A 576,716-nucleotide genomic window follows, 5' to 3' on the forward strand; every position below is an offset into this window, starting at 1 on the left:
TTTCACTACCACAGTTAACAACAGCATCTTGTCTTCTAAGGCAGCCCCTCCAGTAAGAGCCCAAATCAGACCCCACCACATCCCATAATGGGAACTTGGCTGACAAATGTTTCTCAACTGAACCAAATCAGTTTATAGGGCATTACACAGAGCTATGAATGTATTCCATATGCATTCCATCTCTGAAATTCTGGGGCCCCAGCCCCAAATCAAAATCATATTACTACTATAGTTGTTATTCAACATTTGTTCTTTTTTACAAGCGCAAAGTGCAGCATAATCACTTCACTAGTATCTTATCATCTGGAGCTCAGTCTCTATTCTAGCCTCTGCAGAGGAATATTGCTGTAGCTTGGTATTATTGCCTCACCAACCCATCCACCTATCCTTACCATCCAAAGGGAGGGAGAGATTGGCCGGACATCCACATGAGATTTTGTTAATAGAGTCGACCTCACACATGAAGATAATAGTTACTTAGTGCGGTAAAAGCAGACAGAGCTCTGACCCTTCTAAAGAGTGTGGGAATCTGTGAGGCTCACACCCTCAGGCCCCAGTGAGGAATGCTGATGGGAAGAGGCACAGAGAACTCCTGCTTCCTCTCCTGAAGAATATCTGCAAGTTGTGGAAAATGATGGTCCCTGAGCCTGAGCCTGTTGGAAAGAAGAGCATAATCACCTAGGGGATTTCTGAAGGGCAGTGGTCCAGTTACAGCACTATTACCAACTATTTCTAAAATTCTGAGCAAATACCCCTTTCCCACTCCCACCTCTGCTCCAGCATGCTCAGGTCAAGTTCTCAAGCCTGCTAGCGTGCTTGAGCATTTCCCATCATCTTGATGGTGACCTAAGCAAAAAGGACATGGAAGGTGAGTTGTCTGCCTGTAAAATGGTAAACAACAGCTTTTGGAGCTCACAAGAGCAGATCCATACTTGGAGATAAGCCCTCCCACTGCACACACCTACTTCTTCCAACCATGCTCAGTAAGGCTCAGAATCAATGCCTCTGTGACAGCTGGTGCTCTGGAAGCATGCCTGGGGGGTGGGGGTGGGTGGGCAGGGGGCACCAGTGAATCAAATATTAGCAGCTTTTCTAATATACTGAAAATATGTGAACATGAAGCCTTTTCTCAATTTGTAGGCATTTCTCCCATAAATTTTTGTTCCACCCTTGGTGCTTGTTACCACTTGCCTGTTAGCCAGAGATAGCATAAGACAAAATAAATGAATGAGTAGAAACTATTAATGAGAAAACACAAAAGCAAACAGTCACACATCCTTCAACAGTTTTCTTTCTCCTAGCCTGGGCTGCTTATGTTTGTGGTTTGATATGGTCATTTGTTTGCTGGAGAAATTGTTCCTTTCTCATTTGAGTGAGCTCAATAGACCATATTTTATGGCATTCTGAAAAGAGCCTCATGACTGTCAGGCCCCAGCCCCCAACCCCGGTAGGTTCCATGACAGGGTACTGTGAAAGGGTATCTTTCAGTTAGCTCTGAGTTCCACCCCTGGGCAATTTCTTTAACTCACCTGACTTTTCCAAGCTTCAGTTTCCACATGAGTAAAGACGAAATAACAGTAAGCACTTCATAGGGGAAGATTCTGAGGACTAAACATAATCATGTATGCAATGTGCCTATGTGAAGGAGTTCTTATTCCTAGGACTAAATGAACATGCATCTGTCTGCATGCGTGCTCAGTTGTGTCCGACTCTTTGAGATCACATGGACTGTGAAGGTATCTGCACACCTACAACCAAAGAGGATCTCTCCTGACTAGGCCAAACCCCACAGATCCCCCAAAGGAGTGCCCAGAGCTCTTCAGATGCCATCCACCACAGCCCCAGGTAGGTTCTCTGGTGGTTCAGTTGGTAAAGAATCTGCCTGCAATGCAGGAGACTGCCTACAATGCAGAAGACCTGGGTTTGATCCCTGGGTTGGAGGATTCCCTGGAGAAGAAAATGGCAATCCACTCCAGCATTCTTGTTTGGGAAATCCCACAGACAGAGGAGCCTGGTGGGCTACAGTCCATGGGGTCCTAAGAGTCAGACACGACTTAGCCAGGCTCCTCTGTCCGTGGGATTTCCCAGGCAAGAATACTGGAGCGGGTTGCCACTTTCTACTCCAGGGGATCTTCCCAACCAGGGATCAAACCCAAGATTCTTGCATCTCCTGCAAAGGACGATGCTTTACCACTGCACCCTACATTTTAAATATACCCAGCTCAGTTCTTCACAGTTGCAAGGTGATCCACCAACGGCCTTCCTTTCACTTCCCTTTTAATCACTCTCCAAATTTCCCAAAGGGCTGTCACTCCATAGCTTCTCTGCCCTCAGACTTCTCAGAGCCACAGGAAGACATGTCAGTCCCTGCTTCACGACACAGGGCTTCAAGGCTGTGTGTAAGCTCCCACCCAGCGCCACTAGCTGACCACAGCCACAAACAGCCCCCAGAAAGCTCTAGGGACCTGAAACTCAGGCAAAAATAAAGCCGGAGAGATAGAAGGTATCTGCACACCTACAACCAAAGAGGATCTCTCCTGACTAGGCCAAACCCCACAGATCCCCCAAAGGAGTGCCCAGAGCTCTTCAGATGCCATCCACCACAGCCCCAGGTAGGTTCTCTGGTGGTTCAGTTGGTAAAGAATCTGCCTGCAATGCAGGAGACTGCCTACAATGCAGAAGACCTGGGTTTGATCCCTGGGTTGGAGGATTCCCTGGAGAAGAAAATGGCAATCCACTCCAGCATTCTTGTTTGGGAAATCCCATAGACAGAGGAGCCTGGTGGGCTACAGTCCATGGGGTCCTAAGAGTCAGACACGACTTAGTGACTAAACCATCACCACCAGCCCCCAGGTCACCTGCTCACAGCTTTGCCTGCACCAGGCCCAGGGATTTTAATCAAATGCGAAAAGATAAATGCAAATAGTTCTTCTTTAAGCAAAGAACAAGTCCTCTCCATCCAGTAAGAGCTAACCCCTTGGAGATGCACAGCCTGCTGCTTCATCACAAGGTGTTAATCAGCTGGCATAAGAATGTGGATAGGAAAGGCTCTCCTAGAAGACAGAAGAAAAGCTGGCCGGGCAAGAACGCTGGGTCCCCAGCCCCCTCCCCAAAGGTGTTCCATTTTTTTGGCTTCCTTAAGGTGAATCTAATCGTTTAAACAAGATTAAACAAGCATGGAATTTGAGAGGGAGAAGGAAGAAAAAAATTTTTTTAAAAGGCAAGAGAATTTTTCTTCCCAAAAGACCCAAAACAAATCTAAACGGCAAGAACAGCCTTAGCTCTTAACAGCTAAAAAAGTAAATAAATAAATCTTCCAGGCTGAAAGTGTCCAAGGGAAATTCATTTCCTGTGGTCAATGTAACACAGAGGAATTACAAAGGAACAATAAACCCAGAGTCACCACCTTCATTTTGCATTAGGAAAAAGAAACACATAGAAAACTTTCCATCCCTAATGCATTTCTATTTAGAACACCAGCACCAGCCACTGTAACATAAGAAAACCATGTGCTTTGTTAGACCCCTGAGAGTCTCACGATAGAGCCACACACAAGGATTCTGGGTCAGACTTCTGATTCATACCTTCATCAGTTCATCAATTTAGTCTTTCAATGATCTGTATCATGCTACTCCAGGTACCATGCTAGACACTGAAGCTACAACCAGGAACCAGATGGACATGGTGCTTTCCTCCGAAGAGCCTGAAGACTCGTAGGGTAGGAGGCTTGTAAACCTGTCATATTAGGTGCTGTGCAGAGAGGAAACACGACTGGTTCTGCCCAAAAGGGTTGAGGCAACAGACTCCCTCAAATGAAAGGTGACATTTGCCGGGATCCTAGAGAAGGCACAGGAGTTCTTCAGGAAGAAGAGAATCGGGAGCTTTTTAAGTGAGTCAGAGAGGTGTTACCGGGCACTCTACATGCTAGGGATCTAGCTGGAAAGGAAAGACAGCTGTGCCGACTGCCAAAGCTTTATTTACCATTCTTCGGAGCTCCAGCTCTGAAGTGGTAGTGGAGCTTCTCAGAAGGCAGAATGACATCATGAAGACAGCACTGGATTAAGAGCCAAGAAACCAGGGAATCTGCCATCTCAGAGCTCTGCAATCTTGGGCAAGGGACTGCCGTGCTCAGGGCCTCACTCTCCTCCTCTGTCAAATGAAAGAACTGAGCTGAATGAGTTTTTATTCCATGAGAGGCAAGTGAAACAATTCGAGGATGGAAGCATGGTTACAAAGCAGACTATGCGGCTGTCTGCTGGGGCAGGCCCCCCACATCCTTGGGCTTTTTGATTAACTGAATCTGGTCATGCACATGCCTATTCACATGTGTGCACACTCTGTCACACCCCTCCGAGCCATCCTCCATTTGCTCACCCAAAAGTGATAGGACTAAAATGCTTCTGGGATCCACAGTGCCTGAAGGATAAAGCTAAAAGTCCTCAGCATGAAAGAGAAAGCCCTTCATAACCCCACAGTCTCATATCACAAACTTTATAACTAGACGTTCAGGCTCCAAATCATGCCACATCACCCTGACCCCAACTCCCTTAAAGTATCATGTGGCCTCATATATCTGCTCCTTGGCCCATGTGGCTTCGTCTGCCTGGAACGCCCTTTCCCTCCCCTTGCTTACTTGGCAAACCCCTATTCACCCTTTAAAACTTGCTCTAGAATGACCTTCCTTGGCAAAGCTTGTCCTCATTTCCCATCACCCCTCCCTGTGCATACTTCTAGCCATGTCTGAGACACAGAGTGTAGCCTCTGCCTTATGTGGCTCTCCCCTACAGAAGAGGAACTCCTCAAGAACGAAGACTGTGTCTCAGTGACTCTTGTACACCAGATCCTGGGACTATATATGGACACAGCAGATGTCTGTAAGCAGATGTTTTTCCAACTGATCATCTGCATTTCTATTAACTTTTCTGACTGTAGGCACATTAATACAGGATGACTGACCCCTTAATAGTGTTGGGAACCAGGGTCTCCTAGAGCTAAACTACCTCCCAGAAAAGAACCATCTAGCATGACTGGAGGCCCATCATCTCCTTGTGTACTCCCAACTTTTCATGAACTCCATACCAGACAATGGGAGGACAGGTAAGAAGGTGGGCTTCTCAAACTTGCCCAGCAATGTCATTGTCATGAAGCTACAAACTGAGAATTAAAATGAATCCTAGAAGACACAGCAAACTTCCACCATGGCCGAGCCCCTCAACATGGCACCCCTGACCACTGCTCATCCAAATTCAGTGGGACTCACTACAGTATGAAGGAGTCTATCCTATTCTTAACTGGTTATTAGAAAATTCTTCCTCAGTTAGCCCATATAATCCCAACATCCCCTGTGCTCTTGTCTCAATAATGCTTCAGTCTATTAATAATTAAACAGTCTAACATCAAAAACAGGTGAAGATGAAATTTTAAAATGTCCTGGAATTTCTCAAATATTATTAAAAGGCAATCAAATAATAAACTAGAGACAGTTTCTCACAGTCCTCTCTCCCCATATTTCTCTCTTGATGCCATACTCAGTTACAGACACTCCCCAAAACTTTCCCTCTTTTAACCATTCCCAGCCAACCTAGGAGCAGACTGCAAACTCCTTCCACAGTGCCCCACCCCATCTTGCTCTCTGGTAGTACAATTACTGTGGATAATCTCAGCCTTTCTAGTTTTTTTAATTTTCTTTTATTTTCTCTTTTACCCCACTCCCTAGATTCTGCACTACAAAAGACTGTAATGGAGCTTCCTTGATATTGAAAACCTATTTTTCATTCTTTCATTATATGTTGGCAGCAACAGAAGCACTCTCATGACAGGAAGCCATCACACTTTCCCTACTTCATTTCCTCTCCACTCTACACAGCCCCTATTTCTTCATTTGACCCTCCAAGAGCCTCCATCATTTTGATATTTGTTGTTGCTGTTCAGTTGCTCAGTCGTGTCCAACTCTCTGCGACCCCATGGACTGCAGCACACCAGGCTTCTCTGCCCTTCACGGTCTCCTGGAGCTTGCTCAAACTCATGTCCATTGGTCGATGATGCCATCCAACCAACTCGTCCTCTGTCATCCCCTTCTCCTCCTGCCTTCAATCTTTCCCAGAATCAGAGTCTTATCCAATGAGTTGGCTCTTCGCATCCTTAAATAATTCCCATTGTCTTTAAAAAGAAGTGCTCATAACTGACATAATAATTCAAGTGTGGTTTCATGACACAAAGCACTGCAGAACTTTCTGTGAAGAAGAAATTTTATTAATGAAGATACAGAATGCATTACTTTCACAACATTTTCTATAAAAGAAAAGTACAGCCCAGTTCAAAACTGGACACACTTTGAGAAATAGCCACTACAAGTAAATAATAGGCCAGGTGACTGGCAGGGGGATGGATGTATGCCTTAGGATATCAGCAGGATGGAGCACTCACAGGGCAGGCCCCCACATGGCATCATCTGAGGGGCTCTGACAGCTTCCCCACCCCTCCCACCAGGAAATGCCCACCAGTGGCGCTCATAACATGCTACTCAAAGGCATTAAAAGCAGTTGTTACAATGCAACTGTGCCACCAGGAAGATGATATCCTCAGAACTTGTTATCAATTAGTGTCTCAGCTCAAGTTAAGATTTTATTGGCTACTGCTAAAGGCAGTAAAGAAAGGTCTGAAATTTGCCACAGTGGAAGGTTGTGTACATCCAGAAGCAGGAGGTGAGGGAGGCGTGATGAGAGGAGTAAAGGACACATCTAAAGGGAATGACAAGAACCTGGTAAGGGGACGGCACAGCCCACAAGGCACACTCAGTGACCAATCTGGCGTGCAGCTTGCAGTAAGAAGCCCTCTGAAGAGGTGCCCAACTTCAATCGGCCTCCATGAAGCACACAGCGAGGGTGCCCTCTAGCGGCAGGAACAAGCGTTCACCACACCTCACTTCTGCGTAGAGCAGCAGGGATTTCAGTGTTCCGTTACCTCCCATCCGCATTCATTCAACAAACATTGGTTGGATTTCCACTACGTGCTAAACACTACGATGGACACTAGAGAGACGTGAGGCTAAAATGAAACCTCAAGCAGATTTAAGCCTGGCCGGAAAGTCCCACCAATCATGGTAGACATGTGTGTCAATGACGGTGGGCATGCAGAGGCAGAAGCAGTGATTCGGGAAGGTCTTTCAAAGACAGGTGACTGTCCAGCCAAGATGTCTGCCACCAGACAGTGGGAGAAAGTCCTTCCAAAACAGAATAGCACAAGCTGGAGGTGTTCTCACTCCATCTGAGAAAGAGAGGTAACATGGGGTCCCAGCCAGAGAGCTACCTGGAAAGGGGTCAACTAGGTCAGATTGAGGAGGGTTTAACCTTCATCCTGAAGGTGACAGAAGCCACTGAGGCACAAATCTGCTTTACAGACTGAAAAGGACTTCTCTGGCAGAGGGAACAGAAGCTGAACTGCAAACAGAAAACTGAGGGTCTAAACTGAGGGTCAAGAAAGCAAGGAGGAAGAGATGTGAAGGCGAGAGGGTCTCCAGACCTGGGAGATTGGGTGTGGAGGTTAAAGGAAACAGGAGAGTCTAGACGAATTCCCAGCCTCAGGCTTGGGCGGCTATCTTGATAGTTATGTCATTCATCAAACCAGAAATTATGAGAAGGAGCTGATGAGGAAGAAAGATGGAGAGCTCAGTTCTGAGCATGTAGGACTGGATGTGCCTGAGGGACAACCAAGAGTTGTCTGGGCGGTGACTGCCAGTTGACTTTAGTCTGGAGCTGTGGGAAATAATTTTGGGGTTGGGAGTAATCTATGACCTTGTAAGGGAAAACATCTCTTAAGGGGGGCAGTCAATATGAAAACAGAAAAGAAGCTGAGGGGAGGCCCTGAGAGAAAGCTAATTTTTAAGGAACAGGCAGAAGAAGAGCTGCCCACCCCATCCCAGAAGAGGAAAGACTGAGGTGGAGGGAAAACCAGAAAAGCACTGAAGTCGTGGAAGAGAGCTTCAAGAAGGGTAAGGTCAACCTCCTCCAAAGAGCACCAAGTCTACAAGTCTTGCAGAGCTGAGAGAAGGCGTGTGGTTTTACAGACACTCAGCGTCATAATCTCTTCAATTTGGATGCTGAAAATGTCAGTCTTTCCTTTCTACCACTCAGCGTTCAGACTACCTAGGTAAACAATTGTGGGGGTGGGGGGATACAAACCCTTGGTTTGATAACCTCCATCACATGACTGATAAGGATCAATGAAATCATTTATGTAGAGCACCTAGAAAATTGCCCCGCACATAGTAAGCCCTCCCCCACCGTGACAGCATAACTAGCAAAGTAAATCCAACAGGATACAGACCTGCATGAGACTGGCTGGTGTCTGGGCTGACAGGCCATGGCGCCCACCACTGAACTGGGTAACTGAGAGTGGGCTCAGGTCAGGTGGACGTGATCACCACCAAGTGGACAGTGTAGCGGCTCATGCATTCAGCTAGGGGGGTCAGAAACCGGACCCTGAGATTTCAATCCGTTTCTGACCTCAATGACCCATCACAACAGTGGTATGAGGTAGGTAGTGCCGTTATTCCCTGTTTACAGATGAGGACACTGGACTTATAAGGACTATGTAATTCTCCCAATGCCACACATTCTTTCTCAAGAAACAGGGTCTGTTTTTAAACTATGTCATCTCTGATGTCCCTTTGGAAGATTTAGGAGAACCAGAGAGGAACAGGCACACCCACATCCATTAACTATATTGGATGGCAGCCACTCTGAGCCAAAGCCCAGTTTTTTCTCAGCTCTGCAGCTAGTTCACTATCCTGCATTCATGAAGCTCCTCTCACTGTTCAGGGCCTCAGTTTCTCCATCTGGAAGTGGAAAGAAGTAGTCCAGTGCCTGCCCCTCCCTCTAGGGAGCGGCTGTGCTGAGATCATGTCTGACTGTTGGCTGGACAGAGGGAAGCCCAGTCCTCCTCCTCACTTGAAGGGGACGTGCACATTCAGAAGTCTAGACCAATGGCACGGCGCCTGCCTGATCACATCACTCACTCCTGAGGCAGAGAACAAGTAGGAACTTGGGGGCTTCAGTGCCAGTTCTCCACAATGACTGCCAGTAAATAAAAGCTCAAGTCCCATGATAAACCTTCAAAAGGAAAGGTGCCAGGTCAACTGGCCAAGGCTCAGCTGAACTCTGGTGAGGTCTGCACAGGACCGTGTGGATCTCGGGACCTGAGTTCTTTCCTCTGCCATCATATCTAACCTCATCCCTTCCCCTGAGTCTAATCAGGTCCCAAGTTCTAAATCCAAACAACGAAGTTGGGGCATCTTTACTGGATATAATGTAAAGAAATCTCTTTATGGGGTTCCCCTAACATCTCACACCCTCAGCTTATCAACCTCTTGTATTCTCCATCTGTCCCACCGTGTCTTCCTTTCCTTCTCTTTCCTGCACTCTCAGTGTCTCTTGCCCTCCTCCTACTCTACCATCTACACACACACACACACAAACACATGCACATATATGTGTACACACATGCACACACACTTCTAAACATTCCAAGCTGCCACCCTGAGGCTATCTCAGCACTCTAGCCTGCAGAATTAACACGCATGCACCTGGAATGCTCCCTACCTCTTCACTGAGCCCATCCCTTCTTCCAGTCTACCTGCTCCTGAGAACCCACTTCCCCTGGAAGGTCTTCTTACATTAATCACATAAGAGCAGTTCCCCAGCTCCACCCTCCCTCAATCTGTAGGAAATATCTTAAAAGTTGTTCCCACAAGCTACTTTCTTACCTCAATTATTCACTCAATGCTTTGTCTAACCTCCAAAATGCTCTTAACCTTTATGTGTAATTGATGTTTACTCTCTACTGGTGAGTTATGTAACTCCCTGATGCTTTCCCATGGTCATGTGGGTGTCCCTGCTTATCAGCGGTGCAGGGAGGGTGAGCTCTCTGCGCAGCACCAGATAGGCATAATAAGGAATTTGCAAAGATGAAAACAACGATGATTGCATTCAACAATTATTTATTGGGCTCCTCCTATTTGCTCATCAGTGTGCTGATCTGGGGCTGGGGTTGTGAGAAAGCCATTAAAAACTATAAAGCATAGACCTTACAAGAAGAAAATCATATCAATTCCTCACTTAGAACCATAATTCAGAGTTTAAAAGCTTTCTCAAACATTGGCATTTGATCCTTGTCCCTTTAAGATAGCCTGGTGGGATATCATTGTCCCATTTCACAGCTCAGAGATGTGCATGCCTTGCCAAAGGTCACGCAGCACAGAATGTCAGAACAGGGACTCCTGACCCCAGATCCTGACCCCAGGGTTCAGGGAAGCAAAGGAAACAATAAACCCCCAAACACAAACCTCTAAGGGCAACAGACAAAAGTGTAGGTACAAAAGTGTACAGATACATTAAAGGTATCTGAAGAATTAATATGAGGGAGAGTCAGCCACAGTGGAGAGCCTTGGGATGGACAAAATAAACACCACCCAGAAATGGCCTCTAGGGACAGCACTGAGCTGCTGCCCTTCAGGCCACAAGTCCTCTGCTCTGGGACAGCGTGACGCTGCCCACGTCGGACACAGAGAACAGCTTTAGCATTATCCAATAAATCATTTTCTGGGCACCAGTAGCAGGAAATAGTTTGACTTTAAATGACATCTACATCTTGAAGGAAACTAAAATTAGCAGTTTCTACTGCCATGACCCACTCGTTCTTCCCACTGGACAACAGGACTGGAGGCTTGGCTTCCCTTACTGCCCCAACCCACGTCCCACGGCTCGGCAGCCCCCAGAGCCCTGGTGCTCCACACTCACAGAACTTCTACATCGCAACTCAGCCTGCACGTCCATCTCAATGAACATACACAAGTGTGTATACATGAGGACGTGTGTGCATGGCCATTCCACTGATTCTCACTCTCCAGGTCTCAAACATGTTAGTTAGGCTAATACATTTTTTGTTTGCATGAGCCTGAGACCAACCAGCGTCTCCTCTGGTCACTGGGTTTCTTGACAGATCCATGGACACAGGAACCCAGAGGAACCAAGCAGGCACTGGGGGTGGGCTCAGCACTGGAGCTGGGCTCTGGCTGTGCAGCAGCCCTGGGCCCCCAACCATGGAATCGCCACCATTTTAACACGATGTGACTTCCTTCTGTGCCTCCCTCTCGTTTCTCGCTGAGCAGTTCTCCGACTCCCTAAGCTGAGCTTTTTCCCACCTCCAGCTCCTGCTCATCAGAGCACTGCTCCTCTCGAATGCAGGCCTGCATGCATCTAGCCTGGCAGCTCTCCTCTTTCACATCATGAGCCTGCAGCTTCAGCTCCCATGGCTATTTCATTCTCTCGGTGTTTTCCGGTTCATAACAGTCTGAGGGGACTGTCACTTGGCATGGCTCACCATTTCAAATAACCAAGCCACTGGCAGGCCCATGGGTTAGTTGCACTTGGGGCAGCTGCCCTGTCTGATCAGGGGCTAGGCTGGTGCACAGCTGTAAGCCTTGTGTCACTCACACTCACCTGGCCTTTCCCCTCCACAGGTGACCCTTTCTATTGTACACCTGGGTAGCCCTTCAGTAGCCCTTCAGCCAAGCCCCTGCTTCCCACACTGAGCCAGGATTTAAACCCCAGTCTTGCCAGGAAAGTTTTCTTTATTAATCTTTACTGTCTGGTGCTTCCATTTGTCTACTTCCGTTGTCTAGTTGACTCATCAACTGACTGCAAAATCCTCAAGGCCAGGGAGGATCTCACCTTTCCTGTGTATGACAAAGCACTGAGTGTAACATGCCACTCAGGCCAGAGATGTGAATGAATGAACACGTTAATTAATTTAGGGAGAAAAGGATGGATCGGCTGAGCATCGCTGTCTAAAGCAGTTAGCCTGCAGATCCCTAGACAAAAGGCCACGTTCCCCTGAACTCTTCTGGCTGCAGGGTCCACTGCTCTGCTTCCCTAGGAGCTTCAGGCTGCAGGCAACCAAGCCCTCAGCTACCCCAGACCCCAGACCTGGAGGGTCTGTGGAACGCCTTCCCTGTCTTTTAGTTTATGCTGCTTTGAGACCACATGGAAAACTAGCCGTTTATTTGACTACTGGAACTCAAGCCAAGCTCAGGAAAAAGGGAGTCAAGAGCATATTTTTTTAAAAAGAAGAACATCTGGGGAGGAGTTGGAGGGAGGCAGAGAGAGGGCAATCCTAAGAAGTCTCCAGTTCAATCCACAGCAGGACCTGCGTCCGAGGTCTGGTCCTGGTGCTATCCTCACTGTGTGTCCTTAGGCAGTCTAATCAACTGTGACCATTCATCCCATTAGTCCTTCTTTCCTCCCAGGGTTACTGTGAAAGTCAAATGCAATCATAAATGTAAGACAGGTGTCATTAGCGTCATCACCATCATGAGGCAGATAACTGTGCCCCGTGGTGCTCGGAGCTCTGCCATCCTGGACAGATACACTCACTCGCCCAGACATATGTGTTGGAGACACAGACAGTGGGGAGAAATCAAAACAAGATGCAGACACTCGTGTGTGTATATATCATGTATCAGATGAAGCTAAGTAGCTGTTTACTTTTAAATGCAGGATTGTTTACAGTGTGGCGCCTGTACCCTAAGCACAGAACTGACTTGAAATGAAGAGGAGGGAATAATAGTGAGCTCCCATCCCAGCTCCAGGTTGTTTCATTTCTGCCTCATAGCAGCCTTGATATTATTATCTCCTTTTTTGCAGAGAAGGAAATCAAGCATGTATGAGAACTGGGACTTGAACTCTAAAGCTAATAACTGTTTATTCCAACTGGCTTCCCCCTGGAACCTCAGGTTAGGAAGCTGAGAGATTATCAGACCAACCACATTCAGAGCAGTCATGCAAACCACAGCTGGTAACTCTGGTAGTGGGCAGCTCACTGGGTGCCAGACCAGAGCTCATCAGAAAGGGGGCTGTCCACGAGCACTGCAGAGGGACCACATTCACTCTGGGGGAATCCTCCTCAACACCCTCACAGAAAAGGACACTGGTCACATATCAGTGCCCTGAGAAACCTTGGCAACCTAACTGATTTTCACAATTGTCATTCAAATGCCAGGTAGCACATTCTGAATGCCCCTGCATTTTAAAGAACAGAACACCAGTGACATCGGTGCGTAAATAAAAGGCACGCGGGAAAGGACCAGTGAGCCAGCACCGCAGGAACTGATAGTTTCATGAGCAGCCACAGGAAGGCTGCTGACTCGTGAATCAGTGTCCATTCAGGGCCTTGGCAGGAAAGAACCTGCCAAGCCTGGGCTTCTGGGCCTTCAAAGATCCCTAGCCCACACCCCTGCTCTTCTCCACATGAAATCAGGGGTCCCAGGGTCAGAACGGGAGCCGAGTGGTGAGGAAGGTGTAAAGTGGGAGTCCAAGAGGGTGCTGGAAAAGCCAGACAAAGAAGCTGGTACGGGGAAGCTGGTGGCACTTCATGCCAGGCTCTGGATCCAGATGTGGCCCTGTGTCTGTGTGTTCCTGCTGTTTATAATCAGCAAATCCATGCTTATGGAGTTGGCTTCTTTTTGGTCAGTGGGCCAGCACCTCATGCTTTTCAAACACATGAAAAATAATGAAAATGGGTTTAATGACTGAGATGGCTTTCAGCACAGCTTCCTCTGAGAAGATATTTGGAACCCCCAGAAGATGGACACACAGGAAACAAGTAAGGGCCCATTTGGGACCCAGCTGCAGGACAGCCGTCCCCTCCAAGAGCCTGACAGGCCTGCTCGGGCCCCCAGCCTGCTCCTCTCCAGTGACCCAGGCAGAGGAACTTTCCATCAAGGCAGGGCCTGACTCAACCTCTCCCCAGCAAACCAGACACCAGCCACCAAACTGCCAGCACAAGAGTTTCCATAATGAGAAGCTTCCAGGAAAGCCCCATAAAACCTTTACTGTAAATTCAATAAACTGGATTTCAAACATGGTGCCTGGGTTGGGGAAGCCTGGAGCCACTCTGCCGCCGTCTGCCCCCTCTGCCATCTGCGCTCACACAGAGGTAGGCGTTCCAGCCCAGACAGAAAGGCAGCCCCACCCGCATCCCCGTGCCAGTCCTCCCATTCCCAAGTAGCTTCTACACGCCCTCCCCACACCACCAGCACCACCCTCTCAGCTCAGGCCAGGAGGCAGAGGAGCCTCGTCCATGGAACCTCCGGAAGGATGAAGCTTGACCAACCACAGGGCATGAAAAACAAGCCCTCCAAGGCCCTTGACCACCCTGGGGGCTACAGGGCTCAGCTCCTTGACACCTGTCAGAGCCATTGCCTGCCTTTCTGTGCCCCATACTATTAGTCCAATCAAGGACACCCAGCCATCTAAGACCAGGAAAAGGAAATACACCCTCCAATACTCAATCTAGATCCAGAAGACATCTGACTCACAGTGACGGAGTCAGAGCATCTCTCCCTTTCTTGGTCAAAAACCTTAGCCCCTCACCCTGATCTTTAGCATAATGTCTCACCACCCACCCCTAAACACTAAGACACATGAGTTTCTCCCACACCTTCACTTTCTCACCCAAAATCCAGCCTCACTCAGGTATCCCAGGGCTGAGTCATTCAGGGAATCAAAAACACATCTGTGGGCCACCTGGCCTGGGTCTATACAGAGGCAGAAGCAGGTCTGAGCTTTCAGTCCACACTCGGCCCACTGCACCTGGGCAGTGGGTATCAAGACAGGTCACAGCAGGGTCTGTGCTGGGAAATGTGACTGAGTGGACGAGGAAGAACGTGGTGGCTTCGGTGGCAGGACCCAGAAAGTTTATGTTTGATCAGAAAGTATAGGGAGTACCTCAAAACTTTGGAAATGGGAAGGGGCTTAGAGATTACCCAACTCCACACCCGCATCATGCAAAGTGAGGAAACCGTGGCACAGAGAAGTGAGGTGTCTTGCCCACGGTTACACGTTCACTCTTTCACACACTCAGTAAGCCATCTATGGGCCAAGTCCAGTGCCACAGTACGTCAGCTTCCTGACTCCCAGACACACACTCCCCAGCACCTCCTGCTTCTGAAAGAACAACAGCAGGGACCCATGGAGCATCAAGGGCACAAGGCAACGAGGCATGCTGTGAGAACACTGGATTCACAGAAGACTGATATCCATGTGGCCTTAGGAAGATGGCATCCCTGAACCTTGATCGCTTCTTTTGTCCAGTAAGTCCAGTAATATCTATATCCCACTTTCTCACTTGCTGCAAGTGTCAAATGAGAGCATATGTAAAACCGAATAAAGTCACTCGGTTGTGTCCAACTCTTTGGGACCCCATGGACTGTAGCCCGCCAGGCCCCTCCATCCGTGAGTATTTTCCAGGCAAGAATACTGGAGTGGGTTGCCATTCCCTTCTCCAGGGGATCTTCCCGACCCAAGGATCAAACCCAGATCTCCTGCATTACAGGCAGACTCTTTACCATCTGAGCCACCAGAGAAGCCCCCATGTAAAACTAACAATCCCTATGTAAGGGAGGGAGAGAGGAATAGATAACAGAGCTAGGTTAGTACCTGGAGGCTTGGGCAACCTCAGCATCCAGAAGGAAACTGATGTGTGGCCCAGCTCCTCCCAAGCACCTGAGTGACACTCCACAGACCAGGGGTCCTGCCTCGCCCACCTGCTGAACCACAGCTGTCGGAGGCAGCATCTCAGGAAGCAGACTTTGCAGCATGGTCCACACCCCTGACGCCTTCCTAGAGTGGGCAGAAAGTGAAAGGCGTAGTGTGCATTTCCCCTCCTCCGGGTGATAGGGTTTCACATTCCTTCCAGCCTCTTCGCAGGAGGACCATGGAATCTTCTCTGCAAGGCTGTCTAGAAGACTTCCCGCCCCCGCTCTGTGCAGACACTTGGGCTGTGTATATTTTCCACATTTTTTTTTAAACTGCTTTTTTTGGGAAGCGATTTTCCTCCAGCCCTGGACCAAGGACAAACCAGTCAGAGCTTGCCGTTGTGAGTCCAGAGGGCAGCCAGGCATTTGCCTGAAGGCTTGTGGGGCACCAGTACTGCCTGTACTTTTCCATGAATGGAAGGAGGCAGAGGGGGGTGGCAGCAGGGTCGGCTTCCCCGGGAACGGCATCCTGGAGATTTTCCCAGCTGGCTTTGGGGAAGTTACTCCAACCTGATCTAGTCCAGCTGTGGTGGAGGCCCTGATGGGTGTGAGGATTCAGACTATTAGCACTGATATTTAAACAGTAGGTGGTCCTGATGCCCTCAAACCAGTTTCCTCTCCCTGATGGAACTGCATGGCAGTTCTTCAGCCTGGGTTATTATTTGCACATCTTAAATACCCTACCTAGACAGCATATTAAAAAGCAGAGATATTACCTTGCAAACAAAGGTCCGCCTAGTCAAGGCTATGGTTTTTCCAGTGGTCATGTATGAATGTGAGAGCTGGACTGTGAAGAAAGCTGAGCACCAAAGAATTGATGCTTTTGAACTGTAGTGTTGGAGAAGACTCTTGAGAGTCCCTTGGACTGCAAGGACATCCAACCAGTCCATCCTAAAGGAGATCAGTCCTTGGTGTTCATTGGAAGGACTGATGCTGAAGCTGAAACTCTAATACTTTGGCCACCTCATGTGAAGAGCTGACTCATTTGAAAAGACCTGATGCTGGGAAAGATTGAGGGCAGGAGGAAAAGGGGGTGACAGAGGATGAGATGGTTGGATGGCATCACTGACTCGATGGACGTGAGTCTGAGTGAACTCCGGGAGTTGGTGATGGACAGGGAGGCCTGGCGTGCTGCAATTCATGGGGTCACAAAGAGTCAGACACGACAGCGACTGAACTGAACTGAACTGAAATACCCTAGGCTTTAACACTGGTTGGCCTCACCGATAACCTGTGCTCATACCTCAGCCCAGCCTAATCCTAGTGAGACGTGGAGAGTGAACTTCTGCCACCAACAAGACAGATTCGTGATAGAGGGTTTTGAGGGAACACAGGGTATATGAAGAAGTGGTTAAATACATGGAATTTTTAGGATCTGACATATTCAAATTCAACTGGCTCTACCACTTTTTAGCTGTTGTTACTTCTTTGTGTTTCAGTTTCCTCCCCAGTGAAACGGGCTTTCCCAGTGGCTCAGCAGTAAAAAATCAGCCTGCAAAGCAGGAGATGTGGATTCGATCACTGGGTCAGGAAGATCGCCCGGAGGAGGGCATGGCAACCCACTCCAGTAATTTTGCCTGGAGAATCTCATGGACAGAGGAGCCTGGTGGGCTGCAGCTCATACATTGCAAAGAGTCGGATATGACTGAAGTGACTGAGCACGCAGGCACCAGTGAAAGAGCTTGCCTCAGAGTATGGGGCAGGATACATTTAAATGATACATAAAAAAGGAATTATCGCTGTGCCTGACACAAAATTGGTGATGTATTGCAATTGTAAATAAGAGGAGCAGGCTGAAGCCTATGACCTACCCATCCTCTCATGCCAGAATAATGATGCTGTGAAAGCAGAAGGGAAGATGAGGATGGGGGAGGCCCACAGAACCTCACAGAAGGACAATCTCTCCACTTTAGGAGCTGCATAGGATAGCTGGGGTTTTGTGGCCAAGGCCTGCAGGAAAAGAAGAGGTGTGGGCTCTAGTCTGGTTCTTGGAGAACTCAAAGAAATTGGAATTTTCAGTGAACTCACATGTGGTTCAAAGGCAGCCTTCCAATGTGACAACCCAGCTTCCTGTTGGATTAATCCCCTGAAAACACAATGGGATTCTTTCCATACCCCAACCCCACTCCTCAGGTTCTCCCACCACCCCAACTAATGTCCATTTCTTCCTGAAAAACCTTGGAACAAAACTACCACTCGACACTCTACTTTTCTTAAGTGCTGGTTGGCAGAACAATATGTATAGGGTGATTATTCCAGTTATGCGAAAATATAAATATTTTCAATGACTAGAAAACAATATGCCAAGGTTACTATATTCCAAGGTTAACAGTGATTACCTATTGTCTGCAAAGGGTGGAATTAAGAGATGATTTTTGTTTTCAACTTCATGCTTTTCTGAATTTTCCAAACGAATAATTTTAGTTTTTATAACCATAAAACACAATTTTTTTATGGAAATAAAGTTCATCATTGGCTTTTTATACACATACATTAAATCACGCACTCTCCTGCTTAACTCTTTTTGATAGTTTCTCAAGCATATAGAATAAAATCCACACTCCTTTCCCATGGCCTGCAAGGCTGGACATGATCCAGACCCTCCACATGCCTCCAGCTCCATCTCCCGCTAGTTCCTGTCCTCACCCACCAGCTCCAGCCTTGATGGCTTGCTCCCGGGTAAGAATTGCAGCTTCACCATTTAAACTAGCTGTGTGATCTTTGGCAGCCTTGGTTTCCAATTCTGAAAGAAAAAGATACATAAAAATGGTATCAGTTCTGTACCTTATTTCATGTTATTGTCAAATAATGTTCCATTATATGCATATATCTCATTTTACTTATCCACTCAACAGTTAATGGACATTTGGGTTGTTGCAAATCTGGGGGCTATTTTGAACAGTACTGCTATGAATAGTCATATATAAGGTTTTGTGTGGACATATATTTTCAGTTTCCTTGGATATATGCCCAGGAGTGGAATCGCTTGGTCATAAGATAACTCTATGTTTAACTTTTTGAGAAACTGCCAAACTGTTTTCCAAAGTGGCTGCAGCACTTTACACTCCTACTAACAATGTTGGAGAAGGAAATGGCAACCCACGCCAGTGTTCTTGCCTGGAGAATCCCAGGGACGGGGGAGCCTGGTGGGCTGCTATCTCTGGGGCTGCACAGAGTCGGACACAACTGAAGCGACTTAGCAGCAGCAGCAACAATGTATGAGGGTTCCAGTTTCTGCACATCCTCATCAACAATGGCTTTGTCTTTCTTTTTTAAAAGCCATTCTAGTGGGCATGAACTGCTGGTTCATTGTACTTGGATCTGCATTTCTCAATGACTCATGATTTTGAGAATCTTTTCCTGTGCTTTTTTGTCTGTTTGCGTGTCTTCTTGGGAGAAACGTGATATTCAAATCCTTTGGCCACTTTCTCGCCTACTGCTCTGCTAGAGCCTCCAGTACAATATTAAACAGAAGTGGAAAGAATGGAGATCACTGTCTTCTTCCTGATTTTAGGAGAAATGCTCTCAGTCTTTCACTATGAAGTGTCAAGTTAGTGTTATGAAAGGGTGTTCAGTTTTGTCAAATGCTTTTCTCTATCAAGATTATCATGCGATCTTAGTCTATGAATATGGTATATTACAATTGATTAATTTTCATACATTGAATCAACCTTGAATTTCTGGAATAAATCCTTCTTGGTCAGGGTGTATAATACTTTTTCTATGTTTCTGGGTTTGCTTTGCTAGTAATTTGTTGAGGATATATATCTATATTCATAAGAGGTATTGGCCTGTAGTTTTGTTCTCTAGTAATGTCTCTGTCTGGTATCAGGGTAAAACTGGCCTAATAGTCTGACTTTCTCTTCTACTATTTTTAATAGTTTGTGAAGTACTGGTATTAATTCTTCAAATATGTAGTAGAATTAACCAGTTAAGCATCTGGACCTGAGATGTTTTTAAACTGCTAATTTAATCTCTTTACTTGTTACAGGTCTATTCAGATTTTCTATTTATTCTTGAGTCAATTTCAGTAGTCTGTGTCTTCCTAGGAATGTTTCCATTTCATCTATGTTATCCAATTTATCGGCCTACAGTTGTTCACGGTATTCCATTACAACACTTTCTATTTCTGGAAGGTCAAAAGTGATGTCTCTTCTTTTATTCCTGATTTTAGAAATTTGAGCCTTTTTTACTTCCCCCTCCCCACCTTAGTTATTGATCTTTTGAAACAACTGATTTTGGTTTCACTGGTTTTCTCTGCTGTTCTTCTATTCCCAATTGTATTTACTTCTACATTATTATGTCCTTCCTTCTGCTAGCTTTGGATTTAGATTGCTCTTCTTTTCCTAGTTTCTTTAGATGGAAGGTTATATTATTGATCTGATATCTTAATTATTTTAATATAAATGTTCATAGCTCAAATATCTCTTTAAGCACTGCTTTCACTGTAACCCATAAGTTTGAGTATGTTGTGTTTTTATGTTCACTTATCTCAAAGAATTTCCTAAGTTCTCTTGGGACTTCTTCTTTGACCCATTGGTTATTTACATACTGGAATTATCTATACAATCCATGGGATTCTCTAGGCCCGAATACTGGAGTAGGTCGTCTTTCCTTTCTCCAGGCGATCTTCCTAACCCAGGGATCAAACCCAGGTCTTCCGCATTGCAAGCGGATTCTTTACCAGCTGAGCCACAAGAGAAGCCCAAGAATACTGGAGTGGGTAGCGTATCCCTTCGCTAGTGGATCTTCCCAACCCAGGGATAGAACTTCAGTCTCCTGAATTGCAGGCACATTCTTTCCCAACTGAGCTATCAGGGAAGCCTAAAGTACATCATAAAGGTAACTAATAGGTAAATACAAACGGCAGTACAAATATACTTTTATTTGTAACTCTTTTCCAATCTGATTTTAAAGAAAATGCATAAATCAATAATTATAATAAAAGTGTGTTGATGGGCTTACAATGTAAAAAGATATAATTTTTATGACAATAATAGCACAAAGGAGGCAAAGAGTAAACAAAAACCAAATTAGAGCAAACTTTATACTGTTGAAATTAAGTTGGTTCTTGCCAAGATGGCGTCTTAAACACTCAACTAATTGTTACAAGTCTTTTATTAATTTTCAGAATTCTGAAAAAAAAAAAAAAACTGATTATGGCATTTTTTTCCAGTGTTCAAGCTGCTTTTATACAGGAACTGATTTTCAGAGGTTCTTATTCCACCATTCCAAAATGTTTCCTCCTTTAAAGAATGTGAAAGGCAAGTCTCATAGAGTCTCTGTTAAAAAACAGAGCTTTATAATATTTTTTTTAATTTTATTTTATTTTTAAACTTTACAATATTGTATTAGTTTTGCCAAATATCGAAATGAATCCGCCACAGGTATACCTGTGTTCCCCATTGGCATTGATTCACCGCAGTCTCATTTCGAGCCCAGTGTAGAGAGGATCTTATCTCAAACATCACTGTGCACAGGCTTTTGATTAATGGAGTAGATAACAAATGGATACATAAAAGCCCACAAAGGATTATACTCGTCTCAACTGAGAGAGACAGACACTACAAAATGAAGGGATCTTTGAACCCTCAAGCTTCTATAAGCAGACGATAGGCTCAGAAAATAACTCAGCTGTAAAAGAGCTGTTTTACATGTGAAAAGAAGAGTGGCTCAGAAGGTAAGATCAAAATTCCAAGATCCCAGAAGATAGAGCCAAGAGATTCATAAAATTTCCAGAGAGTAGAATTGAGCCCTAATAATGGAACAACCTTGCAATATGAGCTCAAATAGATTTCAGAATTACTATGGACCAGTGACTGCTTGCTATATGTCTTCTATTTTCCTCTTTATGAACCAAAAGATCTAGAACTTATGCCTAACCTACCATTGTACGTTGCCTGTGTGGGGAGAAAACATGTCTTTAGTCCAAAGATCTTCTTGAGAAGAATATACTCAAGTTGATCCTTAAGGACTTCAGCTGAGTAGCCTCATTCACATTTGAACCTGATTTAAATGATGAAATCCTGGACTGCAAGCTGAGGCTATAATGGGATAAGCCTTGGAAGTCTCAGGGGAGGAGATGAGTGTATTTTGTGTATGAGAGGGAATTGTTGTGGCCAGAGAGTAGACTGTGGCAAACTATTCTTCCAAGATAGTCACAATAATATCTCCCATTCCACATGTTTTTCTTACAATATTGTCTTGATATTCTTCCCATTGAGGGGTGGTGTCCATATGCCTTCAACTTGCACCTAAGTGTGTCTGCCTCTATCAACACAGTAAGACAGAAGGAACATTGTCATTTTCAAAGTTAAATTAAAAAAAAGCCCATGTACTGCTGCTACCTTACTCTTCACGGGCACACACTCTAGGAACTCAACCACCAAGTGATGAGAAAGTCCAAACTATCGCACACGGAGAGGCCATGTGTAAGTTTTCTATCCAACAACCCAGTCTAGATCCTAGCCAACAGCCAGCATCAATCACAAACCATGTGACTCCTGACATCTCCAGATAATACTAGATCCAAGCTATTGAGCCACCCCCAATCTTCAAGTCTTTCCAGCTGAGTCCCCAGGTGTTGTAGAGGAGAGACAAGTCAATCCTTCTATGACCTATCCAAATTTCTGACCCACAGAAACTATGAAAGTTAATAAAATACTCTTATTGTTTTAAGTCACTGAGTCTGGGGATGATTTGTTTTACAGCAACACATAACTGGAACATATACCTTGACAATATGGTTAAAACCCCATGCCTGGATATTTGAGTTATTTAATTTTTTTGCAATTGTGAACACCACTGCTATGAATGCTTCTTGTACATTTTCCCTGTGCTGTGCTGTGCTATGCTTAGTCACTCAGTCATGTTCAACTCTTTGCAACCCCAAGGACTGTAGCCCACCAGGCTCCTATGTCCGTGGGGATTCTCCAGCCAAGAATACTGGAGTGGGGTTGTCATGCCCTCCACTAGGGGATCTTCCCAACCCAGGGATCGAACCCAGGTCTCCCACATTGCAGGTGGATTCTTTACCATCTGAGGCAGCAGGGAAGCCCAAGAATACTGGAGTGAGTAGCCTATCCCTTCTCCAAGGGATCTTCCCAACCCAGGAATTGAACAGGCAGATTCAAGTCCCACATTTCCCCTAGTGAACATCTGAAAAAGCATCTTTGGGATATATACTTAGAAGCAGAACTGCTGTTCAAATTTGCAAGATAATGCCAAATTGTTTCTCAAAGAGGTTATACTAAGTTACATTCCATCGACAGGGTATAAGAAATCCTGATTTTTCACTTCGGAGTTCTTACACTGGCTATCCTCTCTGCCTGAAATGCTCTTCTCTAGGCATGCACAATTCACTGCCTCATGCCCTTCAAATCTTTTTAAAATGTCACTTTCTCAATGAGATATACTCTGACCTACTCCATTTAAACTGAAATTTCCCCCACATTATGCTCAACTGTCCTCACATCTTTCTATATCTCACTTTCTAGCATACTATACAACTAGCTAATTATTATATTTACTGCTTCTTGTCCATCTCCTCCCAGAAGAACGTAAGCTATCATAACAACTAGCATATTTGTCTTTTTGTTTACCGCTATGTCCTGAGCACTAAATGTGTATCTAGGACAAAGGAGAAGTGGATGAACTTTTATTGAATAAATGAATGTCTACATCTTTTCCAATTCCCTGTATCAACAGACTTTGTAACTTTTGCCAATTAGTCAGACAAATGTTAACTCATTATTGTCTTATTTTTCCTTTATAACTAATGAGATGAGACTGAATACCTCTGCATATGTTTCTTAATCACATAAATTTCCTTTTCCGTGAAACCCATGTTCATGTCGGAGAAGGCAATGGCACCCCACTCCAGTACTCTTGCCTGGAAAATCCCATGGACGGAGGAGCCTGGTAGGCTGCAGTCCATGGGGTCGCTAAGAGTCGGACATGACTGAGCGACTTCACTTTCACTTTTCACTTTCATGCACTGGAGAAGGAAATGGCAACCCACTCCAGTATTCTTGCCTGGAGAATCCCAGGGACGGGGGAGCCTGGTGGGCTGCCGGCTATGGGGTCACACAGAGTCGGACACGACTGAAGCGACTTAGTAGCAGCAGCAGCATGTTCGTGTCATTTATCCATTTCCTATTGTGTTGTTTATTCTCTTTTTTTTTTTTGAATTGCAAGAATTCTGCATGTATAATCTTCATACTGATCCTTTGCAAGTTACATGTATCACAAATATCTTTTCCCAGTGTATAACCTGTCTTTAAGATGTTTAACAAACAGAAATTCCACTATTCTCATGCCAGATCATCAATGCTGGGGGAGGCAGAGCAGTCCTTTCTAAAACTTTCTTTTTAATTAAAAACATTTTATTGATCACAGGAGATCCATTCATGAAATTTAAGGTATGAAAAAGGACCTCTGAACCCCTCCAGAGAAACAAGCCCACCTACCCCCAGACCCAGGCCCCTTTCTTTCACTTAGCCTCTTCACCGTCTCCCCTCTGGCAACATAATGAGAGACAACACCATCAATCACTCCCTAAGAGCTGCCAGGTGGGCAAGAGGTGGGGGGAAGTGGAAAAGAGCCCAAGGGAAGGAGTAGCCCTCCCCCTGCCAGAGGACTGGACAAGTCCCAACAGAGGGCTCCAAGGGGCACTTAGGGATGAGAAATGTAGCAAAAAATGATGATAAGAATGGGAGGTGGGGGTAGTGAACTAAGGAGAGCTCTGGCTAAAGCAGAAACAAGAAAATTTTTTGCACTTTTTTACAAAATGGGACACCCTTTCAGATGGGCCCCATTGAGGCAGGGGACAGTTAGGGTAACCTCTGTGCCTCTTAGAGAACCAGCGTTGGTGTGACCCGCACACGGCACAGGTTCCTGGAAATGAGCAGACATCAAGGGGCGGGGACAGAGAAGGGAATGGCATTGCTTGAGGCCAAGGCTTTCTGGGGTTCAGACCTTCACCTTGTCATTCACCGATGACAGGCTTCCAGAGGCTTCTTCGGCTTCACAACCCAAGAATAAAGCTTCACAACCCAAGAATTTTTCCTGAATGGAGGAGAAAAGAGGAAATTTGAAAACATAGACGCCAGAAGATGCCCCTGTCCACCTCCCTAAGATTAGCTCAGCTATCATCAGCACATAACCTGCAGGGATTTTCAGAGTCCCAAGTGGCCCACAATGGATTGAGTCACTAAATCTTATTTCAAGTGTTCAGACTTTGCCTCCAGTGAATATTTGGCTTTGATACTTCCTGTCATCTCTGCTGAGAAGAGAAGCAAAGCCAGTCACAGCTGCCAGAGTTCTGGGCGTAGGTAAACCTCCTGCTTTAGGCCTCCCTCACCAAATCCATGGGGAGACAGGCAGTGCTGAGCACTGGACTGAGAGGCAAAAGAGCCAAAGCCTGCTCAAATGTTTCTCCTCGTGCACATAACAAAGGAGTTGTTCCCCTTGTTTTGAAAGGGAGCACAAGCCAAGAAACTGAGAGGCTATCAGGTAGAGAAGGGAGTCCAGGTCTGCCCTTTATCCTAAACACATGCCACAGAAAAGTATCAAATGAACCTCTGTGTCCTGCAAAATGGCACAAGGCACCCAGAAGAATCCCACTGGGCAGAAGCTCAGTGCCAATCCCCCAGCCCTGCAGACATCATCAGACCTGTGAGCATGGGATTTCCACCTCCAGGATTCCCTGCTGCTCACAAGCCCCTCGGCCTTTCAGGAAATGTGGTCCCAGCCCTATGGGGTAACTTCACGAAAGGGAGCCCCACATCCAAACTGTTATAAGAGGGCTTGCCCTCAGGCCCTCGCTTGAGACTCCACACGCAGACTGGTTTACCCACAGAGGGGAAGCACAAGTCCTGCCTCCAAGGAGCTTCCAGTCTAAGGAAGAAATCATGCTAACGATGCACTTGATCTGAAGGGTGGAGCAGTCCCTGATGTCAGGTAAAGTGCCTTCTCCAGAAAGCTCCTCAGCGCAGGGAGGCCCGTGACTAGGCAGAACAGAACAGAATAAAATGTGAATTTGGTGAAAAAAATAAGATATCCAGTGAAACTTCAATTTCAGATGAACAAGGAAACGTTTTTTTTTTTTTTTTTAGTATATGTCCCGTGCAATATTTCAGACATATTTAAACTTAAAAAAAAAAAAAAGATTTCTTCTGCATTTGAAATTGAAATTTAACTAGGTATCTTGTATTATATCTGGCAACTCTAGAACTGAACAAAACCACAAGGCCCAAACCTAACTTTGTATATGCAGTAACATGTGAGCAGGGAGAAATTAAAAGGTCAAAGCATAAAGATGCTGAGGGAGCAAAAGTAGTGGCTCAGAGTTAGCAGGAGGCGACTGGATCTGTGGGCTGCCCGGCAGTGGCAGGGTTATCGGGAATACCTCAGATTCTGACTGCCCCCATAGGCTGCTGCCAGCTGCATTCCTGTCCCTGTGTCGCAGGCAGGATGGGATCCAGAGAGAGAAGTCCCGAAGTCCAGCAGCCAGCTGCGTCCACTTGTCCACTCGGCCAGAGCTGACACAAAGCACTCTGGGAGGGGGCGGGTCAGGGGTGGGGCCTCGAGGAGAGGCGGTGCCAAGATCTAGGGAATGCAGGTCGCCACCCAAGGGACAGTGCATGCTTTTGAAACGAAGAGTGACGCTAACTCTTCTTGGTTGCCAGGGAAGAAGCCTCCATGAGACCTATGCTGCTGGTGATACTGGTAACACAGAAACTTGAGAGGTGGAGAAACTGAAAAATGGGAAACAGCATGATGCGGAGCTGAAGCCACAAACCCGGAAGGCCTGAACTCCCTGCAAAGTCAACTCAAGAGCACTTCCACATAAGGGAAGTCAGAGGTTTCATCTTCTAAGAGGGGACCAAAATGCAACCTTGTGAAAGGCAGTTTTTCAGAGACAGTTTTAGTAACCTCAGCTCCCAGAGGCCTGAGACTTGAGAATCACCAAGGCTACCCGGTTAACAAACTAGAGGCTGAAGTCAGGGGAACTGTATGGCACTCACCTTGCCATAACTCAAGCCTTCCTCTTCCTAGTTTTGACCACCAGCCTCCAGGTCCTTGGTGTCCTTCTATGAGAAGAACTGAGAACATCTGAACGTCCTGGAACATTCAGAGCCAGAGTAGCTCTTACCACCACTGAGAGTGACAGCTAGGGCTGCCTGCTTTGAGGAGCTTTGAGAAGAGCCTAAGGCAGCCTTAGCAATCATCACTGCTACTATAAGTGTCTACCTGGCACTAATTGTATACCAGGCAATGTTTAAAACTTTATCCACTGCCGCCTTTAATGCACAAACAACCTGGGAAGTGGTCCCTCTTGACTCTGTTTTATAGAAGAGAAACTGACATGTAGATATCGTGGGCATCTACAAGTCAAGACAGTCAGCATTCAAAGGAGACCAGTGAGACAAAATCTCAGACTTTGATCATGGAGGTTAAACCTCTGATTCTTGGAAGAAGGGTATCAGAAGATGCTAAGGGCAGGCTCCAAGTCCTTGCAAAGCTGCTTTCTGACAGCAGGGGGCGCCAGTGTCTTCGGAAAGCTACTTGTCGCAGAAAATCTAGACGTGATTGGTACAAGCGGAATACAGAGGCTAAAGGGAAGAAGTGGAAACGATCCTTTCGGCCACATGGGTCCCAGAAAAGAAACCCAAAACAAAACTAACCTGTGATGCAGGATAATCAGTCTCAGATTTAATTCCCAGCTTATTGAGCCCTCTTATCGGCTTCCCCAGAGCTCAGCCAGAGTCCCAGGGGGAAAACCAGTCCAGCCTTTATGGTTTCTCATCTGTCATACCAGCCCCTCAAGATGGCCATAGCCTCTGTGGTTTCTCTCTCCCTCTGTGGAGTCTGCTCACTCAGGTCAAGTCCACACCCATGCTCAGAATATGCAGATGCCCCCAGGGAAGAAAATAAGTAGGGATCAGCTGTTCTAGGAAAGGCCATTTCTTCTCTAGGTCAGTTTGCCTCCTCCTCATCGCTTCTACTGCTCTCCTTGTTTCAGTAGATGACTTTGACAGCTTCCCCGGTTTTCTCCTTGTTACTTTGTTATTGAGTGGTAGTGGTGGTGGCCTGATGCAACTTGATCTATCCTTCCCAGAAGCGGAAGTCCAGGTTCCGTCTCTAAGCTTCTGCTTTCCTCACTTGTGAAATGATGATGATAGTGTAAACATTAAGGGAAACGAAGGATGTCAATCAGCCAACACAGTGCCCAAAGTGTGGGACACTCAGCATAGTGGGGCCTCTGGGCGGCCACCTGAGGAATGTGCAAGGGAGGCCCTGTGGGTCTGGGTGAAGAGCACTGACCTTGGAGTAAGTGGGTGCAGATTTGAACCCCGGCTCCCCGACTTGTTGAGTGACCTTGAATAAGCTGTTTAACCTCTCAGTCTCAGTTTTCTCCCAGTCAGTTGAGAAAAACTAATGTCAGTCTTGAGAGGATGAAATGAGATCCCATATATGAAGCCTTTAACTCCGTGTCTAGCTGTTAGTACATCTTATTATACTTACTAGATAAAATAAGGACAGATAGATTGAGGCACTGTAATTTTTGGAGAGTACCTGTAAGAGACCAAATATTATAAAGGGTATAAGAAAGATAGAAGGTAATAAAAAATCCTCCCAACCACAAGGTACAAGCAGTCCTTTGTATTCATGGGTTCCATAACCAAAGATCCAAGCAACTGCAGTTTCAATGAACCGCAGATTGAAAATATTCAGGGGAAAAACTTCCAGAAAGTTCCAAAAGGCAAAACTTGAATTTGCCACATGAGCAACTATTTACGTAACATTTACACTATATTGGTATCATAAGTAATTTAGAGGTGATTTAAAGTACGGGAAGATATGGGTAGGTTATATCCAAATACTATGCTCCTATTTTCATAAGAGACTTGAACATCTTTGGATTTGGGGAGGTGTGGGAAGTGGGGAGCGAGGAGACTGAAACCAACCCTCATGGATACTGAAGGGTGACGGATGGATGGTACGGCATAGTGGAGCAGATACTCTCTCCATTTTAAAGATGAGGAAACTCAGGTTCAGTGAGATTAAATGAATTAGCTAATGTCCACCCAGCAACTCAGGCAGAGCCAGAGAAAGAATTAGTCTTCACACCCCTAGTTCCTGCCTTCACTGGTATAATAATCCGACCATAGGAGAACTGACAGCCTCCGCAGAAGAATACAGCTCAGTAGGATAAGCTGGAGAGGAGGGTATGAGAGAAGACTGGAGAAAAGAAGGCAGTGGAGAAGCTTGTTATCAAAAAACCATGTTTAGGTGTGTGATTAAACCACTGCAGCCACCATTGCCCAGTGCAGCTCAGAGCCCTAAAGAGGACAGATGAAGCACAGAAATCTCAGTGAGGGACAGGTTGGCAGCACAGTTCACAGCCCAGGTCATCTGACAAGGTCAGATTGTGCATTTTCCTATGTATCTGTTCCACAGAAATGTTTTGAACTCTTACCTCATAGCAGGTGCTGTGTTAGACACCAGCATACAGTCTGGGACAAAAACATATTTCCTGTCTTCATGGAACTTGTCATCTGGTGAAGGAGATAAATAAGGATCACATAGGCTGCCAGTAGATTTACATGTATATATATATATATACAAGGGCTTCCCAGGTAGCACTAGGGGTAAAGAACTTGACTGCCAATGCAGCAGACAGAAGCAGATTCAATCCCTGGCTTAGGAAGATCCCCTGAAGGAGGGCACAGCAGCCCACTCCAGTACTTTTGCCTAGAGTATCCCATGGACAGAGGAGCCTGGTGGGCCACAGTCCATAGGGTCGCATAGTAGGACATGACTAAAGTGACTTAGCATGCATGCACATATGCAAATTGAGATAAGTGTTATGATGGGGAAGTACCAGGTATGCTGAGAGAGCACCTAAGCTATAAACCCAGCTGTGGGTTGGGAACACAGGAAGGCCCACTCCAAGAGCTGGGCAGGCAGAGGGCAGCGTGTGTGAACTCCCACACAATAGTACACAGAACACTCAAGATAAGGGAAGGTGGCAAGCCAGGCGGCAGAGAGAGTGATGGAGAAGGTGGGACAGAGAGACCACCGAGGGCAGGACAGGCTGGGTCTGCAGGCGGTGGTTGGGATCTGGGTCTTGATCTAACAAAAGTGTGCAGCCACAAGAGAGCTTTAAGCAGGGGGGAAGTTAAATGAACACTGAGAAAAGGGAGCAGACGGTGGCCTTTTCAGGTTCTTTGATCTTAAACAACAGTAGCAGAGTCTGACTTGCTTCAGAAAAAAACTAATTTATGGGCAGCAGATGTTGTAGCATCAAAGGAAAGGCTAAACAATTGAGCCTTGAAAAGGACAGGAGCAAAGGAAATGCCACAGAGGCAGGCAGCGGGGATTAAGGGATAGCTCAGTCGGTAAAGAATCCACCTGCAATACAGGAGACCCTGGTTCAACTCCTGGGTCGGGAAAATCTGCTGGAGAAGGGATAGGCTACCCAGCCCAGTATTCTTGGGGTTCCCTTGTGCCTCAGCCGGTAAAGAATCTGCCCACAATGCAGGAGACCTGCGTTCAATCAGGGAGATCTGGGTTCAATCCCTGGGTTGGGAAGATCCCTTGGAGAAGGGAAAGGCTACCCACTCCAGTGTTCTTGCCTGGAGAATTCCATGGACTGTATAGTACATAGGGTCGCAAAGAGTCAGACATGACTCTGAGCAACTTTCACTTTCACCACCATCAGAACTAACCTGCCTAACTCACGTGGGCTCAACTTGGCCACAAGACAACACACATAAATGCAAGCCTCTCTCAAAACAGCTTCCAAAGGGGGACCATGTTCCCCCAAAGGGAAAATCACCAAAAAATCTGTGGCAGGACTTCCCTAATGGCCCATGGTTAAGATTCCCCACTTCTAATGGAGAGGGCCTGGGTTCAATCCCTGGTCATGGAATTAGATCCCACAAGAGGCAACCAAGACCAATGGGAAAGAATTCTGGGGGGAAAAAAAATCAGAGATCTACTAAAGATTCTGAAACAAAGGCAGGAGGATCATTAAGGACAAACTGGATTCCTGTGGTTTTGCCTAGGAAACAAACTCGGGCAACATCACATCAAGAGGGTGGACCATATAAGAGGCTTGAGAGATGGGAAGTAGAGAAAGAGCCACCAGACATCGTCTCATATCAGGGCACACATCACATAATGCTCCCCCAGGCCCCACTCTCTGAGTCATCTGTAGCCTTCAGAGAGGTAAGGTAACCACTAAATACACAAGCCACCTTTACTCATTCTGCCAATCATTATGTAGAAACATGTACATCTGACTCTGACCCTCTCCTCTACTTTGGAGGGTGAAGGAAGAGGTAAGTGTTACCTATAGATGAGAGTTCGGGTGTGCAGGACAAAAGGAAAATAAGACAAGGGATCTGCTAAAACGCCTGTAGTCAGGAACCACCCATGGTGGGCCAGACCACTTCCCTTGCCCCTGGAGATACATCTCTTGGAGTTGCATTGTGACTTCCTTCCCAGACAGGCAAGCTTTGCTCAAAATATGTAAATTTAACATGAAATTTCTCACAGGAAGAATATTTCAAATGTGGGTTGCAGTATCTTAAGGCAACATTGCAAAAGGCCTAAAGATAAAAATTGCACAAGAGTTGGACACTGAAGTGGGACAGGAAGCCTTGGCTTGCCTTCATGCTGTTTTGCTTTGTTGGAACAGAGCTCAAGGTTCTTATGCAGTGTTGAGGCATTGGCCTGACAGTTTCTGAAAGACTCGTTTTTTCCCCTCTTTCACAGAAGACTTCTTCCACTGCATTAGATTAAAAGTTTCTAGTGGAAAAAGAGTGGCAATGATTCCAAGGAAGAGCTCAGAGATGAAACTGTGATGTATAATGTGTCAAATCTTCACAATGCCACTGCCAAAACCAAGAGATGCCTCATTACAGAGAGGCAGTGGGAGACATCGTGGCCGCTTCCGACAGCACATGTTACTTCCATGTACAGCCAGAAGATGAATTTACAAGAACTGGAGCAGCACAGGCTCCCTAAAGAGGAAACTCTTACTACTGATTCACTATAATTGTTTCCTTACTGGTTTCTCCAGCTCAGATTCCTTTTTCCAATTTGATCCACTGTACATCAGCTCTCAGATTGATCATTCTATTGAATCCCCACTCTGGTGTGCCTACCCTCCTAAATCATTCTAAATACCTTAGCCCAATTTTCCTGAATCTTTATTTCCTTGATGATTTTGTCCTATCTGAATACCATCTATATTATTACTTCCTGAATGTTGATTAAATTGCCTCATTTATTTTGCTTCACTGTAAGCAATACTATAATTACTGATTAAATATTTTTAGTGTGCATGCATATAAACACCCAACTTTAAAACGTCCATCATGTACCACCAAAAGTCATCTTGTGAATTCCCTACTGGCACCATACTTTGGGGAACACGATTCAAGATCTGCCCATGGCTCCAGCCAGGTGCCCTTCATGTCCCCTGCACTCCAGCCGAGGGGGATGACTCACCTTTCCCCACACAGCACCCACATCCATGTTTGTCCCACCACCATCTCTGCCTTTCAAATTACACAATCATTCAAGGCCCAAAACCCTGACGCCCCCCCCTCCACCTCTTGAGGCCTTCGACGACTCCCCCAGCCTGAAGGGTATCTCACTCCTCTGAACCTCACTGCCCCTGAAGCACTGGGCACTTCTCATTTGGGACTCAGTGTTGGTCTCGAAATGGGAGGTTTGGGTAGATGCCATCTCCCCTCTCAGAACATCTGCAGCCTTCTTGAGACCACATCAGTCACTGCAGAGGGTCTGGCACAATTAAGACTAGCTGAATGAATGTATCTCCCTCACTCCTCAGTCCCCTCTTTGTGTAAAATACAAACTTGAGTCATTCTCCTGCTCCCCACAAAATAAAGTCCCAATAACTTAGCAGACACAAAGAGACAAGGTCTCTCAGTTTGGCCCCACATGTCATTTTATCCCCTCTGCCATCTCCCTGCTCTCCTCCCAGCCAGCACCCCACCCCAACCACACTCTAGCCACACCCAACTCCTTACTGTCTCTTTGGCTAGTCTCCTTATCATCAACCCAAGAAATACACTTCCTCTCTGTCTGTCAAACTCTAGCTCGTCAAGTGTTAGCCAAAGTGGCATCTCTTCCTTGAAGCCTTTCCCAGCTCTCTTAAGTCCCCCCTCTGTGTTTTCCCAAATCATTCTAGACATTTTTTATTGACACACTTGTCAGTGATTTTATAATTTCTTGTTTAAATGACTGTTGCTTCCATTGGTCCATAAGCTCCCAAAAGCAGGTGTCATTCAATATCCCCAGTGCCTACCATAGTGCCTGGCAAATAGTAGGCACTCAAGATTTGATGAGTGACCAAAGCGGGAGTGAAAACGTAAGCTCTCTAGCCAGACCTCTAGGACCTGAAACCAAGCATTGTCACAGTTTATCTTGGACAAGTTACTTAAACCCTCCTTGCCACATTTTTAAAATGGTAATAACTCTTAGAGTTGTTTTAAGGGTCAAAGAAGCTAATAACTATAACGAGCTTAGAACAGAGCTCTGCACGTTAAATGCTCAATAACATCTATTATTTACATTATTCCCATCAAAGGCTGTGCAGCCAGATGTCTCATGTAATGCATGCATAGCTGGTTTGAACATGGAATATCCCATAAACTTCCCATGTCCATAAGTGACAGTAAATTTTTATGGTCTCTGAAGCCCCTGCCCCATCTTTAGTTCTCTTGAGTTGGGGAATACCCCTTCTAGCTGTGTAATCATGACTATCCCTGGAGCTCCTGGTTTCTAACTATTCCCCACCACCCCCTACATCTGCTGGGAACTCCTCTTGCCAGGGTCTCTTTTAGGACATCCCAAGTGCAAGTCTCTCCAAAGGGCTCATGTCTGGTCCCCAGGAAACACTCATGTCATCAAGTCTGTCATTCTCAGAGTGGGCCAACTGCACTCTTCCATCATGTGGGGACAGGGCCAGACATGAATCCAGTACCAGTTCTTCTGTCCCCAAAACTCCAGGGACATCTGTCACCCCTCCAGGGGTTTTCTTGAAGCCTCTTACAGGTGACTTGAAGTTGGGAAGGGACAGCATCCCATCCATCACCCCTCTCCTTGGTGGGGTGAGACTGACCCTCTCTTTTTAATCTGTCAATATACTCTTAGCCTTCTCTTAGCCAAGATGATAAGGGGTGCCCTTGGCTGGCAGAATCATGTTTCATTCCATCTTTTGCAAGTCCTATATAGACTGTGTGATGATTGACTTTACATGTCACCTTGACTGAGGGGACCTAGACATCTGGCCCAACATTATTTGGACGTGTCTGTGAGAATGTGTCTGTTATGAGATTAACATTTGAATGGGTAGACTGAGTAAAACAGATTGCCTTCCTAATGTGAGTGAGCCTCACACAATCAGCTGAAGACTGGAATAGAACAAAAAGGCTGAGTAAGAGAGAATTCCTTCTGCCTGACTTCCTTGAGCTGGGACATTGGTCTTTTTCTGCCTTCAGGAACCGAAAAATCAGAACCAACTGAAAAATCAGCTCTACTTGGATCTGGAGCCTGCCAGCTATTGGACTGGAACTACACCATTGGCTCTCCTGGGTCTCTGGCATGTGGACGTTAGACTGTGGGGCTTTCCAACCTCCATAATCACATGAGTAATCCCTTTAGTATGTATACAAGTACATCTTATTGGTTTTGTTTCTCTAGAGAACCCTGCCTATGCAGACTGTCTTGCACCTTGCTTTAGACTATAAAGGTCCTTAGGCAGCTATGATTTTGTTCTCAGTGTTTGGGGCCTCTGTTGAAACTTAGGAACAAAAGGAAAAATCACATTAAAATAACACCAGATTATTATTCTGTAATTTTTAATTAATCCAATTAATTTCCTAATTCAGATCATTCAAATGAAGATCATCTAGAAGACACAGTAAATATTCAGACTTAGAACTTAGACCTGAATGGGTTATGTTCCTCTCCTTTCCCCAACCTCCTACAAAAGGGAAAATTAAAATGACTAGGTTATTCCCCAACTCCTAAGGTTGTGAAAACAACTGTCTTTTGAGTTTGCTCCTCTCTCCTGTCTCATAGTCCTTTCTCTTGCTTCCTACATGCCTGCACAAGCAGGTATACACTCCTTCCTCTCACCAGCAAACACCAGAAGCAGAAAAATAAGGAGAGGAAGCCACAGATGCCTGAATGCTGCTGGGCAAACATCGTGACAGGAGAGCTCAGCAACCTGTGACCATGGAGATGGTTTGTAATCAGCAAGCCAAGGCCCTCGCCTTCCTTCCTTCTCTGGGCATCCAAGACATGGTTGGTTTAGAAACCCTGCGCCCACAGACTATTTTCCAGCAACAACTGCATAGCAACAGGATTAATATGCTGCAAACCTAGCAGTCAAAACACTGCCCGTGTCCTGCTTATCAAAACGAAAGTCACGACAGCAGGCACACCGGGCTTCTTTTTCTAGCACTAGGGCAAACTTGATATCCTAAACTACATTCTCCATTGAAAACACTAGAAATATATAAGCATCTTTTTAAAAACACATTGCTTAGCTAGCACAAAAGCAAGAGAATCTACAAAGCCCATAATGAAATAAAAGCAAGAACCCTCGAAATTAAGCAGGTACCAAGGCCATCTTTGGCCCCAAGTTTCTGTTTCAACAGCTGCAAAGACTTGGGGCTCATGAAGTAAAGCCTGAAATCCCATTAAGGTAAGGAGTCTTTGGGAGACCCCACCCAAACCTGGTCCCCGCTCCCAAGGGCCACACCTTCAAGGTAGGAGTATATAGGAAATAACCATCATGAACAAGGAGATGTACATATTTTGATCATGGTGATTAGTGGGGAACTCCCCTGGCAACTTGTAAAACCAACCTTTAAATGCACTTGTATCTGATTTAATACACTGTGGTAGTACCTTGAGATGATTTGCAGAAGTCAAAGTATACCTATTCTGGAGGAACACTGCCGTACTATTCTGAAATGGCTCTTATCCAGTTGTCAAGGTCCTAAATTTCAATAACACCAATTCCAGGGAACTATAATCTCACCTGTTATTGCTGAGGTATTTGTACAGTGGCCATTCCCTCTTCAGCAGCCCTTTGCTCCCTCGGCTTCTGTGACATCACTCTTTTTGATTTTCCTCTTACCTCTCTGGTCATTTCTCTCCAGTCTCCTTTGAGTGTTACATCTCTGTATGTGCTTGTGTGTATGTTAGGTGCTCCATCGTATCCAACTTTTTCCCACCCCATGGACTATAGCCCACCAGGCTCCTCTGTACTTGTCCATGTACTTGTCTCCTAATAGACTCCAGGTGAGAATATTGGAATGGGTTGCCATTTCCTCCTCTAGGGGATCTTCCCAACCCAGGGATCGAACCTGGGTCTCTCGCGTTGCAGGCAGATTCTTCACTGTCTGAGCCACCAGGGAAGCCCACTTCCTAAAACGCTGTTGTTCTAAAGTTTCTGTTCTCAACCCTTCTCACATTCTCCCTGGCCATATTATCCATTCTGGTGGCCTAAAACAGCCTTTTGTCTCAGGCATGCATATCCTGGCAGTATAAGAAATCTTTCCAGGGGTACTCCAACACGAATAGTTTTTAAAGAATCCATTTCCAGATCCTCAGTTTCCATATGTACTCTTTCCTAGAATCGATCTGTCTGAGAATATGTCTGTGATCAAGGTGTCTTCCCTCACAAGCTACTGCTCACTCCTCCTAAATCTAATCACAATACATTTCCCCAGAGTTTATATAAAATTCTCTGGGCCAGCAACTTGAAAAACTCATGTAGGTACTGAGACCCCTAACAATGACATTAATATAGTGAATGACTATAATATGGGCAACAAATGCTCTTGTAAGTTAGAAGAGTTCCAACTATGCTTTCAAAAAAATTGAAGAAACACTAAATGAAGACGTCAGCTATTGATCATTAGAAATAGTTTTGATGATAGATCAGTATGCAAATTGCGGCATATAATTCAGAAGGGGTTTAAAGAGTTGATTGGCATGGCTATAACAACTCCTTCCATCCTCATCTACTCATTTATCTAAACAAAGTTTCTCAGCATTAATATCAAAGCAATAAAAAAATATTAAGGGGATTTACACTGGGACCTGTGTTGTTCTAGCAATAAGGAATATTCTCATTCATGGATACATGAGCTAGTAGAAAAAAATCCCAACCCCACCAATCTCATTAACAGATACACTTCCAGGAATATTTTACTTCTATGTTTAATGATTGCTTATTTAAGATGTATTTGTTATTGTAGTCAACTGTATACTAAGAATAATTTTAATAATACTCAGTCTAGAAGAAATTAGTTAAAACTTGAAGCTTTATGGTCTCAGGAGGAAACATTTAATCTCTTTTAATAAACATATAAAAATATTTGTTCAGACAAGTATAAAAGAACATTCAAGAAAAATCTTTCAAGCATAAAAATGCATTGCTTTAGGATTACATTTCATTGAAATAAAATACAAGTTCAAGAAGAAAAAAGAAAGATGTAAAACTTTCAAGGAGCTTGTTCACATATTTTTAACAGGTGATGAATATATAAATGATAAATCATTATGTTTTACACCAAAAATTAATGTTGCATGTTAATTATACCTCAATTTAAGAAATTATTTTGAATTAAGCTGCTCATAAATATAAATGTTTAAAAATTGAAGAGAACATCACCTGAAAGTTTTGATCAAAAATTTCATGTTGTCATTTCAGATATTAAATCTGAAAAAGAAAACTTGGATGATGGTAGGTAGCAGATCACACTAGTTTCTACTGAATGCATTAAAATAAGGGACATGATCATTTTCTTTCAAAATATTTAAAATACATCATAATGATATCTTTTGCATACACTCAAGTTTATAACACATATCTTATGTGTCAATTTAATGCATGAGAATAAATAGTGTACAATTCTATTTATATGATATTATGTAACAAGAGAAACTAATCTATAGTGAAAACATTAAAACAGTAGTTTTCCCCAAGAGAGATGGGGCCATGGGCTGGCCAGGAAATGGTACAAGGAAACTTTCTAGTGGTGACAGTAATATCCTATACCTTAACAGGGTTTGGAGTTAGAAAGGCAAACATATTTGTCAAAAATCATTGACTGGTATGCTTAAAATGTGAACATTCCATTCAGATAAATTTCATCTTTAAAAAGTATAAACAAATATTAGAACTCTACTTACTGTTATTCATTCTAAAGAGTTTAGAGGTAAAGTGCATTAATGTCTAAAATTTACCTATAAGTCCATAAAAAATAAGATAAGTTGATGAATGGATAGATGTAGAGGTAAGTAATGTAACTAAAGCAAAGTGTAGAATCTAGACAGTGAGTATATGGTGTTTACAGCTCAATTATTTCAACTTTTTGTATGTTTGAAAATATTCATAATAAAATATTGGGAGAAATGTGCAAAGAAGGATATAATTTTTCATAATTATTTTAGGGAATGTGTGGACAAAAGTTTGGAGAACATTGGCTTCTATTATCAGCATTTGCTGATGAATCTTCAACCTAAACTTACAGTCCAAACCTCTCTCCAGAATCCCAATCATATTTCCATCTGTCTCCTGGACCACATCATCTGGAATTCCCATCAGATCTAAAACTCAACAGATCTAAATATGAACGTATTATCTCCCTATGTCAGTTAAAATACCATCAGCCGCAAATAACAGAATATATGCGTCAAACAAAATGAGGGTTATTTTTCTTGCATAACAAGACATCTGGAGATAAGTGGCTGCTGGTGTTGGTTCCACAGTTCAGTGATCTCCTGGCTGGCAAGTCTGCAATCTCTTGGCCTTTCCTCACAGTCACAAAATGTTCTACAGCCCTAGGCATCATGTCTTAGTTCAAGACAGGAAAAAAGGGAAGGGAGCAATGCCAGCGATAGCTGAACCTTTTTTTGAAGACAATTTCAGGTTTTTCAGAAACCTTCCAACAGACTTTCACATAAATTCCATTAATCAGAAATATGTTATACGACCATGCCTAGCTGGAAAGGATACCAGGAAGCAAGTTCTTAGCATTCCTATCCTCTAAACTGGATGTAGGATTGGGTGACAGGTGAGTCCACCTACAGTGTCTGTAACGTTCTCCCCCAAACCTGCTCCACCTTCTAAAAGTGCTATCTCTGTTAATGATTCCATGATCCGTCTGGTGACTTACCCAAGTAAGAAATCCAGCAGTCATCCTTCCTTCTCTTTCCCCTCTACCCCTCATATCCAATCTGTCTTAATCTGTCATCAAGTCTAAATATCTCTCAAATCAGCCTGTTTCCTAGACCCACTACCCCTGTCTTGGTTCAGGTTCTCATTTCTTATCTGAATTGCTATGGGTGGTGGTTTAGTTGCTAAGTCATGTCTGACTCTAGCGACCCCATGGACTGTAGCCCTCTAGGCTCCTCTGTCCATGGGATTTCCCAGGGAAGAATACTGGAGCAAGTTGCCATTTCCTTCTCTAGGGGATCTTCCTGATCCAGGGATCGAACCCTGTCTCCTGTATTGCAGGCAGATTCTTTACTACTGAGCCACCAGGGAATCCCTGCATTGCTGTAATAGTCTTTTAATTAGCTTCAAGTCTTCACTTCAAAGCATCCTCCCAACTTGACTAAAAATAGAAATCTAACCATCTTACCCTTGCTTAGTTTCTGTCTCCAGCTTTGCATAACGTCTAGTTTAAAGGCTAACTTCCTTATTTAATGGAGTTTCCCTGCTTTCATATAATAATCTACTCTTGAACATGTGTTACCAGTTAGAATGCCCTAGTCCTGTAAAGAGTCAGCTCCCCTAGGACGCAGCTTTGTTGGAGGGAGTGACTGGGGAAGTCTACACTCAAAATCTGTATCTGTAAAAAAAAAAAAAAAAAAAAATCTGTATCTGTTATGTTAGTAGGCAATGATCTGTCTCTAATACATGTGTACTAAAATTGTAATACGAAAGAACAATAGATTTATAATAGAGATTCTTTCCTAAAGAGCCTAGAATAGTCTCTAAATGTAGTTTGTCTTACTTAGAGACATAATATTCAACAATATAAAGAATGATATCATTGTTTTTCATTTACTTCAGAGACTTATTGAATATCTACTATGTACTAGACATTATTTTTTAATTTAGTATTTTTCTGTTTTAATAGATCAGAGATGTCAAGTTGTCTGACTGAAGCTAGAGATGTGCCTCTTTCTGCATACCTAATTAACTATTTTACTATTTTGGGCTTACACTTATTAGTCGAATCTGCACACTCATTTTTCTGCCTTTTATTCATTTTCATAAGTAAAGTGCATGAAATAGTCAAACAAATGTCCAAAGACACAGAGGTAGGCAAAGATGGCAACTGACTGGTACCAAAAATGGTAGAAACTGACTGGAAGACTAAAATACAGCAAAAGCTAACCCTTACAGTTCTTACTCTGTGCCATGCATTGTTCTAGGCACTTTACAAATATTAACTTATTAATCTTCATAACTCTATGAGGTGTGTACTATTATCTCCATATTGCAGATGAGGAAATGGAGACTCCAGCGTAGTTTTGCACTTTGGGGAACTGACTGAAAGCTGCGCCCTAGCACCATCCCCTCTCACCTCCCCCTGCTCCATTTGGGCTCCCTCACTTCTCACAGTCCCCACAGAAGGCCCTTGCCTGTCCAGCCTGTACTTTTGCCCAAGCTGCCCCATCTGCTCTTCCTCTCTATTCAGACTCATTCAGGACCTGCTCAGGCCCACTCTCCCCAGCAATGCCTTCCCTGCCCGATGCCAGGAGGCCAGGAGGTGCCTACCAAAGCCTTGCCCTCGTCTTGCTATAACTATTTGTTCACAGATCTGTCTCTACCACCAGCGTCATCGCGCCAGGCCTGGCTGTCTTCTCGTTGTCGAGTCCCTGAGGCTTTGCTACTATCCTTGGTCTATAAGAGGCACTTGGAGTTTTACTGAATTAATGCATAGGCTCCCTGGATTTCACACTTTCTTGTCGCCCCCGCCGTACTGTCTGGCACCACATATTGCAGACACTTAGTCAATGGAAGTGGGAGCCTGGTTTCCCCACCAGCGGTTTTATATTAATAAAACAAAGCAAAACAAAACCTGCTCCCGCTTTTCTACCATCACCACATCACAATAATCCCTGAGGTTTTGCATTCCTTTCCAAGGGTTTCCATTGTCGAATCCATCAGGACCCGGGTTGTCTGACTCCCCTCCGCAGGCCAGGCCGTGCAGCGCGGGGAACAGCCTTCTGGACACAGCAAAGCCGCATCCCGCGCCTTCTCCCAGTTCTTGCCTATTAAGGTAAGAGTTCTGGAGAAGCGCGGTAGGAGCCGAGGGAGGGTCCCCTAGAATCTGCTTCCGCGCGGCCTGTGCGTGCGCTGGCAAGGCGCTGGGAAACCACAACTGGGGACCCGGGTGCCCCGGGCCGGGTGTCCCGCGATGGGTACTGATAGTTTCTGGGCAGCCTTGGGTCCTACTTATCTCTTCTACCCGAGGCCACCTTCCCAGGTTTCCATAGCCACCAGGGCCATGTCCTTATTCTCAACCATCACCGCAGGCCTCAAATGAGTCTGCACAGAGCGCTGATTAAATGGGTCTCGGGTTCCCAGTGGACGCTCCTTTCTCGCAGATGCTCCGATAATCACCGCGAGCCGGGCACCTGCGGGGCGCGTCCCCCGGCCTGGGAAGGGAAGGAGGCAGCCTTTCCTCGTTCCAGGGGAGAGCCGGGTATCCGCTTTCTGGCCTTTCGACCGCCGGCCCGCTGCGCCCCCACCCATCGCCCGCCTAGGGACTTCGGGTCATCCCTGATCCTCTCTCACCCGGTGCGGGCTCCCACCCCGCCCGCCGCCCCGCCCACCACCGGCCCCGCCCGCCGCAGGCCCCGCCCACGGTCCATCGCGCTCCGCCCCCTCCCCGCCGGCTCCCGGCGCTCCGAGCCCGGGCCTGGGGACTCCGGATCCCGCCGCCGGGGCCGCAGCATGGGGCGCTTTCGTGGGGGCCTGCGGTGCATCAAGTACCTGCTGCTCGGCTTCAACCTGCTCTTCTGGGTGAGACCCGGAGCGGAGAGGGCCGGGCAGGGGAGGGGGCCGGGCGGGGGCGCAGGGCTGGGGTCCCCAGGGAGCTGACCGCTGCGGCGTCCGATCCCGGCTCCTGAAGGCTGGGTGTTCAAAAATGCGGAGGTGAGAAAAAGGCAGACAAAAGGGGGTGGGGGGTGGGAGAGAGGGATGGAGGGGGAGAGAACCAAGAGAGAGATCGAGCAACGAAAAATGGTGAGAAGAGGGGAGACCCCGTGCGTGTGGCTCTTCCCGTTGAAGAACCTCTCTGCCTTGCTTTTCATCTGGAGCCTGATGACACCAGATGCGGGGACACCAGCCTCTCCTTACCTCCAGATTCTCTCCCGCACCCCGCACCATCACCCCCACCCCCACACCCTCCAGTGCACACACCCCCTTCTCGCTCTGCCTTTCCGTTGGAGCCTGGGCCTGGCCAGGGAGCCGGGACTGCCAGAGGTGGTGCCCCATCCAGAGTGTGTGAAGACAGCACCTGGCTGTGGTGGGCTTATGTGGGAAATCGGGGGTAGCAGTGGAAGTGATATTGGCGGGGTCATCCTTTTTCTGAATATTAGGGGAGGGTACCGCTGGGATGGAAGGAAGGGGTTGTGTTCTTCTGTAAGGGAATGGGAGGAAGGGAGGGGCTTCCAAGGGGCGGCAGCACCACCCCACAACACCCTGCCAGCAGGCTCTGCAAAATACTACTGCTCCCAGAGATGATCTCATTCAACTTTGCATTGAATGAACAACATTCCAGGGATTAGTGGTTCGCTGACTGATAGGGCCAGGACCCTTGTCTCCCGTATTACTGGAACAAAATTAAGGCCAGACCATCCCTGAATTCCTAGTTATTCTGTCTGAGGCCCTGAAGGACTGGGAAACAAGGTCTGAGAATTGTCTCTTGTGCACATTCCTTCTTGGGCTTCCTCCAGGGACTGCCAGCCACTAACTGCTCAGATAGACCCTGAAGGAAAATACAGATCCTGCTTTGGGTGAAGAAGTTCTTAGAGCTGGGAGGGAGCAGCAGGGGGCCAACGGCTTTCAAACAACTAGGATAGAGGAGGTTGGTGGCTGTCCTGACTACTCTGGGGAGCTTTTGATCTGCGACACCAACTAATTACTGAAGGATGGTCTCCACTGGTGTCTGCCAACCCATAAGCCCAGAGGCCTGGGTGACTCCAGCAGTTCCAAGCTCTCAGAGGCCAAGTGGCCATCCTCAGCATCCTTTAGCAGGGTAAGGTGTGAAGCAGGTACCCCGTAGACAGTCCTGAGTTTTAAAGATACACATGGCTACTGTACACTTGGTCATTTGCATCCAGCATAGTGGGGGGAGGGGCATTCCTAAAGGCCTTTTATGTTGTGCTTTGTAATAGTCTGGCTTAATTTCAAAGCTGTTAATTATAAGTGTTATGCTTCAGTGACACTCTCACTGCTTAAAAGAGGTCTTATCTAAGTCTGAGAAGGAATTCTTAGTCTGGGTTCAGCTTATTTAGTGCTTGATGTCATGCCAGCCTTTCCAGGGATAATAGGCAACATTTATTGAGCATTTTCATTGTGTCAGGGACCGTGCTAAGCACATTGCATTCATTATTAACTTAATCCTCACAACACTCTGGATATGCATACTATTATTATCCCCATTTATACAAATAAGGAAAAACAGAGGCACAAATAGGTCCACTTTCCCAAGGTCACACAGCTAATGAGAGGCAGAGGTGGGCCTCCAACTCAGCCTTCATGCTTCTGAGCACTGTGGTACATGTAGTTAACCAGCTGTTCTCAAAGGGAGTCCTGAGCCAGAGCACCTCCGGGAAAGTTGTCAGAGAGGCACATTCTAAGTTCCATCACAGTCCTGCTGAATCAGAAATTCTGGAGGAGAGACCCAGCAATCTTTCTAAACAAGTCCAGGAAATGCTGATGCATGTTCAAGTTTGAGAACCATTCTGTTAAACCATCATTACATGAGACTTAAAACAGCATATATATAAATATAAATATCTATATGCACACACAACCACACACATATATTTGTAAATAAAAATACTGTGCCCTGAGCTGCTAATCTAGTTGAGGAAATGACCAAGGCATATAGAGCAACAACAAACACAACAGTGTGTAATCAAGTGACTAATTTCACACCTCTGACACAGGAAGGAAGGGAGGTAGGAACAAGCAATGCTTGAATGCCTACCATGTGTTAGCCACTAGGGTTAGGCATGGCCTTTTATATATCTTATCTAATTAAGGAGTTCACAGGAGGGACTTCCCTGGTGGTCCAGTGGTTAAGACTCCATGCTTCCAATGCAGGGTCTTGCAGGACACGAATTTGATCCCTGGTCAGGGAACTAAGATCCCACATTCCACACAGTCAAATAAATAAATAGAAACACACACACAATAAATAAATAAGCAATTTTTTTAAACGTCCATAGCATTAGTGATGAGGTGAAACAGTTCTCCTGAAGAAGGTGATGTTTAAACTGAATTTAGAAGGACTGGCAGACTGGAGGTGGATGAGGGTGAGGGGTGATACACCACCACCATCCCCAGCAGAAGGACAGCAAGAGTGAGAGTGCCGTCTGACAAAGGGATCAGGTTCAAGCGCAGAGTCCCAAGCAGAGTGTGCTCGAGCAAGTTATTCTTATTTCTAGCCTTGTTTTCTCAGCTGAACAATTGGGGCAAGAGTTGCTGAGAGGATTAAAAGGAAAGGCATAAAGTATTTGATTTCGCCTTCCCACGAGCCCAGTATACAGTAAGTGCTCAATTTTTTAAAATTATTATTAAGTGCCTGGCACACAGAAAGCATTAATGAAAGTTAGCCCTCTTTCCCCAGAGTCCCTTAATATCTGGGAAGAGTGTGTATGTTTGCTGCCAAGGAGCTTGCGGCTTGTCTTCATTTACACATTAGCTTCTCAGTTTGTACTTGTGGATTTCCCCCACTAGAACTTAGAATATTGTGAGAGCATAAAATTTTTTTCTGCCTTGATCACAAATATATCTTTAGTGCCTAATAGTACTCAGCACACAGAATGCACCCATAGAAAGAATTAATGAATCTAGAGAACTTGATATACATGGCCTTCGCTATTTGCACAATCAATTGTCAACTTTATCTGGAGGACTCTTTCTACTTATTACCTGTCGATGGATTCTTTGCACAGATTGGGCCCAGGAGGGGAAGCGGGGCCTTGCTCACTCTCAGTTCCACGAGGAATGGGGACCAGGGACGGGCGGCTCTCCCATGTCTATACCTGTACAACTGAAGGGAAGGGGTGGGGCTTGAAACAAGTGCCTAATGATTTAGAGGAAAGCGATTGTTTGGGATACATAGTCTAAGTACCTACCTTCACTGTAACCAAGGGAACCTGACTGCAGAAAAGCCCCACCCTAGCTTCTTATGTTGTTTTTTCCTGGCTGGAGAACTTGTGGGAAGTTTGGGGAAGGGGGAGAGAGCAGGGGAGAATTTTCCTGGAAGGACTGGCTTTTGCCGGGACTTGAAGCGTAATATTTACACACACTCTTAGATGCTCATGTGTCTGCCCGTCTGAGGTCCCCCCTGGGTGACAGCACTTCCTTTCCTGTCAGGAACTCACCAGAAGGCAGGCTCAGAGGCAAGCGGGGGTGGGGTATATTCTGTGATCTGCAATTTGACAAATGGATTTGCAACCTCCTTCTGGCTGCTTGGCTAAAGTTTCCCTAGGTCATGCTCCTGATTTTATAAACATTCAACTAGATCCCACCAGAGCCTGGCCAAGGGCTGCTGACTCTGTTCACCCTTGAATTTTAACAAAACAAAAGTAAAGCCTAGCCCCAAACCCCACTAATTTAATTTGTTATCACGGTTGATGTCTAACACGTAACCCCTCCCAACATCTGTCGTGTCTAAATTCGGCCACTACAATCAGATAGCATGGCATAGTTCCATGCATTTCACTGAAATCACCTTTATTTTTTTCCCTCTGTTGCATAGCAATATAAATAAAACACCACCATCTAACAAGCCACTTGTGTTGGTTTAACGAAAAAAAAAAAACCTGGGCGCTGTTTATTCCTTGGTTTGTTGTGTGTTCAGCATTTTCCTATCATTGTGCTGTGTGAGCTGCTCAGGGCTGCCGACCAACAGGAAGCAAGACCGCGCATTGTCGAAAGTCCGATGCCATATATGGCTTGTTTGAAGTTGCTCTCCTTTCCTTCTCACTGTTGTTAATGCAGCTTTGGGGTTTCACTTGGTGATGTCTAACGGGTCCTTTTAAGAAGGGCTGTGTCTTGTGGGCTTGAGAGTCAAAGATGTTTGACTCCACCAAAGCTCACAGAGGTTGCCTCCTCCTCTTTCCCAAACTTATTTCAAATAGTAACTTCAGAGGTACCACCTATCAGAAAAACTGTTTAATAAAAACAAGCCTGAAGAAAGTATTCTCTGGGGTCCACCCCTAAGTTAGACCACCCCAGAAGGTGATTAGGAATTTCCTCAGCCCTGTTGTTGGATGGTCTCTGCTTTTTTTAATCTTTAATGTTTTTATAATTTTTTTTTTGGCTGTGTTGGGTCTTCATTGCTTTGTGCGGACTTTTCTCTAGTTGTGGTGAGCAGAGGCTACTCTTCAGTTGCAGTGCACAGGCTTCTTATGTGGCGGCTTCTCTTGCTGTAGAGCACAGGCTCTAGGCGCTTGGGCTTCGGTAGTTGCAGCACACAGGCTTAGTTGCCCTGCATGTGGAATCTTCCCAAACCAGGGATCAAACCTGTGTCCCCCGCATTGGCAGGCAGATTCTTATCCACTGTGCCACTAGGGAAGTCCTGCTCTCCACTTTTGATTTCTGTCAAGATGAGAAGAGAGTGCCAGCTGCCAGCCTCCCCTGTTGTGGATGCCGGGGGCGCCCAGTGTTGCTGGGAGAGGCAAGGACCCTATAATAGGGGCCAGCCTGCAGAAGCAAGAGCTATCATCCCAGTAGTCTTACAGACCTCAGCCAGATCTAGGCAGCATGGCCGTTCACATCCACGGATTCGAAGCCTGGAAAGTGGATACTTGCATCTCATTCAGTTTATTCCTGGCCATAGTATTTACTAACTAGGGAAGCTTGATGAGTAAGCTGTTTAACCTCCTTGAGGCTTTTCTTATCTATATAATGGACTTAATCAAGTACCAACATCAATCTATGATTTTGGTGCAGATGAAAGAGTAAATAAATGTAAAATATTAAGTATGGTACATGTGCATAGTAAACACTAATGCAAGATATTAGTGGTAATCCGATTTAAACACTAGAAGACAAGTAGGAAAGTGGAATCCAGAATCTAAGAGATCCGTGAAAGTAAGGAAAAGTGGGAAACAGGTGTCCTAAGTCCAACCCATCAAGCAAAGTGGCAAGAGTCTTGTAGCTTATTGAAGGCCTGGAGTCAAAAGGACAGATTCTTTCCCCTGCAATTAGTCACTCAGCAAATATGTGCTGACCACCTCGCACGTGCCCAGCACCCTGCCAAGTCCTGAGCATTCAGAAATGATTAAGATACAGTCCTTGATCTTGAGACACTCAAGAGGCCTTTATTTGGTGCTTCATTGAGCCCTTTTTTTAAATTAACTTTTTCTTGGAGTATAGTTGCTTGACAATGTTGTGTTAGTTTCTTCTGTACAGCAAAGTGAATCAGCTACACGTATACACATATCCCCTCTTTTTTGGATTTCCTTCCCATTTAGGTCAGTACACTGAGTAGAGTTCCCTGTGCTGTACAGCAGGTTCTCATTAGTTACCTATTTTATTAGTAGGATAATGAACCACACTCCCGTGTGCCTTTGAGTGTAGTTTATTATCTCTCTACTGTCTTTGCTGCTCGGGGGCGTGAGTGCGCTGTGCCGGTCTCCTCCTCCTCCCATCCCGCAGCACCTAGAGGAGCTTCAGCAGTCACTGACATGGCTCTGGTTAACACACACCAGCTTGGCGGCTGTTTGTTTGGTCCCTGTCATGCTTCTGTGCAACCAAGCGGGGCCCACTGGGTGGAAATAGGAAAACCCCACGATCAGTGCCTCTCACACTTTAATGTGCATACAGATCACTAGGGAATCTTGTTCAAACAAATATTCTGATTCAGTAGGTCTGCATTGCTAAGAAGCCCCCAGATGTTGCTGCTGCTGCTGGTCCAGGAAACACATTTTGAGAACTGGTTTAGATGTGGCCCTAAGAGATCAAAGTGCCCCTGTGGCTCTCATTTTTGAATGGAGCAGGGAGTGTCCTCCCTTTTGGCCTGCTTATCTGGCTTCCTTGTGGCAGTTCTTTTTCCAGTTACCTCTCTACCATTATTCTTTTAAGATTTTTCTTTTACATTGAGGGTTGATGGTTTCTACAATTACCAGAAGGTTGTCTGTCCATTGTCCATGGCATTTCACTGTGTTATCTCAGAAAAGGCAGTATCTTTGAGTCTGCAGTCATGCGTGACAAAAAGGAACATAACTTCTAACCCCCACCTTACCACTGCAGTTTATATCACAACAAGGCTGTTCTCCTAGAGCAAGTGACACGACACTAACCATCATGTCATTCTTGCTAGGGAATTAAGGAGAAGGAATTGAGAAAGAAGTGGGTAAGATGGGATGACCAGATGGGTTGAGAGCACATCATACAGATATGAATAGGAGTTACCTTGGCTTGCTTTTTTTTTATCCTGTTTGAATTTTTTTATGGGCAAGAATAACGTTCACATGATGCCTTGGCTTACAAAATGCTCTTACATACGTGATCCCATTTGATCATGAATCACAACAGTCCCATGAAATAATGTAACCCCCATTTTACAGATGTGGAAGCTGGAAGGCAGGTTCAGTAAATGGTGTGTCTAGGATCAAAGAGTTAAAGAGGAACAAAACCAAGATTCACACTCAGGTCTTCTGATTTTAAACACTATGCTGTTTTCACCACACATACTTATGAAGGCACATGGAATGTAAGGTATAATAAATGCTGCAGACTTGGCAAATGTGAAGTCTATGACCAGACAGATTATATTATCTTGATGCATTCCAGAAATGCAGGTACAAAAAAGATGCATAAAACACTCTAGCATATGGGAGAAAGAGGGAGAAGTTGAGAATACCTCTGATCAGCTTAAGGCAGAGGAAAAGCAAGATGGGAATTGATAAAGGGTATATATTGATATCAAGAGGCTGTGTGTAAAATTAATTTCAGTAAGCAAAAACTTGAAGAATATGAAACATTACATAAATGACAGGGAAGACTGGCGTGCTGCAGTCCAGGGGGTTGCAAAGAGCTGGACACGACTGAGCAACTGAACAACAAAATATAAATGGAAGCTAGGTGATATCTGCTTTCCCATGCAGTTTTTTCTATGTTAACTTCTTTAATCCTCACAATGACCTTCTAAAATAGCAGCTATTGTCACCCCTAGTTTACATATGAGGGAACAGGGACAGAGAGTTCAGAGCCTTTTCCAGGGCCTCAGAGCTGACCAGTGGCAGAGCTGGCTTTCTGTGTGTGGTTTCTACCCTCTTAACCACTCCAAGTCTACAGACTGACAAGGAGAGAAGTTTGAAGCTGGGATGAGCATGTTAATTCTAGAGCATGTTAATTCTGCACTCTCCAATATGGTGGCTGTGCTACTAACCACATGTGGCTTTTCACATTTAAATTAACCAGTATTAAAAGGAATTTAATATTCAGCTTCTCAGTCACACTAGCCACATCTCAAGTGCTCAATGACAATGGGTCACCAATGGCTGCAGTATTGGACAGCAGAACATTTATATTTACATCATGCGAGAAAGTTCTATTGGATTCCTCTAGCCTAATTTCGGAGAAGGCAATGGCAACCCACTCCAGTGTTCTTGCCTGGAGAATCCCATGGATGGAGGAGCCTAGTAGGCTGCAGTCCATGGGGTTGCTAAGAGTCGGACACGACTGAGCGACTTCAGTTTCACTTTCCTGCATTGGAGTAGGAAATGGCAACCCACTCCAGTGTTCTTGCCTGGAGAATCCCAGGGACGGGGGAGCCTGGTGGGCTGCCGTCTATGGGGTCGCACAGAGTCGGACACGACTGAAGCGACTTAGCAGCAGCAGCAGCAGGAGCCTAATTTATTCTTTCTCTCATAAGTCATCTTCTCCTGCTTTTCTCTATTGTATCTTAACTAAACTAAAGAGAGAGGGGGAACATAGCTTCTGGAAAGGGGCCGTGACATACTTAGTGTAGAGGTTTAGAAAACTCCCATCTATTACAGACAGAGCTAAAGTAAAAATTAGTAGAAGAAGACAGCAGAGGTCTAAGTCATTAGAATCATGGCCACAGTATTTCCTATCTTGAGTAGGATTAAGTTTTCAGTTTGAATGTAACATTAGTCAGTCTACCTCCATAATAATCATAAGTGCTGGCACTCACTGTTCTAAGTGAGTAAGATGAAGTCATTTAATTCTCTCAGGGAGGCACTATTATTACCTCCACTTTGCAGCTGAGGAAGCTGAGGATTAGAGAGGTTAAGAGACTTGCCTGAGGTCACAGGACTAGTAAGTGACAGAGCTTGATTCAAACCCAGGATGCCTAGAACCCCCATTTTTATCTGCTGCAGCTCCTCGACAACCCAGCATATACAAGTGGATGTTGTTATTACTAACCTGTCCAAGTGCATCAATATTCAGTCTGACAGCTCAGAAGAGGTGAAGTTCTCTACAAGAGCAGTTGACGAATGTTCCAAAGTGTGTGCCAAGCCCTGTCCTCTCTGTTGTAATTGTGATTGGGAAAGCGTCAGCTTATAAACTAGGCCAAGGGAATGGGGGGAGACAACAGAGCCCCCCAGTGGGGCAGGGACAGGGCCTGGAAGCTGCTGCCACTCCTCCAGGAAGCCCATGTGGCCTGTCCTTACCCTAGCTGTATCTGTCTAGCCCCCTGTAATGGCCTCGTGCTGTCTGCCTTCCTGACCCCAAATAATTTCTGGTTAAATAGCTGTTAAGAAAAATCTCTCTAGAATACAAGACTCATGATTCCTACTGGGTTCCATTCAAGCTAACTTTGTAACTAAAAAAGTGTTTTGTCTTGTTCCAATCTAATGTGAGTTTTACCTGAAACAGTTTTTCTCCCCTCCCATTGTCTTTCTGTAACAACTAAAACTGGGCGAAGATTGATATTATTGGTTGATAGTCAAGAAACCTGTCTATCCGCTCAAAAGTAGTTCTCTCAGACTACCTTGTAAAATATTAGGCCATAAAATAAGTAATGTTTTATATTCCAGTTGTGAAATATTCAATAAGCAAATATTCAATTTGCTTGTGTAAAGTTGCATACAGATGAGATGTCACATGTTTACTCAGAGGCAAGCCTGGGATGAAGCCAGCTAGATGCTGCTAGGAGGTTCAGACAACATCCAAAAGACCACTTTTGTCCTCCTGGAGCTGATCCTCCAGGTCATGTGAGACGGACATTGGGTTTAAATCAATTTGCTAGCTTGGTAGGTTGGGTTTTACTTTAGCTGTACTTGATTTTCATTTGATAAAGCCATCTGCTCATTGGAATCATTAGCCAGTAGTCTGTGGCATTTGTTTTAATGTGTGAAGAAAACCATATAACCATCATCTGTCTCCTAATTGTTACAGATCTCTCTTCTCCTTTCTCTTGTACTTCTTTAGAAAAATGCAGTATATACAACCACTGAATAAACACAGACACTTTGCCTATCTGTATTTAAGTTACCTGCTTTATCATTCAGAGGAAGCTTTTCATCCTGGCTCAACTTCCTCCCCTGAATTTAGTGTCTCCCCAGTTCTTTTGTGCAAAGCATCCCCCCAACCTCAGCAATGTCAGTTGATCCATACCAGTTAACCCTATAACAACCTAAACAAACAGAAGAAGGTGTGTTTAACACAAATATATCGCCTGATTGTCATTCTAGATAGACAGATAATGTCCCAATCTGTCGCAGTTTGGATGGCAGAATCCTTCTAATGGGCTTTCCTGGTGGCCCAGATGGTAAAAAATCTGCCTGCTACACAGGAGACCCAGGTTCAATCCCTGGGTCATAAAGATTCCCTGGAGAAGGGAATGACAACCCACTCCAGTATTCTTGCCTGGACAATTCCATGGACAGAGGGGCCTGGCAGGCCACAGTCCGTGGGGTCGCAAACAGTAGGACACGACTGAGTGCCTAAGCACACACAGATATCCTTCCATGGTACCGAGAATTGAGCATTGATTTTAAAATCTATCCTTACCTGAGGAAGTCTTTCAGGAATTTCTTAGCATGAACTTGCTCTCAGGAAATCGTTATAAGGAAACTAATGTGGGAAATCAGAAACACTGGGATCTAACCAGTGTATTTCCAGACTGACAGCCATGCATTTCCAAGCATTTCCAGGCCATGTCTTCATCCGCTGCCCCAATCCTGCATCCAGTTCCACCTCACCTTGTCCTGATGTGGAAGCAAGGACACCAGCCTTCCTCCAAGGTGGTTTCGCCTGGATGTCATATGGTATTTGGCTCTTGAATTTCTTCTGACAAAATCCTTCATTTTGAGAAAGTGCCATCTGAATCCTTGCCTTGCTTTCACTGCATAGTAGGATGAAAATCTTGGGAGCTGGGTTTCCTCTTTGAGAAAACTAGTATCATCCTCTGGAGCAAATGTGCTTCTGACTTTTGCCTGCTAAAAGGATGAAACTCCATTACCCTTATGGTTTCCTAATGTGGTTTGCAATCAGATGAAGAATTATGAGTGTTCATTACATGATTCCATCTGGGCTAAGAATTGCCTCCAAGAGCAAGTATTAGCTTAAAAGCTTTTAATGAAGTCTCTAGGGTTGAAGTGTCATTTTCCGCTTTGTGTGACGTCATCCCGAAAAATAAAATTGCCAGCGAGTTGGGTATGTATATACACAATGGCATTCACCCTGGAAGAGCTAGAAATACAGAATTCATTTTGTTTATTCTTTCCTTTAAGGGCATTGTGTGTGTGTGTTGCCATGATTGTGTTAAGTCTTCATATGTTCTGCCTGTAAAAGGTGTATATAGATTTATTCTTTGTGTGCATGCCTGATGCCTGGCACGCATCCTTACAGGCTGGAAAGACACAGAACTGATACTAGCTGCTCTAATTATTTTTCTGTGGGCAAGTGTTATGCTGAGTTGACTCAACAGTGTCTTCACGCAGTGCCATCTGAGGTGTCCGCCCTGTGTTTCCCAGATGCAGATGAATTTAAAATTAGTACTTTCAAAGTATTCCCTTGGAGGGCTGTGAAGGAGGTTGTTCACAGTTGCTCCTATCAACCTGTCTTAGGTCAGGTCACCATAAAGAAAAAAAAAACTATAGATTGAGTGGCTTAAACAACAGGAATTTATTTCTCATAGTTCTGGAGGCTGGAAAGTCAAGTTCAAGGTATCTGCCAGTTCAGTTCCTGATGAAAGCTTTCTTCCTGTCTTGCAGACGGCTGCCTCTCCCTGCATCCTCCATGGCAAGGAGAGGGCTCTGATGTCTCTTATAGGGAATCCCCACCTCATGTCCTCATCTAACCTATCACCTCCCAAAGGCCCCACCTCCAAACACCATCACAGTGAGGGCCAATTAGGACTTCAGTGATGTATGAATTAGGGGGAGACACAATTCAGTCCACAGCACAGCCTAAATGACACCTTTGTGAAGAACGCCCTCCATTCATTCACTCAACAGATGTCTGTTTGGAACTGGTTGTTCAAGGGAGAGGGGTTAGGAGCTTGGAACACAGCAGTGTAGACCCTGTGCTTGCCCTCACACAGCTCAGGCCTTAATTTTCTTTAAGTTACAAAAATATTTAAACAGAAATGGTTATATAAGACATGGAGGAAGGCACATACGTTGGCCAGGGTAAGCTTCCGAGAGGAAGTGAGGTCAAAGCTGAAAGCTGTGAGCCAGGTGGAGTGAAGGAAATAGCAAAAGCAGGGTCCCCAGGTGAGAGAAGGAATTGTGTGTGACTAGAGAGAGCATCTGAGGACAATTTACTGTGTCTCCCATCTAGGGGCTTCCCTGGTAGCTCAGCTGGTAAAGAATCTGCCTGCAATGCAGGAGACCCTGGTTCAATTCCTGGGTTGGGAAGATCCCTGGAGAAGGATAGGATAACCACTCCAGTGTTCTTGGGCTTCCCTGGTGGCTCAGACAGTAAAGAATCATCCTGCAATGCAGGAGACCTGGGTTCCATCCCAGGTTTGGGAAAATCCCCTGGAGGAGGGCATGGCAACCCACTCCAGTATTCTTGCCTGGAGAATCCCATGGACAGAGGAGGCTGGTGGGCTACAGTCCATGGGGTCACAAAGAGTTGGACACAACTGAATGACTAAGCACACACACCTATCTAGGGAAAAGTACATCAACTGTCTGAGAACACCCCTAAGTGATGCTTTTTATCTGGAGAGTTTAGTCATCAGATAACAGAGTAGCATGTATTTGCTCTTTGTGGTCAGCATGGCTACCTTCTGCTGGAGGTGGGGGTGGGGGTCGGGGGGAGCTGAGCAAAATGGAGGACCCAGGCCTGGGGAGTAATATTTGCATTTTTCTGTCTCAGCACTGCCCTGGGGAGTAATATTTGCATTTTTCTGTCTCAGCACTGCCCTTCCCTTCAATTAGTGCCTTCCTAAGAACCATGTTTTTGATTCATGAAAAAATAATTTCTGAAGTAAAAATATATATCCTCAAGATAGAACCTTTCATCAACAATCACAGGAAAGTGGAAATAAATACAGTACAATACAATTGAAATCCACTAACAAGCTTTGCTTCATGTTGAATGGCTTGTTTCTGGCAGATGGGCATTACTTAAAAGAAAACTTTTTGTCCATCCACTTTGCATTAAAAATTTTCTAATCAAATCTGTAGTCCTATCCCCTGCTACTTTAGTTTTAAAACACACACTTTCTCCACAGACATATGCTTACAGTTTGCAACTTTGTCCTGCAGACTCTACAGAATATAGTTAGCTGCTGAAATAACTTGTCCATGAAAATGCACAATGCAACTGTACCAGGTGACCCCCGATCTAATGGCGAGGATTTATATGTCATTGTCTGTCTCTTTCACTTCTATCTTCTCTATTTTACTTCTGTCCTCTCTTTAACTAGTGCACACACTTTTGCCCTCAAAATCTTGTTGCATAACATTCTGAGTTCTTAATGCGCAACTGGTACTCAGAAAAGAAATGGTGACACAAGGAAAGATGACATCCGGTGTCTTCTCAGGGGCTGGTTCTCTGATGGAATTCTTGTCCACAGCGTTAAGAGTCTCTTTTGGGCCACAGAGATCAGCTTCTCACAAGCCCCTGAGATCCTCTGGAGAAGGAACTAGATCTTCCTTATCTGTGAATCTTTGCCTCCTGGCTCACAATAGATGTTCAATAAATACGTATTAAATGATTAACATCGAAGCCCTACTCATGCTGTTGTATGAAAAAGTCCATTCCTGGAAAAACAATATTCCTAATGTCAGTTGTTCCAAAGGCACGGGGAGTGGTACTGGTCCTGGATGCAGAGCAGCTCTCAGCAAAGTTCTCTGGTTGATAGAGAGGATCCTTCATGGTCCTTGCCCATCACCGCATCCATCCTGTAGCAGCCCCAATCTGGTCTCCAGCCAATCAGGTCGTTACCTGTGGCTCCTCACTGTCTGACATCACACAGCACTCGTCCCCATCAAAGTGAAGGCTTCCACCTCCTCCTCCCCTCAAGACCCTGCCCTGGGTTTTCCACAAGGTAGCAAGCTTAGCAGAAGCCATGAGCCACGTGCTGTAAATCCAGTTTCAAGCTCCAGACTCTGACTTCCCCCAGATGCTTCTCTCTCCCCAGCACAGGGTTCCACATAAGGAAGCACAGCCCTTACCCATGCGGTTCCCTCTTCCTGCCATCCCTCCCTGCTCCTCTAACTCATTCTTCAAGATGTAAATCAAAATGGAATGTCTTCTGCTGACAGCCGGTCGTCATAGTTTGGTCTAATCCCTGGGTGGTGATGCCGTCCCATGGAGCACACTTCCTGCGTCCTGTGACGTTTATTAGCTTATGGGATTATCTTCCATGTCAGCCTGTGCGTGTGCGTTAAGTCACTTTAGTCATGTCTGACTCTTTGTGACCCTATGGACCATGGCCTGCCAGGCTCCTCTGTCCATGGGATTCTTCAGGTAGGAATACTGGATTGGGTTGCCCTCCTGCAAAAGGATCTTCTTCCTGACCCAGGGGTCAAACCCACGTCTCCTGCACTGGCAAGCGGATTCTTTACCACCAGCACCCCCTGGAAGCCAGACTGTCTTCTTCATTGTTGCTTCTTTGATGCTTAGCCTAGTATCCGTCAGGACCATAGTTACCTTTGAAAGATATGTAGAAAGGAAAGGAGATGAGGGCAGCAGCGTCGTGAGAAGGAAAGCAGCATGGCCGGGCAGCCTTTGTTCCCATGTTGGCTGAGGTGCAGGGTTGTGACTGAATGCAAAGGACAGACTGAGGATGGGGGCATTGTACGAAGGGTGGCGGGTTTGTCTAGGAGGGTTAAAGTATATGCCTAGAAGCTCACTCAGTGAGACGTCTTGCTCTTGGGGGGCACAGAGCAATGGGTCTTACTGACCCTAGACTTGCTCATTTTGTCCCTGACTGCACTGAACTTGATGGGAATTATTTTCATACAACTTCAGGTGTGTGGTAGATCAACCAAAGCCCCGTGAACATAGAGTATTTTAAGAGTCTTACAAGAGTGGTGAGTTATAAAGGACCAAAGGACTATGTCATCTCAGCTGATACCACTTTCCAAAGCAGGCATGGCTGTCATCTGCGGCAGCCTCGGACTTGACCTGGTCCACACCCACAGTGTTCCCAACCTGGCAGCATGCTGGGAGGATTCCCTCCACAGTGACGACACCCAGCTCCCCCACGGTTTCCTGGACCCAGCAGGAAACCCTAGGTTTGGGGTTGGGGGTGGGGGGCCGTGGATGAGCACGCTCAGATTTTTTTCCTTATTGGCCCTGGGGCTTTAAATTGCAACCTCTCTTTTAATTTTCCATTATGCATCAGACACATCTGTGCCAGAAGCGGACAAATGTATTCCGTCTGGGAGGATGATCCCAGACGGCTATAAATTAGAGCCTGTGTACAGAGATGCCAAAAATGTGGCCTCGTGGTACGGTGTCCCTGGGACCAGTCACCTCCTCCACCGTCTGCTCGGTGGCTGCAAGCCTTGGCCTGATGCCTCTGTCAATAGATTTTCGCTTTGTGTTTGGAAACTCTTTCCACCGAGTGGCTGCAGAGGCGGGGCGGGCAGGGCTGCCTGTGAGGTTCTACTGGACACAGCCATCCAGGCAGCACCCCGAGGACAGGGCTGTCCCAAAGGACATCACTCTCTTCCCTGTACGAGAAACAGTAATGACCTTCAAAGCCAATTTCCTCCCAAACTAAAGCCCAGCCCAAGAAAACTCACCCCACTTTATTTGGATTGATGAGATAAACTACCATATCAGGCCTTTAGGCTTATAATATACCTGCTTCACCCACAAAACTTTGAGAGGATTGTGCAAAGAGAAAAGTCACCTGTAATTTTACCTTTCAAAGAAAATATCCTTAATGTTTTAACAGTACTTCTTTAAATATTTTTCCATGCCTTGCTAATGTTTTTTAAACTGCAAAAATCTTTTAAAGCTGGTCAAGCAGCCCAGTTCCTTTAGCTGTCCCTCACATTATCCAATTAGTGCTTTCCTCTAAGTACTGGAAACTTTTAGTTGTTCCACCTCAGAGAGTCCGCTGGTAGAACTCTGTGCCTCCAGTTCCTCCTGCAGACATCATGCTCCTCTACTGAAGAAGCTGGCCACCAAGGGAATGGGCCTTGGGGGAATAAAGGATGAAAAGAGATAAAGTCTTCATATAAATGCAGTCGGAGAGCCCCAGCCCTTCACAGATACCCAAAGAAGGATCCTGTATACACAGGGCTCTGACCCCGACTTTGACATCATTTTCCTTATTAAACCTCTACGTCTCTGACTTTCATGCTTCAGTCTCCTTGTCACCAGCCTCCGTGTCTGCTCTTCCCTACTGGGGCCAGGGCAGCCTCTGAACTAGTGGTTCGGGGATAGCTTAGGCAAGCCCAGTTCTAACCGGATGGATTGGCTGAACCAGAGGGCTCTTTTTACATCTCTGCTCACTTTCCTGTGGTGCTTTGAGTCCAGAAGGTGCCAGTGAGTAACTGTTGAACTGATATAATCAAATTCGAGATGGCTGTGGAGAGAGAGGATGCCATGGCGGGAGCCTGCTGGGACAGCCCTGCAGTGGTAGGGAAGGCGTTCAGAGCCAGTGCGGAGCCTCACAGAAGCCCTCACAGCAGCAGAGAGGCAGGCAATGAGTCCAGAAGCCGCCAGCCTGCCCAGCCACCGCCTGTGCCAGCCACTCAGCCTCTCCATGAGCCTCACAACACACAGACCAGGCTTTTTCAGAAAATTATTTTTTCCTTTCTTGCTTTCCATGGAAACCCAAAATAGCAACCAAAAAAAAAAAAAAGAAAGAAAGAAAGAAACAAAAAAAACCCCAGCCAGTTCCCCTCCTGCAAAACCATCTTCAGGCAGGGCAGTGCAGTGACCATGGTGGCCTTGGGGGCAGGACAGGTTCTAGACGCTTCTAAAGCAGCTTTCTAACTGGGCACTGTGCACTCAGGAGGTGTGGGTGGGTTCTGAGGTTGGTGTGTTTTCTTCTGTTTAGAAAAGTGGGTTTCCCCCAGGTCTGGGAGTTCGTCTTGCTCTTGGTGACCTCTCTCTGTGGTGCTGGTGAGGAAGTCCAGAGTACCCAGCAGGGAACAATAGGACAAGGAGCAGATAGCTTCCAGGGGGACTGTTGTGGGAACTCTTTTTGAGAGGCATCCTGAGCTAGGCTGTGCCTGCCCCATAATGGCAGGGCAGCCTGACAGAGCGGGAGAAACTCTGAGCTTGGAATCAGGAGAGCCCAGCTTTAACATCCCATCGGGGACCTGGGGTGGGGGTGGGGACTCTGAGCACATCATTCCACCCCCACTGTATGAAACATGAAGCGGGGTCCAGCTGGATTTTCAGGGGCTGCTCTGCCAGCTCACACACACATGTTCCCCTCCCTTGTCAACACAGTCTGTTGGTAATTTCAGCTGGCAGGATCTGCTGTCATTGCTTTTGGACTATGGTTTCGGTTTGGAGGCTCCATGAAGGATTTCTCCTCGGAGGACAAGTCCCCAGAGTACTTCTACATGGGTGAGTGACCACAGCCTCCCCTTCTTTAGACGGGGTTGCCCGGGCTTAGAGGGAAGCCTGCAGCTAGACTTCCATGGGAGGGGAACAGAGGGAGAGAAAGGAGGCAAATCAGAGCCCCAGATGCCCACCCAAGCCAGGCAGCGGGGAGAGGGCCCTGCTACCCCACACCTGGCTCATCCCTCTGCTTCCAAAACCGAGGACGACCAGGTGGGACTGAACGGTTGCACTTCTTTCCTCCACTTCAAGAAAGAAGCCCAGCACGTAACCACAATTCATGTCCAAAGAATTGGAAAACACCCCTGCACCCCCTGAGTGAAGTGGGTACACAGCAAAGTCAGTCCTTTGCTCCTTCCTGGGGTAATAGGGGAGCCCTGCCCAGTCAAGCTCTGGTTTTGTGTATTTGTGATCTTGTATATTTTAAATTGTCTGGGAGAGACACCTAATTCAAAATAAAGAGAGACAGCTCAAGGTGTGGAGGGGCTAATCTGAGTCCCTCCATGACTAGGGACTGCAGAGGGGAGGGGAAATGGAGCAGAATCGGGTGGGGAGGGCAGGGAAGGGAGTAGGGGCAGGAGAGCTTCCCTGGGCAGAGACAGCATGGGAGGGGTAGGGGAGCCTTCTTCCAGCAGTGGGAAAGGGGTGAGGAGTGGGAAGCTGATGTAGACCATGTGATGAGTTGAGGCTGAGAAAGTAGTGTGTGACTAAGTGCCAGCTTAGTGGTGTTTGCAGTCAGTGCATCAGGGGTCATTCTAAACTGGTGAGGCAAGAAGGATTTGAGTTAGGTATGAAAGACCAACCTTAATCAATAGAGAAGGGGACGACTAGGGACTGAAGAGGTTTGGGACCAAGGCATGCCTATGGGACAGTGTTTAGCAAGCCTAGGTTGGGCAGGTAACTCTTACCAGAATGTAAAGCATATGGGCATGGAAGGAATTACAATTAGAAAAGTTGAGGAGGGAGGGAAGACAGACACAGAGGGCCTTGAATGTCGGCGCTAGTTAACTCAATAAACAATAGAAGGGGGGCTTCTCTCGTGGCTCAGTGGTAAAGAACCTACCTGCCAATGCAGAAGCATGGGTTCCATCCCTGATCCAGGAAGACAGCACATGCCTCTGAGCAACTGAGCCCATGCGCCACAACTACTGAGCCTGTGCTCTAGAGCCCGAGTGCCGCAAATGCTGAACCCATGTGCCCTGGAGCCTGTGGTCCGTCACAAGAGAAGCCTGTGCATGGCAGCTAGAGAGTAGCCCTCCTTCTCCACAACCAGAGAAAAGCCCCACACAGCAAGGAAGACACTGCACAGCCAAAAGTAAATAAATAATACAATTTTTAAAAACAAAATAAACAAAAGAAGGATAGTTTAGACTTTGGGGGAGGGTGCAATCAAGCTACAGGGCTTCCCTGATAGCTCAGTTGGTAAAGGATCCACCTGCAATGCAGGAGACCCTGGTTCGATTCCTGGGTAGGGAAGATCCACAGAGAATGGATAGGCTACCCACTCCAGTATTCTGGCCTAGAGAATTCCATGGACTGTATAGTCCATGGGCTCACAAAGAGTCGGACGCGACTGAGTGACTTTCACTTTCACAATCAATCTACACTGCATTTTAAAGAGATTATTCTGGAATGAGAGGGGAGGAAAAAAAGACCATGCTATATTACTGATACAGTCAGACCTGAAGAAATAAGGGCATAACCCATGGTGTAGCAGTAGGAATTGTGAAGAAAAGATCAGAAAGGCAAGAAACTTTATTAAGCATGATTAAATGTTATTATTAAACATTGTTAAACTCAGGGACAGAAGGAATCAAAACAAAAAAAGGTATCAGTGATAGAGTCAAGCATAGAAGTCACAACTCATGATTTTCAGATGGAAACCTGAGTTACGGAAGTCAGGGACCCTGCTGGGTTAGAGAAGGGATGGGGGTGTGGAAAGAAGGATGGAGGCCAGTCTGGGAGCAGCCTCTATCTGTATTCCTCCAGAAACGAAGCACTGATAGCAGTTTCACAGGTGTAGATTTGGGTCCAACAAAAGAAAAACTTTTCAATGGTTTGATAAATCAAAGAAGCTGAACAGACTTCTATAGAAAGTGACCCCTCTGATACATTGGTATTTAACCAAAAACCCAAATGGATCTTCTATCCATACAGGAGATTCCTGCACTGAGTAGGAGGGTGAACTAGCTCCAAACAAACATTCCTGATCCTATTTCCAAATCTAAACTAAAGCCATATGAACTGCCCAAGATGCAAGAAATGTCACATATTTGTAGGCGTATTTGTCAGGACTCTTTCAATTGCAAATCACAGAAACTTGACTCAAACTGTTTTGACCAAAACGGAAATTTCTTGACTCATAACGGAAACATCAGGATTAATACTCATCTTAGGGACACAAGTGATATGATCAGAATCCAGTCTGTAACCATCTCTTAGCTCTGTTTTCCTGTGCCTCCAGTCTGGGGCAGATTCCCCCTAGCTCTGATAAGTCGGCCACCCACAGCTCCAGGTGCCACCTCCCAAGTAACCCTGGCAGCAGTGTGCTCTTCTTCCAGCTGATTCAACCAAAGTCCTGGGTCTCACTGTCGTTGGCGGTCTTGGGTCCAGTGCCCTTCCCACACCAGTCATTGTGGCCAGCTGCTTGAGATGGGCTTGTTGGCTGAAGCCTGGGCCTCACACCTGCCATGGAGCTGAGGCAAGTCAGCCCTCTCAGACCACACGGACTGAGAGTGAAGGAGGTTCTTTGTCTAATAGAGAAGAAGAGGAGGTGAACTCAAGGTGGGAAAAGCAACAGCCCCCACGACAAGGCCTGAACCCTTCCTGCTTGTTCCTGGCGGCCTGGGATGTGGGCATGGGCCTGCCACCCTTGCTTCTTCCTCAGCTCCCCTCTCTAAGTCACCCATGAAGGGCTGGGGGTGAGAATGCTTATGGTCAGTGCTCCAAGTTCAGAGAAGAGAGTTAGCACAGAGTCTTAGCGCTGAACAGAATAAGGAGACTAAGGACCAGGGGGTGAAACAGACAGGGAAGGGGGCTGGCGGTCAGCTGTGGTTGCCCAGCTTTGCACAGTGGGGCTCAGCCCTCGGTCCAGGGTTGCCAATACCCAGGCCTGTGCCTGTTCTGTTTGTTTCCCTGCGTTGTCTCTCCGGTGAGTGCCAACAAGAAAAAGTCCTTGTGAAGGCAGGAACCTTCTCTCCATTTCAAATATTTCTTATAAATAGAAAGAGTAATATGTGTGTTTACAGAGGTTGATATTTCTTTCCTCAATAAATAATTTTCCAAATAGGAAAGACACCAGATCTCTAGTAATAAAATGAAAAGAAAAAATGTACCAGGATACCATTTTATGGACTTGCATAGCAAACAGTATGAGGTAATAGGACTTTAAAGAAGAAGCAGGCCCAGTTTTTGGAAAATCTCACTTCATGTCCCTAGGTACTGTGCACTGAACTGTGTATTTTCTTTTCAGAATAGGTTCCAGAGCAATCAGCACATTAAACTCTTATCACCACTTTGTTAAAGAGCCCTGGAGAACAAGCTTGGCCCATTAAAGTGCTCTTAAAGAAACACAACCTTCCCCTGAGAGGGACCTCAGGAAGGCACGTGGTGTAACTCCCTGCTTCCAGGCAGATGACTGCCACCCTTTGTAGGAAATCTTTCTTCCTCTGGGGCTTCCCAAGTGGCTGTTGTTGTCCATTCGCTCAGTTGTGTCTGACTCTTTGAGACCCCATGGACTACAGCATGCCAGGCTCCCCTGTCCTTCACCATCTCCTGGAGTTTGCTCAAACTCATGTCCATTGAGTCGATGATACTATCCAATCATCTTGTCCTGTCACCCCCTTCTCCCACCTTCAATCTTTCCCAGCATCAAGGTCTTTTCTAATGAGTCGGCTCTTCGCATTAGGTGGCCAAAGTATTGGAGCTTCAGCTTCAGCATCAGTCCTTCCAGTGAATATTCAGTGTTGATTTCCTTTAGGATTGACTGGTTTGATCTCCTTTCAATCCAAGGGACTCTCAAGACTCTTCTTGAACATCACAGTTCAAAAGGTGCTAGTGGTAAAAAAAAAAAAACCCGACTGCCAATGCAAGAGACACAAGTTCCATCCCTGGGTCAGGAAGATCCCCTGGAGAAGGGAATGGCAACCCACTCCAGTATTCTTGGCTGGAGAATCCCCAAGGGCAGAGGAGCCTGGTGGGCTACAGACCATGGGGTCGCAAAGAGTCAGACACTACTTAGAAGAGCACACATGCACTTCCTCCTCTAGGGGGATACTTTCCTTTCTGGGACCCTTGTGTCTTCCTCCTTGGTGGTGGAGAGAATGTCCCTTCATATAATAAAGATCTGGGATTGACTTAATAGTGAGGGACCAGTGTGGAGAGGATCCAGCTGTGAGGGGAGTTAGAAATGAGGCCAGGGAGCCAGGGCAGTCAGACTGACTACACCTGCCACCTCTTCTCAAGGACTTCTGAGTTCAGGTCGAGACCTGGGGCTGACCCAGGGCATCACGACCACTGGTTGCTAGGGTAGAGAAGGGAGAGCCTGGCAAGAGTGGAACTGGCAACAAGAAAGGCTGGGGTGACTTGGTGTTTCCCAGACTCTCTTCATTTTGGGTGTTTCCCAGACACTCCCTTCACTCCTGGGAGAAACTCCCAATATCTTCCAAGTTCCACTAACATGCCACTCTGCTCTCCTGTTACAGTTTTTCTCTGGGGCTGCCCCTTAGGGGTACAGACAACACAGGGGTCTTCCTTCCAGAGGCACAGGGTGGGGAGAGATTCCCTGGGCCCTCAGAAGGCTGGAACACATGAAGTCATGTCTGTGAGCAAAGGATGGAGGGCATCAGCAGGTTCCTCCCCAAGGGGAAGGAGCTGCCTGCTCAGACTCAGCCACTCACTCTCTGGAATCCCAGGTTGTCTGTGGCTGTCCCTCCGTGAATACAGAGCTGCAGAGCCTGGCTTTGATTGTGGCTAAATGTCATGTGTAAGGTAAGCGTTCCAGTGCTGAGTGTTCTGGGGCTTTTTAAAGACTCTGACTCACTCTGGTAATATTTTTTACTTCTCGATTTTTAGTTGTACCTGAGATTCATAGTAGTTGCAAAACAGACGTGTGATATAGCTTACACTGTTGACACAATTTCTCCAAAGCATTTTTACAAGAACTTAAGTATAGATAATTACTGCCATATTGCAAATAACAAAACAGAAATAAGAGGACTTACCTAAAGACACAGTTGGCAGGCCCAGATTTCTGGCTCCCACCCCAGAAAATGCTTTGAGGGGAAACCCCAAAAATCATCAGTATTAGATTCCTTGGGCACTTTTCTCAAGGAAGGAGGAAAAGAACCCTCCTGCCCTTTCTTGTTGTTGTTTTGTCATGGACTGCAACCCCATGGGCTGCAGCACGCCTGACTTCCCTTTCCTTCATGATCTCCCAGAGTCTGCTCAAACTCATGTCCATTGAGTCAGTGATGCCATCCAACCATCCCATTTTCTGTCCTCCCCTTCTCCTCCTGCCTTAAATCTTTCCCAGCATCAGGGTCTTTTCCAATGAGTTGGCTCTTCGCATCAGGTGGCCAAAGTATTGGAGTTTCAGCTTCAGCATCAGTCTTTCCGATGAAAAGTTACAGATTTCTAGTTAAGAAAATCACCTTTCTTCTGGTTCCTACTGCAAGTGCAGCATAGGAGTTTGGGCGCCCACTTTGGAGTAGAGTCCTGGATTTGGTTCCAGTTTCGAGCCTTACTAGCTGTGCACTCTTCGGTAAGTTACCTCTCTGTGTCTCAGATTCCTCCCCTCTGAAATATGAATACCACTACTACATACCTCACAGGGCTGATGTGAGCATGAGATGATTTAACCTATCAGTGTACTTGAGTGCAGTGAACCCTCAATAAGTATTAGCGGCTGTTCTTACCGCAGGGCAGGCCAAGGGAGGAGTCCGCCGCGGGCGGCACAACTGCATGGGAGAGTAGGAGAAGGGGAGATAATGGAGTGGTTTAGATGCCAGATAGTCAGGCCGAGAGACTAGCTGATAGCACCGAGGCTTCTCAGGCACCAGACTCCTGAGATAATGCCCGTCAAGGGCACAGTACAGACTCAGAGACCCTGAGGCACTGGAGTGGTGGTGGTCACTCTTAGTGTTGAATGACTCCATGACTCATGCATGTTAAATTCCTACAATAGCATTCAGTAACTAACAGCTGCTATGGTTATTTAGCAAGGACCCAAGGCCTCACCTGGCTTTCCAAGGCTCAGTGATAAAGAATCCGCCTGCCAATTCAGGAGACAAGTTCCATCCCTGGGTCAGGAAGATCCCCTGGAGAAGGAAATGACAACCCACTCCAGTATTCTTGCCTGGAGAATCCCATGGACAGGAGCCTGGCAGGCTACAGTCCATGGGGTCGTAAAGAGTCGGACACAGCTGGGCAACTGAGCACACAAGTCCTAACTTTCTCCATGAATTAAGTCCCAACCAGTATTCCAAATTCATATATAATTGTGTGTGTCCACAACAAGCTAGGAGGGAGGGAAAGTTGCACAGAAGCAGAGAAAAATATTTTTCGATGAAAAATGGTCATTAGATGGATATGTAAAATCATCTGCTGCCAAAACCTCACTGAAATTGATGACCATGCCACTATTCAGTCCCTAAAAGGTGAGCCATTTAAAAATGAGTTGACTCAGACAAGGCATTTAGGTCACTGTCTCCTTTCTGTGTTACTTGGGATGATGCTTCTAGCTTAGAAAGAAGGATCTGAAATCAGAGAAAAGTGATGGAACTGTCAGGAAATTGGTGGTAGCATGTCACCTGGAGATCATTGGCATGGCAAGGCCTAGCTGTTAATGCTAAAAATGCAATATCAAAATGTTTTTTCTTTCTCAAACTAAGGGAAATGGGACTCAGGAAGCATAGGGGATTGGGTATAGGTTATCCCCTTGTCACAAAGCTGCTGTGGGAGCAAAAGGGCCCCCACACTCAGATAGTGAGTAAAAGTCGCTCAGTCATGTTCGACTCTTTGCAACCCCATGGACTATATAGTCCATGAAATTCTCCAGGCCAGAATACTGGAGTGAGTAGCCTTTCCCTTCTCCAGGGCATCTTCCCAACCCAGAGACTGAACCCAGGTCTCCCTGCATTGCAGGCAGATTCTTTACCAGCTGAGCCACAAGTGAAACCCAAGAATACTGGAGTAGGTAGCCTATCCCTTCGCCAGGGGATCTTCCCAACCTACAGAAAGCATCTTGAAATTAAAGTGTGCCTGCCGATCAATCTATCCATTCAATAGCTGTGTTTTGAGGGCCAGATCAGAAAAAGGATAAGGTATCCTTGGAAGCTACAAGTGGCCCCATGGCGTGCAGAGTATTACAGCCAGATTTGAAACTGGATTCAGCAGGCCCAAGACCTTTGCCACGAGTAGAATTTCTTCTGATTTTCACATCAACTCCAACCAGCAGTGCTCGTTTGGCATAGGGCTGAGTCACGTGGCCACACATGCACAGGAGGAGAGGTTTTCCAGGGAGAGGCCTCGGGAACTGGAGCTGCTGGGTTAGTTTCAGGGTGTTTGCTCTGAGCTCTGTGATTCTGATAGCCTAAGAATGGAGTATGGAGTATATGTATGTGTTCAGTCATGTCCGACTCTTTGAGACCCCGTGGACTGTAGCCCACCAGATTCCTCTGTCAATGGGATTCTCCAGGCAAGAATACTAGAGTGGGTTGCCATTTCCTACTCCAGGGGAACCGTCCTGACCCATGGCTTGAACCCACGTCTCCCACATCTCCTGCATTAGCAGGCAGATTCTTTACCACTGGAGGAATGGAATATTGTACAAATAAGCACATTTTCTAAGGGAGCTCTTATTTTGGAAGGGCAAGGAGCTGAGTGGGCTTGTTCACAGTGGGGAGCAGCTCTGTCCTCCTCAGACTCAGGTGCCTCTGTCCACTGTACCCAAGCCTCAGGAGCACCCCTCCCTGCGGGGCTGCACACTCTCAGGAGCCCCTGCAGGCTGTGCAGCCAGTCCTCATCTGCCTGACTCGGGAGAGCCCAGCCATGTGGTGGCTTCTTGGATGCTTGTTGGAATGTAGCCCCAGCATGTATCTCTAAGCAAAGATGGGTGATGGTAGACAGTCCATCCACAACTTCCAGTCTGATTTGCTCTCCCTTTATCCTCATATCCAACAAACACTGACTGGGAATTCTATCTTGTTCCTGGCGTATTCTAGGTAGGGTGAATAATGTTTGTTCAAGGATTTAACATCTATAGATGAGAAAGACATATATGGGAACCCACAGGCTGAGTTTCATCATGATGAATTCCTATGTGACTGGAGTGTAGGATGGATAAGATCCCAGAGGGTCCAGTCTCTAGGCTGTGACTCCAAGCAGGATCTGTAGACAGTATCATGCAGCAGTGAAGAGGCAACGGACACCATAAGCAGGAAATCCATCCAATAAGGTGGCCCAACCAGGAAATGTTCTGTGAGGGAACTGTTTCAATGGGGGTGGAATCAGGGCTCCGGACCTGTGTGTCCTGCCTGGAGCCCTCTTGCTGCCCTGACCCCCATTATAGAAATAGAAATATGTAAAATACTTGCCTTACTTACTGCTTTGAGGAGAAGGAAATAAAAGAGCTTTGAAAAGTGAAGAAATGCTTTAGAACAATAAGGTAATTAGGCAGTGGGGCCAACAGTAGTATTATTTTTAATTTGTTTTCACTTCTCCCATTACCACATCCATTCTCCATGAAATTATTTTTTTAGGGAAAAGGAAAAAGGAGGAAGTGGCTGAGCCTGCCTAGCAGGAAATACATAAATACCTGTCTCGGGACCTTGGAAGAACAGGGCTTCCCCGACTCTGAAAGGGGCCCAAGAACAGCCTGGGTGGTGCAGGAGGCGGCCCGCCTGCTGCTCAGCTCTCAGGGAGCAGCGAGGTCTGCCCACAAACCACTGTCAGCACCCAGAGGGGCCCCACAGGCGCCCTGCAGGCCAGCCTCAGGGTTTCCCCACAGGGGTGGCGTGCCAACTCCCTGCCCCCTCAGGGATGGGCGTGGTTTCCAGGTGACTCACACGAATAAAATGCAGAAAATAGAGTTGAGGCAATGGGCATTATTCTAAGCAAGCCAAGTTCCAGACCCCATATTGTGTTCTAACTTATCTCAGGATCAGAAAAGGAAGTCAGAACCTGGCTTGCCCTTCTTTCTCTCACAACGAGAACATTTCTGCCCTTTTCTTTCTCTGTGAGAACAGCTGTTCCTGTGGCTTGACTTCAGAACTGAGCAAAATTATCACTCAAATTGAGGCCGCTGTTATTGCTGGGGAGGCAGGATGGGCTGATGGCCATGAGCTGGCTTTGGAGGCAGATGGGTATTTTTATCCCAGCTCTATGATCTTGGGCAAATCACTTAACTTTTGGAACCCAGCTCCTCTGCCTAAAAAAAAAAAAAAAAAAAAAGATGAAGATAATAATGGTATCTGCTTCATGAAGATTAAATGAATAAATTTGTGCCAAGTGCTTAGAACAGTTCCTGGAGAAAAGAAGCCCTTAAAGCAAATGTAGCTAATAGTCTATTAACAATAACAGTGTTGGTGCATATTACCTTATCGCCTCCCCTCACCAGCTTTTTTCTTGTGACATGTATAACCTAGCATGTGTCCTGTGTATGTGGTATTGCCCTGTAAAATTTATCATTCACACAGAGCCTTACTGCCTCATCACTGTGTCTTCCACCCCTCCCCTTAATTAAAAGCCTCCCTCACCTGTCCCACCTCCTCCCTGCTTCCCTGTCTCTGCCTGGGCAGACCAACAGCCCTCTCCCCTCCCAGACACTTTGTCCTCAGGGCCTTTACAAGGTGGGGGAACAGCTACTAATTCCAGAGTGCCACGAGAGACCACGGGCTCCTGGGAAGATGTGGGTTCTTGCCCAAGCTCTGGCACTGATTCCTCACCACCCTTGGATTCAGTGTTACCAGTTTATATGAATGGCACTAACACTCACTTCACAGGGGTAGTGGAGGCTGGAAGGTACAGTGCCAGGCAGATAGGAGGCACTTGGAGGTGACTAAGAGTTGTGGAACAGATGCACCGGCCAGTCTTTGCTCTTTGTGTGACCTGAGCGGCTTCCTTCACCTCTGTAAACACAAGCTTTCTTTGTTCCCTGGGGATTATAGCAGCGCCTCCCTCTCAGGATCCTTGTGCAGGTGTTCGAAGAGCTCAGCAGGAAGCGCTCCCCAAGGGTTAACCTTTATCTATTAACAACTGAAGGCTCTGCCAGGCAGGATGTCTGTGGTGGTGGTGACTGAGGCCAGGCTGGCAGCATTGGTGCTGGGGAGAGAGCCCTTCGTGACTGGTCAGCATCTTCTCTGTCCTCTCCCCACAGGGCTCTATGTGCTGGTTGGAGCAGGGGCCCTGATGATGGCCGTGGGCTTCTTCGGATGCTGTGGGGCCACGAGGGAGTCGCAGTGTGTTCTTGGATCTGTAAGTGGGGAGAGATGGGGAGGGACTTGGCCTGGAGCTGGGCATTATCTTTGTCCCTATGTCTACGGAAAGCATGAAAAAAAAAAAAAAAAAATAGTTCGTTAGTGTGAAGATGTTTGGGGAGGAAAAGTGCCTGATGATACCTCACAGTGACTGAGGCAGCTACAAGATTCCTGTAGTCAGGGAAACACTTATCTACAAGAAAAGTACTGCTGTTTGAGATCAATAATTTAAGCAAACATCCCTCTTGTGGTTTGTTTTAACAAGCAGCCTCTGTTTAAAAAAAAAAAAGGAAAAACTGCAGTTAACTGTTATCCATCCAATGCCGGTGTGACCAAAGGGGAAAGAGGAGCAGGAAGGAAGTTTTTGTATTTCTCCACAAGGCATCAGAAACAGCAGGTTTATTAGGTGGCCTCTCCTTGCTCTCTGCAGTCTTTGATGTTTGACTGTGGCCACTTCTCCTGATCTCTTGCCGTGTAAGGTTTCTAACTCACTTCCTTAGTTCCCCACTCTTTCTTTTTCCCCTGTTGTGGAGCATCCTGTGTCTTGTTTATCACTGAACTTAGTTTAATCAGAGCAGACCCACGAGATCAGAGCAGAAATCTGTCCGGAAGGACACCCTTCACCTCCACTCCCTCCTCCTCAGAGCATCCATCTACAGCACGCGGTCTCAGGTCACCTCCTCCCCAAATCCAGCACTTCCAGTCACTGTCTATCTCCTGGTCTGATTTTATATCTTTATAGAACCTCTTTTGTTCATCAAGCAGTCACTGAACATATGGGTGCCAGGCACTGTTCTAGGTGGTGGGATTTCTATATCACTCTGAAATGATCTTACTCTTCTATTGCTTACTCATTCATCATTTCCTGCTCTTTCTATTATTAGTATTATGTCCAAAAGAGCAGAGACACTGAGATCTTATCTTATTCACCACTGTATACCCAGTGCCCAGGGCAGTTCCTGGCCCAGAGCAAATGCTCAATAAATGATTGCTGAATGAATTACTGAGCAAACAAACGGCATGTGGACCAAGGGATCAGATGCTTCCTTCTGTAATATTTCTGTTCAAACTAATAACCTTGTTTTTCAAGGAATTAGAATTAAAGAGGTTAAATAAATTGAAAAGGTTATTGAATTAATGAAGGTAGTATTTTCTCTCCTTTACAGTTTTTTACCTGCCTATTGGTGATATTTGCTGCTGAAATAACCACTGGAGTATTTGCTTTCATAGGCAAGGATGTAGTAAGTAAATGTTACTTATAAATGTTCTTTAATGATGGTTAAAGTGTTCTCTTTATGGCAAAAGACATGAGAATATTGACAACCACAGTGACATTCCAAAGCCAAATAAACCCCAGAATTATCTTTTATGCAGAATTTTTAACCTAGAAATGTGGTGCAGACTTAAGCAGGTGCGCGTGTGTGTGTGTGTATGTGTGTGTGTGGCTGCATACATGTAAGTGCACATATATTCCTGGGGAGGTAGTTAATTGCTTTCATTAGATACATGAAGGAATCTATGGGTTTTTGTAACAAAAGGATCTCTAATTTAAGGTGATCCCGTTTGGAATGTGGGAGGAGCTAGATTACAGGTGTGAGAAGTAGGGATGGAGAAGAACACACATTTGCACCCCTGTTCGCTTGTCCTTTGTTCTTAGGGTTTGGCCTGGGCAGAGGACAGGTCAACCTCAAAGACTACAGTCTGCCTTCTGGGTGCCCATGAAGCCAGTTTAGATTTGTGCTCAAACTGTAGGTGCGCAGGATAGATTATCAGAAGAACCCACAGACGAAGGTAGTTTTTTAGGCTTAAACATGCAGAGAGGAGTGAAATGGAAGAGGAGGAAGAATGGAATCTTAAGTTTTGCTGTATTTCATGTAAATTCACATGCTATCAATTCTGTTTATGAATTTATTTTAGATTTTAAAAATGGTAAATATGTAGAATGAGTAAATATCCTCCTCTGGAATTTTTCTAAAGTTGTTGTTCAGTTGTTAAGTCATGTCTGACTCTTTGGGACCCCATGGACTGTAGCACACCAGGCTCCTCTGTCCTTCACCACCTCCTGGAGTTTACTCAAACTCCTTTAACCTCAAATATGTAAGTTAGAGGAACTGGATCTTATGACTTCTTGAGAGCCTATGGATTTGGGGGTCACATGCTGTTACACTAGAAAAAACATTCTCTGCATTTTCTATGGTATTTAAATGCTGAAACAGTTTTCCCTGGTCATGAACACCTTTTAAACCACGTCATGAAAAGATTTGAGTACTTGTTACCAAGGGAGTCCCAAGAATGCATAGGTTTCTACCCTGGCTGTGCACCAGAATCACCTGGGTGGGACCCAGGAACCTGGGGTTCAGTTTTTGCTGCTGTCCATTCAGGGCTGAGAACCTCCACTCTAAGAAATCTTTCTATTCTGTGAAAATTATTTTTGGTTAGTCTATCCTTCCATCAGAAGCATCTTAGAAATTCCAGAACCTGCAATCTGGTCCATATATATGGAATTACCCTCAAGTCCAAATAAACACATGAAAAGGCCATATTCTTGAAGGATGGGGAAGAGGGCTTTTTTCTTGATGAAAGGAGAACATTTGGAACTTCCCACTCATGTCCCTTTGTTTTCCTGATATTTTTTTCAGGCAATACGACATGTTCAGACCATGTATGAAGAAGCTTATAATGATTACCTTAGAGACAAGGAAAAGGGAAATGGGACTCTCATCACCTTCCACTCAACGGTAAGTGACTTCTTCCTTCAAATTTCATCTTCTAAAGATTACTGAGTCACCGACTTAATGGACGTAAGTTTGAGCAAACTCAGGGAGACAGTGAAAGACAGGGAAGCCTGGCATGCTGCAGTCCATGGGGTCACAAACAGTTGGACATGACTGAGCAACTGAACAGCAACAAATATTATGCACAAGCTAGGTTCTCTCTAATCACCTAGATTAGAAATAAGAATAAATTGAGTGAAGCCAGGCAGCAGCATTGTATTTCTCCGTTCGTGGGAGTCACCATTTGCGTTATATGTAGAATCTAGAAGAGAAAAAGGTCTAACACAGAGTTGACAAGAGGAAGTCTGGACATGCACCCAGAGAGACAAAGCTGCCCAAGTGAATACCAGCTTCTGCCAAGAGTGGCCCTGTGGTGTAACAGAAACAACCGTGACCTTCATGTCAGAAAAGCTTATCTCTAGCTGCAGCTCTGCCGCAGAACAGCTTCATGACCTGGAGCAAGTTCCTTGCCTCCCTGATCCTCACTCAGCTCCCCCAGGTGCGAGACAGAGGGATACGTGAGGGAGGCATGTGCGGTTTCTCCCAGGATGTCCTGTGGGAACATGCTGTCGGTGCAGCAATCTTTCCAAGAAAGACTTCCAGGGGAGATGGGCCAGGCCAATGGTGTCCTGATTTCCCAACCACTGTGATACAGAGAAGCAGCAGTGCACTCCTGGCCAGGTGTTTTCAGGTAGCCCAGTTCTTGTATGTCCCAGGCCTGTCCTGGAAGTCGCCAACCATTTATCCTGTTCAGCCACAGCCACCCCAAGGACGTCAAACAGCACACAGGTTCCTTTGTCTTTGAAGGGCAGCCCTAAGGCAGGATACCTGTTGGCTGGCCAGTCTTTGAGTACCAGTCTTTTAGCCCCTGGGGTTCTCTGTGGTCACCTCTGCTCTCTATTCCGGGCTCTCTTCAGTTAATGAGCCTTTCCTGAAGCTCATAAAACATTAGCTACTTGGCAAAGCCAAAAGGAAAAATCTAAAGACCCAACTCCTGTCTAAAAACAGCAGTTTACACAGGCACTGTCAGCTTCTTGCCTTGTTTGGATTGCCTTCAGTCACCTCCTGTCATAAAAGGTGGACACTTTGGTGAAGTCATTTTTCTGCTCTGCCAGCATGACCATATGACCACGCTCTCCCCAGAATGGCTGTTGGGTTGCAATGTCAGGCGACAAAGATGTTTTGCGGCCTCAGCAATCCCAGTCCTTTACAGAGAGACCCGGGCTTGTAACTGCTGCTTCTCCATCTGTGTCCTCTCATTACCTTCCCTAAAAGCTCTTTTCTGACTTTCTAGTTTCAGTGCTGTGGAAAAGAAAGCCCTGAACAGGTCCAACCCACCTGCCCAAAGGAGCTCCTAGGACACAAGGTAAGCGTCTCTACCAGATTCCTATCCTGCCTGTGGTGTTAAGATGGTTCTTGCTCTCAGGATGGAGGTTGTGATTCTAGGAGGCCCTCTCACAGTAGCTTCTAGCCTCAGTTTTATTCTATATAGAACAGGTGAAGCAATGCTGAGTCCCAATCTCCTGGTACCCTGGGGAATAACAGTGTGCTGACTTGCCGGTAATAATGCAAATAGAGTGGCCTTAATTAAGCTCACCAAGGCCAGGGGTGTGCACTCTTAAGAATGTTGCCCCATGAGTGTCTTCCATGGATGTCATGGCACTGATAAATGCTTCCTTTATTAAATGCTACATGACAGGCACTATGCCAGGTTCTGAAAACTCTAAGATAAAAAACAGATGGTCCCTGTCTCAATGGCCTCACAGTCCAGTCAAGGGAGTTGGTGCCGTGCAGAGTACAGTATCTGCCCAGCATACAGTGGAGACACAGTGGAGTCAGGAAAGCTTGACCATGGATGGGATTCTTGAGCCAAGTTTGAACAAGGGGAGGTCATTTCAGGTCCTGAAAGTAGCTGGAACAGAAAACATGACAGTGTGAAATTCCAGGACTGCAAGAGAGTAGGGAGCCCACAGGGAATGGCAGGGGACATTTTTGGAAAGGCTAACATAGGCTTGATTTTATACCTGGAACTTGAGGGAAGCCGTTGCTTTTGGTAGAGGATGAACATAATCGGTTTCACATTGTAGAAAGCACTCAGGTGACTGGGGGTGTGACTGGTAGAACAGAAGGCTATAGATTCATGGAGGGAGGCCATGGAGGTGACACTTGTTTTCACCCTGGTAAGAGAGGATGAGGGCTTAGAGCAAGTTACAAACAGAGGGGAGGGAGAGGACGTGACAGACTCAGAGATGTCCAGGGGTAGAATCCGCAGCCCTAGGTGACTGACTAGATGTGGATGGGGAGTGAAAGGGAAGAAGCTGAGACTTTGGACTCCTGCTGGGTAGACAGAGGCTCACTCACTAAGAGAGGTGAACAGAAGGAAAGGAGCAGTTGACAGCTTCAGTTTCAGTCAAGTTTGCACACTAGGTACCTGTGACATTTGCAGGTAATCTGAGCTGAAGACACAGGTGTCAGAATCCAGCAAGCTGGTGATAGCTAAAGCCTAGGAGTGGATGGAAATGCCCAGGGGAGCATGTAGAATAAGGAATAAGGTGGGCAAAAGTACTATCATTTAAGGGGTAAGCTAAGGACAAGTGGGCTTCCCTGGTGGCTCAGTGGTAAAGAATCTGCCTGAAATGCAGGAGACATGGGAGATGTGGGTTTGATCCTAGGGTCAGGAAGATCCCCTAGAGAAAGAAATGGAACCCACTCCAGTATTCTTGACTGGAAAATTCCGTGGAGAGAGCAGCCTGGTAGGCTACAGTCCTTTCCATGGAATCACAAAGAGTTGAACACAACTCAATGACTGAGCACGCACACACGTGAGGACAAGTAGCCAGAATGAGACTGTGTAGAAAGAGTCAGAATGAGGGAAAGTTCAAAGACAATGCTCCTGTAGAGTGAGGGAGGTGGTGGCTTATCCATAAAGTCAAATGCTGAGAAGAGGACAAGGAAATAAAGGCTGGAAATAATGTGTTGGGATTTGATGCTTAGAAGATTCTTAATGACATTTGCCATGCAGTTTTGGTGAAGCAGTTTGGAATGCGCAAGAACAATGTAGGAAATGAGGGAAGTATGAGGATGTTTCTAGAAGCATCTGTATCATGGTCCTCACATTATCCTATCTCCTCACTTTACCTCTTAGTTTCTTTTTCATAGAAAGAAACTTTCTGTGAAAGAAAGGAGGGGACATGGGCAGAGCTGGAGGATGCGATTAGAGGGGGTTTTTGCTTTAGACTGCAGATCAAGTGCATGGTGTTACATGATGAGTGACAGTGTCAGTGCAGAAGGAGAGGCTGAATGTGTAGGAAGGAAGGGAGATATGTGGCAGTACAAGCTTCCAGAAGTGATGAGAGAATAAGATCCAGAGTCAGGAAAGGGGTTAACTTTCCACAGAGAAGGGCAGTGGCAAGAAGCAGTGTGCCTTGCTCACCTTGCATGCTCCCTGCAGAGAGCAGTACCTGGCACTGGATGAATGGGGTGTATAAGTTTATAGGTGCAGATGAGGAAGGTTGGAAGAATTTCTATGGCTTGACTCCAATAAGTAAAGAACTCATTATCTAAAGCATTGGTTCTCGAACTTTTACCAGAATGCAATGTAATTATTTTTGTGAGTCTATGGCCTTCTCTAAACTATTAGCTCCCTGAGAGTGAAAGAAACCATGTCTTATTTTCTCCAAATCCATCATGCCATTCCAGTGGCATAGCATGTAAGGCCGATGCTGAGAAATGTTTGTTGAATGAATTAACCATGAATGAATGAAGTGTGATAGGAAATGTGAGGATAGTGGTAAGAGTTTCATATAGCTTATGCAAGTATCAGAGAGAGCTGATCATTGACAAGTGAAAGGACCTGGACAGCCTAAGGGCAAATTTGGGTTGCAAGAATACCTCTGTATTTAAGAGGACCAAACAGAAGTTGGAGAAAGTAATTACAATTATTATACAAGTGATGTATTCTGCCCCTGTCCAATATTCCCCCATCTGTGAAGTTTCTTTGGACCTGCCCTGCCCAGTCTCTGTGGGACACAGATGGAAGAATAATGCCATCCATCTCAGCCACCCAAGAAGAAAACAGTCCTCCAGCCCCCAGCACTTGGCTTTCCTTTGTTAAATTTGAACCTGTACAGACTTCATAGCTTCTTACTTACATACCTCGGAGAAGGCAATGGCAACCTGCTCCAGTGTTCTTGCCTGGAGAATCCCAGGGACAGGGGAGCCTGGTGGGCTGCCGTCTGTGGGGTCGCACAGAGTTGGACACGACTGAGGCGACTTAGCAGCAGCAGCAGCACTTACATACCTACCACTAGGTGATACCTACCTTGCGTAGTGAATTGGACCAAGTATTTTTAAAAAGTATGTAAAATCATTTAAACTGTAAATGGCAACCCAAAACAAGAGGCTATTATTCTGGGTGTATTTTACTTATTTTTTATTTGCTGAAAGGAAAGAGAAGCTGCAAATTTTTAAACGCCTCATGTTCCAGAATAGCTTCCTCCAGCCAGGTTTCAGGGCTTTGAAGCAGCCATTGGCCTAAATAGGAAAATTCCACCAAAAGGAGAGTATTATTCTTTTTCTCCCAACTACATTTTTGGTTTATCAGAACCTAAAGGAGATTTTAAGTACCTAGGAGGAATGGTTTAAATATGACCAGAAGCTGACATAGGTCAATTCTCACAGGAATGGATTGGAACTGGATGATTCACACACACCATCAGTTGTTATTCCTGATCTTTTCTTTTCCAAAACAGAATTGCATTGATGAAATTGAGAGCATAATCAGTGTTAAGCTCCAGCTCATCGGAATTGTCGGTATTGGAATCGCAGGTCTCACGGTGAGAAAGTTCTAGAATGTACCTTCTTTGACCCCTAAGAAACCTTTGAACCTTTGCATCTTCTCTTCAAGTGTGATGTGGCTGTGTCTTCAGAGAGATTTCTCATAAAAGACAAAGACTTTTTGACAAGATATCTAAGAACAAAGCTAATTAGACCCATCAATACTTAATTCTCTAAAAATGTGATACAAATTTCCATTTTAAATGAATTATGACTTTGAGTTTATCGTTGCAATAGCTTCCCATTTTAAGCCCATCAAGCTTACACTAGACAAGTGATTTTTAATTCCGAGTCTCTTCCTTTGTTAGAAATTGAAGGTAACATAGGTTAAACTCTCTCACCTATGATCTTCAGAGGCAGCACCATGTGCTGACTAACAATGTGATCTCTGGCATCCCACTCCCTGGATTCAACGGCTAGCTCCACTGCTTACAAGCCCTGGGGTCACTGGAAGTTTTCTTAATTTCTCTATGTCTTAATTCCTTCATCAGCAGAATGGGGATCTTAATATACCAACCTCATAAAATTGTTGTGACGATTAAGTGGCATAATAGATGTAAAGAATAATTAGAAATTAATTCATATAAAGTGTCTGGAATGCAGCAGTCGATAAATGCTAGATCTACATGTAATGAGTGTTCCCAAACCCAGGACCCAGGCAAAGCATATATAGATGTGTGAATTGAAGCATACTGCACCCATGCACTGGCAAGTAGCTCAGTACCTCTAAAGCCCCAAAGAAGAATGTACAAGAGTCGATAGGGTCAGAAAGCTATGGTACATGTAGCAAGAGATGACACTGGAATGGTTTAGGAGGGTCCACATAATTGAGTTCTTTGTGTTACTTTTTGATAGGTCGGGCTTTATCCTTTAAGGTAGAGGGGAGCCACCCAGGTTTGGAAGGGCATGTAGTTCAATGTGGAGATAAAGTTGGAGGGAAGTAAGATTTAGGTAGGCCCCTAAAGAGGTGATTTCTACTGTCCAGGGGTTGAGTAATAGCTAATGCTAGGATAGACTTGCGGAGAAGGCAATGGCACCCCTGGGTTGGAAAGATCCCCTGGAGAAAGGAAAGGCTACCCACTCCAGTATTCTGGCTTGGAGAATTTCATGGACTGTATAGACCATGGGGTCGCAAGGAGTTGGACATGGCTGAGCGACTTTCACTTTCACTTCAAGATAGACTTAGGCTTCCCAGGTGGCTCAGTGGTAAAGAATCCACCTGCCAATGCAGGAGACACAGGAGATGTGGGTTCAATCTGTGGGTCAGGAAGATCCCTTGGAGGAGGAAATGGCAACCCACTCCAGTAGTCTTGCCTGGAAAATCCCATGGACAGAGGAGCCTGGTGGGCCATAGGGTCACAAAGAATCAGGCATGACTGAACAACTGAGCAGACAAGATAGACTTACCCTCTAGTCCTCCTATGTAGATTAATTCATAGTCTAAGCTAAGGCAAGGGCAATGGAATTGTGAGGAAATTAATGAATTGGCAGTTCTCAGGGGACACACAGTCATCTTTGCTCCTTTCTTGTATTTAGAGCACAGAGGGCTGGGGCAATGGGTGAAAATACTATGCTGAACACATCCCTATCTGGGGACCTCTCTCAGGGCCCTCCCCACCCACCCTGGGGCTAGCCTGATGACTAGTCTGTGGCTTCCCTAGGACAGTTCTGAGGCAGAAGATTTGAAAAAGATCTGCATTAACAGAAGTATCAAATAGACCCTGCCAACAATTTTACAGTCTCAAGGATTGCCCATTCTGAAAGTGGTCACCCCTGACTCACGACAGTGGCACGGAGAGACTGAAGAAGTTTCTCTCTGAGGGTACAGTGTGGCTTACGTAGGGGTTGCACCCAGCCTCACAGCCACGGAAAAGGGGGAATGCCCTCTGTTGGCCATCTTTTTTTTTTTTATGGTTTTTCTTTTTCTTTTTTTTTTTTCTAATTTTATTTTATTTTTAAACTTTACATAATTGTATTAGTTTTGCCAAATATCAAAATGAATCCGCCACAGGTATACATGTGTTCCCCATCCCGAACCCTCCTCCCTCCTCCCTCCCCATACCATCCCTCTGGGCCGTCCCAGTGCACCAGCCCCAAGCATCCAGCATCGTGCATCGAACCTGGACTGGCAACTCATTTCCTACATGATATTTTACATGTTTCATTGCCATTCTCCCAAATCTTCCCACCCTTTCCCTCTCCCACAGAGTCCATAAGACTGTTCTATACATCAGTGTCTCTTTTGCTGTCTCGTACACCGGGTTATTGTTACCATCTTTCTAAATTCCATATATATGCATTAGTATATATTTCTCCAAAGAAGACATACAGATGGCTAACAAACACATGAAAAGATGCTCAACATCACTCATTATCAGAGAAATGCAAATCAAAACCACTATGAGGTACCATTTCACACCAGTCAGAATGGCTGCGATCCAAAAGTCTACAAATAATAAATGCTGGAGAGGGTGTGGAGAAAAGGGAACCCTCTTACACTGTTGGTGGGAATGTTGGCCATCTTGACTCAGCACCCCTAAAGTTCCTTCTTTAATTCTTTTCTTCATAAGGTAAGTTTTACCATATAATCAGTTAACAAAATGGCCATTAGGTGTCTCCCCTGCCACACCCTGCTGCTGAATTCTGTCAGAAGCTTGGAGTCCCGATCCTGGTTATTCCCTTAAGTTTATCTTTTCCCTTCCAAAAACTGATAACACGTGCCTTTTTATTGATTTATTTATTTTTAACTGTGCCTTTTTAAATCCAGCATTTATAGATCTTAGTCTGATGTAGGATGAGATTGAGGAGAGAGAGAGTTATGATACTAATTTCTTTGAACAAACATTGGTAGCAGTTTATAAATATCACACCTACACATAGTGTTTCATAGACTCTACAAAATTGTAGAAGTTATTGAGGACAAAAATGATGTTTTGGCATCCTTCTGTTCAAACCATTTAAGTAGCTATTGATTTTGCCAGATATTTAGCTTCTCAAAGAATTATCCAAGACATAAAAGATGTCAGTAATGCCATAGTTCACACACCTCAGTTTATGCTTTGGTGAAACTATTGAGTTAAATAATGATGCTTTATTAAGAATCATTTGCAATTAAAAATGGACTGGAAATGAAGAGATGCTCCACTTCTTGAATGAATCAGTGGCTTTTTTTTTTTTTTTTTTTGCCATGCTGTATGTCATGCAGGATCTTAATCGTAGCTCTCAGATCAGGGAATGAACCCACGCCCCCTGCAGTGGAAGCCTGGAGTATTGACCACTGGATTACTAGGAAAGTCCCCAAATGCTCCATTTTTTAATATGTGGTCAGTGTTGCAAAAATTCAAAGCTTTGCCAGAAATAGAAAACTATTTAGACCACAAGTGTATTTAAACAACAAATGGTTACAAACACATTATCCAAAGTAAAAATAAAAATGAGACCTGGGGTTAACCTGAAATATAAAATTCCAAAACCGGTAGTGTATTAAGTCTTTTATAATTATTAAGAACAGTCCTATAAGCTAGAAATAGATGCCTTTTCTTAGAGCAGAGTCTTGTTATTTTTAAAATAATAAAATAGGAATGTATTTTAAGCAGTTAATGAAAGTCTTACCCGGTAGCCATAATGATGTATCACACATAAAAGTGCCACTTATAACCAGTAATTATTGGTTATAATTACTTGTTAACTTGAGTTAAACATGCAGGCAGTTTGCTGGCCTTTTTTTAAAATCAGTATTCATCATTTGAAAGTCATTAACAAGTGGTTTCTTCTGTTTCAGATCTTTGGCATGGTATTCAGCATGGTCCTTTGCTGTGCGATACGAAATTCACGAGATGTGATATGAAGCTACTTCTACATGAAAAGTGTAATCTAGAGTATACAAATGTCACAGGGGCTGTCTCCTGGCTCATTTTTAATATTCAAAGGACATTAGGATCTAAAATAATTTGCTGTTAACTGTACATTTGCACATGTATGTGTGTTTGGCTCAAGACTGGTTTGCACCTTTAATGAATGCCTATGTATGCTGACTGAGAGCATGTTCATGTGTGATCTGTGTGTTTCTGGTATATGCATAATGAAATCTGGTTGCTGGGAATTCCTGAATCTTGGTATGTGAGCATATTTAACTCTAAGAAAAAGATCAAAAAGCTTTGAAAAAAGAAACTTGGTTGTTTAGAAGAAAAATGATAGTAGGTCAGTTTCTCAGACTCTAGCCATAGGAAGTAAGATATAGAGAATTCAGGGATTTCTAACTTATGGAAGCAATAAGCCACAGAGATTGAGAGATCATGGTGCAGTGGTAAAAGCGACTGTGTTTGGGTTAGGTGTACGGGTTTCCTGGGATTTATTTTTATATATGTAATCTCTCCAGAATTTAGGATTAAATACACCTGTAAAACTAAATATAGCATGGAAAATCTAATTTGAATAAGTCATACTTTCCTAGTATTAAAAAAAAAAAAACCTCACTCTGGAAAGAGTGTCACAGACAATCACATGCTCTATGAAACTGAGTGTTTTCAGGACTAAAAGGAAAACCTTTTAACAACTTTTTAAGGAAATATTTTTGTTCTTATATAAAGACATTTAAATATTGCTTTATAACTTTCCTGTTCTGACTCTTCTCTGAACCACTGCCACCCTCACATCCGCAAAAGGGCTTTGATCTCAAACTTTTCTGTGTTTCTTCAGATGGAAGCATAGAAAGACTAAAGCAAGAGATCTGGCAGGTGCAAATTGTGGGAAAGAAAATTTTTACTGGCACTGTATCTTTGAAATACCTCATAACTTGAGTTTACATATTTTCCTAATTTTTTCTATCTTTCTTATTTATTCACCTAGAGAATTCTTCTTTATAGATTAAGAACTACAAGTTTTCACCACGTAAAATAGATTATATCATGAGCATCCTTAGCTAAACCAAAATAGAGGAAAACATCCTCTCCTAGTTTTGTGCACACAACAGAGACAAGCTAAGGAAATAAAAATACACACACAACAGAAACATGTTCCTTCTGTGCAAGTCTCTTTATAAAATTAAAATGTTTGTGTTCTTTATGGTCTTGATGCTTCGTTGTAATCCCAAATTTATAATCTAAATTGACATGTATGTACATTTTTAACAACTTGCTGCATCTAGTAAAACATAGATTTTTTTAAATTTACATTTTAAAAGGCCATACAAAAATGAAAGTATGGGGGACTTTTGAAACCCCCAAATAAGTTTATACTCGTGTGAGAACACAAGTCTTTGGGTCTGCACTAAAGGAAAGTGTACACTTCAAGAAACTTTCACAAAACATTTTGCTGAAAAGGCCTATCCGTTTGAAATAATCTCACTCCCTTGGAGAACCGTGTTTCTCCTGCCATACTTGCTACTGCTAATAACCATGGAGGAAGATTTCTAGAAAAAAAGTCCAGTTGGAGGCAAGCTAAAAATTTAATTGTGCATGGTTACTTCGCTGTGTCCATAGGTAACAAAAAGATTATTTTAAGAAAATCACTTCATGAAATAGATGTTTCTGTCCTGGTAGTTGAGAAATAGAGCTCTGAAAGTAAAGAACAAGCAGTCCATCTCTCTTGGTGGCTTTACTTCATTTGTCTGCCTAAAGACAAGAAATAAGCCCCAGGGTATACTTAGGTTTCTTCCAGCTCAGATTCCTCTGGGATTCAACAAAAGTGAGTTTCATTCTATATCTGAATTAACCTTAAAGAAGTCTAGTTAAAAGTGGAAGAGTAGAGATTTGTTCCATATATGATTAAAGTGCACCTTTGGGGAGTAATTTTTCTAAAATATGTGCCGTGAGTAAAAGTAGAGAATTTAACCTCTGAGTGAGAGTAGACTTACATACATATATATCTTGACTCTCTCTATATATAGAATATATATGCATAACTTGAATATATGTATACATGTATATATATAAAAACATGTATACATATATGTGTACAAATATATATGCACATATATAAGTTTTTGGTTATATTTGTTTACCTGAACTAATATGAGATCAGACCCAAACATTTTCTTAAATGCATGGTACCCAGACACTGAATCAAAGCATCTTGATGAAATATTTTAAGTTATTTCAAAATTAAATTTTCTATGTACTGCAATTGCTTGTTTGATTATCTTAAAATTCCATTATATATTTATCCATACCTTCATGCAACTTATCTAAATGTCTAACTATTAATATAAATCAACCCAAACAATTGATGAAAAAAGGAAAGAGTAGTAACCTTTCCATAGTGTTATTAGTGGAAACTATGGATCACAACAAACTGGAAAATTCTTAAAGGGATGGGAATACCAGACCACCTTACCTGCCTTCTTAGAAATCTGTATGCAGGTCAAGAAGCAGCAGTTAGAGTGGGACATGGAACAACAGACTGGTTCCAAATTGGGAAAGGAGTACATTAAGGATGTATATTGTCACCCTGCTTATTTAACTTATATGCAGAGTACATCATGTGAAATGCCAGGCCAGATGAAGCACAAGTTGGAATCAAGATTGCCGGGAGAAATATCAATAACCTCAGATATGCAGATGACACCACTGTTACAGCAGAAAGCTAAGAATTAAAGAGCTTCTTGATGAAAGTGAAAGAGGAGAGTGAAAAAGTTGGTTTAAAACTCAACATTCAAAAAACTAAGATCATGGCATCCAGTCCCATCACTTCATGGCAAATAGATGGGGAAACAGTGGAAACAGTGACAGACTTTATTTTCTTGGGCTCCAAAATCACTGCAGATAGTGGCTATAGCCATGAAATTAAGATGCTTGCTCCTTGGAAGAAAAGCTATGACCAGCCTAGACAGCATATTAAAAAGCAGAGATATTACTTTGCCAACAAAGTTCTGTCTAGTCAAAGCTATGGTTTTTCCAGTAGTCATGTATGGATATGAGAGTTGGACTATAAAGAAAGCTGAGCACCAAAGAATTGATGCTTTTGAACTGTGGTGTTGGAGAAGACTCTTGAGAGTCCCTTGGACTGCAAGGAGATCTAACTAGTCAATCCTAAGGGAAATCAGTCCTAAGTACTCATTGGAAGGACTGATGCTGAAGCTAAAACTCCAATACTTTGGCCACCTGATGCAAAGAACCAACTCATTTGAAAAGACCCTGATGCTGGGAAAGATTGAAGGCAGGAGAAGAAGGAGACAACAGAGGATGAGATGGTTGGATGGCATCACCAACTTGGTGAACATGAGTTTGAGAAAGCTCCAGGAGTTGGTGATGGACAGGGAAACCTGGCGTGCTGCAGTCCATGGGGTCGCAAAGAGTTGGATATGACTGAGTGACTGAACTAAACTGAACTGAAGTGAGAGCTGTACTTAAAAACAACACTCTCACAAAGTTATCATATATAGTTCTATTTCAATTAATACTGTTTGACCTAAATTACATTTCTCTTCCCCAGAGTAGCTCCTTTATTATCCAAAATACAACCTGTAAAATTGCACATTGCTCCCTTTTAATGCTCTTGACCACCAGGCCCTTGATTTCAGCAACCCCATTTTCCCTACCCATAGGAGGGAGCACTAACGGGCCTTTGAAGTTAGTTGCTTAACTACATCATCTTAGTTTGGGCTCATCAAAATCAAATTTGTGTCAAGGTATATTTTAAGATGGGCTTCCCTAGTGGCTCAGCAGTAAAGAATCCACCTGCAATGCAGGAGCCACAGGAGACAGAGGTTCAATCCCTGAGTCAGGAAGATCCTCTGGAGGAGGGCATGGCAACCCACTCCATTATTCTTGCCTGAAGAATCAAGAGGAGCCTGGTGCGCTACAGTCCATAGGGTCACAAAGAGTCACAGGTAACTGATGGGACATAGCATACACACGCATATTTTAAGAGAGACAAAAGGTTTCTATTTTCTTTCAACATGACTCTTTTTTCTATAAGATGTACCTGTGAGGTATTGCATGTGGGTGTCCTTTGAAAGGTAAAAAGACTACACCAATGCAACATGTTGTTATTAATCATTTTGTTGATATTCTCATTTTAACAAGGATGACTAAATACATTTCAGGAGTCCACTATTCAGATGGCTGTCTCCTAGGGACATGAAACACATTGAAGAATAGAAGTAATATGTCCAGAAAGCTGCAAAGCAAAATCTATGCTGATTTCACAAAGTTTTTAGCTAATATGCCAGTAACACTTCCAAAATTTTGATGTTGTTTTGTTTTTGTCCTGTATAACTTATGATGGTTTTACTTATATTAAATAGAAGAAATTTAAATTAAATTAAAAGGTATAATTAGCAAAGTGCCTAGCATACCTGACATTGATAAATATTACCTATTGTTATAATTATTATGTTTATGAGTTTTGTTAATTATTAGGTTGGCATGAAAGTAATTATGATTTCGGATGTGAATTTTAAACCATTATAATTCACTCAAACATATCTTTATTAATCAAAATAGGAACTATTACCATCAACACATTTTTGCCAATGAGAATTAAGTTTGTTTATTCCTGTAGTGTAAAAATCTGTGCTTCGGGATTCGACGAATTCTTGGAAAGCATTTTCTGCTTGCTGCTGGTTGTCAAGATGCTTGAAGAAGTAGTTGGCAAGAGATCAGGTAAATATGGCTGATGAGGCAGCCCAACTCATTCAACTTTTGAAGTGTTGGTTGTGTGACATGTGGTCGGGCATTGTCATGGAGAAGAATTGGACCCATTCTTTTGACCAATATCAGGTGCAGGCATTGCAGTCTTCAGTGCATCTCATCAGTTTGCTAAGCATACTTCTCAGATGTAATGGTTTTGCTGGGATTCAGAAAGCTGTAGCGGATCAGATCTGCAGCACAACACCAATTAGGGACCATGACCTTTTTTTGGTGCAAGTTTGGTTTTGGGAAGTGCTTTGGAGCTTCTTCTTGGTCCAACCACTGAGCTGGTCATCAGCAGTTGTCAAATAAAATACACTTTTCATCACATATCACAATCTGATCAAGAAATGGTTTGTCATTGTGTAGAATAAGAAAAGACAACACTTCAAAATGACAATTTTTTAAAAATTTCAGTCAGTTCATCAGGCACCCACTTATCAAGCTTTTTCACCTTTCCAATTTGATTCAAATGCCAAAAGACCATAGACTGACTGATGTTGAATTCTTGGGGAACTTCTTGTGAAGTTTTAAGAGGATCAGCTTCGATAATGGCTCTGAGTTGGTCATTGTCAACTTTTGATGGCCAGCCACTATGCTCCTCATCTTCAAGGCTCTCATCTCCTTTGCAAAACTTCTTGAACCACCACTGCACTGTATATTCATTAGCAGTTCCTGGGCCAAAGGTATTGTTGGTGTTGTAAGCTGTCTACTGCTTTACAATCCATTTTGAACTCAAATAAGAAAATCACTCTAATTTGCTTTTTGTCTAACGTTGTTTCCCTAGCCTAAAATAAAGACCAAGTAATAAATCATTAGGAAAAAACATAGCACGAGAAATGTGCATTAAAATGATGTTTTAACATAATCACATTTTTTAAGAAGGTATTCCAATATCAAATGACAAATGTCAACAATGCAAAAACTGCAATTACTTTTGCACCAACCTAATATAATTGAAACATGCATAATTGTGTATAACTAATTAAAACATTCTTACTCCTTGGAAGGAAAGTTATGGCCAACCTAGATAGCATATTCAAAAGCAGAGACATTACTTTGCCAACAAAGGTCCATCTAGTCAAGGCTATGGTTTTTCCTGTGGTCATGTATGGATGTGAGAGTTGGACTGTGAAGAAAGCTGAGCGCCAAAGAATTGATGCTTTTGAACTGTGGTGTTGGAGAAGACTCCTGAGAGTCCCTTGGACTGCAAGGATATCCAACCAGTCCATTCTAAAGGAGATCAGCCCTGGGTGCTCTTTGGAAGGAATGATGCTAAAGCTGAAACTCCAGTACTTTGGCCACCTCATGCGAAGAGTTGACTCATTGGAAAAGACTCTGATGCTGGGAGGGATTGGGAGCAGGAGGAAAAGGGGACGACAGAGGATGAGATGGCTGGATGGCATCACTGACTTGATGGACGTGAGTTTGAGTGAACTCCGGGAGATGGTGATGGACAGGGAGGCCTGGCGTGCTGCGATTCATGGGGTCGCAAAGAGTCAGACACGACTGAGCAACTGAACTGAACTGAACTAAACTGAAAGATACTTCCACAAATGACAAATACCTATTTGAACACATTCATCTGTTGAATTAATGAATAGTTTTTGATATATTTCCCAATTCTAATTTAACAACTATATATCAAGAGCCATAGCTAGAGTTCCTGTATTTTTCTCTGGGTCTCTCTGTCGTGTAAGATGCAACCCACTCTTCAGTTCAGTTCAGTTCAGTTCAGTCGCTCAGTCATGTCCAACTCTTTGTGACCCCATGAACCTCAGCACGCCAGGCCTCCCTGTCCATCACCACCTGCCGGACTCTACCCAGACCCATGTCCATTGAGTCAGTGATGCCATCCAACCATCTCATCCTCTGGTGTCCCCTTCTCCTCCTGCCCTCAATCTTTCCCAGCATCAGGGTCTTTTCCAATGAGTTAGCTCTTCGCATCAGGTGGCCAAAGTATTGGAGTTTCAGCTTCAACATCAGTCCTTCAAATGTACATCCAGGACTGATCTCCTTTGGGATGGACTGGTTGGATGTCCTTGCAGTCCAAGGTACTCTCAAGAGTCTTCTCCAACACCACAGTTCAAAAGCATCAATTCTTCATTACTCACCTTTGTTTATAGGCCAACTCTCACATCCATACATGACTACTGGAAAAACCATAACCTTGACTAGATGGACCTTTGTTGACAAAGTAATGTCTCTGCTTTTTAATATGCTGTCTAGGTTGGTCATAACTTTCCTTCCAAGGAGTAAGCATCTTTTAATTTCATGGCTGCAATCACCATCTTCAGTGATTTTGGAGCCCAGAAAAATAGTCAGCCACTATTTCCACTGTTTCCCCATCTATTTGCCATGAAGTGATGAGACCCAATGCCATGATCTTAGTTTTCTGAATGTTGAGCTTTAAGCCACCTTTTTCACTCTCCTCTTTCACTTTCATCAAGAAGCTCTTTAGTTCTTCTTCACTTTCTACCATTAGGGTGGTGTCATCTGCATATCTGAGGTTATTGATATTTCTCCTGGCAATCTTGATTCCAGCCTGTGCTTCATCCAGCCCAGAATTTCTCATGATGTACTCTGCATATAAGTTAAATAAGCAGGGTGACAATATACAGCCTTGACATACTCCTTTTCTTATTTGGAACCAGTCTGTTGTTCCATGTCCAGTTCTAACTGTTGCTTCCTGACCTGCATATAGGTTTCTCAAGAGGCAGGTCAGGTGGTCTGGTATTCCCATCTCCTTCAGAATTTTCCACAGTTTGTTGTGATCCACACAGTCAAAGGCTTTGGCATAGTCAATAAAGCAGAAATAGATGTTTTTCTGGAACTCTCTTGCTTTTTCGATGATCCAGTGGATGTTGTCAATTTGATCTCTGGTTCCTCTGCCTTTTCTAAAACCAGCTTGAACATCTGGAAGTTCACGGTTCACATATTGCTGAAGCCTGGCTTGGAGAATTTTAAGCATTATTTTGCTAGCATGTGAGATGAGTGCAACTGTGCGGTAGTTTGAGCATTCTTTGGCATTGCTTTTCTTTGGGACTGGAATGAAAACTGACCTTTTCCAGTCCTGTGGCCACTGCTGACTTTTCCAAATTTGCTGGCATATTGAGTGCAGCACTTTCACGGCATCATCTTTCAGGATTTGAAATTGCTCAACTGGAATTCCATCACCTCTATTAGCTTTGTTCATAGTGATGCTGCCTAAGGCCCACTTGACTTCACATTCCAGGATGTCTGGCTCTAGGTGAGTGTGAGTGATCACACCATGTGGGTGTGGGTTGGGAAGATCTTTTTTTGTACAGTTCTTCTGTGTATTCTTGCCACCTCTTCTTAATATCTTCTGCTTCTGTTAGGTACGTACCATTTCTGTCCTTTATTGAGCCCATCTTTGCGTGAAATGTTCCCTTGATATCTCTAATTTTCTTGAAGAGATCTCTAGTCTCTTCCATTCTGTTGTTTTCCTCTATTTCTTTGCAACCCACTCTAACATTAGAATTATTTTTTTACTTTGTTTTGGAACTACTATTTTGTACACTTGAAAAAACTCTGTATGAGACTGCTGATATGCTAATATGAACAAAGCAAGTCTCTGCCCTCAAGGAGGTTAGAGTGGAAAACAGGAAAGTATAATTACCATGAGGTAAGTGCTATGATTATCGTTAACCCAGAGTGGATCCACTCAGCCTTGGAGAGGATGGTCAGAGGAGAGAGGCTTCCTGAATTTTAAGGACACCAAACTGAGTCCTGAAGAACCCATACAAATGAGTCAAGTAAAAAGTAATAGAAGTAGAGAAAGTGAGACATAGCTGTGTTAAAAGCTAAATAGAAATTGGCCAGGAGAAACGAGAGGGTAGGGAAGAACTTAATACTTAACATTAAAAGTAGAGTGAAAGATACCACACAAAAAAAGAATTTTTATTGCACTTAAACTCAGACTTGCTGCTCAGTAAAGGAGGCAATCTCATACAGAAAAAAATAAACTTTTAAAAAATTGAGGTATAATTGACATATATTACTTTCAGGTATATGAATTAATGATTCAATACCTGTAAATATTTCAAAATGATCACCACAATAAGTCTAGGTAATATCTGTCATCATAAATTGTTAAAGAATTTTTTTCTAGTGATGAGAATTTTTAAGATTTACTCTCAGTAACTTTCAACTGTGCAACACTATTATTAACTACAGTCACCATGCTGTACACCCCTATGACTTGTTTATTTTATAACTGGGGGTTTGTTCCTTTTGACTCCCTTCATCTATTTCATCTACCCACCCCACCCCCACCCTCCTCTTCTGGCAACCACCTATCTGTTATCTTTTTCTCTGGGCTTATTTGGGGGTTTTTGCTACATATAAGTGAAATCAAATGGTATTTGTCTTTCTCCATCAGAATTTTTCACTTGTAGTACATTCAGGGTCCATCCATGTTGTCAAAAACGGGAAGACTTCCTTCTCTGCTGAGCAGTGGTCTATTATATACATCTACTAAAACTTTATCCATCCATGGCCACTTAGTTGTTTTCAACGATGCTACAATCTTGACTATTATAAATAGTGCAGGAATGAACATAGAGGTGCATATATCTTTTCCAGTTAGTGTTTTCATTTTCTTTAGATAAATATCCAAATGTGGAATTGTTGGATCATATGGTAGCTCTATTTTCAATTTTTTAATGGAAACTCCATACAGTCTTCCATGGTGGCTCCAATTTATAACCCACCAACAGTGTACAAGGGTTTCCTTTTCTCCTTGCTATTTGTTTTCTTTTTGATAATAGCCATTTAACGGGTGTTAGATGCTATCTCATTGTGGTTTTTATTTGCATTTCCCAAAGACTAGTGACACTGTACATTTTTTCATGTATCTGTTGGCCATCTGTATGTATTTTTTGGAAAAACTGTCTATTGAGGTCCTCTGCTCATTTTTTAATCAGATTGCTTATGTATCTTTTTGATGTTGAGTTATATGAGTATTTGTTTATTTGGGATATTAACCCCTTGGGATATATTGTTTGCAAATACCTTCTCCTATTTAGTAGGTTGTCTTTCTATCTTGTTGATAGTTTCCTTTGCTGTGCAGAAGATTTTTAGTTTTATGTAGTTCATTTTTGCTTTTGTTTCCATTGTCTGATGAGACAGATTGAAAAAATATTGCTAAAGCCAACATCAAAGAGCATACTGCCTACATTCTCTTTTATGAGTCTTATGGAATCGGGTCTTACCTTTAAGTCTTTCATTCATTTTAAGTTGATTTTTGTATATGCTGTAACAAAGTAGTTCAGTTTCATTCTTTTGCAGATTGATGTCCAGTTTTCTCAACACCATTTATTAAAGAGACTATTCTTTCCACATTGTATAATTTTGGCTTCTTTGTTGTATATTAATTGACCATACATGCATGGTTTTATTCTAGGTGCTCTATTCTGTTCAATTGATTGTCTTTTTTAATGCCAATACCATACTGTCTTGATAACTATAGATTTGCAATATAGTTTGAAATCAGGGAGGATGATGCTCCAGCTTTGTTCTTCTTTCTCAAATTTGCTTTGTTTATTTGAGGTCTCTTGTGGTTCCATACAAATTTTAGAATTGTTTGTTCTAGTTTTGTAAAAACTAGCATTGGAATTTTGATAAAGATTGAATTGAATTATGTAGATCATTTTGGGTAGTATGGAAATTTACTTTAACAACATTAATTCTTCTAGTCCATGAGCACAGAATATCTTCCCATTTATTTGGGTCTTCTTCAGTTTCTTTAATCAATGTCCTATAGTTTTCAGTGTACTGGACTTTTACCTCCTGGGTATTTTATTATTTTTGATGCAATTGTAAATAGGATGGTTTTATTAATTTCTCTGTTACTTTATTACTAATGTATAGAAATGCAACCAATTTCTATGCATGATTTTGTATCCTGAAATTTTACTGAATTCATTTATTAGTTCTCACAGTTTTTTGATGAAATCTTTTTTTTAATTTTATTTTTAAATTTTACAATATTGTATTAGTTTTGCCAAATATCAAAATGAATCTACCACAGGTATACATGTGTTCCCCATCCTGAACCCTCCTCCCGCCTCCCTCCCCATACCATCCCTCTGGGTCGTCCCAGTGCACCAGCCCCAAGCATCCAGTATCGTGCATCAAACCTGGACTGGCAACTCATTTAATACATGATATTATACATGTTTCAGAAGTCTTTAGGGTTTTCTATATATAGTGTCATGCAGTGACCATTTTCATTTCCAATTTGGACATCTTTTATCTTTTTCTTGCCTACTTGCTCTGGCTAGGACTTCCAATACTATGGTGAGAGTGAATATTCTTGTCTTGTTCTTCATCTTAGAGAAAACGTTTTCATTGGTATGATGTTTTCTATGGGCTTGTATATATGACATTTATTATGTTGAGGTACATTTCCTCTAAAAGAGAACTTGTATTACTTGAATTTCCTTATATCAGGAATCATCACACTATTACCTGACAATATATCATCTTGGTACATTCACTTACTTCTAAAGAGTTTGGCCATTAGAAATGCAAAGATTATTGCACTGATTCCAAATCCATTAGGTTATGAAAGAACTCTTTATATTGCAAAGTCAAATGAGAAACAAGAGGGACTCTTTTTAAGGAATTGAATCTCAAATATCCTCTGCCAAAAACTGACTCCTTCAAACTTGAGATTGAATTAGAGACCAATTCAGAACATGTTCCCAAATTTCCATCTTTCTCTTCTCACACAAGCAATTATTCTTCAGTTTCTCATTTATGCTCATTTGTTATTTATTTCTTATTTGTTCTAAGTTCTCTATTTATTGTCTCACTTCTAAACCCAAAGAATACTAATACTTTCCAAAACAGCATTTCCATATACTCAAGTTTATGGATCCAGTTGAGGTAAATTGTGGGTCATGCCAATTCCAAAGCTCTTTTCAAGGATTCTTTGCTTGGACAACTCCATTTTCAAAAGTAGTTTAATACAACATATATGTGTCTAACCCAAATGGATTGCCTTCAGTGGAAGGAAACAAGTTGTCTCTGATGCACCCACTGTAAGATTCCATGGTGGTACAGGCCACTATACCCATGTCCAGGCCTAGCCTCCTTAATGAAGGAGAAAGCCCACATGACAAATGTCTTCTGAAGAAGTAAAACTCTCACTGTTTGCAGATGACATGATCCTCTACATAGAAAACCCTAAAGACTCCACCAGAAAATTACTAGAGCTAATCAATGAATATAGTAAAGTTGCAGGATATAAAATTAACACACAGAAATCCTTTGCATTCCTATACACTAACAATATAGAAATCAGAAAGAGAAATTAAGGAAACAATTCCATTCACCATTGCAATGAAAAGAATAAAATACTTAGGAATAAATTTACCTAAAGAAGCAAAAGACCTATATATAGAAAACTATAAAACACTGATGAAAGAAATCAAAGATGACACAAATAGATGGAGAAATATACCATGTTCATGGATTGGAAAAAATCAATATAATGAAAATGAGTATACTACCCAAAGCAATCATAGATTCAATGCAATCCCTATCAAGCTACCAACAGTATTTTTCAGAGAACTAGAACAAATAATTACACAATTTGTATGGAAATACAAAAAGCGTCGAATAGCCAAAGTTATCTTGAGAAAGAAGAATGGAACTGGAGGAATCAACCTGCCTGACTTCAGGCTCTACTACAAAGCCACAGTCATCAAGACAGTATGGTACTGGCACAAAGACAGAAATATAGATCAACGGAACAAAATAGAAAGCCTAGAGATAAATCCATGCACCTATGGACACCTTATCTTTGACAAAGGAGGCAAGAATATACAATGGAGAAAAGACAATCTCTTTAAAAAGTGGTTCTGGGAAAACTGGTCAACCACTTGTAAAAGAATGAAACTAGAACACTAACACCATAGACAAAAATAAACTCAAAATGGATTAAAGATCTAAACGTAAGATCAGAAACTATAAAACTCCTAGAGGAAAACATAGGCAAAACACTCTCTGACATAAATCACAGCAGGATCCTCTATGACCCACCTCTCAGAGTAATGGAAATAAAAGCAAAAATAAACAAATGGGACCTAATTAAACTTAAAAGCTTTTACACAACAAAGGAAACTATAAGCAAGGTGAAAAGACAGCCTTCAGAATGGGAGAAAATAATAGCAAATGAAGCAACTGACAAAGAATTCATCTCAAAAATATACAAGCAACTCCTGCAGCTCAATTCCAGAAAAACAAACGACCCAAACAAAAAATGGGCCAAAGAATTAAACAGACATTTCTCCAAAGAAGACATACAGATGGCTAACAAACACATGAAAACTGCTCAACATCACTCATTATCAGTGAAATGCAAATCAAAACCACTATGAGGTACCATCTCATGCAAGTCAAAATGGCTGCTATCAAAAAGTCTACAAACAATAAATGTTGGAAAGGGTGTAGAGAAAAAGAAACCCTCTTACACTGTCAGTGGGAATGCAAACTAGTACAGCCACTAGGGAGAACAGTGTGGAGATTCCTTAAAAAACTGGAAATAGAACTGCCATACTACCCAGCAATTCCACTGCTGGGCATACACACTGAGGAAACCAGAATTGAAAGAGACACGTGTACCCCAATGTTCACCGCAGCACTGTTTACAATAGCCAGGACATGGAAGCAACATAGACGTCCATTGGCAGGCAAATGGATAAGAAAGCTGTGGTACATATACACAATGGAGAATTACTCAGCCATTAAGAAGAATGCATTTGAATCAGTTCTAATGAAGTGGATGAAACTGGAGCCTATTATACAGAGTGAAGTAAGTCAGAAAGAAAAACACCAATATAGTATACTAATGCATATATATGAAATTTAGAAAGATGGTAGTGATGACCCTATATGCAAGACAACAAAAGAGACACAGATGTAAAGAACAGTCTTTTGGACTCTGTGGGAGAAGGCAAGGGTGGGATGATTTGAGAGGGTAGCGTTGAAATGTGTATATTATCATATGTGAAGTGGATTGCTGGTCCAGGTTTGATGTATGAGACAGGGTGCTCAGGGCTGGTGCACTGGGATGACCCTGGGGGATGGAATGGGGAGGGAGGCGGGAGGGGGTTTCTGGATGGGGAACACATGTGCGCCCGTGGTTGATTCATCTCAATGTATGGCAAAAACCACTACAATATTGTAAAGTAATTAGCCTCCAATTAAAATAAAGTAATTAATTTAAAAAAAAGTCTTCTGAGCTTGAATATTTATAAGGGCTCTCTCTGAACCTCATAGCCTTTCCACAGTTCAAGTTCTTGAAAAACATTTTTCAGATTCTGTGAAAGTCTTATGTGATTAGTACCAGTTAGGTTTAAACATTAGACTTTTTACTCATTAATCAAATATCTATATTCAATATACAGATTCAGAGGGAATGTTATAATCCTGCAGCTTTAAGTGTTCATGTCATCAAGCAATACGAGAACCCGAAGACCCAGATTAATATTTGGAGCTCATCCTAATATCAACTTCAGATATTAAGGTAAGAATAATTTGGATTCCTGACTTTGCATATAAATGTACAACTACTGTGTCCTTGGCGGCGGAGCATGGGTTTGGGTACTAATCCATCTGCACTGCCTTAGCATCCCCTCAGACACTGTCAGCCTGCAGGTATTTACATGATGCCCACATTAATGCAACCAGTGACTGTGGGATATAGCAAAGACAACTGACCCTGCTGACAATGGTTTTCACCCAGTGGCAAATTCTCTATCCAAAATTTGGATAGAGAGAAATGGAAAATACAGGATAAGTCATCCTTCTGAGGTCAGGTCTGCAGGGGACTAGGTCTGTCACTTCACACAGCTATTGAAATCAAACTCTCATGAAAGAGTACTTAAGAAAGGAAAAGAAAAACAAAACACTTACTAAGCAAATTTACTGGAAAACAGTGTTTCCATATTGAAGGTTTAGGTTAGAATTTAAGATGATTCCTCTCAATGAAATCCCTTCACACTCTAACACTATTTCTAAAATCTTTCATAATTATACTAGTTTTTCATGACATCAAAAGCCCAAACAGCACAAGTTGCTGAAAAATGTCTCAAATTACCTGAAAGACTACAAAGGATTTAGACTTCTACATGTAAAATGATCATGGCCTCTTATCTAAGCTTTTGGAGTATAGCTTTCATAAGTCAGTAGGCCCACCAGAGTAATTAAATAGATTAGAATATACTGTTTACTGAGTTTTGGTGAAGTTTTATCTTGTGCATTTGAATGACAGGATAAAGTACTATATTGCAAATTTCACATATTCCTTACTCTTCCCCTCTGCTCCAGTCTTGTTTCAGCCTTTGGAAGTAGGTGTCTCCAGTATACTGATGCCATGTGTTACTTCAGGGCCTGATAACACTACTCTGTAGCTTTCCCATATTCATTTTCTATTAATAGGCTAAGATGAACCTCATGGCCCTCTGTTAAAAGAGTCTACTTAAGACTGGCTTTCATTAGTAACTCATGTCCCTGTTCTTCATTTTACCACTCTGCCCTTTCATGTGGAAATCATCCTTCATATGAGCTGGAAATGCTCTTTCACTCCCCTTTTCTTCTAAAGCCCTTAAGCTCTCTAATGCATGAATGGGTAGGATATGGATGAAATAGTACTCAAATGTACACAAGGTGTTGTGAAATATGTCAATATTTTATTAGTTTTATTCTAGGTAAATACATTTAACCAAATTGCAAATTACATTACTATTAAAATTAGATAGAAAATCCCACCATATAGGACTTCTGGGGTTTGGTACAGTAGTTTGTTTTGATGGCCTCATGTATACAATCACTATAGTCAGTATTACACTTGCCACACTTACAGCTTATAGCTACCGGGTAGGAGAAATAAGGAGTAACATGGCGTGGGCATCCTGGTATTTCTGCAGTCTTGTACATGAAGTCTCTGTATGTACAGACATCCTGAGACAGGGCATATTTGGGAAGAAACAGCTTGCCGTTGACATCCTGAGGAAAGAATTTAAAAGGAGCATAATGCGATAGGACTTTAGAAAATATATAGTAATGGAAACAGATAAAAATTAATTAACATTATTTTGTCATAAATAGGACTCGAGGAGGATTCTTTAGTTCCATTTCCCAATGCCAACTTAATATATCCACACTAAACCCTGTTGAGATAAAAGTGACACTCCCTCTCTTTCATCTTATATCATGCGACCAATATGCCATTTAAATAAATTTTGGAAAAAGCTGTTACAAACAGTTATCTGTGTCCACTGTGCTGAGTATACACTGTAACCTGTGCACTCTACCTCTACAGAGCCAACAAGAATTAGATTTTGGAAATGAGGTTGTGGTTTATCTCATTTTCTTTCTGGATAGAAAAGGACTGGGTCTAGGTTTATCTAATTTTCAGCTAAAAGAACTGAAATGCACTACGTACCCGTGTCATACAATATCCAGCACAGACGGTGGTGTTGATGGTTAGGCAGTAAGCACATTCTTTCCTTTCGACATGCATCATATACTCAGTTGGAATACAAAAAGACATTGCTTGTCCACATGCAAGGCCAAAAATCATGGACATCAGGAAGGTAGCAGTCATGCTAAATCAAAGATAAGATTAAGATATTACATGTATCCTTTAGAACATTCAGAAGGGACGTTTGGAAAGTGCTATAATGTGTATTTGTGTGTGTATAAATATATGTATGTATTGAATACCTACTTTGTCTTAGACCCTATATTAGTGTTTTTGAATAGTTAATTTTCTCAATAAGCTTTCTGTGCACACTTAGATGTGGCTATGATCCATGTACCCCATCATGACAAAGCTCACAGAGTGAAAGTCCTGCTTGCAAGTGCCGCTTAGATCCAGTGAAATGGCGAGGCTGAAACACTACAACAGAAAAGTAGCAGGGACATGTAGTCAACTAAGTACAAAATAATTCATTCATTGGAAACAATCAAAATACCTGCCTTTATCATTGTAAGAAGTGAGTTAATAGGCTTCAATAAGGGCGTTCCCAGAAACGTGCTTTTCTAAAAATTTTGGTTCAATAGCTTAAAAGGCCAACAAATTGGTCATAATAAGAAAGGGCAAAGAAATCAAGGAAGTGAATGATCAAACTTGAGTATAAGCTCAAATAATGCAAATAATCTTGTGTATGATTCTACTCAATGTCTGTCAAGAAAGACAAGGCTAGAGAAAGTCCAAAAATGGTCAATTAAAATTACACTGGTGTTACGGGGCTAAACCCAGCAATCTAAAAACCCCTCTTCTTAACCCTTGGGATATTCCTTTAAAGTTGAAAGAAATAGAGTGGAAAAATAAAATTATTTTACTTGAAGTTGTATGGAACTCATTATCTTAAAAAGATTATGGAGGCAAAAAATATAGGTTGACACAATGAGAGTAACACAATCAAGGATGACAGGCCCACTGTAGGTTAGCCAGGAAAGTAAAATAAGTTTTGGCTACATGGAAGACATCAGAGGACTCTCAACCTCTGCAACTTAATTGCCTCTTTTAAAATCATTCATAAATGATTCATTGAGCACCTAAACACAGAGGTATGATTTCAGGCCCTAAATAATGAGAGCCCCCTGATGAAGAGTGTGTTCACTATCAACTGGTCATTGTAATGAGCTGGATAATGTTATGACAGTTTTGCCACTGAGAGGGGATAATCAAGTTTGAGACTTTGGGATATAAGTTGATCACTTCAAAGATTAAGAAGATTTTTTTCATCTTATAAATACCGTACAGTTGGCTTGGCATATTTGGATTCTTTACCTTCTCAAGGATCATAGTCAGAAAAGAAAATACATATCTTCATGGAATAGCTTTGAACACAAACTTGTTTTATTATTTTATTAAATAAATTATAATTCATTAAACATTGTTATTCAATCTGGGGCCAAACTATGGTGGAATGACTTCCCTGGTGGCTCAGATGTAGGAGACCCAGGTTCAATCCCTGGGTCGGGAAGATCTCCTGGAGAAGGAAATTGCAACCCACTGCAGTTTTCTTGCCTGGAAAATCCCATGGACGGAGGAGCCTGATAGGCTACAGTCAATGGGATCGCAGAGTTGGACACAACTGAGTGACGTCACCTTCACTTTCATTCAATCAAGAAGACTGTATCAAGATTTTTCTCAAATTTTCCTCAAATCTATCAATTATATTCCAATAGCATTTTTAAACTGCATATACTAAAACTTCCATTAATTGAAATCTCATGGACTCAGCCTCAGTTAACAAGTTAAAGAATTTTTGTCTTTAATTAACTCATAAGAAAAAAATGAAACCACAAGTCAACAAGCTAACAGGTATTTTAAATGTCAGCTTCCAGAGATTAGTGGCCATTCCAACCAGTCTCCTATTTGCAGAATGAGAACTACAGATGAACTAGACAAATATACATTGAGCATTTTAACTAGGCACTGAGAGATATAAAATGGATGTTATAGTCTTTGACCTCAAGGGCTGACAGTCTAGTGAAAGAGATAACGATGAACACTAATTAAGAAAAATACCTATTGTTTAACTGATAACACCACGTGTTGGTGATGATTTTGAGTAAATAGAACCTTTATATGCTGTTGGTGGGATGGTAAAATGATACATAAAAATATTTTGAAAATGTTTGACAGTTTCTTATAAAATTACACATATACTTAACTGATGACCCAGCAATTCTACTCCTAGATATCCACTCAAGATAAATAAGAACAAATGTTTACAAAAAGTAGTTAGTGTTTTAAGTGCTCAGAGACTTGAAACTATGACTCTGACACCACAATAATCAAAGACTTTTTCTATATGGACAAGGAAGTGAACTCACCCACTAAAAAGGGTTTTCTGGTAAATACTTTCAAATAAAATTTGCATATTCTTGGTATGAAATACCAAGAAACAAAATTACAGAAATTGTGTACAGCAAAAGAACAGGTTAAAAGCACAAGAGCAAAATTACAAGAATTCCTTGCTCATAGAGTCTGGTTTTCTCAGTGCTTCACAAATGTGAGCTCCCTCTATGGTAGAGCTGGTTCCATTATTTTAGAGCCACAGACTTAGAGAATCCTCTGAAGGATCTTAAAAGTATTGACTGAGTAAATGACATAAAATGCTCACACACCATGATCATACAGTTCTTGCCCATTTAGCCAGCCAACCACTGGATTTTTGCCATAGGAAATAATTAATTTCACGTATTTTAACTTTTAGGCATATGATCTATATAAAATAGATATGTGCTAACCTAGTGATGAGAATATTGGTTCTGAAGGTAAGCAACACATTTCAAGATCTCCCATAGGTCTATGAGAAATCAACTAAAATATTGAATCTGTCTGGCCTAATTTCCCCATCTGCAAAGCAGAAAGAGACAAGTACATCTGATCCTTTTTGAAACTGTAGAATTTTTAAAAAACAGTCTTGGAACTTTTACTCATTGTTCTCATATCCATTATGGACACTCTAAATTGTTCTGAAGTTCCTCTTTTAAATGTAAAACTCCAAGCTAACAAAAGAAAAATTAAAAGTGCTGAATCATCTTTGCTATATAACAGTAAATAAAGTAAGAATTATTCTTTCTCCTTTATTGCAAATAGTAAAACTTCACCCAAAGAATTTTTCTGGGCCTTAATTTCTTCAGCTGTAAAAAAAACACTGAGACCCAGAAGATGATAAGGAAGGACTTTTCAGCACATACAGAGTATGATTCTATGTGATAAATTTGTGTCAGGTCCCTGGTCTAATAGTGATCTAAAATTATGCTTCCAGATTTTATTGCAATTGTGTGTAACTAAGAAATTAAGAAATTTGTGCTTTCATTTTTCCATATACTCCTTCCTAAAATCATAATAAAACAATACACATGAAGCACTTGGAATGCTACAGAAGACTGTGTAACTATATAACATTTAGTATATAAATCAGTGTTAGTTAATACCTCCTTATAAGACCTGCCACAATTTCTCTTGTATCGTCACCTGGACTCTCAACCTCTGCAACTTAATCGCCTCCTTTAAAAGTATTCATAAATGATTCATTGAGCACCTAAGCACAGAGGCATGACTTCAGGCACAAATGATGAGATGCCCTTTTCAGTGCCATGATCATCTACATCTACACTTGCAACATTTTTCCTGATTCCAAGATATTCTCTTTGCTTTGTCCCCTACCCAACATTTTCTCTCATTTTTTTGTTCTTACTACCTTTATTCTAAGCACATTTCTCTCTATTCTAGTTTCTTTCACAAATTTTTTTCTCCAAATCCCCTACTGTGCTATGAAAAGAATCAATTGTCCACCCTATGAACAATCCAGGAACCACGCTAAAGCAATATATTTTTCTAGAGAGGTATACAAAAGGTATATATATGTGCTTTGGACACTATCCAAGGCGGGTTAACTACAACTAAAATAATACAGAGTAAATTACCTCCACAAGTACCCCAAACTGAATTTACTCCAAGTTTTCTCAGAAGTACATTATCATCAAAAATAATCATTAGTAATTGACAGGATTTAATACATAGATTATTCAATTGATTAAAACATTTAAATCAAATGTAAACAGTAAGGGAAGGCCATGAATAGCAATCAGCCTTCATTAGGGAATTGACCAATTTTTCCTCTTCTTTGAAGTCAGTAGAAAATTTTCTTATCCTTACATATGTAGTTTATTCATCTTCACCCACCATTCAACAATTTTGGAGCAGTAATTAGTATTTCTAGAGCTTATCAAAGCAAATTATCACTCACCATTTGCCATTTTTAAAAACTTGCTAAAATGATGAAAATAAGAATAATTTGGAATAGCAACATTTCGTTTCACAAAGCCTTCTCAGGGTAGACACCTACCTTACTTTGCATTGGTGAGCTGATGTTGTAATGACCCAGACTAAAAGCTCGTGGTTCATTTTATACCCTTCAGGATAATTCCTCTCTGATCCTCTTGTTTACATAATCACATTTGAATTACTGCTTTCTTATCTGAAAACCACCTATTGAAAATTCATACTGAATCTCAAATAAAATGTGTTTAGACAAACAACTTCACATCTTCCTCTGGAAACTGTGACATTATTGTAGCATGAATTTTCCTTTTCTCCTATTTCAAAATAAAATTACTCTTGTAAATACATCCTTTATTAATATTTATTAATATTAAAAAAATATAAACACAGAAGGAGAAAAAACAAATTCAAAACAAACAAACAAAAAAAACCCTTAATATAGTCTATGTCAGTCTTGCGAGAAGGCGATGGCACCCTACTCCAGTACTCTTGCCTGGAAAATCCCATGGATGGAGGAGCCTGGTTGGCTGCAGTCCATGGGGTTGTGAAGAGTCGGACACGACTGAGTGACTTCACTTTGACTTTTCACTTTCATGCATTGGAGAAGGACATGGAAACCCACTCCAGTGTTCTTGCCCGGAGAATCCCGGGGATGGGGGAGCCTGGTGGGCTGCCATCTATGGGGTCACACAGAGTCGGATACGACTGAAGTGACTTAGCAGCAGCAGCAGTCTTGGGAATGAAAAATTTGGGGAAATTTGAGTGCCCCAAATTTTATCTAAATGCTTATTTAGAGATATATAAAATTATTGCTCATCTATAAAGCCAAGGCAACTTTATGGCAATCCAGGACAACTGGTATATATCTTGCTGATTAAAACTTGCTGATTAAAATAGTTCAAAATATCTTGTTTTTTCTTTGAATTTAAAACAATAAATAAAATTTACATGTGGGAAACAATAGTATTTAAGTAAATGGCCAAATATTTTGAGATCTCAAACTGATTGAGCTCAAATCCTGGTTCTGTCATCTACTAGCTATACGACATTAGCATGCTTGAGCTCTCTTTTACTTCTGTTTCTTTGCCTGTTTGAAGGTAATATCAGTGTTTGTGTAAAGCACTTAACACAGTGTCTGGCATATAATAAATGCTCAATAAATAGTTGTTGCTGTTATTGTTGTCGTGGTGGTATAGTCACTAAGTCATGTCCAACTCTTTGCCACCCCATGGACTGCAGCACGTCAAGCTCCCCTGTCCTCCATTATCTCTCAGAGTTTGTTCAAATTCATATCCATTGAATCAATGATGCTGTCTAACCATATCATCATCTGCTGCCCTCTTCTCCTTTTGCTTTCAATCTTTCCAAGCATCAGGGTCTTTTCAAATGAGTCAGCTCTTTACATCAGGTAGCCAAATATTGGAGATTCAGCATCAGTCCTTTCAATGAATATTCAGGATTGATTTACTTTAGAATTGACCAGTTTGATTTTGCAATCCATGGGACTCTATAGTCTTCTCCAATGCCACAATTTGAAGGGATCAGTTCTTTGGTGCTCAGCCTTCTTTATGGTTCAACTCTCACATCTGTACATGACTACTAGAAAAACCATAGCTTTGACTATATGTACTTTTGTTGGCAAATTGATATCTCTGCTTTTTAATATGTCTAGGTTTTTCCGTAGCTTTCCTTCCAAGGAGCAAGTGTCTTTTAATTTCATGGCTGCAGTCACCATCTGCAGTGATTTTGAAGCCTAAGAAAATAAAGTCTCTCACTGTTTCCATTTTTTCCCTTCTATTTGCCATTAAATGATGGGACTGAATGCCATGGTCTTAGTTTTTTTAATATTGAGTTTCAAGCCAGCTTTTTCACTCTCCTCTTTTGCCCTCATCAAGAGACTCTTTAGGTCCTCTTCCCTTTCTATATTAGAGTAGTATCATCTGCATATGTGAATTTGTTGACATTTCTCCCAACAATCTTGATCCACCTTGTGACTGATCCAACCTGGCACTAAGAGCTTCCCAGGTGACTCTGGTAAAGAATCTGCCTGCCAATGCAGGTTCAGTCCCTGGGTCAGGAAGATCCCCTGGAGAAGGAAATGGCAACCCACTCCAGTATTCTTGCCTGAAAAATCCCATGAACATAGGAAACTGGCAGGCTACAGTCCAAGGGGATGCAAAAGAGTTGGATGTGACTTAGTGACTGAGCAACAACCACAATTTATAATAACTCAACATTTACTTAGTTAAAAATATTTAGCTACAGCACCTAGTACATATTTGTTGAATGCATAAATTTGTTGAATGCATAAAAGGCTGAGGGAGTACCTGAAAAAATAATTACTGAATCTTTGGAACCAACATACACTTTTCTCCATTCCACAGCCATAATTCAGTTTTACCCCTTTAACCTGTTTGCCTCACTGTAACAAAAGCAATATGTCAACAGTTCAATGGACCATTATCTTATAGCATACACAAAAACTAATCCAAAATGGATTAAAGACTTGGATTTAAGACCTTAAACTATAAAAGCTCTAGGAGAAAACACAGGCAGTATACTCTTTGACATTGGTCTTAGCAATATCTCTCTGGATATGTCTCCTCAGACAAGGAAAACAAAAGCAAAAATAAATAAACAATGCTACATCAAACTAAAAAGCTTCTTCACATCAAAGAATAAACCATCAACAAAATTAAAAGACAACTTACCAAATGGTAGAAGATACTTGCAAATCATATATCCGATGAGGAGTTAGTATCCAAGAAATATAAAGAACTCATACAAATGAACATCGAAAAAACAAACAACCCAATTAAAATATAAGCACAGAACCTGGATAGATATTACAGATGGCCAACAGACACATGAAAACATGCCCAGCATCACTTATTAATAGGTAAATGCAAATCAGAACCACTGAGTTAGCACCTCATACCCATCAGAGTGGCTATTACTGAATACAGAAAAAAATTACAAGTCTTGGAGAGTATGTGGAGGAAAGGGAGCCCTCATACACTTGGTAGAAAGGTAAACTTGCACAGCCACTATGAAAAACAATATGGTTAATTCCTCAAAAATTAAGAATACAACTATATGATCCATATATTTCACTTCTGGGTATTTATCTGAAGAGTACAAAGATACTAATTCAAAAAGATATATGCACCCTTATGTTCATGGCAGCATTATTCAGAATAGCTAAGATATGGAAACAACCTAAAGTGTCTATGACTGGATGAATACATAAAGAAGATGGAAAACTACTCAGTCATAAAAAGATGAAATCTTTCCATTTGCAGCAACATGGATGTACCTTGAGGGTATTAAGCTAAGTGAAATAAGTCAGGTGGAGAAAGACAAATAATGTATGATTCCAATCATATGTGGAATATTTTTAAAAATCAAAAGAAACAAAAACAAACAAATAGATACAGAGTACAGATTGGTGGCTACCAGAGGAGAAAGAAGGTTGGTGAGAAGGCAAAATGGGTAAAGGGAGTCAACTGTATGGTGATGGATAGAAACTAGCCTCTTGGTAGTGAGCACACTGTTGTCTATTCAGAAGCTGAATTATAAAGTTGTACACATGAAGCATATAATGCTATAAACTGTTACCTCAATAAAAATATTATTCTATGTGAAAAAGCTAGACCAAAAAAAGTGCATGCCATATAATTGTTTATATAAAATTCTAGAAAATACAAAGTAATCATTAGAGCAAAAGCCAGTTAGTGATTATATGGGGATGGGGAAAGACAAGGAAAAAGACAAGACTGGGATGACAAAGGGGCACAGGAAATTTTTAGGGGTAATATGTACATATTTTTAGGGGTAATAATGTTTTTCTTGATTATGATGATTTCACAGGATATACATTTGCCAAAACCTATCAAATTGTACTCTTCAAACACATGCACCAGTATGTTCTGTACCCCCAAAATTCATACACTGAAGTGCCAACCCCTAGTAACTCTGAATGTGACCTTATTTGGGAAATAGAGCATTGCAGATGAAATCAATTAAGATGAAGTGGGTTAGGTCTCTAGAACAACATCATTTGGTATCCTTATAAAACGGGGAAATTTGGACACAGACATAGGAGCAGGGAGAATGCAATGTGATGATTAAAGTTCCTTGCCACAAGGAACTACCAGAAACTAGGAGATCGGCCTAGAACAGATCCCTTCCCAGCACCTTCGGAGTGGCATGACCCTACCCTACCAATATTTTACCTTGGACTTCTAACCCCTAGAACTATGAGACAAGAAAGTTTTGATGTTTAAGCCATTCCATTGTCATGCTTTTTTATAACACCCTAAAAATCTAATACATGCAGTTAATTATATGTCATTTAAGTGTTAGTCATTCAGTCTTGTCCGATTTTTTGCCACCCCATGGACTGTGACTGTGTAGCCCGCCAGGCTCGTCTGTTCATGGAATTCTCTGGGCAAGAATATTGGAGTGGATTGCCATTTCCTCCTCCAGGGGATCTTTCTGACCCAGGAATTGAACCTGGATCTCCTGCACTGCAGACAGATTCTTTACCATCTGAGCCACCAGGGAAAGCCCATAATTTATAGATTGCTTCAATGTTCACCTTGCTCATGCTCAGTCCTGTCCACCTCTTTGCAACTCTTTGGACTGTAGCCCACCAGGCTCCTCTGTCCATGAGATTTTTCAGGCAAGAATACTGGAATGGGTTGCCATTTCCTTCTCCAAGGGATCTTCCTGACCCAGGGACCAAACTCATGTCTCCTGTGTCTCCTGCATTGCAGGCAATTCTTTACCTGCTGGAAAAAAACTGCCTGCAATGCAGGAGACACAGGAGACATGGATTCGGTTCCTGGGTCAGGAAGATCCCCTGGAGAAGGGAATGGCTACCTACTCCAGTACTCTTGCCTAGAGAGTTCTATGGACAGAGGAACCTGGCAGGTTACAGTCCATGGGGTCGCAAAGAGTCAGACATGACTGAGCGACTAACAGTTAATTGCATGTCAGTCATACCCCCAACAGAGCTGTTTTTAAAATTCCAGTAGATAGAAATAGTCTGTGCCTACTTATCTGGATACATGTTGTATTACTTTTTCACTCTTCCTTTTACTATACTCTTTTGAACATTCTAAACTTTTCTTGCAACAGGGCTTTCCATTTGCTGTTTGCTCATTATGAAGAGCTCTTTCACCATATCTCGAAATGGCTTCCTCATTATTTCCCCAGAAAAGGTTTCCTTGACAACCAAATTTACTGTCTCACACTAGCCCTATCACTTTTTATTCTACCCTCTCATACTTTCTTCATAGCATTTATAAGCTTCTGATATTATATTATTTGCTTACATGTTTTTCTCTGTTTCTCCCTTTCCAAATAGAATATAAGCACCATAAATGGAAGGGCTTATCTGTCATGGTCATCACTGTATCCTCAGAGTTCAAACCAGCCTATTGTATATATGATATGTTCAATAAATATTTATTGAATGCATAAGTGAACATAGAGATGCTAATCTCAGAATGTATAATTTGGTGCATAGAGAGGTTATTAACTGCTTCAATGTTCTATAGATAGTTACAGGAAAAGCCAGGCTAAAGTCCAAGTTTCCTAATATCTTTTTTATTACATTAAAATTTTAACTCACTTTCAAAGGTGAAAAAAAAAAGCCATTCACAATTAGTTTAACAGAGCAGTGACATTGGAATATGGATCAGAGTTACTAATACTTTCCCCTCCTCAAAGAGTAGGTGCTTTTCTACCTTGCAGTATGCTCTAGTTCCATAAAATTCTAAAATCCTATGCAACAGATACTTTTTTAAACATCAGTTTATTCATCTGAACTCTGAGTTATCTATAAGCGTCAAATTACAATAGCCTGCAATTTGAAACAAAATCTGTTTATTAAACTCCTTTTAATGCTCTTTTCTTAAACAATACAGATAATTGATAGCAAGTAGAGCTGGACCTAATGGGCATATTGATCATTTTATTATCTTGGAGCTCCGAAGTGAAGAGACAATTTTGATTTAATATGTATAAAAATTACGTCAATTTGCTGTTCTCTTTTGGTAACCAGTTAAAGCCTCTAATATGTCAGATTTATATGAATTTATGCAAACTTGTTCCATCCATTTGAAAACATTTTTAAAATTAAGGTCATCTATAAATGTTAATAGGAATTGCTAATGTTTTCTGTAATAAAATTTGTAGTGTCATATAGTCAGATTAGTATCAATTTTTCTTTCCTATATATCAAAACTTATTTCTCTAACCCTTAGTATAATATCTTTCATTATATTTTTGTTACTTTATATAACCTCTTGGTAATTAGATATTATTTCTCTGGCTGAATAATATGAGCAGTATTAACTGTACTCACAATAACACGTGTAACCACTTCTCAGCAACTAATCAACAATATGTTATGAATCTCACCAAAAAGTATTTTAACTTCTCTCATCTTTGTTTAGTAGACCTTTTTCTTTAAAAGGAGTTCATAGTATTGTTATCTGTCAAAATCAATAAAAGATTGTTAGCAAATTAATCTGTGGTAGCTAAGGAAAATAAACTAATAATATAGTTAACTTCCTTCACTACATGTGTAAAAAATAACTGAGGTGAAAGAAGCTAGACACACAAAAAATCACATATGACATGATTCTACATATTTGAAATATACAGAATAGGTAAGTTCAAAGAGATAGAAAGCAGACTGGTGGCTACTAGGGGCTGGGGGAGTGGAAAATGGGGACTAACAGGGTAATTAAATGATTTGGAACTAGATAAAGATAATGCTTGCACAACACTGTGAATATATTAAATGCCACAGAACTGTTCATTTTGAAATGTGTATTCAGCTATAATAAAGAAATATTGCCATTTGCAGCAACATAGATGGACCTAGAAAAAGACAAAAATATGATATAACTTACATGTGGAATCTAAAAATAACACAAACAATACTAACAATGTCAAGATCCAAAAATTCTTCACAAGAATTTTAGAAATCAAATTCAATAACATATAAAAAAGGATAATATGTCATGACCAAATGAGATTTATACCAGGAATACAAAGTTGGTTTAACACTCAAAAGTCAATTAATGTAACTCACCATGTCAAGGGACTAAAAACAAAATATATTATTAATCTCAAAATATTCAGAAAAAGTCTTGAGAAAATTCATCATTCATTCATTCATGATAAAAATTTTCAGCAAACTAGTAATATAATGAACTTCTTCAACATGCTAAAAGATATCTATTAATAACATCATCAGTTCAGTTTAGTCGCTCAGTTGTGTCTGACTCTTTGTGACCCCATGAACCGCAGCATGCCAGGCCTCCCTGTCCATCACCAACTCTGGGAGTCCACCCAAACCCATGTCCATCGAGTCAGTGATGCCATCCAACCATCTCATCCTCTGTTGTCCCCTTCTCCTCCTGCCCTCAATCTTTCCCACCATCAGGGTCTTTTCAAATGAGTCAGCTCTTCGCGTCAGGTGGCCAAAGTATTGGAGTTTCAGCTTCAACATCAGTCCTTCCAATGAACACCTAGGACTTATCTCCTTTAGGATGGACTGGTTGGATCTCCTTGCAGTCCTAGGGACTCTCAAGAGTCTTCTCCAACACCACAGTATCATACTTAAGGTGAAACAACTGGGGAAAAGGCAAGGATGTCCTCTCTCACCATGGGAGTATACAATGTAGTACTAAAAATACTAGCCTGTGTAATAATAAAATAAAAAGAAAAAAAAACATAGAGGTTGAAAAAGTAAAAATGTCTTTATCCACAGATGACATTGACCATCTATGCAGAAAATATAAGGATTTTTGTAAGGAATATACAAAAATGCTATGAGAACTAGTAAGCAGATTTATCAAGGTCACAGGAATCAAGTTCATTAGACAAAAATTTCCACCTCCTTTGGCATCCTTACCTTCCTTCTGCCACAGGGTGTCTGGAGGGTCAGACTATGTTACATACAGACTATGTTACGCTCTCTTTCTGGGTTACTAGTAGGGGGACATCTTCAGGTTCATCTACTTGCTGGTCTGCCAGTTAGCCTGCTTTGACTCCCATGTACCACAAACCATTCCATGAGTCCTCCAAAGCAAATGCAGCTCTTAATAAGGCAAATAATACCTGAATCAGCAGAGCTGGCACCAAAATACCAGTGTTCCAATCCAACCTGGTCTTTCATAATTAGACTATGGTCACCAATTACTGACCAAAGCTGCCTTGGGTGGCCCTAACATGCTCATTTGTAGGAACTACAGCCTCCAGGTTAACTTCTGTTTTTAAAGGAACTGGAATAAGCAGGTGGGTAATAATAATGGCTGGCTTCCCTGGTGCCTCAGTGGTAAAGAATCCATCTGCCAATGCCTGTCTAATGCAGGAGACATGGGTTCAATCCCTGGGTTGGAAAGATCCCCTGGAGAAGGAAATGGCAACCCACTCCAGTATTCTTGCATGAGAAATCCCAAGGACAGAGGAGCCTGGTGGGCTACAGTCCATGGGGTCACAACGAGTTGGACATGACTTAGTGACTAAAGAACAACAACAATAATAATAGCTACCACAGGCACCAGCTTGGCAATATAGGTTTTCCTGATATATCAAGTACTCCCAGGCTAGGAAGGAGGCTTCTGAGGATAGAATGAGTTCACAGGGCCAGTCTAGAGCTAGGGAACATCTAAAGTACAAGTCCTCCTTTTTCATTGTCCCTGTTGAATTTTCGCCTTCATGCAGTGAACCAAATTCACTAAAACCTAGTGAAGGCCCCCCTGTCATGGGCATTCATAACATTGATTTCATTAACAAAAATTAGAGATAATAATTATTAGCACTTGCTTTGTGCTAGACACCTTTCAAAATGTCTGTTAACTCATTTTCTCTATTTATAATTATCACCATTTTACAGACCAGAAAGCTGAGCCACAGAGAGATTATTCTGAACTTGAAAGGCAGAGTTAGGACTCCAAACTGAGTCAGCCAAACAAACCCCATACTTTTCACATACACATCATATCCCCTGTGGTTGAAGTAGTTTTGACTTAATTAAACATGATAATTCAATAAACTATATTTGCTATTTAGAGAAGCCCTGATGGCTCAGCAGTAAAGAATCTACTTGCAATGCAGGAGACACAGGTTCAATCCCTGGGTCAGGAAGTTCTCCTGGAGGAGAAAATGGCAACTCACTTCATTATTTTTGACTGAAAAATCCCATGGACAGGGAACCTGGTGGGTTAGTCCAAAGGGTCACAAAGAGTTGGACATGACTGAGCATTCATATTTGCTATCTAGGTGATAAACAGAATGTACAAAAATCTCAGATACTATTATAAGACCTAGAAAACCTTAAATGTAATAGTTGTTAATCTGGTATAAGTTGAGAGAGGATTTGGCACTATGAACAATTTGTTGTCATTCAGTCACTCAGTCGTGTCCAGCTGTTTGCAACCCCATGGACTGCAGTATGCCAGGCTTCCCTGTCCTTCACCGTCTCCCAGAGCTTGCTCAAACTCATGTCATTGAGTTGGTGATACCATCTAACCATCTCATCCTCTGTTGTCCCCTTCTCCTGCCTTCAATCTTTTCTAGCATGAGGGTCTTTTCAAATGAGTCGGCTCTTCACATCAGGTGGCCAAAGTATTGGAGCTTCAGCTTCAGCATCAGTCCTTCCAATGAATATTCAGGACTGATTTCTTTCAGAATTGACTGGATTGATCTCTTTGCAGTCCAAGAGACTCTCAAGAGTCTTCTCCAACACCACAGTTCAAAAACATCAATTCTTTGGCACTCAGCTTTCTTTATGGTCCAATTCTCACATCCATTCATGACTACTGGAACAATATTGTTGACTATGAACAATATTGTTGACAAAGAAATTCTCTACTCTTTGAGACTACATCATTTAATGACTCTCAATTTACTGGAAAAGTCACTGAAAAAAAATTGATGCATTATCCTTTGAAAAATCATAGTTCAGACACAGGCTTCTTTTAACTACAGACAGCCTCATCAAGCAAATAACACAGCAATAATTTTTAAATTAAAATTAATTTGAAAATTATTAGAATAATTAGATGATCTGCACCATAGTTTTATCACTGGTTTTTTGGTTTTGGGGGGTTTTTTTTTGGCTGCACTGCACAGCATATGGGATCTTATTAGTTCTCTGCCCATGGATGGAACCTGTGCTCTCTGCAGTGGAAGCATACAGTCTCAGCCACTGGACTACTAGGGAAGTCCAGCAACATCTACTAAAATTTTAAACATATATCCCCACAGGCCCATGAACTCCAAACTAATAATTTATCCTATAGAAATGTTCATAGTACATAAAACTGGAAACAAAGAGAAATCCCATTATATCAGTTAAGATAGAATAAGTTTTGCCAACAATAACAAACAACCCTAAACTCACAAGAGCTTAACACCACAAAGTCTTATTTCTTATTCATATTACATGACCATGATGGGCTAATCAAAAAACCTGATTCCATGTAATTTTCACTCACAGACCTAGGATGACAGAGGTTTTGTCATTTATAACATCACAAGTTGCTGCAGCAGGAGGAAGAATGTAACAGAGGGTCTCGTGTTATTAACCAAATACTCTGACACAAAAGTAATGAACACATATCACTCCTACCTAAAAATGATTGTCCAGAACTTATCGTAAAGCCTTAACAAAGTGAGAGGGAAAGTATAATTTTCTCATGTGCCTGGCAAGAGATAATAACTGGATATACCTGATCATAAATCTCTATCATACTTGAGTAAACAGCTGAATTATGGTTCTACCATGAAATATTACTCAGCAATTTAAAAGAATGAATTGGAACTATATCATGTTTTGGAGATATTTCCATGAGATAATGAATTGAGTAAAGCAAAACTCTGAAAAGTACACATTATCTCATTTTTATAAATTAGTGGGGAACCCTGCCATATACAGAGGAAGAAAGATGGGGGGAAAGAAAGCAGAAGGATAAAATGAGGCACTAAGAATTTGTATGATTATGTTTAGGCACTGAGAAGGCCATGGCACCCCACTCTAGTACTCTTGCCTCGAGGATCCCAGGGATGGGGGAGCCTGGTGGGCTGCCGTCACACAGAGTGTGACCTGGTGGGTCACACAGAGTCGGACATGACTGAAGTGACTTAGCAGCAGCAGTAGGTTATACATATGAATATAGAAACTAAGTCATTTTTATCTTTTCCTTATAATTTTGACTGTTTTTATAGGCCTCAAAACACTGATCTGTTGAAATTAAATGAAGTTTTCACTTCCCCCCAGCTCTAAACTCTGATTTCATAACTTAAATAATAAATCTTATCTATCTTTATTTGTCATTTCCTATTTCTAACCCACAGTTACCTGCTACTGATTAAAGTTCTTGATGTACTACTACAGCTTGTTGACTATTAATTACACTGAATTCAGGTTGCCTGAACTATGAATAATTTATTTTTAACCTTTATATCAACCAAAGCAGCTTCCTCTTTTACATCATTAATTTACATTTACTTGAAATGAGATATTTTATTACTGCTTAAGTAATCAAGTTAGGATATTTTTCTTAGGAAAGGTATTAGATCTAATCTAAAAGTCTATAACTTAAATTTTCAGTCTAAGAAATATTCCTATCTCTCACCTAGACTATTTTAATATCGTCAATAACCTCACTTGTACTGATTTACATTATCTAATGATCTTTCTAAAACAAAAATCTTTTTCAAGTAGGAGAATAAATGATAGACTTGGAAACCATATACTTCATATTCATTCGTAAAATTTTAAAATATATTTTAAGGAATAAAGTCTTAATTTCCTTGCTTAACCTCTATTCCATCTTCCATAAAAAAATATCCAAGCTTTGCAACATAATATACAACCTCCTATATGAAGAGACCATGGTCTGGGTATACTAATTACTCTTCATCATTCATATTACATTGTATATATTGCTATTTCTTCCACTTTGATTTCCTCTTGTCCTTAGACACCTGTAGAATTTCTATTTATGTCCAAAATCCATCTCTTCCAGAAGGCCTTCTCTGAAGTCAAGACGTGAAATTATCCTGTATGTCTCTGTATCTTTTGTACTTATATTCATTTGTTTACACTTTTATTTTTGCTACTTTTGCTAATGCAAAAGTCACTGAGAGTAGGTACTGTGTATCATATAGACAATTCCCAATCCAACTATTTATTCTATACTTTCAAGTATTACTACTCATAAATATATGACACAGAATAATCCTTTCTTGAATCACTTTGTTCTTTAGGTTTCCATCATCATTTACACTTCGTCTCCCTTATTGGTCTTTAGAGCAACTTCACTATTGCTTGACCATGTCCCAGTAACCCCAAGGCTCAGTATTAACTCCTTTCCCTTCTATAACTACACACTCACTATCTGTAAAGAGAGTGTATTCAATTCTGTGCTTTAAACAGCATATTTATGCCAATGATTACTAAATACTGACTCTTCTGGAAAACTCTAGATTCATTTGTCCAGTGACACTCTTAACATCTCCACTTTATAAGTTACCTCAAATATTACATGGTCCAAAACAGAACTTCAAAACCCAATCTTTCACCTTTCCTTTCTTTCACCTCATCCTTACTTCCAACCAAACTGTCAGTACTGACAGCACATCTTTTTGGTTCCACTATCAAAATATATCCAAAATATTAACCTTTGAGTCCTACACCCTTGCTCAATTTAGTATGGCTAATATATGCTCTTTTTACAGCCCAAATTTGGCTGAGGCTCCCTCAGCCCATGCTTCTGGTGGAGCATATGGCCTGTAGACACATTAAAGTACCCATTTTTGCTTCAAAGCTTACATACCATTCACTTAAGATCCATAACCTGTCACCTATTTCTGTAAAAACAGTAATTCATGTAAAAGCAAGGCTACCAAAGGCTATAATGATCCACTAAGTGAAAATTCCTATGGGGCCATTGTCCAGAACAGGACCACCACCACCACACCAGACATCAGTATTAGGATGTTATTTGGCTCCCCCAAATTCCACTCATTTTTTCTCAAAGTATACAGCCTATTTATCAAAATACAGGGATTTGATAATGCTCTACCGAATTAAATCTATCCCCTCATTAGAGGACCTTTAATCTGCAGGGCAAAGTCTGCCCTGTAAAACATTCAGCACAGAGCAGGTCACACACCTCCTGCAAGAAGTTTCATGCCGAAAAGAGTAGAAGGCCAGGTCCCTTGGGCCCAATTTTTCTAAACTCATCAGTCATATTAAATCACTCCTTCAAAGAGTGATTGAAGGGCAGGAAGAATTTCCTACCAACCTAAAAATGGGCTATGACAAAAACCTTCTTATAATAACATCTAAACTACACTCACTTTTTAAAAAGGTATTAAACATTATATAATTTTCTTGTAAAAATTTTATAATAATTATAAATTTTCCAATTGTTTACTAATACTAGTCAAAATTCTTATATGAGTTTTTTGTGAGATATTTTTTATGAGATTACCACAAATGAGTATATTGATCTTTTAATTTAGAATGATATATTAATTTTCTTACTCTGATGTTTACTCTAAAACTACAAACAATAGCATCAGTCTAAATTTTATTCTGGACTTGGTTGTCAAAACTCTCCAGAGCTCAGAACAGAAAAGACAAATGTAGGCTACTTACTATAACAACATACTTTGAGAAAATTTTCTAATTTTCTAATATTTGATCTTTTTTTTTGTTTTTTTTAAAATATAAATTTATTTAATTGGAGGCTAATTACTTTACAATATTGTAGTGGTTTTGCCATACATTGACATGATCTTATTTTTAAATCATGCATTAAAAATTTTGGTTCTGAAGTTTTACTTACTATAAGAATCATCAGTATGTATGTAAGTTTTCCTTAAGTATATATTACATTTTTATTTAATCAATTCAACAGATATTGAATAACTACCATGGGCCAGGCATTGTTCTAAGTACTCAGGGTGCATCAATAAATGAAGCAGACAAAAATCCCTGACTTTTAAAGTTTACATTCTAGTCAGTGAAGACAATAAATAATAAACATACTAAGTGAAGTATATAGTGTGTTAAAACATATGTGCCATGAAGGGAAAAAGCAGCGTGAGGGGAATGAGAAGTACTGGAGTTAGGGGGAAATTTCCAAGGAGCATGCCCGGCATGTTCAAAGAATAGCAAGAAGCAATCATTCAAAACATAAGAGCCTAATTAACTCATTTTTAAATTAATAGCAAGGAAGAACATTTAAAAATTTAAAGAATGTCAACTAATTGTGACAGACTAGTCTTTCATCTGACCCTTCTCCCTAATCTCCTGAGACATAACTAGAAATGGGTCACAGTCTGTCTTGAAATTAAGTGTGGCCATATGATTTGGTTCCAGAAAGTAGAATGTGGGTGGAAGTGATGTACATCTATTTCAGATCTGGGTCATTAAAAGCTTTCCACGTGAATCCTTCATGGTATCTCCCCTTTGGCAACAACCTTAGAAGCAAGTTGTTGAAGATGACAGAACTAGATGTTGGAAGGAGCCAGGGTTCCTAAATAACTGCCTGGAGAAATGCTTCTTAGTAAATAGAAACATTTATGTTGGACTTTAGACAAGCTAGAAGTTAATGATTAGCCAGAGAAGCTACTATTAACAACATACAAATCTTGTTTTATTTTAAAATATCTGAAAATACATAGTAGCTTCAAATGTGAGTATCATGTTATCAAGACTAATAATCCTCCAAAGAAAATACTTATTCAGGAGGCTATAGTTTCAATTAAAGTTTCTAGATCAAAAGTTCGAAATCCTAAGACTATATAACCAGTTTTCAGAGTATAGTTATACAAATTGAAGGAGGAATGTAATTTCTGTAATATTTATAGCATTTCCCCATCATAAGGAAATTAAAATTCTACTGCACCAAATTTGTTATAGACAACTTTAAGACTATTTTGTCCATCTGGCAATTGTTTTTATAAAGTTCATTTACTCCCTTACTTTATGAGTCTTTCATACCTACTCTTCTTTTCACAATTTACAACACTTTCTCCTTAACCTTCATTCTCAATGGGTGATTTTAATTCCGACTTCACTAAGAAAACTGAAGCTATGAAATCAAAAGTTCTACGAATTTCTATCCACCACCATCTTGTGATATACATGGTTCCTTTTCTCTTGTTACTATGTTTCTCTTGTTTCTCATCAGTTCAGTTCAGTCCCTCAGTCACATCAGATTCTTTGCAACCCCATGAATCGCAGCATGCCAGGCCTCCCTGTCCATCACCAACTCCTGGAGTTCACTCAGACTCTTGTCCATAGAGTCAGTGATGCCAACCAGCCATCTCATCCTGTTGGTTCTGTCTATTCTCCTAGCTAAAGTGTTAGTCACTTGGTCACATCCGATTCTTTGTGATCCCACAGACTATAGCCTGCCAGGCTCCTCTGTCCATGGAATTAAAAATTCTCCAGGCAAGAATACTGGAGTGGATTGCCATTCCCTTCTCCAGGGGATCTTTCTGACCCAGGGAGCAAACCCGGGTCTCCTGCATTGCAGGCAGATTCTTTACCATCTGAGCCACCAGGGAAGCACTTTAATCTCCCACCATATGTGATCACTTTTCCCTATTACAGGCCATTCTACCAAAAAAAAAAATCTTCTTTCTCTTTGGTATAACCATTTCCTATCATCCTGAATCTTTCCCTAATTAAACTTGCTATTAATTCTTATATCTTTTTTAAAAAGAATCTTCTTTTGACTCACTTCCATGTCAAGTGGACATTGTGGACATGTCATTAATCTTCCAAGTATAACTTCTTGAGTTTCTTACTTTTGATGAAGATAGCTGTCTCTACTTTTTCCCTTCCTTTGCTTAAGGAAGTAGTCAAATTCCACTTCACTGAAACTGCCATGTGCTAAGTTGCTTCAGTCGTGTCCAACTCTTTGTCCAAATGTAAACGCTAGAAGATAAGGCTTATTTTTTCTGTTTCATTCACTGTTATATTCCCAGTATCTAGAACTGTGCTTAAGTCTTAGTGTGGTACATGTGTGCTCAGTCATGTCAGATTCTTTGTGACCCTATGGACGTGTAGCCCGCCAGACTCCTCTGTCCAGGGGATTTTCCAGGCAATACTGGAGTGGGTTGCCATACCCTTCTCCAGGGGATCTTCCCAACCCAGGTACTGAACCCGACTCTCTTAAGTTTCCTGCATTGGCAGGGGAGTTTTTACCACTAGTGCCACCTGGGAAGCCTGAAACTGCCATTGTTCAGATTAACAAAGACCTCCACATTAATGACACACTAATCAATTTTACCTTACCTTTGAGCAGCATTTAACACAATTTATCACTCTTCTTTGAAATACCTTCTTGCTAGACTTCACTATTACCCTAGCTAATCCTTTTATGGTTCCTTCTCATCTTTGATCTCTTCTCTTTCCTAGGTATAGTCATGCTCACAACTGTACATATTCTCATCCACTCTGATAGCTTTAAATATGCTGCTAACTCCCAAATTTATATCACTACCCTGGATCTGTCTCTAAGCCTGCTTAACTACTTCTATTTGGATGTCTAATATGCATTTTAGACTTAACATGTCCAAAATTGTATTGCTTGGCCCTTTTTATTATATCCCACATCTAATCTTCAAATAGATCTAGACATTGACTTATTTATTCCTCTGCTGCTCTCACCTTTGTTCAAGCCACTACAATCTCTCATGTGCATTATTAAAATAACTAGTTTTCCTCTGTCCTCTTTTCAAAATCTGTTCTCAATACAACAGTCAGAAAGAGCTTTATTTTTAAAACATAAGTCAGATCATGGTCTTTGCTCAGAAATGTCATATCATACTCAGAGTAAAAGCCAAAGTTCTTTCAATAGCCTAAAGCATTATATAATCTGTCCACCCAAATTCTCTATCCTGTTAAATACAGGCCTTTTCTACTTTATACCCTTCTTTTGCTCATTGTCCTCTACCCACACTGGCCTCCTTGCTGCTTCCCAGATACACTAAGCACATTTCCACCTCTGGGCCTTTATACTTTTTGTTCTTTTTATCAAGAATGTTATCCTCATGATAGCCACAGTTTCACTATTCATCAGCTCTTCAAATGTCATTTCAGTATGGGTCACTCTACATAAAATTTCAAGTCTTTTCAACACTCTCTAATACTCTTGTTTTATTTCTTCTTAGCAATTATCCTTAACTAATATACTATGTGTTTATATATTTTATTTATATTTTCCCTGTAAAATGTAAGCTCTGGAAGAAGGGAAGTCTTATTTTTGTTATATCCCCAGTATCTAGAACTGTACTTAAGTCTTAGCGTGGTACATATGTGCTGAGTCATGTCTGATTCTTTATGACCTTCCTCTTCCAGGGGATCTTCCCAACCCAGGGATCAAATCCATGTCTCCTGCTTCTCCTGCGTTGCAGGTGGATTCTTTACCACTGAACCAGATACTCAATAAATATTTGCCAAATGAATGTTGAATAAATGAAGTATTTTAGGAAGTCGTATCAGGAGAATCTTTTTTCTTGCATAAAGCCATCTGTCAATTTTATCAACAGATAAATCAAAGCTGCTTCAGACTGTGAAACAAATAAAATGACCTCAAGATTTGAAAAATAAATAATACTAACAAAGTTATGATTAGCTGCTCAGGCGACCTCAAAGAAACAATGAGAAGTATTTATGTGAATCCAAAATATTTTAATAGTAAAGAATAAACAGTATATCTCAACAACGTGTTCCTAGTGTTCAATGGACAGTTTTATAAGTGCGAAAACTTAGCCAAAATAGTTTTCATCAATTCAAGAAAAGGTAAAACCAAAACAGTCATCTAATTATCTGAACAGAATTACACATTTTTAAGTAACAATGTGGTTATTTCCCATTTAGGCTGATACATTAAAATATAAAGAAACAAATTATTTTACAAATCAAAAGTCTTAATTTCAGAATATGTTTGGCTCTTTAGAAAATAAGAATTAAAAACTTAACTATAAATTTTATGTTATAGGCTCCTTAATCACACTGATTTTCTGAAATTAAACAAACAGCTTTTCTGCTTCCTTTAGTTTTTGTTTCCTATTCATCTTAGCAATTACAGCCCAACGGTCCTCCTGCGTTTTCCTCATAGTTTCAGACTTCTGCATAGATCCAGGAGTCGTTAGAGATGAAGGAGTCTGGATAGAAAATAAAGTCATAATATGTTTAACTCAAAAAAAAAAAAAAGAATTAAATCCAGCTTTTGAAATTTGCTTTCCAAAATAACTACCTTTTTTGGCGTTCTGACACAAAGATGAGAAATTGGTGGATTATTATCCTTGCATAGTTTTCTCAGTGTCTCTTCCTCTGAAACCATGCTCTTAAAGAAAAATATAAAAATATAATTTGGAGGCTGCCACCATTAATATTATATTATAAAATTTTTGTCTATATTCCACATATGAGAATGAAATGGAAGAGTATAAAGAGGAAGAAAAAAAGAGGGGGTGGGGAAGGAGAAAGAAGAGGAAAGAAAATTTAAAAGCCTGAAGGAAGAAGACAATGACAAACTAAACTCAGTCTGCCAGACAAGGAAATCCGATTTTGATTCTACTAACCATACATCTAAAGGGTTATGTAGAATACAAGATGTATATGAATAGTGTTTTTCTACTGATTTCTATTTAAGTTTCACTTTCCCCACTCTTTTTCCCAGCCTTTTTATTCAAACATACTTAGGCCTTATAATAAGCATTCATAATCCTATAAAAATGATAAATGTCAATTATCAATTTCTGAATATTTTCCCAAATAATAATAGCTAACAGTTATTTAGTTCTTTCTTTATGTCAGGCACTGTTTTAAGCACTTAGCATATTTTAACTGGTTTTAATCCTTACAACATTTTTATGATCTATATATACTATTATTATCCTCATTTTAAAGGTGAGGAAATGAGACACACAAATATTAAGTAACTTGCCCAAGACTATACAGCTAGTAAGAGACAGAGCCAGGATTAAAATCCAGGTAGGCTGGCTCCAGAATCCATTTCCTTAATGAACATGTAACATAAATTTAGTCAGAAGCAAACAGTTCACAATATCTTTTCCTGCTTATTAAAGTCACATTTAATACAAATTTCAGAAGGTTCATGGATGAAAATATTCAATCATTTTCATAAATTCTAAGATTTCAGCAGAATTCACTAAGTCACAAAATTTCTTTGTTCTTGAACAGGTTTAGGCAATTTGTGTATTACAAGTATTTTTTCCATTTTTTAATTTCTTCTAGGTTATCTAATTTGTTGGCATATAATTGTTTACAGTACTCTATCTCTAAAAGGTTGGTAATAACATCTCCAATTATATTTCTGACTTAAGTTACTCGATTTTTTTGTCAGTCAAGCTAAGATTTGTCAACTTAATTGACCTTTTCAAAGAAATAAATTTTGACTTCATTCATTTTCTCTGTTTTCTTTTCCCTAATTTGTTTATCTCCATTCTTATTATTTCTCTCCTCTGTCACCTTTGGGTTTAATCTGATCTTCTTTTTCTAGTTCTTTAAGGTAAAAAGTTAGTTTATTGATTTTTTTTCTTTTTCAGTGTAGGAATTTAGAGCTATACATTTCCCTTAGAGCGCTGGTTTTTCTGTCTCACATAAGTTTTGGTGTATTGTGTTTTCACTTTCATTCATCTCTAAGTTAAATTCCCCTTGTGTTTTCTTCTCTGATCCATTGGTTAGAAGTGTATTAATTCTCACAAATTTGTGAATTTTCTAGTTTTCCTTCTCTTTCTGATCTCTAACTTCATCTCTTTGTATTCAGAGAAGATAATTTATATATGATGCCTAGTTTTTTAAATCTACTGAGATTTGTTTTGGGACCTATATGGTCTATCCTGGAGAATATCCATGTACAGTTGGGAAGAATGTGTATTCTTTTGTTGAACTGAATGTTCTATATGTGTCTATTAAATCTATTTGGTGTGTGTTGTTCCAATCTTATTTCCTTATTTATCTTCTGTCTAGTTGTTTTACCCATTATTGAAGGAGAGGTATTGAAGTATCCAACTATTAATGTATAACTGTCCATTTCTTCAATTCTATAAAGCTTTGCTTCATATATTTTAAGAGTATGTTATTAGGTGTATAAATGATTAAAATTGTCATAACTTCTTGCTATACTGAACCTCTTATTTGCATATAATGTCTTTATTTGTTTCTTGTACTTTTTGATTTAAAATCTATTTTGTCAGATATTGGTAAAACCAACCCACCTCTTTTTTGGTTACTATTTGCATATCTTTTTCCATCCTTTCACATTTAGCCAATTTGAAGCTAACATGAGTCTCTTTTTGTTTATTGGAGTATATAATCCTCCAAATATACATTGTAAATTACTCATATGTAAGTAATTAGATAAAGAGAGACTCAGTTCAGTTCAGTTGCTCAGCTCTTTGCAACCCCATGAATCTTTGATATTCATTTCCTATATGCTTTATAGATGTTTTGTTTTGTTTTGATTCGGTTTTGGTCACTCATTTCCTCTATTATTACCTTCTTTTCTGTCTAGGTAAAATTTTTGGTAGCAAAATGTTTTGATTTCCTTCCCATTTCCTTTTGTGTATATTCTATGCTTTTGTGGTTACCATAGGGATTACATATAACAACCAAACATTATAGTAACCTAATTTGAATTTATACTAACTTCAATAGCCTACACAAACAGCTCCATTTTCCTTCTGTTACTGATGTCACAATTACATCTTCATATATTGTGTGCCCAGCAATATAGATAAATTAAGCATTAGCTTTTAAGTTATGTAGAAAATAAAAAGTAAAGTTAGAAACCAAAATTACAATCATTTCAGCTTTTATAATTTCCCATGTATTTGACTTTATCAAAGACCTTTAATTTCATGTGATAATTATAACTGATAAAGCCTATTGTGAAATGTCTTCTTAGATAATTTAAACTGTAATAGTGTAAATAAAATACTGTAGTGTTCATGGTGTTACAAAGTTGTGATGCTACTTTTAAAAATGACATGAAATCATGAGTTATTCCAAATCTCAGATAAGTTAAGAAACTAGCCTAAATTCAGAGAAAAACAGTATGAATTCTAGACCTAGTATCTCTAATTCCAGAGCTCATGCTCTTTCTACTAATTCTCATCACTTTTTTAAATATCTTGACTTCAGTTTTACCTGGAAATTACTGTGTACAATGACATACATAGGCCATGGAGTTGGATAGTTGGTGTTCAAATTTTGGCTCCATGACTTTCTAATTATGTTATATTGGAAAAGTACCAGTGTGACTCAGTTTCCTCATCTGTAAAATGAGAATAAGAACTCTGTCTCTACTTCTAGAGTGTTAGATTGTTTTAAGAAATAACTGAAGTATTCTGTGTAAAGTTTTTACAGTAGTGCCTGGTTCACAGTCTTAATTATTATCTATAAAACAAAGAGATACTAGAGTAGAAATTTTCTTTAAATTAACTTAATTACAATTTTAAGATTACAGCTATTTATTATTCTAGAACAAATGAAAGCAGAAGTCTCAAAGCAGTATAAAAGCTTGAAGAATCTCATAGTTATGAGTTGCAATAATAAAACAAATGGCTTTAATTACAATTTTTTAATTAAGAATCTTTGGTAAATTGCTCCATTTTGTATAATGAGGTTAATCTGGTTTTAAACTAAATGAGTATAAGTTTAATTATTCTTAATAGATTATTATTATACCTTTAGAAAATAATGATATGTACGAAGTAGGGAGTAACTGGTCATACAAGCTGCCAGAGGAACTATCCTCCTTAACATGCCATTTTTAACACATTAACTCTTTAAGAATCATAGAAATGTTATTGTTTTCAATCAATAAGTGGTATAAAATTAAAGAAAACATTTATAATAGGCAAAATCAAGAGAAGTCCTGAACAACAAATTTGGCTGCAGCAAGATTAAAGGTATTCAGTGGGCCTCAAAAAGAAAAAGGCAAAGAAAATAACACTCTTCTGGAAAACAAGAGAATTAGTCATCTCAAATACCAACTATGTCATATCAAGGATTTCAAAATGTCCTGTTTTCTGAAGTTGAGAGAGATTTTTCTAACCCTAAATTTTAAAATGCTGCAAAAGCAGAGAGTCCTATATTATAGATTTTCACTTCTTTTCAGTATTGCAGTAATAGATACTATGCACATATATTATACACATATATCAAGAAATAATATAGAAATATAATAATGTAAACAATAAATGCTGATTATTTGTAATAATTTTACCAAAAGATCAGTAGTTTCTGAACTATCCGAATTAACATCAAACTCAAAGACCATTTTTCTCTTTTTACTATTACTTTCTTCAATGGGTACATTCTTGTTTCCTCTTTGCTGAATTTTTAGTTTTGTTGGTGTTTTCACAGTATATGCCTATCCAAAATAAAAAAAAACAAAACATTATCCCATCAAATAAAACATATATTGTTAATAAAGGCAGGTTGAGTCTTTAACAATCAATAGTAACTCTCCATTATTATTGGCATGTGTATGAAGTAGAAATTTTGGATAAGAATTTAATTCAGAAGTTTTTAATAAAATAATGGGGGAGAGGGAGGGAGAGGAGAAAGGAAGGATGGGAGAGACACTCCAGCTTCAGTAGCCAACAACCTTAAGAGAGACTTTAACATTTCGAACAATGATTAAGAACAAAGAACTGAGAGCTTTTATTACTACATAAAAATCCTGATTTATAAGAAAGCAAGTTTGCTCATGTTTTTGTTGATAAAGTAATTCCATTAGTCAATGTTTAGTATTCCATATTATCCTGTAATATGTAAGTTTTATAATTTTTAAAAATTGTCTTTAAAAAGTAAGGTCACTGATATCAGCAAGAATGGCAGAGTAAAACTCGAAAAATTTGCTCTTCCACAAAGCAATAAAAATGCCAGTAAAAGTGGTCAAAATCAATTTGTTGATAACTGTGGAAATTAACAAAAAGCTTGCCACAACCTAAAGAGTTGTTTCTTTTTTTTAAATGGCTGAACCTCTGTAAGAAGAGCAAAACTAGCAGTGCCTGAACTCCTCCTCATCTCATCCCCTGCTCTCTTAAAAAGTACATTCCTGGTCCAGCCTGGCAGCCAATGAACAGAGCAAAACACACTTGGGAGCTCTTTCAAAATTTTATGCTAAAAAAGTTGTCAATATTTGACCTGTCTAGTGGCTCAGATGGTAAAGCATCTGCCTGCAATGCTGGAGACCCGGGTTCGATCCCTGGGTTGGGAAGATCTCCTGGAGAAGGAAACGGCAACCCACTCCAGTACTCTTGCCTGGAGAATCACAAGGACGGAGGAGCCTGGTAGGCTACAGTCCATGGGGTCGCAAAGAGTTGGACACGACTGAGCAACTTCACTTTCACTCATTTAGTGATTCTCTAGACAATTTCATTTACAGGGCTGAATTTGACTCAACTTGGAGCTCACTCAGTTAAAGGGGAAAAAAAGGAAAAAAGCTTTCTCCTCAATGTTTATGGAGTTGTTGTTTTTTGTTATTCAGTGGCTAAGTCATGTCTGACTCTGGGAGCCCATGGGCTGCAACATGCCAGGCTTCCCTGTCCTTCACTATCTCCTGGAGTTTGCTCAAACTCATGTTCATTGAATAAGTGATGCCATCCAACCATCTCATCCTCTGTCACCCCCTTCTCCTCCTGCCCTCAATCTTTCTGTCATCAGGGTCTTTTCCAATGAGTCAGCTCTTTGCATCAAGTGGCCAAAGTACTGAAGCTTTAACAGTTACAAACAAGCGTTTTAACTTCAGTCCTGTCACTTCATGGCAAATAGAAGGGGAAAAAATGGAAGCAGTGACAGATTTAATTTTCTTGGGCTCCAAAGCACTGCCGATGGTGACTGCAGCCATTAAATTGAAAGACACTTGCTCATTAGAAGGAAAGCTATGACAAGCCTAGATAGCGTATTAAAAAGCAGAGACATCACTTTGCCAACAAAGGTCCATCTAGTCAAAATTATGGTTTTTCCAGTAGTCATGTATGGATGTGGAATTGAACCATAAAAAAGGCTGAGCACCAAAGAACTGATGCTTTCGAACTGGAGAAGACTCTTCAGAGTTCTTTGGACTACAAGGAGATCAAACCAATTAATCTGAAAGAAAGTTCAGTTCAGTTCAGTTGCTCAGTCATGTCCGACTCTTTGCGACCCCATGAATTGCAGCACCCAGGCTTCCCTGTCCATCACAACTCCCGGAGTTTGCTCAAATTCATGTCCTTTGAATCAGTGATGCTATCCAACCGTCTCATCCTCTGTTGTCCCCTTCTCCTCCTGCCCTCAATCTTTCCCAGCATCTGGGTCTTTTCCAATGAGTCAGTTCTTCACATCAGGTGGCCAAAGTATTGGAGTTTCAGCTTCAGCATCAGTCCTTCCAATGAATATTCAGGACTGATTTCCTTTAGGATGGACTGGTTGGATGTCCTTGCAGTCCAAGGGACTCTCAAGAGTCTTCTCCAACACCACAGTTCAAAAGCATCAATTCTTTGGTGCTCAGCTTTCTTTATAGTCCAACTCTCACATCCATACATGACTACTGGAAAAACCATAGCTTTGACTAGATGGACTTTTGCTGGCAAAGTAATGTCTCTGCTTTTTAATACAGTCTAGGTTTGTCATAGCTTTTCTTCCAAGGAGCAAGCATCTTTTAATTTCATGGCTGCAACCACCACCTGCAGTGATTTTGGAGCCCAAGAAAATAAAGTCCATCACTGTTTCCACTGTCTCCCCATCTATTTGCCATGAAGTGATGGAACTGGATGCCATGATCTTGGTTTTCTGAATGTTGAGTTTTAAGCCAGCTTTTTCAATCTCCTCTTTCACTTTCATCAAGAGGCTTTTTAGTTCTTCTTCACTTTCTGCCATAAGGGTGGTGTCATCTGCATATCTGAGGTTATTGATATTTCTCCCAGCAATCTTGATTCCAGCTTGTACTTCATCCAGCCTGGCATTTTGCATGATGTACTCTGCATATAAGTTAAATAAGCAGGGTGACAATATACAGCCTTGACGTACTCCTTTCCCAATTTGGAAGCAGTCTATTGTTCCATGTCCAGTTCTAACTGTTGCTCCTTGACCTGCATACAGATTTCTCAGGAGGCAGGTAAGGTGGTCTGGTATTCCCATTTCTTTCAGAATTTTCCACAGTTTGTTGTGATCCACACAGTCAAAGGCTTTGGCATAGTCAATAAAGCAGAAATAGATGTTTTTCTGGAACTCTCTTGCTTTTTCAATGATCCAGCGGATGTTGGCAATTTGATCTCTGGTTCCTCTGCCTTTTCTAAATCCAGCTTGAACATCTGAAGAAAATCAACCCTAAATATTCATTGGTAGGATTGATGCTGAAACTGAAGCTCCAATACTTTGGCTACCTGATGCGAATATCCAACTCATTGGAAAAGACCCTGATGCTAGGAAAGACTGAGGGCAGGAGAAAGGGGAACCAGAGGATGAGATGGTTGGATGCCATCATAAACTCAATGGACATGAACTTGCACAAATTCCAGGATACAGTGAAGGACAGGGAAGTTTGATGTGCTGCAGACCATGGGATTGCAAAGAGTTAGATATGATTTAGCAACCTAACAACAATTCTTTAATAGAGATCATTTCATATTTTGAATAATAAAATAATAAATACAACAAGATAATTTCATATAATAGCCTTACTATGTACTTTACTAATTTTCATAATTTCCATGAGGTGGATAATACTGTACATATAATTCAATATATATAATACAGGACATAAAGGAGACTATTTTTGTCTGAAATTGTCAACTAAAGCACAAAGTTGGGGGGAAAAGTGCTAGTAACTTACACTCTAAAGAAAGCAATGTATAATTAGGGCTACCTCCTTCTCTAAGGCTTATTAAAAGGTGGTAGAACAGGACTAACAATCACCAAATATCTCTCTTATTCCCAGTCAATTTATACAAACGGAGGGAAAAGCACAAAATTTTGACTTGGGGGTAAAGATAGATTGAAATACTCCTCCATCAACTCTCAAAGCAAGTAAGGATATAACTCTAAAAAGGAGTTTTCCTTTTTATAGTTGAGTAATTTTCCACTGAGGGGACATATGTATACCTATGGCTGATTCATGTTTATGTCTGGCAGAAACCATCACAATATTGTAAAGTAATTATTCTCTAGTTAAACTTTTTTTTTTTTTTAAAGAAGCCTTATAATGACTAATGGTGCCTTCTAGAAGGGGAGACTGGCATCTCATTCCCTAGGTGGATACAAACCTAGTAAGAAGACTTATTTATCTGTCTTTATGTCTACCTAAACAAGTAAAAAGAAATCAGAGTAAGACAGATGGCAGAGAGGAGAAGAGGGAAGTCAGAAGTAGAGCATTATATACCACCATTTAGCACTGAAAGGTTGAAAGAATTCCCCATGGATTAAGTGGACATGTTGAAGATAGCTAGATATGAGCCACCTTGCTAGTGGTACCTGCTTCACAAGGACACTGCTAACTAAAAGACTCCAGCAACAAGACGATGAGGAGTAAACACCAAAGGCAGGTAACTGAGGTGATACTGGAAAATTCAAGTCAAAATTAGAGCTTGTCTATCAGGGACCTATGCACTGGTAAAAGCCAGAAAGTGATAAAATTTGCCCAAGATGTCATTAAGATGTGTACAGTGATAGAATACAACAATTAAACTATTTCACACTGGTGTAACAAATAACCAAAACTTTCAAGACAAAGGTTATTATACCTATGTGTTTGATACCAGATATATGGTATATGATACCAGAGACTTTTTTATTTAAAAAAAAGAAAAGACAACTTTCTTAGAAATTTTAGCAACAAACCTTTGGTAATGGTGTAGATAAGATATTTTTGGCAGGTGTACGCAAATAGTCTCTTTTATCTTTTGAAGATCTGCTCTGATTAGCTGATGGGAAGCTTCGAGATACATTTTGTGAAAGAGGTACTTTAGAATCAAGTTGCCAATAATTAGTTTCAGGTGTTTCCAATAAAGATGTCTGTGTTTTCTATTGAACAACAAAAATGAAAGAAGTCATCATTAAGTGTCATTTTAACTGAAGTGCAGCAACTTGTAAAAATAACACTGAAATAAACTAGAATTTACACTCAAGTGTAGTATTGAGTAGAAAACTTTGAATAAATTACACCTATCTTCTTTATGACTTTATTTTTCTTATTTAAAGATGGAAATGGTTTTTTCTCCCTTTGTCCTCACAGTGCTGCTATAAAAATAAATAATAATCTCAACTCTCTATTTGACCAAAAGTTGGAAAGTCTCCAAAGACAATTCTCTAGTCCTGGTGGAAAAAAAAAATCTTAATTTGTGATTCATTCCAATAACCCTACAGCCCAAAGGCATCTCTTTCATGTTTTCATAAGTCCTGTTTCATCTATAAAAATATCAGCCCTTTTCTATCTATCTACTAGTTTCATTCACCTTCAGAAAAAAAAAAGGGGGAGAGATGAAAAATTATGAAAGTAAAAACCTAGAGAAATTTTCAGGGCAAGATAAAGGAGCTGATTATGAGGCACAAACTACTATGTATAAAATAAATAAGCTGTAAGGATATACTGTACAGCACAGAGAGTATACCCAATATTTTATAATAACTACAAGTGGAGTATAACCTTTAAAAATTGTGAATCACTATGTTGTATAACTGAAATTTATATTTAATAATACTGTAAGTAAACTATACCTCAATTTAAAAATAAAAAAAATTTTAAAGGAGATAAATGGGATAATTTGCAGGTTTCTTGCCAAGTTCATAATACTTTTTCACACAAAAAATTAATTTTGGTATCATTTTTTCAGAGATGCATTTTACACCAGTTCAGTTCAGTTCAGTCACTCAGTCATGTCTGACTCTTTGCGACTCCATGAACTGCAGCATGCCAGGCCTCCCCGTCCATCACCAACTCCTGGAGTTCATTCAGACTCATGTCCATTGAGATGGTGATGCCATCAGCCATCTCATCCTCTGTCATCCCCTTCTCCTCCTGCCCCCAATCCCTCCCAGCATCAGAGTCTTTTCCAACGAGTCAACTCTTCGCATCAGGTGGCCAAAGTATTGGAGTTTCAGCTTTAGCATCAGTCCTTCCAAAGAACACCCAGGACTGACCTCCTTTAGAATGGACTGGTTGGATCTCCTTGCAGTCCAAGGGACTCTCAAGAGTCTTCTCCAACACCACAGTTTCAAAGCATCAATTCTTTGGTGCTCAGCTTTCTTCACAGTTCAACTCTCACATCCATACATGACCACTGGAAAAACCACAGCCTTGACTAGACGGACCTTTGTTGGCAAAGTAATGTTTCTGCTTTTTATTTTGCAGTCTAGGTTGGTCATAACTTTCCTTCCAAGGAGTAAGCGTCTTTTAATTTCATGGCTGCAATCACCATCTGCAGTGATTTTGGAGCCCAGAAAAATACAGTCTGACAGTTTCTCCATCTATTTGCCATGAAGTGATGGGACCAGATGCCATGATCTTCGTTTTCTGAATGTTGAGTTTTAAGTCAACTTTTTCACTCTCCTCTTTCACTTTCATCAAGAGGCTTTTTAGTTCCTCTTCACTTTCTGCCATAGGGTGGTGTCATCTGCATATCTGAGGTTATTGATATTTCTCCCGGCAATCTTGATTCCAGCTTGTGCTTCTTCCAGCCCAGCGTTTCTCAGGATGTACTCTGCTATAAGTTAAATAAGCAGGATGACAACATACAGCCTCAACGTACTTCTTTTCCTATTTGGAACTAGTCTGTTGTTCCATATCCAGTTCTAACTGTTGCTTCCTGACCTGCATATAGGTTTCTCAAGAGGCAGGTCAGGTGGTCTGGTATTCCCATCTCTTGAAGAATTTTCCACAGTTTATTGTGATCCACACAGTCAAAGACTTTGGCATAGTCAATAAAGGAGAAATAGATGTTTTCCTGGAACTCTCTTGCTTTTTCGATGATCCAGCAGATGTTGGCAATTTTATCTCTGGGCAAATTTTACATACTTTTCCATAAATATTTCTATAACATAGCTGATAACACAATTTTGATTAAAGAAAACTTGTTCTGCTCTCTGGACTTATCAGGAATCATCCTCAGAATCTCCAAAATTTAACTGCTTTCATGGACAAATTTTCTTCACCCAAAAGGACTGAGAATGGCAACTATACCACCTTGTGGTCATATCTGGGAATCTAACATTTCCCTAGTAGCTTGGTAGACAAAGAAAATGCACCAGCATTCTAGACTACTGAAATAACCCTCTTTGCAATACCTCATGAAGATGTATTACTCTCCTACAAGTTACATTCTTTTCTATTACCTTTCCAGTGATGCATATATACAGAACATTCATGCTTTTCTCTGTAATACTTTTTAAACAAATACTTATTCAGCATGTCCTATGTGCCAAGCACAATTTCAAATGCTTCACAAATACTATCTCATTTAATCTTCATAACAACTTTTGAGAAAGTTGTTTTATAGATAAGACTGAAGTATGAAGAAGTAACATACCCAAACTCAGAAATTTTTGATTGATAAACCTAACAATTATCATATATAAGGTTTGTAATACTTCAATATTGTTGGAATAAAGCATAGCACACAAAAGCCTATTTAATTAAATCTTTTCATTTATCATTTTCTCATTATTTGCAATATATATATATCCAGACCCCCAGATAAACTATAGGGAATTAACTAATCTATTTGATAATGTATACAGAGAATAGATATATATTACTAGGATTATAAAGGAATCAAAACAAATCTGCAAGAATATCTGATATATATTTTCACAATATGAACATATTCTATATTTAGAAGTACTGGAGTTTAACCAATGTATTATCTTCATCAGACACTTTGCTTAGTCTGTATGTAAGTGAAGTCACTCAGTTGTGTCTGACTCTTTGCAACCCCATGGACTGTAGCCTACTAGGCTCCTTTGTCCATGGGATTGTCCAGGCAAGAGTACTGGAGTGGATTGCCATTTCCTTCTCCAAGGGATCTTTCCAACCCAGGGGTTTAACCCGGGTCTCCCTCATTGCAGACAGGTGCTTTACTGTCTGAGCCACCAGGGAAGCCCAGTCTGTATCTAATCCTCCCAGCTAATTCTAATATGACAATAATTTCTCCATATATAATGTTTTCGTGTCTGTTATATGTGTCTTGACACATGGAGCACTTAATATTCATTTACAGGTACAATAATTCTTTTTTTTTTTTCTCTTCGAACACTCACTTCAGTCGTGTCCAACTCTTTGTGACTACGGACTGTAGCCTGCCAGGCTCCTCTGTCTATAGGATTCTCTAGGCAAGAATATTGGAGTGGGTTACCATGCCCTCTTCCAGGTATCTTCCTGACACAGGGATTAGACCCGTATCTCTTGCCATTTCCTGCACTGGCAGGTGGGTTGTTTACCACTAGCGACATCTGGGAAGCCCTTCTTTGAACACAAACATATCAAAATTAAAGCACCATCTATACCTTAACAACTGAACTGTTCTCAACAACTCTGTTTTCTTCAGTTTACAGTCAGAGCAACTTCTGTGGAGACTTAGGAGACTACATCACTATATATAAAGAATATTTACTCACTTTAACTAAAATTTGCAAGAACACTCTTCTGTAATAATCCTATATTACTAAATATATTGAAGCTGAATATAACCTCCCTTTTTCATACTTGATGCTTCCTTTCATGTGCAGGGAACATTCCTAACCTCTCTCTGCTTCCTTAGGGGAAGATCAATGGCTTAACAGGATTGCTGAATATGGAAGGATTAATTGTGGACATATAATTCAACCTCTTCCTTATTTCTCCCCTTGGGTAACCGAAGAAGCACACATTCTCCTCTACGCCATGTATCTTAAAAGAGCAGGTCATTCAAGTGGGTAGACTTGTCCTAATCCAGCTCTATCTATGACAAGAGTAGATAAACTTGTTTAATTTGGGATTTCAGGATTAAGAAATCCTGTTTTCTTCAAATATAAGCCACATTATCCAATATTGTTTATCAATAATAAAGATGAAGGACTGATGTTGAAGCTGAAACTCCAATACTTTGGCCACCTGATGCGAAGAGCTGACTCATTTGAAAAGACCCTGATGCTGGGAAAGACTAAGGGCAGGATGAGAAGGGGACAACAGAGGATGAGATGGTTGGATGGCATCACTGACTCAATGGACATGGGTTTGGGTAGACTCCGGGAGATGGTGACGGACAGGGAGGCCGGGAGTGCTGTGGTTCATGGGGTCACAAAGAGTCAGACACGACTGAGCAACTGAACTGAACTGAACTGAAAAGATACTATTTTGATTTTCACTACCTTTCTAAACTGGTTCAGATTTAAGAAGCAAGATGTGATTTGTTTAGCCCTCTCAAAAACTCAAAATTAGACATAATCTAAACATGAGCTTTAAAATTTTTAAATGAAATGTTTTCCCTCTAACATTGGAAATTTCTCAAGAGAGAAACACAAATGTACCTAATTTAATACTATAATAAAATTTTTAAAAGATTAAAATCTTCTCTAAATTTCCAAATGACAGATGCTTTGAAATGTTTTAGCTAATGCTTTTAGATTAATAAAGAAACAATTTTGGAAATGAAATTGTGTGATATATATTATTTTTAAAAAATTTTGGTGTATAGTTGATTTATAACATTGTGTTAGTTTCAGGTGTATAGCAAAGTGAATCTGTTATATGTATGCATACGCATATATCCAATCTTGTTTAGATTCTTTTCCCATATAGGCCATTACAGTAGAAGTCCCTGAGCTATACAGGAGGTCCTTAGTAGTTATCTATTTTATACATAATTGTGTGTATATCGGAGAAGGCAATGGCAACCCACTCCAGTACTCTTGCCTGGAAAATCCCATGGGCGGAGCAGCCTGGTAGGCTGCAGTCCATGGGGTCGCAAAGAGTCAGACACAACTGAGCGACTTCACTTTCACTTTTCACTTTCATGCATTGGAGAAGGAAGTGGCAACCCACTTGAGTGTTCTTGCCTGAAGAATCCCAGGGATGGGGCAGCCTAGTGGGCTGCCGTCTATGGGGTCGCACAGAGTCGGACATGACTGAAGTGACTTAGCAGTAGCAGTAGCAGCAGTGTGTATATATCAATTCCAATCTTCCAATTTATCCCTTCCCAGCCTCTTACTCCCTGGTAATCATAAATCTAATTTCTACATCTGTAACTCTATTTTTGTTTTGTAGATAAGCTCATTTATAGCCTTTTTTTTAGATTCCACATAGAAGTGACCATATGTATAGTTCCTTCTCTGACTTCATTCAGTATGCAATCTCTAGGTCCATTGCTGCAAATGGTATTATTTTGTTCTTTTCTATGGCTGAGTACTATTCCATTTTATGTTGGTACCATATCTTTTGTGTGATATATTTTTGATGTTATTTTCCAATTTATGATAAAAAATTTACTAAATAGATGTTAGAAAACAAAATGGTTATAAAGAAATTTATGAGAATTATATAAAACTCTTACCTTGTCTTTTTTTCCTTTGAGAGTAACTGTGTTTTCTTTCATCTCTCTTTTGAGTTCTTCCTATTAAAAATGAATATCAAGTACATACAATGTAGTCAATACTATTATAAAAATTAATTTTCCTATTATCAAATCTTTCCTAAGAAATACTAATAAAGAATCCTGCCTTCTACATCTTAAAAAAACAATGAAAAGAAAAAAATTATTTCCCTTCTACAGAAGTATGTTATTTGATTTCGATTATCTTTTTTAAAAAATTCTGATCTGTCTCTGGCAGGTACCTGTGGACTCTTGAGTAAGTCCTTTAAGACACCAAATCTCAGCTTTTTCATTTGTAAAATGAAGTGCATGCATCAGCTTATAAATTAAGGGATATACACAATTAACTAGCTATAAAGAGCTGCAAAGAGATTCAAAATATTATGAACCTTTAGAGGCAGAATACACTTATTCTCTGTGTATTAAGAAAAGCAATTCAGTTGAACACTGAATAATAAATTTTCAACATGAGATGAACAGGGATGAGGAATAAAAAGAAAGTTACAAAAAAGGTACAAAATAGTTATAAAATAATACATCATTTCTCTAGTACTCCAGGAAATAATATATTCTGTTGGAGATTAGTGTATGTACATTCAGTAGGGGAAAAAAGGAAAAATTAACCCTGGCCTAGAAAAAATAATATGTACAATGCCTTTAATATGAGAGTCATCTGGAAAACAGAATGGTTACAGCCTCAAGTAGCCTTACAAGTGTCAGAGAAGGAAAAGTTTCAGTGCACATGTACAACTTTAGGCAAACCTGCCTTGGCTGTCCATGATGCCTATGACAATATCTGTACTCAATGAACGTCTTATGTACACAATGCTATCTCTCCTAAAATGTTGCTCTTAACCAGACAATACACTTCACCATGAAAGAAGCTGGCAATAAGCTGATATAACATGTAGTCACTGTTCTTATTATATATCCTATAAACTGGCAATAATTGATCTTCAGTTATCACAATTGACATCTACTCTGTGGGTATGAAATGCAGTCTTCTAGGATAAAGTATATCCTCTAAACTAGCTAAATTACACTGACTCTCAGAATACACATCTCAGCTTCTAGAGGACAGAATGGAGAAAGCACCTTCCTAAACTGTACTTTCTCTGACTCTTGACTTCTGCAGGTCTGGAGATCTTAGTACAGTCTGTTCTAATACAACATGTGTTTCCAAGGTATGGATTAGCTCATACCCAAAAGTGTTTCTCTGGTAATGTCTAACTGATCATGAGTTCCCTAAACTAATGGGCAGTCCACTAAGGTCCGTATTTAATGAGTAACTAAAAAATGTCTGTAATATGGACTGGCAAAGAAAGGATTGACTTGAGGTACAGGAGTAGAGTATGACAGCCTTGTGCTCACCTTTCAGACCTGAATAAATTTATAAACCTAGAACCCTCTAAATTAAAAGATGGATTTTGCAATAATATCAGAAATACATACTGAATTTTGGTAATTGGATATTGACTATCAGCTAACACCAACTCTTATAACCCAAAATGTTACTATTTTTTCACTCACTAGCTTGAGCGCAGGTGTTTTGGGGTCACATGATAAATACATTTAATCTAACTCCACCTCACGGTGAGCCCATGGAACCATAAACCTATTCTGTGATAATTTCTTTAGATCCTGAGTATACAGTTGAATAGATAAACTCAGTAAATGGCATAATCACCATATTAGTTCTGAATACACAGTGAGATTTTTTACATTTAGAAGGACCAACTGGAAGATTTTAAAACTCTCTTTCCATATCAAGGATATAGACAAATATATAAAATACCACATCTCACTAGGCAGAGAGTAAGGTACCATCAAGAGATGAAAGACACAGGAAAGGTGATTTAGCACAGTCTCACAAAGTCAACGTATTTTAAGTAGAAGCTAAGACTATCATCCAGTAACAATTTCTTCATATTGATTGGTATGTAAAAGAGGTCAAAATCAGAATTGGCATATCATGAAAGCCAAAGTGTTAGCCGCTTAGTCATATCTGACTCTTTGCAATCCCATGGACTATAGCCCACCAGACTCCTCTGTCCACAGAATTCTCTAAGCAAGCACACAGGAGTGGACTGCCATTTCCTACTCCAGGGGATCTTCCCAACCCAGGGATAGAACCTGCGTCTCCTGAATTTTAGGCAGATTCTTTACCATCTGAGCCACCAGGGAATATTGGCTTATTGACTAGGATCAAAATTGAAAACTAAGAAAAAGTTTCACATAAAACATGAGTTCAACTTAAATACTGGAAATGTGCTTTTATCGGGCTTCCCTGGTGGCTCAACAGTAATCTGCCTGCAATGCAGGAGACCACAGTTTAATCCCTGGGTCAGGAAGATCCCCTGGAGAAGGGAATGGCTACCCACTCCAATATTCTTGCCTGGAGAATTCCATGGACAGAGGAGCCTGGTGAGCTACAGTCCATGAGGTCACAAAGAGTCAGATTAATCTTGATAATATAAAATAATAAAACATAAAAATTATATATATAAAAGAATAGGCAGTAGGAGAAAGTGTTCAATATATTGTTTAAAAACATAAAGATAACCAGTAAAATGTCTCTGCTGCCTTCAAATTATGGTGCTGGAGAAGAGTCCTGAAAGTCCCTTGACAGCAAGGAGATCAAACCCTTCAATCTTAAAGGAAATCAACCCTGAATACTCATTGGAAGGATTGATGTTGAAGCTGAAGCTCCAGTATTTTGGTCATCTGATGCGAAGAACTGATTCATTGGAAAAGACCCTGATGCTGGGAAAGATTAAGGGTAGAAGGAGAAGAGGGCATCAGAGGATGAGATGGCTGGATGGTATCGCCAATGCAATGGACATGAACTTGGGCAAACTCCAGGAAATGGTGAGGGACAGGGAGGTCTGGCATGCTGCAGTCCGTGGGGTCACAAAGAGTGGGACATGACTAGGTGACTGAACAACAACAACCAGTAAAATAATTAAAAAGACTATATACACCTCCCAAATCAACCAAAGATAAACACACACATAAAACTCAACCAAAAAACCAAATAATTTTAAAATGGGCAAAAGATGTGAACACACAGTTCTCCAAAGAGGATATACAAATGGCCAAAAAGCTTATGAAAAGATGTCCAACATCTCTAATTATATGGGAAATGCAAATCAAAAGTGCAATGAGCTAACATTTCACATTCATTAGGATGATCACTATCAAAGTAATAGAAAACAAGCTTTGGCAAGGATGCAGAGAAACTGGAATCCTTGCCCATTATTAGTAGGAATGAAAAATGGTACAGTTGCTATGGAAAACTGTATGGTGGTTCCTCAAAAAATTAATATTAAAATTACTATTTGATCCAAGAATCCCGCTTTTGGGATATATATCCAAAAGAATTCAAAGCAGGATCTCCAAGAGATATCTGCATACCTCTGTTCATTAAGACATTAATGACAATAGCCAAGAAGTAAAAGCAGCCCTAATTTTCATCACAGATGAATGAATAAAGAATATGTGGCATATACACGCAATGGAATATTAGGCAGCCTTAAAAAAGTAATGAGAGAGACAGAGGGAAGAAGAAAGAGAGACAGAGAGAGAGAGAGAGGGGAGGGAGGGAAGGACAAGATGATTGTATGGTATCACCAACTCAATGGACATGAGTTTGAGCAAGCTCCAAGAGACGGTGAAGGACAGGAAAACCTGGTGTTTTGCAGTCTATGGGGTTGCAAAAAGTTGGACACCACCCTACGATTGAACAAAAGAAGGAAATTTTGTCACATGCTACAACATGGATGAATCTTAAAGACATTATGCTAACTGAAGTAATCCAGTTACAGAAAGACAAATAATAAATGGTAATTAAAATCATAGAAACAGAGAAAAAAGGTAGTTATAAGGTAGGGTTTAATGGATTTAGACTTTCAGTTTTACGAGTTAAAAAGTTCTAGAGATCTACTGTACAACAATATCTATATGCTTAAAGCTACTAATCTATACACTTAAAACATGTTAAGATGGATATAAGTGTACTGATACATATTTTTACCATGAATTTACAAACAAAACTACAACCATTCTATCTTATAAATATCAATATAAAGGTATTAAATAAAAATATAGCAAACAGAAAGTAGCATCACATTAAAAATGCTTCATGATCAACTGGAGTTCATTCTAAAAATGCAAGAATAAGTTTAAAATATATATCATATCAATAAATACTATCAGGAAAACTAAGCAGTTAAAGAGACTTCTCATATTAAAGACTCCATTAAGGTTAATAAGAAATAGACAAAAACATATAAAACAACAAAGTATAAAAAGAAAAGATCACAACAGGAATATCGGGCAAAGCTGACTTCAAAGCAAAAAGGGCAAAGATAAAAGATAACAGTTTCCAAGGAGCAATTAATCAGTACAAACTTTTACACAATAAGTAGTATTCATCAAAACACATAAAGTAAAATTGGTTAAAAACTCAAGAGGAAGAGAAACAAAACAGTAATAAACCCTTAATGCATTCTTTCAGTTTACAATTTATCAAAAATTAAAAATATATAACAAAGTAGATGTCAAAAAAATAATTGATACAGTAGATCAAACTTCTTTGTAAGGAAGAGTAAATCCAGATTATAAAATCTTCCTCTCTCTAAACTAACAAAAAAACACAAAAGGAAAGAGGAAAGGAAAGTGGTTAAGAACTGGCAAAAATGAATTCAACGACAGAAACATGCCATATCAGGCCATAATCTTCCAATTCTAGTTAAGGTTCATTAGGAAAGACACAGTACTGTCTGATTTGTGCTGTGCTGATCAGAGTACTGGGCTGATTTGACTCAATGTGGCTCCTAACCTAATTATTACTTAGATATTAGTGGGATTAGTGAAAGTGAATACATATAATAATGAGAATAATTGTCACTAATATACCTGGATTTGATAAGAAGAAATCTGAGGGGATACGTAGGCAGTTCAGGAAAAAGAAGCCTAGGAAATGGAGGAAAAATCACTAAATTTTATCACTTTAGTCTCTCTCACCTGGACAAAAAAGCACAACCACCATACCAATAAAGAACTAATTATCTGTGCCAATAAGTAAAACATAAGAGACAAAGAAAAAAATCTAAAAAGGAAGAAAAGATTCCCCTGAAGGAGCAGAAAACAAAAAATAAGAGATTCATTGAAAAACCATGTAAATTTTGTCCTTATCCATGTGGCTGCCTGCCACCACTCTATAAGTAGGGTATACCAAATCATGATATTCTTGTCTTTTTCCTCATAAAATTTGGTGAGTGAGGAAACATAGCTTTGAAGAGAGACTGGAAAAATGGCAAAAATGAATAACTATAGCTTAACCTGTCAGAAAGACATATGGGCTCCAAGGCTTCACACGGAGTTGGTTATAACACGTGAAGCCTAAGGACAAAACATTCACCAAAAAATAACCACAGACCAATCTTTGATATGAATATAGATATAAAAAAATCCTCAACAAAAAATACTAGCAAACCAAATCTCGCTGAATATAAAGAAGGCTATATGTCATGACAAACTAGGATTTCTCCTAAGACTTGAAGTTGAATCTAATCAAAATTATAGACTTTATACTACAATTGATACCATCAAGAAACTGAAAAGACAATTCAAAAAATGGGAGAAAATATTTAAAAATCTTATATTAGATAAGAGATTTATATGTAGAATACATAAAGAACTCCTAAAACTCAATATTAAAAAATAAGTAGGAGGTGGTCCTAAGATGATGGAGGAATAGGACAGGGAGACCACTTTCTCCTCCACAAATTCATCAAAAGAACATTTGAATGCTGAGTAAATTCCACAAAACAACTTCTGAATGCCAGCAGAGGACATCAGGCACCCAGAAAAGCAGCCCATTGTCTTTGAAAGGAGGTAGGAAAAAATATAAAAGATAAAAAGAGAGACAAAAGAGGTAGGGATGGAGATCTGTCCCGGGAAGGGAGTCTTAAAAAAGAGAGAAGTTTCCGAACACCAGGAAACACTCTCACTGGCAAGTTTGTGGCGAGCCTTGGAACCTCAGAGAGCAATATAACCAAGAGGAAAAATAAATAATTAAAACACACAGATTACGTGCCCAACGGTAACTCCCAGTGGAGAAGCAGCCCAGACACCCGCATCCGCCACTAGCAAGCGGCTGGGGCAGGGAGGCGCCTGCTGCACTGCTTAGAGTAAGGACCAGGCCAGAACGCCCTGAGGGCAATCTGAGGGACCTAACGTGAAGTAGCAAACCAGACTGTGGGATAGCTACCCTGAGAAAAGCCCCTAAGACACTGCCAGGCCTGCTCACAGAACAAAGGACTGAGCAGAGTTAGCCAGCTGCAGACCAGTCCATCCGCCGCCAGAGACAGGCAGGCAAGGGCAGCCAGAGCCGGAAGGGGGCAATCGTGGCCCCAGAGAGACATCATCTACCAAACTGCAAGTAGGCTTTGTTGCTAACCAAGACTTCCCGGGATTCTGTACAGTTGATATCCAGGGTGTGCCAGTTATACACCCAGAAAACCAGGCAGCAGGGACGGAGGAGGCGATAAGTCACAGCGACCCCGCTCACCAAACACCTGGTCACCTGAGCTGCTCGGACCTGGGAAGGGCACAAAATGCAGGCCCAACAGAATCAGCATCTTTGTGGAGTACCTGAGTACCTGAACCTGAGCGGCTTAGACCTGGGAGGTGCATACAACCCAGAGCCGGCCTCAGACAGTTCCCAGCAGAGCAACTAGAGCCTAAGCAGTGTAGACTGGGAAAGCACACACCAGGAGCAGGGGCAAACCCAGTGTGGCTTAGACACTGCGAGGACACACCAGGGTTATTTGTTTGCAGCGTCCCTCCCTCCCCATAGCACATCTGAACAAGTGAGCTTAAAAAAGTGACCATCACCGCCCCCTTGTGTCAGGTAGAAATTAGACACTGAAGAGACCAGCAAACAAGAAGCTAAAACGGAGGGAACCACCTTGGAAGTGACAGGTGCAATAGATTAAAACCCTATAGTTAGCACCCAACCACATAGGAAGGGGCCTATAGATCTTGAGAAGTATAAGCCGGATCAAGGAACTATCTGAAAACGAACTGACCCCACACTGTCCACAACAACATCAGAGAAAGTCCTAGATATATATTTACTATTATCATTCTTTAAATTAAAAAAAAATTTTTAAGTCCTCTCTCTTTTAATTTTCATTTTTATAACCTACTACTACTTTGCAAAAAAAAAAGACCCTATTTTTTAAAGCAAACTTCATATATATATATTTTTTATAATTTTTGTGACTTTTTTCCTTTAATATTGTATTTTTGAGAATCCAACCTCTAGATTTTTAATCTTTAATTTTTGGTATTTGTTACCAATTTTGTACCTTTAAGAACCCAATCTTCAGTACCCATTTTTACTTGGGAGCGAGATTACTGGCTTGACTGCTCTCTCCCCCTTTGGACTCTCCTTTTTCTCCACCAGGTTGCCTCTATCTCCTCCCTCACCCTTCTCTTCTCTACCCAACTCTGTGAATCTCTTTGTGTGTTCTGGGCTGTGGAGAACACAGGGAACTGATTACTGGCTGGATCTGTCTCTCTCCTTTCGATTCCCCCCTTTATCCTCCTTGCCACCTCTGTCTCCTTCCTCCCTCTTCTCTGTGTAACTCCGTGAACATCTCTGAGGGGTCCAGACTGTGAAGAGCACATAGGGAAGTGATTAATGGCTAGCTTGCTCTCTCCCCTTTGGATTTCCCTTCTTCTCCTTCTGGTCACCTCTATATCCCTCCTCTTTCTTCTCTTCTCCATGTAACTCTGTGAACCTCTCTGGGTGTCCCTCACTGAGGAGAAACTTTCCATCTTTAACCTACATGTTTTATCATCGGTGCTGTATAGATGGAGAAGTCTGAGGCTACTGTAAGAATAAGACTGAAAACCAGAGGCAGGAGGCTTAAGTTCAAATCCTGAGAACACCAGAGAACTCCTAACTCCAGGGAACATTAATCGACAGGAGCTCATCAAACGCCTCCATACCTACACTGAAACCAAGCACCACCCAAGGGCCAACAAGTTCCAGAGCAAGACATACCATGCAAATTATCCAGAAACACAGGAACATAGCCCTGAGCTTCAATATACAGGTTGCCCAAAGTCACTCCAAACCCACTGACGTCTCAAAATTCATTACTGGACACTTCACTGTACTCCAGAGAGAAGAAATCCAGCTCCACCCACCAGAACATCGACACAAGCTTCCCTAACCAGGAAACCTTGACAAGCCACCCGTCCAACTCCACCCACAGTGAGGAAACTCCACAATAAAGAGAACTCCACAAACTGCCAGAATACAGAAAGGCCACCCCAAACACAGCAATATAAACAAGATGAAGAGGCAGAGGAATACCCAACAGGTAAAGGAACAGGATAAATGCCCACCAAACCAAACAAACGAGGAAGAGATAGGGAATCTACCTGATAAAGAATTCCAAATAATGATAGTGAAAATGATCTAAAATCTTGAAAACAAAATGGAGTTACAGATAAATAGCCTGGAGATAAGGATTGAGAACATGCAAGAAAGGTTTAACAAGGACCTAGAAGAAATAAAAAAGAGTCAATATATAATGAATAATGCAATAAATGAGATCAAGAACACTCTGGAGGGAACCAACAGTAGAATAATGGAGGCAGAAGATAGTATACATAAGGTGGAAGATAGAATGGTAGAAATAAATGAATCAGAGAGGAAAAAAGAAAAACGAATTAAAAGAAATGAGGACAATCTCAGAGACCTCCAGGACAATGTTAAATGCCCCAACATTTGAATCATAGGAGTCTCAGAAGAAGAAGACAAAAAGAAAGACCATGAGAAAATACTTGAGGAGATAATAGTGGAAAACTTCCCTAAAATGGGGAAGGAAATAATCACCCAAGTCCAAGAAACCCAGAGAGTCCCAAACAGGATAAACCCAAGGCAAGACACCACAAGACACATATTAATCAAATTAACAAAGATCAAACACAAAGAACAAATATTAAATGCAGCAAGGGAAAAACAACAATGGGATTCCCATAAGGAAAACAGCTGATCTTTCAACAGAAACTCTTCAGGCCAGGAGAGAATGGCAGGACATACTTAAAAGTGATGAAAGAAAATAACCTACAGCCCAGATTACTGTACCCAGCAAGGATCTCATTCAAGTATGAAGGAGAAATCAAAAGCTTTACAGACAAGCAAAAGCTGAGAGAATTCAGCACCACCAAACCAGCTCTCCAACAAATGCTAAAGGATATTCTCTAGACAGGAGACAAAAACGGTGTATAAGCTCGAACCCAAAATAATAAAGTAAATGGCAATGGGATCATACTCATCAATAATTACCATAAATGTAAATGGGTTGAATTCCCCAACCAAAAGACAAAGACTGGCTGAATGGATACAAAAACAAGACCCCTATATATGTTCTCTACAAGAAACCCACCTTGAAACCAGGGACACATACAGACTGAAAGTGAAGGGCTGGAAAAAGATATTCCATGCAAATAAAGCCCAAAGGTAGCAGGAGTAGCAATACTCATATCAGATAAAATAGACTTTAAAACAAAGGCTGTGAAAAGAGACAAAGACGGTCACTACATAATGATCAAAGGATCAATCCAAGAAGAAGATATAACAATTATAAATATATATGCACCCAACATAGGAGCAACGCAATATGTAAGGCAAATGCTAACAAGTATGAAAGGGGAAATTAACAAGAACACAATAATAGTGGGAGACTTTAGTACTCCACTCACATCTATGGATAGATCAACTAAACAGAAAATTAACAAGAAAACACAAACTTTAAATGATACAATAGACCAGTTAGACCTAATTCATATCTATAGGACATTTCACCGCAAAACAATGAATTTCACCTTTTTTCTCAAGCACACACTGAACCTTCTCCAGGATAGATCATATCCTGGGCCATAAATCTAGCCTTGGTAAATTCAAAAAAATTGAAATCATTCTAATCATCTTTTCTGACCATAATGCAGTAAGATTAGATCTCAATTACAGGAGAAAAACTATTAAAAATTCCAACATATGGAGGCTGAACAACATGCTGCTGAATAACCAACAAATCACAGAAGAAATCTAAAAAGAAATCAAAATATGCATAAAAATGAATGAAAATGAAAACACAACAACCCAAAATTTGTGGGACACTGTAAAAGCAGTGCAAAGGGGAAGGTTTATAGCAATACAGGCATACCTCAAGAAACAAGAAAAAAGTCAAATAAATAACCTAACTGTACACCTAAAGCAACTAGAAAAGGAAGAAATGAAGAACCCCAGGGTCAGTAGAAGGAAAGAAATCTTAAAAATTAGGGCAGAAATAAATGCAAAAGAAATAAGAGACTATAGCAAAAATCAACAAAGCCAAAAGCTGGTTCTTTGAGAGGATAAATAAAATTGACAAACCACTAGCCAGACCCATCAAGAAACAAAGAGAGAAAAATCAAATCAATAAAATTAGAAATGAAAATGGAGAGATCACAACAGACAACACAGAAATACAAAGGATCATAAGAGACGACTATCAGCAATTATATGCCAATAAAATGGACAATGTGGAAGAAATGGACAAATTCTTAGAAAAGTACAACTTTCCAAAACTGAACCAGGAAGAAATAGAAAATCTTAACAGACCCATCACAAGCATGGACATTGAAACTGTAATCAGAAATCCTCCAGCAAACAAAAGCCCAGGTCCAGACGGCTTCACAGCTGAATTCTACCAAAAATTTAGAGAAGAGCTGACACCTATCCTGCTGAAACTCTTCCAAAAAATTGCAGAGGAAGGTAAACTTCCAAACTCATTCTATGAGGCCACCATCACCCTAATACCAAAACCTGACAAAGATGCCACAGAAAGAGAAAACTACAGGCCAATATCACTGATGAACATCAATGCAAAAATCCTTAACAGAATTCTAGCAATCAGAATCCAACAACATATTAAAAAGATCATACATCATGACTAAGTGGGCTTTATCCCAGGGATGCAAGGATTCTTCAATATCTGCAAATCAATCAATGTAATACACCACATTAACAAATAAAAAATAAAAGCCATATGATTATCTTAATAGATGCAGAGAAAGCCTTTGACAAAATTCAACATCCATTTATTATAAAAACCCTCCAGAAAGCAGGAATAGAAGGAACATACCTCAACATAATAAAATCTATATATGACAAACCCATACCAAACATTATCCTCAATGGTGAAAAATTAAAAACATTTCCCCTAAAGTCGGGAACAAGACAAGGGTGCCCGCTCTCACCACTACTATTCAACATAGTTTTGGAAGTATTGGCCACAGCAATCAGAGCAGAAAAAGAAATAAAAGGAATCCAAATTGGAGAAGAAATAAAATTCTCACTGTTTGCAGATGACATGATCCTCTACATAGAAAACCCTAAAGACTCCACCAGAAAATTACTAGAGCTAGAGCTCTAGGGCTAATCAATGAATATAGTAAAGTTGCAGGGTATAAAATTAACACAGAGAAATCCCTTGCATTCCTATACACTAATAATGAGAAAATAGAAAGAGAAATTAAGGAAACAATTCCATTCACCATTGCAACAAAAAGAATAAAATACTTAAGAACATATCTACCTAAAGAAACTAAAGACCTATATATAGAAAATCATAAAACACTGGTGAAAGAAATCAGAGAGGACACTAATAGATGGAGAAATATACCGTGTTCATGGATCAGAAGAATCAATATAGTGAAAATGAGTATACTACCCAAAGCAATCTATATAATCAGTGCAAGCTACCCACAGTATTTTTCACAGATACTTGATAGTACCCTATATCAAGCTACCAACAGTATTTTTCACAGAGCTAGAACAAATAATTTCACAATTTGTATGGAAATACAAAAAACTTCGAATAGCCAAAGCTATCTTGAGAAAGAAGAATGGAACTGGAGGAATCAACTTACCTGACTTCAGGCTCTACTACAAAGCCACAGTCATCAAGACAGTATGGTACTGTCTTGACAGACTGTGGCTGTCTTGACTGTACTTGTCAAGACAGAAATATAGATCAATGGAACAAAATAGAAAGCCCAGAGATAAACCCACGCACCTATGGACACCTTATCTTTGACAAAGGAGGCAAGAATATACAATGGAGAAAAGACAATCTCTTTAACAAGTGGTGCTGGGAAAACTGGTCAACCACTTGTAACAGAATGAAACTAGAACACTTTCTAACACCATACACAAAAACAAACTCAAAATGGAGTAAAGATCTAAATGTAAGACCAGAAACTATAAAACTCCTAGAGGAGAACATAGGCAAAACACTCTCCGACATACATCACAGCAGGATCCTCTATGACCCACCTCTCAAAGTAATGGAAATAAAAGCAAAAATAAACAAATGGGACCTAATTAAAATTAAAAGCTTCTGCAAGGTAAAAATACAGCCTTCAGAATGGGAGAAAATAATAGCAAATGGAGCAACTGACAAAGAATTAATCTCAAAAATATACAAGCAATTCTTGCAGCTCAATTCCAGAAAAACAAATGACCCAATCAAAAAATGGGCCAAAGAACTAAATAGACATTTCTCCAAAGAAGACATACAGAGGGCTAACAAACACATGAAAAGATGCTCAACATCACTCATTATCAGAGAAATGCACATCAAAACCACTATGAGGTACCATTTCATGCCAGTCAGAATGGCTACTATCCAAAAGTCTATAAGCAATAAATGCTTGAGAGGGTGTGCAGAAAAGGGAACCCTCGTACACTGTTGGTGGGAATGCAAACTAGTACAGCCACTATGGAGAACAGTGTGGAGATTCCTTAAAAAACTGGAAGTAGAACTGCCATATGACTCAGCAAGCCCACTGCTGGGCATACACACCAAGGAAACCAGAACTGAAAGAGACACGTGCACCCCAATGTTCATCACAGCACTGTTTATAATAGTCAGGACACGGAAGCAACCTAGATGTTCATCAGCAGACGAATGGATAAGAAAGCTGTGGTACATATACACAATGGAGTATTACTCAAGCCATTAAAAAGAATACATTTGAATCATTTCTAATGAAGTGGATGGAACTGGAGCCTATTATACAGAGTGAAGTAAGCCAGAAAGAAAAACACCAATACAGTATAACAAACTATATATATGGAATTTAGAAAGATGGTAACGATAACCCTGTATGAGAGATAGCAAAAGAGACACAGAGGTACAGAACAGTCTTTTGGACTCTGGGAGAGGGCGAGGGTGGGATGATTTGGGAGAATGGCATTGAAACATGTATATTATCATATGTGAAACGAATCACCAGTCCAGGTTTGATGCAGGATACAGGATGCTTGGGGCTGGTGCACTGGGATGACCCAGACGGATTGTATGGGGAGGGAGGTGGGTTAAGGATGGGGAACACATGTACACCAGTGGCAGATTCATATCGATGTATGGCAAAACCAATACAATATTGTAACCAATAAAATACTGTAAAGTAATTAGCCTCCAATTAAAATAAATTAATTTATATTTTAAAAAATAAATAAAATAAAAAATAAGTACCATTATATCTACTACTGTGGGCAAGAGTACCTTAGAAAAAATGGAGTAGCCATGATAGTCAACAAAAGGGTCCGAAATGCAGTACTTGGATGCAATCTCAAAAATGACAGAATGATCCCTGTTCATTTCCAAGGCAAACCATTCAATATCACAGTAATTCAAGTCTATGCCCTGACCAGTAATGCTGAAGAAGCTGAAGTTGAACGGTTCTATGAAGACTTACTAGACCTTCTAGAACTAACACCCAAAAAAGATGTCCTTTTCATTATAGGGGACTAGAATGCAAAAGTAGGAAGTCAAGAAACACCTGGAGTAACAGGCAAATTTGGCCTTGGAGTACAGAATGAAGCAGGGCACAGGCTAATAGAGTTTTTCTAAGAGAACGCACTGGTCATAGCAAACACCCTCCTCCAATAACACAAGAGAAGACTTTACACATGGACATCACCAGATGGTCAACACTGAAATCAGACTGATTATATACTTTGCAGCCAAACTTGGAGAAGCTCTATACAGTCAGCAAAAACAAGACCGGGAGCTGACTGTGGCTCAGATCATGAACTCCTTATTGGCAAATTCAGACTTAAATTGAAGAAAGTAGGGAAAACCACCAGACTATTCAAACATGAACATGAACGTGAAGTCGCTCAGTTGTGTCCAACTCTTTGCAACCCCATGGACTGTAGCCTACCAGGCTTCTCTGTCCATGGGATTTTCCAGGCAATAGTACTGGAGTGGATTGCCATTTCCTTCTCCAAGGGATCTTCCCAACCCAGGGATCAAACCCGGGTCTCCCGCATTGTAGACAGACGCTTTACCATTCAGGTATGACCTAAACCAAATCCCTTACAATTATACAGTGGAAGTGAGAAATAGATTTAAGGGACTAGATCTGATAGAGTGCCTGATGAACTATGGGCAGAGGTTCATGACATTGTACAGGAGACAGAGATCAAGACCATCCCAAGAAAAAGAAATGGAAGAAAAGCAAAATGGCTGTCTGAGGAGGCCTTACAAATAGCTGAGAAAAGAAAAGATGCCAAAAGCAAAGGAGAAAAGGAAAGACATACACGTCTGAATGCAGAGTTCCAAAGAATAGCAAAGAGAGATATGAAAGCCTTCCTCAGTGATCAATGCAAAGAAACAGAGGAAAACAATATAATGGAAAAGACTAGAGATCTCTTCAAGAAAATTAGAGATACCAAGGGACCATTTAATGCAAAGGTGGGCTCAATAAAGGACAGAAATGGTATGGACTTAACAGAAGCAGAAGATATTAAGAAGAGGTGGCAAGAATACACAGAAGAACTGTACAAAAAAGATCTTCACGACCAAGATAATCACCATGGTGTGATCACTCACCTAGAGCCAGACATCCTGGAATGTGAAGTCAAGTGGGCCTTAGGAAGCAACACTACGAACAAAGCTAGTGGAGGTGATGGAATCCCAGCTGAGCAATTTCAAATCCTGAAAGATGATGCCGTGAAAGTGCTGCACTCAATATGCCAGCAAATTTGGAAAAGTCAGCAGTAGCCACAGGACTGGAAAAGGTCAGTTTTCATCCCAATCCCAAATAAAGGCAATGCCAAAGAATGCTCCAACTACCGCACAATTGCACTTATCTCACATACTAGTAAAGTAATGCTCAAATTCTCCAAGCCAGGCTTCAACAGTGTGAACTATGAACTTCCTGATGTTCAAGCTGGTTTTAGAAAAGGCAGAGGAACCAGAGATCAAATTGCCAACATCTGCTGGATCTTCAAAAAAGTAAAAGAGTTCCATAAAAACACCTACTTCTGCTCTATTGACTTTGCCAAAGCCTTTGACTGTGTGGATCACAATAAACTGTGGAAAATTCTGAAAGAGATGTGAATACCAGACCACCTGACATGCCTCTTGACAAATCTGTATGCAGGTCAGGAAGCAACAGTTAGAACTGGATATGGAACAATAGACTGGTTCCAAATAGGAAAAGAAGTACGTCAAGACTGTATATTGTCAGTATGCTTATTTAACTTCTATGCAGAGTACATCATGCGAAATGCCAGGCTGGATGAAGCACAAGCTGGAATCAAGATTGCCGGGAGAAATATCAATAACCTCAGATATCCAGATGATACCATCTTATGGCAGAAAGTGAAGAACTAAAGAGCCTCTTGTTGAAAGTGAAAGAGGAGAGTGAAAAAGCTGGCTTAAAGCTCAACATTCAGAAAACTAAGATCATGTCATCTGGTCCCATAACTTCATGGCAAATTGATGGGGAAACAGTGGAAACAGTGGCTGACTTTATTTTGGGGGGCTCCAGAATCACTGTAGATAGTGACTGCAGCCATGAAATTAAAAGATTTTTGCTCCTTGGAAGAAAAGTTATGACCAACCTGACAGCATATTAAAAAGCAGAGACGTTACTTTGCCAACAAAGGTCCGTCTAGTCAAGGCTATGGTTTTACCCATAGTCATGTATGGATGTGAGAGTTGGACTTTAAAGAAAGCTGAGCACCAAAGAATTGATACTTTTAACTGTGGTGTTGGAGAAGACTCATGAGAGTCCCTTGGACTGCAAGGAGATCCAACCAGTCCATCCTAAAGGAGATCAGTCCTGAGTATTCAATGGAAGGAGTGATATTGAAGCTGAAACTCCAATACTTTGGCCACCCAATGCAAAGAGCTGACTCATTGGAAAAGAGCCTGATGCTGGGAAAGATTGAAGGCTAGAGGAGAAGGGGAAGACAGAGGATGAAATGGTTGGATGGCATCACCAACCAATGGAGTTGAGTTTGGGTAAACTCCAGGAGTTCGTGATGGTCAGGTAGGCCTGGTATGCTGCAGTCCATGGGGTCACAAAGAGTCTGACATGACTGAGCGACTGGATGGAACGTAATGGAACCCTAATTTTAAAATGGGCAAAGTATTTGAGTAGAGATATCTCCAAAATGGATATAAATGTCAATAGCACATGAAAAGATGATCAATACCATTAGCCATTAAGAAAATACAAATCAAAACACAGTGATATACCATGCCACATCCCCCTGGATGACTATAATCTGAAAAGAGACAACAAGTATTGGTGAGGTAATAGAAAAATTAAGACCTTGATGCATAGATAGTGGAAATCCAAAATGGTACAGTTAGGTAGTATCTTAAAATATGAAACAGAGAAACCATATTACCCAGCCTCTACTCCTAAATATAATCAAGAAAAATGAAAACATATATCCTTACAAAACTTGTACACAATATTCTTAACACCATTATTCATAAGTTAAAATGAAAACAATCCAAGTTTCCATCAACTGATTAATGGATAAATAAAATAATATATCCATACAATAAAATATCATTCAGCAGTAAAATAGGAATGAAATACTGTATATTCTAGGACACATGAGTGTGTGTTAGTCACCCAGTTGTGTCCAACTCTTTGCGATGCCATGGACTATAGCCTGCCAGGTTCCTCCATCCATGGAATTTTCCAGACAAGAACACTGGAGTGGGTTGCCATATTCTTTTTCAGGGGATCTTCCTGACCCAGGGATTGAACCTACATTTCCCACACCACAGGCAGATTCTTTACCATCATAGCTGGACTTTGAAGACATTATGCTAAAGTGAAAAGAAGCCAGTCACAAGACCATATATTACATGATTCCATTTAAGTGAAATATTCAGAATAGGTAAATCTTATAGAAACAGAAAGTAGATTAGTGACTGACTAGAGCTAGTGAATTTGCCGATGAGACCAAGAGGCCAGCTATAATGGCTGCTTGGTGGTTGATACATATATTCTGAAACTCTGAGGCAGTGACAGTTACATAACTGTTAATATATTTAAAACCATAGAATTGTACACTTAAAATGGGTGACTGTATAGTACATAAATTGTATGTCAGTGAAACTTTTTTGAAACTTAAGCAGAGACATTACTTTACCAACAAAGGTCCGTCTAGTCAAAGCTCCGTTTTTTCCAGTAGTCATGTACAGATGTGAGAGATGGACTATAAAGAAAGCTGAGCACCAAAAAATTGATGCTTTTGAACTATGATGTTGAAGAAGACTCCTGAGAGTCCCTTGGACTGCAAGCAGATCCAACCAGTCCATCCTAAAGGAAATCAGTCCTGAATATTCATTAGAAGGACTGATGCTGAAGCTGAAACTCCAATACTTTGGCCACATGATGCAAAGAACTGACTCATCGGAAAAGACCCTGATGCTGGAAAAGATTGAAGGCAGGATGAGAAGGGGACGACAGAGGGTGAGATGGTTGGATGGCATCACCGACACATGGACATGAGTTTGAGTAGGCTCCGGGAGTTGGTGATGGACAGAGAAGCCTGGCGTGCTGTAGTCCATGGCGTCGCAGAGTCAGACATGACTGAGCAACTGAACTGAACTGAAACAGAGCTGAGACAGGAGACAAACAAAATTGGGGGCTTTTAACACTCTTCTTTCAGCAACTGATAAAATTACAAGGCCAAAGTCAGCAAAAATGTATAAAATGTGAACAATACAACTAATTAGAGTTAACTGACATTTGCAGTACACCAACAATAGCATAACATACACTTGCTTCAAGCACCTATAGATCATCCCCAAGACAGACCATACCCTGGGCCATAAAGCAAACCTCAACAAATTCAAAAGAACAAATTTCTATGGACTGAATGTTTTTATCTCCCCAAAATTCATATATCAAGGCCTTAACCCACAATGTGGTATGGTGCGGCCAAAGGAGGTACAGCCTTTGAGAAGTAATTGGGTTTGGATGAGGTCATGGAAGTGAATCCCTTATGATGGTACTGGTACCCTTATAAGGAGATGAAGTAACCAGAGTTCTCTCTCAGCCATGTGAAGACACAGCAAGAAGGCTACTATCTACAAGCCAGGAAATGGGCCCTGAACAGAACTTTATCATGCTGGTACCTTGATCTCAGACTGAGAGCCTCCAGAACTGTGGGAAATAATACTTATTATTTAGGCCTTTCAGTCTATGGTGCTTCTGTTAATAGTATCCCACAGACAAATATAGAAATCATAAAGATTGTATTCTCTGATTACAATGTAATTAAACTAGAAATCAGTAACAGAAAGACAACAGGAAAATCTTTGAACACGTGAAAATTTAAAACAAACTTCTAAATAATCAATGAGTCAAAGAAATCTCAAAGAAATATAAAACTGTAAGAACTGAATGAAAACAAAAACACAATATATCAAAATATATGGGACATAGCCAAAGCAGTACTGAAAGAGAAATTTATAATGCTTTATAAATACTTATATTAGGAAAAAGGGGAGAGTGATTTCAGCAAAATAGGAGAACAGGCATTTTTACCATCCTCCTCAACAAGAACACAGATTTTGACAATCATCCATAGATGAGAATACCTCTGTGGAAGTTCTGGAGTCCAGTAGAAATTCTAGCACACCCCTAAAGCAAAAAAAAAAAAAAAAAAAAAAAAAATCCCAGATTGAACACACTGAAGAAGAGAAACAGTTTCATTTTATCCATGTCACCACCCTTCCCAGACAAGAATCCTGGAGTGGGCTGCCATTAGCCTGCCAGGCGATAGTCCATGGGGTCATAAAGAGTCAGACAAGACTTAGCAAATAAACAGTACTCCGTCTCCCAAGACAGTACAGCACAGTGGCAAGAGAGAACCTGTCAGTCAGCAATTTCTCCCATGCAGGAAAGTGAGACCATGAGAGTAAGCACCTAGCTTTCCCAACTATGCAAAACACTGCCAAATATTTGCAAACCATATACCTGATAAAAGGTTAAAATAGGGGAGGAGCCAAGATGGGGGGAGGAGCCAAGATGGCGGAGGAGTAGGACGGGGAGAACACTTTCTCCCCCACAAATTCATCAAAAGAGCATTTAAACGTCGAGTAAATTCCACAAAACAACTTCTGAATGCCGGCAGAGGACATCAGGCACCCAGAAAAGCAACCCAACTCTTCGAAAGGAGGTAGGAAAAAATATTAAAGACAAAAAAAAGAGACAAAAGAGGGAGGGACAGAGTTCCGTCCCGGGAAGGGAATCTTAAAAAGAGAGAAGTTTCCAAACACCAGGAAACCTTCTCACTGCCAAATCTGTGCCGAGCTTTGGAAGCACAGAGGGCAACATAACAGGGAGAAAAAATAAATAAACAATTAAAACTCGCAGATTGCGAGCCCTACGGTAACGCCCCCAGCGGAGAACCAGCGCAGATGCCTGCATCTGCCTGCATCCGCCATTAGCAAGCGGGGGCTGGGCAGGGAGGCACGGCGTGGGCTGCATCGCTGAGAGTAAGAATCTGGCCTGAATACCCTGAGCGCTATCTGAGCGAAATAATTTGGGCTAGCAAAACCAGACTGTGGGATATCTACCACGCGAAAAGCCAGCCCTAACCTAAGACTGCCAGGCCCGCGCACGGAACAAAGGACTGAACAGAGATAGCCGGCTGCAGACCTTCCCCCTCCGGTGACAGGCAGCCAGAGCCAGAAGGGGGCAATCGCAGCCCCAGAGAGACATTATCTATAAAACTGTAAGCAGGCTTCTTTGCTAACTAAAACTTCTTGGGGGTCTGGACGGTCAACATCTGCCTGAGAAGGTGCGCCGGTTTTACACCCAGATAACCGAGTGGCGGGGAGGCGATAAGTCGCAGCATTGGCGCTCGCCAAACACCTCATCACCTGAGCTGCTCGGACCTGGGAAGAGCACAAAACGCAGGCCCAACTGAGTCTGCGCCTCTGAGGACTACCCGAGTGCCTGAACCTGAGCGGCTTGGACCTGGGAGGTGCATGCAGCCCACGGCCGGCCTCGGATTGTTCCCAGCGGAACAACCTAGAGTCCGAGCAGTGTGGACAGGGAGGCTACACGCGCCGTGAGCAGGGGCAGACCCAGGGTGGCTGAGGCACTGCGAGCCCACACCAGTGTTATTTGTTTGCAGCATCCCTCCCGCCCTCCCCCACAGCGCGACTGAACAAGTAAGCCTAAAAAAAAAAAAAAGTGTCCTCCACCGTGTTTTGTGTCAGGGCAGAAACCAGATACTGAAGAGACTAGCAAACAGAAGAAGATATAACAGAGGGAAACGCCTTGGAAGCTACAGGCAATAGATCAAAACCCTGTGGTTACTACGGACTACATAGGAAGGGGCCTACAGATCTTGAGAAATATAAGTCTGACCAAGGAACTAGCCAAAAATGAACTGAACCCACAACACCCACAAAAAAACCAAGAAAGTCCTAGATATATTTTTATTATTTTTATGATCATTCTTTTTTTTTTATTAAAAAAAATTTTTTTAAGTCCTCTATTGTTCCTTTAATTTTCACTTTTATAACCTATTACTTTGCAAAAAAAAAAAAAAAGACCCTATTTTTTTCTTCTTCAGCAAACTTCATATATATATATTTTATAATTTTTTGACCTTGTTTTTTTGTTTTTGTTGTTTTTTGTTTTTGTTTTTTTCTTCTTTTCTTTAACATTGTATTTTTGAAATTCCAAACTCTACTCTAGATTTTTAATTTTCGCTTTTTGGTATATGTTATCAATTTTGTACCTATAGTTTTTTTTTTATATAAGTTCTGTGACTTTTTTTTTCTTTTCTTCTTTTCTTTTTCTCTGTTTCTTTCTCTTCTTCTTTTATATAACATTGTATATCTGAAATTCCAAACTCTACTCTAGATTTTTAATTTATGCTTTTTGGTATTTGATATCAATTTTGTACCTGTATTTTCTTTATAATTTTCGCGACCTTGTTTGTATTTGTTTGTTTGTTTTCTCTCTTTATTTTTCTTTTTTTTTTAACATTGTATTTTTGAAATTCCAAACTCTACTCTAGATTTTTAATTTTTGCTTTCTGGTATTAGTTATCAATTTTATACCTGTACTTTCTTTATAATTTTCGCGACCTTGTTTGTTTTTGTTTGTTCGTTTTTTCTCTCTTTCTTTTCCTTCTTCTTTTCTTTAACATCGTATTTTTGAAATTCCAAACTCTACTCTAGATTTTTAATTTTTGCTTTTTGGTATTAGTTACTAATTTTGTACCTGTACTTTCTTTATAATTTTCGCGACCTTGTTTGTTTTTGTTTGTTCGTTTTTTCTCTCTTTCTTTTCCTTCTTCTTTTCTTTAACATCGTATTTTTGAAATTCCAAACTCTACTCTAGATTTTTAATTTTTGCTTTTTGGTATTAGTTATTAATTTTGTACCTGTACTTTTTTTATAATTTTCGCGACCTTGTTTGTTTTTGTTTGTTCGTTTTTTCTCTCTTTCTTTTCCTTCTTCTTTTCTTTAACATCGTATTTTTGAAATTCCAAACTCTACTCTAGATTTTTAATTTTTGCTTTTATGTATTTGTTACCAATTTTGTACCTTTAAGGACCCAATCTTCAGGACCCATTTTTCACTAGGGAGCGAGATTACTGGCTTGACTGCTCTCTCTCCCTTTGGACTCTCCTTTTTCTCCACCAGGTCGCCTGTGTCTCCTCCCTAACCCCTCTCTACTCTACCCAACTCTGAATTTCTGTGTGTTCCAGACGGTGGAGAATACTTAGGGAACTGATTACTGGCTGGATCTGTCTCCCTCCTTTTCATTCCCCCCTTTTCATTCCCCCCTTTTATCCTTCTGGCCACCTCTGTCACCTTCCTCCTTCTTCTCTTCTCTGTATAACTCCGTGAACATCTCTGAGTGGTCCAGTTGTGGAGTGCACATAAGGAAGTGACTACTGGCTAGCCCACTCTCTTCACTCTTGATTCACCTCATCTCATTTGGGTCACCTCTAACTCCCTCCTCCCTCTTCTCTTCTCCATGTAACCCTGTGAACCTCTCTGAGTGACCCTCACCATAGAGAAACTTTTCATCTTTAATGTAGATGTCTTATCAATGGTGCTGTATAGAAGGAGAAGTTTTGAAACTACTGTAAAAATAAGATCGATAACCGGAAGCAGGAGACTTAAGTCCAAACCCTGACTCCAGGGAACTCCTGACTCCAAGGAACATTAATTGACAGGAGCTCATCAAATGCCTCCATACCAACACTGAAACCAAGCACCACACAAGGGCCAATAAGTTCCAGGGCAAGATATACCAAGCAAATTCTCCAGCAACAAAGGAACACAGCCCTGAGCTTCAAGATACAGGCTGCCCAAAGTCACCCCAAAACTATAGATGTCTCATAACTCATTACTGGACATTTCATTGCACTCAAGAGAGAAGAAATACAGCTCCACCCACCAGAACACCGACACAAGCTTCCCTAACCAGGAAACCTTGACAAGCCACCTGTACAAACCCACACACAGTGAGGAAATGCCACAATAAAGAGAACTCCACAAACTGCCAGAATACAGAAAGGACACCCCAAACTCAGCAATTTAAACAAGATGAAGAGACAGAGGAATACTCAGCAGATAAAGGAACAGGATAAATGCCCACCAAACCAAACAAAAGAGGAAGAGATAGGGAATCTACCTGATAAAGCATTCCGAATAATGATAGTGAAATTGATCCAAAATCTTGAAACTAAAATGGAATCACAGATAAATAGCCTGGAGACAAGGATTGAGAAGATGCAAGAAAGGTTTAACAAGGACCTAGAAGAAATAAAAAAGAGTCAATATATAATGAATAATGCAATAAATGAAATTAAAAACACTCTGGAGGCAACAAATAGTAGATTAACAGAGGCAGAAGATAGGATTAGTGAATTAGAAGATAGAATGGTAGAAATAAATGAATCAGAGAGGATAAAAGAAAAACAAATTAAAAGAAATGAGGACAATCTCAGAGACCTCCAGGACAATATTAAACGCTACAACATTTGAATCATAGGGGTTCCAGAAGAAGAAGACAAAAAGAAAGACCATGAGAAAATACTTGAGGAGATAATAGTGGAAAACTTCCCTAAAATGGGGAAGGAAATAATCACCCAAGTCCAAGAAACCCAGAGAGTCCCAAACAGGAAAAACCCAAGGCGAAACACCCCAAGACACATATTAATCAAATTAACAAAGATCAAACACAAAGAACAAATATTAAATGCAGCAAGGGAAAAACAACAAATAACACATAAGGGAATTCCCATAAGGATAACAGCTGATCTTTCAATAGAAACTCTTCAAGCCAGGAGGGAATGGCAAGACATACTTAAAATGATGAAAGAAAATAACCTACAGCCCAGATTATTGTACCCAGCAAGGATCTCATTCAAGTATGAAGGAGAAATCAAAAGCTTTTCAGACAAGCAAAAGCTGAGAGAATTCTGCACCACCAAACCAGCTCTCCAACAAATACTAAAGGATATTCTCTAGACAGGAAACACAAAAACGGTGTATAAACTCAAACCCAAAACAATAAAGTAAATGGCAACGGGATCATACTTATCAGTAATTACCTTAAACGTAAATGGGTTGAATGCCCCAACCAAAAGACAAAGACTGGCTGAATGGATACAAAAACAAGACCCCTACATATGTTGTCTACAAGAGACCCACCTGAAAACAGGGGACACATACAGACTGAAAGTGAAGGGCTGGAAAAAGATTTTCCATGCAAATAGGGACCAAAAGAAAGCAGGAGTAGCAATACTCATATCAGATAAAATAGACTTTAAAACAAAGGCTGTGAAAAGAGACAAAGATGGTCACTACATAATGATCAAAGGATCAATCCAAGAAGAAGATTTAACAATTATAAATATATATGCACCCAACACGGGAGCACCACAGTATGTAAGACAAATGCTAACAAGTATGAAAGGAGAAATTAACAATAACACAATAATAGTGGGAGACTTTAATACCCCACTTACACCTATGGATAGATCAACTAAACAGAAAATTAACAAGGAAACACAAACTTTAAACGATACAATAGACCAGTTAGACCTAATTGATATCTATAGGACATTTCATCCCAAAACAATGAATTTCACCTTTTTCTCAAGCGCACATGGGACCTTCTCCAGGATAGATCACATCCTGGGCCATAAAGCTAGCCTTGGTAAATTCAAAAAAATAGAAATCATTCCAAGCATTTTTTCTGACCACAATGCAGTAAGATTAGATCTCAATTACAGGAGAAAAACTATTAAAAATTCCAACATATGGAGGCTGAACATCACGCTGCTGAATAACCAACAAATCACAGAAGAAATCAAAAAAGAAATCAAAATTTGCACAGAAACGAATGAAAATGAAAACACAACAACCCAAAACCTGTGGGACACAGTAAAAGCAGTCCTAAGGGGAAAGTTCATAGCAATACAGGCACACCTCAAGAAACAAGAAAAAAGCCAAATAAATAACCTAACTCTACACCTAAAGCAACTAGAAAAGGAAGAAATGAAGAACCCCAGGGTTAGTAGAAGGAAAGAAATCTTAAAAATTAGAGCAGAAATAAATGCAAAAGAAACAAAAGAGACCATAGCAAAAATCAACAAAACCAAAAGCTGGTTCTTTCAAAGGATAAATAAAATTGACAAACCATTAGCCAGACTCATCAAGAAACAAAGGGAGAAAAATCAAATCAACAAAATTAGAAACGAAAATGGAGAGATCACAACAGACAACACAGAAATACAAAGGATCATAAGAGACTACTATCAACAATTATATGCTAATAAATGGACAACGTGGAAGAAATGGACAAATTCTTAGAAAAGTACAACTTTCCAAAACTGAACCAGGAAGAAATAGAAAATCTTAACAGACCCATCACAAGCACGGAAATTGAAACTGTAATCAAAAATCTTCCAGCAAACAAAAGCCCCGGTCCAGACGGCTTCACAGCTGAATTCTACCAAAAATTTAGAGAAGAGCTGACACCTATCCTGCTCAAACTCTTCCAGAAAATTGCAGAGGAAGGTAAACTTCCAAACTCATTTTATGAGGCCACCATCACCCTAATACCAAAACCTGACAAAGATGCCACAAAAAAAGAAAACTACAGGCCAATATCACTGATGAACATAGATGCAAAAATCCTTAACAAAATTCTAGCAATCAGAATCCAACAACACATTAAAAAGACCATACACCATGACCAAGTGGGCTTTATCCCAGGGATGCAAGGATTCTTCAATATCCGCAAATCAATCAATGTAATATACCACATTAACAAATTGTAAAATAAAAACCATATGATTATTTCAATAGATGCAGAGAAAGCCTTTGACAAAATTCAACATCCATTTATGATAAAAACTCTCCAGAAAGCAGGAATAGAAGGAACATACCTCAACATAATAAAAGCTATATATGACAAACCCACAGCAAACATTATCCTCAATGGGGAAAAATTGAAAGCATTTCCTCTAAAGTCAGGAACAAGACAAGGGGGCCCACTTTCACCATTACTATTCAACATAGTTTTGGAAGTTCTGGCCACAGCAATCAGAGCAGAAAAAGAAATAAAAGGAATCCAAATTGGAAAAGAAGTAAAACTCTCACTATTTGCAGATGACATGATCCTCTACATAGAAAACCCTAAAGATTCCACCAGAAAATTACTAGAAATAATCAATGACTATAGTAAAGTTGCAGGGTATAAAATCAACACACAGAAATCCCTTGCATTCCTATACACTAATAATGAGAAAACAGAAAGAGAAATTAAGGAAACAATTCCATTCACCATTGCAACGGAAAGAATAAAATACTTAGGAATATATCTACCTAAAGAAACTAAAGACCTATATATAGAAAACTATAAAACACTGGTGAAAGAAATCAAAGAGGACACTAATAGATGGAGAAATATACCATGTTCATGGATTGGAAGAATCAATATAGTGAAAATGAGTATACTACCCAAAGCAATTTATAGATTCAACGCAATCCCTATCAAGCTACCAACAGTATTCTTCACAGAGCTAGAACAAATAATTTCACAATTTGTATGGAAATACAAAAAACCTCGAATAGCCAAAGCGATCTTGAGAAAGAAGAATGGAACTGGAGGAATCAACCTACCTGACTTCAGGCTCTACTACAAAGCCACAGTTATCAAGACAGTATGGTACTGGCACAAAGACAGAAATATTGATCAATGGAATAAAATAGAAAGCCCAGAGATAAACCCACGCACCTATGGACACCTTATCTTTGACAAAGGAGGCAAGAATATACAATGGATTAAAGACAATCTCTTTAACAAGTGGTGCTGGGAAATCTGGTCAACCACTTGTAAAAGAATGAAACTAGACCACTTTCTAACACCATACACAAAAATAAACTCAAAATGGATTAAAGATCTAAATGTAAGACCAGAAACTATAAAACTCCTAGAGAAGAATCTGCTTTTCAATGTAGGGGACATTAGTTTGATCCCTAATCCGGGGAATTAAGATTCTACATGAGTTGAGGCAACTAAGCCGGTGCACCACAACTACTGAGCCTGTACTCCTGGAGCGCAAGTGCTACAACCAGAAAGAAGCCAGCACACCGCAACTAGAGAAGCCCATGCACTGCAAAGTATAATTCTTCATGCTGCAACCAAGACCCAATGCAGCCTAATAAATATATAAATAAATATTGTCTTCAAACAAAATACTATGAGAATACTTATATACAGTAAGCTCACCTTTGCAACATGAAAGATACGTGAAATTTTTCATAGGTGGAGAAAGTAAGAAAGGAATTAAATGCAGGAAACAATGAACAAACACATAGAGATCTGAAATTGAAAGTGCACATTACCTAGGCATGTTGCAGAGTAATTAGGAAATATGATTTCGAATCATGCAAAATAAACCTAGATTTGAATTCTAAGTTATTCCATTGTTTTTCTTATGTGATCCTGAATAAACAACCTAACCTCTGTAAAAATGCAGACAACAGGCTGGTCTGATGGTAATGGGTTACCAGAACTTATTAACATTAGTGTCACTAAAATTAGTATACAACTCCCCACTGCTAAATTTGACTGGCTTTTAAAAAAGAAAAAAAAAAAGGCAGACAATAATAAGTACTGTTTAATAGCACTGTTGTAAGGATTAAACTATATATAAGTAGGTTACTCGGCACAGTGTGATGTTATAAAGAAAGAAAAGAAAGTATTGTCATTTTACAGTGTGAGTAAATTCCAAAACACAACAAAACTTGTTTGCACCAGGACCCAGGAGAAAGGAGGAGAGAGCCCACAAGAGACTGAGCCAGACTTGCCTGTGAGTGTCCAGGAGTCTCCAGAAGAGGTGTGGGTTGACAGCTGCCTGTCGCAGGGTCAGAGGCACTGACTACAACAGTCATGGGAGCTGGGCCTGTGGCATAAGTCCTTTTGAAGGAGGTCGCCATTACCCCACCATAGGTTGGCCTCAGGACAAACTACAGGGAGGGAACACAGCCTGACTCATCGGAAGAAAACTGGATTAAAGATTTACTGAGCATGGCCCTGTGCACCAGAGCAAGACCCAGTTTTACCCATAGCCAGTGCCTCCCACCAGGAAATTTCCACAAGCTTCATAGCCTCATCCATCAGAGGGCAGACACTAATCACAAAAACTAACCAAATGAATCACATGGATCACAATCTTGTCTGACACAATGAAACTATGAACCATGCCATGTAGGGCCACCCAAGACGGATGGGTCATGGTTAGAGTTCTGACAAAACGTGGTCCACTGGAGAAGGGAATGGAAAGCCACTTTAGCATTCTTGCCTTGAGAACCCCAGGAAGAGTATGAAAAGGCAAAAAGATATGACACTAAAAGATGAACTCCCTAGGTTGGGCACCTACCAACATGCTACTGGAAAGGAGTGGAGAAATAGCTCCAGACGGAATAAAGAGGCTGAGCCAAAGTGGAAACAACGCCCAGGTGTGGATGTCTGGTGGTGAAATTAAAGTCCAATGCTATAAAGAACAATACTGCATAGGAATGTATAATGTTAGGTTCATGAATCAAAGTAAACCGGAAGTGGTCAAACAGGAGATGACAAGCATGAATGTTGACATTTTAGGAATCGGTGAACTCAAATGGACTGAAATGGGTGAATTTAATTCAGATGACCATTATATCTACTACTGTGGGCAAGAATACCTTAGAAGAAATGGAGTAGCCATCATAGTCAACAAAAGGGTCCGAAATGCAGTGCTTGGATGCAATCTCAAAAACAACAGAATGATCTCTGTTCATTTCCAGAGCAAACCATTCAATATCACAGCAATCCAAGTCTATGCCCCCACCAGTAATGCCGAAGAAGCTGAAGTTGAATGGTTCTATGAAGACCTACAAGACCTCCTAGAACTAACACCAAAAATAGATGTTCATTGCATTATAGGGGACTAGAATGCAAAAGTAGGAAGTCAACAGACACCTGGAGTAACAGGCAAATTTGGCCTTGGAGTACAAAATTAAGCAGAGCAAAGGCTAACAGAGTTTTGCCAAGAGAACACACTGGTCATAGCAAACACCCTCTTCCAACAACACAAGAGAAGACTCTACACATGGACATCACCAGATGGTCAATACTGAAATCAGATTGGTTATATTCTTTGCAGCCAAAAATGGAGAAGCAAAACAAGACTGGGAGCTGACTGTGGCTCAGATCATGAACTCCTTATTGCTAAATTCAGACTTAAATTGAAGAAACTAGGGAAAACCACTAGACCATTCAGGTATGACCTAAATCAAATCCCTTATGATTATACAGTGGAAGTGAGAAATAGATTTAAGGGATTTGATCTGATAGAGTACCTGAAGAACTATGGACAGAGTTTCATGACATTGTACAGGAGGTAGTGATTAAAACCATCCCCAAGAAAAAGAAATACAAAAAGGCAAAATGGCTGTCTGAGGAGGCCTTACAAATAGCTGAGAAAAGAACAGAAGCAGAAGGCAAACGAGAAAAGGAAAGATATACCCATTTGAATGCAGAGTTCCAAAGAATAACAAGGAGAGATAAGAAAGCCTTCCTCGGTGATCAGTGCAAAGAAACAAAGGAAAACAATAGAATGGAAAAGACTAGAAATCTCTTCAAGAAAATTAGAGATACCAAGGGAACATTTCATGCAAAGATGGGCATAATTAAGGACAGAAATGGTATGGATCTAACAGAAGCAACAAAGATATTAAGAAGAGGTGGCAAGAATACACAGAAGAACTATACCAAAAAGATCTTAATGACTCAGATAACCATGATGGTGTGACCACTCACCTAGAGCCAGACTGGAGTGCAAAGTCAACTGGGCCTTAGAAAGCATCAGTACAAACAAAGCTAGTGGAGGTGATGGATTCCCAGCTGAGCTATTTCAAATCCTAAAAGATGATGCTGTACTTGGTATGCCAGCAAATATGGAACACTCAGCAGTGGTCACAGGATTGGAAAAGGTCAGTTTTTATTCAAATCCCAAAGAGCAATGCCAAAGAATGTTCAAACTACCGCACAATTGCACTCATTTCACATACCAGCAAAGTAATGCTCAAAATTATCCAAGCCAGGCCTCCACAGAACATGAACCAAGAACTTTCAGATGTACAAGCTAGATTTAGAAAAGGCAGAGGAACTATAGACCAAATTGCCAAAATCTTTGGATCACAGAAAAAGCAAAAGCATTCCAGAAAAACATCTACTTCTGCTTTATTGACTATGCTAAAGCCTTTTAGTGTATGGATCACAACAAACTGTGGAAAATTCTTCAAGAGATGGGAATAGCAGACCACCTTACCTGCCTCCTAAGAAACCTGTATGCAAGTCAAGAAGCAACAGCTAGAACTGGACATGGAACAATGGACTGGTTCCAAACTGGGAAAGGAGTATGTCAAGGCTGTATACTGTCACCCCACTTATTTAACTTATATGTAGAGTACATCATGTGAAATGTCAGACTGGATGAAGCACAAGCTGGAATCAAGATTGCTGAGAGAAATATCAATAATGTCAGATATGCAGATGACACCACCCTAATGGTAGAAAGCAAAGAGGAACCAAAGAGCCCCTTGATGAAGGTTAAAGAGAGAGGGGAAAAGCTGGCTTAAGACTCAATGTTTTAAAACAAAAATCACAGCATCTGGTCCCATCACTTCATGGCAAATAGATGGGGAGACAATGGAAACAGTAACAGACTTTATTTTGGGGGGCTCCAAAATCACCATGGCTGCAGGTGACTACAGCCATGAAATTAAAAGACACTTTCTCTTTGGGAGGAAAGCTATGACAAACCTAGACAGCATATTAAAAAGCAGAGACATTACTTCGCCAACAAAGGTCTGTCTAGTCAAAGCTATGGTTTTTCCAGTAGTCATGTATGGATGTGAGAGTTGGACCATCAGAAGGCTGAACGTTGAAGAATTGATGCTTTTGAGCTGTGGTGTTGGAGAACTCTTGAGAGTCCCCTTGGACTGCAAGAAAATCAAACCAGGCAGTCCTAAAGGAAATCACTTCTGAATATCCATTAGAAGGACTGATGCTGAAGCTGAAGCTCCAATACTTTGGCCAAGTGATGCAAAGAACTGACTCACTGGAAAAGACCTTGATGCTGGGAAAAACTGAAGGCAGCAGAGAAAGGGGACAACAGAGGATGAGGTGGTTGGATGACATCACTGACTCAATGGACATGACTTTGAGAAAGCTCCAGGAGATGGTGAAGGACAGGAAAGCCTGACATGCTGCAGCCCATGGGGTCGCAAAGAGTCGGACACAACTGAGCGACTCAGCATCGGTCTCAGTTCAGTCACTCAGTCGTGTCTGACTCTTTGTGACCCCATGAACCGCAGAATGCCAGGCCTCCCTGTCTATCACCAATTCCCAGAGTCCACCCAAACCTATGTCCATTGAGTCAGTGATGCCATCCAATCATCTCATCCTCTGTCATCCCCCTCTCCTCCTGCCCTCAATCTTTCCCAGCATCAAGGTCTTTTCAAATGAGTCAGCTCTTTGCATCAGGTGGCAAAAGTACTGGAGTTTCAGCTTCAACATCAGTCCTTCCAATGAACACCCAGGACTGATCTCCTTTAGGATGGACTGGTTGGATCTCCTTGCAGTCCAAGGGACTCTCCAGAGTCTTCTCCAACACCACAGTTCAAAGCCATCAATTCTTCAGTGCTCAGCTTTCTTTATAGTCCAACTCTCACATCCACACATGACCACTGAGTGACTGAACAACACCAAATACAAATACAGGCATTATTTTTTTCTGAAACACGATCAGTAGCTAAAAAACACATACAAATACATAAGCACTTTTAATGTATGAAATATTATTCAAATATTTATATCTAAAAGCATGCATACTCAAAGCAATCCTATATTTATATGCTTAATATTTAAACAATAGAATATGCTAAATATTTCTGAAAAAAGCTAATGGGGAAAAATTATATTTTTAATCCATATGTAAACTTATCCTATTATTTTCTAATATTATATCTTTATAAAACTTAGGTTACACCTAAAATCCAAAATTACTTTATCTATATTGCTACAAAACCTACTTTTTCTTCTCGTTCTGTTTCAAGGTGTTTCTTAACAGACCAAAGTTCATTTCTGAGATTGCATAGTTCAGTCTCCTAAAGAAAAAGGAACATGAAATTTATAAGTGCATCTATATAGTTCTTAAGATAATGAAAATGCAAACTAATATTTTAAAACTTTAGTTTTACAGAAAAATGAATTCACTCATAAAAGATATACGTTTTAAAAGCTTACTGTTATGAAGGCTGCTAGATGAACATAACCAAAGATTTCATTTAGACAAATTTTAACACTATATATATCTCTAAAGAAATATTTAACACTATATGTATCTCTTCTTCTCATCCTCTCCCAATCTATCCCACTCCTCCTTTCCAAACCTCAATCAGAGCTCAAACTTATTTGTAATTGGAATTTATAACTTTTCACTTGAAAAAAAGAGATCATTCTACAATTTCAAAAAAAATTAGAAAACCATCTCCCTATAAAATCTATAATATCCCTTTCAGATCTATGGTTATTTGACTCTATAGATCAAAAATTATGGTTTATATGAAAATTGGCTTCTACTCCTATTTGTTCTCACCAGAGATGCTTTCATTGATGAGTGTTCTTGTTCTTTGCTCTTATACAATCCTAATTCTGAGTCTCTTTCTTCAACAATTTTATCATATTGGTGCTATATTAAATAGAGAGAACATTTTAGATGTATTAGAAGTTCAAAAGCTTATGTTTTAATAACATTGTTATCCTAATGCATTTAATATTTACAAAAATGATGTTTATGAATTCAGTAATAAATATTTGAGCATATTTTTAAATTTTTTAAATTACATTTTTAAATGCTAACAATATAAACAATAAAACATAGATAACGGTCTTAGAAATAACGCAAGGGCAAAAAATAATATTTTTTAATTAGGAATAATGAATTTCATAATTTTAAAAAAACATTAGAAACACGAGGACCTCTTAGAAAAACTGCTGATTCCAGATCTTGGGCAGGAAATACAAGATGAATCTTAAATATTTTGTTGTTAACAGAAAGTAAGAAAGCTACACAGATTATTAGGGTCAAGTCAAAAGGACCTGCCAACCAGTTTTAAGAGGTTCCCACTGGCCAAAGTTGGGACAATTTAAGTATCAATAAGGATAAAAACTGTACTGGATTAAGACATACAAAAGTTGCTTACATTTTTGAGTTCACAATATTACTTAAAATATTTTTAATTTCTCATAGGTTACATAATAATATCCTAGCAACAACTTATAAAGATTGATAGGTATAGCCCACTTTCTATCAAAATCCTGAAGAGTATAAGACTTAATTCCCTAAGGTAATGATTACTTTAAAACAACAGTAAAAAGTAGAGCATACTCACAAACACAACTAACATAGTTTTACATCTATTTATTATTGTTTAGTCTAGTATATGTTGGCCACAGGTAGAGGATACAAATATTATATTTATTTAAGCACATATACTAGGTATGTATTTTAATAAAAATAAGATGGAAAATTCTGTAAGAGACTACTAAGAAAACTGAGAACAAGAGTGGTTATATCTATCCATAAAATGATGAGGAAAGACTTCTTCAAGGAAGTGACACTTAGGCTCAGCTTCAGGTAGTGAAGATTTGGAAAAATGAGAGATCAAGGGTATTCCAGCTATAATTAGACACTGTTGTCTAAACAATTTTCTCTAACAAATCAGAATACTATATTTTACCATTTTATGCATAAATATTGCTAAAATTGATAATTTTCATTATACAAAAGGGAAAAAAAATCACCTTATGTTTTTCCATAAGTGCAACCATTTCAGCTATTTTATGTTGACATCGTATATCAATTTCTTTCTGTAATTTTACTGCTTCATCAGCTACTACTTTTGCTTTTGCAACCTATGAAATAAATTTAAAGTTTTTTAAAATTAATGCCCAAAATGCAAATTAAACTCAAATGTTAAATTTAAGTTAAAATGAAGAAATCAAACACCAGGAAATTAGGAAAGCTAAGTAGAAAATGCACTACTGTTTTGGTTTATTTTAGTTAGGGTCTTCTATCAAGTGAGATGACAGTATAACACTGTAAAAATCATTTAATCTTTTCAAAACAGTTATATACTACTCAATACTTAAATACTTAGCATAACAATACTTTTAGTTTCTATTTTAAAAAGCTAATTAATTGTCCCTGATATAATTTACTAAATCTTCTAAAGAGTTATAATGTTAAAAGAATTATTACTTTTCTCTTAAAATGTTAACATACAAATATATGGTTTTAGTATAACAAGTTTTCAAACATATTTAGGTTTTCCTACCTCTCCCAAAAGATTTTCTTCTAATAGCTTTTTGTCCTCAATTTCTTTCTGATAGCTGTCAGTCATTTGTTTAAATTTTTGTTTGGCACCTTCTAGTTCTATCTCTAATTTATTGACCTTCGAATAAAGAAAATAGAATGAACATTAGTAAATGCTGTGGATTACTTGAAAAATGCATTCATTTTGGGGTTTTTGTGACTCTCAGAAGATGATTTATTTATATGATATTACAGTTGGATCATTTTCCTTACACTTTTCATATGGGGAGATGTGCTTTATTTTTCACAAAATCTATCTTTTCTCCTAAAATACATAGTCGTGACAAGTAATATCCTAAAAGCAGGCATAGTTTTATTTTTTAAATTTTTTGACAATATTTAAATTATTTAGTCTCTGTTGTTTTATTACAATAAGTAACTATTCCATTTGGACAGAACACCCATGTGATTCAAAGAAAAAGCGACGGGGAGGGAGGTGGGAGGGGGGTTCAGGATGGGGATCACCCATGGTGGATTCATGTCAAGGTATGGCAAAACCACTACAATATTGTAAAGTAATTAGCCTCCAATTAAAATAAATAAACTTATATTACAAAAAAAAGAGAAAGTTTATTGTGATATAACTTATATGCAAAAAAAACCCCACATATTTAATGTGGAAATCCAGCTGGATATTTAATGGAGTTCCAACTTAGCTATTTAAAATCCTAAAAGATGATACTGTTGAAGTGCTGCACTCAATATGCTAGCAAATATGGAACACTCAGCAGTGGCCATAGGACTGGGAAAGGTCATTTTTCATTCCAATTCCAAAGAAAGGCAACACCAAAGAATGTTCAAACTACCATACAACTGTACTCATTTCACATGCTGCTGCTGCTGCTGCTAAGTCGCTTCAGTCGTGTCCAACTCTGTGTGACCCCATAGACGGCAGCCCACCAGGCTCCCCCGTCCCTGGGATTCTCCAAGCAAAAATACTGGAGTGGGTTGCCATTTCCTCCTCCAATGCATGAAAGTGAAAAGTCAAGGTGAAGTCGCTCAGTCGTGTCCAACTCCTAGTGACCCCATGGACTGAAGCCTACCAGGCTCCTCCGTCCATGGGATTTTCCAGGCAAGAGTACTGGAGTGGGGTGCCATTGCCTTCTCTATTTCACATGCTAGCAAGGTAATATTTAAAATCCTTCAAGTGAGGCTTCAGCAGTACATGAACCAAGAACTTCCAGATGTACAAGCTGGATTGAGAAAAGGCAAAGGAACCAGAGATCCAATTGCCAACATCCACTGGATCATAGAAAAAGCAAGGGAACTCCAGGAAAACATCTCCTCCTGCTTCATTGACTACACTGAAGCCTTTGACTATGTGGATTACAACAAACTGTAGAAAAATCTTAAGGGGATAGGAATACCAGACCACCTTAACTGTCTCCTGAGAAACCTATATGCAGGTCAAGAAGGAACAGAACGGACATGGAACAACCAAGAGACTGGTTCAAAATTGGAAAGGAGTAGGACAAGGCTGTATACTGTCACCCTGTTGATTTAACCTACATGCAGAGTACATGATATGAAATGCTAGGCTAGATGAATCATAAGCTGCAATCAGGACTGGCAGAAGAAATAACAACCTCAGATATGCAGATAATACCACTCTAATGGCAGAAAGTGAAGAAGAACTAAGGAGCCTCTTGCTGAGGGTGAAAGAGGAGAGGAAAAAAGCTGGCTTAAAACTCAACATTCAAAAATCTAAGATCATGGCATCCGGTCCCATCACTTCATGGCAAGTAGATGGGGAGACAATGGAAATAGTGACAGACTTTATTTTCTTGGGCTCCAAAATTACTGCACACGGTGACTGCAGCCATGAAATTCAAAGACACATGCTCTTTGTAAACAAAGTTATGACAAATCTAGATAGCATACTAAAAAATGGAAATATATCACTTTGCCAACAAAGGTCCATATAGTCAAAGCTATAGTTTTTCAAGCAGTCATGTATAGATGTGAGTTGGACCATAAAAAAGGCTAAGCATTGAAGAATCGATGCTTTTGAATTGTGGTGCTGGACAATACAACACTCCTTTGGACTGCAAGATCAAACTAGTTAATCCTAAAGGAACTCAATCCTGAATATTCATTGGAAGGACTGATGCTGAAGCTGAAGCTCCAATACTTTGGACACCTGATGAGAAGATCAAACTTACTGGAAAAGACCCTGATGCTGGGAAAGATTGAGGGCAGGAAGAGAAGGGGTTGACAGAGGATGAGACGGTTGGATGGCACCATTGACTCAAGGGACATGAGTCTGAGCAAACTCTGGGAGAAAGTCAAGGACAGAGAAGCCTGGCATGCTGCATTCCGTGGGGTTACAAAGAGTCAGACATGACTTAGTTACTGATCAACAACACTTAATGTATACAGTTTGATGAGTTTGGACATATGCATGCATCAATGATCATCAAAATCAAGAAGATAGACATACCCATCACCTTCAAAAGTTTCCTTCTGTCCCTTTTTTTCCCATAAGAACATTTACATTAAGAGTCTACCCTCTTAACAAATTTTAAAGTAAACAATACAGAATTGTTCACTAGAGGCATTATGTAATACAGCATATCTCTAAAACTACATTATCATGCATAACTGAAGTGAAGTGTTAATAGCTCAGTTGTGTCTGACTCTTTGCAACCCCATAGACTTCAGCCCACCAGGCTCCTCTGTCCACAGAGTTCTACAGGCAAGAATACTGGAGTGGGCTGCCATGCCCTTCTCCAGGTGATCTTCCAGACCCACGAATCAGACCTGGGTCTCCCACATGGCAGGCAGTTTCTTTACCATCTGGGCCACCAGGAAAGCCATAACTGAAATTTACACAAATTGAAGAACAATTCCCCATCCCCCCCTCCTGCCAGTCCCTGATATTACTGCTTTCATGTGATTGGTTATTTTAACTATCATGCAGTATTTGTTATTCAGTGACTGGCTTTTGTTGCTGAATTGGAAGTATTCTTTATATATTCTGGGTATTAGATCATTACCAACTACATGATTTGCAAGTATTTCTCCAGTTCTGTGGGTTGTCTTTTCACTCTCTTGATGGTGTCCTTTGACCCTTTGATAGTGTTCTCTTGAACACTATAAATAGAGCAAAAAGGTTCAATGCAATCATTCCAACTGCCTTTTTGTCAGAACAAATTGATCCCAAAATTTACAAGAAATTCCCAGGGACCCTGAAGAGCCAAAACCGTCTTGGAAAAGAAGATTATTGGAAGACACATAATCCCCAATTTTAAAACTCACTACACAAAGCTACAATAATCAAAACAGTGTGGTACTGACATAAGGTAAACATATGGATCAATGTCTAACCCTTATGGCAGAAAGTGAAGAAGAACTACAGAGCCTCTTGATAAAAGTGAAAGAGGAGAGTGAAAAAGTTGGCTTAAAGCTCAACATTCAGAAAACGAAGATCATGGCATCCAGTCCCATCAATTCATGGGAAATAGATGGACAAACAATGGAAACAGTAGCTGACTTTATTTTTCTGGGCTCCAAAATCACTGCAGATGGTGACTGCAGCCATGAAATTAAAAGATGCTTACTCCTTGGAAGGAAAGTTATGACCAACCTAGACAGCATATTGAAAAACAGAGACATTACTTTGCCAACAAAGGTCCATCTAGTCAAGGCTATGGTTTTTCCTGTGGTCATGTATGGATGTGAGAGTTGGACTGTGAAGAAAGCTGAGCACCGAAGAATTGATGCTTTTGAACTGTGGTGTTGGAGAAGACTCTTGAGCATCCCTTGGACTGCAAGGAGATCCAACCAGTCCATCCTAAAGGAGATCAGTCCTGGGTGTTCACTGGAAGGACTGATGTTGAAGCTGAAACTCCAATACTTTAAATAAATAACTGAACACCATTCAAACACTAAACACTAAGAAGAAAATTGGTATAACAATAAAACAGAAGAATTACTCTCTAAGGCAAGAGAATATTACTACATAAAGGGACTGTCTTTATTATGGAAAAAAAAGTTCTATTATATGTAGAAAAAAACCCACTCCCTTATCTATGCAGTAGTATATCACAGACAGAAGTGGTAAAGAAAATAATGGGCAAGCTATACACAGACTAAAATAAATGTTGGATTCTGACTTAAAGCTTGCCATCAGATGAGGCTATACAATTGAAGTACATTAACTTACTTGCCACTATAAAGCCTGCCACCAGATGCAGCTTAATTGTCACTTGCCACTCACTGATAGGATTTTGCTATGAATCTGCAAATAACTGATTTATTATGGTCTCTATCAGACTTTACTTTTTTGGGCTCCAAAATCACTGCAGATGGTGATTGCAGCCATGAAATTAAAAGACGGTTACTCCTTGGAAGGAAAGTTATGGCCAACCTAGATAGCATATTCAAAAGCAGAGACATTACTTTGCCAACAAAGGTCCACCCAGTCAAGGCTATGGTTTTTCCTGTGGTCATGTATGGATGTGAGAGTTGGACTGTGAAGAAAGCTGAGCGCCAAAGAATTGATGCTTTTGAACTGTGGTGTTGGAGAAGACTCTTGAGAGTCCCTTGGACTGCAAGAAGATCCAACCAGTCCATTCTGAAGGAGATCAGCCCTGGGCTTTCTTTGGAGGGAATGATGCTAAAGCTGAAACTCCAGTACTTTGGCCACCTCATGTGAAGAGTTGACTCATTGGAAAAGATCCTGATGCTGGGAGGGATTGGGGGCAGGAGGAGAAGGGGACGACAGAGGATGAGATGGCTGGATGGCATCACTGACTCGATGGACATGAGTTTGAGTGAACTCCAGGAGATGGTGATGGACAGGGAGGCCTGGCGTGCTGCAATTCATGGGGTTGAGAAGAGTCAGACACGACTGAGCGACTGAACTAAACTGAACTGATGCAGTCACAGAGAAGGCACTGGCACCCCACTCCAGTACTCTTGCCTGGCAAATCCCATGGATGGAGGAGGAGCAAATCCCTGGTAGGCTGCAGTCCATGGGGTCGCGAAGAGTCGGACACGACTGAGCAACTTCACTTTCACTTTTCACTTTCATGCATTGGAGAATGAAATGGCAACCCACTCCAGTGTTCTTGCCTGAAGAATCCCAGGGACAGAGGAGCCTGGTAGGCTGCCGTCTATGGGGTCGCACAGAGTCGGACACGACTGAAGTGACTTAGCAGTTAGCTATGCAGTCAAACCTCTCTGCTAATAATAATCTGTATTTGCAGCTGATCCCCAGTGCTAACATACCTCAGCTCCACCTGAGATCATCAGGCATTAGATTCTCATAAGGAGCATGCAACCTAGATCCCTCAGCACACACAGTTCACAGTAGGGTTTGCACTCCTATGAGAATCTAATGCCTCCACTGATTTGACAGGAGGCAGAGCTCAAGAGGCAATAAGATTGATGGGGAGTGGATGAAGCTTTGGTCACTTGCCTGTCACTCATCTGTTTGCGGCCTGGTTCCTAATAGGCTAAGAACCAGTCCATGGCCCAGAGGTTGGGGACCCCTGGCTTAAATGATTTTAACACAGCTAAACCAAAGATGTGTGTTCTATTAAAACTAAAATAACTGCTACAATATAAAGGGCTTTGTTGCTATGGTTCAGTCACTAAGTCATGTCTGACTTTTTGCAACCTCATCAATACACCAGGCCTTCCTGTCCTTCACTATCCTTCACTGGCCTGGGCTTCCCAGGTAGCATTAGTGGTAAAGAACCTGCCTGCCAATACAGAAGATGTAAGAGATGTGGGTTTGATCCCTGGGTCCGGAAGATCCCCTGGAGAAGGGCATGGCAGCCCACTCCAATATTCTTTCCTGGAGAATCCCATGGACAGAGTAGCCTGGCAGGCTACATTTCATAGGATTGCAAAGAGTCGGACATGAATGAAGTGACTTAGCACACACACAAAGGGCTTAAATTTCTAAATTCTCATCTATGTACTAGTATTTTTTTTTCTTAAATAAAGATTCCAAATACCTTTATCTCATAAACATTCAGCTGCTTGCTTTCTGCTGTACTCTTTTTTTTAAAGGCCTTATTCTGTTAGAAGTAAAAAATAAAGAATTATGTTTAATATCAAAGTGATTCAAACTTATACTTTCACTGACTTAGACTAAATTACTAAAGTAAAGGAAAGCATTATTCTCTAAAACTGCAGTGAATATAAAGGGTTTTTTAAAAAAAGTAATTTGATTTTGAGAATCAGTACATACCTCCTGCTGGAGTTCTTCAATAAACTTGCTTTTATTTTCAACCTGTTTCCTCAAATTGTTACACTAAAAAAGGAAGAGAAATTAAAATTATTTTATTCAATATTCCAGTCAAAATAAATACTTTCAAACTAACAAAAATATTAACATAGAGATTACTTCAAAAACTATGTCATTAGGACTTCCCTGATGGTGCCTTGGTTAAGAATCCACCTGCCAATACAGGGAACATGGGTTCAATCTTTGGTCTGGGAAGATGCCACATGCTGTGGAACAACCAAGCCCATGTACCACAACTACTGAGCCCACACTCTAGAGCCCATGCACAACTACTGAGCTAACATGCTGCAAGTACTGAAGCCCATGAGCCTAGAACGCATGCTCTACAAGAAAACCCACTGCAACAAGAAGCCCATGCACTGCAACAAAGAGCAGCCCCCATTCACTGCAACTAAAGAAAGCCCACGTGCAGCAATGAAGACCTAGCCCAGTCAAAACTAAATAGTCGTGTCATTAAATAATTCTATTAATGTCAAACCTACCTAGGGTAAAGGAGATAAGAGATAAAACTGAGAGCTCACTAAAGGTACAGAATCCAGTAAGACAAGCCTGCATAAAGTCCCAAACTCAAAAGACTACCTAATCAGTGAAAGTATAAATAAGAAATAAATCTGCCACATAGAAGAATACAGTAAGGAAACCTGTCTTGACCCTGGCACTAGGTGAATGGTATAAAAACTGTCATGAAAATCTGTAGTAGCCATGAAGTGGCTTTATATTTGGGGTGGGGGGGGGGCAGGGGTTAGTTACAACTGAATTCATGTTATCTCAATAATCTTAAAAAACTTCAAATGGGCTCCTGTTAGTAGTGCCCTCAAGATAATCTTTTTGGGAGGATAACAATTTCAACACAAGCCTCAGAAAATTACCACAGATAGTTCCAAGAAATAAAAAAATGTAAAGAAATAAGGCTCCAAGAGTAAAAATCAGTAGAAAGAACAAAGAGCAAAATCAGAACTGAAAAGGCTTCAGATATTGAAATAATTAAACAAAGAATATCAAATTAAAATATTTTAAATATTGTTTTTAAAGACCTGAAACTATGAAAAAGAAACAGACCATAAAGGAAAATTGATCAGATTTTTAGAACTAATTAAAACTTCAGTATGCAGGTCAGGAAGCAACAGTTAGAACTGGACATGGAACAACAGACTGGTTCCAAATAGGAAAAGGAGTACGTCAAGGCTGTATATTGTCACCCTGCTTATTTAACTTCTATGCAGAGTACATCATGAGAAATGCTGGACTGGAAGAAACACAAGCTGGAATCAAGATTGCCGGGAGAAATATCAATCACCTCAGATATGCAGATGACACCACCCTTATGGCAGAAAGTGAAGAGGAACTCAAAAGCCTCTTGATGAAAGTGAAGGAGAGTGAAAAAGTTGGCTTAAAACTCAACATTCAGAAAACGAAGATCATGGCATCCAGTCCCATAAATTCATGGGAAATAGACGGGGAAACAGTGGAAACAGTAGCTGACTTTATTTTTTTGTGCTCCCAAATCACTGCAGATGGTGACTGCAGCCATGAAATTAAAAGATGCTTACTCCTTGGAAGGAAAGTTATGATCAACCTAGACAGCATATTAAAAAGCAGAGACATTACTTTGCCAACAAAGGTCTGTCTAGTCAAGGCTATGGTTTTTCCAGCGGTCATGTATGGATGTGAGAGTTGGGACTGTGAAGAAAGCTAAGCACTGAAGAATTGATGCTTTTGAACTGTGGTGTTAGAGAAGACTCTTGAGAGTCCCTTGGACTGTAAGAAGATCCAACCAGTCCATCCTAAAGGAGATCAGTCCTGGGTGTTCATTGGAAGGACTGATGCTGAAGCTGAAACTCCAGTACTTTGGCCACCTCATCCGAAGAGTTGACTCACTGGAAAATACCCTGATGCTGGGAGGGATTGGGGGCAGGAGGAGAAGGGGACAAGAAGAGGATGAGATGGCTGGATGGCATCACCAACTTGATGGACATGAGTCTGGGTAAACTCTGGGAGTTGGTGATAGACAGGGAGGCCTGGCATGCTGTGATTTATGGGGTCGCAAAGAGTTGGACACGACTGAGTGACTGAACTGAACTGAACTGAATAAACATGTAATTAAAATTTAAAACTCAATAGAGACAAGAAAATCAGTCACTTCTTGGCCTTACCAAATGAATGCTGAAAAAATTTTTAAACTATCAGTTTTAAGTATAACCGGATTATAATATTGCCTGAGAAAGCTCATTTTACATATTTCTCCATTCTTCAGACCATCAAAATTTACTCGAGAGTTAATATTGATGATCATATCTTTCTCCTACTTAGCTTTCCCTAGAAAATTATAACTGACATTGCTGCTGCTACTGCTGCTAAGTTGCTTCAGTCGTGTCCGACTTTGTGCGACCCCATAGATGGCAGCCCACCAGGCTCCACCATCCCTGGGATTCTCCAGGCAAGAACACTGGAGTGGGTTGCCATTTCCTTCTCCAATGCATGTAAGTGAAAAGTGAAAGTAAGTCGCTCAGTCGTGTCCAACTCTTAGCGACCCCATGGACTGCAGCCCACCAGGCTCCTCCGTCCATGGGATTTTCCAGGCAAGAGTACTGGAGTGGGGTGCCTTTGTCTTCTCCATAACTGACATTACTATACAGGGGACAACAGAGGATGAGATGGCTGGATGGCATCACTGATTCAATGAACCTGAGTCTCAGTGAACTCCAGGAGTTGGTGATGGACACGGAGGCCTGGTGTGCTGCAATTCATGGGGTCGCAAAGAGTTGGACACGACTAAGCAACTGATCTGATCTGATACATTATAAAAACCCCCTTTATAACTGTAGTTACAATAGTTCAAAAAATATGTATATATAATATCAGATCAATTTTGCTATTTTTACTGCCCCATCTCACTCTCTCCTCTGAATAAACTAATGAAAATTAAAGTAACTTAAGTATTCAATCTTTTTAAATTTAAAAAATATCTAAACTTAGGACTAGTTAATATATTTGATGGAATGCCCAGAAATTCTTATTAAAATTTTAAATTATTACAGTTCATTTTTAAGTAAAATAATTCAGGTACATAAAATCAAAGAATCTTATTCACTAGAATTCTAGCTAGAAAAAAAAAAAGTGTTAATTATTAGAGCTCAGAACTTTAGAAAGTGAACTACGTTCTCCAAAGGACTATTTGCTAACTCACTACACAGAAAGTCAAGTTTAGGACAAGTGTGTGGTGAAAGTGAATCGGTATCACTAGCCAGAGAGTAAAAACACCTCACAAAAAGAAAGGGGAAATTTTTCTGCAGCTCCTTTGACTATAAAAAATGGGAGAGATATCTAAGCACAATTTTTTAAAAGCATCTTGCCACTGTAAGATATCCACAGCAAATGCAGCTGCTGAAGGTATGAAATTTGGAGAAAGGAAAGAGATAGTGGACGAGCAATTTAACAAAGCTTTGCTCTTTGAAGCATTATGCAGAAACTTCTAATTCCAAAGCCTCTTCGAACAAACCTGCAGTAAAAATCCTATACTATTCTTGAAAGCCTTCAAAATAGAACTGAGATCTCTTTGTACAGGACAATGTCAAGGTTGGCCCTAAAGAGTCTAGCCATACATATATTGTTATAGAGTCTCTAGTCCCAAGTATCTTTCACATCTGATAATACCTTGTTTTCTAGTATCTTCATTTGTTTATCTTTTTTTATAACTTCACATTCAATGCTTCGAGCCTAAAAAAACATTAACATCAGATTTAAAATGTTAACAGAAAAAATAAAAAATAAAAAAAATAAAATGTTAACAGAAATTCTATTTTCTTCTGAGTATCTTTTAGACATGGAATTATAAAGCTTAGTCTTATATTTCTAAAAAAAATAGTTATCAGCTCCACCAGTTTATTTCAGCTATATTTTTAAAAATACATATAAAATTCTTATATTTAAAAAATTAAAAAAAATGTTTTCATGCATATATGTTAATGTTCATTATTATCTTAGCCTCGTTATCACTTTACAATCTTTTATTAGCTTTCCCAGGTTATACTCAATTTTTTAAATTATATATAGATGTTTTCCGTCTTTTAAACACGTTTTTCACAAACATTTATTAAACTGAACTTTGTAACAATTCAATGATGTTGAAAAATAGGTATTATTATACCCATTTTAGAAATGAGGGAAAAAAGGCTAAGATAAAGTATGGACTGGGATGAAAGAAGAGTATAACAAATTTCACCAAGAAATATTTGCAACCTGAATTATTTCCAGGAAACTGTTTCAATAAGCAAACTGAAATCCAACCACGGAAAGCTTAAAGATGCTATCAATTTGTCTTGCATTTCACTTTTTTATTAACTCATCATTAATATCTTCTACATTGGTAAAATAAATTTTAAATTCTTAGTGGAAGATTTTTGTTTTACATTAACCATCAAATTCATGTTTTTCTCTACACCAACAAGATAAGTGTTTTGAAGCAGCCTCTGACACAAATTTTAAAGTAGTGAATTACATACCAAGTCTTTAGGAGACTAATTTGGGGGGGGCTGAATTTAACTAATAAATATGAAACTGAAAGAAAAAAACAGCTTTGGGGGTGGGGAAAGTGGTACAGTCTAAAGAATGTTAGAGAGGCAACTCTTCCACTTCTTAGACATGTAGCTTTTTTGCACTTTTACCTTTTGGAGGCCCAGTTTCCTAATCCATGAAATGAGGACAAAAATGACTTCCAGCTTAAATAACATAAAGAATCTAGAATGTTCCTGGTCATTGCAAGTCCTTAAAAATATAGTTCATCTTACCCTTAGACTATTCCAACAGTCTTAAGCCCTCCAACATGTAAATATAATTATGACACTTCTCAGGTCAACTCTTCAACAACCTCAAACTCCTAAATATATCTGTGAGGCCTGAAATGATCTACCCTCATTTTTCCCCATCCTCATTCTTCCATTTATCTTCCCATCTCTCATCTTTCTATACTCTCTCCACCAACACCACTATCTTAAACTCCACCTTTTGGCCTAGATAAACTTGTATAGTTGTTTAAATATAGGGGCCCTATCATATTTCCAAGGCTCCCTCATACTTCATATATTGTGTGTGTGTGTGTATGTGTATGTGTAACTTGAAATACTCTTCTCCCTGATCTACTTATGCCTACACCACTGCCTTCCACTAATTGAATTAATCGGAGGTTTTAACATGAATTTTGCTTCTTCCAAGAAGCTTGTCCTGACTCAAGTTCAGACAGTTGTCCTTTCCATGGTCTCCAATAGCAATTATATAGAACTATATAGCAATATATAGCAAATATATATTCTATATAGAGAGAGAATTTATATATTTTGGTCTTCTTTTTTAGTGTAAATTCCACAGTAACCCTGATCAGTTCATAAAGTTGAATGGGGACTAATCTGTCTCCAAGGGTGGGAATGCAACTCAGGCTTGGAGAGATTACTCTATCCCCTAACTGCAAAGAATGGCTGAAGTATAAGTGAGCTAAACTAGGCAAGAGTCCTCACTAACATTTTTTTTCAAAGCTTTGAAGACTAATTTTATAGCCTTCTAACTGATTCCAATGCCTTTCACCACTCCCTACTCTGTTCTTAAAAATTAAAAATGTTACTTGTCTAATAAAAAACCTTAAATGGATCACTACTGCCCAACAAAACAAACTAAAACAAAACTTCAGCACCCAAAACACTGCCTGGCACATTGTAGGTAGTTAATAATATTTGTGGAATGAATGAAAAAACAAAGTCAAGGTCTTCACAATCTAATTTGATCATTGCAATCTATTTTAGCACAATTTTCTCCCACTGTATGTTATACAACATAATCACTTCACATACTTTGTACTATTCTACTTTTGTGATAATCTTCCCTAAAAGCCTTCCTATCTCAACTCTTTGAAATCATTTCCACCAATGTACAACACAAACTTATTAATCACTTTATTAGTATATTTTATATTACTAAAGCATGAGCCTATTTAGCCTAAAATATAAATCGACATTTATAAATGCTAAGTGTTAAAGAAATTTAGAATTATGCCATTATTTCTGCTAGATAAAAACCACTTAAGTAAAACAACTCAACATGGCCCACGTTTTTAAGGTCAACAGCCTACAACAGTCCTTGGCCCTCCAGTTATCTGTACAATAGTACACTTGTTTTTGGACACCAGCTACTGCTTTTATGATTTGAAATTTTGTGATAGAACCTACTATTAAATACAACATACATTTTCTTCACTCTTGTCCAATTTACTTTTAACTTCGTCTCCTTTCTGTTTTAGTTCTTCTCTCACAGATTCCAGCTCATTCCTTAAAGGAAATGGAAGAGTGACATTGCAATAAAATCTATATTTTCATTTTATTCCCTTTCTGGAACTTCTAAAATTGACTACTGATCAGTTTTAAAATTTTTATTGGTTTATGTCTTCACTTTGATTGATCATTTTTCATGCATCAGTATATACACTTCTACTCCTAAATTTAAATTTATACATTTACTTTGAAATTATTTAGATCTTTATAGTTATTTTTACATAAAAAGAAACTTCAAGATAGAAAAACTTATTTCTTATTTAAGTCAAGATTTCACTTTCCTGTTTTCTTAGTCATCATTCTAAGACATAGTCATAATGCTGTACAAATAAATAAGGGACATATATACAGGTGATTTTAATGAAGAACTGTATGACTGTGATATTTGCATATACATGTATGCTTATGTATGTATAGAGTATTTCACAGAAACATACACAGGAAACCATGATACCTCTGGAGAGGAAAACTGGATAACAGAAGACAAAAGGCAAGAAAGATAGTTTTCTTGCCTCATATCCCTTTGTTTCTTTGATCTTTACACCATATGCACATATAATCCTTTCAAACTTTTTTTAAAAAGCTATCTGCTGTGCATGGAAACAACAGTACTTTGTCTCAGAAGGATATTTAAAGCTATTTCTAATTGTAGACTCTCTTATTGTTATAGCTGATATGTTACTAGGTCAAATGTGAATGCATGGAATAGTAATCAATCATGTGAAATAACCGGCCTTATAAAAACTGAGTCTAGGATGCTTACTCTTTGAGTTTTAAATCTTTAATTGGCACATTCTTACTTTTCCTAAATATATTACGTAGAGTTCTGTAAATCCATAGAGTAGGTAGATGTACAAAAAGATATTATCCAAATAATTCCAATTCTCTTAGATAAAAAGTAGCCTTTCTCTAAATATGTTTTCATTTTTCATCCCCAAAATGTTTAGTGGCTTAATCACAGATTTAACCTGTAAACTTCTGAAGTAAGCATATAAGACAAAGTAATCCTTAGAAACATAATAAAAGATGACTTTCCAAATATGGAAAATAGTAACAGTTAAGTATTAGGCCACTGTGCTCAGTGCTTTATTCATATTTCCTCACGTAATGCCCAAACAGTCCTATGAGGGAGACATACTAGGTCTAAGGAAATATCAAATAATTTACAACAGTTAAGTTTTAATGACCACATTCTTTAATAAAACCTAAATCAAAACTTAATACATCAGAATATAAGTACAAGCAAGAGCCCCCAAATATTTGGAAATCATCTAAACTACTAATGGATTAAAAGGAAACTGGAAATATAAAAACTCTATCCCAGAGCTACCTACCGGGGAAGTATGTGCAATATTACAATCTTTAGCAAGGTAATTTTGAAGGTCTTAGAAAATAAGATCTCCTATCAGCTGTCTATCAGGCATCTATAGATCTGTATCTGTGTGTCTGTTTATTGATCAATGGGTTGCTGAAGCTTTGGACCCTTTAGCTGATGTTTCAGGGTCCATTGTAAGTGCTGTCACTATGCCCCCTCCATGCAGGTGTATGAATGGAGGAAGCAGCTATTTTTATGAGAATAACCTCCCCAAATGCAAGTGTTCTAGTGGCTACGTGGAAATGCAAGTGTTCTAGTGGCTACGTGGGAGGATATTGTGGAATGGGACTTTCACAAGGTGTTCCTCCAGGAACTAACGCGTCCATGCTGTTGACAATCATCTTGATCATCAGAATTGCTGCTTTAGCCGCTTTAGGATTTTTCCACTATCAGAAAACCGGCTCCCTTTTGTCTTATCTGCCCAAGCTGTCAAGCTTAAGCAGTCTCAAATCCTCTGAAAATGGAAATGGGGTGAACTTCAGATCAGGGGATGATGTTAATATGGATATTAGAGTAACTGGTTTTGGGCCTGAGTCTGCTATTGACAGATTGCTGGGAATGAGGGAACATTTTGCCACAGACTTCAGGAAGCCACCCATAATATTTGGGAACCTGATGTATGCCTCCAAGGACACTACTATCACAGCAGCTCAGCCAACAACAACCCCGGTAACTGAATCTGGAACAGTGTATAACAAAAACTATGGAAGTCCCATTAACCCTGCTGAACAGGGTTCAGACACAAAGCCAACTCCCTCAAGTCCTGATGAAACGCAGCTAACAAAATGAAGTATCTTCAAACAAAAACCAAAACAAAGTGTCAACTTTGAAAATCCATTCTATTCCAAGATGGAGAATGAACCAAAGGTCAATGCTGCTAAGGTTTCTTGGAAAAAAGGCTCAACTCCAGGCTATAGTGCAACTACAGGCTACAGATGATATTAAAGACACCGCGAATTGTTTAGGATTGTTTAGGATTTTGTTTTTCTGTTTTTCTTGGTGTTATCACAATCATCTACTTTAATACCTGTATGCCAGTCAGTCAAGAGGATATAGCATTATTTTAATTTAAGTCTTCTTTTGTTACAGAAGACTCAGAGGCATAGCTGTGCTGGCTATTTAGGGAATAATTAGAAACAGACTTTTGCACATTTTTTTTTTTACAAACAGATGAAAAAAATTAACATTCAGTACTTTATTAAAAGAATATATTTTTTCCCCTGTACTTCTGTAGTTGGTACTGTTTGTAGAAACATTGCCTTGTATGCCTTGTTTACTCATCTCATATTTTTACAAAGAATTATCACCTTGTACTATATGTATATCTTTGCACTGAACCTCTCTGAAGGTAATACTATAAATATATTGTACATTTGTAAATTTGAGAAAGATTATCACATCATTAAATTTGCTAATGAAAGTAAAAAAAACAGGTTATTTAGAAAATAATAAACATGATAAATTGCATATCAAAAACCAGGTCACAGATCTACAGTAGTGTCAGAAGTAAATTGATACTTGAAATGATTTTATTATTTGAAATGATTTTATTAATTTATTATTTGAAAAAGAGAAAGGTAAACTAAATATCAATATATCAATTTTTTAAATAACTAAAGAAAATATTAATATTTGATTTCAGACAGGAAAAAATAAACTTCTAAGTTCATTTATAAATTTATAAATTATTTATATAATATATATTTCTATATAAATTCACAAATTATTTACATATAATATTTATAAATTATTTATAAATTTACAAAAGCAATGGGAAAAAATTTCAAAAAGAAAGCAATTTAGATTTAATAAAAAAAATTTTTTTAAATTCTGTATGACAAAATAATTACCCACAGTAGGAAAACAACAGGTTAGGGAAAATATGTGCTGTAAATAAAACAAGATAAAGGATTAATATGTTTTTAAAAGCTTGACTAAATCAGTAAGAAAACAGTCAAGATCTCAAAATATTATAGGCAATGCTGCCAAGTCGCTTCAGTCGTGTCTGACTTTGTGCGACTCCACAGACGGCAGCCCACCAGGCTCCCCCGTCCCTGGGATTCTCCAGGCAAGAACACTGGAGTGGGTTGCCATTTCCTTCTCCAATGCATGAAAGTGAATAGTGAAAGTGAAGTTGCTCAGTCGTGTCCGACTCTTAGCAACCCCATGGACTGCAGCCCACCAGGCTCCTCTGTCCATGGGATTTGCCAGGCAAGAGTACTGGAGTGGGGTGCCATTGCCTTCTCCAATTATAGGCAATAGATATAGGCAATTTAGAAAGAAGAAAATCTAGCAAGCACACAAAAAATTCCAAAGTTTACCCAAAACAATGAAAATTATAAATCCTAAGAACTGTAAGTTATTTCTATTATATCATCAAATAAATGATAATAACCAAAAGTAATTAAGTTTTTATAACCAGCATTTTCATAAAACATTGGTTGTACTGCATACTTTACAAGTGATAGAACCTATCAGAAATCATTTGTCTATCAAAAGTAATTGAAATAAATTACTCAATAAATTCACACTTGAAATTTATACTTTAAGAAAAAATCCGTATGTGCCAAAACATTTACTACAGTATTATTTATGAAAGTGAAAAACTGGAAAATGTAAATATCCAAATTAAAATAATGCTATATCCTCTTGACTGACTGGCATACAGGTATTAAAGTAGATGATTGTGATAACACCAAGAAAAACAGAAAATACTTAAAATAATATTAGAGTTTTAAAATATCTCTTCTAAGTGCTCTGACATATGATTAGTGTACTTTCTGAAATATTAATTATTAGGAAATTTATGATATTTTAAAATTAATTTCTGTATCTAATATCATTATTTCAAACTAAGTATAAAATAGGCATTATTACAATTTTATTTTTAAGCAGTATTCCAAAATAGTAATTTAAGTCTAATTTTTTACTTTATTCTATATTAAACATAAAATTAATCTAAATTAACTACAAGTTAATAGAAAAGAAATACTATTTTTGGCTAGTCAAAAAGGCCAATGCATTAGTCTTGCCTTAATTGTGTTTCTGTCTCTCCCAGATGTTCTATTTGTTTCAACATCCTTTCTTCTTGCCTTTTGCTATTCTAAAGAAATAATCAGTGTTGTTTATATTAATTAGTTTGTTTCAACAGAAATAAAATTGAAACTAACATTTAAGATCTTTATCTATCTTAAAATTCATTTAGTTATAAATAAAACAAGAGAATGGGTTATTTAACTTGTATAATGCCACACAACTTTTCCAGTCTTACTCTATTCCCTAATATCTATACATTAATACTAGCTAAAAAAATAAGTCTTACTTGCTGTTTCCCACTGATACTTTGAGACTTGTGTCCTCTGTACATATTGTTATGGCTTTAAGGAATGCTTTTCCACTCATTGCACCTACTGAGCTCATAATTACTGATTTTTTTAAGGCAAAACTTAATGCTATATTCTTCTGAAGGCTTCTCTTTCCCCAAGGCCGAGGTGATCCTGTGAATTCTGATAGCACTTGGTCTCCAAAATAATACATATGATATTTTAAGCACTTTTTCATTGAATCATAAACTCCTAAAGAGGGAGGATGATATTTTATTTATCACTATATGTTCCACAGTGTCTTATATTATTTGCTAACAAATACTTGAATACTTTATTAAAATATTTATAAAAATCTTGATGCTTCAAATTAGAATAACTTTATCAATAGGGAGCCTCCATCTTCTGTTGCCTTTTATTACCACTGAGGATCAATATGTGTATTTTTCTTCTAAAACAAAGTATTTAGAAGAAAAAGATAATCAGATAATCTAAGATAATCAGACTTTTAAAGCTGAAAGAATCTTCAGTGGTAATCTATTCTAAGCCCCTAATTTTACAGTAAGAAAATTGTCAATGATACTTTCTTTTTCAACTCACATTAATGTCTTCTTGTTGTTTCTTGAGTTCCAGGGCCATATCACTTGTTTCTTGTGCTAGTTCTTTGTTTTCCAGTGAAAGCCTGTTGCAGCTTGCAGTTAGTTCAGTATTCTTCAGCCTATTTTTTTTTTAAAACAACATATCATACCAAAATATTTACACATAAAATTATATAATATAGAATTTTATCCAAAATAATCTTAGGGGAAAGAAAGGAAGGGCTGGGGCTACAAATGAAACAAGATTGGCTTTTAGTAAAGAATTTTTGAGGCTGAGTGATAGGTATATGGGCTTCCTAAGCGGTGCTAGTGGTAAAGAACCCGCCCAACAGGGGTTTGATCAAGATCACTTAAAGGAGGGCATGGTACCCCACTCCAGTATTCTTGCCTGGAGAATCCCATGGACAGAGGAGCCTGGCAGGCTACAGTCCATAACAGTCACAGAGTCAGACCCAACTGAGGTGACTTAGCAGGCACACATGCATGTATGCACAGTAAGTATATGCTGGTTCATTACATTATTCCCTCTTTTAACACTGTATATATTTGAAATTTTTCTATAATAAGTTTTTTGAGATGTCATATATTTCCTAGCATACTTCCCGTAATGCTTCCCCCTTCACCTTTCCATAAATTTTGAAAAGCATATTATTTTTTACATATTTTCTTTCTAACAGTCTGTCTCTTAGAAACTATTTCAAACTTCTGATGATTTAAGTATTACATGAGACATTAATGATTTAATTAAATATTACAAAATCCATTTAAATGAGTATTAATATTTTCATTAAGATAAATAAAATATATGCATATGCACAACACTTACAAGGTCTCAAATATTCTACATCAGAAGAGAGATTACTACTGTCACTAGTTGCAGCCAGGATCAATTTTAAATGAGGGAAGGGAAGTGTGTGGCTCATGGAATGATTTCAGAAGCACCTATATCTCCGACTTACTGATGCTGGAAACTCATCAAAGTGTTTTAATTAAAAAATGAAAAGTTGAAAGAACAAATATACCAAGGATAACACAAATTTATATTAATCAGTTAATTCGTTAAAAAGGTACCCAGAGCCCCTACAAAAGTATTGTTGAAAAGTACCAGAAGCTGGGAATGGGAGCTGAAAGAGAAGTGACAAGATGCTGAGTAAATTGTTTATTTCTTATTTTTATCTAGAGTTGAAAAACCAGAACACAAAAATTATGCTCTCCACTAGACTGCCTCCTTGAATTTAGTTCTCCCTGAGTGACAACACAACAATTATTTCCTCCTATTTTCTTTAGAAATTAAATTTACTAAGTAAGTGAAGCAACTAAATATTATGCTTGGACAATATAAGAGATGAATTTGTATTTCTGTCATTTCATCAATTCAAACCTACAAAGTAATTTAGTAAAACAACCAAAAAAACTACAGCTAGAACTACAAATGATTATTTTTATAAGAAACTAAATAATCTCCAAAAAATATATATCACTCTTCTAATATAGTTCTCAAGTTTGTGATATACTCTTATGTCAATAATACATAGTTTCTTTAACAATGAAATTGATAAATTATTTTGATCTTTAATCAGAAATAAAAACTTTAAGCCTATTCAAAAAAGCATTATACATAATTTACTAATTTAGTATTAACTACAGTGAAAAGTAGTTAATATTTTATAATACTACAGAAAGTTTAGGAATTGAACACACAAACTACTTTATAGATAGAAAACATACTTCTCATTTTCAAGCTCAGTTTTCAGCTCTTTAACCTGATTTGAATAATGCTGTTCACTTGTTGCAATGGCAGTTAACTGTATTTCCAAATCATGTACTTTTTTCTGGAAAATAAACACATATTATCACAGCAAATGCTTTTACAATTTTCTCACTTAAGAAGTATGGTCACTCTATGTAAGCAAGTTATATACTTGGTAAAAAATATGTCAAAATTTTTAAATTGATTTAATGCCATAGTCATTATAATTTCAATACAGTGAGCAATGACAAATGCAATACTAAAAGTAAATTTCATTTTCATATTCTGAAGCTCAACCAGTAAAATTATACTTGAAGTGAAGTGAAGTGGTTCAGTCGTGTCCAGCTCTTTGCGACCCCATGGACTGTAGCCTGCCAGGCTCCTCCGTCCATGAGGTTTTCCAGGCAAGAATACTGGAGCGGGTTGCCATTTCCTTCTCCAGTGGATCTTCCCAACCCAGGGATCGAACCCAGGTCTCCCGCATTGTAGGCAGATGCTTTTACCATCTGAGCCACTAGGGAATATTATAAAATACTGTTGTCTGTTTTATACTACCAAGTAATAAATTTCAACTGAAATATCATTATTAAGAAAAAATATATTAGTTAATGAAATCAAGCAATATCAGAAAAGTAAGCTGCTCTTATTATGTTAGAAAGACAATTACAATGTTAATACTATAATAAACTGAAAACACTTTTTAAAAATAAAAGACATTCTAAAACTATAACATGAGAACTATAAACTAAGAACTTAATAAAAGCTAAAATTAAAAGTATCAATTAATAAATACTTATAAGACATCAAGAAATGTATTATTATAAGCCATGCTTATATTATTGGTATCTTAAATGTTGACATTTCTCTGCCTCATTATAATATGGAGGTTTTGTTTTAAATCAATTACAGCAGAAACACATGTTCAAGAGGAATTAAATACAGCAGAAACACATGCTTCAAGATTGTGAAGCAATCTTGTGCAAATCTAACAGCCATATAATCTACAATGTAAATCTGTACCCTACTAGTAAAACACTTGAAAGAAAAAAATGTATCCTTTTTAAACGAACCTCTCTGGTTTGGAGAAGCCCAGTTAGTTCTTGTTCTGCTTCTTTTAATTCTTCAGCAATCTTCTCAAATTGTTTCTTCTCATCTAAAAGCTTTTGTTTTTCTGCCTATTTTAAGAACATTAATGAATCATGATAACCAAAGCATATACACATTCAAAATAATCAAACTTCTCAAATATAGTTGTGAAGAGAATTATGACTTTCTCTTTGGTTAAAATTTTTTAAAAAGAGAAAACAAGTCATTAAGTAAATTCCAAAACTAAATATGATGACAGGACTTAATGGACAGAGCCCTGTAAGTTTTTTTTTTCTGTTTTTTTTTAAATTTTATTTTATTTTTAAACTTTACATAATTGTATTAGTTTTGCCAAACATCAAAATGAATCCATCACAGGTATACATGTGCTCCCCCTCCTGAACCCTCCTCCCTCCTCCCTCCCCATACCATCCCTCCAGGTCGTCCCAGTGCACCAGCCCCAGGCATCCAGTATCGTGCATTGAACCTGGACTGGCATCTCGTTTCATACATGATATTTTACATGTTTCAATGCCATTCTCCCAAATCTTCCCACCCTCTCCCTCTCCCACAGAGTCCATAAGACTGTTCCATACATCAGCGTCACTTCTGCTGTCTCGTACACAGGGTTATTGTTATCATCTTTCTAAATTCCATATATATGCGTTAGTATACTGTATTGGTGTTTTTCCTTCTGGCTTACTTCACTCTGTATAATAGGCTCCAGTTTCATCCACCTCATTAGAACTGATTCAAATGTATTCTTTTTAATGGCTGAGTAATACTCCATTGTGTATATGTACCACAGCTTTCTTATCCATTCATCTGCTGATGGACATCTAGATTGCTTTCATGTCCTGGCTATTATAAACAGTGCTGCGATGAACATTGGGGTACACGTGTCTCTTTCCCTTCTGGTTTCCTCAGTGTGTATGCCCAGCAGTGGGATTGCTGGATCATAAGGCAGTTCTATTTCCAGTTTTTTAAGGAATCTCCACACTGTTCTCCATAGTGGCTGTACTAGTTTGCATTCCCACCAACAGTGTAAGAGGGTTCCCTTTCCTCCACACCCTCTCCAACATTTATTATTTGTAGACTTTTGGATCGCAGCCATTCTGACTGGTGTGAAATGGTACCTCATAGTGGTCTTGATTTGCATTTCTCTGATAATGAGTGATGTTGAGCATCTTTTCATGTGTTTGTTAGCCAAGACTCATACAGACAGAAAGACAAGTGGCAAAGGAGTAGTCAAATGTAGAATGCATCTCTCTTCAAAGATACATCAGGAATACCTCTTCAGATGCAGAAGACCTTGCAAAGCACCAGCTGAAACTGGCAGGAGTCCCTGACCACTGGAATCATGCAAAAATCAACAGGATGAAGGAAGAAAGGGGAAAAAGAGGAGGAGAGTGAGCAGGACTGGACCTGCACCCACAGAGTAGGGGAGCTGAAGCAGGGGTGAGGACCTCACACAGGGGCAATTGAGGCTGTTGGAGAGTGAAGCGGCTGATCTGTGACAGTCTGAATGGAGTAAGAACCACACAGACAATCCATGCCACAGCCTTACATAGCCCAGACAGGAATGCAAGCCCACTGGAATGTATGGTGGCTGGGAGCTGGAGCACAGTGATTAGAGAGCAATCCCAGGGTGAGGACTGCTGTTGACTGTGGGGAGACAGCCCAAAGGGACAGGAGGGAGTAGATCAGAGTGTGGAATACCTTTGGAGCAAAACCAGGAAGCAGGGCACTACTGCTGAGTTAGGAGCAGAGGGTGGAGCCATCACTGTAGCCCCTCTCCCCACACGCAAGTGCCAGCAGCTGACCAATAGAGAAAGAGCCCAGAGAGGGTGGCCCTTTGAGTGCCTGATATGTCAAACAATAGACAAGGACCAGCCAGGGAGGCCCTTTGAAAGTCCAGCTGCCAAAGGCTAGAAAAAGATTCTGTTAATAATAGTACTATATCTCCTGCACCTTGGCCACTGGCATCCCTAGACACATAACATCATGAAGGTCCCCACGATCCAAGCAATTGTGCCACCTCCAAGTTTGATCCTTACTGGAGGCAAAGCAGCCAGAGACTAGAAAAAAATCCTAAAATGCTGTATCTCCTCTGCCCATAGTCACCATCTTCCCTGCACACCTGGCACCGCCAGGGTCCCTGCAATGCAAGTAGCTGTGCCATCTCCATGCTTGATCCCCACTGGGGCAGAGATACCATAGGTTAGAAAAATCCCTAATAGTGTCATATCTCCTGTGCTTGTAGTAACCAGATTTCCCTGCATACTTGGCATTGCCAGCGTCCCTGTAATCCAAACAGCTGCTCCACCTACACACCCAGTCCTCACTAGCACAGAATCAAATCCTCCAGTACACTCTCAGGGAAAGACCCTGATGCTGGGAAAGATTGAGGGCAGGAGGAGAAGAGGACGACAGAGGATGAGATGGTTGGATGGCATCACCAACTCAATGGACATGGGCTTGGGTGGATTCCGGGAGTTGGTGATGGACAGGGAGGCTTGGCATGCTGTGGTTCATGGGGTCACAAAGAGTCAGACACGACTGAGTGACTGAACCGAACTGATAGTAACATCTCAATACAGAAGGCAAACACTAACAGACATAAAAGGGAAAATCAACAGTAACACAATAATCGTAGTGGACTTTAAAACCCCACTTACACCAATGGACAAATCATCAAAAAAAAATTAATAAGGAAACACAACCCTAAAATGACACAATAGACTCAGTTTAGTTCAGTTCAGCCACTCAATTGTGTCTGACTCTTTGAAACCCAATGAACTGCAGCACACCAGGCTTCCCTGTCCATTACAAACTCCCAGAGCTTGCTCAAACTCATGTTGATCAAGTCGGTGATGCCATCCAACAATCTCATCCACTGTCATCCCCTTCTCCTCCCACCTTCAGTCTTTCCCTGCATCAGAGTCTTTTCCAATGACTCAACTCTTCGCATGAGGTGGCCAAAGTACTCGAGTTTCAGCTTTAGCATCATTTCTTCCAAAGAACACCCAGGGCTAATCTCCTTTAGAATGGACTGGTTGGATCTCCCTGCAGTCCAAGGGACTCTCAAGAGTTTTCTCCAACATCACAGTTCAAAAGCATCAATTCTTCAGCACTCAGATTTCTTTATAGTCCATCTCTCATATCCATACATGACTACTGGAAAAACCATATTTTTGACTAGATGGACCTTTGTTGGCAAAGTAATATCTCTACTTTTTAATATGCTGTCTAGTTTGGTCATAACTTTTCTTCCAAGAAGTAAGTGTCTTTTAATTCCATGGCTGCAATCACCATCTGCAGTAATTTAGGAGCCGAAGAAAGTAAAGTTTCTCACTGTTTCTATTGTTTCCCCATCTATTTGCCATGAAGTGGTGGGACTGAATGTCATGATCTTAGTTTTCTGAATGTTGAATTTCAAGCCAGCTTTTTTCTCTCTTCTTTCACTTTCATCAAGAGGCTCTTTAGTTCCTCTTCCCTTTCTACCATAAGGGTGGTGTCATCTGCATATATATGGGCCTAACTCATATCTACAGGACATTCTACCCAAATGCAGCAGAATACACTTTCTTCTCGAGTGCACATAGAACATTATCCAGGATAGATCACATCATGTGTCACAAATCAAGTCTCAGTAAAATTAAGAAAAATGAAATTGTATCTGGCATCTTTTCTGACCACAAGGCTTTGAGAATACATATTAAAGGGAAAAATGTAAAAAAAACACACATGTGGAGGCTAAACAATATGCTTCTAAATAACCAAAAGGTCACTGAAGAAATCAAAGAGGAAGTCAATATCTAGAAACAAATGAAATTAAAACACAACAAACCAAAACTTTTGAGAAGCAGCAAAAGCAGTTCCAAGAGGGAAGTTATAGAAGCCTACCCCAAGAAATGAGTAAAACATTAAATAAACAACCTAACCTTACACCTAAAGCAACCAGAGAAAGAACAAAACCACAAAGTTAGTAGAAGGAAAGAAATCATAAAGATCAGAGCAAAAATAAAAGTAAAAGAAGTGAAGAAAACAGTAGCAGAAATCAATAAAACTAAAAGCTGTTTCTTTGAGAAGACAAATAAAATTGACAGACTTATCAAGGAAAAAAGTGAGAAATTCACAGCAAACATTATTTTCAAAGGTGAAAAACTGAAAACATTTTCTCTAAGATTAGGAATAAAACAAGGGTGCCCACCCTCGCCACTATAATTAAACATAATTTTGGAAGTCCTAGCAATGGAAATCAGAGAAGAAAAAGAAATAAAACGAATCCCAACTGAAAAAAAGTAAAACACTCACTGTTTGCAGAAAACATGTTACTATACATAGAAAACCCTAAAGATATCACCAGAAAATTACTAAAGCTAATCAATGAATTTAGTAAAGTCTCAGGATACAAAATCAATACACAGAAATCTCTTGCATTCCTATACACTAACAATTTAAAATCAACAGAGAAATTAAGGAATCAATCCCACTCACCACTGCAACAAAAAGAGTGAAATACCTCGGAATAAACCTATTTAAGGAGACAAAGGACCTGTATGTAGAATTATAAATCACTGTCAAAAGAAATCAAAGACCACACAAACTAATGGAGAGATATATCATGTTCCTGGATTTAAAGAACCAATATTGTGAAAATAACTATACTATCCAAAGCAGTCTACAGAGGCAATGCAATCTCTATCAAATTACCAATGGCATTTTTCACAGAACTAGAACAAAAAATTTCACAGTTCATATGTGTGTGTGTGTGTGTGTGTGTGTGTGTGTGTGTGTGTGTGTGTGTTAGTCGTTCAGTCACATCCAACTCTTTGAAATCCCATGGACTGTAGCCCACCAGGCTCCTCTGTCCATGGAAATCTCTAAGCAAAATAATGGAGTGGGTTGTCATCTCCTTCTCCAGGAGATCTTCCCAACCCAGGGATCGAACCCAGGTCTCCTGCATTGCAAGCAAATTCTTTACCACCTGAGCCACCAGGGAAGCCAATTTGTATGGAAAAACAAAAGAACCCAAATAGCCAAAGCAATCTTGAGAAAGAAGAATGGAGCGGGAGGAATAATCCTTCCTGACATCAGACTATATGACAAAGCTACTATCATCAAAACAGCATGGTCAGATCAGATCAGATCAGTCGCTCAGTCGTGTCTGACTCTTTGCGACCCCATGAATCGCAGCACGCCAGGCCTCCCTGTCCATCACCAACTCCCGGAGTTCACTCAGACTCACGTTCATCAAGTCAGCGATGCCATCCAGCCATCTCATCCTCTGTCGTCCCCTTCTCCTCCTGCCCCCAATACCTCCCAGCATCAGAGACTTTTCGAATGAGTCAACTCTTCGCATGAGGTGGCCAAAGTACTGGAGTTTCAGCTTTAGCATCATTCCTTCCAAAGAAATCCCAGGGCTGATCTCCTTCAGAATGGACTGGTTGGATCTCCTTGCAGTCCAAGGGACTCTCAAGAGTCCTCTCCAACACCACAGTTCAAAAGCATCAATTCTTTGGTGCTCAGCCTTCTTCACAGTCCAACTCTCACATCCATACATGACCACAGGAAAAACCATAGCCTTGACTAGATGGATCTTTGTTGGCAAAGTAATGTCTCTGCTTTTGAATATGCTATCTAGGTTGGTCATAACTTTCCTTCCAAGGAGTAAGCGTCTTTTAATTTCATGGCTGCAGTTACCATCTATAGTGATTATGGAGCCCAGAAAAATACAGTCTGACACTGTTTCCACTGTTTCCCCATCTATTTCCCATAAAGTGGTGGGACCGGATGCCATGATCTTCGTTTTCTAAATGTTGAGCTTTAAGCCAACTTTTTCACTCTCCACTTTGACTTTCATCAAGATGCTTTTTAGTTCCTCTTCACTTTCTGCCATAAGGGTGGTGTCATCTGCATATCTGAGGTTATGGATATTTCTCCCGGCAATCTTGATTCCAGCTTGTGTTCTTCTAGTTCAGCATTTCTCATGATGTACTCTGCATATAAGTTAAATAAGCAGGATGACAATATACAGCCTTGACGAACTCCTTTTCCTATCTGGAACCAGTCTGTTGTTCCATGTCCAGTTCTAACTGTTGCTTCCTGACCTGCATACAAATTTCTCAAGAGGCAGATCAGGTGGTCTGGTATTCCTATCTCTTTCAGAATTTCCCACAGTTTATTGTGACCCACACAGTCAAAGGCTTTGGCATAGTCAATAAAGCAGAAATAGATGTTTTTCTGGAACTCTCTTCCTTTTTCGATGATCCAGCGGATGTTGGCAATTTGATCTCTGGTTCCTCTGCCTTTTCTAAAATCAGCTTGAACATCAGGAAGTTCATGGTTCACATACTGCTGAAGCCTGGCTTGGAGAATTTTGAGCATTACTTTACTAGCGTGTGAGGTGAGTACAATTGTGCGGTAGTTTGAGCATTCTTTGGTATTGCCTTTCTTTGGGATTGGAATGAAAACTGACCTTTTCCAGTCCCGTGGCCACTGCTGAGTTTTCCAAATTTGCTGGCATATTGAGTGCAGCACTTTCACAGCATCATCTTTCACGATTTGGAATAGCTCAACTGGAATTCCATCACCTCCACTAGCTTTGTTCGTGATGCTTTCTAAGGCCCACTTGACTTCACATTCCAGGATGTCTAGCTCTAGGTCAGTGATCACACCACTGTGATTATCTGGGTCGTGAAGATCTTTTTTGTATAGTTCTTCTGTGTATTCTTGCCATCTCTTCTTAATATCGTCTGCTTCTGTTAGGTCCATACCATTTCTGTCCTTTATCGAGCTCATCTTTGCATGAAATGTTCCTTTGGTATGTCTGATTTTCTTGAAGAGATCCCTAGTCTTTCCCATTCTGTTGTTTTCCTCTATTTCTTTGCACTGATCGCTGAAGAAGGCTTTCTTATCTCTTCTTGCTATTCTTTGGAACTCTGCATTCAGATGTTTTTATCTTTCCTTTTCTCCTTTGCTTTTTGCTTCATTGTTAGAGAAAATCAAATCAAAACCACAATGAGGTGTTACCACACAGCAGTCAGAATGGTCATCATCATCAAATTCTAAAAACAATAAATGCTACAGAGGATGTGGAGAAAAGAGAACCCTCTTACACTGTTGGTGGAAATATAAATTGATACAGCCATTATGAGGGAGAAGGCAATGGCACCCCACTCCAGTACTCTTGTCTGGAAAATCCCATGGATGGAGGAGCCTGGTGGGCTGCAGTCCATGGGGCCACAAAGAGTCAGACATGACTGAGTGACTTCCCTTTCACTTTTCACTTTCATCCATTGGAGAAGGAAATAGCAACCCACTCCAGTGTTCTTGCCTGGAGAATCCCAGCGACGGGGGAGCCTGGTGGGCTGCCATCTATGGGGTCACACAGAGTCGGACATGACTGAAGTGACTTAGCAGCAGCAGCACAGCCACTATGAAAAACAGTATGGAGACTCCTTAAAAACCTAGAAATATAACTATTAATACCACATGACCCAGAAATCCCACTACTGGGCAGATATCCTCGTAGACTCATAATTCAGAAAGACACATGTACCCCCATGTTCACTGCAGCACTATTTACAATAGCCAGGACATGGAAGCAACCTAGATGTCCATCGACAGAAGTATGGATAAAGAAATTGTGGTATATATACAATGGAATATTACTCAGTCATAAAAAGGAATGAATTTCAGTCAGTTGAACTGAGATGGATGAACCTAGAGCCTTTATACAGAGTGAAGTAAGTCAGAAAGAGAAAAATAAATATTAACACATATATATGGAATCTAGAAAATGGTACTGATGAACCTATGTGTAGGGCAGTGATGGAGACACAGACATAAAGAATGAACCCGTGGACACATCAGAAGAAGGAGACAATGGGACAAATTGAGAGAGTAACACTGAAATATATACATTACCATGTGTAATAGGAAGCTGCTGTGTAATACAGGGAGCTCAGCCCAGTGATTTTTGACAACATAGAGAGGTGGAATGGGAAGAGCAGGAGGGAGATTCAAGAGGGAGGGAATATATGTATATTTATGGCTGATTCACATTGTTGTACAATAGAAACCAACACAAAATTATAAAGCAATTATCCTCCAATTAAAAATACTTTTAAAAAATGAAATGCTTTTTAGATTGGAAGAATTATTGTTATTAATATGACCATATCATCCAATGCAATCTACAGATTTAATACAATCCCTATCAAAATACCCATTACATTTTTTACAGAACTAAAACAAGTAATCCTAGAATATATAGAGAGCCACAAAAGACCATGAGTTGTCAAGAAATCCTGGGGGCAAAAAAAAAGAACAAAGCTGGAGGTACATCCTCAATGACTTCAGATGATATTACAAAGCTAAGTAATCAAAACAGTATGGTACTGGCACAAAACTAGACACACAGATGAATGAAACAAAATAGGGAACTCAGAAATAGATCCACATACCTATTGTCAATTAAGCTATAATAAAAGGGTCAAAAGAGAAAAGGCAGTCTCTTTGGTGCTGGGAAAACTGGACAACTACATGTGAAATAATGAAGTTCAAAATATTCTCTAACACCATATATAAAAATAATGCAAATTGGATTAAAACCTAAATGTAAGACTAGAAACTATAAAATTCCTAGAGGAAAACATAGGCAGGATACTTTTTGACATAAATCATAAGTAATATTTTCTTGGATCAGCCCCTAAGGCAAAAAAAGCAAAAATAAATAGATGAAACCCAAGTAAACTTAAAAGCTTTTGCATAGGAAAAGAAACCATCTAGTAAACAAAAAGACAACCTACAAAATAGAAGAAAGTATTTGCAAATGATAGACTGACAATACGTTAATATTCAAAAGATAAAGACAGCTCATAGAACACAATATCATACCAGTCAAATCATAAAATGGACAGAAGACCTGTATAATCATTTTTCCAAAGAATGTGTCCAAATGGCTAACAGGCACATGAAAAAATGCTCAACATAACTTATTACTAGGGAAATGCAAATCAAAAACACAACTAAATATCACCTCACAACTATGAGAATAGCTGTCACCAAAAAGTCTACAAATAACAAATGTTGGAAAGGATGTAGAGAAAAGAGAACCCTGGTACACCTTTGGTGGGAATAAACTGAGGCAGCCACTATGCAAAACAGTATGGAGGTTCCTTTAAAAACTAAAAGTTACCAAATGTTGAAGCAATTCCACTCTGGGATTGCTTCCACTCCACATATTCCACTCCACATATTCCACTCCACATATCCAAAAAAACTAAAACACAAACTCAAAAAGATATATGCACTCCAATCTTTACAGCCACCCTATTTACAACAGCCAAGGAAACCCAGAAGCAACTCAAGTGCCCATCAATAGATGATTGGATTAAGAGATGTCTACACACACACACACTACTCAGCCATAAAAAAGAATGAAATACTGCCATCTGCTGCAATATGAATGGACCTTAGTAAAAAAGTCAGAGAACTACAAATATCATATGACTTATATGTGCCCTTTAAAAAATAATACAAATGAATGTATATACAAGACAGAAACATACTCACAAATGTAGAAAGCAAACAGAGTTACCATAGAGGAGAAGGAAGTGGGAGAGACAAATTAGGGGTAGGAGGTTAACAAATACAAGCTACTACAAACAAAACAGATAATCAACAGGATATACTGTATAGCACGTGGAATTATATTCAATATCTTATAATAACCTACAATGGAATATAATCTGAAAAAAACTAATCACTTTGCTGTACACCTCAAAGTAGCACAATCTATAAAATCAACTATACTTCAACAACAACAAAAAAGAAAGCTCTGATAGGTTTTACAAAAATAAACCTGTTTAACTTTGAAAAAAACAAAAAAATATATTTTAAATGTCAATAAGAACATACCTAATAATCATCACTTTAAGTGAAATGGACTAAGGGACTAAATTCTCCGAACAAAAGACAAAGAGTATCTGAGTGAACATAAAAAAAGATATATATATACAAACATATTATATATATATATATATATATATATATATATACACACACACACACACACTCACACACACACACACATACACTTCCTATAAGAGACTTACCTCAGATCTAAAGACACAACTAAAAGTGAGGGGATGGAAAAAAGTATTCCATGCAAATTTAAATCAAAAGTAAGCCAGGGTAACAACACTTATATCAAACAAAGACTCTTACAAAAGACAAAGGACATTACATGATGACCAAGGGATTAATCAAAAAGATGATGCAATAATTATAAATATATATGTACCCAACATAGAAGTATCTAAATACATACTACAAATTCACAGACATAAAGTGGGCAGTTGACAGTAACACAATAACAGGGAACATTAAAACCCCATTTACATCAATAGACAGATTATCCAGACAAAAAACCAATGGCCTTAAATGACACATTCGACCAAATGAACTTAACATATTTATAAAGAACATCCCATCCAAAATCAGTAGAATATACTTTCCTTTAAAGTATATATGGAACATTTTCCAAGATAGACCACATGCTGGGCCACAAAAATTATCAGTAAATTTAAGAAAATTCAATTCATATCAAGCATCTTTTCTGACCACACTATGAGTCTAGAAATCAACTACAAAGAAAAAAACTACAAAGGAAAAAAATTCTCAAACATGTGGAGACTAAACAATATGCTACCAACAACCAATGGATCACTGAAAACATAAAATACATGGTGACAAATAAAAATGAAAAAACAACAATCCAAAAAATCTAAGAGATGCAGCAAACTCAGTTCTAAGATGGCAGTTTATTGTGATACAAGTCTACTGCTAGGTCATTTCAGTCATGTCCAATTCTGTGTGATCCCATAGACGGCAGCCCACCAGGCTCCGCCATCCCTGGGATTCTCCAGGCAAGAACACTGGAGTGGGTTGCCATTTCCTTCTCCAATGCATGAAAGTGAAAAGTGAAAGGGAAGTCGCTCAGTCGTGTCCAACCCTCAGCAACCCCATGGACTGCAGCCTTCCAGGCTCCTCCATCCATGGGATTTTCCAGACAAGAGTACTGGAGTGGGGTGCCATTGCCTTCTCCAGCGATACAAGTCTACCTCACAGGAAACAACAAAAAAAAACCTCAAATAACCTAACCAACACTCAAAGGAAGCAGAAAAGTCACTAGAAGAAAGAAAATCATAAAAATCAGAGCTAAATTTTTAAAGAAAGACTAAAGCAACAATAGAAAGATCAACAAAACCATGAGCTGGTTATGTGAAAAGATAAAGCTGATAAACTTTAGGAGGTTCATCAAGAGAAAAAGAGGGCCCAAATCAACAAAATCAGAAATAAAAAAGAAATACAACCAATACCACAGAAATACAAGGGATCATGAAAGATTACTATGAACAATTTAATGCCAATTAAATGGATATCCTAGAAGAAAATGACAAATTCCTTAAAAATGTACAATTTTCTAAACATAAACCAGGTAGACATAGAAAGTATAAACCAACCAATTACCAGTAATGAAACTGAATTATTAATTTTAAAAATTTCCAACAAACAAAAGTCTAGGATTAGATGGCTTCATAGATGAATTCTACCAAACATTTAAAGGGAAATTAAACCTGTCCTTCTCAAACTAGTCTAAAAAACTGCAAAGGGAGGAACTATTCCAAACTAATTCTGCCAGGCCAGTATTACCCTATTTACAAAACCAGACAAAGAAGTCACAAAAACAGAAGATTAAAGGCCAATAGCATTGATGAAATTAGATACAAAAATCCTCAGCAAAATATTATCAAACCAAGCCTATATAGTCAAAGCTATGGTTTTTCCAGTAGTCACATATGGATGTGAGAGCTGGACCACAAAGAAGGCTGAGCACCAAAGAATTGATGCTTTTGAACTGTGGTGTTGGAGAAGACTCTTGAGAGTCCCTTGGACTGCAAGAAGATCAAAACAGTCAATCCTAAAGGAAATCGATCCTGAATATTCATTGGAAGGACTGATGCTGAAGCTGAAGCTCCAATACTTTGGCCACCTGAAGTGAAGAGCCAAGTCATTAGAAAAGACCCTAAGGCTGGGTAAGATTGAAGCCAGGAGGAGAAGGGGATGACAGAGGATGAGATGGTTGAATGGTATCACCGACTCAATAGACATGAGTTTGAACAAGATCCGGGAGATGGTGAAGGACAGGGAAGCCTGGCATGCTACAGTCCATGGAGACAGAAAGAGTCAGACACAACTGAGCAACTGAACAGCAACAAGGTTCAATAATACATTAAATACACCATGATCAAGTGGGATTTATCCCAAAGATACCAGGATGGCTCAATATCTGCAAATCAATGTGATACGCCACATTAACCAATTGAAGAATAAGAATCATATGATCATCTCAATAGATGTAGAAAAAGTTTTTGACAAATTCAATATCCATTTATGCTAAAAACTATCCAGAAAGTGAGTATACACAGAACATACCTCAGCATAACAAAGACCATATATAACAAGCCCACAGCTAATATCACACTCAATGATCAAAAGCTAAAAGTATTGCTTTTGAGATCAGCAATAAGACAAGGATGCCCACTATCACCACTTCTAACATAGAACTGAAAATCCTAGCCACATCTATCATAAAAGGAAAAGAAATAAAAGGAATCCAAATTACAAAGGAAGAAACAGAACTGTCATTGTTTGTAGATAACATGATACCATAAACAGGAAATGCTAAAAAACAACACCAAGAACCTACTAGAACTCATAGATTTCAGTAAAGTTGGAGGTACAAAATTAATACACAGAAATCTGTTACATTTCTATGGACAAACAACAAACTATCTGAAGGAAAAAATAAGAAAACAACCCCATTTACAATCACATCAAAGAGAATAAAATACCTAGGAAAAATTGTAAGAAGAAAAAAAATCTCTACTTGAAAAACTATAAGTCACTAATGAAAGAAATGGAAACCAACCAAAAAAAAGATAAAAAGATACACTATGTTCATGGACTCAAAAATTAATGTTAAAATGACCATACTACCTAAGGCAATCTACAGATTCATTGCATTCCTATCAAAATACCAATGGCACTTTCCACCATACTATAACATAATTAATGCACAACAAAAGAGAAATGAAATACAATGGAAAGAAGACCGCCTCTTTCATAAATGGCATGGGGAACACTGGACAGCTACATGTTAAAGAATTAAACTGGATTACTCACTCACACCATGCACAAAAATAAATTCAAAATGGATTACAGATTTAAGGGTCTGAAAGAAATAGGCAAGGGAGACTAAGAGGTACAAACTTCCAGTGGCAAATAAATGAGTCACAGGTATGAAATGTACAATGTGGAGAATAAATGCTAAGTAGCTTCAGTTGTGTCTGACTCTTTGCAACCCTATGGACTATAGCCCACCAGGCTCCTCTGTCCATGGGATTCTCCAGGCAAGAAAACTGGATTTCCTCCTCCAATGGATCTTTATAACCTAGGGATCAAACCTGCATCTCTTATGTCTCCTACACCAGCAGGCAGTTCTTTACCACTAGCACAACATGGAAAGATAATATAGTCAATACCCATGTAATATCTTTGTGTGGTGACATGTTGTAACTAGACTTATCACAGTCATCATTTTGAAAGGTTTATAAATATAAAATCACTGGTGTGTGAAAAGAACTAACATAGTGTTTTAGGTCATTTATACTTCAAAAATAAACTCTTAAAAAAGAGATCAGATTTATGGCTATGGAATTGTGTCCACTGGAAAAGGGAATGGCAAACCACTTCAGAATTCTTGCCTTGAGAACCCCAAGAACAGTATGAAAAGACAAAATGATAGGATACTGAAAGAGGAACTCCCCAGGTGAGTAGGTGCCCAATATGCTACTGGAGATCAGTGGAGAAATAACTCCAGAAAGAATGAAGGGATGGAGCCAAAGCAAAAACAATACCCAGTTGTGGATATGACTGGTGACAGAAGCAAGGTGCAACGCTGTAAAGAGCAATATTGCATAGGAACCTGGAATGTCAGGTCCATGAATCAAGGAAAATTGGAAGTGGTCAAACAGGAGATGGCAAGAGTGAACGTCGGAATTCTAGAAATCAGCAAACTAATATGGACTGGAATGGGTGAATTTAACTCAGATGACCATTATATGTACTACTGTGGGCAGGAATCCCTTAGAAGAAATGGAGTAGCCATCATGGTCAACAAGAGTCCGAAATGCAACACTTGGATGCAATCTCAAAAACAACAGAATGATCTCTGTTCTTTTCCAAGGCAAACCATTCAATATCACAGTAATCCAAGTCTATGCCCCAACCAGTAACGCTGGAGAAGCTGAAGTTGAACGGTTCTATGAAGACCTATGGGACCTTTTAGAACTAACATGCCCAAAAGATGTCCTTTTCATTATAGGGACTGGAATGCAAAAGTAGGAAGTCAAGAAACACCTGGAGTAACAGGCAAATTTGGCCTTGGAATATGGAATGAAGCAGGGCAAAGGCTAATAGAGTTCTGCCAAGAGAACTCACTGGTCATAGCAAACACCCTCTTCCAACAACACAAGAGAAGACTCTACACATGGACGTCACCAGATGGTCAACACCAAAATCAGATTGATTCTATTCTTTACAGCCAAAGATGGAGAAGCTCTATACAGTCAACAAAAACAAGACCAGGAGCTGACTGTGGCTCAGCTCATGAACTCCTTATTGCCAAATTCAGACTTAAATTGAAGAAAGTAGGGAAAACCACTAGACCATTCAGAAATGACCTAAATCAAATTCCTTATGATTATACAGTGGAAGTGAGAAATAGATTTAAGGGACAACGTCTGATAGAGCGCCTGAATAATTATGGACAGAGGTTCGTGACACTGTACAGGAGACAGGGATCAAGACCATCCCCATGGAAAATAAATGCAAAAAAGCAAAATGGCTGTATGAGGAGGCCTAAAAATAGCTGTGAAAAGAAGTGAAAAGCAATGGAGAAAAGGAAAGATATAAGCATCTGAATGCAGAGTTCCAAAGAATAGCAAGGAGAGATAAGAAAGCCTTCCTCAATGATCAATGCAAAGAAATAGAGGACAACAACAGAATGGAAAAGACTAGAGATCTCTTCAACAAAATTAGAGATAACAAGGGAACATTTCATGCAAAGATGGGCTGAATACAGGACAGAAATGGTATGGACCTAAAAGAAGCAGAAGATATTAAGAAGAGGTGGCAGGAATACACAGAAGAACTATATAAAAAAGATCTTCATGACCCAGATAATCACGATGGTGTGATCACTGACCTAGAGCCAGACATCCTGGAATGTGAAGTCAAGTGGGCCTTAGAAAGCATCACTACGAACAAAGCTAGTGGAGGTGACGGAATCCCAGTTGAGCTATTTCAAATCCTAAAAGACGATGCTGTGAAAATGCTGCACTCAATATGCCAGAAAATTTGGAAAACAGCACTGGCCACAGGACTGGAAAACATCAGTTTTCATTCCAATCCCAAAGAAAGTGAAAGTGAAGTCGCTCAGTCGTGTCCGACTCTTTGCTACCCCATGGACCGAAGCCTGGAGGCTCCTCCATCCATGGAATTCTCCAGGCAAGACTACTGCAGTGCATTGCCATTTTCTTCTCCAGGGGATCTTCCCAACACAGAGATTGAACCCAGGTCTCCCACATTGCAGGTAGACGCTTTAACCTCTGAGCCACCAGGGAAGACCTAGAATCCCAAAGAAAGGCAATGCCAAAGAATCCTCAAACTACTGCACAATTGCACTCATCTCACACGCTAGTAAAGTAATGCTCAAAATTCTCCAACCAGGCTTCAGCAATATGTGAACAGTGAACTTCCAGATGTTCTAGCTGGTTTTAGAAAAGGCAGAGGAACCAGAGATCAAATTGCCAACATCCGCTGGATCATAGAAAAAGTAAGAAAGTTCCAGAAAAACATCTATTTCTGCTTTATTGACTATGGCAAAGCCTTTGTGTGGATCACAATAAACTGTGGAAAATTTTTCAAGACATGGGAATACCAGACCACCTGACCTGCCTCTTGAGAAACCTATATGCAGGTCAGGAAGCAACAGTTAGAACTGGACATGGAACAACAGACTGGTTCCAAATGGGAAAAGGAGTACGTCAAGGCTGTATATTGTCAGCCTGCTTATATAACTTATATGCAGAGTACATCATGAGAAACACTGGACTGGAGGAAGCACAAGCTGGAATCAAGATTGCCGGGAGGAGGCGGTCCTAAGATGGCGGAGACCACTTTCTCCCCCACAAACTCATCAAAAGAACATTTAAACACTGAGTAAATTCCACAAAATAACTTCTGAATGCCGGCATAGGATATCAGGCACCCAGAAAAGCAGCCCATTGTCTTTGAAAGGAGAGAGAAGAAATCCAGCTCCACCCATCAGAACACCAACACAAGCTTCCCTAACCAGGAAACCTTGACAAGCCACTGTACAACCCCACCCACAGTGAGGAAACTCCACAATAAAGAGAACTCCACAAACTGCCAGAATTCAGAAAGGATGCCCCAAATTCAGCAATATAAACAAGATGAAGAGACAGAGGAATACCCAGCAGGTAAAGGAAGAGATGCGGAATCTACCTGATAAAGAATTCCAAATAATGATAGTGAAAATGATCCAAAATCTTGAAATCAATATGGAATCACAGATAAATAGCCTGGGGACAAGGATTGAGAAGATGCAAGAAAGGTTTAACAAGGACCTACAAAAAATAAAAAAGAATCAATATAAAATGAATAATGCAGTAAATGAGATCAAAAACACTCTGGAGGCAACAAATAGTAGAATAACAGAGGCAGAAGATAGGATTAGTGAATTAGAAGATAGAATGGGAGAAATAAATGAATCAGAGAGGATAAAAGAAAAACGAATTAAAAGAAATGAGGACAATCTCAGAGACCTCCAGGACAATGTTAAACGCTCCAACATTCGAATCATAGGAGTCCCAGAAGAAGAAGACAAAAAGAAAGACCATGAGAAAATACTTGAGGAGATAATAGTTGAAAACTTTCCTAAAATGGGGAAGGAAATAATCACCCAAGTCCAAGAAACCCAGAGAGTCCCAAACAGGATAAACCAAAGGCAAAACACCCCAAGACATATATTAATCAAATTAACAAAGATCAAACACAAAGAACAAATATTAAAGGCAGCAAGGGAAAAACAACAAATAACACACAAGGGGATTCCCATAAGGATAACAGCTGATTTTTCAATAGAAACTCTTCAGGTTAGGAGGGAATGGCAAGACATACTTAAAGTGATGAAAGAAAATAACCTACAGCCCAGATTACTGTACCCAGCAAGGATCTCATTCAAATATGAAGGAGAAATCAAAAGCTTTACAGACAAGCAAAAGCTGAGAGAATTCAGCACCACCAAACCAGCTCTCCAACAAATGCTGAAGGATATTCTCTAGACAGGAGACACAAAAACGGTGTATAAGCTCAAACCCAAAATAATAAAGTAAATGGCAACGGGATCATACTTATCAATAATTACCTTAAACATAAATGGGTTGAATGCCCCAACCAAAAGACAAAGACTGGCTGAATGGATACAAAAACAAGACCCCTATATATGTTGTCTACAAGAGACCCACCTCAAAACAGGGGACACATATAGACTGAAAGTGAAGGGCTGGAAAAAGATATTCCATGCAAAGAGATAAAAAGAAAGCAGGAGTAGCAATACTCATATCAGATAAAATAGACTTTAAAACAAAGGCTGTGAAAAGAGACAAAGGAGGACACTACATAATGATCAAAGGATCAATCCAAGAAGAAGATACAACAATTATAAATATATATGCACCCAACATAGGAGCACCACAATATGTAAGACAAATGCTAACAAGTATGAAAGGGGAAATTAACAATAACACGATAATAGTGGGAGACTTTAATACCCCACTCACACCTATGGACAGATCAACTAAACAGAAAATTAACAAAGAAACACAAACTTTAAATGCTACAATAGACCAATTAGACCTAATTGATATCTATAGGACATTTCACCCAAAAACAATGAATTTCATCTTTTTCTCAAGCGCAAATGAAATCTTATCCAGGATAGATCATATCCTGGGCCATAAATCTAGCCTTGGTAAATTGAAAAAAATAGAAATCATTCCAAGCATCTTTTCTGACCACAATGCAGTAAGATTAGATCTCAATTACAGGAGAAAAATATTAAAAATTCCAACATATGGAGGATGAACAACACACTGCTGAATAACCAACAAATCACAGAAGAAATCAAAAAAGAAATCAAAATATGTATGGAAACTAATGAAAATGAAAACACAACAACCCAAAACCTATGGGACACTGTAAAAGCAGTGCTAAGGGGAAAGTTCATAGCAATACAGGCATACCTCAAGAAACAAGAAAATAGTCAAACAAACAACCTAACTCTACACCTAAAGCAACTAGAAAAGGAAGAAATGAAGAACCCCAGGGTCAGTAGAAGGAAAGAAATCTTAAAAATTAGGGCAGAAATAAATGCAAAAGAAACAAAGGAGACCACAGCCAAAATCAACAAAACCAAAAGCTAGTTCTTTGAAAGGATAAATAAAATTGACAAACCACTAGCCAGACTCATCAAGAAACAAAGGGAGAAAAATCAAATCAATAAAATTAGAAATGAAAATGGAGAGATCACAACAGACAACACAGAAATACAAAGGATCATAAGAGACTATTATCAACAATGATATGCCAATAAAATGGACAACGTGGAAGAAATGGACAAATTCTTAAAAAGTACAACTTTCCAAAACTGGACAAGGAAGAAATAGAAAATCTTAACAGACCCATCACAAGCACAGAAATTGAAACTGTAATCAGAAATCCTCCAGCAAATAAAAGCCCAGGTCCAGACGGCTTCACAGCTGAATTCTACCAAAAATTTAGAGAAGAGCTGACACCTATCCTACTCAAACTCTTACAGAAAATTGCAGAGGAAGGTAAACTTCCAAACTCATTCTATGAGGCCACCATCACCCTAATACCAAAACCTGACAAAGATCCCACAAAAAAAGAAAACTACAGGCCAATATCACTGATGAACATAGATGCAAAAATCCTTAATAAAATCCAGCAATCAGAATCCAACAACACATTAAAAAGATCATACACCATGACCAAGTGGGCTTTATCCCAGGGATGCAAGAATTCTTCAATATCTACAAATCAATCAATGTAATACACCACATTAACAAATAGAAAAATAAAAGGCATATGATTATCTCAATAGATGCAGAGAAAGCCTTTGATAAAATTCAACATCCATTTATGATTAAACTCTCCAGAAAGCAGGAATAGAAGGAACATACCTCAAGATAATAAAAGCTATATATGACAAACCCACAGCAAACATTATCCTAAATGGTGACAAACTGAAAGCATTTCCCCTAAAAAGTCAGGAACAAGACAAGGGTGCCCACTCTCACCACTACTATTCAACATAGCTTTGGAAGTATTGGCCACAGCAATCAGAGCAGAAAAAGAAATAAAAGGAATCCAAATTGGAGAAGAAGAAGTAAAACTCTCACTGTTTGCAGATGACATGATCCTCTACATAGAAAACCCTAAAGACTCCACCAGAAAATTACTAGAGCTAATCAATGACTATAGTAAAGTTGCAGGATATAAAATCAACACACAGAAATCCCTTGCATTCCTATACACTAATAATGAGAAAAGAGAAAGAGAAATTAAGGAAACAATTCCATTCACCATTGCAATGAAAAGAATAAAATACTTAGGAATATATCTACCTAAAGAAACTAAAGACCTATATATAGAAAACTATAAAACACTGATGAAAGAAATCAAAGAGGACACTAATAGATGGAGAAATATACCATGTTGATGGATCGGAAGAATCAAGATAGTGAAAATGAGTATACTACCCAAAGCAATCTACAGATTCAATGCAATCCCTATCAAGCTACCAACGGTACTCTTCACAGAGCTAGAACAAATAATTTCACAATTTGTATGGAAATACAAAAAAACTCAAATAGCCAAAGCAATCTTCAGAAAGAAGAATGGAACTGGAGGAATCAACCTGCCTGACTTCAGGCTCTACTACAAAGCCACAGTCATCAAGACAGTATGGTACTGGCACAAAGACAGAAATATAGATCAATGGAACAAAATAGAAAGCCCAGAGATAAACCCACGCACCTATGGACACCTTATCTTTGACAAAGGAGGCAAGAATATACAATGGAGAAAAGACAATCTCTTTAACAAGTGGTGCTGGGAAAACTGGTCAACCACTTGTAAAAGAATGAAACTAGACCACTTTCTAACACCATACACAAAAATAAACTCAAAATGGATTAAAGATCTAAATGTAAGACCAGAAACTATAAAACTCTTAGAGAACACAGGCAAAACACTCTCCGACATACATCACAGCAGGATCCTCTATGACTCACCTCCCAGAATACTGGAAATAAAAGAAAAATAAACAAATGGGACCTAATTAAAATTAAAAGCTTCTGCATAACAAAAGAAACTATAAGCAAGGTGAAAAGACAGCCTTCAGAAGGGGAGAAAATAAGAGCAAATGAAGCAACTGACAAACAACTAATCTCAAAAATATACAAGCAAATCCTGCAGCTCAATTCCAGAAAAATAAACGACCCAATCAAAAATGGGCCAAAGAATTAAATAGACATTTCTCCAAAGAAGACATACAGATGGCTAACAAACACAAGAAAAGATGCTCAATATCACTCATTATCAGAGAAATGCACATCAAAACCACAATGAGGTACCATTTCACGCCAGTCAGAATGGCTGTGATCCAAAAGTCTACAAGCAATAAATGCTGGAGAGGATGTGGAGAAAAGGGAACCCTCTTACACTATTGGTGGGAATGCAAACTGGTACAGCCACTATGGAGAACAGTATGGAGATTCCTTAAAAAACTGGAAATAGAACTGCCATATGACCCAGCAAGCCCACTGCTGGGCATACACACCGAGGAAACCAGAATTGAAAGAGACACGTGTACTCCAGTGTTCATCGCAGCACTGTTTATAATAGCCAGGACTTGGAAGCAACCTAGATGTCCATCAGCAGAAGAATGGATAAGAAAGCTGTGGTACATATACACAATGGAGTGTTACTCAGCCATTAAAAAGAATACATCTGAATCAGTTCTAATGAGGTGGATGAAACTGTAGCCTATTATACAGAGTGAAGTAACCCAGAAAGAAAAACACCAATACAGTATACTAAAGCAAATATATGGAATTTAGAAAGATGGTAATGATAACCCTGTATGCAACACAGCAAAAGAGACACAGATGTATAGAACAGTCTTTTGGACTCTGTGGGAGAGAGAGAGGGTGGGATGATTTGGGAGAATGGCATTGAAACATGTATAATATCATATATGAAACAAACTGCCAGTCCAGGTTCGATGCATGATACTGGATGCTTGGGGCTGGTGCACTGAGATGACCCAGAGGGATGGTATGGGGAGGGAAGAGGAAGAGGGATTCAGGATGGGGAACACGTGTACACCTGTGGCAGATTCATGTTGATGTATGGCAGAACCAATACAATATTGTAAAGTAATTAACCTCCAATTAAAATAAACAAATTCATATTTTAAAAAAATAGCCGGGAGAAATATCAATCACCTCAGATATGCAGATGACACCACCCTTATGGCAGAAAGTGAAGAGGAACTAAAAAGCCTCTTGATGAAAGTCAAAGTGGAGAGTGAAAAAGTTGGCTTAAAGCTCAACATTCAGAAAACGAAGATCATGGCATCTGGTCCCATCACTTAATGGGAAATAGATGGTGTAACAGTGGAAACAGTGTCAGACTTTATTTTTTGGGCTCCAAAATCACTGCAGATGGTGACTGCAGCTATGAAATTAAAAGATGCTTACTCCTTGGAAGGAAAGTTATGACCAACCTAGATAGCTTATTGAAAAGCAGAGACATTACTTTGCCAACAAAGGTCCATCTAGTCAAGGCTATGGTTTTTCCAGTTGTCATGTATGGATGCGAGAGGTGGATTGTGAAGAAAGCTGAGCGCCGAAGAATTGATGCTTTTGAACTGTGGTGTTGGAGAAGACTCTTGAGAGTCCCTTGGACTGCAAGAAGATCCAACCAGTCCATTCTAAAGGAGATCAGCCCTGGGATTTCTTTGGAGGGAATGATGCTGAAGCTGAAACTCCAGTACTTTGGCCACCTCATGCGAAGAGTTGACTCATTCGAAAAGACTCTGATGCTGGGAGGGATTGGGGGCAGGAGGAGAAGGGGACGACAGAGGATGAGATGGCTGGATGGCATCACTGACTCGATGGACGTGAGTCTGAGTGAACTCTCGGACATGGTGATGGACAGGGAGGCCTGGTATGCTGCGATTCATGGGGTCACAAAGAGTCGGACATGACTGAAAGACTGAAATGAACTGAAGTGGGGTATACAAGAGGGGATGATAGGTTGGATGAAGCTGTCAAAAGGTACAAACTTTCAGTTACAAAATAAATAGTATTAGGGATGTAATATACAATATAATTAAAACTGCTATATCTTATATATGTGAGCTGTTAAGAGAATAAATCTTGAGAGTTTTCATCACAAGGATAATGTTTTTTATATCTCTTTAATCTGTATTTGTCTGAGATGATAGATGTAAATGTATTCTGATGTATGTAAGTCAAATCATTATTTTGTACCCCTGAAACTTATATATTGTTGTGTGACAAATCTCAAGAAAACTGGAATAAAAATAAAGCACAATTCAATTTTTAAAATATAATTTATATACACAGGGTAATTTCAGAGTCATTTCCCCCTTACCCCTATAACCCAGGAGTCTGCCTTGGGGAAAAAGAGAAATAAGGATGGGATTCAGGTGAAATGGGTGGCAATAGCTAGGCTGAGGCAGTGTCTGATGGAAGGGTGATGGTGAAGAAGGGAAGTAAAGAAGGAAAATGATAGAAGGCAAGATAAAAGGGATTCATTCAGCTGGATGATGTACGTGTGTATAAGGTAGTAAGAATCATGTGTGTGCTTGTGCACATGTGTGTGCACTTGCTCCAAGGACAGACTTTAGAGTAACAGTTTCAATGTAATCAGACTACATCCAAAAAAAATAAATTCAAAAGAATAATAAAGCTGGAGAAATCACACTACCCAAATCTAAGACTCATTATAAAAAGCTACAGTAAGCCAAACACTAGTGAATGGCTAAACCATAAAAATCAATGAAACAGAAATAGCCCCAGAATAGACCTGCACATATATAGTCAATTTTTTTAATAAACATGCAAAAGAAACTCAACACAAAAAGGAGAGTCTTGGGAATTCCCTGGAAGTCTAGTGGTTAGCACTCCATACTGCCAAGAACATGGGTTCAATCCCTGGTTGGGAAAATAAGATCCCACAAGCCGCTTGGTATGACAAAAATAAACAAACAGTAAATACATACACAAAGAAAAAGAAGAGTCTTTTCAACAAATGGTATTATAACTCTACATCAATCTAAAGTGTTTAAATCTTAAATATCTCTCAAAACCATCCATTTATTCCTCACTACCACCACCATCTCCCAGCCTAAGTTCTCTTCTCTGAATCCTATGTCTGTCTGTCTATTTATAACTGTTCTTACTTAATATATTCTGTTCTCTGTACTGCAAACCAAATGAGCCTTTCAAAATGCAAATCTGACCAAGCCATTCTCTGCTTAAATTCTTTACAGCTTCTTATTACAATTAGAATAAATAAAAATTCTGCTGATATGATTTAAAACGCCATAAATTACTAGGCTCCTACACCTCTCTAGCCTCATTTTGCACCACACTCTTCCTTTCATTCCATGTTGTATCCACCGTACTCCTTCCTATCAAAGGATCTTTGCATATAAAATTTCTCCATACCTGATAAATACTTCTTGTCCTTCTCTGGATTTCAATTCAATCTTTACTTTTTCAAAAAAGCCTCTCCTAAATTCTCGAAATAGTTTGTGCTCAGTCACTCAGTCATGTCCAACTCTTTGTGAATCTATCAGGCTTCTCTGTCCATGGGATTTTCCAAGCAAGAATACTGGAATGGGTTGCCATTTCCTCCTCCAGGGGATCTTCTGGACTCAAGATTGAATTCACGTGTCCTGTGCCCTCCTGCACTGGCAGACAGATTCTTTACCAGAGAGTCACTTGGGAAGCCCCTAAATTGTTCATATCTAATTACACTGTGAACTAACCCTTTATTGTCCTTGACACCATTGTATTATTACCTTTGAATGACTGTTTGAATTTATGTGTGATTATTTCATGATCACAGCCTTGTCTTGGCGAAGGGACTTCCATAACTCAAAGGAGCTATGAGCCATGCTGTGCAGGGTGACCCAAAACAGACGGGCCACAGTAAAGAGTTCTGACAAAAAAGTCATCCCCTGAGGAGAGAAATGTCAACCAGCTCCAGTGTTTTTGCCTAGAAAACCCCATGGACAGTATGAAAATGCAAAAAGATACTACACAAGAAGATAAGCCCCTCCCCCTCAGATCAGAAGATGTCCAATGTGCTACTGGGTTAGAGCAGAGGGCAATTACTAATAGCTCCAGAAAGAATGAAGTGGCTGGGCCAAAGTGGAAATGACATTCACCTATGGATGTGTCTGGTGATGAAAGTAAAGTCCAATAGTGTAAAGAGCAGTATTGCATCATATCCTAGAATGTTAGGCCCATGAATCAGTGTAAATTGGATGTGGTCAAGCAGATGGCAAGAGTGAACATCAACACCATAGGAATCAGTAAACTAAAATAGAAAGAAAGGGAGAATTTAATTCAGATGACCATTATAACTACTACTGTGGGCAACAATCCATTAGAAGAAATGGAGTAGACCTTATAGTCAACAAAAGAGTATGAAATGCAGTATTTGGGTACAATCTCAAAAATGACAGAATGATCTGTTTGTTTTCAAGGCAAACCATTCAACATCAGAGTAATTCAAGTCTATACCCCAACCACTGATGCCAAAGAAACTGAAGTTGATCAGTTCTATGAAGACCTACAAATCCTTCTAGAACTGACACCCAAAAAAGATATCCTTTTCATCACAGGGGGCTGGAATGCAGAAGTAGGACGTCGAGAGATACCTGGAGTAACAGGCAAGTTTGGCCTTGGAGTACAAAATGAAGCAGGGCAAAGGCTAACAGAATTTTGCCAAGAGAACGCACTGGTCATAGCAAACACCCTCTTCCAAAAATGCAAGAGACAACTCTACACATGGACATCACCAGATAGTCAACACCAAATTCAGACTGATTATAATTCTTTGCAGCCAAAGATGGAGAAACTCCATACAGTCAACAAAAACAAGATTAGGAGCTCAGTCAGGTCCAACTCTTTGCAATCCCATGGACTGTAGCCCACTAGACTCCTCCATCCATGGGGATTCTCCAAGCAAGAATACTGGAGTAGGTTGCCATTTCCTTCTCCAAGGGATCTTCCCCACCCAGGAACTGAACCTGGGTCTCCTGCATTGCACGCAGATTCTTTACCAATTGAGCCACCAGGGGAGCCCCAAACTATGTCTATAGCTGCTCAAATAGAACAAAGCCCTATACCAAACCTTGTCCATGTGGGAATGTAAAAGTATTTGTAAAATGCTTACAAAGTGTCATTCACTTGTGCTAAGTACTGAGGTTACAGGGCAACCAAGACATGGGTGCTGAGCTCTTATTGGAGCATTCCACTGTTTTATCTGCTGACCACCTACTATGTAACATCTACTGTACTACATAAAGAAGACTCTAAAGGGCAAATAAAGCTGTAAATAATTATACCAAAATAAATTTCATTTGTGGTAAGTGCTATAAAAGGAAAAATTCAGACTGCTATACTCATTGAAATACTCATTGGAAGGACTGATGGTGAAGCTGAAGCTCCAACACTTTGGCCACCTGATTCAAAGAGCTAACTCATTGGAAAAGACTCATGCTGGGAAAGATTGAAAGCAGAAGGAGATGAGGAATATAGAGGATGAGATGGTTGGATGGCATCACTAATTCAATGGATATGAACTTGGGCAAACTCCAGGAGATGGTGAGGGACAGGGAAGCCTGGCATGCTGTAGTCCTTGGGGTTGCGAAGAGTCGGGGACAACTTGGCAACTAAACAATATGGAGATCTAAACTAGTTAAGAATGTCAAGAAAGATTTCTAAAAAATTAATATTTAAGCTGAGACTTGAAGTATACGTTTATATTATCAAATTTGAAAGAAATGCAAATATTATTTGCAAAAATAATGAAAGCAATTTGCTGAAGAAAGGATAAGCATTTGGAAACAGTGCTTCCCAAGAGATAGAAGAATTAGGAGTTGCAAAATCAGGTAGAGATGTGACAGGTTAAACCCAAAATCAAGTATCTGTAATCATAAACAATATTGTCTTCTGTAAGCAAAGGTGGCTAACTACAGCCTCCAAGACAAAGTCAGCCCACAATCTTCTTTCGCAGGCCCTTGAATTAAGAATCTTTCCTCGAATCGCCAGTCCGGTTCAATGCATGATACAGGATGCTCAGGGCTGGTGTACTGGGATGACCCAGAGGGATGATACGGGGAGGGAGGTGGGAGGGGGCTTCAGGAAGGGGAACACGTGTACACCCGTGGCAGATTCATGTCAATGTATGGCAAAATCAATACACTATTGTAAAGTAATTAGCCTCCAATTAAAATAAATTAATTAAATTTAAAAAATTAAAAAAAGAATGTTTCCTATGTTTTTATAAGATTGTTAAAAATGAAGAAAAAAAGGAGGGGAAGGAGAAAATTAACATTCTCTATACAGCCACAAAGCCTAAAATATTTACTGTCTAGTCCTTTACAAAAAGTTTACCAACCCATGATCTACACATTATAATCAATTAAACCACAATGAAGCCCTTATCCTAAGAAATTCATTAAATAAATATGATTCTACCTGAACACTAAACATAGGTACTGAATATATATCATATATATCTTTCTCAAAATTGCAGCTTTGTGTCTCAAAGGTAACAAAGGCATACCAAATTTACAATCAGCTACAGAATATACACATTTGATCTCACTTAAAGGTACTATCAACACACTCTTAAATAATATAAATACTTTCACCAAGACAGTTATCAAAATGTACTATAAAAATTGATAGAGATAGAAATGTGGTTTTGCTAAAACCAAATATAATTTTAGAAAATATTTTAGCTGAAAAAGCTACCATAAAACTCTATGAGAGTCTAAGTCATTGGATTTAATACTATTTTGAAAAATAACTGCTACATAGAAATAAGAGAACCTATATACTTACCAAGATTTTTTTCAATTCTTCAAGTTCTACTTCTTTGTTATTTTTAAGCTTGGTCATCTCTTCTAAAAAAAAAAAAAAAAGGCAAAAGAATTTAAATGTGTTAACAGTAGATTTAAAAAATAGCAAAGGAGAGACAAGAAGTACGAATAGCACTTGAAAAGGAAAAACCAAAAGAGATGAATTAATACAATTCAGTCAGTTCACTTTGGTCACTCAGTTGTGTCCCCAAGAACTGCAGCACTCCAGGCTTCCCTGTGCATCACCAACTCCCGGAGCTTACTCAAACTCATGTCTATTGAGTCGGCATCCTCTGTTGTTCCCTTCTCCTGCCTTCAATCTTTCCTAGCACCAGGGTCTTTTCCAATTAGTCAGTTCTTCACATCAGGTGGCCAAAGTATTGGAGTTTCAGCTTCAGCATCAGCCCTTCCAATGAATATTCAGGACTGATTTCCTTTTGGGACTGACTGGTTGGATCTCCCTGCAGTCCAAGGAACTCTCAAGATTCTTCTCCAACACCACAGTTCAAAAGCATCAATTAATTAAATAATACAGTTGGAGCACAGTAAAGCATTGAGGAAGTGCAAATGGATCAGATGCAAAATAATAATGGACATATATTAGTAGTACCATTTCCATAAAATTACTTCCACAACTGCTGAGTCACTTCAGTCGTGTCCAACTCTGTGAGACCCCATGGACTGCAGCCTACCTGGCTCCTGCACCCATGGGATTTTCCAGGCAAGAGTACTGGAGTGGGTTGACATTGCCTTTTCCTAATTTCACAACTAAATGAGCCCAAAGTTCATTAAACAAACTAAGCAATGGATCTATATAAAATGAAGTCACAAAGCCCGTGCCTGTACCTTCAACTCACTATTATCTAAACATGTGGCCTTTCAATAAAATTTAAAAGGAGAATTAATTCACTTTTCTCAAGCTAACTCTGACCACTGTTCTGGATCTCAACATTTCCATCTCCTGTAAGACTTCAGTTGCTATATTACCAACATATATTGACTCTGTAGCAGAATCTTCAGTTTCCCCATATCCTATCTAAATACCTATTTGAATACAAAATAAAAAAGTATGATTGACGTTTGTCTTTTTCATACTATTGTTAAATTTCTTGTTTTGTTTTGTAGCCAAATTCCCATTTGTTATCTATCTACATTTCTTTCTTAATCCCATGCAAAAGTAAAGCTCACCTTCATTAATAAATTATGATCTCAAAGATCACGAACACCCATTTTGTGGTGAAATTCTCAGTCCTTATCATTGTGGAGCTTTCAGCATTTGACACTCTTAGCCACTCTCTACTTGTCTCCCTTCAATTTTCAAGACCTGGCAGTCTTAAGATTTTCTGTTTCCTTAACTCTTACTCTTGTTTTCTTTACCAACACCCTTCCTTCTTGTCACCCTAAATAATAATTCAGAATGCTTTTCCCTTTATATTTCCATGAATTCAGCATTAATGAATTAAAAAGTCTTCCCAGTTCAAACCCCCTGTTTTTTCTTTCTTACATTTTAAAAAATATCTATAAAGTTCCCAAATGATGTCTTGCTGTTGCTAAGTCACTTCAGTTGTGTCCGACTCTTGTGTGACCCCATAGACGGAAGCCTACTATACTAGGCACCTCCGTCCCTGGGATTCTCCAGGCAAGAACACTGCAGTGGGTTGCCATTTCCTTCTCCAATGCATGAAAGTGAAAAGTGAAAGTGAAGCTGCTTAGTCGTGTCCGACTCTCCGCGACCCCATGGACTGCAGCCTACTAGTTGTCACTTAAAATTTTATTATACCTGAAACACTGTCCTTTCTCACTCTGAAGAGTTATTAATTACTGGAGACATAACAGATTGACTGAAAATTTCCCAGACTCTGTACATTAAAAACAAACAAGGAACTTGTAATAACTGCCCAAAGTCTCTAAGAAAAATCAACAAAATATGAAATGCCAATATAGAGTCTAAAAGAAAAACCTGTCATATGCAAAACTTATTTAACCACAAAGATTCATTTTAGGTAAAATGGTTAATTTTTTAAAACTCAGTGATTGTGGACTAAGCATGTGTCCACTCACTTCCAATCCCATAAATTATATATATAGTGCTCGCTTCAGCAGCACCTATACCAAAATTAAAATGACATAGGAAAGGTTAGCATGGCTAAGGAGTAAGGATAATATGCAAATTTGTGAAGCGTTCCATATTTTTTTATGTGGCAACCTGGATGGGAGGGGGATTAGGGGAGAATGGATACATGTATATATATTGCTGAAACCCTTCGTTATTCACCTGAAACTATCATAGTATTGTTAATCAGCTATGTGAAAGTCCCTCAGTCGTGTCCGACTCCTTGCGACCCTATGGACTATACAGTCCATGGAATCCTTCAGGCCAGAATACTGGAGTGAGCATACTGGAGTGGGTAGCCTGTCCCTTCTCCAGGGGATCATCCTAACCCAGGGATCGAAACCAGGTCTCCTGTATTGTAAGAGGATGCTTTAACAGCTGAGACACAAGGGAAGTCTAAGAATACTGGAGTGGGTAGCCTAGCCCTTCTCCAGGGGACCTTCCAAAACCAGGGACTGAACCAGGGTCTCCTGCATTGCAGGCAGATTCAATATTGCATTGAACTGCCTGCACTGTAGGCGGATTCAACATATGTTGGGAAATAATGAGCTATACACCAATACAAAATAAAAAGTGCAAAAGAAAATCAGTTCAGTTCAACACTCAGTCGTGTCCGACTCTGCGACCCCATGAATCGCAGCACGCAAGGCCTCCCTGTCCATCACCAACGCCCAGAGTTCACTCAAACTCATGTCCATCGAGTCGGTGATGCCATCCAGCCATCTCATCCTCTGTCGTCCCCTTCTCCTCCTGCCCCTGATCCCTCCCAGCATCAGAGTCTTTTCCAATGAGTCAACTCTTCGCATGAGGTGGCCAAAGTACTGGAGTTTCAGCTTTAGCATCATTCCTTCCAAAGAACACCCAGGGCTGATCTCCTTTAGAATGGACGGTTGGATCTCCTTGCAGTCCAAGGGACTCACAAGAGTCTTCTCCAACACCACAGTTCAAAAGCATCAATTCTTCAGCACTCAGCCTTCTTCACAGTCCAACTCTCACATCCATACATGACAACTGGAAAAACCATAGCCTTGACTAGACGGACCTTTGTTGGCAAACTAATGTCTCTGCTTTTGAATATGCTATCTAGGTTGGTCGTAACTTTCCTTCCAAGGAGTAAGCATCTTTTAATTTCATGGCTGCAGTCACCATCTTGCAGTGATATTGAAGCCCCAAAAAATAAAGTCTGACACTGTTTTCACTGTTTCCCCATCTATTTCCCATGAAGTGATGGGACCAGATGCCATGATCTTTGTCTTCTGAATGTTGAGCTTTAAGCCAACTTTTTCACTCTCCTCTTTCACTTTCATCAAGAGGCTTTTTAGTTCCTCTTCACTTTCTGCCATAAGGGTGGTATCATCTGCGTATCTGAGGTTACTGATATTTCTCCCAGCAATCTTGATTCCAGCTTGTGCTTCTTCCAGCCTGGTGTTTCTCATGATGTACTCTGCATATAAGTTAAATAAGCAGGGTGACAATATATACAGCCTTGACGTACTCCTTTTCCTATTTGGAACCAGTCTGTTGTTCCATGTCCAGTTCTAACTGTTGCTTCCTGACCTGCATATAGGTCTCTCAAGAGGCAGGTCAGGTGGTCTGGTATTCCCAATTCTTGAAGAATTTTCCACAGGTTACTGTGATCCACACAGTCAAAAGCTTTGGCATAGTCAGTAAAGCAGAAGTAGATGTTTTTCTGGAACTCTCTTGCTTTTTCTATGATCCAGCAGATGTTGGCAATTTGATCTCTGGTTCCTCTGCCTTTTCTAAAACCAGCTTGAACATCTGGAAGTTCACGGTTCACGTATTGCTGAGGCCTGGCTTGGAGAATTTTGAGCATTACTTTACTAGCGTGAGATGAGTGCAACTGTGCGGTAGTTTGAGCATTCTTTGGCATTGCCTTTCTTTGGGATTGGAATGAAAACTGACCTTTTCCAGTCCAGTGGCCACTGCTGAGTTTTCCAAATTTGCTGGCATATTGAGTGCAGCATTTTCACAGCATCATCTTTCAGGATTTGAAATAGCTCAACTGGAATTCCATCACCTCCACTAGCTTTGTTCATAGTGATGCTTTCTAAGGCCCACTTGACTTCACATTCCAGGATGTCTGGCTCTAGGTGAGTGATCACACCACCATGATTATCTGGGTCGTGAAGATCTTTTTTGTATAGTTCTTCTGTGTATTCTTGCCACCTCTTCTTAATATCTTCTGCTTCTTTTAGGTCCATACCATTTCTGTCCTTTATCAAGCCCATCTTCACATAAAATGTTCCCTTGGTATCTCTAATTTTCTTGAAGAGATCTCTAGTCTTTCCCATTCTGTTGTTGTCCTCTATTTCTTTGCATTGATCGCTGAGGAAGGCTTTCTTATCTCTCCTTGCCATTCTTTGGAACTCTGCATTCAGATGCTTATATCTTTCCTTTTCTCCTTTGCTTTTCACTTCTCTTCTTTTTACAGCTATTTGTAAGGCCTCCCCAGACAGCCACTTTGCTTTTTTGCATTTCTTTTCTATGGGGATGGTCTTGATCCCTGTCTCCTGTACAATGTCACGAACCTCCGTCCATAATTCATCAGGCACTCTATCAGAACTAGTCCCTTAAACCTATTTCTCACTTTCACTGTATAATCACAAGGGATTTGATTTAGGTCATACCTGAATGGTCTAGTGGTTTTCCCTACTTTCTTCAATTTAAGTCTGAATTTGGCAATAAGGAGCTCATGAGCTGAGCCACAGTCAGCTCCTGGTCTTGTTTTTGTTGACTGTATAGAGGTTCTCCATCTTTGGCTGCAAAGAATAGAATCAATCTGATTTCGGTGTTGACCATCTGGTGACGTCCATGTGTAGAGTCTTCTCCTGTGTTGTTGGAAGAGGGTGTTCGCTATGACCAGTGTGTTCTCTTGGCAGAACTCTATTAGCCTTTGCCCTGCTTCATTCCATATTCCAAGGCCAAATTTGCCTGTTACTCCAGGTGTTTCTTGACTTCCTACTTTTGCATTCCAGTCCCCTATAATGAAAAGGACATCTTTTGGGCATGTTAGTTCTAAAAGGTCCCATAGGTCTTCATAGAACCGTTCAACTTCAGCTTCTCCAGCGTTACTGGTTGGGGCATAGACTTGGATTACTGTGATACTGAATGGTTTGCCTTGGAAACGAACAGAGATCATTCTGTCGTTTTTGAGATTGCATCCAAGTACTGCATTTCAGACTCTTTTGTTGACCATGATGGCTACTCCATTTCTTCTAAGGGATTCCTGCCGTAGTAGTTATAATGGTTTCCAATGGAGAATTGGAAACATATATAAACATCTTTTTTCCCAGTTTGGGTAAAAACAATTATTTTTGTAAATTAAATCCTGGTGAGTTAAATGGGTAAGTTAAATTCACCCATTCCAGTCCATTTTAGTTCGCTGATTCCTAGAATATTGACGTTCACTCTTGCCATCTTCTGTTTGACCACTTCCAATTTGCCTTGATTCATGGACCTGACATTCCAGGTTCCTATGCAATACTGCTCTTTACAGCATCGGACCTTGCTTCTATCACCAGTCACATCCACAACTGGGTATTGTTTTTGCTTTGGCTCCATCCCTTCATTCTTTCTCGAGTTATTTCTCCACTGATCAAGAAAATACATATATATATATATATATGTATATATAAATTAGCAATACTAGGAAGTCTAATATTAACAAACTCAAATGTTGAAGAATCTTGGGGAGTGAAGGGGGATAACCCATATTAATTCAATCAGGCTATGTGAACAACTATACCAGGTATCTACATACCCAGCCACACAGTCCACCTCAGGTTAAATCAAGCATTCTGGGAATTAGAGCCAAAGGGACATGATACTACGCCTAATAGCTCGTAAACTCTAAGCAACATAAGCATTCCCTATAACCAAAGTGCTAGTCATTCAGTTATCTCCAACTCTTTGCAACTCCATGAACTATAGCCCACCAGGCTCGTCTGTCCATGGAATTCTCCAGGCAAGAATACTGGAGTTGGTAGCCATTCCCTTCTCCAGAGGATCTTCCCAACTCAGGGATCAAACCCGGGTCTCCTGCATTGCAGGCAGATTCTTTACCATTTGAGCCACCAGGAAGCCCCCTCTATAACCAAAAGACAAGTTATTTAATACAAAGCCCACCCTTCCTTACAGAACCTCCCATCTCTTTCCACAATCAAAAGAATCAGACTGTAACAAACACGTGAGTAAACACGGATTCTCAAACACTTAGATGAGTAATCAAGAATCAACAATTAGTGAAGAAAAGCAAAACCATGAAAGAAAGGCACCAAATATATTCAAAGTTAATAATAAAGATTATAGAAAGTTATAGAGATTTCTAGAAAAACAATTGCCAATCTATGATTTATTTTAATTTACAAAAATAATTGTTTTTACCCAAACTGGGAAAAAAGATGTTTATATATGTTTCCAATTCTTCACAATTGTAGATATGAAGCTTTGTAAATATGAAATATAAGGTTTTTAGAATTAGCTAATTAAATGGTCATAAATTCACAAAACAACTACAAATTTATCACTTTTAGCCATGAAAATTGAATATTAACAATACCATGTGATAAAACAGGGGCACAGTTTCCTGTAAATAGTTCATAATCCAACATGACTACTCAATGAAACTTCAAAATTCAATTAAAATGTAATAGACATTTCCCACTAAGAATTATTAAGATCCCTGGATCCTAAAATAAGAAAAAAACTACAAAAATATCTCTTAGGCTCCTTACAATTCTTGATACTTATGAGCTGCATAATGAATCTGAATAAGTCTTAAGATTTAAATTTCTCTTTCAAAAATCAAATTAATAGTTATCAAATAATCACTATTGGTAAATGACAGAGGAGAAACTATATTTTATTCTGAAATAATGTTGATGGTTTTAAAATTGGCTAATATTATCAGGTACATATGTTATTCTCTAAAACTTACCCAGTTCACTTGATTTCTTCTGAAGTTTCATGGTAAGTATTTTCAATTCATCTTCACTTTTTTCCAATCTTGTAAAACATATTAGTTCAATGTAAAATGTAAAATCAATGTAAAATATTTTTTTAGTCATAATTCATCTAGTAATTAAAACTGGTGCAATTTAGCAATGACATAGTTTATTATGATTCATTCATTCAATTATTACACATTTCTTGACAATCTACTTTGGCTGGATACTGTAACATATCAAAATAAGATATAACTAATATACATACATAGTTGTATATTAATTCAATCTATGTAAAACCTCACAGCTTATCATCATGATTTATCTCTTAGCTATTGATGATAATCAAATTAATACATCCTAGAACTTTGAAGGAGATTGAGTATATAACTACTATTGTACTGAATTCTGCCTTAGGAACAATATAAATATGAGAATTACACAATTCACTTAACTCCTCTAGTTTTCCATTTCCTCATCTATAAGACAAATGACATATAAGGTCACTTAAAAGTTGAAAATCTGAAAATCACCTGGATAGGTCAATCAAGAATACACAAGAGTAAATGGGCCAGAAAATCTAGCTCTTCTTCCCTCACCATACATAAGCAGTAGAGAAGAAACTCTGCTGGGCCTAGGTCAAGACTTCATAGAGAAGCTTGTTCTTTCATCCTTCAGACTAATGGGTCAAAGATAACTATGTAGGCCTCATAACACAACTTTGTACAAACATTTCCTTAATACAAAGTAGCAAAAAACAGATGAGGTTTTCAACTCAAGTTTTAGAAAAACAATTTAAATGAAATACAAATCAATATTTTATATATATCTAACTATATTCATTTTCATTTAAAATGTCTGAGTACCTACTTTGGACCAGGCTAGTTGCTAAATTTATATATCAGAATGAAAGTTACAGACCCCAGTAAGATAATCAACAATCTAGGAAGTTATTTTTATATAATAACCCACCCTTTAACTAAATATGTCATATCACTGCATCAGTCCTTATGAGCTTATCTATATTGCTTAACTCTATGAAAAGCATGCACAGGAACTATCCTAGAGAATACCTTCTCTCTTTTCCTAGGATACCTGCTTACCCAATACAAACTCTTTAAATGTGTTCCCACTTTATATACAAAAAGATAAGTTACAGTTATTATAGGAATTACAAGTCAGTTGATAATGAATAGAAAATGGCACTGAATATTAGAAGTAAATTGTTTTTTATTCAGCTAAATAAGCAGTGACTTTACCTTTGCTGTTCTGTTGTCAATAATTTTTTCAAGTTGCAGATAGTAGTTTTAAGTTCAGTAACCATAGATGAATGGGCAGCTTTAGCTTTATTAAATTCTTCCATTTGAGCTTCTTTTTCTCCAGTGAGTTGATATATATTTTTGGTTGCTATCTGCAAATCTTCCTCTAAAGCCATTTGAGTGTTCTAAATGAAATAAAATACAAACAAAAGCTATGAACCAAGAGCTTAAGAAGAAAAAAAAAGTTGAATTCATATGCTTTCTATAATTTGCTGCCTCTCACCCCTTACCCCCACCCTACTACCCCTCTGACCCCGGTCTCTCCTTACCGTCTCACCCTCTTCTACTCCACACTGACCAATCTGGAGTGCCCCACCCACTACTCATTTCAATTCACCATTGCTCCAGAGCCCATTTATAGTCCTAGACTATCCATGGAGTCTTCCTAACCAATCCAGCCCATAGTGTTCTTTCAATTCTTAGATATATTGTAGAATTTTTGCCTGAATCATGTTGATACCTAGCATAGTCTTGCATTTTAGTTATACTTTTGATGTGTTTTATCAAATGTCTTTATACTACAAGCACTTAGAGATTCTATATTCTCTATTTGAAGCTTCAAGGCCTTGTACATAGTATTAGCATTCAATAAGTATTTGTTGACTGATTGATGGTATGAGAGTTAGAAATTAATCAGTTTTTAAATCATACCACACTTCTTTGCAAAGACATTTTAATATCTTCTAGTTCTGATGTCAGATGATCCTGCTTCTCATTTGATTCTTTTAAGTTTTCATTCTGTAATTCTAAAAGAGAAAGTTGTAAATAGATATTTACTTAATAGAAAATACAAACCAAGAAAACAAATTATTTGTAACAATTATTTTTTCATACATTACATACTCCAAAATGAGGGAGAATTATGCAAATATAGATTCACTAATATTGGTCATCATCAACTTTTGTTGACCATCAAAATTGTTATTGCCCAAGCACTCAAAGGTGAACATATAGGGGTTTTAGTGCTACATTTTTTAGTAATAGCTAACCATTGGAAGCACTTCCCTGGTGGCTCAGACAGTAAAGAATCTGCTTAAAATGCAGGAGATCTGAGTTCAATCCCTAGGTCGGGAAGATCCCCTGGAAAAGGGAATGGCTACCACTCTAGTATTCTTGCCTGAAGAAATGCATGGACGGAGGAGCCTGGTGGGCTACAGTCCATGGAGTCACAAAGAGTAGGACATGACTGAGGGACTATCACTCACTCACTCACTCACCCATGTATTAGGAAACAACCTTAATATTCAAAGAGAGACAAATTAGACTATGGTGATACAATGATATACCATGTAGCCACTGTAAATGATGATCTAGCTGTTTATTTATTACTAATTTGGACATCCATAAAATATAGAATAAAAAGAGCAAGTTAAAAACAGCATTTATATAAATAGTACATGTGAAAGAACACACAGAAAGTTCAAAAGCAATTTATCTCCTAATGGTGAAATTGCTCATGATTTTATCATTTACTATTCTGATTTTATATTTTTCTAAATTATTACATTTACTTATTTATATACTATGAAAAAAATCAAATAACTTCACCTGATAGCTAGTATTTACTAAATCGTAAGTGTCAGGTGCTATTTTTATGCTTTATCTGTGTGCATTCACTTCTAAATCTCATAAAAACACAAACAGTAAGAAACTCATGCTCATCCCTGGGTTCAAATTATTCTATTTCCTTTTACTAGCTACCTACACATGGGCACACTTAACCAACTGCTCCCTACCTTTCCCACATGGAAAATGACAGGTAATGATATTTCAAGGAGTTCCTATTAGGATTACACAAGATAACGCAACTTAAAACATTTAATCACAGTGTCTAGCATATAGTAAAATGTTAAATACTATTATGATGATGGGATGATGATATGATGTATACAGAAAGTGCAACTACTTGGCAGGCAGGCAAAGAATCAAAAATAAGTGCTGATGAGTACTCATGAGCAATTCTGGGAATAAATACAGAGGTGGTACCTAAGCCTAATAAGACCAATAAGTGTTAGAAGTAAGGGGAGACAGACATAGGAGAGGGAAAGTTCAAGGAAGGCTTGCAGAAAGTGACAGCTGAGTTAAAACATTTGAAAGCCAGTAACAATTAACAAGAGTAACAGGAGCTGAGGGAGGAAAAGAAAATCACAAGAGATACAAAAGAGCATATACAAAGTCAAAAAACAGAGAGATAGGATAAACATTCTGAAGTCTAGAAATGTATCTCAACAGCATGAAACAAAGCACAAGAAAGAAATCATAATATCTGCTATACTAGATATGATTGGAAAAATAATGATAAAGTCATAATAGGATTCACACAACTTGCTCAGAAGTATTTGCTTTCTAAGTCATGAAAAACAATAAAGGATGTCAAGCAACAGAATAATGTTTCAGACATATTTTTAAAAAATTCCAATCTCAAAATCTGTGTAGAAATGAAGGGGTTAGTGCTCCAATTCTAGGAAAAGAATATCTGGAGTGAGGGAAATGATAACTAAAGACTATCTATTACAATACTATTTATAATGGTCTATTAATAAGTGTCTCCTCTGAGAAATCATAATCACAAACTAGTAGTTAGGCATGTGTGGGAACAGAATATATGCTGCTTAAAAATACTAAAAATCTCTAAGCCAAAACTTAATTTGAAGTTCCCCTAAGTTCCCCCAGAATCCTGGAAGCTATAAAAGTAAATTTTCTCTGTAAAAATATACCTCTAATTCAGCCCTTAAAGAATTTCGACAGATGAAATTATAGGACTTCACAATCTAAACCACAAGAGTAAACAGAATACTACTACAAGAAAAGTCAGCAGAAAAAAGACAAACTTTGACCTGATTGCAAGATTTCAGATGTTAGGATTACTGGCTCTAATTACTGGATTAAAAAAAAAAAGTATTGTGTATCATTTTTAAAAACTAAAAGAAGGAATTTTGCCAGTTGTCCAGTGATTAAGACTCCATGCTTCCAATGCAAGAGACACAGACTCAAACCCAGATCAGAAAACGAAGATCCCACATGCTATGCAGCACAGCCAAAAGATTTTTTTAATTAAAAACAAAAAAGGTAAAAGAAATAAGGAAGATATCCAAAAACTAAAACTTATGTAGAAATGACATATAAAATTGAAACTGAAAACTCTATTGGAGTAATAGTGAGGTATGTCATTTTAAACAAACACACCTTTAAAAGGGAATAAAAAATTCAGGATCAATTATTAAGAACATTAAAATCATTAAACTCCTGAAAAAATAATGAAATTAATGGTCACAAAGTGAAGGCAAAATAGAAACTTGGAGAAATAACATAAGCACAAAAACTGCTTTTGCCTCAAGGAATTCACAAGTCCTGGCAAAGCTGGATTTTGATCTGAAATTATGATGAAGTGAGAAAAAAATATGAAAACTCAAAGACTGTATAAGGTAAGAAGTTCAAGAATTAAACCTTTGTACAGTAAGTTCAGTTCGGTTCAGTCGCTCAGTTGTGTCCTACTCTTTACAACCCTGTGGACTGCAGCACGCCAGGCTTCCCTGTCCATTAGCAAACCTGAAGCCTGTTCAAACTCATGGTCATCGAGTCATGACTCCATCCAACCATCACATCCTCTGTTGTCCCCTTCTACTCCTGCCTTCAATCTTTTGGAGCTTCTGGGTCTCTCCAAATGAGTCAGTTCTTCACATCAGGTGGCCAAAGTATTGAGATTTCAGCATCAGTCCTTCCAATGAATATTCAAAACTGATTTCCTTTAGGATTGACTGGTTTGATCTCCCTACAGTTCAAGGGACTCTCAAGAGTTTTCTCCAACACCACAGTTCAAAAGCATCAATTCTACGGCATTCAGCTTTCTTTATGGTCCCAACTCTCACATCCATACATAACTACTGGAAAAACCATAGTTTTGACTATACGGATCTTCCTGTGCAAAGTAAAGCTCTGCTTTTTAATATGCTGTCTAGGTTGGTCATAGCTTTCTTCCAAGAAGCAAGCGTCTTTTAATTTCATGGCTACAGTCACCATCTGCAGTGATTTTGGAGCCCAAGAAAATAAAGTCTGTCACTGTATCCATTGATTGCCCATCTATCTGCCATGAAGTGATGAGACTGGATGTCATGATCTCAGTTTTTTGAATGCTAAGTTTTAAGCCAGCTTTTTCACTCTCCTCTTTTACCTTCATCAAGAGGCTCTTTAGTTCCTCTTCACTTTCTACCATAAGAGTGGTGTCATCTGCATATTTGAGGTTATTGATATTTCTCTCGGCAATCTTGATTCCAGCTTGCACTTCATCCAGCCCAGCATTTTGCATGATGTACTCTGCATAGAAGTTAAATAGGCAGGATGACAACATAAGCCTTGATGTACTCCTTTCCCAATTTGGAACCAGTCCATTGTTCCATGTCCAGTTCTAACTGTTGCTTCTGGACCTGCATACAGATTTCTCAGGAGGCAGGTAAGGTGGTCTGGTATTCCCATCTCTTAAGAATTTTCCACAGTTTGTTGTGACCCAACAGTCAAAGGCTTTAGCATAGTCAATGAAGCAGATATTTTTCTGGAATTCCATTGCTTTTCTATGATCCAATGGATGTTGGCAATTTGATTTCTGGCTTCTCTGCCTTTCTAAATCCAGCATGAACACAAGGGAATTCTCAGTTCATGTACTGTTGAAGCCTGGCTTGGAGAACTTTGAGCATTACTTTGCTAGCGTGTGAGATGACTGTAATTGTACGGTAGTCTGAACATTCTTTGGCATTGCCTTTCTTTGGGATTGGAATGAAAAGTGACCTTTTCCAGTCCTGTGGCCACTGCTGAGTTTTCCAAATTTGCTGGCATATTGAGTGCAGCACTTTCACAGCATCATCTTTTAGGATTTGAAATAGCTCAACTGGAATTCCATCACCTCCACTAGCTTTATTTGTAGTGATGGCCCACTTGACTTCACATTCCAAAATGTCTGGCTCTAGGTGAGTGATCATATCATTATGGTTATCTGGGTCATAAGATCTTATTGATATAGTTCTTGCCACCTCTTCTTAATAGCTTCTGTTTCTGTTAGGTCCATACCATTTCTGTCCTTTATCATGCTCATCTTTACATGAAATATTCCCTTGGTATCTCTAATGTTCTTGAAGAGTCTTTCCTACCTCTGGTCTTTCCCATTCTATTGTTTTTTTCCATTTCTTTGCACTGATAACTTAGGAAGGCTTTCTTATCTCTTCTATTCATTGGAACTCTGCATTCAGATGGATATATCTTTCCTTTTCTTCTTTGCCTTTCACATCTCTTCCTTCCTTAGCTATTTGTAAGCCCTCCTCAGCCTTTTTTCATTTCTTTTTCTTGGAGATGGTTTTAACCATCACTTCCCATACAACATCACGAACCTCTGTCCATATTTCTTCAGACATTCTATCAGATCTAATCCCTTGAATCTGTTTGTCACTTCCACTGTATAATCATAAGGATTTTTATTTAGGTCATACCTGAATGGCCTAGTGATTTTCAGTACTTTCTTCAATATAAGTCTGAATTTTTCAATAAGGAGTTCATGATCTGAGCCAGTCAGTTCTCAGTCTTGTTTTTGCTGACTGTAGCTTCTCCATCTTCAGCTGCAAATATAATCAATCTGATTTCAGTATTGACCATCTGGTGATGTCCATGTGTAGAGTCGTCTCTTATGTTCATGGAAGAGGGTGTTTTCTATGACTAGTCTGTTCTCTTGGCAAAACTCTGTTAGCCTTTGTCCTGCTTCATTTTGTACTCCAAGGCCAAACTTCCCTGTTACTCCAGGTATCTCTTGACTTCCTGCTTTTGCATTCCAGTCCCCTATGATGAAAAGAACATGTTTTCTGTTTGGTGTTAGTTCTAGAAGGTCTTGTAGGTCATCATAGAACTGTTCAGTTTCTTTGGCATTAGTGACTGGAGCACAGACTTGGATTACTGTGATATTGAATGGTTTGCCTTAGAAACGAACATTAGATCATTCTGTCATTTTTGAGACTGCACTCAATACTGCATTTCAGACTCTCTTGTTGACTATGAGGGTTACTCCGTTTCTTCTAAGGGATTCTTGCACACAGTAGTAGATATAATGGTCATCTGGATTAAATTTGCTCATTCCGGTCCATTTTAGTTTACTGATTCCTAAAATGTCGATGTTCATGCTATTCATCTCCTGTTTGACCACTTCCAATTTACTTTGATTCATGGACCTACCATTCCAGGTTCCTATATAATATTGTTCTTTACAGCATCGGACTTTACTTCCTTCACCAGTCACATCCAGAACTGGGCTTTGTTTTCGCTTTGGTTCAGCCTCTTCATTCTTTCTGGAGCTATTTCTCTACTCTTCTCCAGTAGCATACTGGGCAGCAACCAACCTGGGAAGTGTCATATCTTTTTGCCTTTTCATCCTGTTAATGGATTTCTCAAGGCAAGAATACTGAAGTGGTTTGCCATTCCCTTCTCCAGCGGACCATGTTTCGTCAGAACTCTCCACCATGATCTGTCTGTCTTGGATAGCCCTACACAGGTTGGCTCATAGCTTCATTGAGTTAGACAAGACTGTGATCAATATGATTAGTTTGCTTGGTTTTCTGTGATTGTGGTTTTCATTCTGTCTGCCTTCTGATGGATAAGGATAAGGGGCCTGTAGAAGCTTCCTGATGGGATGGACTGGTTGTGAGGGAATCTGGATCTTGCTCTGATGGCCGGGGCCATGCTCTATAAATCTTTAACCCAATTTTCTGTTGATGGGTGGAGCTGTGTTCTCTCCCTGTAGTTTGGCCTGAGGCCAAACTATGGCAGGGGTAATGATGGTAATGGCGACCTCCTTCAAAAAGACTTACGCTAAAGCATACCGGCTCCCAGGACTATTGTAGTCAGTGCCCCTGACTCCACTGCAGGCCACTGTCAACCTATGCCTCGGCCTGAGACTCCTGGAAACTCACAGTCAAGTCTGGCTCAGTCTCTTGTGCAGTCACTGCTCCTTTTTCCTGGGTCCTTGTGCACACAAGGTTTTGTGCCCTCCAAGAGTCTGTTTCCCCAGTCCTGTGGAAGTTCTATAATCAAATCCCACTGGCCTTCAAAGTCAAATTCCCTGGGGATTCTCAGTCCCTTTGCCAGATTTCCAAGTTGGGGAATCTTTTATGGGCCCTAGAACTTTTCAACGGTTGGAGAACTTCTTTGGTATAATTTTTCTCCAGTTTATGGGTTATCTGCTTGGTGGCTCTACAGTGGGACTAATGGCGACCTCCTCCAAGACAACTTACACCACACACCATGGCTCCCAGGTCTGCTACAGCCAGAGGCCCTGTCCCCATGGCAGGCCACTGCTGACCTGTGCCTCTGCAGGAGACACTCAAAGGCAGGTCTGGCTCAGTCTCTGTGGGGTCTCTGGGTCCTGGTGCATACAAGGTTTTGTTTGAGGCCTCTGAGCATCTCTGGCAGGTATGGGGTTTGATTTTAAATGAAGTTTTGTACAGTAAGCTAGGACAATCATTACATAATGGATGAAGCAAAAATAAACAAACCCTCAAGCAAATCTGCAGCACAGGTTTACATCATCTGAGTCGTCCAATTAATCCCAAGCCATGAAATTGACCTAAGATGGGTAGAGCCACCATGCACATGGTAAAAGCAAATGAGAATCCTCCAAAGAGGAAGCTAAACTACCTACATACAGGCAGGCCTTATTATACTAATAAGAGAAAGTTTTGCTTGAAAAAAATTTTTCAAGAAAAATAATAAACATGTAGTCAACTATGAATAAAATAGATACTAATGAGAACCTCGGAGAAGGCAATGGCACCCCACTCCAGTACTCTTGCTTGGAAAATCCCATGGACGGAGGAGCCTGTTAGGCTGCAATCCATGGGGTCGCTAAGAGTCGGACACAACTGAGAGACTTCACTTTCACTTTTCACTTTCATGCATTGGAGAAGGAAATGGCAGCCCACTCCAGTGTTCTTGCCTGAAGAATCCCAGGGACGGGGGAGCCTGGTGGGCTGCCATCTATGGGGTCGCACAGAGTCGGACACGACTGAAGTGACTTAGCGTAATGAGAACCTACTGTACAGGACAGGTAACTCTAAATGCTCTCAAGTGGCCTATACAGGAAGGAAATCCAAAAAAGAGGAGATTATGTACACATATGGCTGATTCACTTTGCTCTACAGTAGAAAATAACACAATGCTGTAAAGCAACTATACTCCAACATAATTTTTTTTAAATGTAGTCAAAGACAAAAAGGTACCCAATGAAATAAGGCTGAATAAATAAAACAAAATCTGGACTAAAATTTATCAGAAAAAAAGACAAATATTTAGGATAAAGAATTATCAGAAAGAAACTATAAATAGCTATTCTTAGTATATTTAAAGAATAAAAAGCTTAAATTAAATAAGAAATAAAATTACATAAAGTAGAATAGCAGATCTTAAAAATAAGAATAATATCTTACAATAAACATCTAATAACTAAAACTGAAAGAGTTCAGTGGATGAGAAACAAAAACAGAATTAGTGAATGACAAGTTGGGCCAACGAAATCATCTAGAATAAGGCACAGAAAGGCAAAACTGTGAAAAGATAGAAAAGAAATTAATAGTAACAAAAGACAGGGAAAATTAGCATGAGTTTTATTCAAATTTCAAAAAGGAGAATAAACAGAGAATAGAACAAATATAATGCCTGAAGAAAAGCAATAATAAAAGACATTAATTTACAGATTTAAGAAACTATAAAATAAAATTAAGCATATATCATATCATACTGAAAATGCTAAAATATCAAAAACAAAGCAAATCTGAAAAAACCCAAGAGAGGGGAAGAATAACTTATCTTCAAATGTCCAACAGTTAGTTTGACAAGTAATACAAAGGAAACCAAAAGAAAGCAAATACTACCTTCACTGTGCTAAAACAAAATAGTTTAAATATACAGTGTGCCAACCAGAACTATATACCAAACAAAAAAATCCTTTCAGATGAGAATGAACAAACAAATGTTCAGACAAATAGGAGAGAGATCATCACAAACATATTTCCACTAAAGGATATTCTAAGTATTTCTCTTCAAGGCAGAAAGAATAGGACCCAAATTAAAGATCTAAGAATTAAGGGGAGAGATTAAGATCAAAATGATAAGAGCAGGAGGACATGAAACTTACCTCCCCACCAGGAATACATCAAAAATACATCTATATGCAGAATGATACTCACTGAAAACTAAGTGAAAAATGGCATCCATTTTTCTTTTTTTTTCTAAAAATGGCATCCATTTTTTTCCTTGTACATCTAAAGCTGTAAGATGGAATCCAGCAGGAAGAGAAGAGAAGCAATCAGATCAGGACCTCTGCCCCATGAGGCAACATGGAAGAAGAAGGGAATCCTCCTTGAGAGATGAGCAGTTCAAATCACATTTTGGGTATACTAGCCCTCAGGTCCAAAAGCAGGAAAACAAGTCACCCAAACTGGTTAGAAAACCAGTGAGACTAACAAGGTGACTGTAAGAAACCTAGATTCAAATCATGAAGAGAGGTGTAACATTTTCGTACTCCTGAAACAAGGCAGAGAAAGCAAACTGAATTTGCACTGGACTCTAGCTTGCTTCCCCTAACTTCCACAGTGTGCCACCCAGCCTGAGCCAAGTGATTGCTCAGGCCTTGTGTGCTTTGCAACACAACTCCACATTAGGGAAAGAGTTGCTGTGGCTGAGGACCATGCTCAGTTGTGAGGGACTATACCAGCCCAGACACAAAACAATATCTGAATAGGGAGGTGCATCCATTACCAGCGCTTACAGTAGCAATGTATCAAAAGTAGTACCAGACTCTGACTACAGCTGACACCACCATAGCCTGCACCCAGACCCACATCAGCCATGCCTGCCAGCTCTGCAGCCCAACTCCAAACTAGGGTGAGGGTTGCAAAGGCAGTTCAGACCTAGAAAAGTGTCTGAAGAGGCAGGGGCAGCTATTAATGGTACTCAGAGGCAGTGCATTAAAAGCAGTCCAGACTCTAACTGTAATCAGGGATGCCACGACCCACACTCAGACCAACATCAAGCACCTGCACTGGCCCCTCTTGCTCCAGAACTGCTCCATATGAGGTAAGGGTGCCAGTGCTGGGAGGGAAGAGAGCACACACCTAGAATGAACAAAGATGGCTCAGACCCAACTCTTAGAGCTTCTGTGTGAGCAAGTGGAGACCTGACCCTGCCTCCAACAGGGTAATGTCGGCCACTGAGAAAAGAAGCCCTGGCTCACACTTGACTGTGGCTCTAGACCCTCCATTTCCAACCCAACCTCTTAGCAAGGTGACAGTTGCCAGGACACACTGGGAAAAGACATGATTCATGTTCACATCAGATCCTGTCCACAACATATAAAAATAATAATAAAAGTAGATTTATAATCAGAGATAAAAAGTTAACATTAGAAAAGTAGGTTTAACATTAGAAAATAACATTAAAAACTAATCACTGGAACAGTCTTATGGACTCTGTGGGAGAGGGAGAGGGTGGGAAGATTTGGGAGAATGGCATTGAAACATGTAAAATATCGTGTATGAAACGAGATGCCAGTCCAGGTTCAATGCACGATACTGGATGCTTGGGGCTAGTGCACTGGGACGACCCAGAGGGATGGTATGGGGAGGGAGGAGGGAGGAGGGTTCAGGATGGGGAGCACATGTATACCTGTGATGGATTCATTTTGATATTTGGCAAAACTAATACAATTATGTAAAGTTTAAAAATAAAATAAAATTTTAAAAAAAGCCAAAAAAAAAAAAAACCTAATCACTAACAAAGGAAAAAATATGATATCTCAATATATGCCCCCTAAAAAGTATTTTATTTTTATTGATATTTTTGTGGATATTGAGTCAATATCCATTCATTATAAAACTCCTTGATATATTGGAAATAGAATTCTCTTCCAGAAAGCAAGGATGCAATAATAAGCAACTGCATTCCCCATAACTAGCTTTGTGCCTGGCACAGAACAGAAAGGTTAATAAAAGTTGAATGGATAAATTAACGAGTAATGATTTGAAAGTGCTAATATATATCCAAAACAAAGTTTCCAACTGCCTTCTAACTCCATTATACATGTATTGTAAGACAATGTAGAGCTTACATTCAAAAGGACAACAAGGAAGCAGAGACCTCAAATTTGCTAAAGCAAAAAGGTAAAGAAAACTTGCATAAATATGTTGAGGAAGAAAAAAATTTTATATGCTATGTATGAAGAGCAAGGGTTTCCAATTCAAAGTTTGGAAAGGAGAGGAACAACAGAAGTCAAGACAAGCAGAAAAGCCAACACTGATAAAAGAATGAAAAAAAGTAATGAGTTTAATCACGTATGACTGATATGTAGCCTCATGAAAAAGATCCAAACCCCCTCCAAACAGAATCCTATTTAAAAGTATATCACTCTTAATAAACAGAGAAAAAGAGTCAAATTTTTCTCCCCTTAAATTTTTTTCTTAAATCTCTGATCACTGATACTCTTTAGCAGACAAGTATTGGCAAGTGACAAAAATTAGGTAACAACAAGAAATTATTATTATTTTCTTGTAAAATTATCTCCATATTGCCAAATTCAGACTTACATTGAAGAAAAGTAAGGAAAACCACTAGACCATTATGTATGATCTAAGTCAAATCCCTTGCGATTATATAGTAGAACTGACAGATTCCAGAGATTAGATCTGATAGAGAAAGTTCCTGAAGAACTATGGACAGAAATTAGTGACACTGTACAGGAGGCAGTGATCAAGACCATCCCCAAGAAAAAAAAAGTGCAAAATGGCTGTCTGAGGAGGCCTTACAAATAGTTGAAAAAAGAGAAGCTAAAGGCAAAGGAGAAAAGGAAAGACATACCCATTTGAATTCAGAGTTCCAAAGAATAGCAAGGAGAAATAAGAAAGCCTTTCTCAGCGATCAATGCAAAGAAATAGAGAAAAACAATAGAATGGGAAAGACTAGAGATCTCTTCAAGAAAATTAGAGATACCAAGGGAACATTTCATGCAAAGATGGGCCCAATAAAGGACAGAAATGGTATGGACTTAACAGAAGCAGAAGATATTAAGAAGAGATGGCAAGAATACAGAAGAACTATACAAAAAAAGATCATGACCCAGATAACCACAATGGTGTCATCACTCACCTACAGCCAGACATCGTGGAATGCGAAGTCAAGTGGGCCTTAGGAAGCATCACTACAAATAAAGCTAGTGGAGGTGATGGAATTCCAGTTGAGCTATTTCAAATCCTAAAAGATGATGCTGTGAAAGTGCTGCACTCAATATGCCAGCAAATTTGGAAGACTCAGCAGTGCCACAGGACTGGAAAAGGTCAGGTTTCATTCCAATCCCAGAGAAAGGCAATGCCAAAGAATGTTCAAACTATCACACAATTATACTCATCTCGCATGCTAGCAAAGTAATGCTCAAAATTCTCCATGCCAGGCTTCAACCATATGTGAACCATAAACTTCCAGATGGGCCAGCTGGATTTAGAAAAGCCAGAGAAACCAGAGATCAAATTGCCAACATCCGTTGGATCACTGAAAAAGCAAGAAAGTTCCAGAAAAACATCTACTTCTGCTTCATTGACTACACCAAAGCCCTTGACCGTGGGGATCACAACAAACTGTGGAAAAATCTTAAAGAGATGGGAATACCAGACTACCTCACCTGCCTCCTGAGAAATCTGTATGCAGGTCAAGAAGCAATAGTTAGAACTGGACATGGAACAACAGACTGGTTCCAAATCGAGAAAGGAGTACATCAAGGCTGTATACTGTTACCCTGCTTATTTAACTTATATGCAGCATACATCATGTGAAATGCCAGGCTGGATGAAGCACAAGCTGGAATCAAGACTGCCAGGAGAAGTATCAATAACTTCAGATATGCCAATGACACCACACTTATGGCAGAAAACTAAGAACTAAAGAGCTTCTTGATGAAAGTGAAAGAGGAGAGTGAAAAAGTTGGCTTAAAACTCAACATTCAGAAAACTAAGATCATGGAATCCGGTCTCATCACTTCATGGAAAATAGATGGGGAAACAACAGAAACAGCGACAGACTTTATTTTCTTGGGCTCCAAAATCACTGTAGATATCTGGTGACTGCAGCCATGACATTAAAAGACGCTTACTCCTTGGAAGAAAAGCTATTATCAACCTAGACAGCATATTAAAAAACAGAGACATTACTTTGCCAACAAAGATCTGTCTAGTTAAAGCTATCATTTTTCCAGTAGTCACATATGGACTACTGGAGAGTTGGACTAAAGAAAGCTAAGCACCGAAGAACTGATGTTTTTGAACTGTGGTGTTGGAGAAGACTCTTGAGAATCCCTTGGTCTGCAAGGAGATCAAACCAATCAATCCTAAAGGAAATCAATCCTGAATATTCATTGGAAGGACTGATGCTGAAGCTGAAGCTCCAGTACTTTGGCAACCTGATGTGAAGAACTGACTTACTGCAAAAGACCTTGATGCTGGTAAGACTGAAGGCAGGAGAAGGGGACAACAGAGGATGAGATAATTGGATGGCATCACCAACTCAAAGGACATCAGTTTGAGCAAGCTCCGGCAGTTGGTTATGGACAGGAAAGGCTGGCATGCTGCAGTCAATAGGGTCGCAAAGTGTCAAACACAACCGAGCGACTGAACTGAACTGAAGAAAATATTAAAAATAAGAATTAGCTGATCATAATTAATTTAAATGGATAGTTCCAGGGAGAATGAAGTAGTTGGTAACAGACCAACCTTCATGCTGAAAATAACTAGTAAACACAGAACAAATCTAAACAAAAAGGACTAAAGTAAGGCTAAGATTCCTAAAAGATACGTCCTAATAAGTCAACTGACAAAATTTAGCTGACATCTACTGATTCTAGGCGTGAGCAAGAGGCCTAAATGCTCGCTTGGTCCCAGCAAAGGGCTGTTTCCAGGGGATTAAAATAGACAGCATATATGTGACAACCTAGAACGGCAGGACCCACCTCCCATCCCCAAGAGAAAGGGGATATACCTATGGTTGATCCATGTTAATATATGGCAAAATCCAACACAATACTGCAAAGCAATTATCCTTCAATTAAAAGTAAATAAGTTTTTTAAAATAGCATAGTCTTACAGGTCTCAAAGAGCTGAATAAACAAAATTGAAGACTCAAAAAAACCTCATAAACTTGACTATTTCCCTTCATTCAGCTAGCCTCTAACTGGATTACAATAATCAGCCCAATTTCTCCCTAGCAAACAGAAGACAACATCAGCCAGCGCCTGTAACTTTTCTTATAACAATGTACGGAATTCAATCAAAAAATTACTGGACACATCAAAAGATAAGGACAAATCACTAAAAAGTAAGATTAAAAAGGAATAGAAAGTAGAATGGAGGTCACCAAGGGCTGAGGGGAGGAGGAAATGGGAAGTTACTGCTTAATGGATACAGCAATTTTGCAAGATGAAGAGTTCTGGAGATAAATACTACTGATGACTGCCTAACAATGTGAATGTATCTGTGCCACTGAGCCATACACTTAAAAATGATTAAGATAGTAAATTTTATGTTATATGTATTTTACCATGTTTTTAAAAAAGAAACAGATCAAAAGGTGAGCCAGATGTTGAAGTAAAAAGAGAACTATAAAATATCAATGACTAATATATTCAAAAAGGATGAAATGTCACTTTTAAAAGAGAAGTTAACCAGAGAAATGAAATCTTTAGAAAAATAATTAAATGGAAATTTTAGAAGGAAGACATATGATTAAAGTTAAGGATTCAATAAATGAGTTTAAAAGCAATTTGACACAGTAGAAGGCAGGGTTAGATAACAGGTCAGTAGAAGATATCTAAGCTGAAACAAAGAGAAAAACAAGTGGAAGATAGATGGATAGATGGGAAACAATGAAAAGTAACTTAAACGAATATATTTCAGTGGCTATAAGTCTGCAGAATCATACAGTATTATTTATTACCAATAAGTTGTTTCCAGTTTATATGATAAGATTAAACATTCATTCATCTTAACACCTATTAAAATTCTATTTTATATATATATATATATATATATAGCAACATGTTGGGCACTATAGAGTTACAAAGATATTTATATATATAATATATATATATATAATATATATATAGCAACATGTTGGGCACTATAGAGTTACAAAGATATTTATATATATAATATATATATATAATATATATATATATATATATAAAATATATATATAGCAACATGTTGGGCACTATAGAGTTACAAAGATATTTATATATATAATATATATATATAATATATATATAGCAACATGTTGGGCACTATAGTTACAAAGATATTTATATATATAATATATATATAGCAACATGTTGGGCACTATAGAGTTACAAAGATATTTAGTAAGACACTGCCCTCAAGACACTCAAGATCACAGGAGACTTACAAGTAATGCTTAAGCCACTCTTAACAATAAGGAGTTCAGCAGAATTTAGCCAATAGGTTTGGAGAGGAGGTAGAAGGTTAATTTTGGTTAGTAGAAGTAGCAAAAAGCTGGTGAGAGAGGGAGAACATAAAATGTAAAAGAAGTTAAACAATTTCAATATCTGGAGTACAGGACACAGTAATGACAGCAAGGTAAAATGAGCAGGCATAGGTTAACAGGAACTAAATAATTCTTTGCCATGTTTTTAAGAAAAAACTGAAAAAATGCCACAAGATCTCCATGATGTTCTGAAAGGAGCACAGTATTTCACAAAGGGCACACCTTTCAAGTGCCTTACTACTTGAACAAGTTTGAAAAACACTCACTAAAAAGATAGTCTAAAATATTACATGATCCTAAAGATCCTTCATAATCTGATCCAAACATTTTTTCCAGTCTCATCTATCTGAGTTCTTTAAGATACAGACTTAAAGATATATACTAATATTTATATTATACTAGTATACTAATATATAGTAATCAGTGCTTCAAATATACCCTAATTTCCACACTTTTAAGACTTGCACAAGCCATTTCTTTCGCCTACACTCCCTCCTCCAATTCACTGTCTCAGTTCAGTTCAGTCACTCAGTCGTGTCCGACTCTTTGGGACCCCATGAATCGCAGCATACCAGGCCTCCCTGTCCATCACCAACTCCCGGAGCTCTCTCAGACTCACGTCCATCGAGTCAGTGACGCCATCCAGCCATCTCATCCTCTGTCGTCCCCTTCTCCTCCTGCCCCCAATCCCTCCCAGCATCACAGTCTTTTCTAATGAGTCAACTCTTCGCATGAGGTGGCCAAAGTACTGGAGTTTCAGCTTTAGCATCATTCCTTCCAAAGAAATCCCAGGGCTTATCTCCTTCAGAATGGACTGGTTGGCTCTCCTTGCAGTCCAAGGGACTCTAAAGAGTCTTCTCCAACACCACAGTTCAAAAGCATCAATTCTTCGGCGCTCAGCTTTCTTCACAGTCCAACTCTCACATCCATACATGACCACTGGAAAAACCATAGCCTTGACTAGACGGACCTTTGTTGGCAGAGTAATGTCTCTGCTTTTCAATATGCTATCTAGGTTGGTCATAACTTTTCTTCCAAGGAATAAGCATCTTTTAATTTCATGGCTGCAGTCACCATCTGCAGTGATTTGGGAGCTCCCAAAAATAAAGTCTGACATTGTTTCCTCATCTATTTCCCATGAAGTGATGGGACCAGATGCCATGATCTTTGTCTTTTGAATGTTGAGCTTTAAGCCAACTTTTTCACTCTCCACTTTCATCAAGAGGCTTTTTGGTTCCTCTTCACTTTCTGCCATAAGGGTGGTGTCATCTGCATATCTGAGGTTATTAATATTTCTCCCGGCAATCTTGATTCCAGCTTGTGCTTCTTCCAGCCCAACGTTTCTCATGATGTACTCTGCATATAAGTTAAATAAGCAGGGTGATGATATACAGCCTTGACGTACTCGTTTTCCTACTTGGAACCAGTTTGTTGTTCTATATCCAGTTCTAACTGTTGCTTCCTGACCTGCATATAGGTTTCTCAAAAGGCAGGTCAGGTGGACTTTTAATCATCTATGATCTACTTACCCTGGAGAAGGAAATGGCAACCCCCTCCTTCCCTGGTGGCTCAGATGGTAAAGCGTCTGTCTACAATGCAGGAGACCCACGTTTGATCCCTGGGTTGGGAAGATTCCCCTAGAGAAGGAAATGGCAATCCACTCCAGTACTATTGCCTGGAAAATCCCATGGACAGAGAAGCCTGGTAGGCTACAGTCCATGGGGTCGCAGACTCGGACATGACTGAGTGACTTCACTTTCACTTTCCAGTACTCTTGCCTGGAAAACCCTATGGGTGGAGGAGCCTAGTAGGCTACAGTCCATGGGGTCACAAATTGTCGGACAAGACTGAGCAACTTCACTTTCTTTCTTTCTTTTAGTAGTTGTGACCGGTGAACTTAGTTGCCCCGAGGCATGTGGAACCTTCTTGGATCAGGGATCAAACCCATGTCCCCTGCATTGGCAGGCGGATTCTTAACCACTGGATCACCAGGGAAGTTCTGAACTGTCTTATTTAGGCTTTAATATTTGCTGGTTTAACATTTTGGCATACCTGACAGCATTCGTTCCCTGGTGGCTCAGACGGTGAAGTACCTGCCTGCAATGCGGAAGACATGGGTTCGATCCCCCTGGGTCAGGAAGATCGCCTAGAGAAGGAGATGGCAACCCACTCCAGTACTCTTGCCTGGAAAATGCCATGGATGGAGGAGCCTGGTAGGTGACAGTCCATGGGATCACAAACAGTCAGACATGACTGAGCAACTTGACTCATTCATGGTCTACTTCAACAAACAACTTTTCCTTAATGCCTTTCCAAATGCCTTGCTCCAAGACTAATTAATAACTGTCTCCATAGTGCTCCTAGAGTATTCATTTATTTACAAAATATTTGATGCCTAATATATATTAGGCACTGTTTTATGCACTTGGAACTCATCAATTAACAAAAAAAGACAAAGATCCCTGTTTTCATGGAGCACCTTCTTGAAACTTGAAGAAAATGAGAGTATGCAAAGGGAAAAGAGGAGCACATCTTCTTTTAAAAAGCTTCCTAAGTGACTGTTATTCCCTCCTCCAACTTTTCAACCTGGGTGGAGAATTACAGCATTAAAAACCATTACAACAAAACTGTGTTAGTTGCTCAGTTGTGTCCAACTCTTTGTGATCCCACGGACTGTATCCTTCCACGCTCCTCTGTCCATGGGATTTCCCAGGCAAGGATACTAGTGTGTGTATGGTGTATGCATGCTCAGTCGTATCTGATTCTTAGAAACCCCATGGATTATAACCCGCCTGGCTCCTCTGTCCATGGGATTTTCCAGACAAGAATACTAGAGTGTATAGCCATTCCTTTCTCCAGGGTATCTTCCCAACCCAGGGATTGAAGCCGGGTCTCCTGCACTGCAGGCAGATTCTTTAACTGTCTGAGCCACAAGGGAAGCCCAAAACATTACAAAACTGTTTCATTACAATAAAACTGTAATGAAAGCTAAAATTTTAAACATAACAAGAGGAATACATAACACATTATCATATTTTCTTATATAAATTCTTACTTGTCTTTTCCTCCAATTGATTAATTTTATTTCTGGACTCCTCTAGCAGAAATGTTAACTCTTTCATTTTATTTTCTTTCTCAGTACTTTGGATCAAAAGCAGTGATACCTAAAATGAAATATTTAAATAATACATTATAGATACAAAAAATTAAATGATACCTTAGCACCAATCATCATCTATGATTATTTTATGTACTTCCTTATATGCTTTTCATCAGTCTGTGCCTGGCATTTAGTATGTGCTTGCACAGCAAACATTTATTGAATGAAGGAGTGAGCAAACTAGTGCAACATTCTTAATATTATAATAAGCATTTTAAGTTATCACTTAGAAGATTATATATTGGAATCTACTGGTTCATTTATTCTATAAATATTATTGAGCACCTACTCTGTTCCAGAAACCATAATAAGCACTGAATATACAGACATGATGGAAGTCATCCAAGAAACTCATAGCCTAAACCAGGTGACAAACAACTAAACTTGAATATTATTATAGAACAAAAATCTTACAGGAATTAGAAAAAAAATCTAAATCAGTCTTGGGGGATGTAATCAAAAATTAACCCTTCTCAAAGAATTGAACTGAATCTTGATAGACAAGTACTTAGTCTTGTCTAAGTATTCAGGTTAGCAGGAGGAAATGAGCATTCTAGACTTGTGTAAGAATACAAAGGATCAAAAGATCATGCTTCTATTCAGAGAGCTGAAATGTTTAGATGGCTAGAATAGAGTGCATGTAAAGGAAAGGTGAAAGATAAACTTATAGACTGAAGACTCACAGATTCAAGATGGTAGAAAGACCTCCCTACCCTATTTTCATCTTCAAACCACCCAAAAAATCACCAGAAAAACAACAAAGATGGACTTCATCTTCCATGAAACCATGAGACTTCTATAATCTAAGCCACAAAATGTAAAAAAGGAAAACAGTGAAAGGGAACAGAAAATGATTTAGCATAGAAATGCAAGATCAAAACTAAGAGTCTACACAGGGAAGATTACAAATGAGAAGCAAGATAGTTCAATCCTAAAGAAACCCAGAATGTTTCAAGAATTTGAAGCACAGACACTGTGGAAGCTAGGTATGAAACAGGAGACTAAGTAAAAGGAGAAGACTCTTGAGAGTCCCTTGGACTGCAAGGAGATTAAACCAGTCAATCCTAAAGGAAATCAATCCTGAATATTCATTAGAAGGACTGATGCTGAAGCTCCAATTCTTTGGCCACCTGATGTGAAGAACTGACTCATTGGAAAAGACCCTGCTGCTGGGAAAGACTGAAGGCAGGAGAAGGGGACGACGGAGGATGAGATGGTTAGAGGGCATCACCAACTCAATCAACATGAGTTTGAGCAAGTTCAGGGAGATAGTGAAGGACAGGGAAGCCTGGCTTGCTGCAGTCCATAGGGTTGCAAAGAGTTTGACATGACTGAGAGACTGAACAACAACAAAAGGTACAAGGAGATTGGAAGTTTGCTAAGAGTAGTAAGTCTTCTCTAGGCCTCTTAACCCTCCTTTCCTGGATGCTACTCCCTGAAAGCCAATCAGAGAACAAGCCTATTCCATCTTTGCAAGAGACACCAGCATGATCAAATCAGAGGGGGAAAAAAAAAACCAAAAGATCTCTAAACCTGGATTTCCAGGCACAGGAAAGGTTGGAGACAAAAGATATAACTAAGAAGTCAACATATGGAATGATGAGACTCAGCCTGTCCTGCTAACCCAGCCCCGAAATGCTATCAACAAAGTTTACACTCCCAGGAAAAGAATTTGGAGATTTCTAGGGAAAAAAAAAAGTCTTGAAAATAACAACACTTAGAACTTCCAAATATACAAGGATTTAGAAAAGGCAGAGAAACCAGAGATCAAATTGTCAATATTCACTGGATCATGAAGAAAGCAAAGAAATTCTAGAAAAACATCTGCTTCATTAACTATGCAAAAGCCTTTACTGTATGGATCACTACAAACTATGGAAAATTCCTAAAGAGATGGGAATACCAGACCACCATACCTGCCTCCTGAAAAACCTATATGCAGGTCAAGAAGCAACAGTTAGAACCAGATATGGAACAACAGACTGATATCAAACAGGAAAAGGAGTGTGTCAAGGCTATATATTGTTACCCTATTTTTTAACTTATATGCAGAGTACATCATGAGAAATGCTAGGCAGAATGAATCACAAGCTGGAATCAGGATTGCCGGGAAAAATATCAACAACCCAGATATGGAGATGATACTACTCTAATGGTAGAAAGTGAATAGGAACTAAAGAGCCTCTTGATGAAGGTGAAAGAGGAAACTGAAAAGGCTGGCTTGAAATTCAACATGAAAAAAACTAAGATCATGGCATCCAGTTCCATCACTTCATGGCAAACAAATGGGGAAAAAGTGGAAACAGTTAACAGATTTTATTTTCTTGGGCTCCAAAATCACTGCTGATGGTAACTGCAGCAACAAAAGTAAAAGATGCTTGTTCCTTGGAAGAAAAGCTATGACAAACCTAGACAGTGTATTCAAAAGCAGAGAAGTCACTTTGCCAACAAAGATCTGTATAGTCAAAGCAACGGTTTTTCCAGTAGTCATGTATGGATGTGAGAGTTGGACAATAAAGAAGGCCAACTGTTGAAAAATTGATCCTTTCAAACTGTGGTGCTAGAAAGGACTCTTGAGAGTACCCTGGACAGCAAGGAGATCAAACCAGTCAATCTTAAAGGAAATCAACTCTGAATATTGTCTGGAAGGACTGATGCTGAAGCTGAAACTCCAATACTTTGGCCACTTGATGTGAAGAGCCAACTCACTGGAAATACGGGAAAGATGGAGAGCAGGAAAAAAAGGGGGCAACAGTGAATGAGATGATTGGATGGTACCACCAACTCAAAGGACTTGAGTTTGAGCAAACTCTGGGAGATAGTGAAGGACAGGAAAGCTTGGCGTGCTGCAGTCCATGGGGTTGCAAAGAGTCAGATACAACAAAGCAACTAAACAACAAACACAGAGTCCCCACCAAAACACTAGCTGGCCACAGCATCATTTTTATAAAGAACACCCAAGATCTGAAAGTTCAGCTCATACACTCCGGATTCCAACAAGCTTCTCAGCACTTTATTCTATTTTTGTGTTCTGTATAATAAGCACACTTTTCCCTTTTAAGAATACCTCCTTCTTTCAGAAATCTGGTTTAAAAATATGGTTAAAATACAGAAAAAAATGCTAGCTCTTTTAAAAGATCAAAGTATAATACATATAAGAATGAAGTCAAGGAGAAGGCAATGGCACCCCACTCCAGTACTCTTGCCTGGAAAATCCCATGGATGGAGGAGCCTGGTAGGCTGCAATCCATGGGGTCACTAAGAGTCGGACATGACTGAGTGACTTCACCTCACTTTACAGAAAACTCTAAGAATCTTCTTTGTACTTTCAATTAATATTTGCCATTATTGTTTAGTACATATCCTTGTTATCTATAATTACAAGGTATTTGTGCCAAGTCAGATAAAAACTCAGAAAAAATAGGGAGAAGTAGAGAGATGATAGTCAAAATAACTATACTACCCAAAGATTCCTTTCTATATTTCATTTTCCATTCTGAATTCAGAAAGCTGGAAACTGTTAAAGTTGGCATAATCATCATCTGAAATCAACATTCTTGTGACTCTAAAAGAATATAAACTCACCATTTTCAAGTTTCCCACTATGTGACATTAACAGAAAGAAGCAAAAGAACGTTTTAGTTCACCTTCATTGGTGTCATGAATCACATATTTCAAAATAAACTGCAAAATGTGGGTTGCATAATCATGATCATATTTATATTTTATGAAGTTTTTATCTGAACAAAAGTCCTCACAAAATAATATATATTTACAGAATGTCCTAATACCCACTAATATAAATATTGTAGAAGATCCACGGATTTTTTAAAAAGGGATAGCATTCAATATGTACAAATTTGAGTCAATGGAAATTAAGGCATATGGAAAATATATTTAAATATACATAATATTAAAATTCAAAACTTTATCAAGCAGGCAGCAAATAAAAATTTCTCATGAAATTTTAAGTATCTCATTTATTAGCAAATATAAAGGATACAGAAAATAGATTTGTAAAAAATACCTGCTTTTCCTTGTCATTTATTTCCTTCTTGTACTCTTCTTCAAGGTGTTGGATTTTTTCATAATCTTCCTTTACTTTGAAAGTAAAACAAATATACTTTAATGTAACTATCACAAACAAAATTTTAAGTTTCTGATATTTTATTTCACTTTGTTATTTATCTAGATATTAAATTCCAATGTGAAAAGATGAAACTGCTATCTTCTTGCTGCTAAACTTCTGTTTAGTAAATTTAACAATATCTAAGTTATAATACGGAGAAGTCAATGGCACCCCACTCCAATACTCTTGCCTAGAAAATCCCATGGACAGAGGAGCCTGGTGGGCTGCAGTCCATGGGGTCGCTAAGAGTCCGGCACGACTGAGCGACTTCACTTTCACTCTTCACTTTCATGCACTGGAGAAGGAAATGGCAACCCACTCCAGTGTTCTTGCCTGGAGAATCCCAGGGACGGGGGACCCTCGTGGGCTGCCGTCTATGGGGTCGCACAGAGTCGGACTCGACTGAAGTGACTTAGCAGCAGTAGCAAGTTACAATAACTTTCTAACATTCTATAATTTTTATAACAGCACATATATAAAAGTTTTCTTCTTTATAACACACAAATCTGAAATAACAGATTTTAAAAATATATCTATTATTATTTTAACATGCAACTTGACCAAGAAATGTAAAAATAAAACCAAATCACACTTCCAAAAACTTAAGTACAAACCATAATTTGATTTCAGGGAAAATGTAGCTTTTGAGTCAAACAGGTTATTTTTAACACATACCAATCCTCTGCCACATTCCACAAGATTTTGAGGGGCTTATAAAACCATATACAGTATAAAAGTTTCCAATAGTTTAGGCATCAAGCTGAAGGTATGAAAACATTAACAGAATTTATTAAAAATATAAATAGCAGAAGAGTAATATTTAAAATAAAAAGATTCCTACACTTAAAATGCATCTCCAGTCTGGAACTCTCAGCTTGCACACGAAGTTCCTCAAAAGCTATTATCATTTTCTGAAATATATTTAAGTTTTAAGAATCATACTAAGGCTTTTTAAATAGCTTTCTTGAAGCAATGAAAATAATAAATTTGTATCAAGTGATCATTACATTTAAAACTATACAACATTGAATAATGAAAATTCTGTAACTTTTAATAATTAAACAATTTACTAAAATGTACTGAGAGTGCCTGTTATGGTAGCTTCTCAGATGCTTAAAGGCACTGGAGACAGGTTATATAATACCAAAGAGTAGCAAAACAATTATTAGTACTCTAGTCATTCACTTAATAGCCCATACCAAAATCTGTAATTTTCAACTGATTTTTGCTTACAATCTACTAGAGTATAATCTCTGTGAGGTCTCTCCCCATAAGAGTTCAAATTATACTTCCTACCTGTCAGCATGGGTTCATTCAACATTCAACAAATCCTGATTTGTAAAACTGGATGAATTCATTTATTCATTTAATAAATAGTTACTGTCAATTATGTGCCAGGCACTGTTTTAGGCATTTAGGATATAAGACAAAGTCCTTATCCTTTCATTTCAGTATAAGAAAGAAGACATACCAACACAAATACACACATACACACACACACACATGCACACGTGTATATCAAATAAATATCATGCAGTTTCAAGTGCTCTTCAGGGAAGTTAAGACAAGGTGAGGAGAGAAGACGACTGACTAGAAAGATATTTTAGGTGAAATAATGAGGGTAATAAAAAAGCAGAATTAAGCATATACATTTGCACAAGATCTTGGATACGAAAAGTTCTAGATAGAAAGAACAAATTCAGAGAAGCAAGATCAGAAAGAGTTTAGCAAGTCTGAGAAACAAAAAAGTAAGAATTACAGCAGAGAAGCAAACTGAAGAATGATAGGGGGTGGGATTTTTTAAAAAAGTAAACAGGCACCAGACACAGATTAATAATACTTGCTATGTTTTTCACATTAATGGTTATATGTCAAAATGTGCTAGTCTCTGACACAGAGTTAATATCTAATAAATTAAGTTAAATGGTGTCACTAACATGTAAATTAAAAAACCACTAAAAAACAAAACATTAATACTCATAGTATGGAATCTTGAGAATTTTACTAGATATAATCATATATCAAAAGGTAAATAATAATCCCTTTAGCAAGAACAATTGTTCATATTTTTGTAGCTATTACTCTAATTTGCTTAGAAATGCCTCTGTTTAAAATATTCAGATTTTCACTACCACTTACCTCTATGTTACTATTTAGGTCCATATAAACTTGCCTAGTTTCTTCTCGTTCATATTCATCTGTTATAAATATAAAATATTTCAAAATTAAATTTAAAACAACTATGATTCCAACAAGGTAACACTCAAATGTCTCAGGTAAGCATTAAAATATTTAAAAATCTGTGTTAGTAAAGGATATTGGTACATCTTTTGAGTCATTTAAAGTAGTATTAAAAATAATTTACATAAGGCATGGTCATACTTCATGACAACTACCTCAAAAGTTGGAGCGGTTCAGTTATCTCTAATTTCCTTTTATAGAATTATTATTACTCATTAATTTATTCAAATTTTATAATATATTTATAGTTTTAGCATTTACAATAATTTGGGATTTAAGAACTATGTGTGAAGTATTTTTCCTTTGTATTTTTAAGATTCATGAGGTGACTTTTATTTTTTTTTTCTTAGAAGAAAACTTTGAGGTCCTCTACTTAACAGAGAAAAAGCTAAGTGAGTGTCCCAAGGATAAAAGACACTTTTTATTAGAGTGAGAAACCATATGCAGGACTCAGGCAGGTCCTTTCCATTGGACCACCACCCACTGGATAGCATTTCTTTTTTTTTTTTTTTAAACTTTACAATATTGTATTGGTTTTGCCATACATCAACATGAATCCGCCACAGGTGTACACGTGTTCCCAATCCTGAACCCCCCTCCCACCTCCCTCCCCATACCATCCCTCTGGGTCATCCAAGTACACCAGGCCCAAGCATCCTGTATCCTGCATCGAACCTGGACTGGTGATTCATTTCTTATATGATATTATACATGTTTCAATGCCATTCTCCCAAATCATCCGCCCTCCCTCTCCCACAGAGTCCAAAAGACTGTTCTGTACATCTGTGTCCATGAGGTGAATTTTAAATGAAACATAAATCTCACTCTTGTTTCTGCTCTATTTTTTGAAGAGACAGAAAGGAAAATAAATGTCAAGACAAGAATAAGCTAAGAATAAGTGTAGTCCCAAAGAGAAATCTCCTGTAAATCCTCTACAATATTTTTAGGGTTTGTTTTTTTTTTTTTTTTTTAGTTTTTTTTTTTAACCTGAGCTACTAACTATACTCAAACTGAGTGTTGATATGTGGTACTACAGAGAATTAAGGCACAAGGCAGTAAAAGACAATGTGACTATCCCTTCATAATTCCACCCGTTTGGGCCAAGAATCACAAAAACCATGATAAACTGAAGGGACAGTATTAGTTCCAGATTCTTAGTAACAAGCTGCAAAACAAGAATGGCAGCTATGATAGACTCAAATGTCAATGAGGAGCCAAATGAACTGACTTTAGAAGATATAAGTATTCTTGTATTCTCAAAAATACTGGAAAGAGCTCTAGACTTATCAAAGCACATGGAACAGGAGCCAGACCGCTTTTATTTGAATATTAATGGGCTGGAAAAGTTAAAGAAATAGAGACAGAACACATTGGTATTTCAACAGAAAGTTCATCCTTCTCACTCCATCCATTCACTGTTTCATATTTACTACCCAACACAGTTAGCAACAAATCTCTATTCCACAAAAACTATTTGTGCCAAAGAATTGCATCCTATTGCCAACACTTCCAATCTTCCCATTACCATCATCATCAGTACTTCCAAAATACCCTCCAGTCATTCTTCCAATAGACAAGTACTGGAAAGATAATAAAACTACAAAAAATAAAATAAATTGGTATAGATGTACTTTATAGTTGTCAGGAGCAAGTTGCTACAGCGGGGCATAGAGAAGGGACTTTGGTAGTAAAATGTTCTAATGTACTGATATAATAATTGTAACCAATAAAACCTATCTTTTTTGTTTTCTTGGTATCTATTCATCTCCCCACCCCCAGCTCACTCCCTCCTTTCACATTCCCTCCTCCCTTCCCTCTCTCTCTAACCCTTATTTCTTTCTGTCTCTTATGTGTATACACACACACACATACACACACACACACTTACTTTGCCCTAATTTGGCCAACTAGATCTTGCTGCATTCATTGTCTTAGATGAGAGATGATTCAACCAAAAGCAACAAAAATGTCTGAGTTCCAAATCCCCAGTGTTGGGGTTAAGGGAAAGAGTCAAGATATAAGCAAGTAATAGATTTTCAAAATACACAAATCAGAACAAAGCTACCATCCTCTAGTCTTAAAAAATATTTACAGTTTGCAGGGGAAAAAGCCTTTAAAAAGGAAACAGAGAGCTTACTGGATTCTGGCAAGTACTTATGCAATGATTCCATAGCCCTCTACACTCATCAAGCTAAGCCTCAGGGTTGGGGAACACAGAAACCAAAGAGTTTAGGCAAACCAAGAGTAGAGTGAGACTGAGATTTTCTTTTTGCACAAACTAAGAGCAGAGTGGGACAGTCATCCCTAGGAAGATGACAAAACCTGAGAAGAAATGACTGTCAAATATATCTAGACAGATGGGACCTTAGCTTCACAAATTCCCTTGTCCTAACATACTGTACACAGTCAAATGTCATACTGTACACAGTATGTTGGGACAAGGGAATTTGTGAAGCTAAGGTCCCATCTTAGCAGGATAAAGCACAGGATAAAGCACACAGGATCAGCGCAACTGAATAGGCCCTGAGGACTCGTATCAGGAACAGCTTAGCAACAATCTATGTAGACCAGTAACTGAATACCTATCGAAATGATCAAAGTCTCAAAGGACAGATGACTGAGAAGTCAATGTCCCTCTCTACCACATGGCACTATATGGGCACCCCCAAATTTATATACAACCCCAGGTAATGAAGAAAAATTCAAATTTACTAAGATAAATTTCTTCCATGTGAGCAGAATAAAGGCTTTAAGATTTTTTAACATTTTAAGATATAAAAATTTTGTGCATGCCTGAGTTTGTTGACTAAACTCACTAAGAATCATATATTCCACAAAAGTTATCAGAGTATCAGAAAAAGAGGCAGAAGGGACAGAAAGGAGATTCCCTACCAAAAGTAGACCCATGCAAGGTGAAAACATTAGAAACTGTTCAGTGACTGGCCATACAACTATAAATATCAAAAGAGGATTCAACCACTATACTATGTCCAAAGCCAGTTTAACATCTTGTTTATTCATTTAGTCTAGATAGTTCTTGCTTATTTCAATGATGTATATGGTTAGAAAATCTACACAAGGCCATGAAAAAATACTATCAAACAAAGAAAAGAGAACATGAAAGAGGTGAGACAACAAATATTAAAACAATTATAGAAATGAAAAACAAGGGCCAACAAATAAATAACAAGTATGCCCAAACAGAAATCAGAATAAGTGGCCAAAGATATCATAAAACTTTTCTGGTCTAAAGAAAGACTATTACACATAGATTCAAATGACTGTCCTGACAAAACTGTAACTTTTAAGTGTTAGGTAGGAAGATAGGCATGAGCAATGAGGAAAGGAATCCAAGCTGATCTCTAAACCCATCCCAGACACACTCAGGAGAGCTCACAGATATGCTACAAAATAACCACAGAGACTTACTCCACTCCTGTACTTGTGTCCTAGGCACAGAGTGGATACAAACTACCCACAGGGGCTTCTTCAAGTAACCTTAGGCAGCTAGGAGCTCATTTAGGGTTCATAAATATTCTATACATATATACATCTGATTATAACAGACTGAATTATAGGAAGACATACACAACAGAGCCTGTTATATAAATTGCAACTGTCAATCAACCTTGAGTTTATGCCTATTTGCATTCCTTTTCTTGATTGATGGTGGGTAAAACCCCTATTTTGCACAGGGCACAACAAAAAGGAGGAGAGGAGAAGTATAAAAAGAGGGAAGCCAAAAGGGGTTGGGAGGACAATGACTCCTTTGGGGTCAGCCTGCTCCCACATCTTGAGAAAGTGAAACAAAGAGAAAGTTGCTCAGTCGTGTTCAACTCTTTGCGACCCCATGGACTATACAGTTCAGGGAATTCTCCAGGCCAGAATACTGGAGTGGGTAGCCTTTCCCTTCTCCAGTAAATCTTTCCAACCCAGGGATCAAACCCAGGTCTCCCATATTTCAGGCAGATTCTTTACCAGCTGAGCCACAAAGCATGCCCAACAATACTAGAGTGGGCGCCTATCCCTTCTTCAGTAGATCGTCCCAACCCAGGAATCGAACTGGGGTCTCCTGCATTGCAGGTGGATTCTTTACTAACTGAGCTAAAAGATATGTCTGCTTGAGTTGTAATTGAGTTGTCTGTTGTTTGAAACCTTTAGTCTGTCATTCCAAATTTTTGTTACTGATGAGACAAGAACTGAGGGAGAGAGAGAAACTGACCTGACATAAGGACCAAAAAAATGCCTGAGTCCTGGCAAAGGGAAAAATATACACATAAATACATATATTATATATGAAATCTAAGTATAGGTAAATAGAACTGTGGTTATCCCCATTTCATAGATAACAAAAGTGTGACACAGAAAAATTATGTTATTTGCCAGGATCCCAAAATAATAAGTGGTGGTACATGATTAAAACAGAGATATGCCTAATGAAATTATAGTAGGGATAAATGCAAAGAATGCTCTTTGGATCCAGAAGTCTAAATGCATGTGTAAATAATGAAGTAAAAAAAAGTTAAAGATTTTAATTAATAATGAAATCACTAAGCCTTTAATACAATGTAACTAGCAAATAAGCTGACTTTAAAGTTCATTAATGACACCTACAATTAGACAAGAAATAGGCCTTTACACAGGTCAAATTACAAATTAGATTACCTCATACAGGTCTGTACTCCTAAATATTCAAACAGACAAACCAAAATAACAAAAGCACAAAGAATCTTGAAAATGTAGGTTACAGAAGATAAGATTCAAAAAGGACAAGTAACTATCTTTAAAAATCTAAAGAGATAAAAATGCGCTTTAGACTTTTTCTATATGCCTTAAGGAGAAGAATTACATTAAGAATAGAGAAGCTACAGAGATTTCAGTATAAGAAATTTCAACTCCCTGTTTAAAGTTCTTAATTTCAACTAACCCTGGCAGTCCAGTGGTTAGGACTCCACACTATCACTGCAAGGGGCCTGGGTTCAATCCCTGGTGGAGAACTAAGATCCCACAAGCTACATGACGTAGCCAAAAACCAACAACAAAACACACACAGATTTCAACATGAAAATAAGAGTTGTCATTAAATGACTCTGTTTTCTGGTAACAACAAAGTAATTCAGACCAACCTTCCTCCCAAAGACATTTAAAAAGCTGGAGGAATTTTTTGAGTTATTAAAAGAAACAATGACCTAAAAAGATAATAATGAATCATGAGACCAAGAATAGTTGAGAATTATAACTCAGAAAATCTAAACCAATTTCCAGTATCAGTCAGGATGGAATAAGCCCACTATAGCCTTTCTCTACCATTGATTACAACAAAAACTCAGAATGAAATCTATAAAGCAACTACTTAAAGAATCTGAAAACTAAGCAAAAGCAGGTAGATTGGGAAGAAAAGTAAAAAGCTAAAGAAGTGACTCATGTGAAGGCAAGTTCCCTGTTTGTTTAGTTTTTTCCTACCTTCTCTTCTAGAATTACTAAAAATGTAAGGGCCCAGCAGAAATCTAACAAGAAGCATGAGCAGCAAAAGGAAATTCTAATTTTTTTTTCTCTCTTCCAGCCCTGTCTCAAGGGTGGCCCCAGAAGTGAAGCTACAGCAGCCACGGCAGAAAGGACATACAAAACCCCAGGAGAAACTCCATGATTCTGGCCAAGGGACAAAAGGACAGGACGTCTTTAAGGCTGAGGGTGAGGAGGGTAATGCTAGAGAGAGCTGAAGAAGAGGACTGCTAATTATTTATATGACTAGGTACAAGTCCCATAGGGAAAAGGGAGGATGTGCATACCCAAGATAGACCCAAGGCAAATACAGCAGAGGCTCTGAAATCACTATCCAAGTCCCAGAACTAATCTAATCTTGAGTGCAGCATATATGAAACAGACCCAAAGTAACACAGCAAAAGCTTTGAAAACTGAACTGGTAATGGAATCCCAACACACAAAAGGTAAGATAGAACTTATGATCTGAACCTGAATTGCCTATCTGCTAAAATATAAACCAAAAAAAGGTAAGAAATACAGGAAGTAACAGCACAGTGACCTCATTGTTATGACTTGAAAAGATTAAACAGGCTCTCGACTAAGGGATTTTGCATTTACTATTTCTTCTGCCTGAAATAACTCATTCCCAAAACAGCTTCATGGTACAACCCCTCAATTATTCAGGTCTCTAATCAAATAGCACTTAATCAGAAAAAAACTTCCCCAAATACTCTATCCCAAAATATTCTCTTTTTAAACAGTTATCAGCACCTAACATACATTATATTTACTCATTTATGGTATGTGTCCCCTTACTAGAGTACATACTCCATAACAGCAGAAAATTTGTATCTTTACTATTGTTTTCCCTCAGCATCTAGAACATTTCATGGTACATAGTAGGTACTTTTTTAAATGTTGAATGAATAAAAAACAGAAAATCACAACAGAAAAATAAAGGCTTAAAGCGAGAATACATATGGAGTTCACACTAAATATAAGGCAAGTATTAAGACTTGTTTAGGGCAAGAATGTACAATGGAGAAAAAACAATCTCTTCAATAAGTGGCACTGGGAAAACTAGACAGCTACAAATGTACACAAATGAAATTAGAAAACTGTAATACACAAAAAAAACTCAAAACGAATAAAAGAACTAAATATAATGCCATATACTATAAAACTCTCAAAAGAAAACATAGGCAGGACACTCTATGACATAACTTGCAGCAAGATCTTTTTCGACCCACCTCCTAGAGTAATGAAAATAACTGGGACCTAATTATACTTAAAAGGTTTTGCACAGCAAAGAAAACCATAAACGAAACAAAAAAACCCTCAGAATGGAAGAAAATATTTGCAAACAAGCAACCAACGAAGGATTAATCTCCAAAACATAGAAACAGCTCATGTAGCTCAATATCAAAAAAGCCTTGAAAGAGGACCAGGGACTTCCCCAGCAGTCCAGTGGTTAGAACTCTATACTTTCACTGCCAAGGGCACAGGTTCAATCCTTATTTGGGGAACTAAGATCCCACAAGCCATACAGCATGGCCATAAATAATCAGATAAACTGAAATATTGGGGGAAAAAAGATACACTCTTTAGTTCATATAAGAAAGCACCTAAAAAATGTTTAAAAAGTTCTAACCTCTCCCACCAACTGATCTCTGACTTAGCTTAAAACTAAACAGAAGAAAGAACTAACAGCCTTGTCTCTCTAGCCCAGGTTACTTCCTACAAGGCAATCAATATAGAATCTCTCTACCCACATCCATATACTTTTCACCACTTTTTATATCTAGGCAGAAAAGTTAATCTTGAAAGTTGAATAAACAGGGTATAGTGGAACTGCTGATAGTGGAGCAGTACATTCTAGAAAGTATATATAGTTACAAAAGCTAAGTACTATAGGCAGGGATCAAGAATAAAAAACTAGCAATACTGGAAATAACATTAACAGCTAATATATATTGAGTACTTTGCACTGTTCTAAGCATTTTATATTTATTACCGAATTTAATTCTCTAAACAACACTAAGAGGTACTTTAATAAACAGAAGGGCAGAGAGGTTACATAAATTATTCAAGATCAGGCAGATAAAAACTGAAAGTTTGAATTTGAACACAGGGATATCTAACTCTTCAGTCCAAGCTCTTAAGCAATAAGCTGTGTGATATCAATTAAAATTTGAAAAATAGAAGCTATCCTGGAAAAGCAGGTACACAGTATTTCCCAATAGATTCTTGGCAGAAACAAACAAATAACAAAGTAGAGCTGGTGTCAGATTAATGACAAAGACAAACACTATTATTTTTGAAAATCAGACAATGTTTTTCATCAAAACAAAAAAATTCCTACTTTACAATTAACATCAAAATACACACAAAATAAATACATGCACTTTCACATATATACCATAACCTTAATAGAATGTTTTAAAATAATGTTTCTTTAGGATGTGAGGGCGATATGGTTGCGACATCTGTCACCCCACTGATCGCCAGGGTTGATTCGGCTGATCTGGCTGGCTAGGCAGGTGTCCCCTTCCTCCCTCACCGCTCCATATGCATCCCTCCCGAACCTGCATGCTCGGTCGAAGAGGATGACCATCCCCGATAGAGGAGGACCGGTCTTCGGTCAAGGGTATACGAGTAGCTGCGCTCCCCTGCTAGAACCTCTAAAATAATGTTTCTTTAGAAGAAATTTGAGAATTCTATTTATAAATACTACATTGCTATTCTTAAGTACTATGCTTTCAGCATAGCCCTCCGTCAGTATTTTCTATTATGAATATGACTATATATAATTTTTGATTCAATTTTCTGGTTGTTCTAGACAGAAGAGGTTAGTCTCAAGATCACACTTTAACTAAAATGAGAACTAACCATAAATGTCAAGTATCAATATACACCTTTTGAAATATATAATATTATCTTTCAAAAACCTTTGTGCTTTATGAAGCTCAAAGAATTAAGAATCTTGTTATTATATAAAGAAATGGTTATGAGACATTAATTCTAGTTATTATATAAAGAAATGGTATAAGACACATATAACATGTTCAAATAAAAACTGGTTTCAAAAAATTAAAAGATAATCTGTTCCCCTCTCCACCTCCCATCATTAAAGTAATAACAAATTGATAAAATCATATAAAATAAGAAAAGATATTTACATTTCTTTGTCTTTTCTGCAGATCTGGCACAAGTTTCTTTGAGTAGATTACATAAATGCCTTGTAGCATTATTCCTGGAACAAAGGAAAGAATTTGCATAAATGTAATCTGATCTCAAAGCAAAATCATATCTAAAAGTTATTGAACATTATAATTTTAAAGAAATTCTTAAGACATTATAATACTTTATATATATTATGAATCACTCATAAGTGACTATATGAAGGAAAATGGGTTGACTGTACTATTAGCAAAGATGATTTAATAACTGCCTTCTTTGAAAGTAAAAGCCTCCTTAACAAGTTTCTACCCAAGTAGCTTTCAATAATCTCTTAGTAAACAGTTCCAGATTCACCTAAGAAATAAAATGAGAAGACAGGATTGGGATCTTCATTTACTAATTATTCCAGAAATATTCCAGCTATCAAAACATAAAATGAGTAATTTCCTAAATTTAATTATGTGAATAAAACCTCTGATCATCTCACAGATGCAGAGACAGCATTTGAGAAAATTCAAAACTCATTTATGATAAAAATTCTTAATAGAGTGGGTATACAGGGAACCTATATCAACATAATAAAAGCCATATATAACAAGCCCACAGCTAACATCATATCCAGCTCTGAAAAGCTGAAAGTTTGTCCTCTAAGATCAGAAACAGGACAGGATGCTCATTTTCACCACCACAGCAAAAGACAAGAAAAAGAAATAAAGCACTCAAATCACAAAGAACAAAGTAAAACTGTCACTATTTGCAGATGACTTTATTATATATAGAAAACCCTCAGACTCTGACAAAAAACTGTTAGAAAAATTTAAACAAATTCAGTAAAGTTACAGTATCTCAAAGTTCTATTACAGGCCAGGAATATGATTTTTAAACACCCAAAGTCTCTTTCAAACTCAAGAAAAAATACAAAAATAAAAAAAGAATACACTAAAATCTACATTCCTTTCAGAAAGTCATGATCAAGTGAATAATTGGTTGATCTGAGTGACTTTCTAGTAATATTAAATTTGTTATCCAATAATCCAGTCACTCTATTATTCTAAGTATTACTTTGTTTCTTATCTACATTCTGACAAAGCTCTTAACTAAATGTTAGGTGCTCTCAAATGACAATTGACAATTTGAGACCAAAACTGACACTCAACTGAATCAAGTGCTTAAAACAGAAAGATACCACACCAAAATATAGTCACTCCCTCCCACCATAAATTCTATATTATACTATATCATAATACACTGTTCCACACTACAGTACATGCTATATATATAAACTAAGCAGTTACAGTATTCACAAAAAAAGTCAACTGTTTATTAATGGAGATAGCAGCGATTTAAGAAAGCTCACAAGTTACCAAATACTGGTATTAGGGCTACGGAAGACTTCAGATCTGCCTTATACTGTAGAAGGCCTTCCCAGGTGGTGCCCTCCAGTGGTAAAGAATCTGCCTGCCAATGCAGAAGACACAGGAGACCAGGTTTGATCCCTGGGTCAGGAAGATGCCCTGGAAGAGGAGGGCAACCCACTCCAGTAGTCTTGCCTGGAAAATCCCATAACAGGATGGGAGCCTGGTGGGTTACAGTCCATGAGATTACAGAGAGTCAGACACAACTGAGCATGCACACATGTATACTATAGAAACTCAATCACATATCCATATAAAAGTGACAAGTACCAAACATATAGTAGGCACACAATTTTAGAAACTTCCTCTTCTTTCTCCCTTCCCCCTAATATCCAAACCATATTTAGCCAGAAAAAAAATTAAGGTAAACATCTAGATTTTTCTGGAAAATCATAGGTTGTTTTTGAATTAAGCTAAAACAATATGCTGTAATAATATTTTTCACTTATTAGCAACTTTACTGACAAGGTGAGAAGCCTTCTAGAACCATATTTAGCATAATGTTTAACTTAAAGCAAATAGAAATAGATTTATCACTGTATGTGGATTCACATTATATTCTAACCATTCAACATTTATTTATTTGGCAGATAAATTAAACAATTACATTTTTCTATTAAATTCTGCATGATACCATCTGAAGTGAAAGAAGTAGAAAATAAAGTTTATCTATTGCCTAGAACAAAGAAAAGGCAAAGTCAAAGATGATACTAAAGTTTCAAGCCAAAGTTAATGGAAGAATGATTGCACCACTGGCAAAAACAGGAATTTGACAGTTAGAATCAGGTTGGAACCAAGTTGAGCCCTATTCTGCAAGAGCTTCATCTAAAACAATAATCAAACAGTAAGGTATACAATACACATAGGCAGTTATAAATACAGGATCATCAGGCACCCTTTTCAACACCAAATAATGGCTTCCTCTGTCATTTTAAAAAGTGAGAAATTTTTTTTTAATGTGAGAAGTTATTAGTCAGTGACCAGTTTGCCAAATGAAAAGAATGTAAAATATGTATGTTTTCCTTTTCTCCACAGCATCCAGACATAATTCTATATATCAATTAATATAGAAAGAGGTCACTAAATTTTTGGAAATTATTTTAATAATTAGCTTGAAATAAAAATAAATTTGTAAAGAATAAATTCATTAAATTATTACTTACTCTTTTATTAAATCTTTATTTTCTTGAATTCCTTCTTCTAATTTCAAACTTACTTTTTCATTTTCAAACTAATTTACAAGACAGAAGAACAGTTCATCACGTTTTAGTTAGCAAAATAAACAACTATAATCATTAAGCAGCATTTCTTTGTTAACTTGCTATGATGGTCTATAAAAATTATTTTTTAGAACATAAAAAAGAACTTTTTGTCACACTTATGGATTACATATAAGAATATGGGTCTTACTTTCATCAATCTAAAATTAGGTTTCCTGAATCATCTCCAAAATGTATCCAATATTTTTATGTAAGATTATCTTCCCTAAACATTTTGAGAAGGTGCTTTATCTTTGTCCTAACCCAGTGTTACATTTTCTCAAAATTTTTCTTTCACCATGCCACAATATTGAAGCTAAACAGCTTCAAATTCAAAGTTTTATCTGCTTTTTTATATATTAGAAAATGCCATTTTCTAATATATAAAAAAACACATTTATATCAAACAAAACATCATCAGGAATATAAACTAGTAAAAATTAAAACTCTATAATTAGAATCATTAACTCAATCTTTATCTAAAATAAGTTACTGTTTGCCTAGACATTTCCCTAGACATAAATTTCCCTAGAAATTTAATTAAGCTTTGTGCAACCTCTCCTGTGTGTTCATCCTAAAACTGAAATGCAAATAATATTAATGAAACTTCAAAAAAGCACCATTCTTAAAATCCACATGATAGAAACAAGACAAACCTAAGTTAACTATGAAATAACACTTTGGTTTAAACAGCATTATAAGATTTACTATACCATATTTTCAATTCCAAGTCTCATTATACCTGTAGTTCTTGAATGGCCTTCCGCTGTGCTTCAATTATTTTTCTATTTTCTTGCAACTTGTTTTCTTTATGCTTCAGTTCAGATTCTACATTCACTTTCCACTTCTTGATCTTTTCAGCCTCCTTATACAGTTTTGAATATAGTCTGCTCATTGGCTCTGAATTCTATTATAAAATAAGTTTTCAAAGACTGTTAATTGTTCAAAGTTTAGTATAACCAAACTACAGCTGCTTACTGAAAACATCCATGAGTATCTTAGTACTTGAGACCAAATCTCTCCTCAGTTTTTGCCCTAATATCATACTGAAAGCTATGTTAACTTTTTTTTAACTACTAAGGCAATACTAGCTACTTCACTTTATAACTTGGTCATGTGACTAAGGTTACTGATCACTTGACAAAGTTATTCATTGCTGAATAAAATCAAATTACTTCAAAATGTACATTAAGTCAGAAGTTAGAAATCCTTAAGTCAATTAGAGAATCTGGCTGGTTAAAAGCTAAAATAAATCACTCTACAAATCTATAAATTTTACCAAAGGTCTTGCAACATTTTGGTTACACAGTTTAAGAATTAACCGAAGGATATGAAGTTTACAATACAATGACACGAAAAATAATACTGAACACAAGTTTTTTCATTTAGCCTGAGATTTTGTTTGGATTTCCTGCATCAACAATTTACATATTATAAGATAAATATCAGAAGTTGTTTTTTTCTAATCATTCTTTGATAGTTCTGTTATCAAAATTTAGGAATTCCATATTTATAAATTTGTAATACCATAATCCCAGCAACAAACCTATAGCATTTTATCAGGCCATAAAATGTCTGTTTTAAAGACATCTATGTGCCATAAGAATTATTTTTATAACTAAAATCAAAAGTAGAGTATATCCTACAAATTCTTTAGATAGTAAGCCTAACAATCATACCTGCTAATTCAAGAATTTTTTGTAAAATACTGGCTTAAGTCTCAGCCTTCTCACATATTGTATCCATCTCTCCTTTTTCTTTTTTTTTGAGAAGGGTACTTCATTACTTATTTTGTGATACTTCCTATTTTTTAATTGAAGGATAATTGCTTTATAGAATTGTTATTTTCTACCAATTCAAAATAATCCGCCATAGGTATAGGTTATGTCCCCTCCCTCTGGAACGTCCCTCCCATCTCCCTCTCCATCCCACCCCTCTAGGTTGTTACAGAGTCCCTGTCTGAGTTCCCTAAGTCATATAGCAAATTCCTACTGGCTATCTATTTTACATACGGTAATATAAGTTTCCATGTTACTCTCTCCATACATCTCACCCTCTCCTTCCTCCAACCTTCGCATGTTTGTAAGTCTATCCTCTGTCTGTTTCTCCATTACTGCCCTGCAAATAAATTCATCAGTACCATCGTTCTAGATTCCATATATATGCATTAGTATACAGTATTTATCTTTCTTTTTCTGACTTACTTCACTCTGTATAGTGGAAAGTGAAGTCGCTCAGTCGTGTCCAACTCTTTGCGACCCCATGGACTGTAGCCTATCAGGCTCCTCCATCCATGGGATTTTCCAGGCAAGAGTTCTGGAGTGGATTGCCATTTCCTTCTCCAGGGATCTTCCTGACCCAGAAATCGAACCCGGGTCTCCCGCATTGCAGGCAGAAGCTTTACCGACCCTTATTTTCTATTCTTGATTTTTATGATTTAAAGTTAAATTACCTCTTAAGAATAGATGCTTTTATAATCCAGGAAAATACAGAGGCCTACTGTTCAGCAAATTTAAAAGAAGGGGATAAAAGGTTTAAAATATGTAACTTAAAACAATAACTAAATATTAACTCTTTGGAAGCCTCAAAAGAAAGATAAACACAAGTAATAATAAATGATACTCCAATTATAAGAAATTAAATATGAATAGGAAATTTTCTGACCTCAAAATCAGAGTCTTTTAGTCCCTCCTGGTAATGACAACTGTCAGAATTATCAGTCTAAAAAAATGAATAAATTTTTCCTGTGAGAATATACTTCTGATGTTTCCAAATAGTAGCAATTAAATACTGAAGACTAGTAATCCAACAACTAAAGAATTTTTTCTCTTTTTCAAGTAAGCAATTCAATACCTAAACAGGTTATATCCATATACACTATACGTAACTGACCTGTTCAAGCATGGGCAAAAAGTTAACTTTTTGTAAAGCAGGATCTGCAAGATAAAAGACAACTAGAATTAAATGCCAACATCTTATTTTTTATACTAAGTATTATATCCAGCTTTAATGTCAAGGCTAATGTTAATCAATATAATACTTATATTTGATATCTAGCAAAGTATATTTTAAAAATGCTTCTACACAGGTAATACGTTGCTTTTCTAATCTCCTACCTGAATCAATGTTTTCCCCATTTTTGGAGACATTAGTCATTGCAAATGGAAAACTAAAATCATCTTCAACACATTTGTTGAAACCCTAGAAACACAAAGAAGTTCTTAAACACACTGTCCCATATCACTCTAATAACTAGCAGTGTAAATAATATGTAATTGCATATACATCTCCTTAAAGAAGTGACTATAATTGTAAATTCTTTAATGTTAATGTCCATGGGATTTTCCAGGCAAGAATACTGGAGTGGGTTTCCATTTCCTTCTCCAGGGGATCTTCCCCACCCAGGGATCCAACCCGGGTCTCCCACATCACAGGCAGAGGCTTTACTCTCTAAGCCACCAGGGAAGCCCCCTCTTTAACGTATACATTGTGTCAAAACTATCAAATGACCTTGGTATGTAAACAGAGCAAAATTTTTTAATTTTCACTTATAAGAGAAAGCTAACTAAAATTACATTACACATGTTTTATAAGTACTCAGGAATAACATAAGTAAATTTAATTAGTAGCCTGGAATATTAGTTTTCTTCAATTTTATTAATATCTTTCCCCTGGTAGAATTGAGAATTTTCTTCACTGAATAACATTTTAGCATTATATTCTTGGCTATAAAGACATAAGAATTTTTCTACAGCATAGAAAATTAAAATATTCATTGCTTCATCCCATCTCCAACATACAGTTCCACTTGAGAAATTTAATTACTAAACAAACAAAAAAAACCTCTATTTTGCCTGAGAAACTTGATATAATTCCTCCTTTCCAAAAAGAATCTACATGTACAAATTTCCCTTTTTATCCTGTCAACCAGGAAGCTCAGAATCAAATTTTAACTTCAGTCACACTAATTTTTACCACTATATCCATATATTTGTCTAAATTTTCTTAATTTTCCTTGATTCTAACATTCTTCTAATTTATATCCTATTGTATATAAATTGCTTTAAATCATTTTAAGAAAGCAAGAAGGGAGGATTAAAATAAGCAGGTCCTATTATGCATGCAGAATTCTAAAGCACCACTGATTACTTCTTTAAATGAATGATGCCTAAACATATTAAGTATGCTCATTATTAATTCAAAGCAATGCTATTCAATATACTTGAGAATAGCAAGATTAACTGAGTAAATAACAATATTAAATGAGACGATATTTACACACAAAAAAATTATAAAACATCACCAGTAGGAAAGTTCACTTTGCTTCCTTTACCTAAAGAATAGTCAAATCAAAATTCATATGCAAATTTACCTTGAAGAAATTAGAATCTCCTCCCGAAGTCTGAGGTTTCACTGCAGACACTTGACTGCTACTTAATCTTGGTGGCACAAACAATTTAAAGGGCTTTTGTTTTTCCATTTTCTGTCTTCCAGTCGCGTAATTATCTACTGCTCAAGGAGGGGAAAGTGTTTCGCACTGTTTTATTAATACCCTACTTGTTCTGTAATAAATGGGTATATAAGGGGATAGGCGAAACTTCTGCTACCATGTAAGTCTACAGCGTCCCTTACTACCGGGGCGGCGGGGGGGGGGAACATCCCCTAAGTCCCCACCATTCCCCTACCACCAATGGCCGTGCTGGTGCCGTACATAATCGAGAAACTCAAACTACCATCATCACCAGGACAGCCTGAAAAGAAGCCCGTTACCTCTACCAGCACTGTTAAATTGCATCACCTCGCCGGGACGAACTAGCTTAGGTGCTTAGACGACTACAGAGGCGTTGGAGGCTGCCCTGCGTGAGGGAGCGGCAGTATCAAAATGTCGCCCACCTCTAGGTTTCCTCCTCAGGAAAGGAACTCGGCACGCCTGACCCTACCTTTAAAAAAAATTAGCGGGAAATCGCGGGCTCAGTGCCCACGCGAACCACCACCTGCTGTCTTACTAGGGCAGCAGAAAGAACCATCAAGAACTTCTGCCTGCGAACCTCGGAAAAGGCGGGAAACAGCTCCACCGCAGCGGCCACGAGGGAGGGGCAGGGCGAACCGCGATTTAACCGCGAAATAACGGTCAGCAGCGTCTGCCCGCCAAGCGCGAAGACCTACATCTCGCGAGATTTCCCTTTACGTCAGTAACAATTCTTAACTGGATTCTTAGAATTTGACGTTCTTTAAGCTTCTGCTATTGTTAAAGAATGTGAAGAAAACTATTGAGCGACTAACACTTACTTACACTATAATAGATTGGAACTGAGAGTGAAAAATCTATTTCTGTCCTCCAAGACCTCACAGTCACAGGAAGAAAACAAGTACAAACAGATAATTATAGCCCCTGTAATCACCTAATGGTTGTAAGGGGTCATTGAGACACTTCGAAAAGGAAAATGGCCTTTACAGTGGCTTGGGAGTCAGGAGAATCCTTCACAGATGTGCTACTGTTACTGCTTCTATAGAAAACAGAAAGGGGAAATAAAACTATGGCTAGATAGGAATACGGAAAGGGGTATTCCTAGCTGAAGGACCGTAGCACTCGAGTTGTGAGGCGCTCGAGCTGAAGGTGCTCGAGTTGTGAGAAATGAGTCCAGGAGAGTGAACCAAGCAATGCAGTACAGGTGTGTGAGGACGCAAATGGTAAAATGATGAGACTTAGCAGGTGTGAAGGCATTGCAAAGGCTTTTGGATTCTAGACTTTATGGATGGGAATCTTGAGAGATTTTGAGCAGAAAGGGAGGCATGATCAAGTTGAGAAGAAAATTCGTAGTATGAAAAATGGTTTAGGTTTACGAGACTGGATTAGGGAGACAGTTTTAATAGCCTGGTGAGTAAGGTATGAGAATCTAAGCTATGACAGAGCCATTAAAGATGAAAATGTGTCAAATGTAAAAGATAATTAGAAAGTAAAATTAATAGGACTTGATGGCTTTTTTAAAGTGAGCAGCAAAAGTCTGAAATGACTGTCTCGTTTCAGATTTGAGCTACTAGAAGCAATAAATATGGTGCTAGGTACCTAGGTTTGAGCAGTAAGACAATACATTCTGTTTTCAACATACTGACTATATGTCCTAATTTTCTCCATGTCCTACAGTATAATCAATGCTTTTCCAAAGGACTTCAGTAATATTTTTAAATAATTCATTTTGTTTTGTGTAACTTTAACCTATCAGACATAATAGTTTCTGAAAACTTACTAAAAATGTAAATTTCAAAAAACTTACATTTTTGAGCTGGGAAAAACATAATTTTTGAGCTAGAAAAAAGTGCAAGATTTTCATTTTATATGAAAAAGAGTCTAGGTACCCTAAAAAAGACTAAATACTCCCTTTAAGAAATGATACCAAGAATAAAGGCACAAGATAATCCCTGGGGGAAATAGCTGACAGATTTAATTAACATATTTAAAAAGTTAAAGGTATAAATTCAATATTCCAAATTTTTTTAAGTTTTGTAACAATGAAATATTCAACTATGGTCTTTTTTCTTATTGAAAACCAAAATGCCATTCCTAGTATTAAATTCAGTTTTATTTACTCAAGTCCAGTCTTTCTAAACAATTGGGTTTCCATATAATTTCTCATTTTTGTGTATTTCACAGGAAATGTTTTAATGTTAATCCAGTTCTTATAAGGATTAAAATGTGGTAAGATTTCAGGTTTTAAGAACTTTAATTTTTTCTACGAAAGGGGTTAGCAAAAATGTTAAAATATTGTCTACCAGAATGAGCATTAAATTGTGCTTAACTTCCCAACATATGTTAACATATTTTGTCATTTTAATTTTTCAGTATCTTTCCATGACAAAATTTTTAATTGGAACTTTTAAAGATCTGTTTTTTAAAGACATTAAGAAAAAGTAAGAGTTGGACAAAGCTTTGTTCCTCTTTAATAATTTGTAAAATGCTATAACAGTAATAGGTTTAAGATGTTTAGCCATCAACCTAGCCTTAAGTTCACAAACTGCTTTATTCTGATTACAACTATTTCCACTAGATAATCTTTTTTATATCTATAAGCAATATATATATTTTTTTCATTCGATTTTCTGCTAAATGAAAAAAAGAGTTTCTTCAGGTAAGAACTGTATTTAGTACTACTCCCTTTTGAAGGGAACATGCAGGCACAATAACCGTTGCTTCCTTGAGCCCGAATCTTGAAAAGAATCCTAGATGTCCCTCTAGTGGCGGTCTTATGTTCCACAAAATTTGATGAGCCCTTGATAATGTCCATTTTATAGCAATATATTGGTGACAGCAATTCTGTTCATGTTTTTCAAATCTATCATCCTATGATGATAAAGTAAACAATCTAGATTTAAGAAGTATAAGACAAACCACAACGTTGTAAAATTTCAGCAGCATGAATACAAATTCCATTTCTCAGAGTAGTCAATTTGGGGTCCTTTGTTTTCCAAATCCTAAGTATTTTTGAGTGGTTGTGGTTCAGTGTTCTCAGTTTAGTAAACCTCCCTATGAGATGAGCAAAATGCTGTAGATCTTCTGGATGATAAATTTTTGAATATTTGTACAAAATTTGTAAAACTGGTTCCTGTAAATTTTCCACATGTTGCTTATTTTTAAGGCATGGGCAATCTGAAAAACATCATCATATATATCGTAATGAATACTGGAAAATGGTAGAAGATAATTAAGACAATACAGTTTAAAATAATAAAAATAGAAAATACACACTGAACCTTTCATATATGCCAGATTTTATGCTAGGTAACCTCCTTCTATGCAATGTCTTATTTGAGCTTCATAATACTCTATGAGGGGCTTCCCTGGTGGCTCAGAGGGTAAAGCATCTGCCTACAATGTGGGAGACCCGGGTTGGATCCCTGGGTCAGGAAGATCCCCTAGAGAAGGAAATGGCAGCCCGCTCCAGTACTCTTGTCTGGAAAATCCCATGGACTGAGAAGCTTGGTAGGCTACAGTCCATGGGGTTGCAAAGAGTCGGACATGACTGAGCGTATTTCTTAATGATTAGACAGCATTCATTCATCTAGTCATTGTGCTGGAGATACAGCAGTGAACATAGACCAAGTTTCCTGCCCTTATTGAGCTTGTATTTTGGGTCTAGGAGGAGTAGGGGAGAATAGAGACATATACACATTTTAAAAATAAAAATATATGACAAAAATTAAGAGTAGGGGATAAGAATTTAGGGTAGAGGCACAACAGCTATATTTTAAAGGGTAATCAGATTTAATATGACACTTAGCAGAGATCCAGGATGGTGAAGGAGGGAGCCATGAAGCCCTTTAGAAAGGAGTTTTCAAGCAGAAAATTTGTCAAGTACAGTAGAACTTGTGGAAGGAGCCTACTTAAAATTTTCAGGGAACATATGCATCAAAAGTAATGTGGTTGTGGTGATGTTAGCAAAAGGAATAGTTGCAAGCAATATCAGAAAGAACTTTGGCTATAAATTGTATGAAAGAGAAATCCATTAAAGGATTATGTGCAGAAGAATGACATGATACGGCTTATGTTGTCAAAGAATCACTGTGACTACTGTATAAAGAATAGATCCTAAGGAGGCAAGGGCAGAAACAGGAAAGTGAGTTAGTAATTTTATTAGGATGGCAGAGACAGTAAGAAGGGCTTGAGTTCTAGATCTATTTTGAAGCTAGAGTCAACAAGATTTGTTGCATATTTAATATGGGTATAAGAGTAAAAAAGAAGTGAAGGATGACTTCAAGAATTTTGACTTCTACAGCTTAAAGGATTGAGATGCCATTTAGAAGAGATGAAGGAAGAATATAGAAGGATCAGGGGAGCAATCAAGAGTTCACATGAGGGGGTTAAATTTTATATCCCTTCTAAACATCAAAATTGAAATCTTGAGTAGGCTATGTAATGGAGCTTAGGGTAGCAGTCCAAGTTGGCATATAGTTTGGGAGATGTCAGCCCCTAGACGGTATTTAAAACCATGAGACGGGATGTAGTTTCTAAGGAAGTGGGTATAGAAGAGAACTGAGTGTTGGAACATTTTTAACATTTATCAGTGTGGAAGATGATGGGGAATTAACAAAGAAGACAGAAAGAGCAGCTACTGAGGAGAAAACCAAGAGACTATAATGTCCTGGAAATTAAGTGGAAAAAAATCATGCCAAGAAGGAGGGAGTGATCAATTGAAGCCAAATGATAAGTGTTCTAAGAAAGAGAAAGCGAACTGCTGTGTCAAAAGTAGCTAATGGATTAAGGAAGATCAGGACTTAAGAACTGATCACTGGAATTCACAATGTCAAATTACTGAAGATTTTGACAAGTTATGGTGGAGGGGACAAAATCTACCTGTATTAGTTTCAGAAGTGAATGAGAAGAGAGACATGGAGGCAGACATATAAACAGTTCTTAATTTTTTTAAATTTGACTATAATGTAAAACAGAAATAGGAGAATAGCTCAAAGGGGATTCAAAGTCAAAAAGGCATTTTATTAAGATGCAAGAAATTACAGCATGTTTGTAAGCTGAAAGGAATGCTCTTATAGAGAAGTCAATTTTGATTAAAATTGGTACATTTGGAATCAATGAATAATATAATAACCACAAATTTCATGATTTCATTGCCAAACTTAATCCAAACTTTATCGCCAAATGTATTTTTACCTGAAAAAAGCACTGTTGTGGCTGCAAGCAGAGTATATTCAGTATTAGCAATATTAAGCTCACTCATTCTTCTACAGAAGCAATATGGTATCATAATAAATTCTTCAGCAATACCTAAAAAGATTAATATCAAATGTATTTTCGTCAAAACATAGTGCTGACTCATATTGCCATTATCACATTCTCTCAAAGCTGTATAAGAAGAAAATGAAATCAACTTTCTGACCAATTTTTTGGTCTGACCAACTTTCTACATCCAAAACAATATTTGTATTACATGTGATATTACCAGTAAGTAAATAGAAGAACAGTCTTCATTGCAAAATGTTTCCATGGGATAAATAGCATTTCTATTACCACTCTGATTGTGATAATTCATTGAATGATCTAAATGATATTATAGCTTCATAGTACCTAAGTAAGTAAGTATGTGTTAGTTGCAGTATCTAAGTAAGTGTTAGTCGCAGTATCTAAATAAGTAAGTGTTAGTCGCTCAGTTGTGCCCGACTCTTTGTACCTAAGTAAGTGGCACCCCACTCCAGTACTCTTGCCTGGAAAATCCCATGGATGGAGGAGCCTGGTGGGCTGCAGTCCATGGGGTTGCTATGAGTCAGACATGACTGAGCGACTTCACTTTCACTTTTCACTTTCAAGCATTGGAGAAGGAAATGGCAACCCACTCCAGTATTCTTGCCTGGAGAATCCCAGGGACGGGGGAGCCTGTTGAGCTGCCGTCTATGGGGTCGCACAGAGTCGGACACAACTGAAGCAACTTAGCAGCAGCAAGTAAGTATTAGTTGCTCAGTCATGCCCAACTCTTTGAGACCCCATGGACTGCAGCCCATCAGACTCCTGTGTCCATGAGATTTTCCAGGCAAGGATACTGGAGTGGGTTGCCATTTCCTTCTGCAGGTGATCTTCCCAACCCAGGATTTGAACCAAGGCTCCTGCACTGCAGGTAGATTCTTTACCAACTGAGCTACAAGTGAAGCCCCTCATAGTACATAGTTAAGGGGAAAATATAAAGTCTGCTTTTTAAAAATCTTTATGCAGATAGTAATTTCAATAACTCTAATATCTGTTATACAGGAAACATTCCCAACAAATGATAGCTTTATAATTTTTATTACTGAAACATGAATATAGAATAATAGTTCATACTTTATATAAAAACTATATAGAAGACCCTTCAAAATGTGTTTTCTGTGATGCTATAAAAAAATGACTTTCTTTAAAAAATACAAAGAATTGGTAAACTACAAACAGCTATTATTGACATACTTGTTTGTATATTAACTAGTAAAATTAAAATATAATAAAAAATAGTTCAATGTTATACAATTTGTTGCTAAATTTAATAATAACTATTAAGACTGAGTTAGTTGGCCCTTTTTATTTTCAGAAGTTGATGAAAAACATTTTTTTTGACTGTAAATCTGGGCCACATGAAGGAATATCACTTCAGTTTTTGATCCCTTCTGTAATGCAGTCTGATCCTCGTTGGTCAAATTTTCAAATCCTTTATGAAAAGATCACATAATTGTTTGAAATAGATAATGAAAAGGTAATTTTCAAGTATAGAATTTAACATTTTTATATTATTTATGATATGAATCCTAACTGTCCCCTTAGAATAATCATGATTCCACATTTAATATTTTAGTGCACTTTCATCAGAACCAGATAATAAGTTCCTATGGCATACACAAATTAAACATAGTTGGTTTAGCCTTGAAGAATTTATTTTTGCAGAGAGTTATCTGTATATGTAAATAGATAGCTACGTTTTGGCCGATAGTTGCTTGATTTTTTTTTTTTTTTTTTGTATGGTACAAGGAATTTTGTTTATCTAAAAACCAAAACAATTTATTTCCAAAAATAAAATAAAACATACAACGAATCACAGTTTGTCTTAACTCTAAGTCTTTGAAGTCACTTGAATAATATTTTTAAATATTTATATTTTCATCCACCTGATTGATTAAAGCAAACAAAGTCAATATGTTTTTGAATTTAGAGGCAGTTTTGATAGAAAACTAGAAGGTTTTGTCTTCTTAAAATGTCACCTTCCTTTAAAACAAGGAACTTTAAAAAAATTACATATTAAATTACTTTAATTTTTTCCAAAGGCAGTGTGATACCTGGAAGTCCCTTGGTGAAATACACTAACCTCTGTATATGTAAGACTATCCATGAGAGTCGCAGAAAGATCAGTTCAGGATTTCCATATCCCTGCAGCTAACCAACAAAAAAAGAAATACAATTTATAATTTCTTTCTTTCAAATAACTTTAAATTTTAAACTTTTATGATTATGCTGTTATTTTCTAACATAATTAATTACAAGTTATTTCTTGCCATTAATGAACACATACAAATCTTTCTGTTGCTTCTAAAAGAATTGTATATTTTTGATGAGCAGCCACAATGTGTTAATGAGCTGATGTTCCTCTTGAGTTAGTTCCATGTGCTCCTGAATCTGTAAGAAAATATGGGGGAAAACTATAAAGCATACTTATCAAACAAGATATCATCATTAAAGAAACAAGACATTTTATGAGTCTTGCCACTTTTCCAGATCTAGTGGTGGATAATACAAGCTGGTTGTTTACCCCTTTCTCTTCTGTTTTGATGTTAGAGCCGAAGCTATTCTTCTGCTTAAAGTTCTTGCGAAGTCCATTTGATTTGCATTGGATTTCTGTGAGCAAACCTGTGATACTACAAAATTCACATGAAATGTTTTAGGTACATCAAATACCATCATAAGATTGATGAAAATTGTCTTGCATTGTAACACATATGTGATCACAAACCAGTCTTTTCAAAAAGAACCTTTATTTTTGGTAAGCATGTATAACAGCAGTTAAACTTACTGTTTACAGTACTTCTTTTCTTTCCACAACAACTTGTCTACTTAAAACTACAGTCATCCTAGACATAAATTAAAATTAATTTTAAATCTCAAAATTATAAATTTAGGCCTTTTTATGTTAGAGAAATTTCCTCATGATATCTTGGAAGCAACAGAATGTCAATTGAAGAGAAACTATTAATTTAAAATTCTGCTTTTTCTAGATGAATTATATAACTTTAGGTTAACTAAAATAAAAACTCAAGGGTTTCCAATTAGGAAGAAAATATGATTACCGCCAAAGTTAGACAAATACAGTATAGAACAGAATTTATATAAATAATTACCAAGATTGGTAACTGGTTATTTTAATATAGCAGTTGCTAGAGAAATAGCTTGAAAGTTAAAGTTGCTCAGTCGTATCAGACTCTTTGCAACCCCATGGACTATACAGTCCATGGAATTCTCCAGGCCAAAATACTGGAATGGGTAGCCTTTCCCTTCTCCAGGGGATCTTCCCAAACCAGGGATCCCCCGCTTAAATCTAGACAAATATATTATGTTCAAATATGCTCAAAATAACTTGAAGAGTATAAGTTCCCAGTAAGGTAATAAAAACTAAAACCCTTCTCAAAAAAAAAAACAAGTACACAATGGTACTTACATTCTCCTTACATTCTTACTGCCTTACAATTTTTAGTCTGCACTCTTGACATTTTGTCTGCATGTATATGTCCATTTCACAATGACCACCATTCTTGCAACTGTATACTGGATTCCTGCTGATGTTACATGGAAAAAACCCTAGTAACAAAACAAGAGTTTTAAAATTTTTACTATAAGGTATTTTTTAGTTACTTGTTTTTAATCTTTATCATAAAGTAATTAAGTTAACTAAATTGTTTCAATAAAATGTTTTTTCCCCTCAATAGAGAAGTTTAGTTTAATATACATTTATCAGGATACTTGTTTTAATCATCTCCTGTTTGATGTATTTTATTCCATGTTTATTCCTGTCAATAATCTATCTGGAAATTAAGCTAAATAACCCAAACACATTAAACCAACTCCCTATTTTTTATGGTTATGTCATCTAAAAGCATTTTTAAAACTGTATCTTAGAGAATATCATGATTCTGTGTTGGGGGCTGGCGTGAGGCACTCCGCCTGTGGCAAAGGTCATGAGGAAGGAGGCTCGACATACACAAAGGCAGGATCGAGCCTCAGGAGTCCCCCTGGAAATTCTCAAGCATCTACCCCCATAACCAGAGCCTGCCTACTTTGCTACTTTGTGCTCTCACCTACACCTCTGACTTTACGGGGGGCTGTCCCCCACCACCTCTTTCGGAGAAGGAGTTAACTTAGAGCTCCAGCTAATAATAATTCCTGGGCGTGATAGGAGTGTTTCAACCTACAAACTCCTCTGAAGGTTCTCTAGCCTGCCTGACAGGCTTGTCCGGCCACATGTGATTGCTCACAGCCTCCCAACTGTGAGAGGCACGAGATGCTTTAAACCTTCTAAAAACAGGTTCCTTAGAAAAGTTAGAAAACCATTAGTATAAGTATAGTGGGCTGATTAGAAATTGTATTGGTGAAGGGTTTTTCATTTGTTGAGCCAATGTTTGTTGCTAAGACTACACATCCCCTGCCCTTACACACATTAATGAATATATAGAAGAAATAAGTATTAACCTTTGATATTGATCACGTTAGACCTTAGGCTAAGTAAATTCTTTCCTTAACTAAAATCCACTACACCCTCACCCTATAGGAATGTAACTTTATTTGGGTGGCGTCTGTTTTAAGAATAATCACTCTTGGAGAAAAAAGTGTTCTGGTTGACTGACCACTGTCACAAGGAGAGGGTCGTAAATTGTCAGCAGGCCCCCCCTGGCCAGAAGATGATGTAACACCCCTAAGACCTCTGTATACATTTGTGTGAAGCACCTGACTTTAATAAAAGTCAGGACTGCTGTCCCCACGTGACTTTTGTATAACATCTCAGTGTATAAAAACAGACTCTGGAAAATAAAGAATTGGGATCAGTACCTCAAAAGACTGGTCTCCCCATGTCGCTCTCTCTCTCACTCTGGCTGAGTCTCCATCTGGAGCGAGGAACCCACCATGCTTATTAATTATGCCTGGGCTTCTAAGATCCGACCGGGGAGGCCTCAGTGTCTCCTCTCCTTCGGGAGAACGGAAGGACGCCTTCGGCCTACGTAAGTGGTGCAAGCTTCTTGTCTTGAAGTTTTATTGGTCTCCCGCGTAAACCAAGCTACTCAGCCTCTTTTCTCCACTGAATTTTCCTTCTGAGCTATCCTCATTCTATTACTTTTTACATCTCTAATTAATGTCTAATTGAAGCTATTGTATCCTGATCCTCGCCGAAGCCGTCTCCCCTTCAAATACCCTGGATCAGCCGGGGCTGGACCCCGGCGATTCTGTGACACATCACTCAAGGTTGCCTAGAAGGAATGTATGCTCACGTAAAATAAAACTATAAGAAAAGCCTCTCTTTTCCTCTCCTCACGCTGCTACCTCAACTCAAAAAAGAAGAGATACTCTTCCAAACTTACCCTTCTTTACTTTTTTAGCACTTCTCCAGATGAGATAATGCTGCTAACTTATCTAGTCCAAGATGTTGAATGAGCAGTTTTGTGTGTGTGCACGCGCGTGTGTGTCAAGGAGTGGGTGGAGATTCTACATTTTCCTAAATAATGCATAGCAATCTCTTTCCACTTCCTCTTTTATTTCCCATTCCTATGTAATAATCCCTGCTGCTGCTGCTAAGCTGCTAAGTCACTTCAGTCGTGTCCGACTCTGTGAGACCCCATGGACGGCAACCCACCAGGCTCCGCCATCCCTGGGATTCTCCAGGCAAGAACACTGGAGTGGGTTGCCATTTCCTTCTCCAATGCATGAAAGTGAAAAGTGAAAGTGAAGTCTCTCAGTCGTGTCCGACTCTTCGACTCTTCGAAACCCCATGGACTGCAGCCTACCAGGCTCCTCTGTCCATGGGATTTTCCAGGCAAGAGTACTGGAGTAGGTTGCCATTGCCTTAGCAGTGAAGTTGATAAGACTAGTCAATATCCCTCTTAGTAGCCTGCCGTATTCTTTCTGCAGACACACTTGAGAGTGGGAGTTTCATGACTTAGATTCAGCAAAGGGACTAGAAAGCCCAGCTTAGGTTTCCAGAACTGTGCCTCATTCTTCAATTTAGTTTTAACAGCTGTTGTTGTTAAATCTTCGTGGACTTGTAGTCCACCACACTCCTCTGTCTTTGGGGTTTTCCAGGCAAGAACACTGAAGTGGGCTGCCGTTTCTTTCTCCAGGGGTCTTCTCTACCCAAGAGAACCCACATATCCTGCATTAGTAGGCGGATTCCTTACCACTGACCCACCCGAGAAGTCCCAGTTTTAATAGCAAGGCCCTGCATTTTAAGATGAAGCAAATACTGGCCCCGCTATTCTTCTATTCATAAAGCTAGTACCTCTTTTCCCTTGGCCTTTGTTTGGCTATTCTTTACAGGAAGTGAGTGTAAGATTCCAACAATAAGACTTTACCTTGAACTAAGACGTTTACTCAGAGAAGGCAACGGCAACCGACTCCAGTACTCTTGCCTGGAAAATGCCATGGACGGAGGAGCCTGGAAGGCTGCAGTCCATGGGGTCGCTAAGAGTCGGGCACGACTGAGCGATTACACTTTCACTCTTCACTTTCATGCATTGGAGAAGGAAATGGCAACCCACTCCAGTGTTCTTGCCTGGAGAATCCCAGGGACGGAGGAGCCTGGTGGGCTGCCGTCTATGGGGTCGCACACAGTCGGACATGACTGAAGCAACTTAACAGCAGCAGCAGAAGCAGCAGCAAACGTCTTCTGCGGCGACTTAACAGCAGCAGCAGAAGCAGCAGCAAACGTCTGCTGCTGCTGCTGCTGCTGCTGCTGCTGCTGCTGCTGCGTCGCTTCAGTCGTGTCCGACTCTGTGCGACCCCATAGACGGCAGCCCACCAGGCTCCCCCGTCCCTGGGATTCTCCAGGCAAGAACACTGGAGTGGGTTGCCATTTCCTTCTCCAATGCATGAAAGTGAAGAGTGAAAGTGAAGTCGCTCAGTCGTGCCCGACTCTTAGCGACCCCATGGACTGCAGCCTACCAGGCTCCTCCGTATATGGGATTTTCCAGGCGAGAGTACTGGAGTGGGTTGCCAGTGCAGTACTGATCTAATCATTTCTAGGTTCGGTGCGAATATTGCATTTGTGAATAAAAAATAGAGAAGTGCTTCAAAACTTCATCAAAGACTATTTTACTCTTTGAAAATGCCATTGTCAGTGATAATCTTCACTTGCCGATCTCCTATTTGTTTTCAAGAAAAGCATTCCTGAAAAACAGACTTAGATAGAATCTTAGAAGTCATTTAATTGAAATTTCCTCCTAATTCAAGAATTATACCAGCCACATGAGAAAATGTAATAGTTAACATTCAGATCTTTTTAGAAGATATTTTTGTATTCTAACATCAGATTCACCTAGGAACATGGAAACTTTCTGTCACATAAATATTTTGAAGTTTATATTTAATTGTTAGTTCAGTTCAGTTCAGTCACTCAGTCATATCCGACTCTTTTTGACCCCATGAATCGCAGCACGCCAGGCCTCCCTGTCCATCACCAACTCCCGGAGTTCACTCAGACTCAAGTCCATCGAGTCAGTGATGCCATCCAGCCATCTCATCCTCTGTCGTCCCCTTCTCCTCCTGCCCCCAATCCCTCCCAGCATCAGAGTCTTTTCCAATGAGTCAACTCTTCACATGAGGTGGCCAAAGTACTGGAGTTTCAGCTTCAGCATCATTCCCTCCAAAGAAATCCCAGGGCTGATCTCCTTCAGAATGGACTGGTTGGATCTCCTTGCAGTCCAAGGGACTCTCAAGAGTCTTCTCCAACACCACAGTTCAAAAGCATCAATTCTTCAGCGCTCAGCCTTCTTCACAGTCCGACTCTCACATCCATACATGACCACTGGAAAAACCATAGCCTTGACTATATGGACCTTCGTTGGCAAAGTAATATCTCTGCTTTTGAATATGCTATCTAGGTTGGTCATAACTTTTCTTCCAAGGAGTAAGCGTCTTTTAATTTCATGGCTGCAGTCACCATCTGCAGTGATTTTGGAGCCCAGAAAAATAAAGTCTGATACTGTTTCCCCATCTATTTCCCATGAAGTGATGGGACCAGATGCCATGATCTTCGTTTTCTGAATGTTGAGCTTTAAGCCAACTTTTCACTCTCCTCTTTCACTTTCATCAAGAGGCTTTTGAGTTCCTCTTCACTTTCTGCCATAAGGGTGGTGTCATCTGCATATCTGAGGTTATTGATATTTCTCCCGGCAATCTTGATTCCAGCTTGTGCTTCCTCCAGTCCAGTGTTTCTCATGATGTACTCTGCATAGAAGTTAATTAAGCAGGATGACACTATACAGCCTTGACGTACTCCTTTTCCTATTTGGAACCAGTCTGTTGTTCCATGTCCAGTTCTAACTGTTGCTTCCTGACCTGCATAGATTTCTCAAGAGGCAGAACAGGTGGTCTGGTATTCCCATCTCTTGAAGAATTTTCAACAGTTTATTGTGATCCACACAATCAAAAGCTTTGGCATAGTCAATGAAGCAGATGTTTTTCTGGAACTCTCTTGCCTTTTCCATGATCCAGCGGATGTTGGCAATTTGATCTCTGGTTCCTCTGCCTTTTCTAAATCCAGCTTGAACATCAGGAAGTTCACAGTTCACGTATTGCTGAAGTCTGGCTTGGAGAATTTTGAGCATTACTTTACTAGCATGTGAGATGAGTGCAATTGTGTGGTAGGTTGAGCATTCTTTGGCATTGCCTTTCTTTGGGATTGGAATGAAAACTGACCTTTTCCAGTCCTGTGGCCACTGCTGAGTTTTTCAAATTTGCTGGCATATTGAGTGCAGCATTTTCACAGCATCATCTTTCAGGATTTGGAATAGCTCAACTGGAATTCCATCACCTCCACTAGCTTTGTTCATAGTGATGCTTTCTAAGGCCCACTTGACTTCACATTCCAGGATGTCTGGCTCTAGGTCAGTGATCACACCATCATGATTATCTGGGTCATGAAGATCTTTTTTGTATAGTTCTTCTGTGTATTCTTGCCATCTCTTCTTTATATCTTCTGCTTCTGTTAGGTCCATACCATTTCTGTCCTTTATCGAGCCCATCTTTGCATGAAATGTTCCCTTGGTATCTCTAATTTTCTTGAAGAGATCTCTAGTCTTTCCCATTCTGTTGTTTTCCTCTATTTCTTTGCATTGATCTCTGAGGAAGGCTTTCTTATCTCTTCTTGCTATTCTTTGAAACTCTGCATTCAGATGCTTATATCTTTCCTTTTCTCCTTTGCTTTTCGCTTCTCTTCTTTTCACAGCTATTTGTAAGGCTTCCCCAGACAGCCATTTTGCTTTTTTGCATTTCTTTTCCATGGGGATGGTCTTGATCCCTGTCTCCTGTACAATGTCACAAACCTCAGTCCATAGTTCATCAGGCACTCTATCTATCAGATCTAGTCCCTTAACTCTATTTCTTACTTCCACTGTATAATCATAAGGGATTTCATTTAGGTCATACCTGAATGTGGTGTTAGAGAAGACTCTTGAAAGTCCCTTGGACTGCAAGGAGATCCAACCAGTCCATCCTAAAGGAGAACACCCCTGGGATTTCTTTGGAGGGAATGATGCTAAAGCTGAAACTCCAGTACTTTGGCCACCTCATGCGAAGAGTTGACTCATTGGAAAAGACTCTGATGCTGGGAGGGATTGGGGGCAGGAGGAGAAGGGGACGACAGAGGATGAGATGGCTGGATGGCATCACTGACTCGATCGACGTGAGTCTGAGTGAACTCCGGGAGTTGGTGATGGACAGGGAGGCCTGGCGTGCTGTGATTCATGGGGTCGCAAAGAGTCAGACACAACTGAGCGACTGAACTGAACTGAACTGAATTTGCCTTGATTCATGGACCTAACATTCCAGGTTCCTATGCAATATTGCTCTTTACAGCGTCGGACCTGCTTCTATCACCAGTCACATCCACAAGTGGGTATTGTTTTTGCTTTGACTCCATCCCTTCATTCTTTATGGAGTTATTTCTCCATGATCTCCAGTAGCATATTGGGCACCTACCGACCTAAGGGGTTCCTCTTCCAGTATCCTATCATTTTGCCTTTTCATACTGTTCATGGGGTTATCAAGGCAAGAATACTAAAGTGGTTTGCCATTCCCTTCTCCAGTGGACCACATTCTGTCAGACCTCTCCACCATGACCCGCCCGTCTTGGGTTGCCTCACGGGCATGGCTTAGTTTCATTGAGTTAGACAAGGCTGTGGTCCTAGTCTGATTACATTGACTAGTTTTCTGTGATTATGGTTTCAGTGTGTCTGCCCTCTGATGCCCTCTTGCAACACCTACCATCTTACTTGGGTTTCTCTTACCTTGGACATGGAGTATCTCTTCACAGCTGCGCCAGCAAAGCACAGCCACTGCTCCTTACCTTGGATGAGGGGTATCTCCTCACCGCCACCCCTCCAGACCTTGAACGTGGAGTAGCTCCTCTCGACCCTCCTGTGCCCACGCAGCCACCACTCCTTGGATGTGGTGTTGCTCCTCTTGGCCACTGCCCCTGACCTCGGACGTGGGGTAGCTCCTCTCGGCTGCTCCTGCCAAGGAAGCAGAATATTACTCAGCCATTAAAAAGAATACATTTGAATCAGTTCTAATGAGGTGGATGAAACTGGAGCCTATTATACAGAGTGAGGTAAGCCAGAAAGAAAAACACCAATACAGTATACTAACACAAATATATGGAATTCAGAAAGAAGGTAACGATAACCCTGTATGCGAGACAGCAAAAGAGACACAGATGTATTGAACAGTCTCTTGGACTCCATGGGAGAGAGTGAGGGTGGGATGATATGGGAGAATGGCATTGAAACATGTAAAATACCACATGTGAAATGAATTGCCAGTCCAGGTTTGATGCATGATACAGGGTGCTCAGGGCTCGTGCACTGGGATGACCCAGATGGATGGGATGGGGAAGGAAGTGGCAGGGGGGTTTAGGATGGGGAACACGTGTACACTCATGGCGGATTCAAGTCAATGTATGACAAAACCAATACAATATTGTAAAGTAAAATAAATTAATTAATTTAAAAAAAAACTCTGTTTAACCATAATTCCCACAAAAAATGTTTTATTAACTATCATACTGTAGTTTTTTGTCACATACCATAGTGCTGCACTGGTTCAGCCAGAGAATACCCGTTAGATGCAGTGACAGAAGAACTGGCCATTCTCTGACCAATTTTCATTTTTTCACTAGTAAATGCTAAAATAGTAAAGGAAACAAAAATTTTGTAGACTTTTTGAAAGTATGATTATCAAATCAGTATGATTTGATAGAAGTATAATACTGGTTTTGAAAATTAAAGAATTTAGCATACATTATACATGAGACATTTATATTTACTCTTTAACTGGAAGAATATTGATTTTTCATATCTCCATGTATCAAATTATTTAATTCTTAAAATTTCTTATTGCTCAGCTCTTTAAAATAATTTAAATCTTGGTAATAATCATTATAGCTCTTGTAAAGGTACCAAGCTTTAGAGTTAGACTTCATACACTGACCCATACATATGGTTCATTTTTACACCTCTCCGAACCTTAATTTCTTCATTGAGAAATAGTGAAATATGCCTAGCAAAGTTTTTGGAGAGTTTAATTAGTGTGTTTAACATCCAGCACAGTTCTTGACTTAGTAATTGAGTCCTATTATTATTATTCTAACAGTTTCAGTAGATCTCAGTATTTTAAATTTAGATGACTTAGGAAGAAAAAATACATTCTTTCATGAAGAAAATTAAAGAGTAGGAGAAGAATGGCTTTCATAGCACTTTATTTAATCTTCTAAGTCCTTTGTAAATATTTTTCATAGTACTATGATACACTAAACATTAAAATATTAATTTTGGTTCTATTTGACTAAGGAAAATAATTTTTTATTATTGAAAAGACAAGTGTTTTATTTTTAATAGTAAAGACTAAAAATCATAAGCTGTTATGAGAAAAAATTATTCAAAATTTAAGACTATCCCTTATGGAAAAAGCTATTTTTGTTATTTCCTAGGAAGGAACTCCAAAAATAATGCATCTTTGAATAGACTTACACAGGAAATCACAGTTAAAGAAACTGGAAATTACTGAAAGAAAATAAAGGTCACTCTAGAGTCCATGATATTTTATAGGTTTATCCTATCTATTAGAAGGTAAAGACTGTTTTCACCTTTTAAAAGAACCAAAAAAGAAGAAAATGGGTTTTAAATCATACCAAAATACATACATGATAAACTTCTGAGGTAGCTTCTGAGATTATGTTGAAATTTGTTTTACTTAAATTTAGTTCTTATATGATGGTGTCATTGATAAGGTTTCTACTTTCATGAAAATGCTAAAATAGTAATATCTCTAGAATTTGTCTTCTGTATTATTTAATAGGCTCTAGGTTCCTTTTTGGGGGCTAAAAAATCACTTCAGATGATGATTGCAGCCATGAAATTAAAAGACACTTACCCCTTGGAAGGAAAGTTATGACCAACCTAGACAGCATATTAAAAAGCAGAAATATTACTTTGCCAACAAAGGTCCGTCTAGTCAAGGCTATGGTTTTTCCAGTGGTCATGTATGGATGTAAGAGTTGGACTGTGAAGAAAGCTGAGCACCAAAGAATTGATGGTTTTGAACTGTGGTGTTGGAGAAGACTCTTGAGAGTCCCTTGGACTGCAAGGAGATCCAACCAGTCCATCCTAAAGTAGATCAGTCCTGGGTGTTCATTGGAAGGACTGATGCTGAGGCTGAAACTCCAATACTTTGGCCACCTCATGCGAAGAGTTGACTCATTTGAAAAGACCCTGATGCTGGGAGGGATTGAGGGCAGGAGGAGAAGGGGACAACAGGATGAGATGGCTGGATGGCATCACCGACTCGATGCATATGACTTTGAGTCAACACTGGGAGTTGGTGATGGACAGGGAGGACTGGCGTGCTGCTATTCATGGGGTCACAAAGAGTAGGACACGACTGACCGACTGAACTGAACTGAACTGAGGTTCCTTTAAAAGTACTTGAATCTCCCACTCTGATAGCATAGTAGCAGTCCCCTGGAGAAGGAAATGACATCCCACTCCAGTATTCTTACCTGGAGAATTCCATGGACAGAGGATCCTGGCAGGCTACAGGATATGACTGAGTGACTGAGTACAGAAGAGGAAGTACTGAATGGAACAGGTAAAGCAAAAGTGATGCCCCCAAATAATTGCACTTTCTTTTTTTATTTTATTTATTTACTTGTTTATTTTATATTTTTTGGCTGTGTTGGGTCTTCATTGCTGCATGGGCCTTTTTCTAGTTGCAACAAGAGAGGGCTACGCTTTAGTTGCACTGCACAGGCTTCTCATTGGGCTTCCCTCATAGCTCAGTTGGTAAAGAATCCACCTGCCATGCAGGAGACCCCAGTTCTATGCCTAGGTCAGGAAGATCCCCTGGAGAAAGGATAGGCTACCCGCTCCAGTTTTCTTGGGCTTCCCTTGTGGCTCAGCTGGTACAGAATCCAACCACAATATGGGAGACCTGGGTTCAATCCCTGGGTTGGGACAAACCCCTGGAGAAAGGAAAGGCTACCCACTCCATTATTCTGGCCTGGAGAATTCCATGGACTGTACAGTCCATGGGGTTGCAAAGAGTCGGACACAACTGAGCTACTTTCACCACCATCTCTTGTTGCCGAACACAGACTCTAGGGCACGCAGGCTTCAACAGTGGCAGCACACGGGCTCAGGAGTTGTGGTTACCAGGCTCTATGGCACAGGCTCAATAGTTGTGGCACATGAGCCTAGTCTCTCCTCGGCATGTGGATCTTCCAGGATCAGGGATCAAACCCGTGTATCCTGCATTGGCAGACAGAATCACTACCACTGAGTCACCAAGGAAGCCCAAGTGCACTTTCAATATGAAGTTTTCCTTGAAAAGTAAGAACTAAAATCAGTAAGATCAGTCATTATTACCACAGGTTTATTGGCTCTCCATATAAAAAGGATTCTAAATACCATCAGTTTAATTTGTGTCACAGTTTTTAGCAGTAATCCTGTTTAGTTCTTTCCAAACTTCTCTTTGAGTCTAAATTCCATTTTAGAAAATTCCAAATGAATATGAAAACTTAAAGTTGTTAACCTTCTTTTTAAATTATTGCTTTTAGCATTAGGCTTCAGATAACATTAAATATCTGAAAATTAAAAAACATTTGGTACTTTGCCGGGAGCCAGCACGGGAGTCCCCACCCATAACAAGGTTTTGTGGGAGAGTTCTGGTGGGCAAGGCGAGCCAGAACTCGAGGGGTGCCCCTCTAGGCCTGCCTGAGCGTCTACCCCAAAACCAGAGTCTGCCTACTTTACTGCTTTGTGCTCTCACCTACATCTCTGACTTTACGGGAGCTGTCCCCCACCACCATCTCTCTCTCTGAAAAAGAGTTAACTTACAGCTCCAGTTAATAAAGTTCCTGGGCGTGACAAGAGTGTTTTAGTTCACAAACCCCTCAGATGGCTCTCTAACTTGCCTGACAGGTTTACCCGGACTCCTACAGCTATGCATAGGATTGTTTACAGTCTCCCAGCCGGGAGAGGCATGGGGAGCTTAAGATATTCATATAGTATAGAGCCTCTCGGAGAGTTAGAAATTGTCAGAATAGAACTAGTAGAAGATTTCATTGCTGAGCCAATGCTTGCTGCCAAGTTTCCACATCCCCTGTATTGTATCCTTGGAAGTGTATTAATTAATATAGTTGGTATGTAGAAAAAATAAGCAGTGGCCTTGGTATTAACAACTTTAGACCCTTAAGGTAATAAATTCTTTCCTTTGTTGTAAACCCACTGCACCTTTGCCCTATAGGAATGCAACTTTATCTAACACCTTCGGAGGATGGTGCCAAACTTTAAAATAATTACTCTTAGAGAAAATAAGTTATGGTTGACAAACCTTTGTCAGAGTCATAAAATGTTAACAGGCCTTCTGGCCAGAAGATGATGTAAATCACCTAAACCATTTGTATATGATAAGTTTGCAGAAAAGAAATCCTGGTTTCGATAAGGATCAAAGACTGCTGACTTTGCATGATTTCACACCCCCTATTATCCTCTTTGTGCAACTTAGGGTATAAAAGCCCCTGTTGAAAATAAAGCTACGGGCCTTGCTCACCGAAGCTTGGTCTCCCCATGTCGTTCTTTCTCTCACCTTCTGGCTGAATTCCCATCTGGACCATGGAGGCTCATCAAGCCTACTAATTTTGCCTGGGCTTCTAAGATCTGACCAGGGAGGCCTTAGTGTCTCTTCTCCTTCGGGAGAACGGGAGGACACCTGCGGCCTACGTAGGTGACACAAACTCCTTGTCTTGGAGTTTTATTGGTTTTCCACGTAAACCAAGTTATTCAGCCTCTTTTCTCCACTGAATTTTCTCACTGAGCTATCCCTATTTAACCACTCTTTATGTCTCTAATTAATACTTAATTAAGCTATTGCTATTCTAAATCGCCGGAGAAGGCAATGGCACCCCACTCCAGTACTTTTGCCTGGATAATCCCGCGGATGGAGGAGTCTGGTAGGCTCCAGTCCATGGGGTTGCTAAGAGTCCGGCACGACTGAGCGACTTCACTTTCACTTTTCACTTTCATGCATTGGAGAAGGAAATGGCAACCCACTCCAGTATTCTTGCCTGGAGAATCCCAGGAACAGAGGAGCCTGGTGGGCTGCTGTCTATGGGGTCGCACAGAGTCGGACACGACTGAAGCGACTTAGCAGCAGCAGCAGCAGCATTTTAAATTGCCGACGCCGTCATCCTGAGGGAATCCCTGGATCCAACCGGGGCTGGACCCCAGCAGTACTCCTTTTCTAGCTGAGCAAAATTTCATTTAAGAAATGATATAGAACCAATGGCACTCCACTCCAGTACTCTTGCCTGGAAAATCCCATGGATGGAGGAGCCTGGTAGGCTGCAGTCCATGGGGTCACTAGGAGTTGGACACAACTGAGCGACTTCACTTTCACTTTTCACTTTCATGCATTGGAGAAGGAAATGGCAACCGACTCCAGTGTTCTTGCCTGGAGAATCCCAGGGATGGCAGAGCCTGGTGGGCTGCTGTCTGTGGGATCACACAGAGTCAGACATGACTGGGGTGACTTGGCAGCATAGAATAAATCAGATAGCACATTAAAACAGGCTGGTAATATCCTGGCAAATTCACACATAAGTATCTTACAGCAATGCCACTGTCAGGTTTCTTTTCTCTTTTTTCTCTTTTTTTTATTTTATTTTTGTTTTTTGTTAATTTTATTTTATTTAACTTTACAATATTGTATTGGTTTTGCCATATATCAAAATGAATCTGCCACAGGTATACATGTGTTCCCCATCCTGAACCGTCCTCCCCACTGTCAGGTTTCAAATCACAAATAGCAATGTTCTCAAACTAAGTCCTTCCGATACTGATAAATAAATGCCCTCAAACATTCTCTAAAGCAGAAATGTTTTATCAGTTTATAGAATACAGGTGTACCTCAGCAATATTGCAGGACTGATTCCAGACCCTTGAAATTAAGCAGATATTACAATAACTCAAGTCACATACATTTTTTAATTTCCTAGTGCATATTATGGCACCCCACTCCAGTACTCTTGCCTGGAAAATCCCATGGACAGAGGAGCCTGGTAGGCTGCAGTCCATGGGGTCGCTAAGAGTCGGACACGACTGAGCGACTTCACTTTCACTTTTCACTTTCATGCATTGGAGAAGGAAATGGCAATCCACTCCAGTGTTCTTGCCTGGAGAATCCCAGGGACGGGGGAGCCTGGTGGGCTGCCGTCTATGGGGTCGCACAGAGTCAGACATGACTGAAATGACTTAGCATAGCATAGCATGAAGTTACCCACATTGATTGACTCTTCCTTTCAAGAGCAATTTCTCTGTAGCATGCCCTGCTGTTTCATAGCAGTTTACACATAGTCGAACTTCTTTCAAAATTGGAATCAATCTTTCAAGCCTTGCCAGTGCTTTATCAACAAGGTTTACTTAATATTCTAAATCCTTTGTTGTCATTTCAACAACCTTCATAGCATCTTCACCAGGGGTGGCTTCCATCTCAAGAAACCACTTTCTTTGCTCTTCCATAAGAGGCAACTCTTCATCCATTCATGTTTTATCATGAAATTGCAGCAATTCAGTCATCTTCATGCTTGACTTCTAATTCTAGTTCTCTTGCTATTTCCACAACAATAGCAGTTCCTTCCTCTATTGAAGTTTTGAACCTCTCAAAGTCACTCATAGGGTTGGGATCAACTTCCTCCAAACTTCTGTTAATGTTGATATTTTGACCCATGACTCATGAATGTTCTCAATGGCATCTAAAAAGGCGAATCCCCATCAGAAGATTTTCAAGTTACTTGGCTTAGATCCATCAGAGTAATCACCATCTGTGGCAGCTATAGACTTATAAAATATATTTCTTAAATAATAAGATTTGAAAGTTAAAGCCATGGGCTGCAGAATGGATGTTGTATTAGCAGGCATAAAAAGAACATTAAACTGACTGTACAGCTCCATTAGAACTCTTGAGTGACCAGGTACATTGTCAATGACCAATAATGTTTTGATTCTTTACTTCTGAGCAGTAAATTTCAACAATACATTTAAAATATACAGTATACCATGTTGTAAACCATGAAAATTCTTAAAGAGATAGGAATACCAGACCACTTTAACTGTCTCCTGAGAAACCTATTTGCAGGTCAAGAAGCAACAGTTAGAACCAGACATGGAACAACAGACTGCTTCCAAATTGGGAAAAGAGTACAAAAAGGCTGTATATTGACACACTGCTTATTTAACCTATATGCAGAGTACGTCATGCAAAACGCAGAGCTGGATGAATCACAAGCTGGAGTCAAGATTGCCAGGAGAGGCTGCTCTGGTGATCCAGTGGTTAAGAATCCACCTGCCAATGCAGGCACATGGGTTTGATCCCTGCTCTGGGAAGATTCCACATGCTGTAGAGCAACTAACCCATGGGCCACAACTATCGAGCTTGTGCTCTAGAGCCCAGGAGCCCCAACTACTGAGCTCATGCCCTGCAACTACTGAAGCCCACGCTCCACAACGAGAGACGCCACCACAATGAGAAGTCATGCACTGCAACTAGAGAGTAGCCCTTCCTTGCCACAACTAGAGAAAAGCCAGTGCAGCAATGAAGAACAAGCACAGCCATAAATAAATAATAAAATATCTATTAAAAAATTAAGATATCTTAAAAAAAAGATTGCTGGGAGAAATATCAACAAACTCAGATAAGCAGGTGATACCACAATAATGGCAGAAAGTGAAGAGGAATTTTTCATACTGTTCCTCATCCAACCATCTCATCCTCTGTCGTCCCCTTCTCCTCCTGCCCTCAATCTTTCCCAGCATCAGGATCTTTTCCAATGAGTCAGCTCTTCGCATCAGGTGGCCAAAGTACTGGAGTTTCAGCTTCAACATCAGTCCTTCCAATGAACACCGAGGACTGATCTCCTTTAGGATGGACTGGTTGGATCTCCTTGCAGTCCAAGGGACTCTCAAAAGTCTTCTCCAACACCACAGTTCAAAAGCATCAATTCTTCAGCACTCAGCTTTCTTTATAGTCCAACTCTCACATCCATACATGACCACTGGAAAAACCATCGCCTTGACTAGATGGACCTTTGTTGGCAAAGTAATGTCTCTGCTTTTTAATATGCTGTCTAGGTTGGTCATAACTTTCCTTCCAAGGAGTAAGCATCTTTTAATTTCATGGCTGCAATCATCATCTGCAGTGATTTTGGAGCCCCAAAAAATAAAGTCAGCCACTGTTTCCACTGTTTCCCCATCTATTTCCAATGAAGTGATGGGACCAGATACCATGATCTTAGTTTTCTGAATGTTGAGCTTTAAGCCAACTTTTTCCACTCTCCTCTTTCACTTTCATCAAGAGGCTCTTTAGTTCCTCTTCACTTTCTGCCATAAGGGTGGTGTCATCTGCATATCTGAGGTTATTGGTATTTCTCCTGGCAATCTTGATTCCAGCTTGTGCTTCCTCCAGTCCAGTGTTTCTCATGATGTACTCTGCATAGAAGTTAATTAAGCAGGATGACACTCTACAGCCTTGACGTACTCCTTTTCCTATTTGGAACCAGTCTGTTGTTCCATGTCCAGTTCTAACTGTTGCTTCTTGACCTGCATACAGATTTCTCAAGAGGCAGATCAGGTGGTCTGGTATTCCCATCTCTCGAAGAATTTTCCACAGTTTATTGTTATCCACACAGTCAAAGGCTTTTGGGCATAGTCAATAAAGCAGAAATAGATGTTTTTCTGGAACTCTTTTGCTTTTTCAATGATCCAGCGGATGTTGGCAATTTGATCTCTGGTTCCTCTGTCTTTTTTAAAACCAGCTTGAACATCTGGAAGTTCACAGTTCACGTATTGCTGAAGCCTGGCTTGGAGAATTTTAAGCATTATTTTGCTAGCATGTGAGATTAACACAATTGTGCAGTAGTTTGAGCATTCTTTGGCATTGCCTTTCTCTGGGACTGGAATGAAAAGTGACCTTTTCCAGTCCTGTGGCCACTGCTGAGCTTTCCAAAGGACATGGGTTTGGGTGGACTCTGAAAGTTGGTGATGGACAGGGAGGCCTGGTGTGCTGCGGTTCATGGGGTTGCAAAGAGTCAGACACTACTAAGCGACTGAACTGAACTGAACTGAAGAGAAACTAAAGAGCCTCTTGATGACAGTGAAACAGGAGAGTGAAAAAGCTGGCTTAAAACTCTACATTCAAAAACTAAGATCATGGCATCCAGTGCCACCACTTCATGGCAAATAGAAGGTGAAAAAGTGGAAACAGTGACAGATTTTATTTTCTTGGGCTCCAAAATCACTGCAGCCATGAAATTAAAAGATGCTTGCTCCTTGGAAGGAATGCTATGGCAAACCTGATAGTGTATTAAAAAGTAGAGACATCACTTTCCTGACAAAGGTCTGTATAGTCAAAACTATGATCTTTCCAGTAGTCATGTACAGATGTGAGAGTTGGACCATAAACAATGCTGAGCGCCAAAGAATTGATGCTTTGCAAACTGTGGTGCTGGAGAAGATTCTTGAGAGTCCCTCGGACAGCCAGGAGATCAAACCAATCAATCCTGAAGGAAATCAACCCTGAATATTCATTGGCAGGACTGATGCTGAAGCTGAAACTCCAATACTTCGGCCACCTGATCCAAAGAACTGAGTCATTGGAAAACATCCTGATGCTGGGAAAGATTAAGGGCAAAAGGAGAAAGGGACGAAAGAGAATGAGATGGTTGTATAGCATCACTGACTCTATCATGAGTTTGAGTAAACTCATGGACAGGGACATGAGTTTGAGCAAACTCTGGGAGATAGTGAAGGACAAGGAAGCCTGGCGTGCTGCAGTCCATGGGGTCGCAAAGAATCGGACACATCTTAGTAACTAAAAAACAACCATCTTCATTTATTATTTGGGTACAAGTTCTGGATAACTTGCTACAGTGTCTTCATCAGCACTTGCTGCTTCGCCTTGCACTTTTATGTTATAGAGATGGCTTCATTCCTTAAACATCATGAAACTACCTCTGCTAGCTTTGAACTTTTCTTCTGCAGCTTCCTCATCACTCTCAGCCTTTGTAGAATTGAAGAGAGTTATGACATTGCTGTGGATTAGGCTTCAGCTTAAAGGAATGTTGTGGCTGGTTTAATCTTCCATCCAGACCACTAAAACTTTCTCCATATCAGCAATATCACTTTATCATTTGTGTGTTTACTAGAGAAGCACCTCTAATTTCCTACAAGAACTTTTCCTTTGCGTTCACAACCCTTGGCACATGAGGCCTAGTTTTTGACCTATCTCAGCTTTCAGCATACCTTCTTCCTCACTATGTTTAATCATTTCTAACTTTTGATTTAAAGTTAGAGTCATGAGACTCTTCCTTTTACTTGAGCACTTAGAAGTCATCATAGGGTTACTCAGTGACCTAATTTCAATATAGTTGTCTGAAAGAATCTGGAGGCCCAAGGAGAGGCAGAGAGATGGGAACCAGCGAGTCAGTGGAACAGTCAGAACACATACAATATTTCGTTCGCATTTTATATGAGTATGGGTTGGTTCGTGGTACCCCAAAACAATTACAATAATAACATCAGAAATCAATGATCCAGGTCACTATAACAAATACAATAATAATGAAAAAGTTTGAAATATTACTAGAATTACAAAAATGTGACACAGAGACACAAACTGAGCTAACTGCTGTTGGAAAAAAATGATGCCAATAGATTTGCTCAATGTAGGGTTGCCACAAAACTTCAATTTGTAAAAAACTCAGTATCTACAAAGTGTAACAAAGCAAAGTGCAATGAAATGAGGTATGCTTGTAGTTACATTTCAGAGCATACATGGGACATAAATAAACCATTGAATAAAATACGCCTTTTAAAAATAGGAAATATTTATCTCTTTTTGATGTTCATAGTACTAGTTGCATTATTTTCTACGTAAAATGTTCACTAATTAAATTTTTCTTCAGATTTTTAATGTTTAATAGAAACATTTTATTTATTAAATTTATTTATTTTAATAGGAGATAATTGCTTTACAATACTGTGTTGGTTTCTGTGTTGTGTTCTGTGTTGTGTCACATACAATACCGTGTTGTGTATGTTGCCATACATCAACATGACTCAGCCATGGGTATATATATGTCCCCTCCCTCTTTAACTAACAGAAGTATCAATAGAACAGTATGTATTCATGGAAAAACAAAATTTTCAGAAACAATAAGCTTACAAAATTAGTTTAAAAACATTTAGGTAAATTATTAACAACATAGAGAGAGGTGTGTAATTAAAAACTTCCTATCCTATTGAAACAAAGAGAAAAGTTACAATGGGCTTGGAATGATTCTGTTTCATTATCTTTCCTAGTAAATATTTATTTTAAAAGAAAATAACTTAGTTAAGAGAGGAGATTTTATCAAGAGGATCAATTTGCCCTGGGCAAAGTCTGTTTTTTAGTTTAACAAATACAACTTTATAAAAAACTGTATTTTTCACAGATTATGATAGCTATTTTACTGCTAAGTCACTTCAGTCGTTTCCGACTCTGGGCAACCCCATAGACGGAAGCCCACCAGGCTCCCCTTTCCCTGGGATTCTCCAGGCAAGAACACTGGAGTGGGTTGCCATTTCCTTCTCCAATGCATGAAAGTGAAAAGTGAAAGGGAAGTCGCTCAGTCGTGTCCGACTCTTAGCAACCCCATGGACTGCAGCCTACCAGGCTCCTCCGTCCATGGGATTTTCCAGGCAAGAGTACTGGAGTGGGATGCCATTGCCAAAAACCTTAATTGAATAAATGAATTTGCATCTCCTCTGCTTTAGCCATAAACTGATCTTAGTAAATCTTCATATGTCTAAAATCTTAACAGGAAAAACATCAATTCCTAAGAAGTACATCTATCAGTTAAAGAATTTTTAAGTTTTCACATTTTTATACTTACAATATATGTAATTTGAATCATGAATAATGCGTTGCTTAAAACTGACTTAATTGAAAAAATAATAGATTGCTTCACAAGAAAAACCTTTTAGTTTTCATTATAGTATCTACTAAAAAAGATTTTTTATGGTAGTGCTTTTTTGAGCCAAAATTCTCTGAGTTTATTGGAACCTGGAAAAATGAAAAGAATATATTTGACTAATAACACAAAATAAGGGTTCTTGATTCTTTCATAAGAATTTATCCTTTAACTTTTGAATACAGGGAGGATTTAACACTGTGAAGTCTACTCATGGATTTATATAGCTTTATCAATATGTTATTTACATTTGTAATTTAACAAATTACATATGTAATTTACATAACATCATATTCATTCTTTTAAATTACTGTATACTTAAGTGGATTTTAAAATATTCACAGAGTGTGTAGCAAGTACCATCACTTAATCCCAGAGTATTTTTGTCACCCCAAAATGATCACCCTATATCTGTAAGCATAACACCTAATTCCCTCCTCCCCATCCCTGACAACTACAAAGCAACTTCCTGTTTCTATGGATATGTCTATTCTAGACATTTCGTATAAATCTAATCAGATCATCCATACAGTTCTAAGTGAAAAAAGTGATTAATACCATGTTAGATATTTTTCACAGCATAAGATAGAAAGAGAAAATAGATTAAATATTTAGAAAATTCATAAATATGAAAGTAACATTTTATATATTCTATAGGGATATAGAAATATTTTTGTGTCTATGTCCATAATCTGACATAATTTTCATAATTATGTAATCATAGAGTTTTCAACAAAAGTATAATTCCCTGAATACACCTTTATTAGAATTTATTTCAAGTGGCCTGAATTTACATACAATCTATTGCTTCAAAAAATAAAGTAGCTTATCAATAAGTTCTTTATTTAAAAAAAGTTTAATTTTTAAAATATAACAGTAAACAGCACTGTGGAATGACTTATCACATCACATATCAAGTCCAACTACAGTCCAAAATTACCTTGTCATTCTTTAGGAATCAAATTACTGTGTAATCTACTTAATTAAATTTTTTATTTTCAAGGGGAAAATGTTTTTTACAGTTTGACTCTCATAGTAATAACAATTGTCTTATTCACCTTGCAAAATTAATTTACTGTTAGTGAAATCCAGGGATCTCAAAAAAGAATATCTTATTATTTTTTTATATCTAAAACTAATATTATTTAATAGTTTAATAATAAAGTTACCAACAAAATTAACATTCATATTTAATCTAGACAGCTGCTGTTGCTAAGTCACTTCAGTCGTGTCCGACTCTGTGCAACCCCATAGACGGCAGCCCACCAGACTCCGCCATCCCTGGGATTCTCCAGGCAAGAACACTGGAGTGGGTTGCCATTGCCTTCTCCAATGCATGAAAGTGAAAAGTGAAAGTGAAGTCGCTCAGTCTTGTCCAACTCTTTGTGACCCCATGGACTGCACCCTACCAGGATCCTCCATCCATGGGATTTTCCAGGCAAGAGTACTGGAGTGGATTGCCATTGCCTTCTCCGATTTAGACAGCACAAAATACATTTTTCTTATTTTAGAGAGAACAAAATACTCACAGTTCAATGATATTACTAGAGATTGTTCTTTTCCTAACAGAATGAATACAGATTTAGCAATGACTTTAACTTTCCATCTGGAGCAACTGAGCCGTTTCCCTATTTATTAAGGAGTGGAAAGAGGGGGCACTCTGCATAAACTTAAGCTATAGACACTCTGAAGAGCAATGCTTCATCTCTATCTTAGAGACGAACTTCCCACTCAGTCCTCTTCAGTCAAAGCAAGGGCAGTTACAAGCTCACACAAATCAAATAGCACCCAGATCATTAAGGACAGAAGCCTTTGAGACCTTCCAAGTCACATTCTGCCAGAGTTTCTTATTGTTTACTTAGTAAAAACTTTGTTTTCTTAATTGAATTTGACATTCTATTTTTATTTCAAAACATTGGGCCTCTACAAACAACTGAGTAATACATAAAGCAAAGGGGAAAAACCATTAAATTCTAACTCCACTAATATAGGTGCTGTAACAATTCAACTTGAAGTTTCATTGCTGCTGCTGCTAAGTCACTTCAGTCGTGTCCAACTCTGTGCGACCCCCAGACGGCAGCCCACCAGGCTCCTCCGTCCCTGGGAGTCTCCAGGCAAGAACACTGGAGTGGGTTGCTATTTTGGTTAAACCAATTAGTAGTGTGTAATAATAATTTATAGACTGCTGTAATGTTAGATGTGTACAAATCATCTAATCCAACTCTCTCATGTTTATGGCTAAGAAAAACTGCAACATAAACAGATACTATCCCTTTTTCAAGTTACCATGGATAATTAGTAGCAGAAATGAAACTCTGAAAATCCAAGCAGTTGAATAGGATTTATAAATAATTTCACTCAGTTCAGTTCAGTTCAGTTGCTCAGTTGTGTCTTTGACTCTTTGCGACCCCATGAATTGCAGCACACCAGGCCTCCCTGTCCATCACCATCTCCTGGAGTTCACTCAAACTCATGTCCATCAAGTCGGTGATGCCATCTAGCCATCTCATCCTCTATCGTCCCCTTTTCCTCCTGCCCCCAATCCCTCCCAGCATCAGAGTCTTTTCCAATGAGTCAACTCTTCAAATCAGGTGATCTCTTTATTGTCTCTTACATATATAAAGTCTGTTGGATACCAGACTCAGAGTCTCACTCCTTTAAGACATTTGTACAGAAGCAAATTTACAAAGTTTAAAAAGCAAAGACATTACTTTGCCAACAAAGGTTTGTCTAGTCAAGGCTATGGTTTTTCCAGTGGTCATGTATGGATGTGAGAGTTGGACTATAAAGAAAGCTGAGTGCCGAAGAATTGATGCTTTTGAACTGTGGTGTTGGAGAAGACTCTTGAGAGTCTCTTGGACTGCAAGGAGATCCAACCAGTCCATTCTGAAAGAGATAAGCCCTGGGATTTCTTTGGAAGGAATGATGCTAAAGCTGAAACTCCAGTACTTTGGCCACCTCATGTGAAGAGTTGACTCATTGGAAAAGACCCTGATGCTGGGAGGGATTGGGGGCAGGAGAAGGGGAAGACAGAGGTTGAGATGGCTGGACGGCATCACTGACTTGATGCACATGAGTTTGGGTGAACTCTGGGAGTTGGTGATGGACAGGGAGGCCTGGTGTGCTGCAGTTCATGAGGTTGCAAAGAGTCGGACATGACTGAGCAACTGAACTGAACTGAACTGAAGTTTACAAATGTGTTCTACCACTGAACTCCATTCTCCTGGTCACACCGTTTCTGATCTCATGACTCACTGTATTTTTATCTGACTCTACACTTTTGTCTCAGTCCTGCCCAGTTCTACTTTCACATAAACATGGCTCAACTTCAGTATACATTCTCTATTTTTCCTGGCATCTGATCTTGTCCACCTCCGGTTTCTGAATTCAGACTATAATACTGATGATGAATTCTTCAAAAGTTCTCATCTATTATGGAGTAGAATTCCTGATAAAAATCTCCAAGTCATCTCACATAGAGTTTTGTTTACTTTTTAAAATGATAGGTCTGTATCTGAGAATTTTTAGTAGTGAACCAAAAAATAAGTCATTGCATTATAATTCATTTGTGTTGACTCTCAGATCAGATCAGTCGTTCAGTCGTGTCTGACTCTTTGCGACCCCATGAATCGCAGCACGCCAGGTCTCCATGTCCATCACCAACTCCCGGAGTTCACACAGACTCACGTCCATCGAGTCAGTGATGCCATCCAGCCATCTCATCCTCTGTCGTCCCCTTCTCCTCCTACCCCCAACCCCTCCCAGCATCAGAGTCTTTTCCAATGAGTCAACTCTTCACATGAGGTGGCCAAAGTACTGGAGTTTCAGCTTTAGTATCATTCCTTCCAAAGAACTCCCAGGGCTGATCTCCTTCAGAATGGACTGGTTGGATCTCCTGGCAGTCCAAGGGACTCTTGAGAGTCTTCTCCAACACCACAGTTCAAAAGCATCAATTCTTCGGCGCTCAGCCTTCTTCACAGTCCAACTCTCACATCCATACATGACCACTGGAAAAACCATAGCCTTGACTAGATGGACCTTTGTGGGAAAGTAATGTCTCTGCTTTTGAATATGCTATCTAGGTTGGTCATAACTCTCCTTCCAAGGAGTAAGCGTCTTTTAATTTCATGGCTGCAGTCACCATCTGTAGTGATTTTGGAGCCCAGAAAAATAAAGTCTGACACTGTTTCCACTGTTTCCCCATCTATTTCCCATGAAGTGGTGGGACCAGATGCCATGATCTTCATTTTCTGAATGTTGAGCTTTACCAACTTTTTCACTCTCCTCTTTCACTTTCATCAAGAGGCTTTTGAGTTCCTCTTCACTTTCTGCCATAAGGGTGGTGTCATCTGCATATCTGAGGTTATGGATATTTCTCCCGGCAATCTTGATTCCAGCTTGTGCTTCGTCCAGCCCAGCGTTTCTCATGATGTACTCTGCATATAAGTTAAATAAGCAGGGTGACAATATACAGCCTTGACGTACTCCTTTTCCTATTTGGAACCAGTCTGTTGTTCCATGTCCAGTTCTCACTGTTGCTTCCTGACCTGCATACAGATTTCTCAAGAGGTAGATCAGGTGGTCTGGTATTCCCATCTCTTGAAGAATTTTCCACAGTTTATTGTGATCCACACAGTCAAAGGCTTTGGCATAGTCAATAAAGCAGAAATAGATGTTTTTCTGGAACTCTCTTGCTTCTTCCATGATCCAGCGGATGTTGGCAATTTGATTTCTGGTTCCTCTGCCTTTTCTGAAACCAGCTTGAACATCTGGAAGTTCACGGTTCACATATTGCTGAAGCCTGGCTTGGAGAATTTTGAGCATTACTTTACTAGCATGTGAGATGAGTGCAATTGTGCGGTAGTTTGAGCATTCTTTGGCATTGCCTTTCTTTGGGATTGGAATGACAACTGACCTTTTCCAGTCGTGTGGCCACTGCTGAGTTTTCCAAATTTGCTGGCATATTGAGTGCAGCACTTTCACAGCATCATCTTTCACGATTTGGAATAGCTCAACTGGAATTCCATCACCTCCCCTAGCTTTGTTCGTAGTGATGCTTTCTAAGGCCCACTTGACTTCACATTCTAGGATGTCTGGCTCTAGGTCACTGATCACACCATCGTGATTATCTGGGTCATGAAGATCTTTTTTGTACAGTTCTTCTGTGTATTCTTGCCATCTCCTCTTAATATCGTCTGCTTCTGTTATGTCCATACTATTTCTGTCCTTTATCGAGCTCATCTTTGCATGAAATGTTCCTTTGGTATCTCTGATTTTCTTGAAGAGGTCCCTAATCTTTCCCATTCTGTTGTTTTCCTCTATTTCTTTGCATTGATCGCTGAAGAAGGTTTTCTTATCTCTTCTTGCTATTCTTTGGAACGCTGCTCCAAAAATAGGCTCCACATTATGTCTTAAAAGAAGTGATACTCTACTAGCAACCTTACATGAAAAAATAGCAAAACAACTACATGAAGCTGGAAATGATGGAGTTCCAGGTCAATTTTTACTATTTCACCTTAATATGTAAAACATTTTCCTCAAGAAATGATAGGATAAGTATGAAAAAAGGAAAGGGAAATATCAAAACAAACATATAAGTACTTGATTTTTTTTTAAGCATTGCTTAACTTCTAAGCTCCAGAACATTTGTTTCTTAAGAGAACACATTTTTTTTAAGAACTTCAATTCTTTCACTATTAACATACAAATATCAGTGATAATTTATAAAATGTTTTTGCTTATATAATTCCCAATTTTAACTTCTACTTATAAGCAGAGTTATAAGTTTCTGTAATAAAAAAATACAATTTCAAATGCTCAATGATTCAAACTTTTTACTTATTCGCATCATCCTGACCACTCATACCCTCAATTCTACCTTGATTACATCTGAGATATTACAATTCATTGACAACCAGCTTCCTTGTTTAGTTTTACAAAAAAAAAAAAAAAGATTTGGTAATTCCCTGGTGGTCCAGTGGTTAGAACTCAGCACTTTCACAGTGGTTCAGTTCAGTATAGTTGAGTTCAGTCGCTCAGTCGTGTCTGACTCTTTGCCACCCCATGAATCACAGCACACCAGGCCTCCCTGTCCATCACCAACTCCCGGAGTTCACTCAGACTCACGTCCATCGAGTCAGTGATGCCATCCAGCCATCTCATCCTCTGTCGTCCCCCTTCCCCTCCTGCCCCCAATCCCTCCCAGCATCAGAGTCTTTTCCAATGAGTCAACTTTTCGCATGAGGTGGCCAAAGTATTGGAGTTTCAGCTTCAGCATCAGTCCTTCCAATGAACACCAGGACTGATCTCCTTTAGGATGGACTGGTTGGATCTCCTTGCAGTCCAAGGGACTCTCGAGAGTCTTCTCCAACACCACAGTGCAAAAGCATCAAGGTGGACAGGTTTAAAAGCTGGTGGAGAACTAAGATCCTGCAAGCAGCGAGGCTGCAGCCAATAAAAAAAGGTTCGTCTGGAACTTCACAGCTACAAAATTTTTATATGTACTTCCCTGGTTTATAATAATAGTCTAGACTTACTGTGACATTAGCATAATGCTCATTCCAAGGTATTTAAAGATATATTGATATTTTTAAAATAAGGAAAGTAGAATGTATTTTTCAAATTTTACACAGGCTTCTGTCAACAGAGCATTCTATTCATGCTCATATGTTTCACTGATATCATTTAATAAGCACAAATGAGGAAATTTCTTGAAATTTATTCTTTTCATTGTGTCACTCAGTACACAGCTGGCCTCTATTTATAGATACATGCCATTAAAAATATATTAATGTTGCTATATTATCAATTTTAAAAAATCTAAAAAGTTACAAATCTAACCCACTTCTTTGCTGTGTAACTAGGAAGATCATTAGGGAAGGTTTTTTGAGAAAGTGACATCCAAAGCAACACCTAAAGGATGAGGAAAAGCTAGTCATAGGACAAGTTGAGGCATGAGTGTTTTAGGGGGAACAACACACAGTTAGTTGTGTGTTGGTTTGTGTAACATCTGAAGAAGGCCAGTGTGGTAAATGGTGACAGGAGACATGAACAGAACAAAATGAGACTGGAGAGAAATTAAAACCAGATTATAACAGCCTTAAGAGAGAAGTCTGAATTTTTTTTTTATACCAATCACTTACATTTATTTCAGGACATAATATACTATTTAGACCCAAGGACAGTGCTAAATCATAACTCTGTTAAATACCTACAGGATATTTCATTTTTGCGAAGATAGGTCCTTAAAAACTGGACAGATTAATAATATAACAAATATCAAAATCAGATGAAAAATACGTTATTGCTCTCATTCACTCTGTCCTAATGTTAAAGATGTTACAAAGATATACAGATTATCATCATGCTGTTCTTTTGGGAGCCTATATTCAAGCTGATAATAAGGTGTTGTCAAAGGGATCTTTCTCTGATTTTTGCAAAGAAAAACAGCCCAAATTGTATTCTTAATGCTACGTGATTTAACTGTATCATGCTTGGCACATGGTATTATTTCGCCTACTGGAGCAAGTTCTCATTTTCTCAAAGCCTTCCCCCAGCTTTTCTAGAAATAAAGCTTAAATATCATTTATTTCAAGCTTTCAGAATAAAGTTAACCTCATTTATACAGGTACCAGGTTGGTGTACTCATATATATCTTTTCCAATTGCAGGCTAAGCAAAGGCATGCATTTAGAACCGTACTAATATATTAAAGCGAAAGACAAACCAACTTAATGTCAAGAGAAACTGTGACCTTCCATGTAGTGTGTGATAGAGAAACACTGATTCTGACACATTGTCTTATTTTATTCAAATAGCAGTCTGCTCACACGTGGTCCAAGAACACTTGAATAATAAAGCAAATATAATCACATGTTAAAAACTGGTCTTCAAACATCATAGCCCATGATGCCACGCTTGCCTATGATCTCGCCAACATAAAACCACATCCACACCTCAGTGGCCACCAAACCATTCAGTAGAGCTTCCTTAACAGTGAGCTGTTTGAAGCTACCGGTTTTAGCACTGTTGATAATTTTTGTCAAGCTCTGAATTGCTGTAGGGATCTCAGCAGGGGTTGGAGGAACCAGCTCAACCTTGGCATAGTACCAAAACGTGGCCAATCGAGGCTTCGAGTAAGTCACAGCAGCGTTGACCAGCGCCGGGGCCTTTTCCGCGAGGTTACGGACAAACTGGGCCATGGTCCTAGGACGGAGAGCCCGTCACCCCGACTGGCCGGCTGAATGTCACCCGCCTGGAGAAGTCTGAATTTTATTCTGGGCATAATGAGAAATCACTAAAGGATTTTAAGCAGAAAAGACACCATCTAAAGTATATTTTTTGTTTTGTTTTCTTTTGATGTTTTGTTTTTAATTGACATTTTCATTGAGATCATTGTAGATTTACTTGCAGTTTTAAGAAATAATACAGATAGAGCATGTGCTTAATTTAGTTTCCCCCAGTGATAACAATTTGTAAAACTAGTATAATGTAGCTACCAATATATGGGCATTGACAAAAAACACCTTATTCAGAGCTCCCCAATTTTATCTATACTTATTTACACATATGAATTAAATTCTGTACAATTTTATCACTTGTAGGTTCACGAACCCATCACACAATCAAGATTCTGAATAATTCCAATATTAGGAATCCCTCAAGTCACCCTATTTTAACCACACCCACCTCCGTCTTCCATCTCCCCATTCTCAACTTCTGGCAACCACTAATTTGTCCCCGATTTCTAAAAATTTGTCTTTTCAAGATGTTATATAATTGATCATATATTGTGTAACCTTTTTTATTAATTTATTTTATTTTTGGTTGTGGTGGGCCTTTGTTGTTGCTCGCTCCAGCTTTCTTTAGTTGCAGTGAACGGGAGCTACCTGCTGGCTGCAGGGCGTGAGTTTCTCATTGTGGTGGCTTCTCTTGTCTTGCAGCTCAGGCTCTAGGTGTGAGGGCTTCAGTAGTTGCAGCTCATGGGCTCTAGAGTGCAGGCTCATCAGTTGTGGCACACAGGCTTAGTTGCTCTGCAGCATGGGGGATCCTCCCAGACCAAGGATCAAACCAGGGCCCCTTGCGTCACAAGGCAATTCTCAACCACTGGACCACCAGGGAAGCTCATGTGTAACCTTTTGTGATTGGCTTTTTTCCTTCAACATTAGTTCCCTGGAGATTGATCCAAATTGTTGTGTATATCAATAGTTTGCTTGTTTTCATTCCTGAGTAGTAGTCTGTGGTTATGGGCATGAAGAAGTGAAGGTGTTTGTCCCTCAGTCATGTCCAACTCTTTGCAACCCCATGAACTGTAGCCCTCCAGGTTTCTCTGTCCATGGAATTATCCAGGCAAGAACTGGAGTGAGTAGCCATTCCTTTCTGCAGGGGATCTTCCTGACCCAGGGATCAAACCCAGTCTCCTGCATTGCAGGAGAATTCTTTACCATCTTGAGTCACCAGGGAAGCCCAGTTACAGGCATGCCGCTGCTGCTGCTGCTAAGTCGCTTCAGTCGTGTCTGACTCTGTGCAACCCCATAGACGGCAGCCCACCAGGCTCCTCCGTCCCTTGGATTCTCCAGGCAAGAACACTGGAGTGGGTTGCCATTTCCTTCTCCAATGTATGAAAGTGAAAAGTGAAAGTGAAGTCGCTCAGTCGTGTCCGACTCTAGCGACCCCATGGACTGCAGCCTACCAGGCTCCTCCGTCCATGGGATTTTCCAGGCAAGAGTACTGGAGTGGGGTGCCACTGCCTTCTCCAGTTACAGGCACACCACAGTATAAATATTTACCTTTGGAAGGGTATATGGGTTAATTCCATTTTCTGCTACTGCAAATAAAGTTGCTATGAATACTCATGTACAGATTTACATAAGAACATAAGTTTTCATTTCTCTGAGGTAAAAGCCCAAACATATAACTTCTAGTTTTATGATAATTGTATATTGTATTTTATTTAAAACTGTCGAACTTTTCCAGAATAACTGTATAATTTTACATTTCTACTAGCAATATAGAAATGATCCAATTTCCCTAAATCTTTGCCAGAATTTGATATTGTCACGATTTTTAATTTTAGCATTTCTGATAGATGTATAGTGGTAGCTTGCACTTTTCATTTGCATTTCTCTCGTGGCTAATCATACTGAATGTCATTTCACATGTTTTTTTGCCATCTGTTTATCCTCTTTGGGGAAATGTCTGTTGATGCCTTTTCCTTATTTTCTAATTGAAGTGTTCATCTTTTTATTATTGAGTTTTCAGGGTTGTTTATATATTTTAGATAGTACTCTTTTGTTGCAAATGTGGTTTTGCAAATATTTTTCCTAATCTGTAGTGTGTCTTTGCATCCTCTTTACAGAATCTTTTGCAGAGCAAAAGTTTTTAATTTTGATGAAGCATAATTTATCAGTTCATCCTTTTATGGATTATACTAATAGTATTAAGTCTAAGAACTCTTTCCTTGCCTCTGGATTCCCAAAATTTTCTTCTATATATTTTTCTAAAAGTTTCATATTTTAAGTTTTACATTCAAGTCTAGAATTCATTTTTAGTTACTATTTTTATAAGATACGAAGTTTAAGGTTTTGTTTTGATTGTCTGTGTTCAGTTCCTCAGTCGTGTTCAACTCTGTGACCCCATGGACTGTAGCCCACCAGCTTCTCTTTCCGTGGGACTTCCAGGCAAGAATACTGAGCGAGTAGTCAATTGCTTGAGCACTGTTTGTGAAAAAGTGATCCTTCCTTTGTTGAATTGTTCTTGCACATTGTCAAAATTCAGTTGGGCATACATGTGTGAGTATATTTTGGGTTTCACTATTCTGTCAATTAATTTATCTATCTCTCCACCACAACCATATCTCACTTTTTTGCAGTAGCTAACTAGAAAAAATGTGATTTTTAGTGGAGGAATCTTCTCACTTTACCCTTCTTTTTCAAGATTGTCTTAGTCATTCTGGGACATGTGCTGAGACAATTTTTCATATAAATTTCAAAATGCATGCTAAGTTGCCTCAGTAATGTCTGACTCCTTGCAACCCCATGGACTGTAGCCTTCTAGGCTCCTCTGTCCATGGGATTCTCCAGGCAAGAATACTGTCCCAGAATGGGTTATCATGCCCTCCTCCAGAAGATCTTCCCGACCCAAGGATTGAACCCACAGCTTTTACGTCTCTTGCACTGGCAGGTGAGTTCTTTACCAGCTGAGCCCTGTGTGTTTCTACACACACACACACACACAAAATTGCTAGGATTTTTATAAGAATTGCACTAAACCTACTCATCAGTTTGAGGAGAATTGCCTTCCAACCCATGAGCATGGTATACCTCTTCATTTAATTGGGTGGTCTTTGATTTCTTTCCTCACAAATTTCAGCATATAAATCCTGTACATGTTTTGCTAAGTAAATATGTAAGTACTTCATTTTCTTTGGAATGACTGTAAATAGTATTGTTTTTAATTGTAGTTACTTCATTGTTGATTTATAGAAATATGATTGCATTTTTCTGTTGTTCTTGTATCTTGCAACCTTGCTGAATTTATTAGCTCTAAAGAGATTTTTCTTTTCCTTGGAATATTCTATGTAGACAATCATATCATCTGCAAGGAGAAATAGTTTGGTTTTCTTGAGAAATAGTTTTATATCTTCCTTTCCCATCTGTATGTCTTTTATTTCTTTTTCTTGACTTATTAAAATGGCTAGAACTTCCAGTACTGTGTTCAATAAGAGTGGTGAGAGTGGACATGCTTACCTTTCTTCCAAAATTAGGAAGAAAGCATTGTTTTTCACCATTAAGTGTGATGTCAGCTAAGATTTTTATACACGCTCTTTGTTAAGCTGAAGTAATTCTCCTCTATTCTTAACTAAGTACTGAATGAGTGAATTTTATTTTCACGTAATTCTGATGCAATATATGGGGGAGGAGAGCAAAATAAGTGAGGTAACCAGTAAGATGACTATCACAGTACTCCAGGTGAGAGATGATGGTAACCTAGACTAAGATGATGGTGGTGATACAGATTAGGAGACAAGAGGGCAGATTCAAGATATACTTTGTTGTATAACCCATAGGACTTGCTGATGGATTGGGTGGTTAGAGTCAGAAATTGCATTTGGCTACAAATAACAGAAAACTCTGGGCTTCCAAGGTGGCTCAGTAGTAAAAGAATCCTCTTGCAATGCAAGAGAAGCAGGAAACGTGGGTTTGATCCCTGGGGCAGGAACATCCCCTGGAGAAGGAAATGGCAACCCACTCCAGTATTCTTGCCTGGGAAATCCCATGGACAGATAAGGTTGACAGGCTACAGTACATGGGGTCACAAAAGAGTTGGACATGACTTAGCAACTAAACAACAACAAACAGAAAACTCTACTACAATGACTTAAGTAGAGGCTTCCCCCTCACCCCCGCCCTGAACAAAAAGAAGTCAGAGAATAAGCAGTTCTGTCGATCTCATCTGTGTCTCAGATCCTTTTATTCTTTGCTGTTACATAATAACATATGACTTTGAACCATACAGTCACAAGATGGATGTGGTACTTCTAGGTACCACAGATAAGTTCCAGTAAGAAAAACAGAGTTGCAAAATTTTTCTTTTAGTGATACTTTATTCAGAAAGTTAAGCACTTCCAGAGACATTTATCTATATTTCCTTAATCAAAACTATGTCATGAAAAAAAAAAAAACCTATGTCACTAACCACTCAGTTGCAAGGGAAGCTAAGGAATTGATATTTTACTTTCCAGTCTCTAAAGTAGAGAAAAACAGGGAATAGCTAATTGCAGTGGACACTAAGTGAGCCAATCCATAGTACCTACCACACTAAGGATGATGGAAATAAGGAAAAATGGATTACTTCCATATTTCTGGTTGACAGATTACATTACTGTTTACTAAGATGTATAAGAGTGGAAGAGACATGGATGTTAAGAGAAAGCAATAGTTCAGTGTTGGCCACGTTGAGATTAAAATGTTTATGAAGCATCTAGAATGTCAAGCAAAGAATTACATACATGAGGCTGAAATTCAGAAATGTCAATACTGAAGGTAATAATCTTGAAGTTACCAGGATACTGATGGTATTTAGAGCTATTGAACTATATAAGATCACCTTGGAAGAAAAAAAGTAGTTGTACACAGCTTTGAGGAATTCCAATATTTAAGTATTGCTTTGGGAAAAGTGAACTCACAAAATAGACTGAGTAGCTAAAAAGTGTGGAGAAGGCAATGGCACCCCACTCCAGTACTCTTGCCTGGAAAATCCCAGGGACGGGGGAGCCTGGTGGGCTGCCGTCTATGGAGTCGCACAGAGTCGGACATGACTGAAGCCACTTAGCAGCAGCAGCAGCTTAAAAGCGAATAGAGAAACCACGAAAGAAGTATTAAAGGCATAAATGGAAATATGTGTTTCATGGAGAAGGTATTCTATAGAGTAGAATGCTACTGAGAGAAGATAAATAAGATAAAGAGAGAAACTTCCATTGAATTTAGCAGCATGAAAGTAATTGATGATTGAATTAATTAAAACCAATTTCAGAGTCAAGAAACAAAATATCCACTTAAACCCCAAATAGGAGTCTGTTATTTTTCCCACACAACAAAAAGTCCGGATGTAAGCAGCTAAAGGTATTAGGGAGCCAATCATCAGAGCCTGCTGTTTTGTGGTTTCCTTGGACTTTCTCTCATGACTGGAAAGTGGGTGTCATTGCTCTGGACTCATGTACAAAACAGCAGAAGAAAAGGAAAGGTGTGGTGCCAGCACCATATGCCCTTTACCAAGAGTAGAAAAACTTCCCCTTCCCTCAGAATTATTTTGCATCTCATTAGTCAGATCTATGTAACACAGTCATCCTGAACTTCAGGGGAAACTCCAGGAAGGTGAGAATTTATTTAATAAGTTGTCTAGCCTCTACAAATGGACAAAAGAAAGAGCAGTTGAGAATGGATGCTTTGACAATCAAAAGTACCTGCCATGATGACCTTGGCAACAACATGTACCTGCCATGATGACCTTGGCTTTAATGGTATGGGATAGTGAGACTGAAACCAGATTACAGGGGATTGAAGAGTGAACGGGAGATGGTGAGGTAGCAAAATGCAATGGATAGAAACATTTTCTATTCATTTGGCCAGAAGTTTACTTGTGAAGGGTTTCTCTGGTGGCTCAGACGGTAAAGGATCTGCCTGCAATGCGGGAGACCTGGGTTTGATCCCTGGGTTGGGAAGGTCTCTGGGTTGGGAAGCTCTCTGGGTTGCAGATGGGAACAGCTACCCACTCCAGTATTCTAGCCTGGAGAATTCCATGGACTGTATAGGAGTCACACAGAGTTAGACGCAACTTTCACTTTCACTTTAGTTGTGAAGAGGAGCAGAGAAGTAGGATGGTATCTAGATTGAGTTGTAAGGTCCAGTGATGTTTTTTACTTTGTATTATTGTTGTTGCTGTTAACATGAAGTAAAAAATTATGTTTGTAAAATGATGAGAATGATCATTGTGAGGAGGGGAGAGACAATTGATACAAAAGGAAAGAGAGTGAAATGAAAGACTCCCAAACACTCATGCTGGTAGGTTCTAGCCTGCTTATGATGTTCCCTTCCTGATAACCTGCCTATGGACTTTGGACTTGCTTAGTCACCTTCACAATTGTATCAACTTATTCCCTATAATAGATCACTTAAAATTCCCAGTTCTGCTTCTGGGACTGAATCCTGACTGATACAGAATTTGATCCTCAAAAAGTCCTCGAAGAGGCAATAAAATTATGTACTAGTTTCTATGAAAGAAGACAGGAGGTAAAGGAAAGTTGCATGGCTCAAGGTAGCCCGGAGTTAAAACTCCCCTCCAGGTCCTCCCCACCATTCTAGACAAAACAAAGAACTTTCTCACCAGAAGAAAAAAATAGACATTAGGTTGATTACGCCCAGCTCCAAGCCGGCCCAGCCTCTGGCCCATCTCCAGAACTCCTTGCCCCAGCCATTTAAGAGATAACTACTCCCAGCAACCTTGGAAAAGAACAGGCCCCCTTAAGACAGTAGCTTTCTACATACATGCCTATATATACTTACTCTTTTCTTAGATAAGTGCAGCAGCTCACTAATCTGACTGCTGCCCCTGCTCGCCTCATTAAAGGTGATCTGATCCTGTAGAGTGCCAGTCTCGTTCTTTTTCTGAACCTCGCCTACTCTAACTCCTGACCTTACATTTTTGGTGCCAAAACCCGGGGGGTTGAGGTTCCTTCTCCTTCTCCACGGACAGCTCTTTGGAGAGTGGAAGCCTGCCGAGCTCACTTTCCTGCCCGGGCTCCTTGAGAGGACGCCCTGTGACTTCATGAGCGGTACAAGTCCTGTGTAAGGGCTTTATTGGTTTTCCACGTACTACGAGGAATATTGGCCTCTCTCTCTTCCTGCTTTCTCTACACTCTCTTTTTCGTGAGACTGACCAACTCCAGGACATAAGCCTTTTGCCATTCAACCGCTTTACATGCAACACTCCATTCAAGCCGGCCCCTAAATTAAGGTAAGATCCAATCCGGACGGTTTTCTAGAAGCGCCCTAAAACTTAGTCCTCTCCGGGTCCCGGGGACCCCCAGCCTAAGGCCACTCTGAAGGCAACGGTGGGGGACGCTCCACCTCGACACAGAGCTCTCTTCTCGTAACTCCTATTGCAACTAGGGGTGACGCCTTAAGCTCCCAGTAGGAGCCTCTGCTTGCCTTTCAATTATGGGGTCTGGCCAATCTCTCCCAAAGGATTCCCCTCTGGCCTGTGTTCTTAAAAATCTCAAGCCACTCTCTCTCACTGAACTCAAAGCTAATCGCTTAAAACGACTCTGTATACAGATCTGGCCTCAATACCAATTAGACAACCAAAACCGCTGGCCTGAGTTCGGGACTTACTATTTCAATATTTTATCAGATCTCACTAAGTTCCTCAAATGGAATGGCAAAGGGCTGGAGGTCCCACATGCCCAAGCCTTTTGGGACCTTTGGAACAGGCCCTCCCTATGCAAAAACTGCTCCACCCATGAGGTCCTTCTATGCACCTTGCCTCCCAAACAAAAGGGCTCTTCTTCTTCAACCGCCGGTCAAGACCTTCTGCACCCCAGAGTCTGACACAGCAAACGAGCCCCCTCCCTATCCACCACCCCACCAACCCTCTCCTTCCCCCTCATCCAATTCCAAAACCTCTCCTGACTCCCCCTCAACCCCGCTACCCCATCTCCCTGACTCCACCTCCCCTCTTCTCTCTCCTCCTCCCACATGGTCCTGTACCCAACACGTTTCCCCTGAGAGAGGTGGCAGGACCAGAGGGCCCCACCTGAGTCCACGTGCCATTTTCATTGTCAGATGAGCCAGATAGAAGAAAAGTTAGGATCATTTTCTGAAAATCCTACCAGATACAGAAAAGAATTCTGAGACTCTCCCAGGCCTATAACCTCACATGGAGTGACATATATTATATCCTAAATGCCACTCTCACCCCAGATGAAAAAGACCATATCTGGCAAGCAGCAAAAGCCATGCCCATCACTTGCATAACCAAGACCGGGATAGCCCAGTTGTTGATGAGGCGGTGCCTCAATTAGATCCCCACTGGACTTACCAGCTCAATGACCCAGGTATCAAGAGACTCAATCATATGATTACTTGCCTTCTAGAAGGAATGCAGAAAAATACTCATATCCATGTCAATTATGATAAAGTCAGAGAAATCACCCAAGGGGCAGATGAAAATCCAGCCCTACTCTTGGTACGCCTCATAGAGGCAGTCCAAAAGTATATTAACCTAGATATCACCACCCTTGCTGGATTACTCTACCTTCATGTTCAATTCATCAGCCAGTCTGCCCCTGACATTAGACGAAAGCTTTGACAACTAGAGAAGGGACTTAAGAACCCCCCGGACCCTGCTTCCGATGTAACCAGTCAGGACACTGAGCAAAGGCATGCCCACACCCGAGGCCCCCTACAAAAGCATGCCCGACCTGTGGCCAATGGGGACACTGGAAGATGGACTGTCCCCAGGGGTGCCCTGATGCCCCTGGAGAGGTCCCCACCTCCCAGACCTGGAGAATGGAATGTCCACAGAGACACCCTAGCACCCCTGGGGAGATCCCCACTTCTCCCCAGAACCCCAGCCCAACACTATGAGAGTTGTTCCAATGATGGGGCCCATGTTCCAGCCCCCCAGCCTGTGTCCCGGACACGAGCTCGGAACTTAGGGCAGACAGGGTAGTGGCTGGAAAAAAGACCTCCTTTATAATAGACACTGGAGCCACTTTCTCTCTCTTAACTTCCTACTCTGGCCTAACTCAGAACTCACAATCAAGGTGGTCTCTGGAGTTCCCTTAAGGCCAAAAATCAGCCCTCCATTACTCTGTCAATTTGGAAAATCGACCGTCGTACCTCATCCCTCATAATGTTTAAGTGCCCAATGGCATTCCTGCTGCTGCTGCTGCTGCTAAGTCGCTTCAGTCGTGTCTGACTCTGTGCGACCCCATAGATGGCAGCTCAACAGGCTCCACCGTCCCTGGGATTCTCCAGGCAAGAACACTGGAGTGGGTTGCCATTTCCTTCTCCAATGCATGAAAGTGAAAAGTGAAAGTAAAGTTGCTCAGTCGTGTCCGACTCTTCGAGACCCCATGGACTGCAGCCCACCAGGGTCCTCCATCCATGGGATTTTCCAGGCAAGAGTACTGGAGTGGGGTGCCATTGCCTTCTCCGATGGCACTCCTAGGGAGAGATCTATTATCCAAATTGGGAGTCTTTATTACCATACCCCATCCCCTTGATACAGTCTCTATATTCTGCATGCAGATGGCACCTGGACCATCCCTATCCCTCACCCCTGACCTTCCCTTGGATCTACCCACCTTAGACCCCCAAGTCTGAGACACTGATCACCCATCCATAGCCAAACATCATCCCCCAGTCCACATTACACTAAAAGACCCCTCGACTATAATCACCCAACAACAGTACTCTCTCACCCCAGAGGCCCACAAGGGACTTAAGCCTATCATACACCATCTTCTTCAAGCCTCTATCTTAATTCCTACCCATTCACCACACAACACCCCTATTCTGGCAGTAAGAAAGGGACCAAACTCTTTGAGACTGGTCCAGGACCAGAGAAAAATCAGTGAGGCTATTAACACCAACATTCCCAGTAGTCCCTAACCCTTACACCCTTCTGTCTACCATACCCCCAACTGCAACCCACTTCACAGTATTAGATCTCAAAGACGCCTTTTTCACCATCCCCCTCTACTCCCTCTCCCAACCCCTTTTCGCCTTCACCTGGCAAGACCCCAAGACTCACATTTCCCAACAACTAACATGGACAGTTCTCCTCCAGGGGTTCAGAGACAGCCCCCACTTTTTTGGACAGGCTTTACAAAAGGGCCTACAGACACTCGACCTAGCTCCAAGTCATCTCCTCCAATATGTAGATGACCTCCTCCTTTGTAGGCCAACCTGAAAACTCTGCTTCCAACATACTCCCAAACTCCTTGGGGCCCTGGGATCCTGGGGTTATCGGGTGTCCTGATCCAAGGCCCAAGAAGTACAGACAAATGTCACCTACTTGGTCTCTCTATATCCCACCAACAAAGAACTATTCCCCCAGATAGAATCCAGGCCTTGATTAACTGTCCACTTCCAAAAACAAAAAGGGAACTCCTGTCTATGCTCGACCTCCTAAACTTTTTCCGTATCTGGATCCCTAACTTTCCCCTCATTGCAAAGCTGCTCTATGAGGCAACTAAAGAATGTCTGGATGAGCCCCTCTTTAACCCCTTCTCGCTGGCCAATCCTCTTTGCCAGCTCACCCAGAGCATCCTCCGAGTGCCAACTCTCCACCTGCCAGATCACACCAGACCATTCTTTCTCTTTGCCCATTCCAACCAAGGACACGCCCCGGGACTTCTATGTCAGTGGGCCAGAGACACCTGGGCTCCCATAGCCTATCTGTCAAAACAGCTTGACATGGTGACCAAGGGGTGGCCTCCCTGTATACAGGCCATGGCTGCTATCGCAGCCCTCGTACCCAAAGCAAATAAACTCTCTAGGCATGCCCCTTTAACAGTCTGTTCTCCACACACCTTCCAAGACTTACTATCACTTCGGGCTTTCCTCTCTCTTTCCACTTCCAGGGTACAGGTCCTACATGCCTTTCTCTTCGACCCTCAGCTCTCATTCTCCCCCTGCTCTCCCCTTAACCCTGCCAGCTTATTACCTACATCCTCTACAACAGACCCTCTCCTACATAGCTACAGCCTAACAGTAGATCTTACCCAAAACCCATTTCAAAATTTAACAGATAAGCCCATCCTAGACCCAGACACCCAACACTGGTTCACTGATGGCAGCTCTCAAAAATCCCCACACTTTGCAGCAGGATATGCTATCATCCAGGGGGACCTTCATCACAATCACGAAACCCAGGCAATTGAAGTTTCACCTCTGCCACCTCACACCACCTCCCAACAGGCAGAACTGATAGCTCTCACCAGAGCTTTGACTCTGGCTAAAAATCTAAGAGTTAACATCCACACAGACTCCAAATATGCCTATAACATACTTCACTCAAACATCCTAATATGGAGAGAGAGAGGTTTTCTAACCCAAAAGGGATCCCCCATTATTAATTCAGACCTGATCCACAAACTTCTAGAAGCAGCACTCTTACCAAACAAAGCTGCCATCCTCTACTGTCGGAGAAGGCAATGGCACCCCACTCCAGTACTCTTGCCTGGAGAGTCCCATGGACGGAGTAAGGGACATCAAAAGAGAAGTCTCATATCAGCCTACAACAATGTTGCAGACCAGAAGGCAAAAGAGATAGCCCTGTCCCATCCCTCCCTCCAGTCCCCTGTCATCTTAGCTCTGATTCCATCCGACCCTCCCACCACCAGAAAAATACTCTTATCTACACTCACTCTTTCATCCCTCATCCAAGACACTCCAACAGCTCCTCTGTAACCACTTCCCCATATCCACTGCTGACCAATAATATTTAGATAACCTTACCTGCTCCTGTCAAACATGTCAATGTATTAATCCCAATTCCAACCTTAAACCTACCTCCTTTCCAACCCATCAAATGCGAGGCAGCCTCCCAGCGCAAGATTGGCAGATAGACTTTACTCATATGCCCCCGGTTCAGAGATTTAGATACCTCCTGGTCCTTGTGGACACTTTTTCGGGATAGGTAGAAGCATTTCCCACTACAAACAAAAGAGCCCACACTGTGGCCCAAATCCTCCTCAGAGAAATTATCCCCAGGTTTGGCCTGCCTTCATCCCTCCAGTCTGATAAGGGCCCAGAATTTACATCCAAGGTCACCCAACAACTTGTCCAATTCTTACAGATACCCTGGAAATTTCACATTCCATATCATCCCCAGTCCTCAGGAAAGGTAGAAAGAATGAATAGAATAATCAAAGAAACTCTTACCAAATTAATCTGGATTGGACTAAATGTTTGCCGATTGTTCTCCTCACAGTGTGGGCTTTGCCGAGAAAGCCCCTGGGGCTGTGCCCCTTTGAGGTGATGTATGGAAGGCCCATACTCCCTCCTGGACTCCCCCCTGAACCTCCTCCCATACCGAGCTTCCTACACTCCCCTCTGCTGGCGGAACTCTGCAATGCCCTCTGGAAATAAGTCAACCACAACTTGCCTGCCCCTGATCCCCAAGCCCCCTTGGCCCCTTTACAGTTGGGGACATGGTCTATCTGTCAGATAATCCCCAGGGTGACCTAACCCCAAAGTGGCAGGGACCATTCAAAATCATCCTCCTTACCCCAACTGCAGCTAAACTCAAGAAGGTCACCTCCTGGGTACACCTCTCGCCTAAAACGGGTCACCTCCGATCCTGCGTTGCCCTCCTTAACTGACCCCTATCAGGTCTCCCTCACAGGATCCACCTCCTTAAAATTCACCCAGCGACAACCTCTGTCAGCCATCCGAGAAGACGCTGAATGACCTGGACACTCACAACCTACAACTGTTCCTGACCCAACAGCTCCAACCCTGATATAACAGAAACATGCCTAGACAAAAGCCTGTAGTTAACTCTTAACATGTTTTGAAATAGACAACCCACTTTGCCTGAGATGTCAGCCTTAGACAGATTAGTACAACTTCAAGCCAAAATTTAAAAAAAAAAAAAAATGAGGGCAAAGTGACCTTTTAAATCTTAAAGCACAAAACTGAGTTCTCTGTCTGTCAGTAAAAAAGGTTTGTGGAAAGTGAAACCCAAGGAGAAAGTTCTATGTGTGGTACATTTTATTAAGAGAAAAAGAGGTATGGCTTACAGATGGCTATTCGGGCAAATAAAGTGATGAATACAGAAAGTGTAAAAAAGGTTTGTGGTAAGTAGAAGAGAGTTTTGTGCATGATACAAGTTTCTTAAGACATTAAACTGCCTTTGTCTTAAACAGCCTTTGCAAAAAAAAAAAAAAAAAAAAACATATGTTTCTATCCTATTACCCACTGGAGACACTCCTCAAAGAAGAAGAGGTAAAACAAATAGTCTATCCCCAAGGAAAATGCTCCCACAGAAAAAGACGAGCTGTCATAGCCCCCCTCCTGATTGGGACTGCCATAGCAGCAGCCCTGGACACCAAGATTGGGGGCATCTAAACCTCGGCCCATTTTTACTACTAACTGTCCCAAGAACTTAATGAGGATATGGAGCAAGTAGCAGAGTCCTTCGTTTCAGCCCAAAGGCAAATTAACTCATTGGCTTCTGTGGCCCTACAAAATAGGTGAGCCCTGGACCTTCTCACCACAGAAAAGGGGGGGACCTGCCTTTTTCTAGGGGAATACTGCTGCTATTTTGTTAATGAAACGGGCATAGTCCAGGGCAGAATCAAAGAACTTAGAGACAGAATTGAACACTGCAAAAAAGAGTTACAAAACCTTTACACTCCCCAAAACCTGTTCCAACAAGCCCTCCCTTGGTTACTCCCTTTCTTGAGACCATTGGTACTTATTTTATTCCTCTTATTTGGACCCTGTCTCCTCAATATCTTTCAAAGGTTTCTCCAGGAACGGATTCGGGCCATCTCTCGAGACCAAGTCAAGACTGTTCTTTTGCTTGAAACCCTGATGGCGAGAATAAAAAATCAACACTACAGGCCTTGGACTTCCTTCCTCCCAGACTACAAACCCCTGACCCTCATTTATCAGCACGAAGAAGCCCTGAACATTAACAGCGCCAACACCTCTTTCTCTTTTTATATATATTTTATATATATTTATATATATATATATATTTATTTATATATATATATATTTTATATATATTCCTTAAGGTCTGGAATGAAGGAAAGTTGCATGGCCCAAGGTAGCCTGGAGTTAAAACTGCCCTCCAGGTCCTCCCCACCATTCTAGACAAAACAAAGAACTTTCTCACCAGAAGAAAAAAATAGACATTAGGTTGATTACGCCCAGCTCCAAGCCGGCCCAGCCTCTGGCCCATCTCCAGAACTCCTTGCCCCAGCCATTTAAGAGATAACTACTCCTAGCAACCTTGGAAAACAACAGGCCCCCTTAAGACAGTAGCTTTCTACATACATGCCTATATATACTTACTCTTTTCTTGGGTTAGTGCAGCAGCTCACTAATCTGACTGCTGCCCCTTCTCGCCTCATTAGAGGTGATCTGTTCCTGTAGAGTGCCAGTCTCGTTCTTTTTCTGAACCTCGCCTCTTCTAACTCCGGACCTTACAAGAGGTACATGACCTGAGGAAGTGAGTGAAGATTTCTGAAGTGAGATTTCACTTAAATTGAGTTTAAAGAGTTGTTTAAAATTGGTTAGATGAGGCAGCAGTGGTCTAGTGAACCAGCTCAATGGAGAAGGAAAAAAAGCTTGATTTGTAACATTTGAGAATTTCCTCGGTGTATATATTCCTGCTGCTGCTGCTGCAGTTTAGTCAGTCAGCCATGTCCCACTCTTTGCGACCCCATGGACTGTAGCCTGCCAAGCTCCTCTGTCTATAGAATTTTCCAGGCAAGAATACTGAAGTGGGTAGCCATTTCCTTTCCCAGGGGATCTTCCTGACCCAGGGGTTGAACCCTGGGTCCTGCACTGCAGGCAGATTCTTTAATACTGAGCCACCTGGGAAGCCCCATATACACTTCTAGCATGGCCAATTTTAAGTTATCAACATGATGTCATATAAACATAGAATTAGAAAGAGATGCACACAATTGGCTTTCATAAGTTAGTATGAGTACACAACACTAAGTCGAAGGTGTGGGGGAAACAGCACGTGCATCAAAAAATAAATACCAATTTTCTTTCTTGTACAAGATATTTTATCATGGAAAAAAGACCCAGTGGACCCCCTCCCCCACCAGTTGTCATTGTAGTTAAAGAACAATGCTCAGAAACAATAACTGCATTTTTTTGGCAGCATACCAATGATGAGCACCACAATGATTAATTCAACTAAGGAACTTCTAGACCTTGTCCTGTAAAAGCAGATAATATTATTTGTCTGAGATCAATGACAAGTAAATGCAGAGGTGTGATTCAAATGCTAAGTAGTCTAAAGAGGATGCTTTTTCCACTACAGAAATCTTCTTTACTGCCACATCCTGTTAGGATACTTGGAAAATCCTCACACCCCCATTAGTCTGGAATCAAATATTTCAGAATTGTTTTTGTAAGATGGAAAAGTCCACTTGGTTTTGAAGGAATTTAAAAGCTAGTCTTTAGCCCATACAGTGATGATTTTGACAGGGTGCCAATATCATTCAATGGTGACAGAATAGTTTCTTCAACATATAGTGCTGGGACATCTCAACATCCACTTGCAAAAGTATGAAGTTGAACCCCTACTTCACATCATATCAAAAAAATCAACTCAAAAATGGGTGATGATGGATAATGACCTAAACATCAAGATCCAAATCATAAATCTCTTACAAGAAAACATAAGAATAAATTGTCATGATCCTGGATTTAAAAATTGTTTGTTAAATATGACACCAAAAATATGAGTAACAAAATAAAATATAGGTAAATTGAACTTCACCAAAATTAAAGACTTTTGTACATTGAAGAACATTACCAGTAAAGTGAAAAGAAAATCTATTGAATGGTAGAAACATTTGCAACCATATGTTGATAATGGTCTGGTATCCATAATATATAAAGAACTCATAAATCAACAGCAAAAAGAAAAAACTCAATTTAAAAGTGGGCAAAGGACTTGATTAGTTACCACGGAAATGTGAACCAACACCACATCACCATCCCTAAGGTAGCTAGTGATGAGGTGCCTAATCACCACCCCTGCTGCTGCTAAGTAGCTTCAGTCGTGTCCAACTCTGTGCAACCCGATACACGGCAGCCCACCAGGCTCCCCCGTCCCTGGGATTCTCCAGGCAAGAACACTGAAGTGGGTTGCCATTTCCTTCTCCAATGCATGAAAGTGAAAAGTGAAAGTGAAGTCGCTCAGTCGTGTCTGACTCTTAGCGACCCCAGGGACTACAGCCCACCAGGCTCCTCAGTCCAGGGGATTTTCCAGGCAAGAGTACTGGAGTGGGGTGCCATAGGCTAGCTATAATAATTAAAAAACAAACAAACAGAAAATAAATGTTGACAAGCCTGCAGGGAAACTAGAACCTTCCTGCATTGCTTATGGGAGCATAAAATGATTCAGCATTTTCATGGAAAATCATTTGGTGATTCCTCAAAAAAGTTAAACATGGCATTGCTACCTGACCAAGCAATTCTACTGTTAAGTACATACCCAAAAGAATTAAAGATAAGAACTTAAATAAATACATGTTCATAGCATCACTTTTCATTTTAGCCAAAAATGTAAACAATATGAATGTCCATCAATAATTGAATGGATAAATAAACTGTGGTATGAGGACTTCCCTGATGGTCTGGTGGGTAAGACTCTGCACTTCCACTGCAGGGGGCATGGGTTTGATCCCTGGTTGGGGGAGTTCTGCATGCTATGTGGTGTACAAAAATAAATGAAAAAAAGTAAACATGCAATTAAATATTGAGCCATAAAAAGAAATACTGTTATATGCTATAACATAAATGAATTCCAAAAATATTATTAAATGAATGAAAGTAAACACAAAAGGTCACGTATCGTATGTTTCCATTTATATGAAATATCCAGAAGAGGTAAATCCACAGAGACAGAACATATATTTGTAGCTGCCAGCAGCTGGGGGTGGGGCAAATGGGAAGTAACAGTTTAGTGGGTATGGGCTTTCCTTTTGGGTGATGAAAATGCTTTGGAACTAGAGGTGCTAGTTGCACAACACTAAATTTAGAAAACTCAGCAGTGGCCACACGACTGGAAAAGGTCAGTTTTCATTCCAATCCCAAAGAAAGGCAATGCCAAAGAATGCTCAAACTACCGCACAATTGCACTCACCTCACACGCTAGTAAAGTAATGCTCAAAATTCTCCAAGCCAGACTTCAGCAATACGTGAACTGTGAACTTCCTGATGTTCAAGCTGGTTTTAGAAAAGGCAGAGGAACCAGAGATCAAATTGCCAACATCCGCTGGATCATGGAAAAAGCAAGAGAGTTCCAGAAAAACATGTATTTCTGCGTTATTGACTATGCCAAAGCCTTTGACTGTGTGGATCACAATAAACTGTGGGAAATTGTGAAAGAGATGGGAATACCAGACCACCTGACCTGCCTGTGAGAAATCTGTATGCAGGTCAGGAAGCAACAGTTAGAATTGGACATGGAAAAAAAAAAAAAAAAAGAACTGGACATGGAACAACAGACTGGTTCCAAATAGGAAAAGGAGTTCGTCAAGGCTGTATATTGTCACCCTGCTTATTTAACTTCTATGCAGAGTACATCATGAGAAACGCTGGACTGGAAGAAGCACAAGCTGGAATCAAGATTGCCAGGAGAAATATCCATAACCTCAGATATGCAGATGACACCACCCTTATGGCAGAAAGTGAAGAGGAACTCAAAAGCCTCTTGATGAAAGTGAAAGAGGAGAGTGAAAAAGTTGGCTTAAAGCTCAACATTCAGAAAACGAAGATCATGGCATCTGGTCCCATCACTTCATGGCAAATAGATGGGGAAACAGTGGAAACAGTGTCAGACTTTATTTTTCTGGGCTCCAAAATCACGGCAGGTGGTGACTGCAGCCATGAAATTAAAAGACGCTTACTCCTTGGAAGGAAAGTTATGACCAACCCAGATAGCATATTCAAAAGCAGAGACATAAAAAAAAAAAAAAACAACAAAAGCAGAGACATTACTTTGCCAACAAAGGTCCATCTAGTCAAGGCTACGGTTTTTCCAGTGGTCATGTATGGATGTGAGAGTTGGACTGTGAAGAAGGCTGAGCGCTGAAGAATTGATGCTTTTGAACTGTGGTATTGGAGAAGTCTCTTGAGAGTCTCTTGGACTGCCAGGAGATCCAACCAGTCCATTCTGAAGGAGATCAGCCCTGGGATTTCTTTGGAAGGAATGATGCTAAAGCTGAAACTCCAGTACTTTGGCCACCTCATGCAAAGAGTTGACTCATTGGAAAAGACTGTGATGCTGGGAGGGATTGGGGGCAGGAGGAGAAGAGGACGACAGAGGATGAGATGGTTGGATGGCATCACTGACTCGATGGACGTGAGTTTGGGTGAACTCTGGGAGTTGGTGATGGACAGGGAGGCCTGTGTGCTGTGGTTCATGGGATCGCAAAGAGTCGGATAGGACTGAGCGACTGAACTGACTGAACTGAAATGTACTAAGTATAACTGGAATGTTCACTTGAAAATGGTTACTATTTTGTGACATGAATCTTACCTCAGTTTAAAAACAGTAAAGTCTTTAATCTATAATTGAGGTTCATGTTAAGCAAACAAAAAGATCGTCTCAAAGTTGCACTGATTTTCATTTTCTGTTAAGATCAAATGAATTTCATTTTGTGTTTTGGAATTGTTTTATTGAGTTTGAAAACTATACTTCCTGTGGCTTTCAATCCTAAACAAAACAGTAAGAAAGTTACAAGATTGGTGGTTTGGGGTTTTTTTCTCAAGTGTTTTAAAACATTTTTGAGATTTTTAATAGTAAAAGGAAGTCATATTTAGCACAGCTGGATCATTTCTACATAATTGGCTTTTCATCCTTGATCTGGGTTTGAACTGTTTACCCCCACTTTACTATTTAACCATTATCAGCTTCATTAATTAAACAGAAACAACCTCTAATCATTTATAAAATGCATGTCAAAGAAAATTTAAACAAAGAATAGGATCTGGGCAAAATAACATCTCTCTTTTTTTTCCCCCAGTTTTTATTTATTTATTTATTTTTAAATATAAATTTATTTATTTTAATTGGAGACTAATTATATTACAGTATTGTATTGGTTTTGCCATACATTGACATGAATCCGCTCTTTAAAAGCTGTTGCAACTAATCATAGGAGTTTCCAAGTTATTTTGTTGTTGTTTTCCATTTATTATGAAAAAATACTGAAGACCTACAGCATTTCTCTTGGTGTAGTTATCTGAATTCTTTTAAACAAGAGTAATTCTGTTAACAACACTTTTCACTGATATGAAAAATAGAATTTTCAGCAGCTTATTTATATCTATAAGCTATAAAACTCAGATTCCTATTTAATCAAGCCTTTAGATACATCTATTTGAATAGAATACTTTCTATTCTATTTAACTTTTAGTTGATTGAGTAAAAAATAGCATGGGAGACAGTTTATGATATGCTTAAAAGAGTGTACAAGCAAAATTATCAGTTTGTGTATCCATAAACAAAATTAGATTTAAATATTCAATTCCAAAAGATTGTTCTACTGGATTTTAATGAGACTGCCACAAAGCTTTAAGTGATTTATAGGAAAATATGCTCCAATCTTGTAATTTTTTTCCCCAAGGCTTTGTATTTTATAAAGTTGAGACTATTAGAAAAATAAGGCAAAAAACTAGAATGCTAGTTCAAAATATAAGGGATAATGATGAGATGCAGACTTTATATATATGTAAATGATGCTAGTGGCTGATCATCAGTTGAACCTGTGCTTTGAGTTTCTTCTCTAGTTCACCATTGCACTTAACTGATTAAGGCATCAGTCTGTAGCTATAGAGAAGGAATGGCTTCTTAGGCTGATTCCATCAATGATCTTTTTCTGTTACTATCCCATTGGACTCTTGGTCTGCGGCTATCTTCACTATTGCATTCCTAGTGCCCATTACAGGGCCTAACTCACAATAAATGCTCAATAAATATTTCTTGATTTGAATAAACAAATAAATTAAGAATGAATGGCAGCTATGCTAAACAGCTGAGTTACCTATACAGGCAGTGAAAGTAAAGATGTAAAAAAGTAATGCCTCTGGCATTTTTTTTTAAAGAAAGTCAAAATACCCAATTAAGGACTTCATTATTTTACACCTTCTGTTTTGAATTCAAGATTTATTTATTCTTATTTTGTGGGAGGAAAACTGAGCACTGGTAGTTGACAGTTTGTTTATGTATCTATTAGTGCTTTTACTCCCTGGGCTATAAATTGGTTTTATTCATATTTATCTAATGAATTAATCATATATATACAGAGACCATGCTTATTTTTATTTCCCTGGTGCTTAATACAGTCACTTGCACATAAGATATAATCAATAAATGCCTGTTGAACCCAAAGTTGATACTTTCTCTAAAATATTTTCCTCTTCATTTTTATTTTGTTTCTAGTATATTAATGTATCAATAGTACAGTCCTTTCAGAATACAGAAATTGTAGGTAATAGTAGGGACATTTCTATGTATTTATAACTTATACTTAATACATTAAAAAAATCTTATTGATTAGCACTGGTTTATTTTACAGCTCCAAAAATGTATGGCTTCTAATTAACAGTAAATAATATTTCATGATATTTCTTCACTCAGCTTTTGCAGAAGAGTATATATTTTTAAGATCTTATTAATAAAATAATCAATGAAAAATTAATTATTATAACAATCTTAATTTCAAAGGTGGGAAATTTTTCCTATCTAGAGAATTTTTAAACTAATACTGCCCAGTATTTTCTTATAATACTAGTGAAAATCTTCAGAGAAAAAAGTATTATTTTTTCCTCCAAAGTGGCAAAGGTACAGGACAACTTGTTAAGGGTTCTCATTTTGAGGGAGAAAAAAATCACCTGGTTTAAACAGCCAGGTAAATCTCCTTTGTGTGAATTAAAGAGCTGAATAATATCAGAGAAAATTTGAAAGTCACTGTTTACAATACTCACAGTCTTTACCTGGAAATTTCACCTTTGGTTTTAGGCTGTCAGATATTTTGTATAAATGCACTTTAAAATACAGAATTAAGTCTTCTAAGACTTCTTTTCATTATACTTCCCCTTTTCCTTAATGGCATTTCCTATTTGGCATAATGTTATAGAAATGCACATGGTTTGTGCAGACCATTTAGTTTTGTTTTAGCTTTATCAGCCTATTTTATTTAATGGGATATTAACAGATCAGCTCAGGCTCTAATTGTAAGGATAAAGTATTATTCACATTTTTAACATAGTGTTTATAAAATTTTATGTAATGCTTATAAATTTCTGTGTAGTGCTTACAAATACTTGGCATTTCCTTTTTTATTAGTACCAGAGTTAGAATGGGTATATTGAAAATTATCTATGAAGGAGTATAGTTGTTCTTTCTTGTTTTTTAACTAAATCGAGTAATTCTTTGTTAGTAGCTCTTCTGAGTCCTGCCAGAATGGAGTTGTATTATTTTGACAAAATGCAGAAGTGGCACTAATAGTTACTAAAAAGCATCAAAACATTAACCTTTAGCAACCTCATTTTTCACTTGGTACCTTTGTTTAAATATTTTATCAAACTGAAGTTAAACACTAAAAATTAAAGTGAACAACTAATCTATTCTCTTCAGCCTAAAAAGAATAAATGTGATAGAAAGTAAAAGCATTAGAAGGAAAAACAGTGTAAACTATTGTTTTAGTGTTAACTGATACAGTTCTAATTTTTTACAACTAGTGAAACTGAAGTGTCAGAGACGGAATAGTGCAAGAAACACTTTACCATTTAATCTTCAGAATTTTAAGATTATAGATTCAATAGTATCAGGAACTGGTTTATTAAACATTATATGAACACTCTAGATTAAAGGATTTTCAGGGATTTCCTTGGTTGTCCAGTCGTTAGGAGTCCTTGTTCTCACTGTCAAGGACGTGAGTTCATTCCCCAATCGGGGAACTAAGATCCTGCACGCCATGAGGCCAAAATAACAAGAACAAAATAAATTTCAGATCAGAATATTTTAGCCCTCTAATCACAAATTTAATTGAGCTCAATTACAGAACACCTGAATAGGGAGTTCTTAACAAATATTAACAACTGCCCTAAATTTGTTGCCACTTGACTATAAACTAAGCACTTCTCTGACTACTAAAACAGAAGATAAATAAAATATAAATCATTTCTAGGTAGGAAGTAGGACATGAATGTAGGTAACTACTATACAGGGTTCAATAGAGTTCAGTCACTCAATCGTGTCTGACTCTGCGACCCCATGAATCCCAGCACGCCAGGCCTCCCTGTCCATCACCATCTCCCGGAGTTCACACAGACTCACGTCCATCGAGTCAGTGATGCCATCCAGCCATCTCATCCTCTGTCATCCCCTTCTCTTCCTGCCCCCAATCCCTCCCAGCATCACAGTCTTTTCCAATGAGTCAACTCTTTGCATGAGGTGGCCAAAGTACTGGAATTTCAGCTTTAGCATCATTCCTTCCAAAGAAATCCCAGGGCTGATCTCCTTCAGAATGGACTGGTTGGATCTCCTTGCAGTCCAAGGGACTCTCAAGAGTCTTCTCCAACACCACAGTTCAAAACCATCAATTCTTTGGCGCTCAGCCTTCTTCACAGTCCAACTCTCACATCCATACATGACCACAGGAAAAACCATAGCCTTGACTAGATGGACCTTTGTTGGCAAAATAATGTCTCTGCTTTTGAATATGCTGTCTAGGTTGGTCATAACTTTCCTTCCAAGGAGTAAGCGTCTTTTAATTTCATGGCTGCAGTCACCATCTGCAGTGATTTTGGAGCCCAGAAAAATAAAGTCTGACACTGTTTCCACTGTTTCCCCATCTATTTCCCATGAAGTGATGGGACCGGATGCCATGATCTTCGTTTTCTGAATGTTGAGCTTTAAGCCAACTTTTTCACTCTCCTCTTTCACTTTCATCAAGAGGCTTTTGAGTTCCTCTTCACTTTCTGCCATAAGGGTGGTGTCATCTGCATATCTGAGGTTATGGATATTTCTCCGGGCAATCTTGATTCCAGCTTGTGTTTCTTCTAGTCCAGCATTTCTCATGATGTACTCTGCATAGAAGTTAAATAAGCAGGATGACAATATACAGCCTTGACGAACTCCTTTTCCTATTTGGAACCAGTCTGTTGTTCCATGTCCAGTTGTAACTGTTGCTTCCTGACCTGCATACACATTTCTCAAGAGGCAGGTCAGGTGGTCTGGTATTCCTATCTCTTTCAGAATTTCCCACAGTTTATTGTGATCCATAAGTCAAAGGCTTTGGCATAGTCAATAAAGCAGAAATAGATGTTTTTCTGGAACTCTCTTGATTTTTCCATGATCCAGCGGATGTTGGCAATTTGATCTCTGGTTCCTCTGCCTTTTCTAAAACCAGCTTGAACATCAGGAAGTTCACGGTTCACATATTGCTGAAGCCTGGCCTGGAAAGGTAGGGAATACTAAAAGCATCAAAGGAAAAGCAATGAACCATATACGAGGGAACTCTCATAAGATTATCAGCTGATTTTTTCAGTAGAAACTCTACAGGACACAAGGGAGTGGCACAACATTTTTAAAGTGATGAAAGGGAAAAACCTATGACCAAAAATATTCTACCCAGCAAGGTTCTCATTCATACGTGATGAAGAAATCACCTGTAAGTGAACTAAAGTCAATTCCATATCTTGGCTACAGTGTGTATTGTAAATATTATGATGAACATGGGGGTGCAGATAGTGTTTTTATTTTCTTCACATAACCCAGAAGTGGCATTGGTGGATCATATTATAATTCTATTTTTAATTTTTTGAGGAACCTACATACTATTTTTCATAATTACTGTCAGTCACCTCTTAAGAGGGTTCAAAGAGATCAATATCATCAAGGAAAAGTCAAAGTTCTGAAAAGGGAAGGAGATAGAAATTATGTTTGAAGAATTCAGGCAACTGAAAATTTTATTCACAAAAGAAAGGATGTTTCTGAGAGTACATCGTTAAGTCATCAGTCTCTAAACCAGCATACTGGTACCCCTGGAAATGCATAAGACATCCTTATATCACTGAAGGATGTTTTTGAGAAATCAATTTCAAGAACGTCAAGAAGTCTTTTTTACAATTGATCTGTGTGAGAATGGGCCTATGTTCATAATAATAATTATCCTAGTTTATAAAAGGAGTATATAGTCCTCATCCAACCCAATTGTTACCATGATACTTTCCCCTGGATCATATTTCCAAAGCATCAAACAAAAGCATAAATGAAAATACCAGTTTGGGAGAAATCTCTTTTAATAAAAAAACAAAGTGCACTAACCCATCGGACTGCCTATCTTTCTTAATAAGACTTAGCATTAGATATTGGGTATTTTGGCCCACATAGGGATATTCTGAATTTAACAGATGAATAAGTATAAATTAATGACAATTTTTCTTTTAAATATAAATGCAATACATATTTATATACGTTATATATATATATAATATACAGAGTTGACTGTGGCTCAAATCATGAACTCCTTATTGCCAAATTCAGACTTAAATTGAAGAAAGTAGGGAAAACCACTAGACCATTCAGATATGACCTAAGTCAAATCTCTTATGATTATACAGTGGACATGACAAATAGATTCAAGGGATTAGATCCGATAGACAGAGTGCCTGAAAAATTATGGATGGAGGTTCCTAACATTGTACAAGAGGCTGTGATCAAAACCATGCCAAAGAAAAAGAAATGCAAAAAGGCAAAAGGGTTGTCTGAGGAGGCCTTACAAATAGCTGAAGAAAGAAGAGAAGCTAAAGTCAAAGGAGAAAAGGAAAGATATATCCATTTGAATGCAGAGTTCCACAGAATAGCAAGGAGAGAAAAGAAAGCCTTCCTCAGTGATCAATGCAAAGAAATAGAGGAAAACAACAGAATGTGAAAGACTAGAGATTTCTTCAAGAAAATTAGATATACTGAGGGAAAATTTCATGCAAAGATGGGCACAATTAAGGACAGAAATTATACGGATCTAACAGAAACAGAAGATATTAAGAAGAAGTGGCAAGAATACACAGAAGAACTGTACAAAAAAGATCTTCATGACCCAGATAACCACGATGGTGTCATCACTCACCTAGAGCTAGACATCCTGGAATGTGAAGTCAAGTGGGCCTTAGGAAGCATCACTACGAACAAAGCTAGTGGAGGTGATGGAATTCCAGTGGAGCTATTTCAAATCCTAAAAGATGATGCTGTGAAAGTGCTGCACTCAATATGCCAGCAAATTTGGAAAACCCAGCAGTGGCCACAGGACTGGAAAAGGTCAGTTTTCATTCCAATCCCAAAGAAAGGCAATGCCAAAGAATGCTCAAACTACCGCACAATTGCACTCATCTCACATGCTAGTAAAGTAATGCTCAAAATTCTCCAAGCCAGGCTTCAACAGCACATGAACCATAAACTTCCAGATGTTCAAGCTGGATTTAGATAAGGCAGAGGAACCAGAGATCAAACTGCCAAAATCCATTGGATCATTGAAAAAGCAAGAGAGTTCCAGAGAAACATCTACTTCTGCTTCATTGACTATGCCAAAGCTTTTGATTGTGTGGATCACAATAAACTGTGGAAAATTCTTCAGCAGATGGGAATACCAGACCACCTGACCTGCCTCCTGAGAAATCTGTATGCAGGTCAAGAAGCAACAGTTAGAAGTGAACATGGAACAACAGACTGGTTCCAAATAGGAAAAGGAGTACATCAAGGCTATATATGGTCACCCTGCTTTATTTAACTTCTATGCAGAGTACATCATGCAAAATGCCAGGGTGGATGAAGCACAAGCTGGAATCAAGATTGCTGGGAGAAAAATCAATAACCTCACATACACAGATGACACCACCCTTAGGCAGAAAGCAAAGAAGAACTAAAGAGCCTCTTGATGAACGTGAAAGAGGAGAGTGGAAAAAGTTGGCTTAAAACTCAACGCTCAGAAAACAAAGATCATGGCATCTGGTCCCATCACTTTATGGCAAATAGATGGGAAACAGTGGAAACAGTGGCTGACTTTATTAGTTGGGGCTCCAAAATCACTGCAGACAGTGATTGCTGCCATGAGATTAAAAGATGCTTGCTCCTTGGAAGAAAAGCTATAACAAACCTAGACAGCAGTATTAAAAAGCAGAGACATTACTTTGCTAACAAAGGTCCATATAGTCAAAGCTATGGTTTTTCCAGTAGCCATGTATGGATGTGAGAGTTGGACTATAAAGAAAGTTGAGGCCAAAGAACTGATGCTTTTGAACTGTGGTGTTGGAGAAGACTCTTGAGAGTCCCTTGGACTGCGAAACCAGTCAATCTTAAAGGAAATCAGTCCTTGGTGTTCATTGGAAGGACTGATGCTGAAGCTGAAACTCCAATACTTTGGCCACCTGATGTGAAGAACTGACTCATTGGAAAAGACCCTGATACTGGGAAAGATTGAAGGCTAGAAGAGAAGGGAACAACAGAGGATGAGATGGTTGGATGGCATCACTGAGTCGATGGACATGAGTTTGAGTGAATTCTGGGAGTTGATGATGGACAGGGAGGCCTGGTGTGCTGCAGTCTATGGTGTCGTGGAGTCAAGATTATTGAGCAACTGAACTGAACTGAACTGCTGCTGCTGCTGCTGCTGCTAAGTTGCTTCAGTCGTGTCCGACTCTGTGCGACCCCGGAGACCGCAACCCACCAGGCTCCGCCATCCCTGGGATTCTCCAGGCAAGAACACTGGAGTGGGTTGCCATTTCCTTCTCCAATGCATGAAAGTGAAAAGTGAAAGTGAAGTCTCTCAATCGTGTCTGACTCTTAGCGACCCCATGGACTGCAGCCCACCAGGCTCCTCCGTCCATGGGATTTTCCAGGCAAGAGAACTGGAGTGGGGTGCCATTGCCTTCTCCGGAACAATATTTTGAGATACATTGACTAAAATCCACAGGTAAATGATGTGCTTCATTCAATTAATTATTAAAACAAAATATATCAAATCATATAATTAAATATTCCAGTTAGCTAATTATCATCTTATAAATATTTACTATTTTTATCGAATTTTATTTTAAAAATTAATTCAGATATAAAGAACAAACTAGCAGTTACCAGTAGGGGAGGGGCAAAGTAGGTAGGGGTGACGAAGTGGGTATAAGATAAGCTACAAGGATGTATTGTCCCACACAGGGAAAATTGCCAATAGTTTGTAATAACTGAAAATGGAATATAACCTTCACAAATTTATGAAAAATTAAAAATTCATAAGAAAGTATATTTATATTTATGATGAGAAATCACAGATAACTTAAAAATAATAAGTAGGTTAGTATTTCTTCAGAATTCTTGCAGAGAATATACAAACGTATAAGGAAAGTGTTGTGCTCATCTTTGAGTGAGCATGCATGGTGACCACAGTTGTTTTTGGCAAGCACTATATTTAAAAAAATTTTTAATCTTTAGGTAGGGTTGTCGTGGGGAGGCACACTCTCGAATTCTTCACCACAGAGCCTTCTACTTTCTATTATTAGCTCTTAGCTCCATTAACTAATTTGCTATTCCTGGTATGACCCCTCTTAGGCTAGAAACAGTATGCATTTGGAATAATACCAGGAGGTAGTTGTTGAAGGGCAGTTCTCCAAGGGTCTCTCACATTTATGCACATCTTCCAACTGATGTATTTACTTCCCTTTATTCAGACCATCTTTTCAAAGGTGTTTGACTAGAAAACAACCTTTAAGTACAAGATAGCATCTCCCTCCAGACCAAAAGGAAGGCATGCTTGCTGCTGCTGCTGCTGCTAAGTCGCTTCAGTCGTGTCCAACTCTGTGCGACCCCATAGACGGCAGCCCACCAGGCTCCCCTGTCCCTGGGATTCTCCAGGCAAGAACACTGGAATGGGTTGCCACTTCCTTCTCCAATGCATGAAAGTGAAAAGTGAAAGAGAAGTCGCTCAGTCGTATCCGACTCTTAGTGACCCCATGGACTGCAGTCCGACTCTTAGTGACCAGGGTCCTCCATCCATGGGATTTTCCGGACAAAAGTACTGGAGTTGGGGTGCCATTGCCTTCTTAATTATAAGATATTCACGTTCCCTAAACTCCAGATTTTCCTATAGAAACCCACCACATGTGCAGGTGTCATCCTGACCCCTTTTACATCACTTTGTGGGAAAGCATTAAAGTGCTGATGCTCTGTCTCTTGTTATTGCAGAGAGTAATAAACTACCCTCATCTCTGACCCAGGAATTTCCAGCATTGTTCCCTCTAATCTTTTATAGGGTTCTTTCTCCAGCCTCAGGCAGTTTCCTAATATACTTACGCTAATCAGTTTTTGGCTAAAGAATTTAAGTGGACTCTTCCTGAAGATCCAGGGCTGGGACTAGAATGAGGCAAGAGAGGTGTCCAGGGCAAAAAAATTTAAGGAGGTCTTCACTTTTGGGTTCAAGCAAGAACCTAAGAATAAGTACCCCCTTGAAGTCTATGACCTGGACATCTCTCTTGCCTCACCCTAGTCCTAGCCATGTCCATATCTACAGAGCACTCTTTCATTCTCCTCCTCCCTCTTCCTCTCTCAGGCTTTTTTCTCTGTAGTATTCCACCCCAAGAACCCTGGGATGTTGTGAAAAGTAAATGTACTAATATCTGTAAATGTTTGTGTGTGCACATGTGTGTGTGTGTGCGTATGCTAAGTTGCTTCAGTTGAGTCCAACTCTGTGCGACCTGATGGACTGTAGCCCACCAGGCTCCTTTTTCCATGGGATTCTCCAGGCAACAATACTGGAATGCCCTCCTCCAGGGGATCTTCCCAACTCAGGGATTTAGCCCACATCTCCTGCATTGCAGGCAGATTTTTTATCACTGAGCCACTGCGGAAGCCCCTTTAAATGTTTATTGCATGCTTCAAACATAGAAAGTGCTCAAAAAATGTTTATTTTTTGTGACTATTATTATAGATATTTTGTGTTTCTTGATGGATATATTTGTTAAGTTTTGTTGCTATTTTGTTTTTCTCACAAAGATGTTCCATTAAATCAAATTCACCAAAGAATTTCTATTAGATAAGATCAGTCGCTCAGTTGTGTCCGACTCTTTGCAACCCCATGAATCGAAGCACGCCAGACCTCCCTGTCCATCACCAACTTCCGGAGTTCACACAGACTCACGTCCATGGAGTCAGTGATGCCATCCAGCCATCTCATCCTCTGTCGTCCCCTTCTCCTCCTGCCCCCAATCCCTCCCAGCATCACAGTCTTTTCCAATGAGTCAACTCTTTGCATGAGGTGGCCAAAGTACTGGAGTTTCAGCTTTAGCATCATTCCTTCCAAAGAAATCCCAGGGCTGATCTCCTTCAGAATGGACTGGTTGGATCTCCTGGCAGTCCAAGGGACTCTCAACAGTCTTCCCCAACACTACAGTTCAAAAGCATCAATTCTTCGGCGCTCAGCCTTCTTCACAGTCCAACTCTCACATCCATACATGACCACTGGAAAAACCATAGCCTTGACTAGATGGACCTTTGTTGGCAAAGTAATGTCTCTGCTTATGAATATGCTATCTAGGTTGGTCACAACTTTCCTTCCAAGGAGTAAGCGTCTTTTAATTTCATGGCTGCAGTCACCACCTGCCGTGATTTTGGAGCCCAGAAAAATAAAGTCTGACATTGTTTCCACTGTTCTCCATCTATTTCCCATGAAGTGGTGGGACCGGATGCCATGATCTTCGTTTTCTGAATGTTGAGCTTTAAGCCAACTTTTTCACTCTCCACTTTCACCTTCAAGAGGCTTTTGAGTTCCTCTTCACTTTCTGCCATAAGGGTGGTGTCATCTGCATATCTGAGGTTATTGATATTTCTCCTGGCAATCTTGATTCCAGCTTGTGTTTCTTCCAGTCCAGCGTTTCTCATGATGTACTTTGCATATAAGTTAAATAAACAGGGTAACAATATACAGCCTTGATGTACTCCTTTTCCTATTTGGAACCAGTCTGTTGTTCCATGTCCAGTTCTAACTGTTGCTTCCTGACCTGCATACACATTTCTCAAGAGGCAGGTCAGGTGGTTTGGTATTCCCATCTCTTTCACAATTTCCCACAGTTTATTGTGATCCACACAGTCAAAGGCTTTGGCATAGTCAATAAAGCAGAAATACATGTTTTTCTGGAACTCATTTGCTTTTTCCATGATCCAGCGGATGTTGGCAATTTGATCTCTGGTTCCTCTGCCTTTTCTAAAACCAGCTTGAACATCAGGAAATTCACTGTTCACGTATTGCTGAAGCCTGGCTTGGAGAATTTTGAGCATTACTTTACTATCGTGTGAGATGAGTGCAATTGTGTGGTAGTTTGAGCACTCTTTGGCATTGCCTTTCTTTGGGATTGGAATGAAAACTGACCTTTTCCAGTCCTGTGGCCACTGCTGAGTTTTCCAAATTTGCTGGCATATTGAGTGCAGCACTTGCACAGCATCATCTTTCAGGATTTGAAATAGCTCAGCTGGAATTCCATCACCTCCACTAGCTTTGTTGTAGTGATGCTTTCTAAGGCCCACTTGACTTCACATTCCAGGATGTCTGGCTCTAGGTCACTGATCACACCATCGTGATTATCTGGGTCATGAAGATCTTTTTTGTACAGTTCTTCTGTGTATTCTTGCCACCTCTTCTTAATATCATCTGCTTATGTTAGGTCCATACCATTTCTGTCCTTTATCGAGCCCATCTTTGCATGAAATGTTCCTTTGGTATCTCTGATTTTCTTGAAGAGATCTCTAGTCTTTCCCATTCTGTTGTTTTCCTCTATTTCTTTGCATTGATCGCTGAAGAAGGCTTTCCTATCTCTTCTTGCTATTCTTAGGAACTCTGCATTCAGATGTTTATATCTTTCCTTTTCTCCTTTGCTTTTCGCTTCTCTTCTTTTCACAGCTATTTGTAAGGCCTCCCCAGACAGCCATTTTGCTTTTTTGCATTTCTTTTCCATGGGGATGATCTTGATCCCTGATAGCATTTTTTAAAGGAAAAAGATGACATCTAATGATATCTGGGAAGAAGGCAATGGCACCCCACTCCAGAACTCTTGCCTGGAAAATCCCATGGATGGAGGAGCCTGGAAGGCTGCAGTCCATGGGATCGCTGAGGGTCAGACATGACTGAGCGACTTCACTTTCACTTTTCACTTTCATGCATTGGAGAAGGAAATGGCAACCCACTCCAGTGTTCTTGCCTGGAAAATCCCAGGGACGGGGCATTCTGGTGGGCTGCCGTCTATGGGGTCGCATAGAGTCGGACACGACTGAAGTGACTCAGCAGCAGCAGCAGCAGCAATGATATCTGGAAAAGGCTCACATTGTTTAGAAATTGCACATTACAATTCTAAACCTTTATTAAAAGCATATACAACCTTATAAATGGAAAAGCTGAAATTTTGGTATCAGTCCAGAGAAGGAACTCAACTACATAATCATTACTACCCCATTTGAGAGTAACAAAGCTAAAGTTATAACCTGCCAGTACTCCCCACACATACACACATCATTCACAAGTGGGAAGAAAAGAAAAGAAAAAGAAAGCAAGCATGCTTACTTCATTCAACTTTCCAATATATCAAAAATTAAAGCCACTGTCTTCTTGGGAATTGTGGTTTATATTGTGTGTGAAATTTAAAAACCTAATGTATCACCAGCTTTGTCTCTACTTACTCTTACAACACCTGTGTCTTCTAACAAAATTTACTTTTATATTTATGGATGTCCACTCCCTGGGCTTGGCTTCCCTTGTAACTCAGTCGGTAAAGAATCTGCCTGCAGTACAGGATACTGGGGTTCGATCCCTGGATTGGGAACATCCTCTGGAGAAGGAAATGGCAACCCACTCCAGTATCCTTGCGTGGAAAATCGCATGGACAGAGGAGCCTGGTGGGCTGCAGTCCACGGGGTCGCAAAGAGTCGGGCACAACTGAGCAACGAACACTTACTTACTTACTCCCTGGGGTCAGCGGTAAAGAATCTGCCTGCCAATGCAGGAGATCCAGGTTTGATCCCTAGATCAGGAAGATGCCCTGGGGAAGGAAATGGCAACCCACTCTAGTATTCTTTCATGAGAATTCCACGGACAGAGGAGCCTGGTAGGCTATGGTCCATGGGGTTGCAAAGAGTCGTGCACAACTTAGCAATTAAACAACAACAAAGAATGTGTTCCATGTGATAATAGACAGGACCAAAGACTCTGGATTCACATTGTTTTGCCCCTCCTATCCCAGTAAAAGCCATAGTCTCTGCTAGGTGCTTTCTACTGGATGGTTCTGCCTTTATCAAGCACCACTCCCACTTCAGTTACATGTAAGTCCATCTACGAGATACCATCCCCCCAGACCCACTGCCTTCTTCTTCGGCTGGACCTCATCACTGATTCCCAAAGACCTCACTCTCAACTTGCCTCTAAGAAGTTGAACAATACTATAGAAAATTGTAAAATCATGGAGATTGTGCCACTACACAAATATAATTTCTAATTTTAATCAGACCTCTAACACCTCTCATTTATTTTTAACCATTGGAACCTCTCCTTCTATGAGAGATTGTAAAATCTTCTATGGTAGATTGTAAAACTGGACTCTATCTTTTCCTTCCCAGAAAGAAGTGGGGTGTATTTCTCCATCCCGTGAATGTGGGCTGGCCACATGATTTGCTTTGGCCAGTGAGACACTGTAGTATACATGAGTAAGCAGAGCTGAGAAAACACTTGCACATTTGGTCTTGTATTGATCTTTTTTTTTTTTTTTTTCCTCTAATTTTATTTTATTTTTAAACTTTACATAATTGTATTAGTTTTGCCAAATATCAAAATGAATCCACCACAGGTATACATGTGTTCCCCATCCCGAACCCTCCTCCCTCCTCCCTCCCCATACCATCCCTCTGGGCCATCCCAGTGCACCAGCCCCAAGCATCCAGCATCATGCATCGAATCTGGACTGGCAACTCGTTTCCTACATGATATTTTACATGTTTCATTGCCATTCTCCCAAATCTTCCCACCCTCTCCCTCTCCCACAGAGTCCATAAGACTGTTCTATACATCAGTGTCTCTTTTGCTGTCTCGTACACCGGGTTATTGTTACCATCTTTCTAAATTCCATATATATGCGTTAGTATACTGTATTTATGTTTTTCCTTCTGGCTTACTTCACTCTGTATAATAGGCTCCAGTTTCATCCACCTCATTAGAACTGATTCAAATGTATTCTTTTTAATGGCTGAGTAATACTCCATTGTGTATATGTACCACTGCTTTCTTATCCATTCATCTGCTGATGGACATCTAGGTTGCTTCCATGTCTTGGCTATTATAAACAGTGCTGCGATGAACATTGGGGTACACGTGTCTCTTTCCCTTCTGGTTTTCTCAGTGTGTATGCCCAGCAGTGGGATTGCTGGATCATAAGGCAGTTCTATTTCCAGTTTTTTAAGGAATCTCCACACTGTTCTCCATAGTGGCTGTACTAGTTTGCATTCCCACCAACAGTGTAAGAGGGTTCCCTTTTCTCCACACCCTCTCCAGCATTTATTATTTGTAGACTTTTGGATCGCAGCCATTCTGACTGGTGTGAAATGGTACCTCATAGTGGTTTTGATTTGCATTTCTCTGATAATGAGTGATGTTGAGCATCTTTTCATGTGTTTGTTAGCCATCTGTATGTCTTTTTTGGAGAAATGTCTATTTAGTTCTTTGGCCCATTTTTTGATTGGGTCGTTTATTTTTCTGGAGTTGAGCTGTAGGAGTTGCTTGTATATTTTTGAGATTAGTTGTTTGTCGGTTGCTTCATTTGCTATTATTTTCTCCCATTCTGAAGGCTGTCTTTTCACCTTGCTAATAGTTTCCTTTGATGTGCAGAAGCTTTTAAGGTTAATTAGGTCCCATTTGTTTATTTTTGCTTTTATTTCCATTATTCTGGGAGGTGGGTCATAGAGGATCCTGCTGTGATATATGTCGGAGAGTGTTTTGCCTATGTTCTCCTCTAGGAGTTTTATAGTATCTGGTCTTACGTTTAGATCTTTAATCCATTTTGAGTTTATTTTTGTGTATGGTGTTAGAAAGTGGTCCAGTTTCATTCTTTTACAAGTGGTTGACCAGATTTCCCAGCACCACTTGTTGAAGAGATTGTCTTTAATCCATTGTATATTCTTGCCTCCTTTGTCGAAGATAAGGTGTCCATATGTGCGTGGATTTATCTCTGGGCTTTCTATTTTATTCCATTGATCCATATTTCTGTCTTTGTGCCAGTACCATACTGTCTTGATAACTGTGGCTTTGTAGTAGAGCCTGAAGTCAGGTAGGTTGATTCCTCCAGCTCCATTCTTCTTTCTCAAGATCGCTTTGGCTATTCGAGGTTTTTTGTATTTCCATATAAATTGTGAAATTATTTGTTCTAGCTCTGTGAAGAATACTGTTGGTAGCTTGATAGGGATTGCGTTGAATCTATAAATTGCTTTGGGTAGTATACTCATTTTCACTATATTGATTCTTCCAATCCATGAACATGGTATATTTCTCCATCTATTAGTGTCCTCTTTGATTTCTTTCACCAGTGTTTTATAGTTTTCTAGATATAGGTCTTTAGTTTCTTTAGGTAGATATATTCCTAAGTATTTTATTCTTTCCGTTGCAATGGTGAATGGAATTGTTTCCTTAATTTCTCTTTCTGTTTTCTCATTATTAGTGTATAGGAATGCAAGGGATTTCTGTGTGTTGATTTTGTATTGATCTTGTTGTTACACAGCCATGTGAACAAGCTATGGCTAGCCTACTAAAGGGTGAGAGATCAATGACCAGTCACCACCATCACTCCAGTTGAAGCAGGCCTACCATCAGACATGTGAGTATACCCAGGACCAGCTAGCCCTCTGCCAACCAGTCACAAATCTAGAATCAGCCAAATCTGACCCATATGAGAAAGACAACTCAGAAGAGTAGTGAGCAAAATAAATGACTACTGTTTTAAGCCACTAAGCTGCGGGGTAGTTTCTTATGTAGCTGTAAACAAATGGTATATACCCTCTGATTTCCTTCAGTAATTGCTTTATTCCAAACCCTTGCATCACTTAAAAACCATGCCCCACCACTGTCAGCACCTGATTTTACCCCCTTTTTTAATGAGAAATACACTTAACTCCTCACCCTACCCTGATACCACTCTACAACGTAGTGGTAGAGGGTATTGATTCTGAAGACAGACTCCCAATTCTTATCTTGTCTCTAAAATGTATAAACGGTAAGACAAAATTACACATTCTTCTCTGTTAAAGTAGGGATAATGATAATACCTAGCACATACAGTTGTTGTGAGAGTTATTTATGAAGAAGCCTTCAGATAATTTCATTGCACATAGTGAATGTTTTAAAAATATAAGCTACTATTATTTTATTGTGCACTAACCAATGATAGGGGACTGGAATGCAAAAGTAGGAAGTCAAGAAACACCTGGAGTCACAGGCAAATTTGGCCTTGGAGTATGGAGTGAAGCAGGGCAAAAGCAAATAGAGTTTTGCCAAGAGAACGAACTGGTCATAGCAAACACCCTCTTCCAACAACACAAGAGAAGACTCTACACATGGACATCACGAGATGGTCAACACCAAAATCAGATTGATTATATTCTTTGCAGCCAAAGATGGAGAAGCTCTATACAGTCAACAAAAACAAGACCAGGAGCTGACTGTGGCTCAGGTCATGAACTGCTTATTGACAAATTTAGACTTAAATTGAAGAAAGTGGGGAAAACCACTAGACCATTCAAGTAGGACCTAAACTAAATCTCTTATGATTATACAGTGGAAGTGGGAAATAGATTTAAGGGACTAGATCTGATAGACAGAGTGCCTGATGAACTGTGGATGGAGGTGCATGACATTGTACAGGAGACAGGGATCAAGACCATCCCCATGGAAAAGAAATGCAAAAAAGCAAAATGGCTGTCTGGGGAGGCCTTACAAATAGCTGTGAAAAGAAGAGAAGTGAAAAGCAAAGGAGAAAAGGAAAGATATAAGCACCTGAATGCAGAGTTCCGAAGAATAGCAAGGAGAGATAAGAAAGCCTTCCTCAGCGATCAATGCAAAGAAATAGAGGAAAACAACAGAATGGGAAAGACTAGAGATCTCTTCAAGAAAATCAGAGATACCAAAGGAACATTTCATGCAAAGATGGGATCGATAAAGGACAGAAATAGTATGGACCTAACATAAGCAGATGATATTAAGAAGAGGTGGCAAGAATACACAGAAGAACTGTACAAAAAAGAGCTTCATGACCCATATAATCACGATGATGTGATCACTGACCTAGAGCCAGACATCCTGGAATGTGAAGTCAAGTGGGCCTTAGAAAGCATCACTACAACAAAGCTAGTGGAGGTGATGGAATTCCAGTTGAGCTATCTCAAATCCTGAAAGATGCTAGTGGAGGTGATGGAATTCTAGTTAACCTATTTCAAATCCTGAAAGATGATGCTGTGAAAGTGCTGCAGTCAATATGTCAGCAAATTTGGAAAACTCCGCAGTGGCCAGAGGACTGGAAAAGGTCAGTTTTCATTTCAATCCCAAAGAAAGGCAATGCCAAAGAATGCTCAAACTACCGCACAATTGCACTCATCTCACACAGTAGTAAAGTAATGCTCAAAATTCTCCAAGCCAGGCTTCAGCAATATGTGAACCATGAACTTCCTGATGTTCAAGCTGGTTTTAGAAAAGGCAGAGGAACCAGAGATCAAATTGCCAACATCCGCTGGATCATGGAAAAAGCAAATGAGTTCCAGAAAAACATGTATTTCTGCTTTATTGACTATGCCAAAGCCTTTGACTGTGTGGATCACAATAAACTGTGGGAAATTGTGAAAGAGATGGGAATACCAGACCACCTGATCTGCCTCTTGAGAAACCTATATGCAGGTCAGGAAGCAACAGATAGAACTGGACATGGAACAACAGACTGGTTCCAAATAGGAAAAGGAGTTCGTCAAGGCTGTATATTGTCACCCTGCTTATTTAACTTATATGCAGAGTAGATCATGAGAAACACTGGGCTAGAAGAAGCACCAGCTGGAATCAAGATTGCTGGGAGAAATATCAATAACCTCAGATATGCAGATGACACCACCCTTATGGCAGAAAGTGAAGACTAAAAAGCCTCTTGATGAAAGTGAAAGAGGAGAGTGAAAAAGTTGGCTTAAAGCTCAACATTCAGAAAATGAAGATCATGGCATCTGGTCCCATCACTTCATGGGAAATAGATGGAGAAACAGTGGAAACAGTGTCAGACTTTATTTTGGGGGGCTCCAAAATCACAGCAGATGGTGACTGCAGCCATGAAATTAAAAGACGCTCACTCCTTGGAAGGAAAGTTATGACCAACCTAGATAGTATATTGAAAAGCAGAGATATTACTTTGCCAACAAAGGTCCATCTAGTCAAGGCTATGGTTTTTCCAGTGGTCACGTACGGATGTAAGAGTTGGACTGTGAAGAAAGCTGAGTGCCAAAGAATTGATGCTTTTGAACTGTAGTGTTGGAGAAGACTCTTGATAGTCCCTTGGACTGCAAGGAGATCCAACCAGTCCATCCTAAAGGAGATCAGTCCTGCGTGTTCATTGGAAGGACTGATGTTGAAGCTGAAGCTCCAATACTTTGGCCACCTCATGCGAAGAGTTGACTCATTTGAAAAGACTCTGATGCTGGGAGGGATTGGGGGCAGGAGGAGAAGGGGACGACAGAGGATGAGATGGCTGGATGGCATCACCAACTTGATGAACATGAGTTTAAGTGAACTCCGGGAGTTGGTGATGGACAGGGAGTCCTGGCGTGCTGAGATTCATGGGGTCGCAAGGAGTCGGACACGACTGAGAAACTGAACTGAACTGAACCCGTGATCCAGAACTTGATCTTTTAACAGCTTTATTCACATGTTTATTTATAAATAGCCCATACAATTCATGCAGATAAAGCATACATTTCAGTGATTTTTAGTATATTCAGTGTAGTGCAAACATCATCACAATCTAACTTTAGAGCAGACTCTAACACTTTGCCCCAATACAGACTTAGGCACCTCCCTAAAATCCTTAAGTACAGCTAACTTGACGCTTCAGGATTTATAAATTTAACTACTGATCCAAAGACAAAAGGGACTGTAACACTGGAAAAGGTGATCATGGAAAGCAAAATTTTAGTTATCGTTGCCCTAGAATCTACTGGCAATACTTTATCCCAGAGTGTTTCCTACCAGTGATCTCTCTCATTTATCCCTCTGTTGGCCACAGAGTTGTAGAATGGCAGCTGTCCTCTCAAAATCAAGGGTCACTTTAGCATCATCTTTTCCTTTCAAAGCCATGAGCTCTCACTCTTTCTCAGACCCAGCCAGAGAAAAGTTGACCTCTACCTAGGGGCCATATTTTCTCCTTAAGGATGATTGATAGTGGGAACAAGGATTAAATTCAGGAAAGATCTTCTGTTTCCCACCATGTTAAGTATGATATGGACCCTGGTTCCAGAAAATAAATCCAGAATAGTTGACAGTATAGTTTCCAAAGTCTGACTCGTTCAATCTTAACTAGGATCGTGTGTGGTTCACTGACTGTTCTACTCAGACACTGTTATGTCAGATGCAGTTCAGTTTCTTTTTACACACCTTTCCTCCAGGTAATAGTTAAAAGAATTTCAGAACTTCATGCTCCTGTTGTGGACTGTTTCTGAAGTTCTTATAAGGAAATACTTATACCAAAAACATTCACACTCCTAAAGAAAAATAATAATTATATTATGTCATAGAGAAGCATAAGACTGGAAATATCAAGAAAACTTTTAACTGTAGGCAGTTTTATTAAAAATGCAATATATGTGCAAAAGATACACATAATTCATTCAAACCCTAGTATTAAGTGATATACAGTATATGGATCTTAATACCTTTCTAAAGTATTAAGTTTTCTGAATCTCAGAAAACATCATGTCCCAAGGTTTTGAATAAGGAATTATGAACTTGTATAACCAAAAGCTGATTTAGGGAAAGTGGTCAAATCTGAAAAGAAAAATTTGTGCTCTCTAGATAACACTAAAGCTCTCTGATGCATACGGCATTGTTTAAAGGAAATCTAGGCTTCCTCGGTGACTCAGAAGGTAAAAGAATCTGCCTGCAAGTCAAGAGACCCAGGTTCAATCCCTGGGTCGGGAAGATCCCCTGGAGAAGGATCTTCTACCCACTCCGGTATTCTTGAGTGGAGAATTCCTTGGACAGAGTAGATTAGCAAGCCAAATAGTTCATGGGGTCACAAAGAGTCAGACACAACAGAGCAACTAATACTTCCACACTTTCACAGAGGAAATCTAACACATGGTAATTGTGAGGATTATATAACTGAATCACTATAAAGTCCTTAGAATAGTGACAGGTGCAGAGTAAGCACTTAATAAACATCAGTATTACTGTCAATACTGATAGCAATTATGATATAATTCTTTCTACAGACCAGGTGTTAGAGATGGTTATGATACTATGCTGTGTTGCTAAGTCACTTCAATAGTGTCCGACTCTGTGGGACCCCATGTTCCACCAAGCTCCTCTATCCATGGGATTCTCCAGGCAAGAATACTGGAATGGGTTGCCATGCCCTCCTCCAGGGCATCTTCTCGATCCAGGGATCCATACTGTGTTTCTAAAGTCTCCTGCATTGGCAGGCAGGCTCTTTACCACTAGCGTCACCTGGGAAGCCCTACAGAAGCATAAAGCAAGTATATCTTCCAAAATTTGATTTCCCAGGTCAGGAAAAAGTGGGGAAGTACAAGATCTAGACAGAGCAGAGAACAGTAACAGGAAAAACCTTCCACAGGATAGCACAATAAGAGGTAGAATTCAAACGTGTTGATTAAGTACTTTTGTGCCTTTTGAATAGACCTAAAAAGTCTTCTTCCAGATTTCATTAGGAACAGATTGTATGAGTGTAGCAAAAAGAGAATTATAGAATTCCCCTAGATTGTCTCTCCTATGGGCCACCGACTGTTGTGTATACTTAGCACGCCACCTTTGCATAAGGCAAACGTCCTATAAGGCTGCGATTCAGATGGTGAGGGAAAGTGTAGGAGAGCACTATTTGCATGGGATTGTGGTTTTAGTAAAAGAATATACTAAAATATTGTTTGCAAGTCAGGAGTGCACTGCAACAGTGGGGTGAGTGGGCCAGCCGTATTATCTATAGGAGGTATGGTAGGCAGATTTTCTTCCAGAATATGCTGAGAATACAAAGGTAAAAAGTCAATTCTCCTCTCCAACCCCTTTCTCTGACCTCTCACTACTGCCATGGCACTCTTGCCCTTTCACTGGGTTCCTAATTCTGTTATTACCTTCAACTATTTATAAGAGTTTGAACTCTTTCTCCCATTAGAATATAAACTCCCTAAGGGTCAAGACCTTGTGTCATTCTCTGCTGTATTTCCAGACACTAAACAGTGCCTGAAACAAGACTTTTCAAAAATATTTACAGTAATAATCAATGGAAAAGAACAAAGCTTGACACACAAGCTTGTGATATAATAGCACAACTCATTGCTGTTCTAGTTAAATTTATTTTCAATTAATAATTGAGCTAAAATAGAAAAAAATAGGTAAGCAGACAATGACTCTACCTCACACCCATTAAAATGGCTATTGAAGAAAACATAAAATAACAAGTGTATGCAAAGATGTGAAGAAATTGAAACCCTTATGTACTGTTGGTAAAAATGTAAAATGATGCAGCCACTGTGGGAAACAGTTTGGTCATTCCTCAAAAATTTAAAAATAGAATTAACCATGTCCCCATTCCACTTCTGGATATACACTCAAAAGAATTTAAAGGAGGGATTCAAACAGATATTTATACATGTGTTCATAACAGCATTATTCACAACAGCAAAAAGATGAAGGCTCCCCAAGGGTCCATCAGTAGCTGTCATTGTTGAGTCATGTCCAACTCTTTGTGACCCCACAGATTGTAGCCCACCAGGCTCCTCTGTCCATGGGATTCTCCAAGCAAGAATAATGGAGTGGGTTGCCAGTTCCTCCTCCATGGGATCTTCCTGACCCAGGGACATAACATGAAGTCTCCTGCACTGGCAGGCAGATTCTTTACCGCTGAGCCACCATGGAAGCTTATACATATGCACACACATATATATGAATATTAGTCAGTCTTAACAAGAAAGGAATTTCTGCTTGCATGGATGAACCTTGAGGACATTATGCCAAGTGAAATAAGCCATTCACAAAAATGACAATTATGTTTTCTATGATTCCACTTGTATGAGGTATCTAATGTAGTTAAATTCATAGAGACAAAATAGAGGAGTGGCTGCCAAGGGCTGAGAGGAAGGCAGAATAAGGAGTTAAAGTCTAATGCTGTTGTGTTTAGTTGCTAAGTAGCTTTCCACTCTTTGCGACCCCATGGACTGCAGCACACCAGGCTTTCTAGTCCTTCACCATCTCCCAGAGTTTGCTCAAATTCATTGAATCAGTGAAGCTATTCAACCATCTTATCCTCTGTCACCCACTTCTCCTCCTGCCCTCAACCCTTCTGAGCATCAGAGTCTTTTTCAGTGAATCGGTTCTTAGCATCAGGTGGCCAAAGTACTTGAGCTTAGGCTTCATCATCAGTCCTTCCAATGAATAGTCAGGGCTGATTTCCTTTAGGACTGACTGATTTGATCTTGCAGTCCACGAGACTGTTAAGACTTCAGTTTTGCAAAATGAGAAGAATTCTGCAGATGAATGGTAATGATGACTGCACAACAACTTGAATGTACTTAATACTATTGGTTAAGCTGATAAATTTAAAGCGTGTTTACCACATTAAAAGAAAAAAAATATTAAACCGTGATAAGAGCAATCCACATCAATCAAAACCAGTAGGAACAGGGGAAACTCAAGACTAGCCCAGCCTTAACACAACTTGACCACCAGGCAGTGGAAACAGGAAACCAAAGGCGTGGCAAGGGCAGGCCTCTGGGGCTCTTGCACAAGGCGAGGAAGCGGGGAAGCCACAGGTTAAAGACGGTCACCAGCCACCGAGGCGGCCACTGCGCAAGCGCATATGGCGGCTGCCGCCGAGGCTCCTTTTAAACGTACCCGGAAGTGACGTCTGTAAAGCTGAGACTCGCTCAGGGACGCGCTGAGTCCTTGGCACTGGTGAGCGGTGTTCTGACTGCGGTCCTGGGGCCGCTATGAGCTGCACCATCGAGAAGATTCTGACAGACGCTAAGACTCTACTGGAGAGGCTGAGGGAGCACGATGCGGCTGCCGAGTCACTAGTGGATCAGTCGGCGGCTCTGCACCGGCGGGTAGCCGCTATGCGGGAGGCGGGGACAGCGCTTCCGGACCAGGTCAGGCAGAGGGTACGGGCCCGTGCCCTCGGGTTCTGGACACTTGAGGGGGGGAGGATGAGGTAAAGTGGAAACTCGGCTTGGAGTTTTTTTCTGGTCCCAGAGGGTGGCTGTGAGACCTTTCTGTGGGGTCGGGGCTGCCAGTGCTGTCCTGGAGTTCTGCCTCCTTCCTCTTCAGTTGCATCTGCGGCTGTTATGTTTACGGCTCGATTAGTTTGTGTCTTGTTTGTCCAGTATCAAGAGGATGCATCCGATATAAAGGACATGTCCAAATACAAACCTCACATTCTGCTGTCCCAAGAGAATACACAGATTAGAGACTTGCAGCAGGAAAACAGAGGTTAGTCAGGCCTTTTTGTGTGTAATGATTTTCTCATATCCAGTAATATTTCAAAAGTTCTTGCAAAAAATGACAAGTCACAAAAGTGCACATGCTGTGGTGGTGATTTAGTCACTAAGTCGTGTCCGACTCTTGCGACCCCATGGACTGTAGCCTGCCAGGCTCCTCTGTCCATGGGATTCTCCAGGCAAGAATAATGGAGTGGGTTGCCATAGCCTATGATGACCCAGTAGCAGTAAAGTTTATTACATTACTCTTTTCAAGGTCATCTGACTGATTTTGTATTTAAACGCAGCTTATACAAGAGGTGCTTAGTAGAGTTGAATTATTATTGCATGGCTTGTTAGGTGTCTGGAGACTGAGGGTTGCATAATGGAAGAGTTAATATCCTCAAGGGCTTAAGATTTAATGTTTAAATATTAATTGAAATAAACATTAAAGCTAAGATTGAAGAGATTTTTATGTTCTTATGCAAGGTGGAAGAGCTAAAGTTAATCCTCGGGTGTATATTCTTGGGCTTGGTGAATATATTGTTAATGATAGTAGTATGAATAGTTATTTGTATATAAATTTACAGAGGGCCTTCACATATATCATGCAATACATATATGTATTCTCATATGTTCATTTTGAAGTAGACAAGCCAGGTTTTTATTATTACAAGGCAGATAAGAAATAGGCTCAGAGAGGTTACATGATTTAAGAGTAGTAATCTAGTAATTCACAGAATTGAACTTAAACTCGTCTTCTGATGCCACATCCCATGTTGATTCTACCAGATTTTGCTGTTGCTGCCTGGAAAGATATTTTTTTGCATAGACCATGATTGTTGAGTTTTGTGGACTTAAACACCAATTTACATCTTTGGGTTCATAATATTTCACACATGTCATAAAATCCAGCTGTTTGAGTTTGGCTTTAGGAGGTATTTCAGACATCACTGCCAAGTTATTTTGTTTTTTGATAGAGCTATGGGTTTCCCTGGAGGAACACCAGGATGCTTTGGAACTCATCATGAGCAAATACCGAAAACAGATGTTACAATTAATGGTTGCTAAAAAAGCAGCGGATGCTGAACCGGTCCTGAAAGCTCACCAGTCTCACTCTGCAGTAAGAAACTTTGATGGATAAATTCTAAATGAATTGAAATCTTGACGTTGTTTTAGATCATGTGCTTGCTTTTGAAGTAAGCTTGTTTTCCTTTCATGTTTACCACATTTGCTGTAGGTTTTAGTATAGCTTTGTAAAGATATGAGTAGAAAAAAGGGGGTAAAGGGCCTTTTATCTGAGTAAGACTCAAGTTCATCCCTCCACTAAGATCTCTCTTCAAGATGTTAATGAACACTTAGTTTTTCCACTGAACAATGTCAGTTAGCATTAAAGTGAAAATGAAAATCATTCAGTCATGTCTGATTCTTTGGGACCCCATGGACTGTACAGTTCATGGAATTCTCCAGGCCAGAATACTGGGGTGGGTAATCTTTCCCTTTTCCAGGGGATCTTCCCAATCTAGGGATTGAACCCAGGTCTCCTGGCTTGCAGCCAGATTCTTTACCAGCTGAGCCACAAGGGAAGCTTGTTAGTATTAAAGGTATTCAGTAAATACTTGAGTTGTTATTATGGTACGTTTCACTAAATTGTAAGCTCCTTGCTTGTAAGGAGCGTGAATTTATCTTTTATCCCTAACATAGTACTTGGCACATAGCAGGAGAGTCAGTACACATAGCATCATACTGTGTTGTTAGGAGAGAAAAGTACGGTTTAAAAAAAAAAAAATGGCGTAGTTTCTATACTCTCATTGCTTATGGTTTAATTTGGGAGATGCAGTAATTATTCTTAAGTTTGTAGAGTGCTTTAGAGTTGTCTTTGTACGTTTGCATGTACTATGTCATTTAATCCTAAATTAATAGATTGACACCTCACTATTTGCTGCAGTGGAATTTATGGAAGATAAGTTTCATCTTAGATTCCATTGAAAGCATTTTAATGAATTTAACTAAGTAAGGTCATAGGGAACAGGGATCTTTTAAATATGTGAATGACTTTCATCTGTGGTCCAAAGGAGAAAAACCTGATCCTTGAAGAAGACAGAATTTAGCTTATATGAAAAGCCTGCTAAGAGAGATGTCCAAAGATAGAATAAGGTACCTTGGAATGTGGCAAGCTTCCTGCCAATAAAAGTATTTAAATTTAAGTTAAACAGCCATTTAGAGATAGCGTCCAATATCTAATGGATGATTAGACTAGAGTCAATCTTCTGAAAATGAATTATCTGTGAATATCACAAGATAAGTTTATTATGGCTTTACCTCTGAGGACATAGATTGTAGTGAAATTACTATAACCTCTGTACCACAGATTAAATGAATTTTTAACATTATAATACACATGGTCTCATGACCTTCATATCTGCTAAAAAATGACTTTTTCACTTTCTTACTCTGAATATCTTCACAGGAAATTGAGAATCAGATTGACAGAATCTGTGAAATGGGAGAAGTGATGAGGAAAGCAGTTCAAATGGATGATGACCAATTTTGTAAGATTCAGGAAAAACTAGCGCAATTAGAGGTAAGATTGTTGCCATTTTAGGTTCATAATATCTTAGGGAGTTTTCAGTCTGAAAGGCATGCCATCATTGTATATCACTGCAGTGTATTGATGTTTCCTCTGTGGTCTGATTTAAAATTAAAATATCCTCCATACCCTTTTGAAGAAAGGAAATGTAATCAGAAGCAAACAATGAAAATGCTTATTGGCTAGAAATTGATATAGCATACTGAGAAGGTAAAGGGAGTGGAAAGGACAGATTACATGTGAGCTAAAGTCCCTCATTTGCTGTAAAAAGAACTCAAATAGATACTGTTTAAACTTGATGATCAGGAAATAGCAGTACAAGACATATTATTTAGAATTATGGAAGTAAACACCTAAAGAAATAGATAAAAATATTAAAAGTGGCTGCCTTTGGGAAACAAAGCCAAGGGACTGCAGACTATTTTACAGGTCTTTTAGTCTTGATTTTTTTTTTTAATCAATTTTTAAAGTCTTGATTTTGTTTTAAAGCTGTTTTAATGTTTTGATTAAAATGGGAATAATTTACAAAGAAAGGCCTGGAGTGTTAGTGTGCCCATACAATTGTTAAAGAGAAACATTACAATAGATGATATGAATGTTACACTTATTACAAATTCTGCCATGGGCCCTTGGAAAATACCAGAGAGAAAAAGACAGGGTCCCTCCTCAGAGTCTAATGATAGCAATAAAACTAATAAATTTTTTTGGTATGAAATGGTGTGTAAATGCTAGGAGAGAGATACAGGGTATGTCTTGGTGAAACCTGAAAATGCTGTGGTTTACCAGAATTTCCTGCAGAGAATAAGGATGAAGAGTGCAAACTGCTGTATCTGGAAATCAAAGGGAGTGGCAAAGACCCAATTAGGATAGGAGTTAGTTAAAATGATAGAATGACCTTGTCTGTGCCATCCCTAATTTACTTCAGTTATGGAAACAGCCCTAAGGAAATGTGAGTCAAGTCTTACTTAATGCAGTAGAAAAAATGTGGGTATCAGATTAAAACCAGCAATACCACATGCAGGTTATCTGAATATGGGCAGGTTTTTGGACTTTTGGGAGCCAGTGTCCTCATCGCAAGAGAACATGGATGTAGACAATGGTGCCTCCCCTGCATACTGTATGAGATAATATATGTAAGACACCCATGTGGAACCTGGCTGTGTGCCCAGTAATTATTTTCCCCCTTTCCTTCCTTTCTCCAAAACTATAGGACATCTAGGAGAGAAGGTTAAGCAGAATGAAAATGTTATTAGGAATTTGAAAGACAGAAGAAACAATAGTGAAACTTGTGGGAACCATAAAGATTTTGACAAGCAGTGAATTCCTTTAGTGGAGCGGGACCCTGTTTTTTTCATGTGTAGTCTTAACACCTGGCATGTGGAAATTACTCAGTAAATGTTTTTTAGTTGAATAAATAAATAGAGTTTTAGGAACTTCTCAGTTCTTTTGTTTCTTTAAAACTTTTAAAAGTAAAATAATACACTTTCTTTTTTTTTTTTTTTTTGAGCGGGGTGGGAGGCTTTTATTTCACTGTGTGTGGGTGGAGGGGGCCTGGAGAGAGGGCAGCAGGCAGGGCAGGAGGGGCTGGAGGGTGGAAAGGGGCTGGACAGGGGGAGGGCTGCCCCAGGCCTGTTGGGAAGAGGATACTGGGACTGATCCCTGCTGGGACCTCACCCCGGGGATGGGGTGGGAATCGGGTCTGGAGCAATGAGGGCCCCCTTGCTCCGGGCTGGATGTGAGGTCAGGGCAAATAATATACTTTCTGTTTCAAGCCGCAAACAATGGGTTCTGATACAGTTTGACAGAATACCTGAAATGAACATACATTTTTTTTTTTTATTTTCCAGCTTGAAAATAAGGAACTTCGAGAATTATTGTCCATCAGCAGTGAGTCTCTTCAGGTCAGGAAGGAAAGCTCAGTGGACACTGCTTCCCAAGGCATCAAATAATTCAACTTCTGAATAATGCCTGGAGGTTGTTTATCAAGGAAGGAAGTTATTAACGCTATTCGAGTATTGTGCATTCATTGTCTTGCCTCAGAATTGATTTAATGTTGATTAAATGTATCAAGTGGCAGTTTACAATTTGCAGTCGAAAGTGGCTGTCCACAAAATAGTTTTAAGGTGTGTTAGTAAAAGTACACACTGAGTTTCACTATTCCTTTCTGTAAGAGACTAATTTTCATTTCTGGGACCGTGATTTATATAAACTGTGTTTTCAGTTCATTTTTGTTCTTTCATATCTCTGAAACTTATAGCATTTTGTTATAAGCCAGCAGTTTTATTTTATATCAGATTATAAATTGCAATTCTAAAAAATCTTAAACATTATCTTTTTAAGTCTATGTAGCATAAAGCTGGATTTTTTTCCATTTGAGAAAAATACAACTCCACAGAAGTTGATTGGCAGATTCTCTAATTTGTAACATAGATTCTCTAATTTGTAACATCATTCACCTTTTATGAAATTTTAAGTCTCTCTGGTGCTAAGAGTTGGCACCTTATGGCCTGGTGTCTTTACTCTTGAGAGAACCTATTGCTAGTCCCCATAAAATATACTTGAAAGTAAGTCAACTGTTTTTGTCCAGTGATAGTATATTCATCATATTGTTCAAAGAATGTTTAAAAATTTGTCCTGTGTATGTGTGTGCACATACATGTGCTTAGTTCAGATGCTGAAAGTAAATTTTATTTATTCTGTTTGATATTATTAGTCAATTCTTCAGTTTTGTCCTACTTGGAAATCTTCAACTTGGATAGTTTATCCAGTGTGAAGAATATATAATAGGTTTATTCACATCATAGTTAAAGGTACTACATTCTACAGTTTAATTTATATATAACTTGTAATTAAGAACCATCACTTGTTTGGATGTCTTTCATCACTGGTACTAGTAGTTGGCTTCTTTTTTAGATCCACTTTTCACAAGGAAGCAAAGTTTTATCACTTAATGAGAGTTTATTTCATGTCTAAAAGCTGTGTTGAGAGTCTAATGCTAAGTGATCAGCTAGGCTCACTCATCATTTCATTCCCCCATCTCAGTTTATTCATATTTCAAATGTATAAATTACTCATGTAATACTATCAATTTAGGTTTACCCCCAAATAATTGAAATAATGAATGCTAAATCTGTCAATATTTCCCAATTACCCTAAGCATTATACTGCATGGGACAGACACATCATTAGAAAGATTTTTGTTAGTGCTTTGAGTGGTGTAAACTTTCTTTTGTAACGCCATAAAGAATTAACACCAATTAAAACAACAGAATTTATCCAAGATATCTTAAAAGCATCTGATCCCAGTAATACTAACAGACTTTGCCTACAATGGTAGGCTGTAACGAAATTGGTATATGTCATTTTTTAATTTGTCAAATTTCTATTCAGAGTCTTGTAAACAATTTGAAAAACATTTCCACCCAAAGTGTGGATGTTCTTATCTCATTTCCTAAGAGTATGTAAATTTTTAGTCTGATCATTTGCCTTGAAGTGTATGTCCTAAGTACCACCGTGTCCCACAGTTCCATTCAGGAGGCAGAAATATGCCATTTGTTAGCTGCCATGGCCAATTTTTGGTGAAAATGATAAATCAAATGACCCACTAAAATATAACATAGTGTCCCTTTATCTGCTCTATGTCCCTTTAGAGATGTTTGTAGAGTTCCTTACATCTCAGATATCAGGATAAATCTAAATGCTGACTTTTCCTTTGGCAAATCAAAAACTTGAAGCTTGAGTCTCAACAGCTCTCAAGATCCTATATAATATAGAGCCTAGCTGGTGTTAATACTATGAAAATAGTGTGTAGTTAAAGAGGAGAAAGAATGTTCTTGACTTTGGTTTGTGTATGAAAGTTTACTTTGCAGTTGATGAAGGAACTTGACTAGCTTCCAAATTTTAGTACAAACTTACCTTTTCTAATAAAAATCTCATTTTGAGAATAACAGCTAATATAACTCAGTAATGAGTCAACTTATTAGAAAGTGCAAAGGTTTATTTTTCACTTATATAGCAAACTGTCAATTAGGGCTTTTCATAAATACTTCCTAATTATCACATTATAGTTAGTATAACCAAAAATAGTTATTTCTGAAATGGTGTTAGAGATGTCCTCATAGTTAGAAGTCGTAAGTTACATGATTACAAGTCAAAATGTAAAATTAAAACAGTTTGGAAGTATCTTGAAAATTAATTATTATTGATACCTACCTTTATTGTGTGTTAGTCATTAGTTATGTCTGACTCTTTGTGACCCCATTGACTGTAGCCCGCCAAGCTCCTCTGTCCGTGAACTTTTATTAGTATCATATGCATAATTTGATTCAACACTGAAAGTCTGTTTCAGTGTTCCTCAAAATGTGGTTCACTGACCTAAAATAAAAGTTGGGGGATGGAATCTAGGAATTTGTATTTTAATAATCATCCCAGATAACCTCTAAGGACATTAGTTTGAGACTGTCAAACTACTTGACAAAAAAATTGAGTGTTTTCAAAGAAAAATCTGGTAGAGGAGGCAAATGTGATAAATAAAAGGATATATTGAGTCCAAGGAGGAACTATTTACAACTTGAGAATCCTGTAGAGACAAAATAATGCTGAATGCTGAAGAAACTGAAATTGAATAGTTCTATAAGACCTACAAGACCTTCTAGGACTAACACCCAAAAAAGATGTCCTTTTCATTATAGGAGACTGGAATGCAAAAGTAGGAAGTCAAGAAATACCTGGAGTAACAGGCAAATCTGGTCTTGGAGTACAGAATGAAGTAGAGCAAAGGCTACTAGAGTTTCACCAAGAGAACGCACTAGTCATAGCAAATGCCCTCTTCCAACAACACAAGAGAAGACTCTATACATGGACATCACCAGATGGTCAATACTGAAATCAGCTTGATTATATTCTTTGTACCAAAGATGGAGAAGTTCTATACAGTCAGCAAAAACAAGACTGGGAGCCAACTGTGGCTCAGACCATGAACTCCTTATTGCCAAATTCAGACTTAAGTTGAAGAAAATAGGGAAAACCACTAGACCATTCAGGTATGACATAAATCAAATCCCTTATGACTATACATTGAAAGTGAGAAATCGATTCAAGGGATTAGATCTGATAAGAGTGCCTGAAGAAATATGGATGGAGGTTCATGACATTGTACAGAAGGCAGGGATCAAGACCATCCCCAAGAAAAAGAAAGGCAAAATAGTTGTCTGAGGAGGCCTTACAAATAGCTGTGAAAAGAAGAGAAGTGAGAGGCAAGGGAGTAAAGGAAAGATACACCCATTTGAATGCAGAGTTCCAAAGAATAGCAAGGAGAGAGAAGAAAGCCTTCCTCAGTGATCAGTGCAGAGAAATGGAGGAAAACAATCCAATGGGAAAGACTAGAGATCTCTTCAAGAAAATTAGAGATACCAAGGGAACATTTCATGCAAAATGGACACAATAAAGGACAGAAATGATACGGACCTAACAGAAGCAGAAGATATTAAGAAGAGATGGCAAGAATACACAGAAGAATTATTTTTAAAAAGATCTTCATGACCCAGATAATCACAATGATATGATCACTCACCTAGAGCCAGACATCCTGGAATGCGAAGTCAAGTGAGCCTTAGGAAGCATGACTACAACAAAGCTAATGGAGGTGATAGAATTCTAGTTGAGCTCTTTCAAATCCTAAAAGATGATGCTGTGAAAGCGCTGCACTCAATATACCAGCAAATTTGGAAAACTCAGCAGTGACCGCAGGACTGGAAAATGTCAGTTTTCATTCCAATCCCAAAGAAAGGCAATGCCAAAGAATATTCAAACTACTGCACAATGAACGCATATCAAACGCTAGTAAAGTAATGCTCAAAATTCTCCAAGCCTGGCTTCAACAGTACATGAACCGTGAACTTCCAGATGTTCAAGCTGGATTTAGAAAAGGCAGAGGAACCAGAGATCAAATTTCCAACATCTGTTGGATCATTGAAAAAGCAAGAAAGTTCCAGAAAAATATCTACTTTGGCTTTATTGACTATGCCAAAGCCTTTGATTACATGGATCACAACAAACTGTGGAAAATTCTCCAAGAGATGGAAATACCAGACCACCTGACCTACCTCTTGAGAAATCTGTATGCAGGTCAGGAAGCAACAGTTAGAACTGGACATGGAACAACAGACTGGTTCCAAATAGGAAAAGGAGTACATCAAGACTGTATATTGTCACCCTGCTTATTTAACTTATATGCAGAGTACAACATGAGAAACACTGGGCTGGAGAAAGCACCAGCTGGAATCAAGATTGCCGGGAGAAATATCAATAACCTCAGATATGCAGATGACACCACCCTTATGGCAGAAAATGAAGAATAACTAAAGAGCCTCTTGATAAAAGTGAAAGAGGAGAGTGGAAAAAGTTGGCTTAAAACTCAACATTCAGAAAATGAAGATCATGGCATCTGGTCCCATCACTTCATGGCAAATAGATGGGGAAACAGTGACAGACTATATTTTTGGGGGCTCCAAAATCACTGCAGATGGTGATTGCAGCCATGAAATTAAAAGACGCTTACTCCTTGGAAGTAAAGCTATGACCAACCTAGACAGCATCTTAAAAAGCAGAGACATTACTTTGCCAACAAAGCTCCATCTAGTCAAAGCTATGGTTTTTCCAGTAGTCATGTATGGATGTGAGAGACGGACTATAAAGAAAGCTGAGTGCTGAAGAATTGATGCTTTTGAACTGTGGTGCTGGAGAAGACTCTTGAGAGTCCCTTGGACTGCAAGGAGATCAAACCAGTCCATCCTAAAGGAAATCAGTCCTGAGTATTCATTGGAAGGACTGATGTTGTAGCTGAAACTCCAATACTTTGGCCACCTGATGCAAAGAACTGAATCATTGGAAAAGACCTGGATGCTGGGAAAGACGGAGAAGGCAATGGCAACCCACTCCAGTACTCTTGCCTGGAAAATCCCATGGACGGAGGAGCCTGGTAGGCTGTAGTCCATGGGGTCACAAAGAGTCGGACACTTACTGAGCGACTTCACTTTCACTTTCATGCATTGGAGAAGGAAATGGCAACCCACTCCAGTGTTCTTGCCTGGAGAATCCCAGGGACGGCGGAGCCTGGTGGGCTGCCATCTGTGGGGTCGCACAGAGTCGGACACGACTGAAGCGACTTAGCAGCAGCAGCAGTTGGGAAAGATTGAAGGCAGGAGGAGAAAGGGACGACAGAGGATGGGATGTTTGGATGGCATCACTGACTCAATGGACATGAGTTTGAGAAAACTCCAGTTGTTGATGGACAGGGAGGCCTGTCGTGCTACAGTCCATGGGGTCGCAAAGAGACGCAACTGAGCGCCTGAACTGAACTGAGAGACAAAAATAAGTAGAAGAACTAGAAAGCTGGGTCCTTTCTAGTTATTGTAAAATCTCCGTTTCCAGTTGTGCTTCATTTTACAGATACGCAGGTACACAAGGAGGTTATTCTAACAGAAACCAAGATTCAAATGCAGATTTGAAACATTGTTAACCATTAAGATTCCTTTACATGCCAAATACTCTTCAGAATTCAAGTGGTTCTTGATAAGCAAAATCTACTTTTATTAACAGTGCAAAAGAAACACCACAGCCCACATATTAGAAAATATCATGAATTTAATAATTGAAGCCTGGAGAAGGAAATAGCAACCCACTACATTACCCTTGCCTGGAAAATTCCATGGATGGAGGAGCCTGGTGGGCTATAGTCCATAGGGTCACAAAGAGTCAGACATGACTGAGCAACTTCACTTTCACTTTCAGTAATGAGACCTAATTGTCATCTGTTTTCCAGGGTGTGCGTGCAACTGAAAGGAACAGTGTTTAATCAGTGCTTAGCAATACTAACTACATACAGGAAGTGTGTGATTCTGTCTTTCAAATCTGCCTCATTAGCATGTTTTTCATCTTTCATGCTATTTTCATGTTGCAGGAAGGTTGCTGCTGTGCCAGAAGTCATGTCCATGTTTGAAAGCAGGAAAAAAAGGAGGGGGGAAATAGCCTATGCCAGCTATACCTATTCTCCTTTATGAGGAAAAGCAAAGCTTCCCCAGAAATCCAGAGTTTCCTTTGTCTTATTTGCCTGACCTGTTAAATTGTTAACTTCTAACAGCAAAAGAGGCTGGGTACATGGCTGCCCCAGATAAAATCAGTATTCTGTTAGGAAAGAGTATTAAGAAAGCAGCTAACGACAGTCTTTACACTGAATAGTTTTTAACCATTGTGTTGATGTTGAATGGCCAAGGAATGGGGTGCAGAAGATACCTGTCATCTCTCTTCTGGCTGCCCATTATCCTAACTCATACTATAGTTAGGGAACCTATCACCTAATGAGGCAGGACCTTACTCCTTCCTGACAAATTTTAAAGTGTCAGATACTTGTTTTCCCAGCCTCTTTGCAGCCAGGGAAGACACCTCTGCCTTAAAAGTTCGTGATAGAAAGAGGGAGAGCTGTGCAGACGTCTTTGAGTAAAGGCAGTGATATACAACACCGGCTTCTCCATCCAGCTCCACAGGAAGCAATAAAAAAATAGCTGCACTGACAACACTCAGTATCCAGTGTCAGCAAAGCCCATGGTGTAAGCTGCAGTGTCTGCCCGCAGTGGAGACGGTGGGGTCTTCACTGAAGCTATTATCTGAAGTGATTATAGAGGTTGTAGAGCCTCTAAATCTGGTTTTCAGGGTATCCAGAGATCCTGAGGGTTACTTATTAGCTTTTACTAATGTCACTTTTTGTTAAAATTAACCTGAATTGACTATAATTAAGACTGGAACCCTGACTGACAAAATAAGCATAGTTTAAAAAGCAACCTTTTGAATATAAATTTTGTCCACACTTGATGCATAATTTTACACTTAATGTTTTAATGTAATTTTTTACTTACAAAAGGATGTGACATGCATATAAATTATCAAGCATAATAATTCATCTCCTAATTTAGGAAATAGAACATTACCCATTTGTTACATTTATTTATTTGAGCTCCTCTCCTGTCTCTATCCCTCTGCTCTGTCTTTTTAATAGTTTTGTCACATGAAGAAAGACCTGAAACATGTATCTCACCCTGAAGTGACATTTTTAGTTTCATTCCTTTTTGAGCTTTATGAAAGTGGTATCAGACTGTATAGTAGCCTATGGGGATTTTATTTTTTTCACTCTTGATTATGTTTCTAAGATTCATGGTATTGTGTATAGTTGTCATTCATTTTCATTGATGTATAAGAGTTAATCATGTGACTACAGTATATTTTGAAGGGGTACATACATATAAAATAAAATTGTACATTTTTTTAAAAATCCTTGATACTGTCTTCTACTTTATAATTCTCCCTCCATATACCTTATTGATACTATACACATTTCACTATAAGCAAATATATTTCATATTCTGTAGTTATTTCACTTGCAGTTGTCTCATGTCAGCTTTCAAGGTGAATTACAGAGTATTATTCACTAATATGCATAGTGGAAAGCAGATGATGATTTTTTTCTGTCACTCTTCAAGAATGCTAAAGAGGAGGTGGAACCTTCAGAGCTTCGATGAACTACAGTTCACATTTTGTCTAGCCTCTTAGAAATGTGTTTTTTTATGTTACTGATCCTAAGATATATTTTTATTTCATACTTTAATATCTCTGAAATTGGGATATGTCTTATACATGTAGGGGTTGTGGTCTAGTTGATTCTAAGCAAGGAAAATTGATTTGCATTTCTGGTGGCATGACTGGACAAAGGCAAGTTCTTGATAGTTCAGTCAACAAACTAAGAGCTATTTGAAAAAGGAATGGAGGGTTAGCTGTCTTTTGTGAACTTTCCATTAACACTTGTAAAATCAAGAGTGCATAAGAATTTAGGAGTATGACTGTCTTATTTTTCTATTGAAGTTGAAGTGAAGTCTCCTCAGTTGTGTCCGACTCCTTGCGACCCCATGGACTGTAGCCTACCGGGCTCCTCCGTCCATGGGATTTTCCAGTTAAAAATACTGGAGTGGTTTGCCATTTCCTTCTCCAGGGGAACTTCCTGACCCAGGGATTGAACCCGGGTCTCCCACATTGTAGGCAGACGATTTACTGTCTGAGCCATAACAAATCACCACAAGTTTAGCAGTTTAAAGCAACAGCTATTTATTATCCTACAGTTACAGTTTAAAGCAACAGCTATTTATTATCCTACAGTTCTGTAAGTCAGAAGTCCACGCAGGGCTCAACTGGGTTTTCTCAGGATCTCATCAGACTGAAGTCAAGGTATCACCCGAGGCTAGCATCTCATCTAAGGCTCTGGTCCCTCTCCCATACTTACATGGTTGTTGGCAAAATTCATTTCCTTGCAGGTGTAGAACTCAGAGGCCTTCAAGGCCAACAGAAGATCATCTCTGACTTTCATTGTCTTCTACTTCTAGACTCCTTTATAAGAGCTCACATTATTAGGCCCACATAGAATAAGCTCCCTCTTGATTAACCCAACTGATGAGATACCTTAATTACATCTACAATGGTCCCTTTTGCCATTAAGGAGATATAAGTGATATCCTCTAACATCTACAAACTCAGACCATGCTCGAGAGAAAGGAATTATAGAAGGCAAATGTACCAAATGATGGGAATCTTGGTGGCCATCTTAAAATTCTGCCTACCACAGTGGCTTTTGGAAGCTTGGAATAAAATCGTGGAGACAACTGGTGGCTCAAGCAATAAAGAACCCGCCTGCCAATGCAGGAGACCGGGATTCAATCCCTGTGTTGGGAAGATCCCGTAGAGGAGAAAATGGCAACCCATTCCAGCATTCTTGCCAGGAAAATCCCATGGACAGAGGAGCCTGGCAGTCCATAGGGCTGCAAAGAGTCGGACAGGACTGAGCACACATTATATACTCAGCATTAAGACAACAATGAAATGCTGCATTACCAGTATTCTTGGTGGCCCCAGAATACTTCTGTGTAGAAAAACCTGCACATCTATGAGACAAAAAAAAAAAGAGATTTATTAGCAAGATCCACCAATGCATGCTAAAATGAGTGAACTAAAGTTCAATCAGAAAAAGGATATTTGCATAGTCTCCATGTCAGTTTCCCAGACTTGCCGTAACAAATAAGCACAAACTGGATGGCTTCAAACAACAGAAATCTGTTCTCACAATTCTGAGGCTGCAAGTCTGAAATCAAGGTGTTGGCAAGTCAGTTCCTTCTGGGGGCTCTGAGGAAGAATGTGTCCCATGGCCCTTTTCTAACTTCTGGTAACTCCTGGCATTCCTTGACTTCCAGATGCATCTTTGCAATCTCTGCCTCCTTAGTCTTCACATGATGTTGTACTTATATGTCTCTGTGTCCAAATTTCTTTCTTCTAAGGATGCCAGTTATTGGATTAGGGTTTACCCTAGTTCTGATTTCATTTTAACTTGACTGTTTGCAAAGATACTATTCCAAATAAGGCTACATTCTGAATTCTGGGTACACATGTATGTTAAGATGACACTATTCAATCAAGCATGGTCTCAGAGTATCTCCCCCACAATATTTTTTTATTATAAAGGGAAAACCAGTAATTTTACCATGAAAAATGCAGGCAGACAACACTGACCAATTGGTTAGGTAAACATCACTAACAATACTTTCAACATCATATAAGCCCTGTGTAGGATTCAATGAGAAGCATACATGACCTCTGTAACATTCTTTCAAGTAATGCATAATATCAATCTAAGCAAAGGAAACATCAGACAAAACCAAATTGATGGAAGTTTACAAAATAACTGACCAACATTGTTTCAAAACATCTGTCATGAAAGAAGGAAAAACAGGAAATGCCATGGAATGGAGGACAGTATGAAGTGTAGGGTGGGATTCTGCATTTGATTCTGGGAGAGAAAATGGATGTTAGAGAAACAGTTCAGTTCAGTTCAGTCGCTCAGTCGTGTCCGACTCTTTGCGACCCAATGAATCGCAGCATGCCAGGCCTCCCTGTCCATCACCAACTCCCGGAGTTCACTCAGACTCACAAGAAACACTGGTGAAACCCAAATTAATTTTGTAGTTAATATTATTGTGTCAAGGTTAATTTCTTACTTTTCTAGAAAGCTTATTATGCCAGTGATTGAAAAAAAAATTTGAATGAGGCTTGAAACTTCTAATCCAATTCTGTGAATATAAAGAATTATATTGTTTAAAAAAACAAGAAGTTAACGTGATACAGTATTAAAGTACAGATTATATTCAAACCTCATAAAATTTTATGCTAGTGTCTGTTTTCATACCTTATTCAAGACTCCACATTGTGTTTAATTGCATTTTGAGCAGCTTCAGCTGCATGCAACAAATTCTGGTAAATTCTCGTTTCACTTTTATTCTATTACAAATACTTTTCTAATTTTCCTTGTTATGGCTTCTTAGATATACCCCTCATTTAAAAGTCAGCATTAATGTCCAAATATAAGGGATTTTTTAAAGTATCTTTGATATTAATGTCTCATTTAAGTGCTTTCTTCTCTGCAATCACCCACTGTTTTTTCAATCTTCTAACTTTCAGTGAGACTTTCAATGGCTAAATCAAAGATCTGCCTTGGTAAATGTCTCACTGCACTTGAAAATACGTAGGTTATTTTCAAATATCTTTTGATACTAATCTCTAACATAATTCCACAGTAGTAAGAGAACAGACTCTGTAAGATTTCAATACCTTTAGACCAGGAAACTTCTGCACCTGGTCTTATGTCTCTGGATATATTCCAGTGTCTCCTAGTTTATCGTCTATAAACTAGGGAACTTGAATAGAATTTTAATCCTACTGTTGTGTGAAAATTGTATAGATCTTAATTATTTCTAATTGGTTCTTAATGCTTCTCAGGTCTACTATATTCTTGTGCTTCTCTGTACATTCATTCAATTAATTCTGAGAGTTTGATATGGAAACTCCAACAAAAAATCTTCGTATATCTACTTAAAACAAATAGCTATAATATATAGTGGAACTATGTGTAGCTTTGTTCTGTATTTTCCAAGGCTCCTGTAAATGTTACCATATTTTCATAATTTAAAAAAATAAAAAGATAATTTCTTACTTTTGAAAACTGCTATGGTGAGGTAAGATTAACATAACAGAAAACTGGGTGAAAGGTTTATGGGAAATTTCTGTGCTGTATTTCTAATTATTTTGTGAGCCCAAAATTATCTCAGAACAAATATGCATTGCCCTCATTACTAATGAGTCTGAGCATAATTTCCAATATTTATTTGCCTATACAGGGATTTTAAAAATATAGACATTTGAGTTTTTCCTCCATTTTCCTTTGCTTTTTTTTAATCATTTGATATGTATTAATTTACTATATATTCTGATAAAATTGTCAGTTTTATATGTTCCAAATATATATTTTCCTAATCTGTTTTTTTTTTATTTTTTTATGTTTCCTCAGTGTATGGCATTTTAAAAATATGTTAAAATTTATTACTAAAAAGAAAGAGATTCAAAAGAGCTGGACTCCGTAAAGCAGTTTTAGGAATGCCTTAATTAATTTACTTTGCTTATTTTTTTTTTTACTTTATATACACACAAGTGTGACACATGATTTAAAAAAAAAAACTAGGTCTAAATAACTTTTTTTGGTAAATTTATTTATTTTAATTGGAGGCTAATTACTTTACATCTGCTGCTGCTGCTGCTGCTGCTGCTGCTAAGTCGCTTCAGTCGTGTCCAACTCTGTGCGACCCCATAGACAGCAGCCTGCCAGGCTCCCCAGTCCCTGGGATTCTCCAGGCAAGAACACTGGAGTGGGTTGCCACTTCCTTCTCCAATGCATGAAAGTGAAAAGTGAAAGTGAAGGCGCCCAGTCGAGTCCGACTCTTAGTGACCCCATGGACTGCAGCCTACCAGGCTCCTCTGTCCATGGGATTTTCCAGGCAAGAGTACTGGAGTGGGGTGCCATTGCCTTCTTCTAAGTAATAAAACTATTATGTCATAGTCAACTGCCTTTTTTTTTTTTGGCTGTGCTAGCACGGCTTGTGGTATCATAGTTCCCCAACCAGAGACGGAACCCATGCCCCTTGCAGTGGATGCACAGAGTCCTAAACACTGGACTTCCAGGGAAATCTCTATGTCATAGTGAAAAGAGCAACTTTTTCTTGCTGGTACATAAATAATTATGTATCACAAAATCAATACTGTCTTTTCTTCAGTTGCTAAGTTGTGTCCTAACTCTTTGCAACCCAATGAGCTACAGCACGCCAGGCTTCCCTGTCCTTTACTATCTCCCCGGTTGCTCAAACTCACATCCATTGAGTCAGTGATGCCATCCAACCGTTTTATCTTCTGTCGCCCCCTTCTCCTTTTGCCATCAATCCTTCGCAGCAAGAGGGTCTTTTCTAAAGAGTTGGTTCTTTGCATCAGGTGGCCAAAGTATCGAAGCTTCAACTTCAGCATTAGTCCTTTCAATGAATAGTCAGGGTTGATTTTCTTTAGGGTTGAGTGGTTTGATCTCCTTGCAGCCCAAGGGATTCTCAAGAGTCTTCTTAGAGTTAGTTCAGTTCAGTTCAGTCGCTCACTTGTGTTCAACTCTTTGCGACCCCATGAATCGCAGCACGCCAGGCCTTCCTGTCCATCACCAACTCCCGGAGTTCACCCAGACTCACGTCCATCAAGTCAGTGATGCCATCCAGCCATCTCATCCTCTGCTGTCCCCTTTTCCTCCTGCCCCCAATCCCTCCCAACATCAGAGTTTTTTCCAATGAGTCAACTCTTCGCATGAGGTGGCCAAAGTACTGGAGTTTCAGCTTTAGCATCATTCCTTCCAAGGAATGATGAGTTAGTTAAATAAGTGTAATTCATTCATTCAATTTAATTCAAAAAATTCATTCATTCAATGAATATTTATTAAGCATTTACTGTTATCTCAGTCATAATTCCAGGTTTAGAGGATACAACGAAGAAAGAAACACAGAACTCAAGCTTACATTGTTGTTCAAGAAGTAGGGCAATGAAAACTTAAATTCACAAATGTGTTAATTTTGGAAAGAAATACATGTTATAAACAAGAGAGTTCCAGAACAACATCTACTTCTACTTTATTGACTATGCCAAAGACTTTGACTGTGTGGATCACAACAAACTGGGGAAAAGTCTTCAAGAAATGGGAATACCAGACCACCTTACCTGCCTCCTGAGAAATCTGTATGCAGGTCAGGAAGCAACAGTTAGAACTGGACATGGAACAACAGACTGGTTCCAAATAGGGAAAGGAGTACATCAAGGCTGTATATTGTCACCCTTCTTATTTAACTTCTATGCAAAGTACATCATGCAAAATGCTGGGCTGGATGAAGCACCAGCTGGAATCAAGATTGCCAGGAGAAAAATCAATAACTTCACATATGCAGATGACACCACCCTTATAGAAGAAAGCAAAGAACTAAAGAGCCTCTTGATGAATGTGAAAGCAGAGAATGAAAAAGTTGGCTTAAAACTCAACATTCAGAAAACAAAGATCATGGCATCTGGTCCCATCACATCATGGCAAATAGATGGGGAAACAGTGGAAACAGTGATAGACCTTATTTTTTGGGGCTCCAAAATCACTGTAGATGTTGACTGCAGCCATGAAATTAAAAGACGCTTACTCCTTGGAAGGAAAGTTATGAGCAACCTAGACAGCATCTTAAAAAGCAGAGACATTACTTTGCCAACAAAGATCCATCTAGTCAAAGCTATGGTTTTTCCAGTAGTCATGTATGGATGTGAGAGTTGGACTATAAAGAAAGCTAAGCGCTGAAGAATTGATGCTTTTGAACTGTGGTGCTGGAGAAGACTCTTGAGAGTCCCTTGGACTGCAAGGAGATCAAACCAGTCCATCCTAAAGGAAATCAGTCCTGAGTATTCACTGGAAGGACTGATGTTGAAGCTGAAACTCCAATACTTTGGCCACCTGCTGCAAAGAACTGACTCATCGGAAAAGACCCTGACGCTGACTGGGAAAGATTGAAGGCGGGAGAAGGGGACGACAGAGGATGAGATGGTTGGATGGCATCACCAACTCAATGGACATGAGTTTGAGTAAAACTCCAGGAGCTGGTGATGGACAGGGAGGCCTGGCATGCTGCAGTCCATGGGGTTGCAAAGACTCAGACATGACTGAGTCACTGAACTGAACTGAGCTGAAAGATAATAAAATAAGCTAATATTATAAAGAGTAATGGTAATAGTGGTAATATGGAGAGTAATAGTAATAGTGGTTACTTTTACTTTAGAAAAGATCTTTGTGAGGTGGTAACATCTGGGCTTGAGTGATGAGAAAGTGCCAAATATCTAATGATTTGGGGAAAGAGCATTCCAGGCAGAGGCAAGAGAAAAGGTAAGAATTCTGAAGTCTGAACAAATTTGCAATGCGGTGTCAGTGGATTGAAACACAATGAATCAGGAGTTACAGACTTAGCAGGGACTAGTTCATTTATAGCCTTGTACATCATGGTAAAAGAGTATGGATTTTATTCTAAATGCAATTGGCTTTATTTTTAATTAAATTTGAAATAGGCTTTGCTCTATGCTTTTTTCTGGCTAATTGACAGATGTTATGGTTATTACTTTTAGTGTGGAGCTTAGCTTGTCCACATAATTCTTCTGTTAAGTGCAATGTTGACATTTTAAAGGGAAGCATTATATTAAGCTTTCGCCTTATTCTTATTTAAATTCTAATAACTGCTATTCTTATATGTTATTCTCAAAAAATCAGTTTAACTGTTTGGGGGCTTGCTGATGAATAAAAGTTTTGGATTGTGGGGTTCTAAGATTAAGTCTTATTTGATTCCTATAGAAGTAATATTCTTTATGAAAGTTTTTGCTCTAACTTGTGTTTTCCTGTTCTGAAATTTTGAATGTGGATCCATTTGCCATTCACTATTACCATATTTTATACAGGAAATTCCCATTACCTTCCCTAGCTAGGAAAGACATATGAGAATAAAAACAGTCTTAAATCTTGAATCAATTAAAATTTATTCAAATTAAATAAAAATTTAAAAGAAATCTCTACATTGATCTTATCTATCTCATTTCACAGAGAACTGACAAAAATCTCTCCATCACTGCTCCAAGAAAATATTATAAATGTGTAGAGGATACTTACTTTCAATTCTCAAGTAGACTCTGGAAAAATGTGCTTATTGGTAATTGTAAGAATAAAAAAACAACTACAATCAATTTCATTGTCTATTTAAGTTTCTCAGAAATAAAAATTAGTACGATAAATAAAATATGCAATTTAAAAATTCTGATTATTATTCCTTAATGGACTTAATATCTTCCCCAAATCTGTGATTATCCTTTTGTATAGGAAATGATTTTCCAAGTAACTTCACAAGCTTGTGCTTTAATTAACTTCAGTTAAAAAAATAAACATGAAAACATTTTGGATTTTTTTACTTGGCTTCAAAATTAATTTGAATAAATATTATTGCCTTAAAATGTGATCTAAAAATGAAACCTATCTCTACCTAAAAATGAAACCTATGAGTAGTACTTGTATAAAGACTAAATCATTTAAACCAGTGATTTAAATCAAATTACTCCATCTCTTACTTTTTTTAATGCTTGGAAGCTAAAATATATGCTTCTGGGTTTATACATATTTGCATTTTGTCTTAAATATAATTTGATACCAATTATGGATCAAGGGGGAATATAAAGGCAATTGAGCTGTATCAGAATAAAGATGATAAAATGGTTTAAGGTCTTACATGGTTTAAGGTCTTTAGAAGTTACATGTGATGGTAGAAATTGAGAGTTTATTCTCATTAATAGGATTTGTACTTATAGAATTTAGTGAGACTATTATTTTTTACATTTCCCATTGCTGTGATATTTGAGACCTAATTCTACTTTTAGCCCGGCTTCACATGACCTTATTTCTAGTGCAAGAGCCCAGGGCAGTTTCTCTGTAACATTAGATTAGAATATCCAAATGGACCTATTACTGGGGCAGAGAAATCTCAATTTAAGATTCGAACAGAGGAAACAAAACAGCTAGTCTGATGCATTTACATTCTGTACTTCCCAACAGAACACTCCACTTTCTAACAACTTCTTATATTGTCGTTCAGTGCTATTCATTCAACAAACTTTTGAAGGTTGTCTGTGTCAGGCATTGTCAGGATAGAGCGATGCAAAGATGAATGTCACAGGCCCCGTTCTAAAGTATCACTAGCTAGTATAAACTAGCAAAAACAGAGTGAGTTTTCATAAAAGCATTGACAGTGCAGCCTGGGAAAGCTGGGGTGGGGGTGGGGAAGCATCAAAGAGAAGGGGCATCTTGTGGGATTAGGCCAATAGCAGAAGAGTTGGAGAAAACATCTTTGAACATCAGAAGTAAGATACTACCTCCTCTTATAATCCAAGGTTACATACTCTCATAACACTGTGCACCTTTCCTTCATTGCAGTTATTTCAATGCGTATGTTCGGATTTTGGTTTTGTGATTAATGATGCTAGACTGAAAGTTCCTTGAGGAGAGCACCATGTCCATTTGTTGTTACTATTATACATCCTAGCGACGACACATAAAAGATGCAGGACAAATAAGTATTGAGAGGGAAAATAAAGTGGGTGGGCAAATTCTCAGAAGCATGACTGGTCATTTTTTAATCCAGTGTTCTCAAGTGAGAGAGCCACAGAAAAGCATTCCTCTCACCAAAAAGGACTGCCTGATCTTTGGCAAGGTATAATTCATTAAACTTTTCTGTGGCCAGAATTAACATTTCCCTCCTACCCTCTCTCCTTATGAGATAAATCACCCATTTACCCTGATTTCAACCTTTTGGTTACCGATTTAGCACCTTGGATCACACTATGAACACCTTCCAGTAACTAGAAAGGTCAGTTGAAGGAGTTTAATAGCCATGATACCTCGCTCACTCACTGTCTGTTGCAAGCAACATAGTTTATGGGAGATAAAGTTCTCACTTAGGGCGTTCAAATTAGCTTGCTAAAAATCTAACTCTATACTAAATAAAATTCCAGTCTAATGTAGCAGACAAGAAAGCCTCCAATGTGAAAAAAATGAAACTGCGGTTTGGGAACTTCTGGATTATCGCTGAGGAAATAGAAATCCTTTATATGACATTTCTGATACGTCCTCCAAATTATTCTCCCTGGAGGTTCACCCTGGTCTCGAAGCCTAAAGCATATTCAAGTTTGCTAAGATCAGAGACACTGAAAGTCAACCGACACCCCGCCCCGTGCGTCCCAGTGGAGTCAGTAAACAGAGATTGATTTCCGCAGCTCAAGGGGGAGGGGATCTAGGGGAATTTAGACACCACCTCCGTTGTGGTTAAGCACAGCACACTGGCTGGCGTCATTCAGCCCTCGTGCGCAGGCGTACTAAGGATACACTCCCCCTCCCCTTCCTGTGCACGCGCTCGGAGCCTGCAAGTCTCGCGAGAGAAGCGAGATTTATTCCTACGTACCGGGCCGTGCTGCTTATGGCGGCGCTGGAGAGGGGGCGCTGAGCTGTTGGGGTGAGTACGACCTCAGGGTCCAAATGGGGGTAGCAGGAAGCCAAGTTAAGGGCGGATGAAAAAATCAAGACAAACGGGTGAGACCTCTGAGTCAGGGTGGGCACTCCTAGAGCTCCGGGTAGATAACACCTCGCCCTGAATCCCCACCCCGGGCTTTTCCACCCGTCCCTCGTTCAACTGTCTAGGCCTCACATCAGGCTGCAGAGCCGAAGTGAAGATTGGAGGCCAGGAGGCAGCGCGTGGTGGTGCTGGTGACTAAAGTGGGGGGAGGGAGCGAAAATGGAGGCTCCGACCGCAGCCAAGATGGAGGCAGGGGTGCGGGGCTCGGGCGCGGAGGCTGTTGGGAGTTGTAGTCTGGCTGTTTCCCCCTCAGCCGCTTGGTGGGAGAAACGAGAACTACAAGTCCCGGCGGGCGGGGCGAGGGGGTGGTGGCGCGGTCCTTTGTGTGAGACTGGAAGAGCCGGAGGCGGAGGAGAGCGGCCTACTCTGACTCTGGACACTAGTTTTTTAGCCATCACCTGCTTGCGGAACTGCCTACTAGTACCAGAGCGCAGTGCGGCAGTGGCCCTTCCTTTGTGTATGAACTGAGACCCCGCTCCATCTAAGTTGCTTAGAGACACCTCCTTTCTTCGGCCACTTCTGGCACGGTAGCCCAGCCGAAGTGTCATCTTTATTGCCATTCACCCGGAGCTGTTTTATCTTGGGTCTGAACCCCAGCTTCCCCGTCTAACCCTCTCCTTTAGCTTCTTGAGAAAGAGAACCGGCCACTGAACTTAGGCACAGGGCTCTCACCCGTCTAATTCTAGGGTTAAAACAAACTCTTTTAAGAGCTCGGTGGCGTTCTTCTTACCACCTTCTCGGGTTCTTGCAGTGTAAGAGCCTGGCCCATGTTGTGCAATGAAAGGCTTGACTTGGTCATTCTGTGTAGTTTTTTTGGAGCTCTAGTCGCAGACACTTTGAGGTTCTTACCATTCTATCCTAAGTAGGAAATCTTAGTGCCACGGTTCTTTGTGCTTTAAGGTTTTCCTTTGGAAACACCCGGATAGCTCCTCCCTTGCTTAACTTACAAGTAAGGGAGGGAACATTCTAATAAAACAGCCTTCATTCCGCAAATAGAAAAGGCTGAACGTTGTCCGAGGTAATTTCCTTGTTTTGCACCTAAAATGAGCGAAACAATGTGATCCTCTTAAACAGTTGGTAGGCAGGATAATAAAGCAGGAGAGGACGCCTGTGATAGTTAAATCTTGGAATATTTCCTGTGATTAAGCTTTTTATCAGGATGGTGTGAACTGCCAGCTATTGACTAGAGCTATTAATCTGTAAAATGTAGTGATCAAATTATTGGCGCAAATATTAAGTTACTGTTAAAAAACGCTGAGTAATTTTCAATTTGAGTTTCTAGAAGGCGAGCATTTTCAATACTACATTGAGGGCCAGTGTAATGCCTTGGTGTCATTTTGGTACTAACCAATATTGGGTATTCATGGTGTGGGTCAGGAGGGGGTTTATATACTTGAACAGGCGTAGACGAGTCATAAAATCTTGAAAAATTTTCAACCTTGTTTTTTTTTTTTTTTTTTTTTTTTTGCCTTGTAGCCATAGGCCCGAAATAAAAGAGATGGTAGTGGTTTGAGTGATTTTGCAGCTGCTCTGGATGCTTACCATCGAGATGAGTATTTATAGCAGCTGAGTTGAAAAGTAAAGTATTTGAGGCGCAGAAGATAGGTTTTCCTTTTTTGTAAATAAGTTCTGACTTAACAGGTATGACCTTTAGAGTTTGGTTGAAAATTCTGGTAAATTCCTACCAAATAAAAAATGAGAATGTGAAAACTGACTTGTCCTGCTTTATCTTATTCCTGTTTTCCCTTCTCTCCACTTAAAGACACACGATGTAGGGCCAACATTTTTAAGATTATTTTTTTCTTTCAAATTGTAAAATACAGAATGGAATTTACCTTTTTAACCTTTTTTTCAAGTGTACAGTTCATTAGCATTAAGTTCATTCACATTGTTGTGAGGACCATACTTTTAACAAGGTAGTTTAAAAATGGAAATGCGGTGTGGGCAGATTTCTAAGGAGTTGAATTTAAGGACTGTATTACAAAATTAAAATCTTGATCCTGTAAAATACAAGGTGTTGATTTATCATCTTCTCAAAAAACAAAGTGGGAACTACTTTGAGATCTTTAACACAGACTGTCTTATGGAGAGCTCTAACTTGTAGGATTTTTCATAATAGAGAATTATAACTAGAAGAATTATAACTATTCTTTAAGACTTAATAGCAGGAGTGTCTTCAGTGGTGACGTTGCTGTGTTGGGAGTAACTTGTTTTCTTGAATCCCATCATTTCTTGCTGTTAAATAATTTCTGCCAAATTACGATTTTTAAAAATTTCTTTGTCTTGTATTGGAGTGTTTTCCACTTGCATGTATGAGTGTCTAGTTAAAAAAACTGAATAATTCAAAACTTTTTTCCCATTTACTTAGATGTTTCTCTTGTGATACATTTTTTTAGAGGTATTAAACTGAGTACGGTGCATTGAAAGATTATTTGGGGAGCATTATATGCCCTTTAATATTGAGGTAAAACATTATAGTTGAAAATAAATTCAGCAATTTATTCACATTGAACCTGTGGACTATCCATTGGTTTGCGGTTGCAGCTGGTATATAACAAGTTAGTTGTTTGGACTTCTGCTTCTTGGATGTATTGATAGTAAGTGTAAACTGCCAATTGCAAACTCTTTCTATGGGCAAGTTTGCTAGGTACTGCTGCTTTTTATCAGCAAAGATCTTTGCCCAACGGCCTTACATTTGCTTTTGCTTTATTGGGCATGGCAATGCCTTTTCCCGTAATTAGTCTGTACCTGCTCCGGCCACTGTGGTAGCCACTAGCTTTGTGTGGCCTTCGTGCCCTTGAACTGTGTACAGTTCTGAATTGAAATGTGCTGAAATATAAAACAAACATTCGATTTCAAGGGATATTAAAAATATGTCGATTGCCTGTGGGAAGTGATGACATTTGGATTTGGCTAAATAAGACACTTAATTAAAATGAATTTCACTGGTTTCTTTCAGCATTAATATGATTATTAGGATATTTTAAGTTCCATATGTGACTTGTACAATATTTCTGTTGGACAGTGCTGCTCTGCACTGTTCTGATTTTTGTGTCTGGAGGATTTCTTCAGCTTCTTTCCACACTGCTGTTTGTCCTATTTCAAAGTATTAGTGTCTATAAAAGAAGTTAAGTGATGGGAGGGTATAATTTTAAGTGTCTAGTAATCACAATTGTTTTTACTACAGTGAACCTATATATACAAAAAGATAGTTGCAGCAATTTGATATTCTTTTATTTCCACTCAACATGGTGATGACTTAAATTGTTTTGAGGTGGTTAATTATCTAAATTTTTATCACTTTCCTTAGATCCCAAAGTGAAACTGAAAACTTATTTTATATAAAATTAAACTTGTCTTGAGTTACTGCATCAGGAAATATGAACTGAGGGGAAAAAAAAGAATTATGAACTTCGGAGTTAAGGCAGGAATGAGTATTGGTCATAAATCAACAGAGAACCTTTTCAGTTCCATGCTGTCTATTTGGGTCTTTGCTGTTGTTTTCAATGAAAGTAATTTAAACAGAGTGGATTAGGTGGAGAGACTTAAAGACTGGTTTATCATTTCTTTAACATTCTTCCCAAGTGAATGCTGTACAGACTTTGAGTATAATTTGTCAAAATGATAAACTAGGTTATATGATAGCACTTTAGATGAAGTAATGCTGTAAAAATGTACTGGTTCAACATATGTATTATTTTGGTACCTACTATGTGCCTGGCTTCAGCTAGCTCTTTGAGATAAAGCAGCCAACTAGAGGAGACAGTAAGACAGGTGATGATAATTTTAAGGAAGGTGAAATAGGGCATGACTCTTTGGATTTTCAGTTCAAGTAAAAGAATTGGCGTTAATTGCTAAAACAGCAAGGCATAGTTGTTGATAATTAGTGGTGATAGTGTTCCCATACAGAGCAAAGGGAAAGAAGTTAATTACCTAGTGGTCAGGAAGACTCTCAGATTCACATTTAAATTGCTCCTTAGATTTTGTGGGTTTTTTGGCCACACTGCAGTATATGGGATCTTAGTTCCCCGAGCGGGAACCAAACCCATGCCCGATGCAGTGGAAGCACAGAGTCTTAACCATTGGACCAACCACCAGGGAAGTCCCCTAGTTTTTTTAAATTAGTGCTCTGTATATCAAGTGTCTGGGGACAGCGGGGTACGGGGGATGCTGTAGGGGGTACACTTAGGATTAAAGCAAAATTATTCGTCAGTACCACCCATGAATCTAATAATCTTGGCATGAGTGAATAGCCAGTTTATTTCAATTCCAGGTGGGTGTCTTTTTTCAAAGACACTTCAAAACTTCTTGGTTGGATAATTAAGACTATCTAGTTCAGTAAAAACAAAATTTTTTACAGTTGGTAGAACTGTATACCAACTTGAATTGTCTTTTGCTTATTATCTATCATTGTCTTTTTGCTATATTAGTTTCTGCTGTGGTAAGTTTAGTACCTAGTAAGGTACTAAAGTGGCCTGTGATAAAGAAATAAACTTGAGTTTGTCTCTCAGAAATTTGAAGCGTATTAAAGGAACACGATACATAAACCTGTAAACCAAGTGCAGAAAATTTGGTACCAAAAAAGAATGATGCCATCAGTGGGAGTTAATGCCCCCTTTAGTGGGAATTAGGTAATCTGTGCTAGAATGGTCAAGAAAGGATTTCTTTTTTTTTTTTGGTAACATTTAAGATGACAAAATATATACTTTGTGGCGAGACCCATATGCATAAAGAAATCTCCCAAGAGTTATGTTTTAAGAATTAGGAAGGAAAATGTACCAATCTAGAAGAATTGGAGAGCAGAAGAAAGATGTAAAGTAGAACAAAACACACCTTGAGTGATGGTGGTTCAATGCTGGCTGGAAGTCAGAAACACCTTGGGGAAATGGGTGGAAGAGGAAAATATCCCAGTGCCTAGGACCTAAACCCAGTTAAATTTGAATCTCATGTTGGGATCCAGGCTTTGATTCCCCGTGCACCCCCTGCCCCAAGTTGTCCGAGTGGGTTGGATTTGCAGTCAGGATTAAGAAATTCCCATTTAGAGTGCTGGGAAAATCACTGAGGATTTTGGATAAGGAGATGAGTGAGATGAAATTGGAATTTTAGCTAAGTCAGTCTGGTAGTGTTATGTGACAGAATGTGGGAAGAGTTGATACTGAAGTTTAGCAAATGTGTTGTCTGACTGGACAAATAGGTCATTTAGAACAAAAGATGAATATAAAAGATACCTTGAAATATTGATAAGACTTGCACAATTGGATGTGTAGATGGAGACGGAGGGTCGTTACAGAAGTGGCCCTGAGTCAGGCCATTCAGGTTACTGCTTGGGGACTGGACATAGTCTTCCCAGTGATTGGAGAACCATTGTTCAAAGAAGCGTCTAGTCTGGGTAATAGGTGAATGATCCAAATAAAACTGAAAGATTGAACAAATGTAACATTTGATATTTGAAGTTACAGTATAAAGTCATGGAATATTTACCCAATGGCAGTAGATCAGCTGCTACTGAGTTTTCATTTTGCATTGTAGAAACTGAAATTCAGGGAGATTAAATAACTTTGTTTGTAGCATTTACTGGTGATTAGTATTGAGCTCTCCTCCTCTAAGGTGTTTCACCAGCTCTGACCTCACCTTGTAGTCATTCTGATTTCTGATGTTCTTCAAATATACTGTCCATTTCTCCGCATATCTAAAACCAAATCCTCCTCTAGTTTTCCCCGTATGTCATTTTGGTTAACAGCACCATTTTAGCTAACATTTGAGGCACTGCAAAATAATCGTTTTTGTACAGCTAATAAAAGCACAATTTTGTGGTGAAATAGACATTTCATTTCTCTTTTGTTTTCTTCTCAATTGTTTCTCTTCTCAAGACATTTCTTACCTGCTTATGGCAACAACTCAAATGAGATGTCTGTTTCCTTCATGAAGTCATCTCATAGGATTTCAGGACTTCATATCGTTTCATCAAGGATTAACGCTCTCTGTTTCTTGTTATATATCAAGTTGAAATGCTTCATAATCTGGCTCTGGTACATCTGTCAAACCATATATCTCATTTCACTTTAACCCAGCACTCTGTTCTAACCAGGCTAGTCTATTGATTCCTCTGCAACAACACACCACACTTGTTGTAACAGTCATTCACAAATAAAGCTCCCTTGATGTCAGGTATAGAAAATCAAATACATGGTCTCTGCTCTCAAGGGACTTATGATTTAATTGTGTATTCTAGTTTGGTTTATGTTACAGTTTATGCCTAGAATACTCAACTGTTTTCTTTTTCTCAAAAATCTGCCTATTTCTCCTAATTAAACTGAAATAATGCCACCTCTTTAAAAGCCTCTGACCATGTAGCTTTAATGCCCAGATAGTGATGAATAAACCATAAGTAGTATTTCTCAAATAGTATGTCAGTAGTAGATATCCATATATTAGTTGAGCAAATTAATTTTTGATATTTTGTTCTATAATTAATTTTTTTCTCATGTGTGACTTTTTCAATGAGTATAAATTCTCTGACGACAGGAAATTCGTTCATATTTTCCACAGTTCATAACACAGTGCTAGGTAGTTATAAAACGCTACATTAAGTAGAACATTATATAACTGAATTTATTTGTGGGGAAGGCATATCAATAAGGAATGTGAAATAATTTCAGAGTTTGAGTGTACAATACCACAAAAGGTATCCATTAACACTTGAGAGATTGCCTAAGTGATGAATGTGTATGCTTCCAAGTTTTCTGCATTGCTTGATTCTAAGTTAATGAGATGAGCTTTTCCCTCTACCTACCTTCTATCCCTGATTATTTACTTAATGTCTTAATTTCTTATCTCTAGTATGAAGTGTAACAGAACAGACTTTACCACCTGAAACTGCTGCTTCAAGTTCAGATCAGGCAAGGAACAAACCTCGAAACAACCAACAAGACCAAAGAAGAGTACACTTAAGTTGAAGACACAACACTTGATCTGAAACAAGAAGTTTGTGCCTACTCAACAGCTTTGAAAGAGCACTTCCCAACGCTGCTAGTAGTCTTTGTTTTCTTCAGTGCTGTACTGTGAGATTGCCCGGTGCAGCAGCAGTTGTATTCTTTATTAGCTTGATAGATCGTTTTCTCTCGCTCTTTTTTTTTTTTTTTTAATACTAGCAACTTTCATTCTTTGAAACGTCTGCTGAAAAAGAAGAATCAGCAAATACTACTGAAAGTGCAATATTTGATTATCACTGCGAGGTAGGTTTATCGTTTCCTGTTGGCAAGAGTTAGTTTATAATTCTGGATTTCCTAATTATTTGGTTAAGTATAAAATCTTAATCTACTCGCTTCTAAAAGTATTCTGAAAACAGTTTATATTTTTCAACTCTTCGTCTGAAAATATCAACGCTAGTTTATTTTATTTAACTTAATTGTCTTTTCTTAGATGAGGACAATATTTATGGCCAGAACTGGGATTTTTTCACCCAAGATGATATTTATTCATATATGCAGATCTCTTGATTTCTTGGTCTCATAGAAAACTCCATTGGTACTATTTAGAAATTAGGGCTTCAGAAAGGAAAGCCCTTTGCAGTCTTGTTTGCGGTAATCTTGGGTAAAGAAAATGTGCAGGAAAAGGGACGTTTGAAGGTGAGTAGTACTTTGTTAAGAGAGAGAAGGGTCTTTGGTAGAGATCTAGAGATAACTTCAGCCGGCTTCCCTGGTGGCTCAGAGGTTAAAGCGTCTGCCCCCAATGCAGGAGACCCGGGTTCAGTCCCTGGGTTGGGAAGATTCCCTGGAGAAGGAAATGGTAACCAACTCCAATATTCTTGCCTGGAGAATCTCATGGACGGAAGAGCCTGGTATACTACAGTCCACAGGGTCGCAAAGAGTTGGACACGACTGCGCGACTTCACTAGAGATAACTGAATGAACTGATCTAGGGAAATCTGAAAGCCCATGATGTATATTGAGTAGTCTGTTATTAACAGAGTAGAGAATACAGGTTTATGGGACAGAAAGAGTAACTGGAAAGGGATGCTTGCTGGACGGTTCTAAAGGGCCCACTATATTTGACTTTATTCTTCAGGAAAGATATCAGCTGTTTATAAGCAAGGACTTAGTGGATTTTGTAGTTCAAACCTAAAATAGTTTATTAATTCAGATTTTAAAGTTATATATTCACAAGTGTATCTTTAAAAGACGAACGGTACTGCTTTTAAGGGATAAGTTGACAATGGGAAGGTGTGTTACAAACAGTGGACAGAGTGGAGGGAAGATAAAAGCTAGGGTAAAGGCTGAGAAAAAGGTAGACACTGCTTGTTTTAATGGTAGAAGTAATAGTACTGGTGACCAGTTGAATGTGAAAATGAGGCTGGAGGGAATTAATTTAGTCTATCCAGTTGTCCAAGTTAGAAACCTTTGTTCATTGAAATAGAGAAGTTCAAGTGGGGACTTGTGGAAATCTATTTTGTTTGTAAGATAGTAATCTAAAGTTGAGAAAATACTGTAATATGGAATGCTCAACAGTGGTTGTTTGGGGGAGGTAGGATTGTGAAGGGCAGTTGTTCCTTTTAAATCTTTAGTTTCTAGATTTTCTGAAATCAGAAATAAAGACTTGGAATTCAGAAAGGAGTCATCACTTTATAGGTAATTCAGGAAGAAATGCGAAAGAGAAGAGTGTTTAAAGAAATAGAGGTAGCCAGGAAGGAATGCCAAGGAAGATAATTTCGGGGAGCACTTGGTAGTAATCCTTTTGTAAAATGCGTGCTTCTCTGGCAGCTCAGTGACAGACAGCCTGCCCGCAATGCAGGAGGCGAGGATTTGATCTCTGGGTCTGGAAGATTACCTGCAGGAGAAAATGGCTACCCATTCCCGGTATTCTTGCCTGGGAAATCCCATGGATAGAGGAGCCTGGTGGGATACAGTCCGTCGGTGGCAGAGTCGAACCCGACTGAGTGACAGAGCATGCATGCATTGATCAAATCAGATGGGGAATGAAAACAGATCATTCTTAGATTGTTGTCTTAAAAAAGCTTCATTACTGTTTCAAAAAGCACCTGGACCCATACCTACAATTTATTTAAAGGTTGAAAGCTTAATTGTGGTAATCACCTTAACTATGAACCAGCATTATTTCTTAATTTAGAACTACCAGTAATACCAATTTATTTAAATTACCCATAAACAGACATTTAGTTACTTAGTTTTAAGGCTGTTTCACCACTTGCTTTTTCTATTTGTTTCTTTCTCCCTCCTCGTCTGACTTTTTAAAAATAATTTCAGACTCCTACCAATTGTGCTGAGTTAGATAAAATAATGGAGATTGAAATTGCGCAGCTTTTATCTTTATTCATAAGGGTAAAAGACAAGATGCTAGAGCTTTGATTGCCTTGACATGAATTGTGAAAATGGATTTAAAGTAGAAGTGCTTTTTGTTTAACCTAATCTTTGTATTCTTTTTTCTCTAGTAAGCAGTTTAGTTCACGATACATAGGCTAAATACTAATACAGTAAATATTTACAAACAGATAAATGAGTGGGGATATTGACATTAAAACATGTTCTCATTGTACAGTTGTGAATTCCAATTAAAAGGAGTGCAGCTAACAAAACAGATTTGGTAATGCAGTAGATCACAGAATTTTTTTTTTTTTTTTAATTTTTATTGGCGTATAGTTGGTTTACAATGTTACGTTAGTTTCTTTCTATACAGCAAAGTGAATCAGGCATACGTATACATATATCCACTCTGTTACAGATTCCCTCCCCATTTAAATCACCACAGAGCATTGAGTAGAGTTCCCTGTGCTATACAATGGGTTCTCATTAGTTATCTATTTTATATTCAATAAATAGTAGCATATATATGTCAGTCCCCATCTCCCAATTCATCCCACCTTCCATACACCCTTGATAAGGTTACTCTCTACATATGAGAACCACGTTTAAGAGATGTTTGTTTTTTGTTGTTGTTTTTTTTTTTAACAGTTTAAAGTAGTACATAATTAGGAATGAATAAATATTGAAGAGTGGGATTGACCCTAAAAAGTACCAAGAAAGAATAAGGTTTATAAGAAGTTTGGTTGGCATGTAAAGATAGACATGGATTGTTTTGGTGAGTATTTTGATCAAGACAGTTTAAGATGACAGAAGGAAAGCAAAGCTAGAAACATTAAAAGAAAACTAAAGCCCCCAGTGAATAAGATGACAGGGTAACTTGCTGGAGTGTGCTAGTAGTTAACGGAGACCCATGACCAGGAACTTTACATGTCTTGATTGATTTTCAAAGTCAGGTGTACAAACTTTCGAGCTTGCTCTTTGTATCAAAAGTCCAGGAGCACAAGATAAAAAATTTTCAGTAAGATTTGACAGAGTATCTCATGATAGCATAGTGATCAGTACGCAGAAATATAGATTGCATAATAAACATTAAAAGACTTTGAATAATGGACTGATTTTCAAAGGGGTCTCCACATATGTGCTGCCAGATTCTGTCATCCTTCCATTTCAAGATTTAGTAATAAATAGTTATGTGTATATTTATGTACAAGCATTCCAGGGTTTTTGTATGAAGTAACTAACCCTATTAGGTTAGTTTTTTCTTTAGTAATAAATGATCAGTTATAAGAAATAGAAGGAGAAAACCTGATTTTACTGATTTATTAAGTAATATAGAGGATTTTTTTTTTCTTAGTTATATGAAGTTACTGAAACTTTTTAGTCTACAGAATCAAGAAACATAATCACTCAGCGCTGTCTGTATTATGGATAACTATTTAGAACATATCCAGAACACAGCAGTTAGTCTGAAAAACGGTTGCATTCAGAAAACTGAAAGGAGCAGAGGAAGTTAAGGGAAGGTATGTTTAGATTAAGAAAACAGTAATTTTCTAAAACCGTTGTACAGCGAAATAGATTGGGGTTTTTTTGATAAGAGTTTATTTGAACATTTATTGATTTCAGTCGGGCAGTGGCAAACTGGAAGTGGTAAGGAGTGCTCGAGGACTTTATTATTGTCTGTAGCTTAAAGCCCAGTTGTCTGTGATTAGGTGACCTTGGTTTATTTTTGTTTTTTTTTTTTTAATTTTTATTGGAGTATAATTGCTTTACAATGTTTAGATTTGTTATATCGCAAAGTGAATCAGCTATATATTTAGAAATATCCCCTTTTGGATTTCCTTAGCATTTAGGCCACCACAGAACATTGAGTAGAGTTTTCTGTGCCAGTAGGTTCTCATTAGTTATCTATTTTATACATAATATCAATAGTGTAAATGTGTCCATTGCAGTCTCCAATTCATCTGATTCCTTCCCCCCTTGGGAAAGGACTACCTTTTCTAAACTAATGAGAGCCAAGCAGACTAGGTTAGGAGAAACAATTCAAGAAATGTTGCAAGAAGAAAAAGTCTAAACTTGGACTTGGTGATGTTTGTTTGTTGTGTTCACTACTATACAGGTAGAACCTAGAACGGCATTGCCACATTGTAGGCGCTCATCATGGTTTAGTGCATAAAGCAGCGGTTAGGAATGTGAGTGGTGGAGTGAGAAGGGAGTACTGGATTCTGTTCCCATTTACCAATTTTACCTCTGTGCCCTTAAAACACCCTCTAAGTATTTTATTGTCTGTGAGTATTAAAGTAGATTTTAATGGTCTTTTTGTTTTTAAAATACCAGTTGAAATCATATAAATATTTTTTGCTGTTATATAAATTACTGTGACTTATTGACCCATTGTTAAACTTTAGAGTGTTTCTAGAAATTTGTTATTAAAACATTTTAGTGAACACATTTTGCATAAAGCCTTGTTCACATTTCCTCAGGATGGGTTTCCTGCAGTAGAATTATTAAGGAAAACACCCCCATGTTTTGGTACATGTGGTTAAATTGTATTTCAGAAAGATTACACCAGTTTACCACCATGAAAAAATATTAGCGTGTTCTTAACCTACTTCCTCAATATTTTTTAAATCTTTTCTTTGGTAGTTTGATAAATGAATAATTTGCTTTATCTAAATATTTGCTTGCCACAATTGAAGCTTATATATTTTGTCTTTAATGAATAATCTTTTAAGACTAATTTATTTGTCTTCCACAGTTCAGCAAATGAGTGCTTACTATGTGCTAAACACTGTGTAACACTGGAGATTTAGCTTTGAATAAAAAGTACCTGTTTTCATGAAGCTTATATTCTAGTAGTTTAATTCTTACCTGATTTGCTTAAGTTCTTTAATGGTGCACTTACATATTTACATGTGCTTTTGTTCTCTTTAGGTTTGAGAATAAAAGTTTATACTTTTTACATAATCGAACATCGATCCTTTCCCTTGCACCTTTTTCTTTTGACTTTAAATCTAGAAAGTCCCCTTTCCAAAATCTTTATAAATACACACATTTTTATTTAATATTTGTTAAGGCATTTAACTCAGTTCATCTGAAATATACTTTTTGTATGCTGTGAGTTGAGCAACTATAGAATTTTCCACCTATTTTTAAAAAAAGCCAAATAACATTTATATACTGGTTCATTCCTCCCACCACCACCTCCTTTTTTTTGTCTTTAATTTTTTTATAAACAAGCATCTGTTGCTGAGCTACCTGCTTTTTCCATTGAATTTCTTTTTTTATGTAATTGTTTGGTTTTATATGCTTTTTTCTTTTTTAAATGACCTACCATTTTGTCTAATGGTGTTTTCTTTAAAGTTTTGTTGGTGGTGGTTTAAAAAAGAATTTAAGTGTACAATTAGGAATTTTATTAAGGAAACATACTCTCTCATCTAAAGTTGCTTGAAAAATACATGGTTTTCCATTTTTAAAAAGTAGTTCTCAAATTGGATAAAGGGTCGAGGAAAAAAACCTAAGATACTAGGAGAAAAGAGACGTTCTGTTTCAGTTCCGTTTGATGTGCACATCTAAAAGTGCGATGAGACACAAGTGATACAGCCTAGATTCCAGTGCCCTCCCTGGGGAACAGTTTAGTCTTAGAAGGAATGACAGCTGTAATCCCTTCTGATTTGGGTTCATTTTCCCTTAGGGTGAGAAAAATGAGTTACTACCTCCTACGTTTAGCTAGATTGCTAGGAGTGGAGATGTGGTTTTTGCAGCTTGCTGGCCTGTGTATTACAGATCATATCATTGCATTCTTACTTGAATGGTTAGAACTATAGTCTAAACATGAGAAAAGCAGAGATTGAAAGTCATGATCTAAGTAAGTCATGGTGAAATAGTGGTTTTCAAATTAATTTGAAAGTGTACATGTGTATATTTTTATAAATTGTGTGATTATACTTGCATTACAAAGCAGTGGCACAAATAGGACAAAGTTAAAATAAGCAGTATTATAAAAGTAGTTTACCTGTTAACAGAAACTTTCCAGCCTCACTCAGAATACATATCTGGATGCTTAGTTTGTAAGTGTTTAATTTAAAAACTTTATACTATCATGAATTAATATCTAAGGCACAGTATGGATTTTGTGTTTTATCACTACTATTGCTGGCATAAGTATCACAGTCTTGATCTTAGTTTTTTTGAGACTTGTCAGATCTCATTAATGGTGATTTATTTCATAATGTGGAAGTACAAGAACTAATGAGAAGTGTTGGCTCCCACTACTCTGCCTTTGCTTGCTTTATTAGCATTATCTTCTATCTAAGATTCTTCTCTAGGAATCTTTCTCAACACCTTTTCTATTTGTGAGGGCAGTTTAATTAAACTAGATAACTAAATTTGTATGTGCACTTAGGGAAGTGTAAATTTAATATGCTGAAAGTAAATAAAGGAGGGCTTCGCTGTCAATCTCTGGTGAGGCTCTCCACTCAACCTCAGAATACTTTATGTTTGATCTGTGATATGGTCTGACAAAGCAATTCAGCAAAGCCTTTTCTATAAATACATAATAACCATTTAAAAAGCTAATTGTTATCTCTTGACAAAATATATTTATTCTAGTTAGGATTCTTTCTTCCTACACACCATTGAATTATCCGGTGTGTAACCTTCTTTAGGGAGACAAGTGATTGAGAATATTGGATTCTGTGTGAAGTTGTGAGACATTTTGAAGACTTTGGGCTCAATTGTCTCATTGTAGCAACTGCCAGAGTCCTTACGGCATGTTAAAAATTATAAATGTTGTGGATTAGGGATTAAGTAAGTGCTTTAAAAATGCATTTCGGTTTGACCTTTTAATGTTAATGCTATAATTTATTTTGTTGATAGAAATCTGGTTAAATGATTTCTATTTTGCTGAAGTAACCTAATGGTAAAGGTAAAGATACACAGGTTGACTGTCAAATGTGTTAAATTTTTATTGATGATAGTTATAAACATTGTGTTATGTTATCACAGCTGTTTGAGATGGAGAACGTTTTTACTGTGTCATCCGATCCTCATCCCCCTCCTGCAGCCCCTCCTTCACTTTCTTTACCTTTATCTTCATCTTCTACCTCATCTGGGACTAAAAAACAAAAGAGGACCCCCACGTATCAGAGATCTGTAAGTCAGGGAAGCAGTCATCCTAGCTTTTTTTCTTTGTGTTAAGAGCATGACTAAGAAGCATCACTCAGTTTGATTGAAATACCCTGCAAACTTACTTTCTAACTTCCCTAAGCATTTCTTTCACCTTGAATCTTGAAAGGTAAGTTTAGTAGTTTAGGGCTTGCTACTCAGAGGGTGTCCAGGAAGCAAAAGCATCGGTATCCCCTTGGGAATTTGTTAGAAACAGATAATCTCAAACCCCTGCCAGTGAGTCAGATTTTGTATTTTAACCAGATCACTGGGTAACTTCACTTTGACGTGCCCTAGTTTAGAGTCTATATTGTGCATGTGGTTTTGAATCCTCTGTCATTTGACTTTTGTAAGTCATTTAATCTCAGTGTCTATTTCATCATTAGTAAAATAGGGACAGTATTACATGCTCCTGGGCTTTTGTAAAAATTAAATGAGTTAACACATCCAGCACAAAACAGTGTCTACCATGAAAGAACTGGAACTAACCACCTATAGATGTGATGGCTTTGTTTTGCATGGTTTGGCTGTCCCACACAGTGTTTAACTACTTGAAACTTGGGTTTATGTTTCTATAATTTCAGTGGTCTCTTTTTCCTAATGAAAAATATTCTTATTAATGCCCAACATCAGACAAGTAAAAATGCTTATGAGTCAAATTTTCAATGAAAAGGTCTAAAACTAGTTGTAAGGATGTGGATATGTTGCTATAGTAGATCAGTGATAGACCTAACCTTCCCTAGGGATTTTGTCCTGTGTCCTGCTTCACTTAAATAAAATGACTACACACTGTGATAGACAGTATCTGATGATTAAATAGGTCCCAGTACATTGCATTTAAATAGCCCCTCTTATATTAAAGAGTGTTTTATTTTGCTTTATCTAATCATAGAAACAGATGACAGTATTTGGAGATTTCATCAGTGTCTGAAACAAATGAAAAGATTTCTTTTAATTGTGCCTGTGAAGTGATTGATTATTTTTAGGATTGAAGAGCTTTTGTTGTCTTGGAGTACTTAGAAAACTCTTGTCTAATCACTGTTTTCAGTCGTCTTCCATTAAAAGACCTGAGCATGCATGCATTTTCTAGTTTGAAATAAGTATTGCATAGAAGGTTTCTTTCTTTTTTTTTTTAGAAGGTTTCTTTTATTCTTTTTACTAACTTAAGTAATTGCCTTCAAGATGCATGGCTTACCAAATAGCATCAAGGTTTCTATTTCTCTTTCAAAATAAATAAATTCCTTAATGATATGTCTTGGTAGTTTGGTTTTCCATCTTGTGAATATTAGTTACCTTTGTCCTGATGATGTTTTAGTAATTTAATTAAAGGCAGCTTTTACTTATGTGGTTGCTTTGTCTTAATATTTAAACTCCAGAAATTTGATTTGTGGGAAGTGAAAATCCTACCATAAATTGGGACGGTTCCCCAAAATAATTTGAATTACTTCCTCTGAAATGTTTTATTGGCTAAATTAACATTTCAGTAATAAAAACATAATCTTCCCTTTACTTGTATTACCTTAATTTTCTTTGCCTTTTCATATTAAAAGTTCGGTGATTTGTTAATCAGACATAGTATGCTACAGAGAGAATGTACAGATCTGTATGTATTGAGTTCTTTCTCTTTTTAAAACAGATGAGCTTTGATCCAAACCTTCTCCACAACAATGGACATAATGGGTACCCCAATGGTACTTCAGCAGCACTGCGTGAGACTGGGGTTATTGAAAAACTGCTAACCTCTTATGGATTTATTCAGTGTTCAGAACGGCAAGCTAGACTTTTCTTCCACTGTTCACAGTATAATGGCAACCTGCAGGACTTAAAAGTAGGAGGTAATTTGTCGATTCTCCTTTTTATAAAACTGATCCCAAATTTTTCTTGCATATCAACTTATTCCTGACAGTGCTATGGTTTTGGCCTTTTCATTGTACCAATTACTGAAGTTTGTCTATATAAATCAGCAAAATCCTGATTTTACTTGTGGTGGTGATCTTTTTGAGGGATGAAAGAGTTATTGAGTAAAAGATACCTTTGAATATTTTTTAAGTAAATACTTGGTAGCTTTGTTACTCCCATAATAATGATTGTTTGGCTATTAGGTTTTAAGCCAGTAAAATAAAACTTTTATATTGTTAGTTTTAATTGTTTTGCCTGTTCCTACTTTGGGTAGTAGCTGGAAAAAAATAACTCTTCCGATGTTACCATTGAACTATATGGAAATTCATTTTGGCTGACATCATAGAAATTACTTTCATGTGTAGAAAAAATGTGGCTTATTAAAGGACTGAAGTTACAGGGTCTCTGTGTGTGTTATAAAATATCTTTGAGAAAAAAGAGCAATAGTTAACTCATTACTGACCAAGGATTTTTGCAGAAACCAGTGTCTGATATTTTTATCTTGACTGGCCAGAAATTAATTCTGTTATTTCACTAACACTTTGTGGATTATTGTGTGCAGTAGTTAACACCTGACACACCTGTAAAGGCTTCTCCAGCATCATGAGTTTCATTTTCACTTTCTGTATCAGAATCTGTCACTAAGGATTTTTGTGTTTTTGTTGGTCTAATAGTCACATTGTCTGAACTATATTTTGAAGAACTGTTATCTTCTGAGCCACTAGTATATACGTCTCTCAGATAAAGAATCTGTAAAATTCACCAAAAAATTCTTCACTCAAAATTTTGCAGTGTCATTTAAAAAATTTTTACGGTGATAAACTTGCATTTATAATATACACAGGGTTGGCACAAAAAGCAAAATGAATGATAGGGACAGTCATAACTTGTGTAATGAACCTGTGATAAATTTTAAGATCTACTGACTTTGAACAGTGATGTTGATTATCTTTTTCTAAAAATGTATTGATAACGTCTCTGGTCAATAATGTGTTAACGTGAATATTTGGCATTCCAAATATTGTATAAGAGTGTTATATTGGTTAATCCTCATTTTACAGATGAAGTAACTGAGGGTATAGAGGGATTTTAAGGTGGGGGGAAGCTTGCCAAATCACATCATCATTACGTATTTGTAGTATGTGTAAGTGCCATGAAAACTAAGACTGAGATACTACTAACTTCGTCTAAAGCAGTGGTTCTGAAACATTAGTGTGTATCAAAGTTACCTACAAGGCTTGTTAAAACTGTACCTGATGCCCAGAGCCTGTTTTTGAATAAGTCTGGAGTGGGCCCTGAGAATTCACCTGTCTGCTGTGCTTCAGGTGATGTTGCTGCTGCTTCCATTGGTCCAGGGACTACACTTAGAGAAAAAACTGAAATGCAGCATTAAGTTTAACTCTAAAATGAGATACCATTTTACCAAAATTAGTTCAACAAATATAACACTCTTTATTTTAGATGATGTTGAATTTGAAGTATCATCTGACCGGCGGACTGGGAAACCCATAGCTGTTAAACTGGTGAAGATAAAACAAGAAATCCTCCCTGAAGAACGAATTAATGGACAAGTTAGTGACTTTGGTGTTTATATTTTCTTAGGGCCCTGAATTTGCTTATCTTTCACATTAGAAAAGGAAGATTCACCCCATCTCCTCAGTTTGCACGCAAGAGAGCTATAGTATATAAAAGTTACTATTTTAAAATTGTATCAGAAGCACTGGCATTTCTTGACCTGAAATAAAAATTTGGTCAAGAGTCATTTGGGTTTTTACATATAACCCTAAGTCTATACTTACAGTCAGTTGATGTACTGTAAGTTTGAAACTTGGCAGCATGACATCCTCTGTGGATCATATTAAAATGCATCCCTATGTATAGTATAGAGGATATTAAAATTCAGTTTATATTGAACAGTGCTGCTCCTGAAATGATTAGCAATGGAAATTTTTTTTTTTTTGACTGGTAGGTTGTGTGCGCTGTTCCTCACAACTTAGAGAGTAAATCTCCAGCTGCCCCGGGTCAGAGTCCAACAGGGAGTGTATGCTACGAACGTAATGGGGTAAACTTGTGTATTTTTCTTAAACCTTTGCCTGATCCACCATGTGATCTATAAGCGTACTTTAAAATTCAAAATAGAAAACGTAAGCTGCAGTTGATTAAAAATCAGTTTTAAATTTGGTTTCAAAGAGGCTTTGAGTGCAGCATAATCAAAAACTTTAAAAAGAAAAAAAAATCCATAGGACTTCCAAGTGTCTTAGCTTGCCCAAGTGTGACCTTAGTTAGAACATTAAGGTAAAATGCTTCTTTTACTTACTTTTTGGGGGGGTTGTGGGAAGGGATCTTTTTTCTGGTTCCTTTTAAGCACTAACTCCAGCTTTTTTGTTTGGAATGCCTTATATAAAAATTGTTTTCTTGAAATGTAACTACAGCCTCTGGGCAAATGCTTCCACGTGTTTAAGCTTTTTGAAGTTGGATTGCTGCTCAGCTGTGGACTCGCAAAAGTCATCAGCACCTTGGAGGGAAAGTGTGTTTATATGAATAAGTTAATTTACTTGTCAAAAAGTCATTTAATTTTAAGAGATTTGGTTTTAAATGCCAGTTTAAGAAGTATTTAACAAAGTAAATCACATTATACAGTGAACATGCATCCTGCAATATAGTAATAATAACTTGTTAATTCACAGGAAGTGTTTTATCTGACTTACACCCCTGAAGATGTTGAAGGGAATGTTCAGCTGGAAACTGGAGATAAAATAAACTTTGTAATTGATAACAATAAACAGTAAGTTCTTTTCTCCCATTTAAATGTATTTTTTCTTTTTGGAAGTAAGTTTGAAGTGAGTCAAAACCTAACTTGTAAATCTGGATAATTGTCATGATCTTTTAAATTGGTATTCATCAGCTAAACATCTGAGCATCAGTTCTATGATAAGCACTATGCAGGGTGTCAGAAATAGGATAATTAAAACATGATCAGAACTTTGAAGGATCTCTACTGGAGATGAGTGAAAGTCTTACCAAACAGCAGTGCTTGAGGTGCACTTTGAGATGAGGAGTCACTAGGGAAATGAGAAAAACATTCTGGGTAGAGGAAGTAGCATTTGGGCAAAATGGCCAAAAGTTTGAGTTGATTGAATTGACTGGATCATAGAAGGATGAAGTTTGAAGTTTATTCATTAGTAGTAACAGGAATCTTTGAAGGATTTTAATTGGGGAAGTATGGTTTCAATTGTTGGAAGTGGTGGGGATGGTAGGCTTTTGGAGAGTAGGGATCCTCTAGATAAGAGGCAGAGATTTGAGAGTTAATATGAAAGATAAGGGTCTAATATGGATAGGCCAGTGGTGGTAGGGTGTAGAACTCAAATCACGTAAGAGAAAAAAAAAATGACCAAGTTTAATAACTTGATAGAGGAGTATATTAGATCTAAGGGAAGAGGAGTCCCAAATGCCATTTTTCTTGCTTGGGCTACTAGACAGCTAATGATAGCAGTAACTGGACTTAGGAGGTACGGCAGAAAGATTAAGGGTGGGAGAAGAATTACGCTTATTTTGGCATTTTGAATTTGAGGTGTCTGTGGGTGAAGATATTAAATATGTAGTTGTATGTATAGATCTGAACAAGCTAGTGACAGGCAGGAGATAGAGCTGTTGAATTCCTTGGCATAAGCAGTTAAGGAAAGTGTACTTAAGAAAGCCCAGGGATGGTTATTTTTACTTTAGACTGGAAAAGATAGATATAAGGGAACTTAAAAATAGGAGAAAGTGCTGGGAATAGACTTTCACTGGCAGTACAGAATAAAGTTCCAGTGGTTTGTGCAGAATTATTAGCCTTGAGCTTTACCTCTTGTAAGACTAGAAGAAATCAGATTGAGTAACAGGTACGGATATTAGTAGTTTGAGACCTCAAATTAATCTTAAGTAGGAAACTAGGGAATAGGGCTTGAGGTGGATGGGGAGCCAATGAAAGGGTTTTATTTAATCCCAATAAAGTCTTGAATGTGCTAGGTCTTGTACTAAATATTTATGTATAGTTGTTAATCCTCAGAACTAAGTCTTCCATGTGTAAAGTGAGGTATGTTCTCATAAAGTGACTTGCCTAAAGTCACACAGCTTTTAAATTGACATTTCAATCCCAAATCTGGCTCTAAATAAGACCTTTTCACTATAGTGAGTTGCAAAAGCACATAGGATTTTTCCAGGATCTTCTGTTAGTCTGTTAAGTTTCTGAAATAAAAAGGACAGTTGTCCATGAAGGACTTTGTCCATGAAGAATTAAGGGAAGTAATAGACCAGTAGCTTGGTCTGAAGATCTTAAAAACAACACCAACAAATACTCTTCCATCTTATACAGTTTGTGCCATCTTTAAGGGCTTCCTGGTAGCTCAGATGGTAAGGAATCTGCTTGTAATGCAAGAGACCTGGGTTCGATCCCTGGGTTAGGAAGATCTGGAGAAGGGAATGGTTACCCATTCCAATATTCTTGCCTGGAGAATTCCACGGACAGAGGAGCCTGGTGGGCTAGTCAGTGGGGTCACTGTCAGATTTACATGCTGCTGCTCAAAGATGGGGACAGTTTAGCAACATGACATCTCTCTTTTCAGTGGAGGTGAATGTCACTTTTTTTTAAAGCATAGCAAATATCTCCTATAATCACTGCATTTACTCAAGGTTTCTTTGCTGTATAATTGATGGGATAGCTACTAAATTCAGTATTCATTGTAAACAGGACCATCTCTTACTTATCTCTGTTTCCCCATGTTTGTATGCAGTACATAATTCCTACTCAGTGTTTGTTCAAGTAATGGCCTTTCTAAAACCTTAGCATTCCCCATCTGATGGCATCCAATTTGTGGACTTATTTTCAACAGCCCAAAAGGAAAACGGTCACATATATATGTGCCCAGTTTCAAAAGCTAGGGAGTTTGGGCAAAAGTCCTTTGCATGTGAAGCTATATGAAAAGGATTGTGTATTAGGAAATCTTATATTAGTGATAATGCAGAAGTGTTAAGGGCTTAGAAAACTATTGTTTCTCTAAAGTCATTGTATCTAACCAGATCAATGCATTTTCCACCCCTCTTTGTTCCCCACTATCCCCACCTGATTCTTTTTTTCCAGTACTGGTGCTGTAAGTGCTCGTAATATTATGCTGTTGAAAAAGAAACAAGCTCGCTATCAGGGAGTAGTTTGTGCCATGAAAGTAAGTGTCATCAAATTTGACAAACTTGAGTTTTTTTTTTGGCTGTGTTAAGTCTTTCAAACTCAAGTCTTTGGATTTTCTTCTTTGTCTTTCCTTTAAAAAATATTAACTTCAAAAGCAATCTGGTTACTAATTATATTCTTTAAAATGGCCATTTCATTGGTATTAATATTAGACTTTACCAAATAATAATGTTGCCACTTAAAAGGCTTCTTAATTGTAAATTGTAATCATAAATATATATGCTGAATAGTGCATAATATTCCTGCTTTTTTTTCATATTTGTTTGCCTCTAGGAGGCGTTTGGCTTTATTGAAAGAGGCGATATTGTAAAGGAGATATTCTTTCACTATAGTGAATTTAAGGGTGACTTAGAATCCTTACAGCCTGGAGATGACGTGGAATTCACAATCAAGGACCGAAATGTAAGATAGTTAAATAACTTGACCTTTGACCTTCTTTTAAAGTAAGTAGTTAAAATGTATGAAACACTTAAAATGACATGTGTGCCCCCTATGCTCCTTTTTGGTTTAGGGTAAAGAAGTTGCAACAGATGTCAGACTGTTGCCTCAAGGAACAGTCATTTTTGAAGATATCAGCATTGAACATTTTGAAGGAACTGTAACCAAAGTCATCCCCAAAGTACCCAGTAAAAACCAGGTAAATAGTCTTTTTTCAGGAGAGTCATCTTTTGCCTCATCAGAAATAAGAGTAATATGGTGTGGTATACAGAAGTTTTATTATATTCAATTAATGTAATTTTGTATTAAGTATTTAATGTGTAGAATTTAAATAGGAAACCATTGGTAGGTACATTCATGAATATATTGTTTGTTTGTTTTAGCTGGGTGATATGGAGAAAGGGACCAAAAAAAATTGCTGGTTAGATGGGAGGGAAAACAATTCATGTCTGTGTGCTTGGGCCCCAGTTGGGCTTGTATGTAAGGGGTCTGGGGGGAGTGAAAAGATGAGACCAGTGGTATCATTGTTAAGGAAATGTAAAACATAAGAGATTGGATTTTTTTTTTTTCCCTTAAATAAAATCTCTCAGTATCAGAGTGCAGGATCTTAACTGCAGTATCATGAGTTCATGGTTGTGTCATGTGACCACAGAACACAAAAGCTTTCAAATTGAACATAGGTTTTCAACACCTTTTTTTCCTTTAGGGAGTTATCTATTATAAATAACATGGGTTTACTATGTGTTCTTCTTGTTTGACTTAGAACTAGGAAGGATGAGAAATCTCCAGCTAAAATAGTTTTTCCTTCTCATCAGAATGACCCATTGCCAGGACGCATCAAAGTTGATTTTGTGATTCCTAAAGAACTTCCCTTTGGAGACAAAGATACAAAATCCAAGGTGACCCTGTTGGAAGGTGACCACGTTAGGTTTAATATTTCAACAGACCGTCGTGACAAATTAGAACGAGCAACCAACATAGAAGTTCTATCAAATACATTTCAGTTCACTAATGAAGCCAGAGAGATGGTAAGTGTTAGATGCGTATCCAAAGTGGAAGGTAGGTGGGACAATGTTATATGTAAGTTTGTAATATGGTATTGAAAATTCTTTGAGGCATGACAATATTGGGTAGTTACCTTATTAAGGTGATTAAGAATATAGACATTGAATCAATCTTGGTTTGACACCTAACTGGTTACCTTGAAATATATGTGAGAAGGTTTTAGAATGGAAATTTGGAGAGGATGATTTCTAAGGTCTTTTGAAAGTCAGTGCTTCTCTGGCCCTTAAATATGAAGACTGAGTTGATTTAAGTTCATCATTGTAGAAAGTAGATTTTTCCAGATTGTTCCATAAAATACTCCACAAAGTAGGTTTTGTTTTTATAGTAGGACTTGAAATTTTTTATTAGTGAATATATGTCTGGAAATGATGCCCGTGTTGCCCAAACATATTTTTAAAGTTAAGCTTTGATGAATTAGTTTTATCAGATGTAATATACATTTGGTGCTGTTTACAGTTAATAGCTACAGCAGGGCGGTGGACTGGTTGGTCCTCAGCCTGTTAGGAACCAGGCTGCACAGCAGGAAGTGAGCAGCAGGCAAGCCCTCTGCTCCCCATTGCTCGCATTACAGCCTGAACCCCCTCCCTACCCCCCACCTCTAGGTCTTTGGAAGAGTTGTCTTCCGTGAAATGGATCCCTGATGCCAAAAAAGTTGGGGACTGCTGATCTGTAATATTTCCCAGTGTTTGACATTTGCAGTGTTTGCAAAAAAATGTTTCTTAGATGTGTTTGGCTTTACAGTATGGAGAACATTGTTGAATAGCTTGGTTGTCATCAGGATTTAGCAAGGATTAAATGTCAGAATGTAACTTAGGCTGTATTCAAAACTGATTATAGAGTAATCATCTCTGTAATATGTAAATATGCAATATGTAAGTCATTGATGTGTTGATAGTAATTGTTTCAGTAACTATTCATGTATCTGTCATGTCCAGTTATTCTGGATATAAGGCCTTTACAGAGCTGATAATTTAATATGAAGGAAAAAAACCATGAGGATGGGACTTTATATAGTTTATTCTTCAAACCTAAATCTTAAATCCTCCTGTGCCTAAGCTCAAAAGATTTTTGAAATTGAGATTATAAAGTTGCCTTTAGTTGACTTTTGAGGTATTTGAAGTATTGTTCTGTAGATTTTTAATTTCTGGAAGTTACAGTGTCATAAAGCTTGGGCATTATTTAGAATCCATTGTTTGCCACTTAGTAACTATGTGCTTTGGGCAAATTGCTTAACCTCTTTCGACCTCAGTTTCCTCGTCTTGTAAAACAATATTTTTGACAATTGAAAATTAAATGGAATATGCTGCATACATTTACTTCAGAAATACTTTTTCTACTGTTTATTGGCCAAGGAGTAGCATCTGGGGAGTCTCAGTTGCTTAGGGATTATTTTATTGAAATCAGTGAATTTGTATTTAAATGGAAATTTTTAAATGTGGATACAAGATTTGGATATTTAATTCCTGACATTTAATGTGATGATACTTCCAAATTTGAATGTTGTCTTGACAGTCTTCACAGCCAGTATTATTTTGGTTTCAGGGTGTAATTGCTGCCATGAGAGATGGTTTTGGTTTCATCAAGTGTGTGGATCGTGATGCTCGTATGTTCTTCCACTTCAGTGAAATTCTGGATGGGAACCAGCTTCATATTGCAGATGAAGTAGAGTTTACTGTGGTTCCTGTGAGTAGTTTTTGAGAAAAGTATGAGAGGTTTTCTTGGTCCTTCCTTTTTCAGTTTTAAGTTACTTTTTTTTTTTAATCATTTGTAGGATATGCTCTCTGCCCAAAGAAATCATGCTATTAGGATTAAAAAACTTCCCAAGGGCACGGTTTCGTTCCACTCCCATTCAGATCATCGTTTTCTGGGCACTGTAGAAAAAGAGGCCACTTTTTCGAATCCTAAAACCACTAGCCCAAATAAAGGCAAAGAAAAGGTAAGTTTTAATCAAAATGATTTTTACAGTTTGTCTCTTCTCTTTAAAGGAAACCACTGTTCACACAATAATGGAGTGTTAGTCTTTCAGAATTGCCTATAATATGAACAGTGAATCAGTCTAAAGCAAAGTTTTTAATCTCAGCAATATTAACATCTTGAGCTGGATAAGTCTTTGGGAAGGAGGAGGTGGGTAGCTGTTCTTTGCGTTTGGGCATGTTTAGCAGCATCCCTCTCTGGCTTTTACTCACTACTACTACTAAGTCGCTTCAGTCATGTCCGATTCTGTGCGACCCCACAGACGGCAGCCCACCGGGCTCTGCTGTCCCTGGGATTCTCCAGGCAAGAACACTGGAGTGGGTTGCCATTTCCTTCTCCAATGCATGAAAGTGAAAAGTAAAAGTGAAATCACTCCGTCATATCTGACTCTTCACGACCCCATGGACTGCAGCCTACCAGGCTCCTCTGTCCATGGGATTTTCCAGGCAAGAGTACTGGAGTGGGGTGCCATTGCCTTCTTCATTTACTCACTAGAGGCCAGTATCTTTTCTCCCGCTTTGTGACTGCCAGACATGTCTCCAGAATCTGCCAAATGTCTCCTGATCACTCCCAGTTTAGAACCACTCATCTGAAATGATAGTGTTTGTCATCCAAGAAATTTAAAACTTTGAAATTTTGGTAGACTGAATTCACACATTGGAATTCCCCATTTTTTAAAAAACCCACTGAATCTAAATATGAAGCTATCCATAAGATTATTTTTGCTCTTAGGTAACAGATTAAAAATTGTATAGAAGCAGGTTAATTCAAACAATTTTAAATGCTGCTGTAAAAGGTAAGGGATCTTTGTCAAAAATTAATTCTTAAGCTGACAGCATCTGGGACAGTTTCACTAAGGACATTGACATATAATAGGTAGAGATAAATGAGGAAAGGATATTCCTCACGGAATAGAGGTACAGATGAGAAAGTCTCAAGGTTTCTTTATAAAGCACTAATTAGTTTAACAGGAAGATAGGACTTTTTCTTTGGGGAGGTGATTTCTGATTGGCTGTGAAAACTAGCATAGACCTGCCAGCAAGTTCTCCCTCTCAGTGTTAAAACTAGGATAAGACTTTAAGACCAGATGATAGCAGATTGAGTTGGCCTTGAGTTAAGGTAAGACCATATTTTTATTCATATGAAAAATATTTTAGAGAACCCTAAGTAAGAAATTTCTGCCTGTTCTCTGGCTCAGGATTCTATAATAACTGTAATTGTGCTGATACTGTTTTTTCAGTTGTTCTTGATTCTTTTCATTGTTTTCTGTCTGTATCTCTCTAGGAGACTGAGGATGGCATTATTGCTTATGATGATTGTGGGGTGAAATTGACTATTGCTTTTCAAGCCAAGGATGTGGAAGGATCTACTTCTCCTCAAATAGGAGACAAGGCAAGATAATTCTTCTTACTAGAGAAAGGAGAGGGAGGGAGAGTTAAAGGTTATCATCTTAATCTTAAATCCTGAAAACATGGTTTCTTTAAATTTTATCAAGTTGTGCTCCAATTCTTTTGTGCTTACAAGTTTAATATATATATGAACATCTTCCTATTTAAAAGCAGTTTATTCAATTAGAATAGGGTCTAGCAAGCTTTTGTTAAAAGCTTTTTGAAGAGTTAGTGTTTAAGCATTAGATATGTCAAAAGAATTACCTTATTTAAAATAAATAATATTGGTAAGAAAGTTAAAACATCAAAGTAAAATCATACCAAAGGTTTTTACATTGTGGTTAATTTTTATTGTACTTGGTTGGAATGTCTGGTTTTCTAATTGACTTCCTTTAAAGAAAGTGAGATCTGTAAGGAATACACACTGGAGAGCAACAACTTGATCCTTGTGAAAAATGGAATGAGAAATAGAAGTAATAGTTCTGGTGGAAATCTGTTCCATCAAATTATTTATACAGACTATTTAAGTGGAAAGCAAGGTCTGGGGGTGTTGTCATTTCCACACACCTTATTTTTCACAGGTTGAATTTAGTATTAGTGACAAACAGAGGCCTGGACAGCAGATTGCAACTTGTGTGCGACTCTTAGGTCGTAATTCGAACTCCAAGAGGCTCTTGGGTTATGTGGCAACTTTGAAGGATAATTTTGGATTTATTGAAACAGCCAATCATGATAAGGAAATCTTTTTCCATTACAGGTAAGGATTGCCTTTTAGGAACTTGGAGCTTCCATTCTCTGGTTTTAGAGTCAAAAATATTAATATTGGGTGGTTATGTAGTTTTTAATCTCAGATTTCATATTGGTAAAATTTTGGCAGTATATAAAGTTAATTGTCTACCTCTATATAGAAAACATGTGGTCAAAAGATATAAGAAGACCTGTATCTGCTTTGAACATTGTATAGGACCCTGTCTACTTCAGTAAAAGAATTCTGTTTTATATGTTGCTATCAGAGAATTGTGTATTTGATTTGGTATTATAGCATAGTGGTTAGCCATAGCCCATAGCATGGGCTCTTAGAACCATACAGTTTCAGTTTGAATCCAGTTTGAATTTCAGTTTGAATCTGCCACTTAATAGCTATGTAACTTTTATTATCTTTTTATTGAATGAAAATAACCTCCTAGCATCTTAGTTTCATTATCTTGAATCTGGGGATAATGGTACCTCTTCATAGGATATTCTTGAAGATCATATGAGTCAGTGCTTAAAACCGTATCCAATTTGTAAGCACATCATGAATATTACAATAGAAGAAATAAAGGCTGCTTGCTCCCGTTGATGTTTGTGGTAAATATTTATTCAAATATCATTTCCTCCCCCTCCCCTGCAGTGAGTTCTCTGGTGATGTTGATAGCCTGGAACTGGGGGACATGGTCGAGTACAGCTTGTCCAAAGGAAAAGGCAACAAAGTCAGTGCAGAAAAAGTGAACAAAACACACTCAGGTAATGAATTGTGACTTCTAATGAAGTCAAAGGCCTATTCTTTAGGTAAAAGGGTGAAGGGTAAGGTGGGAGAGGGAGCAAAAACCCTATTGTTCTAGGTCAGTGTTCTCTAGGTGTGATCCCTAGATACAGCATCATCACCTAGCCACTTGTTAAAAATACATGTTCTTTGACCCCAACCCTACTGAAACTTTGGAGATGGGTACCCTGTTTTAACAAATCCTGCAAGTAATTCTGATGAACACTGAAGTTTGAAAACCACTGTTCTAGATTATTTAGATCATTTGCTTTGAGTTTATTGTCAATTCTATAACTCTTTTTCAAAAATAACCCCAGGATAATCTCCATGGGATTAGAGAGGGAGGCATGCCTCTAGAAGACTTATTTAAATAAGAATAAGTTTAAATGTGAAAAAAAATGGGAACTTCAGAAAATCGTTGCTGTTTAGAATCTTTGATTTCTTGCAGCTTCCTTTTTGGGTTTTATGTAATACAATTCCCCAAATAACACTTTCCCTTAATGTTTTTCTAGAGAAATAGGAGTTAAGAATGTTCATTCAGTTTAACAAATAACCTAGATGTATGCTGTGTTTTAGATACTGGGGGTACAGCAATGAAGAAATAAGACAAATTGGCAAGCAAGATGAGTGAAATACTATATGTAGTATGTTCAGAAAGATATTAAGATAAAATAAGTTGGAGAAGTATATAAGTATTGGGGTTGCCACTACTTCTAGAGACCAGGGAATACCTCACTATAAAGGTGACATCTGGTCACCTGGAAAAGGTGAGAGGGTGAGACGTGTTTAAATATGAATACTTACTAATTCTTTGAACATCTTTAATAAGAGCTTAGAAGTATTTTAAGACTAGCAGACAACCAGCTAGCCCTCTTAACATTTGTCCTGATGATTTTTGCTTTTTGATTTTTAATCCTGTGGAATAGCATTTCAATATAATTGTTGAGAGAAAGGTATACATGCTTTTGTTTTGTAGTGAATGGCATTACTGAGGAAGCTGATCCCACCATCTACTCTGGTAAAGTCATTCGCCCCTTGAGGAGTGTTGATCCAACACAGAATGAGTACCAAGGAATGATTGAGATTGTGGACGAAGGTAAGAACATCTTTATCATGTTTTGAAATTTGCCTTACCTTCAGATGAGCATGTCGAAGATTTAAAAATGTGGTGTTGCATTTGTCCTTAAAAACTGAATTAAGGAGAAGTGATTTTATTTTCCTACCCATGCTTGGCTGTTTTTTTTTTTTTATTTCTTGGAAATGAGATCAGCCTGGGTTTATGTGAATAAATGACTGATATGTGAGCTACTAACTGAGTTATAATAGACTAAGAACAAAATCTCACACTAAAAATATGCATTTAATGGTTGATAATCAGACATTGACAATTGGCTGGGTTTAACACAATTTTGTCCTCTATTATTCACTGGTTATTTACATCAGTATTGACAAAATGTTCTAGTAAGTATTCAATTCTATAAACATTTTTGCTTCCTGTAAAATTTTACTATGTCTGTTACTTACAGGATACCATGAAGATCCTACTACTTGTCTCTAGGTCAAGGCTCCCTATTTTTTCATTTTTCTGCCTTTTTTCCCCCAATCTTTGACAACTCCCTGAGAACTGCTATAATGGCTTGCTCCAGATAATACCAGAAAGACCCAACAGGTTTGCAATGGAAATACAGTAGGGAATACTGGATGATTAATATAGCAGAATTACTGTAAGGATGAGGTTGATAAGAGGGTTTGAAATGCCAACAAAAGATGATAGCTTGATTTAAAAAGAGAATAAATCTTGTGCCATCTGGGAGTCATAGAAGAATATAAAGTGGAAAGAGCAGGTCATGAGAGAGAAGGAAATTAGCCTTGATGGACCTGTTCTTTTATCACATGAGTTCTTAGGAATTTCTTTTTTCTGTGAAACCAGTATCCTCATATATGCACATCTCCAAATATGAATTAACTTTATAGCAAGTCATTATTGAACTATGATGCCATAATGATTATCAAACCCCTAAAAGGGCCATGTGGGTGTGGGCAGCTAACTTTAACTCATGAGATAACATCAAAATATCCTTTTTTCTCTCTTTCATTTTCCCTTTTACCTTTTTTTGCATTCCCAACCCCTAATCCACTTAATCTTCAACACTTCGATATAGTCTAAAAGCAAGGTTTTGTAGAAAAGGAAACTTTCCTGAAATCTCCAAGCCTAGAGTTTTCTGGGACTATACAGATCACATTTTCCCCACTTGGTGGTGAGAACACAGCTCTTTTAGGAAGACAGCTAACCTTAATATAAGACCAGGTGTTTCAGTGTTGGACAGACGTAGATCTGCACACAGGCTCTTTCACTTGCTAGCTGTATAACCTGACAAATTAAATCTTTCCTTACTCAGTTTCTTCATTTTTAAAATGAAGATAATATCTTCAACCTCAAAAGGTTCTATAAAGATTAAATATGAATCAGTATAGTGTTTAATAAATGGTAGTTACTACCAATATCACAGTCTTTTGCTGCTACTAAGTTGCTTCCGACTCTGTGCGACCCCGTAGACGGTGGCCCACCAGGCTCCCCCGTCCCTGGGATTCTCCAGGCAAGAACACTGGAGTGGGTTGCCATTTCCTTCTCCAATGCATGAAAGTGAAAAGCTAAAGTGAAGTCGCTCAGTCGTGTGTCGTGTCTGACTCTTTGCGACCCCATGGACTGTAGCCTACCAGGCTCCTCCGTCCATGGGATTCTCCAGGCAAGAGTACTGGAGTGGGGTGCCATTGCCTTCTCCGTCACTTAGTCTAGTTGTCTCTAATACTTCTGTATGACTTGCTCTATTTGGCAGTGTTTCCTCAAAGTTTTTAGTTTCTCTCGGTTTGAAAAGAAAATCTTCACTTGCCTCTGTAATCATCAAGAGAATGGTTAAATGCATTCCCAATTTTGAAGCTACTTCTTCCATCTGATATTTTTACCCTCATTTCTACTTTTGTTGATTAAGTGGTGAATTCACTATCCAGGTGAACTGATAGGTAGCTGAATGAACCCTTTGGCCTGGTTTTTATCTGTAGCCTGCCTTGACTTTCAGCCAACTTTTTATTCCAGGGCAAAGCTCAGCAAATAAGATGACTTGTTTTTATTAATAAAATTTTCTTGAAACACAACCACAGCTGTTCATTTACATACTGTCTTTGCTTTCTCACTGCCAACAGCAAAATTGAGTACTTGTGACAGAGATAGGAGTCTGTAAGATTAAAATATTTACTATCTGACATTAAGAAAAAGTGTGATGATCCATCTAGGAGAAAAGTGCCTTAGGTTTGAGAGCGCCACAATCAGAACAAAGAAAGGAGGTGGAATGCCAAAAAATTTGTCTACGTTGTGCTTTTGCTTGTGCTTGGCTTGTTTAATGCCCAGTTGGGTATGGATCAGAAATGTTTTTGACTCGCTCATATTGTGCACTTGGAAAGAAGATAATCCAGTGGATCATGTGAGCAATCCATAGTGCTTTAAATTTAGGTAATGAGATGGTAAGTGATAGTGTTGTTGGAGTTTTTCATTTTCCCTATACACTTGGTTTAAAGCTGTTGATTGGCTAGTACAGTGACAATGAGCTACAAGTTTTCCTTTATTTTCATGGTAGTGTTTAGCATTCAGGATTTTATTGAAGCTTTAAAGTAGAATTTCTCAGGTATTAAAAATCTTAGTGAATATAATATTTTTAGCAAATTATTTAGAAATTTATTAGGACCATCAACAGAGAGGGCTGTTGTGAAATATTAGCTTTTAGACTTTGTACTTGCTTCTCCCTACAGGGGATATGAAAGGTGAAGTCTATCCATTTGGCATAGTTGGGATGGCCAACAAAGGGGATTGCCTACAGAAAGGGGAGAGTGTCAAGTTCCAGTTGTGTGTCCTGGGCCAAAACGCACAGACTATGGCCTACAACATCACACCCCTGCGTAGGGCTACAGTGGAGTGTGTGAAAGATCAGGTAAGTGGTAATACCTCCGGATCCAATTGGATCTTTTTATGAGTTGGTAACCAAAGCCTTAAATTTTTCAGCCAAGCAGGAACCATCGACATTCAATTTTTTTTTTCACTTTATCTTCCTTTTCAATGATTTGAAGATCATATTAAAAACTGAAAAACCACATGGAAAGAAAAAAATGGCAATAGTAGCAAAAGGAAAGTAAAAGTAGTACTAATAACTAACATAACGGGGAAAATAAGTTCAGAGTGAGACTTCCAGAATAGAAAGACATATTAACAGTTTTTCATTCTTGAGCACAGAGCTTCTTTTATAGACCACACAAAGAAAGAAACCATGTATATAGAAGTTTTCCTAAAATAAACTTTGGGCAAACAAAACTTTCCTGGTACTTAAGATCTCAAGGGAATCTGTGAGTCCTTAGAGAAGACTTTTTTTTAAAATTTCAGTACAGTGAATATAACATTTTGTATGGCTGTTTCTAGTAATACCATAACCCAGCTTGATTTTGGAAGGGAGCAGAACAAGCATATGTTCAAGTAACAACTTTTCTGATTTTGCTTAATTCAAAAGCTTGGTTCATGCATTATATGTAGGCACAAGATAACCTTTGTTACTCTGGCTGTGCTAGAGTGAATGGCAGTGATTTCAAACATACATTTCTTCCCTAAGTTTTGCAGACCCAGGCAGCTGAACTGGAGCATCAGCATTGACATGTTTTATAAATCCCCTTCTAATTAGGGTCATGCATTGTGTTTCATTCAAAGTGAGTTTCCTTTTCCCTCCTATGGTGTGTCTTTTTTACATTACTATCTTTTTAAATTTTCAGTTTGGCTTCATTAACTATGAAGTAGGAGATAGCAAGAAGCTCTTTTTCCATGTGAAAGAAGTTCAGGATGGCATTGAGCTACAGGCAGGAGATGAGGTGGAATTCTCAGTGATTCTTAATCAGCGCACTGGCAAGTGCAGTGCTTGTAATGTTTGGCGAGTCTGGTGAGTTTGTTGTTGTTCATTAGTAACCTTTGTCTTTTAACTTTTGCAATCTCTGCTTTATCATGTTCCTTGACTTTCCATCACTGCTTTTTGTAATTTGCTTCTGCCACTTTGTGGTAAATTCTTCATTGTCTAGATTTTATAGTTTACCATTTCTGGCACTATATTTTGTTTTCATAACACCATTAGCATGAGAGGAGCTAAGAGTCTCTGGAAATATTTCTTCATATTTTTCCTTTTCTATGGTTTTTTTTCATACCCAGTACCTTGTTTTATGTGTCTGCGGAACTGGTCTTTCTGATTGCAGACCAGTCTAGAGATGAACCTCACCCAAATGATTCTTTCAGCTCCTACACAGTAATAAACCTGGAGTTGGGGATGAAAAGATAAACCAACTTGTCTGTCCTGTCTTGCTAGCCAGTTGGCTAGGTGAGGCAAGAGTCCCCCCTCATTAACACTGAGTCATTTGGATAGTTAGGTAGAAGACACATTCTGCATGTACTTACTTTCTTCCCACCAAGTGTTGCTTATTCTCATCTCTTGACTTTGTTATAGCGAGGGCCCCAAGGCTGTTGCAGCTCCACGACCTGATAGGCTGGTCAATCGCTTGAAGAATATCACCCTGGATGATGCCAGTGCTCCTCGCCTAATGGTTCTTCGTCAGCCAAGGGGACCAGATAACTCAATGGTATGAAAGCATTCAAGTTTTAGGGGGTAAATGGGGGCAACTGATAAACCAACATACTACTTGAGGTCCTATTTTAGTGTAGCTCAAAGAGCTTAATTTACTAAAGTGCTTCAAGTATCACTATCATAATCAGTTAGGATCCTTACATATTGGGTCAGCCCCTGACATAGTGGTTGCTTATAATAAGAGGAACGTTTGTTGGTGTTCTGATACTTTGAACATAGTTTAGGTAATAGATCAGGAAAGCTTACTATAGATTTCCTCCTCTGCAAAAGAATTGGTGGTGATAGAGAGTAATACTTTGGTATTATATATTAATATCACACATACATATATGTGATATATGTATCATGTTACATTTTGGGATTGTGAATGTGCCGTGATTGTCACGCACCTGGGTCATTAACTGCAATTTTATTTCTTCACAGGGATTTGGTGCAGAAAGAAAGATCCGTCAAGCTGGTGTGATTGACTAACCACATCCACAAAGCACATCATTAATCCACTATGATCAAGTTGGGGGGATTCTGGTGAAGGGTTCTGAATATCTCCCTCTTCATCCCTCCCAAAATCTGGAATACTTATTCTATTGAGCTATTACACCAGTTTTAACACCTTCCTCGTGTTATGTTTAAAAAAATAAATAAATTTAAGAAAACCATTTTAAAATTATGCACAGTTGCAGCCTGGAAAACTTAAGGTGGCGCCTTATAGTATCAATTTTAGGAGCTTTATTTGGTGCATTTAACGCAACTGGTAATTGCAAAATCCACTTCGCCTGTGTAAGAGAAAAATATAGACTGTTAACTTGTTGGCCCTATGAAATTCTGCACTTGATATTTAGTATATACTCTACCTTCATTACTTCTGGCAAGATTTCTGCCTTAGCACTCAGTTGCATTCTTTTTCCTTTTCTGTTTATTATGCTTTAATTCTGAGGACCATATGAGGGTAGAATATATTAAAAATTACCAAAATTTGTATAGGCAAACCATTTCCTTAAGTTGATGGCCAAATGTTAAAATGTTATTTTTCATATCATTTATAATCTTGTCACAGTCCACTTAACGAAGTTTGGTTAGATTTCAGTGAAAATTATCTTCCAGAGTAGTTTTTTTTTTTTTTTTTTTTCCTGGCGTGGGGGGTGGGTAACTTTACTACAATTAGTATGTATGGTGCAGAATTTCATGCAAATGAGGTGTGCCAGCAGTGTGATAATTTAAACGTATTTAAACAAAAACAAAAAGACGAATGCACAAACTTGCTGCTGCTTAGATCACTGCAGCTTATAGGACCCAGTTTCTTTTACTGATTTCAAAACAAAACAAAAGAAAAAATAATAAAAAAGTTGTGCCTGAAATGAATCTTGTTTTTTTTATAAGTAGCCGCCTGGTTCCTGTGTCCTGTAAAAACAGGCACTTGACCCTTGGTGTAGCTTCTGTTCGACTTTTTATCACGGGAACGGATTGGTCTGATTACTTGGCCCTCATCTTGAATTGGCCATATACAAGGTCCCTGGCCAGTGGACTGAAGGCTTTGTCTAAGATGACATGGGTCAGCTCAGGGGATGTGGGGGAGGGTGTTTTATCTTCCCCGTTGTCGTTTGAGGTTTTGATCTTCTCTGGGTAAAGAGGCCATTTATCTTTGTAAACACATAACATTTTGCTTTCTCCAGTTTTCTGTTAATGGCGAAAGAATGGAAGCGAATAAAGTTTTACTGATTTTTGAGACACTAGCACCTAGCGCTTTCATTATTAAAACGTCCTGTATGGGAGGGGCGGGTCTGGGTGCGGTCTGCCGCGTGACTCCTGGGTCAGAGGCCCACGTGGCCGGGGCGGGGACTTGGGCGCAGACTGATTACGTATCGGGCGGGGCCGGAAGTGCCGCTCCCTAGTGGGGGCTGTTCATGGCGGTTCCGGGGTCTCCCAACAATTTTCCCGGTTGTGGTCGTAATCTATCCGAAGTGGAGGCAGTGGAGCTAGAGGTAAGGCTCTGGCGTGTGTAGCGTTCAGCTTTCGAGCATAGTGATAATTCGTTGTTGCCAGAAATCGAGCGGAATCGACGAACTGGAAACAAAGGCCCTGGGCGGAGGTGTCCTTCGATTTGAGCCCTACGGGGGAGTTCTCTGGGGAAAGGCGGGCGGGGTCGAGGGATACTAAGACAGGGAGACAGCCTGGCCGCCGTCCCCCAAAGCTGAGAAGATTTACAGGAGGAGTAGGAAGGGGGGTTTCCTTTACCTTAGGCTGAGGGCGGGGCCCAAAGTCTTGAAAACGAGGTTGAGGGTAGCTGGAAGGTTAATCCAGAATTCTGAGATCGCAGTAACCTGCAAGTGTTTTTAAACTCCTGAATCACTTTGAGAACCAAGCGGAGATGAACGTGTACGGAACCAATTCATTTCAAATTCTGGTTTTAGTTACTGTTGATTACAGAAAGCTTTGAAGTTCTGTGATTCGCCAGTTAACCCTAATTGCTGCTTTCCCACAGGTTCTTGCTGGTGTGAAATGACTGAGTACAAACTGGTGGTGGTTGGAGCAGGTGGTGTTGGGAAAAGTGCACTGACAATCCAGCTAATCCAGAACCACTTTGTAGATGAATATGATCCCACCATAGAGGTGAGGCCCAGTGGTAGTCCGCTGACCGTACCTCTCTGTTTCCATTTAGTCTTACCCATTCCCTCCCCCGTACCCTTCAGCTGTTCTTTAGCTAAAGGAATGATCAGAAGACAAAAAGTAATTTGGGGCTCTGTGTTTAGTAATACAATAAGTTAAGCTTTTTTTACATGTTTGTGGGAAAGAGTTCATTTTTATTAGCTGCTGAAGATTTTATAAGAAGTTTACAGTTTTTAACCGTTTTGTAAACTGTTGCAAACTCATTGTTGAACTCGTTTAGTTTCTTCGCATGATAGCTCTGTTAAAAAGAACACAGGTCATAGTATAAATATCTGAATAATAGCAGGAAGGAGAAAAAGGATTGAGCGGTCTAGGTGTTTCTTACATAGTTGGAAGCAACTGAAACTGGGGGTTGAGGTAAAAAGAACATGAGATTTTGAGTCACTGTGCCTTGGAGTACTGTCCTGTTTTCAGTTTATTAGTTATGTGATAGTGAGCAATCACTTCTTCGTCTAGTAAAGTACCGTAAATTTGTCTTGCCTGACACACAAGCAATGTGAAAAATCAAGTATGTTAAATGTTTGTGGATGCTGATGCAGTGTGATTATTACTTATTTAAGGATTCTGTTGTGTTTGTAGGAGTTCATGTTACAGATTGATTTCAATAAGTGGTATCTAAAACCCTTTACATAAATAGTTTGTAATGTTATTCAATTTAGAAATGTAAAACTCTAGAGATTATTTTAATCCACACCCTGGTCTTTGTACTACCTAACCACTAAGTGTTTAATGCAAGCTATCTCTAATATAGGCATTCTTAAAAATTAGTCCTTAGCAAAATTTTATTTTAGGCTTACCAGCTTTAGTATTAATGGTTGTAATATTTTGATGTTTTTCAGAGTTTTATTTGTTAAAATGTAGTTTACATAAAGTAAGTCTTATAGGTACAGCTCAGTGGCTTTAAATTTGTGTACACCATGTAAGCATCACATAGATAACAATATAGACTGTTTCCAATGCTCAGGAGAGTTCTCTCATGCCCCTTTCTAGTCAGTAAACCCCCTTGTCCTGCCAGGAAATAACCACTGCTCTGACTTCTGTTATCTTATTTTAGTTTGACTAAAACCTATCTTTATAATTTTAATTTTGCTTATTTTTGACTAAAACCTATCTTTATCATTTTAATTTTGCTTATTTCCCCAGAGCACTCATACACTTGACCATATTTCATGCTTCAGGGAAGTTTTGGCAATGTGAATTCTCTGTTAATTTGAAAGTATATTACAGTCCTGAAATGCAGTAAGTTACTGAGGAGCTGTTGAATAGGCTGGCAAACTGTGTTACATACTGTTCCTGAATCCACATCTTTAGTGTGTGATGAGGTTATTTTCTTTGAATTCCCAGAACATAAATTTTTTTTTTTAAATAAAAATTTTGCATTTGAGCCAAATTGAAATTTTTTTTAATATGATCTGTGCATCTCTTTCTTCCCAAGGAATTAATGTAACTTAACCTTGTTTGGAACTTTCAGGAATTTGATTCATGAATATTTGAAAAATATTCATGTGGATGAATATTCCCAAATATTCATGATGACATCTGTCATGATGAGAAAAATAGTTTGGTGTTATAACCTTTTCTGAAATAAATGATATTTGTGTATATAATCTTGAACACAAAAGACACTGTATCCTAGGCCAAGTTGTAATTGGTGGTAGAATAGTATATTGACAATAGACAATTCAAACGAGAGAAGTGCAGCTCATACTTCAGTGAAATACACTGTGAACCTAATCTCTATCTTATCTGCAATAGAACTATCCTTTGAATTACCATGTTTTCTTCATCTTATCCAGGAACAGTGACCACAGTTTCTTTTCTGCAGGCATATAGCATTTGGGACTTTTTCCTAGGGTGACATTAAGTACTTTCTGTGTGATTATGTATATATTAGCAGTTTGAGGGACAAAGCAAAGAGACAGAGTTGGACTTGATTAGAGTTTGTTTAACCTTGGCAGTAACATTGCATTCCCTATGATTTTTAATAAAAATGGAATCTCCCTCTCTCCCTACCCTCCTACCCTCCACACCCCAGGATTCCTACCGAAAACAGGTGGTTATAGATGGTGAAACCTGTCTGTTGGACATACTGGATACAGCTGGACAAGAGGAGTACAGTGCCATGAGAGACCAATACATGAGGACAGGCGAAGGCTTCCTTTGTGTGTTTGCCATCAATAATAGCAAATCATTTGCAGATATTAACCTCTACAGGTACTAGGAGCATTGTTTTTTCTGAAAGGATGATCTTTAAGTGTGTTCTGAAGTTTTGGGATAGGGATGAGGATACCACACTAGGGAAGATACAGATTTTTAATTATGAAAAGAATTTCTTTTAGGTTGTGGTATTGGAAATCTGGGGTTATTACTGAAAGTTAATACTGGGATTTATTTTACATAATCTACTTTGGCTAGAATGCGTGGTAATACATACATGAGGCTTGCTAATGGTAGTGATTTAGAACTAGAGGTTTTGTTATGAGAGATCACTAAGGAATCTCAAGAGCAGAAGACACCTCTGAAAAACACTCTTCAGTAACAGAGACAATAATAGGAAGCAAAAAATGGGGAGAGGGTAGATAAAGAAAGCAGGCCAAAGGAATGTAAAGATGGCCTTTCTGCACAGAACTTTAACTTTCAAAGCTCGATTGGACCATATAAATTCTGGTATGACATTCTTATTTTACAGAAGCAAAGTTCAGAAGGAGGTTTGTTAGATTTTCATAGTCATGATTGTTATTAATAGACCCAGAACCAAAAACTCAGGGCTTCTTTTTCTTAGACCTGTGGTTTTAAGCAGAATAATATAGTGGTTAGGAATATAAACTCTGCCTGGGTTACAGCTTGACTCCATCATCTCTTAGCCATGGAAGCTTGGGGCAAACTATTAAATCTCTGAGCCTCCTTATCTAACAGTATGAAGACAGTGGTACTTACTCAGAGTTGCTGTGAAAATTAAATTAGTTAATAAATATGGGAATCCCTCAGAGCAGTGTTTGCCACAGAGTAAATGCTACGCAAGTGTTCTGCCTGTAACCTTGAGTCCTGTTGTACACTCCAACCATATGAAGATGTCAACTCTCAGAAACTAGTCCAAAACTGGTTTTCTTCCCCTAAACCTGTTCTACTTTCCATTTTCTCTCTGGAATTAATAAAGCACTGAATAAAATGCTCATCACTTGGCAAGCACCTAATAAATATTTGCTAAATTTCTACAAATCATTTTCCTCTTCAGCTCTCTTGTCTTATCCCTTCACATAGGGTACTGCCATCACACCAAACAAAGCTCAGTTCTGTAGATAGCCAGTGAAATGCATTTCAAGTTCATGATTGTGTGTGTAATTCAAAGGGAGAGTCTAGAGCAGTGCTGTGCAGTATGGTAGACAAGCCATTTGTGGTTATTCAAATTCAGTAGAATTAACAATTCAAGAGTTAGTTCCTTGGTCCCACGTTAGCAACTGACTTTTCAGGTGTTGTTCAGTAGATTCATGTGACTAGTAGACGTAGTTGGACGGGGCGGCTGGAGAATGTTTCCGTCATCATGAGAATACCCGTTGGACAGGGTTGGTCCAGAGAATCTGGAGCAATAGTTTCCACACTGCTGTGTCGTATGTCTTGTCATTGAAGAGAGTACTATCAGTTGGGAGTTCCAGATCTTTTAATCTGCTGTTAATAAGAGCAGTTATAGTGTGTTCTAATTTATATCTTGGACTTCCAACTGTAATTTTGTTTGAAGAAAATGTTTGGACACCACCCATCCAGAGAAGTGGATAGACTGTCTTTCATTAAATACTGTCATACTCTAGGAATCTTCAAAAAGTTATTTGGAGGCAGTAAGCTTTACTTTTTATACTTCAGACCTTAATCTAGAGTGTGATTTTGAGTTGCCAGTTAAATCCAGAGCCCAGCTCTTCAGAGAATCAAGAAACCTAAAAGGGGCCTGTGTCAAGATAGAAAGTGAACTGGTACTTGGCTTTCTTGTGGCTATTGCATCAAGTCTAAACCAGTCTTCTTAGTATGCAAATAGTTAAAAACAAAAACAGGGAAACGCAATACTAGAAGCCAGTAGGGCTAGCTGAAGTTTGTTACATTTTATTTTTTTACTTTAGACTGTTTATTCCTTCCTAAAAGTTTATTCTTATGTTACCATAATACATTCCCTTCTTTTAGGGAACAGATAAAGCGTGTAAAGGACTCGGATGATGTACCTATGGTGCTAGTAGGAAACAAGTGTGATTTGCCAACAAGGACAGTTGACACAAAACAAGCCCATGAACTGGCCAAAAGTTATGGGATTCCATTCATTGAAACCTCAGCCAAGACCAGACAGGTATAGTACAGCTTTCAGCATCTGGCAAGGGTTTGTTTAAGCAGAAAAAGTTTGATTGATGGACTCTTCACTAGAGATGTGATGTGCATTCTTTGTTGTTTGGGTTGGTTTTGGTTTTGTGGGGTTTTTTTAATGAATTTGACTGTATCTGGTCTTAGTTGCTGCATGTGGGATCTAGTTCCCTGATGAGGGATCAAACCCTAGCCACCTGCATTGGGAGCATGGAGTCTTAACCACTGGACCACCAGGAAAGTCCCTGGTTTGGATTTTTTAATAGAGTTCTGTTTTTTTTAATCTGCAGTTTAAACCCAAAATAAATTTATTAATATTCTGATACGGTTTCTTTTTTACGCCTGCTTTAACATGCACAAGTATTTCTAAATGAAGACCCTTGATTAAAGATACTTAAAATGTTAGTCCTTTCTCCATCAACACCAGCTACTGTTTAAGGTATAGGCCCTCCTGAATGAAATCTTTAGATTTGAAGGTTCTATATGTCTCCTGTTACCCATTTTCTTTTGCTTGAATGTTATTTTTGCAAAAAGTGCTGTTTGTATATCAGCCTGCTAATGTGATACAGTAGGAACGCTCAGCCTATTTTTCAACTAGTAATTGAATAATTGCCATTTTAAATCCACATAAGGAAGTACAAATTAGAGCTTACAGCTTGGGCTGTGTAAGCTGTCTTTATCGTTTTCTCTGTTTTATAGGGTGTTGAAGATGCCTTTTACACACTGGTAAGAGAAATACGTCAGTACCGAATGAAAAAGCTCAACAGCAGTGATGATGGCACTCAAGGCTGTATGGGGTTGCCGTGTGTGGTGATGTAACAAGGTGAGTGAGCATGTAGTCTCTTGATGTTGGTATAAGTACTGTTGAGGCAATTTGGAGGAGTATTGCTGTTATCTTTTCTGTGTTGCTATTGAACTGAGAGTTTCACCTCATTTAAAAATCTAAAATTAACTGCTTTCCTTTTGGCAGCCTTTCTGAGAGTACTGCAGCCTAAACTGTTTTTAAAACGTAATTATTTTACAGACAGTGTTACCTTTTCAATAATATTAGAAATTAGAAGACTTTGTTTATGAAATATATTACCAGAAGCGTAAAGGATCACTATTTGATGATGACATGGTATATATTCTTTTCTCATAGATACTTTTAAAGTTCTCACATCAGAAAAGAGCCACTGTCAAGGTAGGACAAGTTTGGAAATGAATGGATTATCATTTATGTTGATTTCGTGACCTTGTTTTTCCAATACTCTCTATGTGCCATTTATACAGATTCCATCTTTATTTCAGCTGCACTGACACCCTGGTCCTGACTTCCCTGGAGGAGAAGTATTCCTGTTGCTATCTTCAGTTTCAAAAAGAAGCTCCTGCTATTTCCCCAACTCTCAGTAGATCAATATAATATTCTCTATTTGAGAAGTTCTCAAGAATAACTACCTCCTCACTTGGTTGTCTGACCAGAGAATTGAACCTCTTGTTACTCCCAGTATTTTTCCACCCTGGGTTCTCCCCCAGCACACACAAACGCACCTCTGCCACCCAGGTTTTTCATCTGAAAAGCAATTAATACTCTGAAACAGAGAACCAAACTGTAGAAACATGAAATTCTGTAGAAAACAATGTCTTGAGCTCTAAAGTAGCAACTGCTGGTGATTTTTTTTTTTTTTTCCTTTTTATTGTTGAACTTGGAACTATGTTGGTTTGTGGAGAAATGTCATAAATTACTGTTTTGCTGAGAATATAGTTAATGTTGCTCTCTGGTTTGTTTGTAATGTTATCAGCTATATTCTATAAACTGGCATCTACTCTGTATTTAGAAATACAAAAATGAATACTGACCTTTTGAGTCTACCCTCATCTTCTCGACTTTCTTGTAATTAAATGTAACTTTCACGATGAAGTGCCTTTTGCCTGGGAGTGACTCGTAGACTTCCTTTAAAATACTTCAGTGGAATAGATGTCTCAGAAACTGTTATACATAAGAATAAATGTCTGAGATATGTCTATGACCCATCTAGCTTTGAGGGAAAGATATACCAATATGATAGCAGATGCCATTTCTTACATCTATAACGTTGATTTTCTGGAGACCTATTTTGGGGCTCTCCGAGAGAAAGATGAGACTATAAATGATTAGGAATAATTTCACTTAATTTTTACATAACCTCCACTTTTTGTTTTGTAGTTTACTACCTGCAAAACATATAATTTGATTCCTTTTAGCTTACAGATAATCTAATGTTAAATGAACTTCCATTCATATTTTAATTTGGATCATATCAGGAAGTCTACATTTGCAGGTGTTCAAAAATTGTAAAAGTGTGATGCAGTTTTATTTAATAGCTGTGATCAATGATTTTCAAGCCTCAAATATGTTAATAGACACATTTTCACTGTATATCATGGTATTAATAATTATTGATGTATATAATTGTCCTTGGTCCCCTTCTCTGTTCATCACCTCATGGCAATGGCTTGATTAATTATTTCAGCTGAGTAAAGCATGGTGCTAATAGACCAGGGTCACAGTGTCAAAACTTCAGTGAGCCAGTAAGCATCACAGAGAAAGAAATTCTTTCACATTTGCTCACCATTAACTCCAGCTAATAGTTTTGCCAGATGTGTGTGGTTAGTCCTGCAAGGAAAGGAGAAGTCAGTTAATACAAATTCTTAACCAGGACTGGAAAAACTTGTTTTCCTGAGAAGGGTCAGCTTAGAAGTCTTTATCTGGACTCTATTTTTAGCCACATGGAAATCAAATTAAGCTGATCTTTTTTCTCAAGTTTTTGAGAGTGAGGATGCCTCAGATCAACATTTTTAAAATATTCTTTATTCTTACGTTCTTTTAAGGGTTTAAAACAACGTTGAGTAATTAGTCTGGGCATACCAGGTAACAAGCTGATAAGTTTGTGCTGAACAAGAAGTAGCCTTTGGATTGAAATTGCTGTTTTGAGAAGGGATAGAAAATATAATTAATAATTATGAGACTTGACTTTTCTATTTGCAGATAATATCCTGATAATTCTGATGAAAATAGACTTGGATAATTTTTGATAAAAGAATCGTTCCAAAATGGCCACTTGCTGTTCTTGTCTTCTAATGTGTAAATACTTACTGAGGTCCTCTTCTAATATGAGTTGTCATTTATTAAGCAAATTCCACATTGCCTTGAAATGAATTCGGAAGAGAAGAAAAAGTCATAGTATACCCAGAGAATGAAAAATCCAGAGAATTGTGCTCCTTAGTGTTAATTCTGAAGCCTTCGTAGTCCACACCCATAGACAGAAACTCTCTGCCACTTTGCTTCTGCTCCTCTTGGAGCATTGCGCTGTCATTTCCTTGAGGATAGATTGAGGCTTGTCAACTCAGTTGTATTGTCTTCCTCCTCTTCCTCTTGTCTGTGTGACTGACAGTGTGACTCTTACTAATGTCAGATGCGGGGATGCGGGGAGGTGGGGGGGAGTAGCTCATTTTAGGCTCTTGCACCCTTTACCGTTGTATGTGTGTGTCTTTTAGTTTTCTCAAGAATGTTCTAAGCACAGAAGTATCTAAATGGGGCCAAAATTCAGACTTGAAAATGTTCTTTTAATAGCTTCTTAAAAAGTTACACTTTGGTGTGAATTTTGGCAGGATAGAGTGACAAACTCTTAAACGCTGAATAACTTCAGTTAGTGTGTTATAGTTTTTAGAATATGTTTGTGATTGCTGAAAACAATTATAGTTTACCTCAAAATCTGAAAGTCTCTTTCCCCAAGTTAAGTGCCTGGCCAGCTGTCAAAGATTACATATTACTTTATGTTTGTTTGTTTTTTAAAGGTTGCACATTCAAGATTGTGAAAATAAGGTGTTCTGTCTGAAAGCTACCATGCCTGTCTGTAAATGAATCCACTGAGTGCTGTACTTGTTCCAACAGCTTACTACAGAATGCTACTTGGTAATATCATACTCGTTACAGTTTTCACTTCAGGAGTGTACTAGGTAGAATGATCCTGTGTGTATTGTAGTGGGCTCCATGTTTAGTCTTTTCAGCATCCTTTAAACTGCTGTGAATTTTTGTCTTGACTTGAAAGCAAGGATAGAGAAACACTTTAAAGAGATACTTTGGGTTTTTTTCCATTCCAGAATTGGTGAGCATAGTTAGATTTTGCTTTACATTTACAGTCATGAACTCTTAAGCTGGCAGCTACAACCAAGAACCAAAAGAGGGTGCATTCTGCTTCTTGTAATTCATCTTTGCTAATAAATTATGAGAAGCAAAGATAATTAATTAGAGAAACTATTTTATTTGGGTGGTTTCTATAAACAAGGGACTATAATTCTTAAACATTATTTTTCATTTTTGCTGTTTCTTTAAGAAACCTAATGTGCCACAACATTATTTTAAGGTGTTTCTTAAAAGAATTGTTTTTAAAAGTGTTCTCATTTTCAGAGTAATTGTAGATATATTTCAAAATATAACTGATAATTTTTAAAGGCCTGAGTACTGACCTAAGAAGCAGTTGTATGAATTCTCTGGGGGGAAGGGAGGAGCTCAGTGAAAGTTGTATGACTTTTATATTTCTGTGCCATCAAATAAAGGTAAAAATGTCTTTTGTGCAGTTTTGCTGTTCAAACAGAAACTATTGGCCTCCTTGGCCCTAAATGAAAGGGCTGGTATTTTAAGTTGACTATTTTATTGTAAATTAATCCATCTTAATTTTTTTAAATTTGGTTGAATGTTCTCTTGTTAAATGTTTAAAAAATAAAAACTGGAAGTTCTTTGCTTAGTCATAACTGTTTTTGCCACTGATGTGCCTTTGTTGAAAGTTAATATTAAATTCAGACTTCTGGATGTGATGTTTGGACTATATTGGAAGGTCTGAGTTCCTCATTTTGTCAGTATAAAGTAAGTCAGAGCCTGCTTTAGTATGTCAAGTATGATTCATAGCTATATGTCAGATTCTCACACATTAACATGAAATGTTAGAAACTACCATTGGATCTTTTGGTCTGTCTTTGTGCTATTGCACAGTCTACCAATCTTGGTAGTTTTTTGTTTTTTTAATTAATTTTTATTGGAATATAGTTGCTTTACAATGTTGTGTTAGTTTCTGCTGTGGAGCAAAATGAATCAGCTATATGTATACATATAATCCCCTCCCTTTGGATTCCTTTCCCATAAGATGTGCACTATTTTTGATGGTTGTGTAAGATTCCACCAAATGAATGAACTGCAATTGATTTACCTAGTTGTCTGTTGATGGATTAAGTCATTTCTGGTTTTGGGGGTCAGTGTGTTGGGGAGGCTATTTTAAATAGTGCTGAGATAAACATCACTGCACACATACCATTGGGCACATCTTCCAGTTTTTCCTTAGGATAAATTCCAAGAAATAGAATTGCAGATTCTGAGGTTTCAGGCTTGAATCTTGGTGTAGTTTTGAGAGCCAGAGAACATAGGTTCCAACTATAATTTTGCTCCTCTAGCCAGTAGTTTCCTCATTTTGCAAAATAGGGAAATTGAATAAGAATATCACAGATTTCCCAGTCCTAATTTAGGAGATATAAAAGAGTGATTTCAAACCTAGACTTTTTCAGTCAATACCAGAATACTGTGATTATGAGGACCTTGGTTCATTCTACCAAAGGCATCAAATTTATTTTCACTTTTTTTTTAAAGGCAGAGATGTGGATCATTAGTATTTGACTGAATTAATCTTAAGGAAACCAAATTTAAGCAACAAAATAATGTTTCTAGCTACTGGGATGAGTATAAATACTTTAGATTGTAAAATGTATATGCCAAACAGAATCATAGACTTGGTATATCTAAAACAGATTTCCTCCTGAGTCAGTTATCTATGCCTCACATCAGGTGTTTTGTTCTAATATTTGACCCCCAGATAACTGAGAAAGAGGAAAGAATATTGTCTTACTGATGAGAGCTGCTGTTTGCTTAGCAAAATGAAGCTATAGAAAAGACACACGATGAAAAAGCTAAGGAAACTTGTTTATTTGGAATATAAGGGGACCTCCCATATATCTCTGTGCTTTTAAGGTTCCTATTCTTAGGACTAGCAATTCTCAAGGTCATTAAAAGGCCAACAGTTGCATGAGTTATTTGATATCCATGAATACATGTAAAGGGGCCAGGAGGTCATGCTAGTGATCATTTTGCAAAACTACTTAGGACACATTTCAGATTCTGTCCAGCCCCTTGACTTGAGAGCATGGAGAGAATCAGTGTCTAGTATCCAAATCAAAGGGTATGCTTTTGTAACGCTCCCATTGTACTCTGGGCAATGAAATGTGGTCCTATACCTTAGTAAAGGAAAACTGGAACTCCGGGAGCATCCTAGAACATCCAAAATACAGATAAATACCCTTTGCAGTGCCAAAGGGAGTATCAATGGTTCAGATGCGGGAACTGGAAGTAGACCTAGTGAATTAATCTTTCTTATCTGGAGACGTTGCGTTCATGATTTACTTGGCATTTGCACCGAAATAGTTAACTTATTAACCTATAGTGGGGAGAGGGGAGATGTTTTCAATTTAATGTTTAATCTGTTCTTAAAACTAGTATAAATACAGATTGTCATCAGTTTGTAGGCATCATATAAAGAAAACAAGGGATAGTGCCTGCAGTATTGGGGGTTAAGGTGATAATAAATGTTTCTAAAGATAGAGGCAGCTACATGCCTAACCAGGGAGGATGTGGTTGAAACTGAGCAGTTGCCTGCTAGAGCCTTCAGATGCAGAATGCTGAAATACTATCCTGGTCAGGAAAAGCAGTCTTCTATAAATAGTTCCTGTGGATGTGATAAAATTGGCACTGTTGACACTTTCTATAGGAGCTGGAGATGTGTGAGTTCTGTATGATACTTGTCTGAAGGAAAACGGCACGTTGTTAAAGTCCAAAATGAAACTCTAGCACAGCCTATGAACTGAAGTTACCAAGGTCTGTGTCCCTATCGCCGCCTGATTCTATAGCTTATTCTCTGACATTTCCTCTCGGAGAACCAAGTTCAGATTCCACTGTGAGACAGCCACGTGATGATTTTGTTTCACTGGTTTGGTAAGTTTTCCTTCCTAATCTACTTAGCAGGTTTTTATTGAACCTACTACCTGCCTGGATGCTGCGCTACTCTTGAGTGTACAGCAGTGAACCAGATAGACTGTCTCTTCATTCATTCTGTATTGAGAAGAGATCTCAAAAACAAACATTTCTGAGTTACAATTTGGTGATTATTTCAAAGGAAAAGAACATTGTTCCCTGAGACACAACTTGTCTAGCCTCGCTGATCCGGCTGCCACCCTCATGACACTGCCCAAGGTCACCTCCTTCCTGATTTTTCTGAGAATAATCAAGGCTACCCAAGAGGCACTAGAACCTGTCTCAAGCTTCATTGCTTCCTGTGTCTCTTCTTTTCAAGTCAAGGCTCTCAAAAAAGGAAACTGTATATTGTTTCACAGTTTCAAAGTGCTCTTACATGCATCTTGTTGAACCTCCCATAAAAGCCATGTGAAAGAGGAATGGTCTTTTTATACTGATGTAAATCACATAAAAATAGATTGATTTATTCCAGATTTGAACCCAGGTCTTCTGACCTTAGATTCTGTGCTCATTTTGGATCAGCTAGTGCAAATGACCCTTGAACAACACACATTTGAACTGGGCAGTTTCCCTTATATGCAGATTTTTTTCAGTAGTAAGTACTACAGTACTGCACAGTCCAAGGTTGGTTAAGTCAAGAATACAGAGGAACCATGCTGAGGGCTGACTGTAGGTTATAGGTGGGTGGTCAACTTCGTACAGGACTTAGGGCGCCCCTAAGTCCTGCATTGTTCAAGGGTCAGCTGTAATTTTCAAACCATGCTGCTCAAAGCCCTTGAAGTATCATAAAGGAGATGTCTGAGAAAGCCTGAGTGGGCGGGGTCTTCTCTTCCTCCCTTGTCCTTCAACTCAGGCTCCGTTTTCATCAATTTGGGGATTTGGGGTTTGTTTGTTTTTTTTTTTTTTTTGGCATATTAGATATTTTATTTTTATAGGCTTAAATATCAAGAATGATAATTTTTAATTTACCTGAAATTTGGTATGAAATGACCTTATCTTTCAAGTAGTTTTACTAATTTTTAATAGTAATAGAATCTGCCTTAAAAAATTGAAAAGAATTGGAAACCACATGTAGAATTGCAGTTAACCTTTACGCAAAGTTAATCACTTTAAAGTTTTGTTGTTGTTCTGTCATCTTTAGTGATGATTCTAATGCACAGAGTTATAATTCATATGTATGCAGTCATCTCTGTGTGTGAAAATTTTGTAATTTTTCACAAACCATCTAGTTCTGTACCTTATTCATTTCATTTAATAACATAAATTCCACACCTTTTCTATGTCAGTGTATTAATAGCAACATCTTTCTTTTGAAAAATATGTAATACTATATATAACCTCTCTACTGACAAATACATAGGCTATTTATTTGATGATTTTCACACATCAGATATCATTATATTCAACATATATTTGCCAGTATGTGCATAGAGCAAATTCCCACAAAATAGTTGGTTGTACTTGATGCATTTTTTATTTTAATACATACAACCTTACTTTTCCTCCAAATAATTTTTTAAATTATTTATTTTTGGCTGTGCAGAGTCTTTGTTGTTGAGTGCAGGCTCTCTGGTTTCAGTGAGTAGGGACTCTCTAGTTGCAGTGCGTGGGCTTCTCATTGCAGCAGCTTCTCTTGTTGCGGAGCACAGGCTCTTGTGCATCCCAGCTCAGTAGTTGTGGTGCGTGGGCTTAGTTGCTCCTCGGCATGTGAGGTCTTCCCAGACCAGAGATCGAACCCATGTCCCCTACATTGGCAGATAGATTCCTAATCACTGAACTACCAGGGAAGTTCCAGATAATGTTTTATGAATATATTCCTTCCAACAGTACATGAAAGGATGTTTTATCCCAGACCTTGGGAAACTCTGGGACGTATCAAAATTTCAAACTCTAACCAGATTAATATGTAAACTGTGATACTTTGTCTACTGTCCAATCTGCATTTCTTTATCAATATAAGCATTTTCATCTTTTCATTTTAGGCTTCCATTCAAGATTTAATTTGAACATTTCATAAGTAAACGTTTTAAACACCCTTCAACTTCACCAGTCTCCTCCTCCAACTATCTGTCAAGCTGGAATCACTAGTCACATCCTCATGTCTAGGTTCAAAACCAAACACTCTGGGCATAGTCATGGTCATTGCACAAGTAAGCAAGAGCGAGGCCATATATAACACCATGGTTAAGAGCCCTGACTCAGGAGCCAGAAATCCTGAGCTTAAATCCCACCTCTACCGCTTAATAACTATGAGACCTTGGACAAGTCAGTCTTTGTACCTGAATTTCTTCAACTGTAAAATGGAAGTAATGATACTTCCTCAAAAGATTACTGTGAAAATTAAGTGTATTAATATATGTTAAACAAAAAAACCTCAGAACAATGCTAAGCATTGTATCTACTGCACAGACCCCAGGGCATGCTTCCCGTTCTCTCCTAACAGAACACAGTATACTGTTGATGTTTTGATTGCTTTGTTAAAAGCAAATTACTGAATTTTAGTTCCATTCGAGAGACAGAAGACAAAGTCAGTTTGTCTCATGGAAAAGGATGAGTCTTACAAATTTGACTTCTTCATTTTTAGGCATGTGTGGGAAATTATGACTGACAGAGAAATGAGGCTGAATCCAGTAAAATACCATAAAATTTCATAATTTGATTATGTTCCAAACTAAAACTCATCCCTTAGGTTTAAGTTAACTTTTACACACCTTTAAAAGGTGACCAAAAAAGTCCACAGTTAAAAGGGTTATTATATTCCAAACTGGAGTTGTGAGGAACTCAGAAGTGCTGCCACTGAAGCAATGTTACAAAGGATTAAGCTTATCCTGAACATTTACTCTGGTACCCTGAGCCCTGTAGAACACTGTGGCACCTGAACTGTGAGTGCCTGTGAGGGCATTGAAGGGGGTGAGGTGAAGCGCAAGTTGGAAAGGGCTGGGAACTCCCTGCAGGTTTTGTAGCAGTGGGGGAAACCAGCTATAGAATAGAAGAAGGGCTTTCTGGACAAAAGCCAGGCAGCAGTAATCTGTGTACACAGCTCGTTCCTTTTAAGTGTCTGATACCTCCTCCCTGTAGAGCCTCAGATTACAGGTGTCTCTTAACTTGATAAAATACAAGAAATCTCCACTTTAAAAAATAGTCTGTAAATTTGTTACTTGGTACTCTGCTTTCCATTGGAATAATGTTCTGAATGATGGAAAGTGTGAGCTCCAACCAGTGTAGCCATAATTTGACTGAAATATTTAACATTAACAATTTCTAAAAGACATATAAAATAGTTTTCTTTTGCTAAAAAACTAAAAAATAAATGAAACATTTATATACTGATACTTGAAGAAAAAGCAAGTTTAATTACAGAAAATGAGTAGAGAGATTTGTCTCATTTAAGAGGACTTCTGGACATTTTTATTTAAGGGCTATACATGATAATAGGACCAGATTAAGTTTTGTTTTAAATTCAGTTTTTTTTTTATGATAAAAATACTTGTTCATGGTAGAAAATGCAAATAAGACAAAAGAAAAAACAATCGCCATCATCCCACTGCCCAGACAGAACACTTGTAGAAGTTGTCCGGGGTGTTTTCAGTGTCTATACTGAATACATAAATTAAATGTCTTTCTGGGACTTCCCTGGCAGTCATGGTTAAGACTGTGCTTCCACTGCAGGGGGCGTGGGTTCCATCTCTAGTCAGGGAACTAAGATCTCTCATCCCGCCTTGTACAGCAGATAAATACAGAGGTGGGAGAAGAGGCCCTGGTGAACAGCTTCCAGTTTCCATACCTTTTCACGTGCCACCTTGAAGCCATGCTCAGCACCCACTCATCCTGCAGTCAATGATCAAGCATGGTGAGGGTGTAAAGTTGGACCAATTCTGCTCAATCCTGAATTCCTACAATGGGCAGTCTTTATGGGAGCTCCCCATTTGCCTGGCTAAGATTTTCTCAGACTTCAGTCTGAGGCTCGTCAGTCCCAACCATACTGAACTAATTACAGTTCCTCAGGTGGGTTATGAATTCTTGAAAAGAGTACATCCATGGGACTTCTCTGGTGGCGCAGTGGATAAGAATACGCCTCCAGTGAAGGGGACTCAAGTTCAATCCCTGGTCCACCCTAGCCCAGGAAAATTCCACAGGACACAGCGCAGCTAAGCGCTTGGGTCTACTACTGAACCAGCGGTCTAGAGCCTGAGCTACAACTGCTGAGCCAGCATGCTGCAACTACTGAAGCCTGTGTGCTTAAAGCTCACCAACCCCAACAAGAGAAGCCGCCACAGTGAGAAGCCCTCGCACTGCAACCCAGAGTAGCCCCCGCTCACCACAACTAGAGAAAGCCCGCACAAAGAAACGAAGACCTAGTGCTGCCAAATAATAAAATGTTTTAAAAAGTGCATTCTATGAACAGGGGACTAGACTGTAAAATAGGTGGATTTATAATAAATACCTGAGGAAGCACGAATGGAATAAGAGCATGAAATAGCAAAGATGATCCCATAGGTTCAAGGAACCTTGTTTTCTCTCTAGTGCTGGGTAATCATGGGGAAATCTACTCAAGAAGTTCTGCCATTCATATGGATAGAGTCTTTGATGATAGAGTAGAGAAGTGTTGGAGGTATCTAAAAATCTATACTACCAATCTGAACAGTTCTGAGAAATGATCTACTCCTGTCCTCCATTATATTGATAGAATTGACTGAAAACCATCTCTCATCATTAGAAATCACCTTATTTTGTTTCACAACACCCATTACTACCTGAAGTATTATCTTATTGTGTACCAGGATATAAGCAGAGGGCTTGTCTTTCTTGTTCACTAAATGCCAGTGCTCAGCACAGTGTCTCGTTAGGCTCAAAAGTTGAGGCCACACTACTGGTAAGAGGAGGAGGCGGAATTGGAACTAAGTCTTGTTTACCTTAACCACTTAAACTTGGTCTTCTTAAGTGCCCAAGAAATTTGTTGAAACAATGAATGAAGAGTTAGCAAATGTTTTTGAACTGAAAATATAATGATCAAATATAATTCATCAAGGTATACTCTGGCATTGGAAGATGGATTGGAAGATGGGAAAAACAATTAGAACCTATTGCAGTGTCTGAATTTGAAGTCATTCATGTTACTCAGAATTACATTGGTTACGAGTAGCTAAAAAAAAAACCCTGACTAATCAGTGGGTAAAACAAATTTATTTTTCTCATATGTTAAGAAGTCTGGAGGTGGGCAGTCCAGGGCTGCTTTGGTGGCCTCAGGACGCTGTCCCTTTCTTTCTGCTCAAGCATTCTTCACATGTGGTTTTTGTCCTGCTTGTAATTTGTGTTACAACAATGGTTGATTTGCACTCACCCTACCCTAATATTTTCTTATTATAGGCAGGAAGAAGAAGAGCAAAAGGCAAAACATATGCCAACTGAGTTGGCCTCTTTTATTCACTTATTTTTTAAATATTTTTATTGGAGAATAATTGCTTTATCACGTTGTTACTTTCTGCTGTACAACAAAGTGAATCAGCCATATGTATACGAATATCCTCTCCCTCTTGAAGCTCCTTTCCACCCACCTACCCCCATTCCACCCCTCTAGGTTATCACAGAGCATCAAGGTGAGCTCCCTGTCCTATATAGCCTCTACCCACTAGCTATTTTACACATAGTGGTGTATATACATCAATGTTACTCTCTCAATTCATCCCACCATCCCCTTCCTCCACTACCCTGTGTGAGTTGCCATTTTTTTAAAGAGTTTTTCCAGGCAGCCGACCCAGCAATTCTGCTATTCTATTGGTCAGACTGTGTCACATGGCCACTCTCACTGCAAAGAAGTCTAGCAATATAGTTTTTTGGCTGAGCACATTGATAACACTTGTCAACATTAGTTAACTTTTGTTAATAAGAAAAAGTAGAAATTATTTTTGAACAGACAACTAGGGTATCTGTCACTCACAAAAAAATGGGAAAATTGGAGGGTAACAAATAAAGGGAAGAGTCATTTGAAGGGGAAGCAGATTTGAAAAGGAGAATGTTTGGTTTGGCTATATCAGTTTGTCAGTTCCGTTGGGAAATCCAGGTGGAAATGTCACACATACACACACACACACACACACACACAGTTCAAAAGGGACAAAAAATATTTTGGTTCAGTAACATCTTTGTAATGTGTTCTAATATAGCTGACTGAAAGCAGAGGATGGCCAAAAAGCTAAGCTACAAAATGGTCTCTTTTTTGCAAAGAGGCTTATTCCAGTTTTCAGTAGGAAAGCAAAGATAAAAGATTATTCAGTTCAGGCCCACAATTCTGTTCCAGATCAGAAGTTCCACACTGATATTACTGTCTTTAATAGACATTGTTACAATTTCATACATTCTGCTGAATCTACCAAAGGACTTTATTTACCTAACAGTAATTATCGCAGACAAGTGTACCTCAGAGATATTGCAGGTTTTGTTCCAGAACACCACAAGAAAGTGAGTATCCCATAAAGCAAGTCACGCGACCTTTCTGGCTTCCCAGTGCATATAAAAGTGAAGTTTAAAGTATCCTATAGTTTTAAGTGTACATTAGCATTATGTTCAAAAACAATGTACATATCTTAAGTTTAAAATACTTAATTGCTAAAAAGTGCTAGCCATCATCTGAGCCTTCAGTGAGTCTTAATCTTTTTGTTGTTGGAGGATTTGCCTCGATGTTGGTATGGCTGCTGACTGATCAGAGTGGTGGTTGCTGAAGACTGGAGTGGCTGTGGCAATTAAATAAAACATTAATGAAGTTTGCTGCATCAATTGACTCTTCCTTTCGGAATGATTTCTCTGTAGCATGTGATGTTATTTGATAGCATTTTACCTACAATAGAGGTAGGAAGTTATATCATCTACATCTGTTTAGTGTGGCCACCTTCATTAATTACTTAGGTATATCTTCTGGATAACTTGCTGCAGCTTCTTCATCAGTATTTGCTGCTTTACCTTGCACTTTTATGTTATGGAGACAGCTATTTCCCCTTAACCCTCATGAACCAATCTCTGCTACCTTCAAACTTTTCTTCTGCAGCTTCCTAATAAATCTCAGCCTTTGTAGAATTGAAAAGAGGGCCTTTGTCTGGATTAGGCTTTGGTTTAAAGAAATGTTGGGTTGTTTGGATCTTCCATCCAGACTAAAACTTTCTACATATCAGCAGTGAAGCTGTTTTTCTTTCTTACCATTCATGTGTTCACTGGAGAAGCACCTTTTAATTTGCTTCAAGAACTTTTCCTTTGCATTCACAACTTGACTGTTTGGCACACAAGGCCTGGCTTTTGATCTATCTCAGCTTTCAGCTTTTCTAGCTTTTAAAGTAAGAGACATGGGACTCTTCCATTTACTTGAGCACTTAGAAGTCATTAGGGTTATTCAGTGGCCTAATTTCAATACAGTTGTGTCTCAGAGAATAGCAAGGCCCAAGGAGACAGGGAGAGATGGGAACCAGCCAGTCAGTGGAGCAGTCAGAACACATACAACATTTATCGATTACGTTCTCATTTTATATGAGTGTGGGTTAATGGTGCCCCAAAACAATTACAATGGTAACATCAGAAATCAATAATCACCAAACACTATAGCAAACAATAATAATGAAGTTTGAAATATTATAATTACCAAAACATGATACAGCGATATAAAGTGAGCAAATGCTATTGGAAAAATGGTGCCAGTAGACGTGCTCCATGCAGAATTGCCACAAAACTTCAATTTGTAAAGCAAAGCACTATAAAATGAGGTCTTCCTGTATTTAGGTGTATGTAACCCAGACTTTGTGTTATTGTGAAAGGAGCATGAGATTTTGGTCCAGAGAGCCTTAGTTTTGCATTAACAATTGGAATGCTTTGGGCAGAATACATCTCTCCTCAGAGCCTAAATTTTCTCATTTGCAAAATAAAGGTAAGGTACTCCTTGCCTTACGGGATTTTAAGAAGCATAAATAAATGCTTTGCATACTATAAAATGTTATATGTAAGAAGGATGTTCTCTTTGTAACAATATATTTAGTAAAGGTACCTGAGCACTCTAGGCTGCAGTTGGGTTTCCATAAGATTTGAAGTAGGATTTCCCTGGTGGTAAAGTGGATAAGAATCCACCAGCCAACGCAGGGGCTGTTGTTCCGTCGCTGAGTCGTATCTGACACTGTGACCTCATGGACTGCAGCACGCCAGGCTTCTTGTCCTTTACCATCTCCTGGAATTTGTTCAAACTCATGTCCGTTGAGTCAGTGATGCCATCCTCTGTCGTCACCTTCTCCTCCTGCTGCCTTCAATCTTTCCCAGCATCAGGGTCTTTTCCAATGAGTCGGCTCTTTGCATCAGGTGGCCAAAGTGTTAGAGCTTCAGCATCACTCCTTCCAATAAGTATTCTGAGTTGATTTCACAGGTTCAATCCCTGATCTGGGAAGGTCCTACATGCTGTGGAGCAACTAAAGCCTGTGCTCCACAACTACTGAGCCTGAGCTCTAGGGCCCACGAGCTGCAGCTACGGAAGCCTGTGCACCTAGAGCTGGTGCTCCACAACAAGAGAAGCCACCACAGTGAGAGATCTGTACTCCGCGATGAAGAGTGACCCCTGCTCCAGCAACTAAAGAAAGTCTGTGCGCAGCAGTGAAGACCCAGTGCAACCAAAAATAAGCAAGTACTTTTAAAAAAAGATTTGAAGTAAATTTACCACTTATTAAGTAAATTCTGTCAGGTGAATTTCTGCTAAGTCAGGGATATGTCTTACAAAAGTGTGTGTGTGTGTGTGTGTGTGTGTGTGTGTGTGTGTGTGTGTGTCTGTGTGTTGAGACTTGATGAATGTATCAGCATATTCACCAACCACAGATGGCTGTTCTCAGGACTGAAATCCTGAGAACCTTGACTTTCCAGAGCCTGCAAGACTTCGTTGTGTTCCGCTAGGGTGGAAAATAGTCATCAGTGGTCCAGTCAGAGAAGAACACTATGCATTAAGAGAATCCAATCCGCAGGAAGATTTAGAGAGTATTGAAATGCAATTCTTGGCCTACCACAGATATCGTGTCTAAAATCCCAGGGTAAACACTGAAGGCGTCACCTGTTATTCACTGTCAATGCCTAAAGTTATAAATAGGTCTACAGCTCATCTGTCTCCTTTTAGAAGAGAAGGGTCAAATTACAGGGGCAAAGCAAAATAATAAAATGAATGTCAGCGTGTTTTACAGTGTCCGTCAGTCATCCCTCCAGTGTCGCGTCTCTTCCTTTCCACTGTGCTAGAATACAGGATCCCAGCACAATGCCTCTGTTGAAACTTCCAGGTAGGTGTGCAAAAGTGTTTGGAGAGTTCAATTCTTTTGATATGCAATCGTTCCTTTAACTATCATTTCAGGTCTGGGAATCCTTTATTTGGGGTTCATAGTATTTTTAATTAATACACTTCAGGAAGAGACAAGGCAGGGTTTTCAAAGGGTTTCTGGTTTTTAGTTTTAGGAGGGAGGTAATCTTCTAAAACTGTATCATGCAGTAGCATCCTTGATGATCCTGGTAGAAAACTATGTAAGATATTTATTATCTACTCTGTTAGTCTAAACAAAACCTGTGCTGCCACACTTCTGAGAAGGGTCATAAATAATGTCTTTAGCAATAGTATTAGCTGAAAATCATGAGAATAACAGCAGTTTTAACCCAATCTGTATATTCTGATGGTTCACAATCCAGGTTTACACACAGAATAATTTTCAAAATAATAATAAAAGCCTTTTTCATTATAAAAGTAATACACGATTCATGTGAAATAAAAGAAATTTCACTGAAAAATAAAAGTGATAAACACTCATTTAGAGAAATTGGGAAATCTAGAAAAGGAGTAATTTTTTAAAAACCCACAATCCCCATCATCTAAAGATAACACTTTTAACATGTTAGTGTTTTTCTTTCAAACTATATTCTTTGCAAGTGTAAAGAATTAAAAAGCACACTCACAGTTGAGATTATATTATACATGTGACTTTGTATCCTGTCCTTTTGGCTTCACATGATAACTTAATCATTTATCATGGAAGTCTAAACATCATGTTAAATGGTTCTATAATATTTCCAATTTTCTTAACCAATCCCTAGGTTCTTTATGATTTTTTAAGTATAAATATGCTCTGACAATAATATTTGTACCTAAGTTTTTTCCACACTAAGGATTATTTCAGTAGAATAGATTCTCAGAAATAGCTGCTTGGTAGGTGTTACTTAATTGTTTACCAAGTTATCTATTTTCATTTACTTGCTACCAGCATTGTATAAGATTTTCTATCCCTCTTGATCATGTTTTTAAAAATCACATTTTACAAAGAGGACTTCTTTAAAATTATAAACATAAATTTAAAGAGAGAAGTTAGAAAGGAAAAGAAAATGAAGAAGTATATGATGACTACATCCCCAGGGTTTTCTAATGGCAGCAAGTTGTACAAAAACGGAAGAATGAGCTCTAATAACACATCCCACCACCCCCCTTCCTTGTACCAACCTACCTATTTCTATTCCAAAGCACTGATTAGCAGCCATGATTTCTGAAAGTTGTTCACATATTTTATCTTGTTCTATTTTACTTCATACAGCTGAAGGAAAACGTGAGTATTGGGGCTATTTTCCCTGCCATTTGCCAAAGTATCAATATTTTAAGGATACTATTCTTTAATTCAGAAATATGGATATTTTTCAGCAGTGTTTAATAATGATATCATTGAAAGCCAACAAAGATTTATAATGACCATAGATCTTCCAAAGTGTAGCAAATGAACTCATGGATTTTCCTGACTCAAAAAAAAAAAAACCTACATTTTTGAAAAAGACACTTAGACATTAGCTAAGGGGATTTACTGAGTCCTGCCTGAGTAAACCCTCTCATGGTGAATTTTTGTGATTAGATAACATAAAATCCCATTTTTAAAATAAAATTGTAACTTTTTATGTATGCTACCTTCCATCTCAAATCAGACTTGTCCTTTGACTGACTAATAGTACTCATGATGCCTCTGAGTTCCTCTGAGATGTGATGTGGCAGATGAGAGGCCTACGACCCATCTTTCCTACATATTAATAAAGCACTGCTGAGAAATAAGCATGTTTTTCTGGACCTGTTGGGTGAAAAAGCAAGCATGATATTCCTTTTCTCAAGAGTCTTGCACTTCCCATGTTAATAATAATAATCCTCGACTTCTGGATAGTATTATGTAGTTTCTTGTTTAATCTTTATTAAACAAGTCTCTGAAGTTGACATTATTATTATTAACATTCCTCTTTTATGATGATGAGCATTGAGGTTCCTAGTGATGGTATGATTTGCCCAAGGCCACCCAGCTGTCACAGACACTTTCCCCACTTGTAGCCTAGGGTCCCTTCTGCTTCACCACTCTTCTTGTTTAGCTCCTCTCATCTATACTCTATCTAAATGTGGATGTCCTGACCTCAAGACATTGCCACTCAGATGTTCCATTATCTCAAACATGCTCAACAAAGAACTCCACGATTATCTATACAAACCCAAGGGAGCCCATAAATTAGGTTGTCACCCAATCTTATCTACTCACCTTTTGAAATATCAGTTTCACCTTTTTCTTTCTCTAATCACCACCACTCCCTAAAGTATTTTTGGAGGGCAGAGCTCTTGAATTAGGAATCAGATTTCAGCTGTGTTACATGAAGGTAAAACAATTGGTTGATTTAGTGGAAGGAAATATCAATCGTATAATTTTTGGTGTTAATGTAAGCTACTTGTTGAGAGTAGAGTTTCTACTTTTCGACTGTCTATAGTGACTTAGGGAGATACAACCTTAGTAAAAACCAGTGTTTAAAGACATGAAACTAATAGACGTGTGCGGTCCCAAATAATGGATGCTTGTTTTGGAAGAGCCAAGTCTCGAGCAAGTAGGATTTGGTCCTTGGGGCTCTGTTGCCATACGGTACTTCCTGAGGCCTCCAACAGCTCTGCCACTGATCCATCATGACAAATCAGTTGCACACTCATCTTCATCCTCCTCCTCCTCATCATCATAGCCAACTGGCCTATTTCCATTTGCTCTCCATGGTGCATGAAGAAGTCTCTTCTGACTTCTGCTTGTCATTCATCTTTGAGGTGCATGTGCTTGCCTGTGACGCTGCGGGAGGAATGATACTATTTCTGGGGAACAGTTGGCTGTGGGATGGGGAGGCATTCTCAGGCCATCAAATGCATCTACTTAGTGTTTTGTTTGTTCCTTCGTGGATCATGGCGCTTGCCAAAACAGTAGGCATAGCATCCAATGATGCTTTTTAGTTTCAGGAAGTGCTTGAGTTTAATGAGACAAATAGATGCATGAAGTTCAGCCAACATAGTGGGCTTCTCCGTTACCCTGCTGTGACGAGCCAGGTTTGAAAACTGGCTGACCTGACTGTTAAGAGTTGGTGAAATTATGAGTCAATCACTATCATTTCCAGTGTATGCTTCAGCCTATACTAAGCCATACCATTTATCACTTTCTTAATAACCCAAAGCTAATTCAAAATACTAAATATCTGTCTGATCAATGCTACCAAATCATATCATTCAGTTTAATCTGATGTTTTATTTTCCTTTAAAAAATGCTTTAAAAAAGCAAATTCATAGACATTATCTCACCTGATGTCACAAGAGCCTTGTAAGGTTTGTAGGTAATAGTATTGCCACTTTATAGATAAGGAAACTGAAGCAGAAGAAGGTGTAGTAATTGGTAAGTACAGAACAGTACTTGAATACATTACACTTACCTAAGTTATCATTGAAAATGTGTCATTTTGGAGACTTGTATAGATGTCAATGGGGCAAGAGTGGGGGGATCTATCTTTATGTCTGCAGTTTGCTTTGTTATTACATAAAGAATGTTTTTGTCTGCTACTATTGCTCCAAATATTTAACTATATGCCATTCTCATTATTTGCTCCCTGCTCTTTTCTGGAAATACCAAGAGATTTTTACAAGTATTGGGTTGACTAGAAAGTTCGTTAAGGTTTTCCCTGAGACCTTATTGGGCCACCCCAATATCAGAGGTAATGACTACTCAGATGGAAACAATTGGGTATCTGGAAAATAGAATGGAGCTTAACAGAAAAGCAGATACTTGATGGCCATCACCACCCTATTCAATAAAACTGGTTCTCTTTTCTCCTAAAAGTCTTGGGGTTATTCATTGCCAAGCTAAAGATCATTCTTCCACCCATTGTAATTACAACATGTAAAAGTAAAATTGGCATTCCGAAGATCATTTATTATGGAAGCTACATGTCCACAAGAAATGGGATTCCCAACACTGGGCAGTAAATTTTAGTGACTCCTTCCCCTGACATCACCAAGATGTGAGGATTTGAAAAAAATGAGGTTGTGATATGTGACAGCAACACAATTTCTGTCTTAGGAGGAAGAAAGGCTCTAAAGTACACATTTATTTATCAAAACTACTGATATCACTGGCTCTCTTTAGTAAGAAAACACCAAAGATCAACAACCCTACCACATCTTCATTTTACTTGTTTATTTGTCCATGCCCTACAGCATGCAAATCTTAGTGGCTCGATGAGGGATCAAACCTGTGCCCCCTGCATTGGGAGCCCAGAGTCTTAGCCACTGGACCACCAAGGAAATCCCTCCACATCTTTAAAACCATCAGAAAAACTCTACTAACCTAATGAGAAGGACTATGCTTCAAGGTTACTATGAAATCAAACTTAGTCCCACCAGAAACAGGTGATCTTAGGTGCTAATCATATAAGAGCCCAATCCCATCTTTCAGTTCAGTTCAGCCACTCAGTCATGTCCGACTCTTTGCGACCCCATGAACTTCAGCACGCCAGGCCTCCCTGTCCATCACCAACTCCCGGAGTTCACTCAAACTCATGTGCATCGAGTTGGTGATGCCATCCAGCCATCTCATCCTCTGTCGTCCCCTTCTTCTCCTGCCCTCTATCCCTCCCAGCATCAGAGTCTTTTCCAATGAGTCAACTCTTCTCATGAGGTTGCCAAAGTACTGGAGTTTCAGCTTTAGCATCATTCCTTCCAAAGAAATCCCAGGGCTGATCTCCTTTAGAATGGACTTGTTGGATCTCCTTGCAGTCCAAGGGACTCTCAAGAGTCTTCTCCACCACCACAGTTCAAAAGCATCAATTCTTCGGCGCTCAGCCTTCACAGTCCAACTCTCACATCCATACATGACCACTGGAAAAACCATAGCCTTGACTAGACGGACCTTTGTTGGCAAAGTAATTTCTCTGCTTTTGAATATGCTATCTAGGTTGGTCATAACTTTCCTGCCAAGGAGTAAGCATCTTTTAATTTCATGGCTGCAATTCCATCTTTAAGATTCTCCTAAAGTATGCTGTGGGCTTCCCTGGTGGCTCAGACAGTAAAGAATCTGCCTGCAATGCAGGAGATCCAGATTCAATCCCTGGGTCAGGAAGATCCCCTGAAGTAGGAAATGGCAACCCACTCCAGTATTCTTGCCTGGGAAATCCCATGGACAGAGGAGCCTGGCAGGGTATAGTCCATGGAGTCACAAAGAGTCAGACATGACTGAACGACTAATACTTTCAAAGTGTGCTGTAAGAATTTGACTTGTGATTCTGAGAATGAATTTCCTAGCTACCCACACAGAAACCCACTAAAGAGAAAATAGGCATTAAGCTCCATGAAGTTTCTGGCACACTTGTCAGAGAGCAGGGCAGACATGTCTCCAGGGCAGTCCTTAGCACTGTGCCTTACATGTAGCAGAAACTGTTAGATGAGTTCTGAGAAAGTGCTTGAAGACTAACACATGAAAACTTCTTCTAGCTATTGATGATGCAATGCGTAGCTTTGCTGAAAAAGTGTTTGCCTCTGAAGTCAAAGATGAGGGAGGCCGTCACGAGATTTCCCCCTTTGATGTGGATGATATCTGTCCAATTTCTCAACATGAGATGTTTGCTCACATGTTCCACCTGGAGGCTAAGTCCACCCCTACAGAAACCAGGAGGTAAGTGGTGTAAGGGGAATGCTTCGCACATTGGGACACGAGGAAGGGGAAATGTCAGGACCAATGGTTCACTCTGAATGAAGATTCAACTTGGAGGAAAAACTCTGCCAGAACTAAAAATCCCCCCGTCCACCCAGACACACACACATACACACACACACTATACCCTAGGGCAAAGTGACAAAGACTAAAAAAGAAGAAAACAATGGCCTTCCTACCTTCATCCTCATCTGCCTTTAGTTGAAGCCTCCCTATCCACCCAAGCCCTATCCAGGTGGCTCAGTAGTAAAGAATCTGCCTGCGAATACAGGAGACATAAGAGACCTGGGTTTGATGCCTGAGTTGGGAAGATCCCCTGGAGGAGGAAATGGCAACCCACCCCAGTATTCTTGCCTGGAAAATTTCATGGACAGAGGAGCTTGGTGGTCTACAGTCCATGGGGCCGCAAAGAGTTGGATACGACTGATCACACACACATCCACCCAAGCAAGAGGAAATGATCTACCATGTGATTATTGTGGTTATTCCAAAGCAAAGTGGGTGATGGATGCTGTCCACACATTCAATTTCCACACTATCAGTGTAGAAACTGGAACTCAAGAGCCTCATCTTCAGACTCTGTTCTTAGTCGACCTTACTGCTGTGCTTCCTGACAGGAATCCTTCTCTCCGGCCAGTCTAACCTCCTCCAGGCCTCAGGGATACAGCCCTCTATTTTCGCCCTCATGTCCTACCCATCCTATGCTTGCGACTCATAGTTACTACCTTCTCTGAACAGATCCCTCTCTGCAAACTCTATTTTCCCTTATTTGAATCGCTCTAGTACTCACTACCTGTTGCTGTGTGCCTCAGTTTAGTCTTCAAACCTATTACTGACCACTTACTTGGAACTCCCTCCTCATAGCACTCCCCTCACTACCCCACTCCCCGCTCCCAGCCAGCTTCACTGGGAAAGATTGTTCTGCTGTCCTTCCCTTCATTTTGTGTCTTTAAGGAAAGAACGGGCTTCCCTGGTGGCTCAGCTGGTAAAGAATCCACCTGCAATGCAGGAGACCTGGGTTCTATCCCTGGGTTGGGAAGATCCCCTGGAGAAGGGAAAGGCTACCCACGCCAGTATTCTGGCCTGGAGAATTCCATGGACTGTATAGTCCATGGGGTTGCAAAGAGTTGGACACGACTGGGCGACTTTCATTGTCACTCTCAAGGAAAGAACAGTAATCCACCTCCTTTAGTATCCCCTGTAGGACCTAACACAGGGTATGTATCAAAGTAGAAACTTAATGCAGACATGTTGATTTGAGGAAGTAATATTAATTAAGCAACTTATAAGTTCCAGGTATTATGCTAAGCATTTTCTAGACATTAAATCTCACAGAATTCTCATATAGTAGACATTAATACACCATTTTTTTAGATAGACAAGTTCACAGAATTTAAGGGACATGCACAAAATGGCACAGGTACTAAGTGACACGGCCTGTGCTTATGCAACACCCAGACTGGCTGTTCTGCTGGGAGTGGGCAACACCCAGACTGGCTGTTCTGCACTGTGCAGAACAGTGTCTTGCTGGGAGTCTTCTGGTATATCCCCTAAGGCCCACTGTTCCCAGGGATTCAGGAAAAGAGGAAGACTTAGGTGACACCCCCTTCCATTTGGTTAGATCCTGTTCCTGACTCCCACCCTACATTGAATTTTCACTGTTCGTCCTCAAAATAAAATTGTTTCAAAATAATAAAACATCAAATTTATCACTATGAAACTCCCAATGAAGATATAGTGAAATGTTTTTATTTTTCAATTTCAAACTCAGAAAAAGGCGCTTCTTCGGACGGAAGACTATTAGTTTGTCCGTTCCACAAACTGAAACATCGTCCACCAAACTGTCCCTCATCGATGAGTACATTTCTTCGTCTCCCACCTACCAGACTGTGCCTGATTTTCAGAGAGTGCAGATCACTGGCGATTATGCCTCTGGGGTGAGTTGCTTCTTGCCTCCCAGATGTAGCTGCTGGGAGATACTCAGCTTGATTGTCTCAGCTTCTTTTCTTCCTCCCCTCCCTTTTGAAGGTGTCAGCTCACTTGCCCTTTGTTATACTTCATTATCTCATTTCAATAGCAATATGCTATGAATTCGGGAAATATTTTATTTTACTTATTTTTGGATGTGCTGGGTCTTCATTGCTTTGCACAGCTTTTCTCTAGTTGTAGCAAGCAGGAGCTACTCTTCGTAGCTGTGAGCAGGCTTATCCTTGTAGCTTCTCTTGTTGCGGAGCACAGTCTCTAGGCACTAGGGCTTCAATAGGTGCAGCACACAGGCTCAGTCGTTGCAGTTCTTTGGCTTAGATGCTCTGCGGCGTGTAGAATCTTCCCATATCAGGGATTGAACCCGTGTCCCCTGCATTGGCAAGTGGATTCTTATCCACTGTGCCATCAGGGAAGTCCAGAAAATTTTATTGAAGTATTGCTGATTCACAATGTTGTGTTAATTGCTGCTGTATAGCAAAGTGATTCATATATATATATATGAATATACTTACGAATATATATTTTTCCATTATGGTTTATCACAGGTTATTGAATATAGTTCCCTATGTTATACAGTAGGATCTTGTTGTTTACAACATGCTATGACATATTTCTATTTTGCTTTGATCATCTCACATAATTTCTCTTTATCTCATTTGCTTGCCCATGAGAATATGCAGTAGAATGTGGCTGCATATTGTGTGTTACAGAACATGTGTTACAGAAAACAGTGGACAAATTTTGGCAAAAGAACCAAAGAGAGTAGCTACTGATCTAGTCTCACTGAGGTATCATAAAGCAAGACAGGGAGCCTCCGGAAGGCATGGAGGCTCTTGGTGGAAACATGTACCCAGAGCAGACCTAGGATGGATAGAAGGGCTGCAGGTAGCATAAACCAATCAAAGAAAACAGCTCAGGAGAAAGAGAGGGAGAAGAGGAAAGAAGCGTGGAGAGACTGAGAAAAGAAGATGAGAGAGGGGTTAGAACATTCTCATGGGGTTATTGTTCTTCGACCAACTGTCCTCTCCAATTTCATTGCAGATGCTTACACAGTAGATTACTACTTGGAACAGATACTAGTATGCCACAGAGATAGTAAACTCATGTTACAAACAACTTGATCTGCCTGTCCTGTCCAGAACAGTTGTTCAATTAATAAATCTTTGCCACATGAGCTTGCAGAATCAGCATCATATTGGTGAAACTTCTGTTTAGCCATCAGTCTATGCTCCAAATATAGTTTTAATGACCAGTCCTAAGCCCTCTTATCATGTAACGGATCCACTTAATGTCAGTCCCAAGATATTTAAAAGTGACAGAGCAATCTGAGACAACCTAAAGGGGTGGGGTGGGGTGGGAGGGGAGTTTAAGAGGGAGGAGATATATATATACCTATGGCTGATTCATGTTCATGGCAGAAACCAACACAACATTGTAGAACAGTTATTCTCCAATTAAAAATAAACCAAAAAAGTGACAGAGCAATGAAATGGACACTGTTTTTATTTGTTTTCTGTGTGGTAATATGTGTGCTCTACAAGTGGCAGAAATTTTAGATGCTAGATAATTGAAATGAAATGTTTAATAGCAATTTGGAAGAGTCCAAAGTTCCATAAAACCACCAATATTAAGAGACAAACTTGATCCCTATGTGCTTGGTGGAAATGAAAACAGGAATGAAAAGAAAGAAGATGAGAAAAAGGACAAGGTTCACAGAAGGTGGGGAGTAGCTTCTCCTCCTATAAAAGCTGGAAGGCACCTGAAACCTCGGCCTAGAGTTTTTAAAGAACCAAGTATGTGGCTACACCTGTTGGCTGAAGGTGGCTAAGCTGTTGAGCTGCACTTCACCTGGTCATGGTCTGTACCTGACCATAGTCTTCACCTTCATAACTGAACAGAGAGGTAAAGGGGGGAATTAGGGTTCCCAAGGCCTCTCATCCCAGATAAACAACAATTCAATGTTATCAGTCCTTATTGCACACCTCCTCTGTGCCAGGCACTGTGTGCTAAGTGCTGAGGATGCGAAGGTGAATAAGATCCAGCTCTTGTCCTCAAGGAGCTGATAGGTAGCCTGTTAGATGGCAAAGAAACAAACATGCCCTTGGAAGCAGATCCCTTAGACCTAGTACCCCTGTCAGAATCTCTTGGCTAAGGTCAGCAGGTCTTTAAAAAGAATTCACCTGTTTAGGATCAATAGCTGGACCTCAAACCATCAGGGGCAACCTTATGTTGGGGTTGGTCCCAGAAAGTCATCAGGCTCTCATGATGAGCATGTAATGATTTCAAATTACAACTTCTTGGGCATGCCAGGCCTGGCTGGGAGTCAGGTATGGGGCAAGAGAAATAGACCAGTTTAGGAAATTTGCTGCAGTTCTAAGAAATTTTTACTCTAGAATCTTTCTATTTGTAATTCCAGATTAAATTCTCTTTGAAACCATCCCAAAGAATGAGTTCTTACAGGATGATGCTCTGTCTCTAGCTACAGAAGGCAGTGTGTGCATGGCAGGGTTTGAAGGCCATGTGACACCTTATTCCTCCCCCAGTATTTCCCACACTGACCAGCAAGTGGTTTGAGTTCTCAAGTTTGACCAACTTTGTCTTTCAATTGAGGTACTATCTTCAGAAATGCATACTTAAAATGTTTGTTTGTCACCGGGAAGAAGTATTTTCCATGTTAGAATGGGTTCTTTTCATTATATTTGTTGGATGATTGCTTATATCTAACAAAAACCAAAAACAAACACAGGACTTCAAGGAAAGACTCATAGGACAGATATGTCTTGGTAGAAATAGAAGAGCTAGAAGAACTTCTGAACCTGCTCCTGGAGGGAGACCCAGGGTCCAAGTCAAGTGAGAAGCAGCTGGGTGGGCAGGGGAGGCTCAGCAGGGCCAGCTCACCAGGAGAGCTGGAAGATGCCAAAGACAAGCTTTACCCACTTCTGCAATTTTTATAGGTGCTACTCTGAAATTTTCTTGGTAGGTTACAGTTGAAGATTTTGAAATGGTTTGCAAAGGTCTTTATCGGGCATTGTGTATACGGGAGAAGTATATGCAGAAGTCATTTCAGAGGTTTCCAAAAACCCCTTCCAAGTACCTAAGGAACATTGATGGTGAGGCTTGGGTAGAAAAAGAGAACTTCTATCCAGGTAAGTAGTTTTCTTATATAATTTCTGGAATATAGTTTGAGGTTTAACTTGTTATTGTTCAGTCGCTCAGTCATGTCCAACTCTGTGACCCCATGGACTGTAGCCCACCAGGCTCTTTTGTCCATGGGATTTCCCAGGCAAGAATATTGGAATGGGTTGCTCTTTCCTTCTTCAGGAGATCTTCCTGGATCAGGAATCAAACCCAAGTCTCTTGCATTGGCAAGCAGATTCTTCACCACCAAGCCACCAGGAAAGCCCTTAGGTTTAACTGCTGCTGCTGCTGCTAAGTCGCTTCAGTCGTGTCCAACTCTGTGTGACCCCATAGACGGTAGCCCACTAGGCTTCCCCGTCCCTGGGATTCTCCAGGCAAGAACACTGGAGTGGGTTGCCATTTCCTTCTCCAATGCATAAAAGTGAAAAGTGAAAGTGAAGTCACTCAGTTGTGTCCGACTCTAGCGACCCCATGGACTGCAGCCTACCGGGCTCCTCCATCCATGGGATTTTCTAGGCAAAAGTACTGGAGTGGGGTGCCATTGCCTTCTCCGTAGGTTTAACTACTAATGATTAAATATGCTCCCATGGTTTTAAGTCTAAACCATAAGTTCATGGTTTATAAACTTAAGGTTATAAATATAAACAGTTTGAAGTATCATAGTCATCTTCAGCTCCATCCTCTCTTCTGCCCCAAAATGCCCAATTATCTGATTCAGTCTGTATAATATCTCTCAGAAACTCCTCTTTTCACCATTCCCCAAGCCTAAATTTAGGCCCATATTTCTCTTTGTCTGGATCATTGCAGTGGCTTCCTAATTACTCTGTTAAATGCTAATCTTGTTCTCTCTCAGTTCATCCTCATTTTGGTACCAGTTACTATAACACAAATCTGAGCACATCCTTCTCCTGACAAAAGTCTTTAATGCCTCCCCCAACAAAGTTAAGTCCAGTCTTTAGACTGGCATTCAAGGCCTACCACCACATCTGGCTTTCTTCTGTTTTTTTTTTGTTTTTAATTAAACAAAAAATTTTTTTTGGCCATGCTGCACAGCATGTGGGATCTTAGTTCCCCAGTCAGGAATCAAATCCATATGCCCCCTGCAAGTGTGGAGTCTTACTTAACAACTGGACTGCCAGGAAAGTATATATCTTTTATTTGTCTATTACTTATTTATTTTTGGACTTTCACACTCAATCTATTTATAAACTTACCTTCTTTACTCCTTTGAACTTTTTGTTCTGGTTGGAAGCCATTTAGTCCAGCACATTCCTGTGCCTGTACTGTTTCCATGCTGTTCCCTGTGCCCACTGCCCTTCCCTTCACTTTTTTACTATGTGTCCACATATCCAGATCCAATGTCATCCTTCAAGATACTGCCCAAACGTGATCATTTCCTGCCTTCCTCTGACCTCTGGATAAAAATAATGCTATTGACTTTCCATAGCATTTTATTTACATGTCTCATTTTTTACTTTCTGTCTAGTATTAAGTACATATTTAAACATAATCAAATTTTAATAATTTCACAATTTAATAATTTCCATAGTATATCATAATTTATGTAATCAATTCCTATTTTTAAGCTCTTACATTTCCAACTTTTAAAAATTTACTTCCAACAAGGTTACAATAAGCATCTTTATCATTAATAAATCATCTTTGTGTAGTTTCTTTTTATCTTTAGGATTAAGCTTCTAGAATTGAAATTTCAGATGAGGCAAATATTTAAGGTTTTTTAACTATCAAACTATGTTGTTAAAGATTTCCAGTTCTAGAACCTCCTCTCCTTAATTCCTTTTATTATTAAAATCATATTAAACGTGTGTCCAGTTTGATAACTGGATTGGTTTGTTCATCTTCTATAATATTGACATTTAGGTTGCTTATCTCACCTTTGTTTCTCCTAAATTATATTTTATATCTCTAGTATATTTAAGTGTAAGTATTTGAAAGTTGATATTTGACACAGTAATGTACTATTTTATTTCTTTTGTGTTCCTTATCTCTCAGCTTTGTATAGAAAATATGCAAGCTTTTTCTTTCTATATTATTTTTCTTACTCTGACCTTTTAGTCATCACTTGCAAACAGCAGATTTTCTGATGCCTTGGACACATATTTATTTAAAGTAAAAGGAGTGCTCTAAAGGCTATAACAATGTGGAATTTGTCCTCAGCTTTCTGAGGTTGAAATTGTTAGCAGTGGAAAGAAGGGGACTTTCATCCACATTATCCCTTCTCAAATCCTTTAGCAAAAATTGCATGTGCTTTACAAGGTGGAAAATATAAGTATAATAAGAATTACGTTTAGAATTTATTTTATATCTCCATTTGTATTAAAACCACTCTAGATGGAGAACAAAGGATTTTAGGGCAGGGAGACTATTTTGCATGATACTATGAGAGCAGATACATGTTATTATTCATTTGTTAAAATTCATAGAATGTGCACTACCAAGAGTGATCCCTAAGGTAAGCACTCCGGACTTTGGATGATAATAATGTGTCAGTGTAGGTTTGTTGATTCTAACAAATGTACCATTCTGACTGAAAATGTTGATAGTGGAAAAAGCTATGCACGTGTGAGGATAGGGGTATACGAGGACTCTGCACTTGGTGCTCAATTTTGCTGTGAACCTAAAACCACTCTAAAAAATTAAGTCTATTAAAAAATAGCCATTCTAAATAAAGACTGATAGAGACAGTTTAAATAAAGGAAAAGTCCAAATTCTACTTTTTAACTCTATTTTTATTTCTATGCAATCATTTCATATGTTAATAAAATACTCTATCAGGAAGACTTTGGTAAACAACTTTATTAAATAATTAAAATGATTTGTAAGTAGTATAGCAAATTAAACAGCATTCTAAAGAACTTGAAAATCATTTTTGCACTAGATAAAATGTTAGGCTTATTTTATACTACTAAATTAGTCACATTTGAAAAATAATGTAAACATGAACTTTAGCTTAGCTTTGGATAATTACAACTTAATGACGTACAGAATTGCAAACAAATGAAATCTTATAGTATTTAACTGGCTATTTTTATGTGGTTATTCATTCTATATGCTGATATATTATTGTGTATTTTATTGAAAAAGTCTTTACCCCTCCTATGAAGAAGGGAGAAGACCCTTTCCGAACAGATAACCTCCCAGAAAACCTGGGTTATCAGCTCAAAATGAAGGACGGTGTGGTTTATGTCTATCCTAATGAAGAAGCAGCCAGCAAAGATGAGCCCAAGCCACTTCCTTACCCAAATCTGGACACCTTCTTAGATGATATGAATTTTTTACTTGCTTTAATTGCCCAAGGACCTGTGTAAGTGTTAAGACCTAAACTACTGCTACTGTTACTACTACTGATGGTAAGACTAAGGATTTAAGAGCTTACTATGTTCAAACACGCATTAAACGCTTCATGTGCATTATTTCTTTCACTCTTAATAATCATTGTATGAGGTGGATATTTTTTATAACTCTAAATTTATAAGCTGAGACTTTGATGAGTTAGGTAATTTGCCCAAAGTCACACAGGTGGCTAAGCCAGGATTTGAACCGAAATCTTCCCTCATTGTTATTTATGTCCAACCTTGATGAAAAGATTAAGTCCTTGGAGCCCAACGCTTTTCAAATTAATGCAGAATAAGTCAGTTCCATTTGGAAACAAACATAATTGTTTATGATAAAGGTGATAAGGGTACTGATGGTTTTGAAATTGTGTTCCTTAAATGTCTGCAATTTTTTACAATTATGTGATTTAATTTTTCACAGTAAGACCTATACCCATCGGCGCTTGAAGTTTCTTTCCTCCAAGTTCCAGGTCCATCAGATGCTCAACGAGATGGATGAGTTGAAGGAGCTGAAGAACAACCCCCACCGGGATTTTTACAACTGCAGAAAGGTAAACATGTTTGCTGCTCAGAGATCATTCCTGGACAAAAACATTAATGCAATTATTTATTGAACAGGATAAGAAAGATACTGTTTTTCTGATTAATATAAAGTTTCTACAGATTCAGTGGAATTTAGTGAAAGCAAATAGATTATGTCTAAAAGATGCAAATGCCTTTCCTACTGTTTTCCACAGACAGGGTTACCACATTATTGCCATAAAAGTTATACTTGTCATCAACAACAAAAATAACAAAAACAAATAAAACCTCAAAAGCCACTCTTCTAGGATTTAGAAGGCATTCATTCTAGTCTTTTTCCTTCTACTTCCTGACTGTAAAACATTGGGGGAAGTGATTAAGTATTTGTGAGTTTTGGTTCCCTCATTTGTAAAATTGGAAAATATATCTGCTCAATCTAGCTCACAGGAGGATTGTGAATATCAAATGATCCAAACCTTGAGGAAAACTAATCAACTAGAAACATTTTGAAGATGTACTCTGATCATTTAAATGATTGCAAGGACGTGGGGGTAGGAAATATATGAACAGAAATTTGGGACCAAATCGTGGCTCTGTCATCCGTATAAGCTTGGGCAAATTGCTTAATCTATCAAAACTTCCACTTATAAAAATTGTTCTTATAAAAGTACCTAACTCATAAGTGTCATCTCTGTACCATGGATGCATTATTTCAATCCTTTCTCCCCTTGGGGCTGAAAACTCTGGCAACTAGTTCACTTCTGGCTGTGTCTCAGGGGTGGAAAATTGTCCCCAAGAATTTTGTGTGGATCAAATGTATGAAGTAAATTGGATATTACAGATATGCAAGAGAAGCAGGCAATATTATTTCATCCAGCCTAAACGTTCACATTCTTACAAGGGCACAAAAAGGTGCTATGTGTTCATTCTTGCTTGACCACCTATACCAACTGTCAGGTCACACCCCTATCATTTACTCCTTTCTCTTAGCACAGCGGGATTTGTGGGCACTGTAGCCTCTAACAGAGCAGCATAACGAAGCATTACAGATTGTTGGTTTTTCTTGACCTGAATGTACACACAGGTGGACACTCATATCCATGCAGCTGCTTGTATGAACCAGAAACATCTACTGCGCTTTATTAAGAAATCTTACCAAATTGATGCTGACAGAGTGGTCTATAGCACCAAGGAGAAAAATCTGACCCTAAAGGAACTTTTTGCTAAATTAAAAATGCATCCCTACGACCTGACTGTTGATTCTCTGGATGTTCATGCTGTAAGTTGATGATGTCAGTTTCATCTAATACTCAGAACCCACATGCATTTCTCCTACAAACACTCCCTTCTCAAAGCTTTAACCATGTGGGCTTACCATGCTGACAGAAAGAACCCATGCACAATTTCAAGGTTCTCTCATTGTCAGCTATCCTGTATTCCATTCTTGGAGCCCGAGCCCTTCCCCTCATACCACGCCCTGGTTCCTTGCAGTCATTCCCTAACTCTCTGTGTCCACGCAGCTCTCATAAGCATACACTTGTGTTCTGTTTCCTGATGCAGGGACGTCAGACTTTCCAGCGTTTTGATAAATTCAATGACAAATACAATCCCGTAGGAGCAAGTGAGCTACGGGACCTCTACCTGAAGACAGACAATTACATTAATGGGGAATATTTTGCCACTATCATCAAGGTGAGGGGGAACCAGCCAGATCTACGGTACCTGGCCTGATTCTTAGGGAGGGGGAAGAAGAAAGGGAGGGAAGGAAGAAGGAAGCGGGGAAGGAAGCAGGGGAGAAGAAGGGGAAGGAGAGAGGAGGCGGAGGGAGAGTGCTGTCACTTGGGTCAGGCACTACCCAAACGAATGGCATCATTTCTTGTGAAACATCCACTGTAATGATATTTGAAGACCTTGATTCCTAGGACAGAGAAGCTGAGGGTGTGGATTTGGGATTAAGGACCTGGTTCTTCTAGACTTTTGGAGTTGTAAGTTCGAGAAGAGTCAGGATCAGAACCCACCCTGATCTTCATGACACTTGAACATTAGGAGGCAGGAATGACAGATGCAGTTGGGAGATGTGTGTTTTGGGAGATAAGGGTCATATGAAAGTTGAGTTTGTTTGCAGCAGTGCCTTGGGATTGCATCATTTGCAGTCTGACGCTTTCTGTCTGTGGAGTCCATCAGGTCCCATCAGTCTTTCACTGCAACTAGACGCCCCTCACCTCTCGGTCTCCTTAAATCTTAGCCTTGATAGTTTTCCTCTGACTTCCTTTCTCATAACCTCTGTTCTTCTTAGGACCCCTAGGTCCTAACAAGTTTCCTCTCCCTAGACCCCTAAGGTTCCTCTCCCTAGACCCCACAGGTATAGACTCCTGAGAGACTCCTCTCTTGGCTTTGCAGGAGGTAGGTGCAGACTTGGTGGAGGCCAAGTACCAGCATGCCGAGCCCCGCTTGTCCATCTATGGCCGCAGTCCTGAGGAGTGGAGCAAACTCTCCACCTGGTTCGTCCAAAACCGCGTCTACTGCCCCAACATGACATGGATGATCCAGGTCCCCAGGATCTAGTACGTAACCGCTCACTGGAAACCCTAACGCCTGCCTCATCCCACCTGCCCTCACCTCCTCCACACGAACAAAGAACAGGCAGCACATCTGGACAGATACAAGCTTTGTTGACAGCACTCAGTGCTGGGTCTCCGGAGGGTGCCTGGTTTTGTCCACTCTAGGTTTAGCACTTTTAATCACAGACAGGAGTTAGGAAGATCATTTCAGTTCAGTTTTCTAACCAGGTTGTTTTTTTAAACAGGGCACTTGATGCAGATCACAAAATAACTTACTAAGAATGATTAAAACTTAGCTAGGAGAAAAACTACATACACTTTAGTATACGTTTTCTTTCTCTTGGTCCTCTTCTCTGTGTCCAGCTCCTTCTTTCCCAAGCATGTCTGTACTGGGGTGTAGCTTTCTTGTATCAGAACTTCAACTACTGTCTTCTGATTATCTTATCTACGAGTGCTCAAGTTCTCCATAATCAATGAATATTTATCAATGGTATTATCACCTGCTGATTACTCATTGCCTTCAGGAATATTCATATCCCTTATTTTCTATCTAACTTAAGTGTTGATGTATTGTCTGGCCATCTGCCTCTGTGTTCTGTGTGCCCTGTGACAATGTAAGAGCTTTATCCTCTCTCTTTAGCCAAAAACAAAAAAAAAGGAACACTTTAAAAAATTGTTATTATTTTATTTTTGGTTCCTCTGGGTCTTCGTTGCTCTGTGTGGGCTTTCTCCAGGTGCAGAGAGCAAGGGCTACTCTCTAGTTGCAGTGCATGGGCTTCTCATTGGAATGGCTTCTCTTGCGGCAGAGCACAGGTTCTAGAACACGTGGTCTTCAGCAGTTGCAGCATGTGGGCTCAGTAGTTGTGGCACATGGACTTAGTTGCCCCAAGGCATGTGGAATCTTCCTGGCCAGGGATTAAACCTGTGCCCCCTGCATTGGCAGGTGAATTCTCATTCACTGTACCACCAGGGAAGTCCCAAAAGAGTAACTTTTTGAATGGAGTAAAACTTCCTATCTAATATCATTAAGACAGAGAGGCAGTAAAGTGTGGTGGTTAGAAGCATGGGCCCTGGCCCTGGGCTTGGCTATACTTGAATCATGACTCTACCAGTTACTAGCTGTGTGACCTTTGGCAAGTTTCATGACCTCTCTGTGCCTTAGTTTCATCATCTTTAAAATGGGGTCATAAGGGTATTTAATTTATTGTGTTGTTATGAGGATTAAATTAGCTAATACTTCTGACCACTCAAAAGAGTGGGTGGCAAATATTGAGTGCTGTATAAGAGTTTGTTAGATTGCCTCTGGCTACAGCACATCAGAGGTGTTCTTGATAAAGTGTTTCATGTTCACCATTTTGTATACCACACACAAAAAAATCATTGACCCTTTCATGACATAGTTCCCATGTTCTTCATTCTCTACCTGGCCTTAGCTGTGAGGATTTAATTTTTTTTTTTTTTTTTTTTTTTACCACAGAGCATTCATAGAAGATACAGTATAGGTGCATGTGGTCCAGCAAGAAATTTATACCTCCTATGCCAAAACTAAGGTCCCCTGGAGAAGGAAATGGCAACCCTCTCTAGTATTCTTGCCTGGGAAATCCCATGGACAGCTGAGCCTGGTGGGCTTCAGTCCTGAGGGGTCACAAAAGAGTTAGACACAACTTAGAGACTAAACTACAACAAATGTCAAACCCAAACTGCATCCTTCTTTATGGGTAACCAAGAAGAAGGTACCAGGTGGACCTAAGATGGAAACACTAGGTCTTTTCTTAAACAAGGCATTTGGCCCTTTGCTTGTCTTTGGCCTTTGCTTTGAACTATCAGTCCCAAAATCTTCTCCTCCTAAATTCTCTTCATTCCTGCCTCTAGTGATGTGTTCCGATCTAAGAACTTCCTTCCACACTTTGGAAAGATGTTGGAGAATGTTTTCATGCCAGTGTTCGAAGCCACCATCAACCCTCAGGCTCACCCAGACCTCAGTGTTTTCCTCAAGCACGTAAGCATGACCCTGTGGGCCTTCCTAAAGCTGCACAGGAACCAGCCTGCGTACCTAGCTGTGATGAATTCTTGATGCTTATCTCTGACGTTTGGTCCTTGTCTCCAGGAGCCAAAAGTCTCTCTGAGGGCTGGGTCTCTGCTTTCAGACTAAATCCATCGCCTGTTCATTTTTCCTGACAGATTACAGGCTTCGACAGTGTAGATGATGAGTCCAAACACAGCGGCCACATGTTCTCCTCCAAGAGCCCTAAGCCCCAGGACTGGACCATGGAAAAGAACCCATCTTACACTTACTATACCTACTACATGTATGCAAACATCATGGTGCTCAACAGCCTGAGAAAGTAAGTAGATGAGAACTGGAAGGAGAATCTATCTGACACACTTCTTTCCTCATACACTGGCACCCTCGGTGGTTGAGGGATGCTGCCACTTGGCCCAGAGAAGAAATTTCTTTCCCTTGACTTTTTCTTCAGTTTCCTTACTTATTTGAGGAGGGGGGAATGGACATTTTGGAGTCTTCAGTAACTTTCACAATTCCTTTTCTTTGGAAGTTTAGGAATCTACACTTATCACTGTGCAATTTATGATAAAATTGCATACTTTTTGCCCATCTTGGTATATCTGAGCAAGGAAGAAATATAGGACTATTATAAGGGAGTTTTCTGGAAACCTTTCCCCCCTAAAGTGTGAGTAGCAGAAAAAATGACATGGTGATATTGGTAAACTTTTGGTGGTAACTCAAGATGTTTCTGTTCAGGTAATCAAATCTTAACTTTCCTCCATAACCTCATATCCTATATTGCCTCTTTTCCCAAAAACTCTGTGTTTTAGGAAGAGGTTTGGGGCTTCCCAGGTGGCTCAGTGGTAAAGAATCTGCCTGTCAATGCAGGAGATGCAGGTTCGATTTCTGGGTTGGGAAGATCCCGTGGAGGAAGAAACGGCAACCCACTCCAGTATTCTTGCCTGGAAAACCCCCGTGGACAGAGAAGCCTGGTGGGCCACAGTCCATGGGGTTGTAAAGAGTCGGACACGACTGAGTGACAAAACAGCAAAGATTATGCATTGGAATTGTCTGGTTTGCTGAATCCTTTGGATGCCCCACTTCCTTTCAGAGTGTTAATTTTTCCTACCAGATTTTCTGTAAATCACTTTAGGCCCAGAATGGTTGTCAGGTTCTGGTCAGTCACCTGTGATTCCTATAATAGCTCCATCTCCCTAGGGAACGAGGCATGAACACGTTTCTGTTCCGACCTCATTGTGGGGAAGCTGGAGCTCTCACTCATCTCATGACAGCGTTCATGACAGCAGATAACATCTCTCATGGCCTGAATTTAAAAAAGGTGAGTTGAAAAAAAAAAAAAGGTGAGTTGGAGGCTCTCTTCTCAACCTGAACTTTTATGTGGGAGCAAGAGGGATAGCTTTTTTCCTCCTTATCATTTTGTCACAAGTCATTATCAACACTGGAATCAAAATAAAGGAGAGCAAAAAATATTTTTGAGATTATTTACTGCATTTCATTTTACAGAGGCCTGGAGAAGTAAAGGAACTTGCTCAAGATTACCTAGCTAGTCAGTGTCAGGGAGGGGTTAATGCAAATCTTCCGACTTTTACTTTAGAGTTCTGACAAGGGATAAATGCGAGGCAGGTTGGCCTACCTTCAACTGGTTTTTGCCAGATTTCATGTTGTAGCATGTTTCGAAATGCCTCTTGTGAGAGTCAGAACTTTCTTGTAGAGAAAAAAAGTTTCACGGTGAATTCTTTTGCCTAAGATAGACCATTAACTTAGACAATTAAACAATCTGGTTTGACTCAATGCTTCTGAAAACTGATCTCATAAATTTATTCTAAATAGTATTTACATTTAAAAACTATTCTTTTATACAACAGGATTTAAAGAATAGGTGATAATTTTGTTGAAAGCCAAAACCTGAAGTAGATCATGGGGTTTTAACATTTCTAGTTTGCATACCTTTTCCAATATTTTAAAATATTTTTTTCACTTTTCCTTTTCAGAGTCCTGTGCTACAGTACTTGTTTTTCTTAGCCCAGATTCCCATCGCTATGTCGCCATTAAGTAACAACAGCTTATTTCTAGAATACGCCCGAAATCCTTTTTTAGATTTCCTCCAGAAAGGGCTAATGATCTCACTGTCTACAGATGACCCAATGCAATTCCACTTCACCAAGGTACACATATGGAATTTTGAGCAATTAAAGTATATTTTGCTGAACTGTTATTTACCGTCTAGAATTTTAAAGTTGAATCAATGATATTTCACTATTCTTTTGTGCAGGATGTGTGTTATTTCTTTTAATGCATCCCTTTTTCTTTCCCTCTTTTAAATAAATAACCCAAGGAGCCCCTAATGGAAGAATATGCCATTGCTGCACAAGTCTTCAAGCTGAGTACCTGTGATATGTGTGAAGTGGCAAGAAACAGTGTTCTGCAATGTGGAATTTCTCATCAGGTAGACCTGCCTTTGACTGATTATCCTTCTGAGTCTGGAATTTGGTAACCTGAATATTGAAAAATTAGTTGAAGAAACACTTGTTGAAAAATTATTTCAGGAATCATGTGCAGTTACTAGGGACAGGGTCTAGAAAGAATTATTCTTTCTCTCTGGCCAGGACCTGTGGGCAAGGAAGATAAAATACACTTATTTCTCAGCAGACCATGCACATTGAGGCACTAGATGAGTGCGCTTAGTGGTTTATTGTTTTCCTCTTGCCTGCAGCTAATATAAGGAAGGAACCTTGTGGAGGATGTAATTATTGTCCATATCAGGGTAAAAAGTGACAACAATCATTCTGTTTCCTTTTTTCTTATAGGAGAAAGTAAGATTTCTGGGCAACAATTACCTTGAAGAAGGCCCTGCTGGAAATGATATCCGAAAGACAAATGTGGCCCAAATCCGCATGGCCTATCGCTATGAAACCTGGTGTTATGAACTTAATTTAATTGCTGAAGGGATTAAATCAGGAGAATAAAACAAACAAAATAATGACATGGGTGAGATTTTCATTGTAAGGTATAAATAGCAATGGTTACTAGTTATCAAATCTCTATTATAAGCCAAAGATTGCATTAGATATTGACATTATTTCATTTAATGCTTTGCACAACTTTATAGATATTATTGTCCCCATTTTGGGGAAGATAAGTAAACTGAGATTAGTGACCTATATAAAGATATACCTAGGAAGAGGTAGCAATGGAAACCTGGGTTTGTCTGACTCTAGAGTCATGACTTTCAGGCAAAATAGTTATTAAGGCAAGGCAAAAATACAAGCAAATGATTAGTTATAGGGAGAATGCAGGCTTTTGGTTTACAGAATGGAACTTGCTAAAGGCATTTAGACCACTGAAAAGTCCTTTTGACAGGATACAGCTGAAGAGTGACTTTCTTAGACAAAAACAGAAGTGGTGTAACCCAATATAGAAAATCTGTAATTATGAGTTGTTACGGAGAATTTATCTTACAAAATGATTCTTAGTTTTAAGAATGTAATTCACAATTAAGTTATACTCAGCAGTAGTGGTACATTTTAAATGATTTTATTTACCAAAAGAAAAGTTACACGTGTAACTTTTTAGAATCATTCCTGTTACTCAAGGTCAAGTGGAATTCCTATTAACCAGACTATACTTCTATACACACACAGTTGTGTTGCCATCTAGTGGTTGGGCTGATAACTTCATTCACCTTATTCAATAAACAATTACTGACCAAACATCTAAAATATCAGTCTGGTACACACCTAGACAGCAAAGGTATAAGGAATAAGATCTCATTCTTTTATAGACTACAACTAGTATAAAACTGTTCACAGCATGAAGTTACAGCATGAGTAGGTACAAATGTGAAAAGGAACATTTTGTGAAATATCTTAGAAAATAAAGACATTTCAAAAGGAAAAAAAAATTAAAAGCAAATTCCTATATGCTTCTACATTCTGTACAAGTGGTCCTAAGCATAGGTGTGATTCCAACAACATGTTTGTACTAGCCCTGGTGTATGAAATCTCTCCCTGGTTTCTGAAGTTGAAGTTCTCTTTGCTGAGTATTTTTAAGTCCCTTAGACAACCTGATTTTTCTTTTACCTTGACCTCTTTGTTACCAAAATAATACAAACTGCCAAATTAAACTTTCTATTCTCAGATTTAAAAAGGCATGAACTACCATTATGTATATCTCCATCTTACCCATGAGAGGGCAGTAGAATACATCCACGTCATTTATTACATCCATAGAGAGGATGAAGATGAAGATTTGGTTTCATATTTAGTACTTGGAATTTGATCTACTCATTTTGGCTTATAATCTTCCTGAATGCAAAGTCTGGAATAAATCTGAATTTTGAAATAAATTTCAAAACCACACTATTTTAGCCCAACATTTTATCTTAAACAATTGTTTGGGGAGTTTTCTAAATACACAAGGATTTTTTTGGTGGTGAGGGGGAGGGGTCCGATCGTTGTTCAAAATTTACTGCAAACAATATTCACATTTATTTCCTCATTGAGAAGTGATTAAAAATATGTCTTGACATTCCTTCCCTCCCCTCCCCCACCATTATAGAAGATAATTCCTGTTTTATTCCCCATAGCTCATGGTTTCACAACGGTTTGGGATATGCAGCTTTTACTCCTTTGGCTAAGTTGGCCTGTGACAGTCATCTGTGATGTGTGACCAAACACCGCTCTTTCTGGTCTTCTATTTTGGTACCTTCATGTGAACAGTTGTGGGAAGAGTTTGGTCACCAGATCCAAGAGGCTCCAGTAGCATGGCGCGGGGTAGGGTGGAATCGGGCGGGCCCAGGTGGGGTGGGGTAGTTAGCAAGTGCCTGGGAAACAGGCTCAACTCATCCTTGACTAGCAGCCTTAGTGAAACTGGGCTGCTGCTCGCAGTAGGCACCGCGCCATGCACATACCTGAGGACGAGCGTGTTGCAGGCGCAGCGCTTAATCATGTCACAACAGGGCGTGGGAGCCGACCTCAGGCACTGGGAGTATCAAAGGCAATTCTGCTCTGGGATTTCAAGCCTCAAGTGTCGGGGAGCGTTATATTCAGCTGTACGTTTCAAGTGGGGCTGTATTGCAACTGCCGGAGACATTTTTGCCCCCCTGAGCTCAGCCTGAGAAATGATGCTGCTCTTTCACTGGAGACACCAGGCCTTCTACATTCGTTGGCAGGAGACAGTACGGTTTCCTTGAGTGAGGTGCCATTTGAATTTCTTGATTAGGCTTTGTCTCACGGGTAGCTGTGAAGAGTCAACATTATGTAAAGTTCTTGTCCATCGCCGTGGAGCCTGTTGGACGGCAGGCACGGTGACTAAGGAACTTTGTCTAGAGGCTCGGCCGGACGACAGCCGTGGCTGCCGCTTGCCTGCCGGAGCGCAGCCTCTTGGAAACCAGGCTCCTGGGCAAGGTTCTGGCCCCGACACTGGACTCGAGCGGGGGCGGTTCCCCGCAGGAAGGTCCTCGGGCGGTGCCGGGGGCGGGTCCAAGGGCGGGTCCAAAGGTGAGGGGTGGGAACATGAGCCAATAAGAACAGGGCTTGGCCGGGCCGGGGCGAGGCCTGCGGCCGGGTCCGCGGGGGCGGGACAGAGCCCACCCCAAGTGGAACTCAGCAGACCTGGCGCCTCGGCTGAGAGGACTAAGCCCGGCTGCCCAGAGGCGGAGGCGGCCTCGAGGCCCAGCGCAGGTAAGAGCGGGGTGACCTGGGGCGGGTTGTGAGGCAGGGGCTTCGGCCCCTCGCAGCGGAGGGTGTCGCACGTTGGGAGCCGGGCCTTGGAGCGTTGGGAGCCGTCCGGTCGCAGAGCGGGAGCCGGCTGGCGGCGGTGTCGGCACCTCCCCGGCCTGGAGGGACTCACGAGCGTGCGGCCCCGCGCCCAGCGAACTCTGGATTTGGGAGCCCGCTGGTCGGCGGAGGCGGCTGTGATGGAGCCTGACTGAGGGTCTCCCCGCCGCTCACCTCGGGGCGCGGGGACCTTTGTCCGGGTGGCGCTCGGGGGCGCTCGGCAGTCCTGGGGAAGAAGCAGGGAGCTCTCCGCATTCAGGAGGAAACGCGGGGCTTTCGTCAGTATTAAGCCGCGACAGGCTGAGACGGTGGGTTTTTCAAACATTTTTGCTTTTCTGTGTTTTGAGCCTTAACAGAACCTGACGAGCACAGTAAAGTCGTCAAGTAGGATTTTGATTTAAAAAATCGGACAGTGGAACATCCAAGAGTTTCTAACTATTATAGTATGACAGAAGATGATCAGAATATGAGTCAGGGGTGGGAGTTTCGGCCAGGACCCACGTACCAGATGTGATACCTCGGTTAAAGTCGACTTTTCTGGGCCTCGTTTCCTTAGCTGTAAAATCGGGATGCTTTTGCCAGGCGGTATTCTTAGGGTCAAATGAGATGAGTGAGAGTGTCCTATAAATGTTAGGTATTGTATATTCTGTGAAACAGCTATTAAGCGCCAGGCACATAGTAGGCTCTTTGTAAACCTTTACCCTAAAGCTAGCGGTTCACCTACGGTGTTTTAGATAAAGCCCTACATCTGGGTTTACTGTGTAAATTGTTTAAGCTCATTTTTTACAAATCACCATTGTTGGAAGTGTGGTCCATTTTTCATCAATTAATGAATTTTTCTAGAATGGCACGCTACACTGTTACTGAATCGTTTACCAAGAAGTTTGGTAGCAGTTAATCTGTGTCTTTGCTTTAGGTAAATAGTTGTAGTTTAAGTTACCTGGTAAAGTAAGCTAGGAGTATTGCTTCAAATCGAGACTTATATTAGCTTTTGTAAGATTTAAGTTGTCGAAAACAAAATATATTAATATATAGCTGCATTTTTTGGTACAGCTTTTATTATAGACATTTGCATTCTTTTCTGTGGGTTTGTGAATGTGTGAGGAGTTTTGGGGGAAGACTGGAAAGGAAAAAAGGAATAACAGTTTGTAACCAGCACACTTTGACTAGGGATAAATGTAGGCGTGTTCTGAAGTCGTTTCCCAGGCAGAAACCAGGAAATGTAGTAATTGTGTCCCTTGGCTTTTCATTAGTTTGTGTGTGTGTGTTGATAGATTTTATTAAATAAGGATATAAAGGAAGAATATTATTTTTTCTGATGTGACAATAGGCAGTTTTCTAAAACTTGAAATTATATTTTATTTTGTTATTAAAATAATTTCTTAATTTTCTGGTGACTGTGCCCGGTCTTGCCTGCTGCACAGCTTTTTCTCTAGTTGCAGCAAGTATGGGTTACTCTCTAGTTGCAGTGCTTGGGCTTCTCCTTTTGGTGGCTTCTCTTGTTGTGGAGGACCAGCTCTAGATCGCACGGGCTTCAATAGTTGTGGCACATGGGCTCAACAGTTGCAGCTCCCAGGTTCTAGAGCACAAGCTTAACAGTTGTGACACATGGGCTTTGTTGCTCCATGGCATGTGGGATCCTCCTGGATCAAGGATCGAACCCATGCCTTCTGCATTGCCAGGAAGCTTCTTTACCACTGAGCCACCAGGGAAACCGTGGAAATTTTATTTTAAATGATCTGTAGTAAGTCTTGCATTATAGACAAGAATTTTAGATCACTGGGTACCAAGACCAAATTAAATGGAGAAGTAGAGGGAAAATTTCTAGTGAATATAATTTTTGTTTTGCTTTAACAGTTTTACATGTTTCAACAGTTCAGTGCAAGATGGATGTTTTGAAACACCAGTTACAAGCATGTACTCCATATATAAGGTTTGCTTTGATTTCTAATCTGTTGATCTTGGAGGACTGAAATCTTATATTCACATTATTTATTAAGTATTAATATATTCTAAGGCACAGTTTTAGCACTTACATTCCTATGTGGGCAGCTTCCCTGGTGGCCCAGTGATAAAGAATATGCCTGCCAGTGCAGGAGACGTGGGTTCGATCCCTCGGTTGGGAAGATCCCCTGGAGAAGGAAATGGAAACCCACTCCAGTATTCTTGCCTGGGAAATCCTGTTGACAGAGGGCCTGGTGGGTGTCTGTCCATGGGATTACAGAAGAGTTGGACAGGACATATGAACTAAACAACAATATCTGAGTCACCAGAGAAGCCACCTATACACTAATATAAGTGCTAAAACTGTGCATTGGAATGTATTAGGTGCTCAGTAAATAATGTGAGTATAAGGCTTCAGTCTGCCAAGATCAACAGACAGTAAAGAATCTGCCTGAAATGCAGCAGACCTGGGTTCAATCCATAAGTCGGGGAGTCAGTCTCTTCTCCCTTGAGAAGGGAATGGCTACCCACTCCAGTATTCTTGTCTGGATAATTCCATGAACAGAGGAACCTGGCAGGCTACAGTCCATGGTGTTGCAAAGAGTTGGACCCAACTGAGAGACTAACAATTCTTGTATGGGCAGGATTTAATTCCTTCCATCTAGGAGATTACATTTTACTCCATGCTGCTGCTTCTGTTAAGTCGCTTCAGTTATGTCCGACTCTGTACGACCCCATAGACGGCAGCTCACCAGGCTCCCCATCCCTGGGACTCTCCAGGCAGGAACACTGGAGTGGGTTGCCGTTTCCTTCTCCAATGCACAAAAGTGAAAAGTGAAAGTGAGGTCGCTCAGTCATCTTAGCGACCCCATGGACTGAAGCCCTATAGGCTAGCATAAGTACAGAGAAAGTTGTTTAACAACTGATGATAAGGATAACATCAACCAGCATTTATTGGGATGTGCTTTGGGCTAGGCAGTGTTCTAAATTCTTACATGCATTAGCTTATTGAATCCTTAGAACCACCTTGAGGAGTGTTATTACTATGATCTCCTTTTTAAGCAACATAGAAATGTTGAATGACTTTCCCATATCAAACAGCCTATATGCCAGAGCTAGGTAGGATTCAGACAGACAGTTGGGCTCCAAAAATCCTGATCTTAGCCCTTTCACTATACTGAGTTTAGAATTCTGTGAGTGAGATACAAATGAAATCCAAGGAGTACTTAAAAGAAAGTTCTGTGAAGAACTTCTTCAACAAGAAGGAAAGAGAGAGAGAAACTGATATTGCAAGGTAAAGATGAAGGCATATCAAAGCTTAAACTTAATTATGCTTTATATATATATGAAAATTTTTTTCCTGGTGAATGACATGAGATTCTTTTTGTTTTTTAGCTCTCTCAGTCACTCAATTACTGCAATTATGGCATTATCTTAATACTATGAGAGGTGATTATTTTTCAATAAGAAGTTTAAAATGTCTTTTTGCAGAGGATAAGTTAAATGTTGATAATGGTGATAAGAGTTACAACAGTGATACATGCCATGTGGTGCTTAGTCGCTCAGTTGTGTCCCACTCTTTGCGACCCCATGGACTGTAGCCCACCAGGCTCCTCTGTCCATGGAATTCTCCAGGCAAGAATACTGGATTGGGTTGCCATACCCTCCTCCAGGGGATCCCAACCCAAGGATTCCCAAACCAGGGATTGAACCCAGGTCTCCTGCATTTCAGGCAGATTCTTTATTGTCTGAGCTACCATGGAAGCCCAAGAAAACTGGAGTGGGTAGCCTCTCCCTTCTCCAAGGGATCTTTCTGACCCCAGGAATTGAACCAGGGTCTCCTGCATTGCAGATGGATTCTTTACCAGGTGAGCTAGCAGGGAAGCCCATAACAGAGATATAGTTAAGAGTTTAATTGGACCATTGATGAGGGAAGATGATTCTATATATGGTAAGAGGAGGATTAGTGAGATGATACCATATTTGAATTTGGCTTTGAAGGATGAATAGGAGTTTGCTGAGTTAGGGAAGGAAACAGAAGATATGGATGCAAACCAGAAATATTAGGTGGAAGTATATGGTATGTTTCAGGAATGTGTTTTGGTCCACATTGTCACTAAACTTCAGAGTGTACAGAGATGAGGGATCGGGCTAAAAAAGATGGTGCCTGGAAATAAACTGGAAAAAACAAAAAGGTTGCAGAGCTTGGTTCCCAGTCATGTTAGGATTGCTGAAATTTCTAGAAATTAGGTTAAATATGGGATTTCAGTGCCTTTCGTTTGAAATAAAGAAGATTTTTTTCCTGTTTGACATAATCTTTCACTATAGAATATGATGTTAAAGGTGGTTTTAATACTTTGAAGTATAGGATGTGCTATAAAACAACATACAGATTAGGCATGTAAAAAGTTATGATTCAGAGAAAGAGAGTCTTCGTTTGGTGAACGGCCTGTGTATCATGTTGAGGACTTTGGACTTGATTCTAAAGACAACGGCGAGCCAGTGAGGGACTTTATGTAATTAGGAAAGATAACATGGCGGTGGTGTGATGTAGATGCTGGATTGGATGGAGAGGCAAAAGGTAGAGAGATAAGTTAGAAAGCTGGTGCTATTGAAATAGCTCAGATAAGAGAGGTTAAGAGCTGAGCAGGAAAATAGTAATAGGGATGAAAAGGAGAGGACAGATGATAAAAATATAGAATTTACAAGTGAATTTACCTGTGGAATTTACATTTGCAAACGTAGAATTTAAAAAGTGATTGGCTTTGAAGGTCAACAGAAAAGTGAAAACTTAGTTTCTCAGCTTGGGAAACTGGATAGAAGAGCTTGATTTAATTTTTAATGGGAGGGGGAAGTTAATTGTTTAAGATTTGAACATGATGAGTTTGAGATGTCTATCAACCATCAGATAGAGATGGCAAGAGAGGATCAGAGCCCAGAGGGGAGGCTGAGATTGGAGATTCAGATTTAGGAGTTAGCCAGAGTGGGAATGGCAACCCACTCCAGTGTTCTTGCCTGGAGAATCCCAGGGACGGGGGAGCCTGGTGGGCTGCCGTCTATGGGGTCGCACAGAGTCGGACACGACTGAGCGACTTCACTTTCACTTTTCACTTTCATGCATGGAGAAGGAAATGGCAACCTACTCAAGTATTCTTGCCTGGAGAATCCCAGGGACGGGGGAGCCTGATGGGCTGCCGTCTATGGGGTCGCACAGAGTCGGACATGACTGAAGCAACTTAGCAGCAGCAGCAGCAGCAGAGTGGGAATTAAAGCCCTAAGAGCAGATGAAATTGCTCTGGGGCAGGAGCTGCAGGGCGGGGACACAAAGAATTTTGCTTTGTATGAATGGAAGGGATTATTCATTCATTTATACTTATTTTCTTATTAATTATGACTATAAAACAATTAAATGGGTTTTATTTGAAGATTAAATAGCTTTTACATCCAAGTGAATCCTGTTTTTTTAAAATTTCACTTGACAGTCATTCGTTTATTCCCAAAGTGTTTTGCCCAAACTATTATTGGAGTATCTCTTGGTGAAAAAAAAAAAAATGGCAGATTCACAGCCAGTCAAGAAAGTAGATCCTCCTTATTATAGAGTTATTTTTCATCCTCTGTACTTTGTAATTCCATGCTTATATAGATGGAATTATAGTTCTATATAAACTATAGCTTATATAGTTTAAGTTGGTTCCACTTTTGTTACTTCAACTTTAGGATGGTGCAAAATTGGTGCGTATTCAATAGAAACTATACTTGGAATTTTTCCTGGGCTAGCAGTATGCTTGTGACACCCTCTCCTAATGCTGGGCAGAGGCAGGGAGTCAGCTCCTAGTCAGCCACACAATCAGAAGGACAACCAACTGATGCACTTACAACCATTTAGTACCCATACAACCATTCTCTTTTTCACCTCCAGTTCAGTAGTCAATAAACAACATGAGATATTAACATTTTATTTTAAAATGGGCTTTTATCAGATCTTCCTGAACTTACTGTGGGGTTATGTTCTGATAAACTCATGATAAGGTAAAAATATCAAAAGTCGATATTTGGTAGGTTAGTACATCTAACCTACCAAACACTGTAGCTTAGCTTCAGTTCAGTTCAGTGTTAGTCGCTCAGTCGTGTCTGACTCTTTGCAATCCCATGGATTGTAGCCTGCCAGGCCCCTCTGTCCACAGAATTCTCCAGGCAAGAATACTGAAGTGGGTTGCCATTCCCTTCTCCAGGGCATCTTCCCGACCTAGGTATCCAGCCCGAGTCTCCCACATTGCAGGCAGATTCTTTACTATCTATCTTAAATGTGCTCAGAACTCCTACTTTAGCCCCAAATTAGGCAAAATCATCTAACACAAGACCTATTTAAAAAAAAAAAAGACCTATTTCATAATACACTATTATTTCATGTAATTTATTGAATACTGTATATGAAAAACAGAATGACTATATATACAGAGAGGTTGTGAGTGTATTGGATTTTCAGCCTTATGATCCTGTGGATCCTATGGCCTGCTGGGAGCTGCAGCCCTGCCCAGCATGATGAGTATCACACTGCAGTCACTGCCCCTGGAAATTTGTACACTATCAGAATCAAAAATACATTTGAAAATATTTTTCTGTATTCAGTACTCCTTATTGAGCCAGTAAAATGGCAATCTTTTTCCTCAGTGAAAGTGAGGACATTGAAAGCTGGGTGGAATAAAAGACCAAAATTGGAAGTGTCCTGCACTGGTTCCCAGAGGATTGGACAAGATGGAATCTTTTGTCTTTTTTCTCTTAAAGCTGCATGAATAATTTTTCTCCTAAGGAAAAGGAAACATGAAATTTTTCTTCACTTCAGGGACATTAAACCGGATTATAAGATTGAAGAATTAAAAATAATGGTGAGATAAGAGAAAGAAGTTCAAAGGACTTACTTTTTCACATTTGGCATCTGAGATGTTTCTCTTGCACCTCATGTTTTTGAGGAGGAAATTTATATTTTTTTGCTTATAAATCTTAGATTCCTGGTTAGGAACCTGAAAGTATAATTTTAACATTCAGTTCAGGCAGTATTAATCCATTTATATCAGTTATATATTTTATTTATGCTCTCCTGTATTTCTTTAAGTTAGATTTCTGACATTCATGGTTTTCATAGCAGAGATAAATGTTTATAACAGAGGACATGGGGGACAATTACTAGTTTTACTTCGAAGTTTAAATTCATAAAAGTGACATATTTGTAATTTTTTTTTCTTGTTTAGATGTTAATGTTAGAGGATAGTTTTGAGGAGGGTGAGATTTATTCTTGGTGCTGCTTAAAAGAAGTGTGTTTTTTTTCTTTCTCTCTCTCTTTTTCTCCATTAGAGTGAAAAAAAACAAAACAGTCCAACTGTCTAGGATATTTTTGAGTTGGTTACTTAGCAATATGAAGCATAATTTTGTATTTAAATATTTATCTGTATTCTTTGATACTCTGATTAAATAAAAGTCTATTAAGGCTGATGATATTAGAGCCTGCTGGGAGGAAATGACACAGCCTGGTTTTCAACAATATTTACTGCAAATCATCTTTTCCCTGGTACCTACTTAAACTGTAAGGGGTACCATGGAACAAAAGAGCAATATTATGTGAATTAGAGTGATGATCAGTTTGGTGATGATCGTAATGCAATGGTTATTGCACAGTTAATTTATATTAATGTAATTAAAGGTCAAGCAGAATGTAGCAGGATTTTCTTTGCTGTTGGTAACAATGGTGAGACTCTTTTATTTATTAACTTTAAATAAGTTCTTCAAGTGTGATGTTTTTGAGTTCAGTGATAATTGTTGTTCAAAAAGAAATTAGACCAATTTGCCCTCTAAATGTACTGTCTAATTATTAGGAGAAGAAAGCAAGCATAAAACAAAAAAATCCAAGGCTTGCTGCATCTGGAAGTACAAAAATGTTGAGGAAAGGGTGACTCAATAAAAAGTATAAGATATCTTACATGAAGATCTTCTCTTTCACGAAGATAATTTTTAAAACAGGTTTATCAAATGTGCAAAACCACATGAAAATGACTCCATGTATTTGTGTTAATGTTGCAAATGAAAGTTATGATCTTTAACAATGAACAGATTTTTGGAAGCAGCATTCTGGACTTTTCAGTAACCTTTTCAAAGAAAGAAAAGTATATAAAACTATGTCAATTTCCTTTTTATTTCAGTTTCATTGTTATTTTATTTAGTTGCATTATCAGTGGCATGAGAGAAAAAGTGCTACACATTTATTGAAAAAAGTTTTTGTTTAAAATGCATGGATGAAAAATAAGGCATGGATGTTACATGTATGATGTTTGGTGTTTAGTTGGTGGAAAATAAAAAACTGCACCTTTTCATATTGACATATCTCTGTTCTATCATTATGGGACATTTCAATAGTGCTTATAAGGTGGCTACAATCTGATACAGACTTTACAATCCAAATTGATGGGATCTCTATTATAAGTTTCTAATATAATATTATTTTTAAAATACTTTTAAGTAGTAGAATCTCAAAAGCGACAGAATGATCTCTCTTCGTTTCCAAGGCAAACCATTCACTATTACAGTAATCTAAATCTATGCCCCAACCAAATGCCAAAGAAGCTGAAGTTGAACGGTTCTGTGAAGACCTACAAGATATTCTAGAACTAACGCCCCCAAAAGACCTCTTTTCATTATAGGGGACTGGAATGCAAAAGTAGGAAGTCAAGAGATACCTGGAATAACAGGCAAATTTGGCCTTGGAGTACAAAATGAAGCAGGGCAAAGGCTAACAGAGTTTTGCCAAGAGAACACACTGGTCATAGCAAACACCCTCTTCCACCAACACAAGAGAAGACTCTACACATGGACATCACCAGATGGTCAATATTGAAATCAGATTGATTATATTCTTTGCAGCCAAAGATGGAGAAGCTCTATACAGTCAGCAAAAGCAAGACCGGGAGCCAACTGTGGCTCAGATCATGAACTCCTTATTGCCAAATTCAGACTTAAATTGAACAAAGTAGTGAAAACTACTAGACCATTCAGGTATGACCTGAATCAAATCCCTTACGATTTATACAGTGGAAGTGACAAATAAATTCAAGGGATTAGATTTGATAGACAGAGTGCCTGAAGAACTATGGACAGAGGTTTGTAACATTGTACATTTGCCCAAGAAAAAGAAATGCTAAAAGGCAAAATGGTTGTTTGAGGAGGCCTTACAAATAGCTGAGAAAAGAAAAGAAGGTAAAGGCAAAGGAGAAAAGGAAAGATATTTCCATTTGAATGCAGAGTTCCAAAGACTAGCAAGGAGATAAGAAAGCCTTCCTCAGTGATCAATACAAAGAAATAGAGGGAAACAACAGAATGGGAAAGACTAGAGATCTCTTCAAGAAAATTAGAGATACCAAGGGAACATTTCATGCAAAGATGGGCACAATAAAGGACAGAAATGGTATGGACCTAACAGAAACAGAAGATATTAAGAAGAGGTGGCAAGAATACACAGAACTATGCAAAAAAGATCTTCATGACCCAAATAACCACGATGGTGTGGTTACTCACCTAGAGCCAGACATCCTGGAAGGCTAAGTCAAGTGGGTCTTAGGAAACATCACTAAGAATAAAGCTAGTGGAGGTGATGGAATTCCAATTGAGCTATTTCAGATCCTGAAAGATGATGCTGTGAAAGTGCTACACTCAATATGCCAGCAAATTTGAAAAACTCAGCAGTGGCCATAGGACTGGAAAAGGTCAGTTTTCATTCCAGTTCCAAAGAAAGGTAGTTCCAAAGAATGTTCAAACTACCACACAATTGCACTCATCTCACAGACTGGCAAAGTGATGCTCAAAATTCTCCAAGCCAGGCTTCAACAGTACGTGTACTGTGAACTTCCAAATGTTCAAGCTGGCTTTAGAAAGGGCAGAGGAACCAGAGATCAAATTGCCAACATCTGCTGAATCATCAAAAAAGCAAGAGAGTTCCAGAAAAACATCTACTTCTGCCTTATTGACTATGCCAAAGCCTTTGACTGTGTGGATCACAACAAACTGTGGAAAATTCTTCAAGAGATGGAAATACCAGACCACCTTACCTGCCTCCTGAGAAATCTGTATGCAGGTCAAGAAGCAACAGTTAGAACTGGACATGGAACAACAGACTGGTTCCAAATAGGGAAAGGAGTACATCAAGGCTGTATATTGTCACCCTGCTTATTTAACTTATATGCATAGTACATAATGTACTGGGCTGAAATGCTGGACTGGATGAAGTGCGAGCTGAAATCAAGATTGCTGGGAGAAATATCAATAACCTCAGATATGCAGATGACACCACCCTTATGGTAGAATCAAAGAACTAAAGAGCCTCTTGATGAAAGTGAAAGAGGAGAGTGAAAAAGCTGACTTAAAACTCAGCATTCAAAAACCTAAGATCATGGCATCCAGTCCCATCACTTCATGTCAAATAGTTGGGCAAACAATTGAAATAGTGACAGACTTTATTTTCTTGGGCTCCAAAATCACTGCAGATGGTGACTGCAGACATGAAATTAAAAGATGCTTGCTCCTTGAAAGAAAGCTATGACCAACCTAGACAGCATTTTAAAAGGCAGAGACATTACTTTGCCAACAAAGGTCCATCTAGTCAATGCTGTGGTTTTTCCAGTAGTCATGTATGAATGTGATAATTGGACTATAAAGAAAGCTGAGCACCAAAGAATTGATGCTTTTGAACTGTGGTGTTGGAGAAGACTTTTGAGAGTCCCTTCGACTGCAAGGAGATCCAACCAGTCCATTCTAAAGGAAATCAGTCCTGAATATTCATTGGAAGGACTGATGCTGAAGCTGAAATTCCAATACTTTGGCCACCTGTTGCGAAGAACTAACTCATTGGAAAAGACCCTGATGCTGGGAAAGATTGAAGGCAGGAGGAGAAGGGGACAAAAGAGGATGAGATGGATGGCATCCACCGACTTGATAGACATGAGTTTGAGCAAACTCTGGCAGTTGGTGATGGACAGGGAAGCCTGGCATGCTGCAGTCCATGGGGTCGCAAAGAGTCAGACACGACTGAGCGACTGAACTGAAGTAAAGTAGTAGAATTGCAAATATGGTTAGAAAACATAGAAGAATTATTTTAAACATTGTTTGAAGCTACTGATAATAGTGCTTTCTCCCACCTCCAAAGATCCACACTTTATGTTTTATTATTTCCTCACAGCACCCTCCCAACACTCAAGCAAAGGGAGGAAGGGAGAGACAGAGACAGTGATAGACAGAGATGGACATAGAGACAACAGCCAAAGCAGCACAGCTGACAGTGCAGGCATCCTCCTCCTTTCTTCTGAATGTCCAGGGCAGCTGTTTTCCTGGTCTCCTTGAAACTTGAGGCAAAAGCAGTAGACTGATCATGAGTGAGCATACTGCTCAGCAGATCATCACTGGACTCTTGTTTCTGTCTCATTTGTTCTAAGTACTTAAGAGTCCCCTCTGGAATCACTGTTTTATGTATACAGAGCTTTGGTATGTGCGGAAAACTCTCCGAATCTCTTGGATATATTGAAAAACATTGCAAGTTATTCATTATTGTAAAGGAGACTTGCTGAGTAGCCAAGATTTTTAAATGTATTATTCAGAGCTAATTGTACCCGTTCCCTGGGTGTACCCACTCATCCTAACAGCAGAGTTTGATAGATGTTAAGAGATAAAGAGCTGAGCAGATTGTATGGATCTAGAATTTTTCTAGTTGAAAGACATTCTCATTTGGCAGATGTTTTCCAATATTTTTGGATAACAAAATTGCATATTTAGCTGATATTTTTGGCAACCTAGTGAACTAAATTGGAAGCTCTATATCTCAGGGTTCCAAAACATTGTTTTTGCAGGTACTACTCTTGCTATTTTACTCTTTCAAACATGTTGCTACATCTGAAAGAGAGCATTATCTCTGAAAAAAACTTGAACAAAATAAAATGTAGAGATATTATAAAATTTTCTCTTGTCTCCAGACTTTTAATTATTATTTTCCTGAGGGGAAGTTTAAAACGTTGAAGAAAAACATTTGGCTGAAAGATCCATTTGCCCTGCATCAATAGAGTTCAGTATCGTGCATCGAACCTGGACTGGCATCTCGTTTCATACGTGATATTTTACATGTTGCAATGCCATTCTCCCAAATCTTCCCACCCTCTCCCTCTCCCACAGAGTCCATAAGACTGTTCTATACATCACTGTCTCTTTTGCTGTCTCGTTCACAGGGTTATTGTTACCATCTTTCTAAATTCCATATATATGCGTTAGTATACTGTATTGGTGTTTTTCCTTCTGGCTTACTTCACTCTGTATAATAGGCTCCAGTTTCATCCACCTCATTAGAACTGATTCAAATGTATTCTTTTTAATTGCTGAGTAATACTCCATTGTGTATATGTACCACTGGGACGACCCAGAGGGATGGTATGGGGAGGGAGGAGGGAGGAGGGTTCAGGATGGGGAACACATGTATACCTGTGGTGGATTCATTTTGATATTTGGCAAAACTAATACAATTATGTAAAGTTTAAAAATTAAATAAAATTTAAAAAAAAATAAATAAAAAGCAAAAAAAAAAAAACTACAATGAAAAAAAAAAATTTGAGTTCAACGTGTATTCCAAGGAGAAAAGGAATTCTTACAGCTTAGTTCTTAATGTACTCTGAAGTGGTTATGAATAATACTGCTGACCATCATTTTGTATTAAGACCAAAGAATTTCCGTTACTAAATAGAATAAGTTCAGTACTATTTTTACCTTTCACAACAACTTATTGTTTCATCTAGGGTTTTCAACCCTGACCCAATTTCAAGCAAGCGTACCAGACTCTGTTGTGAACCTGCTAAGTATGTAACATGGTCCTTGTGTTTTGCAGACTGGAATTAGTTTATGAACAGGAAAGGTCACTCACTGCATTACATAGACTCTTTTCTGATTTTAATGTTTATATTGTGTATTAATTTTTGAATTTTAAATGTATTTAAATAATGATCAAATAATATTTGATGGTAACTTTATGTTTTACTTTATCATATGTAATAAGGTTAATTGTTTTGTGAAACCTGTTTCAGCTGTGTGTGTGCATGTTTTGTGACTCAAATGTATTTCTTATCATGGGTTTTGATGAAAAGCCTTGGTGATAACTTCTTTGCACACCAAGAAGCAAGGTGTTTCGCCTGCTGGATTAATTGCTAGTTTTCCTATCGTTGACTCCAGTTTGCTTTGTTCACTCTTGTGCCCAGGTTTAGCACACAGATGAACAATCATGTAGGCCAGACCCTCTATGAATCATGTTTCCAACTTCAATTGAATATACTACCATTAATCTATTAATTACTGAGCTTGTTGTTGAGCAGCTCTTAAAATTTTTATCCTCAAGTAAATGGGCTTTTTCTCTAAATCTTAATATGGTGTTTGTAATTTTTATAGGTTAAAGTTATATAATACGACCTTAACTAATTTGGCTTGGGTTTTGTACTGTGCTGTGCTGTGCTTAGTCCCTCAGTCATGTCCAAGTCTTTGCGACTCCATGGACTGTAGCCTGCCAGGCTCCTCTGTCCATGGGGATTCTCCAGGCAAGAATACTAGAGTGGGTTATCAGGCCCTTCTCCAGGGGATCTTCCCAACCCAGGATCGAACCCAGGTCTCCTGCATTGCAGGTGGATTCTTTACCAGCTGAGCTACCAGGGAAGCCTGGTTTGGGTCTTAAGCATATACAAACCTTATCTTTTTTCCAGTTCCATAAGAAGTGTCATCTTTCTCAAACTCCTGACACCTCTTTTTTCCATGTGACTTAACTTTTCCCTCCCTCTTCCTTGTGCTTATTATATCCTTCATTAATTGTTTGCCGCAGTTTTGAAATACATAGTTTTTCTCCTGAACTTTAAAGCATTGTATTTATTTATTTTTATTGGAATATAATTGCTTTACAATGTTGTATTAATATCTGCTGTACAGTGAAATGAATCAGCTATAAGTACACATATATCCCTTCCCTCGTGGCCCTCCCTCCCATCCCTACCCCTATGCCGCTCAGCTAAGTCGTCACAGAGCTCCGAGTTGAGCTCCCTGTGCCATACTGTCTGTCTGACACATGATGTGTATGTGTGTCAGTCCTAACCTCCCAGTTCACCCCAGCCTCCCCTTCCCCCTCTTGTGTCCACATGTCCATTTCTCTACGTCTGCATCTCTGTTTCTGCCCTGGAAATAGGTTTGTCTGTACTGTTTTTCCAGATTCCACGTATAAAAGTGTTGTATTTAAAATTGCTTCTCTTTTTTGACCTTACTCTTCTTCATATTGACTTTACAATAAATGTTGTGTTCATACTTGACCCCTTTTCTTCCTAATTTTCTCCCTAAGCTTTAGCTGTTATCTCTGTCCTCACTGCCCTTTTGGCATTTATTTAATGTCCTGTTACCAGATACAAGGACGCTTTCTTAGTCTTCATTCTCCTTACCTTTCTTTTCTTTGTAGGACCTTTTCCTTTAATGATTATCCATGATTCATATTTTCCTGGTTCTGTTACCACTCACTACTCTTTTTTCCACTCTTTATCTGATTCTCCCTTTTCTTTTCATCTGTGGTCCCTAATAATGATTAATGTTCTCAAAGGTTTAGTTGCTAATTCTTTGCCTTTTAAAACTCTCTGCTTATGTAATGTATATGTAACTAACTATATGTCTTCTTGCTTTTTTTCTCCAAGATGTCTATTTTAAACTTTCTTTACTTTCCTTAACCCTTTGACTTTTCTCTCACTTTACTCTCAGTGAATAATTGTACATTATTATTTCAAAGAGAAAACAGAATCCATTAGGGGGCACGTTAATAAGCATGCAGACCCCAAACTTGTAAATGTACCTGTGTCCTTACCTTTCCTTCCTAATTACCTTCTGTCCCAGTGGAAGAGCTGTCCCTCTTCCTGTCAGATGCTGATTCCTCCAGTTCCATTTGGAGGTCTGTGCCTTCTCTCCCATTTGGGGTTTGCTTTCTACCTTTATTTCTTCTCTTTTCTACCAACTCCTTCCCACCAATGTTTAAACAAGCATTTTAAGAAAGGTATTTTCTTTCTTAAAAAAAAAAAACAAACAAACTTCCCTGGACCCCATGTTCCTGTCTAGCCACTACTCTGATGTCCACTTGCCTACCTGGATGAACTCCTTGAAAGCGTTTTCTACAGGTGCTGTTTCCATTTGTTCTTTCCCATCAGCTTCTCAATTCACTGTGCTCTTCCTTCAGTCTTTTCCATGCCACTGAACCTGCTCTTGCCAATGTCCTAAGGACCAGTAGACACTCAAGTCTTTACCTTATTTAACTTTTGATGGCACATCAGCCACTGTTGACCTTTCTTTTCTGTTTGAAAGGTTTTCTTCCTTTGGATCCCATGATTCCACATACCCCATGTATTTTTCTCTCTTCTCTTATCTATTTTTATGACTTAAATGGCTATCTGTGATAGAAGAGGTCTGACCCTGAATGTTCTACAACTGACCTGTTTTGGATTAGTAATGTTTTTGCAGTTTATAAAGCCTAACTCTTAACAGAGTATGGTGATCTATGAAAGTCATTTTAAAGTAAAATATATATAGTTATTTAGTAATAAAGGATTTGTGACATGATATGGTAAAAAACACATTTATTTTTTAAAACTTAACTATTGTTCTTTTTTATTTCCCACAATGCCTTTTATGAAGTGATTGCTCAGAACAAACAAGTGCTATATGAGTAATTTATATTTATTTTTTAAAATTAGATAGCCAAAAGAAAACTCAGCCATAGTGCTAATACCCAGAGATAATCACTGTTACATTTTGGTATATATACATATTTATTTTAAATTTTATTTATTTATACATATAGTTTTGTGTTTTGTTTTTTTTTTTTTGGCCACAACACATGGCTTGTGGGATCTTATTCCCCCACCTGGAATTGAACCCAAGCCCTCTGCACTGAAAGTGGGGAGTTCAAACTATTGGACTACCAGGGAATTTTTGAGTAACTTATGCTACACAGTGTTTTATAACGTTCTTCTTTTACTATGAACATGTTATAACTTCATAATATTTCATTATACTAGAGACCTCTTCAAGAAAATCAGAAATATCAAAGGAACATTTCATGCAAAGATGGGCTCAATAAAGGACAGAAATGGTATGGACCTAACAGAAGAAGAAGATATTAAGATAGAGGTGGTAAAAATACACAGAATTTTTGGTTCACACAATATGTGAACCGTGAACTTCCTGATGTTCAACCTGGTTTTAGAAAAGGCAGAGGAACCAGAGATCAAATTGCCAACATCTGCTGGATCATTGAAAAAGCAAGAGAGTTCCAGAAAAACATCTAATTCTGCTTTATTGACTATGCCAAAGCCTTTGACTGTGTGGATCACAATGAACTGTGGAAAATTCTTCAAGACATGGGAATACCAGACCACCTGACCTGCCTCGAGAAATCTGTATGCATATTAGGAAGCAACAGTTAGAACTGGACATGGAACAACAGACTGGTTCCAAATAGGAAAAGGAATACATCAAGGCTGTATATTGTCACCCTGCTTATTTAACTTATATGCAGAGTACATCATGAGAAATGCTGGCTGGAAGAAGCAGCAGCTGGAATCAAGATTGCCAGGAGAAATATCAATAACCTCATATGCAGATGACACCACGCTTATGGCAGAAAGTGAAGAACTAAAGAGCCTTTTGATGAAAGTATAAGAGGAGGGTGAAAAAGTTGGCTTAAGGGGCAACATTCAGAAAACTAAGATCATGTCATCCAGTTCCATCAGTTCGGTTCAGTTCAGTCGCTCAGTCGTGTCCGACTCTTTGCGACCCCATGAATCGCAGCATGCCAAGCCTCCCTGTCCATCACCAACTCCCAGAGTTCACTCAGACTTACGTCCATCAAGTCAGTGTTGCCATCCAGCCATCTCATCGTCTGTCGACCCCTTCTCTTCCTGCCCCCAATCCCTCCCAGCATCAGGGTCTTTTCCAATGAGTCAACTCTTCACATGAGGTGGCCAAAGTACTGGAGTTTCAGCTTTAGCATCATTCCTTCCAAAGAACACCCAGGACTGATCTCCTTTAGAATGGACTGGTTGGATCTCCTTGCAGTCCAAGGGACTCTCAAGACTCTTCTCCAACACCACAGTTCAAAAGCATCAATCTTCAGTGCTCAGCCTTCTTCACAGTCCAACTCTCACATCCATACATGACCACAGGAAAAACCATAGCCTTGACTAGATGGACCTTTGTTGACAAAGTAATTTCTCTGCTTTTGAATATGCTATCTAGGTTGGTCATAACTTTCCTTCCAAGGAGTAAGCGTCTTTTAATTTCATGGCTGCAGTCACCATCTGCTGTGATTTTGGAGCCCCAAAAAATAAAGTCTGACATTGTTTCCACTGTTTCCCCATCTATTTCCCATGAAGTGATGGGACCAGATGCCATGATCTTCGTTTTCTGAATGCTGAGCTTTAAGCCAACTTTTTCACTCTCCTCTTTCACCTTCATCAAGAGACTTTTTAGTTTTTCTTCACTTTCTGCCATAACGGTGGTGTCATCTGCATATCTGAGGTTATTGATATTTCTCCTGGCAATCCTGATTCCAGCTTGTGCTTCTTTCAGCCAGCATTTCTCATGATGTACTCTGCATATAAGTTAAATAAGCAGGGTGACACTCTACAGCCTTGATGTACTCCTTTTCCTATTTGGAACCAGTCTGTTGTTCCATGTCCAGTTCTAACTGTTGCTTCCTGACCTGCATACAGATTTCTCAAGAGGCAGGTCAGGTGGTCTGGTATTCCCATCTCTTGAAGAATTTTCCACAGTTTATTGTGATCTACACAGTCAAAGGCTTTGGCATAGTCAATAAAGCAGAAATAGATGTTTTTCTGGAACTCTCTTGCTTTTTCGATGATCCAGCGGATGTTGGCAATTTGGTCTCTGGTTCCTCTGTGTTTTCTAAAACCAGCTTGAACATCTGGAAGTTCACGGTTCACATATTGCTGAAGCCTGGCTTGGAGAATTTTGAGCATTACTTTACTAGCGTGTGAGATGAGTGCAATTGTGCGGTAGTTTGAGCATTCTTTGGCATTGCCTTTCTTTGGGATTGGAATGAAAACTGACCTTTTCCAGTCCTGTGGCCACTGCTGAGTTTTCCAAATTTGCTAGCATATTGAGTGCAGCACTTTCACAGCATCATCTTTCAGGATTTGAAATAGCTCAACTGGAATTCCATCACCTCCACTAACTTTGTTCGTAGTGATGCTTTCTAAGGCCCACTTGACTTCACATTCTAGGATGTCTGGCTCTAGGTCAGTGATCACACCATCGTGATTATCTGGGTCATGAAAATCTTTTTTGTACAGTTCTTCTGTGTATTCTTGCCACCTCTTCTTAATATCTTCTGCTTCTGTTAGGTCCATACAATTTGTCCTATATTGTGCCCATCTTTACATGAAATGTTCCCTTGGTATCTCTGATTTTCTTGAAGAGATCTCTAGTCTTTCCCATTCTGTTGTTTTCCTCTATTTCTTTACATTGATGGCTGAAGAAGGCTTTCTTATCTCTTCTTGCTATTCTTTGGAACTCTGCATTCAGATGCTTATATCTTTCCTTTTCTCCTTTGCTTTTCGCTTCTCTTCTTTTCACAGCTATTTGTAAGGCCTCCTCAGACAGCCATTTTGCTTTTTTGCATTTATTTTCCATGGGGATGGTCTTGATCCCTGTCTCCTGTACAGTGTCACGAACCTCAGTCCATAGTTCATCAGGTACTCTATCTATCAGATCTAGTCCCTTAAATCTATTTCTCACTTCCACTGTATAATCATAAGGGATTTGATTTAGGTCATACCTGAATGGTCTAGTGGTTTTCCCTACTTTCTTTAATTTAAGTCTGAATTTGGTAATAAGGAATTCATGATCTGAGCCCACAGTCAGCTCCTGGTCTTGTTTTTGTTGACTGTGTAGAGCTTCTCCATCTTTGGCTGCAAAGAATATAATCAATCTGATTTCAATATTGACCATCTGGTGATGTCCATGTGTAGAGTCTTCTCTTGTGTTGGTGGAAGAGGGTGTTTGCTATGAGCAGTGCATTTTCTTGGCAAAACTCTATCAGTCTTTGCCCTGCTTCATTCCATATTCCAAGGCCAAATTTGCCTGTTACTCCAGGTGTTTCTTGACTGCCTACTTTTGCATTCCAATCCCCTATAATGAAAAGGACATCTTTTTTGGGTGTTAGTTCTAAAAGGTCCTATACGTCTTCATAGAACCGTTCAGCTTCTTCAGCATTACTGGTTGGGGCATAGACTTGGGTTACTGTGGTATTGAATGGTTTGCTTTGGAAATGAACAGAGATCATTCTGTCTTATTTGAGATTGCATACAAGTACTGCATTTCGGACTCTTTTGTTGACCATGATGGCTACTCCATTTCTTCTGAGGGATTCCTGCCCACAGTAGTAGATATAATGGTCATCTGAGGTAAATTCACCCATTCCAGTCCATTTTAGTTCGCTGATTCCTAGAATGTCGACATTCACTCTTGCCATCTCTTGTTTGACCACTTCCAATTTGCCTTGATTCATGGACCTGACATTCCAGGTTCCTATGCAGTATTGCTCTTTACAGCATCAGACCTTTTTTCCATCACCGGTCACATCCACAACTGGGTATTGTTTTTGCTTTGACTCCATCCCTTCATTCTTTCTGGAGTTATTTCTCCACTAATCTCCAGTAGCATATTGGGCACCTACTGACCTGAGGAGTTCCTCTTTCAATATCCTATCATTTTGTCTTTTCATACTGTTCATTGGGTTCTCAAGGCAAGAATACTGAAGTGGTTTGCCATTCCCTTCTCCAATGGACCACATTCTGTCAGACCTCTCCACCATGACCCACCGGTCTTGGGTTGCCCCACGGGCATGGCTTAGTTTCACTGAGTTAGACAAGGCTGTGGTCCTAGTGTGATTAGATTGACTAGTTTTCTGTGAGTATGATTTCAGTGTGTCTGCCCTCTGATGCCCTCTTGCAGCACCTACCCTCTTACTTGGTTTTCTCTTACCTTGGAAGTGGGGTATCTCTTCACCGCTGCTCCAGCAAAGTGTAGCCGCTGCTCCTTACCTTGGACGCAGGATATCTCCTCACCGCCGCCCCTTCTGACCTCGAACGTGGAATAGCTCCTCTAGGCCCTACTGTGCCCGCACAGCCACCGCTCCTTGGAGGTGGGGCTGCTTCTCCCTACTGCTGCCCCTGGCCTCGGACGTGGGTATCTCCTCTCCACCGCTGCCCCTAACCTCGGACGCTGGGTAGCTCCTCTCGGCTGCCTCCTCTAGGGCATGGGGTCCTCCTGGCTTCTGCCCCTGACCTCCGACGTGGGGTAGCCGCCCATGCTAAATGCGCCGGTCGCAGCTGCCGGCGCTAAATGCTATCCATGTTATTACAAGGATAATCAAAAACAATATTTTTAAAAATATGATCTGATTGTATAAAAAGCACCAATGTGAAGATAATAGAACTTTTGTTGACACAATCAGCCATATACAGAAGTGAGAAAATCCAGATGATCATAGAATGATCACTTCCTAACCACCTTCTTCTTCCACTTTGAGGAAGATAAGAGATCTATCCCACCCACTCCCATTTCAGAAAAGGGGACTCTACAGAGTAGAGGTCAGCTGTGTAACATCCAAACTCACATTATTGCAAGGTATTTGTGTGAGTGGGTATGTATAGATATATGTGTATCCTTTTTTAAATTCTATAGAAAAGGAACCATAATTGAGAAATGTTTTTCCCCATTGTTTTGGGGACATCTTTCCATATCTGCACACAAATCTCTACCTTATTCTTTTAATACTTATGTAGTATTTAGTCAGGATGGCCTATGTAATTGAGCAGTTTGTGTATTACACGTAGACACCCAGGTGAGGTGTTGAAGGTCCACTTGTCAGTACTCTTGACTAGCTGCCCCTTCCCAGAGGGTCCTCTCTTCACCCTGCTCTGGCTCTGACGGCCCCCACCATCCCACCCATCAGGCTGGGACCCCCTTGTTCTGCTCCAGCACTGACATTTCACAGAGGCGGCCCCTTTGTGGAGTCATCCCCTTTACCCTTTGAGAGTCCTGACAGTCCACATTCACCGCCCTGTGGCACAGATGCTTTTCCTGCTCCTCCTGCTCTAGTGCTTTGGTGACCTGTCCCGCCACTGTGGCTCCATAGCATCAGTCAGGGAGGCCTAACTCACTCTGTTCCACTTAATGACTTTCAGCTAAATTGTTCAAGAAGAGAGGAAAGAGCTGGTGATAATTTTTTATCTTAGTAATAACTTCATTTCTAAATGATACTGTTGGGCCTGAGGGTTAATATATTGCAGAGTTAATACTTTTATGTGTTTTAAATGGTAATTTGAAGAATAGCATTTACATTTAATAACCATGTGAATGCAGTTTTACCCAATGAATGTGTAATTTGGTAATGTGATTTGAAAATCTGAGAAATCTGTCTTCTTGTTTTTTAAAAAGCTTTAGTATAAAATGGGAATTTGCATTGTACAGTGGATATGAATGTATGCTTTTAGGAGAGCTTGTTATGTTTCAGTTTTAAACCTTGAAAAGTACATCTTTTTATACAACCCTGAAAAGAAAAGCAGGATACAATTATATATATACTATAATTGCATCTATATAAAAATATCTTATAAAATAAAACAGGAAGGAAATATACCAAAATATACGAGCGATTATGCTGGATGTGGTAGGCTTATAGATATTTCCCCCCTGTTTTCTATATCTTCAAAATTTCTGAAAAGTAACAGTATTATTTTATGACTTTTAAAATCCCTTTTTGAAAAATTGCTTCTTTTTAGTTTTTAGAAATTTGTTTCAACCTTTGAACACTCTAGGAAGTGAGAATTTTGCTTTTATTTTCTAATGTCTTACTGAGAACTTAACCAAGTTTGAGTTTATGATTTAAAAACTAGGTTAAGTATTTACAAAGGTGAAAAGTTCTGGGACAGTTATTTCTTACATTAAGATTTTTTAAAGAATAATTAAGTCAAACAGATTAAGATAAAACTTAATTTAGAAGATATACAAGTGGTCAACAACACATGAAAAGTTGCTTAATATCACTAGTCATAAGGGAAATGCAGGTCAAAACCACAATGAGATACCACCTCTTATCTGTTAGAATGGCTGTTATCAAAAAGATAACCAGTAATAAGTGTTGGCAAGGATGTAGAAAAAAGAGAACCCTTGTGCACTTTTGGTAATAATGTAAATTGGTGCAAACTCTATGAAAAATAGTGTGGAGGATTCTCAAAAATTAAAAATAAAACCACCATCTGATCTAGCAATTCCACTTCTGGGTATTTTTGTGAAGAAAATGAAAACACTGATTCGAAGAGATATCTTCACTCCCATGTTCATTGCTGCATTGTTTGCAATAATGAAGATATGGAAACAACCAAAATATTCATTGATAGATGAATGGATAAATAAGATGTGGTATATACATACACAGTGGAATATTACTTAGTCATTAATTTAAAAAAGAATGAAATTCTGCCATTTGCAACGTAGATAGATCTTGAGGCATTGTGCTAAGTGAAGTAAGTCGGACAGAGAAAGAAAAATACTGTGTGATCTCGTTGATATGTGGAATCTAACAGGCAAATAAGCAAAACCCAAGCTCATAGATACAGAGAACAGATTAGTGGTTAGGAGAGAGGCGAATGGTGGGCAAAATGGGTGAAGGGATCAAAGGTACTTACAAACCTACAGGTATAAAAAAAAAAGTGGTGGGAAGATAATGTACAGCATGAAGACTATAGTTAATAATATTGATTGCATATCTGAAAGTAGCTAAAAGTTCTCATTACAAGAAAAGATTTCTTAAAATATTGTAACTATGTATGTGGGTGGATGTTAACTAGACTTATTGTACTGATCTTTTCACAGTGATAGACATAACGAATCACTGTGTTACGCACCTGAAACTGTTACATGTCAATTATACTGCAATAAAAAAGAAAAGATAAACTTCATTTAGTTATGCAGATAGTTACTAACATTGCATTCATGTAATGAAATTCTATAGTTTCATGCTCTTAAAGATAATTTTATGTGTGTTTTTCCACATGTGGCATTTTGTAAAACTTCCTATTAAAATTTAGCTCTGAGCCAGTTCTTTTCTTACCCACCCCACCCCCGCCCCCAGCCAGGTTTGGTACTTGTCCCGTCCCTGCAACTTCAGGATACATGTTAAAGCACTCTGAGTGGTTATCTGGTTTCAGTTCCTTGGCTTGAGGTGGGCAGGAAGTATCTCCCCCTTTTCCCTCAGGAGGCAGAGAAATATACACCACCTGGTTTCTTTAAAGTCCTCTCTATTGTCCCTTGAAATCCTTATAATTAAAGAATTGAAGTTCATCTCTTATCATCTTGGCAAGGGTAATGTACTGATGTTAGCAGAGCCAGGTTTTGGCCGCCCTACTTGTAAGCCTTGCACTTCTCTTTAGAATAGGGAAGTACTTGACTTCTATTGTTTTGATTTTGGCCTTTGAGGCCCCTTCTGAACAGAGAGGACAGGAAGAGTTGCATTTGACATCCTGTTATATTAGCTGATATTGTTATGTCTACAAAAGCAAGTAATATATAGTCATTAAATGCACAAGCTTTGGAGTAAAGCGGAACTAAGTTTGTATTACCTTCAGTAACCTTTTAATACTTAACCTGTTCAGTCTCAGCTTCTTCATTGACAAAATGGAGGTGATAATGACTGTCAAGAGTTTTGAAAATTAAATATAATAATGAAAATAGGTACTAAGCACAGTTCTTGACAGATATAGTCACTTAATAAATAATTGATTATCTATATTTAGGGCTTCCCTGGTGGCTCAGATGGTAAAGAATCTGCCTACAGTGTGGTAGACCTGGGTTCCATCCCTGAGTTGGAAAGATTCCCTGGAGGAGGGCATGGCAACCTACTCCAGTGTTCTTGCCTGGAGAATCCCCATGGACAGAGGAGCCTGGTAGGCTACAGTCCATGGGGTCTCAAAGAGTTGGACATGACTAAGTGACTAAGCACAGCATCAATATTTAAAATATTACACTACTATACAAATGTATCTTTTGTGTACCACCTGGATTTTTCCTCTCTATTTTCCTATTGAAAATATTTAAACAGTGATAATTAGGTTCTATTGCAGATCAAAAATATGTAGGAACTACATTAGACTGAGAGAACTGCTTTGACCTCAGCCATGCAATTAGGGAACATTAAATACCTGCCTGTTAAATTATAGCCTTATTTATGGGAGAGGAACATTGATATATATGATAAACCTTGTCAGTAGATTATTTAAGAAATATATTTTAAACTTAGATTATATGTTTTCCAGTTTTTCAGATTAACTTTACAAGTTTATTTTTCTTGGATAAATTTAGTTGAATATCTTCAAAACACTGGTATTTAGTAAAACCTTATAGGTTAACTGCATTACACTAGTCTTTTATTCAATATAATTGTTATTTTTCAGTTCAAGGATGTGATTTAATGTATTTACTAGTTAGCATATATAACACTGGTTCTGCAACAAGAAAATTAGTTTTTCTGTAAATCCTGATACAGTCTTGGCTAACCTGGTGTCTCAGTGGTAAAGAACCCGTGTTCCAGTGCAGGAGATGTGGGTTCGATCCCTGGAGAAGGAAATGGCAACCCACTGCAGTATTCTTGCCTGGGAAATCCCATGGACAGAGAAGCCTGGTGGGCTACACTCCATGGGGTCACCAAAGAGTCAGACACGACTTAGTGCCTGAACAGTAGCAACAACAACAACAAAAAATCATAGTATAAGAAGCTGGTTTGGGAAGTTAGTTCTTTTCCAACTTTATTTAAGGTCTATTTCTCCAGTGGCCCATATAGCCTTTTGGGACCAGTACATTTCTGGGTAGGGCCTAATTTGCAGTCATCATACCTTGATTGTCTCTAAACTAGATTACTAACTGGAACACTAGATTAAGGTCCAGCTGCAATGGAAGTATAGCTACTGTTGTGATTTCTAACCTCCTTGATATTTAGTTCTCCCAAATCACATTCATCTTTTCTTCTGCCTGTAGTGTTTTAATATATCTCCCCTATTATAGACTTCCTTTATGTTTCACTGTCATTCAGGAAAGCCTGAGACCTATCCAGATGTAAATGACCTCTGTGGGCATGTACACCTTTCAAAAAATAGTTCTTGGTGACTGTAGTTAACAATGCTGTTTTAAGAGAGTAGATCTTACATGGTCTCACTTAAAAAGAGGTTATGTGAGAGAATGAATATTTTAACCAAACTTATTGTGCTGATCGTGTGTATATATACTATGTATGTATCAAGTCATCATGTTGTACATCTTAAACTTATACAGTGTTTTATGTCAGTTATATCTCAATAAACCTGGGGGGGTTGGGAAACAGTTATTGCTTCTCCTGACTGTTCTTACTTGATTTTCAAATGGAAGAGTGTTTATATTGTCTATTCATAGAATTTGGAGCCACCTGGTTACTTTAGCAGACCCCTAAATATCCTCAGGTTCCTTTGTAAAATGGTAAGCATTAAAGCTAATGCATATATAAGTTGGAATATCTTACTCTATACTCATGGTCTTCTGTGGGTGTGTAAGATGATATATTAGGATGTAAAAAGAGCATTCGAGTTGTTACTTACATTTGTTTTCACCTTAAAAAGTAGTCAGTTAAAAAAGAAAAAATGTAATAAGTTAGGCTTTGTCAAATATTTAATATACAGGTTGACACTGCTGCGTCCAGTCTTATCAGATTTCATCTAAGGCATTAATCCCAAGGGGAAAATGGTCATTCTCCAACAAAAAGGACTTGACAGTAACATCCTTACTTGTCTTTTAGCTATTGTTCACTTTTAGTTATTGCAAATAATAATGGTCATATGTGTCCAGTTTATATATGTTTAAGTGGATTTAGAAATTATATTTTAAATGATAGTCAATATAGTCCTTGAACATAAGAACATTGGCATGAAGTTGCCAGACTTAAAATGTCACACAGTTTTCCTTTACCATAAGAAGGATTCAGAAATTGTTGGTTTTCTGTGATAAGTCATAATCAGCAAAAAAATTGAATATAAACACATTTAATGTCTTCCTTAAAGACAAAAGTTAATAATCACTGAGAAATCATTTGTTTTCTAAAGAAACTCATGAAATTTAGAGAGGGAATTTTGATCATTGAGAATATTCCCATTGCTATTTATTGTTGCCCAAGACAAAGTATCGGAGAAGGCAATGGCACCCCGCTCCAGTACTCTTGCCTGGAAAATCCCATGGGTATAGGAGCCTGGTGGGCTACAGTCCATGGGTCACTAAGAGTCGGACACGACTGAGCGACTTCACTTTGACTTTTCACTCTCCTGCATTGGAGAAGGAAATGGCAACCCACTCCAGTGTTCTTGCCTGGAGAATCCCAAGGACGGAGAAGCCTGGTGGGCTGCCGTCTATGGGGTCGCACAGAGTCAGACACGACTGAAGCAACTTAGCAGCAGCAGCAGCAGCAGCAAGACAAAGTATGTGTGTCATCTGTAAAACTTCCATATCTGCACACTTAGCATGCTTGGAAACAATTTTCTAATCTGTTTTGAAATCTTTCAAAGTAGTCTTGGGATTTTTAATCAGTTTCTTAAAAATTTAAATAATATAATACTGTCCAATTAGTTTGCAAGTATAGTTGACAAACATTGGATAAGATGGAGGTTACTAATCAGATTTCAGTAAAAACACTCTCTTAATTGGTGAATGAAATTGACCAATGAGTATTTTGATTCTGTCCATGAAGCTCTTCTTTCATTGACTCTATGTACTGTGGGGAGTTAATCCTATTCAGTTACTGTTTATGTAATTTATGTTAGTCAGATCAGGCTGCCATAACAGAGTACCACAGGCTGAATGGCTTAAACAGCAAAAATTTATTGTCTCACACTTTTGAAGGCTAGAAGTCTGAGATTAAGGTGTTGGTGTTGGCATAGACGGTTTCTTCTTAGGCCTCTCTCCTTGGCTTTAAATCAGTAAATGACTGCCTTCTCCGTGTGTCTTCACAGAATCTTCTTTCTGTCTGTGACCACATTTTCTTTACTTATAAAGACACCAGTCATATTGGATAAAGGCCCACCCTAGTGACTTCATTTTAACTTTACTACCTTTTTAAAGGCTCTCTTTCCAAATATAGTCATATTCTGAGGTTTTAGGAGTTGGGACGTCAGCATGTGAATTTGGACATAATTCAGCTTATAATACCCTTAGAACCAGGAATTGAAATAAACTGAATTTAGAACTAGATCTTTGTATTGCTGTTTCAAGGCAAAATCATCATGTTTAATCACATTGCTTTTACTAATATTTGTAATTAATCATATTTTAGTGATACGGTTATTTTACCCTCCTTTTACGTATTTAATTTAACATGATTTTTAAAATACCTCATGCTTTTAAAGTTTTTATTTTTATGTTTATAATATACATGATGTGGTTATAGTTGTGTATGTCTATAATTTATAACATAAATTATTCTTGTTCATAGGGGTTTAGAATAGAAATTTAGAGACCCCTGACTTAGATATTCCCCCCCTTTAAAATGTCTATCACGAAGGTAATGTGTTACATGTTATTAAAGATAGCAAGGGTTTTGGGGTTCAAATTCTACTTTTCCTACTTAACAGTAATATACACTGTGCTGTGCTTAGTCCCTCATTTATGTCTGACTCTTTGTGGATCCATGGACGATAGCCCACCAGGCTTCTCGGTCTGTGGGGGTTCTCCAGGGAAGAAAACTGTATTGGGTTGCCATGCCCTTTTCCAGGGGATCTTCCCAACCCAGGGATCGAACCCAGGTCTCCCACATTGTGGGCAGATTCTTTACCATCTGAGCCACTAGGGAAACCCAAGAATACCGGAGTGGGTAGCCTATCCCTTCTCCAGAGGATCTTCCTGACCCAGGAATCAAACTGGGGTCTCCTGCATTACAGGCGGATTCTTTACCAGCTGAGCTACCAGAGAAGCCCCTATAATAACATATATGAGCTTAAAAAGTTATCTAACCTTCTAAGCCTAAGTTTCTTCATCTAGAAAATGAAGATATCTTCCTCTAAGTATTATTGTAAGGATTAAATGAGATTATACATGTAGTCCTGGCAAATAGGAAATGTACAAAAAAGTCTTTATTGTAATGCTTATAATTATTTAAGTAACTTGTTTTGGTATTATTCATTTATCTTTAAGAGCTTCCCTGGTGGCTTAGCAGTAAAGAATCTGCCTGCAAAGCAGGAGCTGCAGGAGACATGGATTCGATCCCTGGGTGGGGAAGACTGCCTGGAAAGGGCATGGCAACACACTCCAGTGTCTTGCTGAAGAATCCCATGGACAGGGAAGCTGGCAGGCTACAGTCCACAGGGTTGCAAAGAGTTGGACACAACTGAAGCAACTTAGCACGTGTGCACATTTATCTTTAAAGTATTCTAAGATGTTTTCGTATTCTATGAATGGGGCAATTTCAAATCATTAGAGGCCCTTAAAGTAATAGGCACTGCTAATTTTCATAAACCTTTCCTTATTATATATTCTTATAGTCAGGATTTAGTCATTCATTTAAGTATTTACTGAGGGGTTACTGTCTGGAGCATAGTCTTCTAGGTGCTGGAATACAGTAGTGAAAAAGTTTATGTTCCAATAGGGGAGACAAACAAGTAAACAAATAAATAACAATTTCAGTTAAGCGATAAGCTGTATGGAGAAAATATAGCAGGGTGAAGGCATAGAGAAATATGTGGGGAAGGAAGCCTTTGAGATAAGATGGACATGGAATATGAAAACTGAGTAAAAATTGAAAAATGAGAAAGGGAGAAATGACAGTGACGTGGATTAATGTGATAGCAGTGAAGATGGTAAATGGTTAGAGTTACAGATACGTTTGAAGGAGGAGCCAATAAGAGTAACCATTTGTCCTAGTAAGTTTGGGCTGCTGTATAGCAAAAATTCCATACACTGGGTGGCTTGAACAACAAAATTTTAGTTCTCAAAATTCGGGAGGCTTGGAATCCCAAGATCAAGATGCCATCCTATCCAGTTTCTGGTGAGGGTCCTCTTCCTGGTTTGCAGATGGCTGTCTTCTCATTGAAACCTCCCAGAGTGGAGAGAGAGATTGTCTTTATTGTGTCTCTTTTTGTAAAGACACTAATCTCATTCATGAGGGCTTCAACCTCATAATTACCTCCCACCTCCAAATACTGTCATAATGGCAGTTAGGGTTTCAACATATGAATTTGAAAAGTGAAAGCGCTCAGTCGTGTCCGACTCTTTGCGACCCCATGGTCTATACAGTCCATGGAATACTCCAGGCCAGGTTACTGGAGTGGGTAGCCTTTCCCTTCTCCAGGGGATCTTCCCCAACCCAGGGATCGAACCCAGGTCTCCTGCATTGCAGGCAGATTCTTTACTAGCTGAGTCACGAGGGAAGCCCAAGAATACTCGAGTGGGTAGCACATCCCTTCTCCAGGGATCTTCCCCACCCAGGAATGGAACCCAGGTCTCCTGCATTGCAGGTGGATTCTTTACCAACTGAGCTATCAGAGAAGTCCTATGAATTTGGGGGAAACATAAACATTCATCATTGGGTTAGTTATAAGGATAACCCCTAAGGTCACACAGCTGTGGCAAGTAAAACCTCCAGTTGTACCCAGTAAAATCAGTGAACAGCAAAGAAGAATTATAATCATTTGGAAATTTTTTGAGTAACGTGGATAACCAACTATATAACACTATCCCAAAGTTAATATTATTCTAAGTCTTTGGCTTGTGCCTCAAAATTCTGAATATAATCTGCATCAAATCAACTATCATTTTTTATTCTTTCATTTTAGAAAAACCTCAAAAATTCCCATGACAGATGTCTCAACAGAGTTTATAGAATTGTTAAAATTCAGTTTTTTTGAAGAATCGTATTTCTTGCTTTGTAGTTACGCAGAATAACTACTGGACATGTTTATGTTGTCTATTATTAGTAATGTTTGGGTTTTTTTACATTTCTTTGCTATTTTGGGAGTCACTTTTAGTTACCTATAAGGCTGTTTCCTCTGATAGGAGTGAGATAAAAGGCTGATATCTCCCCCCCTCCCCCACCAAAAAAAAGGCTGATATCCTGTGTGTGCTTGCTTTGAAGATTTGTTTTTCAAGAAGCACCAAAATGGTAAAAGTTTTGAAAGGCAGAAGCCAGTCTGACACTTGATTTTTTTTTTCCTTTGTTACTTTATTCCTTTATCATTTGCTTTAAAATATTTTTTGCTAAATTTAATGACAAATTTTAAGCAAGTTTTTTTCCTGTGGGTTTTACTAAAAATTTATCCTGAGGCTTTACAGATTAAATGCTGTATTAATATTTAATTAAATATGTTTAGTAGAAATTTAAAAAAGCAAATACCATGAGCAGTTCAAATTCCTACCCATCCTCCTGAGCAGATTTTATTATGTTCAGTTTTCTCTGATGCATGTCTTAGCATCCTCTGCTGTAACAAGTACAAGAGTGACTTTCTGAGATTAAAGACATTAGGTCTTTCAAGACAGCATTGCAGGAGCTTCTCTGATGGTCCAATGGTTAATAATCTGCCTGCCAGTGCAGGGGACGTTGGTTTGATCCCTGGTCCAGGAAGATCCCACAAGCCGTGAGGCAACACAACTACTGTTGTGTTGTAAGTAAGCCTGTGCACCACAACTACTGAGCCCACATGCCATAAATAAATAAATCTTTAAAAAAAAAAAAAGACAGCATTGCAGAAGCATTTGCTCCTCTTGGCTGTTAATGCTATCTCTCTTTTCATTTTCATCCCTGAGTTTCTTTTTTTTCTAAATATACCCAGGAAGAATGACTCCAAAATATTAAGATTCTTGAGGTCATGGACCAGTATAAAGAAGTATTTGTTGTAAGGAGTATTCAGTATTGGGAAACAATTACAGAATACCGTTAAGTGTAATGGGAGCACACAGAAAGAGGGATTAACTCTGGGTAAAGGGCTAAGGAAGATCTCACAGGAAAAGTTTTGAACTGGTCTTAAAAGTACATTGTATGTTCATGAAGTAATTAATAGTGTGAGATGAGTGTAATTGTGCGGTAGTTTGAGCATTCTTTGGCATTGCCTTTCTTTGGGATTGGAATGAAAACTGACCTTTTCCAGTCCTGTGGCCGATGCTGAGTTTTCCAAATTTGCTGGCATATTGAGTGCAGCACTTTCACAGCATTATCTTTCAGGATTTGAAAGAGCTCAACTGGAATTCCATCACCTCCACTAGCTTTGTTTGTAGTGATGCTTTCTAAGGCCCACTTGACTGCTAGTAAAGTAATGCTCAAAATTCTCCAAGCCAGGCTTCAGCAATATGTGAACTGTGAAATTCCAGATGTTCAAGCTGGTTTTAGATAAGGCAGAGGAACCAGAGATCAAATTGCCAACATCCGCTGAATCATCAAAAAAGCAAGAGAGTTCCAGAAAAACATCTATTTCTGCTTTATTGACTATGCCAAAGCCTTTGACTGTGTAGATCACAATAAACTGTGGAAAATTCTTCAAGAGATGGGAATACCAGACCACCTGACCTGCCTCTTGAGAAACCTATATGCAGGTTAGGAAGCAACAGTTAGAACTGGACGTGGAACAACAGACTGGTTCCAAATAGGAAAAGGAGTACATCAAGGCTGTAGAGTGTCACCCTGCTTATTTAACTTATATGCAGAGTACATCATGAGAAACGCTGGACTGGAAGAAACACAAGCTGGAATCAAGATTGCCGGGAGAAATATCAATAACCTCAGATGTGCAGATGACACCACCCTTATGGCAGAAAGTGAAGAGGAATTCAAAACCTCCTGATGAAAGTGAAAGAGGAGAGTGAAAAAGTTGGCTTAAAGCTCAACATTCAGAAAACGAAGATCATGGCATCTGGTCTCATCACTTCATGGGAAATAGATGGGGAAACAGTGGAAACAGTGTCAGACTTTATTTTTCTGGGCTCCAAAATCACTGCAGATGGTGACTGCAGCCATGAAATTAAAAGACACTTACTCCTTGGAAGGAAAATTATGACCAACCTAGATAGCATATTGAAAAGCAGAGACATTGCCAACAAAGATCTGTCTAGTCAAGGCTATGGTTTTTTTCAGTGGTCATGTATGGATGTGAGAGTTGGACTGTGAAGAAGGCTGAGCGCTGAAGAATTGATGCTTTTGAACTGTGGTGTTGGAGAAGACTCTTGAGAGTCCCTTGGACTGCAAGGAGATCCAACCAGTCCATTCTAAAGGAGATCAGTCCTGGGTGTTCTTTGGAAGGAATGATGCTAAAGCTGAAACTCCAGTACTTTGGCCACCTCATGCAAAGAGTTGACTCATTGGAAAAGACTGTGATGCTGGGAGGGATTGGGGGCAGGAGGAGAAGGGGACGACAGAGGATGAGATGGCTGGATGGCATTACAGACTCAATGGATGTGAGTTTGAGTGAACTCCAGGAGTTGGTGATGGACAGGGAGGCCTGACGTGCTGCGATTCATGGGGTCGCAAAGAGTCGGACATGACTGAGTGACTGAACTGAACTGAATGGTGATAAAAATGAAGAGAGGTAGAGGGGAAAAAAAAATGAAGAGAGGTGGAGGGAAAAAAAAGAAATGAAGAGACTCGTTCAGGAGGTTAGGTTGACGAGGCTATGTACTGATTCCCATACACATACAATATTTAAGTAAGTTGTGACAGTAATGTCATAGGCTTTATTGCATACTTTGTGCAAGATATTTTATATTAATATATTCTTTCATTTTATCTTTCCAGTAACTGATGGTAAGTCTTACTCCTTTGTTATAGACTAAGGCTGAATTAGTTAAGAGTACAAGACCATACCACAGAGTAAATTGTAGAGAATTTAAATCCAGATGTCTTCCTCCAAAGCCTGCCTTCTTTGTACCATAAGCCATGATGCTGCCCATATAAATTAAATATTGTAGTCTCCATATACATTTATGACACTTCTGTGGTTTATTTCATTGATTTCTGAGTTAAAAGCTATTTATTCTCTTCACCAGTAATAGCTTTCCTACATTGAGAGAATATGCTTGGCTTTTTCTCCCACCCTTAAAAAAGAGATTTTGAAAAGATTTTTATTAAGGAAGCAAAATATAAAAAGAGCATATTTTCTCTCCAGAATCTTTCTTTGCACTCTTAACCTAATAATAGGAATCAGTAATAACAAATTGAATTACAATACATAGGTCCAGACTGGATTTAATTAAAAAAATCAAAGACTGTTTATTATTAAAATATCTGAATGTGTTCAGATATATTAAAATATCTGAACAGTCTTCTCTAAGAGCAGTTGCCTATTATGATAATTTTGAGTTTTATGTATTTTTACAGGGACTTATTTTGTCTGTGTTGATACGTAAAAGCCTTTGAGTTTCTGAAAAGTTTGAATACATGAAGTTGATCTAGCACTAGACTGTTCTTTTTGCACATTGGTGTCCTAATATCCTTTTTCTAAACTTGTGCTTTATTCTGAGGCAGACTTCAATGTCTCTAGAGAAGAAACTTTCCAAAAACATGATAAATACATTTGTAAACTATTAGGAACACATACACATCTGAAATAAACATATCTGAAGTGATATTTTTCCTTATTCACATGCAGTGTATTCTGATTTTTTCTATTTTGTACTATTCTATTTCATTAAAAACATTTTATGACTTTCTCTTCTAATTAGGTTTAGAAGGACTCAGAAAACATTTGCTCCCATAGTAGCAAGAAAATCTTGGACAAAATAAAAATCACGTATTTCTCTGGGGCTTCCCTGGTGGCTCATATGGTAAAGAATCTTCCTGTAATGCAAGAGACCTGGGTTTGACTGCTGGGTCAGGAAGATCCCCTGGAGAAGGGAATGGCTATCCACTCCAGTATTCTTGCCTGGAGAATTCCGTGGACAGAAGAGCCTTGTGGGCTACAGTCCATGGGGTTGTGAAGAGTTGGACATGACTGAGTGGCTAACATAGAGAAGTGCATAAAGAAACTTCAGTGAACTGAATTCCAAAATGAATTGTTTATAAGTGAGTGGAAAGCCACAGCAACTTTCATACCTGGGGACAAGCATGTGGTTTGGATATTGGAACCCTGACACAGATGGTAAGGCTTTACAGAGTCAAGGGGAAATCTGCCAAGCCTTAGTAAACTGTATGGACTCTTGGAATTGGAATGTGGATTGGAATTTGGAAGAATCCCAAATGCAACAACAAACCAGGTGGCCCAACACTTATCTGCTGTGTCTGCCATCTTCAAATTTTTACTAAGAAAGCAGCATTGCAGGTGAGTGTGGGAGGCATAGAGAAATTGTGCATTGATGCTCTGCCAGATTTGAGTCCAAAGGTGAACCAAAAATACCTGAAACTATAACCAGCAAGAAAAGCAGATGGAAAACACCAACTCAAAATCTGAGAATCTCTACAGACCTCAAGCAAGATAAATATAACTGAAACAACACTTGGGCCAGATTGCTGAAAAGCAAAGATAAAGAGTAAATCTTAAAAGAAGTTAGGAAAAAATAGCTATATTATGTACAGGAAAACTAACATAAGAATGGCTGCAAAATTCTCATTCTGTAGAAAAAATGCTGACTGCAAGTCAGAAGAATGATAACTAAACTAACTAAAGAAAAATACTATCAACCTAGAATTTTGTATCCAGCAAAATTATCCTTCTAAAAAATGAAGGTGAAATAAAGTTATTTTAGATTAATAAAAGAGGAGGAAATTTGTTCACCACCGAAATGAACTACAAGAAATATTAAAGGAACTACGTGAAGATCAGTGGTAAATCAGAATTTATAGATGAGAAAACTGAAGCCCCAAAAGGTAAAGTCACACAGCTCTGGTCACACAGCCAATTAAGTTACAGGGTTAGGACTGTACTCCATTTCTTCTGATTTCAACAAACTCTTTGTTTGGGGAACAGTGTAATATACTGAGTGGGAAAAGCAAATGACTTTGGGGTAGGCACATACAGGTCTGAATCCTAGCTCCTCCAGCTGTTGAAACCTTGGGCTGTTGAGAAAATCGCTCATCTCTACTTTTCAGATGGAGAGTATGCAGAGAGCAATTAATATCTACTTCATATGGTTGAGAGGAGCACTATAATTGTTAAAGGACCTTGTACACTGTAGGCATAAAATGAATCTTAATCTCTTCACCTCTTTGTAATATGATACCTTTTTGAAAAATCAGTAGAGGTTGTTTTTGGGTGGGGGAGGGAATCATCTTTCTCAGAGATTTTATCTTTAGTTTTATCTCTACTGAAATAAGCCATCCTTATGACATCAGTTCAGTTGTGATTCTGTTTTCATTTGGCTGTGTTCCTTCTAGTGTCTGAGTAGTTAGAATCTTTTTGGCATCCATTTTCTTCAGATAGCAGTAGTCATTCTGGCATTACACCTGAACCTGGTATTTAAAAAATAGGCATCTATACCTAAGCCCCCTCTTTTCTTCGGTCAAAGGAATAGCTAAAAGCTTAATGGAAGTTTTGCAGTGAATAGTGTAGTATTATTGGGAGCCAAATGCATTTATGAGAAAGAAATATCAGATCATTTCAATGTTTAAGAATACAGTTGTATGACAACTCATTTTAGATTTCCTGACCAGTCTGTTGTTCAGAGAAAAGTAATACTGATCCTACAGAATTTAGGCTTGAATACAAAGAGTGATTTTTATTTATAGTTATTAACATATCTTATTCATCATATGTTCACTGTTTCCAAGGTCTAAGATTCATTACACATGGGTTTGCAATTCATTACAAATATGGGCCCTTATTAAGTAGAGAACTTCCTTTGCATCCAAGTAGTAAGCCTTATGTGAAAATTGAATAGAAGATTATTTTACTGAAAGTTAAATTGTCCCTAAATTGAAATTCATTGTATTCGGGTTTTGTTTACTTTAGTAACAGATTTAACACTGTTTAATTCAAAGATTCTCACTTCATTATTAAGGATAAAGAAGATCAGTAACACCTGTTTTGAGGGGCATTAACTTCAAAGAGGAGAGCTTTTGTTTTTAAATTTGATATTGGCAGTGTTTTCCCCTAAAATATTCAGATTCAAGAGGTTAAATCTTGTTGGCTTTTTTTTTTTTTTCCTGGAATGGCATACAATTAGAGAGCTCAGTGTCTCTGGCTTTGACAAGGGAAAAACAGGTTGAAATGAACTGAACTGTCTAGTTTTTAATAATAGCTGCGATATAGAAGAAAACCTTGGACTTTGTGACCTGGGCAATTCATTTATCTTCTCTGAGCACTAGTATCCTCACCTACAAAAAAGTGCCCAATAATATAATAATCAAGTTTGTTATGAGGAGGAAAGGAGATAGGCTAACTGAAACTGCTTTGTAACTGAACTACTATGCAAATTACTTTTGAAGTAAATGACATGTCTTATCTTTTCTGTTGTTTTTTTTTTTAACTTTTTATTTTGTATTGAGGTATAGCCAATTAACAATGCTGTGATAGTTTCAGTGAACAGTGAAGGGACTGTTCACATACATATGTACGTATCCATTCTCCCCCAAACTCCCCTCCCATCCAGGCTGCCGAGTAACATTAAGCAAAGTTCCATGTGCTATACAGTCGGTTCTTGTTGGTTATCCATTTTAAAAATAGCAGTGTGTACATGTCCATCCCAAACTCCCTAATTCTCCCTTCACCCCATCCCTCCCACCAGCAACCGTAACTTCATTCCCTAAGTCTGTGAGTCTCTTTCTGTTTTGTAAGTCAGTTCATCTGTATCATTTCTTTTTAGATTCCACATAGAAGGGATGTCATACGTATTTCTGAAGTAAATGACATGTTTTAAATGTTTTAAAAGTCAGGATGATTTTTCTCATTCAAATTAAGAGCAAAAATACGTCGGATTTTCAGTGTACTAAATTTTTTTCACATTTAAAAACTAACTTCACTGAGATAAAATTTCAAACAGTAAAATATACCCATTTTATAACACGTATAAGATCAGTAGCTTTGACACATGTATACAGCTGTATAACTACTATCCCAGTCAACATGTGTAATATTTCCATCACTCCACAAAATTCCCTTATATGTCTCTGTGGTTAGTTCTTACCCTCCTGGCCCTAAGCAACCACTGATCTGCTTTCTTTCATAATAGATTAGTTTCGCCTGTTCTTGAATTTCATATGAATGGAATCATACTGTATGGACTCTTTCGTTTATGAATAATGCTTTTGAGAGACATCCAAGTTATTGCTCATATCATTAGTTCTTTTTAATTGATGAGTAATACCCTATTGTATGATTATATCACAATTTGTGTATTCACTTAATGATCTTTTGGTTGTTTCCAGTTTGGGACTAGCATGAATAAAGCTGCTATGAATAGTCATGTAAAAGTATTAATATTTGTGTGAACATAATATTTTCCTTTCATATGAAATGCCTAAGTGAGATTGTTATAGAGCCTGGTTTTTGGACTCTTTAATCAATAGAGAAGTTGATGAGAGGCCAGATAAGAAATTCGGACAAGGCTTTAATGGTCCTCACAAGGAAACAAAATCAAGTAACTGGTTTCCTTGCTTGCTCCCTGAGGTTGGGGGATGGGGTGAGGGAGTGAGCTGGTCCCTTAAGTAGGGTGAGGGTAGGGGTGGCTTCGGTGGTCTGCCCACCCCTTTGGTGATGCATTGTGTAGCGATCATGCCCTGTACCTTGCTTTTGCTCCCAGCACCTTGGATGTGGCAGTTACATATTTACTCACTTTGTATCTTGTTCATTATTTAACCCAACTGCTTATGCACACAGTTATTTTTAGTTCCTTATAATTTCTTTGTATTCTGTGGCTCTAGGAGACATTTTTCCAGTCCTAAGGACTGCAGCAGTGTCCCAGGTCCCAACCCCCAGCCTGTCTGATAATTTTCTCATATGGCGCTCATTGGGCTTCCCAGGAGGCACAGTGGTAAAAGAATCCACCTGCCAGTGCAGGAGATGCAAGAGACATGGATTCGATCCCTGGGTGGGGAAGATCCCTGGAGTATGAAGTGGCAACCCACTCCAGTATTCTTGCCTGGAAAATTCTGTGGATAGAGGAGCCTGGTGAGCTACAGTCCATGGGGTCACAAAGAGTCAGACATGACTGAGCGGCTGAGTGTGCACACACATACACAAGGCAATCATGTTTATTAGTAACGTTATAAGCAACTGCCATGGACGGAGGAGCCTGGTGGGCTGCAGTCCATGGGGTCGCTAAGAGTCAGATGCGACTGAGCGATTTCACTTTCACTTTTCACTTTCATGCATTGGAGAAGGAAATGGCAACCCACTCCAGTGTTCTTGCCTGGAGAATCCCAGGGACCGGGGAGCCTGGTGGGCTGCTGTCTATGGGGTCGCACAGAGTTGGACACGACTGAAGCGACTTAGCAGCAGCAGCAAGCAACTGCCAGACTGTTTTCCAAATAGCTGTACCATATTACACCAGCAGTGTTAAGAGTTACATGCGCTCCGATATTTGGCACTGCAGTTCTTTGTAATTTCAGTGATTCTAATGGGTATGCAGTGCTACCTTGTGTTTTAATTTGCACGTTTTTGATGACTAACGACAGTGTACATTTTTCAGGTGCTTTATTGTACTTACTGGCTACTCCTAAAATCTTTTGTAAAGTGTCTGTTCATATCTGATGCACATTTTAATTGAGTGAGTTATTCGTTTGTTATAGTTCTTTACATAATGAATTTAAATCTTTGTCAGATGTATGTATTGTGTATAACACTTCTCACAGTGGTTTGCCATTTCATTTTTAAAACATCTTTTGAAGAGCAGAAGATCTTCATTTTAATTAAATCCATTTTAGCAAGTTTTTGCCTTTATGGCTAGGACTTTCTGTATTCTAAGAAATCGCTTCCCTTCCTAAAGTTAACAGAGATTTTTTTTTTTTCCTGTTTTTTCTTCTAGAAGGTTTATAGGTTTATCTCTTAGGCTTAGGTTTATGATACAGTAATCCTTCCCTATCTGTGGTTTCAATTTCTGTGATTTCCAGTTACACACAGTCAATTGTGATCCAAAATACCAAATAGAAAATTCCAGAAATAAACAGTTTATAATTTGAAAACTGCATGCTGTTCTGAGTAGCATGACGAAATCTCCCACCATTTTGCTCTGTCCTTCAGGGAACATGAATAATCCTTTTGTCCAGAGAATCCATGCTATTTCTGCTACCCACCCATTATAGGACAAAACAATATATATGGGATTTGGTATTATCAGCCATTTCAGCATCCACTGGAATGTGCCCTTCATGGATAGGGAGGGGACTCCTGTACATTTTAAGTTAATTTTGGTACATGGTGTGGGTAAGGGTTGAGGTTCATTTTTTCCATATGAATATCCATTTGTCCCAGTGCCACAGATTACTCCTTTCCAGTTCTGTGGAAATCAATGGTCTGTACACATGTGGGTCTATTTCTGGGCTCTGTACTGTTCTATTGATCCATTTATCTCTGCTTTCACTGGTACACATAGTCTTGATTACCACAGCTTTATAATGCCTTGAAAGCACTTTGTTATTTTTGAAAATTATTTAAGCTATTCTAGGTCATTTGAATTTCCATATATATTTGAAAATCAACTTGTCAGTTTCTACTACAAAGTCTGCTATGAATTTGATTAGGATTGTGTTGAATCTGCCTCTCAATTTTGAGAGAATCAGACATCATAACAAAATCAAAGCTTTTAGTTCATTAATGTGGTATATCTCTTTTAAAAATTATTCTTTAATTTTTCTCAGCAGTATCTTGTATTTTTCAGTGCGTAAGTCTTTTACTTCTAAGTATTTATCTCCTATTTTTCATGCTGCTATAAATGTTATTTTAAATTTTATTTTTCAGCACTCTCAGTATCTATGCTGCTGCTGCTAGTAAGTCGCTTCAGTCATGTCCGACTCTGTGCGACCCCATAGACAGTAGCCCACCAGGCTCTATAAGTACAGTTAAATCTCAGTATCTATAAGTACAATTAAATCTTAAATACTGACCATGTATCCTGAAAAGCGAAAGTGAAGTCATTCAGTCATGTCTGACTCTTTGTAACCCCATGGACTGTAGCCTACCAGGCTCCTCCGTCCATGGGATTTTCCAGGCAAGAGTACTGGAGTGGGGTACCATTTCCTTCTCCAGGGAATCTTCCCAACCCAGGGATCGAACCTGTGTCCTCCCACATTGTAGGCAGATGCTTTTACTGTCTGAGCCACCAGGGAAGTCACCTGAGACCTTGCTAAATTCTCTCATGAATTCTACTAGCTTATAATAGTGGATTTCTTGGAATTGACTAAATATATCATCATGTTTGCCCAAAAAAATGTTTTACTTCTTTTCCAAACTTTAAAAAAATTTTTTCTTGCCTTATGGCATTGATTAAGACTTTTCATACAGGGTTGAATAAAAGTGGGGAAAAAAGACATTGTTGCCTTTTTCCCAGTCTTAAGGGAAAGGTGTTCAGTCTTTTACCACTTAGTATGATATTACAGTTGTTTTTTTCATAGATGCCCTTTATCACATTGTAGAAATTTAATTACTCATTTTCTAAAGAGTTCTTTTTTTTTACAATTATGGATGGGTAAGAATTTTTTCAAATGCTTTTTCTGCATCTGTTTGTTTTAATTGAGATATAGTTGGTATATAATATTATATTAATTTCAAGTGTGAAACTGAGAATTTTTATACATTATACTCCATTTATACTTATTATGGAATATTGCCTATATTCTCTGTACTGTGCAATATAAACTTGTAGCTTATTTATTTTATACATAGCACTTTATGCCTCCTAATTACCTCCCTTTATTTTGCCCCTCCTTCTTCCATCTCCCTCCTGATGTTTTCTATATCTGTGAGTTTGTTTCTGTTTGGTTAGATTCATTCATCTGTTTCAGATTTTAGATTCTGCCTGTAAATGATAGCATACAGTATTTGTCTTTCTCTGTTAGACTTATTTCACTAAGCATAATACCCTCCAAGCCCATCCATGTTGTTACAGATGGCAAATTTTGTTCTTTTTATGACTGAGTAGTACTCCATTGACTTCGCTGGTGGTTCAGATGGTAAAGCATCTGCCTACAATGCGGGAGACCTGGATTCGATCCCTGGGTCGGGAAAATCCCCTGGAGAAGGAAATGGCAGCCCACTCCAGTACTCTTGTCTGGAGAATCCCATGGATGGAGGAGCCTGGTGGGCTGTAGTCCATGGGGTCGAAAAAGAGTCGGACACGACTGAGCGACTTCACTACTACTACTACTACTTCACTAGTACTCCCCTGGGAGAAGGCAGTGGCACCCCACTCCAGTACTCTTGTCTGGAAAATCCCATGGATGGAGGAGCCTGGCAGGCTGCAGTCCATGGGGTCACTAAGAGTCGGACACAACTGAGCGACTTCACTTTCACTTTTCACTTTCATGCATTGGAGAAGGAAATGGCAACCCACTCCAGTGTTCTTGCCTGGAGAATCCCAGACACGGGGGAGCCCAGTGGGCTGCCGTCTATGGGGTCACGCAGAGTCGGACACGACTGAAGCGACTTAGCAGCAGCAGCAGCAGCAAATATAGAGGTATTCAGAATTCCTAGATCTTACTTCAGTTTTGTCACTTTGTTTCTTTCAAGAAATTTGTCTAAGTTGTCAAATCTACTAGCATAAACTTATTTATAGTAGTCCTTTATGTCTTTTAATGTGGGATCTGCAGTGATGCCCCCTTTTTCATTCCTGATATTGCTAATTTTTCCTTTTTTATTTATTTTATTCTCTTATTTATTTTATTTTATTTTTATTTATTTTATTCTCTTATTTATTTTATTTTATTTTATTATCTTTATTATTTATCTACCTAGTGGTTTATCAATTTATTGATCTTTTTAAGTAACTTTTTTGTCTTATTAATACTTTTCCATTATTCATGTGTTGCTGTTTCATCAATACTCACTATTATTTATTTCTTTCTATTTGCTTTGGGTTTTTTTTTTTTTTTTCCTTTTTGAGGGAGAACATTAAATCATTTATTGTTCATGTCTTAGGTGAAATGATAACACCCAAATTTCACCACATGGTTTAGAAAAATGTAGATTTGAAAAGAACAGTAGATTTTGTGCTGGATTGGCTGTAAAATAATTTAGACAAATGTTAAGCTAGAGTGTTTAATCTGGAGAGAAAATTAAAATAAAACTTGAAACTTAATGGGGTAAAATGTGTTCCAACTTAAAACACCAAGAAATAATATCCTCATTCATTGTTTTTAAACTTCTTTTTCCTTTTGTAATATAAGTGTTTATTTCTAAGTATTTGGGGATTTTCCTTTTGGTTTATAACTGACTTCTAATTCAGTTCCATTTGGGGTTAGAAAACATTCTCAGAATGATTTCAATCCTTTTAAATTTATCAAATCTTTTTTTATGGCTCAACATATGGTCTGTTGGTAAATGTTCTATGTGTATTTGAATTATATTGTTGGGAGTAGTATTCTAAAATATCACTTGTGAGTCAAGTTGATTGATAGTAGTATTCAAGTCTTATATATTTACTGATTTTTTGTTTTTCTGTCAATTACTACTGATGAACAGTGATGAAATACTAAAATTGTGGATTTGTCCATTTGTCATTTTTAGCTCTGACATTTTGGGTTCTTGCATTTTGAAATTTTATCATTAAGTACATAAACATTTAGGATTATAGTTCTTCTTGATGAATTGACTCTATTATTTGTTTGAAATGTCTCTTTTTATTTGTGCTAATTTTCTTGCCCTAGAAGTCTGCTGTTAATATAGATAATGCAGTGTTCCTAGATAGTGTTTGGTATTTGTATCTCTACTTTAACTTGATCTGTGTCTTTTTATTCAAAGTACAATTTATAGAAGTGTAGAATTAGGTCTTGCTTTTTTATCAAGTTTGATCATCTTTGCCTTTTATTTAGAGCTTAGCTTATTTATTATACACCATAATTATTAGTATGGTCATATTTAAGTATATCATCTTGTTTTCATTTTTTGTTTGTCCCATGTGGTTATTTTGTGGTTGCTGTTTTTCTTGTGTCTCTTCTCACTTCCACATCTTTTTTTGCATTGAGTATTTTTTAGAATTTCATTTAATATTTTCTTATTAACTTCTTGGCTATTCTTTGTTTTTCTTTTAGTGGTTGCTTTAGAATTTACACCATACTACTACTTCAACCTATTCAAGTAATATCCCACTTGATATGTAAAGTAAGAAACTTAGTGCTGTACTTCCATTTTTCTTTCCCTCCTTTGTGTTCTTGTCTTACATTTATTTTGACATTATTTTAAATTCCACAGTACCTTATTATGTTTACTGTAAATAGTCAATCAGTTTTAGAGATAATAATGGCAAAAATGTGTTTTTCTATATTTATTTATTTATTTTTGGCTGCATTGGGTCTTCTTTGCTGCACAAGGGCCCTAGAGCACAGAGTCATCAGTTGTGAAACATGGGCTTAGTTGCCCTGCGACATGTGGGATCTTCCCAGAAGTGAAGTGAAGTGAAGTTGCTCAGTCATGTCTGACTCTTTGCGACCCCATGGACTGTAGCCTACTACGCTCCTCCGTCCATGGGATTTTCCAGGCAAGAGTACTGGAGTGGGTTGCCATTTCCTTCTCCAGAGGATCTTCCTGACCCAGGGATCAAACCCAAGTCTCCTGCACTGTAGGGAGACGCTTTACTGTCTGAGCCACCAGGGAAGTCCGGGATCTTCCCAGACCAGGGATCAAACCTGTGTCTGCTGCATTGGCAGGCAGATTCTTTACCACTGGACCACCAGGGAAGTCCCATGTGTTTTTTATTTATCTATGTGTAGCATTTTTTGGTTCTCATTGTTTCTTTGTTTATATCCAGATTTCCATCTGGTATCATTTTTCTTCAACTTGGATAACTTTCTTTAGCATTTCTTATGGTGTAAGCAGGTCGAGCTTCATAGGCATATGATCAGTATAGTTACATAGGTTCCCACACTTAGAAGAGCCCTGTGGAATTTTATGCTGTGCAGTAGCCATCTAGAAATTCTGATAAATGTTATCTTTGAATTTGAGTTTTGTAAGTGAAGTCTGATTGGACAATGTAGTGTGTACTAGGGGCTTGGAGTCACAATTCATAAACAATCTGACTTCCTGCCATCTCCTTAGTATGGATTCTCAGCTGTCTTCTCTCTCTGACTCCCTGGCATATCTGGCCCTGCCCTATTGCCCCTTTCTCACCTGTACCCTCTGACTACTGCCACTCTCTACTCTCAGCAGACGCTTGGGTGTTTGAGGGTTGAAATTGGTTGTATAAATGGCTGTCCCATCCCATACTGACAGCACCATGGTATATCTGGCAAGCCACCAAGCAAAGGTGTTGGTCTTGCAAGGACAAGTCTATTGCCCACCTCCATCCAGAAATCAAATGTGTTCTGGCAGAGGTTTAAAGACTCTCAGGGTTACCTGTCTGTCATGAGTTAAAGAGACAGGCCTGTGAAATGGGGAGATACCTGACTGTACTTGCCCAGACCTTGCCTCAGCTAGAGCGTGGCCTCTTAGTTTAGTGGGTAGCAGGCAGGGGATTCCAGCAGCCATTAGGCCCAGGTTAGCATGTGCATGCCCCACATCACAGGACTGGGCTCCCAGGTTCTTGTGAGGATCTGCACTCGTCTCCCAAGTATCCCTAGGCTTGAGAGCATTCTCTTGGCTAGATTCCATGTCTGAGGGGACCCTCTCATCCTTCTTCCAACCTTCCTGAATCTGGCTACATTTGTCTCTTGTGGCCAGCTGGAGTAACCCATCAGGACAGGCCACAAAATAGGAATTGTTTACGTTCATTGATTCTGCATTCAAGTTACATGCTCAGATGTTTGCATTTAAAATGGTGCTCCTAAATATATAGATGAATGGTAAAAGCTTGCAAATGATTTAGATTAAAAAAATTTTTTTACAGAAAACATTAAGTAATCAATTTAAAACTGAGACAAATTGAAAGGGAGACTTCTAGGAAAAAGGAAGAAGCTTCGTATATACCTTTAAAGCACTTTGAATAAGGCGCCTCACATTTTCAACTTGTCCTGGGGCCCACAAATCACGTCACTGGCCCTGAGTGCAGATCAACAGTGACAAATTCACAAGTCTTGAAGGATTTGTCTAGAATTCTAGATTCGCAGTTTTTTTCCCCTTAGCATTTAAAATTGTGTGTGTGTGTGTGTGTGTGTGTGTGTGTGTGTGTGTGTTTGGTGAGGGGTGGAGTGGGGGAGAGGTGAGCCATATGCTTTATAGGATATTAGTTTCCTGACCAGAGATTTTACAAGAGACTCTGGGTCAGAAAGATCCTCTGGAGTAGGAATTGGCAACACATTCCAGTATTCTTGCCTAGAAAATTCCATGGACAGAGGAGCTGGCGTGTTGCAGTCCTTGGGGTCGCAAAGAGTCAGACACGACTGAGCAGCTGAGCGCACAGGTCAAGACAGGACCAGGAACTGAACCCAGGCTGCGGCAGGGAAATCGTCCAGTCCTGGCCACTGGGCTTCTATGGAAGTCCCTAAATATTTTCCATTGTTTTCTTAAAAAAAATTTTTTTTTAATTTATCTGTTTGGCTGCACCAGGTCTTAGTTGTGGCATGCAGGATCTTCCATCTTCCTTGTGGCAGGCAGGGTCTTTAGATGAGGCATGTGAATTCTTAGGCATAGCATGTGGGATCTAGTTCCTTGACCATGGATCCAACCAAGCCCCACTGCATTGGGAGATCGAAGTCTTAGCCACTGGGCTTACCAGGGAAATCCCTCCATTGTTTTCTGATTTACCCTGTTGTTCCTGTATGTAAGATATATCCTTTCCTTTGGCTCTTAAGAATTTTCTATCATCAGTTTTCAGCAGCTTGATTATGGTTTGCTTTAGTAGGGCGTTCCTTATATTTATCCTGTTGGCACTTGTTGAGCCTCTTGGCTCTATGGGATAAGAGTGTTCATCAAAGTTAGAAAAATTTCAGCTGTTATTTCTTGAAATATTTGTCCCCTGACCCCACCCCCTCATTTCTAGTAAGACTTTTTTTTAACCTTTTCTGCTCTCTGTGCTTCAGTTTTTGTTTTAGTTTTTGAGTTTCTGTTACTACTTACTCAACTTCACTGGTCATTTCCTCTACAGTGTATAAAATCTGCTGTTCAAATAACCCAGCAAACTTTTCATTTCAGGTCAAGTGTTTTTAAGCTCCAGAAGTTCTCTTTGTGTTCTTTTTTATATCTTCCATTTCCCTACTCATTATGTTCATATTTTTCTTTAAGTTTATGAATATATTTAAAATATTTGACTTAAAGCCTTTCTCTGCCAACTCTCAAGAGTCTTCTCCAACACCACAGTTCAAAAGCATCAATTCTTCGGCACTCAGCTTTCTTCACAGTCCAACTCTCACATCCATATATGACCACAGGAAAAACCATAGCCTTGACTAGACGGACCTTTGTTGGCAAAGTAATGTCTCTGCTTTTCAATATGCTATCTAGGTTGGTCATAACTTTCCTTCCAAGGAGTAAGTGTCTTTTAATTTCATGGCTGCAATCACCATCTGCAGTGATTTCCCTTGGACTGCAAGGAGATCCAACCAGTCCATTCTAAAGGAGATCAGTCCTGGGTGTTCTTTGGAAGGACTGATGCTAAAGCTGAAACTCCAGTACTTTGGCCACCTCATGCGAAGAGTTGACTCATTGGAAAAGACTCTGATGCTGGGAGGGATTGGGGGAAGGAGGAGAAGGGGACGACAGAGGATGAGATGGCTGGATGGCATCACCAACTCGATGGACATGAGTTTGAGTGAACTCTGGGAGTTGGTGATGGACAGGGAGGCCTGGCGTGCTGCGATTCATGGGGTCGCAAAGAGTGGGACACGACTGAGCGACTGAACTGAACTGCCAACTCTATCATGTCTGTCACTTTTGGTTCTGTTTCTAGTAACTGATTTTTCTCCTGATTATGAGTCTCATTTTGGGGCTTCTTTACATGTTTAGTAATTTTGATTGGATGCTGGATATTGTAAATGTTATATTGTAGCACATCTAGATTTTGATGTCATGTAAAAATTATTGACTTATGTGGATATTTAATTACTTCTGAATCAACTTGATCCTTTTAAGGCTTTTTTAAAGATTTTCTGTGGTGGCTGCAAAGCATCCTTCACTCTAGGGCTAGTATAGTCCAACTGCACTATGGGAAGCTAGGACCTCCTACTGTCTCTACTGAATTACTGGCTGTTTGACAAGGCCTCCCTCGTGTAGATCATTGGAAGTTGAACATTGCCCAGACCTTCGTTAACTCTGGGTACTAGTCTTACTGGGTGCCATTAGCTATTCTTTCCCAGTAATTTGTTGCCCAGCCTTGTGCAGTGTTACCCTGCACATTACCCTGTACATATTCAGCCCACGACTCAGGTAGATCCTCTAGATTTCTGGAGCTTTTCCTCTGTGCTGCTCCCTCCTCTCTGATACTGTACCCTGAAGGTTCCATTTGCCTCGGCCCCTCCACGCGCTGGTCTCTTTTTCCTTAATTCAGCATGATTACCATGTTCTATGCTGTTTTTTGAAAAGAACCTCGAAGGTGAAAACTGGACCATCTTGGTGTCCACTTCATTTTTCTTTTTCAAGCACCAGAGTTCTTTGCTGTTATCCAATATCTGAAAGCATTTATTTATTAACCAGTTTTATTGTTATCTATGTTGAGAAGGCAAGTCTAGTCCACTTATTATGTCATACCAAAAGTGGGGGTCTTCTTGGTCCCTTTCATCAACCTTTCTGATTGAGGCAAAATTCACATAACAAAAAATTAACCATTTAAAAGTATACTCTTGGGGACTTCCCTGCCAGTCCAGTAGTCAAGATTCCACACTCCCAGGGCAGGGAGCACTGCTTTGATCCCTGATTGGGGAACTGATATCCTGCATACCACCTAGTGTAGCCAAAAATAAAAGTATACCCTTTTATCAGTTTTAAAATCAATTTTGAGAATGTAAAGAAACTGCTTGCAATGCAGGAGACCCGAGTTCCGTCCCTTGGTCAGGAAGATCCCCTGGAGAAGGGAATAAGCTACCCAACTCCAGTACTCTTGCCTGGAGAATTCCATGGACAGAGGAGCCTGGTGGGCTACAGTTCATGGGGATGCAAAGAATCGGACACAACTGAGCAACTAACACTTAGAATGTTCCAAATGCTTCCTATTTTGCCAGATTTTATTTAATCAATAAAATAGTTTAAAGGGTGTGGAGTGAGAAACTTTCTTATGTAGATGTGAATTTAGTAAAATAGAACATTAATATTCTCTTTCTTACAGAGAATTTCACTTACCTGAATGGATTTTGGTTGGTTTCTCTTAAAGGGCTAAGAACACCAAATCCTATATATGATAGTTTATATTATGAATTACATCGTAAGCTGACAAACTATAGTTGAGTATTTCTTGGATCAAAGTAATACTCACAGAAGCAATAGATAATAAAAACAAAGGGACATGATTAAGAATCACCTCTTTGGGAAAAAGAATAGGGGAAAAAAATTGATTAGTACCTTTTTTTCTCCTAGTATTTACTCCCAAGTATTCTGTTTTATTATATTTTAAAATCATGCTTAGTTTGTCACATTTACACTTTTGCTCCCCTGAGGGAGTAAGTTGCTGTTTTCTTCTGCTGAGGTTGTCCATCGTGCTTCTCGTGAGCTCTGGTTTCTCTTTGTGCGATTCCTCCCTGACTTAATGGTCTTTAATAGTTGGAGAAGCCTTTGACTCATTTTGTAGTATTAAGAAGCAAAATTTTAAAAATTGTTGGAGCTGTTACATTTTCTTAAGCTGTGATTCTGTTAGAACTGTTGAGGCAAGCTTGAGAGAGCAATCTCTGTGGACGAATATGTGAATAAGTTGGCTTAGGAAGTTTTCTAAAGATGAAGTTTGGAGAGAGCTAGGGCTGGAAAGCTGGACCAGCACTTAGGGGTTAGAATGTCTAGTGATAGTGGAGGTCAAGGCAAGAAACTAGAGGAGTGGGGGAAGGGATATAAGTCTTGCAGGCTAGGAGAGCCATGGGGGAGGAAGAGGTGGGTAGCAAAGCAACTCAATTTAATTAGGGTAAAAAGGACCCTCAAATGTGAGAAGGCTATAAGGAAAAAACAGGTAACTCTTGGTTTGGTGATTCTTATTTTTTGAATAGGACAAAATCACAGCTTATATATAAGGTTAGGCAAGTCACATTCCAAAAAGTTTAATTTGGCAAAAATTAGCTTTGCATTGATGTATAAAGATAGATTCTCTGTAATATCAATGAAGGCATCAATCTAGTTAGAATGCATTAAAAATTTTTGGCTTTGAAATAGTTTGTCAATTTTAAAAAGCTCCTTTTTTTAGGAGAAAGTAGTACTTCTCTGCATACTGCCTACCAATTAATATATTAGGAGTTTCATGGTGCTATGCCGCTCTGTTGCCCCTGAAACACCATGAACACTCATCATTTATATTTGTATATGAATTCTATAGACAACAAATTCCATTTGTTGCCAGTACTTTTCGAGTTAAACTGTTTTTTTTTTTTAGCCCAACCAGTTTTCATCTTTTTCTTCACAATTTGACCCATTCATACTTAAAACACATTAACAAGGGAAGAGTAATGAAAAAGTTAACAAGAAGTATCAAAAACCTCAACTAGTCTCACAGTAAAGAGAAAAAAAATTCCTATTTTGTCTGTAGTGAAGAAAACCTGAGTCTCAAGGACACCTTTAAAAAGCCTTAGGAATCCTCTGTAAACATCAGAAAGTAGAAAAGGAGTTTCAGAGTTTTAATAATGAGCAGTAGAAGCTGATTTGAGGTTCAGAGTCTATGCTTTCATCTTTTGTCAAGAATTCTGCACAACAGCTTTTATATTTAGGTGCTATGTTTTGTTTTTTTTTTTTCACTCATGTGAGTTTAATTTCTTAAGATTTTTAAAAATCTTTTTCTTTGTATCAGACCCTCATCAAAGTTTACTTGCTAGCAGAGCTGGTTTTTCTACAAACTTGAAGAAATATTTTAAATTGATAGAAGTCCTGATTAGCAGTTGCTCTGCCTACAATAAATTGTGTATGTGTGTGTCGTGTATGTATCGGTTTGGTCAGGGACATTGACAGAGCTGGGCCAAGACTTCTTCCTGCCTGTTAATCAAGGCCACACAGACAGAGCTCAAGGAAGGATGACCCCTGCCTCAGGAAGTATTGAATCAGTTGCTATTTTTAACCAGTATACAGTAGAACTTGAGACCAGATCCTTTACTCAGTTACTAGGAAAAGTTCTCTGCCAAACTTTGCATTTGAGGAAACAGTTAATGGGCCTAAATGAGTGAAGCCTCTGCATGAAAGGAAGAGATGTGACAGTGGCTGTAAGTATTTTTGCTGATACGGGTCAAGGATGTGGTGGCAGAGATGTGGAAAGTTCAGTTAGTGATGAAATAAGTAATTACATTTCAAAGTAACTGTAGTTGACGGCACCTTGGATTGTCTTTAGCTCTGCATATATGGAATTCTTTCCTGGTGGTAAAGAAACTGCCTGCCAATGCAGGAGATGTGGGTTTGAATCCTGGGTCAGAAAGATCCCCTGGAGAAGGAAATGGCAATCCACTCCAGTCTTCTTGCCTGGGAAATCCTATGGACAGAGGAGCCTGGCAGACTACAGTCTATGGGGTGGCAGAATTGGACACGACTTAGTAACTAAAAAACAAAACAATATGAAATTCTGGGCTGCTAATAGCAAGGTTGAAATAAGGGTATATGATGAGCTAATATTATCTCTCAACATAGGACTAGAAAAGGAAATCAGCTGTTGGTGTGTTTCCAAACTAATTGACTCTTCCTCTGAAATTATACATAAACTTTTGGTATTTGAGATGTATTTCTGATAGTAGTCTGTTGCTCCTGTTTCGTTAAGTGAAAGTTTCATAAATAGTTGATTTATGGGGACTTTCCTGGTGGTCTTGTGGTTAAAAATTCAATCCCTTGCAATACAGGGGATGTGAGTTCAATCCCTGGTCAGGGAACTAAGGTCCCACATACCACAGGGCAGCTAAGCCCTCACGATCCAATATGCAGCCAAATATCAATAAATAAATATTAAAGTTTCTTTTAAAAAAAGAATTGATTTATTACAAAATAATGTTGTATAGTACTATTATAATCTCTTATAAAACCTCATTCTACTTAATATTAGGAACTATGCAGAACATGAAAGCAGATAGTTTGAGAAATGCCATAAATAATATTTTCTCTATAATATTATGCCACTATCTTAGGAATGCCTTAATGAAGTTGAATTACTTAATGGATGACAGGTACATCTTTACATATGAAATATAAGTGAGTTATTTAGGGATAGGTGGGCAGTGTTTTAGTGGAATTTAAATTAGGAAATTATAAAACTGTGTTAACATATTCATCTCATTTTAATAGGATTATTCAAGATAGAGTTGTAGCCATTTTCAACAAGGATCGATGATAAGAATTTTTCTTTTTAAAAAAAGATTTTCAAGTTAAAGATGAAAGGAAAATACTGGAATTTTTCGGATTCTAACTCGTGAGATAATGAATATAGTTTTTCACAGTGACTTCTGATGGAACCTTAGTAAAATTCATTGTTTGTCATGCACCCAACTGGGAACATGGATGTTGGCTTTTCTCGTTCTGCTGTTCATACACTGTCAAGAAGCCACTGCAAAAACATCAAGCAAAAAATTTCCCAGTGGGAAGGAAGAACTAATGGTATATCTAACCCAGATAAGTGGCATGCAAAGGACTTTGGAGTGAGATATAATAACTGTAATCAAGAGAGTCTTCTTAAGAAAACGCCTATTGCTGAGGGAAAGAGCAAAAAGCTGGATGTAACCAACACTCAAAATGTTGATCAAGGTATTAATGAAGACGCCAAAAGCCACAATCAAAGTGAGGATGAAAGTGAAAAACGTGAATATGATGATACACACTTATTTAAAAATGAATCAGAACCCAACTGGGTATGTTCTCGGGTCAAACAAATTGAAAACTGGAAAGAAGTTTTAGATCCAGAGACTTCATTACCTCCAGGAAATTTCTATACCTCACAGATATTGTGGAAGAAAATAGAAGCACTTTCCCCAGATAAAGTCTTAAATTTGGCTTTGGAGCATTGTGGCTCTTCAGAAAAAGAACTGAATTTCAGAGTTCTGGATAGTTCATATGGAGTAACGAAGAGCTTAGAAAACATTTACTCTGAGCCTGAGGGACAAGAATGTGGACCTTCTATAAATCCTTTGCCAAAACCTCGTAGGACATTCAGATATTTATCTGAATCTGGCCCTATGCCATATAAAGAAAGAAACTGTGACAGAAAATACTGTGAAAATAATTCTTGTGCAGAATCTTCTTTGGCCTCTTCTCAGGAACCTGAACCAAAGAAATATGGTGGAAAAATCAGAGGGAGATCTAAAAGGTATGTTTTTATTTGAAAGGTAATGATTTTCAGTATTCTCCTTATAGAACCATTGAGCTTTTTCCTTTTCAAACCAATTTCCATTTCCATGCATGGGTTACACCTCTGATTTGATATATAGATGTTGATTGACCCAAGGGGAAAATACCTACAAGACTATCAGGAGTACAGGTAATATCTACTGACACAATCATAGAAAAACTTTTATTTTTTAATTAAAAATTTTTATTGAAATATAATTGACATGTAACATTATATGAGTTTCAGGTGTACAACATAGCAATTTGATATGTTTATGTATTGTGAAATAATCACCACAATAAAGCTAGTTAATAACACAATAGTGTATATTTGAAAGTTGTAAGAGATGTTAAGAGTTCTCATCACAAGGAAAAAAATGTGATTACATGTGCTGAGATAGTTTAATGATCATATCAAGTAATATTCATAAAATATATGTACCTGGAAGAGAGTGGATCTACATGTTAGCCACATTATTTTTTAAAAACTTTTTATTTTGTATTGGAGTGTAGCCGATTAACAATGTTATGTTAGTTTCAGGTGGACAGCAAAGGGACTAAATAATACATATACATGTATCCCTTCTCCCCCAAACTCCCCTCCCAGCCAGGCTGCTCATTACATTGAGCAGAGTTCTCTGTAAGGTCCTTGTTGGTTATCCATTTTAATTATAGCAGTGTATACATGTTGACCCCAAACTCCCTGACTATCCATTCCCCTCATCCTCTCCCTGGCAATAACCATAAGTTCATTCTAAGTCTGTGAGTCTATTTCTGAAAAACTTCCATTTTCTATGTTTAAAAATATATAGGGAAGCTAGTGCGTTCTTCTATTTCATTTAGGGCATGCTGGCTCTAGGCTCACTTTTTATTCGAGAGTAAATTTAATAAAGTACCCAAAGAAGAACATGAATGTAATTGGCTGTGTGCGTGGTAAGTTGTTGCTTCAGTCATGTCTGACTCTTTGCAACCCCATGGACTGTAGCCAGCCAGGCTCCTCTGTCCATGGGATTCTTGAAGCAAGAATACTGGAGTGGGTTGCCATGCCTTCCTCCAAGGGATATTCCAGACCCAGGGATTGAACCCAGGTCTCTTGTCTCCTGCATCAGCAGATGGGTTCTTTACCAGTGGCACCACCTGGGAAGCCCTACAGTTTTCTCATGGTTCATATAAGGCTCCAGCCTAATTTATTACTTTTAGGTATATGATAAAAACATCTTTGTAATTATTCACACAAGTCCTTTACTTATTAATTTCTGTCATGCCATAGTTTTAAAAGATACAACCTTAAATTATATCTCCTTTCTTAAGGAAATCCTTTGAGTTTGAGGACATTCAGCACTTTCGAAATCGGAACTCGCAGAAGATTCATGAAGAACTTGGAAGAAATTCTGGCTCAGCACTTTATTACACACAGTCTGAGGACAATATCTATGAGGATATCATATGTAGGTGTTCACAAACTCTGCAATTCAATTTAATGAGTATGTAGTTGGGGCAGCCCTTAAATAGAATGTGATATTTTGTTTTACAATCAAGCATGTCTTGCTCTAGATTTTCCTTTTTAATACTGAAACCTTTGTTATATAAATTCCTTTATTCTCTAACATCTAGTTTAGTGGACTCTTCAGTTCAGAAGTAGACTTTTGTTGGTTAGATGCCTGAGTGGTTTGTAAGTGTAAAGTACCACTGATTTTAAGACCTATATCCCTAAAGCAGTGTAGAGTAGAGAGCTGAACCAGTCAGTTTTTTCTTTTCCTTTTACATGTAGTCACTTTGTCCTCATGTAATTCTGTTCCTCTAAACTTCTTCATTTTCCTTTTTTTTTTTTTTTCAAGATCCTACCAAAGAAAATCCATATGAAGACATTCCAGTGCAGCCTTTGCCCCTGTGGAGATCCCCTTCAGCATGGAAGCTCCCACCCCCGAAAAGTGCTTTCAGAACACCCAAGGTATAACCAGAGAATTAATATTAAAAAAATTAGAATCTTATTTATGATCCCTACAAAAAACGGTTAAAGTGGTTTAATTAGGGCCAAAACTGAGAGGCACTGAAATATGGGTTTGTTGTTCTTTGTTTTGAGGGGGCAGCACAAAACTAAATTTGGTTTTGGGGAGGGGTTTTGTTTGCTTTTTAGCACTTCAGAAAACTTGAATGTAAACACCTCTGGACAAGCCATAAACCTTTCAGTTCACTCTAGTTACCACAGCTCCGTAGTAGGTTTGCATCACCTATGGCCTAAATTACCTGTCTGGTCCCTGAAAGCACTCACCACCCCCAAAAGCAAAGACTGCCTTGAGCTAATGAGGACTCTGAGCTGTTGTTCTCTGTAAACTCAATTACATTGTTGTAGAAGAACTTTGGATTAGAATCCTGAGAAATCTCTTTACAGTGAAAAAGAAAGTATGGTATCCTCACTTGGAGGTGGTGGTAGTTGTGGTTTAGTCACTAAGTCCTGTTCGACTCTTGTGACCCCATGGACTGTAGCCTGCCAGGCTCCTCTGTCCATGGGATTCTCCAGGCAAGAATACTGGAGTGTGTTGCCATTTCCTTCCCCAGGGATCTTCCCCACCCAGGAACTGAACCCGGGTCTCCTACATTGTAGGCAGAATCCTCATTTGAGATGATTTTAAAGGAAAGATAAATATTTGGGAGAGAATAGCTTTGACTTTGAGAACATAGGCATTACCTAGATGATCTTACCCTTACCAATACCTCTTCTTTTTTAGCTTCCTCCCAAACCTCATTTCCTTCACCGGAAGACTATGGAACTGAAGAACTCACAAGCTTATATAAGGTCAAAGCTCACAAAGGATACTACATTGCCAGTCACGTTAACAGAATGGAAGCTTTTCCGAGCTGGAGAAGTTGCAAACAGGAAAAGGAAAAATCTTCCAAGGGTAAGAACTCCAGTATTTTCATTCTTTGACTCTTATTTCAGCATTTCCACAAATGAGAATAAATAAACTTTAGACTGAAATGAATAGCAGGATAAAACCTGACCTACTGGAATTCTAATTCTTCTAAGATTTGGAAAGCAGCCTTAAGTTTTAAGTTTTACTCATGCAAGAAAAATGCATGAATGGCTTTTGCCAAGGTTTTTGTGTGTATGTGTGTGAATTTGTGAAATTGATTTTAGGTGAGTGAGTGAGTGAACGTTATTCAGTCATGTCCTACTCTTTGTAACCCCATGGACTGTAGCCGCCAGGCTCCACTGTCAGTGGAATTCTCCAGGCAAGAAGACTGGAGTGGGTTGCCATTCCCTTCTCCAAGGGATCTGATCAACCCAGGGATCGAACTCTCCTTTCCTGCATTTCAGGCAGACTCTTTACCATATGAGCCCCCAGGGAAGCCCTTAGAGGGCTTCATTTTGGTTATCTTTGTTGTTGTTTAGTCGCTCAGTCATCTCTGACTCTGTGACCCCATGGACTATAGCATGCTGGGCTCCTCTGTCCTCCACTGTCTCCTGGAGTTTGCTCAGATTCATGTCCATTGAGTCAGTGATGCCATCTAACCATCTCATCCCCTGTGCCCCCTGCTCCTTTTGCTTTCAATCCTTCCCAGCTTTGGGGTCTTTTCCAGTGAGGCAGCTCTTCACATCAGGTGGCCAATGTGTTGGAGCTTCAGCTTCAGCATCAGTCCTTCCAAAGAATATTCAGGACTGATTTCCTTTAGGATGGACTGGTTGGATCTCCTTGCTGTCCAAGGGACTCTGAAGAGTCTTCTCCAGCACCACAGTTTGAAAGCATCAATTCTTTGTCGCTCAGCTTCTTTATGGTCCAACACTCACATCCATACATGACTACTGAAACAGCCACAGCTTTGACTATATGGATCTCTGTGAGCAAAGTGGTGTTTCTGCTTTTTAATACACTGTCTAGGTTTGTCATAGCTTATCCTCTGAGGAGCAAGCGCCTTTGAATTTCGTGGCTGCAGTCACCTTCTGCAATGATTTTGAGGCCCAAGAAAATAAAATCTGTCACTGCTTCCACTTTTCCCTCTTCTATTTGCTATGAAGTGATGGAACGGATGCCATGTTCTTAGTTTTTTAAATGTTGAGTTTTAAACCAGCTTTTTCACTCTGTTCTTTCACCCTCATCATGAGGCTTTTTAGTTCCTCTTCACTTTTTGCCATTAGAGTGGTATCATCTGCATATCTGGGGTTGTTGATATTTCTCCCAGCAAACTTGATTCCAGCTTGTTATTCATTCAGCCCAGTATTTCACATGATGTACTCTGCGTGTAGGCTTCCCTAGCAACTCAGCTGGTAAAGAATCCACTTGGAATGCAGTGACCCCAGTTCGATTCCTGGGTTGGGCAAATCCCCTGGAGAAGGGATAGGCTACCCACTCCAGTATTCTTGGGCTTCCTTGGTGGCTCAAATGGTAAAAGAATCCATCTGCAATGCAGGAGACCTGGGTTCAATCCCTGGGTTGGGAAGATCCCCTGAAGGAGGGCATAGAAACCCACTCCAGTATTCTTGCCTGGAGAATCCCCATAGACAGAGGAGCCTGGTGGGCTACAGTCCATAGGGTTGCAAAGAGTCGGACACAACTGAGCAACCAAGCACAGCACACAGCACTCTGCATATAAGTTAAATAAGCAGGGTGACAGTTTACAGCCTTGTTGTACTTTCCCAATTTTGAACCAGTTGTTCCATATGAGGTTCTAACTGTTGCTTCTTGACCTGCATACAGGTTTCTCAGGAGACAGATAAGGTGGTCTGGTATTTCCATCTCTTGAAGAATTTTCCACAGTTTGTTGTGATCCACACAGTCAAAGGCTTTCGTGTAGTCAATGAAGCAGAAGTATACATTTTTCTAGAACTCCCTTGCTTTCTCCATGATCCAATGAATGTTGACTATTTGATTTCTGGTTCATTCCTCTGCTTCTTTGAAACCCAGCTTGTATATCTAGAAGTTCTCAGGTCATGTACTGCTGAAGCCTACCTTCAAGGATTTTGAGCATAACCTTGCTAGCTTGTGAAATGAATACAATTGTATGGTAGTTTGAACATTCTTTGGCACTGCCTTTCTTTGGGATTGGAATGAAAACTGACCTTTTCCAGTTACCTTGCTACTGCTGCTGCTAAGTCACTTCGGTCGTGTCCGACTCTGTGCGACCCCATAGACGGCAGCCCACCAGGCTCCCCCATCCCTGGGATTCTTCAGAGAAGAGTACTGGAGTGCCATTGCCTTCTCCGTTCCAGTTACCTTAGTTCTCATTAAAATCAGCTGCCCATGTGAAGGAAGCACTAGAATCTCATGTAAAAGAGCCTTCTATTAGGCTGGCTTCAGTGATTCTCAGTCATTTGTGTAATAGCCAAAGTTAACTCAGCTTTGTGCCTGAGTTTATAAATTTTCAGTAATGACAAAGTATATGCCAAAAATTTCCATTCAGAGGAAGGAAAAAAGAAATTTTACTCTTAGAAATATAAATTTTTGCCAATTATACTGAAAAAATGACTTCTCTCTCAAAGGAGAAAAGGAAGTAAGTATGTAAATCATCTTGATGAGAGCCATTGAACCAAAATGAAGAAAGTTGGGTTATTTTTAATACATAATATTTTTAAGAGACATGATAATATTTAAAAACTCTTTATGTTACTCTGTTCTTCTGTAATTCAGAATGTTTTCAGAATTACTATCTTGGATTGCAAGGAGATCCAACCAGTCCATTCTAAAGGAGATCAGTCCTGGGTGTTCTTTGGAAGGAATGATGCTAAAGCTGAAATTCGAGTACTTTGGCCACCTCATGAGAAGAGTTGACTCATTGGAAAAGACTGTGATGCTGGGAGGGATTGGGGGCAGGAGGAGAAGGGGACGACAGAGGATGAGATGGCTAGATGGCATCACTGACTCGATGGACGTGAGTTTGAGTGAACTCCGGGAGTTGGTAATGGACAGGGAGGCCTCGCGTGCTGCAATTCATGGGGTCGCAAAGAGTCGGACATGACTGAGCAAATGAACTGATGCTGAAATGAAGAAATGAAATCTTTTAAATAGTATTTATTCTCTTAACCCCATCTCAGTTGTATGTATTCATTTAGCCCATGATTTTTGTATCTGATTTTAACTTTAAACAAAAGTGATAGCTGTTTCTTGGTTTAGTAACTGCTGATTGGTTCCTTGGGAAATACTCTTTCCACAGTTACTTTAATTCTTCTGATCCATTTCCTGCCCTTCCCTCTTTAACATGTGAAGTGTTAAAGACACAGAGTTTTTTAAAAAATATTAAACTGATCTCTCTGGGAAAAAAAAATTTCAGGTGTTTATTCTCCTGTGTATGGTGAGGACTACTTAAAAATCAGAGGTTTAAAGAATTGCCAGAAAAAATAAATAAATAAATAAATAAATAATGAATTGACAGGATATACATAATATATAGGGCTTCCCAGGTGGCTCAGTGATAAAGAATCTACCTGCCAATGCAGGAGATGTGGGTTTGATCCCTGGGTCGGGATGATCCCCTGGAGGAGCAAATGGCAACCCACTCCAGTATTCTTGCCTGGAGAATCCTGTGGACAGAGGAGCATGATGGGCTACAGTCCATGGGATCACAAAAAGTCAACAGGGCTTAATGACTAAGCAACAACAACAATGTATATATAATGTATAACTGAATCACTTTATTATTCACTAGGAACTAACACAATATGAAGTCGACTGAGCGACTTCACTTTCACTTTTCACTTTCATGCACTGGAGAAGGAAATGGCAACCCACTCCAGTGTTCTTGCCTGGAGAATCCCAGGGACGGGGGAGCCTGATGGGCTGCCGTCTATGGGGTTGCACAGAGTCGGACACGACTGAAGTAACTTAGCAACAGCAACACAATATTGTAAATCAGCTATGAAAGTGAAAGTCGCTCAGTCCTGTCTGACTCTTTGCGACCCCATGGGCTATACAGTCCCCGGAATTCTCCAAGCCAGAATACTGGAGTGGGTATCCGTTCCCTTCTTCAGGGGATCTTCCCAACCCAGGGATTTAACCCAGGTCTCCTGCATTGCAGGCGGATTCTTTACCAGCTGAGCTACCAGGGAAGCCCACAACATTGTAAATCAGCTGTACTTCCAAAAAAAAAAAAAGAATTGCCAGGCATTCTGCATAGTTCTCTTTGATAAATCATGCTGGCACAACAAAACAGATCCTGTGTTCACAGGAGCTAGAACACAGACACATAAGGGATTATATTAAGATATGGTTCTTGGAATAACATTAGCAAGTATTTAGAAATTGTGGATTGTGGAGTTCGATGAGCCCCGAGGAAATTTGCAGTGCTTTTGATTTCATCCCTCAGTGTTTATGTACTATGGATCCCTTGAGCACTCAAAGCTTGCTCTCTTTCTGATTATAGGTAAGATGATTCAACTTTTCCTGTTCTAATATTTTCCCAAAGGTTTTTTTGAGAAGTAAGGAAGACAGAATGGTTTTGGGAATTCTTGATTGTCAGGCAGGAACAAACTGTTAGCATTTCTGTTTGTAAGCCTCGTTGGATTAAACCCCTGTAGGATATTCCATTTGCAATACAAATTTTGGTTTTGGACTATCTTTGGGAGCAACATTCCATGAGGAAAGCAGTTTTTGCTTATTTCCTCTTTGATGACTAGAGCTCTCCCTGGAAGGGAAACTGGTTTCATAGTTTGAAAATAACTGATCTAGTCCATATGCTTCTTCCCCACCCTTCCTTTCTTTCTCTGCTGTGGAAATCTGTGTAGGATTGTTTGCTAGAGTAGATTTCCTAATGTTTTATGTTGTTTGTCTCTAGTGTGTACATAGCAATATGGTTTCCATCATTCTTAGGAAAAATATTCTATAGTATTTTCTATAGCTAGAAGGTAATTATAGGCTCCTCTTTCTAGCTCACAATCAAAATTTTAATTTTATTACTTTAGCTCATATTTCTGGAATAGATAGTTCCCTTTCCTTTATAACATTTCAGTGTACTTTTGAGTATACTTCTCAAATGTACATGAATATTTTTACTATTTTTGGTCCTTGTGTACCCAAAATACATGTTTACTCTCAAACATCTTTCCTATAACCCCTAACAATAACTTTATATGTCTGGATCCTCATATTTGTTTATAATGGGTTAAGAATATGGGTGACTTTTCATTTGAATTACAGCTACAAATATCATTAAAGAAAAATCTTTAAAAGAATAAACTCATCCAAAAATGTGGGAATAATCTGTGTATTTAAAACACATGTTTCTCACATGTTATTTTTCTTGCAGTGGACTGACTCACTGCTTATGGATTGCCAGGATTGCTAGAGAGACAAGGACAAAGGAAAAAAGAGCATTTTTCTCAAGCAACTTTGTTGGTTATCATCTTACATTAATATAATGCTCCTAACAGTTGTTAATTCTGGGCACTAAATATGTTAAATCAAGATTAATAGTTAAGAAATAACTTGCAATTTTAAGAAAAAAGAAAAATATCCGTAGAAAACCTAATCAGTTTCTCCTTTTAAAAGTAGCTGTTGATCTTTCCTCCTTTTTAAGCCCAGTCCAGTCTGTATCTCTCTCTTGCTCTCTTTTAAATATACTTCCCAGAAGCAAAGCAAGAATTGTAATGAATAATGCATGTTAAATGGAACATGGTTTTTGTATTTAGGCCTATTTGAGAATCTCCTACTTTTATGACATGTTTCTAAATAAATTGTGATATTAGTGTTCCTGGTAGTAAAAAGAGTATTTCTTTTGACTAAAACTTTCTAAGTGTGATTATCCTCTTTTTGCAAAAGTTCATGGGAGCAAAAATAACTGCTCCTCACCCTGCCTTCCAAATGAATAAATGTCTCACTTCTTACTCTGGGCATGCAAAAACTTGAGCCCATTGGTGAGGCTTGGTCAATACAGAGAGTGCGGTAGCCAGATTTCCTGCATGTTGTGACATGGAATGACAAGCAATCTCTCTAGGAGCCTGTGCTGAATTCCTCTAGAAAGGAAATATCCTTTCCCACTTATCTTACCCATATTAAATGGATTTTGTATTAGAATAGCATGTCATCTTACTAAAGATAATTTTAGATTCAAAATTGAAAAATGTAAAGGCTTTATTTTTAAAATGGATCTTTCTCTGAATGAGAATCACTAATAAGTTAATATTATCAAGCCACAAAACTTGTTGGTGTTTGTTTTAACTTGTACTTTTCTGGTCTTTTTTTCAGTTTGTATTAAAAATAGATGATATATTTGAGTCTAAGAGAGGGAAGAAAAAGGTAAAGTTACACCCTTACACTGGAAAAGATGCACCTCCCTCTAAAGGTAAGAATTGTTACAGCTGTTCATAGCTATTGCATATGTTAGGCAGATCATTATATAATTTAATGGTTGATGTGAATTATAATTTTTGGTTTACTTTCCTGTCTCTCCCACTTAAACATAAAACTTCTTTAGCCTAAATTTAGGATTATTTCTTGTTCTTCCTCAAATCCCTTTTATTTAGTTCTGGTTGTTGATGTTCACTCACTAAGTCATGTCTGACTCGGCCAAGTAATAGCTACTGGATGAATAAGTAAATAAATTTAAAAATAGTTATAAACCAGTGAGAATGATTTTTCATAGACAGATTTCATCCTTATTTTGTAGTCCTTTGATTTATAGTCTTTTGTCAGTGTAGACTCATTCGGTGGAGAAATGAAAATATTAAGTATATATATACTGAAGGTATGTGGTATTCAACCTACAGTCATCCAATAAGTTCAATAGTTTTGTCCTTCAGATGCCTAGATAAAACTTAGATTGTCTTGACTGAGAACCTTTCAGCACTCATGATGAACTATTAGACTTTTCTTTACAACAAACTTGCTTGTCTGGCACAAAACGTGTAGAAGTTAGCAATTTTTATATATGAGATTCATAAGTGAGAAACAACAGCCAAATCATACCAGAGAAGAATGTTTCATATTTTTGCAAAGACTTCCAAAGACAGAAATTTCTTAATTTCCATTAAAAATCTATTCCTCATTCTACAATTGAACTACGTGAAAATAAACTTCTGCATTCAACAATTCAAAGCTCTTTCTTCTTTGTGATGATTAAAATCATCCTGTCACCATTTAAAATGTGAATTTTCATATTTTCAGAAGCAATTATTAAAACATTTTAGTCTTTATAGAAGAAATACTTCTGATTATTGTTAATAATAATAGCTACTAAATTGAATGAAGTAATAGTTTCTTTATGTACTTTATCTAGTGTATAACATATGACCACACTGGGAGGTGAGGGACTATCCTAATTTTACAGAGTAAGAAGCTGAGTGAGAAGAGGAAGCATCGATTTGAATCAAGGAACATGACACCACAAAGTCTTATTCTTCTTTATCACCAACAATTACTCAGTTTTTCTCATAAGTCTTGATTTTTGGCAGTTTGACTATCTCCTCTCTAGATGTTTTCATACATCCAGTAAAGATGTAGTCAAATGCTTTTTATTTGTATAATTCAAAAAGAGATACAGAAGATGAAAAGTAATGCCAGATATTCTGCTGGATCCTTTCAGATACATTATGATTGTCTTTTCTAAATAACTGTATGTAGCAAATATTATTATTTTATAGATTAGGAAATAAATTAAAATTGCAAATTATATGAAATATCAAGACACTGGAACCAGGACAAATTCTTAGAAAAGATTATCAATTTTCCCAGATTAACAGCAGCCCCAGATTAACTGCTATTAATCTGGGAAAATTGATAATCTTTTCTAAGATAAGTTGATAAGTATAATATCAACTTATTATATAATATCAAATATATTTATATCAAATATAATATATTTATATCAAATATAATATATGTCAAATATAATAAATATAATATCAACTTATTGTATAATATCAAATATAATATAATAAGATAATCTTTTCTAAGATAAGTCGATAAGTATATTCACCAGATATGCTACTCTAGGTACATTATCACTGATTTGTTATTTTATTTGTATGCTTTATAGATTAGAAAGATTTTAGTAAATTTGACTTTAAGAAAAGTTTTTGAAGAGTCAAATCCTTTTTTTCACTGTATTTATTGAAAAGAACAAAAAATCAACAGCATAAACTGCCAACTTGTAACATATACACACGAAAGGAGGAGTCCCTACAAGTTTATTTTCTTTTGCATGGCTCAAAGGAAATGTGCATTTACCCAGTCTCTGGCCAGCTTCTTCAGTGGACAGGAGAAATTTCTCTCATGCTTGAGGACTCCTGGCTCAGTAGTCACAGTTCTCAGGTTTTTGTTTTCCTCCGTAAGCTTTTGTCTGTGTATCAACAATGCCTCATAGAACCAGATAATTTTATTTACCTACTCTGCCAATACATGCTAGGTTTTAGTGAATCTATTCCAACCTAAACATTTCCTAACTCTCAGTTCTCAAGTATCACAAAATGATTTACTGCCCTTCTTCAAAAGTACAGTTTTGTGTGTTGAAGTCACTTATCAAAAAGGGACAACATAGTACTTTTTGATCCTTACGGATTTTCAATATTAGCTTATAAACCCCTTAACCTTCATTCCATGTCTTGGAATGCAGGTCATCAAAACCCAGAGGTGGATATGTTAAAGCCATATAAATGATCTTTTGTAAGGTCTTTGCCAGATAAATTACCTTTCCTCCCTTCCCATTTTCTCCTTCCTTTCTTTTCTTTTTTTCCCAGACACCTCACAGGCTCCCAAGAGGTGCCTGGTGCCAAGGATATAGATAGGGTTCAATAGCTCACAGTGTTTATTCTTACTTATTGATCAGTAGGATAGAGCCCCAGTATACTTTGTGCCATTGTAGTTAGTTTGAAGTTATAAAACCTAGATAGTACACAATATTTAGATAGCTACCTTTTCTGTAACATTTCTTGTGTACTTTTCACACGTGTCTTATGGAGAGACAGCATTTTTTTATCTTCTCTTCTTCCTTATTACAAAACTAAAATGAACACAGCAAGACATTACAGTAATATAGAATAAGATAAAATGGAAAGCCAATGTTTCCAGAACTTCCTGCTACTACTCCCAGAAAATTTTATGTACATGCAAATGTTTTTTTTCCCCAAATAGCTTTATACTGTGTCTTGCTTTTTTTTAAAAAAAAGTATAATTAATATACTTTGGAGCTCTTTCAGTATCAAGACACAGAGATCCACATATCTGTACTGCATTTTTTTGTATAAATGTAAAAGAATGTATTTAGCTGTTTCTAACGTTTTATTTAATCTGTGGATAATTAAGGTTTATAAAGAGATATAGGTTTTTTTCTCTTCAAACAATGCTGTGATGTACACTTTTTACTTATATATAATTTTGTGTATTGGTTAGAATATATCTATAGAATGAGTTCTTAGCAGTGGACTTAATCAAAGCACACATACTTTAAAGAACACATAAATTAATATTTTTATAACTGCTAACCGAATTGTCTCATAAATAGATTGTAACAGCTTACATTTCTATGAACAACTTTTGAAAATGATATTTTCCTCATTATCTTAGTTAATACTGTGTTTTATTAGAGATTTTTATTTTTTACCAGTGTCATGGTTGAAAAGTACATCTTACTTATTGTCTTAGTTTACATTTCTTTAATTATGAATTTGGACAGTTATGTTTATCAAGATTTATCAGTCTTTTTCTATAAATTGCCTATTCCTACCCTTTATTCATCTTTTGTTGTGCTGTTTTTCCATATTCATTTATGACAGCTATTTGAATATTAAGAAGACAACCTGGTGTCTACAATGTATACTACAAATATTTTCTCAGGTTATTCGCCTTTTGAATTTACTAATGATTTTTTGTTAGATTAGAAATTTTACATTTTTATACAGACTTACATACATTTTTCATTTACGACTCCTAGTCCTCGTTTTTCCTGATACTTAAAACTTTTTCCCTTTCTTTACATTTTAAAATTTTGCTTTAACTTTTTAGATTTAATTTAGAAATTTTTCATTCACTTGTTTACAATGTTTTATCTTTTGGTTGCTTTGTTGTTGTTGTTTTATAAATTGACAATACACCTAGTATTGTACAGAATATTCCCTTCTGAAAGCAAAGCCCCTTAGCCCCAAAATACTTAAAATCCAACTGTGGAAAATAAGAGCAGTTCAAAGCCATCTGAGTACTGTAAGAATTCAGAGTAAAGTTCAGTTCAGTTTGGCCTTCGAGGTGGCTTAGAAGCATCTTAAAAGAGGTAGAATGTTACTTCATAAACTCATTTGGTAATCTTTCTTAACTTCACATTTTCTTGTTAATCTAAACTCATAGTTTGTTCCACGTTGAGACTTCTGATTAGCCAGGTTGATGCTTCTACCTGTGATACCTTATTTAGGAATCAAAAGACAAATATGTCTACATTCTATGAATGTAGAAATACAATCTACTCTAACCAAGACTTCCTGCAGCTAGTTTGGACTGCTGTTAAAGTCTAGATTTAGGGGTGAGGGGAATTAAGGAGGGAAGTGGGTGTGGGAAGAAGGTGGAATGGAGTAGTTTCTTCTCTGAGCCTTGATACAGCTAAGTGGTTTGGAGAAAGTTTCAGCCTCCTTATTATTCCTTGCTCTTAAATCCCCAGGTCTGTGGAACTTTTCCATTATTCTCTTCCTCGTGTTCCTCCTGCTGTTGTTGGACAATACAAATGGAAATTCTTTCTTTTCAGGTGAACCCGGTGGGTACGAAAGTGATGCCGAGTATCTACCAAAGAGTGAGTGAGTCAGTGGGGCTGCTCCCTTTCGCGTGATGATCCTGGTTATAGGTGGAGTCGCACCTACCTTTGTGATGAAGCATATTTTCTACACCAAGTTTCACTTTGTCGGTGATTTCTTCATTATAAGATCCTGTTGAGATTTAGGGAACTAAACAATACACTGTCAGATGTTGTGACAGCATTAAAAATCTCCCATAATTGAGAATGGATACATGTATATGGCTGAGTCCCTTTGCTGTTAACTATCATAACATTAATCAGCTATCCCCCAATACAAAATAAAAAGTTTAAAAAAATCTCCCATGGTGGTGTGAGGCAAACCTATATAGTTCTTAAGATGGAATGTTCTGAGGGGAGCGGCAGAGCTGCGTGTTCAGACACATATGCAGCCATTTCCCAGCAACCAAAACAGAGCATGTGAGTCATCCTCTGAGACAAAAATATCTGATTTTTTCATAGTCACTCAAGTGTAATTCATTAAGTGTCTTAGCTGCCTCTGACATTGAGATAGGCAACACTGATCTGTTTCTTATTCATAGGCATTTATATTCTAAATTACTGTGCCATTTACTTTCTGTTAGAGTATAAACTACGCCATGCATTTTTGGTGGTACTTGTTCGAGTACTCAAAGGCTCTGTATCCTGCATCTAATGGATTTTCACAGCAAATTATTTCGTTTCTGTTTAACTGAGGCATGGAAAAAGTAGGAGACGTGAATTGTCAAAGCCAAGAACAGGGCGGTTCTAAGTCTGATACTCTGACTTTATGATTAATAATCATGTGCTCCTACCAGTAGCCTCAGTTGCTTCAGGTGTTTGATTCAGAAGCCTGATTTAAGGTGAAACCTAAGTCATCATCAAGTTCAACTTGGATGTGTAAAGATGACTAACTTAGTGCTGTCGCTACTGAGAATCAGGCCCTAAAATTTTCTTGATATGAGCTAAGCCCTTTGGAGTAAGAAGGCTTGCCTAGAGCACTTTTTTAAGTGTTCTTAATATTTTGATCCACATCATAACTTCTTTGGGGCAGAATGCATCACATCTCGAAAGAAAAGCAAAACAATTAGAGTGTGAGTCTTTCAGTCATTGGCTTAGAATGACAAATAAGCAAATCTCTGGGATGCTTAGATTATTTCTTCTGCAAGTACTGCGTCCCCCCTAGTGGAGACTATCCCAAATTATCCAGAATTTAGAGTGATGAAAATAAAGGATAAATGTTATCCACTTTTGAGTGGGATTGCTCACACTGTATAAATAGTATGCTTCTATAAATTCTTTCTTTTGAGAAACAATCTGCTGATGAGTATCTTTTCCTCTTGTGTTTAGCACCATTTATTGATATATGTCCATCATTCATAATACATGCCAAAGAGAGAAGGGAAAACAACAGTTTGTTTCATGTGAGGATAGTTTTGTTTTAATTTTATAAAAATTGTCTCTTTATATACTTACCTTCTATAGGACTCAATTATTTTATCAGATCTTTTCCCCCACCTATGATTTCATGGTCTCAGCAGTGGCATCTGTGGTCTGGCCAGTGCTTTTACTGGTGTCATGCCATGAAAGATGGGATAACACAGAGTGTGTGTTGGGACATGCCTAGGTATCAGTTGGGACACAGAACATCAGTCCCACTGCAGAGCCCCCAGGTGCCTGTGAGAATCTGCACTTGTCCTCCACGTGTGTCATAGCCCTAACAAGCACGTCTGGGTGCAGACGTTCGTTAGTCAACATTCATTAACAATGACTGAATGCAGGTTAGCCCCGCATGGGTCGTGACCTCTGGGTGCTAGAGGGAAGATAGGGCTACAAAGGAAGACAGTGCTCCATGATCTCATCGCAGGTCGCCACAAGCGCGTAGCACAACTGCAGCAGTCTTCCAAGAGGAATCCGCACTACCAGACTTTAGAGCGGGATCTGATTGAATTACAGGAGCAGCAGCTCTTTGAACTTTTTGTGGTGGTGTCTCTACAGAAGAAGCCATCAGAAGCAAGCTACGTTCCCCAGGTCATACAACAATTCCCTAGCAAGGTACGTGCACAGAGACCATGAGGCATCTAGGAATGGATGGCATTCCTGTGTCTCTGTGTATTTATCCCTCTCCTCTTGTTTACTGTTGTCTCCATCAGCTTTTACTAACTCTATACTTCTTGTAGGACATGGATCTGATGATATCTTGTGTCAGGCGTGAGCTGCAACCAAGGGGGAATAAAACTCATTATTCAAGTTGGGTTTTTATTTTTTGCTCTACTACTTACTAAGTGACCTTTAGCAAGTTACAAAGCCTCAATTTTCTCCTCCTTAATGAGAGTGAGTGAGTGAGTGAAAGTTGCTCAGTCATGTGTGACTCTGACCCCACGGATTGTAGCCCACCAGGCTCCTTTGTCCATGGAATTCTCCAGGCAAGAATACTGAAGTGGGTTGCCTTGCCCTCCTCCAGGGGATCTTCCCGACCCAGGGATTGAACTCAGGTCTCCTGCATTGCAGGCAGATTCTTTACCCTCTAAGCTACCAGGGAAGCCCCGTTTTTAATGAGGGAAATGATAAACGTGGCAGAGTAAGGTAGCAGTTCAGAGCACGGACTGTGAGCCAACTGTCTGCAATTGCCACTTATTAACTCCGTGACTTAGAGCAGTTAAACTGGTCTGCGTCTTGTTTTCTTCATTGGTGAAGAAGGGGTAATCATAACTGTGTCCATCCCATGTGGTGAGGATTAAATGAGCTCATTATATAATAATTAATATAAGGCACTTAGAACAGTGTCTAGCATATAGTAGCACGATATAATGTTATCCCGTATTAGTGAGGACTTAATGAGATAATGTATATAACATGCTTAATGCAGTTTCTGGCACATAGTAAGCATGTGATAAATGGTTACTATTATTAATAGTATTATTTCCTTTACTCTGCCTTTTCCACAAAAACATTCATTCATTAATTGCATCAGTATTTCATAAATACCTACTATTTGCCAAGATTACATGTGGAGAACACAACTAAAATAGATATTCTTGGTCCCTGCCTTCACAGAGCTTACAAAGTAGACCCTAAATGTGGCTCTGAACTTTGTGACTGTAAAAATAAAGAACATGATCTTTACATCAGGGCTTACAAAGTGATGGCCTCTGAGCTTATTAAGCCCACAGACATATTTTGGGGGGGTTGCTGTAATACAGTAATAAAATAATAATAAAGTTTTTGTCGTCAGTTTTTTGTTTAAAAGTCAAATTTCACATAGAAATCTGTATTTCGGCTTTGTCCTGAGAAACTGGAAAGACCGCCAGCACTCAGCCCACATTCCTAAGTGGCAGGAGCAGGACTGACTTCATGGGTATGTGACCACTGCAGTCACAAAAGGCCTCTGTCTCCTAGAAGGGCCCTGCTCCACAGGCAACTCTCAATTTATATTTGAATTTGTGTTTTGTAAGCGAGGAGTAAGGTCTGATGAGACAGTGGGGCGTGTGCCAGAGTCTTAAAGCCTGGCTTCATGCATGGTCTCACCTGCTTCCTCCCCAAAATGGGTTCTTTAGGTGTCCTCACTCCTACTTCTTGGTTCCCCAGGTCCTGTCAGGCTTCTGCCTTTCCAGCCTCACTCACTGGCTGCTGCCACCCTCTGCAGCATGCATGGGGAGGGTCAGGATCAGGCAAGCATTAACCCCGCAGTGTCTTAAGCAACGCATGGTCTTGCTTAATGCCTTAATGCAGTGTCTTAATGCCCTGCCCTGGGCATTGCTACTCCTATTCAGTGGGTGGTCTAGAGGTGCAAGCCTTTTCATCACCCCCAGTCCAAGTACTGAGCATGTGCCTGTGTGGAGGTTACAGCCCCTTGAGGCTTGCCCAGCTGCTGTGGGTTGGAGTGGCGGGCTCATGGTAAGGGAGTTACCCCGGCTCAACTTCCCTACCCTAGTCAGGACACAGGGTTTGAGTCCTGCGCCTGGCCCGAGGTGAAACCCTGCAGCTGGTGGGTCAGTTGTGCACCAGATTGTGAGCCAGGGTCCCTGAGCACCTGTGAATGTCCACATTTATCCCCAAGATCCTCATGCCTGAGGAAGCATGCCTTTGAATACAAAAATCAAAAACCCTGTTTTGTTTTAGAAATTAAAAGGTAGGTCATTGACATTAGTTACATGAAGGCAATATGGTAATTAGACTTATCTGCTTATTTTTGTACTAATTTTTAAATGTCTTGATTTAACTAAATTTAGACTGTTCTCTAAAGTACAATACCAAACTTGCACAAAAGGGTCTTCCATGCTAGAATTTTACAGGAAGTCACAAACCCATAATTAGGTAACAAAGATTATATGCTAAGGGAAATGATTATATATGGGGTGGATTCTAAAAATATGGTTTTTTCTAAGTAACAGTCATCTGACTTTTCAAAACATCTTGGATTATTGATCAGAGTATCTTGAGCTGGCTAGGTTTTTGCTATCACTATATTATAACATAGATTTTCATTTATTTCATAGTTCATGATTCATAAAAATATTCTGACTAGTATGTGAATACTTGAATTAAGATTCTTTCTCTAGATAAGAAACTGTTTTCAATAATTTCTCTCATATCAGATTATAGGATCTCCTCAAGTACCCTCTCTCTATAAAAACAGAATTCTTTTTACTTAGAAACTGTTCCTTAGAAAATTTCAGTGATTAACAGTCTTGGCCCTCCTGTTTTATTAAACTACACAAAAGCACTCTGAGATTGCTGCTGCTGCTGCTACTAGGTTGCTTCAGTCGTGTCCAACTCTGTGCGACCCCATAGACGGCAGCCCACCAGACTCTGTCATCCCTGGGGTTCTCCAGGCAAGAACACTGGAGTGGGTTGCCATTTCCTTCTCCAGTGCATGAAAGTGATAAGTAAAAGTGAAGTCTCTCTGTTGCATCTGACTCTTCGTGACCCATGGACTGCAGCCCACCAGGCTCCTCTGTCCATGGGATTTTCCAGGCAAGAGTACTGGAGTGGGTTGCTACCTCGACTTATTGGATACCTCTTTTCCTGAGAGCAGGCTGAGTTTTTTTGTTTCTGCACTCCACTTACATAGAATATTAGTCACTTCCAGTGTTATTTTTTTCAGGGTGATCATGGCTTTAAGCAATCCAGAGACACTGAAGAAAGGCTCAAAGTTATCCCTAAATTTTGTTTTCCTGATTCAAAGGACTGGGTGCCAACCTCAGAACTCAAGAGGTAAATAGACTACTTTATCTGATTTCTTTTGTTGAAACTGCAAAAGTAGAATCAGAATGTTCGAAAAACAGATAGAACCAGTAGTGAAGCTATGTGTACTCTGTGGCAGGGAAGGAAGGAACAGAATTAGGACATTTCCTATGTGGGGCTCCCAAAAGAAAAGCACAGTGTTAACGGGAAAACAAGTTTGAGAGTCTCTTCAATTTGCCAATTCTGCAGAAAAAGAAGTTCCACTTTACATACAATCAGAAATGCCACCAAGTGGACATAAAAGGAAAAAAACACTGAACTTAAGAACTCAAAAACAAAAATAAAACATGGCAGTGTCTGCATCTTGTATCTCCCTCAAATTGTTAGAAACAGCTATAGCCCAGATTGTATGTTCCCCTGTCAAACTTGTACAAAAAGGAGGCTGGAGTTTGGAAGGTGTAAGTATATTGGAAAGGAATTATAAGAAATTTCTTCCCAGTATCTAGAGGAAATTACTATTTTCAATTAATAAGACATCATCATCTCATATCCTGCTTGTAAATAGATGACTGCTTCTTTCAAAACTGGAATTACTGGTCATGTATTTAGGCTGAAAAGCATGATTATGTGAACCATATCACATGCTGATGACCTGCTGGAAGACAGCCTCAGCTGTTGCCTAACTGGCTGTGCCCTTCCACGCTGCGTTGCCTCCAGACTAAGCTGCTGCCTCTCACAACCAGTTTAGCCTGATCGCCACTGTCATCTCTGAGCCATCAATCCTGATGCTTTGTGCTGTCAGTTGCACTGCTGACCACATAGGCAGCTTCTTTCATATTGACCTGGCTGCTCCATGGTTGGCTTTTCCCTCTCCCCAAGAGTTATGTGTGTTCATTCTAAAATATATGGAAAATACAGAGAAGTAAATAAAAAGCAAAAATTAGAAATCACTGGCATTCTGGTTTACTCAGAGATAATCATTGTGTTTTGAGATGTTCCCTTCCAATCTTTATTCTTGTCCGTATATAGATGTATGTATATAATGTTGTTCAGATTTGAATTCCTTTTGATTGTTAATGAATTTATTTCTTGGGCCTCTCTAGGTCTTCATTTTGTAAGTTACCTATGCATTTTATCTTTTGCCTATGTTTCTAATGAGATATCAATTTTCCTATTATTTTTTATATATTAAGGATATAATCTTTTGCCTATCACTGTTCCATATGACCTCTCAAAACTAAGTAGAAGAATTTGGAAAGGAAGAATAGCTTATTAAAATCCTTTTTAGCTTACCTATGTGTTTGGCTAAACTGAGCATTCAACAAAAGGAAAATAGACTTGATTAATAGCTGACCGGATAAATAAGAAAGTGAAAGGAGGTGATGGCTTCAGCAGCTCATCCCATACCTGTTCTCTCACTCCAGTACAAAGTAAGATATTCTCAAGGGCTGGACCTTTGAGAATTTGAGAATTTTCCCTCAGGAAGAACATGACTTGCAATAAATGTAATATTGATGCTTCCTCTTACATCACAAAATTGCTGCTGTTAGACACTAATTTTTAATTTCTTGTTCCAAGGAATGTCATAAGTAGTTGTTTGAGTCTCAAATTATTGACTATTTTTTTCAGTGAAACCTTCTCCTTTGTCTTAACTGGTGAAGATGGGAGCCGGTGGTTTGGTTACTGTAAGAAGCTCTTGGTAAGTCCCAGACCTGTGTTCCAGGCAGCTTTGGTCAAGAAACAATAGAGTCAGACTGGGAACTTCAGAACATAATTTCTAGATGAGTCTGGGGGCTACTCAATGATCTGTGTATTACAAAGAAGCTATGTTAGCTTTAAACAGTAAGAGCAGGGTGGAGGTTAGCCACAGAGTGTTTTGGAATAGAAAGGGTATGGATTTATTTTATTTGTCTGTAATAGATAATGAAAGCACTGACATTGTAACTGAAGTCAGTCTGCTTATGTTTGAGGAATGGAGTACAATGAGCTAGTCGAGGGAGCTCTGAGTTACTTTCTTCTTGCTTAGATGCCTTCATTAAGCTGGAATGAATCATACCATCTTTTTTTTTTTTTTTTTTTAGCATTTTTCCATCTTTCAGTGTTCCCTGAGAATGAGACCTTTGGTTCCTACTCTATACTAAGGAGTATTAAGAGGTATAAATAGTCCAAATTAGTAAAGACTTGTGCTACTTAATTTTTGCTTTGTTGTTATTGTTGTTGTTTAGCCAGAAGGCAAAGGAAAGCGACTCCCTGAGGTATACTGCATGGTCAGTCGCCTAGGCTGCTTCAACCTTTTTTCAAAGGTGAGTGGAGAATGGGTGCTATGAAAGATGGTGTCCTTTCTGAGCCCTGAGTACATCTTTGTTTCTGATGGCCTCACTAGGCAATGTTAAGTGGCATAGACTTTTAACATTCTACTTTAGAAAGGGTTTTCCTTTAGTAGATTCGAACTACAGGTTTGAAGGCTTAAACTTAGATCTCTAAACCACATGATGTTGCCCTGTAATCCTCACTTGGGTTTGCTAAACCTTGCTGCTTAAAGCGGAACTTTGCCTGAAGTTTATCTTGTCTCATGTCTCTCCCAAGCACCAAACTGCAGGATATTATTGTGTTACTTTCTTTGCCCCTTCCTTGGTGATATAAAAAGGGGCTCCTTTCTAAAATTAAATTGATCTATTTTTGTAACTTTTCTTAGAGATTTAAAGATACCTCCAAGAGAAAGGAGGCCTTTAATGAACTTTTATTAAAGGTGGCAGAAGCTTATCTGTCTTAAAATCTGGTGATCGTATTATTTTCAAGTTTGGGCAGTTCCTTTAATAGGATTTCAGTTTTTCAGTTCCTTTAATAGGATTCTTTTATGTTTTTGAACTGAGTCCTTAATTAAAAAAAAAAAAGATATGTTTTGTGTATGTAGATTCTAGACGAAGTAGAGAAAAGAAGAGAAATGTCTCCAGCTTTGGTTTACCCCTTCATGCGAAGTGTCATGGAAGCTCCTTTCCCAGCTCCTGGACGCACCATCACAGTAAAGAGCTACCTCCCTGGGGCTGGAGATGGGGTAAGTTAGTTAATTTTGAGGAGACTCGCTAGCTGCCAACACGCAGTCCTTATGCTAGTAGACCTTACGTGATAGAAACCTTTCTCCTTTTCATAAATTACACAGAGTGTGTTTCAGTCGCAGAAGCACTAGAGAAACATCCAGTTCATCTGTGAGATTGTTGATCCTAGACCCCAAGAACCAGAGGTTTCTCTACCATTCATAGATTGAACCACTCATAAGTTGACCTGCAAGAGGTCAATTTCAATATGACAAATGTTGTCCGGTGGGATAAAAGATTTCACCAGAAATTTATGGCATGAAACTATAAAGTATTAAGTCTTGAGATCAGTGTAGGCTGCTTCACAAACTGCAGCAGCCCCTCTCTCTTGAATTTAATCTGTAAAAGAGTGATAGGGTCCATTAGTATTGTCATTAGGGATCTTTTCCCACCTCAGCTCCCCTAATTGAAGTGTTTGCATTTCAGTCCATTGAACTGTGCCGACCACTAGACTCACGGCTGGAACATGTTGATTTTGAGTGTCTCTTTAAGTGCCTGAGCGTGTGCCATCTCATTCGAGTCTGTGCCTCTCTCCTTTTGGAGCGGAGGGTAATCTTTGTCGCCAACAGCCTAAGGTGAGAAATAAGTAAGATATGTCACATCAGACTGGGGTTTTACTTGTTCTTAGTGTTTTAGAATTTGGCCATATTAAAAAAAAAACAAAAACGTTTAGGTAGGATCTCAATTACTTAATGCTGTAGAGACATGGATAATACAAAAGCTAATTGTGTTCAGCTATACCAGTCTCTTTTGAGGATTGCAATTAATTTACCTTTAAAATGTGTTTTGTTGAAACTTGTTAAAAATTGGTATTGATTCTCTGAGTATACACTAGTTTTTAGCAATATAAATTGTGGGAAACAACTGGATTGAGATTAAAGATTTTCAGAAAATTAAGTTAAAAATTAAATAGAATGTTAATGAGTAATCACAGAATTGTTCATCTGCGATCACTGGTTTGTAATGCTGTAATGTCATATCTGACATGCTCACCATATGTTGCTGTTTATGTGATATCAGTTTGCTTTCTCCTCTGGCTAGCACCCTGTCAAAATGTGGTCATGCAGCGGTTGCCACACTGTATCCATTCACCTGGCAGCATACCTACATCCCGGTCCTGCCAGCATCTATGATTGACATTGTGTGCTCACCTACTCCATTCCTTATTGGAATCCTGTCTTGCTCCTTACCACAGCTCCAGGACCTACCCATTGAAGAGGTAATATGGGAGAATTAGTACCTGTGAAAAAGATTGCAGCACTGGCAAATGAAAACAAGTGATTTTTAACAGTGATGGATATGTCATTAATTAATGATAATATGTACTTATTATTGTTATGCTATCATATTTTTGTATCTGCTTATTAAAATGAGAAAAATACTATAGTACACATGAATCTGAAGTTATATCTTATTTATAGCATTGAACCATGGGCTAATTCTTGTGTTATTCTGAAGAATAGGTCTTTTTTTTTTTTTAAATCATTCACAAAAACTACTCTGGGTTAATTTTTAAATTCTTTCAAATATAACATACATATAGAACAAAATGTATAGCTCAGTTAATTATCACAAAGTGAATGCTAATGGTAACCAACATTAGAGTAGAATAGAGACATTACAGCCCTGGAAACAAAGTCCTCATCATACCTTCTTTTTCTTGTTTTAAAAATTTTTTTAAATTATTCTTATTTATTGTTTGGCCATATTGTGTGGCATGTGGGATCTTAGTTCCTGACCAGGGATCAAACCTCTGCCCCTACACTTGGAGCTTGGCATCTTGACCACTGGACTGCCAGGGAAGTCCCCCTCATGCTTTCCTCTAATCACTGTTCTCTAACCCCACTCCTTGCAAAAGGTAACTATTATCTTGAATTTTGATGCTCATTTTCTTGTTTTTCTTTATAACTTAACATCCTGGGCATGTATCCCTAGACAATATAGTTCAGTTTTGCCTGGTTTTAAGCTTGATATAAATGGATTCATACAGCAATATTTTTCTTTTCTTTTTTTTTTCTTAGTCTGGCTTCTTTCAAGCAACATTATATCTTTAAGATTCACCCATGTTGTGAGTTTAACAGTAGTTTGATCATTCTGATTGTGTATAGTAATCCATTGTGTGAATGTACTGCAGTTTTCTCATCCATTCTACAGTTGATGGACATTTGAGTTGTTTCCAGTTTGGAGTTATTATTAATAATGCTGCTATAAATATTCTTGTTCATGACCCTTGGTACATATGTGCATACAGTTTTATGGGCAAATATTTGGAAATGGAATTGCTGGGTCATAGAGAAAACATATCTTCAACTTTAGTAAGTAAAGTCAAGCTTTTCCAAAGTACTTGTGCCAAGTTAAACTTCTTCCAGCAGTGTATGAGAGTTCCTGTTGCTCCATATCCTTGTCAGCCCTTGTTGTGATCAGTTCATATAATTTAGCTTATCAGATAGTTATATTTTATTTTGGTTTTATTGGTATTCCTTGATTATGGTTGAGGGTGAGCATCTTTCTATGTGTTTATTAGCCATTTGAATGTCAATTTTTGTAAAATCCATAGGCTGTCCTTCTGCTGAATTGATTACTTTCATTGATTTGTAAGAGGCCTTTTCATACTCTGAATATGAACTCCTTTGTGGTTTGGCTTTTCATTCTCCAAAAAGATTTTTTTTAAATATGGAAATGCTCTTAATATTAATGTGGCCAGAACTGTCAATCTTTTTTTTTTTTTTTTTTAATGGTTAGTGTTTTTGTGTGTGTGTGTGTGAACTGCTTAAGTTTTTCTTAATATTAGCTTCATGGAAATAGCCTCCTCTGTTAGTTCCTGAAAGCTTTATTATAATGCCTTTAATTTTTGGCTCATAAGCCTGGGGATTGATTTTTTATTTTATTTTTTTGTATATAATAGGAGGTAGGGAGAATCCCCTGGCAGTCTAGTGATTAGGACTCAGCACTTTCACTGCTGAGGATGTCAGTTCAGTCCCTGGTTGGGGAACTAAGATCTCACAAGCTGCGCGATATGACCAAAAAAGAAAGAAAGGAGGTAGGGATCATTTCATTTTTTTAAATATGGATAGCCTATTATCCGAGTACCACTTACTGAAAAAACTCTTCTTTATTACACTGATGGGTTAACCTCCCCCCTCCAATTTTTTTGAGAAATGATTTACATATAACATTGTGTTAGTTTAAATGTACAACATAATGATATGATTTTAGAAAAGGCAGAGGAACCAGATATCAAATTGCCAACATCCGCTGGATCATGGAAAAAGCAAGAGAGTTCCAGAAAAACATCTATTTCTGCTTTATTGACTATGCCAAAGCCTTTGACTGTGTGGATCACAATAAACTGTGGAAAATTCTGAAAGAGATGGGAATACCAGACCACCTGATCTGCCTCTTGAGAAATCTATATGCAGGTCAGGAAGCAACAGTTAGAACTGGACATGGAACAACAGACTGGTTCCAAACAGGAAAAGGAGTACGTCAAGGCTGTATATTGTCACCCTGCTTATTTAACTTCTATGCAGAGTGCATCATGAGAAACGCTGGAGTGGAAGAAACACAAGCTGGAATCAAGATTGCCGGGAGAAATATCAATCACCTCAGATATGCAGATGACACCACCCTTATGGCAGAAAGTGAAGAGGAACTCAAAAGCCTCTTGATGAAAGTGAAAGAGGAGAGTGAAAAAGTTGGCTTAAAGCTCAACGTTCAGAAAACGAAGATCATGGCATCTGGTCCCATCACTTCATGGGAAATAGATGGGGAAACAGTAGAAAACAGTGTCAGAGTTTATTTTTGGGGGCTCCAAAATCACTGCAGATGGTGACTGCAGCCATGAAATTAAAAGAGGCTTACTCCTTGGAAGGAAAGTTATGTCCAACCTAGATAGCATATTCAAAAGCAGAGACATTACTTTGCCAACAAAGGTCCATCTAGTCAAGGCTATGGTTTTTCCTGTGGTCATGTATGGATATGAGAGTTGGACTGTGAAGAAGGCTGAGAACTGAAGAATTGATGCTTTTGAACTGTGGTGTTGGAGAAGACTCTTGAGAGTCCCTTGGACTGCAAGGAGATCCAACCAGTCCATGAAGGAGATCAGCCCTGTGATTTCTTTGGAAGGAATGATGCTAAAGCTGAAACTCCAATACTTTGGCCACCTCATGCAAAGAGTTGACTCATTGGAAAAGACTGTGATGCTGGGAGGGATTGGGGGCAGGAGGAGAAGGGGACGACAGAGGATGAGATGGCTGGATGGCATCACTGACTCGATGGATGTGAGTCTGAGTGAACTCCGGAAGTTGGTGATGGACAGAGAGGCCTGGCGTACTGCGATTCATGGGGTTGCAAAGAGTCAGACACGACTGAGCGACTGAACTGAACTGAACTGAATGATATGATATGATATATACCTATATTTGAGGGCTTCCTTGGTGACACTGGTGGTAAAGAATCCACCTACCAATGCATTAGGCATAAGAGACGTGGGTTTGATCCCTGGGTCATGATGATGCCTTGGAGGAGGAAATGGCAACCCGCTCCAGTATTCTTGCCTGGAGAATCCCATGTACAGAGGAGCCTGGCAGGCTACAGTCCATAGGGTCACAAATAGTCAGACATGACTGAAAGGACTTCATACACACACACACATGCATATATTTCAAAATGATTACCACAGTAAGTTTAGTTAATATCCATCAACTAACATAGTTAGAAAAAGTTTTTTCTTGTGATGACAACTTTTAAGATGGACTCTTAGCAAGTTTCAAATATACAATATAGTGTTGTTAACTGTAGTCACATGCTGTACATTACATATCCAGCACTTACTTACCTTATAACTGGAAATTTGTGCCTTTTGATTCCCTATACCCATTTTATCTATCTCCCAACCCATCTCTGGCAACCACCAGTCTGTTCTCTGTATCTATGAATTCGGTTGTTTTAGATTCCACATGTAAGTGAGATCATATGGTATTTGTTTTTCTCTGCTTAACTTATTTCACTTAGCATCCACATTGTTACTATGGCCGGATTTCCTTCTTTTTATAGCTGAATAATATTCCATTGTATATATTGTATGTATATATTGTATGTATATATATACACCTCTTTATCTAGTCATCTGTATGGACAGTTAGGTTGTTTCATTGTTATGGCTGTTGTAAATAATGCTGCAGTGAACATGGAGGTGCAGCTATTCTTCAAAATAGTGATTTTGTTTCCTTTGGATACATGCCCAGAAGTGGCATTGCTAAATTATGTGCTGGTTCTATTTTTAATTTTTTGAGGAACCTCCTTACTGTTTCCAGAGTGGCAAAACCAATTTACATTTCCATAAAGAGTACACAATAGTTTCCTTTTCTCTACATTCTTGCCAGTATCTGTTATCTCTTGTCTTTTGTTAATAATCGTTCTAACAGGTGATAATATCACATTGTTGTTTTTTGGTCTGCATTTCTTTGATGTAGAGTATCTTTTCATATGTTTATTAGTCATCTGCATGCCTTCTTTGGAATAATGTCTATTCAATTCCTCTGCCTGTTTTTTGTTTTTTTTTCCTCTACCTGTTTTTAAATTGGATTCTTTGGGGTTTCTTTTTTTCCTGTTGAGTTGTATGAGTTCTTTATATGTTTTGGATATTAACCCCTTAACCAGTATATGAATTTCAGGTATTTTTCTCCCATTCTGTAGGTTTTCTTTTTATTTTACTGATGGTTTCCTTTGCTATTCAGAAGCTTTTTAGTTTGATGTAGTCCCACCTGCTTATTTTTGCCTTTGTTACCTGTGCTTTTGGTGTCAAATCCAAAAAATCAGTGCTAAGACCAATGTAAAGATGCTACCCCGCTATGTTTTCTAGGAGCTTCATGATTTCAGGTCTTATGTTTAAGTCATTAATTCATTTTGAGTTGATTTTGTGTATGGTGTAAGATAGGGATCCAATTTTATTTTTTGGCATGCAGCTAATTTTCCTATAACCATTTGTTGAAGAGATTGTCCTTTCCCTGTTGTATATTCTTGGCTCCATTGTCATAAGCTAATGGACTATTTGTGAGGTTTATTTTTGAACCCTGTATTCTGTTCCATTAAGCTATGTGTCTGTTTTATACTAGTACTACACTGTTTTGATTGCTATAGCTTTGTAATAGTTTGAAATGAGAACGTATGATGGCCTCTACCTTTATTCTTCTTTCGTAAGATTGCTTTGGCTATTTGGGGTCTTTTGTGGTTCCACAGAAATTTTAGAATTGTTCTATTTCTGTGAAAATTGCCATTGGAATTTTGATGGGGATTGCACTGACTGTAGATTGCTTTGGGTAGTACAAACTTTTTAACAATATTGGTTCTTCCACTCCATGAGCACAGAATATCTTTCCATTTATTTGTGTATTGTTCAGTTCCTCTTACCAGTATCTTATAGTTTTCAGCATAGATATCTTTTACCTCCTTATTTAAATTTATTCCTAGGTATTTTATTCTTTTTGATATAGTTGAAGATGAAGTTGTTTTCTTAATTTATTTTTCAGATACTTTATTGTTAGCATATAGAAACATTCCTAATTTTGGTATTAACCTATTTTTTACTTTGTTACTATGGAAATTTTAAACATATGTAAAAATGAAAAAAGAATAAAATTAATTACCCTCCTTAAATACTTATAAAGTTTAGACTAATTGTACTACCTCTCTCCCATAATATTTTGAAGTATATCCTTATGTTATTTCATAATTCTAAATATTACAATATGAATATCTAAGCCTAAGATCATTTTAACATAATCACAGTACCATTATCACACCTAAAAAATTTAATAACAGTTTTTAATATCAGAAAAATTCAATATTCAGATGTCTAATTATTTCGTAAATTTTTCATAGCTTGAATTAGGTCCCAGATAAAGTCTATACACTGTATTTGGTTGGTGTGGTTTTTTTTAGTCTCTTTTAATCTCTAGGTGTGCCACCATCATTTTTTTTAACTTGAAATATTCTTTACTAGTGTTGATGAGTTAGCTTTTAAATGGGCTAAAACTTTAATGCATAACAATATCCAATCACTTTATATACTGGAAACTATTATAATATTTAAGTCAGTTATATTTCAATTAAAAACAAAACCAAAAAACCCTTTAAGTTTAAAACTATTCCCATTGCATGAAAGAATCAAAGCATTCTTCCTGATCTAACAACGCCTAATGTATTTCTCTCTGAATGTCTCTGGTTTAACTTGTCTGGCTCCTTTATTCCATAGGTGCTGATAGTTGATCTCTGCGCAGACAAGTTTTTACAGGAGGTGGGTGACAAAGGAGATAATTACATAATGTTTGGGGATAATTGGCCAGAAAATATGTGAAAGTACTTAGAGAAGGTGACTCAGGCAAGACCTATAGTTCCTACATACACACTTGACTTAACACTGTGGCCAATCATACGAGATTGACCTGAAAAATTTGTCTTGGGTTCATAGCTGTCTGTCTCAATTTAAGGAAGGAGGAAACAGATTAAATGTCATTCTCAAAAGAGGTGACCCTCCCTTCAAGTCTTATGGGTTGATATATAGGCCTCTAATTTAATTAAATTTAACAAGCATTCAACACCAATTATTTCTAGATGTTCTGCTAGTTGGTCAGAAACTAAAGATGAGTAAGACACTCAGCTTGATCCCTCAGGCCTTACAGTTTAAAGGGGGAGAGGGAGCAGATATAGCCATAAAGTTTTAGAAATGATATATATTTGAAATTTGCACAAGATACAGTAGGGGCCAAAAGAAATAGTCACTTATTCTGGATAGTGAAGAGGAGAATTAGAAAAGCCTTAGAGCAACCCTCTGTATGTAACCTGTATATAGGTTTGTGAGCACTGAACATAGGGTGAAAAGAATGTTTCTTGTTTCATAATCAATCAGCTCATCACATTTGAAACACCATTTATTTGGGAATGATCTTTGTAATATATCATATGACTTGGAGATGAGAACTATTTGGTTTGGAAACTTCCAAAGAGTCTTATAAGACATATTATTTATGTTTCTTAAATTTAATTAAGATGTTCCCTGGTGGCTCAGATGGTAAAGAATCTGCCTGCAGTGCAGGAGACCAGGGTTCAATCCCTGGGTGGGAAAGATCCTCTGGAGAAGGGAATGGCTACCTACTACAGTACTCTTGCCTGGAGAATCCCATGGACAAAAGAGCCTAGCAGGCTACAGCCCGCAGGGTCATAAAGAGTCGGACACGACTGAGCGACTAACACTTCCACACCAGAAACATCATGGATTCTGTTCAATGTAGGGAAGGAAGCTTCAGACAGACTCCTTTTAGCCGAAATACATACAAAGCCACCTGTGGCACCTGGGGGACTTTAATAGGGCCCTAAGTTTGAGACTTTCTCTCTCAAAGCTCATGAAAATCTCAATTTTCTTCTCTTAAGGTATCTGATGAGGATGAAATTCTACCACCTAAACTACAAGCTGCCCTGATACAGATTTTGGAAGAACGAAATGAAATATTGGCTCAGGAGCAGAATTTTTCACAAGGTATGAGACAAGTGGCTGAGGATTTAAGGTCAAGACAGTAAAAACCAAATGCCCAGCATCCTGCCAAAGCATATATAAAAGTAGTATGAGATTGCCTGTGCCTTCATAAACTGATAGTCAGCTTCCTTGCTCACCCTCGATGTGCCAAGTCCTCTTCTTTTTCAGGACTTTGGCATTTGCTCAGTTCCATGTATGGAATGCTATTCCCCTAGGCACATGGCTCCTGCTCTTTGTTCTTGTAGGTCCATGCTCAAATGTCAGTTTCTTAGTGAGGCTTTTCCTGACTGTCCTGTTTACACTTGTCCCCATTCCCTTAGCCCTTCCTGTCCTCCTTCCTGACCTAATTTTTCTCCATGGCCTTCATCACCATCTGATGTGCTAGAGTGTAAGTTCTATGAGAACAGTGACTGTCTGTTTGTTTTCTATTTCCAATACTTTGAACAGCATTCACTAAATAGGTACTCAGTAAGTATTTGTTAAATGAAAAGATGAATAATATTTATTGGGTGGCTTACTGTATGCCAAGCATTATTTTAAGCACTTAGCATACATCTTATTTGATCCTTGTAATATCTGTATGAAGCAGGTATTATTATTTAATCCCCATTTTACAGATGAGAACTCAAAGGCTGTTTACTGATGGGGATCATTAGAGAAGGAGCAAGTTTAGAGGAGTAACTAAAAGTTCAGTTTTGAACATTAAGTTTGAGATACCTGAACGTGAAAGTCACTCAGTTGTGTCCGACTCTTTGCAACCCCATGGACTATGCAGTCCATGGAATTTCCCAGGCCTGAATACTGGAGTGGGTAGCCTTTCCCTTCTCCAGGGGGTCTTCCCAACCCAGGGACCAAACCCAGGTCTCCCGTGTTTCAGTCGGATTCTTTACCAGCTGAGCCACAAGGGAAACCCAAGAATACTGGAGTGGATGGCCTATCTGTTCTTCAGTGGATCATCCTGACCCAGGAATTGAACAAAGCAAACTGGGGTATCCTGCATTGCAGGCGGATTCTTTACCAACTGAGCTATCAGGGAAGCCCATTCCTTCTCTTAACAGTTTCATCTTCCCAACTCAGGGATCAAACCCAGGTCTCCCGCATTGTGGGCAGATTCTTTACCAGCTGAGTCATAAGGGAAGCCCAAGAATACTGGAGTGGGTAGCCTATCCCTTCTCCAGTAGATCTTCCCAACCCAGGAATCAAACCGGGGTCTCCTGCATTGCAGGTGGATTCTTTACCAACTAAGCTATCAGGGAAGCCCCTTGAGCTACCTATTGGATACCTATCTAATATCTGGCAGACATTCACCTGGAGATATCAAGTAGGCATTTATATACAAGAATTTGAAATTCAGAGGAAAGATTTAGGCTAGAGACATACATTGCTATTTTAAATCTGAGGAACCAGATGAGATAACCCAATAGAGTGAGTATAAGTAGAAAATTTAAACAATTTAAGGATTGAGCCCTGGTTGGGAATGATGTGCTTGAATTTATAACTTTTGACAGTTGGGAAGAGAAGAATCCAGCAAAGGAGACTAAAAAGAGCAGCTAGTGAAGTAGGTGGAAAACACAGGAGTATGGATTGCAGAAGCTGAGTGAAGAAAGTATTCCATGAAGGAAAGAGTAAACAGTTATATTTAATGCCGCAAAGAGGCCAATAATATGAAAACTGAGAATTGACCAGTGGATTTGACAATGGGAAGGGCTCTGGAAACCTTGGTAACAGCAGATTCAATGAAAAGGTGGGAAGAAAGTGAGATGGGGGTAAGTTCAAGAGAAAACTAGAATGACCTTCATCTTTTTGTAAAATTTTAGCAGAAGAGCAAAAGGCCAAGAATAGCTAAGACACTCCTGAAAAAAAACAAGATTGACGAGCTTGCCCTACAGAACATCAAGATTAACTATAAGGTCATAGTAATTGAGATTATTTGGGTTCAGAAGAAGCAAACAGAGCAATAAAAATGGGAAGAATAGAGAATGCACATGCATAAGGAAACTTGATTTGTGTCAGTCAGTGCCAGCACTGAATAGCAGTGGGAAAAGAATGAACCATTTGGTAAACAGTTCTAGGGCAACTGGTTTTCCACATGAAAAGAAACAGAGATGGATCTGTACTCCACATTATACACAGAATTAATTAGGATAAATTAAAGACTTAATGTTACAAGTAAAACATTTAAAATGTTTAGAAAATGATAGAAACTATTTTATGTTTGGGGACAGTAATGGATTTCTGAAATGTGGCACAAAGAACACAGACTATAAAGGATAAGATTGATTAATTTGACTGTGCTAATTTTAAAATTTTACTATTTATTTATTTGGCTGCGTTGGGTCTTTAGTTGCAGAAAAATGTGGGATTTTTTTTTCTTTTTAGTTGTAGCACGTGGAATCTTTTTGTGGCATATGAGATCTTTTTTAGTTGTAGCCTGTTGGGTTCCACTTATTGGACCTGGGATCAAACTCAGGCCCCTGCATTGGGAGCAGGGAGTCTTAGCCACTGGACCACCCAGGAAAGTCCCTGACTATGTTAAATTTTAAAATTTTCTGTTCATCAAGGGACACCATGGAAAAGGAATAAAAAACAAGATACAAACTAAATGAAGACATTTTCAACAAATATAACTAACAAAGGAATAGTATCTAAAATTTAGTTTTTAAAATTCCTCCAATTTAAAAGTAAAAAGATGGTCAACCCAAGAGAAAAATGGGGGAAAGATATGAACAATCATTTCATAGAAGAGGAAATATGAAAGGCCAACAAATATATGAAAAGATATCGAACCTCATCAAAATCAGGAAAATGTAAATTAAAACCACACTGAGATACCATTTTATATCCACCATATTGGTAAAAATTTTAAAGTCTGACAATATCAAGTATTGATGAGAATGTTTAAATTAGTTCAGTACCTTTGGAAAAACAATTTGGCATTATCTAGTAACGTTAAAGGTGTATATATCCTGCTACTGCTGCTACTAAGTCACTTCAGTCGTGTCCGACCCTGTGCGACCCCATAGATGGCAGCCCACCAGGCTCCCCCGTCCCTGGGATTCTCCAGGCAAGAACACTGGAGTGGGTTGCCATTTCCTTCTCCAGTGCATGAAAGTGAAGAGTGAAAGTGAAGTCGCTCAGTCATGTCCGACTCTTAGCGACCCCATGGTCTGCAGCCCACCAGGCTCTTCCCTCCATGGGATTCTCTAGGCAAGAGTACCAGAGTGGGTACAACCCAACAATTCCATTTTAAATATATACACAAGAGAGCTCTTGCACATGATAACTAGGAAACAAGTACAGTAATTTTTGTAGTGGTATTATATGTGATAGCAAAAACTAGAAACAACCTCAGTGTCCACTGACAAGAGAATATAGCGTTAAAAAAGAATCTTAAAAACACACACTGAGGACTTCCAGTGGTTAAGAGTCTGCCTGCCAATGCAGGGACACCAGTTCTATCCCTGGTCCCAGAAGATTCCACAAGCTGGAGCAACTAAACCTGTGCGCCACAACTACCCAAGACTGCACACCCTAGAGCCGGTGCTCTTCAGTAAGAGAAGCCATTGCAGTGAGACGCCCACACACCGCAACTCGAGAGTAGCCCCGCTCATCGCAACTAGAGAACGCCTCTGCTCAGAAACAAAAACCCAGCGCAGCCAAAAAAAAAAGATTAAACATACACACACACTGAATAAAATAATAAGTTTCAGTAGAAGATAATGTTTTATATAATGTTCAAAGACATACAGAACCTTGTTAGGGGTTGGGGTTAAGTTGTTGGGGTTGCATGTGTGTAGTAAGACTACGTAAAGTAAATGAAATACCAAAATTCCAAATAACGGTCACCCTCTATTGGAAAGTAGGGGAAGAATACCACTGAGAGGACATCACACAGAGAACTTCAGAGATACACGTGATGTTCTGTTCTAATCTTGATGGTGGGCATTTGTGTGGTCATTTCATTGCTGGGCTTATGAAATATTCATGCATGTAAAAGAATGTATAATGTATATACATTAAAAGAGAAACAAAGGATGGGAGATAAGGTATTGAAAAACATAATTTTTAAAAGAAAGGGAATTAGGTGTAAGAAAGTGGGTTGTTGTTTAGTCGCTAAGTCGTATCCTACTCCTTGTGACCCTATGGACTGTAGGTCGCCAGGCTTCTCTGTCCGTGGGATTTCCCAGGCAAGAATACTGAAGTGGGTTGCCGTTTCCTTCTCCAGGAGATTGTCCCAACCAAGGGATTGAACCCAAGTCTCTTACATTGGCAGGCAATTCTTTACCGCTGAGCCACTAGGGACCCCCTAAGTATAAACAAATCTTCCGAGAAATTTTTTGCTGTAAACTGGAGGAGGGATGGGACAATAACTGGAAGGAATGAGAGAGTGGGGCAAAAGTGTTGACCATAAAAGCAGTGATGGATTCTCAGTTGCAGAAAAAAACAGATGAGAAGAAAGTCTGTTGAACAAAATATAATGGAAATCTAGATTAGAATAAAAACATAAGGACTTCCCTGGTAGTCCCAAGGCTAAGACTCCGTGCCCCCAATGCAGGGGGCCCAGGTTCAGCCACTGGTCAGAGAAGTACATTGCACATGCCACAACTAAGACCCAGCATAGCCAAATAAATAAATAACTTAAAAAAAAATTTAAAATGTAATGTCAAGAGTGGGGTTTAGGGGAGAATGGATACACATATATGTATGGCTGAGTCACTTTGCTGTAAAACCTGAAACTATCACAACATTGCTAATTGGCTACACTCCAACATAAAATAAAAAACTTAAAAAATGTAATGTCAGAAGAGACCTTAGAAATTGCCTAATCAGCCACCTCGTTGTGCAGATACAGAAAGAGAGGCCCTGAGAGGTAAAACAAGTTGCCCACTATTATACAGCTGTTTCATGGTAGAAATCTGATTAAACCTCAGTCCCAGATTCCCAGTCAGCCCACAGGAAAGAGCAAGAGACACACTGTGCTAGATTACAGTGGTTAAGAATCACCTGACTTGGGGGTTCCTGCAGCTTCTCTCTGGTACTGGGTGAGGTGACCTGAGAATGTCTTTGATTTGAGCTTGATTTTCCTCAGCTGTAACAAGGAAATGATACGTCTGCCTGTCTGGATTATTACTACATTTGTAAAAGCACTCATTAAATTATTATTTATTATGGAATAATCATGATGCAATATGAAATGAGAAAGTTGAGTGAGAAACTGATTTGGTGGAGGAATATAATGAATTTGGTTTTGACATGCATTGTTTATTTATGTGATTTATAGTCTACCAATTTCCTAAAAGGACCTGAGATGGTGACTTTTTGTTTTTGGCTGAGCCCTGTGGCTTGTAGCCAGAGAAGGTAATGGCACCCCACTCTAGTACTCTTGCCTGGAAAATCCCATGGACGGAGGAGCCTGGTAGGCTCCAGTCCATGGGGTCGCTAAGAGTTGGGGACAACTGAGCGACTTCACTTTCACTTTTCACTTTCATGCATTGGAGAAGGCAATGGCAACCCACTCCAGTGTTCTTGCCTGGAGAATCCCAGGGACAGAGGAGCCTAGTGGGCTGCCGTCTGTGGGGTCGCACAGAGTCGGACACGACTGAAGCGATTTAGCAGCAGCAGCAGCAGTGGCTTGTAGCGTCTTAGTTCCCAGACCAGGGATCAAACCTGTGCCCTGGGCAATGATAGCACAGAGTCCTAACCACTAGACTGCCAGGAAATGCCCTAGATGGTGACTTTTAGACAAAAGGAATATAAATGCTAATGGGACAGCCAATTGATGATCACCTAAAATGTAGCCTGAAAGTGTGGAAGGTGAATTTTTGTGAAATATCAGGACTGGAGATCTGAGGTTGAGAATTATTGACAAAGAAAGTCAGCTCTCTCTCCATGCCAGTTAGCTCTTTAAGGAAAGGAATGTTGAAGAGAAGGGGTCCAAAGACCAATCCCAGGAAGAAGAAGAAGAGTCAAGAGTAAAACAAATATTTGGTCATAAAGGCAGGAGAGGAATCAGGAAGACCATCAAATTGTGGGAGACAGAAGGAATGAGGAGGAGGGCAGCACAAGTGCAGCATAGAGTTTTAAGGAGGATTAAAAATTGAAGAGTAGGTTAAACTCAGCTGGTTCTCACTGGTCTTTGAAAGAGCAGTTCCAGGGAAATTACAGATGTGCAGACCACAGTATGTGTGGGAAGACAGTGACGGTAAGGATATAAGCCATTTGCTATTTTTCTGGTCATGAAGAGAGCAAGAAAGCTGAGAATGAGGATTCCTATATTTATTCTCTGACCTTTAATCTATGATTCCCTAGGTGTCACTTTTATAACCAGAGCCAGTGTCCCTATAAACACAAAACTTAGGGGATTTTTTTTCCCCTTTCTATTTTCTTTCATTTTGCAGAAGATGTGACACTCAACTCTCTGGTGTCCGAAGCATTTGTCAGGTTTTTTGTGGAGCTGGTGGGACATTATTCTTTGAGCATGACTGTCACTGAGCGTGGGGAGCGTGTATTCCAAAGGGAGCCATTTCGTAAATCTCACACCTCCCGAAGTGTACGCCACTTCCTGGATCTCTTCATGGAAACTCAAATGTTTGCAGGATTCATCCAGGACCGAGAGCTTCGGAAAAGTGGGGTGAAAGGTCAGTTTCATCCTAAAGGTCTCCCTCTGTATTTAGTGAACACTTGAAAGATTTGAAAATAATATAAACAAAAAATAACATAAGGCTACAAGGACTCACGATCAGTTGTTTATTATGGGAAAATTTTTATTTTGTGATATTGTTTTAGCTCCGGAAGCACACTGGTAATGAGCACAGAGTTTTATTCAGTTGATTTTTCAGTCTTGAGTGTATGACAGTTTGAGCAGCATGAGTTTTCTTTGTAGGTTTGTTTGAGGTCCGGGCGCTCCAATATTTGGAAACAATTCCTGAGTCTGAGCCCAGCGGAGTGAATAGAATTTTGCGAAGTCTTGGTAAGTTGCTGTGTTTTCCTATTATTATTAGATAAATATAGTAAAAAAAAAAAAAAAGATAACAAACTTTTGTGTAAGCATGCCTCATCACAAAAGCTTTACCATCACATCAACAATATAACCTCGCATACAGTGACCAGAAACCATTACCCTATTTCCACAGTGTTTGGAGAATGACAAGACTCTCAGACGTTAGGATTCTCCGTCAGAGTTGTCCATGGGACTGTTTTCCTCAGATGAAGCTTCCTTATAAGAATTTTGCATACCATAATTATTCATCTTTTTCTAGACCACATCCTATGGAGAATCTTATTAAAAACTGCACCTTTTTCCAGAAAAATACCCTTGGAGCATATAAACACATTTTGCATATACTTTTAGGGTGTTCATGGACCCCCTTGAAGCCCATCCATGCACTCCAGGTTAAAAATACCTGGTTAAGGGCATCTGAAGCAAAAGAGGATTTCCTGCAAGTCTCTAATTTTACACTTCAAATTATGCCTAGGGCTGTTACTTTATCTTTATACCACAGTGTTAGATTAGATCAGTGGTTTTCAGCTGTGACTACAGTATTAGACTCTCTGGAGAACTTAAATGAATATTCAGGGAATTCCCTGGAGGTCCTGTGGTTAGAACTTGGAGCCTCCACTGCAATTGGCATGATTCAATCCCTTCTCGGGAAACTAAGATCCCACACTGCAGGCTGCATGGTGCGGCAAAAAAAAAATTAATAAAATCCACTCCCACCCCTCACCAGGCTCCAGGAAATCTCTGGAGAGCAGGAAAAGCAATTTTAACCTGCAGTCAGATTTGAAAATGGCAGGATTAGATAATGTCTGAGTTTCCTTCTATGTCTACAAATAGACGTTTGGGGGTTCTGTGTGTGTATGTTTGGTTTAGGTTTTTTGGTGGTTAAACACATCAACTGATAACTTGAGATGGCAGCTTACTCCTGGGCTGTTCTGAATGACTAGGTTTAATCCCTTGCATCAAATAATGTATCCTAAATAAAAATGAACTAATGAGAGTTCACTCTTTTTTTCCTTTAGGAAGTAAAATGAAATTTCTGCAGAAGAAATGAAATCTTGACTGCCTCCATCCTGAATAGAACAGAAACTGCCAAAGAAACTATTTTTCCAAGAGTCAGGATGCCCTGAAGTATTCTACAAAATGTTGAAAGGTTACAGAGTGGGCCAGGTTCTTGGAGGAGGATTCTCCTGTTGCTGCTGTAGTAACCACTGGAGAATTGTTGGGAGTAGTCTGGAACCTATACTTCCTTTACTCTGTCTGCCTCCAGATTTTTTCAAGTGGCCTTTTGAGTCTTGGCTCATTCTTTGTGTTTTGAGTTTAGCCTATGAAGACACTTGTCTTGTACAAGAGAAGGACATGGTGTTGCATTTTTTAAAACAGCTCAAAGTCGAGCACAGTGAGAAAAGTGCTGCATTTAAGGTACTAGGGAGGCATGATACAAGTCGAGGACACAAGCCCTTCACACATAATTCTCATCACTGAAATACCATGGCAGCTTTAAACCTATGGGCTGTTTAAGGAATATACTCATCTCTTTTTTGAGGGGCGGGGCGGGGGGGAAGTGTTTAAAGCTAGGGGAATCTCACATGGAAGTCCTATTTATTAACACTGTTGTTGAGTATCTTATAAAAATAGATACCCTACAACATTCCTTCCACATTGTGTGGCACTTGGGTAGCTTGTCCCTCATGTATCGACATTAAACATTGGGAAATTATAGCTAATAGGGGGACTTCCCTGGTGGTTCAGTGCATAAGACTCCACACTTCCACTGCAGGGGACAGTTTCCATCCCTGGTCAGAGAGCTAAGATCCCACGTGCTGTGTGACATGACCAAAAGAGAAAAAATATATAACTAATAGGAAAATTTTGTCTCAAGGGCATGAAAACTACCTTCTTTTTCAGGGTCCATCTTGTGCCGTGAATGGTACGTGTGTGTATGTCATCTTTAATTTACTCTTTAAATCAACTGTTTGCATCTCTCATTTCATTGATGAAGAAAGTGGAATTCAGAGTTTAAATAACTTTAAACTGAAGCCAGGACCATTCATTTTTTAAAAACAAAACTGGTTATTCCTACAGATGGAAAATTGGGCTCTGTGGGATTATAGCTATTGGAAAAGGTTTTTTTGTTTTGTTTTTTGCTTTAAGCTGAAGTGCGCCAGAGCCAACTTGCAGCTCTGAGGATACAGGACTTTATGCTACAGGTGTCCAGCTGAGACTCTTTTCTTGGTTCTTCTAGAAATGTTGGACTTTTTCTCTAAATTGGACTCAGAATATGGACATTTCCTGGGCACACACCACATAATCACCCCAACTTTTAATATCTAAAGTAGTAGCAGTGATTTGAAAGAGAAATTTGTCAGCCATGGTGTAATTTTAATTGATAAATGTTATAGCAAGTGTCAGTTTGTTTTCTTCAACTCCTGCTGATGGCTTTAACTGCATAAAAAATATTCAAACTTAAAACATCGTTGTGTTATGATACAACTTACTGACTTTTGCAGTATTGTCATTACAACCCATTCAGGTGTGTGTGGATGGATCTGAAGCAGACAACATGTAAGATGGGTGCTGTCTAATACAATTCCTATAGATGTGGGTCCAGAAAAATAGAACTGAGCCCGTGTCTTAAAAAAAATAAATGTTTATTAAGCAGCTTACCCCAGTGGGACTTTTACCAGACATTTCCCCATTTGGTCTCTTCTGACACTCCCACCCTGAGGGAACAATCAGTAACTGGGAATTGAGTGTTTATCCCTCTGTGAGGAGCCCTTTACTTCAGGGATGGGAGTCTTATTTTTATCCCTCCCATCTGAAGCTGCTTCCTTAAGTCTGTTTTGTTTTGTTTTTGTAAAGAATTACGAATTCTGGACATGTTTGTAAGATAATCGCTCAAGATTTGTATAAAATATTGTTCACAGATCTTTTAACGAATAAACACAAAAAAATACCATGGAGCTCTTGGAGAATTTAAAATAAAATTGCTTAAGTTGTAAAGATGTTTTACTTCATTTAAATCGAAAGCTAACACACTTATCTAAAGGTAGGTAAAGGATAAACAGTCCTAAAGTAACCAAGCCTGATAACCGTGGCCAACATTTTCAAGCTCTTGGCGAAGTCCGGGTCTAGATTTGCACACCGGCACAGGGTATACTGCTGCTACATTACTTGGTCTTTCCCTGCTTGGTCGAAGGGAACTAGAAGCCAGGGACCAGACGAGCATCAGCAATAGCAGGAATGGTTGGAGGCAATGAGAAGAGCTCTTCTTGACCGAAAGATGTAAAGGCAAAATGACTGGATTTTAGACACGCCCTGAAGGCAAAAATTAAGCCTTTTTAAAACATGGGATTAATGTGCAGTCACCCATCTCGCCCTGGGGCGGGGAGATCAGGTTCATTTCCTTCTGCAGGCCTAAAGCCTCGCAATTTTAACCGCAGACTAGAGCCCACTCCCTGCATTTATTCACTGCAAAGCTTCTCAGGACGCCGAGAACAACGAATAATGGGAATACAGGAAGGAACTGCAAAGGGAAAGAAGTTTAAGGGAAGAAGGTGGAAGGGTAGGGGAGTTAATGCCGAGGTGGGAACCCAGTATCTTTCTCCCCGCCAAATCCTGCAGCCAGTTCCCTCCAAAAATTTTAAAGGATTCCACTTCCAGATACTCGAATCCTGGTCGAAACCGAAAACCCCAAATCCTCCGCACTTCGCTGCCAGTCGACGGCAAAAAAGATGGAGCAAGCGGGGACAGGAAACCGACGCAACGGGGACTCTGGGAAACCACGAGGTGACGTCATATCCGACCAAAACAAAAAATGGCCGAGCAATTTCTAGCGGGCGTGCCCTCTGAATTAACAACTGGGCGTGCACCAAAGCAGATGCACGAGTGACGTCGTTACGTTAGTGTCGGGCGCAGGTGACGTGATTACGTTAGCGTCCGGCACTGGAGTATTGAAGTGAACCTGAGCCCGCGCAGACTTAGAAAACGCCAGTGAACTTAAGGATGGCGGGTACTGGTTTGGTAGCTGGGGAGGTTGTGGTGGATGCGCTGCCGTATTTTGATCAGGGTTATGAAGCGCCTGGTGTTCGCGAAGCGGTAAGTTCGGGATTTTGTGTAACTGGCCCAGCGCTTGCTGGCCCATAGTGCCGGAAGAAGCGCCTAACAATTTGCTGCTCCTACCCTGGCCCCTTCTCGTCCTTAGGCTGCGGCGTTGGTGGAAGAGGAAACTCGCAGATACCGACCTACGAAGAACTATCTAAGCTACCTGACGGCCCCGGATTATTCTGCTTTTGAGGTAAGTGTGATGTTTTGAGCCCAGCGCACAGTGAACCCTTTTGGATCGAGAGCCTTTGCCACTTAAAAGTGAATTGTAAATTCCAGCTAAGTGTTACTTGCTTCACTACTACTTACCCTGTTGTCAGTATTGTCAGTCAGTTGAAAATAGCTGCATAGATAAGCCTTCTCCAGAGTTCTGAGACCCACAAGACTTCCTAGAGCTCCGCAGACTGACCTAACAATACAAAAATTAGTGTTACGTCTTTCCAAGATAGGTTTTTTGCGTAAATTCTCAAAGGTATCCTCTTCCTCTAAGTATAAAACAAGTGATCTAGGCTTTTTTTTTAAATACACAAAAGCCTAATTACCTAAGCTTCTGAGCACCACAGGATTGTGGCCTTTGTTTCAAAGCCTAAATATTTACTGAATGTATGTCGTTGATTGTAGAGACAAATAATATCTAAGTGAACCATATCGAACCGTTTGGATGTTCAGCCTAGAAGTGCAACCAAAATACTGTGGGTGGTAGCTTAGTCGCTAAGTCGTGTCCGGCACTTTGCGACCCCATGGGCTGTATGTAGCCGGCCAGACTTCTCTGTCCATGGGATTCTCTGAGCAAGAATACTGGAGTGGGGTTGCCATTTCCTTCTCCAGGGGATCTTCCCAACCCAGGAATCGAACCTGAGTCTTCTGTACTGCAGGCAGATTCTTTACCAACTGAGCTACAAAGGAAGCCCATCCAAAATACTGTTTAGGGTCTAATTGTTGTTTAGTCGCGTAGGAGTGTCTGAGACCCCATGGACTGCGGCGCACCAAGGCCTCCCTGTCCTTCACTATCTCCCAGAGCTGGCTCAAACTCGTGTCATTGAGTTGGTGAGAAGTGGGCGGCAGAGGATAAGATGGTTGGATAGCATCACCGACTCAAAAAAATAATGGTTAAGTTTTAAGTAGGAGAGAAATGTTCCTACTGGCACGCTTGTTTTCCCATGATTTTTTCTAAATGTTGTTACCCAAATATAGGTGTTAGCACATTAAGAACTAAGGACAGTAATGAGTCCTTATTAGCTTGATTTCTGAAAGTTTCAGATAATTGCATTCAGTCACAAACTTAAATACTTGAGCCAGTTTTATGTTTAGCTCTCTTAGATACAACCTGTGCTTCCTATGTTTATAGTTAGTATACTGATTATTTCTGTCTTCCTATCTTTATAATTAGTATACTGATTATTTAGCGCTTTTTATAGTGGGAGCTAATAGTATACTGTGCTCACTATCTCAGTCCTAAAAAAACCTGTGTAAACTATATATGTTTAATATCCCTATTTTTTAGATGGGAAAACTGGAGCTTAGGCTAAGTAATTTGCCCAAGACCTTAAGCACTCCTCAAACTGCCTTTGAAACTGCTCTTTCATTAGTTCATTTAACAACTATTTCTGAAGATTGGTTCTTCACAAATTATTAGAGAACAAGAGTTTACATTCGAGAGTGTGGAGACAGATAAATCAGAAAATATCGAATTGTTGATAAAGCTATACAGAGAAAGAAAGTAATAATATGATGTAGAGTGACTAGGTGATTGCTTCATATAGTTTGATTGAGGAAGGCCTGTCTAAACTGAGATGAGAATGCTCCATGAACAGGGATCTTTTTCATCTTCTTCACCACTGTATTTTCATCACGTAAAACAGAATATAGGCACTCAAATATTTATCACTGAATGTATGAAGAGCTTCTAAGCCAGTTTAATGAATGCTTAATGTATGCCATTCATGCCTAGAATTTCTTTTATAACTTAGCCCTGTGAGTGCTGCCTCAGGCTTTGAAGAGAGTTAAGTTAAAAGTTCAGGTCTGTCACTTGTCACGAGTTAGGTAAGGGCTCTGATGTTACACAGCTGAGGACAGCTTGTACTGTACATTTGTAGTTTCTTTCTTACCTAATTGTTAATTTTTACTCTGTCACTGTGCATAGGGTTCTATCTAGAATGCCTTAGTCTCTACTGGAAACTAAATAACCATATTTTCTTAGAGTTATGTGAAGCTCAGCAGTAGTCCAGAAAAGGCTTTCTCCAACGAAGACATATTTAATGCAGAACTTTTAAACAGTGAATATGGACTTCTAGAACACCTTTTTAGCTTACTTTTCAGTCTAAATGAAATAGAATGTTGACTAAAACATTGGACCTAAAGAGGTAGAACTATACCACATTTTTTTGAAAATAGTAAGATTGTTAGAGGCTTCTCAGGTGGCTCAGGGGTAAGGAATCCACCTGCCAATGCAGGAGACATGTTCCATCCTTGGGTCGGGAAGATCCCCTAGAGGAAATGGCAACCCACTCCAGTATTCTTGCCTGGAAAATTGTATGGACAGAGAAGACTAGAGGGCTATAGTCCATGGGGTCACAAAAAAATCAGGCACGACTTAGTGATTAAGCAACAAAAACGGCTTTTCTTTGAGGGCCCCTTTCCATATGAAATGGGTGTATGCCTGTGTACTTTTCACATTCTAGAGAACAGTGACTCCAGAGAAGAGTTGGGGGTGGGGGGTGATCTATTATAATAGGTAGTAGTAAAGTATAAATATTTAAGTAGGTTAGATCCATTGTTTGTTTGGTGGTTTTTAATTTGTTTGTTGATATGGTTTTGGAAATAATTCTTTCTTCAATTTATATGTCAGACAGACATAATGAGAAATGAATTTGAAAGATTGGCTGCTCGACAACCAATTGAATTGCTCAGTATGAAACGGTAAGTCCTATTCTTGGTTCAGCTGGGCTCAGATCATTCTTTAATTTTAATTTATTAGTAAAACTTCTGTCAGTTCAGTTCAATTCAGTCTCTCAGTCGTGTCCGACTCTTTGTAACCCATTGACTGCAGCACACCAGGCCTCCCTGTCCGTCACCAGCTCCTGGAGTTTACTCAAACTCAAGTCCATTTTAAGTTGGTGATGCCATCCAACCATCTCATCCTCTTTCGTCCCCATCTCCTCCCACCTTCAATCTTTCCCAGCATCAGGGTCTTTTCCAATGAGTCAGTTCTTCACATAAGGTGGCCTAAATATTGGAGTTTCAGCTTCAGCATCAGTCCTTCCCATGAATATTCAGGATTGATTTCCTTTAGGATGAACTAGTTGGATCTCCTTGCAGTCCAAGGGACTCTCAAGAGTCTTCTCCAACACCACAGTTCAAAAGCATCAATTCTTTGGTGCTCTGCTTTCTTTATAGTCCAACTCTCACATCCATACATGACTACTGGAAAAACCATTGACGGACCTTTGTTGGCAAAGTAATGTCTCTGCTTTTTAATAAGCTGTCTAGGTTTGTCATAACTTTTCTTCCAAGGAGCAAGTGTCTTTTAATTTCATGGCTGCAGTCACCATCTGCAGTAATTTTGGAGCCCCCAAAAATAAAGTCTGTCACTTTTTCCACTGTTTCCCCTCTATTTGCCATGAAGTGATGGGACCGGATGCCATGATCTTAGTTTTCTGAATGTTGAGTTTCAATCCAACTTTTTCATTCTCCTCATTCACTTTCATTGAGAAGCTCTTTAGTTCTTTGCTTTCTGCCATAAGTGTGGTGTTATCTGCATATCTGAGGTTATTGGTAACTTCTGTAGCCATGTTCAAATGTGGAAAAGGAAAAAAAACTTGTCTGCTTTTGTATTAATACATGTTTTTTCATATAATAGTTACACTCATGGTTTATATAATCTTTTGTTAATGTTCAAAAATGTTCTGTTCACCATCATTAAAATATAAACTCTTTTAAAATCCAATAACAAGAGAATGGAAAATTATAATTAAGTTCATGTTTAAGAACTCCCACGGACATGTTCCTGATTAGACATGTAGTGCTTCACTCTTACACAGACAGTGTTAGTAAACTCAGAGTGCCTGCATAGTTTGACTTTGGTTCTACTGTCTCTCTTCCCGTACCACTTTACTGCAAAACTGTTTCTCCTTCCTCAGGGAAAAAACCCCAAACATTCTTTTGTTACTTTCTCTAAAATGGAGAATTCGGTTGCTTACCATCTGAGGTCCCTTCAGCTCTAAGATAACTCTGAAATGATGAGAATCAATATATAATCTGTCAGAGTGGAGAGGGCCACATGAACAGTGGAGTTATCCTCTCAGTATATGTACAGATTATAAGGGATTTGAGCCTATAGAACCAAAGGACCAGATTTCTTCTTTTCTTGTGCTCCATTTCCTATCTGGCCTGACATGATAAAAGCAGAAAAACTTCCAAGACTCCTTAGTTCTCACATTTCTAGGTGCTTCTGCTCTAAAGGTTTTCACAATAGTAGCTTTTTCATAACAGCATATTTTAAACCCATAAGTAGGTTATAATCCATTAAGCAGTTGATTGTCAAGTTTAGTAAGACATCATAGCACTTTTTTTAAGGAAGATAAAAAATATCAGAATGCATTGCATGTAAAGTTAAGTACTGCTTTGTGAAACTTCCGTTCAGTTATGTGTATTTGTATACTGTGTCACAGTGTAAAATATTTCTTACTGTGGGTTATGACCTGAAGTTCTCAAAATGCTACATTTATGATGCATGTGTAAAGTTTGCTTTAAAAAAAAAAAGAAAATGGTTTATCACTTCTTAGTCCCAGCTGCATGTCCCTCAATTTTTCATAGGAATGATGTGAAGTTTTTACAGTATCTAATAAAAATAACAAAATGGAAATTGTAGGTTAGTTTGTAGCAACTCAGTAATGAGCTGGGGTTTATGAAGAGTGTATGTTGCTGGCTATATTGGCAGTTTTGAAGGACTGGGTATTATTAAAAATAGAGAAAAGACTGAGTGTGAAATGTAAAAATCATTATATACTTTTGCCATCTTTTTCTCTAGGGGGTGTAGATATGTGGGTAGGAGGGTGGATAGATGTAGGTGTGTTTTACAAAATGATAGCATAGTTTTTCATATCCTGATTTTTTCCCTTAATGTATTGCAAACAATTTTAATATTCTAAGTATTCTTTAGTAACATCATTTAATAGCTAATATAACAGCCCTTTATGTGAATGTATACTGTAGCTTATTGTATCATTTCACATTGAAGTGAACAGTTTTTTGTTACTGTATATCATAATGCTAAATCTTACTTGTAAATTGATTCTTAGGATAAATAGGCTTCTTATTATTGCAAGGTCTACATGTTATCTTCAGTCTTCTGGTTGGCTTTTATTTTTCCAGTCTTCTGTTTTTACAGTGTTCGTAGACCTATGAGGCATTCTGTTGGGAGTAGAGAGAAAGATTTGGAGGAATATGTGGTTTTATTTCATTGTTGTTTAATTTCAGATATGAACTTCCAGCCCCTTCCTCTGGTCAGAAAAATGACATCACTGCATGGCAAGAGTGCGTAAACAATTCTATGGCGCAGTTAGAGCATCAGGCAGTTCGAATTGAGAATCTGGAACTAATGTCTCAGCATGGATGCAATGCCTGGAAAGTGTATAATGAGTAAGAAACCTTTTTTTTTTTAACCCATCCCACCTGTTTAAGGGGACCTAAACCTAACACATATATTGTGTAACATTGCAATAGCAAGTTCTGAGGTCTGATTTACAAAACAGCTTGGTAGTAGACTATAATCCTTAATGTGAGGGGTTGCTTATAACAGTCAGCTCTCATTAGTTGCGCTTTCTGCTTTTTAAAGTGGCCTTGAATACTGAATTAGCAAATACTGAACCATTTCATACATGTGTATATATATATACACATCTCATATAGACGATAATCTTACACACTTTATAACAACTCACCCTGACAGGTTCTGTATTTTATTTATTTTATAAAAGAGAAGACAAAGTTGAGAAGTGTTAAGTAGCTTGCCAGAGTTGGAAATTACACTCTCTCCTCTGGTTATCTCTTCATGAGACCTGGAACAAGAAGGTGGAGTATCTCCTTGTTCTGCTTTAGCTGGAAATGTGCATGTCCACAACTCTGATTTTTTTGCTGCTTTTGAGCACATCCACGAATGATCACAGAACTCTGCAAGGATTGATTTGGGGGTTACAAATAAATTTGAGTTAATAGGCAAATTCACTTGTACAGAATCTGCAGATAATGAAAATTGATTGTGAATAGAGAATTAACACTAGAAACAAGAGTGCTTCTGAACTCCTGTTTCTTTTCCACATAATTAGCTTTAGGTTTTGCTGTCTATAGTATTTAAAGTTCAGTTTCCAGTTCGTAAAAGTTAGTGGTTAGATGATCTCCATAGCTTCTTTGAGCCCTAAAATCCCACGTTTCTATTAACAGGTTAAGGCCATTGAACCTCATGACTGCATAAAACCGTTTGTTAGAGGATGATTCCTGAAACAGTAAAGCAAAAATCACAAAATGATAAATAGCTTTTCTCAAGTTTTCAGAATCATCATTAAACTTTTGTGGTCACATAAGGATCTGTGGGCAAAATCCAGAATTTAAGAAACTGCAGAGCAAACAATTCAGTTTCTGTTGTGAATGCTGCAAGGCAAATAAAGAACAGTGGAGTTGGGACGATTAAGAAGTTTAAGAGAACAAATCAATCCAAAACAACGTGTATTTCATAAAGTGGGAAAATGTGACTTTTCTTCTCAAGAAGCTTTCTTTATCTAGTTGAGGAGGCAAGATATTCTAGCCCAGATAACCAAGTAGTGCACGTTGGTAGTATGGAGGCATGTGCTGCACTGTGCACTGTGGTCTGTAAACTACAGAGATCCAGAGAAGGACGTTAAGGACTAGGTCCATTGTACAAGGAAGAGATGTGAGGGTGGGGATTATTGAAGTACAGTTGAGTTTTGTGTTTGAGATGTACGGCATAGTGATCTGGTATTCTTTCAGATTATCATAGGTGATTACAAGATAATGGGCATAATTCCCCATGCCATACAGTATACCCTTGTTGCTTATCTACTTTACATATAATAGTTTGTATCTGTTACCTATCCCTAATTTGTCCCTCCTCCGCTTCCCTCACCTCTGTTAACCACAAGTTTGTTTTCAATATCTGTGCGTCTGTTTCTGTTTTGAGTGTATATTTTATTTGTATTATTTTTTGAGATTCCATATATAAGTGGTATCATACTGTATTTGTCTCTGACTTATTTCACTAAGCATAGTATTCTCTAGCACCATCCACATTGCTGCATATGGCAATATTTCTTTTTTTGACTGAGTAGTAATTCCATTGTTGATGTATACATATATGCCACCTCCTAAATTCAGTCATCTGTTGATGGGCACTTGGGTTGCGTCCATGTTTTGGCTGTTGTAAATAGTGCTGCTACAAACATTGGGGTGCGTGTGTCTTTTCAAATTACAATTTTCATTTTGTTTTCAGATATATGCCCAGGAGTGGAATTGCTGTATCATATGGTATTAATAGTTCTATTTTTAGTTTTTTGAGGGACCTTCATACTGTTTTCCATAGTAGCTGTAGCAGTTTACATTCCCATCAGCAGTGTACAAGGTTTTCAGAAAAGGGTGAAATATGGATGTTTAGAGGAGAGTGAGAACATTCTAGGAATGGAGGAAAACATAGATGTGGGGCGGAGGAGAAAGAGATGCCTCAGATTGAACATTGCTTCCATAATTAAAGCTGTAAAGCTTTAATAATTATTCTTTACTTAAGGTCCAGGCTATTTTTTTCTTTCTTTTCTTTTTTTTTTTTTTTTTGAGAAAAGCCAGCATAAAGCACTTTTATTGCAGTCATGTGTGGTGCAGCCGGTGGGGGTCGGCTGCGGGAGTAGATAGCCATGTCTCTCACCAGATCACCACACAGGACAGCACAGAGGGGAGACAGGGCAAGAAGCGCAGGGGGTGGGGGTCAGCTGGGGCAGTAGACAGCGATGTCTCTCACCAGATCACCACACAGGACAGCACAGAGGGGAGACGGGGCAAGAAGCACAGGGGGTGGGGGTCGGCTGGGGCAGTAGACAGCGATGTCTCTCACCAGATCACCACACAGGACAGCAAAGAGGGGAGAGGGGGCAAGGAGCACAGGGGGTGGGGGTCGGCTGGGGCAGTAGACAGCGATGTCTCTCACCAGATCACCACACAGGACAGCACAGAGGGGAGACGGGGCAAGAAGCGCAGGGGGTGGGGGTCGGCTGGGGCAGTAGACAGCGATGTCTCTCACCAGATCACCACACAGGACAGCAAAGAGGGGAGAGGGGGCAAGGAGCAGAGGGGGTGGGGGTCGGCTGGGGGAGTAGGCAGTGATGTCTCTCACCAGATCACAGGACAGCAAAGAGGGGAGAGGGTCAAGGAGCACAGGGGGTGGGGGTCGGCTGGGGGAGTAGACAGTGGTGTCTCTCACCAGATCACCACACAGGACAGCACAGAAGGGAGAGGGGCAAGGAACGCAGGGGGTGGGGGTCGGCTGGGGGAGTAAGCAGGGATGTCTCTCACCAGATCACCACACAGGACAGCAAAGAGGGGAGAGAGGGCAAGGAGAAGCCAGGAAACTCTGAGATTAGCAGGGGGAGCTGAACATCAAAAAACAGGAGATGCTGAAGCTGTGATGACCAGCAGCATTTTCTTAAGACAACACTCAAGGATTTGTCATGATGGCTGCACTTTCATGGGTGTTAAGTGTCTGCAAACAGCACCTTCAATTTAACTTTCGATTAAAAGTTCTTAAAATTTAGGAAGTAAAGCTTGGATAGCTATGTGATTACAAAAATCTTGGATATCCATTAGAAAAACCACAGGATGGAAATAAAAAACAAAGGCCATGAAGGTATCAGAGGTCTCTACTGGCCCAGGGAACAGACGTCTGCAATGTCCAACATCTCAGTGAAAACAATCTGCTTTCAAAAGGCAGAGGGTCTACGAGGAGGGTGAGGGTGGGGCAGTGGAGGCAAATGCTCTCCCCCTTCCCACTGCAGTTTTGGGTAGGGCTTTCAGTTCAACCCGAGGACATCTCTCAACTTGGAGAATAATTTGGCCCTCAAAAGCGCCTCGAATCTGCTATGGCTTTGCAGCACAGCAGCAAGAGTGTTTAATATATAATAGATAAAACTTTCATCCAAAAAAATAAAGATTATTGGACCCCACCCCCCCACCCTAACACCAATTCCTAGTCTAAAATTAACCCATTACTTGTGCTGGAGAAGGCAATGGCACCCCACTCCAGTACTCTTGCCTGGAAAATCCCATGGATGGAGGAGCCTGGTAGGCTCCAGTCCATGTGGTCGCTAAGAGTCAGGCACGACTGAGTGACTTCACTTTCACTTTTCACGTTCGTGCATTGGAGAAGGAAATGGCAATCCACTCCAGTATTCTTGCCTGGAGAATCCCAGGGACAGAGGAGTCTAGTGGGCAGCTGTCTATGGGGTCGCACAGAGTCGGACATGACTGAAGCGACTTAGCAGAATACTTAATTGGAAACTTAGATCCAAAGGACTGAAACTCAGTCTTCACCCCAAAACAAAAACAAACTGAGTAATTTGAGGTTTATGGCATTTGGTTCAGGTCAACACACATACAAGGAGTAAGGGGAAGAGCAAAGCCAGTGACAGAACACATTCAATCTGGGAAGATGTTTATACAGAGTGTAGTGGAACATCAGGAAGAGCTCCATACCGACTCTCTGTGTGTGTCTGGAGGTGGCAGATCCTTCTGTGGCACATCCAAGAATGGGGAGCTCAGGGCCGAGGCCACTCCTGTCATTCCAGTTTTAGAAGTTCCACGTCAAAGATGAGAGTGGCATTTGGTGGGATGATGCCTGGGTGCCCAGTGGCACCATAGGCATAGTCTGGGGAGATAGTCAGCTTGGCTCTCTGACCCATGCTCATCTGGGCAACCCCTTCTTCCCAGCCTTGGATCACCTCCTGCTTGCCCAGCACAAACTTAAAGGGCTTGTTTCTGTCCCGGGAGGAATCGAATTTCTTTCCATCGTCAAGCATCCCTGTGTAGTGCACCACGAAGGTCTGGCTGTGCTTCGGGAAGGTACGCCCGTCTACGGGAGAGATGGTCTCCACCTGTGCTCCCATGGCTGTGGTAGTGGCGGACGCTGGGTTGGCCGATGGGCTCCGCTACGGGCAGCGTGGACCAAGCAAGGTCCAGGCTATTTAACGTGATATTCAAAGCAAAAGTCTAGTCCTCTCTTTGGTGACTATCATAAAATCTGCCTCCGAGCCTTTACTCAGGCTTTACCTCCTCCTGAAATACCTTTTAACTTACCTACCCAAATTCAACTTATTCAAGTTGACTTTAATTATTATTATTAAATTATTATTATTATTAACAGATTAAAGCATGACTTTAATCTGTTTCCTTTTCTTCCCTGATTAAAATTCTGCCTCTGTTACTCTCCCTCTTTTGGGGAACTGTACAGATCACTGTGCGCATCACTTGTTTTCCATTTAATTGCGTAACAGTTTCTAGTGTCGGGCTTTCTTTTGCCTATTATTTTGTCTCCTCCAAACCCAGTGGATGTTTCTCCAGAGGAACTATACTATGTCTTATCAAAAGTAAATTTTCTTTCTTTGTGATAGGATTCACAGATGTCCAATATACTGGGCAGAAAACTTTTCAGTTTTAAGTAGGTCTTGGTGCAGAACTGCTTTAAAAAAAACAGTATTTCATTAATAAGAAGGGAATTCTTTACTTGAAACTGAAGGGAAACCTTCAAGGTCAGCCCCTAATTTTACAAATAAACAGATTTAGCCCTTGTGATATCGAATGACTCATCCAAGGAAGCATAGCTATTAGGGCAGAGCTGAGACTAGACCCCAAGTCTTCTGATTCCCATGGTACGGTGTGGTCAGTTTCAGCGTTCAGAATACTTGAGGAGGGACCTGTGTGTTTAAGAGGGAAGCTAGAAGAAGGAAGAAGACAACAAATACGCTGGGCTTCCAGAAAGAGGTGATTCAAAGGAAAGTTCCCTATTAACGGTCAGAGGTCAGGAATAGAGTACTGAGCTTTATTGTCTTCAGGGTGGAATAATTGTCAAAATGGGATGAGCTGAAAGAAAGCCTGGAGAGGCACCACTGTTTGAAGACCAAATTTCTATAGAATTATAGTTAGTTTTTGAAAATCAGTTGGTAGAGATAGGAGAATTAACTCAGAAGGGAAGCAGGAAATTTGAGCCACAAAAGCCCGGAAATAATACTGAATCTAGAGCAAGAGCATAGCAGAGCCAGTATGGTTGAAATGGACTCTACTGTCTTAAAAGGAAGTTGACAGGGTATGTGAATTATATCTTAGTAAAGCTGTAGTTTAGGAAAAGAGAGAGATTGAACTCTACCCTTGAGTCATTTCTTTAATGATAATTGCAGGGAACTCTGTATAACTCAACTTCTCCCCTCTGCTGGTTAGAGCTGATTTGGACTGGAATCTAAATCTACAGCCTTCCACAACAGTTCTTTTCTTCTCTGTAGTTAGCTGTAGACAGGAGGAGAGAGTGACACACTAAATGTAGGTGAAGAAATAGAGATAAAAGGAGGTGTACTCATGAGTGATGAAATGAGTGTACTCATCAGATATTCCCTCATCTTTTCCATGTAAAGGAAATAACAGTTTAAGACATGATATAAGTCCACGAAATCAGAATTATCAGTAAACAGCTTGGGTTCAAGAGTTTATAAGACCTGAATTCACCTCTGAGACTGAATCATGTATGTTACCTTGACCAAGTTACTTAATCTGAATATAGTGTCCTAACCTGTGAAATGGGAATAATGATGTCTACCTCAAAGAACTCTTGTGAGAATTAAGTTAGTATTGTAGAGTGTCTAACATGATGTTTGGCACAGGGAGCTCAAAAAATAATGGCTTATTTTTAGCAGAAAAACTTGGCCTTGTGTCAAGTAGACAGTGTACTTTTAGTTAGCACTATTTAATTTTAATGTACATTAATCTGATTTTCTTTTTTAGAAATCTAGTTCATATGATTGAGCACGCCCAGAAAGAGCTTCAGAAGTTAAGGTAAATTGTTTTTCTTTCTATTTTAGAATGAAGTTTAGGTGAATCCTTAGTAAATACAATAAGAAGGAAAAGGAACCACTGGACTGTGGTCATATGAGAGTAAATAATTGATAATCCACTCTGTCTACCGTTTAGTGTTGGGTTTGCCCTACCTGAGTTGAAAAGAAATAGACCTGAGATCTGAAAACATCTCTCCGGGGTCATTTGCAGTTTGCAAGTTTGCAGTTACTGAAATGATACTTTTAGAAGGAAAAAGTAGTAGAATAATATGTATAATATGATTTATATTAAATTAAAAACACACACACACCCTAATCTCTGTATGCATATACACATACAGGAAAGTATCTGAAAGAATACTCACCAAAAACTGAACAGAAGTTATCAGAGAGAAGGAAAAGCACATGGAAGGAAGGACTATCCATTCTTAAGCAATTAAAGACGTATTAGTTACAGACTTTTCTGTTGATTTTAGTCTTATGTTAGAATGTAGGTGGGTTATATAAATTTTTTTTTTTTTTTTTCAGGAAACATATTCAAGACTTAAACTGGCAACGAAAGAACATGCAACTCACAGCTGGATCTAAATTAAGAGAAATGGAGTCAACGTGAGTATCTGTAATTCCATCACCTTTTAAATTGTTTGCCACGTGTTAAGATCAAGATTCAACAATATGATTCAAACACTATTCAAATGGAGTGCCACAAGTATCAAAGAAATGCTTTTCCGGAATCCCAGTCTTCACTGCTTCTGCCTGTTTCTGAAGTATGGGCTTGAAAGGAAGTTAGAGTTACACACAAAAAACTGAACCACTGCCAGTTTATTCTGATTTTAGAGCCCCCTGTTTTCCATCCACTACTACTGTTCTGAATGGAATTCTACCTTTTAAAAGGAAAAAAAGTCTATTTTTAAACTCTTAAAGGAGGGAAATTCCTTACTTTCTTGATCATTTGTGTATGTCTCAGGAGTTTTTCCCCTTTGTTTATATATTTTGTTTTTTAATGTTGTTCTTCATATACTCAAATTTGTACAAATCTCTGAATACAGTCATTTTTTTCATCGTTTCTTTTCTTTTTTGACTTGCTCTTTCCCTGATCTCCCTGCCTCCATCACCCACACCGTTGTCCTTACTCCACCTTCCCCTCACCCATGTTATCAGTCTGTTACTGCATCTTTCCACACTGTTCTTCAAGCTGATACAATCTTCTGCGTGTCCATGTGTGTTTGTTTCATTTGTCCTAGAGACTTTTTTCTGGGAGAAGGGGAAGATTCTTTGAATCTGTGGAATTCTATCTTAGCAGCTGTAGAAATTTCTTCATCATTTTTAACTATTGCCTTTGCCCTATTTTCTATCCTTTTCTAACCCAATTTAATACTAAGTTCAACCACTTTTTCATATCTCTTCAGCTCTTTCTAATTTGTTCTTTTTTTACACTTTTTATTTTGAGATAATTGTAGGTTCACATGCAATTTAAGAAGTAGTGCAGAGAGGTCTTATATACATACCCTTTACTCACTTTCCCCCCTAATTGTGCCTCAGCTTTGAAAATGTAAAGCTAAAAGTGAAGGTTAGTATTATGGTTAAATATATATATACTGGTTAAAAATGTGTGTACTATAAATGTGTATAGTTACGTGTATACTATAAACATCTTGAAGAGAAATTTTGCTTTAGGTAATTTTCCCCTCTGTTTTCTTTTCTAGCTGGGTATCCCTGGTCAGTAAGAATTATGAGATTGAAAGGACTATTGTACAATTAGAAAATGAGCTCTTTCAAATGAAGCAGCAACATGGAGAGGCAAACAAAGAAAACATACGGCAAGACTTCTGAAATAGACTGGCTCGGTGGGTAGAGAGGAAGGTACGCTGGGCTTTCATAGATCGGGCGTCTTAGCTATGAAGAACAGCATCTTTTGGAAACCATCAGTGGTTATATGTTTAGAAACCATAAAATGTGGGTAGTTGTATTCTATTTGTACATTTTAGTAAAATAAAAACTTAAACATGATGGTGGTTTGTTTTGTTTTGTGTTTTTGCTATTTAAAAAGGAGCTTTAGATTTCCAAGATTAGTATGGCTTTAGAATAATGTTTTTTTCATAAAATTAATTTTGAGTCACTGGGACCATATTTTGTACCCAAGAGATCCTTACTGAAAGTTATCAACATGTACAAGAAGTTGGAAATTTTGGTTTATTAATAGAAGTATTTCAAATCAAGAGGTAGTTGTAAACAAAGTTTTAATTACCAAACAAGACCAAAGAAATACAGCGGCTCCATATATGTTATCCGTGGTCACCATCACTGTAAGCAAGTTACATAAAGCGTGGTGTGTGCTGAGCACTGTTGTAAGCACGTTAGGTAGATGAACTAAACTTACATGAGTTAAAAAAATGGATCCTCACAAAAGCCTATGGAATTACATATTCTTCTTATATACAAACTGACAGGTTCTGATGAAGTAATTTGCTGAAGTTTTTTTAGCTAGAAAGTGTCATCAAATTTTTGAATCCAGTAGTTAGCACCATGGGTGTGTTCTTATCCCTCTACTTGTAAAGAATTAAATTATAAAAGATTCCTAACCAATTCAGAAAAAAATATTTGCAACCTATCAAAGGATACATAGTCTTCCTGTACAAATCACTTTTACAAATCACTGAGATGAACTCCCACCAGAAAAAAGTTAAAAGATGTTTAGCATTAAAACCTAGAACTTGTCAAACCTATTATATTAATAGTGCTTTTTGTTGTTCAGTCACTAAGTCACATCCAACTCTTTGTGACCTCATAGACTAGCACACCAGGCTTCCCTGTCCTTTACCATCTCCTGGAATTTTCTCAAAATCATGTTCATTGAGTCAGTGATCCCATCCAACTGTCTCCTCTGCTGCTGCCCTCTTCTCCTGTCCTCAATCTTCCCCAACATCAGGGTCTTTTCCAGTGAGTCACCTGTTTGCATCAGGTGGCCAAAGTATTGGGAGCTTCAGCATCAGTCCTTCCAATGAATATTCAGGGTTGATTTCCTTTAGGATTGACTGGTTTGATCTTGCTGTCCAAGGAACTCTCAAGAATCTCCAGCACCACAATTCAAAAGCATCAATTCCTTCGGACTTGGCCTTCTTTATGGTTCAACTCTTGCATCTATACATGACTACTGGAAAAATGATAGCTTTGACTCTACAGACGGTATAGTCCTTTTTTGGGGGCGGAGTATAATTGACAATATTAAGGGTCAGTGGTTTTAAAGCTACAGAAAAGTCCATAATTTGTATATGACTTTTTTTAAATCAAAATTTTTGTGTCAACACACTCATACTTTTTCTCGATATATAATAATATGGAGTTTCATTTGTGATCTATCAAATATTCAATATTATTAGGTAGAGCTCATACCATCAGCTTTACACATCTTTTATATGGCAGTATTTATGTATTAAATATTTTCATATGTTGCTCTTAAAAATGACTGGAAAATGAATATATGAAATTTGTTGAAACTGGCAAGTCTTTAGCTTCAGTCAGAAGCCCATTGGTCCTGAGCTGTTGACTGCTTAGTTAGAGAAGGACAATAGGGAAATGTATGAAGTACTTAGAAAACGTCCAAAAAAAGGTACAGTGGTGAAGTTAAAAAATCTTAAATGATTTAGAATCAGCATCTAAAATGCATCACAATAGCCCAAACCCTAGGAAAAGTTCAGTAGCATGTTAAGACTGTTGAAGATAAAGCTTGCTATGTATGTCTTTATCATGGGGAGGGGAATTAATTACATTTTAATTTCAAAAATTTTATAAAATTTTATGATGTGTTGAACATGACTTGGTCAAACATGGCTGAGCACCATGGGTTGGTAGTATACTTTTCAAAGTTAGCCACATTCAAAGGGAAAAGTCCTTGTATGATTTAGGAGTTTTCTATGTTCTAGTTTTCTGGAAACAGCATCCTTCTCCCACCCTCTCCATTACTACTTCTAACTTTTCTCAATTTACTTAGGAAAATTCCTAAGTAATACACAAAAGGAAGTGATTTTCTATCATACGGGCAAATATCTGAAAGGTTATACACAATATTTTTAACTGGTTCAAGATCTATGAATAGTTTCAGGGGTTCCATGAACTACTTCACATCCTGTTATATGTATGTATGCATTTTTAATAGAGTATAATTTACATCAGATTCCCAAAGGGCTTCGTATGCAAGAAAGATCCCTCCCCTGGTAGACATGACTGTTCTGTCACATCAAGTTCCATTCTCCCCCATTCTTTCTCTCCCTTCTCTCCAGATTCAACCTCAGCTGAACTGCATAATTTTTAATAAGCCCATCATCTCCAGTTTTTTTCTGCACTGCCAAGACTGAATGGTTGGATGGGAAGCACATGATTTTCGGCAAGGTGAAAAGAGAGTAAGGGACTTCACCAGTGGTCCAGTGGCTAAGACTCTGCACTCCCAATTCAGGAGGCCCAGGTTCCCTGATCAGGGAACTAGATCCTACATGCCCATCCCACACACCACAGCAAAGATGGAAGATCTTGAGAGCTGTAACTAAGACCTGGCACAGCCAAATTAATTTTTTTTAAAAAGAGTATGAATATTGTGGAAGCCATGGAGTATTTTGGGTCCAGTAATAATAGCAAGACCAGCAGGAAGACCACCATTGCTGACTGTGGACAACTCAAAAATTTGACGCCCAGACCACTTCTCCTGTAGCTCAGGAGAGCACCCTCTACCTCCATCTGCTCACAGTCTCCTATAATCTTTGTGCTTTTGCTGCAGTTCCTTGGGTTCCATGTTTTCTTCACCTTCTGCTGGATTGCAGAGGTAAGTTTATGATTATGATATAATGACAGCAAAGCCTGTCCTGCAAGATCGCAGGGAGGGGAGATCTGTAACATATTTAAAAAAAAAAAAAATCAGTCAAAATATCTTCCAGCTCATTCAACATCATTTCTGGAAGCTAGAAAGAAAAAAAAATGGAGCCATACCTTCAGAATTCTTACAAGAAGTTTACAACCTAGGCCTCATCAGGTGGTCAAATTATCAGTTAAGAATAAACAGAACAAAGACATTTTCAGTCAAATGAAATCTTAAAAACATTTACTTCCTGAGCATCATAAGGAGCTACTGGAAGATAAACTCTTCTGATCTAATGCAGGGGAAAGGTAGAGGGACTTTTCCAAGGAGATGGGTGAAAGAAGATCCCAGGATTATATCTGTACACTCAGTAGAGGGTAACCAGTTGGGATTGGAGTGGTGTGATTAAAGACAAGCATTTTGAGAGCTCTCATCACAAAGATGTTTACTACCATGGTACCATCTTTATACCTTGAGGAGCAGGATGCCCAGGTGAGCTGGCACACATTTCTAACTTGCACATGACTTGCTCAATGTCCTTACGAAATTCCTATTCTCCCCCGCCTTGACCTATTGGAAGTGTTCTGCTATGTCCTACTTCTGAAGAGTTTTAGTTCAGTCGCTCAGTTGTGTCCGACTCTTTGTGAACCCACAGACTGCAACATGCCAGGCTTCCCTGTCTATCACCAATTCCCGGAGCTTGCTCAAACTCATGTCCACCGAGTCAGTGATGCCATCCAACCATCTCATCCTCTGTGTCCCCTTCTCCTGCCTTCAATCTTTCCCAGTATCAGGGTCTTTTCCAATGAGTCAGTTCTTCACATCAAGTGGCCAAAATATTGGAGCTTCAGTTTCAGCATCAGTCCTTCCAATGAATATTCAGGACTGATTTCCTTTAGGACGGACTAGTTTGATCTCCTTGCAGTCCAAGGGTCTCTCAAGAGTCTTCCCCAGCACCACAGTTCAATGGCATCAATTCATTGGTGCTCAGCTTTCTTTATGGTCCAACTCTAACATCCATACATGACTACTGGGAAAACCATAGCTTTGACTATACGGATCTTTGTCAATAAAGTAATGTCTCTGCTTTTTAATATGCTGTCTAGGTTTGTCATAGCTTTTCTTCCAAGGAGCAAGTGTCTTAATTTCATGGCTGCAGTCACCATCTGCAGTGATTTTGGAGCCTGAGAAAATAAAATCTGTCCCTATTTACATTTTTTCCCCATCTATTTGCCGTGAAGTGTTGGGACCGAATGCCATGATCTTAGTTTTTTAAATGCTGACTTTTAAGCCAGCTTTTTCACTCTCCTCTTTCACTTTCATCAAGAGGCTTTTTAGTTCCTCTTTGCTTTCTGCAATAAAGGTGGTATCATCTACATATCTGAGGTTATTGATATTTCTCCCAGCAATCTTGATCCCAGCTTGTGCTTCAGCCAGCCTGGCATTTTGCATGATGTACTCTGCATATAAGTTAAATAAACAGGGTGACAATATACAGCCTTGACATACACCTTCCCCAATTTGGGACTGGTCCATTGTTCCATGTCCAGTTCTAACTGTTGCTTCTTGACCTGAATACAGATTTCTCAGGAGGCAAGTAAGGTGGTCTGGTATTCCCATCTCTTGAAGAATTTTCCACAGTTTGTTGTTATCCACATAGTCAAAAGCCTTAGTGTAGTCAATGAAGCAGAAGTAAATTTTTTTTTTTTAATTCTCTTGCTCTTTCTTTGATCCGGTGGATGCTGGCAATTTGATCTTTGGTTCCTCTACCTTTTCTAAATCCAACTTGAACATCTGGAAATTCTCAGTTCATGTACTGTTTTTTGTTGGGTTTTTTCTCCCCTCACCTCTACTCTCCTCCCACTGGTTAATGTACTGTTGAAGCCTAGCTTGGAGAATTTTCAGCATTACTTTGCTAGCGTGTGAGATGAGTGCAATTGTGTGGTAGTTTAAACATTCTTTGGCATTGCCTTTCTTTGGGATTGGAATGAAAACTGAAAGGGGTAAACTCAGTTTCCTCTCTCAGTGACTTACTGTAGGAGGGATAACTTGTCTCTCTGGTGTGTGTTATCCTCTCCTATAAAGAAGTTTTAGCTTGGCACACAGCTGCTCAATTAAAAACTGATTTTCCAACTTCCATCCAATCATTCATGTGTGCCGTGTGGCTGGGTTGTGTTCAGTAAGATAGGAACTGAGTAATGTTTACAACTTGCAAGTCGTGCTCTTTTTAAAATGTATAGTTGATTTGCAGTCTCATGTTAGTTTCAGGTGTACAGCACAGTGACTCAGTTGTATATATATGTGTATATAACTGAATATACATATTCCTTTTCAAATTCTTTTCCCTTATAAGTTACTACAAAATATTGAGTATAGCTCCCTGTGCTATACAGTAGGTCCTTGTTGGTACAAGTCTTGCTCTTAATTTTTTACCAGCCAGGAATCTTACACCTGAATAGCGATGACATATCTAATATCATACCATAAATTACTGTCGAGCTACATTAGAAGAAATGGTGGTATACAGACAAGGAAAAAGGAGAATTCTGTGCTTATATGATGTGAATGATACACTTAGTACTTGTTTTACTTAAATGATTAAATAGTCTGTGTACAGTAGCAGGAAATGTTCATTTTAATAAGGTTTGGCTACAACATAGCAATTGATATTTATTAAAATGGGATTTTACTGCACAGTAACTGACATTATTATCAATTGCAATGTTTTGAGTTACCTTTGGTTATACTTTGGCTTTCCCAAAGTTGATTTTGCACCATCAGTTAAAAATTGATTACAAGAGAATGTCAAACCAATTCAGAATAGAAAGAAGTATGCTAGAAATATTAATTTATATGAAATTTGCTACAGATAAAAATGCCTTTAAAATGGGCATCATCATTTGTTACAACCAAATTTTGTTCATGTGAGTGTGTAATCTGCAGAGCTAGTAATGAAATGGATGGTACTGCAAATGTACTATTATATCTCAGTAAGTGAAAAGAAATGCTTTAAATACAATATGAGAAGGAAAGGTGTTCATACCCCCAATATGAGATTTCCTGTCTCTTGATCTTAAAATTTTTTGTTCAAGTGATTTGGATATGGAGTTTAAGATTACACAATTCAGGAGAGTAAAAAGCTCAGCTTCACAGATTTAATGCTATCTGTATCAAGTTACCCATGACATTTTTCACGGAAGTAGAATAATCCAAAAATTTACATGGAACCATAAAAAACTCAGAATTGTCAGAGCAATCCTGGAGGGGAAAAAAAAAAAAGAGGAGGGAAAACTCTCCCAGACTTCAGACAATACAACAAAACTACAAAGTTGTAGTAGTCAAAACAGTGTGGTGTTGGTACAAAGCAGACATATGGATCATTGGAACAGAATAGACAGCCCGGAAACACACCGATGATCAATTAGTCTTCAACAAAGGAGGCAAGAATATCAAATGGGAAAAAGACAGTATCTTCAGCAAGTGGTGCTGGGAAAGTTGGACAGCTGCGTGCATGTAAATCAGTGAAGTTACAACACACCCTCACACTATGCACAAAAATAAACTTGCTTAAAGACTTAAACATAAGACATGACACCATAAATCACCTAGAAGAGAGCTTAGGTAAAACATCCTCTGACGTAAATCCATACAAATGTTTTCTTAGCTTAGTCTCCCAGGGCAATAGAAATAAAAACAAAATTAAACAAATGGGACATAATCAAACTTACAAGTTTTTGCACAGCAAAGGATACCATTAAAGAAAATGAAAAGACAACCTACAGAATGGGAGAAAATATTTGCAAATGATGCTACTGACAAAGGCTTCATCTCTGAAGTATAAAACAGCCCATACAATTGAACAACAACAACAACAAAACCCAATCAAAAAATGGGCAGAAGATCTTAACAGATATTTCTCAAAAGAAGACATGCAGATGGCCAACAGGCACATGAAAAGATGCTCAGCATCACCAATTATTAGAGAGATGCAAATCAAAACTACGAGGCAGTACCATCTCACGTTGGTCAGGATGGCCATCATTAAAAAGTCTACAAATAACTAATGCTGGAAAGAGTGTGGAGGAATGGGAACCCTCTTATACTGTTGGTGGGAATGTAAGCTGATACAGCCACTGTGGAGAGCAGCATGGAGGTTCATCAAAAGGAGGATCATCAGTAATAATAAACAACTACTGAGCCCACGCAGTCTGGAGCCCGAGCTCTGAAATGAAGGATAACTAAGACTTGATGCAGAGAAATAAATAGATATTTTTTAAAAAGAAGAACAAAATAATGTCATTTGCAGCAACATGGATACAACTAGAGATCATTATACTAAGTGAAGCAAGTCAGAAATAGAAAAATACCATATGATATCACTTATACATGGAATCTAGAATATGGCACAAAGGAACCTCTCTACAAAACAGAAACAGACTCATGGACATAGAGAACAGACTTGATTGTCAGAAGAAAGGAGGGGAGGGGGCGGGATGCACTGAGAGTTTGGAGTTGGTAGATGCAAACTATTACATTTAGAATGCATAAATAACAAGATCCTAATATATAACACAGGGATCTATATTCAATATACTGTGATAAACCGTAATGGAAAAGAATATTTTAAAAGAATGTCTCGATATGTATGTGTGTAACTAGGTCACTTGGCTGTATAGCAGAGATTGACACAACATTGTAAACCAACTATGCCTTAGGGGGGAGTCTCACCTTCCTTTCCCCTCAGTCTTCCTTTTATCCTCCATACTGTACAAACAAACTCTTTCAAAAGAAAGATGTATGTACAGCTTAGGAAATAACTTTCTTAAATTGAATTCTGTTAATGGCCATATATGTTAGGCTTTTGCTATAGCTGTAATTAAATCTTGGGTTTCCCGGGTGGTGCGGTGGTAAAGAATCTGCCTACCAGTGCAGGAGACACCAGAGACAGGGGTTGGATCCCTGGGTCAGGAAGATCCCCTGGAGGAGGGCATGGCAACCCACTCTAGTATTCTTGCTCCTCTGTCCATGGGATTTACCAGGCAAGAATACTGGAGCGGATTGCCATGCCCTCCTCCAGGGGATCTTCCTGACCCAGGGATCCAACCCGCATCTCTGGTGTCTCCTGCATTGGCAGGCGTGTTCTTTACCACTAGCACCATGAGAGCACACATACGTAATTAAATCTTAACCACTCACTAAAATTGGCCCTAAGAACATCTCTCTAGCCACGCTTAAATATTCTTTACCTTATTTTACATCTTGTACTTTTCGCTAAGTTGAAGGTCTTTCCTTCAATCCCATTCTGTTATGCTCTCTTAATTTGAGAAACTGCTTATTTCTTGTAGTATTTTTGTCTGACCATAGAGAGCACAAGGTCATAAAAAGTTAAGTAAATTATTTATGCAGGAATTCATAATACCTGTCTGCTCTCCTTTTTATGACTTGAGAAAACAGAGATAATTAACCTACTCTGATGTTTCACATATTGAAGGATCCTTCTGTTTTTTCAGAGGTTAAATTTAATATCAAGACTTCACTTTTGATGTTAAAACTATGAAGTGTGTCCTTAACAGAAACTTCTCCAAAGACATGCAGCTGGCCAGTAGGCACATGAAAAGATGCTCATCACTAATTGCTATTGATTATAGCAATATGTCAGTTGCAGAGCCAGCACTTTCAATAGATGTTTCCCTTTACTGAATTTGTATGTATTATAAACAGTACAGGATAAATCTATTTACTTCAGGGTTAAAAACTATAAAGACAACTCCTGGATTATCAACTTGTTCTGCTAAACAGTCAAACACATACTTTGTAGATCTGCAAAGAAGCAGAGTTCTACTTTATATAGAATAGAATTACTTTGTCACCTTTAATGTCAATTTCTAATGAAAAATAAACAATAGTGGATACTGATATACTCCACTTATTACAGTTATTTTGTGTTATTTTGTTCTATATAGAAATTTAGTGATTAAAAAAAATGCAATGATAGTATTCCAAAAGCGCAAGAGAAACAGATTAGAAAATTAGAAATCACAGTAACATAAAACAATGAAAATTGTAGCATAATTAAATAAAATTTCATCATGGGTAATACAAATTCCCAGTGTTCTTCCAAGTTCACTGAATTTAATCAACAATAAAAAGGGATTTTAAAGAGGAACAAGATATCTTCATACATGAGTCTTCCTGTGGCATAAGATAGTACAGTATAATAAAATGAGCACATTTTTAAATGTTAATACCAACTAATCAATTGTAATTGGTATAATTACTACTTTGCTATTTTCTCCTAGTATTCATTATTGCTGAATACATAATTACAGCGCAGGATATAATTTATTCTTTGGCAATATGTCAATTGCAGACCCAGCATTTTCAATGGATGTTTCCCTTTACTGAATTTGTATGTATTACAAAGAGTGCAATGTAAGCCTATTTACTTCAGGGTTAAAAACTTGATAATTTCAGTGAGCAATGAATGTTGCTGCAGCTAAGTCATTTCAGTCGTGTCCAACTCTGTGTGACCCCATAGACGGCAGCCCGCTAGGCTCCCCCATCTCTGAGATTCTCCAAGCAAGAACACTGGAGTGGGTTGCCATTTCCTTCTCCAAAGCATGAAAGTGAAAAGTGAAAGGGAAGTCACTCAGTCATGTCTGACTCTTCTCGACCCCATGGACTGCAGCCTACCAGGCTCCTCCGTCCATGGGATTTTCCAGGCAAGAGTACTGGAATGGGGGCAATGAATGTTACTTGTTTCTAAACTACATCTATTAATATTGTTTAGAAAAAGACATTTTGAAAAACAAGGCATCATAAGGACAAAAAAATGTCTGTAGCCCATCAGCATTATAGATGGCCAATCTCTCCATCCCCAGTCCATACCACTTCTTTCCTTCAAAAACTGCCAGGCCAAGAATTCCCTGGCGGTTCAGTGATTAGGACTCTGAGTTTTCACTGCCGTGGGCCTGGGTTCAATCCCTTGTCAGGGAACTAGGGTCCCACAGGCTATGCAGAATGCCAAAAGAACCAAAAGCTGCCAGACCAGTCATTGTCTTAGTAAGATATGTTTCACAGGCATTTTGATGCTGTGGACACATTGAGGCAACCTTTCTAACAATGCTAACCACTTTTCCACCAATTTTAGAATGACAATGTTTTGTTGCCCATTTTTATTCCAAGTTTTAAATTTCTGAACTTCTTTCTTGATGCTTTTACATTGAAGGACAGCAATGTGTTTAGCTGAGAGCCATCTGGCAGTATAATTGTTAGCAAAATACATAAAAGTAAGAGATTTTGGACAACTGCAAAAAAAAAAGAAATCAAATGGTGTTGCAATTTCTTTGTGACCTGAAATAGCACTCTGTAAAATCTTCAGCTATGGACTACCTCTGCAGAGCACCTGTGACTTGCAAGAATATTACTATACAAGGCACCCAACAAGTGCTCCATTAGCCAATCATATGTTTTGCCAAGCCATGGTTACAACAAACTCAGTATTTCCTTTTGATTGGTGTTTATTATTTATGCTTAGCTGTTTGTAGCTATACTCTCTTCCCAAACTGAACTGATGTACATTACCAAAAAAGGTATGTGATCATAGATATTACAGGTTTTCTAAAAGGTAGTTCTTGGTGTTCTAGACTACAGATGTCAACATTATTGAGGAAAACTGCTCAAATCAAAATCTGGGTTCAAAAACTTACTTCAGTTCCATTGTTAAATAGTGTAGATGAAAAGCTGAGTGAAAATATAATTATCTTGGGTGTTGCAATGTGGTTCACCAGGAAAAAAGTCCAAGATGGAGATTAGCATGCAAGAAGTTTATTAGGGAGTATTTCTGAGATCCACACCTGTGAGAGAATGAAAGGAGTGGGCAGGAAAAGAAGTTGAACTGTTGCAATAAAGACTTTGGTCAATCCCTACTGGGAGCTCTCGAGCTGGGATGACACTTTTGGAGTTTTCTGAACTGGGATGGTTTGGTTGGACCATTGTAAATGCAGTCAACTAGTTATTAAATGCAGGCTGCTCCCTGTGAGGTAGCATTACACTGGACAAGGTGACTGTCTTCAGCCCAAGGCAAGATCCAGAGAAGGACTTAGCTGAGAGTTACCAGCTGTCTACTCTCCCAGAAGCTGGAATGCTTCAGACTTAGAGGAGAGTGATAAGGGTAGCTCACCCCAGCATCCACCACATTGAAACTGACAGCAGTAAACATTCTGTGCAAAAATCACCCTCAGAATCTGCAGCAGCTCTCTGCTCATTCCAGGTCAATTCTAAACCCCCTCCTCTGGTTTATAGGAACCACCATACTGTGACCTTACACTACCTAGTAAAACCCTACTTCCCATGAATTCCCAACTGTGATCTTTAAGTTCAGTCAAGCAAGTGGGCTCACATCTTTATTTCTGTCCATACTTTTCTTCTTCTCTATCTAAATCCCAATTCCACTCTCTCTCCATTAAACTTTTATACACACATTATCTTACTCTCATCTCTGAGTTTGCATCCCACAGGCTTTGCCGCAAAATTCACTCCTTAATTACAAATGTCATTTCCAATGTTTTTCATCTACCATATTAGTGGGTGTATGATAGACATTGAATGGATTCAGAGGTTTAGAGACAAAAGAGATTTCAGAGACCATTTAGTCCAACTTAATTTTACAGATGACTTAACAGAGGCTCAGAAAGATTAATCTTTCTCTGAACTCCCACATTACTTTGTTTGTAACTCTTCTATAGTATTTATTGCTTTCTATTTTTTAAAATTATCTTCCTACCTGTTTTACCAGTCTTTATCTGTGTTTTTAGAGACTACTTCTCTTCTTCTGCTTATTGCTTATATTCTGGTATTCCCTAAAGCTCTCTTTTGTTGTTTTATGTGGGGTTACTATTCCCATAGGCTTCAACTACTACCAATAAGCTGATGACTCAATAATCTGGATCAGAGGTCAATAAGCCTGACTCCCCAGCAGTTTTTTATCTATTTGTTTGTTTGTTTTGGCCAAGAAGCTTGGTTTGCAGGATCTTAGTTCCCCAATAAGGGACTGAACCCAGACCCCAGCAGTGAATGTGCTGAGTCCTAACCACTGGACCACTGGGGAATTCCCTCTCCACAGTAACCTTGAGACAATTCCACCTGGATGTTTTGCAAGAGAGGTGTTAATACCTCTGTAGCCCTTATATCGAACTGGCCACCCAATCCTATTTTGGACATGTTGCACTGATCCTGGTTTCTTTTGTATTCACTGCCATTTGTCATGAATTCAGGTCCTCCTTATCTCTAAATGATAGGAATAGCTTCTTCCCTATTTTCCCTATAACCATTTTTTCCTACTGCTGCTGCTGCTAAGTGGCTTCAGTCGTGTCTGACTCTGTGCGATCCCATAGACGGCAGCCCACCAGGCTCCCCCGTCCCTGGGACTCTCCAGGCAAGAACACTACTACTCACCCTCAAAGCGGCTACCAAAGTAATGATCCTTCCAAAGTTAGCCTAATAAGTCATTCCTTCCTTTAAAATTCTTAATCGGCTCTTTGTTACTTATAATTAAAACCTAAACTTTTTATAGTGGCATACAAAGCTTTTCAGAGAGAGGCAGATCGTGAGCCTAGTGCTTAAGTCAAGCTTCCAGGAGTAAATTTTGATGCACACTCGTAGCTATGTGACCTCAGGCAAGTTGATTTATTCTTTGTGTCTGCTTCCCATGTGAAAAATACATACAACAATCGAACCTGTCTGACAGGGCTGTTGTAAGGAATATGTGAATTAACATACATAAAGTGCATAGAATGCATGGAACAGTATGTGGCACATGTTCAGTTCTGCTACAGATTCTAAAATTAAGACAAGTTATCTTTCATGTCTCATCTACCAATTCATTATCTGAATGCAATTCTTAAGCCATAGTGAAATTTTCATCATTCTCCAAACCTATCATGACATGCCCTTTCATTATTTTGCCTCTTTTCATATGCTTTTTCCTCTCCTTAGAATACTTTCTCCACGTGCTGCTGCTGAATTCATGCTTATCTCTCAAGGATCAGGTAAGGGTCTTAGTCTCCTTGCGGTCTTCCCTAATATCCTTCACCATGTAGCAGTTACATTCTTTTGTACCTGTTCTCTAGGTTGTAAACATACTTTTATATTTACTTATCACATTTATGTTAGAACTACTTGTTTATCTGTCAGTCCTGCTGGGCATCAGGATGTGGCTCCTAGAGGCCATGTTTTTATTTTTTTGGCCACACTGCTCAGCATATGTGGTCTTAGTTCCCTGATTTGGTATTGAACTTGTGCCCTCTGTGGTGGAAGCATGGCGTCTTAACCACTGGACTATCAGGAAGGTCCTCCTAGCATTTCTCATAGGGCAGCTCTACTGATAACAAACCCCCTCAGTAATTGTGGTTTGTTTTTAAATCTGGTAATGTTTTAACTCCCCCCTCATCGGTAGGACAGTTTTCCCATGGATTCTTGGTTTAGTGTTTTTTTTCTTTTGGCACTTTAAATATATTGGCCTGTTGCCTTCTGGTCTCCAAAGTTTCTGATGAGAAATCTGCTAACAATCTTATTGAGGGAAGTTTGGAACCAATCACTTCTCTTTTGCTGCTTTCAACATTCTGCCTTTATCTTTTAACAGTTTGATTATAATGTCCTTCGGTGTGGGTCTCTTCGAGTTCATTCTATCATACTTGGATTCATTAAGCTTTTTGGATGTTTATACTTACGTTTTTCAATTTGAGAAGTTTGGGGCCATTATTTCGTCAAATAATTTCTCTGCCCTCTTTTCTCTCTTGGATTCCTACAATGTTTGTATTAGTCTATTTGATGTTGTCACCTAGGTTCTTTAGATTCTGTTTAGATTTTCTGTTCTGATTTTCTTCTTTTTCTTTCTATTCCTTAGACATGATAATTTCTGTTATCCTATCTTCAAGTTCATTGATTCTTTCCTCCACCTGGTCTGCTATTAAATTCCTCTAGTTACTGTTTCATTTTTTCCCCTCATATTTTAAATGATTTATTTACTCATTTATTTTGGCTGTGCTGGATCTTTGTTGCTATGCGGGCTTTTCCTCTAATTGCAAAGAACGGGGGCCACTCAAGTTGTGATGCGTGGGCTTCTCATTGCAGTGGCCTCTCTTATTTCAGAGCACAGGCTCTAGGGCTCACAAGCTTCAGCAGCTGTGGTTCCTGGCTCTAGAGCACAGGCTCAATAGTTGTGGCACACAGGCTTAGTTGCTCCTCAGTATGTGGGATTTTCTCAGACCAGGGATCAAACCCGTGTCTCCTGCACTGGCAGGCGGATTCTTCACCACAAGCCACTGCGGAAGCCCCACCTGTTTCGTTTAATTTATTGTAACTTTTGGCTTTGGAATTTCTTTTTGGTTTAATTTTATGTTTTGTATCTCCTTGAATATCCTTCAGACAGTTATTTTAAATTCTTTGACTAATAGACCTGCCATTTTGTCTTTCTCAAGGACACTTCCTGTTGGTTTATTTCTTTCCTTTCAGTGAGTGTACTTTGTTGTTTCTTTGTATGCTTTGTGACTTTTTGTTGAAAACTGAACTTTTGAACCTAGTAATACAGTAATTCTAAAAATCAGATTCTCTACCTTCTGCAGGGCTTGCTGTTTTGAACTTTTGTTTTTATTATTATAGATGCCTCTGTGCTGATTGGGCTTCCCTGGTGGCTCAGAGGGTAAAGTGTCTGCTTACAATGCGGGAGGCCCAGGTTCGATCCCTTGGTCGGGAAGATCCCCTAGAGAAGGAAATGACAACCCACTCCAGTTCTCTTGTCTGGAAAATCCCATGGACTGAGAAGTCTGGTAGGCTACAGTCCATGGGGTCACAAAGAGTTGGACACGACTGAGGGACTTCACTTTCACTGTGCTAATTAAAGACAGGGCTAATATGATGAAGAAATCATCAAGAGGTAAATACAACCCACAAGATTTTTTTAAAAAAGCACATTAAATGACGCTCAGCATGGTGAATTATTACTGCTGCTACTGCTAAGTCGCTTCAGTCGTGTCCAACTCTGTGTGACCCCACAGACGGCAGCCACCAGGCTTCCCCGTCCCTGGGATTCTCCAGGCAAGAACACTGGAGCGGGTTGCCATTTCCTTCTCCAATGCATGAAAGTGAAAAGTGAAAGTGAAGTCGCTCAGTCGTGTCCGACTCTTAGCGACCCCATGGACTGCAGCCCACCAGGCTCCTCCACCCATGGGATTTTCCAGGCAAAGTACTGGAGTGGGGTGCCATTGTCTTCTCCGGGTGAATTATTAGAGACATGCAAATCAAAAGTACAATGAGGCATCACCTTGCACCACTCAAAATGACCATTAGCAAAAAGCTCCACCTGAAACCTATTGCTTATGGGCACTTAAGATTCCCAAGGACTTCTGGGCTGTAAATGATACCTGCTCTCAAAGAATTTCCATGGCAAGTTTTTGAAAATAATTGTTTTCAAAATACACAGATTTTTCCAAAGACAACTTCAACAGGTAAATTCTACTTTCACTCACTGTTGAAAATTTTAAAATGCCCATGAAAACTTGCTCAACATTGTGAATTCTCAGAGACATCCACATCAAAACTACAACAAGGGATCACTTAACCAATGTGAAAGGCCATCATCAAAAGTCGACAAAAAGCAAATGGTGGCGATGGTGTGGAGAAAAGGGAACACTTTTATGGTGCTGCTGGGATGTAAATGGTAACAGCCATTGTAAAGAACAGTAAAGAAGTGCCTGTAAGAGTGAAGTAAGTCAGAAAGAAAAACATCAATACAGTATACTAACGCATATATATGGAATTCAGAAAGATGGTAACAATGACCCTGTATGCGAGACAGCAAAAGAGACACAGATGTAAAGAACAGGCTTTTGGACTCTGTGGGAGAGGGCGAGGGTGGGATGATTTGAGAGAATAGCATTGAAACATGTGTATTATCATATGTGAAACAGATCGCCAGTCCAGGTTCGATGCATGAGACGGGGTGCTCAGGGCTGGTGCACTGGTGTAACCCTGAGGGATGGGATGGGGAGGGAGGTGGGAGGGGGGTTCAGGATGGGGAACACATGTACACCCATGGCTGATTCATGTCAATGTATGACAAAAATCACCACAATACTGTAAAGCAATTAGCCTTCAATTAAATTAATTCAGTTCACTCAGTCATGTCCACCTGCAATGTAAAATTTAAAAATTAATTAATTAAAAAATAATAAAGCTACAAAAAAATAAATAAATAAAACGCCAAAAAGAAAGAAAGAAAGAAATGCTTGTAAAATGTAAAAATTCAGCTTCCTGGTTATCCAGCAGGCCCCTTCTGAGAGTATATTGTGAGAAAAGCAGATTTTGAACAGACACATGCACCACGTGTATACTGCAGCACCATTTATCTCTTCTGAGCCTGGACCTTCCCCTCGGCATGACTTTATAAAATCTTTTGTATATGTGGTTGCTTTGGAATATCCTAGTCCTTAAATGTCCCAGTCTGACTTCCAAAAGGGAAACAATAGCAAAATAAAGAGTAAGAAAAAAAAGAGTATCAACCCTTTAAATACCTTGGAAGTCATTTCAGACAGAGCTGGAGAGGCTTGTAACAACGTGGGGCTGATGTAGCAATAGCTGCCCAACTCTGTGTCTGCACTTACTCCATGAAAAGCAGCAATCACCAGTCAGAACAGATTTCCCCACATTTAGAGGACAAGATCCTGTTATCTACCTTGGTTCCCACAAGCTCCATCCAAGTTCCTTCTGAAACACGTCCACAGCTGCCTGCTGTGGGACTAGGATATACAGATAGGGGACTGCTGCTGAGCTACGAGCTTAGCTTGACCAGAATTAACCACAGTTTACTGTCCAAGCCTTCCCCTGGAAGTTGCAAGCCTTTCTACAGATGTCATAATTCCAAAATGGCTACACCAGACAGATTTTGCCAGTGCAGCTATTGCCTAGGTAGGGAGACAGATTTCTGGTGCTTTGTACTTCACCCTTTCCCCCAAATCCTCCTTCCAATGCATCACTTTTTACTCTATTAAATTGGTCAATATAAAAATAATTGATAATAGTGTTGTAGATGATTTGGGGGGAAAGGAACTTTCATAATGCTGAAAGTAAGGTTGGAGCAAAAAGTACTATTGATTGCTTTAGCTTTTTAAGAAGGAAATTGATAATACCTATAAAAATTTTTTGAATGCATCTAGTATTTGATCCAAGAATGAGTTCTACAGATTTACTTGCAAAAAGACCCAAAATATGTAGAATAGTATTACAGAAGCATTGTTTGTAGTAGAGAAAAACTGGCAATATCCTAAGTGTGTGTTAATGGAGAACTGGTTAAGTCATTTATACAGCATTCGTACAGTGAATACTTTGCAACTATTAAGAACAATGAACACACAAAACTGGATTTTTTTTTTTTTTTTTTGGTCGTACCACACAGTTTCTAAGATCTTAGTTTCTCACTTAGGGACTGAACCTGGGCCCTTGCCAGTGAAAGCACAGAGTCTAAACCACTGGATTGCCAGGGAATTCTCAAAACTTGACACTTTTGAAGAATAATATCTCTCTATCTATTGTGCTCCTGCTCAGTCAAGTCTGACTCTTTGCAACCCCATGGACTGTAGCTCTTCAGGGTCTTCTGTCCATGGGATTTTTCAGACAAGAATACTTGTGACTTGCCATGTGGGTTACCATGCCCTCCTCCAGGGGATCTGCCCAACCCAGGGACTGAACCCACGTCTCCTGTGTCTCCTGTATTGCAGGTGGATTCTTTACTCACTGAGCCACTGGGGATGCCCTTTTGAAGAATACAGTTATTTTATACACTATCCCACAATTGGGAGAATCATCTCACAGTTTTCTGACATTTTCTTATAATTATTGAGGTTCTACATTATTTGGAAGGATACTACAAAGTGATGTACCTTTTTTAATGTATGATATCTGAAAATACAACACGATGATTTGATATCTTACTGGTAATGTTAACCTTGATCACTTCACATCTTCATATGATCACTTCATATATAGGATTGTCCACTATAAAGTATTTGTTTTATAAAAGGATAAAAACCTCCAGGGATGAACAAAAAAATGTCCAGGGATTACTTATGAATTTATATGTAATGTGAACATAAAATTATAACTTAGATGTACTGAATTTGTATTATGTGGCTTCTATGAGCTGGTTCTTTCAGAACTAGACAATAACACTATAAAAATATGGATCTTTGAACAGTTTTAAAGGTTTGTAATGATTCTTTTGTCGTTGTGGTGGGTTATATTTTCTAAATTCTTACAGAGTTTTTCAAAATTATATATTATTTATCCAAACACTTTAATAAAGAAATTATATTAAAAAAAAAAAGATGTTCAGGATAAAATACAAGAAAAGACACTAGAGCCCCCCGTTTAAAAAAAGAAGAAGAAGAAGAAAAGACTTTGAAGAATATTTAGGCAAAACCTCAGACTTCTATTTGGGGATTTTAGTTGATACACCAGGAATACTGTTGAGTGTATTGTTTAGTTTTCCTTTGGAGGAGGATTGAAATTTCTTTTTCTTCTTGGAGAGTTAGTCATCAAATGAGGCTGTCAAGGAGAATTGTGTGTATTCACACGCTTTGGGAGCCAAGACTGTGGGGCCTATGTATGCCAAAACTGCCTATGTCAAATTCATCAAATAGTACACTTTAAATATGTGCATTTATTGGATGTGAATTATGCCTCTTTTTTTTTTTTTTTCTGGGTTGCTACCTATCAAAGGTCTAGAAAAATAGAGTTCACAGGGGCAGGATTACTTTTGACCAGGGTCAGTTTAGTCACTCGGTCGTGTCCTACTCTTTGCGACCCTGTGGACTGCAGCACGCCAGGCCTCCCTGTCCATCACCAACTCTCAGAGCCTACTCAAACATGTTCATCATGTCGGTGATGCCATCCAACCATCTCATCCTCTGTCGTCCCCTTCTCCTCCTGCCTTCAATCTTTCCCAGTATCAGGGTCTTTTCCAATGGGTCTGGTGGCCGAAGTATTGGAGTTTCAGCTTCAACATCAGTCCTTCCAATGAATCTTCAGGATGGATCTCCTTTAGGATTGACTGGTTTGATCTCCTTGCAGTCCAAAGGACTCTCAAGAGTCTTCTCCAACACCACAGTTCAAAAGCATCAATTCTTCGGTGCTCAGCTTTCTTCACAGTCCAACTCTCACATCCATACATGACTACTGGAAAAACCATAGCTTCAACTGGACAGACCTTTGTTGGCAAAGTAATGTCTCTGCTTTTTAATAAGCTGTCTAGGTTGGTCCTAGCTTTTCTTCCAAGGAGCAAGCATCTTTTAATTTCATGGCTGCAGTCACCATCTACATTGATTTTGGAGCCCCCCAAAATAAAGTTTCTCACTGTTTCCATCATTTCCCCATCTATTTGCCATGAAGTGATGGGACCAGATTCCATGATCTCAGTTTTCAGAATGTTGAGTTTTAAGTTTGACCAGGGTAATAATAGTATTTAAAGAAATAAGCAATGAAGGCCTTTCTTTGGCCTCTGTTATTATT

General features: G+C 39.2%; 10 protein-coding genes, 2 long non-coding RNA genes, 1 other non-coding gene and 1 pseudogene across 33 annotated transcripts; 8 read left to right on the forward strand and 6 right to left on the reverse strand.

Annotated features, from left to right (window-relative positions):
• Positions 1–15,025: 15,025 nt before the first annotated feature.
• On the reverse strand, positions 15,026–26,162 carry LOC112445967 (uncharacterized). The gene is made up of 4 exons (XR_003033984.2): positions 26,001–26,162; positions 25,446–25,599; positions 24,575–24,658; positions 15,026–18,335 (listed from the first exon to the last, which is right to left on the reverse strand). It is a non-coding gene; the product is annotated as an uncharacterized lncRNA (long non-coding RNA).
• Positions 26,163–41,553: 15,391 nt separating this feature from the next.
• TSPAN2 (tetraspanin 2) lies at positions 41,554–147,604 on the forward strand. Of its 4 annotated transcripts, NM_001034657.1 has the most exon segments (9): positions 41,612–41,696; positions 58,781–58,883; positions 69,253–69,350; positions 70,519–70,593; positions 71,992–72,090; positions 73,421–73,492; positions 76,878–76,961; positions 95,030–95,148; positions 126,805–127,168. In NM_001034657.1, coding segments are annotated over 8 exon segments (699 nt in total). In that variant the 5' UTR covers positions 41,612–41,627; the 3' UTR covers positions 95,129–95,148; positions 126,805–127,168.
• Positions 96,292–104,268, reverse strand: TSHB (thyroid stimulating hormone subunit beta). Of its 2 annotated transcripts, none has more exons than XM_005204005.5 (3): positions 104,145–104,268; positions 97,069–97,231; positions 96,292–96,629 (listed from the first exon to the last, which is right to left on the reverse strand). In XM_005204005.5, exons 2-3 carry the CDS (start codon positions 97,228–97,230, stop codon positions 96,375–96,377), a joined length of 417 nt encoding a protein of 138 aa, XP_005204062.1. In that variant the 5' UTR covers position 97,231; positions 104,145–104,268; the 3' UTR covers positions 96,292–96,374.
• SYCP1 (synaptonemal complex protein 1) lies at positions 119,153–266,559 on the reverse strand. Of its 7 annotated transcripts, none has more exons than XM_059885027.1 (33): positions 266,341–266,558; positions 265,773–265,909; positions 264,517–264,601; positions 264,293–264,336; positions 264,065–264,121; positions 262,143–262,307; positions 261,305–261,372; positions 258,726–258,799; positions 249,961–250,019; positions 248,663–248,732; positions 247,720–247,793; positions 243,588–243,696; positions 225,617–225,711; positions 224,906–225,090; positions 223,640–223,707; positions 216,553–216,614; positions 189,121–189,225; positions 188,029–188,132; positions 186,302–186,419; positions 185,411–185,481; positions 180,919–181,000; positions 178,341–178,403; positions 174,630–174,692; positions 174,394–174,456; positions 168,390–168,506; positions 167,857–167,967; positions 166,649–166,741; positions 166,083–166,157; positions 134,023–134,082; positions 128,339–128,521; positions 123,741–123,887; positions 119,742–119,831; positions 119,153–119,649 (listed from the first exon to the last, which is right to left on the reverse strand). In XM_059885027.1, the coding sequence occupies exons 2-33, from the start codon at positions 265,878–265,880 to the stop codon at positions 119,512–119,514; spliced, it is 3,006 nt and encodes a 1,001-aa protein (XP_059741010.1). In that variant the 5' UTR covers positions 265,881–265,909; positions 266,341–266,558; the 3' UTR covers positions 119,153–119,511. The 7 variants fall into 7 exon arrangements, with proteins under 7 accessions (XP_059741010.1, XP_059741011.1, XP_059741013.1 ...); XM_059885028.1 differs by having other exon boundaries at positions 266,449–266,557; XM_059885030.1 differs by lacking the exon at positions 174,394–174,456 and having other exon boundaries at positions 265,773–266,559.
• Positions 218,657–218,763, forward strand: LOC112446087 (U6 spliceosomal RNA). Its single transcript, XR_003034162.1, has one exon. It is a non-coding gene; the product is annotated as a U6 spliceosomal RNA (small nuclear RNA).
• A 1,344-nt stretch (positions 266,560–267,903) lies between the features above and the next one.
• Positions 267,904–277,746, reverse strand: LOC112445870 (uncharacterized). Its single transcript, XR_003033878.2, has 6 exons — positions 274,579–277,746; positions 273,676–273,781; positions 273,439–273,542; positions 273,235–273,302; positions 271,065–271,178; positions 267,904–269,045 (listed from the first exon to the last, which is right to left on the reverse strand). It is a non-coding gene; the product is annotated as an uncharacterized lncRNA (long non-coding RNA).
• A 23,720-nt stretch (positions 277,747–301,466) lies between these two features.
• Positions 301,467–301,940, reverse strand: LOC782233 (ATP synthase subunit g, mitochondrial; annotated as a pseudogene).
• Positions 301,941–344,117: 42,177 nt separating this feature from the next.
• Positions 344,118–349,990, forward strand: SIKE1 (suppressor of IKBKE 1). The gene is made up of 5 exons (NM_001075281.2): positions 344,118–344,369; positions 344,604–344,709; positions 345,677–345,819; positions 347,167–347,280; positions 349,134–349,990. The coding sequence occupies exons 1-5, from the start codon at positions 344,211–344,213 to the stop codon at positions 349,233–349,235; spliced, it is 624 nt and encodes a 207-aa protein (NP_001068749.1). The 5' UTR covers positions 344,118–344,210; the 3' UTR covers positions 349,236–349,990.
• Positions 349,991–366,747: 16,757 nt separating this feature from the next.
• CSDE1 (cold shock domain containing E1) lies at positions 366,748–402,311 on the forward strand. Of its 7 annotated transcripts, XM_005204024.5 has the most exons (21): positions 366,748–366,806; positions 373,767–374,161; positions 381,251–381,397; positions 383,046–383,244; positions 384,770–384,879; positions 385,278–385,370; positions 385,996–386,093; positions 388,428–388,509; positions 388,806–388,934; positions 389,044–389,169; positions 389,786–389,998; positions 391,578–391,718; positions 391,807–391,971; positions 393,294–393,401; positions 393,979–394,154; positions 394,791–394,903; positions 395,899–396,018; positions 398,727–398,905; positions 399,732–399,895; positions 400,451–400,583; positions 401,012–402,311. In XM_005204024.5, the coding sequence occupies exons 3-21, from the start codon at positions 381,260–381,262 to the stop codon at positions 401,057–401,059; spliced, it is 2,535 nt and encodes an 844-aa protein (XP_005204081.1). In that variant the 5' UTR covers positions 366,748–366,806; positions 373,767–374,161; positions 381,251–381,259; the 3' UTR covers positions 401,060–402,311.
• Positions 402,312–402,465: 154 nt separating this feature from the next.
• NRAS (NRAS proto-oncogene, GTPase) lies at positions 402,466–412,366 on the forward strand. Its single transcript, NM_001097989.1, is given in 7 exon segments — positions 402,466–402,567; positions 403,068–403,195; positions 405,288–405,466; positions 407,423–407,582; positions 408,293–408,416; positions 408,735–408,776; positions 408,884–412,366. Coding segments are annotated over 4 exon segments (570 nt in total). The 5' UTR covers positions 402,466–402,567; positions 403,068–403,084; the 3' UTR covers positions 408,413–408,416; positions 408,735–408,776; positions 408,884–412,366.
• Positions 412,367–423,876: 11,510 nt separating this feature from the next.
• On the forward strand, positions 423,877–446,280 carry AMPD1 (adenosine monophosphate deaminase 1). Of its 2 annotated transcripts, NM_001100349.1 has the most exons (16): positions 423,906–423,973; positions 425,267–425,278; positions 429,487–429,667; positions 431,478–431,643; positions 434,673–434,838; positions 437,936–438,155; positions 438,608–438,737; positions 439,793–439,987; positions 440,269–440,400; positions 441,109–441,272; positions 443,142–443,268; positions 443,451–443,614; positions 444,493–444,613; positions 445,287–445,460; positions 445,631–445,741; positions 446,103–446,280. In NM_001100349.1, exons 1-16 carry the CDS (start codon positions 423,952–423,954, stop codon positions 446,259–446,261), a joined length of 2,244 nt encoding a protein of 747 aa, NP_001093819.1. In that variant the 5' UTR covers positions 423,906–423,951; the 3' UTR covers positions 446,262–446,280. The 2 variants fall into 2 exon arrangements, with proteins under 2 accessions (XP_059739625.1, NP_001093819.1); XM_059883642.1 differs by lacking the exon at positions 425,267–425,278 and having other exon boundaries at positions 423,877–423,973; positions 446,103–446,278.
• A 2,619-nt stretch (positions 446,281–448,899) lies between these two features.
• Positions 448,900–542,108, forward strand: DENND2C (DENN domain containing 2C). Of its 4 annotated transcripts, none has more exons than XM_059884560.1 (19): positions 448,900–449,380; positions 500,579–501,593; positions 502,925–503,061; positions 503,452–503,564; positions 504,343–504,513; positions 510,790–510,886; positions 515,270–515,314; positions 517,161–517,348; positions 520,401–520,510; positions 522,110–522,179; positions 522,706–522,783; positions 523,395–523,535; positions 524,002–524,150; positions 524,617–524,794; positions 530,831–530,872; positions 532,006–532,111; positions 538,507–538,746; positions 538,992–539,078; positions 540,128–542,108. In XM_059884560.1, the coding sequence occupies exons 2-19, from the start codon at positions 500,770–500,772 to the stop codon at positions 540,157–540,159; spliced, it is 2,808 nt and encodes a 935-aa protein (XP_059740543.1). In that variant the 5' UTR covers positions 448,900–449,380; positions 500,579–500,769; the 3' UTR covers positions 540,160–542,108. The 4 variants fall into 4 exon arrangements, with proteins under 4 accessions (XP_059740543.1, XP_005204089.1, XP_005204091.1 ...); XM_005204032.5 differs by having other exon boundaries at positions 448,900–448,976; XM_005204034.5 differs by having other exon boundaries at positions 448,900–448,976; positions 538,510–538,746.
• Positions 542,109–543,053: 945 nt separating this feature from the next.
• BCAS2 (BCAS2 pre-mRNA processing factor) lies at positions 543,054–557,313 on the forward strand. Its single transcript, NM_001015540.1, has 7 exons — positions 543,054–543,203; positions 543,310–543,402; positions 546,058–546,128; positions 548,688–548,849; positions 555,255–555,305; positions 555,833–555,913; positions 557,011–557,313. Exons 1-7 carry the CDS (start codon positions 543,111–543,113, stop codon positions 557,135–557,137), a joined length of 678 nt encoding a protein of 225 aa, NP_001015540.1. The 5' UTR covers positions 543,054–543,110; the 3' UTR covers positions 557,138–557,313.
• LOC112445968 (peptidyl-prolyl cis-trans isomerase FKBP1A-like) lies at positions 552,745–553,752 on the reverse strand. Its single transcript, XM_059885034.1, has one exon. The coding sequence runs from the start codon at positions 553,367–553,369 to the stop codon at positions 553,043–553,045; it is 327 nt and encodes a 108-aa protein (XP_059741017.1). The 5' UTR covers positions 553,370–553,752; the 3' UTR covers positions 552,745–553,042.
• Positions 557,314–576,716: the final 19,403 nt, after the last annotated feature.

This window comes from Bos taurus, chromosome 3 (assembly GCF_002263795.3).
Source record: "Bos taurus isolate L1 Dominette 01449 registration number 42190680 breed Hereford chromosome 3, ARS-UCD2.0, whole genome shotgun sequence".
NCBI lineage: Eukaryota > Metazoa > Chordata > Mammalia > Artiodactyla > Bovidae > Bos > Bos taurus.

Coding starts and splice junctions, on each gene's coding strand:
- BCAS2 (NM_001015540.1), top strand. CDS start 543,111: ATGGCGGGTACTGGTTTGGTAGCTGGGGAGGTTGTGGTGGATGCGCTG. Junction 543,403..546,057: donor CGGATTATTCTGCTTTTGAG/GTAAGTGTGATG, acceptor TTTATATGTCAG/ACAGACATAATGAGAAATGA. Junction 555,914..557,010: donor TTAAGAGAAATGGAGTCAAC/GTGAGTATCTGT, acceptor TTTCTTTTCTAG/CTGGGTATCCCTGGTCAGTA.
- SIKE1 (NM_001075281.2), top strand. CDS start 344,211: ATGAGCTGCACCATCGAGAAGATTCTGACAGACGCTAAGACTCTACTG. Junction 344,710..345,676: donor CTTGCAGCAGGAAAACAGAG/GTTAGTCAGGCC, acceptor GTTTTTTGATAG/AGCTATGGGTTTCCCTGGAG. Junction 345,820..347,166: donor CTCACCAGTCTCACTCTGCA/GTAAGAAACTTT, acceptor ATATCTTCACAG/GAAATTGAGAATCAGATTGA.
- CSDE1 (XM_005204024.5), top strand. CDS start 381,260: ATGGAGAACGTTTTTACTGTGTCATCCGATCCTCATCCCCCTCCTGCA. Junction 384,880..385,277: donor AAGAACGAATTAATGGACAA/GTTAGTGACTTT, acceptor TTTGACTGGTAG/GTTGTGTGCGCTGTTCCTCA. Junction 394,155..394,790: donor GAAATCTTTTTCCATTACAG/GTAAGGATTGCC, acceptor CCTCCCCTGCAG/TGAGTTCTCTGGTGATGTTG.
- DENND2C (XM_059884560.1), top strand. CDS start 500,770: ATGCACCCAACTGGGAACATGGATGTTGGCTTTTCTCGTTCTGCTGTT. Junction 501,594..502,924: donor ATCAGAGGGAGATCTAAAAG/GTATGTTTTTAT, acceptor TCCTTTCTTAAG/GAAATCCTTTGAGTTTGAGG. Junction 523,536..524,001: donor TCCCTGGGGCTGGAGATGGG/GTAAGTTAGTTA, acceptor TTTGCATTTCAG/TCCATTGAACTGTGCCGACC.
- TSPAN2 (XM_059884780.1), top strand. CDS start 146,035: ATGGAACTGGAGGAATCAACTTACCTGACTTCAGGCTCTACTACAAAG.
- TSHB (XM_005204005.5), bottom strand. CDS start 97,230: ATGACTGCTACCTTCCTGATGTCCATGATTTTTGGCCTTGCATGTGGA. Junction 96,630..97,068: donor CTGGATATTGTATGACACGG/GTACGTAGTGCA, acceptor TTCTTTCCTCAG/GATGTCAACGGCAAGCTGTT.
- SYCP1 (XM_059885027.1), bottom strand. CDS start 265,880: ATGGAAAAACAAAAGCCCTTTAAATTGTTTGTGCCACCAAGATTAAGT. Junction 188,133..189,120: donor GGCTTCTCCAAACCAGAGAG/GTTCGTTTAAAA, acceptor TTTATTTTCCAG/AAAAAAGTACATGATTTGGA. Junction 174,457..174,629: donor TTGAAGAACTCCAGCAGGAG/GTATGTACTGAT, acceptor TACTTCTAACAG/AATAAGGCCTTTAAAAAAAA.
- LOC112445968 (XM_059885034.1), bottom strand. CDS start 553,369: ATGGGAGCACAGGTGGAGACCATCTCTCCCGTAGACGGGCGTACCTTC.
- AMPD1 (NM_001100349.1), top strand. CDS start 423,952: ATGCCTCTGTTGAAACTTCCAG. Junction 441,273..443,141: donor ATCCAGGTCCCCAGGATCTA/GTACGTAACCGC, acceptor TCCTGCCTCTAG/TGATGTGTTCCGATCTAAGA. Junction 443,269..443,450: donor TCAGTGTTTTCCTCAAGCAC/GTAAGCATGACC, acceptor TTTTCCTGACAG/ATTACAGGCTTCGACAGTGT.